Below are 576,716 nucleotides of genomic sequence, written 5' to 3'. Positions count from 1 at the left end.
CAGATGGAGTTGGCTTAGAACAGATGCAAACCGAGATCTACGGCGCCAATTTAATTTATTTGTAATTTTTTTACACTACTTGTAATACATTAACCAATAAAAAACATTTCTGTAGCAATGGAGGTTTGGCTATAGACCCAATACATTATCACTGCATATTGGCTATGCTTGAATTGCTCTGCCAATGTTGTTCTTCTCAGACCATTTTCTCTATATTTAATAATTATTTTTTTAATTACAGTAGGTACAGTGCCTTGCGAAAGTATTCGGCCCCCTTGAACTTTGCGACCTTTTGCCACATTTCAGGCTTCAAACATAAAGATATAAAACTGTATTTTTTTTTGTGAAGAATCAACAACAAGTGGGACACAATCATGAAGTGGAACGACATTTATTGGATATTTCAAACTTTTTTAACAAATCAAAAACTGAAAAATTGGGCGTGCAAAATTATTCAGCCCCCTTAAGTTAATACTTTGTAGCGCCACCTTTTGCTGCGATTACAGCTGTAAGTCGCTTGGGGTATGTCTCTATCAGTTTTGCACATCGAGAGACTGAAATTTTTTCCCATTCCTCCTTGCAAAACAGCTCGAGTTCAGTGAGGTTGGATGGAGAGCATTTGTGAACAGCAGTTTTCAGTTCTTTCCACAGATTCTCGATTGGATTCAGGTCTGGACTTTGACTTGGCCATTCTAACACCTGGATATGTTTATTTTTGAACCATTCCATTGTAGATTTTGCTTTATGTTTTGGATCATTGTCTTGTTGGAAGACAAATCTCCGTCCCAGTCTCAGGTCTTTTGCAGACTCCATCAGGTTTTCTTCCAGAATGGTCCTGTATTTGGCTCCATCCATCTTCCCATCAATTTTAACCATCTTCCCTGTCCCTGCTGAAGAAAAGCAGGCCCAAACCATGATGCTGCCACCACCATGTTTGACAGTGGGGATGGTGTGTTCAGCTGTGTTGCTTTTACGCCAAACATAACGTTTTGCATTGTTGCCAAAAAGTTCAATTTTGGTTTCATCTGACCAGAGCACCTTCTTCCACATGTTTGGTGTGTCTCCCAGGTGGCTTGTGGCAAACTTTAAACGACACTTTTTATGGATATCTTTAAGAAATGGCTTTCTTCTTGCCACTCTTCCATAAAGGCCAGATTTGTGCAATATACGACTTATTGTTGTCCTATGGACAGAGTCTCCCACCTCAGCTGTAGATCTCTGCAGTTCATCCAGAGTGATCATGGGTCTCTTGGCTGCATCTCTGATAAGTCTTCTCCTTGTATGAGCTGAAAGTTTAGAGGGATGGCCAGGTCTTGGTAGATTTGCAGTGGTCTGATACTCCTTCCATTTCAATATTATCGCTTGCACGGTGCTCCTTGGGATGTTTAAAGCTTGGGAAATCTTTTTGTATCCAAATCCGGCTTTAAACTTCTTCACAACAGTATCTCGGACCTGCCTGGTGTGTTCCTTGTTCTTCATGATGCTCTCTGCGCTTTTAACGGACCTCTGAGACTATCACAGTGCAGGTGCATTTATACGGAGACTTGATTACACACAGGTGGATTGTATTTATCATCATTAGTCATTTAGGTCAACATTGGATCATTCAGAGATCCTCACTGAACTTCTGGAGAGAGTTTGCTGCACTGAAAGTAAAGAGGCTGAATAATTTTGCACGGCCAATTTTTCAGTTTTTGATTTGTTAAAAAAGTTTGAAATATCCAATAAATGTCGTTCCACTTCATGATTGTGTCCCACTTGTTGTTGATTCTTCACAAAAAAATACAGTTTTATATCTTTATGTTTGAAGCCTGGAATGTGGCAAAAGGTCGCAAAGTTCAAGGGGGCCGAATACTTTCGCAAGGCACTGTATATGATCACACCGGTAATAGAGAATTTGTTGCATTACTTGTGAGGCACGGCTAAGTGAGGATAATAATTTGCTTCTTTAAAAATATGTTTTTTACTGGACTTATGGCCTGAATCTGATGGTGAGTCTGATGCCCCGTTTACATCGTGACGTATTTCATTACGCCGTATGTCATCTTCACAGAGTCTTGCCCCACTTCTGAAAGGACAAGTGTAGTGTTTGTAATACAAGATGGAGGAGAGCCTGTCTCGTCAGAGATGTATTTATTTTGAGATTGCAAAATATGACCTTTTCATTCAAGACAAGATACATGTATTGTTTCAGGTGACAATAAAACAGATTTTGTTTAGTTATTAGCGAGCTAGCTAAACGCTAGGCTAGGTTGAAGATACCATTGTATTTAGCGACCTCCACCTAATATTATCAAAAACCAACATCATTACCATCACAATAAACTTAAACGGGAGGCAACAGTCATATAATATAATTGGCTTAACAGCCCATGTGTATTATTTAACATTACTATTAAAATAGTACACACTTATAGCGATGGGTAAATGTTTTTAAGTTGCTAGCTATCCCATAAAGCCATCACTGAATACCACATACTGTGTTTTCATCTTCTCTGGTTTGGTAACTTCCTGTTCTTCGACAGACTCTGACTGGACCGAAGGAGACGCAAAGTTTGAAAAATGTCAAAGTATGCAGCGTCCGTCTCGAGCCTTCAACCATAAGGGGGCGTTGCGTTTCCACTCCGTTCTGGAAGTCCCCTTTAAAATGCGTGACATCCAGCGCAACACAACGGAGTGCTTATGGGTGATGTGAACGAGGCTCGAGGGGAGGGAGGGAGCAGCGTAGCCCTGTGTTATTTCTCCCTCATGCACCGACTCATGTTGTTACTCCAATGAGAAAGTGAAATGTTCCTAGGTTATAAAAAAAAGACACAAGCTGTTAATAATAACAACGCAAGCTTATACTTATACTCAAGCTTATAACACTTTGCTATACTTATTAATTGCAGCTGCAGTGCTGGTTGTAGCATGAGTGGAAGTAGGGGGAACACACATTTTCTGGCTCATAAAAGTGTTAAACGAAGTGCTGACGGTGCTGAATAACAACGTAAACTTACTCATAAATACAGCAGCTCTTTGCGTGAGCATGATTTTCGTGACGTTGTCAGCTAACCTATCTATGAAGACATGTAATTGTTGTTGTGAGTGTTTGTGAGGGAGTTGCTTTTCGCTTGGACCTTCTCCCTCGCTCAGCCTCTTGCTGCTGTAATGTGTGTGGTTAAAAACTCTTCATGAATCATGAATCCTAGTGGCCTAGTGAGTCTTCTAGTTTTCTAGTTGGGTAGCATCCATGCTCCTTGGCTAACCTCTGCTCTGCTCTGCTGAGCGCAGGCACGAAAACAATGCTGCTTAGGAATGGCTAACACGCCTTTGTAGTTACAGCAGAACTGGGTTCAAATACTATTCAAAATAATTTCAAATGCTTTATCTGGGCTTGATTGAGCTTGACCGGTATAATGTAACCAATAGAATAGTTGCAGGAGTACAAGCCCCACCCGTATCCAGACAGGCTAGAGCAAGTGCCAAAAGTATTTGAAATATTCTGAATAGTGTTTGAACCCAGGGCTGACTTACAAACCTCAGTAACTCACTTCATTCAACACCAGATATGTGGGAAAACCCCATGACTGTGTCCCAAATTGCACTCTATTCCCTATGTAGTTCACTACATTTGACCAGGACCCATAGGGCTCTGGTCAAAAGTAGTGTCCTATGTAAGATATAGGGTGCCATTTGGGAAAAGTGACAGTTTCAGAAGTTAGATTTTATAGTATTAGTGGAGGAGAGGGAGTAGGCTTAACTACATTTTATTACTGGAGGCTAGAGGAAATATATTTTTGTGCAGCATTTAGCCTGCAGGAAGTGTGTCAGTTTCCTTTTCTGTACAGTTTTATCACACTACCAACGGCAATTTGCCTTTGTACTTTCAAGCCAGGTATAATGTTGGAGGTATATGTTGAGGCTCAGCGCCCTATTTTCTATCCACACGCTCACACACATGAACACACACACACAGGATAGACATTTTCAACGAAACACTGTGCTCAAACAGGAAATGCAATACATATTTATTTGGGGTGAGGTGTAGATAGGAAACATACAGAAACATTCAGTCAGGCCAGGGAGTTGATACATATAGGAGTGATTAGGAGATTCGTTTCCAGTGTACTTCATTTGATAGTGCCCTTATGTTGAAGTAGTGAAGAAAAGTGCTGAGGCTACTATCACTGCTATTACTATTTCAATGAAGTCATTGGAACGACATTGTTGCAGAATTCATGCAGCAAGTTGTGATTCATTATGAAGGAGGCGGAGTGTTTTAACCCTATCCCAAAGCTTAACCTTTACCTTAACCATTTGGAATGAGTGCCTAACCTTAACCCTTAATGTAGTGCACATAGGTGCCATTTGCCTGCCGTTTCGCCCTTGAGCAAGGTAACGCTACTTGACCCCCCAACAACAACAGCTCCCCGAGCGCCCAGTGTGGCAGCCCCCGCACCTCTCCAAAACCTCTATAGGTATGCGTGTCTTTCGGAGGGGTTGGGTTAAAAGCGGAAGCACAATTTCGGGTTGGACCTGGTGTGCAATTAACTAATAAAGTGATCTTCATGTTAGCGTAATCAAAATGGCATGTACCATTGGCCACCAGTTGGTGTAGCGCACGTGTCCACACTAGCCCGATTTCATCAAGTGCGTGGAGATCGCAGAAGAGATATTATGTGGGCCTCCAGTGGCCTACAGTCATACAAGAGAAGCAGTGAGTATGTGACAGTGTTGTTGTTTTTTTCTGCTTAGTGTCAAGGGGTTGTGAGGTGGGAGGAGCTATGGTAATAACAGCCAGCTGTGGCTCTCCTCTCATCTCCACTCCTCTCCTCCCCCTCTTCTCCTCTCCACTCCCCCTCTTCTCTTCCCTCCACTCTCCTCACGGTGTGTAAAAATAGAAATCATCCAAAGTCAAACATTAGACTGTTAAAACATTCGCATGGAGAAAAGAACCAGGTCTGGATGGATTTCCCATAAAAATGTATTCAACATTCTGGGACAAAGTTGTGCCATATTTACTCAAATGACAACACTCAATTCAGTACTTCCTAGTTCCATGTATCAAACAGTTATTTCAGTTGTATTTAAAACAGGAACATCTGGAGAGACACTTGCAGATTACAGACCTATACAGTAAGTTAAATCAATTGTGAATAAAATATCAACAAAACTCATAAGCAACAGAATAGCAAAAGTCTTGCCAGACCAGATACATATGAATCCAACGGGATTCATTAAAAATAGATAGTTAGAAACAAATACAACAACATGTTTTAGTATAATACAATACGCAAAAAAACAAGATGTAGATTTATCAATATTGGCTGTTGATGCTGAAATGGCTTTCGACCATATTGTATGGCCTTTTCTATTCAAAACTTTGGAAGCCTTCAACTTTCCAGCTAAAATGTAAAAAATCATACAAATATGATATAAATACCCTAAAGCAAAAATATACACAAAAAACATTATCTGATGAATTCGCTTTAGAAAGGGGCACAAGACAGGGATGTTTTCTCTCCTCCCTCCTGTTTGTACTTAGGTTGGCATTTATTGTCATGAATCTTGCCCTGAAGGCAGCTCTGTAGGGTTGTCACTAACTGGTGCAGCCACAAAGTCATAACCCTAACCCTAACCTTAACCACACCGCTAACCCTAATGCCTAACCCTAACCTTAAATTAAGACCAAAAAGCACATTTTTGTTTGCATTAAATGTTACAATATAGCCAATTTTGACTTTTCAGCTGGCCCATCAAGCTGAAATCGCTCAGTTCTGCCTCCAGGGCAAGATTCATGACAATAAATGTCAACCTGCTGTTTGCACTGGCAATTGAACCGCTTGCAGAAAGAATTAGACAGGACCCAAACATAACAGGTATCGGTATTGGTAAGCATGAATATCAACTAAATGTATTTGCGGACGATCTCCTGATATACCTGACATACCTGATATTTTCAGAATACTCTAAAATCTCAGGATATAAAAACCAACCCCTATGGAATAATCCTTGGATATCTTTTCAGAATTCACTGATAAATTGCCCAACGTGGAAAACCAAAGGCACAGAAACCATAAATGACTTGGTAATGATTTCCATGACAGAATTAAAAAGCAAGTTTGAACAGACTAATATAGAGATTTTCAAATACTTGCAACTTAAAAGTTTTATATCACAAAATGTCGATCTGAAATCTATTTGAGTCCAAAAATGATACTCGTATGATAGGTAAGATATGCAAAGATTGCAGAGAGCCTATCCAACTGACAATCTCTGAGAAAAAAATATTGGAACCAAGATCTAAAAAGAACTGATATTGGCACAAGATGGAGGTAGTGTTGGAACTAATAACTAATGAGATTACAGTTAATGAGAATGTATGCATAGTCCAGTATAAACAAATGTATAGAATTGATGATACAAGAGACAAAATTCACAAATTCTACAGCACAACGACAGAGTCGTGTCTTAATTGTAAAACTAGCAAAGACTCAATAACTCACACCTCCTTGGAGTGCTGTAAAGTCCAAAAAGTTATGGTCGGCGGTAGAAAGCTGGCTATAAGTTTTGCAATTTAAGTTGACTTTTAATCCATCTATCTGCATTTTTCAAGACATGTCATATGAATGTGCGGTGAGATACCTAATGCGTTGGTTAATTATTTGAGAAAAATGTTTTACTTCAAAACTGGAAATATAATGATCCTCCTTCGTTTAAGCGTCAATCAGCAGTGGAAACAATAACAAAGCGTCCCCCCCCCCCCCCACCCCTTGTTTCGGTAAAAAGCTGAGTGATTGGGCTGATTAAATGTAACCACTCTCAAATTCATAGACAGAGCTATGGATGCAAGGACTGACCATCCATGATATCAAACTAGTTTTAACCATGTTTTGGGGCTATAGAGTGATTGTTTACACGTACTTTGTTTGCAGACATTGGAGTAAAACAAGCTTCTATTTTGGGTTCTGATGGGGTATGACAGTTGAACTAAGCACTTGATGCATTTATAAGTTATACTCTTCAAGAATCAATTTTTGTATTTATTAGTGCTCCCCAAGGCAGCGGCTGCTCTTCCTGGGGTCCAAACACATTAAGGCACTTACATCACACATAAAACAAAAGATAAAACAGTACATCATTATTACACCACTGTGTATATACAATACAAAATGTATAATACCACCATACAACAATATTACAATGTACGTATGTGTAGAGTGCGTGTTGTAGCGTGTGTCTGTATACGTGTGTCTTTACCTGTGTGTATGTATCTCTCTTCACAGTCCCCGCTGTTCCATAAGATGTATTTTTTATCATGTAAAAAATCTGATTCTACTGCTTGCATCAGTTTACTGATGTGGAATACAGTTCCATGTGGTCTTGGTTCTATGTAGTACTGTGCACCTCCCGTAGTCTGTTCTTGACTTGGGGACTGTGAAGAGACCTCTGGAGGCATGTCTTGTGGGGTATGCATGGGTATCTGAGCTGTGTGCTAGTAGTTTAAACAGACCCCTCAGTGCACTCAGCATGTCAACACTTCTTACAAAAACAAGTGGTGATGAAGTCAATCTCTCCTCCACTTTGAGCCAGGAGAGATTTACTTGCATATTGTCAACGTTAGCTCTCCGTGTACATTTAAGGGGCAGGCGTGCTGTCCTGTTCTGAGCCAATTGTAGTTTTCCAAGGTCCCTCTTTTTGGCACCTGACCACACGACTGAACAGTAGTCCAGGTGCGATGAAACTAGGGCCGTAGGACCTGCCTTTGTTGATAGTGTTTTTAAGAAGGCAGAGAAGCACTTTATTATGGACAGACTTCTCCCCATTTGAGCTACTATTGTATCAACATGTTTTGACCATGACAGTTTACAATCCAGTGTTACTCTAAATCAAATTGAATTTGTAACATGCGCCGAATACAACAGTAGACCTTACAGTGAAATGCTTACTTACAAGCCCTTAACCAACAATGCAGTTTTAAGAAAAAAAAAGTGTTAAGAAAGTATTTACTAAAATAAACTGAAGTGAAAAAAATTAAAAAGAATAAGAAGACATTTATTTTTCAATAACTAATAATTAAGGAGCAACAGTAAAATAGCGAGGCTATATACAGGGGGTACCGGTACAGAGTCAATGTGCGGGGGTACCGGTTAGTCGAGGTAACTGAGGTAATATGTACATGTAGGTAGAGGTAAAGTGACTATGCATGGCTAATAAACAGAGAGTAGTAGCAGTGTAAAAATGGGGTGTGTGGTGGGGATAATGCAAATAGTTTGGGTAGCCATTTGATTAACTGTTCAGCAGTCTTATGGCTTGGGGGTAGAAGCTATTAAGAAGCCTTTTGGACCTAGACCTGGTGCTCCAGTACCGCTTGCCGTGCGCAAGCAGAGAGAACAGTCAATCATTAGGGTGGCTGGAGTCCTTGGCAATTTGTTGGGCCTTCCTCTGACACCGCCTGGTATAGAGGTCCTGGATGGCAGGAAGCTTGGCCCCAGTGATGTACTGGGCCATATGCACTAGCGTCTGTAGTGCCTTGCGGTCGGAGGCCGAGCAATTGCCATACCAGGTGGTGATGCAACCAGTCAGGATGCAGCTGTAGAACTTTTTGAGGATCTGAGGACCCAAATCTTTTGAGGGGGAATAGGTGTTATCATGCCCTCTTCACGAACAGTTTAGTCACATCAACTTGCTCAATTTCCACATGATTCATTACAGTATTTAGTTGAGGTTTAGGGTCTGGTGAATGATTTGTCCCAAATACAATGCTTTTAGTTTTTGAAATATTTAGGACTAACTTATTCCTTGCCACCCATTCTGAAACTAACTGCAGCTCTTTGTTAAGTGTTGCAGTGATTTCACTAACTGTAGTAGCTGATGTGTATAGTGTTGAGTCATCCGCATACATAGACACACTGGCTTTACTCAAAGGGTCATGTCAGTAGTAATGTTTGAAAAAGTAAGAGGCCTAGACAGCTGCCCTGGGGAATTCCTGATTCTACCTATATTATGTTGGAGGCTTCCATTAAAGAACACCCTCTGTGTTCTGTTAGACATTTAACTCTTTATCCACAATATAGTAAGGGGTGTAAATCCATAACACATAAGTTTTTCCAGCAGCAGACTATGATCGATAATGGCAAAAGCAGCACTGAAGTCTACCAAAACAGTTCCCACAATCATTTCATTATCAATTTCTTTCAGCCAATCATCAGTCATTTGGGTAAGTGCCGTGCTTGTTGAATGTGATCTGTTGTCAATTTGTTTACAGTAAAATAGCATTGTATCTGGTCAAACACAATTTTTCCAAAAGTTTAAACAGGCTGATTGTTTGGCTATTGGAGCCAGTAAAGGGGGCTTTACTATTCTTGGGTAGATGTTCTATCCAAGTTGTCAGACCCCGGTGGCTTGTCATTGTTGATAAACAACAATATTTTTTTCACATCTTCCACACTCACTTTGTGGAACTCAAATGACAGTGTTTGTCTTTCATAATTGTATCAGTTATACTTGGATGTGTAGTGTCTGCGTTTGTTGTTGTCATGCTAATCTTGCCAATGAAAAAAATCAATAAAGTAATTGGCAATATCAGTGGGTTTTGTGATGAATGAGCCATCTGATTCAATTAATAATGGAGCTGAGTTTGCCTTTTTGCCCAACATTTAATGTAAGGTGCTTCACAGTTTTTACTATCATTCTTTATATCATTTATCTTTGTTTCATAGTATAGTTTCTTATTTTTATTCAGTTTAGTCACGTGATTTCTCAATTTGCAGTTTGTTTGCCAATTGGTTGTGCAGCCAGACTTATTTGCCATTCCTCTTGACTCATCCCTCTCAACCATAACATTTTACAATTCCTCATCAATCCACGGGGATTTAACACTATTTACAGTCATTTTTTTAATGTGTGCATGCTTATTAGTAACTGGAATAAGCAATTTCATAAATGTGTGAAGTGTAGCGTCTGGTTGCTCCTCATTACACACTACAAAACAGCAAATATTCTTTACATCATCAACATAAGAATCACAACAAAACTTATTTTATGACCTCTTATACACTATATTAGGCCCAGCCTTTGGGACCTTGGTTTTCCTAGATTGGCTACTATATTGTGATCTCTACATCTGATGGATTTGGATACTGCTTTAAAGCAAATGTCTGCAGCATTAGTAAAGATATGATCAATACATGTTGATGATTTCATTCCTGTGCTGTTTGTAAATACCCTGGTAGGTTGACTGACAACCTGAATCAGGTTACAGGTACTGGTTACAGTTTGAAGCTTTTTCTTGAGTGGGCAGATTGATGAAAGCCAGTCAATATTTAAATCACCCAGAAAATATACGTCTCTGTTGATATCACATACATTATCAAGCATTTCACACATATTATCCAGAAACTGAATGTTAGCACTTGGTGGTTTATAGCAGCTTCCCATTTAATTGGCTTTAGGTGAGGCAGATGAACCTGTAGCCATGTTACTTCAACAGTATTTAACATGAGATCCTCTCTAAGTTTTACAGGAATGTCGTTCTGTTTCTGTATTTTCTGTAGCCAAGATGATTCGGATGGACTCTATCATTACTGTAGAATATCTTCTGTTTCCAGAAGGTGTCAAAAGTGAATTGTAAAAGTGATTACACCAGAGACCTACAGTAATATTATAGCCGGCCCAACGATGGTAAAATAATTGGCTGCTTTTTGAAATCTTTCGGTGCTAGAATCAATTCTTTAAAGTACATTTTCAGAAGTTCTGAGCTAGCCCTCCTAATGTCGTTTCACCCGACATGGAATACAACAGCGTCAGCTTCCGGCAACTGTCGTAGAATGGTTGTAAGCAGCCGTGGAATGTCCTGTACCCGTGCCCCAGGATAGCACAGGGTTTTTGCCCCGGGAATCATGATGTTCCTTACGATAGAACTGCCGATGATGAAAGCTGCTGCTGAAGAGGTCAGGCTGTTCTTTCGCCATGAGTGGTTTCGCAAACTCCTCGAGGACAGAGGAGTTTGCCCGATGGACCCGAGCCAGCAGTAGTATCCATGGTGGGTGATGAATGAGCCGGAGTCTCAAGACAGCCTCACTGTCTGTTGAATGTGGGAGCTTTGAGGATCTGAACCAGAGGTAGAAGCCATCGGTGAGGGATCCAGAACAGAGGGCGAAGGCGCAAGTACCTCCGGGTACCTTCGAAGCCCCCAGGGAGGAAGTCGCCGAAGTCTCTGGATCCAGGGCGGCGAAGCTGTTTCTAGTCTGTGTCCGGTCCGGGCTTAACATCTCCAAGGAAGCCCCCCTTTCCAGAGGATGATGTTTTTGATTTCCACGGCGAGTGACATACAGTACATTCGGAAAGTATTCAGACCACTTCCCTTTTTCCACATTTTGTTACGTTACAGCCTTATTCTAAAATGGATTAAATAATATTTTTTCCCTCATCAATTTACATACAATACCCAATAATGACAAAGAGAAAACAGGTTTTTATTAAATATAAAAAACAGAAATACCTTATTCGCAAAAGTATTCAGACCCTTTGCTATGAGACTCGAAATTGAGCTCAGGTTCATCCTGTTTCCATTGGTCATCCTTGAGATGTTTCTACAATTGATTGGCATCCACCTGTGGTAAATTCAATTGATTGGAAATGATTTGGAAAGGAACACAACTGTCTATATAAGGTCCCACAGTTGACAGCGCATGTCAGAGCAAAAACCAAGCCATGAGGTTGAAGGAATTGTCCGTAGAGCTCCGATACAGGATTGTGTCGAGGCACAAAACCAAAACATTTCTGCAGCAGTGAAGGTCCCCAAGAACACAGTGGTCTCCATCATTCTTAAATGTAAGACGTTTGGAACCACCAAGACTCTTCCTATAGCTGGCCCCTCTCAGCCAAACTGAGCTATTTGGGGATAATGGCCTTGGTCGGGGAGGTGACCATGAACCCGATGGTCACTGAAAAAGCTCCAGAGTTCTTCTGTGGAGATGGGAGAACTTTCCAGAAGGATAACCATCTCTGCAACACCACCAATCAGGCCTTTATGGCAGAGTGACCAGACGGAAGCCACTCCTCAGTAAAAGGCACATGACTGCTTGCTTGGAGGACTCTGACCATGAGAAACAAGATTCTCTGATCTGATGAAACCAAGATTAAACACTTTGACCTGAATGCCAAGCGTCACATCTGGAGGAAACCTGGCACCATCCCTACGGTGAAGCATGGTGGTGGCAGCATCATGCTGCGGGGATGTTTTTCAGCGGCAGATACTGAAAGACTAGTCAAGATCGAGGGAAAGATGAACAGAGCAAAGTACAGAGAGATCCTTTTTTTGTATTTTTTTACACCCGTTTTCTCCCCAATTTCTATCTTGTCTCATCGCTGCAACTCCCCAACTGCCTCGGGAGGCGAAGGCCGAGTCATGCGTCCTCCGAAACATGACCACCAAACCGCACTTCTTAACACCCGCCGGCTTAACCCGGAAGCCAGCCCTATGGGACTCCCGATCACGGCCGGTTGTGATAAAGCACGGGATCGAACCCGGGTCTGTAGTGACGCAATCTAGCATTGTGATGCAGTGCCTTAGAACGCTGCACACTCGGGAGGCCCCAGTACAGAGAGATCCTTGATGAAAACCTGCTACAGTGCGCTCAGGACCTCAGACTGGGGCGAAGGTTCACCTTCCAACCCTAAGCACACAGCCAAAGACAATGCAGGAGTGGCTGAAACGAACTGCAGCTCTTTGTTAAGTCTCTGAATTCTGTGACCCGTTTAAAAAAATATTTAAAAAATATTTCACCTTTATTTAACCAGGTAGGCTAGTTGAGAACAAGTTCTCATTTGCAACTGCGACCTGGCCAAGATAAAGCATAGCAGTGTGAACAGACAACACAGAGTTACACATGGAGTAAACAATTAACAAGTCAATAACACAGTAGAAAAAAAGAGAGTCTATATACATTGTGTGCAAAAGGCGTGAGGAGGTAGGCGAATAGTTACAATTTTGCAGATTAACACTGGAGTGATAAATTATCAGATGGTCATGTACAGGTATTGAGATATTGGTGTGCAAAAGAGCAGAGCCGTAGTTTTCCCTGATCTGGTAACCTAACCAGATAAAACTCCAGAACTTATACAGTATGACTTGATTAATCTGTTGTTAAAAGGGCTATGATGTGTTTTTTTTTAAAGCTAGAAAATCTCATGTCCTTCTGGAGGATGCAAACCCTGTCAAACTGCAGAAAACTTGTACTTGTTGATATTAATTATATTTTAAAGGACTAGAGGAATTTCTTATACACAGACACAGAAAAAGCAACATGATTGGACAATAAAACTCACAGGGCTGAGCTAGCTTTATGCAGATTTGCATCATGTAGTCCTGCCCTATGCAACTGTAAGCCTAATAAAAAATGTACTCACAGTCTATGTTATTTTGTTTATTCATTAATTCTAGTTAATAATTGTGGATCAAAAAAGTCTAGGTAGCCTAGTCAGCCTGAGTTTGAATACAAATCAAATGGATCCCAGTTTTCTCACAAACAAAGGGCTATAAATACACAACGTTACTGCTTCGTTTACCCTGGCCAGAGGGACAGGGTGCATAGTAGGCTAGACTATGCAACTGCTGTTGCTAGTAGCTTTCAGTTGATCAGACTGAAAAATAGTCTAGTTTCCATGCAATACAGCATGTCAGATCGCTTGTGTTTCTAGGCTGCTACATCTATGTAAGAGCTTTTGCTTGTGTCTGTCGGGAGTGATGTGTTATCGCGCTAGCTAAATAAATATCGGAGGAAAGTGGAGAGCAAGCCTTGAGTTCTGTGCGACCTGAGATTTCTGTGAATCTGATTGCTCAAGACACACAGAGAGCCTACTAATTGTGCGCGAGTTGACAAATGATGAGGCAGATCAGTCTAAAAAAACAGTACTTTGCACTGCTTTTTGAAGCTTTGCGTCAATATATTTTACAAAAGTAAATCAAAAGTGGTGTCACACCTGATTGAAAAGTGCTGTGGCAAATGTCGCCTCGCCACACGCTTTCCGGCAGGCCTGGGTCTATAGGTCTATTCTTTCTCATTCAGCACACTATGGTGTCTGAGCTTCAGTTATGAAAGGGCCTACAACAGAGATGTTCGGTTACCTCTGGTTTTATTTTCTACCTGTCAGTTAATGGATTCATGTTTGGCCTGAGAGTCTGAATCAGAGAAAATTAAGGTCATCCTCAGGGGCCATGACCATTGTCTCCAGAGTCCAGACAGCTATCGTCATTCTGACACGTCTAACATCCCTGAGACAATAGGGCCATGGGGGGTGAATAGACTTCTGACCCGGTCTGCAGACATTGATATCAGGTGCTAAGGTGGCAGGCAATTGTGACTAGCTAGCCCACGCGTGACTAGCTTACAGGTCAGGTAGAACTCTTATGAATGATTGAGGTGAACATTGCTCTTGTGTTGCTGACTCGCTGTGTTTTTCTCCAGAGGTTAAACTACTGTGACTATCTAGCCTTGAGTTGTGACTTGCCTACAGGTAGACTCCTATGAATGATTGAGGGGATCCATTGGTCCTCTGTGGCTGATTTGCTGTTTTCTCGCCAGATGCTAAGGTGACTATAGCTACTGTGACTGTAGTCTTCTCATAGCTGCTGAGGCTGGCCAGCGAGACTACTGTGACTATTGGCTAGGCCAAAGGTACATTATTGATTGATTGCTCCTATGTGACTCACTGTGTTTCCCTCTAGATGTGGAGCAGAAGGAGGAGGAGGGAGTGGATGCAATCAAGAACGAGGTACGTCATCCACTGTCTTCATTCTGCTGTGTTCTGTGTTACGTCGTCAGTCAATCAATGACTCGGTCTCTGTAGGTGTGTCGATTCTCCACCCTTCTCGTGAAGTGTGCACTTGTACAGTTTCTTAGCTTCTGGCATGGATTTAACAATGGTGGAAACGCCCTCCAGTGAATGCTTACATCAAGTCTATGCTTGATGGGGAGTGTTGAAGTAGAGGCTCCTGGAAGAGGGTGTAGCCTCAGTCAGGGCCTTCGTTAGGACGGACCGCATGTTAGGTGATGGTGATGCTGGACTAGGGGGAAGGTTTCCTTTAGTAGATGATTTGTATAACATCACGACCTCTTGGACTTGTGAAATGGTACCTAATGGAGTATAGATCTGACATATCAAATACACTTTGGTGCTCAGTCCGACACGGAAGGTCCTCGCGTTAGTCGATGGCGTCAAGCAGGCTCGCCACGCCAGGCGGCGATTGGTTGAGACTGTAGCGGGTTGCCACGGCTCTGGAAGAGACAGTTTGTGCTCCTTGCTGTTTGACCAATTGCACATTGTCTGCATTGGGCTACAGTTTTGTGAACGAGTCATCATCTCTTTCTGGATCACACACCTCATCCCCCCACACCCCAAAAAGAAAAATAGCAAAGAATTGCTACTCCGCCTTGCTAGCTGCCGTATTAGCCAGCAGTTTCAGCAGTGATAGCATGAAACTTTGCTTGCGTCATCTTCCTCCTCTGCAAACATGCAACATCTTAGCAGAGCAAACAAACATCAAACTAATACGTTAGTTCATTTCTTTATTTTGGTTTTCTTCTTTGTATCCCTTTAAACAGGGAGTTGGAGGCCCTGGGACAGGCAGGCTGCGTGGCTCCGTCAGTCTGCGTCAGAGGCCCATTCCCAGAGTAACCTTCCAGGCCGGTGACCCATATTACATTAGCAAGAGGACCAGGGAGGAGTGGCTGGCTAAATGGAAGATGGAGGTGAGTACAGTGCCACCCACCGGCTGGCTGTCTCGCCACTGTCTCTGGCAGGCTTTGACTCTTAGGGGTGCCCAAACTGCCCATTGTGTCTTGGGGATGATTGTGTGGGCTCTAGAGCTGACCACAAAGATTTTTTATGGGGATGATTGGTTCCCAGTCCTCTCTAGCCATCCTGTTATTCAAACCTGGTCTCAGGGACTACAGATGGTTCAGAGCTGCCTGTCTGTTAGTGTTAGCAAGAGTCCAATAGACAGGGCATTCATAGCCGAGTGAACCAGTATTTGTTGGGTGCTTTCACAGCCAAGTGTATTTGATGGGTCATTTGATTTATCATAGAGGTACCATTTATTTCATTGGCTTTGTAGGGTGTTTGAGTCTCCTGGAGTTTCCTTCCTGTCTTTGTAGGGCCTACTTCAGTGCACCATTGTCGACCAATGATAAATGACCACTAATTGTTGTTGCTCACTCGGGTTTTCTGTTGCCTCAGTTTAGTTCCCACTATACAGCCCAAAGTCACGTTATAGTCATGGTCCAAGCTGTGAACTTGCCCCAGTCAGAGACTAATCTAGCCTCCACCTAAATCCAAACTCATTTTAAGTTTATTTGCCATGTAATAAGCTAATTGTGAATCTTACTCACCAGTAAGAATCTAAACTAAGGAGAGCGAACCAATAAGATAATTTACAAGATCATTCTTACCACATTTGCACACACTGCATATAGATTTGTTTCTATTGTGTTATTGACTGTACGTTTACATATCTATATATAGGGCAAATATCAATCTAGAACAGGATCATCTATTTTGAATGCAATTTGAATGGAGTTGACGGAGAGATAGAAAGACTGCCAGAGTGCTAGCACATGCAATGATAGGCTGTTTCAAAACTCTGCATCTGCAATAAAACAATCTTTACCATTAACAAACAAGGTGACCCCCAAAAAGCCAGATGGAGATGGGTAAATTAGATGCGCATTTGATCATTATATTACTGTAGCATAGGCTATGCTGCAGCAAATGTAGGCCTGAAAAAGAGTTACCATGATGAGATGATTGGTCTACGTGCGTTGTGAACTGCGCTCCGTACCGAGATGGTCTGTCCCCACCCTGAGCGTTGATTCATCAAGCCAGATTTAAACATCGCATGTCATTTAACAGTTCCATTTCACGCCACGCTGTTCATATAAATAATTTCGTATAATTGACCGGTTCCTCGCGGTTATTTATCTCGGGAGAAGAGAGTTGCTTTGGGCAGTAAACGCCGGTGGGTCTCAGTAGCCGGGTTCCCGCCATTCAACCCTAATCTACACTGATTGAAGTGGTTTTAACAGGTGACATCAGTAAGGGATCATAAGCTTTCTCCTGGATTCACCTGGTCAGTCTATGTAAATGGGAAGAGCAGGTGTTCCTAATGTTTTGTACACTCAGTGTAGTTAATATTGCAGTTGTGTGGTACACCCCTATAATAGGCTATTGCATTTGTATTTATTTAAACATGCCTCCTCCTGAATGTGACTACACAGCATCCTACTAACCTGATGTGACAATGTGCTTTACAGCTTGTTCAGGTTGTGTGTTTCAGATCATTCATAACTCCCGAAACGATATGTCGTAAATCCTCGTAAATGTCTCTCTCTCTCTCGCTCTCTCAATTCAATTCGGGGCTTTATTGGAATGGGAAACATATGTTTACATTGCCAAAGCAAGTGAAATAGAAAGTAAATAAATAAATAAAAATGAACACTAAACATTGCACTCACAAAAGTTCCAAAGGAATAGAGACATTTCAAATGTCATATTTTGGCAATATACGGTGTTGTAACGATGTGCAAATAGTTCAAGTACAAAAGGGAAAATAAATAAACATAAATATGGGTTGTATTTACAATGGTGTTTGTTCTTCACTCTCTCTCTCTCTCTCTCTCTCCTCTCTCCTCCTTCACATCAGGAACATGTAGTGATTTGTGTGATTTCATTTCAGATCATTCATAACTCTTTCCATAAACAATATGTCATAAATCCTTGTAAATGTATCCTTGTAAATCACTCTCTCTCTCTCAATCTCTCTCTCTTGCTCATTTTCTTTCTCTCTTTCTTTCTTTCTTTCTTTCTTTCTTTCTTTCTTTCTTTCTCTCTCTCTCTCTCTCTCTCTCTCTCTCTCTCTCTCTCTCTCTCTCTCTCTCTATCTCAGGCTCTCTGTCTCTTTCTCTCTCTCTGTTTCTCTCTCCCTCCCTTCTCCCCTCTCTGTTTCTCCCTCCCTCCCTCCCTCCCTCCCTCCCTCCCTCCCTCCCTCCCTCCCTCCCTCCCTCCCTCCCTCCCTCCCTCCCTCCCTTCTTCATGTCAGGAACATGTAGTGAGACTCACTGTTACATAATGAGTGGCTGTGTCCATGGCAACAAGATCGGGCCTACCATTCTGTATCCTCCCCCCTCCAGTACTCAGTTCTGCCATTGGAGCAGGCTTGGGGAGAACCCATAAAAGTGTCTGGTGGGGGGAAATATTGGCAAATTAGCAGGACATGCTGGGGTCTCACAAGTGAACCGCTGTAAAGAACCAGAGAAACAGGCACCTGGGTCTAGGCAACTCAGAGGCTGTTTTTCTTTCACATAAAGGATTTAAAAATCACAAGATGACATAAGAGGACACTGCACATAAATATGCATGTGTAAAAATAAATAGTCAGTATTTTGTTATTGAGATATAATAATATAATTATAATGATATAATTCCAAAAGGATGCATTTGTAGTGGTGGCATTGCAGCCCTGTGCTCAGGACTTAACAGAGAAGGTAAAGAAGCTTGCTGGTTTTGACTGTGTTGTTGCTGCTGGGGACAGGGCATCAGGTTCACTGTGCTGCTAGAGCTGACGGGGGAAGGAGGAGGAGAGGAAGAGGAGATTTCTTAACTGAAAGGGTTAGCTTAAAGGGGAAGAATCCCTTTCTGCTCTCTTCTTCCGCTTTCGCAGAGAGAGAGCGAGAGAAACGATCCCTCGTTTTATGTGCCTTTCGTTGTGTTACAGTGAGTGGACTTTTCTCTCCTTCCTCCCACCCCTCATTCTTCTCCTAACCCCTCCCCCAGCCTCAGCTATGGAAATGAACTCTGTGAAGATGAGGTTTGCTGCAAATTTCCAGCCCTGCTTGCAAGACAGCCTCTTGGCTCTCCGCCAACATTTTGCAAATCCTCTCTAGCCAACCAGAATTCCTGTCGGCAGTCACCTGACCCTGAATTCCCAGACAAAGAAATGTTCATGCTTCTTTCTCTTCTTTTTTTTGAGCGATCTCCTCTACCCCGAGTGGGGGGTAAAAAATTGCAGCCCTACATTGGATTAAAAGGGTCGTGTGTTGGCGTGTATGGGTATGTGCATTGCATTATTTGTTCGATAACATGGTGGTGGTTAGTGTGCATGAGAGATTAGCCCGCGTACAGCGAGGGGAATATGCTGATTTAAGGTATTTCCACTAGAGACCATCTGCTCTCCCTCGGCAGCTTAAAGGGAAACCGTCACTTAGAAAAAGGAAAGTGAGAGCACAGTGATTTGTAGAAGTGCTGAGAAAAAGTGCTCATGCTTGAAAAAAAAAAGTTTTTTGAGACGGGAAGAACGTGATCTAGAGCGGTGTTTTGTGCAGAAGGTGTTTCCTGTTTAACAGCAGTGGCACTAAGAGTTATTTCTGTTTTAACAGCAGTGGCAGTAATAGTTAGTTATTTCTGTTTTAACAGCAGTGGCAGTAAGAGTTAGTTATTTCTGTTTTAACAGCAGTGGCAGTAAGAGTTAGTTATTTCTGTTTTAACAACAGTGGCAGTAATAGTTAGTTATTTCTGTTTTAACAACAGTGGCAGTAAGAGTTAGTTATTTATGTTTTAACAGCAGTGGCAGTAAGAGTTAGTTATTTCTGTTTTAACAGCAGTGGCAGTAATAGTTAGTTATTTCTGTTTTAACAACAGTGGCAGTAAGAGTTAGTTATTTCTGTTTTAACAACAGTGGCAGTAAGAGTTAGTTATTTCTGTTTTAACAACAGTGGCAGTAAGAGTTAGTTATTTCTGTTTTAACAACAGTGGCAGTAATAGTTAGTTATTTCTGTTTTAGCAGCAGTGGCAGTAAGAGTTGGTTATTGCTGTTTTAGCAGCAGTGGCAGTAAGAGTTAGTTATTTCTGTTTTAACAGCAGTGGCAGTAAGAGTTAGTTATTTCTGTTTTAACAGCAGTGGCAGTAAGAGTTAGTTATTTCTGCTTTAACAGCAGTGGCAGTAAGAGTTAGTTATTTCTGTTTAACACCAATGGCAGTAAGAGTTATTTCTGTTTAACAGCAGTAGCATTAAGAGTTAGTTATTTCTGTTTAACACCAATGGCAGTAAGAGTTATGTATTACTGTACATGTTATATCACTTGTGTTAGTCTTTTTTTCTGTTTAGATAAGCTACATGCTTATACAATACATTGAATGTGTATGTACACGATCACACATCCATTATAGATTTGAATAGTTATACGTACGTTATACATGTTCTGACAAATAGTTTGCAGCTGGGAAGTTTTGATTGTGGCGGTTGAATAACTGAACCGGCTGAACTGGGAGAAAGTTCACTACTAGGCCCCACCCCCCATCCCATGTGTTATCAGTGGTTAATTTACTCTTAAAACACACCAGAATAACACTTTTCTAATCACCTTCTTTGTTGTAGACTGTTGTAATTCTATAGATCTATAGAATTGTGTATGGATTTTTATTTTTTTACAGATTAATCGCATACTTTAATACTTTACATGGTAAAATGTCTTCATGGAAACTCCTTTTCAGATGATTAAAAGCTTTTCAAGTTATTTATAAAGCCATTTAACCAAGCTCCTCAGGAGGCAGTTTTAAGAATGCCACTTGTGGATTCATAGCGAACTATGTTTATATATTCATGACTGACCCTGTAATATTCCTAATTGTCTCCTAAGAGGACCTAATACAATGGGGACCAGGTGGCGTCTTTTTGGATGTGTGACCCGCTGTGTGTGTGGAGGGGGGGGGGGGGGGGGCTCTGCGTGTGTGCATGCAAAGACCCCCGGTCAGTAATAAAAATACACAGCCATTGTCGGGCATAATGGCAAAGATCTGAGCTAATGAATTCTATTGCCACATTGCTACACGTGGTTCTGCTCTCTTAATCTGTGTGTGGAGGCATTTTAAGGGGTTCAATTCCGGCCTGAAAGCAGCTTTCAAAGATGGTTGTGTCTATTGCGTTGCAAATACAAAACCCAGCCTGTCATATAGTAGTATACAGATAGATATAATTCCACAAGACAATGTGCAGTTGTGTAGAGAGGACGTTGTGTGAGACAAATGACTAGGTCAGCCCTTTAGTTATTTCATCTGGTAACACTAGACACGAAGCTGCTCTTATGCCTTTGTAGTAACACTGTAGTTACTACAGTAATAACATAGCCCTTGGTATATGTAAGAAAGCATAGCCATTGGTGTACAGTACACATACATGGAAACTGTAACAGAGCCAGTCTATGAATGAGTAGCAGTTCTTATTGCCTGACTTTGCAGTCTATCACCATGTAGTTGCGCTGGGGGGTGTCATGGTGTACAGAACTACAGGGACGTGAGAAGTTTCCCTTCTATTGTGTCCTCGACATGTCCACAGTCAGGAAGTCAGTCAGAGGAATGGAAGGCTTTTTCATCATTAAACTAACCCATATTGCAATCACACCCAGGTACAGACAGTACACTGAACAAAAATATAAAATGTTGGTCCCAGGTTTCGTGAACTGAAATAGAAGATCCCAGAAATGTTGTGCACAAATGTGTATTTCATCCCTGTTAGTGAGCATTTCTCATTTGCCAAGATAATCCATTCACCTGACAGGTCTGGCATATGAAGAAGCTGATTAAACGGCATGATCATTACACAGGTGCACCTCGTGCTGGGGACAATAAAAGGACACTCTAAAATCTGCTGTTTTGTCGCGCAACAGAATGTTGTCTCAAGTTTTGAGGGATCGTGCAATTGTTATGCTGACTGAAATAATTGCATGTTCATTTCTCTACCATAAGCTGCCTCCAACGTTGTTTTAGAGAATTTGGCAGTACGTCCAACCGGCCTCACAACCGTAGACCACATGTATGGCGTTGTGTGGTTGAGCGGTTTGCTGATGTCAACGTTATGAACAGTGTGTCCCATGGTGGTGTGGGGTTATGGTAGTGGCTGGCGTAAGCTACGGAGAATGAACACAATTGAATTGTTTCGATGGTAATTTGAATGCACAGAGATACCGTGACAAAATCCTGAGGCCCATTGTGCCATTCATCCGCTGCCATCACATCACGTTTAGGCATGATAATGCTCGGTCCCATGTCGCAAGGATCTGTACACAATTCCTGGAAGTTGAAAATGCCCCAGTTCTTCCATGGCCTGCATACTCACTAGACATGTCACCCATTGACAGTAGTGGAGAAGGTGGACAGTTAAGTTCCTCGGCGTACCCATCACAGACAAACTGAAATGGTCCACCCACACAGACAATGTGGTGAAGAAAGCACAACAGCGCCTCTTCAACCTCAGGAGACTGAAGAAATGTAGCTTGTCACCAAAAACCCTGACAAACTTTTATAGATGCACAATTGAGAGCATCCTGTCGGGCCGTATCACCGCCTGGTACGGAAACTGCACTGCCCACAACCGTAAGGCTCTCCAGAGGGTAGTGAGGTCTGCACAACGCATTACCTCCAGGACACCTAACCGCCCGATGTCACAGGAAGGCCATAAAGATCATCAAGCACAACAACCACCCGAGCCACTGCCTGTTCACCCCGCTACCATCCAGAAGGTGAGGTCAGTACAGGTGCATCAAAGCTGGGACCGAGAGACTGAAAAACAGCTTCTATCTCAAGGCCATCAGACTGCTAAACAGAAATGACTAACTCAGAGAGGTTGCTGCCCTACATTGAGACTCACTAGTCACTTTAAACAATGACACTTTAATAATGTTTACATATCTTACATTACTCATATGTATATACTGTATCTTATATCAACTATTGCATCTTGCCTATGCCGCTCGGCCATCGGTCATCCATGTATTTATATGTACATATTCTTATTCCATCCCTTTAGATTTGTGTGTATTAGGTAGTTGTTGGGAAATTGTTAGATTACTTGTAATAAATTCTCACCCATCTACACACAATACCCCATAATGACAAAGTGAAAACATGTTTTTAGAAATGTTTTCAAATGTATCAAATGAAATACAGAAATGTGTAATTTACATAAGTATTTACACCCCTGAGTCAATCAATACATGTTAGAATCACCGGCAGTGATTACAGCTGTGAGTCTTTCTGGGTAAATCTCTAGGAGCTTTGTACACCTGTATTGTACAATATTTGCCCCTTATTATTTTCGAAGTTCTTCAATCTCTGTCAACTTGGTTGTTGATCATTGCCAGACAACCATTTTCAAGTCTTGCCATAGATTTTCAAGCAAATGTAATCGGCCACTCAGGAACATTCACTGTCTTCTTGGTAAGCGACTCCAGTGTAAAGTTGGCCTTGTGTTTTAGGTTGTTGTCCTGCTGAAAGGCAAATTAATCTCTCAGTGTCTGGTAGAAAGCAGACTGAACCAGGTTTTCCTCTAGGATTTTGTCTGTGCTTAGCCCCACTCTGTAAATTTTTTTATCCTGAAAAACTCCCTAGTCCTTAACGATTACAAGCATACCCATATCATGATGCAGCCACCACTCTGCTTGAAAATATGGAGAGGTACTCAGGAATTAGTTCTATTGGATTTGCCCAAACAAAACACATTGTATTCAGGACAAAAAGTGAGTTGCTTTGCCACATTTTTTGCAATATTACTTTAGTGCCTTGTTGGAACAGGAATCATGTTTTGGAATATTTTAAATTTTGTCCAGGCTATCTTCTTTTCACTCTGTCATTTTGGTTAGTATTGTAGAGTAACTACAATGTTACAATGTAATCCTCAGTTCTCCTATCACAGCCATTAAACGTTGTAAGTGCTCGACTGAGGGACCTTCCAGATAATTGTATGTGTGGGGTACAGAGATGAGGTAGTCAAAATTTTTTTTTATGTTAAACACCATTATTGCACATAGTCCATGCAACTTATTATGTGACTTGTTAAGAAAATGTTTACTCCTGAACCTATTTAGGCTTGCCATAACAAAGGATTTGAATACTTATTGACTCAAGACATTTTAGTTTTCCAGTTTTTATTAATTTGTAAAAAATGACTAAATACGTAATTCCACTTTGATATTATGGGGGTGACAAAAAGGCCAGCGACAAAATAAATCTTAATTTAATCCGTTTTAAATTCAGGCGGTAACACAACAACATGTGGGAAAAGACAAGGAGTGTGAATACTTCCTGAAGTCGCTGTAGGTGCTGCTAGCTGGTATTTCTGAGGTTGTCAGTGGCAGCGTGTCTAGATGATAAATACTGCCTTGTCTCTTCTCTCTACTACCTCCTTTGCTCTAGAGAGCCCGTCTTGCAGGCTGCCTGCCTGGTGTAGCTGCACTCATACGAGAGAGAGGCCCTCAAAAGGGGGCATTTACAACTGGGGGAAAAGGCCAGAGACAGATATCTGGTTCTTATAGCCCCTGTACTCTACTCCTCCCCCACCAGACTTTGGTAGAGTCAGTTTTCCATTGATTTTGAAGATAAATAACCCACTAGCAGCAACCCGGAGAGAGCAGTTACTCCCCCAAACTTGCCAAAATGACCACCACATTAGGCTACAGGATTTTCCTCACTTTCTTTGAAATCCCCCTGAACTTACTGACCCTTATTTTACTTGTAAGATGGGGGAGAATTACAGGAGGGTAGAATGAGCCAATTGGAAGCTGGGGATGATTAGGTGGCCATGATGGTGTGAGGGCCAGATTGGGAATTTAGCCAGGACACCGGGGTTAACACCCCTACTCTTACGTCAAGTGCCATGGGATCTTGAGCGACAACAGTGAGTCATTTTAACATCCCATCCGATAGACAGCATCATATGCAGGGCAATGTCCCCTTCACTGCCCTGGGGATCTCCTTAGACCAGAGTGCCCCCTACTGGACCTCCAACACCATTTCCAGCAGCATCTGGTCTCCCGACCAGGACCGACCCTGCGTAGCTTCAGAGGAAAGCCAGCAGTGGGCTACAGGGTGGTATGCTTACTTACTGTCCCACCAGATGGCCTACTACATTAGCAATGAGTCTGAACCGATTGAACTTAGATACTTTTACATTTTTTTCCCTTTGATTAGCAGAGTTTCCTTTGTTGTGCCAAATTGTAAACACAGTAGAGTTGTATTAACAGATTTGACTTGGCATGAATGCTCTTGGCACCAACTCAATTCTTTGGCTGCACAAGACCATGTAGTAAAACTTTATCACTGTAAATAGATCGTAGATTGAGATTTTATTTGAATCAATTTGTTTGAATCAGAATGTTCTGTTCCGAAGTTTGTTGAATCCGTGTTTGAATCAGTGTGTTTGATTCAGAAGTTTGTTTGAATCAGTGTTTGATTCAGATGCTCTGCTCATCCCCTGACTCATGTGTTCATCAAAACATAGTAAATAAGTTAATTATATCATAGTTAGAAAAAAACAGTGTTTTTACAAGCAAACACCTTTTCTCTCCTATACACACCTCATCCCCGGCTGCCTGCATTCTAGGAGCTAAGCCAACTCTAACACATATGGTTGAGGAGGGCTTTGAACCGGGCAGTCGTCCACTACTTCTACTCTACAGAAGATATTTATAAACTAGAGTAGAGCCTCTTGATTGAACACCACATGTTTCTGCTCTGCCCCACTGGCCCTCCCCATGCCCTCCCACCCTCACCCCCTCGGGGCCTACTGTATGGAGGGCGAGAGGCACAGCGAGACCGCTGAGATGGGGGTTTAGGGTTTGTTCCCAGCCCTCTCCTCTCCCTCCTCTGCACCCTACCCCTCCACACACACACACACACACACACTTGCGTGTGAGAGAAACCTGAGAAAGATTTTGGACCAGAGCGATGGAATGAGTGCAGCTGTGAAGGGCATTCACGTGTGTGTGTGTGTGTGTGTGTGTGTGTGTGTGTGTGTGTGTGTGTGTGTGTGTGTGTGTGTGTGTGTGTGTGTGTGTGTGTGTGTGTGTGTGTGTGTGTGTGTGTGTGTGTGTGTGTGTGTGTGTGTGTGTGTGTGTGTGTGTGTGTGTGTGTGTGTGTGTGAGTGAGAGTGAGAGAGAGAAACCGAGAGAGACAGACTACAGTAGGATGAGTGCAGCTGTTGGGGATTTAGTGTGAGAGGCTTAAGTCATGTCTAGGTCCGGCTTGCCGGCTTGTGTTTGACCTAATGTTTCAGTGTTAGGTACCACAAACCCAGTGAACTCTTCCTCTACTGCCAGGAGCCACTAGCTACACAGATAACGTTTGGTTTAGGTATTGGTTCGCAGATAGCAGTTCTCTCGACACGACAGGAAGTACACTATGCGTTTGAACAGTCGCTAGCGAACAGTCGCTAGTGCTGGATACTGAAGCATTTTGGATTCCTTTTACCTTCATACAGGTTAGCATAATGTTTACACAGGATGTACCCTGTACAAAAATATAAAACGCTACATGCAACAATTTCAAAGACTTTACTGAGTTACAGTTCATATAAGGAAATCGGTCAATTGAAATAAATAAATTAGGGCCAAATCTATGGATTGCACATGACTGGGAATACAGATATGCATCTGTTGGTCACAGATCAGAAAACCAGTCAGTATCCGCTGTGAATACCATTTGCCTCATGCAGCGCGACACATCTCCTTCGCATTGAGATGATCAGGCTGTTGATTGTGGCTTGTGGAATGTTGTCCCACTCCTCTTCAATGGCTGTGCGAAGTTTCTGGTTAATGGCGGGAACTGGAACACGCTGTCGTACACGTAGATCCAGAGCATCCCAAACATGCTCAATGGGTGACATGTCTGGTGAGTACGCAGGCCAACTGGGACTTTTTCATCTTCCAGGAATTGTGTACAGATCCTTGCGACATGGGGCCGTGCATTATCATACTGAAACATGAGGTGATGGCAGCAGATGAATGGCATGACAATGGGCCTCAGGATCTCGTATCTCTGTGCTTTCAAATTGCCATCGATGAAATGCTATTGTGTTCATTGTCCGTAGTTCATGTTTTCCCATACCATAACCCCACCGCTACCATGGGGCACTCTGTTCACAACGTTGACATTAGCAAACCCCTCGCCCACACGACGCCATACACTCTCTGCCATCTGCCTGGTACATTTGAAACCCAGGATTCATCCATGAAGAGCCGAACTGCAGTCAGGTCAAGACCCTGGTGAGGATGACGATCATGCAGATGAGCTTCCCTGAGACAGTTTCTGACAGTTTGTGCAAAAATTCTTTGCTTGTGCAAACCCACAGTTTCATCAGCTGTCCGGGTGGTTGGTCTCAGACAATCCCGCAGGTGAAGAAGCCAGATGTGGAGGTCCTGGGCTGGTGTGGTTACACGTGGTCTGCGGATGTGAGGCTAGTTGGATGTACTGCCAAATTCTCTAAAGCGACGTTGGTGGCGGCTTATGATAGAGAAATGGACATGAAATTCTCTGCCAACAGCTCTGGTGGACATTCCTGCAGTCAGCATGCCAATTGCATGCTCCCTCAACTTTAGACATCTGTGGCATTGTGTAGTGCGACAAAACTTCACATTTTAGAGTGGCCTTTTATAGTCCCCAGCACAAGGTGCACCTGTGTAATGATCATACTGTTTAATCATCTTCTTGATATGCCACATCTGACAGGTGGATGGATTATCTTGGCAAAGGAGAAGTGGTCAGTAACAGGGATGTAAACAAATTTGTGCACAACATTTTTGAAAAATTATATTTTTGTGCGTATGGAACATTTCTGGGAACTTTTGTTTCAGCTCATGAAACATGGGACCAACACGTTACATGTTGTGTTTAGTTTATGTTTTTGTTCAGTATAAAATACATTAAGAAATGTGTTTCATTACATGGGTTATTGTCAGAAGATTTCTGATTGACATTACTCCACGAGAGTATTTTAAATGTGCTGAACTGTACATGGCGATCCCTTTGTAGCTTAGTGTGTAGGGCATGGCACTTACAATGTCAGAGTTGTGGATTCGTTTAAAACTTGGCCACCCATACAAATAATGTATGTACTGACACACAGATCCTATTAAATAGAAAGTGGTTCCTATATGTAATTCTGTGCACACACTACACTCTTAGAAAAAACTACACTACACTCTTTGACTGTCCCCATAGGAAAACCCTTTTTGGTTCCAGGTTGAACCCTTTTGCGTTCCATGTACAACCCTTTCCACAGAGTGTTCTACATGGAACCCAAATGGGTTCTACCTGGAACCAAAAATGGTTCTACCTGGAACCAAGAAGGCTTCTACTATGGGGCAGCCAAAGGACCATTTTGGAACCCTTTTTTCTAAGAATGTACTGTAAGTAACTTTGGATAAACGTATCTGAGTATGTTTCAGGCAGAGAGAACTGACCTCTCCTTTTCCTCTGTGGTGTTTCAGGCAGAGAAAAAGGCCCTGCTGGTGTCAGTGATGAACGCAATGGAGGACCATGAGGAGATGGAGCCTGAGCCACAACAGAAAGAAGAAGTGTCAGTAATCACACACAACCAACAACAGCAGCAGCAGCAACAACAACAACAACAACAACAGCAGCCCACAGACCCAGCGTCCCCGACGGTGGCCACCACACCTGAACCTGTCGCCATGGCAGGAGGTGACAAGACATCACCCAAGACAGCTGATACTGAGCCTGAGTACGAGGTAAACACAAGACGAGCACAATGACGTTTTCCACATTTTGTTACGTCACAAATAAATCCTCATCAATCTACACACAATACCCCATAATGACGAAGCAAAAAAAATATTTTTTTAATTGCAAATTTATAAAAACGATTTAAAACTGGATTATCACATTTACATAAGTATTCAGACCCTTTACTCAGTACTTTGTTGAACTGCCTTGGCAGTGATTACAGCCTTGATTCTTGGGTATGATGCTACTAGCTTGGCGCACCTTTATTTGGGGAGTTTCTCCCAGATCCTCTCAAGGTCTGTTAGGTTGGATGGGGAGAATCGCTGCACAGCTATTTTCTAGTCTCTCCAGAGATGTTCAATCGGGTTCAAGTCCGGTCTATGGCTGGGCCACTCAAGGACGTTCAGAGACTTGTCCCGAAGCCACTCCTGCGTTGTCTTGGCTGTGTGCTTAGTGTCGTTGTCCTGTTGTAAGGTGTTCCTTCACCCCAGTCTGAGGTCCTGAGCACTCTGGACTAGGTTTTCATCAGGGATTTCTCTGTACTTTGCGCCATTCATCTTTCCTTCGATCCTGACTAGTGTCCCAGTCCCTGCCGCTGAAAAATATCCCTACAGCATGATTCTGACACCACCATGCTTCACCGGATGGTGCCAGGTTTCCTCCAGACGTGACGCTTGGCATTCAGGCCAAAGAGTTCAATCTTGGTTTCTTCAGACCAGAAAATTTTGTTTCTCATGGTCTGAGAGTCCTTTAGGTGCCTTTTGGCAAACTCCAAGCGGGCTGTCATTTGCCTTTTACTGAGGACTGGCTTCTGTCTGGCCACTCTACCATAAAGGCCTGATTGGTGGAATGCTACAGAGATGGCTGTCCTTCTGGAAGTTTCTCCCATTTCCACAGAGTAAATCTGGAGCTCTGTCAGAGTGCCCATTTGGTTTTTGGCTGGGCGGCCAGCTCCTAGGAAGAGTCTTGGTGGTTCCAAACTTCATCCATTTAAGAATGATGGAGGCCACTGTGTTCTTGGGGACCTTCATTGCTGCAGAAATATTTTGGTACCCTTCCTCAGATCTGTCCCTTGACACAATCCTGTCTCGGAGCTCTACGGACAATTCCTTGGAACTCATGACTTGGTTTTTGCTCTGACATGCACTGTCAATGGTGGGACCTTATATAGACAGGTGTGTGCCTTTCCAAATTTTATCCAATCAATTGAATTTACCACATGTGGACTCCAAGTTGTAAACATGTCAAGGATGATCAGTGGAAACAGGATGCACCTGAGCTCAAATTCGAGTTTTGAGCTCGGGTCTGAAATACTTATGTAAATAAGGTATTTCTGTTTTTTTTAATTTGTAATACATTTGCTAAAAAACTGTTTTCTCTTTGTCACTATGGGGTATTGTGTGTAGATTGACAAGGAACATTTTCTATTTAATCAAAAAATGTGTTATAACTTAACCTTTATTTAACTAAGCAAGTCAGTATGTATATGTGATGATCTCATCCCTGTAGGACGGGCGTGGTTTCAACATTGGGGAGCTGGTGTGGGGGAAGCTGAGGGGGTTCTCCTGGTGTTGTTGCTTACTGTTGCTGTTGTCTTGTAGGATGGGCGTGGTTTCAGCATTGGGGAGCTGGTGTGGGGGAAGCTGAGGGGGTTCTCCTGGTGGCCTGGTCGTATTGTCTCCTGGTGGATGACCGGACGCAGCCGAGCTGCCGAGGGGACACGATGGGTCATGTGGTTCGGCGATGGAAAATTCTCTGTGGTGAGGAAAAACTGTAAAACAGCACACCACTGTTGTGTTTAGTAGGCACCAAACATATGAAAACAGAATGGAACTGGGAAGGACTACCTGGATTAATTGTCCAATAAGGAATAGTCATTTATGGTTTCCGTTTTAAAATATTTTGCTACCATGTGCCCTACTGAACACGGCCCATTAAAACTGAATTTTCTGTTCCACCAATGAAAACAAACGAAATTGAGACATTTCTAAGTTCAGTTGTTCATCTGTGCCTACTCTTTTCCTACAGGTGTGTGTAGAGAAACTGTTGCCTTTGAGTTCCTTCTCCAACGCCTTCCACCAGCCCACCTACAGCAAGCAGCCCATGTATAAGAAAGCCATCTATGAGGTGCTTCAGGTAAAGTACTGGGCTAAGTTTCATTATGGCTCGTTTGCAGCGTTCGGTCAAGTCCCCGTTCAATCACAGCGGGCTAAACTGTTTGAAACTACGTCATTACAACCAGTTCACAACTAGAACTGTATTGGAATCTGTTTTTAATGGTTGTAATTGGATTGCGATAATGTCATGTAAACCAGCTTTGTGTGCTGAAAGATACTGCTAGTCAGCACCTTTCAAAATGATAGACTGTTGAAAAAGGGCCTCAAGTCCTCTAAAATTGCTCCGAGAAGCTCTGCTCGGTAGTAATGATTGATGCTGATAATACCTGCTGAGTGGACAAAACGTTAGGAACAGCTGCTCTTTCCATGACTTAGACTGACCAGGTGAATCCAGGTGAAAGCTATGATCCCTTATTGATGTTACTTCAATCAGTGTAGATGAAGGTGAGGAGACAGATTTAAAGAAGGATTTTTAAGCCTTGAGACTTTTGAGACGTGGATTGTGTATGTGTGCCATTGAACCGGGTTTGGTAGTAGGTGCCAGGTGCACCAGTTAGTGTCAAGAACTGCAACGCTGCTGGGGTTTTTCACGCTCTACAGTTTCCCGTGTGTATCAAGAATAGTCCACCACCCAAAGGACATCCAGCCAACTTGACACAAGTGGGGAAGCAATGGAGTCAACATGTGACAGCATCCCCGTGGAAGGCTTTTGTAGAGTCCACGCCCCAACAAATTGGGGGCCGGTCTGATGGGAAAAAGGGGGTGTAACTCGATATTAGAACAGTGTTCCTAATGTTTTGAACACTCAGTGTATTTTCGTAGATTCACCTCCAAAAATGATTGGCATCCTTGATAAAGAGCAAAAAAAGACTGTATAATTTAAATACGGAATAGTATGTGATCAAAAAATATATAAAAGTATGTTCTATTTTACTAATAAAATGACTCGGGGGGGGGGGGGGGGGGGGGGGCTTTTGTTCTATAATGTGTTATGAGATTGGAGAACACATTGGAAGGGATCTTAGACCAGTCCTCCAAAACACAATCTTCCCAGATCCTTGATATCCTTTGTCTGCACTTGTGGACGGCCCTCTTCAATTCAAACCCACAGGTTTTCAATGGAGTTCAAGTCCGGGAAACTGATTTGGCTATTTTTTATTTTTGTGGTCTGTTAACCATTTCTTTCTGGATTTTGATGAGCTCCATTGAAAACCTGTGGGTTTGAAATGAAGAGGGCCGTCCATAAGGGATCTGGAATGATTGTGTATGGAGGACTGGTCTAAGATCACTCCCAATGTGTTCTCCAACTCATAAAACATTTTAGAAAAATACTCAGTGCCATTATCCTTGCAAGGGGAGAGTGCCGGAGTATTGAAAACAGGGGTGCCAATCATTATGACCCCTATTCTTTTTGAGAGACAAAGGGTATGACTTGTTAAGTATAAAAGTATTAAATAATATCATTTCAAAATTAGCATACAATACAGATAAGTGTTTCTATTATTTGTTTTCTATAGTCATTTTTGCTCATCTTTATTGAGGTGCCAATAATGTCGGAGTTGACTGTACATACAGGTGATGAAAGGATGACAACAATGACCGGTCATGTCCCTCTGCAGGTGGCCAGCACCCGAGCAGGCAAAGCCTTTATAGCCTGTCCGGAGAGCGATGAGACGGACACCTCCAAGTCAGTGGATCTACAGAGCAAACAGATGATAGAGTGGGCTAAGACAGGCTTCCAACCCACCGGGCCCAAGGGCCTAGAGCCACCAGAAGGTAAGTTTAATTGTCATGTTTATTTGCCATTTAATTGTAGAGAATATGATTACTGTGGCCAAAAATGCTTGATTTAGAAGGGAACTTTTATGAAATTCTGCGATACATTTGGCAATGTTTTTTTTTTTTCACGTTAATTTCATATAAAGCAATAAAAAGTAATGTGCTCAGTTTTAGGACGATTTTAAGCAGAATACATCATACAAAAACAATTAGAAACATCTAAAGTGCCTCAATTTAGTTTATTTCCCTGAACGAACAGCTCTGTCATGATTCACTCACATTCACCCACACACACCTCTCCTCTCCATCAGGCTTTGGGGCTTTGCTATCAACACGAGATGCACCTCCCATTCCCACTCACACCTCTCCTCTCCATCAGGCTTGGGGCTTTGCTATCAACACGAGATGCACCTCCCATTCCCACTCACCTCTCCTCTCCATCAGGCTTGGGGCTTTGCTATCAACACGAGAAGCACCTCCCACTCACACTCTCTCTCTCTCTAAAAAAAATGTGATTCAACGCTGATCAATCGCTTTCCATTTGAGGATTGATATTTCTTTCACATAAATTGTCTTCAAAATAATAGATTGTGATTTTTTTCTTAACGGGTCGTAAGGGAGATAACGAACAGAAAACGTAAAAAAATGGTGTATTGCGGTTGATAGGTACTTTAAAAACAGTATTACTGTTTGTTTGTTTTTTATCCAGAAAGACTGTGCTTTCGTCCTCCGTATGAACTTTTACAGAGAGTTTAAAACGGCAAAGCTGACAAATTACACTCGGTGCTTTGAGCAGCGCTCTCCTTTAGACAGACTGGGGAGAGCAGAGTGCCGACCACCCTACTAAAGCCAAGGTCAGCAGAGTGAAAGTTTGAGTAAAACGCCACTCACCTTGATTCTTTCAGCGCTTGCCACAGTCGTCCCTGCTACCACATGAGTCATGGTGATCTGCCGCTGCTGTGGGAACTGTTCTGACATTCTCATATGCTTTGCTGATTCGAAGTTACTGTTTATTGTCCATTTTCAACTTGTTTCCAAAAACATTTGGAAATTGTTTCGCACGGTTTATCTGTTATTTTTGTTGGCAAATGAGATTGATTTCTGTTCATTGTACTGCCTGTCAGCTATCAACAATCACCCATATGTGAATACGCTGACAGGCCAGGGGGAAAAAACTTTGTTGACTTGTTTGGATTTGGGCCATTTTCCACAGTGACAGTGCAGTAATTGGTCAAAATTACAAACCCGCTTTCGATTGGACCCTTTTATGCCCTAAAAGTGCGGGGGTTGGTCAACATTGCGAGCTGTCGCATAATAGGCGCTGATTGGTTGATTTTTGCATTGAATTATGCGATCGCAGTATCGCGGAATCCTGGAGGGACTGGAATACATTGGGAAATCACCGAAGCTTAGATTTACCGAAAGGCAAGAGGAGCTTATAACAGGCAGGTAGCCTAGTGGTTAAGAGCGCTGGGCCAGTAACCAAAAGGTTGCTGGTTGAATACCCGAGCCGACAAGGGTCTTGATCAAGGCATTTTAACCTCATTTTCTCCAGGGGCGCCATACTACTTTGGCTGACCCTGTAAAACAACACATTTCACTACACCTATCTGGTGTATGTGACAACAACAAAAAAACACATTATATAGACATTTTGTTGTCGGTGTTACAGCGAACAACGAAAGTATTGTTGTGGGGCTCGAGGGCCCAATGGTAGGGGAATGTGCCTTCAGTTGCCAGATCAATTCCACCCTTTTTATCCAGCATTCCCCTACCTGTCTTTGGTAGTCTTTTGGCAAGAGTCTGGTTATCTGACTTGTTTATTGTCTTACTGATATGCCCCGCCCACCAGAGGAGCGTAACCCATATAAGGAGGTGTACCCTGACGTGTGGGTGGAGCCAGAGGCGGCAGCCTACACACCCCCTCCAGCCAAAAAGCCTCGCAAAAGCACTGCAGCCGAGAAACCCAAGGTCAAGGAGATGATTGACGAGGGGACGAGAGGTAGGCCTGCTTTTTTTTTATTAGGTTAAATAGGGGTTGTGACCTCTATATCCCTCCCCCTCAGGGAGGTTTAGCTAAGGGGTGTGTGTGAGAGTGAAAGAGAGACTGTTTGTGAAAGACAGGGTAGCAGGTGCTTAGTACTAGGGTTAAACATGGTCAATTCTGTTAACAAGTGTAGGTGTTCTATGTCATGTATCTGGTAAATGTTATGTAGCGCCGTATCTCTTCTCTATGTGCTATGAATGTACTCAGCCCAACACTTTATATTGGCAAAGAAAAAACACATGTAATATCTTAAAAGCAAATGGTGAAGTAGGGGTGATCGTGGGTATGTCTGCAGCTTTTTTCTCTCTCGAAGATGTCATCTGCAAAAGGTAGCATAGCAACAAACGTTCAAGTCATATCCTGAATCTGAAACCGTGTTTTTTTTTCTTTCTCTCTCCGGTCTGCATTTCCAGAGAGACTTGTGTATGAAGTGAGACAGAAATGCAGAAGCATAGAAGGTAAGTGGTCTGTCTCTTGTGCTCAGGCAGCCAGGGTCATGTTTAGTAGGCAGCGAATGAAAGAGAGTTGGCTATTTTATATGAGTCCTCAAAGCATATTAGCTTTCCTTATGAAATGTACATTCCTCTCACGGCTGTTCAAATATGCCTTATTGAATCCAAGGCTGGATTCAAAGCAGTGGGGTGGGTTTTTCAACCTCCAGTTGGCTTGCCTAGTGGTTTTAGTGGAGGGTAAATGTTTATACGTGTTGTTTACACACCTTTTTTATTTTGTGTATAGTGCACCTATTATGCTAAAGTCGCGTATCTTGATCGGCGCTCAGGGTTTACCCATTTATTTGCGTGCCACTGCATCTCTGGCTGGCACCAATTACATTCTGTCTTTCTCCACAGACATCTGCATCTCCTGTGGAAGTTTGAATGTTTCCCGTGAACACCCTCTGTTTGCTGGAGGAATGTGCCAGAGCTGTAAGGTAAGGAGGGAAGAGGAGGCCATTAAGGCTGTTGAGTCAGGGCTAGCTGTAAGGCCATGTAGTCTGTAGCTCTGGGGGTGTATGTATCAAGCCTCTCAAGCTGGATGATCGGTTTAGCCTTTTGGATCACAATGAATCAGATTACATGGACAGGTAGGACCTGATCCTATATCGGCACTCCTACTCTGAGATGATTACATAGACAGGTTGGACCTGATCCTATATCGGCACTCCTACTCTGAGATGATTACATGGGCAGGTAGGACCTGATCCTATATCGGCGCTCCTACTCTGAGATGATTACATGGACAGGTAGGACCTGATCCTATGTCGGCACTCCTACTCTGAGATGATTACATGGACAGGTAGGACCTGATCCTATATCGGCACTCCTACTCTGAGATGATTACATGGACAGGTAGGACCTGATCCTATATCGGCACTCCTACTCTGAGATGATTACATGGGCAGGTAGGACCTGATCCTAGAGGGCAGCAGGTAGCCTAGCGGTGAAGAGCGTTGGGGCAGTAACCGAAATCTCGCTGTGTTGAATTCTCGAGCCGGCAAGGTGGAAAAATGTGTCGTTCTGCCCTTGAGCAAGACAGTTAACCCCCAACAACAATTGCTCCCCGGACGCCAATGCCGCTGATTAAGGCAGCCACCTGCATATCTCTGATTCTGAGGGGTTGGGTTAAATGAAGAAGACGCATTTCGGTTGAATGCATTCAGTTGTGCAACTGACTAGCTTTTCCCTCTATATATATACGGGCCAGGTCTAGCTCCCCTCTAGGCTCCAGCGCTGCTTTAGGCCTTATTTTAACCTCTTAAGGATCCGCCCCTTTTTAAAATTTTTGTCTAAAATGACATAACCAAAATCCTACCCAATTCTAACCTGAAGCAAGGATATGCATATTCTTGTTACCATTTGAAAGGAAACACTTTGAAGTTTGTGGAAATGTTAAATTAATGTAGGCAAATATACACATTATATCTGGAAAAATATAATATAAAGAAAAACATTTTTTTTAATTTTTTTTACCATCTTTGAAATGCAAGAGAAAGGCCATAATGTATTATTCCAGCCCAGGTGCAATATAGATTTTTGCTGCTAGATGGCAGCAGTGTATGTACAAAGTTTTAGACTGATCCAATGAACCATTGCATTTCTGTTCAAAATTTTGTTTCAAGACTGCCCAAATGTGCCTAATTGGTTTATTAATACAATTTCAAGTTCGTAACAGTGCAATCTCCACAAACAATAGTATGGTATTCTTTCACTGTAATAGCTACTGTAAATTGGACAGTGCCGTTAGATTAACAAGAATTTTATGTCTGTCTATGTCCTGGGAAATGTTCTTGTTACTTACAACCTCATGCTAATCACATTAGCCTACGTTAGCTCAATAGCATTTTCATTATTTAATGTTACTGTAGACTATAATGTACAAATGAAAAATGACTAAAACCACAACCATTCAACAGTTTACATTCATGATTTCCTTTTGACAGGTCTTAAGAAACATGATGGAAATAAGAAAATGTATTTCAAAAGAACAGAATAGCATGTTTTAAGTTGTATTTTGCTGCCGCGAGTGCTCACGTGTTGAACAGCGGTTATTCTTGGAAAAAGTGATATATTGAAATAGAGCTTTTTTTTGACAAAGGTAAGTGTTTTAGGAACTGCAGAATCTGCTCTTTCTGATACTATATAGAAATCAAATTGTCTTAGCTACCATGTGACTCTGTTGGGGGATTTGATTTTGGCGCTCCCGTTTCCCTGCCTCTGTGTCAGTTTCAAGCTGTGCTTGTAATTGTCACCCATCAGACTTTTGTCCATTTAATCTTGTCTTTAGGCTAACTATTATTATATCTGTGAAATTAGTTAGAATATAGTTTAGGTGTAGTTTCAATGGGCCAGCAGCTGCATAAGCTGCCTTGTGGTGAATGAGGGGGGAAATGACATGTCCTGCTAAAACTGCCTATAACAGTAATTCTGCTCATTAAGATTCTAACAACGACAGTGTGTTTTATATAGACTTATTTAGGACAAGTCAAAGACTGGGTGGAGGGAAGTTACTTTAAAAATGTTAATTAGTTTGGCGTCCACATGATTCGCTCTTCTTTTCTAGCGTTAAAAGCTCTCTGTTACCAAAACACAAACACGTGTTGAGTAGCGTATTTCGAATTGTTACTTGTTGTTCTGTTAACAATAATTGGAGAATAGTTGATTTTACTTGTGGATTCAACTTTCTAGAGCGACACGACAAATCTCAAAGCTCAAATCATTTCTCCACTGCTGTGTCCCAGAACTGCTTTCTAGAATGTGCATATCAGTATGATGATGATGGTTACCAGTCATACTGCACTATTTGCTGTGGGGGACGAGAGGTGCTCATGTGCGGGAACAACAACTGCTGCAGGTGAGGGCGGTGCTTTCATCTGATGCTAACTAAGTTCATTATTGTTGGGATTCACTCGTGTGTGTGTGTGTGTGTGTGTGTGTTTACGGTCATTGTTGTTTGCATAAGTGTGTCTGTGTGTACGCTGTGCGTGCGTATGTTCGATCTTACGTGAATGTGATTATGTGTCTGTGCGGGCGTTAGCGTCTAGCAGGATAGTAACACAGCTCTCCTCTCCAGGTGTTTCTGTGTGGAGTGTGTGGACCTGCTGGTGGGCCCAGGTGCAGCACAGATAGCTATTAAAGAGGATCCCTGGAGCTGCTACATGTGTGAGAAGGGACAGAAGGGAGTGTTCGGCCTGCTGGAGCGTCGCACTGACTGGCCCTGTCGTCTACAGCACTTCTTCGCTAATAACCATGACCAAGATTTTGTGAGTAGTGCCTCTGTACTATGTTTCAAGCTCGCTACAAAGTTCACAGCCACAGAGACACAATTAGTCTGTGTTCCGTCGTGACACAGTACGTCCGCGCCTCTAAAAGAGCCAAATGAGCTCCAACAAGCTTCCTAAATATGTAAATAATGAGCAGGCAGACTATCACGGCTCTGGGGCTCTACGAATTGGGCTTCAAACGGTAGAGACAGCTGACGTCATTCCCGGCTCTCTCTGGGTAAATACTAGCTCCATAATTTCTCTCTCTCTGTGTTGTATCACAGGAACCACCAAAGCTTTACCCTCCAGTCATGGCAGAGAAGAGACAACCCATTCGTGTCCTGTCACTGTTCGATGGCATAGCAACAGGTTTGAAGGGAATCTCCTTTCCTCTTCTCTCCTCTTCCCCCTCTTCCCACCTCTCCTTGACACAAAACCCTCTGTACTTCTCTGTACAAAGTTTCCCGTCTGTCTCAGGTTTCACCGGGACTGTCCTCCTAACTCATGACTACAAACTAGGCTGACTGTCTATTGCTATAAAGATAGATAGATAGCAAACTAATCCACACAGCATGCTGTTTAACCATATTGTCTAGCAGTGCACTTCTCATACCTTTCCTGTCTGTCTTTCACTTCCCTATCGGTTCAATAAAACCGCACAAAAATACAAAAGAAGTGGGAATTCCCACTCCTGTAAAAAATAAATGATTAATAGTGTGCCTCAGGCTAGACCAGGCCTTCACTATTGTCTCACCTGTATGGTGTTATTCAGTTCAGTTCACCAAGTTCAAGTTAATCATTATGGAAATAGGACCATCCACTTTATTTAACCAGGAAAATCCACTCCGCAACAATTGCCACTGTTGACGAGGGAGTCATGGAGTCCTTCAAAAGAACCAAAAACATGCTACCGTTTGACCTATTTCCACTTTGACCTCTGACCTTTAGGTCTACTGGTGCTGAAGGAGCTGGGTATCCAGGTGGAGCGCTATGTGGCGTCGGAGGTGTGCGAGGACTCCGTCACGGTGGGCATCGTCAGGCATCAGGGACGCATCATGTACGTGGGCGACGTGAGGAATGTCACACGCAAACATGTGAGTATAATGTCATGAATCAGGAGAGTAATGCAAGGTCACTCACGGTCTGTGAATCCCGATAACCTGGCTCAAAGACCAACGCCCAACCACAATCTCAATAAGGATATTCCAATTGAGAAAGATTGTAAGGTGCCTCAGTTAGGGCCATTACAAAAACACTTCATATAACATTACTTAAATCTCTAAACCATAACAAGTATCTCTTAGTTGGATAATCTGTCGATTTTGTCTTATCTCCTGTCCTCCTTTCTCCTATTGTTTTTCTTGTTTTCTCTCTCCCTTGGTACAGTTACACGAGTGGGGCCCCTTTGACTTAGTGATTGGTGGAAGTCCATGTAACGACCTCTCTATTGTCAACCCGGCTAGGAAGGGTCTTTATGGTCGGTAACAAACCTGTACATTTATCACTTGTTCTGTGATCGGTGACGAGTTATTTCCTGTAGCTGAATTTTAAATGCACGTCCTTCTCTGTTTCTCCTGTAGAGGGCACTGGTCGGCTGTTCTTTGAGTTCTACCGTCTGCTGCACGAGGCTCGGCCCAAAGAGGGCGACAACCGGCCGTTCTTCTGGCTCTTTGAGAATGTGGTGGCCATGGGTGTCAGCGACAAGAGGGACATCTCTCGCTTTCTAGAGGTTTGTTCCTTTACAGAGAATGTATAACATCTAGGAGAACAAACTGTACATTAGTCATATAAATGTTTAACTATTGGAGTATGGATACATTTTTGGATGAATACCACCTTGTGGTGGTAATTCACAGTGCATGCTGTCAATATACTGGTTAGGTTATGAGGGAACAATTTAAGCAGTTCATTTAAACATTGTATGAGATTCTCTCTCTCATCTCCACTACTTCAATAAAATCCTTCAGGTTATTATTTGTAAAAGGGAATATGTTCTCAATAACTTTCCTGGTTAAATAAACCTCTCGTCTCCCCCCTGCCAGTGTAACCCGGTGATGATCGATGCCAAGGAGGTGTCTGCTGCTCACCGCGCCCGCTACTTCTGGGGGAACCTGCCTGGCATGAACAGGTTGGTGAGAGAACGGTGAGGGAAGCAACAGCCAGCCTAAAGCAACGCACACCTGGGCTAGTTCCTGAGCCAGTCAAACTCCGTAACCAAAGAATCATATTCACCTTTTACGCACTGTTCTTGTCTCTCTCTCTCTCTCTCTCTCTCTCTCTCTCTCTCTCTCTCTCTCGCACTCACTGTCTCGCACTCACTGTCTCTCTCTTGCGCTCTGTCTCTCTCTCACACTCACTTTCTCACACTCTCGCACTCCAATCTCCCTCTTTTCTCTCTCTCTCTCTTTCTCTCCATCTCTCTCTCTCTCGCTCTCTCTTTTCACACATCCCTTACCTTTCCCTCTCTTTTCCTCTGCAGACCCTTGACTGCCATGTGCACTGACAGACTGGACCTTCAGGAGTGTTTGGAGCATGGCAGAACAGCGAAGGTCAGTTATATATGTCTGGCTTCTTATTGGAGCTGTGCTTTTGCTGTTCTGGCGTAGACCAAATTGGCCGAACATGTAAATTGTGTAGTTCATTCAGTTGAATAACTTAGTTCAAGGTACATGCACTCAAACCGTGTAGAAACAAACTGAGTGTGAGTACCTTTTTTGAACTTTCAAATGAAATGTTTGGATATCCGGGCAATTTGGTCCGTAAACAATACTTATTATTGTCCTATTCTTATGCACCAGCCACTTAGTGTGTGCACTTCCTGGTTTCCCCTCAGTTTGGCAAAGTGAGGACCATCACCACTCGCTCTAATTCCATTAAGCAGGGTAAAGACCAGCATTTCCCTGTCTTCATGAACGAGAAGGAGGACATTCTCTGGTGCACTGAGATGGAGAGGTAGGAGCTGATTACCCTTCAAATTAATTAATCATAGCAGCAAATTAAATGACGTTATTACAAGCAGTTTTTCCCAATGGGATACCTCATTATTATTCAAATGATTCTCTTACAGGAAGTAATAGATATAATTCCAAATTGCCCTTCTATGAAGCACCTAAAAGTTAATCTCACATTTAAATATAGCGCCATTTTAGATGTCATTAATTCTCAAGTGTATCTGTCGGTCTGTCTCCTGCTCTGTCTGTCTGTCTCTTGTTCCCTCTGGTGGCTGTCTGGTTACTGTCTCCTTCCCCAGGGTGTTTGGCTTCCCTGTCCATTACACAGACGTGTCCAACATGAGTCGGCTGGCCAGGCAAAGGCTTCTGGGAAGGTCGTGGAGTGTACCGGTCATCCGTCACTTGTTTGCACCACTCAAAGAGTACTTTGCCTGTGTTTAACAAGACTTGGCTTAGAAACCACCACAAACATATAACTGTTGTTGTAACTAGAAACAAGAGTTGTGGTGAAATTATACTACTTCCTGGTATCATTTCTCAGGCAAGCAAAACATCATCAGAGTAGATATTTCACATTATTTCTTGTATTTTTTAATGTACTTCTTATTCTATTTAATTTGTATATGTCATTTGACCTTTTTAGCAGTGTTATCCAGTATTTTTTTTATTGATTTATTTGTGCAAGCTATACTTGAGACAAGGCTTTCTTCTCAAGGCACTGAGGAAGAAGAAACTAGGATCTGTGTGATTTTTAAAGTTATTTTTTTTTAAATAAAGACTAGGATTGGGTGATTGGAAAAGATCTGAAAGATAAGAGTTTATCATACTGTGTGTACAGTATGTATGTGAATGATTTTGGCTGTGTAGGCATGATTTTGTTTTGGCCTATATCTGAAGTGGACGAAGCAATCCACCTCCTGAGCCTTGCAGAGCTAAAGTGAATAAGGGTGATTTTCTTCAGTGTCACAGAAAGCTGTCTTAATGAATCCAAAACACCAGATCACATATACCTCTTTGTTTACAGTTTATATACACAGTTAACTGAAGGTTAAGGTACTACTGTAAAATGGTTACAATACCATGGTGCTTCGAGACAATAGGAAACATCACAGTCCATGTGGCACAGGCACTACACTTTAGACAGGATGGGGAAAAAAAAAAAAAAAAAAAAACATTGCCTGGAAAGTTGTTTTTTCAGTGTGATGTTGTGGTGATGTTGTGATGATGTTGTGTGATGTTTTCACACTTAAAGAAGTTATGTGCTATCTTAATAACTTTAAATGACTTCAAAGTGGCGATAAAATACGGCGTGGTGGCAGAAGACTGCAGAATAGCATGCCATATCCTCCTCTTTCCTATGTTTTACAGCTTTTTTTAAACAAAAAATTGTACCGGTGCTTTTTCAATCATTTTCCAAGCCTTGCGACACGCAAACTCAGGCCCCCGTGCCTGCCTGTGTCAGACTCTGCACAAACACAAAATGAAGCTAGCCACATGGGCAGTGATGTTTTCTGTAGTTACAAAAACAAACAAAAATATTGATCAAGGTCTGTGGTGAGCTACTTTTTTTGTAGTTTCATCATGACCCATGTCATTACTGTACAACTGTTAGTGAGCATGGTCGGTGGACTGGAGGGAGTGTGGGTGCCCTGGTGTTTCCACAACCAAGTAAAATACTCTCCCTTCCCTTCTCACCCCTGCAAACTAGATAGTAGATACTGTCAGGTGCAAGTCTTCAAACAATATGGTGCGGCTTCACAATGCTCTTCTACCGTTTTATAGCAATTTTGTGCTGTTTTACCAACATTATAAAGCACTTTTTATATGTATACTTCTTTTTTTTCCCTTTAGTATTAGAAACATTTCTTGTTTTTTTCTTGTGAAATGTTTGTTTTGTTTTTATGAGGTGAACTGTTTTACCATTGTGTAATACAGTATGTTTTCTATACCGTAGGGCTGTGCCAATAGAGGTGAAATAATGGATTATTAGAATGGCGTATCCATGGAAACGATGGAATTATTGATTGCTACTCAATGTACAGTAGATGAATTGAAAATGATTAATGTGCTCCGTTAACATATTGTCTTCTGTTCAAAGCAGTAAATTCAGTGTCATCCTCCGGATGAAAAAGAATGTTTCTATTTCTATTACGATTGTAGGATTTAGATCCGGAATATTTCGAGAGTTCGAAGGAGAGAGAGCTATTCAAACGATTATTACCCAAACTTGGATTACATTCCAAATCTGCATTTTCTGATGATCTGAATTATTATGACCTTGAATGTGGAAGATTTGGAAATGAGTTTGTCAGAACTGAAAATTGAACAGTTGCCCCCCCCCCCCCCCCCCCCTCAAAAAAAGAGCAGAGATTATGACTTACCAATGTCCCAACTAAAATATTCAATATGACTTAATTTCATAAATGTATTTTCATACATGATTAAGTTCTTAAGTGACCTTACTGTATCCTTGCCACCGTTTTAGTTGAACTTCACACATTGGGTTCGCAGGAATTCTTGCGCGTTGTGTTGACATTAATTCCCCTTTTGTATAGCAAATGACCATATGTACATTTTGTACATAGAGTTTTCCTGTTGCTGGTTTTGGTTTGTCTTTCTCTTTTTTTTTATTACCTATGAGATGTACAAATATAATTCTTTGCTAATATATATCATGGAATTGGAAGAGAAAAAAAGATTAGGGCAAAAAAAATGTAATCAAGTAAAATTGAACCAATTTCATCAAAATAAGCTATGAAACATTAGAGGTGGGTAAAGACTCCAAGTCTTGCCTTCTAGTACTGTTCATTTGTTTTGTTTTCCAATGTTCTGATTGAATCCAGTTGAAATGTGTCACGTGATCTTAACAGTAGCCTAATAATGACAGCTTTAAGGTGGAACGGTCTATACTTCACTGCACAGCCCTACATAATGTTGGTTGTTGTTTTTTTCTGTCGCTTTTGTTTCTTTAAAGAACTATAAAGAGGGATTGTAGGTGTTTCTGACGGTGCTAAAAATTTTATCTAATCAAGAAAAAATATATTTGTTTGGAAGAGAAATAAAACTTGTCTTGACAATGACTGTTTTTAAGTTCCTTGTAGTAATGATTGAAGAGCACTATTATTTCACTCTCATATGATGCATATATTAACAAAGGCATTTTAACTTTGTACTTGAAAAAATTGTGAATAATAAATTATGAGTTTCCTATATTGTTTTAGACTAGAAATTGCTGTAGTTGGTTGGTGCTTATCTGTGGGGGGAAACCATGTACTCCGTAATGGGAAATAACAAAAAAAAAAGATAAACATTTCGGTAAGAACTTTTACTGTAGCATAATGCATAATGTATGCTTAAAACTTGGCATTCGCATTGCTTCTTAATCCTACATTCCATGCCATAATATCCTATCTTCCATGTCTTGTTTTCAATTGTCGTTTCTTGATTGATGCTTTTGTTATTATTGGCAAATGTTATGTCCCAAATGGCACCCTGCTCCCTTTACAGTGCACTACCTTTGGCCAAGGCCCATAGGGTGCCATGTATAGTGAATAGGGTGTCATTTGGGATGCTCACCATGACATTTCACTGTTTCAGACAGGTCAGTTCTATAATCCAGTGATACTGTTAGTTGGCGCTCAGTCTGTGTGGCTTCTTCTTTTGTGTCATATTACCTGTTTTATGGCCTATGTTTTTCTTCTTTAAGATGATCAACTGTAGCAGTCATTCTCCACCCTTTACCCAATACTTATGTTTTTAGTACCCAGAAAGAAGAAAACGGCTCCTTTATGTATTTGTGCTGGAGAACACTTGAATAAATGTATTGTTTTTGTGCAAAAAAATATGATAGCTCCTGTTGTTCTTCACCTGTACCAAGAATAAATTGAACGATACAAAATCTTATCACTATTCATCAGGTTCCTTGGCAACATAATAACACAGTGTTGCACATCTATACTGAAGTTATAGCTAGATCCTACTTTTTAAACTGCTTTACAATCTTTAAAAATGACTTTTAAAATCTAAGAGGGACCTTTTTCTTTTAACAGTGTAAAAGGTAGTAGTTTGTTAGTTCTGCTTTTGCTCACATCACCCTGCATTTGCTCACACATTTAATGATTGCTACTACTACTAATAATACTGTTTGTAGTGTTTATTATAGCCTAATGTGTTCTCTTGTCTTCATAACGATTACACAAACCGCACATCTGAATAGTATACTTAATGAATTATTTAGAAATACTGTGTATTGTAATTTATAGGCTAGTGATTATATGACCTCCTTGCTTTATCCATGATCTTTCCTTTCCTGTAATCACAGTTCACACCCAGTTCCTCCCACAATGGTACAGCCCCTTCCAAATGGACACGCCTGAAGTGCAAAGTAATTGGTTAATCTGGTGACCGAGTCTGCGTTCCCTATCGGTGATTGGAGCGTCTGCACGTCGCACGGACTTGGATGCTGCGACCTGAGGTTGAGCAGGCTGGATTCAGAGTGAAGCATCTGCCCCTGGCTGCAGCAAGTGTTCGTCTCATTCAACGGATTGGTGCTGTTGTAGTCTATCATAAAGTAACCGAAAAGGCGTTTTGGAGCCGTAGGCCTTTAGGAGAGGTATGTGGAGCGCGATTGAGATGTGCAACTTTATAGCGTACTGATAGGCTATTTACTAAGAATTATGTGAAGAGGCTTCGATTTGAGGGCCCAAACTATGCGGGTGTATGGATCGTCCCTAGACACGGATGCTTGCTTTATGTGGATACTTTGTTTATTATGCCGACTGGCTGAATGTAAAGGGATTGCTACCCGGAGACCTGACTGCGTATTTTTCATTTCTGATTTTGCCATCCTGATTCCTTTCATGCCATTCATTGGCTTTTTTGTGTGTGTGTGTGTGTGTGGGGGGGGGGGGGGGGGGGGGGGTGTAGTCGAAATTAGAACCTACATGATCATACCGGCAGACGGTATATGGAACGGTATATATGAATTTGGCCCATCGATTACTACGATGCAAGTGCAACATGATTTTTAGGCGGTGGGATGGAAGAGGGAGATTATTATGGAGTGTTCCGTCATCATGGGGAGGGTAGGAGGGTTTTGGAAATCGTTTTCTGGGTCGGTTATGTATTCTGAGGGATGAAGGCCGGTGTTTCTTTGTGTCAAGTGGGATGTGGAATTTATCATTTTATATCTATTTACATAGTGATTTAAAACCTTAGTAAATGACATGTGTGTCCTGTCCGTATTTATTACAGACTAGCCTATAACAGGTTTAGGCTATAAACCTTGAAATGGCTATACTTTATGAGGGAATCTATTTGGGACGTTTCAAACTCCATGATCAATTTTCCAAATATCTACGTTGGCTACTGTAATTTCCAGGTTTGTGTCAATTTTGTGTGAATATGCTAAACGCTGTTTGTAATAGTAATAGATTTAGCTTCGACAATTATTGTAGTTACAGAAGACTGCCTTCCTTTTATTTGTACGCTAGCCTAGACTGATGAGTTGTGCTCCACCCTAAAATGAGTCGATTCTTTTTTAGGTAGCCTGTAGGCTATTTGTTTCTATTCTATCCATGAAAGGCATATTGTTGTAACTTCATTCATTCATTAATCCTAAATCCTAGAACACTCAGCCAGATGTGGGTCAGTGGAAGTGATGGATAACCAATGGTTGGTGCATATTCTCTTCCTTTCAAAATGAACATGATATGACGTTTTAGACATCAGCTGTCTTGCCTTTACGGTTGACCTTGATTTGAGTCTTGAGCATTCATGTGCAAGATGTCATCGTTTTATATAGATGATCTCAGCTCCGAATCTGGATCCATGAGGATAGAGAGCATGTGGTAAACTTGCTGGCTGCCTCACCCACACTGTCACATACATTACCACTCCCACACCCACCTAGACACACACACATAAAGAGGAGGAGTGCCTGTAGGGATATTTATCATTTTATTCATATTAATCCAAGAAAGATTATAGTATTGGAATATTGAAATATTTTAAAGTTCGGATGCGATAAGAAATTTGTCTTTGTCTCGTACCACAGCACACTTCTACAATATGTATGTACAGGTTCACTTTATAATGTGCTACATGTCGTTTTTAGAAAGGGGGGGGGGGGGGGGGGGGGGAATGATGATTATGAATGAAAAGTGTGAACCAGTGTGTGACTTGTTGAACAGTTTTAGTCCAGGCAGGCAGACGGACACCTAAGCTAAGGGATGTTTGGTCATACTCAGTGACAGACACCGCCTCAGGCCCATTCGTTGATGTCACAGCAGCCTGGCCATGCCAAGTTGAGAACACAATGTTTATTGTGCTATAGCTTGTTTTAGAACACAGCAATTCATTTGTGTTCTTCAGTGGGTCACTGCCTCCTCACATCTGAATGCAATACCAAAGAAAGTAAGTGGTACCATAGCTTGTCTGCCTAGTTGTAGTTGAGGTGGTATAACTGGTCAGAAACTAAAATGGTTCTCCATGAGAGTGAATTTTTTTTTTTTTGTCTGCTTGTCTCTCTTCCTGAGAAAATATGCAGAGGTCTTAAAAAACGTTTTTTCTTCTACAATATCCATTTTGGGGCTGTAACTCCCTGCACCACAAATGAGAAAAGCATGGTAGTGTTTTTGTCAACCCTTCACTTCTAATCTCTCTCTTCCAGAGCCATCATGTCTTCCAGTTCAGCGACAACCAGGATCCTAATCAAGGGTGGCAAGGTGGGTGTGTTGACTGTTGTTGTTGGGCTGTTCTATGTTCGTCTAAAGTAAATGATTGTGAAGCATTACAAAACTATTTCCTGTTTAATTTATGCATTTTCTTCTGTCCAACACCTGATTTCTCTTTTTCTCCCTTTTTGACACCAGGTGGTGAACGATGACGTCACGCAGGAGGCGGATGTGTACATTGAGAACGGCATCATCCAGCAGGTGGGGGAGGGGCTGATGATCCCAGGAGGGGCCAAGGTGATTGACGCCTCTGGGAAACTGGTCCTCCCCGGGGGGATTGACACCAGCGTGCACCTGCAGCAGAGTTTCATGAACGCTACCACCGTAGACGACTACTATAGCGGCACCAAGGTACGAAGGATCTACAGCTTTTCTACGACTGTCTGTGAGGTTGAGAGGAAGTACCATGCTTAACGACACTGGCATTACCCTCGGTAACCCGGTATAGCCAGTGCAGGATGGGTCTCTCATCTGATTCTGATTCCTCTCCAGGTTTCTTCCTTCTAGGGAGATTTTCTTTGCCACTGTGCTGCTGCATGCTCTGGAGATTAAGGCAGGGTTACTGAACAAAACCTTGTGATATGTGGTTGCAAAAAGGGGTCTGGGTCAATCACATTTGATTGGTTGGTTCATTGATTAAAAAGGGCTGGTGCTTTAGGACTCTGGCATTACTCTCCTTATGTATGTATTTTGGTAGAAACCTGTGGCAAGGTTTGTCTAGCAATGCCAAATACTCAGTTACAGCAATTCAAATCCCAGTGGAAGCAAAATGGTTGCAATGACGTCATTATTACAATACCCTCTGGGAATTTAGTAATACATTATACTAATATGGTAGGTCATTGAACTGAACTGGAAAAACAGATACATAATTAGTATGTACCATTTAATACACAATAATTGGCCCAGTCTAGTGGGAAACGACCATCTGGCAAACATATTTTCCTCTCCCCGTAACCCAGTGGACCGCCATGTACCCTGGCAACTAAATAAACTCATCTTCTCAGCTTGCCTTGGAATGTGAGAAAATAACCTCACACTCTGAATCCCAAGTAAACCCCTACCCCAAGGGGGAGGGGGGGGGGGGGCAAAGTACGGCCCGCCGGACACTTCAATCCAGTCCGCGAGACATAATTTCCCCCCCCAATTTTGTGGTGTCCAATTGGTAGTTACAGTCTTGTCCCATTGCTGCAACTCCCGTACGAGCTCAGGAGAGGCGAAGGTCGAGAGCCGTGCGTCCTCCGAAAACACGACCCAGCCAAGCCGCACTGCTTCTTGACACAATGCCCTCTTAACCCAGAAGCCAGCCGCACCAATATGTCAGAGGAAACTCGAACCCGAGTCTGTAGTGACGTCTCAAGCACTACGATGCAGTGCCTTAGACCGCTGCGCCACTCGGGAAGCCCCCGCGAATTGATTTTAACAAACAATTGGTCCCCCAAAAAATGCGTCCCTCCGTTGAATTTCAAAATCCTGATGTGACCCTCGAGCCAAATGTTTGCCCACCCCTGCCCTAGCCCCTCATCCCCTCATCCCTAGACACTCCTGTCCTGTAGATGTGAAAGATTATGATAGGTGTAAACGATAGGCCAAAACCCCTCTCAGCCTATCAGAAGGCACATTGAAGTAATTACCAAATTACCAAGTAATTACTCTTTGATCTACAGAAGTAGCTAGGAGCTGAGGGTTGATTAGGGATTTGGGTAGAGACCAAGAAATATTCAGAGAGCTACTACAGTAATAAACTGGGCGTGGTTCAGACTCAGAGATGCTGCTTTGATTTAGACAAAGATAGTGGATACATAAGGCTGCTGACTCAAGTTATTTATTATATAATATTCTCCGTTATTCTGAGTCATCTTTATTATATTTTATTACATATCTCACCTACCCCATAAATTATTTATATAGATAATGTGGCAGAAAGCTGTGGAAGCTGTAGCAGGGTGTGCTGACTCCTGACGCAGTCAGCACAGCAGGGCACTGAACAGACTGGAGAGAGAAGATGGTGGAGGGATAGCGAGAGATAGATAAGGGAGAGACAGACAGAGAGATAGAGAGAGTGAGACAAAGAGAGAATGAGAGACAGATGAGAGCGAGAGAAGATGCTACAGGGATAGAGAGAGAGAGAGCGAGACAGACAGACAGACAGACAAAGATAGAATGAGAAAGAGAAGGAGACAGACGAGAGAGAGAGAGAGGGAGAGAGAGAGAGAGAAAATGGTGGAGGGTCACACACTGAGACTGGGGCTATCCCAGATCACCTCAGGGCATGCATGACTCATCAATCATCATTCTCTATTCTCTACCACCCAGAGATGACATTTAGAGTCTGAGAACATAGCTGTGTTTTTAGGCATAAATGACAAGCTAGCCAAGGAGATGTTATCTTTCTGCTCTACTGGGGTTGGCGGATCTGTCTAGCCGGGCAGCTGCTGCCGTGCTGCCCGGCTAGAGTACAGAGACAAATGCAGATCAGTTTCTGTTTCCATGGCTACCGTCAGGCTGCTGCAAAGACTGCTGCGAAGCCTTTTCACCCAGGCCATTGTGCTTGAAGACAATAGTTCTCCAACACACTAGACACACCCCCAATCCTTACCAGACAGTACTCCACTCTCTCTAGGGTCAGCTGACTCAAAGATGCTCTTTGGAGCATTCACTTAGTAACAGACTACAAGTATTTGGAAAGATTTCATATAGAATGTATTTGTTGTTCACATCAGTATCAACCTGGTTTTGTAAGGATTTAGTACACTCACACATATGTAATGGAGCAGTAGTCAAGCTTTCATACCTTGGAATCTCTGGGATATATATATGTATATATATATATATATCAGTTTTACTATCTCGACGGGCCATATAATGTGTTCCTCGTTACTACATCTTCGATCTAGTACGTCTGCCTTTGCTTCAGCTGTAAACAGCCCTGAATGGATAGCTGATTGATAGTGTAATAAACAATGAAAGGACTGACAGTTCCTTGATATACATCATCATGCTCTGTAATATCTTTTCGTTATACTCCACGGGTTATCTCCCAGTCCCCTTCCCATGTTCTAATCTAGTTACCGATGGATGTTTTTCACCCCCCATCCAGTAAATAAACATTAGGGGTAATTGACACCTTTTACTGTTGGTTTTCAACCTGAGGTATGTTGGCGTGTTAATTATGTCTCGCCCCCGGAATTTATAGAGAATAATGGATGCATATATTAACCCTGTAGTGTCATTGGCATTAATTAACCAGACCAGACATCATTATGGAGCCTTTGCCTAGCGATACTTAACTGTGTTGTGTCTCGGCGTCCTCCTACTTATAAACCATTTACAAACACTTTTATAAAGTATTTCTTAATGTAACGTAGTACCTATACTGAACAGCAATATAAATGCAGCATGCAACCATTTCAATAATTATAATGAGCTACAGTTCATATAAGGAAATCAGTCAATGTATATAAATTCATTAGGCCCTAAACTATGGATTTCACATGACTGGTCAGGGGCACAGCCATGGCTGGCCTTGGAGGGCAAAGGCCCACCCATTTGGGAGCCAGGCCCACCCACTGGGGAGCCATGCCCAGCCAATAAGAATGAGTCATTCCCCACAAAAGTACTTTATTACGGACAGAAATACTCCCCAAGTTGCTGGGCATGTGCGCAAAATTTGAGAGAAATACTATTTTAGTGAGTATGGAAGGGAAAAGAAGTACATTTCACCTCATGAAACATGGGACCAACAGGTTACGTTTCTATTTTTGTTCAGTATAATATACCTTTATGTAAAATGGTATCCATCATTTTAATGTTTGTCTCTTCTCTGATCTGAGATGCTGGTGGTTCTGTCAACAGGCAGCTCTGGCTGGAGGTACCACCATGGTTATAGGACATGTATTACCAGAGAAGAATGAATCTCTACTGGAAGCCTACGAGAAGGCCCGCTCCCAGGCCGACAATAAAGCCTGCTGCGATTACGCCCTGCATATGGGGGTCACCTGGTGGGGGCCCAAGGTAACTGTCACACTCCCTTGATAGCTGGTGTTTTCATACGCGTTTCATTTAACTCAGCTAAGATCTGTACTGCACTGACCTGGTTACACATCCGCCATAGTTGCTGGAACTGTGCTTGCAAATGTCACTGAAAGGACAATATCGATGCCAACACACTACGATTCAGGTTGGCACAATAGTATGAAAAGGTATGACTCCTGACTAAGGCTGTGGCGGTCACGCCATTTTGTCAGCCTGTGATTGTCAAGGAAATAACTGCTGGCTGTCCGTCACGTGATCGGGTCTTTCTCACAGGCTACAAACAAGTGAAGACAGGCACATCGGGGACGCAACTGCGCCAATTCCTGAGGCGCATATTGAAGCTATTGGAAGAACTGTCCACATTTACTGTTCGTCAGCCAACAAGATGGGTAGGCCTAACGAACAGCAAAAGCACTACTAGCCTATGTCAATCTACTATCCCCCATTGTACAAATGTTGACGTGTTCTATTCTGTGCGATAAATAAATATTCCACACAGAGTCTGGGACAGTTGTCCCAGACTATGTTTGGGACAATGAGCAATGAGCCTGAAGCAACAGATCAGAACGTTTAGCTTAAAATGTTGATTAACTATTAGGCTATTTCTTCACTTTATATGCACAGTAATGCACACGGCAGTAGGCTATAAGCGCGAATGTTGCGTTAGCAGTAAAACACCATTATCTAAAGTGACCACAAATGCAATTATGCATGTAATGCTTTTATTATGAAGGTGCATTTTTATGGGTTCAAATTATCTTCGCCAAACTTGAAACTCACTTGAAACTCACGCACTGCATATGTATGCCAGTTAGGCTCTATACACATTGAATAGCGGATTAATGTGCTTCATTTTAAGAAGTTATTTGTCCAGTTTAGTTGTGATTCAAACCTTATCAGAACATATAGGCCCATGGGCTAAGCTACATGAGGTGTGGGACTATGATTTGAAAAAGTTGCATTAAAAAAAGCATGCAGTGTTTCTTGCCTTAAGATGGTTATCATTCTCAAGTGATAATATAGAAGTGATAGGCTAATATTGTCACCCATTTAGACTATTCTTGATTTAATCTTTACTTATACTAAATAATATATGTGTGACATTTGTTTTGATTTAGAATGGACCATTGTCATGCACCTGTAATCGAAACAGGGGCGGGAGGTCAAAATACATGTCATCTATGCACTTAAATGGTGTATGGAGAACGTGTTTCCCGTGGTTCATTTTCATGCCAGCCAGGTAGGCTATACTCCTGTTATAAAGAGAAGCAATGTGCTTAATATTAGGAAAGTTGAGAAAACAATATAGTAGGCCTAGTCTATAGAAGGGCTGATGGGATCCTCCTCTTTTTAACAGAGGCCATCACTCTGTTTTCTCACACAATTGCATAGCCTATAGAAATGTTGAGCAACATGAGCTCATGGGCTCTCATGAAGGGACAATAGAGTGCTGAGTACCAGGCAGTTAGCAAGTTTTGTAGGCTACTAATGACCAGCAGCATCAGAGCTTGGAGAAGCCTAGTTACCGTGACTAAACGGTCACTTGCAATTTGACTGCCGTCATGACTCGTGGCCGTCGGTGCGGCTGTAATACGGTCACTGTAACAGCCCTACTCCTGACTGTGTTCATCTTGTTCAGGTGAACTCTGACCTCTAACCCCTGACCTGTAGGTGCGTGCTGAGATGGAGAGCCTGGTGAGAGATAAAGGGATCAACTCGTTCCAGATGTTCATGGCCTATAAGGACCTGTTCATGCTGAGGGACTCAGAGCTTTTCCAGGCCCTACAGAACTGTAAGGACATCGGGGCCGTGGCCCGTGTACACGCTGAGAACGGAGAACTAGTGGCCGAGGTGAGTCTCCGAATCTGGTTTGATATGTAGTCCCACATCAATGACTTTTCTTCCATCATGTCTTTGTTCAGAAAGAAATACGACAAAGTCAGCTTAATTTCATTCATTACTTTTAAAACCCCTTATCTATCCAACTGTAAGAAACTGGCTGACACAAACAGTTTACAAAAGTGTGAGAAACTGACTGGTGCTGGTTTGACAGAGGGACTGTCATCACAGTAAGCAGTTTTATTCACACAAAGGAGACTAGGGCTGTTGTGTGGTAAGGTCAGAGGTGAGACAGAGCCCATAGAGCAACTTTTTTGGAAGGGGGGGGGACGACGACCATTGTAACTGACCCACGCACCTTTGTGCCCCATCGTGATGAGTTCCCGTTTTTTTGTGGCCCCCACCCCTATCGAAGTTGCCCATCCCTGCCGTAGAGTTCAAATGACTTGAACGGACATCCAACGTTCGTGATGGTTGAACCGTCAGCCATATTTAGTGCACATCCGGTTTCTATCAGTGATACAGCACAAACAGGATTCCTGTGTGTTTTCTAGGGAGCCAAAGAGGCATTGGACCTGGGAATCAGCGGCCCAGAGGGCATTGAGATCAGCAGACCAGAGGAGGTAAGACACTCTTTACTCTTTGGATAAAAGCATCTGCTAAATGGCGTATATTCTCATGATATTATTATATATGTAGTCTGTAGATGTAGTCTGTGCTCATAATGGACACATACTCCTTCCCTTTTCTTTCATGACTTCATAGACATAGCAGTTACAGTTATTTTGTCTTATTGTTTTCCCAGTGAAGCATTTCCAGTGCCTATGTTATAGAGATCAGCCCTTCATAATATTGTAATGACCCTACCAACTCAACACAATATCCGATTGTTTTTTCTTTCTCACAGCTGGAGGCAGAGGCCACCCATCGGGCGATCACCATCGCCAATAGGGTGAGTGTGTGTTCTGTGTCAAGTTGTTGCATTCTCTTTATCATCAAGCACTTCAGTACAATGGTAACTGCCCCCCGAAATACCCTGCAGTATCTGGAACCAGTCCTGCATTTGGCATGTTTTCTTCTGGTGAAACTCTTTCTAAGACATGTTGTCTCACTCTCTGTCGTTCCCTTTCAGGCCCACTGTCCTATCTACCTTGTCAACGTGTCCAGCATGTCAGCAGGAGATGTGCTTGCCACAGCCAAGATGCAGGGTAAGGCCAAGGCATATCTTATCCTGTCCTGTCGTATCCTGTCTTGTTCTGTCCTGTCGTATCCTGTCCTGTGCATACCGCGGATTACTTTTCATGTGGTTTGCTGGCTTGGGCTGATCTTCACTACAAGTGCTTTTGGAACCCTGTCTGTCTGTCTGTCTGTCTGTCTGTCTGTCTGTCTGTCTGTCTGTCTGTCTGTTTGTTTGTTAGTTACAGTAACTGGCCAATACTACACATCATAGTCCAGTGCCTTCAGAAAGTATTCAGACCCCTTGACTTTTTCTACATTTTGTAACGATACAGCCTTATTCTAAAATTGATTAATAAAAAAAAATCCTCAGCAATCTACACACGATACCCCATAATGACAAAGCGAAAACCGATTTTAGAAATGTTTTAAAATGTATAAAAAAAAATAAAAAAACAGAAACCTTATTTACATAAGTATTCAGACCTTTTGCTATGAGACTCGAAATTGAGCTCAGGTGCATCCTGTATCCATCGATCATCCTTGAGATGTTTCTACAACTTGATTGGAGTCCACCTGTGGTAAATTCAATTGATTAGACATGATTTGGAAAGGTACACACCACACCTGTCTATATAAGGTCCCACAATTGACAGTTAATGTCAGAGCAAAAACCAAGCCAAGGAGGTCGAAGGAATTGTCCTTAGAGCTCCGAAGCAGGATTGTGTCGAGGCACAGATCTGGGGAAGGTTACCCAAAAGATTATCTGCAGCATTGAAGGTCCCCAAGAACACAGTGGCCTCCATCATTCTTAAATGGAAGAAGTTTGGAACCACCGAGACTCTTCCTAAAGCTGTCCGCCCGGGCCAAACTGAGCAATCAGGAGAGAAGGGCCTTGGTCAGGGAGGTGACCAAGAACCCGGTGGTCACTCTGACAGAGCTCCAGAGTTTCTCTGTGGAGATGGGAGAACCTTCCAGAAGGACAACCATCTCTGCTGCACTCCACCAATCAGGCCTTTATGGTAAAGTGGCCAGACGGAAGCCACTCCTCAGTAAAGGGCACATGACAGCCCGCTTGGAGTTTGAAAAAAGGCACCTAAAGACTCTCCGACCATGAGAAACAAGATTATCTGGTCTGATGAAACCAAGATTGAACTCTTTGGTGGCAGAATCATGCTGTGGGGATTGTTTTTCAGCGGAGGGAAGGGAAGACTAGTCAGGATCGAGGCAAAGATGAACGGAGCAAAGTACAGAGAGATCCTTGATGAAAACCTGCTCCAAAGCACTCAGGACCTGACTGGTGTGGTTCGCCTTACAGCAGGACAATAACCCTAAGCACACAGCCAAGATGCTGGAATGGCTTGGGGACAGGTTTCTGAATGTCCTTGAGTTGCCCAGCCAGAGCCTGGACTTGAACCCGATCGAACACCTCTGGAGAGACCTGAAAATAGCTGTGCTGCAACACTCCCCACCCAACCTGACAGAGCTTGAGAGGATCTGCAGAGAAGAATGGGAAAAACTCCCCAAAGACATGTCTTCCAAGCTTGTAGCGTCATACCTAAGAAGACTCGATGCTGTAATCACTGCCAAAGGTGCTTCAACAAAGTACTGAGTAAAGGGTCTGAATACTTATGTAAATGTAATATTAAAGTTTTTTATATTTATATAAATTAGCTAATATTTCTAAAATACTGTTTTTTGCTTTGTCACTATAGGGTATTGTGTGTAGATTGATGAAAAAACGATTGAATAATTTTTTGAATAAGGCTGTAATGTAACAAAATGCGGAAAAAGTCAAAGGGGTCTGAATACTTTCCGAAGGCTCTGTATATGGATATGTATAAATCCATCTATATAATCTGCCTATAGGTAAAGTGGTCCATGGGGAGACCACCACAGCCCATGCGGTGCTGAACGGTCTGCAGTACTACCATCAGGACTGGGCCCATGCTGCAGCCTACGTCACTGTTCCTCCTCTACGCCTGGACCCAAACACACCCAACTACCTGATGAGTCTACTGGGAAAGTAAGAGCACACACACACACTCACACTCACACACACACACTCACACTCACACTCACACACACACACACACTCACACTCACACTCACACACACACACACACACACACACACACACACACACACACACACTCACACACACACACACACACACACACACTCACACTCACACACACACACACTCACACTCACACTCACACTCACACTCACACACACACACACACACACACACACACAAACCTACCTGATGAGTCTACTTGGGAAGTAAGAGGGGCACATTTCCTTTGTACCCTGCTGAAGGTGATTTATTCAGCTGTGCCCAAATCATACCTGGATTGAATCCAGGCACCAGTCTTATCAGCGAGTGTAGCACTCATTAATATATATAAATCATTTTTGCTTTTGGTATTATAAAATTTCAACAAAATGTTGCATCGCAGTGCCTCCAGAGACCCTGGGTTCGAGCCCAGGCTCTGTCGCAGCTGGCCAGGACCGGGAGGTCCATGGGACGACGCACAATTGGCCTAGCATCGTCCGGGTTAGGGAGGGTTTGGCCGGTAGGGATATCCTTGTCTCATCGCGCACCAGCAACTCCTGTGGTGGGCTGGGCGCAGTGCACACTGACCAGGTTGCTAGGTGTACGGTGTTTCCTCCGACACGTTGGTGCGTCTGGCTTCCGGGTTGGATGTGCGCTGTGTTAAGAAGCAGTGCGGCTTGGTTGGGTTGTGTTTCGGAGGATGCATGGCTCTCGACCGAGCCCGTACGGGAGTTGTAGCGATGAGACAAGATAGTAACTACTAACAATTGGATACCACGAAATTGGGGAGAAAAAGGGGGTAAAAAAAATATATAATAATTTCCCCCCTGACGTGTACTCGCCTCCTCTCTAGGCTTTAACAGTGAAACTCTGAACACAGTGTTATCAAAGTTAATAGAATTGATATTTGCGTTCCCTATATTTTCCCCCTGACCTATCCTCTCCTCCTTCTCTCTGACCCGCTACAGTGACACACTGAACGTAGTGGCGTCTGACCACCGCCCCTTCACCACCAAACAGAAGGCTATGGGCAAGGACGACTTCACAAAGATCCCCCACGGAGTCCCGGGCACCCAGGACCGCATGAGTGTCATCTGGGAAAGAGGAGTGGTAAGCAAACGTGATGTATCTCTACTGTTTGTACTTAGGCAAAGATCTATGGCTGTATAGAAAGACAACAGAAAGGCTGGATCTGCTATTGTGACTGCTGTAACTAACTACTACCATGATACCTTGTTGCCGTTGGACATGTATCTGTTGCAATATTTGTTGTGCGTGGTCCCCGTCAAACACATATGCTGTTTGAGTTTAGTGCTTGACATGTTGATAACATGTTTTGGCTCCCTCTGACATGGAGCATTTTGACCCTCTGCTACTGTAGGTTGGAGGCAAGATGGACGAGAACCGTTTTGTTGCGGTGACCAGCTCCAACGCAGCTAAGATCTACAACCTGTACCCCAGGAAGGGTAGGATCATCCCAGGGGCTGACGCTGACGTGGTGGTCTGGGACCCTGAAGGGACCAGGTATGTAACCGTATCTACGGTCCCCTCACTCCCTCCCTTCTCACTACTACCGCTACGGCGACCGTTTACCCTCTGGGGGATGCTAAGGTTTTTTATTTTATACACTCTTAGAATTAGTGGCGACTCGAGGAACCATTGCTAGTAAACGGTTCATATTTGCACCTTTGGTTAGTCGAGGGGTTCTTGGAGGAATCTTTAATGGTTCAATGTAGCAATGGGTTCCTGGAGAACCCTGGAGTGGAGATGTGGCTTAGAAGGGGTGTGGCTTTCAGATAGATATTTTTGGGCCACCCTTTAGAGTTAATGAGGCTAACAGAGGTGAGTTCCTCAAGATGCCTATGCAACTTTATTACTATATGTAATCAGTCATGTTATTATTATATAAAAGTATGTAATATGCAAAAATGTTCAATAACTTTTTTAAATTTACAGTATTCAAACGTAACATGATGAACAGGAATGACATTTACATTAACGGGTGGCCAGAAATAACTACCTGAAAGCCACGCCTACAATAAGCCACACCTCCTATCTGATAGGCTGACACCTCTACAATATATTATTAAAAAGGAAAAAAATGTTGTCACAAAAATATTCCGGTTTGAACCTTTACTCAGGGGTTCCCCGAATACCCTTTTCAGAGGGGTTCCTCTTGGAACCTTTTTCAACTAGAAAGATTATGCCGGTGTGGCAACCCAAAAGGTTATTTCAGAAACCTTTACCTCTAAGAGTATTTATTTTAATTACATTTATTTTTTTAACCTTTATTTAACTAGGCAAGTCAGTTAAGAACAAATTCTTATTTTCAATGGGTTAACTGCCTGTTCAGGGGCAGAACGACAGACCTTGTCAGCTTGGGGATTTGAACTTGCAACCTTTACAGTTACTAGTACAACACTCTAACCACTAGGCTACCCTGCCGCCCCAGTATAGAGTAACAATAATAATATATGCCACTTACCAGATACTTGTCTTATCAAACTGAGCCACACGAGACCAATAACCTATTGTATGTGTTAAGACAAAATATTTCTCTGTGTCCAGGACCATCTCTGTGGACACACAGGTGCAGGGTGGAGACTACAACCTGTACGAGAGTCTTCGCTGCCATGGTGTCCCACTGGTTACCATTAGCCGTGGTCGTTTGGTCTATGAGAACGGAGTGTTCACGTGCTCCGAGGGCTCTGGGAAGTTCTATCCTCTCAGAACCTTCCCTGACTACCTCTACAAGAAGATGGTGCAGCGGGAGAAGGTATTCTAAAAAGCCATCAACAGGATGTGGATTTGAAAATGTACCTTTACCTATGAATTTTGCCGCAGATGAAAGGTGATCTTTGAATCGCATACACTTTCCGTACCTGCTTCAGATTGTCTTGATTGTCATAAAGTATTATTCACGTGTTATGACTGTGTGTATAACCAGAGGCTAATTATTGTGTGTGTCTATGTGTGTGTGTGCGTGTGTCTGTGTTTGCATCTCTGCTTACTCGTGTGCACGTGTGTGTGTCTCTCTCTCAGTGTCAGGCCCTGAAGGCCGTGGAGCGTGAGCCCTACGTAGGAGATGTAGCGTTGATGAATTCTGGGAAGAAGGACTGTGGACCATGTGATGGGGACACTCCAACACGACCACACACCAAGCACGGAGGACAGAGAGACCTGCATGAGTCCAGCTTCAGCCTCTCTGGTAACACACACACATCGCTTTGCAATTTGGAATTGTATAATTTGCATCTCTCCCTCTAAGGCCTATATAACTTTATTAATCACCAGCTCTAATGCAGTATCTACTATATCTATGTGTTTCAATCTCTACTGGAAAGATGCACAATTAGCTACATTTTGTGAACCTAACAGATTGTTATTTGCCACTTTTTGTTTTATCAATCTCTCCAGGTGCCCAGGTTGATGATAAAATCCCAAAGAGATCTTCTGCAAGGATTCTGGCCCCCCCAGGTGGTCGATCCAGTGGCATCTGGTAACTGTGTGGAAGAGTAGTGAGTTCTAGAACCAAACAATTACCGTAGTTCTCTATTAGAATGAAACCTGAAGGAAAGTTCAGGGTCAACTAAGACAAACGGCTTGTTACGTTCACCCAGAAAGCATAGAAAGAAAAGAAAATCTTACATGTTATTTCAAAAAACGAACTCACGTATTTAGTGTATATATGACGACAGGGTCTGAGTAACATTCATATGACATTGACGTCATTTTAATATTTCTTGGAATATCTGCCTGTATGGTCAAACCCTGAACAATATTGGGCTTAACACATTTTTGACAAATCTAAACTAAATTTGCACGGTAGCTAAGTTGCTAGTTGACTGTTTTGGATAAATGTATGTATTTTAGAGGAAGTACTCAATGTCATTATACACTAATGGTTTTAAGGGGGATGAGGGGAGGATGGGGTTGAGTTGATCATTGGTTTACCTCACTGTTTAACCTACAATATTGCACTTGTATCATGTACTACTTAGCTGCCTTTTCCTTACATGATTTTATGTGTAACAAAACAACTTTTTCTACCAATACAGAACAGTCATGAATTCACGTGATTAGTTATTTACTACACAATATCTCAAAGCACTTGACATGAAATAACGTGATTCCATTTGTCTAATTTTGACGAAAAGTCAAATGCAAGCTGATACTTAAAAAAAAAAAAAAGGGTTTTATCTTACAATGTTATTTGAAAAGATGTCATTCCCCTTGACAGCGCTGTCAAAAGTATAATCACGAGTCCTGAACAACTAAGGATGACATCGGGCATCAAAATACGTAGGCTAAGTAAGTTCAGAGTCGTTATAGCTTCTATGTTGCTGTTCAGAGTTGAATATCGTAGCACTCTCTTCCTTCCTGGTCATCTCATCTCCCATCAATGTGAATGAACCTACGCTGTGTTTACTGTATGTATGTTGTGGCATAGAACAAATGATATGTGAGGCACTGATATGACTCATATTTAGCATCATTCTATGTGTAAGTGGTGATATGATATTTCTTTACTTTTCTCTGTCTGTTTAGCGACAAGTTTAGCTAGCTTCACTCGGAAATGCCTTTTTCTCACAAGAGAAGTCTCACATTAAACACATATACAGTTACTAGAGATAGCATGTTTATGATTGTGATTCTTTTTAGGATGTGCAAACTAACGACTGAGCACATACCACTTTTATGTCTTTGGGATTCTTTTTTTTTGTTACAACACTGAGGAATTCTGGTCTTGCACTGAAAAGTATTGGACAGTTTTGTATATCTTTTGGGTTGACACTTCCAATGTTGTAACACTGTCGATTGGGTAAGAGAAGTGCATAATCTAATTTGATTGAATCGTGGGTATTATAATGGAAATGGACAAATGCAAGTTCTTCAGGTTTGTTATGTGTTTATGTCATTCAACAATGCACTGTCATTATATTACTGGACGGCATGCTTATTCAAGATTGTGTCAACGAAAACCACTGATGTTTTTTTGGGGTTTCAAATTGTCTTGACACTGTTCCATTGTAAGCTACTGAGAACATATCATATAACTTTTTGTTTGTGAAGAATATACTTTATTGTTTTGCCATAGTCCAAACCACACTGTACATGATATGACTGCAGTGTAAGCGGTCCTCACTGGTGCTGAATAGCCTACTGTGTTTTCACTGAGGTTTGGTTTTGTTTTATCCTATGTGTTCTTGCAGCTCTTTATCACATGATTGAGTGCAAATAAACCACACGGAAATTTCAAGCTTGAATTGTGTTTCTTAAAAAAAGATAAAACATAATAGGCCCTATAGCCTATACTGTATTTGGCAAATGGGGTTCAATACATTGCAATGTATGTACAATTGTGTTGCTTTAGCATGTAATAGCCTATAACATGAGTAAAACGACCCCAATAACCACATCGGTCTTTAGCAAAGCTCTATGGAGGACTAAGAGCATGTAGGCTAGTGACTACTCACTATAATAGGTCAAAGTCCTATTTATATATTTACCATAGACTCGCCTCTAACAGCATGGAGTCCCGCGCATGCGCATTAGTTCCTGAATTGTTGCAGACGAAGCGTCGGTAGTGGTGGGGTCCGTGCTATCTGGGATTCCTTGGGACGTGCATTTGTATTTATTTCATTTTTTACCTTTATTTAACTAGGCATGTCAGTTAAGAACACATTCTTATTTACAATGACGGCCTACCCCGAACAAACCCAAACGACGCTGGGCCAATTGTGCGACACGCCCTATGGGATTCCCAATCACGGCCGATGAATCTCTTTTAGCCTAATTCAATAGGATCTCTGTGAGCCTAGTCGTAAAGATTTGTCATTTAACTTTTAAAATGTATTACCTTTTTATAGAGGCACAAACACAACTAATCTCTTCAAAGGGCTCCTTTACTAGGCTATCCACGCACGTTTAAACATCGTTTAAACAAAACACCAAAAGGTGACATTTGGCCACTGCCATTAGTCCAGAATTTATGCGTCCACTGCTGTGTCCGAGTGAGTCTCTGTGCATCTCTGCCTTGGTAAAATGTCAGTGTTCTTGTCGAACCACATCGCATTTTGGAGCGTATGGTTGCAGCCTGGTCTCATAGACTAGACGTAGCATAGTACAAATGAGTATGATATGTTACATTTGGGATTTACATAAAACAGATGGTTACTTAATTAAGGCAAAAACCAAATTGTTGCGGTGGATGGGTGGGAGTATAACGAAGATCTAGCATCCCAAAGGTTGCCCGTTTTAATCTCATCACGAACAACTTTAGCATTTTAGCTAATTAGCAACTTTTCAACTACTTACTGCCTTTAAACTACTTTGCAACTACTTAGCATCCCAGCTAGCAGAGTGAATCTGGGCCGATTCCGTCTGAGAGTCGGGGCACTTGGCTGAGAGTCAGACTCGGCCGAGGTAATGTGGCCCGAGTCTGGGCCGTCTTAGGCAGTATTACTTATGGCTAGGATGCGGAGATTGAGCTTGGGCAAATTCCGGTGTGAGTTATCTGGCCCAAATGTATTACTTGGGGCTCGGGCCAATTCCGGTGTGAGTTATCTGGCCCAAATGTATTACTTGGGTCTCAGGCCGATTGGGGCTACTCTCTGGCAGAAGATTACACAGTCTGCTTTATATAATTAACATTTCATTATTTATTTATTTTTCCATATTTTCTAAGTGTTTCTGTGATCAAAAAATACAATTAACATTTAAATAAAATTATTTAATAGTCATGTTTAAGTTGTATTTTGATACTTTGTGCAAGGCAATTGATAAGCATTAAAAACTTTGTGGATGGAGCCTCCCGAGTGGCACAGTGGACACTCGGGAGACACCGCATCACAGTGCAAACTGCATTGCTACAGATGCTAGTTCGATACCCGTGCCGGCCGCGACCGGGAGACCCATGAGGCAATGCACAATTGGCCCAGCATCGTCCGAGTTAGGGGAGGGTTTGGCCGGCCGGCATGTCCTTGTCCCATCAGGTGTAGTGACTCTTGTGGCGGGCCAGGCGCATGCATGCTGACACAGTCACCAGGTGTATGGTGTTTCCTCCGAGATCATTTTTTTGGGGGGGTGGATGTGTATAATTTGTATGCATAAAATGTGTAATAGTAATATTTTGAATTACTAAATCGGGTCATTTTGTATAAATGTATTTAAATTTGAATCGTGCCACTTCTGTGGGATTCTGGTAAGATGCCGGCAAAGTTGGCTGAATTCCGGTAGACGGAAATGGCCCGATGTACTTGGGCTGATTCTGGGCAGTCATTCATTTTGAATGTTCAGTTCCGGCCCCCCGGAAGAGTGCCGCTTCTTGGCCAATTCCTCATTGCTAGTATATCAGTATTGCTTCTGTCCCTCTCCTCGCCCCTACCTGGGCTGGAACCAGGGACCCTCTGTACACATCAACAACTGACACCCACAAAGTATTGTTACCTATCGCTCCACAAAAGCCTAGTAGCGAGCACCCTGCAAACTAGCTAGCCATTTCACACTGGTTACGCTAGCTGGGATGTTAGTGAACCCTTCCCCTAATCCTAACTTTAAGCTTGTTAGCTAACCCTTCCCCTAACCTTAACCCTAAACCTTTTAGCAAACCGTTCCCATAACCCTAACCTTAAAGCCCTTTAACCTAACTCATAAACTTAAATGTAACCCTAACCCCTAGCCTATGTATGTAAGTAACCATTAGTTTCTCGGATTTACGTACAGAATAATACGAAATACATTGGGCCAGGTTGCAGCCGTACCACACGTTTTCAAATCCTTTCGCCCTCTGACACACAGTAATGATAAATAATGGTGTAACAGCCTACAGTTTTCTTGACATTTTGTTTTTATTATTGTGACAGGCTCACTATTTATTTTGGCGGGACGCCTTACCGGACCGTACCGCCTTACCTTCACCCATGGGGTTAGTGAGGTTTACGGTAGGGACGTCCCAAATATCCCGGATAGCACTGTTGAAGTAGTGGGGGCGGGCCGTTACTAACCAGTGCACGGCGCAGGAGTTCTGGCAACAGCTACAGCGGAGGATTGGAGCATAGGAAAACTGCCAGCGAAATAACAACAGAGAAAGATAGCTCTCGGAATACAGTGAGTAATGCATGTTTTACCCAAACACTGCATTTGCCTTAGCAAATTAGACATTTTATGCGTGCCTTTTGCATTTTTATGGCATAATATGGTGCCTCTTATCCATTCAGTGATTATATTTCGTTTACAGTGACAGCCCTCTACTCCGAGAGGCCTGCAGAGGGGGCCCGGCTCCTTGGATAGCAACTGTAACATTGCAGGGTTTTGTTTCTTTACACCTAATACAAATAGGGCAAATGTATTCTTCTCTGAGCATGCTATACATGATCAATTTACTGCGTATAAATACCGAATAAATTAATATATTTTGTGAACCTTATATAGAGTGAGATTGCGCACCGTTCTGTAAAGGCCTAGAATAGAATAGGATTTAGAGACGAGAATAAAATTGACTCCTCCCACGGTAGTGTCTGTGGTGTTTATGGTTGCTTGTAATTGGGCTTTTATTACAGTAGAATAGTCATGATTGTGTTATAAACCCAGGTGTTTAATAACCCTTTTACATACAGCCCTCTATAAAACAGTTAACAGAGGTGGAGTAGGCCTACTGTCCGTAATAGGCTACAATTAGCCTACCTAATTGTGCTGCCACCTGGGATTTTGACAGATAGGCAGGCTAGTGCTATTCAATGCACGCTCCTCGGAGGTGCAAGTATTGTATATCGCTATGCAATCATTTATAATGTTTCTGAGAGCAAGGGCAGGAATGGGAAAAGAGCTAGGCCATTCTCCTCTGCCGGCACAGACTGATCATTCATTAATATGAATAAATTATACTCCCATAATTTAAACGTCATACAAATATGTACAGTGTAAGTCTAACCTTTCTACATGCAACTCGTTACGTTGGCTAATGCCTTTTGTTTTTCATTTCCAAAAAGGTGATGATACTAGTCTATGTTATTTATTTTGATCAGATCATACATATGTCAAACACATGGCCATTTCCTCTGCACGTATCCACAGATCCTGGGTCAGGTGATAGCCACGAGAAGAAAAAAAAATCTGATTGGTTATTATCAGTGTCATCAGTGCTAGTGATTTCTCCGTGGTAATAAGAGCGATTGTTGTTAATGCATTTAAGATGTTGCTGTCTGTCTGTGCTGCTAGGAAATCAAGTACTAGGAAATTCTGTCTTAACTGAGAGGATTATTGTGACAACAGAAGATTAAATGTTAAAAATAAATCACTCCTGCAAACATCAAACCAGCCCAGACGGTATAGTGTTCACTTTAACATTAGGCATACATTAGTTTCTATTTACATTCATGTTTTGTAGTGAAACAAATACATACCTGTAGTCAAGGCTGTAGTGTAGACCATGTCAGAGCAAAATTTGGAACAAAGCCCTCATTGCTGATGTTTTGTGACCCTGTGAGGAACCCTCATGGTCTCTTGTCTAACAAAGTATGAATTCCTTGAATTCTTTACAATAGATCCCTGAAGTCCTTCTATTTTGAACCACAAAAGTCCTTTTATGTTTTGCAGCACTGCTATGGGTATGCTATGGAGTTTTCTCAAATGCAGCCCAGTTTAACATCTTTGCCATGTTTTTTTGTTTGGCAGTGAATGTCAAATTGGGATGTCTTTTTCTTCATGTAATAAAGTGTGGCAGTGAATGTCAAATTGGGATGTCTTTTTCTTCATGTATAAAGTGTGGCAGTGAATGTCTAATTCTTGTGATGTATTTTCTTTCCTTGGGTATAGAAGATGGCAGTGAATGTGCACGCCACGTCTGTGTCCTGTGACACCCTGAGCAGACATGACATGCTGGCCTGGCTCAACGATTCCCTACACCTCACCTACACCAAGATAGAACAGCTCTGCTCGGGTAGGTCTCCATTCCTGACTTGTGATTGCGTTGTGCCTCCAAAGTTCTCTATTTTCGGGTTCCTTATCTCCACCTAGAGAACATACGAGTCGTTCTATCGTCTCCAAAATAATGTAAATGAATGGGTCCTTTCCCTATCCCTTTGGGAAAATCTGGTTGAAATGACATCATTACACTGGTTATAGTTTGGTTATAATCATGGCATCCTTTCAACCAGTTTTACCTGCTGGGATGGACCTCAAGTCCTCACCAAACCCATTCAAATAATGAGTGGAGATGAGATTTGAATTGTGTTGTCTTATACCAGTATGCACTTTTTCTCCTTTTGTTTACCTTCTAGGTGCAGCGTACTGTCAGTTCATGGACATGCTGTTCCCAGGCTGTGTCCTGCTAAAGAAGGTTAAGTTCCAGGCCAAGTTGGAACATGAGTTCATACACAACTTCAAAGTTCTCCAGGCTGCCTTCAAGAGGATGGGAGTCGACAAAGTCAGACTATTGTCTATTTGTCTTCATCTATAAAACATTACAAATCAGAACGTATTCATACCCCTTGACTTTTCCCACATTTTGTTGTGTTACAGCCTGAATTTAAAATTGATAACATTTTGATTTTGTGTCACTGGCCTACACAGAATTCCCCGTAATGTCAAAGTGGAATTATGTTTTTAGAAATTTTTACAAATGAAATGTCTTGAGTGAATAAGTCTTCAACCCCTTTGTTATGGCAAACCTAAATAAGTTCAGGAGTAAAAATTTGCTTAACAAGTCACATAATAATTTGCATGGACTTACTCTCTGTCTGCAATAATAGTGTTTAACATGATTTTCGAGTGACTATCTCATCTCTGTACTCCACACATTCAATTATCTGTAAAGTCTCTCAGTCAAGCTATGAATTTCAAACACAAATTAAACCATAAAGTCCAGGGAGGTTTTCCAATGCCTTGCAAAGAAGGGCACATATCAGTAGATGGGTAAAAATATATATATATCCCTTTGAGCATGGTAAAGATATGAATTACCCTTTGGAAGGTGTATCTATACACCCAGTCACTACAAAGATAAAGGCGTCCTTCTTAACTCAGTTGCCAGAGAGGAAGAAAACTGCTCAGGCGTTTCACCATGAGGCCAATGGTGACTTTAAAACCGAGTTTAAATGCTGTGATAGGAGAAAACTCAGGATGGATCAATAACATTGCAGTTACTTCACAATAAAATAAGGAAGCCTGTACAGAATACAAATATTCCAAAACATGCAAGTGAAATGTAGCAAAGAAATTAACTTTATATTCTGAATTCAAAGCTATTTTGGGGGCAAGTTATGTTTGGGGCATATCCAACACAACACATCACTGAGTTCCACTCGTATTTCCAAGCAGGTGGTGGCTGCATCATGTTATGGGTATGCTTGTCATTGGCAAGGACTGGGAAGTGTTTTTTAGGATAAAAATAAACAGAATAGAACTAATCACAGGCAAAATCCTAGAGGAAAACAAGTCTCAGTTTGCTTTCCAACAGACACTGGGAGACAAATGCACCTTTCAGCAGGACAATAACCTTAAACACAAGGCCAAATTTACACTAGAGTTGCTTACCAAGACAACATTCAATGTTCCTGAGTGGAACATGGGGTATTGTGTGTAGATGGGTGAAAAATGCATCTATTTAGGGCTCTAGTCAACCTGTAAAGCTGAAGTGTTACAGTTTCCACAATAGAACTGTAAAGGTCATTTCCGATTTAGCCGACATATGCAGCAGTTACCGTGAATACAGTCTCCGCTAAAAGTGGGAACATTGCCTTTAAATTTCAGTTACGCTGTAAAGCTGAACATCCGCGATGCAGACTCAATAGAGCCCTTAATCCATTTTGAAGTCAGGCTGTAACACAACCAAATGTGGAATAAGTCAAGGGGTATGAATACTTTATGAAGGAACGTATCATCATAACAAAAATGATTTGTGTCTGAAACAGTGGTTTATCGTACCCATTTTCCCTTGATTCATTCCTTTGTGACTTCAGCCAGCCTCTAGATTTTCATCTCTCAAAAAGCTTTCAAATGTTTATTCTCATTCCTACAGATAATTCCTGTCGAGAAGCTCGTAAAAGGAAAGTTCCAGGACAACTTTGAGTTCGTGCAGTGGTTCAAGAAGTTCTTCGACGCCAACTATGATGGGAAGGAGTACGACCCTCTACAAGCCAGACAGGGGCAAGACATGGCTCCCGCCCCCAATCCAGGTGATCACTTTTCCCACAGACCAAAGAGAACTCATGGTCCTCCAGGTAACCCCAAAACAATGGTTATATCTCTTCTGAATGGGATTGGCTCGCTGATTGAGCTTTGGATGGCTCAAAACACGCACAGCGCTCTGCAAGCAACTGGTCTGTTTGTGCATGTTCCACTGGATGAGATCTCTGGGATGGTCATTTCACAGGCTAGCGTTTTAGAAACAGCCAAGGAAAGGTAGCGCTGGGAGTCAGTGTCGGTATTCTTGTGATCTTCACAGTACCCTTTGAACACTAATACATTCTTTTCCAATTTATAAATAAAATTGTTCCAGTTATTCTATATTGAGCGAATTGATAATAACCCCTCTTTGGGACCCTTTGTACTAACAGAGATGTTTTAAGCCATGAACTTAGACATGCAATGTGTAAAAACAGCTTTTTTTGTGCATCGTCTTTTGGTATTAAGGTTGAAAATAAATCAGCATCGGTTCCTACCGACACTACTGGCGCAACATTTTGCTATGCTTACAACATGGGTTCTCGTTGAAACACTATAGCAGTAGTATCCATGGCTTTGATCGCATGGGGTGACAAACAACGAGCATTTGTTTACTATGTTTGCTAGTATTTACTACTATTTCTACTACTTTTAGTTTACAAATATTAGTTGAATAGTATTTTGTTGACATTTTCTGTGAGTATGGCTGGGTTTCAATCCAAGGCGCATTTACAGAGCAGAGCACTAGAGAGCCCTCAATGTGCCCTTTAAAGGCCTTCTCCCCCGAAGTTTGCGTAGATCGCGTTCACTGTAAATTACCTTTAAGAGTCTGTTTATAGTGCGCTGCTCAATAACGCGCATTGGATTGAATCCAGGCCTAAATTTTCTAACAGTAAACCTGCACTGCAACACTAAGGACTCCAATCAGTACTCGGTACGCAATCAGTACCACGGAAGTTCAGCGTTGCAGCCTGGTTGAAATTTAAAGGCAATGCTTCTGCGTTTAGCGGAGACTGCATTCACGGTAAACTGCATATGCTCCAGATGTCGGCTCAATCGGAAATGACCTTTACATTTCTACCGCACAATCGGTAACGCTTCAGCTTTACAAAACGAATAGAGCCCTAACACCATCTGATCATTCCAGGCCCTCAGAGGATGTCGCCCACAGTGCCCAAGATAATGCCCGCGCCCCAGAGGGTGCTGAACACCACCGTGCATGTGAGGAAGACCCCGGCTCTGGCGCGGAACGGGGGCAGCGACGGGGAACTCATGGAGCTGAATCAACAGGTAGAGTCCCAGGGAGGGTAAGGAGGCCTTACTCTACATTGGAGAAGTAAACTCTTGGGCCATACTAATGTGGTATTGACAGTATTCAATACGAATGACGGTATCCTGTGTTAGTTTCACCTCCGTTATCAGGTTTTATTTACTGCAAGTAGAGTCATGCTTAGCCCTGAGACTAGGCTGTAGGCTACATCCATGCTCTGGTCTTTGTAATGTGAAGTGTGAGTGTAAGTTCACACTAGAGTTTGTATCCTAATTTTTGACTCAGTTGTGACTTACACAAAAAATAGGAGAATAAAAAGGTATATTTCATGCATATTAGGAAACAAAATGTAAGTTTAGGTCAAGTATAGTAAGCATGTAACTAACATAAGTTTGTAGTACTCAGTGAGTATTTGGAAAGTGTTCAGACCCCTTGACTTTTTTTCACATTTTGTTACGTTACAGCCTTATTCTAAAATGGATTAAATTGTTTTTTCCCCCTCATCAATCTACACACAATACCCCATAATGACAAAGAAAAAACATGTTTTTAGAATTTTTGCAAATTTATTACAAATAAAAAACAGAAATACCTTATGCGTGTCAGAGCAAAACCCAAGCCATGAGGTCAAAGGAATTGACCGTAGAGCTCCGAGACAGGATTGTGTCGAGGCACAGATTTGAGGAGGGGCACCAAAACATTTCTGCAGCATTGAAGGTCCCCAAGGACACAGTGGCCGCCTCCATTCTTAAATGGAAGAAGTTTGGAACAACTTAAGTCTCTTGCTAGAGCTGGCCGCCCGGCCAAACTGACCAATCGGGGGAGAAGGACCTTGGTCAGCGAGGTGAACCCAATCGAACATCTCTGGAGAGACCTGAAAATAGCTGTGCAGCGATGCTCCCCATCCAACCTGACAGAGCTTGAGAGGATCTGCAGAGAAGAACTGGAGAAACTCCCCAAATACAGGTGTGCCAAGCTTGTAGGCTCATATCCAAGAAGACTTGAGGCTGTAATCGCTACCAAAGGTGCTTCAACAAAGTACTGAGTAAAGGGTCTGAATACTTATGTAAATCTGATATTTCAGTTTTTTTTATTCAGTTTTCTTTATCATTATAGGGTATTGTGTGTAGATTGATGAGGGGGGAAAAAAACAATTTAATACATTTTACAATAAGGCTTTTACGTAACAAATTGTGGAAAAATGTCACGGGGTCTGAACACTTTCCGAAGGCACTGTACATCGACCTGTTTTTTTCCCCATGTGTTTGACACAAGCTTTTCTTGTCTGTGTAGTTGATGGAGCTGAAGTTGACAGTGGACGGACTAGAGAAGGAAAGAGATTTCTACTTCAGTAAGCTGAGAGACATTGAGCTGATCTGTCAAGAACACGAGAGTGACACCAACCCTCACCTCTCCAGGATCATGGACATTCTCTACGCCACAGAGGTACCCGTCACAACCCAGACATATACAGCATAATTCATTGTGTTCATATACCTGTACATCATTGGTCACAACACTGAAACTGAATAAAGAATAGGCTTCTTTTTTTTAACTAGAGATGCTACAATATTCTACGTGTAGCCCTGAGCTATCCTTAATTGGATCTATCCCCTCTCATGTATCAAATATTAGGGGTTGTGGGTTATCATCAACATACACTGTAAATCTGATGATATCTGTGTTTTGTGTTTCAGGATGGCTTTGCTGCACCAGATGATGACGAGATTGATGAACAGGCCCACTTGGACCAGGATGAATACTGAGCCTGTTATACCTTCTGTCCATATCCCCCCTCTCCCTCGTCTAAACTCTCCATCCATATTCACCCTCTCTCTGCCTCTCTCCTTTGTCCCTCTCTCTGTTTCTCTCTCTCTCTCTCTCTCTGTCTCTCTCTCTCTCTCTCTCTCTCCTTTGTCCTTCTTTTTGCACACTATAAATACCTCTATCCTGTCCCTGTTCTCTCTCTCTTTTCCTCTCTTCCTCTCTCTTCATATTTATATATGTTTGTCTCCCCCCTTCCCCTGGGCTATCTACTGTACATACACCTCTACTTCTCAGTGTCCTAAGCTACTCCTCCCTCCCCCCTCCCCAATGACACAGTAGAGGCAACAATAACAGAACATATCCTAGTCGTTCCAGCATGGCACATAGTATAACACAGAGAAATGAACAAAACCAATGTGATATTAATGGGGATGTTAGGCCTACACAATTCATTCAGAGTTGTAAATATGATTTTTTATTTAATTTAAAGGAATGGTTTTGAAATGAGGTAGTTGTCAGAATGCATTTGTTAGTTTGTTTTTTGGTTTGACTCGTGCTTTTTTGAAACCTCATTTTGGGTTTGTTCCAGAGTATAGAAAGCACCTTGTGCATGTTACTGTATGACAGGTTACCCATTACCACAAGAGTCATACTTAGACTCTAACAAAATGGTCTATGACAACAAATTGTATTTCATTTGTCAATACTTTCTTATTTACTGATTTGATTTAACAAATAGTCGAACAATTGATGCAAAATGTATGAATATTAAACAATGCTGTCATTTGTGCTGATGGCAGTGAAATAGCTTAAGAAGCTTTTTCCTTTAGTTGATGGCATGTGGTAACATCAAGGGAAAACACATAAAAAGTGATCATTTAGGGCATAGGATATGATCAATGCTCTTTGACTGTACTCATTCTTGATTAGCTGTATCTGAGCATGAGGATGTTATAAATTGACAGTGAATAATGGGCAATATATTTGTCAACTATTTTATGTGTAGATTTTGTCTTCAGTCAGAAGTGTCTGGTTTAAATGCCATGGTATTTATTATGTATAGTGAGTTTGAACTTCATTTGGTATTAACAATACCTGAGGTACTATGTAGGCTGACATTATGGCAGTAAAATATTTTTTTACATTTAACTGTAAAAATGTGTTCTTTGAAGCTGGAATCCGTAATGGTGAAACTGACACGTCTGTTTGCGATATATACAAAAATGCCAAAAAGAAGTTACTTCAAACAACGAACACTGTTTTTTTTTTCTCCACGATGCTGGATGCTCCTCCCTTTCATAAATAAAACAATAACAAACGTGCTGGAGGAGAACAGTGGTGCTGTTTTCCCATATGCGGATTTCAGCTTTAAAAGAGCCCGAAAAAAAATGATTTACTTTGATTTGATCATATCACGTTTCTGCTGCTGATTTTGCTATGTTTGTACTTTTGGTTTGCTATAATATATTGCTCAGCTGTAGTCTTAGGAATTGCAGGTTGAGTTTAGTGAACAGTGAAGTCAGAGTTACGTCCCAAATGGCACCCTATTTCGTGTATGCTGTGCACTACTGGTCAAAAGCACTGCGCCATATAGGGAATAGGGTGCCATTTGGGACACACAGAGTTAGTTAGGGGTCTATGACCAGTTCAAAATGATGCTGGTCGTCATGAGCATCATAAGGAATATAAGTCATTTCCCCTGTACTACTGCCTTTACAATGCAAATAGCCATCTGCAATAGAAATTGACCTGCATTCTCTCTCGAGCGTTGACTGCATACCATTGTTTGCATAACTCTCATCTCTTTGAGTTTTAGTAACTAAATAAACGTTTGTGAAATAAGCTGTTCTAATATTATTGTTTATTTCTGTTTAGCTACAAGATTGTGTGCACAGAAAACCGTAGAAGGGCGGGGCCCCACTTGGCCCCCTATGGCAGTGAATCCCAACCTTTTTTGGTTTCTGTACCACCAACTGGATTTTGCTCTGCCCGGAGTACCCCTGAAGTACCCCCTCATTTGCATTTTACCAGTAGGCCTATGGCAAAGTACCCTCAGCATTTCTAGTACCCCTAGTTGGGAACCACTGCACTATGGGCCCGACTGTCAATGATAGGGGCGGCAGGGTAGCCTAGTGGCCGTCATTGAAAATAAGAATTTGTTCTTAACTGACTTGCCTGGTTAAATAAAGGTTAAAACATTTTTTTTTTTAAATAGGGCCCAGAAAAGACAATGGATTTCCATTCAACGACTGTAGAGGGCAGTATTGTTCCACACAATGTGTTGCAGTGGTAAAATGAATTGTATTGTTATATTTATTTCGTAGATCAGTCAGAAACATCCATGTAGAAAGAACATGGATCTACAATTTCGGATATGAATGTCGAACCACCGTACTACTCACACCAATACAGGCAATGCTTGAAATATAACACAACAGCGGCAACGTCTTATATGGTACAGGCGATAGTGCCCCCATCCGGGGGATTAGCTCAAATGGTAGAGCGCTCGCTTAGCATGCGAGAGGTAGCGGGATCGATGCCCGCATCCTCCAAAGTTTTGATGTTTTCGACAGAAGTCAATGTAAGTGCGCTTATTATGAGTTTATTCTCTTAATGTAAATAACATAAAATATCTAAATCAACCTTTAGAACTGAGAGATTGTAAACCTACGAAACGTTTTTATCAATAGGTCCTTTCTTTTGATGGTGTGGTGGGTTAGGCCTACAGACAATACACATATCAGTAAATAGACTACATATTTAATAGATTTAATCAACTTCTTAATTCAATACAATATTGTCAATTCAAATAATTATGTTTGCAATAAAATAAAGCTAAGATCATTGGAAGTGAATTGGACATAGATATGTTCATGGCAGCTAGTGTAATATTCTGTGGCCAGTAAATTAAAACTATGTGTTACAACTAAACTACAGTATCATGTCAACTCTATAACTTTTGGAAGTAGGCCTAAATACACATCAACACACACAAATTGGCTGCAGAGCATAGGACTAGTGAAGGAAGTCAAGCATTTTTCCAGTAGCCATAAGGGACTGCACAGCGCTGTGTTTGCCTATCAAGGCACACCAAATAATGCCCTCCACTGAAATCATAGTAGGTTATACATACATAGGTCTATGTGTAGCAGATTTGGGTTAAAATACTATATAAAATCTATAAAATACTACCTAGAGCAACAGATGGGTGGGATTTATAGTTTGACTATTTTATTGGTCCTTGAAGACAAGCAAAGCATTTATAAATTATTTTAAATAGTATTTGAACCCGGGTCTGGTGTGTAGGGCTGAAACCTAACTGCCTATTGATATCGTAGACCTTTACAGACAAGAACACCCTCTCAGACATCAAGTGGAGTCTCAATGAGCTGCATTGTACAATGTTTGCTTATCAAGGTACACCAAAAAAAATGTACTCCACTGAAGACAAAGTAGGCACTGCATTTAAAACATGGTAGGCTATACATACGTCTGGCTATGAAGGACACAACCCTCTCTCTCAGACACCCATTAGTTTCTTGGCCATGTATCCAGGCATGCTGTAGATGAAGAGGCCCAGGACGAGCACCAGCAGCAGGGCCACCACTAACTTGATCGTGAGCCAGAAGTACTGGTTGCAGATGAGGTTTTTGATGGCTTTGAAAGGCATGAGGAACCATAGGAAGGCTGTGTCTGGACGGCTGGAGGAGAGAAAATACGGTTGCTTGGTTACCGCTTGACTGCAGTAAAGTTCATGACAGTAGAATAGTTTGTGGTACAGTGGGTTATAACGCATTGTAAGACCTGACATAAGCATGTATGACACCTTAATGTCTTATAATAATCTAATGAAGATCCTGAATAAATATAAGACATTTTTAGTTGAAATGTTGATACATAATATTGATGCATAATTTCTTACTAAGGTATATTTGAAAACACTTGAGATTGTATTGGATTCTGATGTATTGGATTCAAATGTATGGAGTGACAAAGAAAACAGGATCAGTTATTGTCCTTGCCAGTTTCTTCACAAACAACAGAGCATACATAATGTACTACTTGCTGCACGCTGTTGAACAAAGACATTCAAATACACATTCATGTAAACAGCCGAAGCGCAGTCATTCCATGCCAAACGAAGGCTAATACAACGTGACTTCAAGCGAGAACAAAATCAGATTTGCAAACCGAACAGTTGATTTTGTACATTGAAGTGTTCCGCTACACCACAATATTAAAAATGTTTTCTACTTTATGTCGTTGAACTGGTCCTTGAAAGGGACGTGTGTATATATAATACATCATCAATCTGATTTCTTATATTATATTTCTACTTGGACGTGGTTTTGTTACTTTCATTTCCGATACATGGTGTGTGTGTGTGTGTGTGCGATTGTCTTGTCACATGGCAAAAACATGTGACTCCACGAGAAGAGGAGACGCTTGTTAGGGAAAACAAGTCCTCGAATTTAGCACTGAGTTGAGAAGTTGTTGAGTCGTCTTTTCTTAAACTATAGTTCACCTTGTTTGCAGTGGCAAGTTAAACAAAACCAAAGTGGGTATTGCAGTCCCACCTTGTCAACTTCTTTCAAGGTAAGGTAACAAATATCTAAATACATGTTAAATCGCTGAACTATCCCGTTTAATAATTTCCACTCCTCAGACACCCATTAGTTTCTTGGCCATGTATCCAGGCATGCTGTAGATGAAGAGGCCCAGGACGAGCACCAGCAGCAGGGCCACCACTAACTTGACCGTGAGCCAGAAGTACTGGTTGCAGGTGAGGTTTTTGATGGCTTTGAAAGGCATGAGGAAACATAGGAAGGCTGTGTCTGGACGGCTGGGGGGGAAATAGGGCTGGTTGGTTAGACCACACTAATGCCTTAAGGCCATCACACAGACAAACAAAGGATTAGCAAATATGACTATAAAATATAGTGCCGGTTTCCTGTGAACATAAAAAAATCCATACAAATTATGGAAAGAATAAAGGGTATTTTAGTAATTTACCTTGCAAAGTATGATGATCCTTGGTCAAATCCGGTACTTGGTCGAAGCAATTTCAGCAATTTCAGTCCGCAATTTGTAAGTATTTTTATCAAAATGCACTGTTACGTTCCGGTGCGTTCCGACGAGGGTGCGTTCCGACCGCATGGCAGATCGTTGTTTTAGGGCAACCTCACAATGCAAAAAAATCACGCAACTGCACCTTCCCCACTCCAATGCCCCTTCCCCACTCCAATGCCCCTTCCCCACTCCAACTGCACCTTCCCCACTCCAATGCACCTTCCCCACTCCAACTGCCCCTTCCCCACTCCAATGCCCCTTCCCCACTCCAATGCCACTTCCCCACTCCAACTGCACCTTCCCCACTCCAATGCACCTTCCCCACTCCAACTGCCCCTTCCCCACTCCAACTGCCCTCTCCCAACTCCAACTGCCCCTTCCCCACTCCAACTGCACCTTCCCCACTCCAACTGCACCTTCCCCACTCCAATGGCCCTTCCCCACTCTAACTGCACCTTCCCCACTCCAATGCACCTTCCCCACTCCAACTGCCCCTTCAACCCTCTAACTGCCCCTTCCCCACTCCAATGCACCTTCCCCACTCCAACTGCCCCTTCCCCACTCCAACTGCCCCTTCCCCACTCCAATGCCCCTTCCCCACTCCAACTGCCCCTTCCCCACTCCAATGCACCTTCACCACTCCAATGCACCTTCACCACTCCAATGCCCCTTCCCCACTTCAATGCCCCTTCCCCACTCCAACTGCCCCTTCCCCACTCCAACTGCCCCTTCCCCACTCCAACTGCCCCTTCCCCACTCCAACTGCCCCTTCCCCACTCCAATGCCCCTTCCCCGTTGAAATAGATTGAGTTGGCTCCACCGTATTTGTTATCTCAGTGTGTAAGCAACCTAAAGAGCGGTAGTGGTAACGGGGGAACGGTGCTCTTACTTGGGTTTCTCCAGGGGCTCAGGTTCATTGCGTCCTTCCCCTACTGGGTTCTTCTCAGCCTCCTCTGCAGTCATCAGCTGCAGCTCGGCTTCCACTTTCCCCTGCAAAGACACAAGCAACATCACTACCGAAACACTGGGGTTCATACAGTATGCAAAGGTTCGTTACAGTATGTAAAGTAAGTCTTTGTCTCTTGACTGATCTGTTCAATATTTAACTCCGCTTCTTCAGGGTGTAACCCAATTGCCACGTCTTGTTGAATCAAAGACACCATTTTGACACGTGCATACTTGAATGTGTCTAATCAAGTCCACATTATATAAGAAAAGGGGAAAGGGGAACAACCTAGTCAGTTGTTCAACTGAATGCTTTCAACCAAAATGTGTCTTCCGCATTCAACCCAACCCATCTGAGTCATACCGTGAGTTCAAACTCGTCGTTCTCATCTCTGGCCAGGAAGGGCCACCAGCCCTTGATCCTCATCTGTTTGAAGATGGACACCATGGGAATATCCTTTTCATTCAGCACCATGTTGATGGAACACTGCTTGGCTGTCTTCGCTCCACGAGGGAAACGGTTCAGGTCTAGCTCAATGGCGCCTGGGAAAGGGCATAAATATCATACATATTTACTCGATATGCATGAAGGGCTCTCAGCTGTTGTTGTTGATTGTGTCGATTTTTTTGTGTTATGACTGCCACGACAGTCTTTTCCATGTCCCAGAATTTTGAAGACACATTTTAAAAAGTAAAATATTACATCAAGGGAAATTCCATTCCCCGTAGCCCTAGTCTGAAACGTTATAGTCACAGAAAGACCAACATCTACAGCCTTAGAAGATCTTTATGGTGAAGGTTTAAATCGAAGGGAAATCAAATCACTCCACCTAAAAAATCATCTGCAGAGAAGTGATCAGCATCCCAGACTTGTAAGTTGAGACGAGCAGGGATCTTATACTCAGTCTCGTCCCAGGCGAACATGGACTCCTTCTTAGAGATGACGATCTTCTCCTCGGCCTGCAAGTAGTCAAAGGGGTAGATGAAGCGCCAGTTGAAGAGACCCTCCCCTGTCAGGGAGTGGTAGTGGACGTCTGTGTCCTGCTTGTCCTCCTGCTGACCTTTCAGCCAGCTGTTGAATGAAATGAAGAAGAAGACACGGTTCAAATATCGAGTACAAGATACACACTGAAGTTTAAAAAAAACAACATATATTTCAAAGGAAACATTCTTAACCCTCGCACGAAGATATCACTGGACTTTTCTCCAGTGAAGATGTCATCATCCTCCAGAATGACCTCGTCTGTGTTCCAGATGATCACCCTCAGTTCAAACCTGCCGACGACCAGACAAAACAAATGATTCGAAGGAATATGTCTGTAATGTGATATACAGTGCCTTGAGAAAGTATTCGGCCCCCTTGAACTTTGCGACCTTTTGCCACATTTCAGGCTTCAAACATAAAGATATAAAACTGTATTTTTTTGTGAAGAATCAACAACAAGTGGGACACAATCATGAAGTGGAACGACATTTATTGGATATTTCAAACTTTTTTAACAAATCAAAAACTGAAAAATTGGGCGTGCAAAATTATTCAGCCCCCTTAAGTTAATACTTTGTAGCGCCACCTTTTGCTGCGATTACAGCTGTAAGTCGCTTGGGGTATGTCTCTATCAGTTTTGCACATCGAGAGACTGACAATTTTTCCCATTCCTCCTTGCAAAACAGCTCGAGCTCAGTGAGGTTGGATGGAGAGCATTTGTGAACAGCAGTTTTCAGTTCTTTCCACAGATTCTCGATTGGATTCAGGTCTGGACTTTGACTTGGCCAGTCTAACACCAGGATATGTTTATTTTTGAACCATTCCATTGTAGATTTTGCTTTATGTTTTGGATCATTGTCTTGTTGGAAGACAAATCTCCGTCCCAGTCTCAGGTCTTTTGCAGACTCCATCAGGTTTTCTTCCAGAATGGTCCTGTATTTGGCTCCATCCATCTTCCCATCAATTTTAACCATCTGTCCCTGCTGAAGAAAAGCAGGCCCAAACCATGATGCTGCCACCACCATGTTTGACAGTGGGGATGGTGTGTTCAGCTGTGTTGCTTTTACGCCAAACATAACGTTTTGCATTGTTGCCAAAAAGTTCAATTTTGGTTTCATCTGACCAGAGCACCTTCTTCCACATGTTTGGTGTGTCTCCCAGGTGGCTTGTGGCAAACTTTAAACAACACTTTTTATGGATATCTTTAAGAAATGGCTTTCTTCTTGCCACTCTTCCATAAAGGCCAGATTTGTGCAATATACGACTGATTGTTGTCCTATGGACAGAGTCTCCCACCTCAGCTGTAGATCTCTGCAGTTCATCCAGAGTGATCATGGGCCTCTTGGCTGCATCTCTGATCTTCTCCTTGTATGAGCTGAAAGTTTAGAGGGACGGCCAGGTCTTGGTAGATTTGCAGTGGTCTGATACTCCTTCCATTTCAATATTATCGCTTGCACAGTGCTCCTTGGGATGTTTAAAGCTTGGGAAATCTTTTTGTATCCAAATCCGGCTTTACACTTCTTCACAACAGTATCTCGGACCTGCCTGGTGTGTTCCTTGTTCTTCATGATGCTCTCTGCGCTTTTAACGGACCTCTGAGACTATCACAGTGCAGGTGCATTTATACGGAGACTTGATTACACACAGGTGGATTGTATTTATCATCATTAGTCATTTAGGTCAACATTGGATCATTCAGAGATCCTCACTGAACTTCTGGAGAGAGTTTGCTGCACTGAAAGTAAAGGCGCTGAATAATTTTGCACGCCCAATTTTTCAGTTTTTGATTTGTTAAAAAAGTTTGAAATAGCCAATAAATGTCGTTCCACTTCATGACTGTGTCCCACTTGTTGTTGATTCTTCACAAAAAAATACAGTTTTATATCTTTATGTTTGAAGCCTGAAATGTGGCAAAAGGTCGCAATGTTCAAAGGGGCCGAATACTTTTGCAAGGCACTGTATCTGATCATATAACATGGGGAATTTATTTTGCAAATAGTCTCACTAAATGTGTTTAAAAGCACATTACATTGTACTAAAACATACTTCTTTGGTTTCCTGGGTAAAATATCAATGGCAGGTCCAGGTGCAGGCATATCCTTGGGGAACATGTCCACCCACATCTCAATCCTCCCCTACACATAGAGAAACACAAAGACAAACTTGGGATGTGATACAATTGAACCACTGTCATGGCACACAACCCTGCAAACCAGCCCCCCCCCCCCCCCCCGAAACTGTGCTACGCGAAACACTAAAATCAATCCTAAATATTAAGGCCTACAGAACCTTCACATGAAAAAGATGTGAACTTTTGTTAATTTTATATATACAGTACATATATATTTTTTTGCTTTGAAACTAGCATACAGACTAGTTTATAAAATAACATTAGTTGCATCAATTCGGATCCCCTTTTTTTTATTTTTAGGTTTTACCACCCCCCTCCCCTGGTTGGAGAATGTAAAAATTCACTGCACATACATATAGCCTCCACCTATTTGTACTAGACTCCAAGTGCATCGTCAAATTAACCAATCATTCTAATCTTAATTCCACCTCTCAGATGTCCACAGACCAACCCATCTTCCCAGTGTATGACCATTTTACTATTTCCTTTTGCAATACATCCTTCTACTTTACTCTGATGTCTCACAAGGGTCTTGAACCTCTCTATTTGTCCCATTTATTCTGAGATTGCCTTAAAAATAAATACTTTACCTAAGAGTATAATCATATTTCCCCATCAGATTGTGAACTTTACTCTACTTTAGTTTAGCTTTTACAACCTTCGCCAGTTGGATTGTTTGAAAGACACTGAAGCAGGCACTCAGTTAGCAAGCACAACCTTAACACTTGTCCTACCTGTTCGATCCCAGGCTTGTCAGGATTGAGGAGTGGCCTGGTCTCCACATGTTCTGGAATCAGTTTACAGCCCACCCTGGGGATGTCCTCCCAGTGCTTCAGCACTGTCAGGGCCAGGTGCTCATCCGTCTGCTTCTTCAGACCTAAAGAACATCATCAGACCAACTCAGACAGAGTTACAGCACAGACTAGTCTAGTACTACCTGGCCTACACACAAGGAGTACTTGGGAAAGCTCATAACATGATCAGTTGTACATGAGGAGTTATTTCAGGCAGAGTAAAATACCAGGCTGGGGGTATTTCAGGGTACAGTAACCAACATAGAAGGTTAAAGAAACATTTCAGGTACTGTTATTCTGTTGTGCTCTATACAGTACCATTTTCATCGTCGATCTCAGTTGGGCCCATGAAGACCCGGTTGGCCACCTTGACCCGTCCTCCAGGGCCGTAGTGGGGCCCGTCCAGCTTACCCTCCTTACACAGCTTGGCCAGGATTTGGGTCGGCTTCAGGGGGTCCCGCCACACGTTGTAGCCATGGCTACAGGAATGAATGACAATGACGGCTGACACACAAATCCCTCACAGTTCTTATAAGATAACACATGGTATTCATTGATCCTTTATTTATCCAGGTGAGTCCCATTGAGGAATTAATCTATTTATCAAGGGATCCCTAGGTATAATCAACAATATTATCTAAATACGGGAAAGTGTGATCCTATTCAGTTGACGTTGCTCGTTGCTGCAGACTGAAGTTGTAAGTATTAAGAATATTGCTAAAGGAATTGACATAGTATCCTGTGCTGTTGGGATATGTTGACCACATGTACTGTGAATGGCGTCAGGCTACGGAGAGCTAGGCCGCACTTACATGGCATATTTAGATGGGATGCCACATATTGCTCTGTGTTTGCTGTAGTAACGGTTCTCCAGATCCAGTTTAGTCTCCCCAATCAGGTCGTCAGTGCCCACTAAATCCCAGTCATAGACGGACACTGTTAGTGTGGAGTCGATGGGAAATGTGGCCTCGATGTCAAAGGATCTGATGGGTTCAAAATAAATGGCCATAACTTTGGTTATAATTTTCCACAGTTTATACATTTTCAAAGCCTATTCAATGCACAAGCTATAACTATATAATTGCCAATCATCAATAGTAAATTACTTGGCTATCTCGCATGCTATTAAGGATGAAGAATGAAGGCCGAATTAAAGATACATAGTGGAAATGGACGAAATGTTGTTTTTTTAGAGCTTCTCCACTCACTTGCCAAAGATAGGGTTGAGTTGTTTGGAGATGTAGTTATCTTTGTCTTTGATATCGGACTTGCCCAGTTTGATAGCGATGTATGGATCTGCTTTTCCATTGATATCCGCTGGGTGCAGGTCAGTAGCCTGCAGGAAAAGTATCAAGTAGAGAGATTTTTATTTTGTTTTATTTGACATGACATGTTTATGATCAACAGGGTAGTTTATTTACAGTGCCTATAGAAAGTCTACATCCCTCTTGATACTTTTCACATTTTTTGTTGCCTCATAAAGTGGGATTGAAATAGATTTCATTGTCATTTTTTTTGTCATTGATCTACCCAAAAATACTCTAATGTCAAAGTGAAAGGAAGATTGTACACATGTTTTACAAATGAATACAAATGTAATAAATCAAATACAGTCATTGCATAAGTACCCTTTGTTTAGCCAAGCCTAAATGAGTTCAGAAGTCAAATTTGGCTTAGCAAATCACAAGTTATATGTTATACTCACTCTGTGTGAAATAATAGAGGTTGACATGATTTTTGAATGACTACCTTTTCCTCCGTCTCCAATACATTCAACATCTGTAAAGGTCTCTTTGACAAGTGTTGAATTTCAATCACAGATTAAACTACAAAGACCAGGCAGCTTTTGGAAAGCCTCATAAAGAATGGCAGTGATTGGTAGATGGCTAACAATAACAAATCAGACATTGAATATCTCTTTAAGCATGGTCAAGATAATAATTATGTTGTGGATGATGTATTAAACCACCCAGACACATCGAAGATGCAGTCGTCCTTCTAAACTGAGCTGCAGGACAGGAAGGAAACTGCTTAGGGATGTCACCATTGTTGATTTTAAAACAGCTACAGTGTTCAATGGCTGTGATCAAATCAAATCAGATGTTATTGGTCACATGCGCCGAATTACAACAGGTGTAGTCTTTACAGTTCAATGCTTACTTTACAAGCCCATTCCCAGCATTAAAAAGTAAGAAATTAAAAAAAAAGGAAATAATTAAACAATAAAAACAATAACAAGGCTATAAACATGATGTACTAGGATCAAGTGAACGGGCAGGGGTACGAGGTAGTTGAGGTAATTGAGGTAGTACAGTATGTACATGTGGTTAGGGGTAAAAATGACTAGGCAACCAGGATAGATAATAAACACAGCAGCAGCATATGAAAGTGTGCGTGTGTGGCGTCAATATGCACGTGTGTGTGTGTTTTGTGTGTGTGCGCGCGACTATAGTGTGCATGCGTGTGCGTTTGTGTGTGTGTTGGAGTGTGAGTGTGTGGGTAAAGTCTAGTGAGTGTACAGAGAGCCAGTGCAAAATAATTCCGATAAAGAAATAAATAATACATGTGTCAATGTAAATAGTCCGGGAAGCCATTTGATAAACTGTTCAGCAGTCTTATGGCTTGGGGGTGGAAGCTGTTAAGGTGGTTAAGGTTTGGTCCCAGACGCTCCGGTACTGCTTGCCGTGCGGTAGCAGAGAGAACCATCTAAGACTTGGGTGGCTGGAGTCTGACAATTTTTAGGGCCTTCCTCTTACACCGCCTGGTATAGAGGTCCTGGATGGCAGGGAGTTTGACCCCAATGATCTATTGGGCCGTACTCACTACCCTCTGTAGCGCCTTGCGGTCGGATGCCAAGCAGTTGCCATTACCAAGCGGTGATGCAGCCAGTCAAGATGCTCTCAATGGTGCTACTGTATAACTTTTTAAGGATCTGAGGACCCATGCCAAATATTTTCAGCCTCCTGAGGGGGAAGAGGTATTGTCGTGTCCTATTCACAACTGTGTTGGTGTGTTTGGACCATGATAGGTCCTTGGTGATGTGGACACCGAGGAACTTGAAGCTCTTGACCTGCCCACACTACAGCCCCGTCAGTGTGAATGGGGGCGTGTTCGGCCCTCCGTTTGCTGTATTCCACGATAAACATCTTTGTTTGGCACACGTTGCCAGGTCTCTGATCTCCTCTCTATAGGTTGTCTCATCGCTGTCGGTGATCAGGCCTACCACAGTCGTGTCGTCGGAAAACTTAATGATGGTGTTGGAGTCGTGCGCAGCCACCCAGTCGTGGGTGAACAAAGGGTACAGGAGGGGACTGAGCACGCAGGAGGGGCCCCTGTGTTAAAGGTCACCGCCTCCACCACCTGGAGGCGGCCCGTCGGGAAGCCCAGGGTCCAGTTGCAGAGGGATGTGTTTAGTCCCGGTGTCCTTAGCTAGTGATGTGCTTGGAGGGCACACTGGTGTTGAATGCTGTATTGAACAGCATTCTCACGGAGGTGTTCCTTTTGTGCAGGTGGTAAAGGGCAGTGTGGAGTGTAATAGAGATTGGGTCATCTGTGGATCTGTTGCTCTGAGAACACGTCCTGGTAATCTGTCTGGCCCTGCGGCCTTGTGAATGTTAACCTGTTTAAAGGTCTTACTCACATTGGCTACGGAGAGCGTGATCATACAGTCATTCTGGTACAACTGGTACTCTCACGTATGGTTCAGTGTTGCTTGCCTCGAAGCAAGCATAGAAGGCATTTAGCTCGTCTGGTAGGCTCGCGTCACTGGGCAGCTCTCAGCTGGGTTTCCCTTTATCATCTGTGATAGTTTGTAAGCCCTGCCACATCTGACGAGCATCAGAGCCGGTGTAGTAGGATTCGATCTTAGTCCTATACTGACGCTTTGCCTGTTTGATGGTTCGTCGGAGGACCTAGCACGATTTCTTATAAGCATCGGCATTAGTGTCCTGCTCCTTGAAAGGGGCAGCTCTAGGCTTTAGCTCAGTGAGGATGCCTGTAATCCAAAGCTTCTGGTTGGGATATGTATGTATGTGGGAACAACGTCGTTGATGCACTTATTAATCAAGCCTGCGACTGATGTGGTAAACTCCTCAATGCCATTGGAGGAATCCCGGGAACATATTCCAGTCTGGGCTTGCGAAACAGTCCTGTAGCTTAGCGTCCGCTTCATCAGACCACTTCTGTATTGATTACTTCATGTTAGAGTTTTTGCTTGTAAGCAGGAATCAGGAGGATAGAGTTATGGTCCGTTTGCCAAATGGACGGGGGAGAGTTTTGTATGTGTCTCTGTATGTGGAGTAAAGTTGATCTAGAGTTTATTTCCCTTCAATTGCACAGGTGACATACTGGTAGAAATTAGGTCAGTCAAACGGATTTTGCTTTTCCTGCATTAAAAATGCCGGCCACTAGGAGCACCGCCCCGGGATGAGCATTTTCTTGTTTGCTTATGGCCCTATACACCTCGTTGAGTGTGGTGTTAGTGCCAGTATCGGTTTGTACTTGTAAATATACAGCTACAAAAAAAACAGATGAAAACTCTCTTGGTAAATAGTATGGTCTACAGCTTATCATAAGGTGTTTTAACTCAGGCGAGCAGAACCTTGAGACTTCCTGGGAAAAAACGGAGGATGGATCAACAACATTGTAGTGACTCCACAATAATGACATAAATGACAGAGTGAATAGAAAAATACAAATATACAGAATAAAAAAGATTACAAAAACATGCATATGTATGCAACAAGACACTAAAGTAATGCTGCAAAAAAAACTTTGGGGTCTAAATGCAAAGCCTTATGTTTGGGGCAAATCCAACACAATGTGTCACTGAGTAACTGTCTCTTTATTTTCAAGCATGGTGGTATCTGCATCATGGTATGGGTATGCTTGACATCGGCAAAGCCTGGGGAGTTTTTCAGGATGAAAAGAAACAGGATGGAGCTACTGTAAGCAAATGCAAAATCCTAGAGGAAAATCTGGTTCAGTCTGCTTTACACCAGACACTGGAAGAGGAATTCACCTTACAGCAGGACAATAACCTAAAACACAAAGCCAAATCTACACTGTAGTTGCTTAGCAAGAAGACAGTGAATGTTCCTGAGAGGCCGAGTTAGAGTTTTGATTTAAATCTGCTTGAAAATCTATGGCAAGAATATTGCTTTCTAGCCATGATCCCCAACACAGAGCTTGAAGAATTTTGAGAAGAATAATGGGTGCTGACAATACGGGTGTGCAAAGCTCTCATGAGACTTACCCAAGATGACTCACAGCTGTGATCGCTGCCAAAGGTATTTGAAACATGCATTGACTAACATGTAGTGGGTGAATACCTATCAAGGTATATTAGTGTTTTTAGTTTCATCAATCTTACATTTGTTTTTTTATTTTTCTTCCACTTTTTTTTGTGTAGATTGAGAAGAAAATGACAATTAAATCAATTTTAATCCCAAGGGAGTTGTAGACTTTATATAGGCACTGTACTCTCACCTGAGTGTAGTGTTGTGTAACTACCCTGATGACATAGTCTGACATATAAGTACCATTGTAGGTACACAATAGAGAGTAGTGTACATACCCTGATGATATAGACCCGGACTAGGACGTTGATTGGGTCATTAGTTGGAATGTTCTGGAACATGCCCATGTTGGAGTCAAAGCCCATCTCCCGCTGCATCTCATCTGACACCGGCACTTTGTACATGCACAGAGAACCCTGAAATATACACAAACATGCACAATTGTGGTGATATTTAACACAATAACGGACTCAATCCAGTTCCATTCTAGCCTGGTCCCAGATAGGTTTATGCTGTATAGACATCATTGTTGAACAAGAACTATAGGAGTTGGCTATACAGTATATGAGATATTATACAGTCTATGTACAGCAAAAGAAGATCTGGGACTGGGCTAGTTCCAGCTCTCTTCCATCGCAGACAAAAAAATAAGTTACAAAGGAAGGGAACGCCCTCTGTGTGAAAGGTTTTTTTACTTTGAATTTGCCAATAATCCTTTCTTCATCCGCCATGTTCTGGTCGTCGTCGTCTCCGGCCTTCCCTCTGAACAGGTTGAAGGTGTGAAGCCAGTCTTCAAAGTTATCAAATTCATTCTCCAGCTCCTTGGGGTACACCTAATGAGGAAATACAAAAAGTACTCTATACATTAAAAACATAATAAAAAAAAATAAAAAACATATTTAAACATATAAACAACAAATAAAGAGTATACAGTATTTGACCCAGACTTGTTTAAGCTTAGAGACAGGTTCCAGTGGGTAAAACTGGGATAAAGTGTTTGAAATTACAATTCTGGTTGTTATAACATAATACACTGAGTAACCACATACCTGTAGCTCATCAATGTTGTGCTTTTTCTTCTCTGGTATGTCTCCAGGCCCAGCCCTCTTCTTCTCCTTTTTTCCCTTGCCTCTCTTTCCTTTGACAAGAGAGTCATCAGGTTTGATCTCTGAGAATAGGTTAGGAGTGAGGGATGAGGGGGAGTGAGGGTGGAGGGATGGAGAGTTGGTGCACACTCAAGACATGAATTCAACATGCAAGTTGGCGAAACCAATGTATTTTGGCCACTGTATACACAATATGAACAGTATATACAGTGAATGCCAGTGCAACAGTCAGAATAGCTAAGACAACATTTACCCAATAGGAATAGGTCATTAGCTTAGCTTAAGAGTATAAACTGTATCACTAAACTTCTTTCTCAAGGCCATCAGACTGTTAAACAGCCATCTCCAGCACATCAGAGGCTGCTGCCTATAGACATAGATTAGGAATCACTGGCCACTTTAAGGAAATGAAACACTAGCCACTTTAATGTCTCCGTATCTGGCACACAATCTCTGCATCATAGTGCATTTGAGATTCCAAAACATTTGTTCAAGTTAGTTTTCTATAAATATTTGATGTATCATGTTATGTAAAAGCTATACATAACACTATATAAGCACTAAATGTGGTTTTATTAGTCATATTATTCTTAGTCAACTTTCATGGCAGGCCTATGGTAATATATAGCAGGAGAGCAGGAGGAGGTCATTATATGAGTTATGAAGTGATGGAAATCATGGATTCATGTCTGTGTAAATGTATGCAGTGATCAACTACAACAGAGATGTCAGGGGTCATATGAAGGGTTAGTAGTACGGGTTGTCATGATTTGAAGAGGACAGCATGTATTAGGCAGATGAGAGTGGGCATAGAACACAACCTGGCAACATGATCATTCCCTTTTACCGCAACAATTATATTCTACTTTAAAGTCTCATTCAATATACAGAGATTCATGATTATGCTGGACCATCTACAAGACATAGTATCTACTTGTCAATATCTACCAAATTAACAAACATCAACAACCTAAATTGATGATACATAATACGATGTATATTTGTATGAAATGTGTACAGAAATGGTTTAGACCTAATAGATTTGCTGCTCTTGTGTTTTCCACATTAGTTTCGGATTGTTTTTTGTTACCTCCGCCCTCAGCAGCAATATCCTGGTCCTCTTTCTCCTCAGCATCCGCCATAGCTGCCTCCTGAGCCTTGAGAATCTACAGAGTAGGACACACAAACCAATAATATCCAATACATATTGACAGGATCACTTTTTAAATTCATTCATGAATGTTAAAATGGAGCCAAATGGAGCCATTTTCCCGGATGGCCTCACCTCCATCAGAGTTTCGATCGAGGCAAAGTACTTGGACCACCAATCCAACATGCTTTCATCAAACTCCTCCTCCTCCACCTCATCTCCTCCCTTCTTCCTTTTCTTCTTCTTCCCTCCTTTCTCATCCTCCTAAAAGGATCCATGCAAGGTTAGATTACAGGTTGCAATAGGCCTTTCAAACGACTGTACTACCATTGCTCCAAACATTGAGAAACAGAGACATTCCCAGATCAACGTCATAAACACCTACCTCGATTTTAACCACAGCATCAGACCCCTGGGGGAAAAAAAACACACAACATATATCAATCATATTACAACTCAGTTAGGATGTTTTATTTACGTTTATTACTAAAGCTAACATTCATTTAATGGTGTGAGATCTTACAGAGTCCAGCTTGACCATGGTCTCCATCTTCTTGATGGTGGGCTCTGGCTCATAGTTGACAATGATCTCCTCTGTGAGAGGACAAAGACTGCATTAGTATGTACAAATGAAAGTGTAAGGGCACAGCGAGGTATGGGTTTATTTGTGCGTGTGTATGTGCATGTGTGTGTGTGTGCGTGCATGTATGTGTGTGTACCTTGAGTGTTCAAGTTGTTGGCGTGCTTGTCTGCTGCCCGGTAAATGAACTTGCGTAGGGTGGTGACAGCATGGTTCCCCACCAGGGTGTAACGACCGAAAGCTCTGCAGTCCACCACCCTGATGTTCAGGGGAGGGTGGAGCAGCTCGTTCTCAGGCAGATCCTGGAGAGCACAAGTTCACAGTAAATAAATGGGCTAAATTTAGCACCTATACGGTGTCATTTCCTGTTTGTAAAATGGTTGTCCGGTTAATAACCAGATTACAACCAATTGTTACAATAAGGTAGAGATTTCATTTTCATCACGCCCGTCACGGTGTCATGGGAAAGTCGTTATATCTGGGTTGTTATAAGGTGAGATAACCAGGTGAACGATGGAATGACTTTAAAGAGAACTTACCACCTCAAACATCTTAACCAGAGTGCCGAAGTTGGGATTTTTCTTGTAGTTCTGGATGAGGGAAGACTGGACTCCTTTACCGGCACATTCTATGTCCACACGAGGCCTGTCCACCGCGACTAGGTTGACCCTCTTCAGGTCCCTCAGGCCCCAGAACAGCACCTACATTTTAGTAACACTTTATTTAAAGGGTGCCTACATAAGGACTTCATAACACATTTATAACCCACACATACTACATTCATAAGCAGTACATAAAGATTTCACACGTTACATCAACATTTACAGTGCAATATAGCAGTGCAATAATAGCCACATTTACAGTGCAATAATAGCCACACTTCCTGTATTTCAAGGCCAAGAGGAGTTGAATTCCCACCTCGATCCTGTACTTGCTGAGGACTGGTCTGATGCCCAGAGGGACAGGTAGGATGGGACCACGGTCCATGTCTGTGGGACCGTCGATGGGCGGCAGGTCAGCTTTACCATGAGGACCAATCTGAAGCATGAACAGATATAATATAATAATATTAATATAATACATGCCATTTAGAAGTGCCTTTTATCCAAAACAACTTACAGACATGCGTGCATACATTTTAAGTCTGGGTGGCCCCGGGAATTGAACTCACAATCCTGGCAATTGCAAGTGCCATACTCTACCAACTGAGCCATACAGGAGACTGCAGACATCAACATTACTGGTTAATTTGGGTCTAATCAAAGCATTTATAATTACATGTCTGGCAGACATTTCGTTTTGTTTGACTGTTATTAAAGGCCCAGGGGATTTTAAAGGCCCAATGCACAAGATTGTCCTGTGTTTTATATATATTTCCACACTATGAAGGCAACTTGAAAGTCAACGTTCATTGTGTGTTCCTCTATAGTGTGGAAAGTTGATCTATTGCCAGGCTCACCTGCAGCAGTTCAAAGGCCGCCAGCATTTCTCCAGCGGCGCAGTTCCCCCTATAGATCTGGTAGTACTCTAGTTGGGGAGGGAAACGTGGAGGTCCGTAGTGTTCATCCGCCATCTTGGTTATAGGCTTGGCGAAGGTCCTGCCCATGAACTCTGCTTTGCCCTGGAGTCACATCATAACAGGGACAAATATTAAGGTTTCAATATTTGAAAGAATGGTCTCTTTGGTATACTGTACAATCTAGAATCCAAGGAAATTAGCCGGTGTTTACATTACAAGCATTTTAAGAGTAAAATGTGACATTTAAAAAACAATACCATAAAGGGTTTTCATGGCACGTCATTCATCAATATGTTAAGTATGGCATCAGCTTTACCTAACACAGAAGCATGGCTTGACAATGCACATGCTTCAAATCTCAAGATAACACAACAGAACAACGAAGAACAACTAGCCTGGTTCCAGATCTGTTTGTAATGCTTCGACAACTCGACCATAGGAGTTATCTATACGCACAAACAGATCTGGGACCAGGCTAGAAAACAATGGAAAGACACCCAAACATAAGCAACAAGCTTTCATTGAAGGAATGCAAGAGGGGTAAGGCTGATGTCCAGTGAATTTGTCGTTTCAGCTAAATCTTATACCTCTTACATGCCTTGGGCCAAGGCTCTCCAACCCTGTTCCTGGAGAGCTACCGTCCTGTAGGTTTTTGCTCCAACCTTAATCTAGCACACCTGATTGTAATAATTAGCTGGTTGATGAACTGAATCCATGTGGCTGAATCAGGCTGGTTACAACTGGGTCTGGAGTATCCCGAGTAAAGGTCATCCAAAACAATGGTGTTTATGTTCAGGAATGAATTATATGATCATCAGTTGAGTCAACATATACATTCTTTCAAAAATAATTTCCTAGCCTAACAATTCTGTCCAATCTGATACATATATGATGGGCTACGTTCTTTTCCAATGACGCTAACAAAGTACATGCTACAGTATCTCTTTCAAACGCAGAGCCTAATTCATATTTGAATGACATTTATGTTACTTGGACGACTTGAGCAGTAAGGAAAGAGTGGTCTGGAAATCTAAACGACTGTATGCGTTGTCAGATGATCCATTGAAATTCAGATAGAATCTGTTATGATAGATCTGTTCTGACATGAGTTCTAACCAGGTATCATGCTTACCACCGTGTCCTGGTCATAGATTTCTATGACGATGATAGGCGGGTCGTCCCTCAGTTCTCCGACTTCTCCGAACAGTTCTACGTTGTCATACACCATCAGCTGGTCCCAGGTGGGGCACAGTGTCTCATTCAGCACCTGGGCAGAGAGTGACATTCATTCATTGATTCATTAAATTCACTCACCATCTTGTTACTCTCATTCACCATTCTGCACCGTGTAATTCTTATACAGACTCTTTAATTACTGGACCAAACTTCACCACGGTTCAAAGACGATAGTTATATTTGTGGATTCATTGTATTTTGTAATGAGCGAACAAACAAACAATCAAATCTAGGTTGTCCTACCTCTGTGACCTGGCTGTGTGTGGAGAAGAAGACCCTGGCGAAGGGGTCTGAGAGGCCGCTGCTGTCTGCTGCAAACAGGCTGCGAGCCTGGTACATATGGACCCTCAGCTGGAAGATCTGCTTCACTGTGGAGGGGGAAGATTCACAAGCATTTATCAATGAGATACTCTAGTTTCCCTTATTCATAGTGACACAATATGTGCACAAAATTGGAATTTTAAGAACATGCATTTAGATTCAGAGTCAGTTCCCTGACGGTCTGAGGGCAGCCTGGTGGTCCCTAAGACCTAAGACTACAGGGGTAAGACCAAGGGATTTGTCTACGCAAATCATTCTATTTCTATGGAGATGTGTACACATGCACGGGACGTTATCCTCTCCTTTACTCATGTAGACCACAGATAATGTTAGCACTTTATCCATAGATCCCTTATGCGCGGTGATATACTCGGCTCATCGGACACCATCGGTCTCCCTTACTCGTGTATGTGAGGCTGATGGGGGGAGCAGACTGCGAGCCAGGTCCTTTCAGCATCTTGTTCTCCTCGAAGCCGTTGGGCAGCCCAGACAGGAAGTCCTTCCGCTGACGGTTCAGACCCAGCCACAGGTAGATCTCTGTCTTAGCCTGCACTGTCCAGCCAGCTGCCCCAAAGCCCTTCTTACCAGGTAGCTGGGGTAATAAGGCAAATACGCAAATGGAAAATCAGAGGGACACACCAGTAGTGATTCAGATCTAGCGGGAAAAGGGGACGGCTGTAAATAATACAATCTTTTGGAGTTCAAGCCAAATAAATTAGCACACATTGGAAGAGGAAGCATGCATAGGTTTGGTTATGGATGTAGAGTAACTATGCACAGACCTTGAAGAAGATGGTTTTGACTTTGCCACAGTCCTTCCCGGTCTCCTCGTCCACCCCGGAGTACAGGATGTCTTTGGAGGGGACACGGGCGTAGGCAATACGCTTGTTGTTACTCATCATCCAGATGTAGATGTCCGGGATGCTGTGCTGCGGCTGCCATTACACATAGAGGAATCAAACAACCAATCAATCAAATAAATATTGATTGGAAAGCGTGTAGCTCAAACATATATACGTATACGATAGAAGAAAAGAAAGATGAACAAAGACTTCTAGAATGGTATCAATAGTTTTAGACGCATTAACAAATGATGTACGTACGGTATATGCACCCCTTTCTGACTTACCTCATCAGCGAGGAACCTGAGCTTCTGGAGGAAGTTCTGAACCAGCTTGATCTTATCTCTCACTGTGTTCTTCTTCACCTGCGTCCTGATGGTCTTAGCCTGCTGACCTATGCTCTCCTACATGCACACACAATGAGACGATCATCATTTTTAGCACACAAACTCAATATGAATCAATATGATAGAATAGGAGGTACAATGGTAATGGTGGCCCCATGTGGCTCAGTTGGTAGAGTGTGGCACTTGCAACGCCAGGGTTGTGGGTTTGATTCCCACGGGGGACCAGTAAGAACAAATATGAAAACATACGTACGTACTCGCTACTGTAAGTCACTCCGGATAAGAGCGTCGGTAAAATGTAGTAGGAGGGCCATACAAACAAGTCTTACAATGCATTATAACCACATCATAATGTATTATACCTGTAGGCTTTGAGTAAAGTGTTACCCGCAAAGATAATATACAGTATAGAATTCTATATGTAATTCGGTGGTGTTACCAACATAATAAATACAAATATCACAATAATCTTTGGCTCATGTGTGCCGTACCAGCTCCCTCATGCAGGACTTGAGTCTCTCCTTGTCCAGCTTGGTCCTCCCAGTCTGATTCTGGTCTTTGTTAGCCAGAGTCAGAAATTGACTGAAGAAATAATTAAATGTTAGCCAAAACCGCATCCCAAATGGCACCCTATTCCCTAAATAGTGCACCAATTGTGACCAGAGACCTATGGACTCTGGTCAAAAGTAGTGCACTACATAGGGAATAGGGTGCCATAATTGTGTAAGTAAGTAGAGAGCAAATATGGCTTGGCTAGGCTCAGTAGTTTGGAAAGGGTAAGAAGACACCTGCATCCGTTGCCGAGATCCTCCAGGACCCCTCTCAGTCTGCGTTCCGGATAGGCCTTCTCTGTCTTAATGACCTCCTGAACATCGTTCAGACCCTCCTCCTGTTGACACAGTGTTATAGACATGTTAGAACATTAGGATGCTTTAATAATGTTGTTGAAAGTGAAAATAACAGGGCTGGGAATTGCCAGGGACCTCACGATACAATATTATCACGAGGTTTAGGTGCCGATACGATATGTAACTGTATCGATTCCCCCCCCCATCACTAGAAAATATAATGCTGTAATTATGTTGTTTTTACACATTTTGATGGGTATTAAGGTAGTTGAATGACTCACCAGTTTATCTGCGATGTTGTCCATGATGTTGGCATTGTACAGTCTTCTTCTCTGGTCCTGCCACCAGCTCTTGATATAAATACACGGCTTCCTCTCAAAGTACGGCAGGTGGAAATAGTTTCTGAAAGTTTGAGATGCATAAAGAGAGACACTGAAACCTGACCTAGTGAGATCTACGATCTGGTTGTAGTGAACAACAATCCCAGTGGGAAAACTGGCTGAAATGATTGAAATAAGAACTAGTCCACAAGCAGAACTAACATCATTTCAACCAGCTTTCCCCGCTGTCCTGTAATACTCTGCTTATGTGTGTGTTGGGATCTGACCTATCGGTGATGACCGGTTTCATGGGCGGGGTGGAGGACACGGAGACCAGGTCATTATCATCCCCCTCCTCTTCATCACTGGAGCCTTGGATCAGCTCTGACTCCTCTTCATCTCCGTCTCCCCCACTCCTTTTCCCGCTACCCGACTTGGGTTTGGTCACGCCGTCAATTTCGCTCCCATAGTTCCCTAGTTAAAAGACGCAAGTTAAAAATATGATTATGCACATGACAACAAACAGATCATCAAGGATTGGTTACCCAGACCCAGATTAAGCCTAGTCCTTGATTTAACAAAATTATTAATGGAGAATCTTCATTGAGGGACTGTTTCCCAGACACCTATTAAGCCTAGTCCTAGACTAAAAAACACAGGACTAGGCTTAATCTGTATCCAAAAAACCTGCCCTACATGTGCTACCTGCTGCCTTAGTATTATGGTGTAACTTGAAGTCAGTTTTATTGATATAATAGGGCTGAATTCTAACCTGAGTTCTATGTGGCTTAACTTTGCATAGACCATGCACTGATGTCAAGGGGAGATGAGTGAGTATTGAAGCTACCAACCTATCGTAACCTCGAAGCTGATTGGTTTGTCCCCGATCTTCCTGTCAATCATGGTGGCCTCCAGGAACACCCCGAAGAGGAAGAACTCCTCTACTTTCCCTGTGGCGCTCTAGATGAAGAGACACAAAGATTAACTTGTACATACATTATAACAGGAATAATTCTCCCACCTTCCCAGTGGAATTCTGGATGGATAGGGAGTAGAGACATAAATATTCATTTGGAAAACATTATCAGGAAGAACACCTCCCCTTTCACAGTGGTGTTTTGGATGGATGGAGAGACAAAGATTAAAAGGATACTTTGGGATTTTGGCAATGATGCCCTTCATCTACTTCCCCAGATGAACTCATGGATACCATTTTTTATGAGTTAGCGGAAGTTTCACAAGCCAATACTTACTAGCGTTAGCGCAATGACTGTTAGTCTATGGGTATCTAGTAGCATGCTAGCATTTTCATTCTGTCATTGTGGTAACGCTAGTTAGCATTGGCTCGCGACATTGCCTATCTTTCTTCATACTGGACACAGAGCGATAAAAATTGTATCTACGAGTACATCTGACTCGGTGCAAGTAGATTGCCAAAATCCCGAAGCATCCCTTTAATATGGACACCCTCATATGTGATAATTAAGCAATAAGGCATGAGGGGGTGTAGTAAATGGCCAATTTACCATGTTCCTGATCACAACAAACCCCAGAGGTGCCTTATTGCTATTATAAACTGGTTACCAACGTAATTAGAGCAGTAAAAATACATTTTTGTCATACCCGTGGTTTACTGTCTGATATACCACGGCTTTCAGCCAATCAGCATTAACGGGAGATGTATGCCTTGATAATGCTGTGATGTGTACTATATGGTGTCTGATATATGAAAATATAGTGTATAAAAGAGTATGGTGAGTATTTTAATGATGAGTATGAAAACACGGAACATGCAGAGCTCTAGTTCAGGACTCTGGCAAAGACCAGAGACGCTTACATAGACTCTCTCTCGCTCGACCGGCTCTATTGTGTGACTTACATTGTCTGAACACATTAACTTAACTCTATTAATGGAAACAGTCAGTTAATAATGTAGCATCAGCGATCGGCTAAATAAAGATGATCAATAATTTAGTCTGATTGCACTGTGATGACCTGTTTGTTGTGAGCTGTGAGTCCCAATAGGAGGGTTTATCTGCTTGAGCAGTCACCCATGAGAGGGAGGGAGAGAGAGAGACACACACACACAGAGAGACCCAAAGAGAGAGAGACACAGAGAGAGAGAAAGAGGTAGAGACAGTGTGTGTGTGTATATGTGTGTACGAGCAAGCGTGTGAATATTTACATACATGCATGTGTGTGAGACCCACCTCTGAGATGTTAGGCACCCCCTCCACCTGCACCTCGGTGGAGCTCATGATATCCGGGGAGGAGGTGTCCAGGATCTCCACACCCAGGCTGACCAGCAGGCGGGCTCTGAAGGACACCCCCTCCCCCAGACCCTCGTTCAGGTCCTGGTGCTCGTCCATGATGGTGTAGCTACGAGTGGAGCCATACATGTTCACCCAAGCCGGACCCAGGGTGGGAAGGAAGCCTGGCAGAGTATGGGTGTAAAGAGCATGGCAATTTGGCAAGTGCGTTTGGAGATTGGAGCGGTAACACAGCCAACTCCGGACCACACACTGGCAAACCGCAAGACGCCTCTCTTGTCGGTTACAATTTGTCAGACTATTTCATGAGGTAACACTTCCACAATTTGCTCCAGCTGGGACTTGGCACCTATTTCACTTTCCTTTACTCCATACAAACACCAAAATATAACAAATGAAAGACACAAGAAAGAAACACAACGCACAGTATCTTCTGAATTTAAGGGAAACATTTCTACACTGAAGAACCTTTGTCTCCATCATTGGCGATCTTTCTCAGGTCAATGAAGTGTGTTCCGAGGGCCACGTCGTTCACTTTGTCCGAGTCTCGGATCTGGACCTTCATGCGTTTGCAGAGCGGTGGAAACATCTCAGTGAAGACGATCTGCTCGTTCCAGATTGGCTCGTAGCTGCTCTTCTGGATAGACGTTTTCCCCTGGGATCACAAAAGAGTCCACTTAAACAATACAATAATACAAGTTGTGCCCATTGCATATAACATAGCATAGCATATGATGAGAGAAAGTTTGTGAACCATTTAGGATTTTCTGTATTTCTGCAGAAATTTGACCTAAAATGGGATTAGATCTTCATCTAAGTCCTAATAATAGATCAAGTGAACATGATTAAACAAATAACAAAAACAATTGTACTTTTTCCATTTATTTATTGTGCAAGTTGGTCCAACATTCGATTTCTTTGTCGGAAAAAGTATGTGAACCTCTAGATCAGGTATTCCCAAACTGGGGTATGGGGGTACGGGGGTACGGGCAGTGCTGTCGGGGGCACGCCAAATAAAAAGGTGATTCACATTTAAAAAATCTATATATAATAATAAAAATAGACAAAACATTTTTTTCACATTTTCAAACAGTCCATTTATATTTTCCAACGGGGCTATACATTTGGGTGAGTTTTTTTCTCGACTGAGTAGCCTCGTTTCACTGCCAAAAATAAAATTAAACCATCTAGTGTTCAGCAAAATAACAACAGAATGTCAAATACAGGTAGCCTAGTCAAATAATTAACATCCAATCACATGAACCGTTACTCTCTCACGGGAATCCTTCACTCTTGTGCAAATATTTACAAACGAAACATGACAATTTCAAAAATAAGCCACGGGAGTTTTTTGAGCGAGAATAAACGCCTTTTGAGTAGTAAAACATGTATAAAAGCAACAGATACCATTAATAAGAAGGGGCTAGAAGCGTCTTATATGGTGACCTACTGAGTGGCTAGGACAGGCAAGCCCCATACTATTGTGGAGGACATAATTCTTCCTGCTGCCACGGATATGGTTGAGACAATGTTGTGGGGAAAGGCCGAAAAAACTATACAGATAATATCTTCATCAAACAACACTGTTTCACGATGCATCAGTGACATGGCAGGAGATGTTTTGAAACAATCACAGCTTTGCATACAAGCCAGTGAATTATATGCGTTACAGCTGAATGAGTCAACAGACAGGGCGGGCCTGGCACAGCTCCTGGTATATGTAAGGGAATACCCCCCTGATTTGGACAAAAACAAATGGCGGTATATTGGCATTGGACAAACCATATACACGATGGTCAATACCACCCAATTTGGCGTTGATTCATGCAAAGTATATTGCAAATGCCATATGGCAATTGCCAATTGTAACACTTCAAAATTCCAATAGGGGGCGTGTGCGTTCCACCGGGGCATTTCATATTGCAAATGGCACCCAAGTCAACATCCAAAAGCCAAATTTTGAAAAATGACATTTTTTAAAAAAAACTTAAAAACCCTTAAAAAAGTGCTTTCTGGACCTTTTTTCGAAATTCTTTCGAGTTTTTTGTCAATTACACATGGGTAAGTACTGTATGAGTATACTTTTGTCATCATATATATATATTTTTTAAGTACATGCGCATAAGGCATATGTTTTGTCCATTTGCAATATGATTTCATAGGAAGTCAAAAGTCAAAAGTCAAAAATGTCAAAATTTGGTAAAAAACTTCACACATCCTTAAAAAAGTGCTTTCTGGACCTTTTTTCAAAATTCTTTCGATTTTTGTGTCAATTACACATGTATAAGAACTTTATCAACATACTTTAGTCATACTTTATTATCATATATATATATATTTTTTTTTACTTGTGCATAAGGCATATGTTTTCTCCATTTGGAATATGATTTCATAGGAAGTCAAAAGTCAAAAGTCAAAAATGTCAAAATTTGGTAAAAAACTTCATACATCCTTAAAAAAGTGCTTTCTTGACCTTTTTTCAAAATTCTTTCGATTTTTGTGTCAATAACACATGTATAAGAACTTTATCAACATACTTTAGTCATGCTTTATTATCATATTTTTTTTACTTGTGCATAAGGCATATGTTTTCTCCATTTGCAATATGATGTCATAGGAAGTCAAAAGTCTAAGTCAAAAGTAAATATTTTCCTCCGTGCAACTGATGATCTAAAATGTGCAACAAAATTTTTTGGATTTTTTTTGTTTATGTTTCCTTACTTTTTCAAAGTCACTGTGCATTTGCAATATGTTTTAATGGGCAGATACCATCACGAATTTGTCATGCTCAAAATTCAAACTTTACTTTGCTCAAACTATACCTTGGTCAACTTGTATTACATATTTCTTTTTGTTTAACTTGTGCATAAGGCATATGTTTTCTCCATTTGCAATATGATGTCATAGGAAGTCAAAAGTCAAAGTCAAAAGTAAACATTTTCCTCCGTGCACCTGGTGATCTGAAATGTGCACCTGGTGACCTGAAATGTGCACCTGGTGATCTAAAATATGCAACTGGTAACCCAAAAAAAAAATTTTGGGATGTTTTTTTGTTTATGTTTCCTTACTTTTTCAAAGTCACTGTACATTTGCAATATGTTTTAATGGGCAGGTACCATCACGAATTTGTCATGCTCAAAATTCAAACTTTACTTTGCTCAAACTATACCTTGGTCAACTTGTATTACATATTTCTTTTTGTTTTACTTGTGCATAAGGCATATGTTTTCTCCATTTGCAATATGATGTCATAGGAAGTCAAAAGTCAAAGTCAAAAGTAAATATTTTCCTCCGTGCACCTGGTGATCTGAAATGTGCACCTGGTGACCTGAAATGTGCACCTGGTGATCTAAAATATGCAACTGGTAACCCAAAAAAAAATTTTTGGGATGTTTTTTTGTTTATGTTTCCTTACTTTTTCAAAGTCACTGTGCATTTGCAATATGTTTTAATGGGCAGGTACCATCACGAATTTGTCATGCTCAAAATTCAAGCTTGTGATCTAAAATATGCAGCTGGTTACCCAACATTTTTTGGGATGTTTTTTTGTTTATGTTTCCTTACTTTTTCAAAGTCTCTGTGCATTTGCAATATGTTTTAATGGGCAGGTACCATCACGAATTTGTTTATCGAATTTGTTTATGTTTCCTTACTTTTTCAAAGTCACTGTGCATTTGCAATATGTTTCAATGGGCAGGTACCATCACGAATTTGTCATGCTCAAAATTTTTTAGATGTATTTTTTTTTGTTTCTTACTTTTTCAAAGTCACTGTGCATTTGGAATATGTTTTAATGGACAGGTACCATCACGAATTTGTTTATCGAATTTGTTTATGTTTCCTTACTTTTTCAAAGTCACTGTGCATTTGCAATATGTTTCAATGGGCAGGTACCATCACGAATTTGTCATGCTCAAAATTTTTTAGATGTATTTTTTTTTGTTTCCTTACTTTTTCAAAGTCACTGTGCATTTGGAATATGTTTTAATGGGCAGGTACCATCACGAATTTGTTTATCGAATTTGTTTATGTTTCCTTACTTTTTCAAAGTCACTGTGCATTTGCAATATGTTTCAATGGGCAGGTACCATCACGAATTTGTCATGCTCAAAATTTTTTAGATGTATTTTTTTTTGTTTCCTTACTTTTTCAAAGTCACTGTGCATTTGGAATATGTTTTAATGGGCAGGTACCATCACGAATTTGTTTATCGAATTTGTTTATGTTTCCTTACTTTTTCAAAGTCACTGTGCATTTGCAATATGTTTCAATGGGCAGGTACCATCACGAATTTGTTTATCGAATTTGTTTATGTTTCCTTACTTTTTCAAAGTCACTGTGCATTTGCAATATGTTTCAATGGGCAGGTACCATCACGAATTTGTCATGCTCAAAATTTTTTAGATGTATTTTTTTTTGTTTCTTACTTTTTCAAAGTCACTGTGCATTTGGAATATGTTTTAATGGACAGGTACCATCACGAATTTGTTTATCGAATTTGTTTATGTTTCCTTACTTTTTCAAAGTCACTGTGCATTTGCAATATGTTTCAATGGGCAGGTACCATCACGAATTTGTCATGCTCAAAATTTTTTAGATGTATTTTTTTTTGTTTCCTTACTTTTTCAAAGTCACTGTGCATTTGGAATATGTTTTAATGGGCAGGTACCATCACGAATTTGTTTATCGAATTTGTTTATGTTTCCTTACTTTTTCAAAGTCACTGTGCATTTGCAATATGTTTCAATGGGCAGGTACCATCACGAATTTGTCATGCTCAAAAAATTTTAGATGTATTTTTTTTTGTTTCTTACTTTTTCAAAGTCACTGTGCATTTGGAATATGTTTTAATGGGCAGGTACCATCACGAATTTGTTTATCGAATTTGTTTATGTTTCCTTACTTTTTCAAAGTCACTGTGCATTTGCAATATGTTTCAATGGGCAGGTACCATCACGAATTTGTCATGCTCAAAAAATTTTAGATGTATTTTTTTTTGTTTCTTACTTTTTCAAAGTCACTGTGCATTTGGAATATGTTTTAATGGGCAGGTACCATCACGAATTTGTTTATCGAATTTGTTTATGTTTCCTTACTTTTTCAAAGTCACTGTGCATTTGCAATATGTTTCAATGGGCAGGTACCATCACGAATTTGTCATGCTCAAAATTTTTTAGATGTATTTTTTTTTGTTTCCTTACTTTTTCAAAGTCACTGTGCATTTGGAATATGTTTTAATGGGCAGGTACCATCACGAATTTGTTTATCGATTTTTTTTATGTTTCCTTACTTTTTCAAAGTCACTGTGCATTTGCAATATGTTTCAATGGGCAGGTACCATCACGAATTTGTCATGCTCAAAAAATTTTAGATGTATTTTTTTTTGTTTCTTACTTTTTCAAAGTCACTGTGCATTTGGAATATGTTTTAATGGGCAGGTACCATCACGAATTTGTTTATCGAATTTGTTTATGTTTACTTACTTTTTCAAAGTCACTGTGCATTTGCAATATGTTTCAATGGGCAGGTACCATCACGAATTTGTCATGCTCAAAATTTTTTAGATGTATTTTTTTTTGTTTCCTTACTTTTTCAAAGTCACTGTGCATTTGGAATATGTTTTAATGGGCAGGTACCATCACGAATTTGTTTATCGAATTTGTTTATGTTTCCTTACTTTTTCAAAGTCACTGTGCATTTGCAATATGTTTCAATGGGCAGGTACCATCACGAATTTGTTTATCGAATTTGTTTATGTTTCCTTACTTTTTCAAAGTCACTGTGCATTTGCAATATGTTTCAATGGGCAGGTACCATCACGAATTTGTCATGCTCAAAAAATTTTAGATGTATTTTTTTTTGTTTCTTACTTTTTCAAAGTCACTGTGCATTTGGAATATGTTTTAATGGGCAGGTACCATCACGAATTTGTTTATCGAATTTGTTTATGTTTCCTTACTTTTTCAAAGTCACTGTGCATTTGCAATATGTTTCAATGGGCAGGTACCATCACGAATTTGTCATGCTCAAAATTTTTTAGATGTATTTTTTTTTGTTTCCTTACTTTTTCAAAGTCACTGTGCATTTGGAATATGTTTTAATGGGCAGGTACCATCACGAATTTGTTTATCGAATTTGTTTATGTTTCCTTACTTTTTCAAAGTCACTGTGCATTTGCAATATGTTTCAATGGGCAGGTACCATCACGAATCTGTTTATCGAATTTGTTTATGTTTCCTTACTTTTTCAAAGTCACTGTGCATTTGCAATATGTTTCAATGGGCAGGTACCATCACGAATTTGTCATGCTCAAAATTTTTTAGATGTATTTTTTTTTGTTTCTTACTTTTTCAAAGTCACTGTGCATTTGGAATATGTTTTAATGGGCAGGTACCATCACGAATTTGTTTATCGAATTTGTTTATGTTTCCTTACTTTTTCAAAGTCACTGTGCATTTGCAATATGTTTCAATGGGCAGGTACCATCACGAATTTGTCATGCTCAAAAAATTTTAGATGTATTTTTTTTTGTTTCTTACTTTTTCAAAGTCACTGTGCATTTGGAATATGTTTTAATGGGCAGGTACCATCACGAATTTGTTTATCGAATTTGTTTATGTTTCCTTACTTTTTCAAAGTCACTGTGCATTTGCAATATGTTTCAATGGGCAGGTACCATCACGAATTTGTCATGCTCAAAATTTTTTAGATGTATTTTTTTTTGTTTCCTTACTTTTTCAAAGTCACTGTGCATTTGGAATATGTTTTAATGGGCAGGTACCATCACGAATTTGTTTATCGAATTTGTTTATGTTTCCTTACTTTTTCAAAGTCACTGTGCATTTGCAATATGTTTCAATGGGCAGGTACCATCACGAATTTGTCATGCTCAAAATTTTTTAGATGTATTTTTTTTTGTTTCCTTACTTTTTCAAAGTCACTGTGCATTTGGAATATGTTTTAATGGGCAGGTACCATCACGAATTTGTTTATCGAATTTGTTTATGTTTCCTTACTTTTTCAAAGTCACTGTGCATTTGCAATATGTTTCAATGGGCAGGTACCATCACGAATTTGTTTATCGAATTTGTTTATGTTTCCTTACTTTTTCAAAGTCACTGTGCATTTGCAATATGTTTCAATGGGCAGGTACCATCACGAATTTGTCATGCTCAACATTTTTTAGATGTATTTTTTTTTGTTTCTTACTTTTTCAAAGTCACTGTGCATTTGGAATATGTTTTAATGGGCAGGTACCATCACGAATTTGTTTATCGAATTTGTTTATGTTTCCTTACTTTTTCAAAGTCACTGTGCATTTGCAATATGTTTCAATGGGCAGGTACCATCACGAATTTGTCATGCTCAAAAAATTTTAGATGTATTTTTTTTTGTTTCTTACTTTTTCAAAGTCACTGTGCATTTGGAATATGTTTTAATGGGCAGGTACCATCACAAATTTGTTTATCGAATTTGTTTATGTTTCCTTACTTTTTCAAAGTCACTGTGCATTTGCAATATGTTTCAATGGGCAGGTACCATCACGAATTTGTCATGCTCAAAAAATTTTAGATGTATTTTTTTTTGTTTCTTACTTTTTCAAAGTCACTGTGCATTTGGAATATGTTTTAATGGGCAGGTACCATCACGAATTTGTTTATCGAATTTGTTTATGTTTCCTTACTTTTTCAAAGTCACTGTGCATTTGCAATATGTTTCAATGGGCAGGTACCATCACGAATTTGTCATGCTCAAAATTTTTTAGATGTATTTTTTTTTGTTTCCTTACTTTTTCAAAGTCACTGTGCATTTGGAATATGTTTTAATGGGCAGGTACCATCACGAATTTGTTTATCGATTTTTTTTATGTTTCCTTACTTTTTCAAAGTCACTGTGCATTTGCAATATGTTTCAATGGGCAGGTACCATCACGAATTTGTCATGCTCAAAAAATTTTAGATGTATTTTTTTTTGTTTCTTACTTTTTCAAAGTCACTGTGCATTTGGAATATGTTTTAATGGGCAGGTACCATCACGAATTTGTTTATCGAATTTGTTTATGTTTACTTACTTTTTCAAAGTCACTGTGCATTTGCAATATGTTTCAATGGGCAGGTACCATCACGAATTTGTCATGCTCAAAATTTTTTAGATGTATTTTTTTTTGTTTCCTTACTTTTTCAAAGTCACTGTGCATTTGGAATATGTTTTAATGGGCAGGTACCATCACGAATTTGTTTATCGAATTTGTTTATGTTTCCTTACTTTTTCAAAGTCACTGTGCATTTGCAATATGTTTCAATGGGCAGGTACCATCACGAATTTGTTTATCGAATTTGTTTATGTTTCCTTACTTTTTCAAAGTCACTGTGCATTTGCAATATGTTTCAATGGGCAGGTACCATCACGAATTTGTCATGCTCAAAAAATTTTAGATGTATTTTTTTTTGTTTCTTACTTTTTCAAAGTCACTGTGCATTTGGAATATGTTTTAATGGGCAGGTACCATCACGAATTTGTTTATCGAATTTGTTTATGTTTCCTTACTTTTTCAAAGTCACTGTGCATTTGCAATATGTTTCAATGGGCAGGTACCATCACGAATTTGTCATGCTCAAAATTTTTTAGATGTATTTTTTTTTGTTTCCTTACTTTTTCAAAGTCACTGTGCATTTGGAATATGTTTTAATGGGCAGGTACCATCACGAATTTGTTTATCGAATTTGTTTATGTTTCCTTACTTTTTCAAAGTCACTGTGCATTTGCAATATGTTTCAATGGGCAGGTACCATCACGAATCTGTTTATCGAATTTGTTTATGTTTCCTTACTTTTTCAAAGTCACTGTGCATTTGCAATATGTTTCAATGGGCAGGTACCATCACGAATTTGTCATGCTCAAAATTTTTTAGATGTATTTTTTTTTGTTTCTTACTTTTTCAAAGTCACTGTGCATTTGGAATATGTTTTAATGGGCAGGTACCATCACGAATTTGTTTATCGAATTTGTTTATGTTTCCTTACTTTTTCAAAGTCACTGTGCATTTGCAATATGTTTCAATGGGCAGGTACCATCACGAATTTGTCATGCTCAAAAAATTTTAGATGTATTTTTTTTTGTTTCTTACTTTTTCAAAGTCACTGTGCATTTGGAATATGTTTTAATGGGCAGGTACCATCACGAATTTGTTTATCGAATTTGTTTATGTTTCCTTACTTTTTCAAAGTCACTGTGCATTTGCAATATGTTTCAATGGGCAGGTACCATCACGAATTTGTCATGCTCAAAATTTTTTAGATGTATTTTTTTTTGTTTCCTTACTTTTTCAAAGTCACTGTGCATTTGGAATATGTTTTAATGGGCAGGTACCATCACGAATTTGTTTATCGAATTTGTTTATGTTTCCTTACTTTTTCAAAGTCACTGTGCATTTGCAATATGTTTCAATGGGCAGGTACCATCACGAATTTGTCATGCTCAAAATTTTTTAGATGTATTTTTTTTTGTTTCCTTACTTTTTCAAAGTCACTGTGCATTTGGAATATGTTTTAATGGGCAGGTACCATCACGAATTTGTTTATCGAATTTGTTTATGTTTCCTTACTTTTTCAAAGTCACTGTGCATTTGCAATATGTTTCAATGGGCAGGTACCATCACGAATTTGTCATGCTCAACATTTTTTAGATGTATTTTTTTTTGTTTCTTACTTTTTCAAAGTCACTGTGCATTTGGAATATGTTTTAATGGGCAGGTACCATCACGAATTTGTTTATCGAATTTGTTTATGTTTCCTTACTTTTTCAAAGTCACTGTGCATTTGCAATATGTTTCAATGGGCAGGTACCATCACGAATTTGTCATGCTCAAAAAATTTTAGATGTATTTTTTTTTGTTTCTTACTTTTTCAAAGTCACTGTGCATTTGGAATATGTTTTAATGGGCAGGTACCATCACAAATTTGTTTATCGAATTTGTTTATGTTTCCTTACTTTTTCAAAGTCACTGTGCATTTGCAATATGTTTTAATGGGCAGGTACCATCACGAATTTGTCATGCTCAAAATTCAAGCTTGTGATCTAAAATATGCAGCTGGTTACCCAACATTTTTTGGGATGTTTTTTTGTTTATGTTTCCTTACTTTTTCAAAGTCTCTGTGCATTTGCAATATGTTTTAATGGGCAGGTACCATCACGAATTTGTTTATCGAATTTGTTTATGTTTCCTTACTTTTTCAAAGTCACTGTGCATTTGCAATATGTTTCAATGGGCAGGTACCATCACGAATTTGTCATGCTCAAAATTTTTTAGATGTATTTTTTTTTGTTTCTTACTTTTTCAAAGTCACTGTGCATTTGGAATATGTTTTAATGGACAGGTACCATCACGAATTTGTTTATCGAATTTGTTTATGTTTCCTTACTTTTTCAAAGTCACTGTGCATTTGCAATATGTTTCAATGGGCAGGTACCATCACGAATTTGTCATGCTCAAAATTTTTTAGATGTATTTTTTTTTGTTTCCTTACTTTTTCAAAGTCACTGTGCATTTGGAATATGTTTTAATGGGCAGGTACCATCACGAATTTGTTTATCGAATTTGTTTATGTTTCCTTACTTTTTCAAAGTCACTGTGCATTTGCAATATGTTTCAATGGGCAGGTACCATCACGAATTTGTCATGCTCAAAATTTTTTAGATGTATTTTTTTTTGTTTCCTTACTTTTTCAAAGTCACTGTGCATTTGGAATATGTTTTAATGGGCAGGTACCATCACGAATTTGTTTATCGAATTTGTTTATGTTTCCTTACTTTTTCAAAGTCACTGTGCATTTGCAATATGTTTCAATGGGCAGGTACCATCACGAATTTGTTTATCGAATTTGTTTATGTTTCCTTACTTTTTCAAAGTCACTGTGCATTTGCAATATGTTTCAATGGGCAGGTACCATCACGAATTTGTCATGCTCAAAATTTTTTAGATGTATTTTTTTTTGTTTCTTACTTTTTCAAAGTCACTGTGCATTTGGAATATGTTTTAATGGACAGGTACCATCACGAATTTGTTTATCGAATTTGTTTATGTTTCCTTACTTTTTCAAAGTCACTGTGCATTTGCAATATGTTTCAATGGGCAGGTACCATCACGAATTTGTCATGCTCAAAATTTTTTAGATGTATTTTTTTTTGTTTCCTTACTTTTTCAAAGTCACTGTGCATTTGGAATATGTTTTAATGGGCAGGTACCATCACGAATTTGTTTATCGAATTTGTTTATGTTTCCTTACTTTTTCAAAGTCACTGTGCATTTGCAATATGTTTCAATGGGCAGGTACCATCACGAATTTGTCATGCTCAAAAAATTTTAGATGTATTTTTTTTTGTTTCTTACTTTTTCAAAGTCACTGTGCATTTGGAATATGTTTTAATGGGCAGGTACCATCACGAATTTGTTTATCGAATTTGTTTATGTTTCCTTACTTTTTCAAAGTCACTGTGCATTTGCAATATGTTTCAATGGGCAGGTACCATCACGAATTTGTCATGCTCAAAAAATTTTAGATGTATTTTTTTTTGTTTCTTACTTTTTCAAAGTCACTGTGCATTTGGAATATGTTTTAATGGGCAGGTACCATCACGAATTTGTTTATCGAATTTGTTTATGTTTCCTTACTTTTTCAAAGTCACTGTGCATTTGCAATATGTTTCAATGGGCAGGTACCATCACGAATTTGTCATGCTCAAAATTTTTTAGATGTATTTTTTTTTGTTTCCTTACTTTTTCAAAGTCACTGTGCATTTGGAATATGTTTTAATGGGCAGGTACCATCACGAATTTGTTTATCGATTTTTTTTATGTTTCCTTACTTTTTCAAAGTCACTGTGCATTTGCAATATGTTTCAATGGGCAGGTACCATCACGAATTTGTCATGCTCAAAAAATTTTAGATGTATTTTTTTTTGTTTCTTACTTTTTCAAAGTCACTGTGCATTTGGAATATGTTTTAATGGGCAGGTACCATCACGAATTTGTTTATCGAATTTGTTTATGTTTACTTACTTTTTCAAAGTCACTGTGCATTTGCAATATGTTTCAATGGGCAGGTACCATCACGAATTTGTCATGCTCAAAATTTTTTAGATGTATTTTTTTTTGTTTCCTTACTTTTTCAAAGTCACTGTGCATTTGGAATATGTTTTAATGGGCAGGTACCATCACGAATTTGTTTATCGAATTTGTTTATGTTTCCTTACTTTTTCAAAGTCACTGTGCATTTGCAATATGTTTCAATGGGCAGGTACCATCACGAATTTGTTTATCGAATTTGTTTATGTTTCCTTACTTTTTCAAAGTCACTGTGCATTTGCAATATGTTTCAATGGGCAGGTACCATCACGAATTTGTCATGCTCAAAAAATTTTAGATGTATTTTTTTTTGTTTCTTACTTTTTCAAAGTCACTGTGCATTTGGAATATGTTTTAATGGGCAGGTACCATCACGAATTTGTTTATCGAATTTGTTTATGTTTCCTTACTTTTTCAAAGTCACTGTGCATTTGCAATATGTTTCAATGGGCAGGTACCATCACGAATTTGTCATGCTCAAAATTTTTTAGATGTATTTTTTTTTGTTTCCTTACTTTTTCAAAGTCACTGTGCATTTGGAATATGTTTTAATGGGCAGGTACCATCACGAATTTGTTTATCGAATTTGTTTATGTTTCCTTACTTTTTCAAAGTCACTGTGCATTTGCAATATGTTTCAATGGGCAGGTACCATCACGAATCTGTTTATCGAATTTGTTTATGTTTCCTTACTTTTTCAAAGTCACTGTGCATTTGCAATATGTTTCAATGGGCAGGTACCATCACGAATTTGTCATGCTCAAAATTTTTTAGATGTATTTTTTTTTGTTTCTTACTTTTTCAAAGTCACTGTGCATTTGGAATATGTTTTAATGGGCAGGTACCATCACGAATTTGTTTATCGAATTTGTTTATGTTTCCTTACTTTTTCAAAGTCACTGTGCATTTGCAATATGTTTCAATGGGCAGGTACCATCACGAATTTGTCATGCTCAAAAAATTTTAGATGTATTTTTTTTTGTTTCTTACTTTTTCAAAGTCACTGTGCATTTGGAATATGTTTTAATGGGCAGGTACCATCACGAATTTGTTTATCGAATTTGTTTATGTTTCCTTACTTTTTCAAAGTCACTGTGCATTTGCAATATGTTTCAATGGGCAGGTACCATCACGAATTTGTCATGCTCAAAATTTTTTAGATGTATTTTTTTTTGTTTCCTTACTTTTTCAAAGTCACTGTGCATTTGGAATATGTTTTAATGGGCAGGTACCATCACGAATTTGTTTATCGAATTTGTTTATGTTTCCTTACTTTTTCAAAGTCACTGTGCATTTGCAATATGTTTCAATGGGCAGGTACCATCACGAATTTGTCATGCTCAAAATTTTTTAGATGTATTTTTTTTTGTTTCCTTACTTTTTCAAAGTCACTGTGCATTTGGAATATGTTTTAATGGGCAGGTACCATCACGAATTTGTTTATCGAATTTGTTTATGTTTCCTTACTTTTTCAAAGTCACTGTGCATTTGCAATATGTTTCAATGGGCAGGTACCATCACGAATTTGTTTATCGAATTTGTTTATGTTTCCTTACTTTTTCAAAGTCACTGTGCATTTGCAATATGTTTCAATGGGCAGGTACCATCACGAATTTGTCATGCTCAACATTTTTTAGATGTATTTTTTTTTGTTTCTTACTTTTTCAAAGTCACTGTGCATTTGGAATATGTTTTAATGGGCAGGTACCATCACGAATTTGTTTATCGAATTTGTTTATGTTTCCTTACTTTTTCAAAGTCACTGTGCATTTGCAATATGTTTCAATGGGCAGGTACCATCACGAATTTGTCATGCTCAAAAAATTTTAGATGTATTTTTTTTTGTTTCTTACTTTTTCAAAGTCACTGTGCATTTGGAATATGTTTTAATGGGCAGGTACCATCACAAATTTGTTTATCGAATTTGTTTATGTTTCCTTACTTTTTCAAAGTCACTGTGCATTTGCAATATGTTTCAATGGGCAGGTACCATCACGAATTTGTTTATCGAATTTGTTTATGTTTCCTTACTTTTTCAAAGTCACTGTGCATTTGCAATATGTTTCAATGGGCAGGTACCATCACGAATTTGTCATGCTCAAAATTTTTTAGATGTATTTTTTTTTGTTTCCTTACTTTTTCAAAGTCACTGTGCATTTGCAATATGTTTCAATGGGCAGGTACCATCACGAATTTGTCATGCTCAAAAAATTTTAGATGTATTTTTTTTTGTTTCTTACTTTTTCAAAGTCACTGTGCATTTGGAATATGTTTTAATGGGCAGGTACCATCACGAATTTGTTTATCGAATTTGTTTATGTTTCCTTACTTTTTCAAAGTCACTGTGCATTTGCAATATGTTTCAATGGGCAGGTACCATCACGAATTTGTCATGCTCAAAATTTTTTAGATGTATTTTTTTTTGTTTCCTTACTTTTTCAAAGTCACTGTGCATTTGGAATATGTTTTAATGGGCAGGTACCATCACGAATTTGTTTATCGATTTTTTTTATGTTTCCTTACTTTTTCAAAGTCACTGTGCATTTGCAATATGTTTCAATGGGCAGGTACCATCACGAATTTGTCATGCTCAAAAAATTTTAGATGTATTTTTTTTTGTTTCTTACTTTTTCAAAGTCACTGTGCATTTGGAATATGTTTTAATGGGCAGGTACCATCACGAATTTGTTTATCGAATTTGTTTATGTTTACTTACTTTTTCAAAGTCACTGTGCATTTGCAATATGTTTCAATGGGCAGGTACCATCACGAATTTGTCATGCTCAAAATTTTTTAGATGTATTTTTTTTTGTTTCCTTACTTTTTCAAAGTCACTGTGCATTTGGAATATGTTTTAATGGGCAGGTACCATCACGAATTTGTTTATCGAATTTGTTTATGTTTCCTTACTTTTTCAAAGTCACTGTGCATTTGCAATATGTTTCAATGGGCAGGTACCATCACGAATTTGTCATGCTCAAAAAATTTTAGATGTATTTTTTTTTGTTTCTTACTTTTTCAAAGTCACTGTGCATTTGGAATATGTTTTAATGGGCAGGTACCATCACGAATTTGTTTATCGAATTTGTTTATGTTTCCTTACTTTTTCAAAGTCACTGTGCATTTGCAATATGTTTCAATGGGCAGGTACCATCACGAATTTGTCATGCTCAAAATTTTTTAGATGTATTTTTTTTTGTTTCCTTACTTTTTCAAAGTCACTGTGCATTTGGAATATGTTTTAATGGGCAGGTACCATCACGAATTTGTTTATCGAATTTGTTTATGTTTCCTTACTTTTTCAAAGTCACTGTGCATTTGCAATATGTTTCAATGGGCAGGTACCATCACGAATCTGTTTATCGAATTTGTTTATGTTTCCTTACTTTTTCAAAGTCACTGTGCATTTGCAATATGTTTCAATGGGCAGGTACCATCACGAATTTGTCATGCTCAAAATTTTTTAGATGTATTTTTTTTTGTTTCTTACTTTTTCAAAGTCACTGTGCATTTGGAATATGTTTTAATGGGCAGGTACCATCACGAATTTGTTTATCGAATTTGTTTATGTTTCCTTACTTTTTCAAAGTCACTGTGCATTTGCAATATGTTTCAATGGGCAGGTACCATCACGAATTTGTCATGCTCAAAAAATTTTAGATGTATTTTTTTTTGTTTCTTACTTTTTCAAAGTCACTGTGCATTTGGAATATGTTTTAATGGGCAGGTACCATCACGAATTTGTTTATCGAATTTGTTTATGTTTCCTTACTTTTTCAAAGTCACTGTGCATTTGCAATATGTTTCAATGGGCAGGTACCATCACGAATTTGTCATGCTCAAAATTTTTTAGATGTATTTTTTTTTGTTTCCTTACTTTTTCAAAGTCACTGTGCATTTGGAATATGTTTTAATGGGCAGGTACCATCACGAATTTGTTTATCGAATTTGTTTATGTTTCCTTACTTTTTCAAAGTCACTGTGCATTTGCAATATGTTTCAATGGGCAGGTACCATCACGAATTTGTCATGCTCAAAATTTTTTAGATGTATTTTTTTTTGTTTCCTTACTTTTTCAAAGTCACTGTGCATTTGGAATATGTTTTAATGGGCAGGTACCATCACGAATTTGTTTATCGAATTTGTTTATGTTTCCTTACTTTTTCAAAGTCACTGTGCATTTGCAATATGTTTCAATGGGCAGGTACCATCACGAATTTGTTTATCGAATTTGTTTATGTTTCCTTACTTTTTCAAAGTCACTGTGCATTTGCAATATGTTTCAATGGGCAGGTACCATCACGAATTTGTCATGCTCAACATTTTTTAGATGTATTTTTTTTTGTTTCTTACTTTTTCAAAGTCACTGTGCATTTGGAATATGTTTTAATGGGCAGGTACCATCACGAATTTGTTTATCGAATTTGTTTATGTTTCCTTACTTTTTCAAAGTCACTGTGCATTTGCAATATGTTTCAATGGGCAGGTACCATCACGAATTTGTCATGCTCAAAATTTTTTAGATGTATTTTTTTTTGTTTCTTACTTTTTCAAAGTCACTGTGCATTTGGAATATGTTTTAATGGGCAGGTACCATCACGAATTTGTTTATCGAATTTGTTTATGTTTCCTTACTTTTTCAAAGTCACTGTGCATTTGCAATATGTTTCAATGGGCAGGTACCATCACGAATTTGTTTATCGAATTTGTTTATGTTTCCTTACTTTTTCAAAGTCACTGTGCATTTGCAATATGTTTCAATGGGCAGGTACCATCACGAATTTGTTTATCGAATTTGTTTATGTTTCCTTACTTTTTCAAAGTCACTGTGCATTTGCAATATGTTTCAATGGGCAGGTACCATCACGAATTTGTCATGCTCAAAAAATTTTAGATGTATTTTTTTTTGTTTCCTTACTTTTTCAAAGTCACTGTGCATTTGTAATATGTTTCAATGGGCAGGTACCATCACGAATTTGTCATGCTCAAAAAATTTTAGATGTATTTTTTTTTGTTTCTTACTTTTTCAAAGTCACTGTGCATTTGCAATATGTTTTAATGGGCAGGTACCATCACGAATTTGTCATGCTATAAAAATCCTGCAGGAATGTGAAATTGACTGGCCCGATGAACTCGGGATGGCTTTGCAGTGATTCTGGGTCATCTCAATCGCTCGTTTGGGTTGATTTCAGAATGTCGCTTTTGGTGATGTTTTTTCACTATAGAATCATATTGCAAATGTACAAGAGTCAAGTGGACAAGAGTCCATCAGTCAATTAGATATCATTCTGACCACCAAACTGATACAAACTGACACCAAACCCACTTTTTCCAACTCGTTTAGTAGCCAACTATTACATACTTCAGAGCTGGCCCAAAATTCACAACGCCTTCGGTACAAACCATAAAAAAACCATAAAACACGTAGTTACGTTCTAGCTGCGGGTCCATTTCTTATGTTATGTGTTGGCCTAGCTGAGGCGACCCCGAATCCCAAGTTTCGGCTCGATAGGTCATTTGGTGTCCGAGAAAAACCCTAATTGGTGCTGAAAATCCACTATTTTCCATGACTTGCTACGGGGTCCTTGAATGAGATATCGGACAGAAACGTTGGGGTCTGTCTATATGGGCCGAGACGATCGCAATGCACCTAGTCTTGCGACTCTGGGACATTTCTAAATGTCGTCATTTTCGTGATGCAAAAATGAATTGAAGTTATTTCAAATGTACGAGGCTGTTTCTCGGTCCGAGAACCTTCTAGAGCCACGTAACTCACCACGCACCATCTACGGGAGGTCTAGAACAGGTTTCTAAAGTTTCGGAACTCTAGGTCCGACGGTTCTTTTTTAGCTCCAACAAAGCTAACTATTGGAGCCACTGTCTGTCTCTACGCACCCCAATACGTCCCTCCATCCAAGTTGTGTTTTAGTGCAATTTTTTTTTCCTTTGATTTTTTTTGGGAAAAATGACTGATTTACAGTTCATGGGGGTTGCCTAATCACACATATGAAGTTTTGGAAAGATCAGACTTTTTTAACCCTTCGAAACAGCCCCTGAGACACCAATTATGGCACTTCCGGTTGGCACAGGAAGTTATAAATCAACACATATCCTCATTGGGGTATGATGTTACAGAATCCTGAGTTTTAAGTCCTTACGTTAAGAATTGACTGATCTACACAGGGTTGAATGCACTATGTCTATCAAACTGCATGCAATGTATGGGTAAACACTTTTAGGGTGATTTGAACCACTTCCGGTTGGTCCAGGAAGCTTAGAATCAACACAGGTAGACCTCATAGTGGCCTGATGGACTGGTACCGAAGACAGGTTCATACGGCATTCATAACCCACATAGGCCTCAGGTTGAAATTAGGGGTGCAGGCAATGTATTCCTATGGGGAGAGATGACACTGTAATCTGTGAGATCAAAAAACACTGTTTTACTGTGAAGGGTTAATGCCACACGGTCAAGGTTAGGCTTGTTCAGATCGGGAGGACCTTAGGAACATTCATGTGGTGGAATTTTTCTTCTCACTCTAACGGTTCTCTCACTGTCACCCAAAAGCAAATGACATTGTGGTGCAGGCTTCATATTGGGCCTACTATTGTAATGGTCGCTGCGCCTAGACCGAGCGAGCTACGGTCAAGCGGGATAGCTCGTTGAACTCAGAACAGTCTGGAGACTATGGTGATGCCATTTTTTGTGTTGATTTCAGAATGCCATTTTGGTGATGGTCCCTCTCCGTTTAAACATATTGCAAATGTACAAAAGTCAACTAGCAAGTCAGTGTCCATCAGTCAATTAGATGTCATTATGACACCAAATGGATATCAATTGACACCAAACCCACTTTTTCCTACTCATTTAGTAGCCAACTATCACATATGTCAGAGCAGGCCCATAATTCACAGCGCCTCTAGTTGAAAACATAATAAAAAGGTAAAACACATAGTTACGTTCTAGCTGCGGGTCCAGTTCGGACAATATGTGAAGTCCTATGTGAGGCGACCCCGAATCCCGAGTTTCGGCTCGATAGGTCATTTGGTGTCCGAGAAAAACCCTAATTGGTGCTGAAAATCCACTATTTTCCATGACTTGCTACGGGGTCCTTGAATGAGCTATCGGACAGAAACTTTGGGGTCCGTCTCTATGGGCCGAGCCGGTTTCAACGCACCTAGCCTTGCGTCTCTGAGACTTTTCTAAACGTCGTCATTTTCGTGATGCAAAAATGAATTGAAGTTATTCCAAATGTACGAGGCTGTTTCTCGGTCCGAGAACCGTCTAGAGCCACGTAACTCGCCACGCACCATGGCCCGGAGGTCTAGAACAGGTTTCTAAAGTTTCGGAACTCTAGGTCCGACCGTTCTTTTTTAGCTCCAACAAAGCTAACTATTGCGGCCACTGTCTGTCTCTACGCACCCCAATACGTCCCTCCATCCAAGTTGTGTTTTAGTGCAATTTTTTTTTCCTTTGATTTTTTTGGGGAAAAATGACTGATTTACAGTTCATGGGGGTTGCCTAATCACATATATGAAGTTTTGGACAGATCTGACTTTTTTAACCCTTCGAAACAGCCCCTGAGACACCAATTATGGCACTTCCGGTTGGCACAGGAAGCTATAAATCACCACATGTCTTGATTGACATGGCCACTTACAGAATCCCGAGTTTTAAGTCTTTACGTTAAGAATTGACTGATCTACACAGGGTTGAATGCACCATGTCTATCAAACTGCAGGCAGTGTATGGGTAAACACTTTTAGGGTGATTTGAACCACTTCCGGTTGGTCCAGGAAGCTTAGAATCAACACAGGTAGACCTCATAGTGGCCTGATGGACTGGTACCGAAGACAGGTTCATACGGCATTCATAACCCACATAGGCCTCAGGTTGAATTTTGTGGTGCAGGCAATGTATTCCTATGGGGAGAGATGACACTGTAATCTGTGAGATCAAAAAACACTGTTTTACTGTGAAGGGTTAATGCCACACGGTCAAGGTTAGGCTTGTTCAGATCGGGAGGACCTTAGGAACATTCCTATGGTGGAATTTTTCTTCTCACCCTAACGGTTCTCTCACTGTCACTCAAAAGCAAATGACATTGTGGGGCAGGCTTCATTTTGGGCCTAATATTCTAATGGTTGCTGCGCCTAGACCGAGCGAGCTACGGTCAAGCGGGATAGCTCGTTGAACTCAGCACAGTCTGGAGACTATGGTGATGCCATTTTTTGTGTTGATTTCAGAATGCCATTTTGGTGATGGTCCCTCTCTGTTTAAACATATTGCAAATGTACAAAAGTCAACTAGCAAGTCAGTGTCCATCAGTCAATTAGATGTCATTATGACACCAAATGGATATCAATTGACACCAAACCCACTTTTTCCTACTCATTTAGTAGCCAACTATCACATATGTCAGAGCAGGCCCATAATTCACAGCGCCTCTAGTTGAAAACATAATAAAAAGGTAAAACACATAGTTACGTTCTAGCTGCGGGTCCAGTTCGGACATTATGCGAAGTCCTATGTGAGGCGACCCCGAATCCCGAGTTTCGGCTCGATAGGTCATTTGGTGTCCGAGAAAAACCCTAATTGGTGCTGAAAATCCACTTATTTCCATGCCTTGCTACGGGGTCCTTGAACGAGCTATCGGACAGAAACTTTGGGGTCCGTCTCTATGGGCCGAGCCGGTTTCAACGCACCTAGCCTTGCGTCTCTGAGACTTTTCTAAACGTCGTCATTTTCGTGATGCAAAAATGAATTGAAGTTATTGCGAATGTACGAGGCTGTTTCTCGGTCCGAGAACCGTCTAGAGCCACGTAACTCGCCACGCACCATGGCCCGGAGGTCTAGAACAGGTTTCTAAAATTTCGGAACTCTAGGTCCGACCGTTCTTTTTTAGCTAGAACAAAGCTAACTATTGCGGCCACTGTCTGTCTCTACGCACCCCAATACGTCCCTCCATCCAAGTTGTGTTTTAGTGCAATTTTTTTTTCCTTTGATTTTTTTTGGGAAAAATGACTGATTTACGGTTCATGGGGGTTGCCTAATCACATATATGAAGTTTTGGACAGATCTGAATTTTTTAACCCTTCGAAACAGCCCCTGAGACACCAATTATGGCACTTCCGGTTGGCACAGGAAGCTATAAGTCACCACATATCCTCATTGGGGTATGCTGTTACAGAATCCTGAGTTTTAAGTCCTTACGTTAAGAATTGACTGATCTACACAGGGTTGAATGCACTATGTCTATCAAACTGCATGCAGTGTATGGGTAAACACTTTTAGGGGCATTTGAACCACTTCCGGTTGGTCCAGGAAGCTTAGAATCGACACAGGTAGACCTCATAGTGGCCTGATGGACTGGTACCGAAGACAGGTTCATACGGCATTCATAACCCACATAGGCCTCAGGTTGAAATTAGGGGTGCAGGCAATGTATTCCTATGGGGAGAGATGAAACTGTAATCTGTGAGATCAAAAAACCCTGTTTTACTGTGAAGGGTTAATGCCACACGGTCAAGGTTAGGCTTGTTGAGATCGGGAGGACCTTAGGAACATTCATGTGGTGGAATTTTTCTTCTCACCCTAACGGTTCTCTCACTGTCACTCAAAAGCAAATGACATTGTGGGGCAGGCTTCATTTTGGGCCTACTGTTCTAATGGTCGGTTATTGTGTTATTTCAGAAAATCATAGAAAATCACAGAAATGTCGCAGAGCTCCGCAGCACACTTTAAAAAGATTCGTATGAACACCCTGCAACTGGATCTGTAACCGTTGAAAAAAAAAAACGCCTATTTGTGACCATCACCAATTTGTCATTGTTCCGTTTCTCTTAAATGACGATAGATAAATGGCTGGTTCTTTTTTTATTGACACCGGAGGCTCCTTGGCTTTGACCCGAAGTGGAAAAATAATTTCTCTACTTCCATTTTAAGCCTTTAATCCCAGAAAAATGGCCGTAGCTCAAAAACCGTCGAGGCCTAGACGCCATCCCGTTCGGGGCCAACTGCCCCTTGAGCCAAACCTACGCTCGCCAAGTTTCGGCTTCGAAATATTTTCAGTTTTTGAGATAAGGCCCCGTCGCGATTCGTGATGTTTTGCCAAATTGCCATATGATTCCGTATGCCATCTGGTGGGAGTGTCCGGGACGGCGGAAAAACGGTCCGAAACTTGTTTTTTTTTTTAAACGGGAACCGAAAGTCCGACAAAGTTCATTCGACGACTTCCCGGTAGGTCCGGCCCTACCGCACGGCCCGACGCCGACCGCGAATTTTACAAACGATTTCGGACGTCGGGTAAGGGACCGTACATTTGCAATATGGACTTTCTCACTGATCATACACGAAATGCCGAAATGTTCCCTTAAGGTATGTCCGTTACGTTTATGGGGAGTCAATTAATAAGGAAGACATCCTCTTCTGCAAACCACTGGAAACCAGGACAACAGGAAAGGATATTTTTTAAGTACTCGACAGCTTTGTGACATCAAATGGACTTTGGTGGTCAAGGTGTGTTAGTATCTGTACTGATGGCGCAAAAGCCAACGCAGGGAGACGTAGTGGAGTGGTAACACGCGTGCAAGCAGTTGCTCCCAACGCCACTTGGGTACACTGCAGCATCCACAGAGAGGCTCTTGCTGCCAAGGGAATGCCTAACAGCTTGAAAGACGTTTTGGACACTACAGTGAAAAGGGTTAACTTTGTTAAAGCAAGGCCCCTGAACTCTTGCGTATTTTCTGCATTATGCAATGATATGGGCAGCGACCATGTAACGCTTTTACAACATACAGATGTGTGAGGGCTATCAAGGGGCAGAGTACTGACAAGTTGTTTTAAATTGAGAGACAAGCTTAAAGTTTTCATTACTGACCATCATTTTCACTTGTCTGACCGCTTGCATGATGACGAGTTTCTCACACAACTGGCCTATCTGGGTGATGGTTTTTCTCCACTCAATGATCTGAATCTAGGATGACAGGGGCTCTCCGCAACTATATTCAATGTGGGCGACAAAATTGAGGCTATGATAAAGAAGTTGGAGCTCTTCTCTGCCTGCATTTACAAGGACAACACACAGGTCTTTCCATCATTGTATGATTTTTTTGTGTGCAAATGAACTCAAGTTTACGGACAATGTCAAATGTGATATAGCAAAGCACCTGAGTGAGTTGGGTGAGCATTATGCAGGTACTTTCCGAAACGGACGACACAAACAACTGGATTCATTATCCCTTTCATTCCCTGCCTCCAGTCCACTTACCGATGTCTGAACAAGAGAGCCTATTCAAAATTGTAACAAGCGGTTCTGTGAGAATGTAATTTAATCAGAAGCCACTGCCAGAGTTCTGGATAGGGCTGCGCTCAGAGTTTCTTGCCTTAGCAAATCGTACTGTTAAGACACAAATGCCCTTTGCAACCACGTACCTATGTGAGAGTGGATTCTCCGCCCTCACTAGCATGAAAACTAAATACAGGCGTGTGTGGAAAATGATTTAAGACTGATACTCTCTCCAATACAACCCAACATTGCAGAGTTAGGCGCTTCCTTTCAAGCACACCCTTCTCATTAACCTGCGGTGAGTTATTCACCATTTTTGATGAACAAATAAGGTTTTGTATGTAAGATGGCGAAATAAAGAGCAAAATTATTGATTATTATTATATTATTATTTGTGCCCTGGTCCTATAAGAGCTCTTTGTCTCTTCCCACGAGCCGGGTTGTGACAAACTCCCACTCATTCTTATTATTAATTAATGTATCGTATAGTGTATGTGTGGCAATCTTACGATGATGGCAATAAAACAACATTTGCGAGTGCGCTGACCCTGGTGCTAGAGGGGGTACGCAGCTGGAGGTTGAATGTTTGAAGGGGTACAGGACTATAAAAAGTTTGGGAACCACTGCTCTAGATTAATCAGCTCAATTAAGTGCAGTAAAGCAGTCAAACATTTAGTATTTGGTCCCATTTTCCTTGCTACAGTGAATACATCAAGCTTGTTTTGGAAGATCTTTTGCCCAATAGTAACTGAATGGTGAATGATGACTGGCGTCATTTTCTTTATAAGTGAGTAGATGAGATGTTTCTGAAGACTTCTATGTTAATCCTGATAATGCCATTTAAGAAGAAACATGAATAATGATGAATGAGAAAGTTACAGAGGCTACAACAAAACATGTAACATCTCACCATTACCAATAACAGGGGAGATTAGCATTTTTTTTGGGGGTGGGGTTTATGATCTTTTTGCCTCTGTAACCTTCACACTCATCATTATTAATGATCTATTCATGATTATCCATAATCATGGTAGCATCCACATGAATGTAGAAATGTTCAGATACATATTAGATTCTTAATAACTGTCACGAGTCCGACCGAGGGTGGCTCCCCTTCCCGGTCGGGTGGCACTCGGCGATCGTCGTCGCCGGCCTATTAGCTGCCACTGATTGTCTTTCCTCCCCCTCCTTGTATGTTTATTGTTAGCACCTGTTAGTGAGTCATTAGTTGGACTTTATTAGACAGCCGGCCCGCCTGTTTCTTTGTGCGGGATTAATTATTGTGACCTTTGGTTATGTAGTAGAGGAACGTGTTTGTTCCTGGTCGTGTATTCTGCTGTACTATTTTCATCCCCCGTGTTTGGGGCATTTTGGTTTTGAGCACCCAGTGTTGCGTTAGTGCATTAAAGAGCACAGTATTGCACTCTCTGTTTCCTGCGTCTGACTCCACACCCACGACACCCGGAGCGCTACAATAACAATAAAAGTGACTCCAAAATGGTAGACAGTATTCACCATTCAGTTCCTGTTAGGCAAAACATAACCCAAATAAACTGCAAATGCATCCAATGAGCTTCTAGAGTCACAAGGTTGATGTAGTCATTGCGTGCAAGGAATATGGGACCAAATACGACACTTTTGACTACATTAAATCACTTAATTGAGCTGATTAATCTAGAGGTTCACATACTGTTTCCAACAAAGAAGTTGAATGTTGGACCAATTTGCTCAATGAAAAAATGTAAAAGTGTTATTTGTTTAATCATGTTCACTTGATCTATTATTAGAATTTAGATGAAGATCTATCATATTTTAGGCCAAATGTATGTAGAAATACAGAAAATCCCGAAGGGTTCACAAACTTTCTCTCTTTAAGGTACGCCAAATTCAAAAACAGAAACACTCATTATAAAAATACATAAAACATACAAGTGTTACACATCGGTTTAAAGATGAACTTCTTGTTAATCCAACCAGATCAGATTTCAAAAAGCCTTTATGGCGATAGCATAACATGCGATTATCTGAGAACAGCGCTCAGCAGACAAATCATTACAAACAGTTACCAGCCAAGTAGAGGAGTTACACAAGTCAGAAATAGAGATAAAATGAATCACTTACCTTTGATGATCTTCATATGGTTGCACTCACAAGACTCCCATTTCCTCAATAAATGTATGTTTTGTTCGATGAAGTTCGATAAACCTCCGTTTTGTTTGCGTGTTTTGTTCAGTAATACACAAGCTCAAAAGCAGTCACAACAGGCAGACGAAAAATCCAAATAGTATCCATAAAGTTCGTAGAACCATTTCAAACAATGTTTATAATTAATCATCATGTTGTTTTTAGTCATAATAATCAATAATATTTCAATTGGACAATAACGTTGTCAATATAAAAGGTAAACAAGAAAGGCGCGCTCTCTGTCCACTCATTCAGAGTGGTCTTACTCCCTAATTTTTCAGAATACAAGCCTGAAACAATTTCTAAAGACTGTTGATATCTAGTGGAAGCAATAGGAAGTGCAATTTGAGTCCTAAGTTAATGGATACTGTAATGGCATTCAATAGAATATTACAAACATAAAAAAATCCCACTTCCTGGATGGATTTCTTTCAGGTTTTTGCCTGTCAAATCTGTTCTGTTATACTCACAGACATAATTTTAACAGTTTTGGAAACTTTAGAGTGTTTTCTATCCAAATCTATTATATGCATATCCTAGCTTCTGGGCCTGAGTAGCAGGCAGTTTACTTTGGGCACGCTTTTCATCTGGAAGTGAAAATAGTGCCCCCTACCCTAGTGTTAACATAGCATAGAATAACATAATGTAACATAGCTTAACATAATGTAACATAACATAACACAGCACAGCAACAGAACAGTGCTATTACTTACCCTCTGGCCAGCAAAGAGTATTTGTACATAAGGGTCCACAAGGTCCTTGTTCTCCCCAATGAAAGCCTTCTTGACATTAGCCATAATGCTGGTGTTCATCTTGGGAAGGCCCTCAGCTCTGTAGATCTTCACATAGTAGCGAGCCCACTGACGCTCCGCGGGAACCCCCTCAGGTAACAGGAGGTTACTGAAACCACAGAATTAAAGACAAACACTTGTTACACATTGCATGGTATCTCTATGACTAAAACAGCAATAGAAAGTAATCAAGAATTGTGAGATGGGAGAGCTTTCACAGGAACTCTAGAGCTTGGCCTATTGCTGCTTTTATTGCTACAGCATTACGACTACAGTTTTACTACTACAGTATTATTACTACATTATTACTACTACAGTATTACTTATACGTTATTACTACTACAGTATTACTTATACGTTATTACTACTACAGCATTGCTACCGCAGTATTATTACTGCAGTATCACCGATAAATTATTACTACTATGGTATTATTACTACATTATTACCACCACAGTATTATTACTACATTATTACTACCACAGTATTGTTGCTACAGTATTACTAGTGCAGTATTATTACTAATGCGGTATTATTACTGCAGTAGTATTACCACATTATTACTACAGTATTACTACTGAAGTATTATTACTACAGTGTCACCGGTAAATTATTACTACTACAGTATTACTACTACAGTATTATTACTGCATTATTAACGATCAATTATCACTACTACGGTATTATTACTACATTATTACTATCACAGTATTACTACTGCTGTATTATTACTACAGTATTACTGATACATTATTACTACTACAGTATTATTATTACAGTATTACTGATAAATTATTACTACTACAGTATTATTACTGATAAGTTATTACTACTGCAGTAGTATTACTACCTTATAACTAAACTATTATTACTGCACTATTATTACTAAATTACTACTACAGTATTACTACTACATCATTACTACTACACTAATATCCCCAATAATATGTTGGTTGTTTACCCTTCTACGTCATCTTCATCGGTTTCAGTGGCCTTGTGTGGAGTCTTGATGTTGTCTCCTTTCCCCACGACGGCGATGTCACATTTAATGTAACCTTTGCAACCGGCAGTGATGTCATCAGGGTCAGAGAGAAAGGCCCACTTGTGGAAAAACTGGTGTTCTATTAGACAAAAATAATACAAATAAGCGACATTCATATGTGAGGTATACTGATCAGTACCAGAGTCATAGTGTAGTATAGACAGAGTATAGACATAGGTCACTAGTAGCTACTATGTTTCCAACTATTTCTCCCTGACCTGGATGCGAGTAGACGGTGCCTACATCCAGTTTGAAAGAGCCAACCAGAGTCCCACTACGCAGGAGGTTCTTGGAGTGGATTACCTGAGGGAATATTATGAATATTATGAATGACTGTATAAATGATGGACACAGTGATCAATTCAAATCAAATTGTATTTATCAAATGCGCCGAATACAACAGGTGTAGCAGACCTTACAGTGAAATGCTGACTTACAAGCTCTTAACCAACAATGCTTTAAGAAGTTAATAAGAAAAACGTGTTAAGTAAAAAAAAGATAGAAAATAAAAGTAACAAATAATTAAACAGCAGCAGTAAAATAACAATAGCAATATCGAGGCTATATACAGGAGGTACCAGTACAGAGTGAATGTGCGGTGGCACTGGCTAGTCAAGGTAATTGAAGAAATATCTACATGTAGGTAGAGTTAAAGTGACCATGCATAGATAATAAACAGAGAGTAGCAGCAGCGTAAAAGAGGGGTCTGGGTAGTCTTATGGCTTGGGGATAGAGGCTGTTAAGAAGCCTCTTGGACCTAGAGAGAGAACAGTCTATGACTAGGGTGGCTGGAGTCTTTGATAATTTTTAGGGCCTTACTCTGACACCGCCTGCTATAGAGGTCCTGGGTGGCGGGAGGCTTGGCCCCAGTGATGTACTGGGCCGTACGCACTACCCTCCATAGTGCTTTGTGGTCGGAGGCTGAGCAGTAGCCATAACAGGCAGTGATGAAACCATGGTGTACCCATGCAAAATCTTTTCAGTCTCCTGAGGGGGAATAAGCTTTATCGTGCCCTCTTCACAACTGTCTTAGTGTGTTTGGACCATGATAGTTTGTTAGTGATGTGGACACCAAGGAACTTAAAGATCTCAACCTGTTCCACTACAGCCCCGTCGATGAGAATGGGGGCGTGCTCAGTCCTCCTTTTCCTATAGTCCACAATCATCTCATTTGTCTTGATCACGTTGAGGGAGAGGTTGTTGTCCTGGCATCACACTGCCAGGTCTCTGACCTCCTCTCTATAGGCTGGCTCATCGTTGTCGGTGATCAGGCCTACCACTATTGTGTCTTCGTCAAACTTGATGATGGTGTTCTAGTCATGCTTGGCCATGCAGTGAGTGAACAGGGAGTATAGGAGGAGACTGAGCACGCACCCCTGAGGGGCCCCCGTGTTGAGGATCAGCATGTAAGATGTGTTGTTCCCTACCCTTATCACCTGGGGGCAGCCTGTCAGGAAGTCCATGATCTAGTTGCAGAGGGAGGTGTTTAGTCACAGGGTCCTTAGCTTAGTGATGAGCTTTGAGAGCACTATGGTGTTGAATGCTGAGCTGTAGTCAATGAATAGCATTCTCACATAGGTGTTCCTTTTGTCCAGGTGGGAAAGGGCAGTGTTGAGTGCAATAGAGATTGCATCAACTGTGGATCTGTTGGGGCGGTATGCAAATTGGAGTGGGTCTAGGGTTTCTGGAATAATGATGTTGATGTGAGCCACGACCAGCCTTTCAAAGCACTTCATGGCTACAGACGTAAGACCTACGGGCCGGTAGTCACTTAGGTAGGTTACCTTAGTGTTCTTAGGCACAGGGACTATGGTGGTCTATTTGAAACATGTTGTTATTACAGACTCAGTAAGGGACAGGTTGAAAATGTCAGTGAAGACACTTGCCAGTTGGTCAGTGCATGCTCAGGGTACACGTCCTGGTAATCCGTCTGGCCCTGCGGGCTTGTGAATGTTGACCTGTTTAAAGGTCTTACTCACATTGGCTACGTAGAGAGTGATCACACAGTCATCCAGAACAGCTGATTCTCTCATGCATGCTTCAGTGTTACTTGTTTCAAAGCGAGCATAGAAGTAATTTAGCTCGTCTGGTAGGCTTGTGTCACTGGGTAGCTCGCGACTGCCCAGTGACAAAGTGCTTCCCTTTGTACTCTGTAATATTGGAGTTTGCAAGCCCTGCCACATCCGACGAGCGTCGGAGTCGGTGTAGTACTATTCAATCTTAGTCCTGTATTGACACTTTTCCTGTTTGATGGTTCGTCGGAGGGCATAGCGGGATTTCTTATAAGCTTCCAGGTTAGAGTCTCACTCCTTGAAAGTGGCAGCTCTACCCTTTAGCTCAGTGCAGATGTTGCCTGTAATCCATGGCTTCTGGTTGGGGTATGTACGTACAGTCACTGTGGGGACGACATCATCGATGCACTTATTGATGAAGCCAGTGACTGATGTGATGTACTCCTCAATACATTGGAAGAATCCCGGAACGTATTCCAGTGTGTGCTAACAAAACAGTCCTGTAGCTTAGCATCTGCTTCATCTGACCACTTTCTTACTCAATTCAAATCAAATCATTGCTCATTGCTCTCCGTTCATTTAGATAGGGATGGTAATTATTTCAGAACTGTTAGTTTGTATTGTGGTAAAGCTACTCACCGACAGCTTCAGGATCTTGTCAAACATAACATCAGATGGGACGTGGAAGTCAAAGACAAAATACTAAAAGAGAAATGTGACGTAAAATAAATGTATCAGTGTCATGAAGTTTTCTGTTAAAATGTGTAACTTTATTGAAATTATACATGAAGCTTTACTGATGACCATACATGTAATTACAACGCTTTAAACCTTGTTATCATCATCATCATCATTCTCCTCATCAACCTCATCCTCCTTATCATGAAACTCATCATTCCAGGGCAGATTGGTTACCTCATTGTAGTATGGGCAGTTTGTCGACTCCTTCATCTGAGTGTACTTCTTATCGTCTCCGATCTCCACACAGACCACTGGATCCATGTTCAGCCCTACTAGCTGCCTGGCCTCTATGACGGTAACACTAACCTGGTAAGATAGGGTTATCATGTATAAACACTCTTTATTATAGCAATTTTTTTAGATGCTAATTATTCCTTGATTCATTGAACATATATTCAAATTTACTTGGAAATCCATTGGTCTCCCGGCACTAGGTTCCATCTTAATGTCTGGTTTTGATCTAATGTTATAGACATGTTAGAAACATGTTTCAGTGTGATTAAATCAATGCAGACTTACATTTCAGAATTCTGCAAACTACAAGATACTACATTGTAAACAATGTAATTGAATCATTAGTCTTCAATCCAAAACTCAGAGTTTGCTTCTATGTTATCTAACTCAATAGAATTGTATTTTATGTGTAAAATGAATGGCAAACCACAAGCAACATAGAACTGTGCTCTGTGCTTACCTCTTGTTGGAGACATTAGTGGTGACGGCTGTGACTGAGGCCAGGGAGATGGTGTCGGGGTCAGGACCCCCTCCCCCTCCCATCCCTCCCATGAAGTCCAGGTCCTCTGTCTCCAAGATGGCTGCCTCATCGCCTGGACAATCACAGTCAAGGAGGCCACACCTGTCAGAACAGCCTGACAGGATGACGATAGCTAAGCTTGACAACCACCCTTTTAGGTTGTTTCTGTCACTTTTTGTATTGTTTTTATTTTTGTTTGAATTTAAGTTTAATGTTACTATTTACAATTTATCATAGGATATGTTAAACATTTTCATCTATACTTTTCCCTTTTTTTATTTTTTTCAGCGAGTATCAGAGAGTGATTAGGACCAAAGCTTGTATGAAAGCATTTGGTGTAGCTCCATTATTATTACAAGAAACAATTGGGGTGGGTGGTGGTGTGTGTGTGTGTGTGTGTGTGTGTGTGTGTGTGTGTGTGTGTGTGTGTGTGTGTGTGTGTGTGTGTGTGTGTGTGTGTGTGTGTGTGTGTGTGTGTGTGTGTGTGTGTGTGTGTGTGTGTGTGTGTGTGTGTGTGTGTGTGTGTGTGTGTGTGTGTGTGTGTGTGTGTGTGTGTGTGTGTGTGTGTGTGTGTGTGTGTGTGTGTGTGTGTGTGTGTGTGTGTGTGTGCGTGCGTGCGTGCGTGCGTGCGTGCGTGCGTGCGTGCGTGCGTGCGTGTGTGTGTGTGTGTGTGTACATGTGTGTGTACATGTGTGTGTGTACATGTGTGTGTGTGTATATGTGTGTATATGTGTGTGTGTGTGTATGTGTGCCTGTATGTGTGTGTGTGTGTGCATATGTGTGTGTGTGTGTATGTGTGCCTGCATGTGTGTGTGTGTGTGTGTGTGTGTGTGTGTGTATATGTGTGTTTTTATGTGTATGTGTGTGTGTATGTGTGTGTGCGTATGTGTGTGTCTGTGTGTGTATATGTGTGTGTGTGTGTATGTGTGTGTCTGTGTGTGTGTTGTAGTATACTGTACCTCTTCCTCCTTTTCCGTGGTCTGACTTATGGCCACGTGATTTCTTCATGATTCAAAAGAGTCCTTTTCTAGCTCTGTGAACTAAATAGAATTCAGGTAATTTTGTGGGAGGTCCTTGATTGTGACATAGACCACATTTTTTAATTAATAAATCAACAAATACTGCACTGTGGATTTGATTGATTTGAGCTTTTAGGATCCCTATATAGTGCACTACTTTTGACCAGGACCCAAGTGCAATATGTAGGTAATAGGGTGCCATTTCAGTCACACATCAGTCTCCTCTTATGGCACAGTATAACAGTCAGTGGATGCATCACAAATGGCAACCAATTTCCTATATAGTGCACTACTTTTGACCAGAGCCCTATGGGTGAATAGGGTGCCGTTTGAGACTAAACCAGTGTATTTCTTAAGGCGGGTAGCCTAGTTTCCACTCTACCACCACTCCGTCTTCTGGCTCTGATGAGGAGTTTAAATAAATTGTCCCCCCCCCCCCCCCCCCTCACCTCTCACCCAGCTACACACACACATAATGAAAAAGTGAAAACATGTTTTTAGAAATGTTTTCAAATGTATTGAAAATGAAATAAAGAAATAGCTGATTTACATAAGTATTCACACCCCATGTGTCAATCAATAACATGTTAGAATCACCTTTGGCAGCAATGAAAGCTGTGGGTCTTTCTGGGTAGGTCTCTAAGAGTTTTGCACACCTGGACTTTTTTGAAACAATTGTATTTTTCAAGCTCAGTCAAGTTCGTTGATGATCATTGCTAGGACAGCCATTTTCAAGTCTTGTCATAGATTTTCCGATTTAAGTAAAAACTGTAACTAGGCGTCTCAGGAACATTCAATGCCGTCTTGGTAAGAGACTCAAGTGTATATTTGGCCTTATGTTTTAGGCTATTGCTGAAAGGTGAATTTGTCTCCCAGTGTCTGATGGAAGGTAGACTGAACCAGGTTTTCTTCTGGGACTTTGCCTGTGCTTAGCTCTATTCTGTTTATTTTTATACGGCAGGGTAGCCTGATGGTTAGAGTGTTGGACTAGTAACCAGAAGGTTGCAAGTTCAGTTGAGCTGACAAGGTACAAATCTGTCGTTCTGCCTCTGAACAGGCAGTTAACCCACTGTTCCGAGGCCATCATGAAAATAAGAATTTGTTCTTAACTGACTTGCCTAGTTAAATAAAGGTAAAATAAAAAATAAATACAAAAAAAATCCCTAGTCCTTGCCAATGACAAGCATACCCATAACATAATGCAGCCACCCATATGCTTTACCACATTTTTTTGCAGTATTACTTTAGTGCCTTATTACAAACAGGATGCATGTTTTGAAATATTTGTATTCTGTACATGCTTCTTTCTTTTCACTCTGTCGTTTAGGTTAGTATTGTGGAGTATCTACAATGTTGTTGATCCATACTCCGTTTTCTCCTATTACAGCCTTTAAACCCTGTAACTGTTTTAACAGGGGTGTAAAGTACTTAAGTAAAAATACTTTATAATAATAATTTCATAATGCTCAAATGGATATTCAATGTCTGCTTGTTTTGTGTATAGGCCAATTTAACATTCAGACTATAACACAACAAAATGTGGAAAAAGTCAGGAGGCATGAGTATTTTCTGAAGACACTGTACATCAATAAACCAGGGATACATTTCCTATGCTTTGTGGGAAATAAAACTCACAATAATTATTATTGTACATCAAACACCTTTAAAGGTATGTATTGTAATGTAAGATTTGAATGGTAAATGATGAATCCAACAGATCTCTTCGCAATGGGCTTTTCTCTCTGGTGTATACTGTGGCTGGGGGGGATTATGTGTGTATTGCTAGGTATTACTGCACTGTTGGAGCTAGAAACACAAGCGTTTCACTGCACCTGCAATAACATCTGCAAATCTGTGTACGCGACCAATACACTTTGATTTAATTAAGCAAAATTAGTAGAATGACATGAAATTTGTTCTAAAGTTGCTAAACTATGTTCTCTACGTCCCATGTCAAAATGTGTAGAATTAAAGCATACTTGTTTAAAAACGGCTAAACTATGTTCTCTACACCCCATATCAAAATGTGTAGAATTAAAGCATACTTGTTTAAAAACGGCTAAACTATGTTCTCTACGTCCCATGTCAAAATGTGTAGAATTAAAGCATACTTGTTTAAAAACGGCTAAACTATGTTCTCTACACCCCATATCAAAATGTGTAGAATTGCAGCATACTTGTTTAAAAACGGCTAAACTATGTTCTCTACGTCCCATGTCAAAATGTGTAGAATTAAAGCATACTTGTTTAAAAACGGCTAAACTATGTTCTCTACGTCCCATGTCAAAATGTGTAGAATTAAAGCATACTTGTTTAAAAACGGCTAAACTATATTCTCTACGCCTCATGTCAAAATGTGTAGAATTGCAGCATACTTGTTTAAAAGCTGCTAAACTATGTTCTCTACGTCCCATGTCAAAATGTGTAGAATTAAAGCATACTTGTTTAAAAACGGCTAAACTATATTCTCTACGCCTCATGTCAAAATGTGTAGAATTGCAGCATACTTGTTTAAAAGCTGCTAAACTATGTTCTCTACGCCCCATGTCAAAATGTGTAGAATTGCAGCATACTTGTTTAAAAGCTGCTAAACTATGTTCCCTACGCCCCATGTCAAAATGTGTAGAATTGCAGCATACTTGTTTAAAAGCTGCTAAACTATGTTCTCTACGCCTCATGTCAAAATGTGTAGAATTGCAGGAAATTAACACCAAAAAATTGTTCCTCTCCTCTGTCAAGAGGGGGACTGCAAAAATAAGTGGGGGGGGGGGGGGTAAGCTGATGCTTTAAATTAAGCTGTGACTATGTTATACACAACAGCTTTGCTATCCATGAATTCTATCGGAAAATGTATATAATGATGTTCATACATACCATACAAGAAAAGGGCACACTCTCCTGTTCTTCAAACCAACTCCCAACGGTTCCTGGTGAAAGAAACAAACCAAACTCTGAGGGCAACAAAATAGTTATCCTATATAGCCATTATAAACATTTACACTGCAGAAACAGAAATGTTACAAAATTGAAGTTGAGCTAAAAAGAACATGGTTTGTCCAGGGCAGGAGTTGGGCTGGAGTGATGTGATATGTCAATGAATAGTGTATGAATGTTGAACCCGAGACAGACAGGTAACTACAACTAAATAGGTTGGTGAGAGAGAGAGATGTCATCGCAAACGGAGTGTGCCAAGCCAGACAAGCCAACCAGACTTGTTCTACCAAGTTACTGCAACTTTTTTAGAAGACGTTAAAGTTCAGATATGCAAACACATACAGCACATTCGAGGAATCCAATGTGTCTAGTAATGTAAGAAATTATGGTAATGCCATGTGTCTGACTCAGACTTCTCAATTCAATTGACATTGGAAAAGGAACTAAAAGTAGCTTTGGGAATTGTGAGTAAATGTGGGTTGGCCGAAAAGGTATGAACAGAATTAGGCTATTTCTTTGTAGGCAAACAAAGACATGCGCTAATATGTGTGAGGCCATGTGTGTGCGTATGTACGGGACAACAGGAAGCTAATCAATACATTTCAATAGATTTTTGTTCTAACAAACAAAAAGTCAGAGCTTCTCAATGTTGCAGGAAGAAGAAGGATCTACCTTAAATCATTCATGGGGTGCTGCTCCGGTGGGGAGCCCAGCTCAGTGTACATTTCTTGGTAGACATCTTCTGTTATTGCGTTTATCTGGGTTTAACCATTGCTTTTAACTTTCAAGGTTTCTGACTACATGTTTCAAGTGATCTATCACACATTTCTAAGGAGGAATGTGGTGGGAAAACTACCTACATCGTACCACATGATCTAACAAGGACTTGTTATGTAAATGACCGAGCTCTTCTTCCACAATAAATCAAATAGGCATTGAGCAAAAAGCATTGATTACGGTTGTATTACTCAGTTAAAACACACTTTAGCAGCTAGTGTTCAATACAAGTTCCACTGAAAACTAAAGTACATCTCACCAGCTCATCAATAACACATGCACTCTGTAAGCCATGCGTCTAACGTCTAACGTTGCCTGTATCCAATGAAACAAGTCTGTCAATTATTTAGGCTTTGGTTCCAGCCAGTGTTGCATGTGTCATCCTCATTATGTGAAGGTATCGCCTACATCAAGAGAAAATACATGGATTCAGGTTTGCATACAAAGAATGCATCTACAATACATGTGTAATGCGAGTCATAACGATTTGGTACTGGTCTCCCTTTCAACTGAAAGCTACAGTACCAAAGATTTGTTGTATAATATTGAGTGTTACTGTATAAACAGTAGTACAACACTGTCTTATGTTGCTCACACTACGTTATTATTAGGTGGGTATCATTAAAATACTTTTACCATAGCCTTTTCTATCCAGTTGCTTTACCTAAGCTTAGTGTGTGCAGACCAGACTGTGCGCACATTCCGTCTAGCTCTTTGAAAGGGAAACTAATTCTGCCAAGCTCTTCAGAGGATTCTAATGGAGAACAATAACAAACAGGTGGTGTGTGACTGTGTGATACCCACGTTAACATCAACATGCAAGTCCTCGTTGAGAGACTGGGCCTTTAATTACATGATTTAGTACCAGGCCTCGGACTGAGGGCCGAGGAGATTTGAAATGGAGTCTCTTATTGCGTCCCAATTGGCACCTTATTCTCTATATAGTGCACTATGGGATGCCATTTGGGATGGGCCCTCTCTCTCCTGCATGGCCAGTAACAGGGTCACCACCCAAGCAGATTACTGACCTACCTGTAACTTATTCTCTAATGTGTGGTTAAGGAGGACACCAGGAGACATTCTGGTCTGCAGGAGTTGACACTGAAGGCTCATGATGCCAGCCAGCTCCTCTGTCTTGGGGTTTTGTCCTCTTCATGCTCGTCTTTCTTGCACTTCTCTGAAGAATGTGAATGAAATGATTTCCATCACTGTGTGAATAAACGTTATCCACCACAGAGTCTATATGAACACAGACATAGACAGGGATGATTTAATGGTTTAAATACATTTGTCTGTACTTTGGTCAGTGGTTAATTTAATGAAATAGAAATATAGATATAGATATACGGCATGTCAAAGCTTTCATTTCAAATACCGTAATTGGCTCAAAATGACATTGTAATTTTCATATTGAACGTCTTCACTATGTGTATTACTGTGTTAGAGCAGGGACGAGTAGTATTTACGGTTACGTTACATCAATGAATATGCATGAGGTTGCAACTGAGCCCTCACAAACGACACCTTTCGCAATGCCGTCTAGGGTGACTACAGAATGGCTTGATACCAACCATGCAATCTTATCCATGTTAGCCCACGCTGTCCAAAGCCCTTTCATGACTGTGAGACAGACGGGTGATGGCTGGCAATATGTTTGTGCTCCAGTGGCTTTGTAGGTATGCCATCTGATGACTGGGGTGTAATGTGTCATCCTGTCGTCCTGACAGTCTCCTGGGGATTTTAACCTGGCGTATTAAAGGCAGAGAGAGAGAGGCAGAAGCATTGTCAATAGGAGTGCATGTTTTCTACCTGGCTTGGAGAGGGATAGAGAGAGACAAGGTCTATTGTCATAGGACTTCATGTTTTCATGTTAATACCTGGTGTTAGTAAGGGTGACATGACTTTACTCATTATCATATTCACAGTGTGATGACTGGTGAGACTCTTCGGAAGCTAGCGTGTGGTCCATATCAGGCCTAGTAATACCACAGATAAAAGTTACCAGTACCTTTGCTAATACCAATACACTGGTAACATGAGGGAACATGATGTTCCTTCAACAACTTTGAGGGAAATTAATACAAATCGATTCTACATTTTGCCTCTCGAGCTGCGAAACAATTACCGGTGTATTGGTATTAGCAAAGGTACTGGTAACTTTTATCTGTGGTATTACTAGGCCTGATATGGACCACACACTAGCTTCCGAAGAGTCTCACCAGTCATCACACTGTGAATATGATAATGAGTAAAGTGATGTCATCTGTACTCGACTGTTGAACTACAGCCTACATTAAATGCACATTATACTGTTACATTATCGCTAGCACAGTCACCACAGAATTTACTGTACCACAACAGCAGATGTCCCTGGCCGAGTCTGAACGGTCTGACCAATAACAACGAAGGAAGGGCAGAACATAGCGCTAGAAGTGAGTTGGCTAGTTTTGCCATAGATGGTAGGGGGGGGTTTCACCATGTAGCAAGGGGAATGGCGTGGCTTGAATGAGATGTATGTTAGGGAAAGTACAATAAGGAGACGTATACTTTGAATACAGAGGAGGAATTAAGGGAAAAAGACAGTCAGAGGAGGTCGAATAGAGAGAGGGAGGAAGAGGGTGAGCTTGAATGAGTTAAGAATGGCGGGAAAACGGGAGATGGTTTGTTAAAGAAGAATGGTAGAAATTGTAAGCAGAGTGAGCTGTACAGCGAATCGAAGACAGGAGGAGAAATGGAAGTGAGTGAGGGCGAATTATCGGAGGTGGTTGGTGTGATGAAGTTCTCTGAGCCTGAGGCTTGCACAGAGGGTCAGGATAAAGATGAGTCTGTGACAGTAGAAGTGACAATTTTGGAAAAAGTGTGGATTCAGGGTGGGTGGAAACAGAATTAGGTGCTGTGGAATCGGTGAAGGTAACCAGAAGTGGTGATGTGATAATTGTTTGTGTTTCCGCTGGTCAGAGGGAGCAGGCGCTCCGCTTCAAAAGAATAGGGACAAGAGGTGTGAATTCTTTTGCTTTCAAGAAAAGGTTGCCATTGAAAGGAGTGACTACTGGGGTAGCGGTAAATGTGAAAGTTGACCAACTGAAGGGGAAGATTCCCGGTGTTTGTGATAGTCGTCATTTGGTGAGATGCAGACAGGGTGGCGTGAGTGGTGAAACAGAAGAGTCTTTGTCTGTTCTTTTGAGTTTTGATGTTAAGTCATTTCCCGACAAAGTGATCCTAAGTTATCCCGTATGAGCTTTTGTGCCAAATACATTACGTTGTTACAGGTGTCAAGCTTATGGGCATGTGGCAGCAGTGTGTAGGAGGGAGGTTCCTAGATGTGAGACGTGTGCAGAATGGCATGATACAAAGGAATGTGTAGCATTGGGGAAATGTGTTAATTGTAGGTGTGCCCATGGTGCTGGGGATCAGAAATGTCTCTCCAGTGGGAGAGAGGCAGGTTGAGATTTACAGGGTTAGAGTAGTGCAGAAGTTATCGTATGCTGAGGCAGTGAAGAAAGTAGAGGAAGATGGGTCAAGGTGGAGGGATCCTGAGAGGAGTGGTGTGACTAGTAGAGCTGTGCCAGTACAGAGGGATAGGGCAACAAGTGATATATGCTTCAGTAAGATTGGATTTTTAGTGTTTATAGCAATGGTTATCAACTGTACTGCAGGGATTTAACGTAAGTTGCAAAAAATGTAGGTTGTGCTGGCAGCTGTAGAGAAGTATTTGGGTGTTCGAGACTTGACGTCAGAAGAGTTACAGGGTGTGTTGAGTGGTGGTGTCTCGTCCTTTCAGGTTGTTGGCCTGAGGTAGATAGATTTAAATAGTGGAGTAGTGTGGTGGGTTTTTAATGAGTGTAGATAGTAGGGTATTTGTTCATTTATTTCCTTGTTTTTATTTATTAAATCCTGCTTGGGCTAGTCGTCCTGCTAGGGGGACAACTTCCGGTGAAACTGGAGGGCACGCAATTCAAATAAATAATCATAAAAATGTTGGATATTAAACATTTAGGTACAAATAAGAGTCTTATATTGGCAGAAAGCTTAAATTCTTGATAATCTAACTAACCGATTTACAGTAGCTATTACAGTGAAAACATGTCATGCGATTGTTTGAGGACAGTGCCCCTTATCAAAATATTTTTCCACCGGCACAGGTTTCATACATTCACAAATAACAATTAAATATTCACTTACTTTTTGAAAATCCTCCTCTGGTTTGTCATCCAAAGGGTCATATAACATGTAGTGTCATTTTGTTAGATAAAATCCTTCTTTATATCCAAAAAAGTATGTTTAATTGGCGCCATCGATTTGAGTAATCCACTCGTTCAACATGCAGAGAAAGGAATCCGAAAATCTACCCCTAAACTTTGTTTCAACAAGTCAAAATAAGTTTATATCTACTCCTCAGATACCCTAAAATGTAATCAAATTATAACATTTCTTACGGAAAGAAGTATGTTCATTAGGAAACCGATTTTAGCAGGTGCGTCCTGTCTTCGTGGGGCGCAAACACAAATTTCCAAGACTGTCCGTGTCATAAAACTGATATTTCTCATTTGTTTTTGAAGTTACAAGTCTGAAACCTTGAACATAGACTGCTGACACCCGGTGGAAGCCATAGGAATCCAGGGAGCTAATTATCAATATGACCTTTTACTTGCCTTTCTAAGAGGGTGGTCTCTCTCAAAAAATAACATCTGGTTGGTTTTTCTTTGGATTTTCTCCTACCATATCTATTGTGTTATATTCTCCCAAATGATTTGAACATTTCTACAAAATGCTAAGTGTTTTCTTTCCAATGGCACCAATTATATGCATATTCTGGCTTCAGGGCATGAGCAACAGGCAGTTTACTTTGGGCACGTCATTCAGGCAGAAATGGAGAAAAAGGGGGCCTAGCCCTAAGAGCAAAGTATACGGGAGTTCTACTCCAGTCTAATAGGTGGCGGTAATGCAACATTTATTAGATGTCAACTACCGTTAAACCTCCTCGAAAATGAAAATGAAAAAGAAGACGTCCCTAGCCTCGGACACGCGCACAATCCCACAAGTTGTTGTGACGCTTTCACTCCTCGTGCACGTGCGTTTCCTTTCCTGTCTTTCATCACTTTGCGGCGACAACATGGAGCCAGAAACCTAAGTCTCTAAAAAATATACCAAGATAGACAACTAAACTGTTAATGCATAATTTGCCTAACTGACCAAGTTCACCTTTCAAGCTTACAGGTGAGTGTATTACCAGATATTAGGTACAGTAGCTGAGCTTGCTCAACCAGCTAGTTAGCAAGAAGCTACCTAGCTCTGTTCCAGGGCGTTACGTGCGGCTTGAGCTTTCTTCAACACGCTGCATATAATCCGTTTTTGATAAATGACTGTCTTCAATATACTCTCGTTACTCGCCAAAGTAAAGCTGCAATTTATCCGAAACATTAACTACTTTGTTTACAGCAAAATTAGCTCTGGTCCATGTGTATGCGTCGTAGTGCAGATCAGACGCATGCGCATAGACCACAGCTAGAAGCTACCGACCTAGCAATATTGAAGTGAAATGAGCTCGTTTACCAACACTAGTATGTAGTTAACTAGCTATATTATACAATATTTCCCTATATTTAATAAATATCTGCTAACTACTAGCTATTATGTGGGCTAGCGGACGTTACGTTTACCTAACCAGCCAGCTAGCTAACGTTAGGCCAGCTAGCAACATTTTAGAGAGCTAACTAGGTCGCTAGCTAGAAGCTGCTAGTGCTACAACACTTAATTATAAATAACGCTAGCTAACTAAACTATATAATGATCAAGCTCTGATTTATATATAATTTCAAGGTATCCCCAAGGCCAGAATGACTGAGGAACCTTTACCTAAAAAGGTGAGTTCAAGAAGTAACGTTGCCCAGGCTACATTAATCTTTCTCAAGCTGGCTTTTGCCTCAAGTGACTACCTGGTCAAGACCAGAGTCAAAAGTCTCAGTATTAATACTGATCTATTATCCCATTTTCCTATGAAGGTTCGCCTCAGTGAAGGTGATCTGAAGACTTTGACCAGAGAGGAGCTCTGTGAAAGGTATTGCTATAAATTAGCTAACTTTGCTAGTGTGCAAGTCTGCAAGGTTACTTTTCTTCATATGCACCTTTTATGAATAGTTTAATATTCTTTCAGGTGGAAGCAGGAGGATGCTTATGTGCAGATACTTGAGACAAAATACTCTGAATTGAATTGTAAGTAACGCTGGACTCTTAAATGTTAACATGCATTAATGCCCGTTGAACAAATAGTCTCTTCAAAGGTCTGCAAAAGCAACTGAAATGTATCCTGTTTTGACTCCACAGCAAATGATGTGATGGGCCTGAGGGAGTCTGAGGAGAAACTGAAGCAGCAGCAACAAGAGGCTGCCAGGAGAGAGAACATCCTTGTTATGAGGTTGGCCACAAAGGAGCAGGAGATGCAAGAATGCACAGTGAGTATGGTCATGTGGTGTTCTGTGTCTGAAGTCCATTGGTTTGATTTTTCCAAACCCTGTGTGAAAATTGTCACAAATCAAGACACAACAGTTGGTAAGTAACGTATGTCAGGGACATATTGTAATGGGGAAACTTGATTTACTGTACCTACTGTTGCTCTTTTTTGGGACCTGAGTGCTCTGGTTACACATGGTTGACAAATGTATTATTTTCACCTCTTTTCAGACCCAGATCCAGTACCTGAAGCAAGCCCAGCAACCCAATGTGGCCCAGCTGAGATCTACCATGGTGGACCCTGCGGTCTACTTGTTTTTCCTTAAGATGAAGAGCGAACTGGAAGAGAACAAAGACAAATTGGAGCAAGCCCAAAATGAACTAAGTGCCTGGAAATTTACACCTGATAGGTAAACCAAACCAAAATAACCCTCGATCCTCCAGCCAAAGACTGTGCCAGCCAGACAACTGACTCTCTTCTGCAAGAATGCAAAATGGAGGGAAAGGAAGGCAGGAAAATGCAATACGCTCAAACATGACTGTGACTTTTTAAAAAGGAAAGAGAGACAGATCAGATCAGCCCCACTACTCCTCCTGCATATGTCATAAACTCTTTGTCAGGTGAACTGGTTTCAGCTCTGAGTGACCCTGTTAAGGGGCTTGAAGGAATCGGGACTGCTCAGAAGAGATGGTCACTGACACTCAACCTCCAAACCCTCTCCCGCTAGGAACATTGCTATACTTTGTTTGGTTTGATCTGAACATTTCAGTGTGAATGGCTTAGGCCTAGATCACACAACTTGTCTCCTTACTTAGTACATGCTTTCTCCAATAAATGTTAACTTAAACTAACGTTACCCCATTCCACATAGAGTATAGATATTGATTTAAATTAAAGAGTTGAAAATGGAGGAACTTGCACAAGGCCCAGTCCAGAGACTGTTAAACACAAAAGACATTTGTTATAGTGATCCTGGGCTTGCTTCAAGGAGTCATCTTGAACACCTTTTTCAGTAATATGAACGATACCCAGGTATGACTGTTTCATTTTATTAATCGCTCAATAATCCAAACCTTTTCTGTTCAGTTGAATTGTGCAATGTTTTGACAGCACTGTTAAAAGCAGGCCTGTGTTACCAAGGTCTAGTTCAGATGTATGTGTTTAAATGATTTCACTGAAATGTTGAACTTTTTTGGGGCAATTAACTAGTTCATGTAGCAGTGTAAGCATTTGGTAAGTCAAATGGGCAATATGTATATTGTATTATATGATATAGGATCAAATTGCCTTGAATCTTGGTTGCCATCACGCTAATGCAGATAGTACTTGTTTGCTGTATGAGTTGGTATCTTAAATAACCCACAATTATATATTTGAGGGACTTAGCATTAGGGCTGCTGTTGTCATGTATAGTTAGTTGTATGTATAGTCCATCATGTTGACGTTAACCCCTGTTTCCTCTGCAGCCAGACCGGAAAGAAGTTGATGGCTAAGTGCAGGATGTTGATCCAGGAGAACCAGGAGCTGGGCAGACAGATCTCTCAGGGTCGTATTGCCCAGCTGGAGGCAGAGCTGGCCCTGCAGAAGAAGTACAGCGAGGAGCTCAAGAGCAGCCAGGATGGTGAGTACTGTAGTCTCTCTATATCCTTAGCTATTTCACTATTTCTGTGGTACACAGGGCTCTAAATTAAAATAAATCATTGGTAGCACTGGTGCTCCTATCTTCGAAAAGTTAGGAGCACCATCACAGCAAATTTTAGGAGCACGAGAAAAATCAGTTTTAGTCGATTGAGATATAGCCTTTATGAATCCTTACTTTTAAAGCACTTTTCCTTTCTTTCTGTTCCACCAACTGTTTGCGAATACTGGTAAAGTTACCAGGTTGTTAGTAGGGCTGCGCAAAAAATGTTGTGATTTTCAACCAAAAGTTGTGTTTTGGCTTGCGATATTGAGCAAAACACCTGGGTGAACTGTTGGAATCATAGAAATAGAATGATCTATTCTAATTCTGTGGTTGGTGTTTGGCATTACAACAAATAAAAAACATAAAAAGCCAGATAGGAGTTAAAACCTGTCTGGGAACGGAACCCCGTTCCGCTAGCGGAACCCCTCGCCAACAGCCAATGACATTGCAGGGCGCCAAATTCAATCAACAGAAATCTCAGAAATCTAATTTCTCAAACATACAAGTATTAGGCACCATTTGAAAGATACAATTCTCGTTGATCCAGCCACAGTGTCTGATTTCAAAAAGGCTTTACAGCGAAAGCACCACAAACGATTATGTTAGGTCACCACCAAGTTGATCTTCATCAGATGACACTCATAGGACTTTGATGTTACACAATACATGTATGTTTTGTTCGATAAAGTGAATATTTATATCCAAAAATCTCATTTTACATTGGCGTGTTATGTTCAGTAGTTCCAAAACATGCAGTGATTTTGCAGAGAGCCACATCAATTCACAGAAATACTCATAATAAACATTGATAATAGATACAACTATTATACATGGAACTTTAGATAAACTTCTCCTTAATGCAACTGCTGTGTCAGATTTCAAAAAAACTTTACGGAAAAAGCATTATCTTAGTACGGAGCTCAGACGACAAATCAAGCCAAACAGATATCCACCATGTTGGAGTCAACATTAGTCAGAAATAGCATTATAAATATTCACTTACCTTTGATCTTCATCAGAATGCACTCCCAGGAATCCCAGTTCCACAATAAATGTTTGATTTGTTCGACAAAGTTCATCATTTATGTCCAATTACCTCCTTTTGTTAGGGCGTTTGGTTAACAAATCAGAACGCGTGTGCAAGTCCAGCGGAAAGGTTGGACGAAAATTCCAAAAAGTTATATTACTGGTCGTAGAAACATATCAAACATATCAAAATAGAATCAAACAATGTATAGAATCAATCTTTAGGATGTTTCTATCATAAATCTTCAATAATGTCCCAACCTGATAATTCCATTGTCTGTAGAAAAGCAATGGAACGAGAGGTAACTTTCTCATGACCGTGCGTCACGAGCTCGTGGCTGCTGGCAGACCTCTGACTCATTCCCCTCTCATTCAGCCCCCCTTCATAGTAGAAGCATCAAACAACGTTCTAAAGACGGCTGACATCTAGTGGAAGCCTTAGGAAGTGCAACATAACCAATATCCCACTATCTTCAATAGGGGCTGAGTTGAAAAATGGCCAACCTCAGATTTCCCACTTCCTGGTTGGATTTTTTTCTCAGGTTTTTGCCTGTCATATTAGTTCTGTTATACTCAGAGACATCATTCAAACAGTTTTATAAACTTCAGAGTGTTTTCTATCCAATACTACTAATAATATGCATATATTAGCATCTGGGACTGAGTAGGAGGCAGTTTACTCTGGGCACACTTTTCATCCAAAAGTGAAAATGCTGCCCCTTAGCCCAAACAGGTTAAGACGGTGTAGGAACCAAATTGTTTGTCAGTGTTTCCCAGGGGATCACATTTGAGTAGATGTTGCATTTAGAGTAGCCTATCTGATTCAGAACATGCCGTTGAACAAACAACAAGCAACAAAATGCAGGGTTTGGCATTCAGGTTCATTTGCAAGTGGCACACCTGCAATGAAAAGAGTACTGGTCTGGGAAAGCAGATAATGCATGTATCATTTACATTTTATCTTTAATTTGTTGGCTGAGCAAGTAGCCTACAGCCTATAATGACCTACCCTCAATCCACAAATAATTACATTTGAACTTGACTATCATATTTACATTAATTGTTTGGAAGGGGAAAAAAATGATTTGCACAATCTCAAATGGTGTTTTTGTTAACGATTTTACACCGTCACTATACAGAAATCAGTTTGATATTTTGGTAAATTCCATTCTCCTGGATGTATTTTTCCAGGTTTGAGTTTTCACTCACAAAAGCCCTTGTTAATAGAACCTATTTTTTTGGTAGTTTTTCTAACTCCACAACGATGCTTAAACCATATCAGGAGACCACTTTTGAGGTCTGGTGACAATGAAGTGAAAATAAAAACATTTGCAGGGTGTAGTTGTCCGTTAATTCAATTGTGTGCCTAGCAAGAGACCATTGTTTGGCTAGCAGTGTTTTTGTACTATACAAGGCCATATGTGATGGCAGAGTTTGCAAAACAAATGCCCTGTGATTGATCCACATCATCATGATTTCGTTCTGCCATGTAGGCCGACTTTGCAGTCAACATTTAGATTACCATCGTTTTCGGCACATGCCAGCATCTTTATACTAACTCGCAAATAAAAAATAATTAACTAACTCACAAAATAATCATACAATAAAGAACCTGATGATTCTTATTTAGAAGCAATGTGAAAAGCAGCATTATTCTTGTTTTGGAAGAATATGTTGAGTGCATGAATTGACAACATGCTGAGAAAACAAACAGCACTGAGGAACTGTGTGCTGCCTGCTTTCGAGGCAGAGGGTGGGGCTTGGTGTGTGTGTGTGGCCTGGGAACTGGGAGCAAGCAGCCGTGGGAGGCAGTCTGTCTTGTTTGAACAGTGTAGAGAAGAGTGTTGCGGCAAATTATTGTTCCGCATTAAAAAAAAATAATAGGATTTACATTTAGTCGCACTGGTTTTCCCAAAATATAAGTCCAGGTTGCACTTTAGAGCCCTGGTGGTACATATTTGATTAATATGTTATTCAGTACATTATACAGCTGCCTTGATATGTTGTGGCGCTGTCAGTCTTCCATGCTAATATAATTTACTGTCATTTTTCCATGCTAATATAATTTACTGTCATTCTTTCATGCCAATATAAGTTAGCCACTTTGTACATCACTTTGGATAAAAGAGTCTGCTGTCAGTGAATGCATACATTTTTGATATGGGTAATTGGGTATGTGTGCACTGCTGTAATATTGATGTCTGTCTCTCTGGTCTCCACACAGAGTTGAATGACTTCATCATCCAGCTGGATGAAGAGGTGGAGGGCATGCAGAGCACCATCCTGGTCCTCCAGCAGCAGCTCCGGGAGACCCGCCAGCAGCTAACCCTGAGAGAGAGCTCTGTTCCTAGGTCGGCCCCCCTGGACCACCACCCAGAGTCAGAGGCTGGCTTTAGCAAAGACTGCGAGGCAGGATTGGTCAAGGCCAACGGACCAGGCAACACCAGCCCCTTTGATAGGACAGAAACAGCTCCCGGCCCCTCCACTTTCACAGAGGCAGAGACAGGCATCAATACGGAGCAGGATCAGGAGTCCCTACCGTCTCCCTCCACCACAGGCACAGACTCCAAGCTCTGTAGCCACTTTAGGACCATAACGAACCAGCTTAGCGAGGGCTATGAGACTGTAGACTCCCCCACAGGTAGTGATACCTCTGTCACACAACACTTTATAGAGACAAACTCAAACCAGGACCCTCAGGAGGACAGGATAGCGGCACGGACTAGTTCTAGCAAAGGCGGCAGGACTGTGGGCTCATGCTCTACCCAGAATGGGTTGAATGTTACAGGGTAGGGTCTCAGATATTAATGGCTGGTTTCCCGGACACAGAGTAAGGCTATTCGTGGATTAAACTCTCAATGGATAGAAATCATGCCTCAGAATACTGGTGTAGGTTACTGATGAAATGTTATGTATGCCCCATCTAGAGAAAAGGTTCACCAGTACTTGTTGAATGTGATAGACATTCATCCAGATTTTCTTTTTTTTAGTACATCGTCTGTTTGTGCACGTATGATGTGTTATGATAACCTGGCGAAGTCAGACTTGTACTTGTTTTAAGTGTAACAAGTTGTCATGTGCTGAATACTTTCGTTTTTAACTTGATTATGATTTCCCGCTTATTGTGAAAAACAAATGTTTACAAAAATATGACATCCTGAATTTGTAGATGTTCGTTCCAGACTGAAGTACAATAAAGTTTGTTTTTAATGTAATGAGCATCTCACTTTGTATGAATAATCAGTTGCAGATTGTCATTAGGTGAAGTGTCCAGATGGACTAAGATAAATTGATAATTCAATAGTTTGATTCCTTTCCCTATGTCCTTTCCTCCATGACTGATCATGCAGGACATAAGAGATCTTATCCAGTCCCTTCATCAGAGACTAAGAAAGGAAAACAATGCAGAGTATTGAGAAATCCCCCTAGATGGAAGGAGGCTTAAAGCTAAGCTACTCTCCTAGAGGCTCAAATGTAAACTCAGGCCATCTCTAGTCCCTCGCTGCCAGTCATTACACTCACTATATTCTTCTCTAGAATGGTTTGATTAAGGGTCGAGGCTTGCCCACCTCCAGCCAACAGGGAAAGACTTCCATCTAGTGGTTGATGATGATGCTGACTCACTCAGGCTTGAGTGAAGCATTGTGGGATTGCAAGGTATAAATATCCTTCCATCCCTTGCCTCAGATTCATAACGAGAACAGTGGAGTGCAACAGGGCGAGTTAATGTCCATGTCTCAATTGGCGCCCTATTCCCTGTGTAGAGCACTACTTTTTTACCAAAGCCCTACAGTGCACTATTATAGGGAACAGGATGCCATTTGGGATACAGGCCACAGTACAGCACTGTACCACTGTTGTCGCGGCAACCATTCACAGAACAAGGCCAGATGGATTAATTTGCCTGCCAGTGACTGACTTTGCCTCCCTCCCTCCTTCCCCTATTTCTTCTGCACTGAATATTTCTTATCCATTTAGCTGGCTCTGGTTCAGTCCAAAATGGCTCCCTATGTAGTGCACTACTTTTGACCGTGAGACCTGGTCAAATGTAGTGCAGCACATGGGGAATTGGGTACCATTTGGGATGCGGGTCTATTGCTGCTTGTATTCAGCAGTGGGTGGTGGGATGGGTTGAATTAAAGTGACAGGACGGCAGTACATGACAGTAGCTAAAGAGATCAGAGTAGCACTCCAGAGTCTGTGAGCTGTGAGAGATATCCAAAAGGGAAGTAACCTTGTGAAGGACCCTCATAGAAACTGGGAGAGAGGAAAAACCTTTTATATTCTCACAGATTTTTCTCAGTGTTATTTGGATTATGCATATCTGTGCTTTCCACTTCACTGGACCTGGATGCAGGATCTAGCCAGCCAGAATCCAGCAAGTCAGCTGGTCCTATCAGTTTACCCCAAAGGGTCTTTTTTCCTCCCTTTTTCTCTTCTATTTGTTTGAAATGCCCAGATGAGCAAGCAGCTGAAGCAAGAGGCAGTCGGTCAGCTGCATAGTGAGCACAGGGGACCAGGAGGACCGTCAGTAAAGTACAGGCATCTTAAAATAGAAATATAAAAGGAGGAGAGGAGGAGGAGAGTGTTGTGTGGCAGAGCTGTGGTATGCCCTGCTCTGTGCCTAGCAGTAGCATGGCCGTGATACAGGAGAAACAGAGGGAGACCCCCAGCAAGAAGCCAGTATCCCAAGAAGACAGAAAGGGTCTTTCTACCAGAGATAATCAAGACAACCAGAAGGACAGCAGATCCGGGAGACAGGGAGGTGAGTACTGTGGCTTTGATATTATATATATTTTTGACTGTGTTTATAGAAAAGCAGGGATGCAGGGTGGTGGGTAGCTGTTTATTTGATATGGTGAGTACGGTAGATTTGCTGTGGAGTGTTCACTCTGTTTATGGAATGACATGGAGGTCGGTATTGTAGTTTTACTGTCCACTGTGTTTGTATACAGGACAGGCTATCCCAGCCAGAATCAACCTCTCCCTTCTAGTTCATCCTCAGTGGGGAGATGGTCCATCATGTATCTAGGCCAGATAATGAAGTCATTATTTTTTAACTTAGATTTATTTTGTAGCGTGTACGGCAGGGGAATTTGGAAATGTCCATGGATCAGATGATCTTCTACATAGACGTTCATCCTATTCTCTACTGCCATTTTGTTTTGTAAACAGTGAGGTAATGATGTGGCTTATTGAATCCCCCCTCTATCTCTACTGTGGTAAACATCAACACTCATTATAGGCCCGATTTAGTAAGATACATTCATGCCCATTGTTATGGCGTCGAGTGTCAAGGAAGATCCTTTTTGTGTGTCCATCTCTTGCAGGACAAAGATCATTTCTGGTGTACGTCTCTTGCACCAAGATTCACATCACTATTTAGCGACCTCCTGTGAAGCATGTCTTTGTTCTTATCGTCTTCGGTCTCTATTTGCTTGTTTGTTTGAGCCATCTCCATGAAGGCTTGTGTCAGGTGCTGGCATTTGTTTACCCCTGCAAGGCACAACAGGAACAGGCACATTATAATAGCTCTTTTATTAACAGCTAGCATTCAGCCTAGAGGCTTAGTACGACCAGTCGATTTTCTGACAACTGGAATGATATGACCTACCTACCTCTAGAATTAAGCAATTTATACTAAGATTCTCTTTTTCTGAGGTAGTCATGTCTCATACTTTTCCAGCAGGTATAAACCATAATGATGCAGTTATACTTGTCATAAACATGTACTTATCATTTCTTATTCTCATCTCATTAACAATTCTGACTAAATAACAGTCCATTTGAGTCAGCTGAAAAAGTCAGAGGGACCTGAACAGTATGTTCTCTTTTATTCTTTATTTCGTTTTAGAAAAAGGCAATGACGACATGAAGCCCCGTAATTCAGAGAAGAGGAGAGCAGTCATATGTGTCCCTGCCTCCATCAAATCAGCTGTGATCAGTAACAACACAAGTAGCCATGGAAACCCAGCAGGTCATACATCAGTTCTCTCTCTCTCTCTCTCTCTCTCTCTCTCTCTCTCTCTCTTGCTCTCTCGCTCTCTCTCTCAGTGCCTGGGGTACTGCTTGTTCTTTGTGGGTCATCTGTCATGAGTGGGCTTCCTCTGACGTGCATCACCGTTATCAAGACATTATCAATTTCATGCTTTGTCCTTACAAAGGTGCAACCTGACATTGTCCTTTCCCCCCCCCAATGTCTTAACTTTAAGTCTAAAAAAAAGTCCCCCAACTGTAAACATATTTTCTGACTGAAAGAAATAGTGACAGTTCATTTGAACCAAGCTTCAGCTACAGTAGAACCATCTTGAGCTCCCTGTCATGATAAGTAATGTCAGCAAACTCATACTGTTTAATGTATGTACTTGATGTAGAGTGAATGGGACATATTTTCTAATATTCCAGGCCCACAGGCACTGAAGGTTGATGAGAGACTGAGACTAGCGAAAGAGCGGAGGGAGGAGCATGAGAAACAACTTGGTATGTGTACCCACACATGATGACGGTACAGCTAATACACCTATGAGACCACTCAATTGTTTGTCACTTATTTTTGTAATTTCTTGAAAGTATTTTAGGAACCTGGTCCATGTCTATTTGTGCTGTCTTTTTGCCAGCTTCCATGGAAACTGTCATGCCAAATGATTTCATTAGAAGTTAGCTATATAGCACAATGATCTGGGACCAGGGTACTGGTAATTTTTGTGGCTAATAAGTCCCACAATGTATTTGCAGTGTCCAGAGAGCTGGGCTGGTTGGCTCGAGAGGAGAGGGCCAGGCGTCTCTATGAACAACAGCTGGAGGAGAGGAAGAGGAGGCTACAGGAGCAGAGAGAGAAGGAGGAGAAGAGGAGGACTGCTCTGGAGCGGAGGGAGGAGCATCAGAAACAGCTTGGTATGTAGCCAACAACCATGATGATGGGGTTCTCAACCTGGTTCTCAATATGAGGTACTAGTTCCACTGGGCGTACCTTGCCTTATACCCAGACGGTACTTGGGAAGACTCATAAGAACATAGGCCTAATGATCAGTTGTAGGGGAGACCGGGGTTGTTTGTCTCACAGGTTGGTTGTCACAGTGCTAATTAGTCCCAATCTAAAATGTGTGAATTCTTTGAAAGAACTCATCCACCTGGTCAATTCATGTCAGCATTTCAAAACATTGAGCTGAGAGTATTTTGTGTTTTTCATAGGTGATGTTAAATAAATACATTATTGGTATTTTCTATTTAAATGTTTGAATTATGGAACAACATTCTGGAACAATTATGTCTGTTGAAAAGGGGAGCCATATTTCAAACAAGTTCCTAGGCCATCCATTGTGGTAACTAGCACCTTAATTAGCTTTGGGGGGGATGGTTGTCACATGGAATGTGGGGTTGGTTGTCATTGTCAACATTGTCCCTGCCAGTATACAATAAATCCCAAGCTCTTTTGTGCTGTTGCTATAAAGAGCCCCCTTCGTTGCCTCTCTCTCACACGCATATATTTTCTGTCACGCATCCAGACACGCACGCACACATGTATGTGCAAACATACAGATACACACACAAATGTACTCAAAATGTCATGTTATTCTAAAGGCATAAAATGCATAATATGGAAAAGAGTCTTGTAAGATATACTGGTGCTGAGGAATACACACAAGACTAAAAAGTGTGACACCCGACCCCGGTCAACCCTACATGAAGTGGAACTTCGGAGGAGAGCAAAATGTGATTGAGGGCTCCATAACCAAAGGAGGGTTGAGAACCACTGAATAAACCAAACGAAACTAAATGTGCTTGTAGTTTCCAGAGAGCTGGGCCGGTTGGCTCGAGAGGAGCGGGCCATGCGTCACTATGAGCAGCAGATGGAGGAGAGGAAGAGAAGGCTTCAGGAGCAGAGAGAGAAGGAGGCGAGGAGGCGCACCGCCGTGGAGGAGAAGAGGAGGCAGAGAATGAAGGAGGAATCAGTGAGTTCTTGTAATAATAAATACAAAATGAGTAATGATAACTTGGCTATATACACGGGGTACCAGTACTGAGTCGAAGTGCAGGGGTACGAGGTAATTGAGGTAGGTATGTAGTATACAGTACCAGTCAAAAGGTTGGACACACCTACTCATTACAGGGTTTTTCTTTATTTTTACTATTTTCTAAATTGTAGAATAATAGTGAATACATCAAAACTATGAAATAACACATAGTAGTAACCAAAAAAGCGTTAAACAAATCAAATTATATTTTATATTTGAGATTCTTCCAAGTAGCCACCCTTTGCCTTGATGACACCTTTGCACGCTCTTGGCATTCTCTCAACCAGCTTCATGAGGTATTCACCTGGAATACATTTCAATTAACAGGTGTGCCTTGTTAAAATATTATTTGTGGAATTCATTTTCTTCTTAATGCGTTTGAGGTAATAATTTGTGTTGTGACAAGGTAGGGGTAGTATACAGAGGATTTGATAAAAGACCAAGTCCATATTATGGCAAGAACAGCTCAAATAAGCAAAGACAAACGACAGTCATTACTTTAAGACATGAAGGTCAGTCAATACGGAACATTTCAAGAACTTTTAAAGTTTCTTGAAGTGCAGTCGCAAAAACCATCAAGCGCTGTGATTAAACTGACTCTCCTGAGAACCGCCACAGGAAAGCAAGACCCAGAGTTACCTCTGCTGCAGAGATAAGTTCATAAGTTGCAGCCCAAGATCACAGAAATTGCAGCCCAAATAAATGCTTCACAGATTTCAAGTAACAGACACATCTCAACTTCAACTGTTCAGAGGAGACTGTGTGAATCAGGCCATCATGGTCAAATTGCTGCAAAGAAACCACTACTAAAGGACACCAATAAGAGGAAGATACTTGCTTGGGCCAACAAACACGAGCAATGGACATTAGTCAGGTGGAAATTTGTCCTTTGGTCTGATGAGTCCAAATTTTTGATTTTAGTTTCCAAAATGCTGTGTCTTTGTGAGACGCAGAGTAGGTGAACGGATGATCTACTCATGTGTGGTTCCCACCGTGAAGCATGGAGGAAGAGGTGTGATGGTGTGGGGGTGCTTTGCTGGTGACACTGTCAGTGATTTATTTAGAATTCAAGGCACACTTAACCAGCATGGCTACCACAGCATTCTGCAGCGATACGCCATCCCATCTGGTTTGTGCATAGTGGGACTATCATTTGTTTTTCCACAGGACAATGACTCAAAACACACCTCCAGGCTGTGTAAGGGCTATTTGACCAAGAAGGAGAGTGATGGAGTGCAACATCAGATGACCTGGCCTCTGCAATCACCCCGACCTCAACCCAATTGAGATGGTTTGGGATGAGTTGGACCGCAGAGTGAAGGAAAAGCAGCCAACAAGTGCTCAGCATATGTGGGAACTCCTTCAAGACTGTTGGAAAAGCATTCCTCGTGAAGCTGCTTGAGAGAATGCCAAGAGTGTGCGAAGCTGTCATGAAGGCAAAGGGTGGCTACTTTGAAGAATCTGAAATATAGTTTGATTTGTTTAACACTTTTTTGGTTACTACATAATTCCATATGTGTTATTTCATGTTTTGATGTCTTCACTGTTATTATAAAATGTAGATAATAGTAAAAATACAGAAAAACCCTTGAATGAGTGTCCAAACTTTTAACAGGTACTGTACATATACAGTGCCTTGCGAAAGTATTCGGCCCCCTTGAACTTTGCGACCTTTTGCCACATTTCATGCTTCAAACATAAAGATATAAAACTGTATTTTTTTGTGAAGAATCAACAACAAGTGGGACACAATCATGAAGTGGAACAACATTTATTGGATATTTCAAACTTTTTTAACAAATCAAAAACTGAAAAATTGGGAGTGCAAAATTATTCAGCCCCCTTAAGTTAATACTTTGTAGCGCCACCTTTTGCTGCGATTACAGCTGTAAGTCGCTTGGGGTATGTCTCTATCAGTTTTGCACATCGAGAGACTGACATTTTTTCCCATTCCTCCTTGCAAAACAGCTCGAGCTCAGTGAGGTTGGATGGAGAGCATTTGTGAACAGCAGTTTTCAGTTCTTTCCACAGATTCTCGATTGGATTCAGGTCTGGACTTTGACTTGGCCATTCTGACACCTGGATATGTTTATTATTGAACCATTCCATTGTAGATTTTGCTTTATGTTTTGGATCATTGTCTTGTTGGAAGCCAAATCTCCGTCCCAGTCTCAGGTCTTTTGCACTCCATCAGGTTTTCTTCCAGAATGGTCCTGTATTTGGCTCCATCCATCTTCCCATCAATTTTAACCATCTTCCCTGTCCCTGCTGAAGAAAAGCAGGCCCAAACCATGATGCTGCCACCACCATGTTTGACAGTGGGGATGGTGTGTTCAGGGTGATGAGCTGTGTTGCTTTTACGCCAAACATAACGTTTTGCATTGTTGCCAAAAAGTTCAATTTTGGTTTCATCTGACCAGAGCACCTTCTTCCACATGTTTGGTGTGTCTCCCAGCTGGCTTGTGGCAAACTTTAAACAACACTTTATGGATATCTTTAAGAAATAGCTTTCTTCTTGCCACTCTTCCATAAAGGCCAGATTTGTGCAATATACGACTGATTGTTGTCCTATGGACAGAGTCTCCCACCTCAGCTGTAGATCTCTGCAGTTCATCCAGAGTGATCATGGGCCTCTTGGCTGCATCTCTGATCAGTCTTCTCCTTGTATGAGCTGAAAGTTTAGAGGGACGGCCAGGTCTTGGTAGATTTGCAGTGGTCTGATACTCCTTCCATTTCAATATTATCGCTTGCACAATGCTCCTTGGGATGTTTAAAGCTTGGGAAATCTTTTTGTATCCAAATCCGGCTTTAAACTTCTTCACAACAGTATCTCGGACCTGCCTGGTGTGTTCCTTGTTCTTCATGATGCTCTCTGCGCTTTTAACGGACCTCTGAGACTATCACAGTGCAGGTGCATTTATACGGAGACTTGATTACACACAGGTGGATTGTATTTATCATCATTAGTCATTTAGGTCAACATTGAATCATTCAGAGATCCTCACTGAACTTCTGGAGAGAGTTTGCTGCACTGAAAGTAAAGGGGCTGAATAATTTTGCACGCCCAATTTTTCAGTTTTTGATTTGTTAAAAAAGTTTGAAATATCCAATAAATGTTGTTCCACTTCATGATTGTGTCCCACTTGTTGTTGATTCTTCACAAAAAAATACAGTTTTATATCTTTATGTTTGAAGCCTGAAATGTGGCAAAAGGTCGCAAAGTTCAAGAGGGCCGAATACTTTCGCAAGGCACTGTAACTAGGAATAAAGTGACAGATAATAAACAGTAGCAGCAGCGTATGTGACGAGTCAAAAAAGGTTAGTGCAAAAAGGGTCCATGCAGATAGTCCAGATAGCTATTTGGTTAACTATTCAACTAAATATTTAGCAGATTTATGACTTAGTCTGCTAAATATTTGGTTGAATAGTTAACCAAATAGCTATCTGGACTATCTGTATTGACCCTTTCTGCACTAACTTTTTTTTGACTCAACACATACGCTGCTGCTACTGTTTATTATCTGTCACTTTATTCCTAGTTGTTCAGGGTCCTGTTGGTTCCAGGTCGGCATGCTGGGTCAGCATGGACCAACAGTTACTTCGGTTTAGGTGTCTATTGTGGGCACCAGTGTTTCTTTACAGCTTTTTCAAATAATAATAACAGTTTTTCCACGGAGAAGAAAATCTACAGATACTGTGTTCCACATTTTGCGTACATATCTGAAGCTAAACGATTTTAAGGCTCAATGTGATGTTATGGATTTTGGGACCAAGTTACTGTATCACTAGTCAAACTCAGTACCTACAGTGGATGTGGGAAGAGACTACTATATCACTGACACTGAGTTTTGTGTTGTGGTCTGAAGGAGCGCTATGAGTCTGTGGTGAAGAAGACCTTGGAGAAGAGCCAGAGGATTAAGCAGAGACTCAGCCAGGGCTCTCGAGGAAGGAAGACCGACAACAAGAGCGGTAAATTAATAAAGGCTGCATCTCAAATGTCACACTACTCCTATATAGTGTACTACTCCTATATAGTGTACTACTCCTATATAGTGTACTGCTCCTATATAGTGTACTACTCCTATATAGTGTACTACTCCTATATAGTGTACTACTCCTATATAGTGTACTGCTCCTATATAGTGTACTACTCCTATATAGTGTACTACTCCTATATAGTGTACTACTCCTATATAGTGTATTACTCCCACAGTTGAAGTTGGAAGTTTACATACACCTTAGCCAAATACATTTAAACTCAGTTTTTCACAATTCCTGACATTTAATCCAATAAAAATTCCCTTTTAGGTCAGTTAGGATCACCACTTTATTTTAAGAATGTGAAATGTCAGCATAATAGTGGAGAGAATGATTTATTTCAGCTTTTATTTCTTTCATCACATTCCCAGTGGGTCAGAAGTTTACATACTCTCAATTAGTATTTGGTAGCATTGCCTTTAAATTGTTTAACTTGGGTCAAATGTATTGGGTACCCTTCCACAAGCTTCCCACAATAAGTTTGGTGAATTTTGGCCCATTCCTCCTGACAGAGCTGGTGTAACTGAGTCAGGTTTGTAGGCATCCTTGCTCACACACGCTGTTTCAGTTCTGCCCACACATTTTCTAAAGGATTGAGGTCAGGGCTTTGTGATGGCCACTCCAATACCTTGACTTTGTTGTCCTTAAGCCATTTTGCCACAACTTTGGAAGTATGCTTGGGGTCATTGTCCATTTGGAAGACCCATTTGCGCCCAAGCTTTAACTTCCTGACTGATGTCTTGAGATGTTGCTTCAATATATCCACATAATTTTCCATCCTCATGATGCAATCTATTTTGTGAAGTGCACCAGTCCCTCCTGCAGCAAAGCACCCCCACAACATGATGCTTCCACCCCCATGCTTCACGGTTGGGATGGTGTTCTTCAGCTTGCAATCCTCCCCCTTTTTCCTCCAAACATAACAATGGTCATTATGGCCAAACAGTTCTATTTTTGTTTCATCAGACCAGAGGACATTTCTCCAAAAAGTACGATCTTTGTCCTGATGTGCAGTTGCAAACTGGCTTTTTTATGGCGCTTTTGGAGCAATGGCTTCTTCCTTGCTGAGCGGCCTTTCAGGTTATGTCGATATAGGACTCGTTTTACTGTGGATATAGATACTTTTGTACCTTTTTCCTCCAGCATCTTCACAAGGTCCTTTGCTGTTGTTCTGGGATTGATTTGCACTTTTCACACCAAAGTACATTAATCTCTAAGAGACAGAACGCGTCTCCTTCCTGAGCGGTATGACAGCTGCGTGGTCCCATGGTGTTTATAATTGCGTACTATTGTTTGTACAGACGAACGTAGTACCTTCAGACGTTTGGAAATTGCTCCCAAGGATGAACCAGACTTGTGGAGGTCTACAATTATTTATTTTGATTTTCCCATGATGTCAAGCAAAGAGGCACTGAGTTTGAAGGTAGGCCTTGAAATACATCCACAGGTACACCTCTAATTGACTCAAATTATGTCAATTAGCCTATCAGAAGCTTCTAAAGCCATGGCATCATTTTCTGGAATTTTCCAAGCTGTTTAAAGGCACAGTCAACTTAGTGTATGTACACTTCTGACCCACTGGAATTGTGATGGAACAGTGAATTAGAATTTAAATAATCTGTCTGTACACAATTGTTGGAAAAGTTATTTGTGTCATGCACAATGTAGATGTCCTAACCAACTTGCCAAAACTATAGTTTGTTAACAAGAAATTTGTGGTGGTTGAAAAACGAGTTTTAATGACTCCAACCTAAGTGTATGTAAACTTCCAACTTCAACTGTATATAGTGTACTACTCCTATATAGTGTACTACTCCTATTTAGTGTACTACTTTTTAGTGTCTCTTTGACTTTCATCCTCTTAACCCTTATGCTACCAAACTTATTTTTCACCCTTGTAACATCTTTTAACCCTTTTAACCCTTAACCCTTTCCTCCTATTTCCTACCCTTTCTTTCTTGTATTTTATATCTCTGTCCTGTATTTTCTACCATTATCTCTGTCCCTGTGTGTTGGCTTTCCCCCCACTACGCTTGGCTTTGCTGCCGTAGCTCCTCGCCGCTCCCCCCTGACTGCCTGGGAGAGGGCTCTGGTCAGTCGCCTCCTCACCCCGACCTGCTCCTACCTAGCCAGGAGCAGGAGCAGGAGTCATAATTGTCAGTCAAGAGAAGAAGAAGGTACTCTACAGAATGTAGAATAGCAGTTATTCATAGAAAATTATGTAGACCAGATCTCAATCTAAGAAAAAAAGAACACGTGAATAGTGTATTTTTTTGTTCAAATGTATGGATATTTGGACATAGTATTTACATTCCGACAAAAAAATGGTAAGGCTTCTCAAGTAAATAATTTACTAACTCTACTTATTTTTCTTTTTTCAACCATTTTTGGACTCACTTACATTCTTTCACTGTATCACTTGCTAACCCTCACTCCATTGCTCCACAACAATGAAACAAACAAACACACTGGTTCAGTTGTCCATATTTGTCCCCGTTCAGTTTCATGCCACTCCATGCCTGCCACTGCCACCAACTCTCACAAATCACCACGCCGCTCTGGCACAACTGACCACCACCTGGTGCAGGCAGACCTCCGGACAGACTACCGGGCTGACTACCGGTCTATCATCCAGGCAAACTACCAGGTAGCCACCTCCCCCAGTCCCAGCCGTACAAGCCATAGATCCATCAATGCAGCACAGGTAATGCCCGCTGGAAATGTCATTGTAAACATAGAGATGATTGTAAATGTCTGGGTCGACTGGGTTGGTGGGATGGTGTTGTTGGTTTGTCTCCGTGTAATGTACGAACTTGTGGGAAATAATGTCCTTGGAGGAAGACAATAAACGGACTCTATTCCATTCTATATCTTCTGACTCATTTTACAATCATATTTATGCTATATTGTTGGGTAAATTATATTAATTGTCACACCCTTTATTGGCAATAAGCCTCAATCACTTTCATGTCTTTCTGCAGTCCCAAAAAGACTGCAGAAAGATAATCTTGTAACATGCCTGTTGATTTATTACGAAGTTAAAAGCAGCACAGCAGGAGGAAAATGAGAGGACGGCCAGGAGGAATACTCAGCAGCCTTACATACCCAATGCTCCCTTGAAAGCATTACCCACAAACCCACTACCCAACACTGGCGTGAAAGTGTTACCCACAAACCCACAGTGCAGCGCAACAGTGCCCTCCCCAGAACGGTATGACTGTCCGTCCATCTGTTATTGTGTCTGGATGTTGTTTTCACACAAACTACTGTACGGACTCTTTCTTTCATACAATGATATCACTCTGTTGAGTATATTGTGCATATTGTGCAACCAACCCTCACCTTTTGATGTTGTTTACTTATTTATCTAAACAAAAGTCTTCTCCGCTTCTTTTTCCCCCCAGCAAACCTGTGATCAGACACACATCTGTGATCAGACAGCCCCTATCACAGCAGTTAGAGCTGGAACTGGACCCTGTACCAGAGGAGGACACGGTTCCAGTCCCCGACCCTACCCTCTCCCCTGGTAACTCACAGGCCAGCCAGACCATCTCTCCTGGGGCTCCAGTCCCCAACCCTACCCTGTCCCCTGGGAACTCACAGGGCAGCCAGACCATCTCTCCTGGGGCTCCAGTCCCCAACCCTACCCTGTCCCCTGGGAACTCACAGGCCAGCCAGACCATCTCTCCTGGGGCTCCAGTCCCCAACCCTACCCTGTCCCCTGGGAACTCACAGGCCAGCCAGACCATCTCTCCTGGGGCTCCAGTCCCCAACCCTACCCTGTCCCCTGGGAACTCACAGGCCAGCCAGACCATCTCTCCTGGGGCTCCAGTCCCCAACCCTACCCTGTCCCCTGGGAACTCACGGCCCATCAGGACCCCAGCTGCGGTGTGGGACCAGGTCCAACCATTCCTACACTCCCCAGAACCTCAGACTCAGAGAGAAACCACACTTAGTACTGAAGGCAGTGCAGATGAGGGTGAGCATCTGAAAGTGAAAGGTACAGCACCATCAACTACTATATATTTTCTAGGTACATTTCAGATATTGTATTCTTGAGTGTGGGGTTGGGGTCAATTCCAATGAAGAATATCCAGTTCTACTCTTTGAAAAACAATCAGGAAATTTGGATCAGTGTGTTTTGGTTCAGAGTGACTCCTATGACATGTCCACCTCCTCAGCCCTCCCTCCTGGAGCCACTCCCAGCCCAAGGCCCTCTGCTGGCACCATGGACCCAGAGGAGGCCTCACGTCTCCTGGCCGAGAAGAGGAGAGAGGCCCGCCTGAAGAGAGAGAGAGAGGAGGAGGAAAGCCTGCGCAGGGAGGAGTTTGAGAGGTACGGAGGGAGGGACACCTTACATCTTCCCATCTCTCTTTCGAATGACCCAACATTAATCTTCCCAGTATGAACACAATCTGTTGAGTAATCTTTTCGTGTAAAATACAAGTATGCAGTTGTGTCTTGTGGACCTATTTGTCAGCTTAGGGAGTCCAAGAGGGCATTTAGCATGTGTTCAGAGGTTCAGATTCATTTGTATAGTAATGTGATGTATGGTGTGGTGTTATGCAAATGTTATGTTATGTGGGATCACAGGCGAGGCAGAGAGGAGCTGGAACGCAGGAGGGTAGAGCAGCGAGCACGGCTAGAGGCTGAGGCCAAGTGGCTGGTAGAGGAGAGGAAGAGGAGGGAGGAAGAGGAGCAGAAACATGCAGAGGAGGAGAGAGCCAGTGCAGAAGAAGAGAAAGCCCTCAGAGCCATGCAGGAAGCTGCTCTCCTCCAGAAACAGGTGAGGGATGTGGTCTATGAATACTGTACAGTGCTAGAAAGTGCTTTGGTCAGATTGCCATCAGATATTTATGTACCTTCAAAGGATAAAGATGGATATATAACTGAAACACTAAGTAATACATTGTCCCGTTCTGACCTTTCCGTTCTCTGTGTCCCAGAGAGAGGAGGAGGAGACCCAGGCCAGGGAGAAGGCAGAGCAGCAAAGGCTGGAGAGAGAAAAACACTTCCAGGAGGAGGAGGAACAACGACAGGAGAGAAAAAAGGTGAGAGACAGAGAGAAATGTTCTGATCATCCTGAAATGCTTCTAAGATAATCTGTGGATCCATATTGTGTACAATTGACTACAAGCAGCAACCATGATCCCTGTACAGTGGAGCTCATGGGGAACTTCAATACATGGGATGGAGGGAGGTTAGCGGGTGATAGTTTATCATAAAAGCATTCAAGACTTTTAACAGACCTCTTTTTGTTTTCAGCGACTGGAGTTGATCATGAGGAGAACTAGGAAAGAAGTAAGAACATTGCCCTGAAGCACTCGGGTTCTGCCACACCTCCCAATGTTTACCCATCTTTGGCTTAAAATGAAACAAAAAAACACTTGTATTTTCCTGCTACAAGTATCATAGTTGTTAACCATTTAAAAAACAAACCAAACTTGCCCTTGACCACACTGATGTGATTACTTTCATGCAGAACTCCATCCCAAAGGTACAGTGGTTTTAGCAAAACACTGCCTCAAATACCAACGTTATTAACCATACTTTACTTTTAAAAAATAAACAGAACTTGCCTTTGCCTTGACCAAATGTACATTATTTTGTTTTCATGCAGAAGCCTATCCTGAATGGGAACTCAAACGGTAACTCTTCCTCTCCAGAGGAAGCCCAACCAAAAGAGAACACTGAACCTGTTAAGAATATCAAAGGCACTTTAGAAGAGGTCGGGACAGGGACCAAGCCGTCCAAGCTAGGTCTTTGTGACACAGAAGACATGGTTCCTGTTGTGGCCTTCAAAGAACGCAGGTATATCCACAGTATATTTATGTTTGTCTGTCTGATCATGTCTTGTGATGCTTGTCATCAGAAGTGATGTACTGTATTTGTTGACAAGCACGTTTTGGTTCATTCATTCAGGTCCCTGAGAACTCTGACAGGCATGGAGGAGATCCAGTCCCATCAGCGAGCAGGTGAGAGTTCATTACCAGATCCTCCGTCAGCTCATCTATACGCTCTATGCTATGTAGATATTACACTCGAGTCCTGAACAAAAGAGCTTATGGTTCAAATTTCAGGAGTGAAAGGGTGGGCTGGGCAGTGGGCACCCCCATAGCAAATCACCACCCCACACCCCAATAGATGATTGAATCTTGAGAGACTGTGTGTGATTCGAACCATGAAGCTGATTGCATAGTTAAGGCCTATCAATAATGTTTGTGGCATGTGCTTCTGAGTCTAAGCTAAGTATGAAGTGAATCAACTGATTTGATCATATTAACCCTTTTCTATTACATACTCCTTAGAAGTTATCTGAGTATCGTACAGATCAAAGAGGGGAGACAACCCATCCAAGAATCTTTCCACAGCTGTGGTGTTTTTTCCTTTCATCAACAAAGAAAAAAATAACTGCACTCTTTTTCCTGTCCTGCACTTTGAGAGAGCGCATGTGAAACCAACGCACACTCCTTTTCCCTGGAACACTTTCCTATCTCGGAGTCGATCACCACCATGTGATGTGAAACCAACGCACACTCCTTTTCCCTGGAACACTTTCCTATCTCGGAGTCGATCACCACCATTTGGTCACGTTTCTCTTTAATCCAAAGTGGCACGAGCTGCATGTGGTATCACTATCTACATTCTACCACACTGGACATGGGAGCTTGTTTGTTCAGTGTTTCTGCAATGACTGTCTTATCTAGTCTAAATGAGGGCTCAGGCCGCATAGCTGTAGATTTAAACTGTGATAAAAATGAGTTTGCTTCGGTGGGAGTCAGCAATCGATTGTGAAAAGATGTATTCTCTCTCTGTTTCACAATTCATGACTGATGTTTTTAGTCATGTGCTTTAGCTTATTCCCGAAGCGTTGACTAAAGCACTTTGCCTTGCAGATAGTAGGATAGTTTGTGTGTTGGAACTTGTGTACTAGTCTCAGAATAAAAGCTTTAGTTTTGAGTTCAAATAAAGATCACTTTGTCTGACTTTCCCTATTTTTGTGGAATATATAAATCTGCTATTGAACTTATTTTCAGAATAGTTACAGTACATGTGTGGTTTATAGTACTATACTCACTCGTGGTTGACCACTTGCAAAGTTTTTTGGCTGTCCCCTTCTTGGAAATTGTGCAATCATTTTAGAAAACAAATTATAAAAAGAGTCTGAAGTGTAAAATGTAAGCCTGTTTATTAAAATGTACAAAAGTGTAAAAACAAATAAAGAAATGCGCTGATACAAAGCTTTTGAATTCTGTATAATATATATATATATATTCACCAGTGCAATATGGACGTAAACCCTCAGAACACACCAGTGTAAACACTCAAAAATAACACACCCCATCATAATCATGACTTGCCGCAGCAATCATTGTCATGTTCAAAGGTAATGGCAAGTCAGGACAAACAGTGATACGCATGTCCCACATCTCAGTCTGTCTCCTGAGGCAGAGAGGGCTCCAGTGGACAGGTCAGGAGGACGGAGGCTTCTGAATGATCTAACTCTTGTCTGCGCCGTTTGTGCATGCACCCTCTTCAGCTGCTCGTCCAGCACACTACCACTCATCACCACGGACACCTCCCAAGTCTGAAGAAAAACATGACATAACGCACCTTTTGACTGTAACTTCATGTACCTGCCCTTATGTTAATCCAATAGTACTAACTTGCTCAGGAGAAGTTACTAGAATGTAATGTTATTGACTGAGATATTAACTACAGAAATGTGCTATTTTTAGGCATAGACAGCGTGATTGGCAAACTTGTTACAAAACCATGACAAACTTTTCTTGAGGTTGCATAATGCCCAGCTGCTGGAATCTCACTTCCTGATTCTTAAAAAAAAATATATATATTTTAACCTTTATTTTACTAGGCAAGTCAGTTAAGAACAAATTCTTATTTTCAATGACAGCCTAGGAACAGTGGGTTAACTGCCTGTTCAGGGGCAGAACAACAGATTTGCACCTTGTCAGCTCGGGGATTTGAACTTGCAACCTTTCGGTTACTAGTCCCCGGCAGGTACATCTTGAGGTACATCAATATATATTCTGAGATGGCAGGGAAGCGTGGTGTCAGTAGTTGGATGACATGGCCTGTATGATATACGAGCAACAAGAAAAATACATGGAAGAGCACAAATGGAACAACCTGGCTTACAGACACAGTATAGCATTTGAAAATAGATGTATATGTATATATATATACATATATGCTAGAAATGCACTATCAATCATTGTACCAATCACAGATCAAATCAAGGAACTAGAAAACAAACAAAACACATGCATATTACCGTTCATCACTAGTTTGATGATAATGGAAGCAGACCTATAGGACAGTGCTGCATTTTCAAATTTGAAACATCTTCAGGGGTCATTTTTGTGGCCAAATGCGATCGAAGTGAGTGAAAAGAATTTCAGTTTATTGCAGAATTAACTGGCTTCCCGTGTGGCGCAGTGGTCTAAGGCACTGCATCTCAGCGCTAGAGGCGTCACTACAAACACCCTGGTTTGATTCCAGGCTGTATCACAACCGGCCATGATTGGGACTCCCAATTGGCCCAGCGTTGTTTGGGCTGGTGTAGGCTGTCATTGTAAATAAGAATTTGTTCTTAACTGACTTGACTAATTAAATAAAATGAAATGGAACTGACCCCAATCCTCTTACCCCAGCTGGTCAGATGATACAAACAGGAAGTAAGTCACAGAACAGTCACAAGGGTCTTGAGAAGTCCTGTTACACACTCACTGTCCATCAAGGCCTAGAAAACACAACAAAGGTTTTAATGACAGTGCATGGCACCCAATATCAGCTACATTTGTATGATTGCCAATATTTTTTACAATAATAACATCACATGACCAGGTCGGTATCTCTATATCCTTTTCGAAGGACCATAGGGATGCTAAACTGATAAGTGAGCCTTTTAAAACATGAACATTTAGATGGACTCCCTTTAGCAGACCAGCTCAAATTAAGCAATGTAATGGCCATGCAGTTATTACCTGCTGCCCCTCACTCTCCTGGAAAGAAACCCAATGAATACTGACTGTTAACACGTGAACAAAGAACATCAATTTTAATCACCATCATATTATATTTCGATTTTTTGTCGGCCTTGGGATTCAAACCAGCAACCCTCCGAGTTACTGGCTACCTCTAACTTTGAGGCTGCCCCCATCAACATCATTATCTATTATGAAAATTCTCGCTCTAATGGGTTGCTGTGTAGATAGCTCAGACAGTGGTGTTATAGCAGAGGCAGCCAGAAGGAGAGCAGGGGAGCTCGGCAGAGCTTTCAGAGGCAACCCACCGGTGCAGCATCTGCTCCTGCTCCTGGGTCACAACCACAAGATAAAGCATAACAATCACACTCACTGCAGCCAATCCACAAGGCTCTGCACAATCTGTGTTGAATATGTGCCTCATAACGTTAAATTGGTGTGTTCCCTGGTTACACGTTATAATTACCATTCACTGAAAATATTTGAAGGCATCTGCAAGCTTGGGATGCATTCTAGAAATAAAATAAAAACATTTTGGCTGAGTTAATTTTTTTAACCTTTATTTAAATAGGCATGTCAGTTAATAAGAACAAATTCTTATTTACAATGACAGCATACACCGGACGACGCTGGGCCAATTGTGCGCCGCACTATGGGAATTCCAATCACGGCCGGTTGTAATACAGCCTGGATTTGAACCTGGGTGTCCATAGTGACGCATCAAACACTGAGCTGCAGTGTCTTAGACCGCTGTGCCACTCAGGAGCCCCAAGTGTAAAAAAAATATTACCAGGCAGCAGATATGGGTTCAAATACATGAGTATTTCTGTTTTTATTATTTAAAGTACTTTTTTCTGTGTATTTGAGTGCTCTCAAATACACAGCCCAAAACAAGTAATTTTATTTGAGTATTTGAATGGTTATTTGTAAAAACCAAATAGTATTTGAAAGTATTTTCCAATACCTATTTGAAATGCTATTTTCAAATGCCTGGGTTAACTGCATGAGAGTGTATTGGAGTACTTTCAAATAGCTTACAAAAACATTCCAAAAATATTCCATTATTCAACTACTTGTTTTTTCAAATAAAGATGATCTAAATACTTGTTTTGAAAAGTAATTGAAATACCAGAAATAGTACTTCACACTGAAAGCTATTCTGTCATGCAGACCTGGGTTCAGAGTGTGACATTTGTTCGACATAAGCTCAGTTAAGACCAAACATTACCTTTTGCACTGATGAGGACATGAGCGTCAGGAGAGACTTCAACAGAAAACGGTCTCCAATGCCCAACATTTTGAGATGATGCTCAGGGACAGTGGCTACGTTGCTTAGGGCAGAGCAGCTGCAGAAGTGACATTCAGGAAGAATGTGTGTCGATCATTTATTAACAAGCTCACCATGTGACAAAGGAAGCACAAACATTGACCATTGTGCTACATAATTTTGTTCCAACTGTTTCATAAATACAAAAGTACCTGCAGCACACTGATACTTAATGTGTTTTATTTTATGCAGCGACATTTGGTTAATGTACAGGAGACCGTGACAGCTGATTTGTTTTTAAACCTGGACCTCATAGTTGGAGGACTGAAACAGAAGTGTCAGGACAGGAATGGCTCCCTCTTGACATAGTACTCTCTAGAAACAAAGAACAAGGCTAATGCAGGCTGATGCAATGCAAGGTTAATGGACAGGTAAAAGAAGGCACACTTATTATTGGCCAGATATGGAGACATACACTCACTGCCCAGTCTATTAAGTACACCCTGTTCACGAAAATGGATCGCTTCTACAGACAGTGAGTCACGTGGCCGTGGTTTGCTATATAAAGCAGGCAGACAGGCATTCAGTTACTGTTCGATTGAACGTTAGAATGGGCAAAACAAGTGACCTATGCCACTTTGAGTGTGGTATGATCGTCGTGCCAGATCCAGTACCTAAGAAACGGACGCCCTCCTGGGCTTGTCACGCACAACAGTGTCTAGGGTTTACCAATAATGGTGTGACAAACAAAAAACATCCCGTCAGTGGCAGTACTGTGGGCGAAAAAAGCTTGTTGATGAGAGGTCGAAGGAGAATGGAAAGAATCGTGCAAGCTAACTGGTAGGCCACAAACAGACAAATAACGGCGCAGTACAACAGTGGTGTGCAGAACGACATCTCGGTACGCACAACTCGTCGATCCTTGTCACGGATGGGCTATCGCAACAACAAGCGTCTCCAGTGGGCACACAATCACCAACACTGGACATTTGAAGAGTGGAAGAATATTGCCTGGAATATGACAGTGAGTTCAGTTTACTTGAGTGGCCTGTGCAGTCCCCTGACCTCACCCCAATAAAGCATTTCTGGGATGAGATGGAACAGGCTGCTTCGCAGCATGAACGTACAGCCGTCCAATCTGCAGCAACTGCGTGATGCCATCGCATCAGCATGCACCAACATCCCTGTAGAACATTTCCGACATCTTATAGAATGCCCCGAATAATTCAGGCTGGAGACAAGGGGGGGGGGTCCGACCCGGTACTAGATGGGTTTACCCAATAAACTGGCCGGTGAGTATGTCTAGGAGTGAGTTAGGGGGGTTCACAATTCATGTTGGGACCACAATCTATTCTTGATTTGATCTCGATGTCAACAAACAAGCTGAACACAGTCAACTAATGTGTCATTTAAACTCCACCCATTTTGAACATATTAGCACAGCAACAACCCAGGATGTGGCAGCAACCGGAGATATGTATATTATCTACTGGTGGACATATTCCTGTGCAGACCTACCAGACAGTGTGAGGTTTAATAGGGCCCAAACTGCATTATTTAGGATTTGAGGATCATAACGGTTGGCTAAACCCAGTAGTGGAATCACCCAATCAGGTGACACGATGTCTTCTCTGTTTGAGTCTACAACAAAATTGAAGCAAATTGAGATTACATCTTGTTTGGAAAACAGAGTCATGTTGGGTTAGAATAAAATGTTGACAAAACACAACATCCCACATATGTGCCATGACTTTCACCTTTCACTAACCAGCAAGAAGGAAGGCATATACAGTTGAAGTCAGAAGTTTACATACACTCAATTAGTATTTGGTAGCATTGCCTTTAAATTGTTGAACTTGGGTCAAACGTTTTGGGTAGCCTTCCACAAGCTTCCCACAAAAAGTTGAGTGAATTAGGCCCACTCCTCCTGACAGAGCTCTTGTAACTGAGTCAAGTTTGTAGGCATCCTTGCTCAGTTCTGCCCACAAATGTTCTGTAGGATTGAGGTCAGGGCTTTGTGATGGCCACTCCCATACCTTGACTTAAGCCATTTTGCCACAACTTTGGAAGTATGCTTGGGGTCATTGTCCATTTGGAAGACCCATTTGCAACCAAGCTTTTACTTCCTGACTGATGTCTTAGAGAGAGACACTATTCTTCCACCAGAAGTGAAAACGCTGTATCAGGCCTAAAGTGAATGCAGTCACAGGCGCCCCTCAAGAATCTCCCATAACTGTTCAGTTGGCATATGACATTGTTTTCATGCTGATCAAACCAGTCAGTGACCACCCGTGCCCTATAGATGGGGGCTTTGTCATCGGATGGAGGCATAGCCATTGTAGCCAAAATAATGGCAAAGATTCTGGCCTACCCAGCATTTTCATACATAACCCTAAGCATGATAGGACGTTAATTGCTTAATTACCTCAGGAACCACACATGTGGAAGCACGTAGCCTAGGAGCGGCAGGGTAGCCTAGTGGTTAGAGCGTTGGACTAGTAACTGAAAAGTTACAAGATCAAATCCCCGAGTTGTCAAGGTAAAAATCTGTCATTCTGCCCCTGAACCCACTTCGTAGGCAATCATTGAAAATAAGAATTTGTTCTTAACTGACTTGCCTAGTTAAATTAAGGTAAAAAACAAAACTGCTTTCAATGTACTTTGTATCCCTCACTCAAGTGTTTCCAATATTTTTGCTGTTTCCTGTATAACATACTGTGTTATAGATAACTATGCTAACCACATGAGTAGCTCAGAGTAGATCAGTTTGCAGAAAAATAAAGAAACCTGATCCTATTGATTCAACCTGGTCTCAGAACATTTCATATGATGCTGTATGTAAATTCAAGCTACGATATTTTGTATTATATGTTACATTTCGTATGTTATGTATTAATTTGTGGTTGTCCATCACTCATTTCGTATGATATGTTACGAATTCTAACTAGGTGGCTAACGTTAGCTAGCTGGCTAATGTTAGCTAGCCTTTTTGGGATAGGAGGCAGCATTTTCACTTTTGGATGAATAGCGTGCCCAGAGTGAACTGCCTCCTACTCTGTCCCAGATGCTAATACATGTATATTATTATTATTAGTATTGGATAGAAAACACTCTGAAGTTTCTAAAACTGTTTGAATGATGTCTGTGAGTATAACATAACTCATATGGCAGGCAAAAACCTGAGAAAAATCCAACCCGGAAGTGGGATATCTGAGGTTTGTAGTTTTTCAAAGCTTGGCCTACCAAATACACAGTGTCTATGGAGTCATGTTGCACTTCCTACGGCTTCCACTAGATGTCAACCGTCTTTAGAAACTGGTTTGAGGATTCTACTATAAAGGAGGGGCTCATGAGACCTGTTTGAGTAAGTTGTCTGGCAGAGTGTCTCAGGCGTGTGATGCGCGCTCCCGACAGAGTTAGCTCTTGTTCCAGTGCTTTTCTTCAGACATAGGAATTCTCCGGTTGGAAGCTTATTGATGTTTTATGTTAAAAACGTCCTAAAGATTGATTCCATACATCGTTTGACTTGTTTCTACGACCTGTAACGGAACTTTTCAAATTTTTCTCTGGATGAAGTGCTCGTGCCTCATGAAGATGTATTACTGGGCTGAACACGCTAACAACAAGTGGCTATTTGGACATAAATTATGGACTTTATGGAACTTTATGGAACAAATCAGTCATTTATTGTCGAACTGGGATTCCTGGGAGTGCCTTCTGATGAAGATCATCAAAGGTAAGTGAATATTTATAGTGTTATTTCTAACTTCTGTTGACTCCAAAATGGCGGATATTTCTCTGGCTGGATTGGGCTCTGAGCGCCATTCTCAGATTATGTTTTTTCCGTAAAGTTTTTTTGAAATCTGACACAGCGGTTGCATTAAGGAGAAGTCTTTCTTTAATTCTGTGAATAACAGTTGTATCTTTATCAATGTTTATTATGAGTATTTCTGCAAAATCACCGGATGTTTTGGAACAAAACATTACTGCACATAACGCGCCAATGTAAACTGAGATTTTTTGGATATAAATATGCACATTATCGAACAAAACATACATGTATTGTGTAAGATGATGTCCTATGAGTGTCATCTGATGAAGATCATCAAAGGTTAGTGACTAATTTTATCTATATTTCTGCTTTTTGTGACTCCTATCTTTGGCTGGAAAAATGGCTGTGTTTTTTTTGACTTGGCTATGACCTAACATAATCATATGTTGTGGTTTTGCTGTAAAGCAATTTTTAAAATCGGACACGAAGGGTAGATCAACAAGATGTTTATCTTTCATTTGCTGTATTAGACTTGTTAATGTGTGAAAATATTTTTGAATTTTACGCGCTGCCTTTTCAGCGGAATGTTGTCGAGGGGTTCCACTAGCGGAACGCCTGTGCTAGAAAGGCTAGGCTAGTGTTGAGTTTAGGAGTTATGTTAAAGGGATAGCTGAAAGGGTTAATGTTAGAGGTACAGGAAGGATTAGCTAACATGTTATGTAGTTGCAAAGTAGCAAGTAGTTGAAAAGTTGCTAATTAGCTAAAATGCTAAAGTTATCTGTGATGAGATTTGACTTAAAAGCCTGACCATCCACCCTACTTTCGTTTGTCTTAAGTAACCATCTGTCTTATGTAACCCTACGAAACATATCATACTAATTTTAAGTATCCCAGATTTACATTTACTATGTTATGTCTAGTCTATGAGACCAGGCTGATTGACTGTAAACATGAAATGCACTGACAATAGCACCAGCACGTGATTTTGTAATGTTTGTATTGCCTTGTGTAGTGATCTTGTTCTGTGTAAGCCTGGGACATTATTTTCCTCTGGGAATCAATAAAGTCAAAATCAAAAGTGACAACAGTAGTCCACCAACCTGAGGAGGCCAGTAAGGCAGCACATTGACAGGAGTTACACTGGACAGTGGGGTCACCAGACTGGAGCATTTCTAGCAGGGGCACCAGCATCCCAATTCCCTTCTCCTTACTCACGGGAAAACAATAGTACAATGTTAAATCTTGACAAGTGGCAAAGACAGTGTGAGTGTGTAAATACCTTTGTTTCTTAACTTCCAAATGAACCAGAGACAGAGAGGTGGTCCTCTGTACCTCCAGGGCTGTGTATGGCTCCAGGAGAGCAACAGGTAAAGCAGACTCCACTGCAACAAGAGTCAAGACAGAATGAAAACAATCAATGTCACCAATCATATTCCTATATGGAGTTTTGTTAAGAGCCCGACGATCAATTCACACGCGTTTTTTTGCGGTATGGTTTTGGAAACACAAGGACCTTCATTTTCAAAAAACAAAAGGTCAAATTGATACACACCTTGACATGGTTAAGGTTAGCGTTCTCACATGGTCATGTCTCCATGTTCCAACGATTGTTTACGGAAAACAAGACCTGTGCTAATTAGCTATCTAGCATGCTCCGACACCTGTGTGTAAGCTAACTCTGGAAGTGTAGTTTCGTTGAATGGAGGCACCCATAGCTGTATGGATTTTGCACAAATGTCACAGTAAGTGTATTTTTTATTTGAAGGATGATTTACGATGATTTACGCTTCTAAATGTTTAAACACAGTGTCGGGGTTGTAGTTCACATGAACCAGTTGTGGTAAAGGCTGAAAACTGCAGGGAGAAGGCAGAAAGCTGCCTCGAGTTTGAGAGCTAAAGTGATGGGATACCTCACTGCACAGCAATGACAAAGCAGATCGACTATTAAACTTATAACCAGCTGTCTCGAATAATCATGACACTTCCAGTGGGCTAAATGCTGAAATCAGCAACTCAAAACGACACTTACTCAGACTGAGGTGTGAAATAAATTAACACTGCCCCATGATTTCCTGATGCTTGTATACATTTGAATGCTTGTAGACAATACTGGGTTGGGCAGTGGGGTTAAACCTGTTATTAGACTAGTGCACTACGCATCCATTTACATTGCATGTGTCCAGCAGTGCACGAACTGCATGTATCTGGTGCAGCTCAGAAGTATAGGACGCAAAAGATTCTCTTCTTCCTCAGACAGCTAACGTTACATCTTGACAGCGCCTTTATACACTCCTTAATTTTAAGAAGTTCAGCTGACAATCTCTTTACATGTGCGTCGAAGTTCTTCAGCAGATGCGCACACTTCACATATTTTAGTGGCCATTTCCAAAGTAAAGTGAAAACATTCACTATAGTAAAACATTGATATTGTTCAAATACATTTCAAGTAGGCTATGGGTTACTTATTCGTAATATTCCAGTAGCAGCACTCAGGTGTCAGTGTTCTTCTCAAGCCTTTAAAACAAAAATACATTTATTTAACTCAAGTCAGTTAATTAAGAAAAACAATCTTATTTACCATGATGGCCTACCGGGGAACAGTGGGTTAACATATTTTGTCCGCTCGGGGATTCGATCCAGCAACCTTTCGGTTACTGGTCCAACGCTCTAACCACTGGGCGGCCTTCTTGCTTAATTCATGCACCAAAAACATGCATCTGCCAAAGGCTACTAAAATATTATACCAGGGCCAAGTTCAGTTGCTAAACGTTTTCGAACGTTGCATATAGAAATGCCATGGCTAGAGCTGATGTGATTCTACATGTCAGAGAGGTATGTTTGTTCTACGTAGGCTATTTCTATCTGAGCGTTGCGTCCTGCTGAACTCGCAACTGTATGTGGGGGCTGCATGTTTCTTTGCCATTCCACATATTCTGAGCTTGTTCATTACATACAGAGAAATATGACTTAACATTCATTAAAATGCTAAATACGTAAAAGATAAATGCATATACGTTTTCCTGTGAATTAATTGCTATCCAAAAGTAGAGTTCTGCAGAGTAGATTCAGATATGGTGAAAAAATGGCTGATGTGCAATGTCTTGGATACATTTTCATCTATATATTCTCCAAGGAAATATTACTGATTGATAAAAGTTACATTGCACACATATTGCAAAAAAATTAAATGGGATTCAGCCGGACGTTAGATGGGCGGAGGATACTTTCGCTCCGCGATGATCATTGGTGAAATCGAAGACCATGGCTGGAACGTCATCCACAATATTTTTACCCTATCACTGCTGTTGTTGTTTTGGAAACCATCGCAACGGAGCCAGTGGCGTGGTCCCAATCGTTTACTCAAATATTGTGGTAAATTGTATGTTTTTCAGGTTGTCGATGTTAGTCTGCATGTACATTCATGTAAATAAACAATATTGCAAAACACCGCTAAGTTTGGCATCATTGTGGTCACCCTATCTAGCCAGATTAGCTAGCATGAGCTAATGTCAGTAACGTTAGCAACTTAGCTATAACGGCAAGCTAGCTAGTCAGCTAGCTATGTTTGTTGTCATCAGTTGAATAGGCCTAACCCATCTGGTCAAAATTGACTAACTAGGCAGGCTTGCATATTGTTCAAATAACATTTAGAAAAGTTCCATTGTTTGCAGTCAGACCCATACCATTGTATTGTGAACTAACGTTAGCTAACTAGATAGCTAAATTAGCAATCTGATTAGTCTGCTGCCTTGCATTTTTTTAGGAAGAAAGTCTCCCTTGGCCCTTTGCATGCAGAATGAGTGTCACTTCAGCATTCGAGAATGCCAGCAGGTATACACAATTGCAGTATTTTCCAAACATTGACTGTAATTATAGCTACATAGTATGGTTAATAAATTGATACCTGGCCTTATGAATAAAGTAAACAGAGTAGCACACTATATTTCTTCTCTAGGTGAGAGTGAAGCCCGAGCTAAAACCAGGGCCAGATTTGACGAGGTCTTCAAGAGATACACAGAGCCGGCTACATTGGAGAAGAAAAAAGTGAAGAAGAAGAAGAGCCCAGATCAGCCAGAGCAGGAGAGTATTGTGGTAAGTTGGAATAGGTCAGATCAAGAAGGTTTGGCGCTGAAATCACTTTAACAATATTTGTTGTGCATGGTCTCTGTAAAATTAACTTCCATGCACATAGATGTATATGCTTACCTATTCTTACCTCTTCTCGTTCAGCTCCAAACTTTGAAACAAAACCTTGACATTGTGAAAGACCTAGAGGACGATGAGACTGTTCATCAGAACACCTACCACGCTGACCAGGGCAGCCCTCGTTTCACCAAGAACAAGCGTAGGGAGAGGGAGGTAACAGAGAAGGTAAACAACAACAACAATGGGAACCAGGATGAGGAGGAGCAACCAACCAAAGGGAAGAGGAAAAGTAAAAGGGAGCTGCCTCCAGCCCCAGTGCAGCAGGAGGACAGTTATATCATTCAAATCGACCAGACTGATAGTACTGCTGGAAATGCCAAAACACCCAAATCCAAGGCCTCCTTAGAGTCGGAAGACCCTGCGAATATACAGAGGAGAAAGAGTAAGAAAGGGAACAGCAAAGGAAGAGAGGAGGTGTCCGGGGTCCAGGGTGAGGTTGCGGTGGAAGCTGAGGATGAGTTACTTCATGAGTACCAGAAGCAGATGGCACAGGAAGAGGAGATGGCTACTGTGAAGAAGACTGTACACAAGAAGTCAACAACAGACAAGACCAACGCTGCCACTCAGGAAGTAGTAACATTAAACAATGAAGGTGCAAAGAAGAAGAAGAAGAAGCTGAGGTCGTCATTGGATTCGGAGAGGGAGACGAGGTGTGTAGGAGTCTTACAGGATAACTAGTGAGGTTTACATGAACCTGGAAGAAAGCTGTAAATGACCGAGCCAGATCTGTTTGTTCTATCTTGTCAACCTTTATGGACATATTCTTGGCATAACAATGTCCATAGAAGATGGCTAAAAAGCAAAAACAGATCTGGGATCAGGCTATAAACCTACATTACCCACTAATACCATAGAATAGATTATCATATTTATTTTCCATTTTGGTTTTACAGTATGATAGAAGATCTGCAGAGCAGCCAGTCTGACGACGTCACTGAAAGGAAGAGGTCCAAAGAGAAGAGCCAAGAAAGCCACCAAGAGGACGACGAGGAGGACAGACTAGAATCTTTAAAATCAAAAGGCAAAAAGAAGAAAAAAATGAAACAATGTGGGTATAAAAAGCTAAGAAAACATTCAGCTGGTCATACAACTTGCATTATGAACAGTTAGGAATTATGTGGCTAAGCTGTTCTTGAAAAGTTGGTGTGATGTTTTGTTTTTGCTATCTTCAGTAACATTAGTTAGTGTGATACTATGGTACGAAGATATGGAAGCACAAAATACTCTACTTGAAAGGTGAATAACATGAAAATAACATTGAGTAACACTTCTTTCCTTGGTGGTAGTGGTGAAGGAGGAGAGTGATACAGAGATTGTTGAAACTCCTCGGAGACCAGTCTTTGATGACAACCTGGTCCTGGGAGTCTACATCCACAGGACAGACCGCCTGAAGACTGACCTGCTGGTCTCACACCCCATGGTCAAGATCCACGTTATTGACGAGATGACTGGGCAATACGTGAAAAAAGAGGACAGGTGAGAAATGGGTTGGTTAGTTTGTGATTTTGTTAATTGTGGGTTTTTGATGTTATTAGCTTGGTGGTCCAGATCTGTTTGTGCTGTTATTCAACTCCTCTGGTTGTTGTTTGGAAATAAACATAGCAGTTTGCAGCTTAAATCGATCTGACTATGACCATAGCAGTTGGCAGCACAAACCAATCTGGAACCAGGCTAATTGTTAAATGTTGCCGTCACAACAAACGTAAAAACTGGCGGTGACGAGAATTGTGATCAAATCGTTTTTGTGTCCCTCTCCATATTTTGCAGTCACCGCCCGGTCTCGTCATTCTACGAGCAGGAGAGTGTGGAGCATATCCTTCCCATCATCACCCAGCCTTTTGACTTCAAGAAGAACAAATCAACAGTTCCAGAGTGGGATGAGCAGATCATCTTCAACGAGCGCTTTGGATATTTCCTCCAGGATAACCATGAAGGCCCTAGAGTTATGCTCTTTTTTGAGGTAAAAATAATGAAAAGAGGATGGGTTTGTGACACCAATATCTTGACACACGTCAAGCATTAACCAGATGTAAACTCAAAACTTTTTCCTAAAGGCCATTTTGAAAAGATTGTCTTTTAAATATATTTCAGGTCCTGGATTTTATGACCATGGAGGAAGCCAGAGCCAATGTTGACGTCGACAGACATGAACGAGGTTTTCGAAAAATCGCCTGGGCGTTTCTAAAGGTAATGCATTTAGAAATATTTTCAGTTATGAATATCCATTATTGAAGAAAAAAAGAGATTTGTAACAATTTATTTCTACATCTCGGCTCCCTGCAGCTTGTGGGCACTAACGGAGTGCTGAACATCGACAGTAAACTGCGTTTGCAGCTCTTCTGTCCCCCTCCCCGGGGCAAGAGACAAGAAAATACAATTGAGGTAGTGGACTGGTGGAGGAGATATCCCCGTAGCAGATACACATCCACCCTCTACATCACTGTGAAAGGCCTCAAACTACCTGATCATGTAAGTCGATACTGCTTTGAAATCATACTACACAAACATGTTACTGATATGTCTGCTTTAGCAAAACTACCACTACCACCACTATGATGATAATGCTAATAATACTAATAGCAGTAGTATAATAATAATCTATTAGTACGTTAGTAGTAGTAGCAGTTTAGTTGTAGAAATAAAATCTTCATCCATAAGGAGTTGCTGTTTTGGGCTGTTTTATTTCCCAAAGGGAGAGTTGTGGTTTGGTCCAATGCTGTTTTAGGCTGTTGAGGTTTGACCATATGCTGTGCTGGTCTGTTGTGTAGGTGGACCCTAGCATCCGCTCCATGATGGCCCTGCAGCAGGAGAGAGGCTCCACTTCCTTTAGCGAGCTGCAGAGTGAGATCACCAGGAGAACCATAACACAACCTCTAAGCAACAAACCTGAGCTCCGTTGGAGCAGAATGCCTGGGCAGGTCTGTTTACTAAAGAACTTCTATTCTAAGAATCTCGACTCTCTGTTCTGTTGTCGAACAGTATCTAACTGCTACCCAATTCAAGGGCTGTCCAATTGTTGTTATAAAGTCATGATGGCATGTTGAGAAACACAACATTTACACAACGTCCTGTGGTGGTCGTGCGTTTGCTGGGAAATCCAGAAATGCCATCAATTATCCCCAGATGTGTTATTTGATGAAGTTGTATTTGTGTTGCAGGTGTGCCGGATCCCTAATAAGCCCATGCTGTCGTTCCGTGGTGGTCAGATGGGTTGTTTCACGATACGATTCTCCCACGACGGGAGGAAGCTGGCTGCTGCGTGTGCTGACAGAGATGCCTTCCCCGTCATAGGTAAGAATTGTAAACCCCTACTCGGAGCCACCTTAGTGCTCAGTGCCTTCAGAAAGTATTTATACCCCTTGACTTATTCCACATTTTGTTGTGTTACAGCCTTAATTCAAAATGGATTATATAGATTATTTTTCTCGCCCATTTACACACAATACCCTATAATGACAAAGGGAAAACATGTTTTTAGAAATGCAATACAGAAATGTCTCATTTACTTAAGTATTCACACCCCTGAGTCAATACTTTGTAGTCTTTCTGGGTAAGTCTCTTAAGAGCTTTCCACATCCTGATAGTGCAACATTTGCCCATTATTATTTCAAAAATTCATCAAGCTCTGTCAAATTGGTTGTTGATCATTGCTAGACAACAATTTTCAAGTCTTGCCATAGATTAAAGTCATACTGTAACTCGGCCGCTCAGGAACAGTCACTGTCTTCTTGGTAAGCAACTCCAGTGTAGATTTGGCCTTGTGTTTTAGGTTATTGTCCTGCTGGAAGGTGAATTAATCTCCCAGTGTCTGGTGGAAAGCAGACTGAACCAGGTTTTCCTCTAGGATTTTGCCTGTACTTAGCTCCATTCCGTTGATTTTTTTTTTATCCTGAAAAACTCCACAGTACTTAATGATTACAAGCATATCTATAACATATGCTTGAAAATATGGAGAGTGGTACTCAGTAATGGATTTGGCCCAAACATAACACTTTGTATTCAGGACAAAAAGTTTAATTGCTTTGCCAAATGTTTTGCAGTATATCTTTGGTGCCTTGTTGCAAGTGTGAAAACACCCTAAAACATCACTTACACTGAGCTAAGGAGATTGATTCACTTGAGGAATGAATTCTGTGTGCTTACCCCAAACAGGTGTGAATTTTTGTATTTTATTATTGAAGTTATCTCATCGTTTTTTTTTCTCAGTGTATGAGATTCCTTCAGGCAAGGTGTTGGCTGCCTTCAACGGCCACCTCAGTATCGTGTATGATCTCTGCTGGTCCAGAGACGACTGGAGCCTCCTGTCTTCCTCCTCTGATGGCACCGTCAGGTAAATGGTCTACCTGTACCTCAAATATACCCTGCCTGGGAAGGATAAACATGGAGCCTCGATTAGATTACGCTGATGCTTAGGATATATTTGTGAATGTGTTGTCACTAATATAATTGATTGAAGTCATACCCACATAGCTCCTCTAGGGGGCATGTGTGCACTAGGCACAATGCCTCTAATGGCGCATGCACAATATACTGTACTGAACAAAAATATAAACTCAACATGTAAAGAGTTGGGCCATGTTTCATGAGCTGAAATAAAATATCCCAGAAACGTTCCAAATGCACAAAAACCTTATTTCTCTACAATTTTGTGCACAAATTTGTTTACATCCCTGTTAGTGTGCATTTCTCCTTTGCCAAGATAATCCATCCACCTGACAGGTGTGGCATATCAAGAAGCTGATTAAACAGCATTATCCTTACGCATGTGCACCTTGTGCTGGGGACAATAAAAGGCCACTCTGAAATATGCAGTTTTGTCACACAACATAATGCCACAAGTTGAGGGAGCATGCAATTGGCATGCTGACTGCAGGAATGTCCACCAGAGCTTTTGCCAAAGAATGTAATGTTAATTTCTCAATCATAAGCCGCCCTCAGCGTCATTTTAGAGGATTTGGCAGTACTTCCAACCGGCCTCACAACCGAATATCATGTGTAACCACGCTAGCCCAGGACCTCCACTTCCAGCTTCTTCACCTGTGGGATCATCTGAGACCAGCCATACGGACAGCTGATGAAAATGAGGAGTATTTCTGTCTGTAATAAAGCTCTTTTGTGGGGAAAAACTGATTGGGTCAGCCTGGCTCCCCGGTTGGTGGGTGGGTGGGTGGGTGGAAATCAGCCCTTGTCTTGACAGGAAGCCTTGAAATCAGCCCTTGTCTTGACAGGAAGCCAGTGTAGGGAGGCTAGCACTGGAGTAATATGATCACATTTTTTGGTTATAGTCAGGATTCTAGCAGCTGTATTTAGCACTAACTGAAGTTTATTTAGTGCTTTATCCGGGTAGCCGGAAAGTAGAGCATTACAGTAGTCTATCCTAGAAGTAACAAAAGCATGGATGAATTTTTCTGCATCATTTTTGGACAGTTTCTGATTTTTGCAATGTTACGTAGATGGAACAAAGCTGTCCTTGAAACAGTCTTGATATGTTCGTCAAAAGAGAGATCAGGGTCCAGAGTAACGCCGAGGTCCTTCACAGTTTTATTTGAGACGACTGTACAACCACTAAGATTAATTGTCAGATTCAACAGAAGATATCTTTGTTTCTTGGGACCTAGAACAAGCATCTCTGATTTGTCCGAGTTTAAAAGTAGAAAGTTTGCAGCTGTCCACTTCCTTATGTCTGAAACACAGGCTTCTAGCGAGGGCAAGTTTGGGGCTTCACCATGTTTCACTGAAATGTACAGCTGTGTGTCATCTGCATAGCAGTGAAAGTTAACATTAAAAAAAGGTTGCACCTTCTTCACCACACTGTCTGTGTGGATGGAGCATTTCAGTTTGTCAGTGATGTGTATGCCGAGGATCTTGATGCTTTCCACCTTCTCCACTACGGTCCTGTCAATGTGGATAGGGGGGTGCTCCTTGTGCTGTTTCCTGAAGTCCACGATCATCTCCTTTATTTTGTTGACGTTGGGTGAGAGGTTATTTTCCTGGCACCACACACCCAGGGAGGTGAGGACCTCACCTCCTCCCTGTAGGCTGTCTCGTCTTTGTTGGTAATTAGCCCTACTACTTTTGTGTATATGAACTGTAACTCAGTAAAAATTGTTGCATTTTATATTTTTGTTCAGTATCAATGATGTGTGGTGTAGTACGCTCAGTAACATGAGGACACGGTGGGTATAAGTAAGGGTGAGTTTACTCAGCAAGCTTAGCAGTCCGTACGTCATCAGCACTTACATTCTCTTCTTTGACATGTCTGATATCCTGATTTAATTATTCAACACTATGATCCCTCTCAACCCTCTCAATTGTATCTTGTAGAGTGTGGAACGTGCAGAGGCTCCAGGCCATCGCCCAGAAGGTGCTCCCCCACCCGTCGTTTGTCTACTGTGCTCAGTACCATCCTACGGCCCAGGGCATGGTGGTGACGGCTGGGTACGACTGTCTGGTGAGGGTCTGGAGGGTGAACGTCAAAGATGTCAACGGACTGCTGCTCCAGGAGTTCGAGGGTCACAAGAGCTTCATCAACGCTCTGTGTTTCGACTCCGAAGGTACGGAATCAGTAAATCAATCAATCACATTTTTTATGAAGCACTTTTTACTCCAGCAGTCTCTTTCTGTTAGAGAATAACCGTTTTTTTGGTTCCTGGCTAGAGTATCTATTCATGGCATTTGGTGGATGTGTAATGTGTTTATTGTACATTTATTCAGGAAACCGAATGTTCTCTGCAGACAACGTTGGGTTCATCATTGTGTGGAGGACGTCGGTTGATGACAGTCTGCATCAGAGACCGTGTCGTCACTGGAAGATTGAGAAGGTTTGAGAACAATCATTTTATTGCATGAAATGTTCACCCAAAATGTGTCTTATGCTGGTGACAATGTCCCCTCTGGGGGTCAAGGAAGTCTATTCAGTCATTCACATTGGAGAGCTGGATTAATACTTTATTTTGTTCTGCAGGAGATAGGAGAGAGTGACCTGAGTGGGCTTCCCATCAACACGTTAGAGGTCCATCCTAATGGTCGCCGTCTACTGATCCATGCCAAAGACAGCGTTGTCAGGGTGATGGATCTCAGAGTGTAAATATATATATTTTTAAAGCCCAATTGAGACCAGAGCCTCATTCGCAATGGTGCCCTGAGTACAAAAATGTTCACTATCTTTGTACTTGTTCCCAACATGTTATTATGATCGATATACACAAAGGGGGGTCCGACCCGATACTAAATGGGTGTACCAGTTTATTAGGTACACCCATTTATTACCGGGTCGGACCCCCCTTTGCCTCCAGAACAGCCTGAATTCTTCAGGGAATGGATTCTACAATGTGTCAGAAAAACATTCGTTGCTCAAGGGACCTAACATGTGCCAGGAAAACATTCCCCACACCACTAAACTACCACCACCAGCCTGTACCAGGCAGGATGGGGTCCATGGACTCATGCTACATGCCAAATCCTGACTCTGCCAACAACATGACACAACAGGAACTGGGATTCATCGGACCAGGCAATGTTTTTCCACTCCTCAATTGTCCAGTGTTGGTGATCGCGTGTCCACTGGAGACGCTTCTTCTTGTTTTTAGCTGGTAGGAATGAAACCCGGTGTGGTCTTCTGCTGCAATAGCCCATCCGTGACAAGGATCAATGAGTTGTGTGTTCAGAGATGCCGTTCTGCACACCACTGTTGTACTGCACCGTTATTTGTCAGTTTGTGGCCCTCCTGTTAGCTTGCACAGCGATTCTTTCCATTCTCCTTCGACCTCTCATCAACGAGCTGTTTTCGCCCACAGTACTGCCACTGACTGGATGTTTTTTGTTTGTCGCACCATTCTCGGTGAACCCTAGACACTGCTGTTGGCAATTGATGTTATTTTTCAATAACACGAACTCCAAAGCAAATCAGGGGGAGAAAAATAGGTTTATTTGAGAAGGACAAATCAAGATGTTATGCTGAGAGATAGATGTTCAGATGTTCAGTCTCCCCTCTCCTCAGCTTTTCTCCACTGAACAAAGGAACAGGATGTCATTTATAACCCCCAACCCCCAACCCCCCTACAGGCTAGGGCCTGGGGTTGACCAATCAGAAGTCCTTACAGGACAACTTGGCCAATGGCCAAATAACAAGTATCCTGCCCCCGACTCAATGTATAGACCCATGACAACGTAGCACACGTCGCTCTGAGTTCAGGAGTGACATTCCACAGATCCTTAACGGCTGTTGAACTGAAACCCAACTCCTATTTACAAATCGCTATTGACCATTAGTACTCTAGTACTCTCGTCCTCTCATCCTCTGTGTTGTGTATTTATCTTCAAAATGTTCCTATACTGCCATGCATGAAAATCCCAGGAGGGCGGCTGTTTCTGATATACTGGATCCGGCGCGCCTGCCACTGACGATCATACCACGCTCAAAGTCGCTTATGTCACTCATTTTTCCCATTCTAACATTCAATCGAACAGTAACTGAATGCCTCGATGCCTGTCTGCCTGCTTTATATAGCAAGCCACGGCCACGTGACTCACTGTCTGTAGGAGCGATCCATTTTTGTGAACGGGGTGTATCTAATAAACTATCCGGTGAGTGTAGTTCTGTATTGCCACAACTCAAGTAAGTTTCCATGTCCTTTTATTGATCTAATGTACAGACTTCTAAAATGTATTTGTGTGTGTGTGTTGTTGCAGTTTGGCTGTGAAGAAATACACAGGTGCCACTAACTACAGGGAGAGGATCCACAGCACGTTCACACCCTGTGGGAGCTTCATCTTCTCAGGCAGCGAGGATGGAATGGCCTACGTGTGGAACGCAGAAACAGGTGAGGACAAGACAGCCACATCTGATCATCCAGTATGAATTTAGACACAAACTAATAATCTATGCATTTAGGGACAGTTTCCCGATATCCAGATTAAGTATAGTCCTGGACTAAAAAACCTGCTCAAAGGATAATCTCCTTTGAAATAGTTTTTTGTTCCAGGACTAATTTAAATCTGTATCTGGGGAAACTGTCTCTAGCTAAGTGCATGCGTTGTTTTTTTTGTTTTGTTGTTATGATCAATAATAACTGCTGGTTTTGTGCCTGCATCTACCAGGTGACCAGGTGGCGGTGTACTCGGAGCTGTGTTACCCCACAGCCCTCCGTGGTGTGGGCTTCCACCCTCATGAGAACATGGTGGCCTTCTGTGCCTTCGGTCAGAACCAGCCTGTGCACGTCTACTTGTACGACCGCAGAGGTGAGCAGCTCATTATTGTACTGAGATCGATCACGCAATGAGAAGGTCTTAGGAACACTCAGCTGTGCCTGAGTACCTTGCTCAGAGCATTCAAATAATTGTATTGTAAGAGGACAGTGGCGTTACCAAAGATGGTGGTTAAATAAAGATAGTTCACTCAAGCCATTTACCATTGTAAAATTGTTTAAATGTTCCTGTCTGTGTAGGTGGGCATTCCATCTCTGTGTAGGTGGGCATGCTTTCCAACGTGAGTGAGGTAACAACTGGCTCTGGTCTACTTATTGTCCCCTCCCTTCTCATCCCACCCAGAAAACATTTGCCAGTGAGATGTCTTGGTCTGGAGCATCCCCTCCGCGGGACGGGTGCCAATAAGTAGACCAGAGTGGCACCGCCTCGATCAGAATAAATTAGGGAGTGGGATGTCTCTGGCGTTACTAAGTCTTGATTCCACACAACTTGAGTCATTAGTGTAGGAGCCATTTGACTGTTTATAGCAGGGGTGACTAAAACCAAATCAAAACTGTGTAGAAATTATAATGGACCTACCTCATTCTTACACTTTCCAGCTCTTCCCAGCTCGCTATTAATCACAGAAATGGACACTAGATGGTCAGGGAGCATTGAAAATTTCCAAAATAATGGATAGAGGACAATGTTTTGGTAATTTTGACAGCGAGGAAACATAACACATTTTTTGTGGTGCCCTCCGGACCTCGTTGAAGACCGAATGCGGCCCCGGGGCAAAATTAGTTTGACACCCCTGGTTTATAGGCTTATGAATATTTTGTGTAAACTTAGTCTGTTTTGGGATGTTCGAAAATGGTAGGCCTTGAGATTGGGTAGACTGGATGAGTATTTTTGTCTGTTTTGTGGACTGAGAGGAAAATCTGATTGATTTATTGGGAAACGGTTGAGCTGAGTACAACACGGGGGGGTAACACGTTAAAGCAATTATACTTGTTTCCATCGTGGTCCCTGATGGAATACACACAATAAAGACAAAACAAAAACACATTTTCTCTCTGTTTCTTCTCAGCGGCCCAGCTGGAGGTGGAGAGTCTGAAGGGCCACAGCAGGTCTGGATCAGCCGACACTAAGATGTTCAGGAACACATCCGACCCAGTAACATTCCAGGACACCTCCGGAGCAGCCATGGACTGCTTCGCCAGAGCAGCCAGACTGTCTATGAAGATGCAGCGTGTCAAAGATAAACTGGACTCTGTTCTAGTGAGTACAAATCTTGTTTTGATTTAGTTTTAAAAACGTGAATGATATTTTGACCTCAAACTGAGTTTGCATAATGATTTACCCTAACTAGAATTTACTCATGTTTTTGTAGGAACCATCTCGGAGTTTCTCTGTTGTGGAACACCTGTATGAGCAAGGTATGCTTTAACAATGATATTGGTATGTTTATGCGACAATATGTTGAAATTTGTTTGACATGTTTTTGTGGTTTGTAGATAAAGCGGGCATGTATCAGATGGGGAGGAGCCTATCTCAGGAAGCCAGCCCAGTAAGTAGTACTCTCATTAACTCTGTAAGCCCTTAAAATTAGCCGTTTTATTGTCCACCAACCTCTGTGTGTATGTGTGTTGTCTGGAGGGGTTGGGATATAGCAGAACACATTTCAGTTTCCCTGTAATAATGGAAAATGAATGATTCTTCTGCTGTTTTCAGATGAGCTTGAACTCGTCCCTGCCTCCTCCATCCCTCCTGTCACCACACTCCAAACTGCAGCTGTCTAGTTCCCTCGGAGCTCAGTTCATCCCCCAGGCAACTCTCACCTCCCAGAACCGTGAGTGGCTCTAGACATGCCCTTTCTCTGAAAAAAAATCGGTCCACTCCTCGCCTCCTGGCCTTCATTACCCTGATCCTTATTCTAAAAGAACTGACCAGGTGAAAGCCTGCCTAAAGATGAGCTTCCAACTGTCAAGATTTTCCCTGTCAGTTCAGATGAAGGGAAGGAGACAGATTTTACTGTTACAGGGCCTATGAATCTAAGCAGCTCTGTGAACGAACCACTGTGTCGTCAATAATTTGTAAGAATTGAGGTCCGTTTACCCAAATGAGCTTAAGGACACATTCATGCAGAATGAGAGCTTTGGCCAGACATTTCAACAACAAAGCAAAGGAAGGATTTACCAAAAACGCAACATTCCCAGACTCACTAGAGCTGTTAAGGATCTTACAGAGCAGCATGTTCACTGTACATAAAGACCAAGACGGGCCTCTCCTTGTCTTCAACGCTGTCTGTAGGTGTTCACACCTCTACGATAATGTATGCTTTGAGGTCTTAGATGTTAATATATTCATCTGGTATTTCCTTTCTCTTCTTTCTCTTCTGTTTGCAGGTGGTTTCAGCCCAGTGGGCCAGCATCTAGGAAGAGCTCCATCTCTCAGGCTACAGACTGTAAGGCATCGTTATAATGTTATGCTATTATCGTTGCTTCCTTTTATGTGTATTTTATTGGGTTTTAACAGTAACTTTATTTTAGTCTTGTGGGCTGAATATTTTCTTTATCTATCTGAAAGAAAGCGACGTAACACATGAAGTTGAATATGGAATGGAAGTTTAGGAGCGTTCCCTTTCTTCCCTCAGAGCATCCCTGATCATCTGTCTACAGCCATTAGAGTGGACGCAGATTCCTTGGTACCAGTTCAGCAAACGGTAAGTTCCTGTTTTTATTCTAACATTGACAACTGTATGCATTATAAGAACATACCAGAGGTGGGACCAAGTCATTGTTTTACAAGACACAAGTAAGTCCTAAGTCTTAGCACTCAAGTCCCAAGTCAAGTCTCAAGTCCTAAACTTTGAGTTTCGAGTCCTAAACAAGTCATAATGTGCTCTTCACCAAATGTAATACCATTTAATATTTTTAACAAGAGTAATAGTTAGTATATTACATTTACACAAATCATGAATGCTTTTAAAAATATACATATTTATTACTTTCCAAATAAACTCTATATTTCCATGGAAATACATGGGTAGTGTTGGTTCCATTTTTCTGTGCTCCATTTTATTTACTTAACAAATAAGGAACACTCAAAATGTGCACTTATAAATCATAACAATTTTAATCAAAATACAGCTGTAGACAGAAGTCAAAGATCAAACATCACACATACAACTGATGTCTCTCCTGAGTTCTGCAAAATAGAAAAAGTCCCAAGTTATTTTATTAAGCCCGAAGTCCAGCCCTAGTGATGTCACTGCATACGTCATTACCTTCTGCTCCTCAGACCAAGCCCATGTATACACAGCTATACAAACTTGCAAGAGATATACAATAGTTCCAGTGTTTTCTAAGGGCTCAGCAATAGATGTCCACTCCCCAAGTTGATTTATAGTGGTATGTCTGACTAGTCTCTCAAATCTTTTACTCCCCAACAGGGTTCTGTGTTTATCTTTGAAGTGCTTTCTCACATACCCCATGCAATAACTCACATATCTCTGACCTTTTCTTTATAAGAGGCAGAGACTAGAAAAGAACTGTGAAACCATTTTTAACAATATATACATTATAAGGTTTGTCTGTAGTCATGGACCCTATAAATGTAGTGGGGGAGGGGTCTTATAACCCTTCCCCTTCTATTAATACAACATACAGTGCCTTGCGAAAGTATTCGGCCCCCTTGAACTTTGCGACCTTTTGCCACATTTCAGGCTTCAAACATAAAGATATAAAACTGTATTTTTTTGTGAAGAATCAACAACAAGTGGGACACAATCATGAAGTGGAACGACATTTATTGGATATTTCAAACTTTTTTAACAAATCAAAAACTGAAAAATTGGGAGTGCAAAATTATTCAGCCCCCTTAAGTTAATACTTTGTAGCGCCACCTTTTGCTGCGATTACAGCTGTAAGTCGCTTGGGGTATGTCTCTATCAGTTTTGCACATCGAGAGACTGACATTTTTTCCCATTCCTCCTTGCAAAACAGCTCGAGCTCAGTGAGGTTGGATGGAGAGCATTTGTGAACAGCAGTTTTCAGTTCTTTCCACAGATTCTCGATTGGATTCAGGTCTGGACTTTGACTTGGCCATTCTAACACCTGGATATGTTTATTTTTGAACCATTCCATTGTAGATTTTGCTTTATGTTTTGGATCATTGTCTTGTTGGAAGACAAATCTCCGTCCCAGTCTCAGGTCTTTTGCAGACTCCATCAGGTTTTCTTCCAGAATGGTCCTGTATTTGGCTCCATCCATCTTCCCATCAATTTTAACCATCTTCCCTGTCCCTGCTGAAGAAAAGCAGGCCCAAACCATGATGCTGCCACCACCAAGTTTGACAGTGGGGATGGTGTGTTCAGGGTGATGAGCTGTGTTGCTTTTACGCCAAACATAACGTTTTGCATTGTTGCCAAAAAGTTACATTTTGGTTTCATCTGACCGGAGCACCTTCTTCCACATGTTTGGTGTGTCTCCCAGGTGGCTTGTGGCAAACTTTAAACGACACTTTTTATGGATATCTTTAAGAAATGGCTTTCTTCTTGCCACTCTTCCATAAAGGCCAGATTTGTGCAATATACAACTGATTGTTGTCCTATGGACAGAGTATCCCACCTCAGCTGTAGATCTCTGCAGTTCATCCAGAGTGATCATGGGCCTCTTGGCTGCATCTCTGATCAGTCTTCTCCTTGTATGAGCTGAAAGTTTAGAGGGACGGCCAGGTCTTGGTAGATTTGCAGTGGTCTGATACTCCTTCCATTTCAATATTATCGCTTGCACAGTGCTCCTTGGGATGTTTAAAGCTTGGGAAATCTTTTTGTATCCAAATCCGGCTTTAAACTTCTTCACAACAGTATCTCGGACCTGCCTGGTGTGTTCCTTGTTCTTCATGATGCTCTCTGCGCTTTTGACGGACCTCTGAGACTATCACAGTGCAGGTGCATTTATACGGAGACTTGATTACACACAGGTGGATTGTATTTATCATCATTAGTCATTTAGGTCAACATTGGATCAGTCAGAGATCCTCACTGAACTTCTGGAGAGAGTTTGCTGCACTGAAAGTAAAGGGTCTGAATAATTTTGCATGCCCAATTTTTCAGTTTTTGATTTGTTAAAAAAGTTTGAAATATCCAATAAATGTCGTTCCACTTCATGATTGTGTCCCACTTGTTGTTGATTCTTCACAAAAAAATACAGTTTTATATCTTTATGTTTGAAGCCTGAAATGTGGCAAAAGGTCGCAAAGTTCAAGGGGGCCGAATACTTTCGCAAGGCACTGTAAGCATAATTAATAATTATAATACAATTGGTGCAGCCCTTATCATGACCCAAATTTGACCCCATCAGTAGCCATGAGAAAGACCCCCCCCCCCCCCCCCCCCCAATCGCCCAACCTTAGCACACACACACCCACCCCCTCTCTGTGTGTGGTTACAGTAGGCTAACGTATGTCAATGGTTTTACGAACAGCAGTAACATCAGTCAGGATTTAGGCTACCAATTGCCTAGCCATTTGTAGCTCAATCTTGGGTGCAATGATCACGTTCCTGCACTGACTAACTGTGTGGAGGCTCATTGATTTAACGTTATGTTAGCCTACATGCTACACTAGTAAAGTTATAAATGATATAGCTGTCGGCTATATTAGCCACGACTTACCGTTCTTTGAGCAGCTTCAAACGTTGAACACAGTTGGAAGTTGTTGCGCCTCCTCCGTCTGTCATTTTCTTCCCGCATGTTTTGCAAGTTGCAATCCGTTTTTTTTGTTGATACAGCGTAGTCTTTATATCTGAAAATAATAATTTGGGTATCATCTTTCCAAGGGCTCCATCTGAATTCACCCGCCGGCTGCTGTCCGATTCAAACTGTAATCCGTTAAATGAAGAGTTGATGCGCTGCACACTTTTTTTAACAGCATAATGTTTTATATTTGGGCTTGGGGAGGGTATCAAGTCAGTTCAAGTCAAAAGGCTCAAGTCCAATTTAAGTCACGAGTCATTGGTGTTAAAGTCGAGTTGCAAGTCATCATATTTGTGACTCGAGTCTGACTCGAGTCCAAGCCATGTGACTGTACTCTGGATCATACTATACCCAACAATCAAATATGACAATTTAAAATGATCCGTTATTTTAACACCATGGTCAACCATTCTTAAATCCTTTTAATTTCTCTTTCTTTCTGTCAGGTTGTCTCTTTGTATGACTACAGTGCTACCCGGTCAGATGAGTTAACGGTACAGCGTGGTGATGTCATCTATGTGCTCTACAAAGACAACGACAACTGGTGGTTTGGACGCCTGGCTAACGGACAGCAGGGATACTTCCCAGCTACCTATGTGGCGGAAGAGCGTATGTAGAGCTTTATATATTTTCCACATTAATATAATATATGCACTTATCATCGTTCTCCAAAGCAACTTAATCCTTATGGGAAACCCACCGTGGTGTTGCTAGCATACTCTTACCAACTCAGCCACACAGGACAATGAAAAAGAACCCATGTGGATATGGAGCCTATAAAGTCAAGTCTGTATGGATGTGTTGTTTGTTGCTGAGCTATTTCTCTCGTCTGCCCCAGGGGATTACAACGAGGAGCTGTCTCAGGCCCTAAAGGCACAGTCTGCCCTGTCTGAACAGACCGACCTATCAGTCCCCCCTTCTGAACGGACTGACCAATCAGATGGGAGGTTGACACCTACCAAGGTAAGGCGACTGGGTTCTGTTTCAGCGATCGTTGTGTGGTGTAGCTAAAGTGTCTCTTGGTTCTGATGGAGAAGGGTACTTCAAATAAAGTTATTGATTGATGATTTATTTTAGAATTTACCCAGACATCCCCTCCACCAATACAGTCCTTGGCTCATCCTAGGTCGAAAATCGACAGGTTAAGACAACGTCGTCACAAATCTGGGACCAGCGATGTCGCTAACTACTAGCGCCGTTGCTAACTAGCACAGCTAGTCTCATTGTTGCTAAGAGTTATGGGATATTAGAATCCTGTTGTCTTAACCTTTGTCATCTTCAACCTAGAGATCATCTCGTTCCCCTTCTTCAGGGAACCAAGGTTGTAGGAATTACTGTTAATTTCCTTGTACCTTCTTTTCTTTGATTACTCTCCCTCCGCTCACAGGTGTCAGCTGCCGTTGTCTCTGGGGAACTCAAGTTCATCTCTGAGCTGGACACAGACCCTGAGCAGCCTGCTGCCACCAAGTAAGTCCTCTTCCTCACAGCAACAGTCCTCATAAGTCACAGCAGTGGCTCCGATATCATCCCTGATAGTTAATTTTGTACACTCGTGTTCTAACCACATGGCGAGAAAATGGGAAGAAAATGAACTTACTAGATACATTATAGCTTATACATTATACGAGATACATTATTAGATGACATACAATTGGTTTAAGTGCTGACGTGTTAGATTGTGTTCTGTCAGAGAGTTCGTTTTGGAACCAGTGTGTGGCACTGGAGGGCATGAAATCAGACTTTTGACAGCTTACAAAAGGGGTCTCTTGAGGTTCCATTTTAGGGCCTGCCCTTATTACACTGTATGATATAGGAAGCAATGGAAAATCTGCAGAACTCCAACAATATTCTGACGACACAATCGTTTACTCTTGTGCCTCTAAAATTGAGAAGGCTTTTCTGGATTTACTAGCATTTGATGACATTCTCAAACAACTTTCTCAACAAATGGAGTCACTTGCAGATTTTAACTGTGAATTATGATTGTTTGATGATGATTCACTGATTTGAAATAGTATCTAGGCATTTGAACTAAGTTTTAGACAGCATATTGTGAAGCTGAAACAATTATTGTCCCATAATGCTCTTTGGTCTTGTAGAGAGCTACGAAATACTTTGAACTGGGCACGAGGGTATCTCTGAGTGAGTTTAAAACTCTGATTGACTGAGATGTTGTTGACCGCTGTAATTGTTTGGAATGTATTTTCCTTGTATGTGCTCTTGTATTTTATGGTCATGCTGACTACTTCCTGCTGACCTCTTGCCAGTTCCCCTTCCTAAAGTTTTTTATTTTTTATTTTTATATATATATATATATATTAAAAAAATTATGTCAGGCCAATGTGTTTTTCCCCCATATTTCTCAAGAGTGAAGAAGAAGAAAAAGAAGTTAGTGAAGAAGTTAGAAGCTCCGTCATCACCACCACCGGCCACATTCTCCGACCCTGATGCCCCAGGAACGTCATCTACCAAGAGGAGGGCCAATGCTGCAGGCAGCAGACCACTGCCCCCCAGCCCCAGGAGAGGACAGTCTAACAGAGCCTTGGAGCCTGATACCTAGACCCATGGACCTATGGTTAAGAGTACATACACTAAGAGCTGTTTTTTAACGCTAAATTCCCTTTTGAACAGAAGATAACAAATATGTTAATAATGGAAACCATCCTGTAAAGCGTACACATATTGTTTTATTGTGTGTGGGGGGAGGGGGGGGGGGGGGGGGTTCAAATATTTTTTAAATGATGTCTGAATAACTATTGATTAAAAAAAATATTTTAGAACATCTGAATTTTAAAAAGTTTACTATTATGTCCTATAATGTAGTATCAGTCCTGGAGAGATTTTGTATGTTTGGCTGTTTTTATCCTATTTATTGGATACAATACAATTAAAAATAGTTGCCAAGTGAATTGTTTTTTATATGTATTTCTGTAATTACAGAAAATTACAGTTGCTAGTCATATCTTTAAATATGTCCGCAGTGATTATGTTAAATATAACAACTTTGAAATGTGTTATGAGTGAGGAAAATCTGTTTTGTTAGAAACGTATGGTACATATAGCTAAATACATATACAAAATAATTATCTCTTTGAATGTGATACAAAACTATCTCAAACACAGATAGTTGACAAAATCTGTTATCTTTTATTATGAATTCCCTATTTTATTTGACCAGACTAATGTAATTTGGAACTCTGCAGTCAGTGAGGAAAAAGGTACCTAGATTTCTCCTAATGCCATTATTGTAAATAGGAGTTTAAGAGAGCAGAAGCACACATTGGAATAACACCAAAGGCATGTAACTACAAGACTGTAACAAAGGTCTAAGATTACATTAGTTACATATTTTCAAATAGTTTGGTGTACTTGAATGAACCACAGTTATGATCACTTGACAAGTGGATACAGTCATTTTGGTCAATGGGCAATCTACATAACCATGAAGGAGGTCAATAGCTATACATACACATTGTGTTCTGACCCCACTGTTCAGACAAATAATTCCAAGTAATGTGGTGTTGGAAATGAGAGGCCAACTGATAAATGCCCATTGATTGTCATTAAGTAAACATTATTTTATGAACCATTCACCTATTAAGTAAATGGTGTTTTGAAATAACTTGCTAAAAGCTCATTCAAAAAAGTTCCAAAGCTTTACCACAGCTTGTTGAGGTCCTTGACAGTTCAAGTAAGTATGCACAGGTCTTATTTTGATATTGGCATAATGCAAACTGAACTGCTTTTGTTTGGATTGCTAGTGCTACTCTATGACAACAAATGAGAAGTCAATCTGTGTAGTATCATCCTCTTAGTTTTACATTTTAATACAAGTTACAGTCCACGTTTAGCACCTCTGTAGTGTATATAGATATATATACACTGTCTGGCTGCTAATATACGGTGCCTTCAGAAAGTATTCAGACGCTTGAATTTTTCCATATTTTGTTACGTTACAGCCTTATGCTAAAATTGATTAAATAACAATACACTATAATGACAAAGCGCAAACAGTTTTTTAGAGATTTTTGCTAAATCTGGCACCATCCCTACGGTGAAGCAAGGTGGTGGCAGCATCATGCCGTGGGGATGTTTTTCAACAGCAGGTACTGGGAGACTAGTCAGGATCGAGGGAAAGATGAACGGAGCAAAGTACAGAGAGATCCTTGATGGAAACCTGCTCCAGAGTGCTCAGGATCTCAGACTTGGGCAAAGGTTCACTTTCCAACAGGACAACGACCCTAAGCACACAGTCAAGACAACGCAGGAGTGGCTTCGGGACAAGTCTCTGAATGTGCTTGAGTGGCCCAGTCAGAGCCCAGATCGAACATCTCTGGAGAAACCTGAAAATAGCTGTGAAGCAATGCTCCCCATTCAACCTGACAAAGCTTGAGAGGAATTGGAGAAACTCCCCAAATACAGGTGTGCCAAGCTTGTAGTGTCATACCCAAGAAGACTCAAGGCTGTAATTGTTGCCAAAGGTGCTTCTACAAAGTACTGAGTAAAAGGTCTGAATACTTATGTAAATGTGATATCTGTTGTTTTTTGTTTCAAAAATGTCTAAAAAACTGTTTTTGCTTTGTCATTATGGGGTATTGTGTGTAGATTGATGAGGAAATGTTTTTATTTAATACATTTTACAATAAGCCTATAAAGTAACAAAAATGTGGAAAAAGTAAAGGGGTCTGAATACTTTCCGAATGCACTGTACATTATCACCAAAGATTTTTCATAACTAACCCAGGATAGAGCACAGCCTGTCGTTTCCAATGTAAGCAAATTAATCATAGTGGGCAGAACAAGTGAGATGGGCATAGCCAAGCAAAAGCTAGCGAGAGCCTATTGGTGCGTTCTAGCATGTATTTGCATATTTCTGTTAGGGAACATCTACTCTGTGAAATTTGCCCTTGCACTCCTAAATAATGCAATTTTTTTTAAACTTTGGCAAAGGGTAAAGTCTACAAAACGTAGTCCACTCTGTTCGTAACAGTTTTGGAAACATCAAATGTGTCATCGAAGAGAAAATTTGCAGAATGTCGGCCAAAATCCATCTCGCTCCATCTTCTCCCACTCCCGGCCACTGGGCTTCCTCTCACCACCATGTTTGGTAATGAGTGGAAACGCCAACCGGATGCTTCACATTTATACATCTGGTGAAATATCTTTCTCATTGTTCTGTTTTATCACAATCTCTAGCAATACAATGCATGCCCACCTCAATCTCTAGCAATACATAGACATAATATTTTAAGAAGTGGTGTTTATTGTTTGGTACCCATCTCTCACTGTACATGTTCCTGGTAGATGATCGTTGTTCAGGACAGAAGACGGGTACGTTCATCTGAAGGTATTTTCCTCTTGATCTGAGGAGCCCTTTAGATCCAAACATATAAAAGCAAATTCGGGGACAAATAAACATTTCTCCGGACCGGTTACTCTTTTCAAATGACTTTCTCAACATTTCTCTTCTATTTTTTAATTTTTTAATGTTAATAAACAAAATATATGATGGAATCATTACCTTCTTTGTCGTGTTCCTTGACAGAGAAAATATATACCAAGAAAGAAAGCCTGAGGAGAGGAGGACACATTAGTTGTATTCAGACATCCCAGTTTTTTACTTGGCCCAGGGCTAAGACCCATGTGGAAAATAAAGGAAAATCCATGTGACCTCAATACCTCTCACTAACTAGCAAAAATGTGTTGATGTCAAAGCAAGCAATTTAGCACAGTAATTTGAGTTACCCATCCGTAGCGTCATTAGTGTCGAGGCAGGACTGACAGTATTGAAGTGTGTATAATAGGATAGGTAAATAGCCATACTTACGGCTAAAAAGGCCAGGCCTCCTTGAACAGAAGCAGCCCACTCAAAGCTCAGCTGCTGTGTGGTGAAGCCACCGAGCGTTGGACCACAAAACATTCTGAACAAATAAAACACACCTTTGTTTAGGATTCATATCTCCAAACTCGAACCTTCAAATCATGCCTCACGAGAGTTGATATGACAAATACTTTAAGCACATACCCAATGGACCACACTGCTCCAAACAATCCAGACACCAGTCCGAGAGTGCTCAGCCCCTCCTCAAATCCATTTTCACTGCCATCGGAAAATGGTCAATATTATTCCGTGTCCTGCACCTCATGCACTATGATGACACCTGTTTTTCTAAGTGAAAGTGGACATTGTAAATATAGTATATGTGTATATGCGTGTGTGTGTACGTGCCCTGGTGTGTATGTAAATGGTAATCTCACTATGCACAGTTGAGTATTTCAGGGAAGGTGGGGATGGCAATCATGCTTAGAGAGAATCCTATGACACCCAGCATGAAGACCAACAGCCACAGCTGACTAAATAGACAAAAAAAGTATAATTCTTATTGTTAGTATAATAGTAGTACAAGTATAGTAATAATAGTGCATTTCACACTGATAATAACAGATTCGGACCTCTGTATCTGCAGAATGGGGACAGGACCTAAGAACCAGAAACCAGTTGCTGTAGACAAGCCTCCTAGCACCATCAACCATGGCCTTGTGGACTGGAAACACAACCAGAAGGTAAAATCACATTATTGTCTATGTGTGTAAAAGAGAAGTTGTGACTTCGATACACCACTGGCATTGGTTGGTATAGTGTTGGGTTAACTGTACTCACAGGGAACCTGTCACTAACGATACCAAGCAGAGGTGAGGCCAGACAGTAAGGCAATGACAGGCCAAGCAAGAGAAGACCCACATAACCTGGAGAGAGGTCAAACTACATGTAGAAACAAAGGAGAAACCTATTAAGGTATCGAGGTCCATCCTACTAGACATAACAATCACATTTTGAAATGCATTTTCAAATATGAGGCCTTCAATTATACCAGGGTTTGGAAAATGCCAGTTCAGTCAATTCATTAAGTAAACTGAATTGAAATGGAATTCACCGCTACCATGGTATACACCTGGCTTTACCTTATCAATGGCATATATGGACAAGGTTGCATCCAGAAAGCCAAGTCCAGAGCTCAGGGTGAATATGGCAAAGCAAATGAGGACTATCTTCAGACGTGTGAACAGCCTGAAGAAGGAGTCCTTGGTAGGATCAGCAGCTGAACAGTGGAAAAAACAGATTAATATAATTTCGCACAAAATATCATCACAAGAATAATTTAACCCCCCCCTCCAAAAAAATACGAAATAGTGTCAGTGGTCTAAGGCACTGCATCTCAGTGCAAGAGGCGTCACTGCAGTCCCTGGTTCGAATCCAGGCTGCCTTCCATCTGGCCTTGATTGGGAGTCCCATAGTGTGGCGCAGTCTGGGTTTGGCTGGGGTAGGCCGTCATTGTAAATTAACATTTGTTCTTAACTGACTTGCCTAGTTAAATAAAAAAACAACTATTTTATAGACAGATGACTATTAGTTAAAAGTTCATGAATAAACAGTTACCAAAGCTTGGTAAGATGTAGATGTTGAAGGGGACCATGAGAAATAGAAAGCATCCCAGAGCCATGAAAGGGACTTCGTAACCAAAAGACTGATACAGCCATCCACCTATTGGTGGTCCCAGTATCAGACCCAGCCCTGTAAAGATCTCCAAACTACCCTGAGAAGACAAATTCAACACAGTAAACGTCCACACGCAGTTTTACCTCGTACCCACAGGCTTTTGTTTACAATTCCAAACAGAATCCAATTGTATCATCATATCATTACGACCAAATAGAGGGAACTAGTCACGATGCCTGTTGCTAAGGAGGCTTTCAGACAGCCACAACACGAATAGGGGAAAACTTTTGGGATACAAAACATTTTAACAACCTAAACCATAATGCTTTTTTGTTTGAGCATGGTGTCTATTGCCTACACATAACATACCAGGCAAGACCCGTACACAAGGCTTGGTTGACTAAACTCACCAGAACAGTTGCTATGTTGTTGGGGAAAACTTTTGCCGAAATTGCAAAAGAAGAAGTCATTGCAGCACTGAAGCCCAGAGCATCAACAGACCTTATGATAAAGCACAAAGTAATAAACGTAGCTCCCTCGGGAACTCGGTCGAGTAAGCTGCAAAACAAGAAGGGGAAAAGTTTTAGACGAAAATATGTATTTGTCCAAGTTCAGTAAAATGTTGAAGAGGGCACTTAGAAATGTGCTTTGGCTAGTGTCTGTTGATGGATAACTTACTCACCCAAAGAGAATGGTGCACCCCGATGATACGAATAAGCCTGAAATTAGCATGACCTTTGCCCCGATCTGGACAATCTGAAAGGACAGAGAGAGGAGCCATGTGTTACGTGTGTGTGACAAGTCATGTTGCAAGCAGAGTAGTCTGATGACTAGACGTAGGATGTGTGCCTCCCAAATGGCACCATATTCCCCATGAGTCTGGTCAAAAGTAGTGCACGACATAGGGAATAGGGTGTCATTTGGTACATAGCCTAGTAATTCCAAATACTTACATATTTACCCAGTACTAAAGAGCCCATCAGATTGCACAGAGCATAGCAGCCAAATATAAGTCCGATGACAGTCTGACTGGCTCCTTTTTTCATGGCCTGAGTAGAAACAATTCATACATAATGGTCCTGTACTATCAATGCATTACAATAATCAAACATACAAATACTGCAAAAAAATTGCTGAAAAAAAAAAACTTGTTAAGATTGTGTACAAGAAGTGGTTTTCCTTCCGGAAGACGAGGGCATGTGCTTCACAAAATTGGGCAACAGTCATAACAGCTGACTTTATGAAACAGTCGTGACTCAAAGTGTTGTTTCGGGTCAGTCTATCACTAGCCACAGTTTGATCATCTGGGGTGAGTTTCCCAAAAGCAGAAAGATCAGCTCCGGTCAATTGGTAGGCAATAGACAAACAATGATATTCACGCCAAAGATGATCTGATGTTGGAAAACTCACCCGTGAAGGTTTGGGCCGTTACTTGAGTTTTTGTTATACCTACCACAGGCTATCATTTCAGTCGTCATGACTTTATTACGTTGGTTATGTCATTATTCTGAGACCATTATATAGCCTAGGCCTTATAACAGAGATTTCAGTCAGTCACAATAGACTACTCTCTGGTCACTGAAATGCATATGTCCACTGGACAGCTTATCATCTGACCTGTGTTGATGTGTGAGTGTCCATTGTACGGCACATCATTGCCCTCTGGGGCTTTTCTCAAGTCCATCACATGATACACACACAATCATTTAAACAATAAGTGATATCTTCCATCCAACCAAGAAAATTAAGAGTGAACTTTAACATTTGTCATTTCTGTTTTGTAGGCTATTTTCTCCATTGGCAACCTGACAATTTATTATATAATCTGAATAAAGAAATCATGATTCTGCATAATAATTCATCATTACTGCTCAGACAGCATAGCCTGTTTCACATGCAATGAATAAATAAAGTGGTTGGTAATTGAACATTACCTCGTTGGGGAAGAATGGCCCCAGTATAGAGTAGCAGATCATTGAGCTGAAGTTGACAGATGCCATTGATATCAATGTGAGGATCTGATATCTTGTCATCCTTTGATTAGGACTACTTATTGATTCTTCTGATGTGCTGCCATCTAAAGAATGAATTGATCAAATAATGAATCAATCAATCAATCAGTCAATCACGCAGTAAACTGTTATGTTCCTTTAATTAGAACATAACACAAAGCCATATTAGACTACATAATTGCAGTCAGAATCCGACTGAAAACAAAACATGTTAACAATGTAACAACTGTTCAATGAAAAATGCAGCTCATTTCCAATATATGTAGTGGTAGGAATTACATTCGCTGAATTACAAAGTTTTAATGATATTTGAAACTAGACATTTATATAAATAAACTCTATAATCTATTCTATATAATGTCACCAACCTGCTTGTTGAACTTGATCAGAATCCATATTGTTGTCATTCATATTAAATTATACTCCCGATCCGGATTGTTATTCAAGTCACAAATGCCTAGACTAAAATTCCTGTTACACAAATAGACGACAAGATGTGGCTTCATAACGTGTTAACAACACAGGGAAACCAAATGCGTCACAACTTGGCTGGTTAAATCCATAAATTAAAGTTCGGCGCTGGCGCTCGTCAAAAACAGCGTGGCTGTTGTCTGTAGAAAAAGCACTAAACCCAAACGCGCGTGTTTAGAGAGTTGCACTGTTAAATCTAGAGTTGCGACTGTGAACTGACTCGTTGAGTGAGTAGGGTGTCTTCCTGATGTTCGATAAATCCCGTCCTTAAGGGAGTGCACTAACACAATGGAGTGGCTGAAGCTCTCACAGTCTCACAGTTTAGGATTTAAATCAGAATGTTTAAGTTTAGGCATTAACTACCACACTTTAAGGTTAGGTATTAACTCCGAATGGTTAAAGTAACGGTTAAGGTTTGGGATAGGCTACCTGGGGCGGCAGGTAGCCTAGTGGTTAGAGCTTTGGGTCAGTAACTGAAAGATTGCTAGATTGAATCCCTGAGCTGTCAAGGTAAACATTTGTTGTTCTGCGCTTGAACAAGGCAGTTAACCCACTGTTCCTAGGCCGTAATTGTAAATACGAATTTGTTATTAACTGACTTGCCTAGTTAAATATGTAAAAAAAATTAAAAAAAAATTTAAATGTCAAAAACTAATTTATATCACTGTTGCCCCTAGTGGCCAGTTTTCACGTCACCTCCCCGACGTCGTCGGACATGGCTGGATGTTGAATACTGACTTGTATCACGGGTGACCTGGCTACTCTCTCTCACACACACACACACACACACACACACACACACACACACACACACACACACACACACACACACACACACACACACACACACACACACTCACACACACACACACACACACACACACACAATGAATAGACATAGACATAAGTGTTCTACATTTTATTACGTTTTTGAACATCGGGTGGTAGGCCTATATTTTAATGTATGATATATTATCTGATATATAAACTGGACAAAATAATTGTATAAGATTTCAAATAAAATAAAAATCCATTTAGGCAACAAAATAATATTATTTTAGGTGGTGATGCTGATTCATAATGACCCACACACACTGTCTGTATTGATAATAATACGCATTGAAGTATTGCTGTATTACACAGTAGAGTAACAATGCTAAGCATTGAATAGTTGGACGGGGCCACAGTCTCCCGACCCCTCCTGTCTCAGCCTCTAGTATTTATGCTGCAGTAGTTTATGTGTCGGGGGGCTAGGGTCAGTCTGTTATATCTGGAGTATTTCTCCTGTGTCCTGTGTGAATTTAAGTATGCTCTCTCTAATTCTTTCTTTCTTTCTCTCTCTTGGAGGACCTGAGCCCTAGGATCATGCCTCGGGACTACCTGGCCTGATGACTCCTTGCTGTCCCCAGTCCACCTGGCCGTGCTGCTGCTCCAGTTTCTACTGTTCTACCTGCGGCTATGGAACCCTGACCTGTTCCCCCGGACGTGCTACCTGTCCCAGACCTGCTGTTTTCAACTCTCTAGATACAGCAGGCGCGGTAGAGATACTCTGAATGATCGGCTATGAACAGCCAACTGACATTTACTCCTGAGGTGCTGACCTGTTGCACCCTCGACAACCACTGTGATTATTATTATTTGACCCTGCTGATCATCTTTGAACATTTGAACATCCTGGCCATGTTCTGTTATAATCTCCACCCGGCACAGCCAGAAGAGGACTGGCCACCCCTCATTGCCTGGTTCCTCTCTAGGTTTCTTCCTAGGTTCTGGCCTTTCTAGGGAGTTTTTCCTAGCCACCGTGCTTATACACCTGCATTGCTTGCTGTTTGGGGTTTTAGGCTGGGTTTCTGTACAGCACTTTGAGATATCAGCTGATGTAAAGAAGGGCTTTAGAAATACATTTGATTTGATTTGAATAGTTGAATCATCACATAACCTGCAGATATACAGTTAACTGCCAAAAGAAGGGAAACACCAACAGAAAGTGTTTAAAAAGGGCGTTGGGTCACTACGAGCCAGAACAGCTTCAATGCACCGTGGCATAGATTCTACAAGTGTCTGGAACTCTATTGGAGGGATGCGACACCATTCTTCTGTGAGAAATTCCATAATTTGGTTGATTGTGGTGGAAAACGCTGTCTCAAGCACCGCCAAAAATGATGTATATACTAACAATATACATGTATCCCCGCCATAACAATGGGAGTCATTGTCCATAAAGCGTCATGGCGGGCTGTCTAGCTCCCGCCTATCCTTTCGTTGGATTGGTGGATACATCTCACTATTGTAATCGTTTTTAACCTCCTGTATTCAATGGCAAGAGATGCTATGCTATTAGCCTCATGCCATGAATATCCATAGCCAACTCGAGACAACTCAGATTCAAAGTGTTTTTTCTCAATGTTGGCGAGATGTCACGTGTCCTACTTATATCAGTACACTCGTAACAACTTAACCATTACGAAACGTCTATAAACCTCAAGTAGTAAAGAAGCCATACATTTTTTTGCTGACCAAATTCGACACTCTCATTGGCCTCCATACAAAAACTCTTTGCTTGGTGGGCGAAACACGGCAAATGCTGGAGGGAGGCGCCGCTCCAGAATCTCCCCTAAGTGTTCAATTGGGTTGAGATCTGGTAACTGACACAGCCATGGCATGTGGTTTACATGGTTTTCATGCTTATCAAACCATTCAATGACCACTCGTGCCCTGTGGATGGGGGAATTGTCATAACACAGCCATGATAGCCAAAATAATGGCCTCCCCAACATTTGTATGCCAGACCCTAAGCATGATGGGGTGTTAATTACTTAATTAACTCGGGAACCACACCTATGTGGAAGCACCTGCTTTCAATATACTTCGTATCCCTCATTTACTCAAGTGTTTCCATTATTTTGGAAGTTACAGTACTTTCAGATAAAGCAGCATAAGACAAATGTTAATTACTGAATAACATATTCACAAATTAATTAGTCAATCAAATCCAATTAAAATCTGAAAATGTAAAAAATGATAACTTGAATGTCTTCAGTACCAAGTGACACACTATTAGCAACAATGCAGACAATATCTATCAAAAGCAGCAGCAGAAACTCCAAGGAGGCAAAGCACTTTACATTCAAATGCAATGTTCAAGTAGCAATCATAACCACACCCAGTGACTAAAACACAGAGCCAACCAAGCTTATACACCATAACATTAAATTAAGGATAGCTTTTCATTTTCTTGCAGGGTTTAACATAAGTTGACGGATCTGGAAGCGGGTGGGATTTCTACTGTATGCATTTCCCCCCAGATACATGAACCATGCATTTGATGATTTTGGTGAATGATTTACACATGCATGACATTTTTTTCATAGGTTCAACCAAATGAAATGATGGGCAGAAAGGTTTGATAACATACATGTTACAATTTAGTTATGAATGTGTTACAATTTATGTCATATGTAGTCCTACAATGACGTTTACATAATGGAAATGTGGATATTTCTAGGTCCTACAAAAACATTTACGGAAAATGATGATATTCCTAGGATCACTTCATAGAAGTGATCTTCGAAATAACATCAAAATAAACTCTATTACTTTCCAACTCATCGCGTTGTCTTTCCACAATCAACATGGTCTCCTCTCTCACAATACATTATTTCAACATTGTCCAACATTGCACTTACTTTTCTTATGACCATTATAACCTGCAATCTTAGTCACGCATTTTAAAATTGCACATCTCCAAGGGCAGTTTTTAAATCCAATGCATATATACGGTAAGTAAGAGAAACTAAAAAGCTTTGTTGTGAGGCTTACTAAAATGTATCTCATAGCCCTATTATCCGTCTGGTCCAGCACAGAACTACACTGACAGTCCCGTGTTACAGGACACAGTATAATCATCTCTGATTATTCTGTCACTTTGCATCAGAGTACGTTGTAACAGAGCCATATACTGTATATGACACACATGTCAGCGTTTCTAAACTTTGTTTCCATTGAACATGCCATACAAATAAAAGGCATTTGAATGAATCCTATTCATTTACCCCACAATCTACTATTGTGTACCTTAGCAGCGCTTCCCTTCCTCCTTTTTTTCCGAACACATATGCGACGTTGGGTTAGAGCCAGTGACGTAGTGGTAAAAAAACACAGGTGGGTAAACACTGATCGCCATTTGCGGTGAGTAATGTAATGCTCCCTATACTTTCAATGCATTTTTCCGCAAACGGTAGGTAAACACTTGCACAAAATATCCTCCACTACACCACTGGTTAGAGCAGTCTCTTACTTCAGCCTTTGAGTAACATTGGCTAAGGCAACAGCAAAGGCCTGCACTGCTGAGAAAGGATACTGGAAATCCAGGATATATGCGTTCCCATCGATTCTGCCAAACTGCATCACCTGTAGAAAAACAGGGGAAAAGAGACAGGAACAAAGCTGTAAGGAAGGCCTGTTTGCATCACATCTGTGGGGCATAGGTACAGGTGGGCCTAGGTGGGCCTGTTGGCAAAATGTGTAGAATAGCATGAGATTAGCTGTGAAAATGTCCCCATGACAAAATGTGTCAAATTGCAGTTGCTTTCCCCAACCCCCTCAAAAATACAAAATAAATACAAATAATTGGCCCACCCAAATTTCTGCAGGCCCACCCACCAACGAACTTCTGGCTGTGCCACTGCTGCCTGAAGTTCAATTTGAGTGCTGACTCATCTCAGCCATAAACAGGGCAATGTGACAGTTGGTGGCAGTGGTGGGAACTGAACCCAGGCCTCCAGAGAGACTGGAAGCTAAACTTATATTTAAAGCAACCGCAAACAGATTTCCCATTCTAAATTCTAAATAGGTGGTTCTTTTTTTACAGTGTATCTAGGTTTCTGTAAATAATGGAAGCAAAATTTTACCTGTCTCCCGTCCAGCTCGATCTGAAAGTTCTTAGCAGACTCCTGAGTGACTCGTCCTCCGAAGTCCAACTGGTAGACCTGTGTGGCCTCATTCCAGAGTGGCTGCTTATTGGCCATGACATAGATGAATCCCTGGCTGCCCAGCCCACGGTCCTCTCTCTCATTGGCCTTCCTGCACTTAATCTCCTCCAGTTCACTGGCCATCCTCAGGCTTCTCTTACTCTTCCAACCCTTCTTGGAGCTCTGGCTCTGGTTCATCAGTTCATCTCCGCTGATGAAGAGCTCGGGCTCGCTCTCCGAACTGTCCTGGAACTCGCTGGTGGTACTGGTCCTGTTGAGCTTCTTGGTTTTGTTCAGCTGCTCCCTCTGGCCTTTGAGTTTCTTCTTCTCCCTGCCGCCAAGCCTGGGGCTGGAGATGAGGGAGTTGAAGTCGGAGAGGGCGCGCCCTTCCTTTTTGGATTTGCCCTCTGAGACGGTGGTCATGTTTGCCGCCTCAGCTCGGCTGTCTAGACGTTTACGACTTTTCTTGCTGAACATGTCGGACCCCTGTCGGTCTGGAACGGGGCTTTCGTTTAGAGAAGACGGCTCCTGGAAGCTACTGGCAGATTCCGCCAGCTCCTCTGTAGGGCTTTTGGATTTCGGCAGCTCGGTTGGTGGAGGAGGAGGAAGTGTAAGAGGTGGTGGGGGGGGAGCAACAGGAGGGGGCGGGGAGAGGACTGGCTTTTCTAACACCTGATGAGACTTGTTGGGGAGGGTGGCAGAGCCTGACAGGTCCTGCATGGGTAGGCTATATGGGTTCCAGGGGTGCAGGCTAACAGGGTGCAGCTGAAGCCCAGCACAGGAGGCGGCCCCTGGGTACATCGGGGGCAGAGGGCAGCAAGCTAGGTTGGCATGGCTGGGAGGGTATCCAGGTGGCAAGACCAGGTTGGGGTCCTGCTGGGCAAACTGGGGGACTGGAGCAACTACTTCGTTGGGAGGGCAGGGTGGTGGATGGCTCTGCATGGACTGGAGTGGGGATCCATCCTGACCAACCCCTGGAGGGAAAGGTGACATGGAGATCTGGTAACCTGATGGGAAAGTAACAGTACTTGGGCTGCTGGGAGGTTTTGTTGAGAGTACAAAAGGCAGCCGTGTCATGTCCAGATGCTGAGCATTGCTGAAGATGATCGGGGGTGGTGGTTTGTGTGTTGGTGGTGGAGGAGGAGCTAAGATAGTCTGTTCTGGGGGTATCCAGAACTCCTCTGCAGTGTTTGGGTCCCACTGGTATGGTGGAGGACGTTTCAGTGTCAAACTAACTTCCCCAAGAGTCAAGTGACGACACTGCTGACTTAATGTCTCGTCTTCGGTAAAGGCAGAGTTCACATACACAGTCCTATCCCTGCTGTTATCAACAGGACTCAGCAGATTGTAAGATGACTGAGAAGCTTGAGACAAAGTGCTTTTGGAGTGAACAATGATGGTGCTGTGATGAGCACCTTTTCCTGGTGGGAAATCCTGTCGCACTACAGTGCCTCCTGCGATGCCACTGCTGCTGCTACCACCACCACTAACACTGACACTGGTGCTGCTGCTGTTGCTGCTGCACTGAGTGCAGGTATACAGAGCCGTGGGCACCCTCTGCTGGTAAGAGAGTGCTAGGGCCGCACTGTTGATCTTAGACTTGGTTGGTAGAGTCCTTGAAGCGTCAACCATCTGGGACACCTTCAGGCGAGATTCCACGTCTCGCCGGTCAGGGCGCAAGGTGGCGTGAATCATGTGACTACTGTCCATGCGTTGGGGAGGAGAAAGTGTCGTTGTGTTAATGTTAACCTGATTGGCTGGATCTGGGTAGGGGGGCGGGTCTCTGCTGGGTATGGAGTATCGTGGCACAGAGAGGCGGCTTAGAGTCGCTGAGCTGTAAGGAAGCTGGACTTTCTTACTGTCAGACGATGAGGTGACTTTAAGTGTGGCCGAACCTCCCATGCCTTGAACAGCGTAGGTGTTCTGGTTGCTTATGAGTCTTCTGCGAGGGCGACACACCTCCTCTACATTCCCACTGCTGTCAAAGGTTGTGATCCTCTCGTATCCCATCTGGTACTGGAGACCAACTGGGTGGAGTGAGAACTCGTCTTTCTTCAGACACGGGTCTGTTGTGACCAGTATGTTGGGGTTGTCACAGTTGGTGATGAGGGTCTGAGGAGCGGTGGAGGTTGTGGCGGTGGCTGCAGACACTATGGTTCCTGGGTAGGGTGGTGGAGGGTTCACCTTCCTCATCTGGATCTCAAGGGAAGTCTCTGCATCGAGGAAGGAAGGAGGTCTAGAACGTAGTGAGTCTGTGTCTATGAATGAAGGAGGTCTGGATCGGGAGGAGTCTGCATCGAGGAACGACGGGGGTCTAGACCGCAATGTACCTGTATCTGCATCAATGAAAGAAGGATTTCTAGTCCGTATTGTGTCTATGTCGATGAATGACGGTGGTCTAGATCTTGATGTGTCTGCTTCGATGAAGGAAGGAGGTCTGGACCGTAAGCTGTCTACATCAATGAATGATGGAGGCCTGGATCGCGGTAGACTTGGCCTGCCCAGTGTATGGCTCTGAGTATGCCCCTGCTCTCCTCTTTCTGGTCCCAACTCTGCACTGGGGTGGGGTATCTGTTGCAGTACCTGGAACTGCTGCAGAGAGATGGTGGGATAGCCAGTAGGCGGAGGGGGCAAGGTGATCTGCAGCTTCAGTTGCTGCTGCATTTGTTGGTGCTGCCTCTGCATCTGTTGGTGTTGCTGTTGTATCTGCTGATGTTGCTGCTGCAGCTGCTGTTGTTGCTGCCTCATCTCTATAATCTGCTGTCGGATCTGCTGCTGTTGCTGCTGCATTTGTTGCTGCTGCTGATGCATTTGCTCATGTTGCAGTTGCATCTGTTGGTGCTGCTGAGCAATTTGCTGTTGTTGCAAGTGTTGGTGCTGATGTTGGATCTGCTGTTGTTGCTGTTGCAGTGCCGCCTGTTGTTGTTGGTGCTGTTGTTGCAGTGCTTGGTGCTGCTGAGTCTGTTGCTGCTGCTGCTGTTGGATCTGCTGTATATGATGCTGTTGTAGTTGTTGATGTTGTTGTTGAATCTGCTGTTGCTGGTGCTGTAGTTGTTGATGCTGTTGCATTCTCTGTTGTTGTTGCTGCTGCTGCTGTTGGGTTAGTATCTGCGGTGGTTGTTTGGACTGTTGTTGGTGTGTCTGTTGAGACTGAGGACGTTGTTGTTGAGGTTGTTGAGGGGGGTGATGTGGAGGCGGAGGTGGAGGCAGTGTTCCAGCTAGGAGGGGACCCATCTCTAGCCTGTTAAAGATCACCTGTCCTGGGTTGGAGTACCTTCCTAGAGTCCCACTGTACTGTGCTGCTACTGCATTCTGACCGTGATCAGGCCCTGCAATAGAGGCTGAGGCTGCTGCAGCGGCCGCTGCCGCTGAAGCCGTAGCCGTGGGATTGGTCAAGACATCCAGCTGGATGTTCTGATTGGCCAGCAGGGACTGGACCAGTCCAATGCTCTGAGTGGGGGACATGGCTTGGGCAGGGCTGTGGATGGGTGCGATGGGGATGTTGACCGTACAGGGAGGGTTGTCACTTGTCACTCCAGATGGTCCCATCACTGAAAGACAAGTCAAAGAATATTCCAATAACTTTAGGTATTGTTCTTTACTACATTCATTACTAAACAGAAGTCAACATCCAACCGAAATGCATGTAAACTTGCACTTGATACTTAATTCCAGTATCAATGAATTATTAGTTTGTTTAATTGTTCATTCATTCATGACTTACCAGGCAAGTCATCCTCATCCTCACTGAAGACGTTTGGGTTAAAGACAGGCAGGCTCATGAAGTCAAGTGATATTTTCCGCACCTCCGGAAGGTAGATTGTCATCTGCCTTGGTTGTAGATGCAGCAAACTGGTCTTATAGATAACTAAAACAGAGGAAAACATTTCTACAATCAAATTGGAATGAAATGGAGTAGTCAACATAAAGGAATAATAAAAAAATAAGGTAAATACTGAAAATATGGCTGTGTTTTTTCCCTCCAAATGTCGGTGATCTTACCTGCACCAAGATTAGCAGGTAGGAAAGAAGCAAGTCCAACGATTTTGAACTTTGTCCCCCAAATATTGGACGTGACTTGAGCAAGATAATTATGCTGTGAAATCAAGCAAATAGATTAATATTTTTTATTATGTAAAAAATGATCCAGAACCCAGAACCAAATATTGCATGAGCTAGCCAGCTAACTATACCCGGTTAACTTCTGGGCACAGAAGTGGCTAAATCTAAACAAGCAGAAACCACAATTTCAACCCCTAACCACTAAAGAACCACTATACCAACGTTCCACGCGACACATATTCAGACAATACCTCAGAGATTCCATCCATGGACATCTCTCGACGCGTCAAACTGGGAGATCGAATTGGTGGCTTCTTTGTTGGTAACCGGGGTGATCGTGGGCCTTCTTGACTAGCCCGGGACATTTTGGGAGATTTTCTAGATTCCATGTTCCTTCTATGCCAGACAACAACCAAAACAAGCGGCAAACAAAGGCAAAATAGACCAATTTAAAATGATGAACAAATAACATTTGAAACAAATAAAATGATCAGTATGACCTATTGAAGAAGGTTTAACTTTTTGTATTACATGGATCGGCTACTAAAGGTAATGGTTAGGATTAGGGTTGAATATGGTAAACATTAGTCTTATAACCTCACTCTTCCAGAGTCCAGACCATCGTAATGAAAGATACCTGGAAAGCTTGGGTGACCCGTTTCCTCTGGACAGTTTAGGGGACTTCTTCCCGACCCACTCATCACTCAACTCAATGTCGCTGGAGTCCGAACAGTTACAGCTGTCAGTCATGTAGGAGATCATAGCATTTACACACACCTCATCTGGAGGGGGAAAAAACAACAACAAACAAGCAAATAAACGAACAAACAAATAAAAAAATCATATTTGACTCCACCTCTATAAACAGGTCAGAACAGTAGAACTTCAGGAAAAAAATATACAATATACATGTGAACACACAATAGTAGGGTTGCCCAACTCATCATGATATACCGGTCTAAAATGAGCTGTTTGTGTTGTGTGTAACATACTAACTATTTTTGAAAGTGCATAATAATACATTTTTCTGTGCCAATCCCACCTGCTTTGCTGTCTGTTTTAGGGTCTATGATGATGAACTCTGGCCGTAGCTTGCTGATGCGTCTGCCTTTAAGGATGGGCACCAGACCACCTAGGTGTTCCAGGTAGAGGGTGTAACAGGGTCCCCCTGCCTCTGGGTTGTCCTCCGCTCGCTTCATGGTGCAGTGCAGCCTCTCGTTACCAGCTGTGGGGTAGCTGACAAAGTCCCGGATGTTGTTGGGATCAGGAATAGGAGGCTAGAGAAACAAGAGAAAAGCATTAACAGTTGGTTCCAATCCGCTCCCTACCCCTACCCCTTCCCCTTGGCCCTTACCCCTTTAGATCGTTAGGATCTGGATAGGTACACTCAGGGTAGTGATGGAGCTTCCAGCATATCCCCTGCACCTTACCGATCTACAAACATTGAAGGATTACGACCAAGGGGTCCTGTCATTTTGAAATGAACAAGTCCAGATGGCTTTGAGCTCAGATAATAACCTACAGTAGCCAACTGAATAAAGCTTATTTTACCTTGATGGTGGGTATGAAGGCGGTTGTGACATAGGAACAGAGTAAGGAGGGCATGTTTAGTTTGCCCACGTCCCTCTCCTCCCGCAGGGCACTGGCGATGCCCTGTTGGCACAGCAGCTGCAGGCTGGCCACCCGGTGCTCCACCCGCACCACGTACAACGCTGTGCCACACGCCAGGAACAGACGAGAGTCTCTGTGGCCCCAGCAGATAGTGGTGATGGGGCGCTGCAAGGCAAAGGTTGACAAGGCAGGTTCCCAGTCGGCCCTGTTCTGTTGTATTCACATTCTACGGAACCTTGATTTCTGGCTTTCTCCATAGCCCACTGAACGAGACTTGGAAGTGCGGCGACAGTACATTTCATGTCAAGTATACTTTCTGTTGATATTGTAGTTATTCATTGAAGATTTCAGATGACTTATAGAATTTGACTTATACGTGTTAGAGGACCTACCCAGAAGGCAAAAACTGGTTGAAATTATGCCATCACAAACAAATTACAACCAGTTTGTAAATATCATACAATAACATTTCAGAAAAGTGAATCAAAGAGGGGAGCTCACCTGGGCAGGTGTTTCTAATGTGTAGATATGTTCTCCTTGGACGTTGTAGAATTTGACCAGGGCGTTCCTCACGATAGGGTCAGAGGGGACTCCAGGGAGCCCATGTCTCTCCATCCCAGCTGCCGCCAGGAGGTCCCCCTGAGAACACCACTGGACCTCCACATCTGAACAGGAGGAGCTCAGTCACAACACATTCGGTCCGCCCACACGTTTAAGATTGAAAAAGTCATTACCTTTGAGTCCTGAGCGGATGACGGTAGGAGCGAGGTCATCGTAGTTGTTCATCAAACTGATGTCTCCTGATATGAAGCTAACGGTCAGAAGGGGCTTCAGGATACGCACTTGGGAGAGAGAAATAAACACATTAGCCTCCTGGCTAATGTGCACGATCATAGTGTTCACAGTAGAGGTAAAAAATGTTATCACATCTCTTTTTTTCACGTTTGAGAGCGGTACAAGACAGGGATGTTCTCTCTCTCGCTTGATTGTTTACAATGTGTGACCTTGAGCTGGGTTATTGTCAAGACGCAGCGTCACTCTCTGTGCCCATAGAATCAGTGCTTAAATGATCTAAATAACCACACTACCTTGCATTATCATTATTACAATATCTTACCTTGAGGTGGGTTATTGTCATCAGAGTCGGTGTCGCTTTCTGTGCTGTCCTCCACTAGGAAGCAGGGGCAGTTCCATGACATGCCGACGATGCCATCCGACTCGTGTAGCAGGACATGGGCCAGCATGCGGCCATGACAGTCCATCACTATCACCTGACCGTCGGCTGTACCAAACAACACCTGAAGTAAAGGCAGTTGGCAGGAATCCTTATTTTCTGAGAGAAAACATCAATGGGGGTGGTCTCCTGGACAAAGATTAAACCTAGTCCTAGACAAAGAGTAAGTAAACTGTGTCCGAACCAGAAAAGCCCATAAGGGCAGGGAGCCTATCAAATTTTTCTGCAGAACAAGGCAGCTTGATGTACAAGTACATCTCCTGGACAGGCAATAGACAAACAACAAGAACAACAAGAATCTCAAATGAGCATGCTTTTTAGTGAAGGCTAAATCTGTGTCCCCGAAACCAACAGATTATTTCATATATTGTTTGCCAGTAACAAAAAGGTCAATACTATAATATGTATCTTATTTGTTTGTAAAATGGCAATAAATGCTCAATGTTTTGTTTAGGTTCAGCCAGAAACCAGGTTAGCTCAGGTGTACCTACCTGTTGGTCGTCAGGTGTCCAGATGCCACAGGTGATCTGGCTCTCCAGGTTGATCTCTGAGGACCAGTGTCTCTGTCCGCTGACTGACCCCACCAAGACAAACCCATCCCTGTAGGCGATCAAGGCCTGAGTGCCATCATGGGACCATGTGAAATCACTCACCTTATGGAGAGATTAGAAATGCATCCATTATATTATCTTTCCAGCATTACATAATGTTTTCACCAATACATTATCTTTCCCAATAAAAATATAGTAAAAATATCGTACCCGGGCATCTTATCATTATCGTACCTGGGCACCACGGTCATTCACTAACTCTACAGACCACCGTCCCTCATACTGAATCCAGACGAAGATGCCTCCCTCCATGTCACACGTGGCCAACTTCTGAAAGGGCTCATTCCAACGAACCAACACAACCTGCAAAGGGAAGTATGCAACTGCTATTATACTCCACGAACATAGGGGGCTCTCTAGGAATGTGAAAGTGGAATACAATTCATATTCAAATGCTGAATGAGAGAAAGTACAAAACAGTCCACTTCCTCCACCTACTCTACATCGCCTATTTTAAATAACACAAAATGCTCTTTTGTGATGATTGTCAGATTAAATCTGGGTGTTTATATGAGGGCATTTTTTATTAAATTCTGCAAATAAACGCAGTTTCGGAAAAAAAATAACAAGACCCACCTCACTGTTGTGTCCTCGCAGGTTGAAGTTGATTCTCTGAGGAGTGTTCCTGTCTCTCCTGCAGTGGCTGGATGTGAACGTCACGCCCACCACCCCTCTCCCGTTCCCTGTGGCCAGCCAGCCCTCCTCATGGTAGCGCCGCTGGCACACCGGCTTGTCCTTCTCGCTCTTGGGGACCCGGCCCTTCCAGGAGAGGCAGAGGATGTTGGAGTCGCTGCAGAGGATGGGACCATGTTCCACAGTAGCCAACATCCCTACTGAGTGACCAGGCTTGGAGGTAAGCAGAGGAGGATAATATAGTGGAGGTTGGTGTCTTTCTTCAAGGGTATCATTGACTGACTTGATTTTTTGTTTTTGTTTTTGTTTTTCGTTAGTGTTTTTATATCACTCTTTATTCTGGATTATTAAGTAGGCTCATGTGCTTAGGTTGTTTCTGCAAGAGGTAGGCCTAGCAAACCATCCAATACAGTCAAGTCATAACTCAACATTACTAGGCAATGTATGACCAGGTAATGTAACATATATTAGAATTATAATAGCCTACATGTTACTCACCTCATAATTCCTGGACATTGTTGACTACAATTCCTCCTTTGCAGGTGGTGTCCATGTTTCCATTCAGAAGGTGGGTGCACTAAAGAGTGAGATATTTCCTAATTCCCAGATGGAGAAAATCTATCACTGAAAAGATTCAGAGCATCACACAGCGTTCAGTTTACTACATGGAGACAACCTGGTCCTCATGTCTTGAAATGCCCATCCTGATTACATGGTGGCCTATGGCAGGTCTATTCAATAGGCCTGTGTCTTCATGAAGTGATTCCAATCAAGTGTCGGAAATACTGTAGCTACAGTATGGAAATATGCAGTTTGATGACTATTCTGTGTCAAATAAAAAGAAAAAGCTAAAGAATAAATGTGGCATTTTTATTCCAAGTTATCCATAGCCTATATAGATTCCATCGAAGGGGTGCAGCCTTTAAACAGGAAAAGCACTGCCTTGTCCATTCAGTGCATCAACCTTGAAACGTATCTTACTCTCAGCTATGACATGGGAATGTCTAGAATCCTGGTCTCTATGCAACACTGCATTGAACATTCTGAACCGAACACTCTTGCCTTCGTGTCTCCATAGATACGGAGAACGTCAGTCTGTTACGTCATTAACACGATACTAATTCAATAAAACTTGTAGATTTCAATGAATAGACAGAATAAGAATCATCCCTTAAATGGCAGTACGCGAAATAAATAACCCACCACCCCACAATATGTCCAGTATCCACCGGCTATATTTTCCATATTTACAATAAGATGGATAATCAATGAATCAATCAAATCGCCCTGTCGTAGTGAATGAAAATACATTTAGACTGAACGTAATCAATCACCCTCATCCACCGCTATTCGTTGAGATTGAATCAGTGGAGAGGAACCTGTATAAAAAGGATGATGTCCCTTGCTCGTTGCCCTTTATCTGACCAATTCCAATTCTGTCAAAATATGCAGGACACCAACACGAACAAGATGCAGAACTCACTTGATCAAATATAAGGTCGCTGCCATATCCTTCATCTGCGCAGTCCACCATAGATTGCCAGGCTGCTTTCTGCTGACGCTCGGTGCGCCTTTAATGCCGGTTGCCATGTAGTTTTCATTGCCATGTCGGCTACATTGGGTGCGTTACAGGTTGACTTCATTATAGTCACGCTGCGCCGATCATCAGATCTCACAAATCCCGGAGAAGCGTTCAATATCTCAGAAAACATGTCAGTGTGATATAGCAATCTTCTGAGAAAAATACATTTGATTTTTGATTTGATTTGAGACCCGCAGCGTGAATACCAATACCAATACCCAAAGACATGCTACTTGTAGAGAAAAATCCGTTGATTAGAAAATAAAATATCAATGATGAACAGATGAAGATATTTCTCCAGCAATAATCAGAAATAATTTTGCAACAAAACAGAAATATATAAACTCAGCAAAAAAAGAAACGTCCTCTCACTGTCAACTGCATTTTTTTCTGCAAACTTAACATGTGTAAATATTTGTGTGAACTTAACAAGATTCAACAACTGAGACATAAACTGAACAAGTTCCACAGACATGTGACTAACAGAAGTGGAATAATGTGTCCCTGAGCAAAGGGGGGGGGGGGGGGTCAAAATCAAAAGCAACAGTCAGTATCTGGTGTGGCCACCAGCTGCATTAAGTACTGCAGTGCATCTCCTCCTCATGGACTGCACCAGATTTGCCAGTTCTTGCTGCAAGATGTTACTCCACTCTTCCACCAAGGCACCTGCAAGTTCCCAGACATGGCCCTAGCCCTCACCCTCAGATCCAACAGGTCCCAGACGTGCTCAATGGGATTGAGATCCGGGCTCTTCGCTGGCCATGGCAGAACACATTCCTATCTTGCAGGAAATTACACACAGAACGAGCAGTATGGCTGGTGGCATTGTCATACTGGAGGGTCTTGTCAGGATGAGCCTGCAGGAAGGGTACCACATGAGGGAGGAGGATGTCTTCCCTGTAATGCACAGTGTTGAGATTGTCTGCAATGACAACAAGCTCAGTCCGATGATGCTGTGACACACCGCCCCAGACCATGACGGACCCTCCACCTCCAAATCGATCCCACTCCAGAGTACAGGCCTCGGTGTAATGCTCATTCCTTATACGATAAATGCGAATCCACCATCACCCCTGGTGAGACAAAACCGCAACTCGTCAGTGAAGAGCACTTTTTGCCAGTTCTGTCTGGTCCAGCGACGGTGGGTTTGTGCCCATAGGTAACGTTGTTGTTGCCATCCTGTACCTGTCCCACAAGTGTGATGTTCATTAATTGTTTATGGTTCATTGAACAAGCATGGGAAACAGTGTTTAAACCCTTTTCAATGAAGATCTGTGAAGTTATTTGGATTTTTACAAATTATCTTTGAAAAAGACAGGGTCCTGTGCGTTTCTTTTTTTGCTGAGTTTATTTTTTAAAGTGATGTTGCTTTTATGGAAAATCATACCTCTTCTCTACAGACATATCACAGAAACGTTCAGATGTATAACATGTAGATAGATCACATAAGACTGGATAATAATTACAACTTTATTAACAACTTTATCAACATATCACAGAAACGTGGGCCATAATAGACAATCCTCTCGAACCTTCATCTTCTTTTATATAGATTCCATTGGGATACACACCGTTCTTCAACATAAACATAACCTATGGTCAGTCAGAGCACAATCTATTTATTTAGATTTCTTAGATAGTAGACTGAATAGAAGGCAGGGTGGACGATGGCCCAAAGAAGGACCAAAGGTCATCTTGCTCAAAACTGAACAGTTCTCCATAAGACAGAGCCCCTATCTCTTCCAAAGGCCCCCAGTAGTAAAGCCTATACTGTAATAACCAGTCAACCCATGTATCCCAGGCAGCATATGGTGACATCATCAGGTGCATGTCTCTTGAAAGGCATTGATGACACTGTCATATGTGGGAGGAGGAGTCTGTGTGGGCAGGAACCCTTTAAGACTGCTGTTTCCCAACCAAAAAGAATTCCGTTGGGGTTGAGTTGGCATGAGGGAGGCAGTATCTACTGCTGATGAATTGTTGGCAGTAGTGTCATGAAGAAGCAAGGTATCCTGGTTGTTAGTGTCACCCTCAGCCCCGTCACCTTGACCCATCCTGCTGCCCTTGGGCACTGGTCGGAAGGTGGATGATCCTGAGCTGGTCTTCTTCCCCAGTGGGCCAACCGGCTCCACCGATGGTTGTCTATATAGGCTCAGAATACCTCTTCCGAGGCTGTTGTCGCTGTGCCGGTCGAACACTGTGCTCCGGTAGAGGCCTTGGCAGTTGGCTATGGGGTTGTGTGAGCGCTGGGAGGTGGCTGAGCGGTGCTGCTGTTTGGGACGCCTGGTAATCCGGGTGGATGCTCTGCGTCTCGACAGCCATGTTAGGAGGATGTAGATCAGCGCTCCAATCAGGAGGCCCAACAACATGGACAGACAGAAGGCTAGGACTAGGTTCCCTGGAGGAAAAGGAGGAAGATATTAGACAACTTTTTTAGATTTTCCCTAATTTAATGTCACCGTATTTGAGGTGAAATGATACTGAGGACAATCAAGTTGATATTTGGTTGTAATGACATCATTGCAACCAGTTTTGCCTGCTGGGGTTGAACAAAATGGAGTGGCAAAGAACTCACTTGTTGGATAAATGAGTTTTCAGATTCAAAATGCCAGTATACATTCCTTGGCAAATTGATTGCTTCCATGGTTCACAATTTACATTTTCACAAATGAAAAACCGACTGTGGTAAATCGACTACTCGAAGATGGTCTCATATCACTTAATGGACGGACTGTAGGTAAAATTCAGACAATAACTTTGATAACACATGTACTGTGAACACAGAACTAAACAGAAGTTGAGTGGTCCTTTGGTAGAGCATGGTGCTTGTAACTCCAGGGTAGTTGGTTTGCTTACAGCGACCACCCATACGTAAAATGTATGGATAAAAGCGATAAAAGCGTCTGCATAATAGCATATATTAGTAGTAGTAGTATTATATAAGACTAATGCAGTCATTTAAAGATAGAATACTCATATCCCTTAATGAAAAATAAACACATTAAAAAAGGCAGGCTTAAAATTCTTACCAATGTTAAATGATTTTAGTATATCCAGAAATGGATTTGTCTCATTGAACGCCATTATAATAACGAAAAGAAAAGTAGTTCACATCCAAACTGAGAACACTGCAGCACATTGAACTGGACTCTTTTCAAGACAGGCTGTCTGCTTGGTCCATTTCTTCCTGTCTGTTTTGTTTGCAATAGTGGAAATGTTGCTGTCATGCTTCCTGCCTCTCTCTCTACTTTTTAAAATTAGCTTGTGCTTTTCTTATCTGCCTGGGGCAGAACTTTGGGAAACAAGGCTGCTTCCTCTGACATCATTTCCTCTTGATTAATGAACAATCAATGTTCCTCTTGAACAATGGCTTCTTGGCTCTGTTATGAAATACTGTAATTTACTTGTATTTGAATGGCAACGTTGTGACTTTTAGATCAGGAGCCTTTTTCATGTTATATAGAGTGTTTTTAATGGTATATTGTCTAAGGTATAGTGATAGAGGCAGTGAGGATATAGTGTACACAATAATCTCAATGTTTCCAAGTGTTTTGCAAGTGTTTCACAAGAGATATGTATGTTAATAAGCAAACCTAACAAAACGTCACTATCCAATGGAACGTCTGCAGTGAACACTATCAAGTGTACAGCCTCTGATGGGATTTCCTTCAATTGTTGTGCTCCCTAAACTCTAAAACTTCGTTAACTGCAGTGGCAGGGTTGGGGAGTAACAGATTACATGTAAGGGATTACAAAACACGGTAACTGTAATCCGTTACTATAATTGACACTTAACTGTTTTCTTAATGACATTCAAATCAGCATAGAACAAAGGTGCACATTTAAATTTATTCCACTTGAGCGAGTCTGACCACAAGTCAGAGACACTATGATGACACAGCAAATGTGTTTGATGGATTGCGGTAAAAGAGCAGGCTACAGTCTAAGCTATGTCTTCACATGGTGCGCCTGCTGTGGGCATCCAAAGATTATCCAACTTGAATAAATGCTTGGAGGTAAGGCCGACAGCGGGGATGTAGTCTACGGTGATCCTGATATCACTTATTATTGATATCAACATAGCGCATTGATGTGAATCACAATCCTGCTCTCTCATTTAGCCATTCGCGCATTACGGATTGTGGTTGTTGTGGATGGCTGTTCACAAATCTAAATGTGTATTTGAACCCAATAATGGTTGAATTCAAGAAGTTTAAGCTGCCTATGTCACACCCTGATCTGTTTCACCTGTCGTTGTGCTTGTCTCCACCCCCTCCAGGTGTTGCCCATCTTCCCCACTTATCCCCTGGGTATTTATACCTGTGTTTTCTGTCAGTCTGTACCAGTTTGTCTTGTTGTTCAAGTCAACCAGTGGTTTCGCAGCTCCTGGGTATCCCCAGTCTCTCTTTTTCTCGTCCTCCTGGTTTTGACCCTTGCTTGTCCTGACTCAGCCTATGGAATAAAAGTGGGGATTTTATTGCTCAATCTAATTAATTCTGATTTTAAAAATTATCCATAGGCCTAATGGACACACACTCGAACTCACACACTTTTGATAGACTTAAAGGGTCAACCTGTAGCTGCTACATCCATTTTTGGACTAAATTACACTACTGTTCAAAAGTTTGGGGTCACTTAGAAATGTCCTTGTTTTCCATGAAAACATACATGAAATTAGTTGCAAAATGAATAGGAAATATAGTCAAGACATTGACAAGGTTAGAAATGATTTTTAATTGAAATAATAATTGTCATTCAAACTTTGCTTTTGTCAAAGAATCCTCCATTTGCAGTAATTACAGTCTTGCAGACCTTTGGCATTCTAGTTGTCAATTTGTTGAGGTAATCTGAAGAGATTTCACCCCATACTTCCTGAAGCACCTCCCACAAGTTGGATTGGCTTGATGGGCACTTCTTACGTACCATACGGTCAAGCTGCTCCCACAACAGCTCAATAGGGTTGAGATCCGGTGACTGTACAGGCCACCAGCTGACTGCTTCTTCCCTAAATAGTTATTGCATGGTTTGGAGCTGTGCTTTGGGTCATTGTCCTGTTGTAGGAGGAAATTGGCTCCAATTAAGTGCTGTCCACAGGGTATGGCATGGCTTTGCAAAATGGAGTGATAGCCTTCCTTCTTCTAGATCACTTTAACCCTGTACAAATCTCCCACTTTACCAGCACCGAAGCACCCACAGACCATCACATTGCCTCCACCATGCTTGACAGATGCCGTCAAGCACTCCTTCTGCATCTTTTCATTTTTTTCTGCATCTCACGAATGTTCTTCTTTGTGATCCTCAAACTTAGATTTGTCTGCCCATAACAGTTGTGTTGTGACAAGGTAGGGATGGTATAAGAAGTTAGCCCTATTTGGTAAAAGACCAAGTCCATATCATGGCAAGAACAGCTCAAATAAACAAAGAGAAACAACAGTCCATCATTTATTTAAGACATGAAGGTCAGTCAATACAGAACATTTCAAGAACTTTGAAAGTTTCTTCAAGTACAATCGCAAAAACCATCAAGCACTATGGTGAAACTGGCTCTCATGAGGACCGCCACAGGAACGGAAGATCCAGAGTTACCTCTGCTGCAGAGGATAAGTTCATTAGAGTTACCAGCCTCAGAAATTACAGCCCAAATAAATGCTCCACACAGTTCAAGTAACAGACACATCTCAACATCAACTGTTCAGAGGGGACTGCGTGAATCAGGCCTTCATGGTTGAATTGCTGCAAAGAAACCACTACTAAAGGACACCAATAATAAGAAGAGACTTGCTTGTGCGAAGAATCACGAGTAATGGACATTAGACCAGTGGAAATTTGTCCTTTGGTCTGGAGTCCAAATTGGAGATTTTTGGTTCAACCGCCGTGTCTTTTTGAGACGGAGATTTGGTAAACCAATTATCTCCACGTGTATTTCCCACCATAAAGCATGGAGGAGGAGGTGTGATGGTGTGGGGGTGCTTTGCTGGTGACACTGTCGTGATTTATTTAGAATTCAAGGCACACTTAACCAGCATGGTTACCACAGCATTCTGCATCTGGTTTGGGCTTAGTGGGACTATAACTTGTTTTTCAACAGGACAATGACCCAACACACTTCCAGGCTGTTTAAGGGCTATTTGACCAAGAAGGAGAGTGATGGAGTGCTGCATCCGATGATCTGGCCTCCACAATCCCCCGACCTCAACCAAACTGAGATGGTTTGGAATGAGTCGGATCACAGAGTGAAAGAAAGCAGCAAACAAGAGCTCAGCATATGTGGGAACTCCTTCAAGTCTGTTGGAAAAGCATTCCAGGTGAAGCTGGTTGAGAGAATGCCAAGAGTGTGCAAAGCTGGCAAAGGGTGGCTTTTTGAGGAATCTAAAATATATTTTGATTTGTTTAACAACTTTTTTTGTTCCTACATGACTCCATATGTGTTATTTCATAGTTTTGATGTCTTCACTATTATTCTACAATGTAGCAAAGAGTGAAAATAAAGAAAGCCTTTGAATGAGTAGGTGTTCTAAAATCTTTGACCGGTAGTGTGTATATATATATATATATCCAATGATTCTTGAAGAATATAAAGTATAAATGCCTCATGAGCTTATTTCAACTGTCACACTCCATGAAAACCCACAATATAAGCTTGTCTTTCTCCAATGTTTGGTAAACATTGTAAATGTAAACATACACTGTATAGCCTCATAACATGGTTAAAATAATAATTTTGATATCATGGATGGGCAGTGCATCCATAGCTCTGTCTATTAATCTGAGAGTTGTTACATTTCTCCAAGCCCATCCCTCAGTTTTTTACCAAAACATTTGTGTTTTCTTCTAATGCCCCTTAAGGGGAAAGTAATCTAAAAGTAGCTGAATGTAATCGGATTACGTTACTGAGTTTGAGTTATCCAACATGTAATGATGACAATTTTGGACAGGTAACTAGTAACTGATTACATTTAGAAAGTAACCTACCCAACCCTGTGGTTTCCTTGTCGGCTACATTAATATATTGACACTGTCACTGAATTGCTGGTATGAAGTGGTTGCCTAGATAAATAGACAGTTTTCCAAACTTTCCTGAATAAAAGTCAATTGATTTACTATGCAGCACTGTGTAGTGTGTACTGATAAGCGCACTGTAGGTCCATAGAGTAGGGCAGACAAACTAGATAACCTACATTACTTGAAGAATTCAGAAGATGGCAGTGAAGTCAAATGATAGACAGATGCACATAAAAAACTAAAGTGTAAGGAAAGGAATGTTCCAATTTGACATGGCGCGAATAACTACGCGATAACTTTAGCGCGAGGACCATTTTCTTCTTTTTTTTATAGCAAGAAACTACAAGGAACTGAAATAGTATTTAATATTGCTACAATGTTTCACATAAAAAAATGTATAGTTAAAAATACGGCGACTGCTACAGAGTTTGATTGTTACCATTGGCAACATCGTAACACACGCACATACACTTCCTCCCTGAAGTTAATGCTTCATGCGCTTTCTGTAGGATTGACAGTAGGGGTAAGAAACGTTTGAATGCTCTATTTAGTGCAACTTTTCATGCATTTCTTTTACTAGATTAATCAATTTGTGTCAATTTGTTTTACTAATGTGTTACTACTGAGTATGTTCCGTTTTTTTGTAGTTATTTCATATGGGAAGGAACATTTCTTGCCTAGCCAATAGATGCAATAGCTCGAGACGAGACAATTGACGCAATAGCTCAAGACAAGAACTCCTAATGGAACCAACATTATAGCGAATTAATATGCAATGACTTGTTGTTTGCAGTGTGACTCAAAATCAATTTTTTTGACAGCTCATTCATTTTTTGTTTATCCAGACGATGCATGCACTGTAGGCGTGCTGTAAACTTCATGTCACTTTCATAGAGCATTTTCTGTTGACTCATGATTTCACAATGCTATTTCATTCATAGATACTAGGGGTTTTGGTAACACTTCCTATAGCGTACCTAGCCTCAATATAATGCATTATAAGCACATTTATAATGACTTATGAGCTATGAATAATGCTTTTATTTAGTCAATATTCATATATAAATACATACTTGACAGTGATAGCTGTCACTTTCAAGGAAACACACTGATTGGCACATGTATCATCTCTCTCCTCTCTAGACAATGAATGGAAGGACGGCTGCCATTGGGTAGCAAAGCTGCTGTTCTCCTATCTGAAACCTGAGATTCGATTGGACCCTTTGCTGCAGTAGCCCAAATCAAGCCTCTGAAACCGGCTTGAGACAGAGCTAGAAAGTGAGAGAGACGGAGACAGCGAGAGAGAGACACACCGAGAGGGAGAGAGAGACAGAGTCAGAGAAAGGAGGGGAGAGGAGGGGCATGAGGGGATGCCCTCCTCAGAAAAGTAACGTGGGATGATCTCCTGTTGTCTCGACTGCATCAGTGTATCACCTGCTGTGGTCCAGACAGTAGCAGAAAAAACGACATGGCCTCACCATGGCAGTCCGGAAGAACCTCCAAGGACATTGCCAACCTGATGCAAAAACTGCAAAGTAGGTCTCATTCATTTGGGTGCTATGGGGGTACTGGTACTTTGGATGTGTACAAAATGGCACCCGTTTCCCTGGCCTATATAGCCTACTATATAGGATAAAGGATGCCATTTTAGACAAACCTTTTTGTTAATATCCATTCGGTGCTGCTGTGCTATTATGCCGATTCATTACCTTGGCCATGTGCCTGCATGTCTGGAGTTTGCCAGGTGCATGTTGAGATATTACATTTATGTGAAGTACTTTCAGAGAGAAGATATGCATGATTCTGAAAACAAGGCTGTGTTCGTAATAGCCTTGTGTGTACTGCCACTGCAGTGCTGCCTGAGGGATAGGCTATGGAGAGAATTACTCCCTCTTCTTAGGATTGCCTATCCATTCATCCTATAACAGGAAATAAGGCACCTCTTTTGTTATCTTGTTGTTGAAGTCTTTTTTTAACTAAAGTAATTGATAATTGAATTAAGGTGACTGATGAGATGAATTTCGAGAATTCCTGCAACAGGAGTGGTCACCGTATCAAGGGGAAATGTTTTGATTTTAAAATAGCGTAATCAGAATGGATTATCATACAGTAAATGTGTCTGTTGGTGCCTGAGCCATATACTACACAGCTCTGGTTGGTGCCATTGAAATAAAACACACATTTCCTGTTTGCTCTAAACCACACAAAATGTTCATGACACTTCCTCACTATCTATTAAAATATGTTCTTCTTAGTCACGGTCTTGTTTTCTAGAAGTAGAGCAATGCTATTTGGTGAAGTGTCAGAGATATGGTCGCCAGGCATCTCACACTTTGGTTGTCATGGAGCCCAATGGTTGCTACAATGAAACTTCATAGCTATCTGTTTGTCTTTGCTATCAGAACTTAATGATCAGCATTAAACACAGTTTGTAGGAGTTTGCTTGGTTTTTACTTCGTGGTTGGCATATGCTTGGGTGCTAGTGCTTTTAGGTCAGGAATGACATGACTCATGAGTAGGCCTAATTGGGTCCACCAAATTAGTACCTTTTGGGTGTTGTAACTTCATATCTTTTAAAAAAATAATTCTGACATAAATAGCACCTGTTCAACTTTACATTTTCATTGTTAGAACGTGGAGAAAACATGATGGTGAAAACTTGGAGAATGGTTGGGGTTACGTCGGTTCAAATCTTCCTAGAACTCTCAAAGGGTGCGCAAAGGGACACGTCAACATACTGAATTATGGCACTTTAGCAAGTATTTATTCACATTAAAAAGAGTCATTGAATTTCCCAAGTGGTCTAAATTAAAGGGCACTTCATTCAACATAACAAGCTTTTAAAATGCAATATTGGTGCACAATTTCTACTTAAAATATCAAAGGGCCGCAAAAGGTACTCATTTGGTGGAACGACCCAGTTCAGTTTTATAAAAGGACTGAAAGTGGGATTCCACAAACACAGACATGGGATGACCTATTTCTGTACCGCAGAGTCTAGTCCTGGAAAAATTATAAATGAGGATTTACAAATAGGCACAGGCAATCTTGCTTAAAAGTCCAATGTAGTCTAAGAATAGGCTTGGAAACAAAGGCATTGGTTTCACTCTCTCGACTCATCCCTGCTGTGTCGGATGGTGCATACGATACCGTTGGTGTACTCCCTGTATTATAGCCAGTCCTAAAATTATTAATTTATCTGTTCCCTGAAATGGACGTCAGTGGCCCAACCCAAAGTCTGTAACAAATCCACGGTCAGTGTGCTGGGCATGGGTAAAACCTGATACCATTCCTGTCTGTCCTTGGAAAGGCGTCAGATCAATACAGGGAGTCTCTCTGTTGGTGTTACCCTCCTGTTACAAGGGCATCAGGTCGTCACCACCATCCCCTGATAGGGCCCATCCCTGAAAGGGCCCATCCCTGAATTGAGAGTCTAGGTTTTTAGCTTGTAACTTGAACCTTCACCTATGGGACTTTTGGCCATAGAAATTCTAAATCCACCCCTGAATTGAAAGTAGTGTCTGTAGTCCCAATTATCTTCCTACCCCTTCCTCTTGGCCCCAACCTGTCAATGTTTGCAGATCCAAAGGGTCAAAAGCAGTGTATTGTTGGAACTCACAGGTCTGAAAACATCAAAGGGGTTAGGGTCAAGGGAAAGGGGTAGGTGGCAAATTGGGACCGAATTTGTGCTTGTAACCTGCACCTTCACGTGTGGATGTTTTGTTACTGATAAATTCAGCAGGCAGATTGTGTGTGTGTGTGTGTGTGTGTGTGTGTCGCTCATTACCATAGGTACTGTGTTATAAAACATCTGTGTGTGGTTGTGCCACTGCTACCCGATAAGTAACTTCCAGCTCTTTGGGAGGATGTTTTCCTGTTTGTTTATCTTGAGCCTTTTCTAATCTATGTCAAATTTGAACAGTAATTGTGGACACTTTGGGATACTTTGGGATTTACTTCCCCAGAGTCAGATGAACTTGTGGATGCCATTTTTATGTCTCTGTGACCAGTATGAAAGAAGTTAGAGGTAGTTTCGCAAGCCAATGCTAATTAGCGTTGACTGGAAGTCTATGGGTATATTAAGCTAGCATGCTCATTTCCAAAATCTCAAAGTATCACTTTAATTGTGAGAAACAATAAGTGCCAATAGTCCAGAACACCTGCCATTTGAATGGACTGTATCTTCTCTTAGACGTTAAGTGCCCTATTTTAGGGAACTTTGAGCGGTTCTGGACATTTGGGTGTAACAGGCACTCTGTGAATGTCTTAGGGTCCAGTGCCTTATAGTGCCAGAAAGCCCCATCTGTCTGATTTCCGCTAACACTCAAGTCAGTGAAATGGGGCCAAATTTGTAGTCACTAAATATGATCCTATTTCTTTTACAGTTATAAGAAAGGTGAACTCTTACAGTAAGTAATTTATAATTTGATTGTTACTATATTTTGAAAGCATTTCAGTCATCATTCCCCCCTTTTGTTTTACCAGAAAGGTGAGTTCCAGACCTTTCTAGAACTATGCAGCATTACTAGTTATTGTTTATTGCCATCTCGTGGAAAATAATTACTTTTGGGCATGTCTATTTAAGAGGAAATCTACATTTTGCCATAACGTTCAAGAGTTAATCATCATGTGGTTTTTGATGTGGAGATGCTCTCTTAAACTATACATAGCAGAATAGTGTCTGAATTGTATAGGTTGTGAGATGTAAAGTGAAAAGCTTGGTATTTTTATTATTTAATTTTTGTGAATAAGTCATAGTCTTTGAGAAAGATGTGATGTTGACTGAACATAGGAATGATAAAGGCTATCTATAGTTTTAAAACTTTCCTCTGTGTGTGTGTGTGTGTGTGTGTGAGTGTGCATTTTAGAGTGCCAGTGTATTTGTGTGTTTGTGTGTGTGTTTTTGTTTGAAACCTTAGTTTCAAGCCTTTTGCTTACACCATGCCTAAACCGAATGTGTGCGTCCGTCCGCGTGCGCCATCGTGCGCAATTGATTTTGTCCCCCCACACCAAACGCAATCACGTAACCAGGTTGAAATATCAAAACAAACTGAACCAATTATATTAATTTGGGGACACGTCGAAAAGCATTAAACATTTCTGGCAATTTATCTAGCTAGCTTGCAATTGCTAGCTAATTTGTCATATTTAGCAAGCTTGCTGTTGCTAGCTAATTTGTCCTGGGATTTGTCCTTGTCCAAGGTCCTCTACTCTGACAATTAATCCACACATAAAACGGTCAACCGAATCGTTTCTACTCATCTCTCCTCCTTCCAGGCTTTTTCTTCTTTGGACTTTATATGGCAATTGGCATCTAACTTTCATAATAAGGTGTATTACCAGAACTGACCGACCTCAGTTCATCTTTCAATTACCCATGTGGGTATAACCAATGAGGAGATGGGAGAGGCAGGACTTGCAGCGCGTCCAGCGTTCCAAATAGAACTGACTTCTATTTTAGCGCTTTGCAACGCAGACACTCGTTGGCGTGCGCGAGCAGTGTGGGTGCAATGATTGAATAACATGTATGTGTACATTTATTTTGCAACGAGAGCTGTGTGGTCAGCATGTTAGGCAATGCCCAGGCTTGAAGTGGCCATCTGCTAACCTGGCTCAATGTCAGTGTAAGGTAAAGCTTTTTGCTTAGTCAATGACAATCTATTGTGTGTACGTCTTACCAAACAGGGGGTTGGCCTATATGTTTGACATCCACCTGCATGTTTGAGTGCTTGACAGGTAAACTCAACAGTGATCAAAAGCCTATTCATGTAGGCTACATTTACAGAAGTTACACAAGATGCAGTTCGCTATCCTTCCTCTTTCCCTGAAATGTCCATTCATAATATTTTACCCCCTAATATATATTTTTTAACACCTAATTGGCTACTTCCTAATAAGCTACTGCATTGCTGACATTCTTCTTCCCTCAATCACAACCAAGGCTGTGTCCCAAATGGCACCCTGGTTCCTATATAGTGCACTACTTTTGTCCAGAGCCCCATGGGCCTTGGTCAAATGTAGTGCACTACATATGTAGGTAATAGGGTGCGATTTGGGACACATCCTAAAGCTGGAAAGGGCCCCCATTCTATGAATGTACAGAAGGTCCCCAGCTCTACCAGTAGCGGAGGTTACTGAGTTTCCATAGCTTGTGGCTGAAAGAAAGAGGTATTCTGTAGGTAGGTCACATCTGGAACAGATCAACATAATGGTAGACTTCAGGCCAGGGTAGTGTCGTGCATTGTGGAGAAGTAGCTAGTTCATTAGGGCATGCAACAGAAAACGTCCAGGTACTCCCGCTCTGTTTGTCTGTTTTCTTTCATTTGGTGCCTTATGAACACAACCCAGAACTTACAGGGAACACAATGTCTTGTCACAAAAAGGAGATATCCTGTGGAGAAAGTTACCACCTTCTGTCAGGCTGTTGGGGTACTGACGGATTGAATGGTCTCATCTTGATGATGATTTACGTAATTCTCTTCCTGACATGTTTTTTGGTTGGGCTCTTCGACTGGAAGCAAGTCTAGTACGCTATGCTTCAGAACCATGTGAAATTATGACAGGATTTATCCTCTAGTCTGCCCAATTAATTTGTGCTTCCTGAGAGTCAATATAAATTCTCTGTCACTTGCCCTTGGGAAACATTTGGCCTCAGACATTGGGAATCTGCATACCATTTACACACTGCTTTTGGCCGAAACATGTTTGCGCATGGTTAACGACTAAGTATTGAAATTGAACATTCATAGACAATGCTGTCCATGTCATTTAATCCGAACATTTAGCAGAACCATTGCATAACGTTAGACTAGAGCACCATGGAATCCATCCAGTCCGACAGATCCTCCTCATACGGATGGATGGGGACTCTCAGGTTACCACTGACATGTCTTTTACTGCCAGGAGAGACCGGAGAGTAGAGTGGAGTGTATGACTAGCCCAGCCCACCCCAGACCGTCCAGCGTTCAGAATGACATGACTGACTGAGCCCTTGTGGTTTCCCCTTTTATGGCTGGTGATGGTGGTCTAAGGAGGATGTAAAGAAACACTGCCAGTGAAGGGTTTCAAATCAAATCAAATTGTATTCGTCACATGTGCCGAATACAACAGGGTGTTGACCTGACCGTGAAATGCTTACTTACAAGCCCTTAACCAACAATGCAGTTCAAGAAATAGAGTTAAGAAAATATTTAATAAATAAACAAAAGTAACACAGTAAAAGAACAATAAAGAGGCTATATATGTAAGTCAATGTGCGGCGGTACAGGTTAGTTGAGGTAATTTGTACATGTAGGTAGCGGTAAAGTGACTATGCATAGATAATGCATGGTTAATTGTTCAGCAGTCTTATAGCTTGGGGGTAGAAGCTGTTAAGAAGCCTTTTGGACCTAGACTTGGTGCTCCGTTACCGCTTGCTGTGCGTTAGCAGAGAGAACAGTCTATGACTTGGGTGACTGGAGTCTTTGACAATTTTTGGGCCTTCCTCTGACACCGCCTTGTATATAGGTCCTGGATGGAAGGACCCATGCCAAATCTTTTCAGTCTCCTGAGGGTGAAAAGGGGTTGTCGTGCCCTCTTCATGACTGTCTTGGTGTGTTTGGACCATGATAGGTTGTTGGTAATGTGGACACCAAGGAACTTGAAACTCTCGATCCGCTCCACTTCAGCCCCGTCGATGTGAATGGGGGCGTGTTCAGCCCTCCTTTTCCTGTATTCCACGATCAGCTCCTTTGTCTTGCTTACGTTGAGGGCGAGGTTGTTGTCCTCGCACCACACTGCCAGTTCTCTGATCTCCTGCCTAAAGGCTGTTTTTTCATCATTGCCGGGGGCCAGTGTTGTGTTCGTCTGCAAACTTAATGATGATGTTGGAGTCGTGCTTGGCCAAGCATGCGTGGGTGTACAGGAGGGGACTAAGCACGCAACCCTGAGGGACCCCCATGTTGAGGATCAGATGTGGCAGATGTGTTGTTGTCTACCCTTACCACCTGGGGGACGCCCGTCAGGAAGGTTCAGTTACATAGGGAGGTGCTTAGTCCCAGGGTTTTTAGCTTAGTGAGCATTGTGGGCACTATGGTGTTAAACGTTAAGCTGTAGTCAATGAACAGCATTCTCACATAGGTGTTCCTTTTGTCCAGGTGGGAAAGGGCGGTGTGGAGTGTAATTCATATTACATCATCTGTGGATCTATTGGGGCGGTATGCGAATGGAATGGGTCAATGGTTTCCGGGATGATGGTGTTGATGTGAGCATGACCAGCCTTTCAAAGCACTTCATGGCTACCAACCTGAGTGCTACGGGGCAATAGTCATTTAGGCAGGTTACCTTCGCTTTCTTGGGTACAGGAACTATGGTGGTCTGATTGAAACATGTAGGTATTACAGACTTGGTCAGGGAGAGGTTGAAAATGTCAGTGAAGACACTTGCCAGTTGCTCCGCGCATGCTCTGAGTACACGTCCTGGTAATTCGTCTGGCCCTACGGCCTTGTGAATATTTACCTGTTCAAAGGTCTTGCTCACATCGGCTATGGAGCGCGTGATCCCACAGTCATCCGGAACAGCTAATGCTCTCATGCATGCTTCAGTGTTGCTTGCCTCGAAGCGAGCATAAAAGGCATTTACAGTGCCTTGCGAAAGTATTCGGCCCCCTTGAACTTTGCGACCTTTTGCCATATTTCAGGCTTCAAACATAAAGATATAAAACTGTATTTTTTTGTGAAGAATCAACAACAAGTGGGACACAATCATGAAGTGGAACGACATTTATTGGATATTTCAAACTTTTTTAACAAATCAAAAACTGAAAAATAGGGCGTGCAAAATTATTAAGCCCCCTTAAGTTAATACTTTGTAGCGCCACCTTTTGCTGCGATTACAGCTGTAAGTCGCTTGGGGTATGTCTCTATCAGTTTTGCACATCGAGAGACTGACATTTTTCCCCATTCCTCCTTGCAAAACAGCTCGAGCTCAGTGAGGTTGGATGGAGAGCATTTGTGAACAGCAGTTTTCAGTTCTTTCCACAGATTCTCGATTGGATTCAGGTCTGGACTTTGACTTGGCCATTCTAACACCTGGATATGTTTATTTTTGAACCATTCCATTGTAGATTTTGCTTTATGTTTTGCATCATTGTCTTGTTGGAAGACAAATCTCCGTCCCAGTCTCAGGTCTTTTGCAGACTCCATCAGGTTTTCTTCCAGAATGGTCCTGTATTTGGCTCCATCCATCTTCCCATCAATTTGAACCATCTTCCCTGTCCCTGCTGAAGAAAAGCAGGCCCAAACCATGATGCTGCCACCACCATGTTTGACAGTGTTCAGGGTGATGAGCTGTGTTGCTTTTACGCCAAACATAACGTTTTGCATTGTTGCCAAAAAGTTCAATTTTGGTTTCATCTGACCAGAGCACCTTCTTCCACATGTTTGGTGTGTCTCCCAGGTGGCTTGTGGCAAACTTTAAACAACACTTTTTATGGATATCTTTAAGAAATGGCTTTCTTCTTGCCACTCTTCCATAAAGGCCAGATTTGTGCAATATACGACTGATTGTTGTCCTATGGACAGAGTCTCCCACCTCAGCTGTAGATCTCTGCAGTTCATCCAGAGTTATCATGGGCCTCTTGGCTGCATCTCTGATCAGTCTTCTCCTTGTATGAGCTGAAAGTTTAGAGGGACGGCCAGGTCTTGGTAGATTTGCAGTGGTCTGATACTCTTTCCATTTCAATATTATCGCTTGCACAGTGCTCCTTGGGATGTTTAAAGCTTGGGAAATATTTTTGTATCCAAATCCGGCTTTAAACTTCTTCACAACAGTATCTCGGACCTGCCTGGTGTGTTCCTTGTTCTTCATGATGCTCTCTGCGCTTTTAACAGACCTCTGAGACTATCACAGTGCAGGTGCATTTATACGGAGACTTGATTACACACAGGTGGATTGTATTTATCATCATTAGTCATTTAGGTCAACATTGGATCATTCAGAGATCCTCACTGAACTTCTGGAGAGAGTTTGCTGCACTGAAAGTAAAGGGGCTGAATAATTTTGCACGCCCAATTTTTCAATTTTTGATTTGTTAAAAAAGTTTGAAATATCCAATAAATGTCGTTCCACTTCATGATTGTGTCCCACTTGTTGTTGATTCTTCACAAAAAAATACACTTTTAGATCTTTATGTTTGAAGCCTGAAATGTGGCAAAAGGTCGCAAAGTTCAAGGGGGCCGAATACTTTCGCAAGGCACTGTAGTTCGTCTGGTAGGCTCGCGTCACTGGGTTTTCCTTTGTAGTCCGTAGTAGTTGGCAAGCCCTGTCACATCCGACGAGCGTCAGAGCTGGTTTAGTAAGATTCAATCTTAGTCCTGTATTTACGCGTTGCCTGTTTGATGGTTCGCCTGAGGGTATAGCGGGATTTAGTGTCCTGTTCCTTGAAAGCGCAGCTCTAGCCTTTAGCTCAGTACGGATGTTGCCTGTAATCCATGGCTTCTCGTTGGGATATGCACGTACGGTCCCTGTGGGGACGACGTCGTCGATGCACTTAATGATGGTGCTGGTGACTGAGGTGGTATACTCCTCAATGCCATTGGATGAATCCCAGAACATATTCCAGTCTGTGCTAGCAAAACAGTCCTGTAGCGTAGCATCCGCGTCATCTGACCACTTCTGTATTGAGGGAGTCACTGGCTGGTAGTTGCTGCTTTAGTTTTTGTTTGTAAGCAGGAATCAGGAGGATAGAATTATGGTCAGATTTGCCAAATGGACGGCAAGGGAGAGCTTTGTATGCGTCTCTGTATGTGGAGTAAAGATGGTCTCGAGGTTGTTGTTGTTTTTTTCCCTCTGATTGCACATGTGACATGGTAGAAATGAGGTAAATTGGATTTATGTTTGCCTGCATTAAAGTCCCCGGCAACTAGGAGTGGCACTTCTGGATGAGCATTTTCTTGTTTGCTTATGGCCTTATACAGCTCGTTGAGTGCGGTCTTAGTGCGAGCATCTGTTTGTGGTAGATAGTGTGGTCTACAGCTTATCATGAGGTACTCTACCTTATGAGGTATTGAGACTTCCTTAACATTAGACATCGCGCACCAGTTGTTATTGACAAATAGACACACACTCCTGCCCCTCTTACCAGATGTAGCTGTTCTGTCCTGCCGATGCACAGATAACCCAGCCAACTGTATATTATCCGTGTTGTCGTTCAGCCACGACTTGGTGAAACATAAGATATTACAGTTTTTAATGTCCTGTTGGTAGGTTCGTCTTGAACGGAGATCATCCAGTTTATTCTCCTGTGATTGCACATTGGCCAATAGAACGGATGATAGAGGCGGGTTACCCACACACTGACAAATTCTCACAAGGCACCCCGATCTCCGCCCCCTGTATTTCCGTCTTTTCTTCATGCGAATTACAGGAATTTGGGCCTGGTCTCGGAGAAGTAGTATATCCTTCGCGTCGGACTCATTGAAGAAAAAATCTTAGTCCAGTTCGAGGTGAGTAACCACTATTCTGATATCCAGAAGCTCTTTTCGGTCATAAGAGACAGTAACAGCAACATTATGACAAAATATGTTACAACCAATGCGAAAAAACACACTAAATTGTGCAGTTTGTTAGGGGCCCGTAAAACGTCAGCCTTCCCCTTCCGTGTGGGATCACTACCCTCCCTTACAGGAACCACAGTGATAAGCATAGGGAGAGAACCCACCCACCAGATTTCATTCTGGTCCCTCACAATCAGCTTAGCACAAACAGGTTGTATGCAGTTTGCTCTGTGGATTTGTGAAGTGGCACTGACATTTCTATGTCATATGGCTCTATATAGAGCCCAGTTGCCGTTTCTGACCAGACTTGTCTTGTGTTGCATTCATTTTCATTCATTCATACATTTGCAGGATATTTAGGCTACAGATGAGGCTGGTGGGAGGAACTGTAGTAGGACAGGCTCATTGTACTGACTGGAATGTAATAAATGGAGCGGTATCACACACATGGGAACCGCGTTTGACTCCGTTCCATTATTACATTCCAGCCGTTACAATGAGCCCAAGCCATTACAATGAACCTGTCCTCCTATAGCTCCTCCTACCAACCTCTTCTGTAGATGTGAGAGAGTGGTGATTATTCTGTCAGTCTCCATACATGAGATCATATCAATCAAGCTTTAAGCTGTAACCTGTAGATCATTGAGTCTGTAAGCTCTACCCTGAGAGGACCTGGCAGCTGCTGCTGACACTGTCTGGGAGGTAGATTAGCGGAAGCTCTTACAGCCGACCCCCCCCCCCCCCCCCCCCCTCCTCTCTCTCTCTCCCTCCCACCCCCACACACATAAATCATTGAATAATTTTACTTATTTTCTGTCATTGTAAAGCCACGCAACAGATGTCACTGTTTCCTGTGCAAGTTCAGATGTTGCCTTATCAAACTTGACTGGTTGAAGTCAAGTGCAGAATCAGTCCAAGCCCTATAGCCTTATATCATTATTCTATGCTTGTCAGGACTACAAAGTACTGTTGCTGTCAGGTAAATGGAGCAACAGAGTGAGAGGGCTTTTACAGTGGTCCCTGGTGACCTGCAGAAACCTTTGGAGCTGAACTACACTACAGTGTGCTTCTTGCCAAAGGTATCATCATGTCCTAAGATCGCTTAAAGTACAACATCACTCATGTAAATTACTTTTACTCTGGGGTTGATGGGGTTTGTGTTTGCTCCTGGGTCTATCCCCTTCAATGCCACTTAGGCTACATCCATATTGTAGTGCTTACCTACCGTATGGCAAACTAAATTGAATTAATCGCCTAATACATTATGCTGGAGAAAATGAGACCAGCTGCATGTGACCTGATATCAGATGCCCAGTAGATATTGTCATGGTTTAGAATAGTCTTGCACAGTATCATTTTATCTAACTAGGTAAGTCAATTAAGAACAAATTCTTATTTTCAATGTTGGCCTAGAAACAGCTCCTTGTTCAGGAGCAGAATGACAGATTTTTGCCTTGTCAGGTCGGGGATTCGATCTTGCAACTTTTCGGTTGCTAGTCCAACACTCTAACCACTATGCTACCTGCCGCTCCAAGAGGCCTACTGATTCCCCTAAAATAGCACAATAACTCTCTCTGAGTTCAGGACTGGACAGCTCCTTCATACACTAGATGAATGTACAGTTTATTCAGCGAAACTTTATGAGTTTTCCACCCTCAATACCAGCAACATGCAATGCATGTCCTTTTTTTCTTTCTATTTTTACTTTAAAAGCTTTTTCAGTCAGAACTGCCTGACTAACAGGGTCCTGTACTGTAGTACTGAAAGGGTGTGACGAGCACTAGTCTAGTGTTTATATAGTCTGTCAGAAAAAAGCTTTTAGAGGAATAGCTGCTGTGGTCCAGAAAGAATAAAATACTTTCTGTGTTGCATATGACAAGCAACCAGGTACTAAATTATATTAATTCTATTGTGTGTTTTATTCAGGACGGTGGTGCTGTATTAGACTGGTCCCAGATACACTTTATATACAAAAGTATGTGGACACCCCTTCGAATTAGTGGATTCCTCTATTTCAGCCACACCCGTTGCTTACATGTGTGTTAAATCGAGCACACAGCCATGCAATCCCCATAGACAAACACTGGCAGTGGAATGTCCTGACTAAAGAGTTCAGTGACTTTCAACGTGGCACTGTCATAGGATGCCACCTTTCCAACAAGTCAGTTCATCAAATTTCAGACCTGCTAGAGCTGCCCCGGTCAACTGTATGTGATGTTATTAGTGATGTTATTGTGAAGTGGAAACATCTAGGAGCAACAGCGGCTCAGCTGCGAAGTGGTAGGCCACATAAACTCACAGTGCTGAAGCAGTACACTCACTACCGAGTTCCAAACTGCCTCTGGAAACAACGTCAGCACCAGAACTGTTTATCGGGCACACAAGCCTAAGATCACCATGCACAATGCCAAGCTTCAGCTGGAGTGGTGTAAAGCTTGCTGCCATTGGACTCTGGGGCAGTGGAAACGTGTTCTTTGGAGTGATGAATCACGCTTCACTATCTGGCAGTCTGATGGACGAATCTGGGTTGTGCGGATGCCAGGAGAATGCTACCTGCTCCAATGCATAGTGCCAACTGTAAAGTTTGGTGGATGAGGAATAATGGTCTGGGGCTGTTTTTCATGGTTCATGCTGGGCCCATTAGTTCCAGTGAAAGGAAATCTTAACGCTACAGCGTACAATGACATTATAGACGATTCTGTGCTTCCAACTTTGTGGCAACAGTTTGGGGAAGGCCCTTTCCTGTTTCAGCATGACAATGCCCCCGTGCACAAAGCGAAGACCATACAGAAATGGTTTGTCGAGTTCAGTGTTGAAGAACTTGACTGGCCTGCACAGAGCCCTGACCTCAACCCCATCGAACACCTTTGGGATGAATTGGAATGCCGACTGTGAGCCAGGCCTATTCGCCCAACATTAGTGTCCGACATTAGTGACAACTCAGGGGATGAGCAAGTTATGGTAGTCGATGTAGGCTTTTCCCCCAAACATAAGTGAATTGTTGCTAACTCTTTAGGATAGATTAAGTATTTTTAACAGTGTTGAGGGTTTTTTAAAGGGATTTTGGCAATAAGCGTCTCTGTTTTCAGTATGAAGTAAGTTGGAGAAGTTTCGCGTGGTAATGCCTACTAGCGTCAGCGCAACAACTGGAAGTCTATGGGTATCTACTAGCTCGCAAAATGACCTCTTACTTCCTTTGTACTGGACATAGAGACATGAAAATGGTATCCACGTGTTCCTCTGACTCTGGGGAAGTAGATAAAATCCCGAAGTTTCCCTTTATCATTTTAACACTAACACTTCCATGTTCCATCCAATCTATAGCCTTTAAAGGGGAAGGGGGACACTAGAACGCCAGCTAACTGTAACTGTCAATCTAAAGTGTTTCCATTCCCCTTTAAGCTTTTTAACACCACGGTCATTAGTATTGTGAAGCTACTGTATACAGACAAGGTAGTGAGTATTAACTGGACCTGAGTCCAGTTTGTTGTCCTGCAACTGGTTTCTTGTCCAACGTTTCACTCTCTCCACAGTCAGTCAGACAATAGGCTGATTGAGACTTCTCCAACTATGTCATAAAGTGGGCGTCTGGGAGAGGGAGACAATAACTGTATTCACATACATTCAGGCAGGAGCTATCAAATACCCTTACAACTTTATTGTTGTGCAGCTGTGAGTACTGCACAATGTAAGGAGGGTACACGAGAATTGAAGAGTTCAAGAGAACATTTGAACCTAAAGTAAGAAATAATAGTTTGAACTCTAATAAAACAAGTTACAGATCAAAATAGTTTATAACTGTGGCCTTTACATTGTAGAATTACTATTGTAGGCTCGTTTTGAGGTACTGTTAATCAACAGAGAGCATTCATTTACTTGATTGCCTGTGGGGAAATCCCTAGGGGAATCCTATGGTACTGTATCTAGTTTGGTCTCACAACAATAGCCCTGACAATCAGAGAGCAGGTGGCTGATGCCATCTACCAGCTATGAAATAAATAATTTAGAACGGTTGTCCCATGCTGAGCTATTGTAGCATATTCTTGATACTATTCTGGTCTTTGTGGGAGGGAAACTAACGTAATATATATCATTACTATAATTCAATTTTAGAAGAAATTAGTGTAATACTGTATATAATTTAATAAGACGGAACTGCTAGCATTGTGCTGGCCATACATTTATTGTTGTGTATTGTATTACATTATTAATAGTGCATAAAACACAGTACTCTTTGTTTGAGTGTCCCACAGAATTATAGTTTCAGTTACAGCAGATTAGATCTAAACCTTGTATCCACACACAACGCACACACACACACACACTGCACCCACACACACACACACACACACACACACACACACACACACACACACACACACATATACCCCCCCCCCCCCACACACACACACACACACACCCCCCCCCCACACACACACACACACACACACACACAAACAAACACACACATATACCCCCCCCCCACACACACACACACACACACACACACACACACACTCACACACACACACACACACACACACACCCTGCTTGAGATAATGCAGCCAGGGCAGCCTGTGACATCAATGCCGTCCCTTGTGCTGATTGGTTGAGCAGTGCTCCAAGCTGATCCCCCTGCTTCTGTCTCAGATGGATGCTGCTGCGGGAGGGAGGCAGGGCTACTGGGAGGCAGGGAGGGAGGCAGACAATGTAGCGGGGGCTGGGCAGTGCACACATCACATGCACCACACATCACATCCACACAACACAAACATAGCTCTTCTGGATATTGGGAGAATAACAGGAAGAGGAGGGAAGGATGGGATGGGAAAGATTGTATGTATCTGTCTCTATTAGAGGGCTTTCCACTGATCTCTGTGTGTTTGGTCGTGTGTGTGTGTGTGAGGGGTGTGTGTCGGGGTAGGAGGGGATTGAGGCTGCAGCAGGCAGTCAGCCCCCAGCAGCTCAGCTCTGTGTTGTCACCGGGGAAACAAGCGACCAACCAGGCTGAGGCAGCCCAGACCTGTTTTGCTTCCTGCCGCCTGGAATAAAAGGGAAAGGAACAGCTCTGTTTTTCCCCTCTTTCTTCAGTTTTTTTCCCACTGTGGATAGCCTTTCATCATCAACTCCCACAGACAGACAGACATACAGAGGCTCACAACAAGCTTGCAATGTGAAGGGCACAGGGAGGGAGGCAAGGAGTGTGTGTGGATAATGGCTCACTATAAGGATGTAGCCGTCAAAAAGACCTCTTCTCTCAACCTGGTGACGGGATTCTTTCAGTATCTCCGCGGTAAGTAGGCCAGCAGCAGTGATTTCTATAGATTGTCATCTCTCACTGCATCCCATCCTCTCATCCTTAGTGGATGATTGAGTTCATGCGTATGGAAAATAACAAGGAACCAAGCTTGGAATGTGATTTACATGGAGGTGAACCAGATGCATAAACCAGATATATATATAGACACAGCAGCACTATGTATGTAAGGCATATGGTGGAGGATTTAGTTAGTGCAGAAAATAATAAGGATAATAAGGAGTTTACTGAGACTTTGGTTTAGCTAGGTAAACCAGATACAGCACTATGCATGTTGTACGCTTCACTGGGCATCCCTGTATGTGCATCACTGATGCTCCTTCAGATTACACTATATGCCTTTGAGTTAATATGGGTTATTTTCTCTCTGTGGAGGCTTTCTATTGTTAGCATAGCCCTGTTCTCCAGCATCACGTGACCAGCGAGTATACTTTAAGTGCGGATGTTTAAAAATGGCCACTGTGTATGTGCAGCATTGCTCAACCTACTGACACATATGCACATGTCACTGTGTGTTTAGTGAACTACAAACGCTGTGCAATGCAAGTCACCCTTTTCTTCTATGAAGCGACAGATGTTTTGTGTAGTGTGAAATCAGAAATGTATTATGCATGAGGCACAGAGTCTGTCTGCATATATTATCCCCCTCGCTACAAAAGCGCAGGCTGGGGGTGACCTGAAAGAGTATGCATGCCGTTATTGGTGGGTTGGACACTGAGCAGTGAGTCTGCAAGATGTGTGAAGCTGTGAACAGAAGTCTCCTCTGCTTATACTTTGATCTACTTAGGACTCTTACTTTGATGGGACTTTTAGTTGAGCAAACACCTGTCAATATCTAATCATTATATGTGATTGTATTATAAATATATGTTTTTTTAAAGGTGGTTTGGGTGCATCTTTAGTAGGGCCGGGAGGATACCAGTATCATCATATTTTTTACATGGCAAAAATGAAAACTTGTGAGCTAAAGCTTGGAAAAATCAATAAATGTGAGTTTGATGATGTTTGTTTCCATCATTAGGGCTGTTTTCCTAAAGAATTTAAATATGCTTTGTGTTTTGTTTCCTTGCCACGATACTAACGAGTATCATGATGCTGGTAATGTCCTGTTTAGTCATTAGGTACAGTTGAAGTCGGAAGTTTACATACACCTTAGCCAAATTATTTTAAACTCAGTTTTTCACAATTCCTGACATTTAATCCTAGTAAAAATTCCCTGTCTTCGGTCAGTTAGGATCACCACTCTATTTTAAGAATATGAAATAATAATAATAGGAGAGAGAAAGATTTATTTCAGCTTTAATTTCTTTCATCACATTCCCAGTGGGTCAGAAGTTTACATACACTCAGTTAGACTTCTGCCGAAGTCGATGCCTCTCCTTGTTCGGGCGGTGTTCGGCGGTCGACGTCGCCTGTCTTCTAGCCATCGCCGATCCATTTTTAATTTTCCATTTGTTTTGTCTCTTTTTCCCACACACCTGGTTCTCATTTCCCTCATTATATGTTGTGTATTTAACCCTCTGTTTCCCCCATGTCTTTCTGTGGTATTGTTTATCTGTTTCATGTATGTCTGGTTGCGCTAGGTTATGTCAACCCATATTGTATTTCGTGTTCGTTGTGCCGTGTGCTTTTGGTTCGCCTAAATAAAAGGCTCTGTTTGCTACCCACTATCTGCTCTCCTGCGCCTGACTCCCTTGCAGCCATTTACACATACGTATTTGGTAACATTGCCTTTAAATTGTTTAACTTGGGTCAAACGTTTCAGGTAGCCTTCCACAAGCTTCCCACAATAAGGGGTGAATTTTGGCCCATTCCTCATGACAGAGCTGGTGTAACTGTGTCAGGTTTGTAAGGCCTCCTTGCTCGCACACGCTTTTTCAGTTCTGTCTACAAAATTGTACATAGTATTGAGGTCAGGGCTTTGTGATGGCCACTCCAATACCTTGACTTAAGCCATTATGCCACAACTTTGGAAGTATGCTTGGGGTCATTGTCCATTTGGAAGACACATTTGCGACCAAGCAATAAGCTTTAACTTCCTGACTGACGTTGTGAGAGGTTACTTTAATATATCCACATAATTTTCCTTTCTCATGATGCTATCTATTTTGTGAAGTGCACCAATCCCTCCTGCAGCAAAGCACCCCCACAACTTGATGCTGTCACCCCCGTGCTTCACGGTTGGGATGGTGTCTTCGGCTTGCAAGCCTCCCCCTTTTTCCTCCAAACATAACGATGGTCATTATGGCGAAATAGTTATATTTTTGTTTCGTCAGACCAGAGGACATTTCTCCAAAAAGTACAATATTTTTCCCCATGTGCAGTTGCAATCTGTAGTCTGGCTTTTTTATGGCGGTTTTGGAGCAGTGGCTTCATCCTTGCTGAGCAGCCTTTCAGGTTATGTCGATATAGGACTTGTTTTACTGTGAATATAGATACTTTGTAGCTGTTTCCTCCAGCATCTTCACAAGGTCCTTTGCTGTTGTTCCGGGATTGATTTGCACTTTTCGCACCAAAGTACTTTCATCTCTAGGAGACAGAAAGCGTCTCCTTCCTGAGCGGTATGACGGCTGCGTGGTCCCATGGTGTTTATACTTGTGTAACATGGAAATTGCTCCCAAGGATGAACCAGACATGTGGAGGTCTACAATTTTTTTCTGAGGTCTTGGCTGATTTCTTTTGATTTTCCCATGTTGTCAAGCAAAGAAGCGCTGAGTTTGAAGGTAGGCCTTGAAATACATCCACAGGTACACCTCCAATTGACTCAAATTATGTCAATTAGCCTATCAGAAACTTCTAAAGCCATGACATAATTTTCTGGAATTTTCCAAGCTGTTTACAGGAGTCAACTTAGTGTATGTAAACTTCTGACCCACTGGAATTGTGATACAGTGAGTTATAAGTGAAATCATCTGTCTGTAAACAATTGTTGGAAAAATGAGTTGTGTCATGCACAAAGTAGATGTCCTAACTGACTTGCCAAAACTATAGTTAGTTAACAAGAAATTTGTGGAGTGATTGAAAAATGAGTTTTAATGACTCCAACCTAAGTGTATGTAAACATCCGACTTCAACTGTATGTCCACATGTTCCGTTGTTGTACACCTAAATGTTTATATATGTGCGTTCAAGGAGCTGTAATTGTGTTGCAGGATGCACCAATGTATCTCTCCTCTCTTCATCTCTTCCTCTAATCTTCCATACCACTGCATAACTTCCTTCCTCTTTCACCTCCTCTATGCCAGCCTTTCCCTAAACTCGGAACCCCAAGGGGTGCACGTTTTGGTTTTTGCACTAGTACTACACAGCTGATTGCAAATATCAACTAATCATCAAGCTTTGATCATTTGAATCAGTTGTGGAGTATCAGAGTAAAAAACAACATTTGGGGTCCCCATGACCGAGTTTGGGAAACTCTGTGCCATATCCCTGCTTAGATTACTGTGTGGTCTGGGGCTGCGCAGATCAGAGGTCTACACTCGTGAACAGAATGGATACTACTCACAACTCAATTAAATATTCACATTGTTTGTGAATGCACTTACTTGAACAGGCTGCAAGAAGCGTTGGGAATAGAGAATATACTTGAGCTATAAGGCACGGGTGGGGTGGTATATGGCCAATAAACCATGGCTAAGGGCTTTTCTTAGTTGCGGAGTGCCTGGATACAGCCATTAGCCGTTGTATATTGGCCATATACCACAAACCCCTGAGGTGCCTTATTGCTATTATAACTGGTTACCAGTTTAATTAGAGCAGTAAAAATAAATGTTTCATCATACCCGTGGTATACAGTCTGATATACCATGACTGTAAGCGAATCAGCATTTAGGGCTCGAACTACCGATGAAACAGGGGAGGCAGCAGTTTTGAGCAGGGTAGGCAGTTATCTTGTGTGACATCATGTATTGACCATGTTCTGTACCACTTCAATTCCAGATGAACAAGAGGCCGTACAGAAGAGGACCTTTACAAAATGGATAAACTCCCACTTGGCAAAGGTAAGAAGGTATCCTTTACTATGTCTTTGTGCTTCAACACAACACTTGATAAGATATGTGTTGTGTGTTAACACATCATGATGAGTTAACTATCATGCCACCCGCAGCTTCCCTTTCCGTATAGGAGCGGAGATGATGAAATAACGTTATTACAATGGTATAATCACTGATATACAGCAATTGTATCACTATGATAATATTGCTATCCCGAATATTATCCTGACCTTTGTTATCAGATGGCTGTAGTAGTATTGTACTGCTGCCTTTGACCGCCCAGTTTTATAGCTGCTCTCTGGACAGTGGCATTTCAGTAGTCCTCGTGACCCTGTGTGAACAGAGATTGGACCATGAGATGAGGGTTGTCATCCAATCATAATGATTCTGCGAGGCACCTCCTAGTGTAATGGAACCACATTATGCAAACAAAGTGTCAGAGGTTTTTATGTCAATTTTGTACACGTGGAAAACTACAGTTTGATTGAGGCCATAATAGACAGTTCACATTTCAAGATATGTTTTTCCTCATTCGGATGTTTGGATTGTGTTACAGTGTAGCTACTGAGTTGTTTGTAGAATCAGTCCTGTAAATGTATTTTAAACGAGACCAGGGGAGAGTGAGACAGAGAGAGACACTAGTAAAGATGACTCAGGGCAGAGATCCGTGTGTTTCTCAGTTCCTCAGTAAGCTTACAATATGCCTGCAGCATGCCTTGCCGAGCCAATGTGATGGACAGAGTAAAGTTGACTAGGAAGGTAGAACTATCCGTGTCACTGTGTTGTATACAGGAGATCACCAGGGCAGAATTTTAGAGAAGATAATACCTGTAGAGTAAAACTGTGTGTGTGCACGCGCTTGTGTGTGTGTGTGCTGCGTTTGTGCCTATAAGTATGCCTGCACACTTGTGTGTGTGTGTTTGTGTGTGTGTGTGAGGGCGTGCGTGTGTGGATATATTTGTCCATGGCTAGATTTGGCAGGCAGGGAGAGTTTAGCAGCACGGTGCAGATGGAGAGTGTGATGTGGGAGGAACATTTCTCTGCAGGAAGCAGAGTGTGCTCCAAAAGGCCATATGACAGTTCAGCTATTTAACACTATAAACATACTCATCATGAGTTATAGCTATATATAAACACATAGGATAGCTCATAATGGCATCATCATCATCATCATCATCATCATGAGTATGTGCATAACGCATTACAGATATGTGCTTCATAGATACTGTTAGTGCCAACCATGTTTTCTTGCTGTATTTTAGATAGCCAGGTTTTGCTGGCTCAAACGTTTTCGGTGACACAGCACATTGTGCTGCTGCTTGGCCAGACAGGGTGACTAATCAACTAGTACAGGGTTTAAGTTTTGAACCCAGCGGAGAGATCTGTCTTTTGTCCTGTCACATTTGGCCCACGGGGAGGCAGTTCAAAGCGTGGGGTCAAAAACGTTGGAAGAATCTGAGTAATGTGGCTGGCCAATAAGTCACCACGGAGGTCTATTCCTCATTATTCATGCTGTACACTTATACCCCCTCTCTCACACACACTCTCACCTCTATCTCTCTCGCTCTCTCTGTCTCTCTCTCTCTCTCTTTCTCCTTTCCTCTCTCCATCTCTCTCTCTCACTCTCTCTCTCTCTCGCTCTCTCGCTCTCTCTCTCTGTGCATACCAATGAACATGTAGAATAAGCCTAGCCATGAGCCTCTCGCTCCAGTTCACTAGCCTACTGCTACTGTAGGAGGGATTCAAATCTCAATTCTTATCAGTTCATCTCTCAAACAGTTTATCTAATCTCATCTAAACCTTTTCCGTCAAGTAAGCAAGCCATTCTGAAAGGATTACGATAGACCACATGACGGTTGCCTTAAAGTTCCCATTTTAAAATAGATTTTTTTAATCAAATTCTGAATGGAACAAAATGTAATATGTTGGTTTTATGATGGAAAGTGCTGGCCCTTTTAGTTTGAACTTTCACTGGGCAGTCACGCTTTTCCCATTGTGTCCATTTCCTCTCACGTTACCAAGCACTTTTGCATTGGTTGAATGTTTTATGACAATGTGTGCGTGCGTGTGTGTGTTATGACAGTATGTGTGTGCACATACATGTGTGTATGTGTGGGTGCGTGTGCATGTGTGTGTTTCATGACAGTGAAAAGGTCTTGTCATGTGACTCCTATTTTGTTTGTCACAAAACCCAGGATGGGCTTGATGTTTTTTTTTTGTACCTTGTGACTCATTTAAGTGTAATGACATTCTGGAGATGTATGGTTTGTGTTGCTGGTCAAATAGTTTAATGTAATTTATATATTTAAATTGATCTTGTTGTTAGGATACTGGTGGTCATAAAGGAGGAATAATATTATCTAAAAGACTTCCATTAGATTCTGTCTTTGAAGCAAAGAAAATAGAACAAAAAACAGTGTATACTTTTCACACTGTTGTACTCCACAGTCCCAGCCAACTTCATCCTGTCGTCCTGTCATGCAATGTGACGAGTTGTGAAACGAACAGCTCAGCCTGCCAAGACAATTCCCACAAAGACCAGCGTTCCATTAATGAATGCATTGTTTTCGTGTATGATTTCTGAGAATGTTCTGTGTGTTTCATGATGTAGTTTTCTCTGTCACCTAACTCCGTCAGAATTCCCTCAGCTCTGATAATACATGGATAGTTGGATACAGTGTGTTACATGAAACAACTATGCCCAGCTAGGGTTAAATGGACCCATGCTCTGATTTTGCTCTGAATCACACTGCCTCAGGCACGGGCACCTCGCCATCTCAGATGCACAGGCACCATCTTTTCAGCTGCAGGGGAGCTCTTTCTGTTCTCTTTATAGTCCAGCCGCTAGCTAGCCAACAAGCTCTGTTCAGTCTGGACTCCAGTCTGTAGCTGGCTCTGCTTTCTTTTCTCCTCAACACAAGGGCTGGGGAGAGGGCTGTTCAGTCTGGACTCCAGCCTGTAGCTAGCTGGCTAGCTCTACTTTTACTCCAACCTGTATAGTAGCTAGCTAGCTCTGCTTGTACATCAGCCCGAAGCTAGCTAGCTCTGCTCTATTTTCTCCTCAACACAAGGGCTGTGCGAGAATGAATGTGTTGTGTTTCTACGATTTACTTATTGAAAGATTATAGTGGATTGTAATAAGATAATGTCTTTATTAACTTCTTATGGCTGCAGGGGCAGTATTGAGTAGCTTGGACAAAAGGTGCCCAGAGGTGCCCAGAGTAAACGGCCTGTTCCTCAGTCTCAGTTGCTAATATATGCACATTATTATTAGTATTGGATAGAAAACACTCTGAAGTTTCTAAAACAGTTTGAATGATGTCTGTGAGTATAACATAACTCATATGGCAGGCAAAAACCTGAGAGGAAATCCAAACAAGAAGTGAGAAATCTGAGGTTGGTCGATTTTCAACCCAAGCCCTATTGAATTCCCAGTGGGATATGAATGAAGTTGCACTTCCTAGGGCTTCCACTAGATGTCATCCGTCTTTAGAAACGTGAATGAGGCTTCTACTGTGTTGTGGGACTGAATAAGAGCTGAATGAGTCAGGTTACTGGCAGAGAGCCATTTCCTGGTCATGCGCATTCCACATGATATCGCCCTGCGTTCCATTGCTCCTCTAGACACAAATGATTTCTCTTGTTGGAACTTTATTGAAGATTTATGATAAAAACATCCTAAGATTGATTCTATACTTAGTTTGAAATGTTTCTTCGACCTGTAATATAACTTTTTGAAGTTTTTGTCCGAAGTACTGCACGAGCGTTTGGACATGTGTACCTAACGCGCTAACAAAAGTAGCTACTTGGACATAAATAACGGACATTATCGAACAAATCAAGCATTTATTGTGGAACTGCGATTCCTGGGAGTGCATTCTGATGAAGATCATCAAAGGTAAGGGAATATTTATAATGTGATTTCTGGTTTCTGTTGACTCCAACATGGCGGCTACTTTGATTATTTTTCTGAGCGCCGTCTCAGATTATTGCACAGTTTGTTTTTTCCGTAAAGTATTTTTGAAATCTGACACAGCGGTTGCATTAAGGAGAGGTATATCTATAATTCCATGTGTTAACTTGTATTATCATCTACATTTATGATGAGTATTTCTGTTGAATCGATGTGGCTATGCAAAATCACTGGATGTTTTTGTAAACTCAGATTTATTTTCTAAATATGAACTTTATCAAACAAAACATACATGTATTGGGTAACATGATGTCCTATGAGTGTCGTCTGATGAAGATCATCAAAGGTTAGTGATACATTTTACCTCTATTTGTGCTTTATGTGACTCCTCTCTTTGGAAAAATGACTGAGTTTTTCTTTGACTTGGTGGTGACCCTACATAATTGTTTGTGGTGCTTTCGCTGTAAAGCCTATTTGAAATCGGATACTGTGGTGGGATTAACAACAAGATTACCTTTAAAACGGTATAAGATACATGTATGTTTGAGGAATTTTAATTATGAGATTTCTGTTGTTTTGAATTTGGCACCCTGCACTTTCACTGGCTGTTGTCATATCATCCCGTTAACGGAATTGCAGCCCTAAGAAGTTTTAAACAATAGGTGGTCTATAATTTGTAACAGTATAGCCTACCAATGACCAATTAATGAATGTATTAGTTTCACTGTTGAATCTTCTCTTCCCTAGCGTAAACCACCTCTAGAGGTCACCGACCTCTTCGAGGACATCAAAGATGGGGTGAAACTTCTGGCTCTGTTGGAGGTGCTGTCTGGACAGAGACTAGTAAGCGCTGCTCTTAATATATACAATCATTGGTAATGCTGGATTATTCTGTTCATGCTACAGAGTTCAGTCGTATTTAATTACCATAATATTGTATTGAACTTTCTTGCTGTATTTAATGTGAGCGCTCTGATAAGATTTTGTGTATTTACAGTACTCCATATGGAAAATACACTTAAACTTTACTTGAACCCTCCCTCCTCTCTCCCCAGCCATGTGAGCAGGGCCGCCAGCTGAAGAGGATCCACTGGGTGTCCAACATCGGCACCGCCCTCAGGTTCCTCGAAGGCAGGAAGGTAAGCACGCCCTCAGAGTAACTACACAGTATTTTCCCTGAGTATTTTGTCATAGCTCGAGTTTAACATGTAACCCTAAGGGCCCATTCGCAATGTCACATATCTTCTAAGGGTTTTATTCAAAACATTTGGCCAAGGCTTGTGAAAAGAATATTCATCTCTGTTTAATGCTAGCGGTTTGAAAATACGACATTGTATCATAGTGTTTATGAACAAAGATAGATAAATGGAGGCAATGCATGGAAATATGTATCTATGCAAGGCCATATGGATGGTACATCCTCTCTCAGTCAGTATTGCTTTGAGGCCTGTATCTTACTGTGACCTTCTCTCACCATGCCTGACCTCTGACCTCAGTCTGTGTACCGAGGATCCCCGGTCAGTGGCTGCCTGTAAAACACACTGTGTTCATATACTGTATGCATTCCTTTTGTTTAATTCACGGTGTCTATTCCTAGCTATTCTTTGATTGAGCCATTCTTTTCCTCTTTGTGCATCTTGACTATTGTAGTGCCATCAACCAGGTGCTTTCTGGTTGTCATGCAATTTTGTATGCATTTTGAAACTTTGGAGTCAAATCTTTCCTGCCCTCTCCTTTCTCCAACCTTTGTGAAATAGTCACATCATCCAAACGAATCCTACAAAAAGACGAATGTAAATATGCAGCAACCTTAATGTCAACTAGTTTGCTCATCCAAAGTTTGTTACAGTGATATTCACTCCATTGGCTTTATTGTTACTGTCCTGCCAAATTGAGTACTCTACAGCTTTTATGTTTTTCCTTTGTTGAGCTTGGCTGTTTCTGCCTCACCTGCTTCCGCTCTTCCAAATATCACGTTGTTGCATCAGAGAGCTGATTTTGATGGCTGTGAAAGAAGAAACATAAAATTGTCATTACTATGCCCATGGCCCACTCACTCAACAATGCCTTTATTTGTTAAACATTATTTCAGAATGTACCTATGTATGAGTACATGTATTTCCCAGACATTTCATTTCATGACAAGTTGTGAATTGCAGTTAAATTGGGGTTTTCTTTCCCAACAGATCAAGCTAGTCAACATTCATGCCACTGACATCGCAGACGGTCGACCATCCATTGTCCTGGGGTTGATATGGACCGTCATTCTCTACTTCCAGGTAATGTGTTGTTGTATCTGGTCAGTTTGACACTTACATGTTGTAATATGACTGTCTGTGAATGTTAACAGTGTCTCACAACTCTCCGTGAGTGGTCTTCAGTGTTGTTTTTACCTGTTATATCGAGAAGTGACACTTTAATGCACTTTTTTAATCTAATCTAATCTAATCTACATACAGTTATTTGATGTTGCTATGGTTACTCACAGCATGTTTGCTCTAATTGCTGACCCTCTGTCAGATCGAGGAGTTGACCAGTAACCTACCAGCCCTGGCAGCCCTGTCCAGCAGTACCTCCTCAATGGACAGCATGGCCAGTAACTCAGAGACGGGCAGTCCCCCTATGAAGAGGAAGGTAGTACCTAAGAAGTTCCAGGGCAACGCAAAGAGGGCCCTGCTCAGATGGGTGCAGTGCACCGCCGCCAAGTACGTATGCCATTATATATTTGGCCAGCTTTTCTAACCAGTGCTCCAGCGGGCAAAACGGGTTGAAATGATGTCATTACAACTAAATTAAGACCAGTTCAACATCATTTTCTCTACCATTTTCTCCACGTCAGCCAAGAGTATAGGAAACAGAGCTGTCTGTATCACCCGAACTGTCTGTATCATAATTTGAGTTATCATTTCAAGAGTGCTCTGCCACCGGCCCGCTGTAAACATATACTTCTGTTTGTCCCAAGGCGTCAGGGCATGGAAGTGAAGGACTTTGGTGCTAGTTGGCGGAGCGGGGTGGCGTTCCACTCTGTGGTCCATGCCATCCGCCCAGACCTGGTGGACATGGAGGTGGTGAGGAGGAGGAGCAACAAAGAGAATCTGGAGGAAGCCTTCTCATTGGCCGAGAACGAGCTGGGCATCCCACGCCTGCTGGATCCAGAAGGTTACTACCTCTCCTCTTCTATTTAATGAAAAATAAAAGATTGCTTTGTCAAAATAAGCGTACACTCCCTCACTCATCCCCAGCTCCGGCTGATACATAGGGCAGCAACAAAGGATCTCCACCTCTGTCTTCCATGATGCAAAAACTATGCAATTCCAACAGAACTTTATGGAATACTCTATTAAAGTTTTCATTGAAGATTGTGCAAGGTTTATTTATGGGTGTTTCGTTCCTTCAAAGTGTTGTTGATACGTCTGTCTGGAGATAATAATGCAGACAGCAGCTCAGCAGCAGTCACTTCAGGAGAGATTCAGACTCCTGAGCCCTGAGGCTTCATTACGAACCTCAATAAACGTCTGTGTTTATCATGGCCCTCGTTTTCTCAGAGATCAGGTCAGCGATAGAGATGACAGGAGACATTTATAATTAGATGTCACTGTGTCAGAGGAAACACTAAATGCAGTCTCCTTCAGGGCACAAATGTGTTCCCTGTTTTTACTGTGTCATATTTGTTATAGAAATTATGTTCCTGCCCGGCCTGTATTTTACTCTATACAGTGCCTTGCAAAAGTATTCGGCCCCTTTGAACTTTGCGACCTTTTGCCACATTTCAGGCTTCAAACATAAAGATATAAAACTGTATTTTTTTGTGAAGAATCAACAACAAGTGGGACACAATCATGAAGTGGAACGACATTTATTGGATATTTCAAACTTTTTTAACAAATCAAAAACTGAGAAATTGGGCGTGCAAAATTATTCAGCCCTTTAACTTTCAGTGCAGCAAACTCTCTCCAGAAGTTCAGTGAGGATCTCTGAATGATCCAATGTTGACCTAAATTACTAATGATGATAAATACAATCCACCTGTGTGTAATCAAGTCTCTGTATAAATGCACCTGCACTGTGATAGTCTCAGAGGTCCGTCAAAAGCGCAGAGAGCATCATGAAGAACAAGGAACACACCAGGCAGGTCCGAGATACTGTTGTGAAGAAGTTTAAAGCCGGATTTGGATACAAAAAGATTTCCCAAGCTTTAAACATCCCAAGGAGCACTGTGCAAGCGATAATATTGAAATGGAAGGAGTATCAGACCACTGCAAATCTACCAAGACCTGGCCATCCCTCTAAACTTGCAATGCAAAACGTTATGTTTGGCGTAAAAGCAACACAGCTGAACACACCATCCCCACTGTCAAACATGGTGGTGGCAGCATCATGGTTTGGGCCTGCTTTTCTTCAGCAGGGACAGGGAAGATGGTTAAAATTGATGGGAAGATGGATGGAGCCAAATACAGGACCATTCTGAAATAACCTGATGGAGTCTGCAAAAGACCTGAGACTGGGATGGAGATTTGTCTTCCAACAAGACAATGATCCAAAACATAAAGCAAAATCTACAATGGAATGGGTCAAAAATAAACATATCCAGGTGTTAGAATGGCCAAGTCAAAGTCCAGACCTGAATCCAATCGAGAATCTGTGGAAAGAACTGAAAACTGCTGTTCACAAATGCTATCCATCCAACCTCACTGAGCTCGAGCTGTTTTGCAAGGAGGAATGGGAAAAAATGTCAGTCTCTCGATGTGCAAAACTGATAGAGACATACCCCAAGCGACTTACAGCTGTAATCGCAGCAAAAGGTGGCGCTACAAAGTATTAACTTAAGGGGGCTGAATAATTTTGCACGCCCAATTTTTCAGTTTTTGATTTGTTAAAAAAGTTTGAAATATCCATTAAATGTCGTTCCACTTCATGATTGTGTCCCACTTGTTGTTGATTCTTCACAAAAAAATACAGTTTTATATCTTTATGTTTGAAGCCTGAAATGTGGCAAAAGGTCGCAAAGTTCAAGGGGGCCGAATACTTTCGCAAGGCACTGTATATACATTTTAAAAGACCACAGTTTACATACGGCTAATTGAAAGTGGCAATAGACCTATACACACATCAATCATACTTAATTGACATACTGTAGTTTGCTTGATGGATACCACTAATGTCATTGTTTTATTATTTACTACTTTCACGCCAGACTCTCTCTCTCGCTCTCTTCTTCTGCAGATGTGGATGTAGATAAACCGGATGAGAAGTCCATCATGACATATGTGGCTCAGTTCCTCAAGCACTACCCCAACCCCCACCACTCCGAGACAGATGGACAGGAAGATGAGGTACCAAGCCATATTCACTGTAGTCCTGAGTCAAGTACTGTATTGGCATTGGCAAACTCAGTGTTGTGTTGTAATGCTTTATTTAAGTGATAATACCGGAGAAGCCAGTGTTTGGAGGATATATTGGCACAGGTTTTGTTCGTCTCGGGCCGGCAAACCGCGCCAATATATCCTCCAAACACCGGCTTTGAGGGTATTATCACTTTTATACAACGGGTTACCAACATATTCAAATAATGATTGACATATTTTCATTAAAATCGTTATTTGGATGAATTTATTAATACTATTTAATCCTCCTTTAATCCAAGATATAGTCCCAACACAAATCTAGGGTTGCTACCCAAGGTTTGGTTGCCAGAGACAAGACCCTGTCGTTAAGTCTTTTTGTTCTAAATCTGGGGATCTGGGGATCTTTCTTTGGATACATCCATAACAATGACCTTATGATGTGAGATTTCGTCTGGCATAGAGCATTGTCTCTCTCGCCAGACCATTGTTCAGAAGAGATAGCCAACTACACAGCTAACACAATCACTTCAAACTAAAGCTGGAATGACAGCAAACTAGCTGCATTTCTTGTTTTTCTATTGACATTTCTTTGTATATATATCCACAAAAATTATGGTAATTCATGATTTCGACTGGCTGATAAAAGATGCCAGCCTGTCTGTCTTGTCCTGACTGCCGACATGTTCGTTACCATAGGACAGCTGGAGATCGAATTTTAATACTGAAACAATGTTTCAAATGTCAGAGAGACAGACAGCAAGGTTATTACAAATCTCCGCTGTTGAAAACCAAATGCTCGTCTTAAAGAAATAGGAGGTCAAGTCTAGATGCTTTTTACAGGGTAGATCTAGTATATAAATTGCCTGACTGAGCTGATGAGACAGTGGATTGCGCAGTCAGATGGAACAGAGTAAATAGGCATTTTAACATCATAGATTTAGCCGGTGGTAATTTGCGGAATAGATACCGGCTGGAATTCCGTTTGAACCAATCAGCATCCAGAATTAGAACCACCTCTCCCATAAGTACTTTTCTCTGCTTTTGTTTTCTTTTGTCTTCTATTGTATTTGCGTTTTCAGTATGATTGTTCTAGTTTACCCAGCTACAGTATATTTAATATCAAGTGGCTAACTAATACTGGCACCCTCATTGTTGTAATGCTTTATGTACTCTGTTATTGTATTGTTGTATCTGCTCTTGTATTTGTGTTTTCAGTATGCTAATGCTTGTTGCTAACCATATTTCCCATTACACCAACGACAGCTTTTATGAAAAAAAGATACATAAAAACAATTTGTCATTGCATGAACTCGGCAATCATCTTACTTTCCTCATTGTGCATTACGTCATTCACTCACTCCATCTCTCCGTCACGCTCTCACTCCATCTTACGTTATCTTTCCTGTTGCATTTGAAGCTGCTTCTTCGCTACTTTCCAAGTTTTGCACTCTCTATCCCAAACCTACGGGTAAGTCCATCCATGCCCGTGTAGTGTAGTGTCTGCCTGCAGTGTGCTATATTTCCTCTTCCTTATGTCCTATTCCTTATGTCACGGCTTCGCTTTGATTTTGCTCTCTCTCTCTCTCTTTCTCTCTCTCTCGCTGCCACTAATGCCTTTCTGTGCTGTCTGTTTGTTTGCATCTCTTCGTGTGGCTTTCTTTCCTGGATAGTATGGTCCTCAAGATATAGAGCAAATGCTTGAGGTATGTTGTCACTGAATACATAGATTCATCAGGGATTCCTATTTTGCTTTGAATCTTATTGTGCTTGCTGTGGTACTGGAAATCTATTTGGAAGGTTTTGGTAGGAGTGGTTTTACTGTATGTAGTTTGTTGAGAATTCTGTTCGGGTTGAGAGAGGAAGAATAATGGTGCATTGTATTACCTGAATATTATGTGTCATCTGAATGCTGTGTGTTAACTGACTTCCCAGAGAGAAGAGCGTAAGGTTCTGAGAGAGCTGAAGGTGTGGCTGGATCAACTGGAGAGGGACGTGCTGCGAGTCCAGGGAGCAGAGGGCAACCTGACAGACAAGTACCAGGTTAGTACCAGGTGACCAGAGGGCAGAGGGCAACCTGACCGACAAGTACCAGGTTAGTACCAGGTGACCAGGGGGCAGAGGGCAACCTGACCGACAAGTACCAGGTTAGTACCAGGTGACCAGGGGGCAGACGGCAATCTGACAGATAATACCAGGGGGCAGAGAGCAACCTGACCAACAAGTACCAGGTGATTGGAACCAAATCTCATGCTACGTATGTAGCTGGCTAATGTTATGGTATATTTAGTTCCAGGTCACGAGGTAACGTACATCATACTACGTGTAGAGGGAAGAGACAGAGCGTCGTAAACACCATGACTCTTTCTCAATAATCCTTCATCAATTTCTTGTATCTTCATGTCCTCGCTGACGTTTTAAAAAAGGATGTGGGAAGAGGGCACTAAAAATCAAGGAAAGACTATAAAGAACAGGCCCATATTTGACTGAGCTCTACGTTCCTGTGTGTCATATACTCAATGTAACATATACTCAATGTAACACCTCTAATACTCGTGTTTCTACTTTGCTCCAGGGCTTCAAGAGTTTCCGTGTGCAGTATGAGATAAAGAAGAAACAGACAGAGCCTCTGCTGCAGCCGGTGCACAGGGATGGGAAGCTGTCTGTAGACCAGGCCCTGGTCAAACAAGCGTGGGAACGTGTCTCTATCAGGGTGAGTCAGTGTATTGCTGTCTATGGACCCCTGGACAACTAGCCTGATCCCATATTGCTTCAGTCAACTCTTATTTACAAAGATAGTCCACCAGGTTACTGCACAACCAGCCCAAGACTACACACAATCTATGGGCCAGACTCAAAAGGGCCGATTTCACGGACACAGATCAAGTCCACTGTAGTTATGGATTAGAGAGCGTACTATATGGAGGATCTCCATTGAAATAGCTTTTTAGTCCAGGACTAGGCTTTATCTCTGTCTGGGAAACCGGCCCACAGAGACCATTATAAATAGACTGTAACCTTTGTCATTGAGAAATTGTTATTTTTGTCCGCCAACTCATTTTCATTTGCCCTGTGTTTATTAGTTAGACCGAGACTTGCATTGCAGAATGCGAGCCCGGATAGCTATCATAATAAACTGAATGAGTGTTCAGTGAGGCGCAAGCTTTCGAAGGAGCGCTCATTAAGAGGGCATGCGAGTTTTGGAGCGAGGGGAACAGAAAGGGTTTTGTTCACTTGATAGAGTGTCCCCAGCCTATATGGACTGTGGACTGGAGTAGCACAGCACTGTGGCCATCCACTGGAGTAGATGCTTGAGAACATGTGGAAACCTTTTTAATCACCACCTGCTTTTTAAACTGCATGGTTAATGCTAATGCCTCGATTGTACTGATTGTTCTGGCTGTAATGGGTGGCCGTTGCAGCTCCTGGACTGAAACTTGATGAATACCCGGGTGGTCGAAACAATATCACTAACAAACCACATGGGAGCATAGATCGCAGTTTTTGCCACATTTTGCAGACTTTACATTTTTTTTGTTATCAAGCACCTGCTTAAAGTCTTTGGACATGTAATATTTGCCTATACTAGCTCCTGGACTGGCACATCCATCTGGATAAGTCGTTGCCTGGCCCACTGGGGGTGATCGGAGCCTGGCTGCATCGAGCTGAGATCGCCTTGAGAGAGGAGATTCCCATCCAACAAGCCCATGAAGAGACAGCCAACGTGATCCACAGGAAGCTGGAGCAGCACAAGGTATTCAGCAAGAGAAAATCTCATAATATATACATGTACTGTTGTAAAACGATCCTTGGATAGGCGTTGTGCGAAGGTACAGCAAATCTCAAAATTCTTGGTTTTGTTGGTCATATAAGAAAAGATGACAAAGTCACAATGATGTTTTGGATGTTGCACCAGTGTCTAGTCTAAATGATTCAACAAGTTTTTTTTATTTTAGCGTGCATGTATGTGGATATGTGTTTTTAGGAGGTACTGAAGAACTTGGAATCCCACCAGCAGACGTTCCAGCAGATCCACAGAGACAGATCTGTGAACGGGGTCCCTGTCCCCTCTGAACAGCTCCAAGACATGGCTGAGCGGTTAGTCATCCTTCAGTCATCTCTACATTAGTGTTAATACTGTAACACATCTATGGATGTCTCTGAACAATATTAGCCTGATCCCTGATCTGTTTGTGCTTTCTTGCCAACTCCTACGGTCGTTGTCAACCCATGAGTTGACAAGAAAACACAAACAGACCAGGGACAATATGACATTACTTAAATAAGACTGATATTGATCAGTTTGATTAGAATGTTAATATGGATTTTCTATTTTGTCAAACAGGTTCAACTATGTGTCCACATCATCTCATGCCCACCTGATCAAACTGGAATTCTGGGAGATGAAGTACCGTCTGATGGCGTTTCTCATTCTGGCTGAGTCCAAGCTCAAGTCCTGGATCATCAAATATGGCCGCCGTGACTCCGTGGAACTACTGCTGCAGAGCTACATTGTGAGTTGGCCTTTCCATTAGTTGTTACTGGTTTGTGGTAGCCTGGTGGTCTAGATCTATTTGTGTTGTTTAGCCAACCTCATGTTTGCCATGAAAATGACTATGGGAGTTGGTAAGACAGCACAAACAGATCTGGAACCACCAAGCTAATTTTCAATGGATATTGTTCCAATCCTATCCTCATGATAATTCCATGCTTATCTCACCATCATTCCCAACAGTCCTTCATTGATGGACACAAGTTCTTTGAACAGTATGAGACAACATTTAAGGCACTCAGGCAAGCTGCAGATGTCTACATCAAGTCTGATGGTTCAGGTAAGGGGGTTTTTCTTTTGTGTATGTTCACCTCAGATGTGCTTTGATTGAATGTTGTCTGTCAGAGAGGGCTAAATGTGCTAACTGTTGATTTCATATTCTAGGCATTAAGATCAGTAGGAAAGGTAAGTCTAGATTCATTTGGTATTGATATACAATAGGTAACATGGTGACCACACTAGCCTTTGATTTGCTGTGCACTAGTGGTTCACTGGTCTAACAAAAAATCAAAGGAATCTGATAGAATCTCACTGCGCCTGGCTGTTTACGAACTGACTACTCTATATTCTTCCACAAAGATCATTTCCTGTAACACAATTACTCTTTGCATGATACAGTAACAATAGTCACAGTAGGTCTTGGAATGTGAAACACTGCAAATGCAAATACCTTGCTGTCTTGACTTGCTTGGCTTATCCAACAGCCTTGAAACGTCTCTGTACTAGGCTCTATTAACAAGATCTTGAGTAATGGGTTGGTACGTGACCCAATTAACCACTGAAAAATCGTATGTCATGATGAAGAGAGAACTGACTCCATGATGTTTTCTTTCAGTTGAGGAAGCGGAGGGGGTGGGTAAGTTCCTGTCGGACACGTCGGCCCAGTGGAGGAACCTGTCGGTGGAGGTGCGTAGCGTGAGGAGCATGCTGGAGGAGGTCATCTCTAACTGGGAGAAGTACAGCAGCACGGTGGCTGGACTGCAGGCCTGGCTGGAGGACGCAGAGCAGATGCTCAACCAGTCAGAGAACAAAAAACGGGTGAGCATGAGGCTGGGTGGGTGGCAGGCAAAAAGGGAAACATTTAAGCTAAGAGTATCTTTATTCCATGACAACAATTGATGTTTTAGAATAAAAATACTCTCAGCTTACATTTTTACCTCCCATTCCCTTTTTCTTATTGGATTTACAGTGCATTTGGAAAGTATTCAGACCCCTTGACTTTTTCAACATTTTGTTACGTTACAGCCTTATTCTAAAGGTTATTTAAAAAAAAATTTACCTCATCAATCTACACACAATACCCCATAATGACAAACCGAAAACAGGTTTGAATTATTATTTGCAAATGTATAAAATAAAAAAAAACTGAAATATCACATTTGTGACGTCCGGCTCAAATCGGTCTTATGTAGCAAAATTTGAAATTGTGTTTTTTACATTGTATAAAAGTAGAGTCTCAGAGCTACACAATGGAATATCAAACACTACAGTTGAGGAACAATGAGAAAGTCATTTTGCTTTGAAAGTTGATGAACTTGTAAACTTACATTTGAGAAAATGCCCTTTGAATGTTTTGGTACTGCTATTTAAGAGCCCTTCTTTGTCTACACCATTCAGCATCGTTCACACTCTCTTAAGCTTTAGCCTCACCCATCTCTTTAAGGGTTGATCCGAATATACTAACAACAGCAGTCAAGCATGCAAGCTAACTTGCTAGCTACTTCCAGACATCTAAGTGAGAGAGAACAGCTCACTGAACATTACTCGCCCTAGCAGAGCTGGTTAGGCTGTTATGCTATCCAGAGCGTTGGTGACTGCAACTGTGCTTTCAAATTGTCCATATGTAAATCCAGATCGTTTGGCGCTCAGAGCTCACACTGGACGTTCTGGCCGAGGAGTAGGGTTGATCCGAACATTCTGACCTCACAACGGCAGTCATGCACCCAAGCTAACTGGCTAACATTGGCTAGCTTGCTAGCTACTTCCAGACACATAATGAGAGAAAACCCCACTCTGACCATTTTTCTCGCCCTAGCAGAGCTGGTTAGGCTGTTTTCATGTTATCCAGAGCGTTTGTGACTTTAACTGTGCAGTTGGCAACAATTTCATATGCTTTTTTGCCTACGTTTACTGACACCAGCCATATTCAATGGGTGTTGAGCGTTCATAAATTCATCAGTTATTCTGCGCTCTGGCACACTAAAACGAGAGCCTTTTGTTAAGACATGTTGCTAGCTAGCTAGGTAAACAATGAACCATAATCCCAACTCATGACGTTACTACCCTGCATGAATCTGCAGGTAGCTAACAAACCAGATTCAATGTTAGCTAATTAACATTAGGCTATAACTAGTGGCTTTGAGATACGAATTATAAGATCATACACGTAACGTTAGTTAGCGAGCCAGCTAACATTTTTAAGCTAGCTAACAGTACACTTGAAATGAAAATACTTTATGTTAAAGTTAGAAATGTATAATATCTGAAAATGTAGCTAGCTAGACTATCTTACATCATGGTTGGACGCATCTCCTGTCGGATGCCATGTTTGCCCTTAGTTTGAAGATGTAATCCAGAGGCAGGTGTTTTCTCCATCTCTTTAGCTGTCATACTCGAATTCCACTGATTTCAAAACTCGGTCCTCCAAGAAGTGGAGAGCATAGCCAGCCAGCTAACGAGCCAGCCAGCTAACGTTAGCTAGCTAACAGTACACTTTAACTTGACATTAGGTTCATGCAGATTTACTACAGATTTTAAAAAAAAAATAAGTCGGTGTTAGACAGGATTACTGCTATATGGCAGACCAATTCAAATTCATCTCTCGGCATGGCCAGCCCACTCATGATTTTAGCCAATAATGGCTAGCGGGAAGGTTGCTCACTTTTTCTGTGGCTAAACCAACTAGGCTCATAATTTAACAATTTATTTGTATTTACAGATGTCATACAAGTTTGTTATTAAGGCACATGAATGTTCACATGTTCGAGAAGGCATTTCTGCCCCCAAAAAACAATTTTTGATAAAAAAAAAGTGTTATGTTCAAATGGCTCCCCTGTGATTTAGTGACCCAATACATACGCCTAGTTTCCTGAAACGGGTCACATTTAAATAAGTATTCAGACCCTTTACTCAGTACTTTGTTGAAGCACCTTTCACTGCGGTTACAGCCTCGAGTCTTCTTGGGTATGATGCTACAAGCTTGGCACACCTGTATTTGGGGAATTTCTCCCATTCTTCTCTGCAGATCCTCTCAAACTCTGTCAGGTTGGATGGGGAGCTTCGATGCACAGCTATTTTCAGGTCTCTCCAGAGATGTTTGATCGGGTTCAAGTTTGAGCTTTGGCTGGCCCACTCAAGGACATTCAGAGACTTGTCCCGAAGCCACTCCTGCGTTGTCTTGGCTGTGTGCTTAGGGTTGTTGTCCTGTTGGAAGGTGAACCTTTGCTGAGTGCTCTGGAGCAGGTTTTCATCAAGGATCTCTCTGTACTTTATTCCGTTCATCTTTCCTTCAATCCTGACTAGTCTCCCTGCCGCTGAAAAACATCCCCACAGCATGACGCTGCCACCACCATGCTTCACCGTAGGTTTCCTCCGTAGGTTTCCTCCAGATGTGACGCTTGGCATTCAGGCCAAAGAGTTCCATCTTGGTTTCATCAGACCTGAGAATCTTGTTTTTCATGGTCTGAGTCCTTTAGGTGCCTTTTGGCAAACTCCAAGCGGGCTGTCATGTGCCTTTTACTGAGAAGTGGCTTCCGTCTGGCTACCATAAAGGCCTGATTGGTGGAGTGCTGCAGAGATGGTTGCCTTTATGGAAGGTACTCTCATCTCCACAGAGGAACTCTGTCGCTCAGTCAGAGTGACCATCGGGTTCTTGGTCACCTCCCTGACCAAGGCTCTTCTCCCCCGATTACTCAGTTTGGCCAGGCGGCCAGCTGTAAGGAAGAGTCTTGGTGGATCCAAACTTCTTCCATTTAAGAATGATGGAGGACACTGTGTTCTTGCGGACCTTCAAAGCTTCAGGTACCCTTCCCCAGATCTGTGCCTCGATACAATCCTATCTCCTTTGACCTGATGGCTTGGTTTTTGCTCTGATATGAACTGTAGGACCTTATATAGACAGGTGTGTGCCTTTCCAAATCATGTCATATCAATTTAATTTACCACAGGTGGACTCCAATCAAGTTGTAGAAACATCTCAAGGATGATCAATGGAAACAGGATGCACCGGAGCTCAATTTAGAGTCTCATAGCAAAGGGTCTGAATACTTATGTAATTAAGGTATTTCTGTTTTTTATATTTGATAAATTAGCAAACATTTCTAAAAACCTGTTTTCACATTCTCAATATGGGGTATTGTGTGTAGATTCTTTTTATTTTTACTTTATTTAACCCATTTTAGAATAAGGCTGTAACGTAACAAAATGTGGAAAAGTTCAAGCAGTCAATACTTTCCGAAGGTACTGTATATGCTTTTTGGGTCAACATTACATTTGAAGTGCTGTGCCAAAATACTCTTTCTGGCTGTATAGACACCCACTATGTCTGTTGGCCCCTTTAAAGCAAATTCAATGTTGTATATTCTATGCTCACAGCTATTGCTATCAATTGTGTAGAGTTTCTGTCTTTCTTCTTCAACCCTAGGACTTCTTCCGGAACCTTCCTCACTGGATCCAGCAGCACATGGACATGAATGATGCAGGGAACTTCCTGATCGAGACATGCGACGAGACCATCTCCAGAGACCTTAAGCAGCAGCTGCTTCTTCTCAATGGGAGGTGGAGAGAGCTGTTCGTTAAAGTCAAACATGTAAATTATTTTTTTTAAATCTCCTATTTGTCCTGCACCTACGATTATGATTATTGAGAAGCATACTTCCGGATTGGGCCATGAAACATGGCTGTAGACTCATTAGTCTACAGCCATGTGTCAGGGCTAACCACTATTATTTAGGCTGTGAGACTCAGGTGTCATAAAAGATCTTGGCATTGCTTTTATAAGCAAAGTTCACATTGAATGCTCAAGTTATAAAGACATTCATTGTATTCACTGTTTCCATGGCAGTATGCTAGAGCGGATGAGGTGGACAAGTTGAAACAGGACTATCAAGACTCTATCGCTACTCTCAAAACTTTCATGAATGCAACCAATGACAAGATGACTGCCCCTGTCCAAGTGTCCTTCCTGAATGTCAGGACATTCGTTCAAGATGTTGAGGTACCCATCACGTACTTACAGTGCCTTAAGAAAATATTTATAACCCCTTGACTTATTCAAAATAATGACAAAGTGAATACATGTTTTTAGACATTTTGGCAAATTTATTGAAAATCAAATACAGAATACAGAAATATGTAATTTACATAAGTATTCACATCCCTTTGCTATGTAACTCCAAATTGAGCTCAGGTGCATCCAATTTAATTTGATCATCTTTGAGATGACAAGTTGATTGGAGCACCTGTGGCCAATTCAATTGTTTGGACATTATTTAGAAAGAAGCCCACCTGTCTATACAAGGTCCCACAGCTGACAGTGCATGTCAGAGCAGAAACTATACCATGTCCAAAGAACTGTCCGTAGATCTCCGAGATGATTAGGTATATATCTGGGGAAGGTTATAAAACAATTTCCAAGAGTGTCCAAGAGCACAGTAGTTTCCATCATTGGAAACTAAAACAAATATGGAACTACCCAGACTCTGCTGGCCGTCCGATCAAACTGAGCAACTGGGCAAGAAAGACTTTGGTCAGGGAGGTGCCCAAGAACCCGAAGACCCCTCTGACAGAAGTACAGAGTTCCTTGGCGGATATGAGAGAACCTGCCAGAAGGACAACAGTCTCTACAGCACTTCACCAATCTGGCCTTTATGGGAGAGTGGTAAAATGGAAGTCACTCCTGATAAAAAGGCGTGCCTGGAGTTTGCAAAAAAGCATGTGAAATACTGAGAGCATAAGGCAAAAGATTACCTGTCTAACACTATTCCTACCATGAAGCATGGTGGTTGCAGTATCATGCTATGGGGAGGCTTTTCAGTGGCAGGGTCTGAAACACTGGTAAGGATAAAGGGGGGAAATGAATGAAGCCAAATACAGGCAAATCCTTGATGAGAACTTGCTTCAGAGTGCAAACAACCTTAGACTGGGGCGAAGATTTATGTTCCAACAGGATAATGACCCCAAGCATACAGCCAAAGTAATGCTGGAATGGCTTCAGAACAAGAATGTGAAAGTGCTTGAGTGGCCCAGCCAAAGCCCAGACTTGAATCCCATTGAAAATCTGTGAAAAGTCTTAAAGATTGTTGTTCACCGCCGCTCTATACTGAACAAAAATATAAAATACATTCATTAGGCCCTAATCTATGGATTTCATATGACTGGGAACACAGATATGCATATGTTGGTCACAGATACCTTTAAAAAAAGTTACGGGCATGGATCAGAAAATCAGTCAGTATCTGGTCTGACCACCATTTGCCTCATGCATCGCGACACATCTCTTTCGCATAGAGTTGATCGGGCTGTTGATTGTGGCCGGTGGAATGTTGTCCTGCTCTTCAATGGCTGTGCAAAGTTTCTGGATATTGGTGGGAACTGGAACATGCTGGCGTACACGTTCATCATCCCAAACATGTTTAATTGGTAACATGTCTGGTGGGTATGCAGGCCATGGGAAAACAGGGATTTAAAAAAAAATAGTGTACAGATCCTTGTGACATGGGGCATGGGCATTATCATGCTGAAAAATGAGTTGATGGCGGAGGATAAATGGTACAACAATGGGCTTCAGGATCTCGTCACGGTATCTCTTTGCGTTCAAATTGCCATCGGTAAAATGCAATTGTGTTCGTTGTCTGTAGCTAATGCCTGCCCATACCATAACCCTACTGGCACCATGGGACACTATGTTCACAAAGTTGACATTAGCAAACCGCCTACCCACACAACACCATACACGCTGTCTACCATCTGCCCGGTACAGTTTAAACTGGGATTCATCCGTGAAGAGCACACTTCTCCAATATGCACCAGTGGCCATCAAAGGTGAGCAATTACACCCTGAAGTTGGTTACGACGCAAAAATGCAGTCAGCTCAAGATCCTAGTGAGGATGACGAGTATCCAGATGAGCTTCCCTGAGACGGTTTCTGACAGTTTGTGCAAACCCACAGTTTCATCAGCTGTCTGGGTGGATGGTCTCAGACGATACCGCAGGTGAAGAAGCCGGATGTGGAGGTGCTGGGCTGGTGTTGTTACACGTGGTCTGGAGTTGTGAGGCCGGTTGGACGTAGTGCCAAATTATCTAAACAATGTTGGAGGTGGCTTATGGTAGAGAAATGTGACTCACCACCTGGATTCAGTCCTATGTAGCAAAATTTGAAATTGCATTTTTTTTTTTTTACATTGGATAAAAGTAGAGACTCAGAGTTAGGAAATGGTGTATCATACACTACAGTTGAGGAACAATGGGAAAGTAATTCTGCTTTGAAAGTTCATAAACTTTTGAAAAAATTGCCCTTGAATGTTTTGTTACACCTACTGAAGAGTTCTGCTTTGTCTACACCCATTCAGCATTGTTCACATCCTCATAAGCATTAGCCCCATGTCCACCCATCTCTTTAAGGATTCACATTTGAGGCCATGTGCTAAACAGAGTGAGTAGTGTAGTAAATAACCAAAGATTTCAAGACTTCAAGTGGTAAAAGTAGTAGCCTACAATAAGGAAAACATTCTAGGTAAAAATACACTTTATCTTGGCCTATATCCTAATCTGACTTTGGTGCAGGAAATGTTGTTCTTCACATTACCATCTCTGGTAAAAACACACTATATCAAATAAAATCTATGTTTATTTGTCACATGCACAGGATACAGAAGGTGTAAACGGTACAGTGAAATGGTTACTTACATATTTGCATAGAAGCAATGTCAAAAATAGTAAGTGTTCAGATACAAATATTTTTTAATTAATAGATGTTGCTTACCAAGACACAATTGTCTAAATTGGTGGTTCATGTGAATGAAATGCTATAACCAACCAGTCACTATTGTCTAGACATATACACATGTTCATGAAATACAATAGATGGCCATAATAACCCCCAGACACACCTGGCTAACATGATTTGTCATGTAATCGTCTGGAGAAGTGAAGTCTTTTGTGTAGACATGTAGCTAGCTAGCTAAACAATGAACCGGCATAATCACAACTCATACTACTACCACCAATACAAACTGATTGTCATAGCTGTAGTATGAATCTGCAGGTAGCTAAAGCTAACCAACTAGGATCAGTGTTAGCTAGCTAGCTAACATTAGGCTATAACTAGCAATGCAAATGTATTTCTGATTAGAATGATATTACTACACTATACCAGTAATGTTAGCTAGCGAGCCAGGAAGCTAACTTTTGCTAGCTAGCTAACAGTATGCTTTAACTTGCAATGAAAATGACTTTCTGACAAAATTAGGAATGTATAATATCTGAAAATGTAGCTAGACACTTACCCATATACATGGATGAATGCTTCACGACAGACTGGAACCATATAACTCCGTTTTGATGGTAGCTACATCTTGTTTGACCAGCGTTGTGTCAAATCATTCCGGTTCACACTGACCGTGGCGTGTGCAGAAAGTAGCCCATCACAACTTTTTCCAACTGATCTGTCGATTGCACCTGCTAAATTCAAGGCATCAATGTTGTTGAGTAAAGTGGCAAAACTTTTGTAGTTCTTGATGGCTAACGTTATATCTTTTAAAAAAGCAGCGGAAGAACGGATTATCAATCAATCAATCAATCAAATGTATTTATAAAGCCCTTTTACATCAGCCAATGTCACAAAGTGTTGTACAGAAACCCATCCTAAAACCCCAAACAGCAAGCAATGCAGATGTAGAAGTACGGTGGCTAGGAAAAACTTCCTAGAAAGGCCAGAACCTAGGAAGCAGGGGTGACCAGTCCTCTTCTGGCTGTGCTGGGTGGAGATTTTAACAGCACATGGCCAAGATGTTCAAACGTTCATAGATGACCAGCAGGGTCAGATAATAATAATCACAGTGGTTGTAGAGGGTGCAACAGGTCAGCACCTCAGGAGTAAATGTCAGTTGGCTTTTCATAGCCGATCATTCAGAGTTAGAGACAGCAGGTGCGGTAGAGAGAGAGTCTAAAACAGCAGGTCCGGGACAAGGCAGCACGTCTTGGGAACAGGTCAGGGTTCCATAGCCGTAGGCAGAACAGTTGAAAATGGAGCAGCAGCACGACAAGTGGACTAGGGACAGCAAGGCGTCATCAGGCCAGGTAGTCCTGATTTAGAGGGAGGGTACTTAAATTCACACACGACATCGGATAAGAAAGAAGAAATACTTCAGATATAACAGACTGACCTTACCCCCCGACACAAACTATTGCAGCATAAATACTGGAGGTTGAGACAGGAGGGGTCGGGAGACACTGTGGCCCCGTCCGACAATACCCCCTGGACAGGGCCAAACAGGCAGGATATAACCCCACCCACTTTGCCAACGCACAGCCGCCTCAACCCTAGAGGGATATCTTCAACCACCAACTTACTACCCTGAGAGAAGGCCGAGTATAGCTCACGAAGATCTCCCCCACAGCACGAACATGAGGGGGGTGCCAACCCGGACAGGAAGATCATGTCAGTGACTCAACCCACTCAAGTGACGCACCCCTCCTAGGGACTGCGTGGAAGAGCACCAGTAAGCCAGTGACTCAGCTCCCGTAATAGGGTTAGAGGCAGAGAATCCCAGTGGAGAGAGGGGAACCGGCCAGGCAGAGATAGCAAGGGCTGGTTCGTTGCTCCAGTGCCTTTCCGTTCGCCTTCACACCCCTGGCTCAGACTACACTCAATAATAGGACCTACTGAAGGGATGAGTCTTCAATAAAGGTTTGAGTCTGCGTCACTCACATGGATAGGCAGACCATTCCATAAAAATTAAGCTCCATAGGAGAAAGGCCTGCCTCCAGCCGTTTGCTTAGAAATTCTAGGGACAGTAAGGAGCCCTGCGTCTTGTGACCGTAGCGTATGTGTAGGTATGTACGGCAGGACCAAATCGGAAAGATAAGTAGGAGCAAGCCCATGTAATTCTTAGAAGGTTAGCAGTAAAACCTTGAAAACAGCCCTAGCCTTAACAGGTAGCCAGTGTAGAGAGGCTAGCACTGGAGTAATATGATATTTTTTTGAGGTTCTAGTCAAGATTCTAGCAGCCGTGTTTGGCACTAACTGAAGTTTATTTAGTGCTTTATCCGGTTAGTCGAAAAGTAGAGCATTGCAGTAGTCTAATCTAGAAGTGACAAAGCATGGATACGTTTTTCTGCATCATTTTTGGACAGAAGGTTTCAGATTTTTGCAATGTTACAAAGATGGAAAAAGCTGTCCTTGTACTATTCTTGATATGTTTGTCGAAAAAGAGATCAGGGTCCAGAGTAACACCAACACGTACTTAGCAGCTCATGTTATAGACAGAAGCATGCTACATGGCGGACCAATCCAAACTCATCTCCCGGGATGTCCAGCCCAGCCATTATCTCAGCCAATCATGGCTAGCGGGAAGGTTCCTGGCTTTTTTCTGTCGCTAAAACCAACAAGGCTTGTCATTTAACAAATGGATTCATATTCACATATGGAATACAAGTTTGTTATTACGGTTCACATGCCTCTCCTGTGAAGTAGTGACGTGCGACATACGCCTAGCTTCCTGAAACGGGTCACAATTTAACATTAAATTCTCTGGCAACAGCTCTGATGGACATTCCAGTAGTCAGCATGCCATTTGCACGCTCCCTCAAAACTTGAGACAACTGTGGCATTGTGTTGTGTGACAAAACTGCACATTTTAGAGTGGCCTTTTATTGTCTCCAACACAAGGTGCACCTGTGTAATGATCCTGCTGTTTAATCAGGTGGATGGGTTATGTTGGAAAAAAAAGAATTGCTCACTAACAGGGATGTAAACAAACATTTTAGAGAAATAAGCTTTTTGTGTGAATGAAACATTTCTGGGATCTTTTATTTCAGCTCATGAAACATGAGCCCAACACTTTACATGTTGCGTTTATATTTTTGTTCGGTGCAATTAAACAAAACTTGAGAAAATCTTCAAGGAAGAATGAGATAAAATCCCCAAATTCAGATGTTCAAAGCTGATACAGACATACCCAAGACGACTCAAAGCTGTAATCGCAGTCAAAGGTGCTTCTACAAAGTATTGACTCAGGGGTATGAATACTTATGTAAATGAGATATTTCTGTATTTCATTTTCAATAAATGTGCAGAAATTCTAAAATCACGTTTTCACTTTGTCATTATGGGGTATTGTGTGTAGATGGTTGAGATAAAACTCAATATAACCCGGCTGTAACATGATAAAATGTGGAATAAGTTAAGTGGTATGAATACTTTCTGAAGGCACACAGAACATACAGAACATGCACATTTGCTTTTCTTTCAAAATTGATTGAACTACCTATTGAACTACCTCAGCTTGGCTCACTTTGTTGCAATGTCATCAGGCTGTTATTGTAAATCAAAACATTTGTTCTTTATAGACATTCCCGGTTACGTAAATGGTAAATCAATTAATGAATACATAAATACTTAAAGTAAGAAGGAATGGACTGATGTTTGATCTCTGTCCTTCCGCATCCCTTTCCAGGACATCAAGCACAAAGTGCCTGCCATGGAGGCAGCCTGTAAGACAGCCACCCGCACCGCCCAACTACTGACCAAGGACACATCCCCGGATGAGGTCTCAACGATGCTGGCTGTCATGGCTTCTATTAAGGAGGAGATGAGCAAGGTGACCATCCAGCTCACCTGTTCCTGTTCGAATTGTTCAAAATTGCATCTTTCCCCTCCTCCTTTCCTTGGAATAATCATTGATCAGATATTACTAGATTGCTGAAAGTTATTTACTGGAAGCCCCGCTTTCACCAAGCCAACTTTGTTAGATCAGTGATTACCTCTTGTCTATCACCTAGTCTTTCCGATCAGCCATTCCTCTCCAGATGACCTTAACACTACCTCTCTCACTGTGTCCTCCTTCCACCAGATAAGGGAGAGGTGTCTGCCGCTGCTGCGGGAGGCCCAGTCACTGCTTCCCCCTCTGGAGGAGATGGAGAAGAACATCACAGGGTTCTACCAGGCTCTGGAGAAGGCTAGCCACATCACCTGCTCCAGGGACTCAGAGGCCCCCGGGGACTTCAAACAGAAATGCCAAGTGAGATCAGGAGGGTCAGGGGTTGAACAGAATGAGTGATGAAACGTGCTTGAGGGATTAGGTTTTGGTTGCCATTCAAACTGTTAGACCGACTTTCTACATCAACAAAACATAATTCTACTTAATCGCCTAATTAGTTAACATGAACAAATTGCTTAATTGACCCATTTATGTTATTACTAGTAACCCAAAGTCTCTAAACTCTACTATCCTGGTTCTGCCTCTCCAGGAGCTGGTGACATTCACCCAGAGCTGTAAGAAGTGTCTGACAGTGATTGAGAAGAACCATCAGGGCATCCAGAGAACCCTGGACAGCAGTAAGACCCTACAGCACATGGACATGGCCCTGCTGCAGAAGAGAGTTGTTGACCTGCAGGCGTCCTCACGGGTACTAGACATGACTATACATGGCACTGCAGGCTTCGCGGTTAGGTTAGGGCTGTGTGTAATTTTGGAAATGAATGAATAAACATAATCGATCTTGATCAATCAATCAATCATGGGGTTTTGACAGAGGAAACGTGTGTAGCGCACTGTGTAATGTGAGGGAGAGAGCGTCTGAATGACGTAGCCGCGCTATACAGCATGTTCAAATCAATTCAGTATAACTGTACTGTCCCTGAAGGACACGATGGTGATGATGAGACTGCTTGTGAGTATGTCTGTATTTGTGTGTCACAGGCCATGATCAAGGAGTCCACTGACTGGAGGAAACACATGGAGGCCAACAGCAGCTTAATGAAGAGGTTTGATGAGTCCCGTGTCGAGCTGGAGAAGGTGCTCAAGGTGGCTCAGGCCTCTCTGACGGAGAGAGGCCACCCAGAAGACCTGCTCAAAAAACACACAGTAAGACAAGAGCTTGCTCATGGATAGGACCAGGGTTTTAGATGTTGTTTGATCTGGACTGTTTGACCTGGTCCCAGATCTGTTTTTGTGACATTGCCAACTCTTATGTTTAATGTTTGCCATGACAATGGCTGCACACTTGGCTGCACAGCACAAACAGATCTGGACCAGGCGAATCTTGACTAGGGAATCAGTAGATAAGGGAAGGAGAGGTAGGATCATAAGGAAAATCTCAGTGACAAATATTTGTCAATATTTGCAGGAGTTCTTTGGGCAGTTGGACCAGCGGGTCCTCAATGCGTTCCTGAAAGCGTGTGATGAGTTGACAGACATCCTGCCAGAGCAGGAGCAGCAGAGTCTGCAAGAGACAGTCAGGAAACTGCACAAACACTGGAAGGTTGGTGCCATGTTGACAGAAAGGACACGTACTAGCTATCATAATCATTCAAAGCCTATCAAATTCCTCTTCAATGTCTTGTGCACTTCGTCAGTCCTGGATAGACCTTCATTGTATTGTATAGTATGTTCAGGTTAACAGTGAGACTGAAAGAGTCCCTCACTCTTTACTTCTTTCCCTCCCTCCCTCCCTCCCTCCCTCCCTCCCTCCCTCCCTCCCTCCCTCCCTCCCTCCCTCCCTCCCTCCCTCCCTCCCTCCCTCCCTCCCTCCCTCCCTCCCTCCCTCTCTCAGGATGTCCAGACAGAGGCGCCCTACCACCTGCTGCAACTGAAGGTAGAGGTGGAGGGAAGCAAGCTGATGGTCTCCCTTCAGGAGTGTCAGTCAGAGCTGACCAGGGAGAACAGACATCTGTCTGGCATGGGGAGCGAGAGGCTGGTCAAGGAACACAGGGTGAGACGGGTTGATGGCTGTGGTCTCCATCCTGATCTAATAGTGATCTCTATTCCATGGTGCAACTCAGTTTGCTTTGCCGAGATCACATGATCTGGCCCATATCAGGCAGTGAATGTGTGGGGACTGTCACTCTACCCTGTAGAATAAAATATATCACAATCACAGTGCCGGTCCACAGTGCATATTTCAGAAATTGCATTTCATGATATAAGTTATTGTTTGATGATTGTCAATGTATTTGGCACTTGATGTCTCCCTGTGATAGAGTTTGTCACATTAACAATGTACCTTTCTGCAGGGCTTCTTCAGAGAGAAGGGTCCTCAGTCTCTGTGTGAGAAGAGACTACACTTGATGGAGGAACTGTGTCAGAAGCTCCCGGACAGAGACCCAGCCCACCAGACTCTGGACAACTCTAAGAAGGCCTACTCTGAACTCCGGGAGGAGATAGACAGCACCCATCACAAACTGATGCATCACCCTGATAAGTGGAAGGAGTTTAACACTAGGTAATAAGGCCTCACCAACGATGCTGATCCAAGACTGTCATGATGATGATTTGTATTATCTTATTAATCATCATAACATATCGTTTTGTTTTTGTTTCAAGTCCAAGGACCTTTTCTGCCTTTTCGTAGTCACTCATTACTCACTATCCATATTTATGCACTGACTAATAACAAACCAGGGGCGTCAACTGGGTTTGGCAGAGTATGGCAGTTGCCATACCTTAGCGTAGCTCAACACCAACAATTTAAAATAGGCTACTGAAATCATTCCAATCCTGATTAAAAGGGAAATGCAGTTTAGCGGATAGAAGGGCAGGCTTTTTCTCTGGCTGGCTGAGCGGGTGGGATGTCTTTAGACCACACCGAGTCGAGGCATCTGCTGTGAACAGAGCAACTTTTCTCTTAAAACAGTGCAGAGGTGGAAGATGGCTGTAGATGGCTAGGTAACTGCTGTTTGACTTCACATGAAACTAAACTAGAGTTTTTAATCCCGGCACTAAACTAGTGAGCAGCAGCTAATTGCTGTATGTTTGTAGAATGATAAATCTCCTAATATCGACTGAAGGGAATGAGGCTAGATGATAGTGGCTGTAGTAAATGTTGCTTGTTTTCGCTGTTTTCGAATGTTTAAATTGTGTAGAAATACACTAAATGAGCTTGAAAAATGTATTGGGTGGGGGGATCCCCCCTTCCTCAACCACCCCCCACCCTGTCACATTGCCATACCCTAGGTTTAGCTGAAATGACACCACTGTAACAAACCACTAATCTATTTACTATTTAAACCTAATGAAAACTGGAATATTGGGTAGATATACAGTATGATCATACTTTGCCCATCTTCATCCCAGGTTCTCTGAGCTGTCAGCCTGGCTGTCGTCTAAAGAGAGCCAACTCAGACTGCTGAGGAAGCGAGCCAATGACCCCAGCAAGTACGGACAGGTCAAGTCCACCATTACAGTAAGTTGGAGTCCCCCTGTGTGTACGACAATGCATATACTTTATGTTTTAAAGACATCAGGGTCAACGGGTTCATTAGGAACCAAACTGACATAAATGGACTAAAACAGGGAGGGACTACCTGGGCTTTCCTTTTCAAAATGTTTTTCAATGGTGTGCCCTACTCATTATGACCCTGTTGAGCTAAAAAACACTGTACAGAACAGTAACCGTTGACACCTTACTCTCCCTTCTCCAGGAGCTGAGGAACGATGCAGAGCTGCAGGAGGGGAACCTGGGCTGGCTAAAATCCCGTCTGTCTGTGCTGATAGAGATCTCCTCTGAGACAGATGCACAGAGGCAGGCTGGGGCCCTGAATAAACTTTCCACCAACTTCAAGGGCCTCCTCTTCTATCTAACTGAGGTAAGGAAATTAAGCTTGGGAAGGGCATTACATTACATAAGGTTTGTTCCACCTCAAAAAGCACAAAGAATAGGAGTTTTGACACCCAGTATCTCAGATTGTTTGTAGTATGTAGTTAGAAACAGATTTTTTTTAAAGCTAATAGCAGGAACAGCACCATCTAGTGGTCAACCTGTTGAAATCAGGATTTAGGATGGGACATAAACCTAACAACTTCAATGACTAATTTCTCTGAAGATGGGAAAAAACATCACCAAATTCACTGAGAATAGATTGCATAGGTTGAAGAAGCAATACTCCAAGCCGCAGCTCCACACTACTTGCCAGACATAGATAACTTATACTGTATACTGGCTTTTATGGTGGGATTGGCATTTGTCCATTTATTTTGAATTCCTCAAGTCTTACCCATTGTTACAATTTCTTTTGTTACAAATCAGATGTTAGGTACTATATTTGTTGAATAGTACATGAATCCTATCAATTAAAATGGCTAATTTAGGTGCAATCAATTAGATTAATTTCTCACACATCACGTTAGATTTAAACAAAATAATTTTGCATAAATGCTAGTCTTATGTATTTCTAACTAAATAAACTATTTCAAAACAATCTGAGATGTTGGGTGTCATGGCTTGCTGAAATGACATGGAAAGACCCATAACTTACTTACTTAGTTCTCGTCGTTCCAGATACTGTAGGACATAGGGCTGCAACCATAGTCAGAATTGCATGTAGAACTCGATGGCTGCAACACTCTTCTGTTGCTGAAGTCTGTCTTTTGCAACAGTTTGTCCCATGAGAAACCTATCTCCTCCAGATTGACATTAGTGATCCTTATTACAGGTCCTAGCAGTGTCTATCTGGATCAATCCTGGAGCTGAAATATTATATTGAATATAGTCTCTGTCTTATTGAAGAATAGTCTAATATAAATCAACATACTGTTAGCCAGGTAGCCAGCGCTGTAGCATAACCCTTGTCCGGGCCACACAGTCAGAACCACAGCATTATATTGCACCCACATTCCTGATACTCTCCCTCTGTGGTTTCATCATCGATCCACTACTATCACTACCTCAAGGTGATATGTTATCGATTGTTTGGGTCAGCTAGGGTTCCTTATCACTGAGTGAGGCTGTTTCGCTTTCCTCTGTGTTGTCTCCAAGTCTGTTTTACCAACTTCCATTGTCCTTATAGCAAGAGTTGTGAATATATTTTCTTCTTTAGTTTGCGCCACTGTTCTTGCTCCTTGGTTTGAATGCGAGGTATCTCAGTAATGTTTGGTGTCTAAGTCATGTTTTTGGTGTCTAGGTCCTGCATTTGTTTTGTTTGGAAATGGGAATTCAATTTTTTTTAAATGATATTTTCTTGTGTTTTTGTCTCCCAGTCTGAGAAGTTGGTCCTGGCGGTGGGGGACTGTGTGCAGTTCAGGGAGGAGGTGCGTGGTACGCTGGAAGAGCTGGTGCAGGGTCAGCAGGAGGTACACCAGGAAGTGACCAGGATACTGGACTCTGAGACCGTCAGGGAGGCCCAGCAACTGCTCCAGGTTCACCAGGTAAGTCGGACTGGAGTGGAGCACCACTGGCTGTCTATGTTAGATGGATAACTGGCCGCACATTGCTTCTGATTAGATTGAACTATTCTCAAAGGTTTATGCGATGTAAAATGATTGAGTTGGAGCAACAAACTTTGCCCTGGCTGTTGGAACTTTACATTGTATTCATGAAAGAAAATGATGTTTTTTTGTGGTTGTTGGAAATGTCATTTTTCTTGTCATACTGAACAGTCAATGCATTCTTTTTTCAAACAGTAATACAGTATATGACATGTAAAGCATCTGCATGACATTCCAACACGTACATCTTGGTTGTCTCTTGTCCGTGTGCAGCAACAGCTGAAGCGTCTGCGTATGAAGAGGAAGGATGTGCAGCAGCAGATCACCAGGGGCCATCAGCTACAGGCTGAGGAGGGGCTGGGGGAGACCTTACAGCAGGACCTGCAGAGTCTGGAGACAACACTCAGCAAGATGGACCACACCATGGACTCACAGGAGCAGGAGTTAGAGGTGACCTCTCTCACCAGAATGTACTGTCTGGGGTTATTGGAAATCCTCTTGCACAGTGTTCCAGAGCCTTAGGGTCAGTTTCCTAGACACAGATTCATCTTAGTTCTGGACTAAAAAGCGTATTTAATTGAGATTGTCCATTAAAAGTGCTTCTTAGTCCAGGACTTTTTTTTACCTGTGGTAGTTTTTGCTGTGGATTAGAAACGACCTGTCTGCTCAAGATGTAACAATGCAGACCATATCAGGGTGTTAATAATTGTGCTGAACGTCCCCATTTGTTCATCTGTGTATTACCTGTATGTCCCTGTTTGTCCTCAGGTGTCAGGGTGTCTGTGTATTGAATGTCCCTGTTTGTCCCCAGGTGTCAGGGTGTCTGTGTATTGAATGTCTCTGTTTGTCCCCAGGTGTCAGGGTGTCTGTGTATTGAATGTCTCTGTTTGTCCCCAGGTGTCAGGGTGTCTGTGTATTGAATGTCTCTGTTTGTCCCCCAGGTGACCCTGTCTTCGTGGCAGGAGTTTGACGGTCAGCAGAGGGCAGTGCAGGAGTTTGTTACAAGGGCCCGCTCTGTCATGGACAGAGACCTCAACTTCAGCAGCCCAGAGAGCCTGGCTACTGATCTGGACCAGTCCAGGGTGAGGGAGAAGTACATTTTGTGAACATTTTAGTGTGGCATTTGACACTTTTGAAGGATAGTTGACAGTTGGCAGGGCTGTATCATGTCTTTACATTAAAGGTTTGCTATTCAGGCTACATGTTGCGATGTGAAATTAAGATTTTAAAACCTTTCAAGAATAATTCAATTTAGTCATATCACAACGTGTCAGTCACATTCTGACTCTCACATTCTCCATTGTCATAACAGGTCCTTTTAAAGCAGAGTGACGCAGAAGCCTCCACGGTGAACACCTTGTTAAGGAAAGCAGCAGAGATCCAGCTCGGCCCAAAGAACAGCACCCTGCTACAGAAGCAAGCCCGCTCCCTTAGTGAACAACTGGACAAAGTGGAGGCTGGCCTCAAGAAAGAGTAAAACAACACCTCCTCGAGCTTCTGATCTGGGCCTGTATTCATAAACGCTCTCATAGTAGGAGTGCTAATCTAGAATCAGTTTTGTCTTTTAGATAATAATGATTAACATTACGTGGAGAACATGACCCTAGATCAGCACTTCTTCTCTATGATTTTTTTTTAACTAGGCAAGTCAGTTAAGAACAAATTCTTATTTTCAATGATGGCCTATGAACAGTGGGTTAACTGCCTGTTCAGGGGCAGAACGACAGATTGTCAGCTCGGGGATATGAACTTGCAACCTTTCGTTTACTAGTCCAACGCTCTACCCACTAGGCTACCCTGCATATGGGCCCTGAATACTATTTGTTGTGTTGCCTACCTACACAGTTTTATTTTATTAGTGGTTTTCCCTCAAGACCCAAATTGAACCAGGTTGTCTTAGTCGCGACCCAATATTCGCATAATATTTTTATTCAATAGGAAAGAAAAGTATGCTATATTGACAGTAAATGTCAATAATTCCATATTTATTTTACCAGGTAAATTGACTGAGAACACATTCTCATTTACAGCAACTACTTGGGGAATAGTTACAGAGGAGAGGAGGGGGATGAATGAACCAATTGTAAACTGGGGATTATTAGGTGACCATGATGGTTTTAGGGCCAGATTGTGAATTTAGCCAGAACACCGGGGTTAACACCCCTACGATAAGTGCCATAGGATCTTTAATGACCTCAGAGAGTCAGGAGACCCGTTTAACATCCCATCTGAAAGACGGCACCCTACACAGGGTAGTGTCCCCAATCACTGCCCTGGGGCATTGGGATATTTTTTAGACCAGAGGAAAGAGTGCCTCCTACTGGCCCTCCAACACCATCTGATCTCCCATCCAGGGACTGACCAGGACTGACCAGGACCAACCCTGCTTAGCTTCAGAAGCAAGCCAGCAGTGGTATGCAGGGTGGTATGCTCTGGCTTGCTGCTGGCTATTAATCATATTCTTAATGAAGAACATTGGTAAACTCACTGGTTTGAGACCACAAAATCAACAAAATATGCTTATAATATGGTGATTGAAGAAAAATCTTTTCAGAGATTAAATGATTGTAAAATGTAGTTTCATTATAATTTCTACACACATTATACGTGTTCTTAGTCATTAAAGTTCAGACTGAGTGTTTTTTCATCCCAGCAAAAGAAAACATAAATGAAAAGTCTGACACCTGCGACCCATTCAAAACCTCCCGACCTACCAGCTGAGAATCACTGAGCTAAATGAATCGTTCTCCTTTTCAAGTGTCAAGGCTCTTGATGGGATGAAGACTCAGTGGGACCGGTTCGGGACAGAGTTTGAGGCCTTCTCCTCGTGGATCTCTGAGAAAGAGAAAGAGCTGGATGCTTTAAAGAGTTCCACTGCTCCACTTGGACAACAGATCAACGCAGTAAAGGTACTGTCAGCAACCTCTGCATTTCATGTATGTTTCAGCACATTTTCCCTAGACGGTATGCACAACATGTTAATTGTTTCGAAGATTTTCCATCTTTGATCCAAATCAGGGACAGATCATTTCAACAGAGCACTCATAACTTAACTTGAATGACCCCATTCCAACAGTTAAACCTTTGTTATTGATCTGACATTTGAGAAAAGTGCTAATTAATCAACGTTAGCATTTAGTCCCCTAACAATCTTTATCCTCCCCACTCCTCCCAGGCGGTGGGTATGGAGCTGGGGGACAGGGTGGAGGTGTTCTCCCAGCTAGAGGCAGATTCCCAGGCTCTGGCCCAGTTTATCTCCTCTGGGGAGGCAGCCCGCGTCAAGGCCCGGCTCACACAGATTGGCAGGTACTGATTTGTGGATTTTTTTACCTACCTTGGTTGAATGCACTGACTGTAAACATCTAAATGCAATGTAAATGTGCATTTATCTGGATAAGAGCATCTGCTAAATTACAGAGCTGTTAATGTCATTTTTTTAACATAAATATTTGTTTTTCGTAAGCAGCAGCAGCAGTCCATGGCGGTATAGACTGCTGGCTTAGGTGTAATGGTGTGGGGAATGTTTTCCTGGAACATGTTACGTCCCTTGAAACCAATTGAGCAACGTTTGAACGCCACACCTTGTACAATCCATTCCCCAAAGAATATAGGGCGGTTCTGAGGGCAAGGGTGGTCCGACCTGGTACTATACTGAGTGTACAAAACAATAGTACAGTCATAAAATTGAGTTGCACCCCTTTTGCTCTCAGAACATTGTCAATTCGTCGGGGCGTGGACTCTACAAGGTGTCGAAAGCGTTCCACAGGGATGCTGGCCCATGTTGACTCCAATGCTTCCCACAGTTGTGCCAAGTTGGCTGGATACCCTTTGGGTGGTGGACTATTCTTGATACACACTGGAAACTGTGAGCATGAAGAAACCCAGCAGCGTTGCAGTTCTTGTCACACTCATACCAGTGCGCCTGACACCTACTACCATACCCCGTTCAAAGGCACTTACATCTTTTGTCTTGCCCATTCACCCTCTGAATGGCACACATACACAATCCATGTCTCAATTGTCTAATGGCTTCAAAATCCTTCTTTAACCTGTCTCCTCCCCCTTCATCTACACTGATTGAAGTGGATTTAACAAGTGACATCAATAAGGGATCGTAGCTTTCACCTGGATTTACCTGGTCAGTCTATGTCATGGAAAGAGCAGATGTTGCTAATGTTTTATACACTCAGTGTAGATGGGGATACCTAATATACTGGTCACTGAGTATATTTTGACATCTTGTTCTGGAACCTTTTACAAGCATTTCGCTACACCCGTGATAACATCTGCTAAACACGTGTATGTGACCAATAAAATGTTATTTGATTTGATTTGAACCTGCGTGTTTATCTTCTACGTTGTGCTACAAAAAGTTGCTGAGTATTATCTTTTCATCTTCAGATACTGGGAGGAGCTGAGAGAGAGTGTAGACCAGTTAAATGGACAGCTACAGGAGAGCTCCTCCACACAGCACCGCTTCCACACCAGCCTTGAAGAGGTACGACTGACAAAAAGAGTCTTGGTTACCCGAGTAACCTCGGGAGAACGAGACATCACTGTTAGAATTACCACTAGCTACCTATATGTCACCTCTAGAATCAATTAAAATATCCCTTAAAAGGATACTTCGGGATTTTGGCATGGAGGCCTTTAATCTACTTCCGCAGAGTCAGATGAACTCGTGGATACCATTTTTATGTCTCTGTGTCCAGTATGAAAGAAGTTAGAGCTAGTTTCGTGAGCCAATGCTAACTAGTGTTAGCGCAATGACTAGTAGTTTATGGGTATCTGCTGACTCTGGGGAAGTAGATAAAGGGCCTCATTGCCAAAATCCCGAAGTATCCCTTTAAAGGTGTTGGAGCAGATGATGAATGTCAAAGTCAATGATTGTCTGAATTATTTTAATAAAGGCCCAAACAACTCTTGGTGATCTCCATGAGAAACTGGACCATCCTGTCACCTCCTGTACCTCCTCGTCAGAGACCTACAAAGGACTCCAGGACCACATGGTATGTCTTTCATTCACTCTAGTTTCATTTATTACGATATACTGACTGTATCTTACTAGCTACTTATTTAATTACTTGCTTCATTATCCTAATTTCATGTCAGACATAAGACTCCCTCTGCTGTTTCTTCTCCCTGGAGATATACATTTTTAGCTTTAGGGTTGTACATTCAGATCATCTCCCTGGCACACTGCCACCTATGAGGTTCTGCCATTTGACTGACAATATTGTCTCGCTGTCTTTTCCCTAGTGTTGTCTTTGTAGCGCTATATATAATATATGGTGTTGTTTTAGTAAAATGTTCTATTTAATTATGTGGTTTTTGCTTTGTATCCCCCAGGATGTGTGCCAGAGCTTGGAGAGGCTGAAGGCAGCCTTCTTGTCCCTGTCTGCTGGGGCACGTAGACTCAGTGACAGGGAGCAGGCTGAGAGGGCCGTGGCAGCTCTACAGATCAGCTATGACCAGAGTCTACGGCAGGCCAAGGACAAACAGAACACACTGGAGAAACTGCTGTCTCTATGGCAAAAGTAGGAAGGCTGGGCTGGAGGGAGAGGGCAGGTTTTCCAGACACAGATTATGCATAGTCCTCAATTAAAGCATCTAAATAACCTCCATTGAAAGTGCTTTTTAGTCCAATACTAGGCTTAGTATGAATCTGGGAAACTGGGCTTTTAGCTCTGAAACACTAGTTTTTGTACATTTATTAATTAACTTCTTATGGCTTAGATCCCGTTAACGGGGACGATATGACAACACCCAATGAAAGTGCAGGGCGCCAAATTCAAACAACAGAAATCTCATAATTAAAACTGGACATCGGCGCCGAAAAAGAAGTCTCCAACCATGGAGCTGGACTGGACGGCGTGCCTGGACTGGGCACCGGCGCAGAAGATGGCTCTGGCCATGGAACAGGACTGGACGCCGTGCCTGGACTGGACATCGGCGCAGAGGAAGGCTCCTGTCATGGAGCGGGACTGGACACCGGACCTGACCTGGACTTTGGTGCAGAGGAAGGTTCCAGCCTTGGAGCTGGACTGGACGCCGTGCCCAGACTGGGCCTCGACGCAGAGGAAGGCTCCGGCCTTGGAGCTGGACTGGACGCCGTGCCTGGACTGGGCCCCGACGCAGAGGATGGCTCCGGCCTTGGAGCTGGATTGGACGCCGTGCCTGGATTGGGCACCGGCGCAGAGGGAGGCTCCTGCCATGGAGCAGGACTGGATGCCGTGCCTGGAAGCTCCGGAGCGTTGGCCCTCGCTGTAGGTTCCGGACCGTTGACCCTCGCTGGAGGTTCTGGACCGTGGACCGTCGCAGGAGGTTCCGGACCGTGGACCGTCACAGGAGGTTCCGGACCGTGAACCGTCGCCAGATGCTCTGGACTGGGAACCGTCGCTGGAAGCTCTGGACTGAGCGCCGTCGCAGGAAGCTATTCGACTGGGGATCATCGCCGGAAGCTCTGGACTGGGGATCATCGCCAGAAGCTCTGGACTGTGAACCTTCGCCGGAAGCCTGGCTCCACGCACCAGGCTTCCGGCGAGCGCGAGGGCGAGGAGCAGGCACAGGACGCACCGGACTGTGAAGGCGCACTGGAGGCCTAGTGCGTGGAGCCGGCACAGGTGGCACCGGACTGGTGACACGCACTTCAGGGCGAGTGCGAGGAGCAGGCACAGGACGTACCTCACTGGGGAGGCGCACTGGATGCCTAGTGCGTGGAGCTGGCACAGGTGGTACCGGACTGGGGAGGTGCACTGGAGGCCTAGTGCGTGGAGCCGGCACAGGTGGTACCGGACTGGGGAGGTGCACTGGAGGCCTAGTGCGTGGAGCCGGCACACATGGTACCGGACAGATGACACGCTCCTCAAGGCGAGTGCGAGAGCTGGCACAGGACGTACTGGGCAGTGGAGGCGTACTGGAGACCTGGTGCGTGGAGTCGGCACAGTTTTTTACAAGACTGCTAGCAAGCTCCTCAGGACGAGTACGGAGAGCTGACTCAGGTGGCAGCAAACTGATGACGCGCTCCTTAGGGCGAATGTCGTGCATCATACACCAACACAACAACTCTCATTTCTCTCTTCTCCAATTTCTCCATTAACTCACTGACGGTCTCTGACTCGCTCCGTTCACTCTCCTCCAATTTCTCCATCTTTACCCCGATTGGGTCTGGTTCACTCCTCGGCTCCGCCGACCACCCCGTGTGCCACCCCCCAAGAAATTATTGGGGCTGTTCTTTGGGCTTTCGTTGTGGCCGCGAACCCCGGCGTCGTCGCTGTCTTCCCTTCTCTCCTTGCCTTCTGCTTCCAAGGAAGGCTTTCGTGTCCTCCCATTATTTCCTCCCAAGTCCAGGATATCTTCTCCTCCTTGATCTCCTCCCAAGATACCCAGGATACCTTCTCCTCCTGGCACGCTGCTTGGTCCTGATTTGGTGGGATCTTCTGTCAAGATCGTCAAAATAACATTCGGACCAAGGCGCAGCGTGATATGGGTTCCACATCTTTTTATTAGTGAAACGCAAAAACAATAAAGAGCAAACCACACGTGAAGCTATGGAGTGCTCACAGGCAACTACACATACACAAGATCCCACAAAAAAAACAGTGGGGAAATGGCTGCCTAAATATGATCCCCAATCAGAGACAATGCTAAATAGCTGTCTCTGATTGGGAACCATACCAGGCCAACATAGAAATAAAACAACCTAGATTACCCACCCTAGTCACACCCCGACCTAAACAAAATAGAGAAAGGCTCTCTATCATCAGGGCGTGACAATGAGTGGCTTGTGGAAGCCAGGAGATGCACAATGTGTTAATTAATGGTCCATTACCGTGAGACCGACAGTTATTTGTTTGACAATCACCGGCTGACAAAACTTAATGACCGCCACAGCCCTAGTTTGGAATAATACTAGGAAGTTGTGAAAATTATGATAATGCACTTATAGTGTAAGCGTTGTTTGAAGAGACTGCCTGAAATGTCATCCTGTTTTGGTGGAATTGAATTTTGGTACATTTGTTAGACCAATAAGAAAGAGTTCCAAACCTCTCTGCCAATAACAGCTAGTTTTCAGTTTTCCCCTCCCATCTCAGACCAATCCCAGACAGCCCTAGCAAAATCTTGCTTGGGAAATTGATCTTTGCTAACTAAGAAGATATTTTTGTTTCTTTTTGAACATTTTAATTGAAAACAATCACGGTAGGGCACTTAATTGTTACCCAGAAATGATTTGATATTGAGACAAAAATGTCTGCATTGGATCTTTAAACTTGGATACTTTGTTTCAGGTATGAGAAGGATCGTTCTAGCTTTGTATCCTGCTTGGAGAGATGTGAGTCTACATCCAAACCTGAGAGCCATTGCCTGCCTGCAGATAAAACAAAGCTACAGAGTGAGCTGCAAGACTTGCAGGTACTGTAAATTCATCCATTTTTAATTTTTGTTCCTGGACTGATCCTGCACATGGTTCCATATGTAATTAGGGCCAGTTTCCGAGACAGATTAAGCCTGAAGATTCTCCATTAAAGGTGTTTATTGGTCCAGAACTAGATTTAATCTCTGTATGGGAAATAATTTTGTTGAAAGGCTTGCTGGAGTAGATGCTCAACAAAAGCTTGTCTTCTGTAGGATTTGCAGTATGAGGTGGTGTCGCTGGAGCCCCTCCATACTGGCCTGGTGACCTTGGGAACATCTCTGTACCCCACTGCTCCAGTGGAGCGGGCAAGGGAGCTTAGAGAGGACCTGGAGCAGCTGAAGAAGAGATGGATCTCCCAGAATGAACACATCCCTCACAGGTCAGTCAGAAGATGGTCTGTTTTGTCACATCACATTTCCAACATAATTAGGTCTTACTACTACTGCACAGCACACAGTTGATAGATTTGTCTGTTATTTGCATACTGTACAGAATCCAGGAGCTCCAGAGCCACCTGTCCCAGGTGGAGCAGTTTGACCAGGCCCTGCATACGTTTTCTCAGTGTAGTGAGACGCTCCTTTCCAACCTACACTCAGCTTCCCAGGTCAACATCACTGACCTGCAGCCTGCTGTGGCCCAAGTCAAGGTACGAACTACGGTCAACAATGTTTTTTGTTTGTTTGTCTGTTCTACTGTGAGATATCTGTAATAACAGTGTTATATATGACATCTCATCTTCCTACTCCTCTGCATCCTATATGGTCTTCTGTAGGAGACTCTGGCTGCACTTCAGAAGCAGAGCGGTGTGAGGGAGAGCCTGGAGCTTCAGACAGAGGGTCTGTGTGCCTCGTGTGATCCCCAAGATGCTCAGCTCCTCCAGGGGAGACAGGGGAGCTGCCTACAGCCCTACCTGGAGGCCCAGCAGCTGGCTGAAGTCCGTCTGGACTGCTTGGAAAAGCTAGAGGCCTTGCTGGAGGTAAGATATAGGCTGAATAGGGGGGCATAGGTCCTACAACATGACCAGACAACATGTTAAGGTAAGCTTTGGCTGGCTAGCTTGCCTTAGTCCTGCATTCTTTCTTGGTCATCATTTCCAAGTACCCAGATGTTGCTGAAACCTGTTTAAGTAAACATTCAATAAGTAGGAATATGGTTAGGTTTAGGGGTAAGGTTAGGGTCAGGGTTAAGGTAAGAGGTAAGGTTTGGGATAGTCATTCAAAAGTTGTTAAATAGAGTGTAAGGGGTTAACATGTTGGAGTTAAAAAACACAGCCTGTCTTATGCCTACAGACCCACGGTGCAGCTGCAGGGGTACTACGAGGCCTGAGGCAAACGGTGGAGAGCGCAGGGAGCTGGGACCGGGGTCGGGTGGAAGAGCTGCAGCGAGAACTGGAGGCCATCGTCCCAGACATCAGCAGACTGGAGAACCTGGCAGCCAGCTTGGACAGCAGCCTCTGTAAAGGTATTTTTATGATTGATTTAATTTCCTATTATTTATTTGATGTACTTGTTCCTCTGAATTGTATTGCTCCCCTGCACTTTGTCTTGCTACATTGTACGGCGTGTTATAAAAATCAAGTTTTGATTTGATTTGAAGGCCACCTACACGTGGTGAGCAGCACTGCAGAGGGAGGCACCCGGACGTCGTGCCGGGTGCTGGCTGATGGTCTCAGCGGAGAGCTAGACATGGTGAGGAACCTGGTGGGGACCAAGCAAAGTGAGGCAGAGGCTTTGGGAGCGCTGTGGAGCTCCTTCAGGCAGAGGAAGGAGCAGCTGCTGAAGAGTGTGGAGGACATCGAGGAGAAGGCGGACCACCAGAGCCTCAGAGAACCCAGCCCACTTGCCCTGCAGCAGAGGTAGCTACAGTTTAATGCTAGTGTCACAAAGAGCAGAATTCAAACATGAAATTGATGTCAATGGTTATGCAACTGGATCTCAAGTTAGGTTTTGGGCCATACCCTGCTACTCTCTCTCTCTCTTCAATACTCTCTAGTGCAGGGATCATCAACTAGATTTAGCCGCGGGTCGTTTTTTTTCTTGAGCGGATCGTCAGGGGGCCGGAACATAATTAGGAACATAATTCCTAATTCCTAATAAATTTAGCAAATTGACAAGAATCCCAAACAGACATATTAGTTGACTAAACCATAATCTTTTCAAACCTTGCTTACATTGTATAAGATCACATACAGTAGTATATCCCCTCAATTATGAGTGGGAATAGTTTGGAACAGATTCCCAAAATTAAAATCACTTGGAGCTGATTTGCTTATTTTTTCATTGGAAACTTGGGGGGGCCAAATCAAATCACCCATGGGTCAAATTCAGGAACCCAGCTGGGGAACCCTGCTCTAATGTGTGAGTTGTGAATAGCTGACTGTAAATGAGTCCCTCCTTCTTCTCTCGTTCTCTGTGGTATCCAGGCTGCGGTTCTTTAACCAGCTGGAGGATGAGCTCCAGTCTCACCAACACGAGGAGCAGTGGCTTAGGGACAAGGGCCAGCAGCTAGCCCAGAGAGATGCAGAGCTGGCTGGGGAGGTTTTCCGAGAAATCAGCCTCCTGGAAACCACCTGGGAAGACACCAAGAGACTCATCACTGACAGGTGCGTAGGTCTCTGTCATCTGCATAACATAACATAGAATAATTACCAAACTATCACAAAGCCTCTAAACTAATCAGGGACATATAATTATCATACCCTTTAAGAATGGCAAAACTTAGCAAAACTGTAGCCCCCCCCCCCCCCCCCCCCCCCACACACACACACACAAATGAATCCTATAGTAAGAGTTGTACGGTTGTTGGCAGACAGGAGCAGTGCAGTGTTCTGGTGGAGCTGATGAGAGAGTACCAGAGCTTGAAGACATCCATAACAACCATCACAGAGAACACTGAGGCTGTGGCTGACATTGGTTCTGCTCTGAAGGACTATGAGGAGACCAAGAGAGCGCTGTCTAAGGTTAGGATAATGACATTCATCTCAGTTCTCATATAAACTTGTGTTAAACATTAGTACACTGTTACCAGCTACTATCTTGTTATTGCTACTATATTGCTACAGTGAACTTCAAAATAAAGGTAATCACTTCAAAATAAAAGTTTTTGTTGCTCTTCGTTCTCACTGTTTTCCCATTCTTCATCTGTGCAGCATGAAGCAGCGAAGGCGGAGACGTCAGCCAGGCAAAGTGAGCTCGACCAATTTTCCAGTAAAGGGAAGCAGCTGTTGAGTGAGCTGAAGAAGATCTCAGACTGTGAGACCCAGCTGATGAGGAAGGACATGGAGACACTGGTGGACCAGTGGCTCGATGTAAGTCTACATTTCCAGCCTTGCCATGAGGAGTTTAGGTCATCCACTATTGGTGTGTTGTTGCTGTGCTGTATGTTGATTGTTAAATGTTGTTTTTATGCACCTGCATGCCAGCCTACATCATTGGCCCTTGTGGGATATTCAGTATTTTGAATTGAATAAAAAACAAGAGGTACAATAGTGATATTGTCTTGATTTGGCCTTTTTAATCTGACCGTGAGGAGCATAGGTGATCCCCAAATGTTCTCCACAGCACTCTGTTTTGGGACAGTTTCTCAAGTTCCCTCAAGTTCCTTCCATGAGTATTTCAGTTTGTCCATCTCTGTTTGTGCAGGTCCTCTTCAGGTGTTCCTTGGTCTTCCGTGATTTATTTTGCCTCCACAATTTTGGGAATTTACAGAGGTTGATTTTGTCCCTTTACATTACAGGTGTCGGAGAGGGTTGAAGACAACATTGAACATCTGATCCAGAGCTTGGTGTTATGGGACGATGTACGCCAAATCAGCGAGGAGATCGAGGGATGGACAACTAACTCTGTGATGGAACTCAGTGAGAGCCTGAACAACCTCAACGACAGCCAGCGGATGGAGACCAAACTCTCTGCATTACAGGTATGATGCATTGAGACACACCAGACACAGATACACAGTAAGATGTTCCTTCTACTACCCTTTAAAACGGGAGAATGGTGGAGCTAAAGTTGTCTGCTAAATGATTCTGTCCAATCAGTTTGACTCAATTAATTTTTTCAGATACTGCATCCCAAATCCACTAATCATCCAATCCTTTAATTTCTGCAAATCCCAAATGCTCAAACATATAGATGAAATCAAAGTTTCCATTTTTTCCCTTATGTATAGGTGGAGATGGGAAAAAACGAGCACAAGCTTGTAAACCTGCAAGGGAAAGTGTCAGAACTGAAGCATCTCAGCCGTAGCCAGGAAACTCCATCCAAACTACAGGTGTTGCTCATTATAATTTTGAAGCCCAGACTTCAGACATCCATAGCTTTTGAAAATCTTGTTTGAAGTTATGTATGTTGAAGAAAACTTTTGAACTAACTGACACATTGTGAGTTTCCTAAAACCTTTGAAGAACTGAGATTATTTGTAGTCCATTGGTAGGCAATGAATGAACAATAGTGCTACGAACATTTTGGGAAACTCGTGCTCAGTCGGGTTGCCCCATACAACTTCAGAAGGGAGCTAAAGATCTTCTGTATGTTTCTATCAGGTGCTGGAAGCAGACTTGAGGAAGAAGATGAGCCAGGTGCAGAAGCTGTGTGAGCAGGCCAGTGGAAACCTCCGGGACTTCAGCTCCCAGAGGAAGCAGCTAGAGGACTACATTACTCAGATGTCTGATTGGCTTAAGAGCATGGAGCGATCCCTGACGAGCTCACCGATTGGCTCTGACCCAGAGGACATCTGCAGAGTCAAGGTGGGTAGATTTTGAATTGAAACAGCTTTTACCTGAGAACTTACTTGACTCAGTCCACTTGACCCTCTTGTGAGCATAGGGAATCACCATGGCTCTCCACTTCACTATTTTCTGTGCAAGGCCTTTACCTCTTTCCAGGAGTTCCTGACTAAGTTATTTTTCTGAATGCTCACACGTGTTATTCTGTATATTATTATTGCTCTAGGTGTGGAACTCATATGTGTGTGAATTGCATGACAGGACCTCCAGAAGGACCTTCAGAACCAGCAAGGCAGCATAGATTCTACCAGGGAGAGCCTGAACACTCTGTGTCGGAAGTACCCTTCTGAGGAGCTGGCTGGGCTGGGCAGTGCCCTCACTGACCTCATCAAGAGCTACGAGTTTGTCAACCAGCTCTCCTCCAGGACCCTGGCCTCCCTGCAGCACGGCCTACAAAAACACTTCAATGGTGAGAAGGACTGAATTGATGGATGGATTGATTGATCTATCGCTATATCTATTCTGCACTACACTACTGTATTCTATTCTGCAATATTCTACAACCATGACGAGGATGATGATAATCACTGTCTCTCTTGTTCTGTAGAACTGGTTCGGGAGTTCCACAGCTGGCTGTCTGGGCAGAGGGAGGTAGTGAAGGAGTGCTCTGACCGATCAGGAGACACTAGCATCGTGGAGCGCAAACTCCAGAAGCTAAAGGTACAGTCCGAACACAACATATAACCCATACAACCCTTAATTATACCATTAATCCTCAGTCTCTTAAAGTAGGTTTCCCCGGACGCAGATTAAGACTAGTCCTGGAGTAAAATGAACATTTTTCCATTGAGTCTGTTTTTAAAAATTCTAGGTCTAGACTAAGTTTGTGCCCTGGAAACTGGCAGTTAAACAGTTAATTACTTGTGCAAGTGTTGCCCTGTCACATACAGTATAAAGATGTGTCCTCCTATCGTTTAGGGGGCTCTGGAGCGTGTAGAGGAAGGGGAGGTGCGTCTGACTCAGGTGTGTGAGGAAGGGGAGAAGCTCCTTCTCCATCTCCCTAAGGCCAGCGCTGGCCAGGTGCAGCATCACCTCTCCTCCATCCAGCAGGACTGGGACCGCTTCGTAGCACAGTGTAGACTCAACCAACAGGCCCTGGAGGACAGCACTGCACAACTAAATGGGTAAGAGATACTTGGGATGGATCTCAATAATATAAAGAGACTTCCTCTCCTTTCCCTCATCTTCACTTATCCAGGCCTATCCAGGTGTTGCTCTGTCCTATATTGTTCTTTCAGTACAGATGGGGCAAAATCAACTTCTAGAGGTAGAACAATATAATATTGAGATGCAGCCTTGGAGCCCAAGAGTAGACCTGAGGGATACAGTCATAGATGTCTATGAGTCTGTGACTGTTAAATGGTGATATATCTCTGTCTGTCAGGTTTGAGGGGCGTCTGAAGAGGCTGAAGCGTTGGCTGGAGCACATGGAGCAGAGGCTGAACACAGAGCTGCCTGAGGAGAAACACAGGGATCCTGAGAAGGCAACACTGGAGAGGGTGGAGGGAGACCACCAGGACGTGCTCAAAGAAAGGGACTCGTTCGAGCGACTGTGTCAGGAGTCGCAGGCCCTGAACGAAGGTGGACGGGGCGACGGTGGCGAGACGCGGGCGGCTGCGGGGCTGCAGTCTCAGCACCAAGGTCTGCTGCGGAGGGTGAGGGAGAGGCTGCGGAGCTGCCAGATGACCCTACAGGAACAGCAGGCATTTGAGGAGACCCTGCAGAGCACCTGGTCCTGGCTGAACGGTGTACAGGAACGACTGGGGAGCCTCAACAGTACACTGGGGAACAAGGAGAAGCTGGAGAAGAGGCTGGGACTTGTACAGGTCAGACAACATGACAAACTGAAGCTGATGTATCCATGATAGAGACCTTAATTCAGGGGTTATCATTCATAATATTTGTTGGTTACTTTACCCCATTTTACATTTACCTCAAGTACCTCATGTGCAACCAATCATTAGCCTATGTTTTTATGAGTCCTCCCAAGTACACCCTTGTGGACAGGCCAGGTACAACCAGGGGTGCTAGTACCCCAGGTTGAGATCCACTACTTTTGGATAACACGAGCCATGGAAGGTCAATGTTTCAATGAGGAAATGGTCTACATGGATGTTGAACAAGACTTCAGCAAAGCAAATAAAGTTTGCTTTGCTCTTCATGTGTGTTCCAGGACATCCTGCTGATGAAGGGCGAGGGTGAGGTGAAGCTGAACATGGCGGTAGGGAAGGGCGAGCAGGTCCTGAAGCACAACAGTGTGGAGGGACAGGAGGCCATCCGCTCCCAGTTACAGAACCTAAAGGATGCCTGGGCCAACATGCTCATGACCGCCATGAGTTGTCACAGGTACAGTACGCTGCCCGTTTACCCTGATACAACTACAGTGAATCTCTCGCTGCAGTTTGGAGTAGCACAATACATGATGTTATGTGTATAACAAGCTGCTCACTACCCGTAGTAAGTATGCTCCAATCTTCCACGTCTCTGTGTGTGTTAATCTGTGTGTGTGTGCTTGTGCTTGTTTTCTTGTGTTGACCAACCCAGTCGTCTAGAGTGGACGGTGGCCCTGTGGAGTAGCTACCAGGAGAGTAAGGGTCAGCTGCAGCAGTGGATGGAGTCTGTAGAGCAGGAGGTGAGATTTAGCTGTGCACACTTTTAGAGATTTGGACTATAAGGTTCTATCAGCATTTTTGTCTAAATTGAGTTATTGACATTGCCTTGTTCTCTTCAATGTTGTATACCATATAATACTAAAAATACCCCAATTCATGTTAAGTTCAAAAGAATACAAGATAAAAAATTGCTGACACCATTCAAACCAATGAGGGTTCGGAACATTAAAGCCAATTATCTCAGAATCCTCTTTTAGCAGGTAGAACCTCTCGACTTATCTTTTCTTCCACTGATTTAGCATATATCGGCTATTTTAAATACTTTATTGATTGAGATGTGGTTGTTTTACCTTCCTTACTTAAATGCACTGCATGTAAGTTTCTCAAGATAAGAGCGTCTATTAGGTGACTCAAATGTCAATGTAAATGTAGGTGGTTCTGGCGCTCGCCCAGCAGCCAGGCCTGAAGGAAAAGGCTTCTCTCCTGGAGCGTCTCAGAGCCCTGCAGGCTGACGTGGAGGCTCATACAGCACCACTGGCCAGGCTGACAGAGAAGGCTGCAGAGCTGCATGAGAAGACAGGCGACCAGGCCTTCGGACCAGAGCAGAGAATGGAGCTCAATGCACACTTTGCTGATATCACCGCTGTCGTCAAGGTAATCAAGCCTTGCTCCTAAAGGATGGCAGTTAGATACATGCTTTTCTCCTTTGTGTAATAACTACATCTAATAACTACATAAGTACATTCAGTTCAAGTCTGACGATCTGGGCCTCCCGGGTGGCGCAGTGGTTAAGGGCGCTGTACTGCAGCGCCAGCTGTGCCATCAGAGTCCCTGGGTTCACGCCCAGGCTCTGTCGTAACCGGCCGCGACCGGGAGGTCCGTGGGGCGACGCACAATTGGCCTAGCGTCGTCCGGGTTAGGGAGGGATTGGTCGGTAGGGTTCTGCTTGTCTCACCAGCGACTCCTGTGGCAGGCCGGGCGCAGTGCGCTCTAGCCAAGGTTGCCAGGTGCACAGTGTAGCCTCCGACACATTGGTGCGGCTGGCTTCCGGGTTGGATGCGCGCTGTGTTAAGAAGCAGTACGACTGGTATCGGAGGACGCATGACATTCAGCCTTCGTCTCTCCCGAGCCCGTACGGGAGTTGTAGCAATGAGACAAGATAGTAGCTACTACAACAATTGGATACCACGAAATTGGGGAGAAAAAGGGGTAAAATAAAAAAATTAAAAATAAAGTCTGACGATCTGTTTGGGTTATTAGCCTCAATTCATCTAGTTTGGTTGTTGTAATCAACTTGCATTGATGTTAATGCATCAAGACAATATCCAGTCTTTGTTCACAGTGTACTCGATGTGTAAATCTGACACAGCCTAACTCAGTCTCTGTCTGCCGTCCACCCCTCAGAGTAAGGTTCACGCCATGGAGAACATAGTGACAGAGCATGAGCACTACCTGGAAGCTGTGAGGGACTTCAATGATTGGCTGACCTCTGCCAGGGAGGAGCTCCAGCGCTGGTCGGATCTGTCAGGAGACTCCACCTCTGTAAAGAGGAAGCTCGCCAAAGTTCGGGTGAGGATGTTCAATCATCACATACAATATAAACACCTTGTTGACACATCATTGACACATCAAAGTAATCATTAGAGATTAGGCACATGCAAAAAAAAATAATAAATGTTACCCTCCCGTAAGGAAAAGTATGTCTCTCTGTCTGCGCCAAGCCTCTATAGGACATCCTAGTGACGGATGGAGAGTCGTTGGCAGGAACAGTAACAGTTGAATGTTTCCTGTTCAAATGTTCCATGTTCCAATCCAGGAGCTGATAGACTCCAGGCAGTGTGGCCGAGAGCGTCTCAGCCGGGTGCAGCGTTGTGGGGCTGCAGCGAGGGACCACACGGGCTCCGGGGGCTTTGAGGCTGTGGAGAGGGAGGAGGCAGCCCTGCTGTCTGCCTGGGAGCACTGGGAGCGTGGGGCACTGCAGACCAGGGCAGGCCTGGAGACTGCGCTCTCTCAGATCGCCAGCTCAGAACAGGAGTTTAACTGCTTGGCTGCTCAGCTGGAGCAGAACCTGCAGGAGTTTAGCAGTCAGCTGCAGGAGTGGAGAGACAGACTCTCTCAGACCGAGGGGAAAAACTGCGGGGAGGAGGCCGTGCAGGGCTGGCAGATTGCAAAAGTAAGGCTCCTTTGCAGTTATTCTTATATATATTTTTTTTTTTCAAGTATTGATGCAATGCCAAAGTGGAATGCAACAGTAAAGGAAGGATCCGTTATAGTTATGATGAGTGTTGACTTTTCAAAGTGAAAATTAAATGCCCAAAATCGCCATATACTCAGGCATCCACAATCCTCCGTTCCCTCTCCTCTAAAGCATCTTCTCATTGTGTGTGTGTGCCACCCAGGACACTCTGGATGGCCTGGTTAAAGTGGAGCCCATGTCAGACAGTCTGAAGTCCCAGCTCAACGACCTATGGCGGTTCTCAAGGGACCTGGGCACTCAGTCAGAGAGAGTGTCCTCCCTCATCAAGGAGTACAACAGGTGAGTCAGTCAGCAGCAGGATGGAGGATTCCTACTATACTCAAACTTTCACGCAAACCGTTCACTGATGTCAATGGGAGACTTGCACAGAAAGTTACGCGTGCAGAATCAGATCTCAAGTCAGAATACCGCCCTGTAGGTGCTGTGTAAAAGTAATTGGTCCTGGTCTGGTATCTGGTCCTCTCTTCTCCCTCCTAGTCTGAGCCTGCAGGCCTCCAGAGAATGCCAGAGCAAAGAGAAGCTTCTGGAGCAGCGGTTCCGTGCCACTTTCCGAGAGTTCCAGCAGTGGCTGGTTAACGCCAAGATCATCACAGCCAAGTGCTTTGACGTGCCTCAGAACCTCAGCGAGGCCTCCTCCAGCCTGCAGAAGATACAGGTACACTAAGGGCCAGTTTTCCTGGACTCAAAATCAAGCCTAGTCCATCAGTTCTCACTCTCCCTCTCTCTCTCTCTCTCTCTCTCTCTCTCTCTCTCTCCCTACCACACCTGCTGTCTAGACCTCTGAATGCTCAGCTATGAGAGCGAACTGACATTTACTCCTAAATGTGCTGACCTGTTGCACCCTCTATAACCACTATGATTATTATTTGAGCCTGCTGGTCATCTATGAACGTTTGAACATCTTGAAGAACGATCTGGCCTTAATTGCCATGAACTCTTATAATCTCCACCGGGCACAGCCAGAAAGAGGACTGGCCACCCTTCAGGGCCTGGTTCCTCTCTAGGTTCCTTCCTAGGTTCCTGCCTTTCTAGGGAGTTTTTTCTAGCCACCGTACGTACTTCTACATCTGCATTGCTTGCTCTTTGGGGTTTTAAGCTGTGTTTCTGTATAAGCACTTTGTGACTTTGTGACTGCTGATGTAAAAAGGGCTTTATAAATACATTTTACATTTGATTGATGAGTTCTTCAATGGATATTCTCCAATAAAAGCACTTCTTATCTTTGTTCAGGAAACCTTTTGTCCTTGAACATATTTGTTCAAGGACAAAAGTTTTAAAAGTATGCGTCTCATCTCTTGACTTCTGTCTCCACCCCAAAGGAGTTCCTGAGTGACAGGGAACAGGGCCACTCCAAGCTGAATGCTGTGGTGCTAAGTGGTGAGCTGGTGGTCAGTATTGCTGCCAAAGACCGAGTGGACGCTGTCCGGGCCAAGATTAGCAGTGCCAGAGAGGATTGGAAGACTCTGATGTCCAACCTGCACCAGAGGGAGACTGCATTACAGGTAATCAATCTATGTACAGTACAGCGTGTGAATCCTTTCTGGTGATAATGTGTAATCTATTCACTTTGTTTAAAAATGTAAAAATTCTATGCTTCAGAACCTCCAGTCTCAGATGAAGGACTTTGAGGCGAGTGCGGAGCCCCTTCAGGAATGGCTGCACGGGACAGAGGTTGCTGTACAGGAGAGCAGCACACGACTCCACGACCTCACAGCTAAAAAGCAGGAGTTGCACAAGCTGCAGGTATACGTGGCTCTCAGCCTGTGTCATTATGTCACTTCGTATCACCATAACTGTTCCCATCATCCCTCCATCCACCCGGCCTTGCCAGGCACCAGCCTTGCCAGGCACCAGCGCGGCCGTTACAGAAGCCAACCTTTTCAGCTCTGTCAATCATAGTCACTGATGGAGTTCCGCATTGCATTGTCAAAGCTTATCATAACTGCTAACTGCTCATCTCTGCCCTGCCAATCTACTCAATCTATTTTCAAATGCTTCTGCTGTATGCGTGTTCAGTGCAGAGTAAAGAATAACTGTTTACAGAGTTGACACTTGACATCCCTGTTCAAATGCTTGCATCAAACATCTTTGTCTGCTGTGTTTTCTAGCCTTCTCTGGATTTCCATTTCATGACAGTATTTCATGGTCATAACATTGACCAAGTCTTCTTCTTCCATGTCTGGTCTCTTAAGTGTCAATGTTAACTTAGCTAACTGTCTGTGTGTTGGCTTGCATGCCTCTGTCTCGGTGATGACCTGCTTGTGCCCTTGCAGTCTGTGCTCGAGGAGTTAGCCTCTCAAGAGGTTCAGCTGATCAGGCTCAAAGAGAAGGCCCAGCTGCTGTGGGACGGACACGCGGCCGGAAAGGGCTTTGTCCACCGTGTCTCACAACTCTCTGCACAGTACCTAGCTCTAACCAACATGACCAAGGTAACTAATGTCTGCCTGCCTGCCAGCCTGTCTACCTGCAAGAGGGCAGGGAGGAGGCACTAAGCTGTGTTTGTCTGGAGCTTACCACTCCGGTTCAAATTGCCTAGATAATCAATGAATTTACAATCTTATAGTTGTAGAATGAAACATTGTATCATTGTAAGCGTAATTATGCTTGATGCTATTTCGTTTTGAGGTAATGCTGAATTGCTAACACTTTAATACTGCTAATACTGAATTTCAATTTTTGCTGGCAAAATTACTACTGCTGTTCTTTTCTTCCATACTGGATTGTAGCCAGTTGTCATTTGCATACACAAACCCCAGGTTCACTTTATGTTGAATTTGTCATGGGTGTGCACATGAATGAACACACAGAGGCTGACCTGTGTGCTGTGCTGTGTGATCCCACAGGAGAAGGCTTCCCGTATCGACCGGATCGTCACCGAGCACCAGCTGTTCTCCCAGGGGCTGAAGGAGCTGCAGAACTGGGTGGCCGACACCAGCCACATGCTGCAGACCTACTGCACCCCCACGGCAGACAAGAACGTCCTGGACAGCAGGGTGATCAAGCTGGAGGTACAGTGCGACCACCTCTGACCTACACCAAGCTACACCAAGATAAACTAAGCTAAACTAAACTAAGTAAACTAAACTAAGTAACCTAAACTAAACAAACTAAACTCAGTAAACTAAGCTAAGTAAATTATACTATGCTAAGATAAACTGAATTAAACAAAGCTAAGATAAGCTAAACTAGATAAAATAAAATAAAATTAAACAAAGCTAAACTAAAATAGAATCAGACTTGGATTACAGAGTAGAAGCTGTTGTAAATCTCCAGTATGTAACAGGTAGCTAAGTTAGCATTGCTCCTGCCTTTGTGAGACCTCACTATGTTATACATGGACTGACCCTTAATGTCATTCTCCCAGGCTTTGCTGACAGCACGCCAGGAGAAGGAGATCCAGCTGAAGATGCTGGTCACCAGGGGAGAGTCTGTCCAGAGGAACACCTCAGTAGAGGGAGTACCAGTAGTCTGCAAGCACATCCAGGAACTCAAGGACTCCTGGGATGCCCTGCTTTCCGCCTCCATCCATTGCAAAAGGTATAGCTTTTTCTTTCTTGTGTACTGCCTTAGTAGAATACTTACTGGGTTATGATAACATCTGACCAAATGTAATGTTTTGTTTTATTTTTAACATTTGGGTAGTGTACAAGTAACTTTAGTGACGATTAGCTGATATATTTATGTTTACTACACTCTATTCCCCTCACAGTCAGTTGGAGGGAGCCCTTTCCCAGTGGACCAGCTACCAGGAGGATGTGCTTCAGTTTGTGGGCTGGGTGGAGCATGTTGAGGAGAGCCTGGACACAACAGACAAACAGTTCTCCGAGATGAGAGACAAAACTGCCAACCTGGGTAAAGCCAAGGTACCCACCGTCGTCTATATTACTCATTATTATTGACAGTTGATGGGAAATGGGATTTCAAATAATAACAGTAAAAGAGGGACTCATGTATGGTGCCAGTGCAAATAATAATGGTAAAAAAGACATGTCATGTGCCTCTGTCTTATAAAAACATTTGGGTAATGTGACCTTGGTAATGATTGGTCACAAAGTGCTTCTCAAACATCTTTAGTTTTATCAAGAGGTAGGACCTGTCACGTTCTGACCTTAGTTCCTTTGTTTTTGTCTTTGTTTTAGTATGGTTGGGGTGGGCAGTCTATGTTTGTTTTTCTATGTTGGTTTTTGAGTTTGGCCTAGTATGGTTCTCAATCAGAGGCGGCTGTCAATTGTTGTCCCTGATTGAGAATCATACTTAGGTAGCATGGGTTTCACTTTTGGTTTGTTGGTGTTTGTTTCCGTGTGTTTGGGCCACATGGTACTGTTTCGTTTTGTTTTGTTTTGTTCCAGTGTTCTGTTTGTTTATTAAAAAAGACATTAACACTTACCACTCTGCACCTTGGTCCTCCTCACTTTCTCCCGAAGACGATCGTTACAGAACCTTAACCCTGTGAAATGCCATTGTTTGTTTCAGCTTCAGACAGTGCAAATTATAACGGTGAAAGAAGACATCCTTGTCGGGTGCCTCTGCCTTAAAAAGTCTCAAAATGCCAGTCTCCTATATATTTGGTTTTAACAAGAAGTAACCTAACCCTGTATCATGCTGTGGTTTAAGTACAGTAGAAACATGCACATTAACCCTGAGCTATGTTGTGTTTGTTTTAGCTTCTCTATGAGGAGGTGCTGAGCCACAGCAGTCTGCTGGACACCATCACTATGAAGGGAGCCAACATGGCCGAACATTACGTCACACAGCTAGAGCTCCAAGACCTGCAGGAACGATACAACACCGTCAAGGACAACGCCAAGGTATATAGAGTACCTTGGCGTATATAGAGTATATAGAGTGTCAGACTTATGTTGTTCCTCCTATGCATTAGAATGAACAAAAATAGTAGTAGTTGCATGTCTGTAATGCACGTCATTGTTATTGTGTTGTCAGAGTACGATGGGGAAAGCAGAGGAGCTTGTGCAGGCCCACCAGGAGTACCAGAGAGGCCTGCATGTGTTTGAGGCTTGGCTGGAGCAGGAGCAGGAGAAGCTGGGCTGCTACACACAGCTAGAGGGGGATGTGGAAACGCTGGAGGAGACACTTCAGAAACTACAGGTCAGAACAAGAACATACTGCTACCTCCAGATACATAGCCAAAGAAAAGTGGCTTTTCCCATGTCTCTCATTCTCCGAGATGAGAGACAAAACTACCAACCTGGGTAAAGCCAAGGGACCCACGTTCAGCTATACTACTCATTATTATTGACAGTTGATGGGAAATGTGATTTTTTAAATTTAACCTTTATTTTATCAGGGAGTCATACTGAGACCTGAATTACATGAATTACAGAAAATACACACATCAATATAAATACAAAATGCAAGCAGAAAGCAAAGCACGGTCAAAAAACACATTCATCAGGAATAAGGTCCTCAATCAGCTTTATGAATTGCCCTAAAGGCACCAAAACATCACCTTTTAAGAACTTTTTGAAGATTTATTTAAGGACATTATGAAGGAAAATAAGGAATCATGTCAGTTGCCACCCTTTGCCCTGTAGCTTTGCACACTTTTGGGATTCTCAACCAGATTAATGAGGAATGTTTTTCCAACAGTCTTGAAGGAGTTCCCACATATGCTGAGCACTTGATGTTTGCTTTTCCTTCACTCTGCGGTCCAACTCATCCCAAACCATCTCAATTGGGTTGAGGTCGGGTGATTGTGGAGGTCAGGTCATCTGATGCAGCAGTCCATCACTCTCCTTCTTGGTCAAATAGCCTTTACACAGCCTGGGGCTGTGTTTTGGGTCATTGTCCTGTTCGAAAACAAATTATATTTCCACTAAGCGCAAACCAAATGGGATGGGTTGGTAGCCAAGCTAAGTGTGCCTTGAATTCTAAAAAAATCACAAACAGTGTCACCAGCAAAGCACCATCACACCTCCTCCTCCATGCTTCACGGTAGGAACCACACATGCGGAGATCATCCGTTCACCTACTCTGCGTCTCACAAAGACCCGGCAGCTGGAACCAAAAATCTCACATTTGGACTCATCAGAACAAAGGACAGATTTCCACCGGTCTAATGTCCATTGCTCGTGTTTCTTGGCCCAAGCAAGTCTTCTTATTCTTATTGGTGTCCTTTAGTCTTGGTTTCTTTGCAGCAATTCGACCATGAAGGCCTGAATCATGCAGTTTCCTCTGAACAGTTGATGTTGACTTGAACTCTGTGAAGCATTTATTTGGCCTCAATCTGAGGTGCAGTTAACTCTAATAAACGTATCCTCTGCAGCAGTGGTAACTCTGGATCTTATTTTCCTGTGGCAATCTTCACGAGAGCCAGTTTCATCACAGCGCTTGATGGTTTTTGCGACTGCACTTGAAGAAACGTTCAAAGTTCAAATTTTCCGCATTGACTGACCTTCATGTCTTCAAGTAATGATGTAATTTCTCTTTGCTTATTTGAGCTGTTTGTGCCATAACATGGACTTGGTCTTTTACCAAATAGGGCTATCTTCTGTATACCACCCCTACCTTGTCACAACATAACTGATTGGCTCAAACACATTAACCTTTTGACGTGTAGATTCTAAATATTAACAACAGCTCTTACAGTGAGAGTCATTTTTGCACACGGTGCAGGAATTCTATGCTGCTGTTCTAGAATTTGACTGTTGTATTTTGCCGCTATTCTCTACACCCCTCATTGTATCAATACCGCAATTTCTGCTTCATTTGAGGCTTTATACATTTTTCTTCCTATAGTAGTAGCAGTGAGTATGTATAGTATTAGTGATTGTATAATTATTATTATCATCTATATTACACTTATTATTTTCTGGCTTTGGTATTAGCCTGTCTGAGGGGCTGCATGTGTGAGATAGGGCGGGAAAACTGAGGCTCTTAATCCGGTGTATTTGATACAATAGTGGCATACAAAAAGTGAGAGCGGGGTATGAGCATATATTAGATATGCCGACCACGGCAAAGGCCGGGAAAGGCTGACATCCTTTTACTTCATTTAAAAAAATGTATTTAATTGATCACCAATGGACATGTAGCCTACAGATGCCTGCCTCGTCACCAAGCGAGGAAGATTTCTCATCAAATGCGGTGATTATTATGGCTTAGCTAGGATTTAGGCTGGTCGAGGCGGAGGATAATGAGAACAGGGTTGTGGACAAGGGCATGTGAGCAACAGAGTGAGGTAGTTTGTGCGTGCGATCAGATTGAGTGGTGCATGCGTGTAATCAGCTATATTGTATGCAGAGACCGTGGGATGTGTGAAGTAAGGCTGTAGGTATAATGAAATGCATTCCAGGTGACTATCTCATGAAGCTGGTTGAGAGAATGCCAAGAGTGTGCAAAGCTGTCATCAAGGCAAAGGGTGGCTACTTTGAAGAATCTCAAATCTCAAATATACTTTTATTTGTTTAACATTTTTTTGGTTACTACATGATTCTGTATGTGTTATTTCATAGTTTTGATGTCTTCACTATTGTTCTACAATCTAGAAAATAGTTTAAAAAAAGAAAAACCCTTTAATGAGTAGGTGTGTCCAAACTTATATATTATGCTCTTTTTGTGTCTTTTTACCTGAACATGCGAACAACATCAGATAGTATTGATAGCAAGCAGTTCAATGGGTTAGTCAGATGTTGTTCAGCATTGGGAAAAATGTATATCTTTGCCTGTTGGCGCAAGATGTACAGTATAATGGCGCTTGAATGTCCAGTAATATTTCGTAATGGCCAGTGTAAATAATGACAGCTGGCTCTCTGCCTTCATTCCCAGGAGCTACAACTCCAGTGCACGGAGGGCCAGGCCCTGCTCAACACTCTGCTAGACAGTAGAGACCAGGTTGTGCCATGGGGGGTCCCTCAGATCGAGGACCGGGTCCTGGAGACTGTGCAGCAAGACTGGCGGTTGTACCAGGGGAGGCTGGGAGACACCAGGGGCCAGCTCAACAGTGCCCTGGCCAAGCTCCGCCAGATGGAGCAGAAGTTTCAGCGTCTGGACAGCTGGCTGAAGAGCATGGAGAGCAAAGGTCAACTACGAAGCCATCGGAGGTCAGACCGCGCCACCAAGGACGCTCAGCTGCAACTAATTAAGGTCAGCAGTGGTTCAGAGTAGATTGCTGTGAAACACTAAGTGACATGAATGGTGATGTTGATTATTGTTATATTAGTAGTTACACAGTCTTGTCTGTGTGCGTTATGCAGTAAGGGGTAGCATGTAGCCTTCTCCTCCTCCTCATCCTCCTCCTCCGCATCTTCCTCCTTCAGTGCCCTTGTGTTTCAATAAATTATATGCCATATTTATATGTGTTTCTCTGTATATAGGGTTGTCAGGAGGAAGTGCTGGTGTACCAGGAGGAGGTGGAGGGTCTGAGTGTTCTAGCCCAGCAAGTGTTGGACGAGACACACATCAGCAGCCGGGTCAGCACTAGAGCTACCCAGCTCACCGCCCGCTACCACGCCCTGCTACTGCACCTACTGGTATGGAACACTTAAAGATGCGCACACACACACACACACTGACACATACAACCACATGTAACACAGTAGATTTCATCCCTGTCCTGACCTGGGCACGGACCTGGGACCTTCTGCTCAGCAACACTTTGCACTCACAAAGCTCTGAAACCAAAGTGCAAGATCTGACAATTCTGTCTCTCGCTTTTTCCTAAAATGTCTGTGTTGATGACGTAGGAGAGCATCAAGCAGCTGCAGGAGGAGGTGTATTGCATAGAGGAGGCCCAGAGTGTGTTCAGTACCTTCTCTGATTGGCTGAGCTCTGCTAAGAACAACTTCAGCACCGTGGCCATCAGCATCGACGTAGTGGACCGTGTTACCATGGAGAGGAAGAAGAAGAAACTGGAGGTACAGTTATAGTCTCCTCTTACAGCCGCTGCCTTGAGCCTGGCATAAGAGAGACTACAGTCTGAGCTTCAGCTAAATGGAAGCCATGCCTCAAGTGACTTAGTTGGTAGACAACAACTGTTAGCGTAGCAAAAGTAAGCTCTTTTGAACTACTTGTGAGTGCGGACCTAGTGTGTTTTAGCATTGCAGTGACACTCCCAAGGCTTTAACTCCCTTTGCTTTGCTTCATCCTCTAAGAACGTTATGGTCCCAGGCATAATGGTTTCTGCTTTCTTTCTATGTATATGTGTGTCTGTCCTCTAGGTTCTGCAGGGTGACATGGAGCAGGGCCACAGCTTCCTGAGGACGATGCGTGAGAAGACGGAGCGAGCCATGGCCTTCCTGGAGGAACCAGAGGCAGACCAGCTGAGGGAGGAGGTGGACGCCCATCTCTCCCAGCTAGAGGGCCTGATGGTTGGGCTACGCACTGAACACAGCTCGCTGGAGAAATGCATCTCCCTTTCCAAAGACTTCCTGGACAAGTACAAGGCCCAGGCTCAGTGGCTCACAGAGACCAAGGCTCTGCTAGGGATGCCTGTTGAACCCAAAGCTGAGCTCTATCAGAAGAAGGCCCAGTTAGCCAAATACAAGGTATGAACAGATCTATCTACAGTTGGAGTCGGAAGTTTACATACATTTAGGTTGGAGTCATTAAAACTTGTTAAAACTATAGTTTTGGCAAGTCAGTTAGGACATCTACTTTGTGCATGACACAAGTCATTTTTCCAAAAATTGTTTACAGACAGATTATTTCACTTATAATTCACTGTATCACAATTCCAGTGGGTCAGAAGTTTACATACACTAAGTTGACTCTGCCTTTAAACAGCTTGGAAACCCCCCCAAAATGAGGTCATGGCTTTAGAAGCTTCTAAAAGGCTAATTGACATCATTTGAGTCAATTGGAGGTGTACCTGTGGATGTATTTCAAGGCCGACCTTCAAACTCAGTGCCTCTTTGCTTGACATCATGGGAAAATCAAAAGAAATCAGCCAAGACCTCAGAAAATAAATTGTAGATCTCCACAAGTCTGGTTCATCCTTGGGAGCAATTTCCAAACGCCTGAAGGTACCACGTTCATCTGTACAAACCATGGGACCACGCAGCCGTCAAAAGTGCAAATCAATCCCAGAACAACAGCAAATGACCTTGTGAAGATGCTGGAGGAAACAGGTACAAAAGTATCTATATCCACAGTTAAACAAGTTCTATATCGACGTAACCTGAAAGGCCGCTCGCTCAGCAAGGAAGAAGCCACTGCTCCAAAACCGCCATAAAAACGCCAGACTACGGTTTGCAACTGCACTTGGGGACAAATATTGTACTTTTTGGAGAAATGTCCTCTGGTCTGATGAAACAAAAATAAAACTGTTTAGCCATAATGACCATCGTTATGTTTGGAGGAAAAAGGGGGAGGCTTGCAAGCCGAAGAACACCATCCCAACCGTACGGGGGTGGAAGCATCATGTTGTGGGGGTGCTTTGCTGCAGGAGGGACTGGTGCACTTCACAAAATAGATGGCATCATGAGGATGTAAAATGTGGATATATTGAAGCAATATCTCAAGACATCTGTCAGGAAGTTAAAGCTTGGTCGCAAATGCGTCTTCCAAATGGACAAGGACCTCAAGCATACTTCCAAAGTTGTTATAAAATGGCTTAAGGACAACAAAGTCAAGGTATTGGACTGGCCATCACAAAGCCCTGACCTCAGTCCTATAGAACATTTGTGGGCAGAACTGAAAAAGCGTGTGCGAGCAAGGAGGCCTACAAACCTGACTCAGTTACACCAGCCCTGTCAGGAGGAATGGTCCAAAATTCATCCAACTTATTGTGGGAAGCTTGTGGAAGGCTACCCGAAACGTTTGACCCAAGTTCAACAATTTAAAGGCAATGCAAACTTCTGACCCACTAGGAATGTGATGAAAGAAATAAAAGCTGAAAGAAATAATTATCTCTACTATTATTCTGACATTTCACATTCTTAAAATAAAGTGGTGATCCTAATTGACCTAAGACAGGGAATTTTTACTGGGATTAAATGTCAGGAATTGTAAAAAACTGAGTTTAAACGTATTTGTCTAAGGTGTATGTAAACTTCTGACTTCAACTTTATCTATGTGTGCTTTGTAAAAAGCACTGATTCATTATTGACATTCAAAGGATGTTTTTCCTCGTACATAGACGATCCAGCAGACAGTGCAGTCTCACGAGTCAGCAGTGAGGTCTGTGGTTGAGAAAGGAGAGGCTCTGCTGGATTCGGTCCGCGACTCTACCATCAGGGACAACATGAGCAGACTACAGACAGACTACCAGGACCTCTGCACTGCAGCCAGGGTAGGTGTTCTACTTAAGTACACATGATTCACTTTTAAAGTATTAGAGAGCTTCCTTGGTTTGTGGTTGTCTAGTCTCTTGTGACAGACTAGCTAGCTACTTAAAGCATGCAACCAAAATGTGTCATTGTCCTACCTGATTGATGTGGTGGCTGAGACAGCCACTGTAGCTTTGTCTATAAGGTAAAAAAAAGTAATCCTGTACTATTTACAGGGCCAGGTTCAGACTCTGATGGAGTTGGTGAAGGAGCATGAGGGCTACAGCAGTGAGCTTCAGGAGGTGGAGAAGTGGCTCCTTCAGATGTCCAGTAGGCTGGTCACCTCAGACTCCATGCAGACTTGCAGCATGGAGACGGCCACACAGCAACTAGCTCGGCACAAGGTGAGTATATTCATTAAATTATGGATTGGAACTGTATGAGAATCCATGAGAATGAAATTATGCAATAACACCTGTTTGCGTGATACTGGAATTATGCTTCTGAAGTTCTAAACCAGCATTCTAAAATGGCAATTTAGAAGTTTGGGGTTTATAATCATAACCCTTGTCTGTCACATTTCTTCTCAGGCAATCATGGAGGAGATAGCTAGCTTCGAGGAGCGCCTGACCAGTCTGAAGGAGAAGGGAGATGACCTGATGTCCAACTGTACTACAGACCAGGTCCAGGCTAAGATCAGCCAGCAGGTCCAGGCTCACCAGCAGGGCACCAGAGACAGTTACTCAGCCATCTGCAGCACCGCACAGCGTGTGAGTACTATACTAACACTCTACTCTAAGCTAACCTGCTCTGTTCTGCTCTACTCTAATCTACTATACTCTACTCTGATCTGCTCTACGCTACACTACTCTACTCACTTACCGGCTCCATCTCTTCACTTGTCTCTGTGTGTCTGTGTCTGCTTCATCAGGTGTACCAAAGTCTTGACAGGGAGCTGCAGAAACATGTCAGTCACCAGGACACTCTGCAGCAGTGCCAGACCTGGCTCTCCACTGTCCATGAGGAGCTCCGGCTGCATTGTCAACCTCCCTCTGGCCTGCAGGAGGCCCTCAAACAGGTTCCTGACTGACTGCTCCCTGCTCTTTTATAGGCAGAGAACGAGAATCAAATGATACAATAATGTTTTTTTTCATGGCAATGTTATGCCATAGGATTTTGGAGTTTTGTGGTCATTTGAAAATAGAAGGCTCTGCTTCAATGGGAAAACCTAGGTAAATAGGGGAAATTAACAAATGAAAATGTTTTATCAAGCTGATTACATTTGTTTGCATATTACCTGTACAGGTGAAGCACTACAGGGCTCTACAGGAGCAGGCCAGTACGTACCTGGACCTGGTGTGTTCTGTGTGTGACCTATCTGATGATGCTGTGAGAGTCACTGTTGCTGAGGTCCAGCGGGTCAAACACACGGTGTGTGGGCTGGTCTTACCGTACATTCACTTCTGGTCATCATCACATCATCCTTACCATATTGACAACAGGGTTTTCACCATGAGTTTCAAGTATTTGCCATATGTAATTCATACACCTTACTCTCACAATCTCTCACAATAAAAACAACATTAGTTCAGGGCGTGAGAGTTCCGGGAAATTATGTAGGCCTGTAAATAGGCATACAACAACCAGTAAAGACATCATAAAGCAGATGTACATAAAGTATTACAATTAAACAATCCCATGTTCAATACTTTGACTTCATGTTGTTGTGCGCTCTGCTGTATACTTCATGTTGTTGTACACTGTACCGTGTACTGTACAGATCGAGGAGAGGATGTCTAGCTCCCAGGGGCTGTCGGAGGGCTGGAAGGAGATAAAGGAGCAGAAGCAGGAGCTGTCTGGTCTGTTCCAGGACATGGAGCAGCAGCTCCTCAGTCTCTCCAGAAGACCAGCCGAGCTCGAGACCAAGATTGCCCACAACATGCTCACCCAGGCCAAGGTAGAGATCTTATGGTCCAAACGTTGTCACCAACAAACCACATAGGAGCATAGACTGCAATGTGCAGAGTTAACAAAGAAAGAAGAAGTTTAGGGAGCAGGGTCCCACTCCCCAGCGTGGTCTCATAGACTAGATGTAACATAGTAAACGAAAATCCGGGATTAGTATGTTAGTATGATATGTTACATTTGGTATGTTTACATAAGACAGAAGGTTACTTAAGGTAAAAACGAAAGGAGGGTGGTTAGTCGGCGTATAACGTGAACGTCTAGCAACCCATAGGTTGCGTGTTCGAATCTCATGACAGAAAACTTTAGCAGTTGAACTAATTAGCAACTTTGCAACTATTTACTACTTTTGAGATACTTTGCAACTGCTTAGCATGTTAGCTAACCTTTCCCCTAACCATAACCTTTTAACCTAACTCCTAACCTTAACCCCTAACCCTAACCACTAGCCTAGATAACGTTAGCCACCTAGTTAATGTTAGCCTCAACAAATTGTAATTCGTAACATATCATTCGAATTGCAATTCGTAACATTTCATACAAAATGGATGATGGACATCCACATTACATACCAAACGTAACATATCATTCTAATTTGAATGACCCTGATTATTGTTTACTATGTTACGTCTACCCCCGAGTCCAGGTTGCACTCCCATCTTCCCTACCTTCTTTAAAAATACTTCTCTGATCAGCCAGATTAATAAATACAAATCTTAATTTAGATGAAAATGTGTAATTGTCAATTTCAGTTTCACCGATTTAGGATGTTGCTCACATACAAACCACTAACACAGCATGAGACAAAACATGCACATTGATCAAATCCAATTAATGTTTCTCTACTCTCTCCAACAGGAGTTTAGCAATCAGCTGCAGAGTAAACAAGCCACCCTAACCAGGATGACAGAGAGTGTGAATCGTCTGACTGAGGGCCAGGCCAGCCCGGAGCATGGGGAAGTAGGGCGTCTGAGCCACTCCTGGCTGGAGCTGTGTCACCAGGCTAACAGGCTGAAGGATCAGAGGCAGGAGGACCTGCAGAGGACTCAGGAGTACCACGACTGCATCACAGCCATGGAGGCACTGTTTGAGCAGGTGTCCAAGGAGTGGGACAACCTGGCCAGGTGGGGTCATCTATCTATCTGAAACGCACAACTGAGTTACTACAGGATGGGAACTAGAAGTGTATGCAATATGGGTGTATTGCAATAACTTTGCTCTGATTTCACCTGTAATAGTATCACAATACACTATTAAAGTGATTACTTTATGTATTGATAACAATCACAAAAAAGCAACAACTTAAAATATATTTGGTTCTGTATGGCCAAATCCCAGCCAGTCTTGTTGCTATGTGGGTTGCTAGTGAGTGAGCGGTCCCTTTCATAGCAAAAGTATATTGATGTGGGATCAGTCTCCAGAGCACATAGAAGACTGACTCTATGTGGAATAGCTGAATAATCATAGTTGCCATGACAGTGGTAACATGGCTTAAGAGTTTGGGAGCTGTACCAACATTCTAAAAACCATGACAATGGGTCTCAAATACTTCTTCATCACTAGAATGTGTGTTAGCTTTGAAAAATTGTTATTGTGAAATCTAGTCATTGAATATATTATTTTTCTCTCCAAGGACTGATGCTGAAAGTTCATCTGAGCACTTGGAGGCGTTGAAAAAACTTTCCGTGGCTCTCAGAGACCAGAAGGGAACTCTGGAGGACCTGAAGGACCAGAGGCAGAAAGTCATCTACCATCTGAATCTTGACGATAAAGAGCTGGTCAAAGAGCAAATCAGCCACTTCGAGCAGCGTTGGGCCCAGCTGCAGAGCCTCATCGACAGGAAGATCCAGGACTCGGTGCTGACCTTGGAGGACATGGCCCAGGTGTGTGTGTGTGTGTGGGGGGGGGGGGGGGGGGGGGGGGGGGGGGTGGAGTGTTGGGAAAGGCAGAAGACACCTTTCTGGTCTAACCTATGGGCAATTAAGTATCTATTTTATTCTAATCAGGTGGAGGCCCGTCTGAGGGAGGCCAGGGAGTGGGCCGAGGAGCAGCAGCCTGCCCTGTCTGAAGCCATGAAGATGAGTCCTCCTCCAGAGTTGTCCCAAAGCTTCCTGTTTGACCACCTCAGCATCTGCAGTGAACTGGAGGCTAAGCAGCTGCTTCTGGCCCAGGCCATGACCGACGCTGACCGCGTCCTGGCTCACCTGGGGCTCAACGAGCGCCAGCGCCTGCAGCAGCTCATCTCAGACACCCAGGCTGAGGTGGAGTCACTCAGTGTGAAGGTGGGTGTTTTTTTGTGTGTTTAAAAATAAAATAAAATACTATTTGGGTTTCTGACACTTGCACATGCCTGTTTAACTTATGCTTATACTGTTTTCATGCTATTATCGTTTTTACATGTCTATATTGTGTAAATAAAATAAAGGTGGCCCAGAGGAGGAAGCACCTCAGCAAGGCCTTCACAGAGAGAACACAGTTCCTGCAGGCTGTCAACCAGTCCATCACCTGGGTTCAGCAGAATGAGAAGAAGGCCCAGGCAGAGGAGTACATCGCCCTGCTACCTGACGACCTGGCCAAGCAGGTGCGAACCTGCAGGAACATCCAGAGCAGCCTAAAGGCCTACCAGAGCGAACTGACCTCCCTGTGGTCCCAAGGCAGAGACCTGATGAGGGACGCCACCGAGGACGAGAAGGTTGAGATGCTCACCAAGCTGCAGGAGCTGCAGAACATCTTTGAGAAGGCCCTGCAGAAGTGTGGCCAGAGGCTGCAGGAGCTGGAAAAGGTGCTTGTCTCCAGAAAGTACTTCAAGGCAGACCTGGAGAAGACATGTCAGTGGTTGAAACAGGCAGACATAGTGACCTTCCCTGAGATTAACCTCATGAATGGTGACTTGGAGCTGAACGTGCAGCTGTTGAAGTACCAGCAGATAGTAGAGCAGGCGATGGAATATGAAAACCTCCTACTGATCGTCCAGAGAGCTGGTCAGGAGATCCTTCCCACTCTGAATGAAGTGGACCACTGTTACTTGGACGAGAAACTCAATGCTCTCCCACAGCAATACAATAGCATACTGGCTCTGGCCAAAGAGAAACAGGAGAAGATTGAACAGGCCATTCTATCCAGAAAGGAGTATGCCTCCTTCATAGATGTAACACATAATGCGTTGAAGGAGCTTGAGGAGCAGTTCCATAACTTGGGGACTCAGCCTGTCGGTCTACAGACAGAGGAGGTTGTCAGTTTACAGAACGATTACAAAGCTCTTCAGGTTGATCTGAGCAACCTTGGTCTGGCTGTCAGTGAACTAAACCAGAAGAAAGAAGGATTCCGAAGCACCGGTCAACCCTGGCGGCCTGAAGAGATGACCCAGCTGGTGAGCCTCTACAATGGGCTCAAGAGGCTCATCGAACAGCGGGTGGAGCACCTCGACGACACGCTGGAGTCCTTCGAGGACCACAAGGCCATGGCCATGCAGGTAGACTCAGAGCTGAAGGCTACCAAAGAACAGCTGGTCAAGGTCAATGCAGAGACTCAGTCGGCGGAGGAGAGGCTGAAGAACTACCACGCCCTGGCCGGGAGTCTCCAGGGCGCCAGCTCTCATCTTTCTAGACTCATGGAGCAGATGGACAACCTGGCTCCTCAGCTGGACCAGGCTGCCCACGAGGCCTCCAGAGAACAGGTGGTCTTGTGGCAGGAGGAGCTGCAGTCCCTGCAGTCTGCCGTAGGGGAGCTGATAGTGGAGTGTGAGAATAGGTTTGTCCAGAGTAAAGACTTTGAGACGGAGGTGAAGCGGACCCTGGACTGGCTGCAGCAAATCAGGGATGAGCTGGACTGTGCTGTGGTGGTGGATGTGAGGGTAGAGAAGGTCCAGGAGGAGATCAGGAAGCAGCAGATTATGCAGGAAGAGGTCCAGTCCAGGCTGAGGATCGTGGCGGCCCTGAGCAGCAGGGAGAAACAGAAGTACACCAGCGCCAATGAGCTGGTCCCAGCCCATGTTGACTTGAGCCTGGAGGAGATGGCCAAACTACAGGCTGATGTCCAACAGGCTCTGAGCTCCAAACAGGTGAAGTGATATCATATTGTCTCGATGTATTATAATATAAGGGAGTGGGGTTGCAAAAGTCTGGAAACTTTCCCAAATCTCCTAGGTGTTTATAAAATCTCAGTTGAAGGATTTCATCTGGGAACTTTGCGAACGTTTCTGGAATTTTTGTACGCTGTGAGGGAGTAATAGTGACAATAACATAGCCTGTTTGTTGACATCTATTAGTATTGTTAGCTTCACATACTCACCATTTCCCTTCCCTGTCTGTTCTCCAGATCACCCTGGAGCAGGCCTTAGCGTTGTGTCAGAAGTACCACTTCCGGATGCAGTCAGCGTGTGAGTGGCTGGAGGACGCAGTGGCCTTCCTACAACTAGCCAGCCTGGGGGTGGACGTAGAGAACTATGAGGAATGTCTACGCCAGCAGGAAGACATCATGGCCTCGGAGCAGGTGGGTGCTCCAATAACTTGTCCGGGTGGATAATGTAGAGCAAAAAATGAATCCGCGCAATGTTATAACGCTCCCAAAGTGTTTAGTTTAATAGGACGTTTTCGACGAACTGGGCCTTTGTCAGGACTAAATAAAGTGTGGTCTATTAGGACATGTTGCTAAGAGGTAAAGCAAACTGAAACAAAGCTTCAATTGCAACATATATTCAAGAGTGATTTTTTTGGTGTGCCCTTAAAAAAATAAAAATAAACTTAATTATTTTCTCCCTTTAACATGTTCTCTCCCTGTGCCTCGTGGTAGGAGTTCTTGGGCCACCTGCAGGAGTTGGAGGCTCTGCCCCCCCAGCTGGAGAACCTGGTTAACCCTTCAGCCAAGGAGCAGCTTAGGCTGAGTGTGGAGTCTGCTCAGCAGAGAGGAGTGGAGGTCCGAGATCAGCTGCAGTGTCATCAAGACGTCCTGATCAGGTACAGGAAGTAAAGGAAAAGGTTCAATTGTAACCAAATATGGACATATAATATATGCCATTTAGTGGACACTTTCATCCAAAGCGACTTAAAACCATTTGTGCATGGACAATATGGTTTTACAAGTGTTGAATACAGAGAGAGAGACCTTGGTACAGAGATGGGCAATTTAGTGTTAATATAATACAGACAGACAGCTTTTTACTGTTATTGCTATTATATTCTAACCAGTTTTATAATAGCAATAAGGTACCTCAGGGGTTGGACAATATAGCACAGCCAATGGCTTTATTGTGTCATGCATATAAGAACAGCCCCTAGCCGTGGTCTAGCCGTGGTATATTGCCCATATACCACATCTCCTTGGCCTTAATGCTTAAAATGATTCTGTAAATACTTGGCTGCACCATGCATTTCCTTACTGGTACAATAAAGTTGGAATGGAATTGAATTAAATTGACTGTCCTGTGTTGTCCCTAGCTGTGTTGCCCAGTGGAAGTCCTACCAGGAGACGAGGCAGACAGTGATTGAACTGATGAACGAGGCAGAGAAGAAGCTGACTGAGTTCTCCACCGCCAAGGCTGCCACCTTTCTGGAGGCAGAGGAGAAGCTCAGGAGTCATAGGGTAAAAGAGGACCATGGGAAAATAATGATTTTCTTCTGTTTTGACTTTTACATTACTTGATACATTTTGCTAATGGCCGCATAATTAGCCACATGATGGCGTCATTGTACATTCATCTTTAGTAATCAAAGCACAAAGAAGTAATGATTAGACTTTATTTATGAACACCCATAATGTGTGAACGGACCGCGACTCTTCTCTTGTGTGTATATTTCCTCCTCTCCTCCCTCCCTGCCAGTCCCTGGTGTCGATGGTGAATGGGTTCCAGGAGAAGCTGACCGGGCTGGAGGAGCAGGCATCCCAGCTGGAGCTGGTGGGTAGTGACGCCAGCAAGGCCACCATCAGCCGCTCCATGACCACGGTGTGGCAGCGCTGGACCCGGTTACGCAGCGTAGCACGAGGGCAGGAGAGGGTCCTAGAGGACACGGCCCAGGAGTGGAGGACCTTCAGGGAGAAGGTATAGTAGGCTACACAAAAACATGGGACTGTGAGTGTGAGTACAGTGTGTTCGCGAATATACAGTGGAGAAGACCATAATATCAACCTAAGTCCATGAATATAACTCCTGTTCCCTAAGGAGGTACGAGGTACGAGGTACAACACAGTTAGGGGGACAAGAGTGCAATCCTCATAGCTGTCCGTTGTGCAGTATGCTGACTGAAAGGGAACTAAACAGTATACTATCAGCACTTGCTGGATTATTTATTTGTTCCCCTTATGCCCTTTGTTGCTGTCTGCCGTAAAGGTTCTCTAAAGAGTGTACACTACTCCATAGTAGAAGCTAACAATGATGCTTTATCAACAAGTCATTACAGGTTCAGCACACTGTCTAGATTTCCCCCGCCTGTGTTCCTTTCAGATGGTGAAGCTGAGGAACATGGTGGACGAGCTTCAGAGCCGTGTGATAGACTGTGCTGTGGAGAAGGCCTCCAAGGCTACCTTGCAGTCTGTGTTGGACCAGCATGAGCTGCTGATCCAGGACATGGAGAGGGAGCTGTCCTCCCTCACCCTGCTGCGTCAGTACGCCCTCAGCCTGCTCCATGACGTGGAGGTCCCCTCACCATCCCCCACCTCCGAACAGGACGAACTGCCCAGTCTCAAGGAGATCAGAGCTGTACAAGACCGCATGGAAAGGTGCGGATCAAGATTGTTAGGTTTTGCGTGGTCTCTTCCCACAGCCGCTGTGGAGCTCCATGAGTCTGGCAATCGAGCCTATGTTTAGCATTTGCACAACAGATGGATTGGCAACTCAGGAATTAGATCAGTTGTTGTTTGCATTGAACAGAATAAGAGAGATAATTGTCCATTTAGTTACAAGTGAAAATGTGTCTTCTGTATTTCCCAACCCTCCAGTTCAAATATCTTAGGAACAGAATAATGGAGCTGAGTGGTTTTATGTCTCTCCACCAGTCTGCTGCAGCAGGCGCGTACCAAGCGTAGCCAGGCTGGGATGGAGCTGAGGGATAGAGAGGAGGTGGAGAAGAACCTGAGTGTGGTCAAAGCCTGGATCCAGGAGACCAGGGAGCTGCTTCTCAACCCTACCCCAGATATGGATGCTCTGCTACAGGAGCTGGAGGTAAGCCGCTGACGAACCCTATGGAACTAGAGATTGAGTAAACACAATCTAACACATGATCACATCCTTTTTTGCCATTTTTGCAAATGCAAAATTCCTTTATGTATTGTACAGGTGGTGCACAGTGATGTGATCGGGTACCGTCAGCATTTGGATAAGATAGCTGAGCAGCAGCAGAGCAAGTATCTGGACCTGTACACCATCCTGCCCTCAGAGATCTCCATGCAGCTGGCTGAGGTGTCGCTTGCACTGGGGGCCATCGAGGACCAGGTACCGGACTATCTTGCGCTTGCTATTTCTCACTGGGCCAGTTTCCTGGACACAGATTAAGCCTAGCCATGAACTAAAAAGCATGTTCAATGGAGAATCTCGAATAAAATAGATTAGGCTTAATCTGTGTCCGGTCTACTACGTCAACTACTGTATCTTTTACTAATGTAAATGTTAAGAAATAGAGAAGTTATTACAGGGTTAAGTTTGTACTTTCTCTTGTGAATTTCTTAAGGTTCTATCCAAAGAGAGAGAGATTCAGAAGACGAGAGACATCAAGGAGGACTTCAGTTCCAGGATCCATGACGTGTCGGAGAAGATGAAAGCCATCTCCACCAGACTCAAAGACAAAGCCAGTGATGTTGAACACGCTAAAGACGAGACCAAGGTGAGCGGGAGCTGAAGATGCTCATGCATATGACTCTGAATAAGGGTTTGGGGTCAATTTCTTGTCAATTCAATCAATTCAGGAAGTAAACTGAAATACATACAAAAGTGAATGAGCACCCAGAGCTGCTATCTTGGTCAGTCCGTTTAACCCAGAGTTTCTCTCCTCTCCTCAGTGTCTTTGTGATGACCTGGAGAGCTGTCGTCGGACTCTCTCAGAGCTGGATGCTGCGGTCCATGAGTTCGGCAGACGGAACCCCGTCTTGGCCAAACAGCTGAGCGATGCCATAGTCAAGTTAGGAGACATCCACCACCACACTGCCCGACTGGCCGAGTGTAGAACCATCTGGCTCAAAAAGGTTAGGAACCAATTGTATAAATGTTTTGAGGGGGGGAAACACAATATACATGAGAAGTCTTGTTGTTACACTGTTGTTGTTTTAACAATGTTGTTGTTACACTGAAGAGGTGGCATTAATGTACTGTGTTGCCCAGCCCAAAATGTTTATATGGGGCCATTTGACTTTTAATTGTTAAAGGTGCTATTTATACCATAACGTACATTACCCATACATTGTCAGTGTCATTAAAGTATGCATTTCCCTGCTGTTGTTCTCTGGTTCCTCAATTCCTCTGTTATCTCACCTGTCTAGGCCGATGCCCATCTAGAGGAGTACAGTGAGATGCTGGACTTCATAGTGAGGTGGTCGGAGAAAGCCAAGGGCCTGGTGAGGGCCAACATCATCTGGAACTCCTCCCCTCATCTGCAGGAGCAAATAAGGATGTACCAGGTGGGTGGAGACATGAATAAACACATGTAGAGTTACCGGATTTAAATGCTGATAGAGACTGTATGAAACTCTCACTGTTCACTTCCACTGTACCATCTTCAACAATACTGGTGGTATTTGTGTGTGTAAGGAAATAAACATGGGTTCTGTTCCCCTGTCTCCTATCATTATCCCTCCAGGATGTTACTTCTTTTCTTATTTACCGGCACCTCTTAGGGTCCATCCATCACTGGTTGGCCCTTTTTTTCTTCAAAAACAGTGTCTTCTTATTCCATTCATTGCCTGTGTTGTGCTTTCCCCCTCCCCTCCCTGTCCCATCAGTCTGTGCTGCGTGAGTCCCGGGAGCTCCATGGGGACCTGCAGGCCATGGGAGAGAAGGTGGATCTGCTATCTGAGGTGCTGCAGACGGAGAACATGTCCCAGCAGGTGTGTGAGCTCAGCCGCAACACCGAGGAGCTCCAGCAGACCATCAGGACACGACTGCAGAGCCTACAGGACGCAGCCAAGGTACTGACAAAGACATACTGTATGCGCTGACCTTGCATTTTAGCCTAGCATCTGTTTTCACTCTAGCATTGTTGTTAGTCTCAGAGACGGTCAAATAGCTTTTAGCATCTCAGTGTTATTCTCACCTGTACGTACAAATATATTTGATTGATTGACCTATGTGTAGTGACAGACAGTTAGCATGACTTGATTAGCTAGCCAGCTAGCCCTCAGAAGATTTGGTTCTGGGTTCTGAGATGAACCTGTGTGTGTGTCCTGTGTCGTCCTCTCAGAGTATGGAGCGTCTGGAGTACGAGGTGAAGACCCTACATGTTGCTCTGGAACAGGTCCAAGCTACACTGACATCTCCTGAGTTGGCCCGACAGAGTCTCAAGGAACAACTGGCCCAGAGACAGGTAGTTACTCCTTCTTCTTCTGCTGCTGCTGCTGCTGCGGAGAATGTGACGTTCCCTCCTGTCTGTTTTCCTAGCGTCTTCTGTCAGAGATGGAGGGCTTCAAGCAGCAGGTGCAGGCGGTGCAGCTGTGTCAGAGCGCCCTGCGCGTCCCAGAGGAGGTGATGCCTGGCCTGGCTATCTGTCGCACGGCACTGGGCCTACAGCAGGAGGCCAGCCAGCTGCAGCATGTCGCAATACAGCAGTGCAACATTCTACAGGTAGGGAGGCCACAGCACAATCATGAATAATTCATTCGATTGCCTGTGACTGAAGACTTGTGTTAGTTCCCCCGAGCTAATGGCTAGGTTTTGAGGAACACAGAAAGTCACGGTTTGAATCCGGTTGGCCACACCTGCAAGCCAAGAGCAGTTGACCTCCTACATTGTGCACCAGTATCAACATTCCTTGATTTCTTGTCCCTTCTGTAGGAGGCTGTTGTGCAGTATGAGCAGTATGAGCAGGAGGTGAGGCACCTCCAGGGGCTGATAGAGGACGCCCACAGAGTCATCCAGGACCGACCCATTCCCACCAGCAACATCCAGGAGCTGCAGGCTCAGATCCTACACCATGAGGTACTTTTAGCATTACCAATGGAAAGGAATGCAGAATTGTGAAAACCTCTAGGTCCAGGTGCTGGTAGGAACAACTAGGTACCCAAAGCAAAAAAAACAACAACAACAAAAAGGACACTAGTTAAGCTGTAAAATGTTAGGACTATATGGATGCTTTGTTCCCCTGTTGTCACCATAACCACTGACCGTGATCGGGATGTTTCTAACAGGACCTGGCCCAGAAGATCAAGGGTTACCAGGAGCAGATAGCCAGTCTGAACTCTAAGTGTAAGATGCTTGCTGTGAAGGCCAAGCACGCCACCATGCTGCTCACTGTGAGTGACACGGAGGGGGCGGGGCTTACTGAGGAGGACCTGGATGGAGACACACACAAACCCTCTGTAGTCATGGTGAGAGGCCAACTCCCCTCCCCAATCGAGCTTATCGATGTGGTAAAGGATACGAGTTTACTAATTGTACAGCATGTTTTTTTTGGTTTTCTGGTTTATTAACTAACTCAGGCAAATCACTCCGCTGTTAATCCTGTGACCCTTTATCAAATCTCGAGCTAGCATGATGTCTGTCTGAAAGACTCCACTCTCTGTGGTGGACTTTTAACAAATTCACACAATCTTCTCTGCATGTGTTTTCTGATTAAAACCTGGATGCTATGTTTGTCTTCTGTCTAACTCTGATCCTATGGTGTGATCAGATGACAGCTGGCCGCTGTCACACCCTCCTGTCCCCTGTCACGGAGGAGTCTGGGGAGGAGGGCACCAACAGTGAGATCTCCTCTCCTCCTGTCTGTCGCTCCCCCTCTCCCATCACTCACTCCCAGGTCTGTTGCACTCCCTCTCCCATCACTCACACTCGGGTTTCACCTACTGAGCTCTTTCTCTCTCTCTCTCTCTTGCTCTCGCTCTACTCTAGCTGCAAACCATGAGATATGAGATACATCTCCATATCCTGTCATCCTGTATGCCTCAAATTAAATGCATTGCATTAGCACAGATTAATGCATAGCAAGGCTTCTGTACTTCTCCATTAAGGGCTTGGGCCCAGTTACATAAAACATCTTAGGTGTTTCCCTTAAGGGTTTACCTTAAGGAATCATTTCCTCTTAACTAAGGGAAATGTTTAAGGGCGTTGCATAGAGCCCCTCAAATATTTCCTTAGGTAAGGGCATATGTTAAGGGGTTTTGCAGTAGTTTGAAGGCCGGTATGGCTAAAAGAGTATTTGGTTACCGTGGAGACGGCCTGATTCACTGACAACTTCTCCTCAAAGAGATCGCTTTTATTTTTTGAGATAGCAACATAGAACTTCTACAATCAAGACAGGATAACCAAATTGCTCCAGAAGATAATAAAATCCCGTTTCTTGTAGCACATTTTTTCCCGAACTTTAAATTACTTTCTAGTACGTCAAGCTAGTTTACAGAGGACATAGCTAACTAGCCATCTAGCTCAGTAGCCATGGATTGTGCACTTTCCATTGTTTAGCTAGCTAAAGTAAGTAGCTAGCCGGTTGATGTTTTTCTTTTGGAACCCAGAGCAGATGAAAGCAACATTCAACTCCACCAATGCTATTTACATTGCAGTTAATGGACCTCATGGGCACCCTTAACTTTTTCACATAATTTTAGGGGGGAATTCATCTTAAACTGTTTTGTGCAACTGACTTAAAGTTAAGGAAACTTTAAGGGAATAGATAAGGGGGGAATTTAATTTAAGGTGTTTTATGCAACCAGGTCCTGACCACTTACCTTATTGTGTACCTACCTATACACCGAGTAACATTGTGATACTTCTCTGTATATGTTGCTCGTGTTTTCTTTCAGATGGGATTGGGACGAGCCACCCTCACCAGAGCCCCCATACAGGAGCTATATGACCCGACATTTGAATCTGTGGCCAACTTCGATGACCTGCAACGCTCCTGGGAGACCTTGAAGAATGTGGTACTCAATGCATATCGATTAAACATTTAACATCGGCTATTTAGGAAAGTGTATTTACAAATAAACTGTGAAGTACTATTCTTTTGGGCCGAGGTCTGCCTGCTACCTAGTTCCTATCCTTCCCTTTACAGATCAGTGAGAAGCAGAGGACTCTGTACGAAGCGTTGGAGAAGCAGCAGCGCTACCAGGGTTCTCTCCAGTCTATCTCCTCTAAGATGGAGTCCTTAGAGTCCAAACTCAACGAGCCACTGGAGGCTGACAGGATCACAGACAGTCATAAGGAAGCCCATCAGGTAAGGGAGAATCAGTATTGCTTAGGGAAGTCTTATGTAACATTCCGCTATGCTCAAGATACCAATTTCCACAAGGCAGTAATCCTATTTGACATCTCAAAATGCTCAAAAAACAAACATTTCTGCTCGAGGCAGAAATCCTGTGTAACATCTCAGTATACTCATGACTCAATGTCTTCCCATCATAACTAAATACTGTTATTCCCTCTACCAGGTCATGGGTGAGGAGATCCAGAGTCTGCAGGAGGATATAGACAAGCTGCAGACCAGCTTCTCAGAGGACCTGGGTACTGATGCTGTGGACTCGGACACGGCCGACCGGCTAGCCATGCAGTCCACCCTCACTGTCCTGGCTGAGAGGATGGCCACCATACATATGAAGGCCACAGGGAAACGACAGCTTCTGGAGGTACAGTGATGCTCCCAATACCTTTTCTCTCTCTCTTTTATATTTTTGTTCGGATAGGTGCACTTCCACTTCTTCAGATGCTCATTTAGCTGTATTTGAGTGTCTTAGGTCAGGCTCATCACGAGAGGGCCATTAAAAGCATGTTTGTTGAGGGGTCAAGAGGTTCACGAACATGACAACAAGCTGTGTCTGGCCTTACTTCATGTGGTGTCTTGTGATTCCCTGTCCAGGAGCGTGCGACTGACCATCTAGAGGAGCAGCGTCAAGAGCAGGCCTTACAACACTACCTCGACCAGGCTGACCAGATGGACCACTGGCTGCTCAGCACCCGCTCTGCATTCACAACCTTCCTCCAGCCGAGCGTTAAGGAGGATGAGGAGGACATGGAGGAGCAGCTCATAGACTGCCAGGTTAGAACAGAGCGCCCCCTACTGGCGGTTACTCACGCCCACGCACACACATACGCACAGACGTCCATATGCACGAACGCAGACCGAGACCCTTTATTTAAAAGCTCCTCCGTGAGTCACATGCGTTTTCCCCTTTTACACAACTGCTCATTTAACATCCAATTATTAAATACCACTATAACTCCCCTTTTTGATTCTGCCTGCCACATATGGATCCACCCGGGAGGGGTAGGAACCTGGCAGCAGTAAACAAGAGTATTAGCAGCAGTGTTAGAGGGCAGGGCTGCCTTCAGAGGCCTGGTAAGGTTCCTAAGCGTCTGTAACACTAGTCTAGTTAAGCAGATTATGCAGATGTCTTCTTCTGTGTGACTGCATGGGGCCGTGTCTTCAGGTGGGAGGCCTTATTTGCTAGATTAATAGATTCCGACTGCAGGGATTGGTGTTGGTGTTGGTGGTGGAGCTGGATCAGCCTGCTAGAATATCCAAGTAGGAATACCAACTGACAAGAGGAGGGAGGCGGGGAGTTGAAACCTGTTCAACTTACCGATACACACACACAGGATATGGGTCTATATATGGAGGAATCTCCTTTGTGCACGGATCTTTGAGGAAGCATTTACTATGGGACATCTGTGGTAGCTTTGGATCTTTTCATTACAAGGGTCTACAACAGTCCAGGCCACTTGGTGAATCTATATTTTTGATCTTGAGCATGCGACGTGAAGGATTAGTGCTGGTGTGTTGGGCTGTGCTGGAGGCGAGGGTGTTGGTAGGGAGGTGGACCTACAATGAGAGCAGGACAGTACCTACAGAGACCTGCTGCTGGGTCTTCTGAAGGGGTCTATACTGACCCTGGGACTGGAGGCCCCGTTGACTGAAGCTGCCTTGCGGGCAGGGCCTGCCTGGTATCCAGCACCATGTTTGAGATGGCCTCTCTCCTCCTGCTGCTCCAGAACATGCTGCAGGAGATTGAGCAGAAGGTGGTGGCCCTGTCGGAGCTGACCATGCGGAGCGAGAGTCTGTTGCTGGAGGGGAGGCAGGAGACGCGGATGGACATGAGGGAGGACGCTGAGCAGCTGGCCAGGAAGCTGCGGACGCTGAAGGGAAGTCTGCTGGAGCTGCAGAAGATGCTGCAGGACAAACACATCAACATCCAGGTGAGTCAGGCTGCTTCTGGATACCTGCCCTGTAGCTTACTACTACAGTAAAAGGTGCTGCCGGATTTATCTGCGGAGAGGAATGTACTAGTAGCCTGGTAGATCTGGGACCTGGCTACTGCTACAGTCATCTCCGCGTCTGAAACTGAGACCTCTTTAGAATAATTATTTCAATTTGACTGCAGACAGTGTTTACTGAGGTGCCTGGTCGCTTATGTGACTGACTGTGTTCAAGTCCAGGTCTCCTGGATCATGTTAGACCACAGCGCTAAAGCCTATGCCTTCACCTTGTTTGTCCTGCAGGCCACTCTAGCATGGGATGCTTTTCAGGAGCTGAAAGGCCCATTGAGGAAGCATGTACATGTAATGTCTGTTCTGAGCCTTTAATGTAATGTCTTCTGTCTTTGACATGGTCCCTGTTTGTCATCAACTATTCTTTATTGTGGCTGATGTGTGCAGGGATATGATTGGGTGAACTGGATTGCATACAAATTTGCTTGAATTATTTCAACCACTCTATTGTTTAAGATTTAAAAATCAAAATAAGGAATTGACTTATAATCAAATGACTTGTAATCCTCACCAGCCTTGATGGTTGTTCGGTCTTGTTGTCAAGATGTGAATCAAACAAATCCTTACATGAATAACCATTTCTCTTGTCATTTTTCTCACTATTGTTTCCATAAGTAATTCTCTCTCTGCTTGTGTCCTTCACCAGGGCTTCCTGCAGGACCAGGAGGACAATGAGTCTGACTCTAGCCTGTCTCCGGGGCCCAGTGTACAGGACTGGCTGGCCCAGGCCCGTACCACACGCTCACAACATCACCAGGACAGCCTCCAGAGACAGAGGGTAGGGTAGACACTCTCAAACACACACCATCGCACTACTGCTGCCATGCCAGTGTAGGATCTTTGTTTTGTTTGTGTTGTTTGTGTGTTCGTTCCTTCCTTCCTTCCTTCCTTCCTTCTTTCTTTCTTTCTTTCTTTCTTTCTTTCTTTCTTTCTTTCTTTCTTTCTTTCTTTCTTTCTTTCTTTCTTTCTTTCTTTCTTTCTTTCTTTCTTTCCTTCCTTCCTTCCTTCCTTCCTTCCTTCCTTCCTTCCTTCCTTCCTTCCTTCCTTCCTTCCTTCCTTCCTTCCTTCCTTCCTTCCTTCATTCCTTCATTCCTTCCTTCATTCAAAGAGAAGTCATTGCTGTTAAGAGTGGTCATGTTTGTGCCTTGTTGTTTAGGAGCTGGAGGAGCAGCTAGCAGAGCAAAAGAAGCTGCTCCAGTCAGTAGCCAGTAGAGGAGAGGAGATCCTGATCCAGCAGGCCTCACCCAGCAGTGTCAGGTATGGCCATGAAACAGTGAATCCACGGCTCTGCCTTTGTGATGCTTTACTACAAAGTAGTAACGTGAATCCACTTTAACACAACAACACAGGGTTCTGACAGTTTATTTTGAATTACCAGAGGCCAATAGGCCTTATCCTCTGTGTAATGTTTTTATGTTATATCATATTCCGTCTATTCTTTTGTCTGCAGTATGACAGAGCCCTTCTCTCCGGAGCTCCTGCAGGAGAGAGAGACCCGGGCTGCCCAGCAGCAGATGAGACAGAGGTGGGAGAGCCTGAGGAAAGAGCTCAGTACCAAACTCCAGCTCCTACAGAAAACCCTAGAGCAAGACAACAAGCAACCGGTACTGACCCCACCGTCAACACCTATCCCAGCAGCCAAAACCAGATTACAACCAGTTATTTTTGGTTGTGCATCAGCAGTTTTTCTGTTATGTCAGTCACTGATAGTCACTCAATTAGCCATGACAGAGAGTTAGCAAGTTAGTTTAGCCAGCTATCTAAACTTGTAGTAATCATGGCCAAATACTGACGCAGGGCACGTGCTCAGGGGCCCTGACCTCCAGGGCGCTGTTACGTATACGTCGGGAGTCAGGAAGCAGGTGCAGAAGGTGAGTTTAATAATGATAAATGCAGATAAACCAAACATGAGAAGACTGCAGAACGTGAATGGAAACAAACCAATACTGCCTGATGACTGAGGCTACTGAGGGGTAAAATAAAGGGAAGGTAATCAAAGTGATAATGAAGTCCAGGTGTGCGTAATGATGGGGAGCAGGTCTGCGTAACAATGGTTGCCAGGACGGGTGGTTAGTATACCGGTGACGTCGAGCACTGGGGAGGGGGAGGGGGAGCAGGAGTAGGCATGACAGGGGCCCACATTGATTTTGCTAGTCACTCTCACTCAGATATCATATTAACATGACATAAGTCATGGAAAAATATTTAGAATTGCAGGAAATTAACTTTAAAACGGAGAAAAAAAATCTCTGTCCCATGGTAAAATGAGTAGAGTTGCATGGCATTTTTATTTAAACATTTTTATTGAACTTTTATTTAACTAGGCAAGTCAGCTAAGAACAAATTCTTATTTACAATGACGGCCTACCCGGGCCAAACCCGGATGATGATGGGCCAGTTGTGCACCGCCCTATGGGACTTCCGATTCGAACCTCAAATCAAATCAAAGTTTATGGGACTGTAGTGATGCCTCTTGCCCTGAGATACAGTGCCTTAGACCGCTGCACCACTCAGGAGCTATTTATTTGTTATAAAATTGCAAAAATGTTCTCTCTGCCGCATGCCAAATGTGTAGAATTGCAGTAAATTAACTTAAACTTTTGCATTTTTCTCTCCGCCGTCAAGAGGAGGCCACTAAAATGTTTTTCTACGACGTGGGGGGCCCCCAAACCAAATCGCTCAGGGCCCCCAAAAGGCTAGGGCCAGCCCTGCTCTGAGGTACAGTACAATGACATCGTCTGACAGTGACAGTGGTCATACTCTGTTCCAGGTTTACTCCAGAACGGCCAGAGTGACCACCTCTGGGACCCTGTTTAAAGGAGAGACAGATAAAACAGAGGACAAGTCTTCACTGAAGACGTTATATGATGGTTTCAGCCAGACAATGGAGGCGATGTCTTCTCAGGTAGGTTATAACAACACTATAACATCCCACCCTGTTATTGTTCTGTAGGTTGTCCTTGTTTTCGGCTGTTAAATTATGTTTATGTATGGAAATATACAAGACAACTATGCACTGTATCTATCAGGGATGAGGTCAATTCCATTTCATCTGAATTGACTGAATTGTAATGGGAATTTCAGTTTACTTCTTAAATTGATGGAATTCAAACAGAATTTGAGCTCACGTCCTTGATTGACTGCATTGAAATGGAATTGACGCCAACCCTGGTATCTCAGACTAGGGCCTCTGAGGGCCAGGTGATGCCAATGGAGCAGCAGCTCTACCAAGCCGTGTCAGCTACCTCCTCCTGGCTGGATGATGTAGAGAACACCCTCTTTTCTGGTGCTGCCCTGCTGGCCGAGAACGCTGAGACACAGCTACAAAACCAGGAGGTAGGCCACTGCAACACCTGAATAGTAACATCCCTTTGTGTAAAGCACACAACGTCTGCTCTCCTAGTGTTATATCATCTCAAAATGTGATCATGGTCTTCAGAAACAGTCCTCTGGTCCTGCAATCACTCCCCTTGCCCTTCGATGTTTGCAGATCTGAAGGATCTGATAAGTGCTGCAGTGGTGGAGCTTCCAACGTATTGCTTCCACCTGAGAGATCTGCAAACATGGAGGAGTTATGACCAAGGGAAAGGGGGAGGGAGCAAAAAAAAAGACTCTTCCAAGCCTTCCTCCATTCCTGTGTATCACCTGGTACCGTGCATGTTTGGTGACTTTGTCATCTCTGTTTCCTCCAGGCCTTAGGGAAGGATGTCAGTGAGGTGAATGGGGAGGTGAGCCACAGTCGGGGTCTCCTGGGCCAACCTACAGGGCTGTGTGGGGAGGACCAGGCCCTGTTAGAGGACACACTGGACTGTCTGACAGAGAGGCTAGGGACTATGGACTCTGCCCTAGGGCGACGCTGTGAACACATGAGGACCAGGATGGAGGAACTCACTGCCTACCAGGTCAGGCTATGTGGTGTAATCTCTATGCTTTAGTTCTCTAGGCTACTGAGCATATGGTGGACTTGTCCCCATATGAGCCATTTCGGAATCCACTATTCTTGGACTAAAAAGCTTGCAGTTAATTGAGTTTTATCTTGTATTGGTTTATGCAGACGGAGTCACAGCTTCTCCTCACTGATCTAACGGACACCAAGTGCCAGATTCTTCAGACGTTGGCAGGAGCCACGGACAGAGCAGCCTCCAAACAACTTGAGGTAAGATCTGTGATGGCAGTCCACGAGTACATGACACTTCCTTCTTAACCGACCGTATAAAAGATAACCAAAATGAATTTGTTAATCATTTCTGGTGAACAATGTCTAACATTAAAGAAATCTCAAGGTATTGCTCTCCTGAGGTGTAGAATACCTCATGATAAGCTGTAGACCACACTATCTACCAAGAGAGTTCTCATCTATATTGTTCGTAGCCATCTATTTACCACCACAAACCGATGCTGGCACTGAGACCACACTCAACTAGATGTATAAAGCCATAAGCAAAGAAGAAAATGCTCATCCAGAAGCAGCGCTCCTAGTGGCCAGGCAAATTTAAATCTGTTTTTCCTTTCTACCAGCATGTCACATGTGCAACCAGAGGGAAAAAAACTCCAGACCACCTTTACTCCACACACAGAGACGCATACAGAGCTCTCCCTCGCCCTCCAATTGGCAAATCTAATTCTATCCTCCTGATTCCGGTTTACAAGCAAAAACTAAAGCAGGAAGTACTAGTGACACGCTCAATACGGAAGTGGTCAGATGACGCGAATGCTACGCTACAGGACTGTTTTGCTAGCACAGACTGGAATTATGTTCCGGGATTCGTCCAATGGCATTGAGGGGTATACCACCTCAGTCATCGGCTTCATCAATAAGTGCATTAAACTATCATGGTCCAAACACACTAAGACAGTCGTGAAGAGGGCACAACAACACCTATTCCCCCTCGGGAGACTGAAAAGATTTGGCATGGGTCCCCAGATCCTCAAAGTTATACAGCCGCACCATCGAGAGCATTCTGACCAGCTGCTTCACCACCTGGTATGGCAACTGCTCGCCATCTGACCGTAAGGCACTACAGAGGGTAGTGCGTACGGCTCAATTCATCACTGGGGCCAAGCTTCCTGCCATCCAGGACCTATATATTAGGCGGTGTCAGAGAAAGACCCCAAAAATAGTCAAAGACTTCAGTCACCCAAGTCATAGACTGTTCTCTCTGCTACCGCAGAGCAAGCAGTACCGGAGCGCCAAGTCTAGGTCCAAAATGCTCCTTAAGACTGCTGAACAATTAATCAAGTGGCCATCCGGACTATTTACATTGACCCCCTCTTCCCTTTGTTTTTACACTGCTGCTACTCGCTGTTTATTATCTATGCATAGTCACTCTACCCCTACCTACATGTACAAATTACCTCGACTAACTTGTACACCCACACATTGACTCGGTACCGGTATCCCCTGTATATAGCCTCATTATTGTTATGCAATTTTAATGTGTTTGTTATTACATGTTTTACTTTAGATTATTGAGGAAATATTTTCAGAACTATTTCTTGAACTGCAGTGTTGGTTAAGGGCTTGTAAGTAAACATTTCACGGTAAGGTCTACACCTGTTCTATTCGGTGCATTTGACAAATACAAATTGATTTGATCTGGATGTCTAAGATGCTAACCAGCATTGGGCCCTCTCCTGCAGGTCTTTGCTGAGGCTGAGGAGAGTTTGAGAGAGTTTGAGCGGAGGATTACCCAGCTCAAAACCAGAGGAGCAGAGCTACAGGCAGACCAGATCTCCACCAACGAACTGCTAACGCTACAGGTATCTGAACTCTTCTTACAGACAGTTCTTACACACAGACACCCACAGACACTGTTTTAACACTGCTTAAGCATTGGTGAATCGTATCATATCTGGAGGTGTTCTTCTTCTGCTTCTCTGTCCTCTCTCCTCCTCCTCTTCCTCCAGGATACCTACGAGGAGCTGGTGATGACGGTGGGGTCACGGCGTAGCGGCCTGAACCAGAACATGGCTCTGAAAGGCCAGTATGAGAGGGCTCTACAGGATCTGGCTGACCTGGTGGACACCGCTCAAGACAAGATGGCTGCTGACCAGAGGATCATCGCCAGCTCTGTGGAGGAAGTACAGATCCTCCTGGACAAGCACAAGGTAGACTTTAACCTTACATATAAGTCTCACAGAATTACAGCAATTTTGGATAGTACAAAGAATTATATGCTTAGTAAGTATATTGTCAAAAGGCAATTCAAGAATATATCGCTCAATGATGATTTAAAGTCCGCTACAAGGGGGGGGGGGGTTTCACACGAGTGGCATATCTCAACATTATACCATCTCTGGTTTCTTTCTCCAGGAGTTCTTCCAGGGTCTGGAGTCCCATATGATCCTGACAGAGACATTCTTCAGGAAGATCAGTGGCCTGGTGGTTCCCAGGGAGAACCAGAGTCTGGAGGAGACTCTGGCCCAGGCCCAGGGAGTCCTCAAACAGGCCCACAGGAGAGGAGTGGAACTGGAGTACATACTGGAGGTCAGAGACGACCACAAAACAAACTGCTATCATACTTATAAATCAGTCAAATACCCTTTTCACACTAGTGCCAAGCTGTACTGTACTGGGCTGGCCTGGTTACGTATCCACCAGACTTGCTGGAACCATGCTGGAAAGGACAATGTGAAAAGGCAATGTCCGAGCCAGCACAGTACAGCTGGGGTCGGCACGATAGTCTGAAAAGGTTATATCTGTGACCCGAGTATAGCTGAATTGTTACATTTTCTGTGTGTTTTTAGACTTGGAGCCGTCTGGTGCAGGACTACCAGGCTCTGTGTAGACAGCTGGAGGCAGTGGAGGGTAGCATCCCCACAGTGGGCCTAGTGGAGGAGACTGAGGAGAAGCTCACTGAGAGGAGCTCACTGTGTCAGGTACGGTATGCCACTATCATCCCTCTGTACAATGGCATGCAACCATAACAGAAAACCAATGGCCCTTGCATGTATACTGTGTGTTACTTTTGCCATATCTTATACTACCTTCTAATAGCATCATACACAGCACCGCCATAATCTTTATCATGATGTTCCTAATGAATACCAGGTAAACTACCTGGTAAATAGTACAGTAAAATAAAATACTACCAAGCATACATTTGATATGTATTTATGCAGCGGTGGAAAAAGTACTTAATTGTCCTACTTGAAGATTCCTTAATAGGTAAAGGTAAAGATACCTTGATAGAAAATGACAAGTAAAAGTCACCCAGTAAAATACTACTTGTCTAAAAGTATTTGGTTTTAAATGTACTAAAGTATCAAAATTAAAAGTATTAACCATTTCAAGTTCCTTATATTAAGCAAACCAGACGGCACAATTGTCTGTTTTTATTGACAGATAGCAAGGGGCACACTCCAATACGCAGACTACATTTACAAATGAAACATTTGTGTTTAGTGAGTCTGCCAGGTCAGAGGCAGTTGGGATGACCAGGGATGTTCTCTTGATAAGTGTGTAAATTAGACAATATTCCTGTCCTGCTAAGCATTCAAAATGTAACGAGTACTTTTGGGTGTCAGGGAAAATGTATGGAGTAAAAAAAATAATAAAATAATAAAAAATTATTTTCTTTAGGAGGGTAGTGAAGTAAAAGTTGTCAAAATATAAACAGTAAATTATAGTACAGATACCCCAAAAAACGACTTAAGTAGTACTTTAAAGTATTTTAAATTAAGTAATTTAAGTACAGGTATCTACACCACTGTATGCCCCCCTCTCATCGTCTTGGTCTATCTAATCTCCTCACCATAGAGTCTGATGGATAGACTGACGGAGCACCAGCACAAGCTGTACCAGGTCCTGGAGGAGGGGAAGAGGTTGCTGCTGTCTGTGTGCTCTCCTGGCCTGGAGAATCAGCTCACAATGCTGGGGGAACACTGGCTAAGCAACGCTACCAAGGTCAACAAGGAGCTGCAAAGACTAGAGGCCATTCTCAAACACTGGACCAGGTCAGGGCTGAACCCCAAGGGATGTTATTTAACGTGCACTGTATGTGATATTTTTTTCAGAATACTTTAGCTGCGCTTCATTGAGCTTGCCTGGCACAGTGGGATCAATTAAATAGTCCCAACCCCATCCTTCTGTCACTTAAGGCAGGTCTTAAACAAAAACTCTTAATTATTTGTAAAAAAATAAAACACCACTTGAACCCAGGTCTATACTGTACAGTATGTAAGTGGATATTTTTGGAGAGTTTGAATAGCACCCACTCAACCGGTTCCTCTCCATTTGATGTCCAGGTACCAGAAGGAGTATGCAGAGCTAAATGGCTGGCAGCAGTCTGCTCTAGAACGTCTGGAAATCTGGAACACACAGGCAGACTTGGTTCCACAGGAGATGGAGGCCATCAGGAATCATCTCTCTGCCTTCCTGGTGAGTCAACATGTCAAAAGACTGGGTGATATCATATAGGGGGTTAAGGGTAGGGTTAGGGTTGGGGTAAGCGTTAAGTTTAGGCATAAGGGGTTAGAGAACCATTATCCGGAACTTAAAATCTGCCAGCTGTATACACATACTAGTTATATTCCATGTGAAACTGACTGTTATACCGTTCTCTGTTCACAGGAGTTCTGTAAGGAGGTGGAGACTCATTCGTCTCTGAAGTGCTCTGTGATGACAGAGGGCAACCAGCTCATGAGGCTGAAGAGGGTTGACACCGCAGCCCTGCGTTCTGACTTGGCCCGCGTGGACTCACAGTGGACCCAACTACTCACACGCATACCAATGGTGCAAGAGAAGCTACACCAGGTACTGTCTGACCGCTGAACCCAAAACCAAATCTTGCGTGAACACTGTCCAGCTACTCGATTTAGTAACAGTGGTTTACGGTAACTGTTTCTCACGAGAGACAAGGCACAACAACCTATTCCACTACATAGTGCACTACTTTTGACTAGAGCTCTATGGGCCCTGGTCAAACTTTGCACCCTATGAAGGGAATAAGCTTCCATTTGGGATGCAGTTTAGGTACTGCCGGAAACCGGCTTATCTGGTCTGGGCAAATAGGATTAGTGTTTGACTCCTACTCTTCTGCTTCACTCTCATACAGTAGTTAGATCAAGCAACACCTTATTTTCTCGACCATGTTGTGTATAGAAGTTCTATCTATTAGAGGAATGTCTATTTTTGACTATTTTTGTATGCAAAGAAGCTCTCCTTTTCCCTTATTTAGGAATGCCAGGCTGGAATCAAAAAGTAAAAACAGAGCAATTCAGTTTGGATCCAGGCTAGTAGGCTATTTTTCTCCCTTTTGCATACGTTTCATACATTGGCCCGTTTCTTTTCCTCAGCTTCAAATGGAGAAGCTGGCCTCTCGCCACGCCATCTCTGAGCTGGTCAACTGGATGTCTCTGATGGAGATTGTGATCAAGGAGGACGAGGAGAACCTGAAGGGAGCAGTGGGGTCGACTGTCATCCAGGACTATTTACAGAAGTATAAGGTAGGGAACATAACACTAAATAGGTTTCCATCCAATTGGCGAGAGATTTTCCTGCGAATATAGAAAAAAAACAATATGCATATTTTCCCACCAGAGATGTTTCCATCAAATTGACTTGAAGATAAGTCTGTGCGTGATGACATAGTGCACACAAAAATACCTTTTGCGGTTAAATTCCCATGTACCCGAAATAACAATACAAGTTCAATGGGTTTCCGTTGCATTTTCAACTCTACTGATGGTTCTCACAAAACTGTTTTAGATAGCAAGTTTGCCTGCTCTGGTATTGGCACGTGTGCTCTAGCCAACAGTATAGAGACAGGCTCTAGCGAATTGTTGGCTACGTCACCACTTTAACCTACATCAGGGGTTCCCAAATGTTTTCACTCAGGCCCCCCTCCCATCATTGGGGAACATCCCGTGCCCTATTTACTATGGGCACAATCACTGTTCTTGACAAAAATTGTTCACATCCCTCTTGTTGGGAGATAGAACATTTTGCAGTTTTAAAGCTAATTTTCTTGCAATTCTATACATTGTAGCAGGCCTAAGCATGTGGGGTTTCCACGTCACCAAGTTCAATAACAAAACATGCACCAGTAGCACAAATAAATGCAAATGAGGAGTTTATTAGCGATTTTGGTACACTGTAGAAGAAGGGGGAATTCACCATTCTCTAATCACCTCACAGTCAACAAGCCATTCTTGTTGTCCGTTCCGTTTTCCAGGGGTAATTCTCACACTCGGGTCCTCAGCCCATCCGGACCAGTACACAAGGGAGGTAGTCTGTCAGTCCAGGTCACAATGGGTAATCTCACTGATATTGCTCTCTTTTCCCACTCTTCATAACGCACTTGGCTCTCTCCTACTCTGCCCCTTTGTGCAGGCTGCTTCCTCCTTTATCCCCAAGCACTCCCTGGCTTAATGAATGACAGCATTGCCTCGTTGGGACAGGAAGTCCATTAAAAGGCTTGGGGGTGGAGCCAGCGGTCTGCCAGATATCTCCCCTCAACAACCACTCCCCTCACCTCTCCCTGCCACCCCCCCCCAGCTCCCTAGAGCATCTACATTTCCAAAGGCTGCACCTGATCTGTGGACGACAGGGCTGTAACCAGCGGGTGACCCGGGCGTTACTGTCCTTACACCGTGACATCCAAACCTGTGGTGCGTGGCCTGTTACGAGGGTGATGTGCCATACTTCAGCGTTTCCAGCTCCCACTCGCTAGACATTCTTTCTCCACAGTGGAATATCTTTGTTCCCGCGGCAACAGCTTCCGGCTAATGTACATGGCTGGGCGCCTCCCGGGTGGCGCAGTGGTCTAAAGCACTGCATCGCAGTGCTAGCTGTGCCACCAGAGATTCTGGGTTCGAGCCCATGCTCATGCTGGAGCGACGCACAATTGGCTCAGCGTCGTCCGGGTTAGGGAGGGTTTGGCCGGATATCCTTGTCTCATCGCGCACTAGTGACTCCTGTGGAGGGCTGGGCGCAGTGCACGCTGACCAGGTCGCTAGGTGCACGGTGTTTCCTCCGACACATTGGTGCGGCTGGCTTCCGGGTTGGATGTGCGTTGTGTCAAGACTCAGTGCGGCTTGGTTGGGTTGTGTTTCGGAGGACGCATGGCTCTTGACCTTCGCCTCTCCCGAGTCCATACGGGAGTTGCAGCGATGAGACAAGACAGTAAGTACTACCAATTGGATACCACGAAATTGGGGAGAAAAGGGGGGTAAAATAATTTTAAAAATATATAAAAAAATGTATATGACTGGGTGTTCCTCACCTTCTTGTAGCTGTGATAGGACGGCACCCACCCCTGTTTTGGACACATCGGTCTGTACCACCAGTGGTTTGGAGAAGTCCGGTGTCACCAGCACGGGTCCAAAACACAGTGCTCCCTTTAGGTCGTGGAAGGCTTTCTGTCTCCTCAGTCCACTTCACCTGGGCGGGCAGACGTCTCCTGGTCAGATCTGTCAGGGGGCTGTCTAAGGAGGCAAAGTGGGGAATAAATCTCTGGTAGTAACTAGTCAACACCACAAACATGCGTGCGTACCTGCTTCTTGGTGAGGGGGCGGGGACCGTCCCGAATCGCCTCCACTTTCTTCACCTGGGGTTTGATCGTGTACCCCAGGTACTCAGCCTCCCGCAGGCCGAGACGACATTTCTTTGGGTTCACTGTTAGCCAATGGGGGAGCAGCTGAGCTAGCTGATCCTGTAAAGCCTGCACTACTGAACTCACCTGGTTTAGATGTGTCTCCCACTCACTCCCATGGATCACAATATCGTTGATGTATGCCACCGCGTACTTCCAATGGGGGTCGGAGAACCTGGTCCATCAACCTCTGGAAGTTGTCCGGGGCCAAGTGCAGTCCAAAGGGCAGCTTCTTGTAATGGAACAGACCGTCCGGGGTGGGGAAAGCAGTTTTCTCCCGTACCTCGGGAGCTAAGGGCACCTGTTAATAACCCTTTGTGAGGTCGGGCATGCTGATAAAGTGGGAGGTCCCTAGCCGTTCGATTAATTCATCAATTCGGGGCATGGGTTAGGCGTTGAACTTTGAGATTTAATTTACCTTCCTAAAATCCTTACAGAATCGGATGGTGCCATCTGATTTCGGCACCAGCACTATGGGGCTGCACCACTCACTGTTCGACTCTTTGATTATGTCAGCTTCCAACATCGTTTTTCCTCGGTCCTGACAGCTTCTCTCCTTGCTTCCGGCATGCGGTAGGGTTTCAACTTCACCTTTTTCCCGGGATCAGTGATGATGCGGTGCTGTACCAAATCGGTGTGTCCTGGTTCACTGGAGAACACATCCTGGCTTCGACCTACCAACTCTCTCAGCTCCTGCTTCTGGGCTTGGCTCAGCTGCTCCCCCATTGGAACCTCTGCTGGCTTGGTCTCTGTGGTAGCCTTCTTTGGGGAAATACAGTATATCACGTGCATTCTATTTCTTTAGCAGATTCACATGGTACATCTGGGTCAGATGCCTACGTCCCGGCTGTCTGACCCTATAAATTACTTCGCAGGCACTTCTCAAAAACGTACATTCTGAGGTGGGGACCAACACTAACACTTTGTCTCCGGGCTGAAAGTCCCTTCGTTGTGCCCCTCTTAAGTACCCTCTCGCTTGGGCGTCCTGGGCCTCCAGCATGTGTTTCCGTACCAGGGGCCACAGGGTTGCCATCCGATCTCTCATTTCTCCCACGTGCTGCACCAAGGTTCAATGGGGCGACGGTTGCTGTTCCCAGGCTTCTTTAGCCACGTCCAGCAGTCCTCTGGGTCGTCTCCCGTACAGGAGTTTGAAGGGAGAGAATCGTGTTGAAGCTTGGGGCGAGAACATTAGGTAAGGTAGCAGCTGGTCCCAATTCTTTCCAAAGGTCCATCACCTTCTTTGTCATCTGCTACAGGGTTTGATTGGATCTTACCACCAATCCATCAGGCTGATGGTGATACAGTGAGGTGCGCAACTGGGTTATTTTCATTAGCTTGCATAGATCCTTTATGATTCGTGACATAAACGGGGTGCCCTGGTCGATCAACATCTCGTCGGGAATGCCTACTCGGGAGAACAGCATGACCAACTCGTGTGCGATTCCCTTGGTGGCCATGGTGCGCACGGGAATGGCTTCTGGGTACCTGGTGGCATAATCCAGAATCACCAGAATGTATTGGTGCCCTCGGATGCTCTTGGGTAGAGGTCCCACCAGGTCCATTGCGATCCTGCTGAAAGGAACTGAAATAATGGTTAGGGGAATTAAGGGACTGCAAAAAGTGGGTTTTCGAGCCACCTGCTGGCACTCCGGGCAACCGCGGCAGTATTCTTCCACTGCTTTCTTCACCCCTGGCCAGTAAAATCGTTCCTTGATTCTGTCTAAGGTCTTTTCCACCCCTAGGTGAGCCCCAAGAAGGTGGGAGTGCGTCAGCTGCAGGACACATGGTACAAAGGGACAGGGTACCAACAACATTCATCATTCTTCTTCACAACCTGATATAGCAACTCTTTCTTTATAGCAAAATGGGGGAAGGTTATTTGACTTACTCCTCCACGGGCTTTCCGTACACTACGGTCACCTGCTGGAGAGCAGTGGCCAAGTTGGGATCCTCCAGTTGGGCCGTGCCGAACCAGCCCGCTAGAGAGGCGGGCTCTGGTGCCACCTCGTGGTCCATTGGGAACATCTCTTCCAGACTCACCGTGTATGCACGTGATGGCCACTGTGTTAGTCGGGTTCTGGGACTGGGCAAAGTCAGGTCGAAACAGGGTCACCATACTCCTGGAGTCCAAAAGTGCTGTGATGTCCTTTCCGTTGGCTCTTACCGAAGTGACAGAGGAAGTACCACTCTTCTCAGCCCAGCATGCCATCAGTAAGCCGCAGGAATGCCCGGTGGCTACCTCACTGTCGGAGGCCGAAGGCATCGGTACATCTCGGTCTGGGAAGTTCCAGGCGATGTGTCCTTGCTCCCTACACTCATAGCACTTCTTGCTGTCCAGGAAGGGCCGTAGTCACAGGGAGTTGGCTGTTGGTCCCCCCATCCTTGGTTCCTTCAGGTGAGTGGAGGGTTCCGCCTTCCGTGATTGTTCTGCTGCACAGGACCTCCAAAGCCACCTGTTGTCCTTCCATCAGTTCCACCAGCTGATCTGCACTCTGTGGGTTAGCGTGGCTGGCTAACCTTTTGGCTTAAAAAACTTTTCTATGACCACTTTCGATGGTCATGAGCGTCATGGGTTTAGCAATTAGCCAGCTCTTGGCCAACCTAATTAGATCATGCATTTGTGATCGAGGGATGCTGTAAAATCATACGCCCAATCATGGAATCCTTATGCCCTGTTAAATCAGGGTGTAACCATACCGGTGCAAGGTCTCCTTTTCCGCACCTCGTAATGTGTCGCCTGGTCAACCCTCAGATCCTGATAGGTCTTCTGTGCCGCGCCTGATAGGAAGGGTGCTAGCAGGCTGGCCCATTACTCATGGGGCCATTTCTCCCTAGCCGCCGTCCATTCGAAGGCTTGCAGGTAAGCCTCGATGTCATCAGTTTCAATTTAGGTTTGGGACGAGACTGCTGCGCCTGCTGCTATGCTGACCTGGGCGGCTGTCAGCTGGCTGAGTTCAGCTTCGCAGGAGAGCGGTCTGCTGATGCTGTTCCTCCAGCAGCTCCCGATGCATAGCCTGCTGTGCTATGTTTGCCTCCACCAGCTGTTTCACCAATGCTTCCATTGTGCCCTGTGTCTGTTTAGTTATAGAGCTTGGTTTGGGTTGCCCACATTCTCCACCATATGTAGCAGGCTTAAGGGTGTGGGGTTTCCACGTCACCAAGTTCAATAACAAAACATGCACCAGTAGAATAAATACATGCAAATGACTTTATTAGGGATTTTGGTACACTGGGGAAAAAGGGTGGAATTCACTAATCACCTCACAGTCCACAAGCCGTTCTTGTTGTCCGTTCCATTTTCCAGGGGTAATCCTCACACTCGGGTCCTCAGCCCATCCGGTCCAGTACACAAAGGAGGTAGTCCAACAGTCCAGGTCACAACAGGAAATCTCACTGATATTGCTCTCTCTTTTCCCACTCTTCATAACGCACTTGGCTCTCTCCTACTCTGCCCCTTTGTGCAGGCTGCTTCCTCCTCCCCAAGCACTCCCTGACTTAACGAATGACAGCCTCGTTGGGACAGGAAGTCCATATAAGGCTCGAGGGTGGAGCCAGCGGTCTGCCAGATATCTCCCCTCAACAACTACTCCCCTCACCTCTCCCTGCTGTCTGCCACAACATTTTGACATGTCTAATGTCTTAGTCATGTGACGTTTGAGTGACCCGAACATTACTAAAAAAAAATCTATGGGCTAAAAATCAAACATGTAGCTAAAAAGGTTAGCAGACTTGGGCTAGTTGATCTGGACATTTCTAACAAGTTATAAATTGCTCTCTAAGGTATGCAATGACAGACATGACAAGAGGAATACTGATGATGCACTACCCAATTTCGAAATTTCACCTTGTGCTGTCTACTATTACAACTTTCAAAAGTTAGTTGAAAGCCAAAAAAAGAAACAATCCACAGTTTGGGAACCACTGGCATACATGATGAGATTATTATGGACCAAAGAGCAAGATTTTTTAGTTGTCAAACGGCAGCCAAGCGTCGATCATCATCGTCATCATCGTCACCAGATTAAGACACTCAATATGTATTGGAAAGGAGCATCAAGCATCAACCTTGCACTTTCAAGTCCTTCATAACTTATTTTGTCTGTAGCCTAATAAACGGCACGCTTTCCCAAGTCGTAGTGGGAGGACCACACGTCATCGCATGACTCCAAGTTAATTTTCAATATGATTATTATATAAATATTTGCTCATAAAAGCGTTTCCACCGACATTTCTCGCATAATTCACTTCACCGAAAAATATCCCACCTTGTCTAGGGTGTTTTGTTTTGTCGACATTTGGAAAGTTTACAGAAAAATGTTCTGTTTCCATCAGGCCTGTCATTACATGCACTTTACTCGCATACAAAGGTTGGATGGAAACCTGGTTACTAAGACTCAAATATTCCATATATATTTCAAGTATTTTTTGTCTTAATGGAGCGCCTTCTCTACATTCTCACAACCCATCGTAAATAATGAATGACTCTCTCGCTCTAAAAGATAACGCAGAATACAAATGTCTGTTAGACAATAAAGTGATCTTCTTTTTGTCCTTCTCTTTTGCCTTATCTCTCTCTCTCTCTCTCTCGCACTCCTTCTTTCTACTTCCCCAGGGCTTCAGAATAGATGTGATCTGTAAGCAGCTGACGGTGGACTTTGTGAACCAGTCTGTGCTCCAGATCAGCGGTCCGGATGTGGAAAGCAGGCGCAGCGACAAGACAGACTTTGCGGAGAGGCTTGGAGTCATGAACCGACGCTGGCAGCTACTACAGGGACTCATCACGGAGAGGGTGAGAGACAAACCACGTTCAACCTCAACTTTCAGGGTTCTTCCTGGAACCAAAAAGGTTTCTCCCATCGGGACAGCCGAAGAAACCTTTTGGAACCCTTTTTTCCACGAGTGTAGAGACTAATTTTGATCAGAGGGATTATTTCATTGTCTCAGTACAACGTATTGAGTATGTGCCCTGCTGTGTTGTGTGGTTAGGTCCAGTTCCTGGAGACTCTGCTGGAGGACTGGTTGGACTATGAGAACAACATACAGGGCCTGAAGACCTGGCTGCTCACTCAGGAGGAGAGGCTGAAGAGGAAACACAGGATAGAGGACCTAACCTCCGTACAGAACGCCCTCAAAGACTGCCGGGTAGGAGTACCCGCTGTCTACACTTTGTATTGATTTATTATATAAATCACATATTTATTTTACACTGTGTATATTATACTCTGTAGGCCTTTGGGTTTCAATTGTTTGGTTTTTATTCAATGAATAATCTTGATCAGGTTCATGATCTTGACGTTGATCTTAAACCTCTGACTGCTCTCTCTTTCCACTGCTCCTGCAGGAGATGGAGGAGGTGGTGAAGGAGAAAGAGGGTGAGGTGGAGCGCGTGGAGGAGCAGGCCTGTGCCCTCATCCAGAACAAAACAGACGAGGCCTGTGCTGTTGTCATGGAGACGCTCCAAGCTGTCAATCACACCTGGGCTAACCTAGATCACCTTGTAGGCAGAGCTATCTTATCTTCTGTTAATTTCACTCTATATATCTCTCCCTCATCCTCTATTAATTCTCTATAGAGTGTAAATAATGTGTGCTGTGTCTCTGCGTTATATAAGAGTATATGAGAGTGATAATAGATCTAACCCACTATAAGTACCCCATAGTCACCTATTACTGCATACTCTGCAACTGCCCCATTTTAACTACCTCACACTCACTCAGCCACTATGACGATCCCCCGTTGCAGAAAAGTACTAAACACAACTGCAAAATCAAGTAAGCTCCTTGAACTACTTTTTAAGTGCAGACCTTATTGCTCTTCTCCATCTCTGCTCCGCCCCAGATTGGGCAGTTGAAGATCAGCCTTGTGTCAGTGCTGGACCAGTGGAGTCTGTACAAGCTGTCTTCAGAGGAGATGAACGGCTACCTGATGGAGGGGAGGTACTCTGTGTCTCGCTTCCGCCTCCTCACCGGCTCCCTGGAGGCTGTACAGCTACAGGTGGAGAGTCTACAGGTAATTCTAGGACGAACATGCATCTCAGGCTTTTAGAAATGTGTTTTTCCCCCACCCTGTTTTATTTAATGACTGGTTAAACCTACACAGTAGCCTTTATTCCTAATTGTGGGTGTACTAGTTCCATCCCCATCAAGGATTTAAACACATTTGATTGGTTTAAGAAATATGGTAGAGATGATATACGTCTACGTATTTGAGGGGTAGTGGAGAAGTGCACACTTCGGGAGGAATTTGGCCTAATATGTTTGACTTGTTTTGTGTAGAACCTACAGAAGGACCTGGAGAAGCAGGAGAGCAGTCTGAGGAAGTTTGGCTCTGTGACACACCAGCTGCTGAAGGAGTGCCACCCGTCTGTGTCCGACTGCCTCAACAATACCCTGAAGGACGTCAACGCTAGGTTTGTTTGTTTGTTTGTTTATTTGGATCACTTTATGACCTCCACGGGGGCTTATCTCCCATGAATGGGTGAGAACCACCGGTGTTGATCAGTTGATCCAAGAACAATATTATGTTATTGATCCAGGATCCATTGATCCAAGATGTTCATCATCTATGTATGTTGTGTCCAGGTGGAGCAGTCTGCTGGAGGAGATCTCTGAGCGTCTGAGGAGCAGTAAAGCCCTGTTACAGCTGTGGCAGCACTACAAAGAGCTGTATGAACAGAGCTGCTCCAGCATCCAGCTGCAGGAGGAGCAGGCTGGCCAGCTATTGGAGACTGCCTGCAGCAAGGACATCGCAGACGAGGAGGTGTCCACCTGGATTCAAGACTGCAGTGTGAGTTGGAACAGGGACAGTGTTGGATTGATCCTTTTACATATGCATAGGACTCAGTATTCATGAACTGTCATCTACCTTCAAAAGCATTTTTGCCTATATGGTCTATTATGGAAAGAAGTGTTGGCACACTTGAATCAGATGCTAGTTTCAGGGTTTAATGTCCTAAGCTTTCAGTCAACAATGATCCTTGTCTGAAAACGAAATGACATTTGGTCATATTGCTTTGTGATAATAGATGATTTGTGTTCTGTTACACTCATGTGTGTTGGTGTATGGTGGTGTCTCTCCAGGAGTTGCTGCGGGCTCAGGTTCCAGTGCAGGCATCTCTACAGGTTCTCCAGGAGCTGGGAGATCAGCTGAAGCAACAGGTGGACACTTCTGCAGCGTCCGCCGTCCAGTCAGACCACCTCTCTCTAACCCAGCGCCTGGCCACCGTGGAGCAGGCGCTCAGCAGGCAGCTCATTACACTACAGGTACAGGGGAATATGGGACCAGATTTACCCAACAAGACAAGCTTTTACCACGTTCAGAAGTTAGTGTAACCTCATGCTGAGATCTTCCAAATAATGTAATTTTCAGTTGCTTCAATAGCCATTGGTTCATTCCTCTTGGCCTTGAAAAAATGTATTTACATTTCAATGGGACTCACCTGGATGAATTTTGCATGTATAAATAAATACATCTCTTGTCCTCCAATCCCTCCTCCAGATGGGAGTCCAGGACTATGAGACCTTCAGTGAGCAGCTGGATTCGTTGGGGCGCTGGATGGTGGAGGCCGAGGAGGCTCTGAAGGTTCAAGATCCCAACGGTTCTTCTGACCTGTCCATCATCCAGGACCGCATGGAGGAACTCAAGGTAAGTCAGCACCGTGATTAAGCTATATGCCTGTGATCCAACTATAAAAAAAGGTCAAAAACTCAATCCTTTGCTCCTTTCTTCTCCTCGTGTACGCTCATTGGAGAAGACTTGACAGGTGAAAACAATATGGATGCTCATTAGGCTGGTCTTTTACATGGTCCTTTATTTTAGATTATATCGATAAAGGAAAGGAAACAATTCTTAGACAATATATGCCTTTTAGCAGACACTTCTATCCAAAGCGACTTAGTCATGCATGCATTCATTTTATGTATGGGTGGTCCCGGGAATCAAACCCACTACCGTGGCGTTACACGTGCCATGCTCTACCAACAGTTTATTAGACCATTAGAAAAAGCCATTGTCCTGAGGAGTTAATTTCACTGAAACTCACTACTAGTTGCTCTTGTTCCCCCTGCAGAGAAAGATTCTGAGATTCAGTAGCATGGCCCCTGACCTGGAACGTCTGAATGAGCTGGGCTATCGGCTTCCTCTTAACGACACCGAGATCAAACGCATGCAGAACCTTAACCGGAGCTGGTCCTCAGCCAATGCCCAAACCACCGAGAGATTCAGGTAAGGTTGAAAACCGAAGTTCATGAAATAATTTCAAAGACTGACGTTTTTTCAAAGAGATTAAGGTAAATTCGTGAAATATTAAATGACATTGGGCACTTAATTCTGACTTGAGATATGTGTGCTCAACTAGAATTTTCGCACGTCTCCCATCTACGTCAATAAATGATTTAAGAGAAAGTCTTGAGTTGTGGCCACTTATCTAAACTGTTATCGGGCCCATAATTATTTCATTGACTGAAGGTTTTTGGGTCTGATATTATTGGTTCTTTGTCTCTCCTCAGTAAACTGCAGTCGTTCCTGCTGCAGCAGCAGACGTTCCTGGAGAAGTGTGAGACGTGGATGGAGTTCCTGGTACAGACGGAGGAGAAGCTAGCCGTGGGGATATCTGGGAACTACCAGAGTCTGATGGAGCAACAGAGAGCACACGAGGTACTGGAGGAGTCCTGCTGGAATAGAACCTAGTAGTGAACCCAGCTGGAAAAACTTGTTATAGTGACTTCAATCCATATTACAACTAGTTCTGAAACAGTTCTGGTTGTGATGACATCATTTCATCCAGCTTTGCATGCTGGGATTTGGGACGTCTGGATTCCATAGAGTCATCAGGACTGCTATAGTGCAATAATTACTGCAATGTCGCTTTCTAAGATGCAGTTAACCTGTCTAGGAACGGGGTTCCGCTAGCGGGATTCTTGTTAATCCAACCAGTGTCCGATTTCAAAAAAGCTTTTCGGCGAAAGCAGAACTTATCATTATGTTAGGTCAGCAACTAGTCACAGAAAGCATACAGTGATTTTCCATCCAAAGAAAGGAGTCACAAAAAGCTGAAATAGAGAGAAAATTCATCACTAACCTTTGATATTCTTCATCAGATGACACTCCCGGGAGAACATGTTACACAATACATGTATGTTTTGTTCGATCAAGTTCATATTTATATCCAAAAACCTCAGTTTCCATTTGGCTTTGCCTCCAAAACATCCCGTGAATTTGCACAGAGCCACATCAATTTACAGAAATACTCATAATAAACATTGATAAACGATACAAGTGTTATTCACAGAATTAAAGATATACTTCTCCTTAACCAGATCTGAATGTTTTCTTCGCAGCTATTCCAAGCTGAGATGTTCAGTCGTCAGCAGATCCTTCACTCCATAATCAGTGATGGCCAGAGGATGCTGGAGCAGGGACAGGTGGATGACAGGTACAGTACACTGCAAAAGTATGTAAAGTGTGTTGATACACATACAGTTGAAGTCGGAAGTTTACATACACCTTAGCCAAATACATTTATTTATTCACAATTCCTGACATTTAATCCTAGTAAAAATTCCCTGTCTTATGTCAGTTAGGATCACCACTTTATTTTAAGAATGTGGAATGTCAGAATAATAGTAGAGAGAATGATTTATTTCATATTTTATTTCTTTCATCACATTCCCAGTGGGTCAGAAGTTTACCAACACTCAATACGTATTTGGTAGCATTGCCTTTAAATCGTTTAACTTGGGTGAAACGTTTGGGGTAGCATTCCACAAGCTTCCCACAATACGTTGGGTGAATTTTGGCCCATTCCTCCTGACAGAGTGTAACGGTTTTCGTCCTCCTCTTCTGAGGAGGAGTAGGAAGGATCAGACCAATACGCAGCGTGGTAAGTGTTCGTCATATTTGTAATCAAAACTGAACACTACACAAAATGAAAACGAAACAGTTCCATGTGGAAAATACAGACACAGAAAATAATCACCCACAACCAAAATGGGGAAAACAGGCTACCTAAGTATGATTCTCAATCAGAGACAACGATCGACAGCTGCCTCTGATTGAGAACCATACCAGGCCAAACACAGAAATACAACATAGAAAAAAGAACATACACTACCCACCCCAACTCACGCCCTGACCGAACTAACACACAGACATAATAAAGGAACTAAGGTCAGAACGTTACACAGAGCTGGTGTAACTGAGTCAGGTTTGTAGGCCTCATTGCTCGCACACGCTTTTTCAGTTCTGCCCACAAAAATGTTCTATGGGATTGAGGTCAGGGCTTTGTGATGGCCACTCCAATACCTTGATTTTGTTGTCCTTAAGCCACAACTTTGGAAGTATGCTTGGGGTCATTGTCCATTTGTGACCAAGCTTTAACTTCCTGACTGATGTCTTGAGATGTTGCTTCAATATATCCACATAATTTTCCATCCTCATGAGCCATCTATTTTGTGAAGTGCATCAGACCCTCCTGCAGCAAAGCACCCCCACAACATGATGCTGCCACCCCAGTGCTTCACGGTTGGGATCGTGTTCTTCGGCTTGCAAGCCTCCCCCTTTTTCCTCCAAACATAACGATGGTCATTATGGCCAAACAGTTCTATTTTTGTTTCATCAGACCAGAGGACATTTCTCCAAAAAGTACGATCTTTGTCACCATGTGCAGTTGCAATCCATAGTCTGGCTTTTTTTATGGACGGTTTAGAGCAATGTTGATATAGGACTTGCTTTACTGTGGATATAGATACTTTTGTACCTGTGCATCATCACAAGGTCCTTTGACGTTGATCTGGGATTGATTTGCACTTTTCGCACCAAAGTACGTTCATCTCTAGGAGACAGAATGCGTCTCTTTCCTGAGCGGTATGACGGCTGCGTGGTCCATGGTGTTTATATTTGCGTACTATTGTTTGTACAGATGAACGTGGTGCCTTGAGGCGTTTGGAAATTGCTCCCAAGGATATACCAGACTTGTGGGGGTCTACATTTCTTTTCTGAGGTCTTGGCTGATTTCTTTTGATTTTCCCATGATGTCAAGCAAAGAGGCACTGAATTTGAAGGTAGGCCTTGAAATACATTCACAGGTACACCTCCAATTGACTCAAATTATGTCAATTAGACTATCAGAAGCTTCTAAAGCCATGACATAATTTTCTGGAATTTTCCAAGCTGTTTAAAGGCACAGTCAACTTAGTGTATGTAAACTTCTGACCCACTGGAATTGTGATACAGTGAATTATAAGTTAAATAATCTGTCTGTAAACAATTGTTGTCTGTAAAATCTGTCTGTAAACAATTGTTTGTGTCATGCACAAAGTAGATGTCTTAACCGTCTTGCCAAAACTATAGTTTGTTAACACGAAATTTGTGGAGTGGTTGAAAAACGAGTTTTAGTGACTCTAATGACTTTAATGACTAAGTGTATGTAAACTTCCGACTTCAACTGTATCATGATACCCATATCATGCACTTTAAATAAACTTGACTTAACTTGACGTACACTTGTCTCTTATCATTCACAAAGCTATAGATGAGTGCCTTGGTAGAAACATGGTCATTTTTGTCAGATTTGTATGACTCCTCTACGGTATATCCATCTAATCTTTCCTTATCTTACTGTAAATGTCCTCTGTCTCACGCAGGGATGAATTCAACCTGAAGTTGGCACTGCTGAGTAACCAGTGGCAGGGTGTGGTGCGTCGCACCCAACAGAGGCGGGGTATCATCGACAGCCTAGTCCGCCAGTGGCAGCGCTACAGGGAGATGGCGGAGAAGCTGAGGAAATGGCTGGGGGAGGTTTCACACCCTGCCGAGGCCCTACAGGTTGGGGCGCCCGTACCCCTGCAGCAGGCCAGATCCATGCTGGACGCAGTTCAGGTACTGTAGGCTCAACTCACTTTGATGACCTCATGACCCTAGCTACCTGCTTCTTGGTAATATTAAAACGTGTGACTATTTATACCACAACTCATTCTCATCAATATGACTGTGCTGAATGGGACTAGCTTTTTTCACCCTGCAAAAATATGGCTTTGGAGATGGAGACGTATTTCATGGATAACAGTATTGTACTTATTCCCAAAGAACAAGGCAGGGCTGACATCTATCACCTTTATTGTTTGCTATCACCATAGAGCCATTGGTAAGGGTTAGAGTTAGGGTAAGGGTCAGGCATCAAGGTTCTGTAGTGGCATCAAGGTTCTGTAGTGGCTACATCCTATAAGTGGAGGGTTAGGGTCAGGGTTACGGTCTAACTGTCCTGTGTCTCTGTGTTCCTCCAGCTGAAAGAGAAGGTCCTACAGCGGCAGCAGGGCAGCTACATCCTGACGGTGGAGGCTGGGAAGCAGCTTCTCCTGTCTGCAGACAGCAGGGTGGAGGTGTCTCTGCAGGGAGAGCTCACAGGCATCCAGGACCGCTGGAGACACGCCAACATCTGCCTGGAGGAACAGAGGAGAGAGCTGGCCAACCTGATAAAGGTACACTGCACCCAACTGTAACATTTAACACACAGTACCTTTAACTTGACCTTTTTGGAGGTTTACCTTTTAACTGCAAGGAGATTATTCACTTCAACTGCAATTATAGGCATTCTTATTGTCCTGAATGATTGATTGATTGAGGACATATTTTATACTACGATGTTAACAGAGGATGTTTAAGTACTGACACTTTGTGTGGATATGCTTGTTGTCCACAGGACTGGGAGAGATGTGAGAGAGGCATAGAGGGTTCTCTGGAGAAGCTGAGGGCGTTTAAACGGCAGCTCTCTCAGCCCCTCCCTGATCACCACGAGGACCTGCAGGCTGAACAGATGCGCTGCAAGGTAAGCTTAGGCCCGGGGCCCTTGGAGAGGTGTACTAAAACCACATATCACCTGTGTGCTTTGATTTGATAGGTTTGAGAATCTTGTGTGATAGTTAGAGAAGTACAGCATCTTTAAAAGTAAGGGGTATGTGAACCAGCACAGTACAATAACAGACAGCTTTTTCAATCCCGTGTAGGTGATATGATTTCACAGATGTTTCCTTCACGCATATTTTGAATGTTCGTCTTGGGTATTGGACCTTTAGACATTGTCCTCACATTTCTCTGGACAGTTATGTTCAGATAAACTCTCATTGGACAGTGGGTTTTATTCTTGGAAATAATGACCTTAGAGGCTTTAGAACACCTTGTTTTGGAGGTACAGTGCCTTGCGAAAGTATTCGGCCCCCTTGAACTTTGGGACCTTTTGCCACATTTCAGGCTTCAAACATAAAGATATAAAACTGTATTTTTTTTGTGAAGAATCAACAACAAGTGGGACACAATCATGAAGTGGAACGACATTTATTGGATATTTCAAACTTTTTTAACAAATCAAAAACTGAAAAATTGGGCGTGCAAAATTATTCAGCCCCTTTACTTTCAGTGCAGCAAACTCTCTCCAGAAGTTCAGTGAGGATCTCTGAATGATCCAATGTTGACCTAAATGACTAATGATGATAAATACAATCCACCTGTGTGTAATCAAGTCTCCGTATAAATGCACCTGCACTGTGATAGTCTCAGAGGTCCGTTAAAAGTGCAGAGAGCATCATGAAGAACAAGGAACACACCAGGCAGGTCCGAGATACTGTTGTGAAGAAGTTTAAAGCCGGATTTGGATACAAAAAGATTTCCCAAGCTTTAAACATCCCAAGGAGCACTGTGCAAGCGATAATATTGAAATGGAAGGAGTATCAGACCACTGCAAATCTACCAAGACCTGGCCGTCCCTCTAAACTTTCAGCTCATACAAGGAGAAGACTGATCAGAGATGCAGCCAAGAGGCCCATGATCACTCTGGATGAACTGCAGAGATCTACAGCTGAGGTGGGAGACTCTGTCCATAGGACAACAAGCAGTCGTATATTGCACAAATCTGGCCTTTATGGAAGAGTGGCAAGAAGAAAGCCATTTCTTAAAGATATCCATAAAAAGTGTTGTTTAAAGTTTGCCACAAGCCACCTGGGAGACACACCAAACATGTGGAAGAAGGTGCTCTGGTCAGATGAAACCAAAATTGAACTTTTTGGCAACAATGCAAAACGCTATGTTTGGCGTAAAAGCAACACAGCTGAACACACCATCCCCACTGTCAAACATGGTGGTGCGAGCATCATGGTTTGGGCCTGCTTTTCTTCAGCAGGGACAGGGAAGATGGTTAAAATTGATGGGAAGATGGATGGAGCCAAATACAGGACCATTCTGGAAGAAAACCTGATGGAGTCTGCAAAAGACCTGAGACTGGGACGGAGATTTGTCTTCCAACAAGACAATGATCCAAAACATAAAGCAAAATCTACAATGGAATGGTTCAAAAATAAACATATCCAGGTGTTAGAATGGCCAAGTCAAAGTCCAGACCTGAATCCAATCGAGAATCTGTGGAAAGAACTGAAAACTGCTGTTCACAAATGCTCTCCATCCAACCTCACTGAGCTCGAGCTGTTTTGCAAGGAGGAATGGGAAAAAATGTCAGTCTCTCGATGTGCAAAACTGATAGAGACATACCCCAAGCGACTTACAGCTGTAATCGCAGCAAAAGGTGGCGCTACAAAGTATTAACTTAAGGGGGCTGAATAATTTTGCACGCCCAATTTTTCAGTTTTTGATTTGTTAAAAAAGTTTGAAATATCCAATAAATGTCGTTCCACTTCATGATTGTGTCCCACTTGTTGTTGATTCTTCACAAAAAAATACAGTTTTATATCTTTATGTTTGAAGCCTGAAATGTGGCAAAAGGTCCCAAAGTTCAAGGGGGCCGAATACTTTCGCAAGGCACTGTATATTTAACTGATGTAATTAGAATCTAATAACATTTTATTAGTCACATGCCCCGAATACAACAGGTGTAGGTAGACCTTACAGTGAAATGCTTACTTACTAGCCCCTAACCAACAATGCAGTTTCAAAGAAATACAGAAAGAATAAGAGATAAAAGTAACAAATAATTAAAGAGCAGCAGTAAAATAACAATAGCGAGACTATATACAGGGTGGTACCGATATAGAGTCAATATGCGGGGGCACCGGTTAGTTGAGGTAGCATGTACATGTAGGAAGAGTTATTAAAGTGACTATGCATAGATGACAACAGAGAGTAGCAGTGGTGTAAAGAAGTGGAGAGGGGGGCAATGCAAATAGTCTGGGTAGCCATTTGGCTAGATGTTCAGGAGTCTTATGGCTTGGGGGTAGAAGCTGTTTTAGAAGCCTCTTGGATTTAGACTTGGCGCTCCAGTACCGCTTGCCGTGCGGTAGCAGAGAGAAAATAGACAAACTTACTTGGCACCTTTATGGGTCTGATCTAATTACAACATTTCTCCAACATTCTCCACACCAATGCCGGGAACTGGTCTGCAGTACTGACTCACTAAGGATGTGATGAACATAATAGCCAGGTCATTACATGGCATTGCTGTTCATGATCCAGGTAATCAGGAAATTGATTGTATTACTGGGTTGTTCCAAATATTCGGTGTCTTTTGAGAAGTTTATCGTCCTAATTTAAAAATATATTTTTACATTCTGTCATAAAGAGCATACTGTATGTTCAACTTCATAAAAAATGACTTTAGTAAGTGCCAAATAAAGTAACAGGGTTGACGATTGACAAACATAAATCCCCTTTTGACCAGAGGAATGGAAGCTTGTTGTTGTGCAACAGGAAATGGCAATTGAATGCAATCTTCACAAAAACATTTTTATTGTTAAAACATTTCTAGCCTGTCTATCTATGGGTAACAGGCAGTGGCGATTTTAGCATGTACATCTTGGTGGGGCAAACCCCCCAAAATTAGGGGGATGCATGCCAGCAAAGCCACAACACTAAATAATATATTAATTGCACTATAACGGTGACAAACAGTGCCCACAAAATGTTAGGGCCTACATGAAGCTGTCCCAACACCTTACCACTGCTCCACCTGGCTATCAGCGGAGCCTTGTCTGGCAGCGAAACAGTTCATTCAGCCTCATTTACTGCCTTTTAAAAAAACATAGCTGATATGGCTGACCTGGTTAAACAAATGTGGTTTCTACTGACAATTGAGATGTACAAACTATGGCATAAGGGGACAACAAGTAGATAAGAGGCAATCCGTTATTTTGATCAAGACATTAATGAGCAAGCTAGGACGGACGTAGTCAATATAACTATTTGTTCAGCACTTTTGAAGTATACAGAAACAGAATTCAGAACATGGGCCGTTCTTACAGTGTTCTCCCAGTACACCAAGTCAGAACCGTAGGATAAATAAAGGGGTCATATAAGCAGACAATAAACTCTTACAATGTTCGATGATTACATTTCTCTAAAATAGGTTATAGGCTACATTTGTACCACCAAGTCAGAACAGTAGGCGAAATTAAGAGGGGAAAATAGACCAAATTATTAGGGTGAGGCACATGGGCTACTAACAGCTTACTACACAACATACACTTAGTATTACTTTCTTAGCTACAGTATAAAATCTCTCTGGCATATAACATTATTTATCCAGCAGCATACAATACATTTTATTACTCACCTTGTTGTGCTGTGCTCACTTGAACAGGAAGGTGGCACGGGCAAATTTTATCATCAAAGTCTGGATTGAAATTCTGGATTCTGGATTTTTGGATGGGCACTTCTAATGTAACTATGGCAGCATAGTTACATTAGAAGTGCCCATCCAAAAAGGCTCAAGGTCATTGGCCACAGATAAAATTATGTTAAGTCACGTTATATCTACAGTTGCTTTGATTGGACTGATTATGTCAACATCATACTTTCAAAATCTTAGCTAGCAGTCATCATCATGAATCAAGTCTACAGTCAATGAGTGGTTTGGAAGTGCTTGAATTTTTGAGCTCTACTATTAGATTTGGCAGTGACGTAGTGTCCCCATGAGTGACAGGACACGAGACAATCACAGCACAACAAGAGAACATTACCAACCCCTACTCTCCGTATTTTCCACTGGCTGCCCCACCACCACAGAAAGCACTGAGCTAGGCTGAAACACCAGCATTTGGAGCTGCCTTTTTCAAGAAAGGAAAAAGGAGCCCATGTTTGTATGGAGGCTTTATTAACTCAATGATTTGTCTTTTTTTTCTTACTTTGTTTGCAAACTGATATGTGACACTTATTAATGGCAAAATAACATGCAAAATAGGTAACCCACAAAAAATGTGGGGCTCATGCCCTGAATGACGGGTCGCCACTGGAAACAGGGTTGACGTGTAATGCTCGAACTGGTTCAGTTTTCCACCCCAAAATTGCCAAAAAGAGTAGAACCAGCGCACCTGCTTTTACACTATGATTTGACAAGATGTTCATTGCTTCTTTTTGATAAATATTTATAAAGGAATAGTTTCACCATATTAAAATGAGAGTTCAGTTTACGTAACAGGGTTGACCTTAAAAATGAGGGACTGACGTAAATTAATCACTTATCACAAACTAAATAATAATCTTCATAAATGACTGTCAAAGCAACAAAATAACTAGGGCTTTACAATGGAGACCTTTTGGGATTAAGTGGGTTAAAATCTTCCTAAATGTCTCAGAGGGTGCATGGAGGGACATGTTAAGCTGCAGCTGGCCCAGGACAGAGCAGCACGGTTTGCTCTTAATCGTAATCAAAGGGCTGATATAAATACTGTGCATGCCAGTCTCTTCTTGGCTAAGAGTTGAGGAGAGACTGACTGCATCACTTCTTTTTATAAGAAACATTCATGTGTTGAAAATCCCAAATTGTTTGCAAAGTCAACTTACACACAGCTCTGACACACACACTTATGCCACCAGGTGTCTTTTCACAGTCCCCAAATCCCAAACAAATTCAAGAAAACATACAGTGCCTTGCAACAGTATTCATCCCTGTAACAGGATTCTTCTGTTGAAGAGAGGCAGACCAAAACACAGCGTGGTTATTGTGATACATCTTTAATAAAGATGAAAATAGAACAATATACTACCCCAAAAAAACCGTGACAAACCGAAAACAGCCCTATATGGTGTAACAAACACAAAGACAGGAACAATCACCCACAAAACCCAACACAAAACAGGCTACCTAAATATGGCTCCCAATCAGAGACAATGACTAACACCTGCCTCTGATTGAGAACCATATCAGGCCCAAACACAGAAACAGACAAACAAGACATCCAACATAGAATGCCCACTCAGATCACACCCTGACCAAACAAAACATAGAACATACAAAGCAAACTATGGTCAGGGTGTGACAATCCCCTTGGCATTTTTCCTATTTTGTTGCATTACAACCTGTAATTTAAATAGATTTTTATTTGGATTTCATGTAATGGACATACACAAAATAGTCCAAATTGGTGAAGTGAAATGAAAAAAATAACTTGTTTTTAAAAAATTATAAAAAATGAAAACCTGGAAAGTGGTGCGTGCATATGTATTCACCCCCTTTGCTATGAAGCCCCTAAATAAGATCTGGTGCAACCAAATACCTTCAGAAGTCACATTATTAGTTAAATTAAGTCCACCTGGGTGCAATCTAAGTGTCACATGATCTGACACATGATCTCAGTATATATACACATTTTATGAAAGGCCCCAGAGTCTGCAACACCACTAAGCAAGGGGCACCACCAAGCAAGCGGCACCATGATGACCAAGGAGCTCTCCAAACATGTCAGGGACAAAGTTGTGGAGAAGCACAGATCAGGGTTGGGTTATAAAAAAATATCTGAAACTTTGAACATCCCACGGAGCACCATTAAATCCATTATTAAAAAATGTAAACAATATGGCATCATAACAAACCTGCCAAGAGAGGGCCGCTCACCAAAACTCACGGACCAGGCAAGGAAGGTATTAATCAGAGAGGCAACAAAGAGACCAAAGATAACCCTGAAGGAGTTGCAAACTCCACAGCGGAGATTGGAGTATCTGTCAATAAAGAAACCTGTTTCAGTCTTCCTGAAATTTGAGACAGAGACGGAGGTTCGCCTTCCAGCAGGACAATGACCCTAATACTGCTAATGCAACACTCTAGTGGTTTAAGGGGAAATGTTTAAATGTCTTGGAATAGCCTAGTCAAAGCCCAGACCTCAATCCAATTGAGAATCTGTCGAATGACAGATTGCTGTACACCAGCGGAACCTATCCAACTTGAAGGAGCTGGAACTGTTTTGCCTTGAAGAATGTGGATAGATGTGCCAAGCTTATAGAGACACCCCAAGAGATTTGCAGCTGTAATTGCTGCGAAAGGTGGATGTACAAAATATTGACTTTGAGGGGGTGAATAGTTATGCACGCTCAAGTTGTCTGTTTTTTGTCTTATTTCTTGTTTGTTTCACAATAAAACACATTTCGAATCTTCAAAGTGGTAGGCATGTTGTGTAAATCAAGTGATACAAACTCCCCCAAAATCTATTTTAATTCCAGGTTGTAAGGCAACAAAATAGGAAAAATGCCAAGGGGGGTGAATACCTTCACATGCCACTTTACACTATTATAAAGATGGAACTTGGAACTTCCTTCCATCTCATATTGCTCAAATAAACAGCAAACCTGGTTTCAAAAAACAGATAAAGCAACACCTCGTGGCACAACCCCTCTCCCCTCTTTGACCTAGATAATGTGTGTATATGCATTGATATGTAGGCTACGTGTGCCTTTTTTAAAATGTATGTAGTTCTGTCCTTGAGCTGTTCTTGTCTAATGATGTTCTGTATTATGTCATTCTGTATGATGTTTCATGTTTTGTGTGGACCCCAGGAAGAGTAGCTGCTGCTTTTGCAACAGCTAAATGGGGATCCTAATAAAATATCTTTAAAAAAAATCTTTATTCATATAAAAAAAATCTGATTTATTTTAAGTCTCCATGTGGTCTATATTAAAGGGCACTTCATTTATCGCAACAGGCTTTTAAAATGCAATATTGGTGCAAAATGTCTACTTAAAATATCAAAGGCACTCTTTTCGTGGAACGACCTTACAATTATTATACTATGTTCAACACTGAATACAGGCAGGCTCACATAATGTCCAGAGAAATGATCTGTAGGTGGGCTGTGTCCTAAATGGTACACAAATGGAGTGCACCATGTATGGCATACGGTGCCATTTCAAATTGACCCGTGATGTCTTTAAAAAACATAGTCTTGGCTGCTTAAAGCAGATGTTAACGTTCTCTCTCCTGTGACCAGGACTTGGAGAACACGTTTGACGGCTGGACAGAAGACCTAGCCCACCTGACGGTGCTGAGGGAGTCCCTGTCTAGCTACATCAGTGCTGAGGACCTGTCTGTTCTACAGGAACGTATAGAGCTTCTGCACCGCCAGTGGGAGGAGATCTGTCACCAGGTACTGTATGGCTGTTGAATATGTTGCTGTGAGGAGAAGCAGTCTCTTCCCACGGCCTCTGTGTTTCTGACTCAATAGGTGTGTCATCAGTCCAGCAAGAGAGACTAGAGCTGTCATTTTAAGTTGTAATCACGTGGTGCCAAATGGTGGTGCTGAAGCTCCACGATAGGCCATAGCCGCACTACGTACGCATAGTTATGGGAACAGGGTTGAAACTTGCAGGCTTGCACTGATTGCCGACTCGTGCAGAAAGATCTGCAGCAGACTATGGTCAATATGATTGAATAGTGGTTCTGCAGTATTCTTTATCGCCTTTGTGAAACATATCTCTGGTGATTTCATAAAGCTGGAAGCGTAGTGTTTAGTGTAACTAGACTTGAGATAGAGAGAACTTTAATGCAAAACAGTACAGGATGTTTCCCCTTCAAACTACATCCGGTGTTGTATGTGAATATAGACCACATAGTGACAGGAAGTCACACAGTGCTAGCGTTAGATGCATTACATTAGGTAACACCTCTACATCACTGCTACCTCTTCATTAATGTTCTGCTAAGTCTATGGATATTGCCTAGTACTGCTTGTTGTGTATGTTTCTTTTTTTATATAAACATTTTCATTTCTCTGTGCAACTAGCTATTATCCTTACCATGGTGAATTAATTTCAAATGAGCATATGTATTTACAACACCTGTGTATCTGTCTTGCTGTCTCTCTCTCTCTCTCCATAGCTATCCCTTCGGCAGAAGCAGGTGAGTGAGAAGCTGAATGAGTGGGCCGTGTTTAACGAGAAGAACAAGGAGCTGTGTGACTGGCTTACCGACATGGAGAGCAAGGTGTCCCAGAATGGAGACATCAGCATTGAGGAGATGATCGAGAAGCTACGCAAGGTAAACACCAACCGATACCAGACCTTGTCTTTTCATTCGTGTTTGATTAATTAGACAAATATCCCATTGAAATGGTCTTCTCTACTCTGAATTGCTTCAATGAGAAATGCTTGTAGAAGTTGATTCCTCTTTGAATAATGTTTTAGTCCAAACTGTTACACTATTCTCCCTTTTACATGGTCTGATGACGGTTTTTACTCCCTCTCCCAGGACTACCAGGAGGAGATAGCGGTGGCTAAGGAGAACAAGCTGCAGCTGCACAAGATGGGTGAGCGCCTGGCCAGGGCCAGCCACGAGACCAAGGCCTCTGAGATAGAACACAAGCTCAGCAAGGTGGGCGAGCGCTGGCAACACCTGCTGGACCTCATCGGGGCCAGGTAAGGAGTGCATTCGGAAAGTATTCAGACCACTTGACTTTTTCCACATTTTTTTACGTTACAGCCTTATTCTAACATGGATTAATGACAAAGCAAAAACAGGTTATTAGAAATGTTAGCAAATTTCTGAAAAATAAAAAAACGTATATTACATTTACATAAGTATTCAGACCCTTTACTCAGAACATTGTTGAAGCACCATTGGCAGTGATTACAGCCTTGAGTCTTCTTGGGTATGACGCTATAAGCTTGGCGCACCTGTATTTGGGTAGTTTCTTCCATTCTTCTCTGCAGATCCTCAAGCTCTGTCAGGTTGGATGGGGAGCGTCGCTGCACAGCTATTTTCAAGTCTCTCCAGAGATGTTCGATCGGGTTTAAGTCCAGGCTCTGGCTGGGCCACTGAAAGACATTCAGGGACTTGTCCTAAAGCCACTCCTGCGTTGTCTTGGCTGTGTGCTTAGGGTTGTTGTCCTGTTGGAAGTTGAACCTTTGCCCCAGTCTGAGGTCCTGAGCGCTCTGGAGCAGGTTTTCATCAAGGATCTTTTCTCCATTCATCTTTCCCTCGATCCTGACTAGTCTCCTAGTCCCTGCTGCTGAAAAACATCCCCACAGCATGATGCTGCCACCACTATGCTTCACCCTAGGGATGGTGTCAGGTTTCCTCCAAACGTGACGCTTGGCATTTAGGCCAAAGAGTTCAATCTTGGTTTCATCAAGCCAGAGAATCTTGTTTAGTCATTTAGGTACCTTTTTGCAAACTCCAAGCGGTTTGTCATGTGCCTTTTACTAAGGAGTGGCTTCTGTCTGGCCACTCTACCATAAAGGCCTGATTGGTGGAGTGTTACAGAGATGGTTGTCCTTCTGGAAGGTTCTCCCATCTCCACAGAGAAACTCTGGAGCGCTGTCAGAGAGACCATTGGGTTCATGGTCACCTCCCTGACCAAGGCCCTTCTCCCCTGATTGCTCAGTTTTGCCAGGCGGCCAGCTCTAGAAAGAGTCTTGGTGGTTCCAAACTTCTTCCATTTAAGAATGATGGAGGCCACTGTGTTCTTGGGGACCTTGAATGCTGCAGACAGAGTCTCATAGCAAAGGGTCCGAATACTTATGTAAATAAGGTATTTCTGTTTTCGCTTTGTCGTTATGTGGTATTGTGTGTAGATTGATGAGGAAAATGTTCTATTTAATCAATTTTAGAATAAAATAAAATGTGTAAAAAAGGGAAGTGGTCTGAATACTTTCCGAATGCACTGTATATACTATGGCCGGGTGTGTGGGATAGGAAGTACATGGATATGCTATACTGCTGTGGGTTAGGAATATACACACATTTGATTACACACGCCATTGGCGTTAATATTTGCTTTGATGCAGCCTTCTTGACTTTCAGAAACTCTCTGGCTGGCCCAGTGTACAGTACTGTACTTATCACAATTTGACCACAATGGGACTTCCTAGTACAATATAGCTTGAATAAAATAAAAACAATGAGTGGAAAGAAGTGGTTTAATAACTGTGTTAATTGTTTTTAGGTGCTTCTTTACTAGGAATCTGCTGTGGTATGTATGTTTTTCTAAAACAAGCATCATGTATCCGGTTGCTATAGAGTGAAGAAGCTGAGGGAGACTCTGGTGGCAGTGCAGCAGCTGGATAAGAACATGAGTAGTCTGCGGTCCTGGCTGGCCCACATAGAGACTGAGCTATCCAGACCCATCGTCTATGATACCTGTGATTCCCAGGAGATACAGAGGAAGCTGGACCTGCAGCAGGTAAATATCCCGTCAGCTTGGTGGTCCCAGATCTGTTTGTGCTGTCTTGTAGACTCCTGTAGTCGTTGTCATAGCAGTTGGCAAGATGGCATTAACAGATCTGGCACCACCAGGCTACCGCATCAGTGGGCTGTGAGTACTTTGAAGACACACTGCAGTTTACACTGATTGGTATAGCTATTAATATAGATACTGTACATAATCAATGATGGTTGCTTATGTTGATATTTTATAGATCCTTTTTAGTTCCTAGCAGACAGGCTTACAGACAATACAATAGAGAAGGGCTTATTGAAAAATCTTAGCAGGTTTCTTGGTTCTGAAAAGATCCCACCCTCTTTCTCTAACATAGCGTACCATAACATCCTTCCATCTTTCTCTCCATCTATCCAGGAGCTTCAGCGTGACATAGAGAAGCACAGTACGGGTGTGGCGTCTGTGTTGAACCTGTGTGAGGTGCTGTTGCACGACTGTGACGCTTGTGCCACGGACACAGAGTGTGAATCTATCCAGCAGGCCACTCGCAGCCTGGACCGCCGATGGAGGAGCATCTGTGCCTTGTCCATGGAGAGAAGGCTCAAGTAAGACCTACACAGTTGAACTTAACCTTTTACTGCAGTGGGCTAAATCAGGGTCGCACAGTGTGTTTTCTTGGTAGTCTTAAACAGATCTACTTTGAAACAAAAGTACACACCTCACACACATGGTTATGGGCTTAAAAAAATAATACACAGGGCCTTCCAAGTGTCACTGGGTCTGTAGTGACAAGCGTCACTACAGGCCCATGTTCGATCCCAGGCTGTGTCACAGCCGGACGTGACCGGGAGACCGATGAGGCGGCGCACAATTGGCCCAGCGTTGTCCAGGTTAGGGGACATTTAGCCAGCCGGGATTTCCTTGTCCCATCGCGCTCTAGGGACTCCTTGTGGCGGGCCGGGTGCCTGCAAGCTGACCCCGGTTGCAAGTTGGACAGTGTTTCCTCTGACACATTGGTGCAGCTGGCTTCCAGGTTAAGTGAGCAGTGTGTCAAGAATCAGTCAAATCAAATCAAATCAAATGTTATTTGTGCTTCTAGTTCCGACAATGCAGTAATAACCAACAAGTAATCTAGCTAACAATTCCAAAACTACTACCTTAGAGACACAAGTGTAAGGGGATAAAGAATATGTACATAAAGATATATGAATGAGTGATGGTACATAGCGGCATTGGCAAGATACAGTAGATGGTATTGAGTGCAGTATATACATATGAGATGAGTATGTAAACAAAGTGGCATAGTTAAAGTGGCTAGTGATACATGTATTACATAAAGATGCAGTAGATGATATAGAGTACAGTATATACATATACATATGAGATGAATAATGTAGGGTATGTAAACATTATATTAGGTAGCATTGTTTAAAGTGGCTAGTGATATATTTGACATCATTTCCCATCAATTCCCATTATTAAAGTGGCTGGAGTTGAGTCAGTGTGTTGGCAGCAGCCACTCAATGGTTTGCACTTTGGAGATTCTTCAAAGTAGCCACCCTTTGCCTTGATGACAGCTTTGCACACTGTTGGCATTCTCTCAACCAGCTTCACCTGGAATGCTTTTCCAACAGTCTTGAAGGAGTTCCCACATATGATCAGCATTTGTTGGCTGCTTTTCCTTCACTCTGCGGTACAACTCATCCCAAACCATCTGAAATGGGTTGCTGTCGGGTGATTGTGGAGGCCGGATCATCTGATGCAGCACTCCATCACTCTCCTTCTTGGTCAAATAGCCCTTACACAGCCAGGGTGTGTGTTGTGTCATTGTCCTGTTGAAAAACAAATTATAGTTCCACGAAGCGCAAACCAGATGGGATGGCGTGTCGCTGCAGAATGCTGTGGTAGCAATGCTGGCTACGTGTGCCTTGAATTCTAAATAAATCACAGACATTGTCACCAGCAAAGCACCCCCACACCATCACACTTCCTCCTCCATGCTTGACTGTGTGAACTACACATGCGGAAATCATCCTTTCACCTACTCTGCGTCTCACAAAGACACGGCGGTTGGAATCAAAAATCTCAAATTTGGACTCATCAGACCAAAGGACAGATTTCCACCGGTCTAATGTCCATTGCTCGTGTTTGTTGGCCCAAGCAAGTCTCTTTTCTTATAGGTGTTCTTTAGTAGTGGTTTCTTTACAGCAATTTGACCGATGAAGGCCTGATTCACGCAGTCTCCTCTGAACAGTTGATGTGGAGATGTGTCTCTTACTTGAACTCAGTTTCTGAGGCTGGTAACTCTACTGAACTTATCCTCTGCAGCAGAGGTAACTCTGGGTCTTTCTTTCCTGTGACGGTCCTCATGAGAGCCAGTTTCATCATAGCGCTTGATGGTTTTTGCAACTGCAATTTAAGAAACTTTCAAAGTTCTTGATATTTTCCGTATTGACTGACTTCAAGTAATGATGGACTGTCGTTTCTCTTTGCTTATTTGAGCTGTTCTTGCCATAATATGGATTTGGATACCTTGTCACAACACAACTGATTGGCTCAAATGCATTAAGAAGGAAAGAAATTCCACAAATTAACTTTTAACAAGGCACACCTGTTAATTGAAATGCATTCCTGGTGACTACCTCATGAGGAGAATGCCAAGTGTGAGCAAAGCTGGCATCAAGGCAAAGGGTGGCTACTTTGAAGATATGAAATATATTTCTAAAATATATTTTGATTTGTTTAACACTTTTTTGGGTAGTACATCATTCCATATGTGTTATTTCATTGTTCTGATGTCTTCACTATTATTCTACAATGTAGAAAATAGTTACAAATAAAGAAAAATCCTTTAATGAGTAGGTATGTTCAAACTGTTTCACATATAAATGTACAAATGTTTATTAAATATGAAAAATATGAATAGCATTCCACCCCTGAGGTCACTAGAGGGTGATTTGCTCATTTGACTGCAGGAAAGGGCTACTACTTTTAGATACAGTTGTCGCAGTTGTTTCTACAGTAGTGCCATTTTTATTTTATTTCAAGAGTATCATCAAGCAAAGTGCGTTGATGTAACTCTAGGGTTGGTTAGTCTATTTGAACGCTTATGATGTAGGCTGTCACCATAACTTAAAATAGTCCATATCGTTTTCATTTCTAAGGATTGAAGAGACATGGCGTTTGTGGCAGAAGTTCTTAGAGGACTTTGCACGTTTTGAGGAGTGGCTTGTGACCTCAGAGAAGACTGCTGCTCTGCCCAACTCTTCAGGCGTGCTCTACACTGTGGCCAAGGAAGAACTAAAGAAGTTTGAGGTACAGTACAGCTATTACACACCACCTTATTTGATATGCTGTAAACCACTATATTCTCTCCCCATGTATCTCATATTCAGAAGACAGTACCTCTACAGTACATATCTAGACAAAACTCATGGATGGACTAACTTGTCTCTGATTGATACTAAATGATCAATTGATCAACTAAATTGTCAACTGCATGATTAATCAACATTTCCTTGATCAATACTAAATGTGTGGGTTGATTAATATATATATTTGAATTATATGTTGTGCTGTAGGCATTCCAACGTCAGGTCCATGAGAGTCTGACCCAGCTGGAGCTGATCAATAAGCAGTACCGCCGTCTGGCCAGGGAGAACCGCACCGACTCCTCCTGTCGCCTCCGGGAGATGGCCCACGACGGGAACCAGCGCTGGGACAACCTGCAGAAGAGGGTGGCCTCCATCCTCCGCAGACTCAAGGTACAGAGTCGCGTCCATCCTTGTTGAACAACTGTAACACAACATAAAGTCTTGTATATAGTCCAATTCTACGCTCCTAAATATCCAAAGTGCTCACAGAAAGAAATCATGAGGAGTGTCTGCCCAAAATTGCAATTCATTGGTAGAAGAAAAAAAATCTGAGAGAAACGTGTATCCTAAAGCATCCCTTCATGATTTCTTCAGCACTTTATCAGTCAGCGTGAGGAGTTTGAGACGGCCAGAGACAGCATCCTGGTGTGGCTCACGGAGATGGACCTGCAGCTCACCAACATAGAGCACTTCTCAGAGTGTGATATCCAGGCCAAGATCAAACAGCTCAGGGTAAGAATGCCCACAATACCTCACACCTTGGGGCTGCCCAGGTACATGCTACTGGTCATTTTTTTATTAAACTTTATTTAACTAGACAAGTCTGTTAAGAACAAATTCTTATTTACAATGACGGCCTACTCCGGCCAAAACCTAACCCGGACGACGCTGGGCCAATTGTGCGCCGCCCTATGGAACTCACAATCACGGCCGGTTGTGATACAGCCTGGAATCAAACCAGTGTCTGTAGTGACGCCTCTAGCACTGAGAATCAGTGCCTTAGACCGCTACGCCACTCAGGAGAGCAAGTCATAATTTTTGCTAATAAGTTTCACACCTGGTGGTTGTGAACTCAACCTTACCTGGTTGGTCTCTGCTTCTCTTCCACTTTTTGACAACCTCTGATGTAAAATGAAGTACATTTGATTGATTGATTGATTGATTGTCTACCAGGCGTTCCAGCAGGAAATCTCTCTGACCACTGGGAAGATTGAGCACATCTTCCACCAGGGTGAGGTGCTGCTAGAGAAGAGTGAGCCTCTGGATGCCGCTGTTATAGAGGAGGAGCTGGAAGAGCTGCAGAGATACTGCCAGGAGGTGTTCGGACGTGTGGAGCGCTACTACAAGAAGCTCATACGCCTACCGGTAAGCCTAGGGATGACATCTACTGGCCCCCTTGGTTCGATTTTAATGTTGGGTGACTTGGCTTCTAGCACCCTTTCATAGTAAAAAAAAAGAGGATAGAGTTGAGCACATTCTCTCCTGTGGTCATTTTACCAAATGATGCCATGTTTTGATTCCTGGAACCTGTCGTTGTCTTTGTTGACTGTCTCATAAGTGTATCTCCCACTCCTCTTCCTCCAGCTAACAGGTGACGAGTACGACGTGTCATTCTCGGACCGGGAGTTTGAACTAGACGAACCTGGGGACCTGTCCAGCATTCCCTGGAGTGAGCGTCTGGGAGACTGCCTGATGTCCCCTCTACCCTCCCTAAGCCACTCTGCTTCCCTGGCTGCCCCTCTGCGGACTGGAGCTGAGCGCTCGGGCAGGGACACCCCAGCCAGTGTGGACTCCATCCCCCTGGAGTGGGACCACGATTACGACCTGAGCCGGGGGCTGGAGAGCGCCAGCAGGGCCCTGGGCCTGGCGTCTGAGCAGGGGGAGCACGGAGATGAGGGGAGCTACCAGGGATCAACTTCTGCCTCTGCTCTGTCAGGTCAGTCTAGTCTACACCCCTCACACCCGTACTGTCAGATACTAAGGATAACACACCCCTCACAACTTAAGATAGCCTCGATCTCAGAGAGAGTGGAGACATCACAGTGGAGAGATACAGTGTTGTGGCTGTTAAAGCACACTCATATTCAGCCCTGTTAATTGTAAGAAATGTGTGTATGTATATGTTTCTTCCAGATGTAGTGATCCCAGAGAGCCCTGAGGCCTTTGTTAAACTAACTGAACAAACCCTGAGGTCCTTGGATGGTAGGCAAGATGCCGTAGTGTGGAAAAATAACACTAACAGCCTACTTACTGCCTGCTAGTAGTTTGGTTTGGTTTTCTTACTCGCACACTGAAGCATAACAGCAATTACTGTTAACCAACAGCACCACTTCCTAACGATTTGTATTTTTTTCTATTACATTTTGCAGCACATAGGCTACTGTAGCTAACCTCAAGCTAATTTGTGGTTGGCATCCTGTGTGTTTCAAAAGGTGCATGTTGTTGTGCACTGTTGGGGAGATGTTGTTGTTTTTTGTGTTACAAATGTCCTTTGTCCCTTGTCTTCTAATTTACCACTGAATGGATAACACTCACTGATGATATCAGTGAGTGTTATGATATCTTACAATGTTTTGGATGGATTTCTAAGTCTGTTTGAAGAAAACATTTAGGGACGGTTTTTCGGGCACAGATTAAGACAGATTAAAGGAAAACTCCACCCAAAAACAACATTTTGGTATTTGTTTCATTAATCCATTGTTGACATAGTCCCAAAATGTTTTGCTTGTCACCAATCAAGATTTCAAGATATGTAACTTTCATATTATTTTCATGTATTTTGAAAGTTACATATCTTGAAAACTAGATTTTCGGTGGAATGTTCCTTTAAACGAATCCAGGCTGTATCACATCCGGTCGTGATTGGGAGTCCCATAGGTCGGCACACAGTTGGCCCAGCGTCGTCCGGGTTTGGCCGTCATTGTAAATAAGAATTTGTTCTTAACCGACCTGCCTAGTTAAATAAAGCTTAAATAAAATTTAAAAAATTAAAAACTCCTGAATAATCTACATTGAACGTGCTTTTAAATCCAACAGGAGTAGGCTTAATCTAGGTCTAAGAAACCGGCCCGTGAACATAAAATCAAAGCCTTTATCTAACTGTATTCCATCTCATCTTCCCATCCTCAGGAGAGGGAGGTACCCTGGAGACTCACATACTACAGTTGGACAAGGTTCTGGACACAAGCCGGTTCCACCTGCAACAGACAGAGAACATAATCCGCAGCCGCACCCCGACTGGCCCCGAGCTGGACGCTTCATACATGGGATATGTGAGTACCGCTGGTCTCATTCACTGGTTAATATACTGGTCTCATTCACTAGACTAGACACCTAAGTATTCTGCAGCCAATTTGGCTCTCAGGGTTTGTAAACATGAAGTTACGATTTAAACTATTCCATGAATGTTATCGGTATGTCTGATAAGAGACCCTTATCACCGTTCTGTGAGTTACAGTTCCAGCCAAACGTTTGGACACACCTTACTCAATCCAGGGTTTTTCTTTATTTTTACTATTTTCTTAATTGTAGAATAATGGTGAAGACATCACAACTATGAAATAACACATATGGAATCATGTAGTAACCAAAAAAGTGTTAAACAAATCAAAATATATTTTATATTTTGAGATTCTTCAAAGTAGCCACCCATTGCCTTGATGACAGCTTTGCACACTCTTGGCATTCTCTCAACAAGCTTCATGGGGTAGTCACCAGGAATGCATTTTATTTAACAGGTATGCCTTGTTAAAAGTTCATTTGTGGAATTTCTTTCCTTCTCATTGCATTTTTGACAGTCAGTTATGTTGTGCCAAGGTCGCGGGGTGGGGGTGGGGGGGGTTATACAGAAGACAGCCCTACTTGGTAAAAGACCAAATCCATATTATGGCAAGAACAGCTCAAATAAGCAAAGAGAAACGACAGTCCATCATTACTTTAAGACATGAAGGTCAGTCAATACGGAAAATGTCAAGAACTTTGAAAGTTTCTTCAAGTGCAGTCGCAAAAACCATCAAGTGCTGTGATGAAACTGGCTATAATGAGGACCGCCACAGGAAAGGAAGACCCAGAGTTACTAATGCAGCAGAGGATACGTTCATTAGAGTTACCATCCTCAGAAATTGCAGCCCAAATAAATGCTTCACATAGTTCAAGTAACAGACACATCTCAACATCAACTATTCATAGGAGATTGTGTTAATTTGGCCTTCATGGACACTAAAGAGGCTTTTCTACTGATTCTGAAAAACACCAAAAGAAAGATGCCCAGGGTCCCTGCTCATCTGCATGAACATGCCTTAAGCATGCTGCAAGGAGGCATGAGGACTGCAGATGTGGCCCGGGCAATAAATTGCAATGTCCGTTCAGTGAGACGCCTAAGACAGTGCTACAGGGAGACAGGACGGACAGCTGATCGTTCTCGCAGTGGCAGACCACGTGTAACAACACCTGCACAGGATCGGTACATCCGAACATCATACCTGCGGGACATGTACAGGATGGCAACAACTGCCCGAGTTACACCAGGAATGCACAATCCCTCCATCAGTGCTCAGACTATCTGCAATAGGCTGAGAGAGGCTGGACTGAGGGCTTGTAGTCCTGTTGTAAGGCAGGTCCTCACCAGACATCACCGACAACCACGTCGCCTATGGGCACAAACCCACTGTCGCTAGACAAGACAGGACTGGCAAAAAGTGCTTTTCACTGACGAGTTTCAGTTTTGTCTCACCAGGGGTCATGGTCGGATTCGCGTTTATTGTCGAATAAATGAGCGTTACACCGAGGCCTGTACTCTGGAGCGGGATGGATTTGGAGGTGGACGGTCCCTCATGGTCTGGGGCGGTGTGTCACAGCATCGCATTGCATGCAATCTCAACACTGTGCGTTACAGGGAAGACATCCTCGTCCCTCAATGTGGTACCCTTCCTGCAGGCTCATCCTGACATGACCCTCCAGCATGACAATTCCACCAGCCATACTGCTCGTTCTGTGCGTGATTTCCTGCAAGACAAAAATGTCAGTGTTCTGCCATGGCCAGCAAAGAGCCCGGATCTCAATCCCATTGAGCACGTCTGAGACCTTTTGGATCGGAGGGTGAGGGCTAGGGCCATTCCAACCAGTAATGTCCGGGAACTTGGAGGTGCCTTGGTGGAAGAGTGGGGTAACATCACACAGCAAGAACTGGCAAATCTGGTGCAGTCCATAAGGAGGAGATGCACTGCAGTACTTAATGCACTGATTGTTTACTTTTGATTTTGCCCCCCCTCCCCCTTTGTTCAGGGACACATTATTCAATTTCTGTTAGTCACATGTCTGTGTAACTTTTAAGTTTATGTCTCAGTTGTTGAATCTTGTTATGTTCATACAAATATTTACACATGTTAAGTTTGCTGAAAGTAAACGCAGTTGACAGTGAGAGGACATTTCTTTTTTTGATGAGTTTACTAAAGGACACACATAAGAAGAAATACTTGCTTTGGCCAAGAAACACGAGGAATGGACATTAAACCGGTGGAAATCTGTCCTTTGGTCTGATGAGTCCAAACTTGAGATTTTTGGTTCCAACCACATGTGTAGTTCCCACCGTGAAGAATGGAGGAGGTGTGATGATGTGGGGGTGCTTTGCTGATGAAACTCGTGATTTATTTAGAATTCAAGGCACACTTAACCAGCATGGCTACCACAGCATTCTGCAGCGATACGCCATCCCATCTGGTTTGCGATCAGTGGGACTATCATTTCTTTTTCAACAGGACATTGACCCAACACACCTCCAGACTGTGTAAGGGCTATTTGACCAAGAAGGAGAGTGATGGAGTGCTGCATCAGATGAGCTGGCCTCCATAATCACCCGACCGCAACCCAATTGAGATGGTTTGGGATGAGTTGGACTGCAGAGTGAAGGAAAAGCAGCCAACAAGTGCTCATCATGTGGGAACTCTTCAAGACTGTTGGATAAGCATTCCAGATGAAGCTGGTTGAGAGAATGCCAAGAGTGTGCAAAGCTGTCATCAAGTCAAAGGGTGGCTACTTTGAATAATCTAAAATATCAATTATATTTTTATTTGTTTAACACTTGTTTGGTTACTACATGATTCCATATGTGTTATTTCATAGTTTTGAAGTCTTCACTATTATTCTACAATGTAGAACATAGTTAAAATAAAGAAAAACCCTTGAATGAGTTTGTGTGTCCAAACTTTTGACTGGTACTGTATGTCTCAATGGAAGGTCTTTGGGAAACGTGTCTTTATCTACACAAATCATGTGGTTTGTAAAATAAGTATCTACTCAGCGGGATTACATGATGTGAACTTCTCAGTGACATGCTTTCCATCCGCTGCCTGTCCTGTCGTGTTGTGTAGATGCGTCTGTTGGGCGAGTGTCGTGGTAGTATAGACACGGTGAAGAGGGTGGGCTACGAGCTGAAGGGGGAGGAGGACAAGGCCTCAGGACTCGCTGACCCCATTGGTGGTGATTCACAAACAACAGGTAACGTTTGGCTTTCAGATGTTGATACTGTACTGTATACAGTGCCTTCAAAGTTTTCACACCCCTTGACTTTTTCCTCATTTTGTTGTGTTACAGCCTGCATTTAAAATTGATTAAATGTACCCTATAATGTCGAAGTGGAATTTATGTTTTTCAATATTTTTACAAATAAATGTTTGTATTTGTATTTATTAAGGACCCCAGCAACAATAAGGCAGTTATATACAATGTTAAATATTACATGACATTACATTTCATAACACTTTTCACAACACACCAAGTGTGCTTCCCCAGGCCTCTACTCTACTACCACATACAGTGGCTCCAAAATTACTGGCCCGCCTGACTGGCAATGCACAAACAATACTTTAACAAATACTATAAACAATAGAATTATAGAGAAACTCAAAATAGCAACATGTGAGAAATACTGTACTTTATTAATGTTTCAATGGAACCCACCACAATCATACAATTATTTAAAACAAAATACATTTCACCAAAATCAAGGTTTCATAATTATTGGCACTCCTCATTTAGTACTTAGTGCCACCACCTCTGGCAAGGATAACAGCATGGAGTCTTTTCCTGTAATGTTTCACAAGGTTAAGGAACACATTTGGAGGGATTTTGGACCATTTCTCTATGTAGATCCTTTCAAGGTCCTTCACATTCTTGGGTTTGCGCTTATCAACTGCCCTCTTCAACTCAGCCCACAGGTTTTCGATTGGATTGAGGTCTGGCGACTGAGATGGCCATGGCAGAACATTGATTTTGTTGTCACATAACCATTTCTGTGTGGATCTTGAGGTCTGTTTGGGGTCATTGTCTTGTTGGAAAGTCCATACGGCCAAGTCCCAGCCTTCCGGCAGAGGAAACCAGATTTTCAGCCAAAATTGCCTGATACTTGGTGGAATTCATTATGCCCTGAATCTTAACCAGTGCCTCTGGACCTCTGGAATTAAAACAGCCCCAAAACATCACTGACCCACCACCATATTTCACCGTGGGTATGAGGTGCCTCTCCTTGTATGCTTCTCTGTTTCATTGCCAAACATGCCGATGCTGTATCTGACCAACTTTCAATTTTGGTCTCATCTGACCAGAGCACCTTCTTCCAATCATAATTTAAATTACGTTTGGCAAACTCCAAGCGTTTGCGTCTGTGTCTTGTGGTCATTAAGGGCTTTCTTCTGGCAACCCTTCCAAAGAGCCTGTGGTTGTGAAGGTAGCATCTGATGGTGCTTTTTTTAAACCTGGTGACCCCAAGACGCTACCAAGGCCTGCAATTCTTTCACAGTGATTCTTGGGGATTTTATTGCTTCTCTCACGATCCTCCTCCCTATCCTGGGGGGCAAAATGCATTTGCGTCCTCTGCCCTCTACCCTATTAATGTTTTAATAATTGCCCTGACAGTGCGCAGTGGTATATTAAATTGTTTGTGGATCTTCTTGTAGCCATTACCAGATTTATGAAGGTCTACGACCATCTGTCTCTTTTGAACTGCCAGTTCTTTTCTTTTCTTCATGGTGTTGGATGACAAAGGGATATTGCATGTGTGTTACCTCATTTTTATACCCTAGTGCAAAAGGAAGTGATGTAATGGCTCAATATAGTTCCTTAACACTTAGATAAACTTAAATAAGTGGAATGTAATTCCTGGTTTAATTTTGGTAGATGTTATTTATTTACAATAATATTTAAGGGTGCCATTAATTGTGAAACCTTGATTTGGAGGACATTGATTTTTAATTAAATCAATAAATGATTTTGGTGGTTCCATTGAAACATTAATAAAGTACAGTATTTTTCACGTGTTGGTATTTTAAGTTTGTCTCTATAATTATATTGTTTATATATTTTTAAGTATTGTTTGTGCTTTGCCAGTCTTGTGGGGTACGCATGGGTGTCCAAGCTGTGTGTTGGTAGTTTAAACAGACAGATTAGCTACTGTTGTATCATGTATTGACCATCACAGTTTACAAATCAGGGTTACTCCAAGCAGTTTAGTCACCTCAACTTGCTCAATTTCCACATGATTTATGACAAGATTTAGTTGAGGTTTAGGGTTTAGTGAATTATTTGTCCCAAATACAATGCTTTTAGTTTTTGAAATATTTAGGACTAACTTATTCCTTGCCACCCATTCTGAAACTAACTGCATCTCTTTAAGTGTTGAAATGATTTCACTTGCTATAGTAGCTGACGTTGTGTAGTGTTGAGTCATATGCATACATAGACACACTGGCTTTACTCAAATGTCATTAGCATGTCATTAGTAAATATTGAAAAAGTAAGGGGCCTAGACAGCTTCCCTGGGGAATTCATGATTCTACCTGGATTATGTTGGAGAGGCTTCCATTAAAGAACACCCTCTATGTTCTGTTAGACAGGTAACTCTTTATCCACAATATAGCAAGGGGTGTACAGCCATTCCTTAAATATTCAAAGCTGAAATGTCTTGAGTCAAAGTATTCAACCCCTTTGTTATGTCACGCCTAAATAAGTTCAGGAGTACAAATTTGCTTAACAAGTTACAAAATAAGTTGCATGGACTCACTCTGTGTGCAATAATAGTGTTTAACATGCTTTTTGAATGACTACCTCGTCTGTGTACCCCACACATATAATTATCTGTAAGGTTCCTTATTTGAGCAGTGAGTTTCAAACGCAGATTAAACCACAAAGACCAGGATGGTTTTACAATGCCTCACAATGAAGGGCACTTATTGGTAGATGGGTAAAAAAAAGTTATTAATTACACTTTGGATGGTGTATCAATATACCCAGTCACTACAAAGATACATTTGTCCTTCTGAACTCAGTTGCTAGAGAGGAAGGAAACCGCTCAGTGATTTCACCAGATCAATGGTGATTTTAATGGCTGTGATAAGAGAAAACTGAGGATGGATCAACAACATTGTAGGTACTCCACAATACTAACCTAATTAACAGGGTGCAAAGAAGTAAACCTGTACAGAATAAAAATATCCCAAAACATGTATCCGATTTGCAAGAAGGCACTAAAGTAATACTGCAAAAAATGTGGTAAAGCAATTCACTTTTTGTCCTAAATACAAAGTGTTATGTTTGGGGCAAATCCAATACAACACATCACTGAGTACCACTCTCCATTATTTCAAGCATAGTGGTGGCTGCATCATGTTATGGGTATGCTTGTAATCGTTAAGGACTAGGGTGTTTTTCAGGATAAAAAATAAACAGAATTTCGCTAAGCACAGGCAAAATCCTATAGGAAAACCTGCTCCTCTGCTTTCCACCAACCACTGGGAGATGAATTGACCTTTCAGCAGGACAATAGCCTAAAATACAAGGCCAAATATACACTGGTGTTGCTTACCAAGAATACCGTTAATGTTCCTGAGTAGCCAAGTTACTGAATTTTGAAAATAATAATGGGCAAATGCACAATCCAGGTGTGTTAAGCTCTTAGAGACTTACCCAGAAAGAAGATAATCATTCATTTTCAGTAATTGTGCAAACATTTCAAAAAACAGGTGTTCACTTTGTGATTATGGGGTGTTGTGTGTAGATGGGTGAGATTATTATTTTTTTATCCATTTTGAATTCATGCTTTAACGCAACAAAATCTGGAATAAGTCAAGGAGTATCAATACTTTGTGAAGGCACTGTAAATCAGGCTTAACATAGTCATTAATGGAGAGGTCTTTAGATGTAAAGTAGCAATGGTACGTTGATGCCCAGAACTTGTAGTCAACGATGACACAGCATTGTGTGGTGGTTGTGTGTTTGCTGCCGTGTCTTTGCCTTTATGCGCCAGTAGGCTCAATGAGAGAAGTAGGTAAAGAAGTACAAAGTCAGACGTTTTAAGGCAGATTCTTCCTTTGGGGCAGAAGAATACACATGTCTTTGGGCTGTACTGAGCTGTAAGTTCTATCGAACCTCAAATGCCTGAATATATAACTAGCCATAGACATAATAGATAAACTACACATATATCCCGTTACCAAATTAATCATTTCAAACCCTTTCTTTCCTTCCTCCTATACTGTACTGTACTGTAGGATAGTTACTGCAGTCTCAGGCCCTGAGTAAAGAGATAGAAAGACATAGATATAATAAATAAATACGTATATATCCCATTACCAAATAAATATTAAAATACTCCTTCCCGCTGCGGTGTAGGTGTGATGGAACACTGGGAATTGCTGCCCCATCCCAGGCCCTCAGTAAAGAGATGGATAAATATAGTATAGCTATATTGTATAACGCCGTATATATATTACAATATCCCTTTCTTCCACCCCTGTGGTGTAGGTGTGATAGAACGTTGGGAGTTGCTGCAGGCCCAGGCCCTCAGTAAAGAGATGCGTCTGAAGCAGAACCTTCAGCAGTGGCAGCAGTTCAACTCTGACCTCAATGCCGTGTGGGTGTGGCTGGAGCAGGCTGCGGCGGAGCTAGAGCAGCAGCGGAGCCTGGACCTCAGCACCGACATCCAGACCATGGAGATGCGCATCAAGAAACTCAAGGTGATCTTTTGGTTTTTGCTCTCTGAGTCCTGAAATGGGTGTTTAGCATCCTCACTAAGATTAGAAAGCTTGCAAGGTTTGCAAGGCTTTCCCAAAGTTCCCGGGTTTTTCAGAAATCCCGGTTGGATGGTTCCCAGTTGGAGGATTCCCTCCTTGCTTATTCCCTCTTAGTTATTGGGAATCCTCCAAATGGGATTTCTTAAAAACCTGGGCTCTTAGGGAAAGTTTCTGAAATTTTGCAACCCTAATTCTCATAAGTTACTTTTTTTTAAAGACTATGCTGATATTATACACCATCTCCAATCATCTCTTTCCATAATGTCTTTCTACAGGAGCTGCAGAAGGCTGTTGACAAGCGTAAGGCCATTGTGCTATCCATTAACCTGTGCAGTGCAGATTTTGTCCAGTCTGTCACAGTGGAATGCCAGGACCTGCAGGCCAGGTTGAAAGAGATGAACAACCGCTGGGACAGACTTGGCACCTCTCTGGGGGAGTGGAGGGCAGCACTACAGAATGCCCTCATGCAGTGTCACGTAGGTGTCCAGCTGTCTATCCACCTAGCTTGTTCCCAGATCTGTGCTGTCTTGCCAACTCAAATGGCCGTTGAGGAGTTTGCAAGATAGCACAAACAGATCTAGGACCAGGCTACAGTTTTTTTGGTTTGTTTTGCTTTTAGGGGGTAGATCAGCTTTTAAATTGCATGTAGATAGTGGCTTCTATCAATGTAATTGTCTGCATCATTTTTAGTCCCCCATATACAGTATTTTGGGGGAAATATATATAATTTGTATATATTTTCCTTTATTATTTTCACTTAACCCTATCATCCCTCCCTTATTTGGAGTAAACTAATGGATAACAATACTTAGGATTCTACTTCCAGCTTATATATACTATATACATTTTACAGACACAGTATATTTTACGTTCGTCTTTTAAAATGTATTTGTGTTTATTTTTTATGTCCCACCCTTCAGCTCCCCTTAACCCCTCCCATCTATCTCTGAATACCATACATTTTTTTTATTTGTCTTAGCCATGTATTTTTCAACTGTGCTGTGATGTTTCACAAAAGTCCCCAACCTTTCTATTCTCATAGTTTCTACAGATTGCTACAGATTTCTACAGAAAAAAATTCTGATATACCTCAACTGGTTTGCCATTCAGTGCTTGAGTTTTCCCTGATTTAAAGGCTTTAATTGCATCAAGAAATTCCTCCTCTGTAAATTGGCTTTCTGTACAGCTGTTCATTTAAAATAGTAGTAATTCACTTCGGTTAGTGGAGATGGAGGAGACTGAAATGAAAACATATGCTCCAAGTACTTTGCTCCCTCTTTTTAAAAATGTTGTTTGGTGAATCGCGGGTGACTCACGTCTCATTTGTAACAAATTTCAGTAAATTATTTTTGGTAGCATTTCCATGATGAAGATTAAGAAGTAGACCAGGCTACTGTTGACTTAATCAAAGATCCAAAACTGGACAGATATTGTTTGCATGTTTGACAACTGAGACAGTCTCGGTGTCCTGGACATCAAAATCAAGGTTTATCATTAGTTAGACATGTGAAATATGTTACTTTTGGTAGAAGCCATGACTTTTGATAGAAGGTGGCGTGGAGTGCTGAATACTCCATCGTCTTTGCATTTGTATTCACATCTCGTCTCCTGTAGGACTTCCATGAGATGAGTCACGGCCTGCTACTGTGGCTGGAGAACATTGACCGCAGGAGGAACGAGATCGTTCCCATTGACCCCATCCGGGACAGCGACACCCTCCACGATCACCACAAAACACTCATGGTCGGTAGAGAAGCCTTATGTTGATGTGTAATCCTGAAACTCAGAACCAAATCTTGTTTGTGACGAGAGGCTAGTAAAACTGTGTTTTTTAGGGATCCGTTTGATGCAGAATCTCTAATATTGATTCCATTATGATTAGTTGTTTAGAATGCAAGGTCATTTATAGATCAGAGATTCTGCGCAGTCGGACTGCAATGTAGTCAATGTTAAACATGCAAAAACCATATTCTGTGAATCACTAACTCCTTGCACTATGATAGTGAGCCTGAGCCACCATTTTTTCTCCACTCCTCTCCTTCTACAGCAAATCCGTGGTGAGTTGCTGGACTCCCAGAGGAAAGTGTCGTCCCTGCAGGACATGTCCCTACAGCTGCTGGTCAACAGCGAGGGCTGCGACTGTCTGGAGGCCAAAGAGAAGGTGCACGTCATCGGGAACCGCCTCAAACTGCTCTTCAAGGAGGTGACCAGAGACCTCAGAGAGCTGGAGAGGATTCTGAACATCACTAGTAGCCAACAGGTCAGAACAGCAGCGCTTGTACTGCACAATTAAATAGAGCAATTGAATGCACCTCCATGCAGTGCACAAATTACACAATAATAAATAGTACAGGAGAAAAATTTGGAGCCTTTCTTTACTGTATCTAACACAATTTCTCATGCTCGGTCCCTCCCTCCCTGTGTGTGTGTGTGTGTGTGTCTCTCTCTCTCTGCCTTTCTGTCTCTCCCTCCCCTTACTCTCTCTCTCTTCCTTCGGTCCTGTTTCTCTCTCTACTCTCAGGATCTGTCTTCATGGTCGTCGGCTGATGAGCTGGACACCACCTCTGGTTCCATTAGCCCGGTGTCGGGCAGGAGCACGCCAAGTCGCCGTCGATCGGTAACGTATGGTAGTCCCCCTTGCGCAACATGGTGCTCTACCAGAAGGAAAGTGTTTGGTACTCCCCGAAAGGCCCAGACAGTGCATCACTTGTGTCCCCGAATGCAACGCCCAGTTTTCTCCAGTTTAAGCCCATGCAGAGTCACTCCCTCCCACCATCCCAGCACCTCTCCTTCTCACCTCTGATCTGTACACCGACTGATATACTTTTGCCACCACACTCTGATCCTGTTTCCACACCTTTACACCTTGCACGTCTTCTTTTCCCCGAGCCAAACCCACCAGAGTTTTGGAGACATGGCTATTCCCTCTCTTTTTTTCATTCTTTTTTCCTTCCCCCTTTTTTATTTTCCCCTTCTCTTCTTGATTGAGTTGACTTCAATTTCTACCCAAATTTGAACATTTGAAGTCAACATGTCTTTACGTCTCAAATTCTGCCCCCTAAACTTCTACTTCTACCGGACTGACTCTTCCTTGTTTTGTTCTTCCATTATTTAGTGTTCTGTAGTTGTAGGTCCCTGTAGAGTAGTGCTCAAGGAATACTGGCTCTTTGATACTGCTGAAAACACAAAGTAGAACATTTAATCCAATTCTCCAATTTCTTTTTGTTTTTCTCTGAAGTAATGACCTGTTTTTTTTAAAGTCAATCCCGATGATTGATCTCAATGATTTTAAGATACAGTACATGTATGTCTTGTGTCTCCCACATAACAAGTCATTCAGGACATAGTACAAGTCGTGCTTCAGCAGCGTATGAATTCACGTTGTTCAAAATAACAGCATGGCCATTCAGCTGTAGCGGTTGAAAGTAGCTGTGTACTTTGAAAAAAAAGCCAGTTTCCTTGTTTTCCATTGAATTATCTATCTTGTTGTCACCTTCCTTCACACATCTGATTTTGTTGCTGCCTTTCTAATCTTTCATTTTGGGTAGTTCCTTTTCATCGGTAGCTTTGTTCTTGATTTGCCTGGACTGAAACATACTTTCTTTCTTTTACCCCCCCCCCCCCTGTTCATTGCAAACAGCAACGGGGCAAATGTAGTCTGTCCCAGCAGACCTCTGGACCCTCTGTGAGCAGTCCACACAGACCACACAGGTACCTTTCTCCTGGTTTCTAGAACACCCAGAAGATAATGGAACTCGTGGAACATGTTACACCTGTTCTGAAACCGCAGTCCGTTGTGCTGCACTGCACACATACAGTACAGGGCAACGCTACAGTGCAACGGCAACAAAAAATTACGATACAGGGATAGAAAACCCTGAGTGCTGTTTATTTTTTATTTTTTTACTTACTACCAAAGGTTCATTTAAGGTTAATGATTAAATGAATTCCATCATCTTCTACCATTCTAGATACTATGTAGAGGCTAGGGGTTTACAGTAGGTGGTGGTTATATCCCACAAATCCTTTACACTACAGTTCCGCAAAATATAATGAGACTTGCAAGCCTCTTCGCCACCAATGTCCTCGGCTGCTTGATTAACCGCGCTACCAAGAATGCACCTTGAGTGCTTAACATACTGTAAACTGTTTCTCTAATACAGGGCCCTTAACGCTCCTTTTCTACTGCTGATGGGCACACACAGTTTTTCTTTTGAATTGCCAAGCCAGCAAGTGTCTGCAATGAACAATGTGATGGCAGCAAGTCTATCTCTCTATTCCTTTCTCTTTCTTTCTCTTGTGTGTGACATCTCTTCTATTTCACATAACTAATCCACCATCTCCCCCTCGTTCCCCTCAATCTGCCATCTGTGGGTCTCGCCTCTCAGGTCTCCATTTGTGAAGTGTTAGGGGGGGGGGGGGGGGGGGGGTGGGGGCATTTTGGTCACAGTCTAGAGTCTAGACGGTCAAACCTGAGGGTAAAACAGACATCAGTGTTATCTACACACATATTGTTAGTAATCATTTTAGAGTAAGCTAATTTCACAGTTATAAAATAGACCTCAGAGCTATGTAAAACAGATCAACATCAGGTATCACATTGCCGCAAAGTCACTGTACTGTAACTCTTCTCGGCTGTTGTTTTGTTACTTTTACATCCCTTGTGCATTGTCCAAACAGGTTATTTAACGTATTTAGTAGCGATTTAGTGTTCCGGTCAGAGCGGGGATCAATTCAGGAAATTCAAGAAGCCCTCATTGCTTTTCAATTTTCAGTTTACTTCCTGCATTGACTGATTATGGTTCCTCTCAGTTTGACAGCAGCCAATGTTTTTCACAGTCAAATGAGGCTGTATTACGATGCTTCTGCTGCTGACTAATGCTAAAAAAAAAAGAGCAGAGCTACAGCTACCCCCTTTAAAACAGACTGCTCTATGCTGCTATGCTCCTGTCTTGGCATGCTTTTTTAACAGGATATAAACTCATCAGTGAGACCCTTGTTGGAATATTTAAATGTTCAACTGCTACTTTTTGTCACGCATCCTAACACCTCGCATCCTTTAGAAAGGAATGTCAGCTCCACATATTTATTTTATGGGCTGGAAAGGATTGTTACTTGAAAAGGTTTGTCAAGTGATATTCAAATGACTCAGTCAGTGTATTGATCACAGATATCGTTTGGTTATTCGATCATGTTTGTGGAGATACACAGTTCATCATCGTAATTGTAGTTCAAGAACTGCCATACCGTAGTTCCTCAAGATGATTTGGGATAGTTTATATCTTATAACTAACTAGTTTTTTTTAAAATTGTATTATTCTAATCAATCTAACTACAGTACATAAGGTATACTTGGATGGATGTGTGGTCTGGATGCAGATCCGTAGCTCTACAGGTATCATAACCTAAATCTACTTGGCTTGGTGTTGTTGTGTGCTCCCCGAATCGTGTTTAATCAGGTCTCCCAACGTCGCTGGGTCCGCTTCCTCCCCTTCTGACGCCGAGGTGATACCATCGTCATTCCTGTACCGCGTCCTGTGCGTGGCGGTGCCCCTCCAGTTGCTCCTCCTCCTGCTGCTGGTGGGCATGGCCTGCCTGGTGCCAATGTACGAGGGGGATTTCAGCTGCAGCCAGTCCAATAACTTTGCCCGTTCCTTCTACCCCATGCTCAAATACACCAACGGGCCCCCTCCTGTGTAGTCTATCATGACAGACCAAACATTTGGTTCTGGGTGCCGAGCGAGATTACTTCCGGTATATTCCAGCCTGGCCCTGGCATGGAGACGAACCTGAGGAGGACAGTTGAGGTTTTTGAACATCATCACAGTCTGGGGTTTTTAATTGTATTGGAACTGTTTCAATGCTCCACTACCTTGCAGCTTCCATGAAGAATAGACAGATAAGCAATGCCGTCATTCGGCTCCTTGTGCCCCCCCCCCCCATAAGCAAGAAACATAGGAACCCAAATCTCAAACTGATCTTTGGACGTGTCTTCTTTGTGTGGATGGAGTACAGCAGCTGTCTTAACTTATCTTTTGTGGCTGATAGAATCACTCATGTCATCTTTTAGTTGTCTGTCATGTATAGACTGGAAAAGCATTTTTTTTGGAGCAGCACATGTAAGAACCAAAAATGTTTCTGACTGCAGTCAGTGGATATCAACTGGATGCTGGAACTGTTGGGTTGAAACACAGCTGCCATTTGACACCTAGTTCAATACAGAACATGTAACCTGTGAATTTGCCTGTTGTAACAATTGAAAATTTGGAAGATAACATTTTAAGATGACTTTCATTGCATTTATTTTTTACATGTATTTTGGCATGCAGTTATAATCTTTGATTTTACTTATGCTTTTACTTGATACGTGTTGAATAGTTTATCTTTTAAAAATATGAACTATACTGTGTGTGTAAGAATCTATTTAATCTGAATTGTGTTTTGAGTGGGTATGTAAAACAAATGAAATAATGAGAGTTGTTTGCTCTAAACTGTTTGACTGTATAAGAAACCTTTACAAATATGAACTGTATGGAAATAATGTACTGAACACATTTTGTTGTTATTTTTCTAATTGAAAATATGGAAATGATCTACTTACTATTAATCAAAACTATAACAAATTATAAAACAACGGTATATTTTCTATGGCTCTGTGCGTTCAGTATTACATGTATAACAGTCCAGGATTACTTAACATGTTCTGTACATAATATAAATGTATATCTATAATGTATATCTGAGCCTAAATCACAAATATTGAATGCCAAATTCTCATTTTGATTGTGTCTTTTATTCAAAATGGCTGATTCAGTGCTATTGACTTGACAGTAAGTGGATCTGACTTTGGATACGACATAAACTCATGTCAAATCCAATTTCAACGGGCAAAAATATATATGATGCATCTCAAATGAATACATTTTGATCATTTAAATAAATCATTCATATCATACAGGTAGGTGCCTGTCCTGAGCAGAGTCCTCGGGATGAGCAGATGTACGTTTCGTTCACAGGAGAGCCTCGGGGCCAGTGGACCTCTGAGAGAAAGCTGAGCGGGATGTGACAGACCCAGAGGTATCTCGGTCCTGGAGCTGTAGGAGATGGTGGTTCTGGTAGTGGGTAGGACAGGGCCAGGACAGGGCCAGGGAGTGGTGGTGGAGGTCATGGTGGGGGTGATGGTGGGGGTGAAGCAGGCTCTCCAGAGATTTGATGATCTCATAGTTTGGAAGGGCCAGGGCTGAGACATCCAGACCTAACATCTGAGAGACCACCATACGGAAGTCTACCAACTGAAACAACAGAGTAAACATACTTCCAGTCAGGTTTCGGATGGTCTTTTTCTGTACTCCTCAATCAAATTATATTATGTGTGTGTGTGTGTGTGCGTGCGTGCGTGCGTGCGTATGTGCATGTTAATACGACTATGTATCCATCCATCCATCCTCCCCACCTCTCTCTCTCTGTCAGTGAGCTGAGCCAGGGTCTGTCTAAGGCTGGTCAACTGCTGCTGGGCCTCCCTGGCCAGATGCTCCTGGCTCTGTAGGTCTGTCCTGGCTGTGCTGAACTTCTTCTCCACCTTGGCCTTGCCCTTCTGCAGGTCCTCCAGTCTCTGACTCTGCTCCGCATTGGTCTGACTCTGCTCCAGGACTTTGAGCTTCGACACATCATTCCAAATTGGACATGAATGTATTTTGATCACGTTACTTAACAACAACATAACATTAGAAAGTATAGTCTTTAAACAATTATTCCCAATTTACATATAAGACCGTGCTTAGGGGTTTTAATAACCAACTTTTATTCAAACTCAATATGCAATCTTGTAGCTACAGGAAGTCGCCAGGAAATGAAGTTATATGACTCTGCCTCTAGAGGATGTGTGGGCCTGAGCTGTCCTGCCCTCTACCTTCAGCTCGTTGGTGTGTGACAGCTGGGCCTTGAGCTCTGTGATGGAGACCTTACTGGATCCTAGTTCCTCCTGTAGTCGCTCCACCTTCTTCTTTAGGATAGAATAGATACTTAAGATAGAATAGATTCTTTAGATACAGTAGAATACATACTTTATCGTCAGTTTAGTAAGAAACAGAAATGTGGCTTCTGTCTATCTTAACCTCGCCCCTGGATGTGGAGCTTTAGGGGTTCAGTTTTAGGGGGTAAGTGCCATGCTAAAGGGCACAATGACAGGAGCTAGTACCTGGGATCACAGACCAGCAGCCCTTCAGTTGCCGGTTCAGTTTCCACTTTTTATGCCCGTGCCTGGGGCTTGAACCAGCAACCTTCTGGCTACTAGCCCACCCCTCTAGCCTCTAGGCTACCTGCATCTTCCGGGCGGTCACATTGGCGTCGTCTCGCTGCATGGCCAGGGCTGAGCGACTTCTCTTTTCCTCCTCTAGCTCAGACACCTTCCTCCTCAACAGCTCCATGTGGAGCTCCTTACTCTCCAACCGCTCCTTCTGGATCTTCAACTGCAGGTAACATGGTATACGGTAAACATGGTAAACAGGTATTTAAGCACAACATACAAATGATACTAGTAGATGGAACAGTAATGATAGTAACTAGATTGACATAAATGTTGGCGTGCGATCCATTAAATACTGTACATTGTGGAATGCGGATCATACAAAAATACCAGTGTGCTTGAGTTTTGTTTTATACAATGATGTAAGGTGTGACAATGTATACAACGATGTAAGGTGTGCAAACAACCCTCTGACTATAAACAAATGATATGTACACTCTTTAAGTTGTTGGTTCAGTAGCTACTAGTTTCATTTTGTGTACCTTTCGCTGTTGGTTGTGGGCCAGGGTCTTGCTCTCCACCAAAGCCGTCCCTTCTAGTTTGACAAGTTGCTCTGCCCGAGACAGAATGAGCTGAAGTCTCATGTCGTAGCCCAGGTCAGTGGCGATACCGTCTACTTTCATCCTCTCTGACAACTGTTCCAGGAACTGCTCATACTACATGGGAAAACACAAGGCCCATATTTACATAGTGTCTCGGAGTTGGAGTGCTGCAATTTAGCCTTTTAAATAATATATGCCATTTAGTAGACGCTTTTATCCAAAGAGACTTAGTCATACATGCATACATTTTACGTACGGGTGGTCATAACGAATAAGAGTTCTTAGATGCCTGTTCTTAGATGAGTACTCCTACTCTGGGGACACTTTGAATTCAGGCCAAGGCAGTGATATCTCTGCTATTCTAGAAACATCCAAATCCATTTACAGTAAATGTACCATTCTGATTTTAGTATGAGGATGGTCGTGGTCCCGGTCCTATTAAAGTCCCTTTCCAGATTTGGTCATAAAAAAGAAAAGCTCCCACACATAGTATGCTGCTCCCGTGCTCTATTACCGCACTCTATAAACTGAGTTTATGAGGCACTTTTGCCTTGCCCATTCTCCCTTTGAATGGCACACACACACAATCCATGTCTCCATTGCCTCAAGGCCTTCAAAATCCCTCTTTAACCTGTCTCCTCCCCTTCATCTACGCTGATTTGCTTTGAATTATTAGGCTCCCCATTAGCGTCCGCTAGTCTTAGTGACGGGGTCCGACACACAACGAAAAAGGCTTTACCAAAAAATAAAAGACTTTAGAATTGACATCCGTTTCTAAACATGAACATGTAGTGTGTGTGTGCATCTATCAGTTAGCACACGTCAGTACATACACACAACAAGTAGGTCACATGGGGGAGAGGCGTTGTGTCGTTTTATTCGTTTTTTTTTTAAACCAGGTTTGCTGAGTTCCATCCACTCATGGCTCTGTATAATACTGTATGTTTCCTTGAATTTGTTCTGGACCCGGGGACTGATTTGAAGTGGATTTAACTAATGACATCCATAAGGGATCATAGCTTTCACCTGGATTCACCTGGTCAGTCTATGTCATGGAAAGAGGAGGTGTTCGTAATTGTTTCGTCCACCCAGTGTACGTTTTACATTTACATTTTCGTCTTTTAGCAGACGCTTTTATCCAGAGCATCTTACAGTTAGTGCATTCATCTTAAGATAGCTAGGTGGGACAACCACATCTCAATTATAGTAAGTCAATTTTTCCTCAATAAAGTAGCTATCAGAAAAGCCAATGCTAGTAGGAAAAAGGAGTTGGTTCACGAAAGGCAAGGGTGTGGTTGTTTAGATATTTTTTGAGGAGGGGGATTGGGTGCTGTGGGATTATTTACTATAGCGTACTATAGCATGGAGGTATCAACAGTGTTATATACTCCCGTAGTTATATGTTCTATATACTGTGTCTAACATTAGTTATAAAGACTGTTATCATTTTTTTGGGGGGGGGGGGGGGGGGTCCAGCACCAGTGGAGAAATGTGTGATGTTCACCTACTGCACACTCTACATGGTTGCCAGTGTGCTCACTCACAAGCTGTCTGTCATGACTCAGCCCATCTCGGTGCACGTCTGAAGTCATCAGCTCAGCTTCCAAACACTGCAGCCTGTCGCTGAGGTCTGTGACCTGTTGCTCAGCCAGCTGGGCTCTCTGCAGGGCACTGTGGTGGAGCTCTGTCTGCCTGGACACATCTTCACGGAGCTGGGACAGCCTCCTCTCCATCTCCTCCGTGATCTGACAGGAAACATTGGTCTCTACAACTTAAAAACACAACTACTGATAAAGAATAACTACTCAAGGTTATTGCAATGCGCACCCACTTTAGGCTATCGTTCAAACATTGTATCTCCAGGTATAAAATGATTGAAAATCCTGATTGATTATCTATCAGTATTGATTATCTATCAGTATATTATATTCTTGCCTATTGAAACTGTCACACAATGTAGCAGTATAAGAACAGAAAAAACCCTACTTACCGCTTTCATGCGTTCCTGCCTGGTGCAGAGGTCCCCAAGTCTCTGTAGTATTTCCTCCTCAGTTGGCATGGAGAGACCCAGCTGCAGAAGGGCCCCTACCTCCCCCAGGAGGGCCTGCAGTCTCCCCTGTGAATGGGGTCTCAAAATTTCTAGAATCCTTCAAACTGGATTTCTGGGAAAACCTGGGAATATTGCAATCCTACCTTTGTAGCCTGGTTTTTCCCCTGGCTGGTCTGGAGTTTCCCTTCCAGCTCCTGGATCTGCCTCTCCAGGCACCCTGCCTCTTGCTTGGCTGCCTCAACCACACGTTGATTGGCCTCCAGCCTCTCTGCTAGACTCTGGTTCTCCATATCTGTGCTCCTCTTGGTCAGCAAAGCACTATCTAAATCCTGGAAGACATATTTTGATAAGGAAATGCAAAATTGCAACAAATAACCATTTACTGTACATAATGCATGTATAAAGATTTAACACATTAATTGATGCTTATACACAACAAAGATAGCAGTAGTACACTACTGAGACAAGCCAATTCCAGGCTGTACTGCCCTGGAAAATATATATCAGAGCCAGCAAAGTACAGCTCGTATCAACACAAAGTGAAAAGCGTATGTGTTTTAAAAGGATGCACATATGGATACATACCAGTCTGAGCAGATCGAGAGCCTCTGCACTGCCTGCTGTGTTCCTCCTCTCCCGGGCCACCTCTGCGACCAGTCTCATCACCGTCTCTCTGCTGGCTTTACACTCTACCTCGTAGGACCTCACACTCTCCTCCAATACTGAGACCCTCATCCTCAGTCTGTCCCTCTCAAGGCAGGGCTCCACCTGGGGACACATTAAGCAGGGCACAATGTTGTGGAACAAGTTAAATATGTTATGTTAGTAGTCTCTGAGTGGCGCAGCGGTCTAAGGCAGCGGATCCCAGGCTGTATCACAACTGGCCATGACCGTGAGACCCATAGGGCGGTGCACAATTGGCCCAGCTTCATCCGGGTTAGGGTAAGGTTTGGCCGGGGGGGCTTTACGTGGCTCATCGCGCTCTAGCGACTCCTTGTGGCAGGCCGGGTGCCTGCAGGCTGTCAGTTGAACTCTGTTTCTTCCGAAATATTGGTGCAGCTGGATTCCGGGTTAAGCGGGCGGGTGTTAAGGGACACAGTTTGGCGGGTCATATTTCGGAGGAAACTTCACCTCTCCCAAAGCCTGTTGGGGAGTTGCAGCGATGAGACAAGATCGCAATTGAATATCACAAAATTAGGGAGAAAAGGTGGGTAAATTTAAACAAATTATAACAATATGTTATGTTAAAGGACAACTTTACAACCTAATTTTTAAAGGACAACTTTACAACCTAATTTACTTTACAACCTAATTTTCATTTCCTGTGTATATGTGAAAACGGCAAATTACGTTTTTTAATTAAAAAAAATATAAGGTAAAAAAGTTATACCAGATAACATCATTTTTTTTTTACAACAGTGATTGTCAAACACTGCGATTTGCGGTGACGTTTGCAGCAAAAAAAAATGTCCTTTAAGTGTAGAACAAACATGCTTCCCTGACATGTAGAATAAGGTCAGCTCTATTCATGACATTTCTATTTTACCTTATCCAGTTGTCTGCCTTCTGTTGCGGTATCAGTACTTTCCATTTTATTTTTCTGTTTTATCTGTAGGTCGCCTTATAAATAGAATAGATATAGGTGAGAGTTTTGTGTTGGGATTTCAACCAAGTGCTATACAGTGCTTGTTTCCAGGAGTCTCCAGGAGTCTCCAGGCAACAGAAAACATTGTCTCTCGTTTCACCACAGGGGGTACTGTTGTTCAGGATCCCTTGCTTCAGGATGACACTACGTCGCGTCACTGCAACCAGAAAATACCGTAGCTGTTCAAATGAAACTATATGCACAACAAGCTTGCGTTCAAACCTCAAAACTGTTATGCGGATCTAGTGTGACTTAACGTAGATACTGTAGTTATTTTTAACATGACAGCCATTGAAACATATTCTTGTTTGCAAAGCCTGATTTGGTGAGTTATTTTCTTTAGGTTAGCTTATTTAAGTTAGCTAACGTTAACATTACATCAAAGATATGTATAACTAAAACCCCTTCTGTCTGGTTACATCCTCATTCATTTGAAGTTCGCTATTTAGCTATAGTACCTTGCACGTGTTAGTGCACGAACCGTAGCTACATCATGGAAGGTTTGATTTGGGATAGTGATACTCTCGTGCTTTATTGTGAGGTTCATGAAAAGCCACAATATAAGTGACCTCTGACCATAGCTAATGTTGCCCAGAACGATTATTGTAATCTATCTAGCTAGCTATTGCATGCATTCCCATTCAATGCCATTCACCCAAGGTCACTCTTCCTGCCCTGCAGTATAGCTAGCCATATTAATGTACAGTACATTGCCAAAATGCATTTCTATATGTGAAGGTTTTATAATGGGGTCCTTTTGAATATAATAAAACTATAATAAAACCCATAGTTGTTTCCATCATTATTCAATATTTCACATTTATTGATTTTAGCTAGTCAGAATGCTTATGTTTTCTCTTCTCTTTGCATTCCTGTGTACAGTCCCCCCATGCAGATAACATGCTCCGGACACTGTTGTGCCATCTGAGGATACAGCAGCCTTTGAGGAGTAGGACATGTTCCTATGGCTTCACCCCTGTCAATCTGTCGGACCCTGTCCGGCTGCATGTGACTCCACCTAGAACTCTATTCTATCTATATGTTCATCATAGGACATGTCATTCAAACACACACACTCCCAACAGCATCAGAGGACTATCAGAGGAGACAGGAAGTGAGATGTTTCGTAATGTGTCACTGTGTTTCAGCACCGGTGTTGTGTCGCTATCAGCTATCATTGGTCATTCCACCTCCACCAGACAGTTGGGTGTCAATATACAGAGGAGGCTCTATTCAACGGCCCCTATTAAACGAGTGACCATGACTGGAAGTGGGAAGAAACTTCCTAGGGCCAAACAACCATCCAGAACCAATCAGCCGACCCCAAAGGAGGACAAGGTGATGCCGTCCACCAATCAGATTAGAGGACTGGGAGATGCCTAATGGATGTATCTATTTTATTTATTTAACCTTTGTGTTTTTTGTAATAAAAAAATATTCCCGAGGGTTATTCAACAATCAAAATGATTTGTAGATCAATGACTGTCAATACAGTTACATGCTTGGGTCGCATCAGTTGTCACAAATATGAGGTCTTTTCGGGAAAGTAGAAAGAATTGTGAATGTGCGATTCGTCACTTTTGAATCGATTTTCTGACCGATGCATGCTACATTTGGATGGTTTGTGGTCCGTGGACCGACGCAGTCCTATTTTAAACATTTGAATAAGGAACTGATGCGTATCGGTGAGTCATTACATCCCCATCATTAATATATGCATGTTTCTTGGGGCTTTAATATGCTTGTGTTTATATTTTGAGTTGAAACTTTAAATTGCCTATATGTATTGATTCACTGTACGTATTTATATATTTGCAGACATACATTTCGGTGTATTTCTTCATTCTGGCAAACTGTAATAATTCAACCAAACAATCCGATATCTCATCAACCCAGTGACTTGTCTGGAAGAAGCTGAGCCTATTGCCTGGCACTGCAGGTCATTTAGAAGATGCTAATTGTCTGTGGTCTTGCCATGTCAAATGTTATTCACATTCATATGAGCCATGAATATCTAGAGCACATACTTTTGGTGACAGCTGTCATCTCCTTTTAGTAAGTTTGTTGTGTTTGATTTTATAAGATAAAGTAGACTGAACTAACTTGCGTATTGTCATCACGTCTTGCTGTATTTAGTATAGGTAGAAGCATAGTGACAGAACCTTAACTCGTCTGTAAGAAAGGCCCCGAGAGGCTCAGAGTGGTCCTCAGAGTGGCCAGATGTAAATAGTTTTCATTTATTTCATTCACAGCTTTGAAATATAAAAGTGTTCATGTAACTATTTTATGTTTTGCATTTAGGTATTAGTTAATATTACATTTGAAGACAAAGAGGAATATACAGTGCCTTGCGAAAGTATTCGGCCCCCTTGAACTTTGCGACCTTTTGCCACATTTCAGGCTTCAAACATAAAGATATAAAACTGTATTTTTTTGTGAAGAATCAACAACAAGTGGGACACAATCATGAAGTGGAACGACATTTATTGGATATTTCAAACTTTTTTAACAAATCAAAAACTGAAAAATTGGGCGTGCAAAATTATTCAGCCCCTTTACTTTCAGTGCAGCAAACTCTCTCCAGAAGTTCAGTGAGGATCTCTGAATGATCCAATATTGACCTAAATGACTAATGATGATAAATACAATCCACCTGTGTGTAATCAAGTCTCCGTATAAATGCACCTGCACTGTGATAGTCTCAGAGGTCCGTTAAAAGCGCAGAGAGCATCATGAAGAACAAGGAACACACCAGGCAGGTCCGAGATACTGTTGTGAAGAAGTTTAAAGCCGGATTTGGATACAAAAAGATTTCCCAAGCTTTAAACATCCCAAGGAGCACTGTGCAAGCGATAATATTGAAATGGAAGGAGTATCAGACCACTGCAAATCTACCAAGACCTGGCCGTCCCTCTAAACTTTCAGCTCATACAAGGAGAGGACTGATCAGAGATGCAGCCAAGAGGCCCATGATCACTCTGGATGAACTGCAGAGATCTACAGTTGAGGTGGGAGACTCTGTCCATAGGACAACAATCAGTCAGTCGTATATTGCACAAATCTGGCCTATATGGAAGAGTGGCAAGAAGAAAGCCATTTCTTAAAGATATCCATAAAAAGTGTTGTTTAAAGTTTGCCACAAGCCACCTGGGAGACACACCAAACATGTGGAAGAAGGTGCTCTGGTCAGATGAAACCAAAATTGAACTTTTGGCAACAATGCAAAACGTTATGTTTGTCGTAAAAGCAACACAGCTCATCACCCTGAACACACCATACCCACTGTCAAACATGGTGGTGGCAGCATCATGGTTTGGGCCTGCTTTTCTTCAGCAGGGACAGGGAAGATGGTTAAAATTGATGGGAAGATGGATGGAGCCAAATACAGGACCATTCTGGAAGAAAACCTGATGGAGTCTGCAAAAGACCTGAGACTGGGACGGAGATTTGTCTTCCAACAAGACAATGATCCAAAACATAAAGCAAAATCTACAATGGAATGGTTCAAAAATAAACATATCCACGTGTTAGAATGGCCAAGTCAAAGTCCAGACCTGAATCCAATCGAGAATCTGTGGAAAGAACTGAAAACTGCTGTTCACAAATGCTCTCCATCCAACCTCACTGAGCTCGAGCTGTTTTGCAAGGAGGAATGGGAAAAAATGTCAGTCTCTCGATGTGCAAAACTGATAGAGACATACCCCAAGCGACTTACAGCTGTAATCGCAGCAAAAGGTGGCGCTACAAAGTATTAACTTAAGGGGGCTGAATAATTTTGCACGCCTCATTTTTCAGTATTTGATTTGTTAAAAAAGTTTGAAATATCCAATAAATGTCATTCCACTTCATGATTGTGTCCCACTTGTTGTTGATTCTTCACAAAAAATACAGTTTTATATCTTTATGTTTGAAGCCTGAAATGTGGCAAAAGGTCGCAAAGTTCAAGGGGGCCGAATACTTTCGCAAGACACTGTATATATATACTGAGTGTACAAAACATTAGGAACTCCTTAATATTGAGTTGCACCCCCCTTTGCCCTCAGAACAGCCTCAATTCGTCAGGGCAAGGACTCGACAAGGTGTCAAGGCAAGGCATCCCACAGGGATGCTGGACCATGTTGACTCCAAAGCTTCCCACAGTTGTTTCAAGTTGGCTAGATGTCCTTTGGGTGGTGGAGCATTCTTGATACACATGGGAAACTTGAGCGTGAAAAACCCAGCAGCGTTGCAGTTCTTGACACGCATTTAAACCGGTGCACCTGGCACCTACTACTATACCCCGTTCAAAGGCACTTAAAGCTGCATTATGTCACTTTTTTCACTACCTGGCCAAATTCATATAGAAATGTGTGTTATAGATCTGTCATTGTCATTGAAAGAAAGTCGAAGAAGTGGTAAATCTGTTACATGTGCACTATTTCTCTGCCTCCCATTCTTAAGGTTTGTTTTTGTGTCTTTTACTTTCAGTTTTGTACACCAGCTTCAAACAGCTGAAAATACAATATGTTTGATTATGGAAAATATATTTTAGATGGTACAATGATTCTCTACACTATACTTGCTTGTTTTGTCACATAAACTTAAATTAAGAGAACTATTATAATTTTAGCAACCAGGAAATGGCAGAGCGATTTCTGCATAGCATCTTTAAATATTTTGTCCATGTCTCAATTGTCTCAAGGCTTAAAAATCCTTCTTTAACCCCCCCCACCCTGCCCATCTACACTGAATTTGAAGTAGATCTAACAAATTACATCAATAAGTGGTCATAGCTTTCACCTGGATTCACCTAGTCAGTCTATGTTATGTTCTTAATGTTTTGTATACTCTGTGTATATTCACAGGCAAAACAAATGAATACACAAATATAGTTCTGTTGATAAGTTTGTCTGTGACCGATACATCATGTAACTCGTGATAAAATACACATTTTGTATTAGTATTTTGGTCTGTGTCAACTAACCATTGCAGTGCATAGTTTGAAAACTTGGCAATTCAACTATAATTCTGAGATAATGAAGATGGATGGCAATATTCATAGGAATGATGATAAATGTGATACAAATTCTAGTCACTACACATGACTAGAGCAAATGTTGTATTACCGGTATGTGCTGAGTCGAGCAAACATTTAGTGTCTGACAGAAGACAGTGATAACAGAGTAACAACGCGAACAAATCTACATACCTGTTTAACTAATCAGTTTGTCTTTGCATTGTTTTGGTGAGCAGTGGGGTACGTATGTCCTGTGTTGAATGTAAGTGTTGTTATGTTGATAATTGGAAGGCTTCTGTTCAACCCACAAATAACATTAACGCTAAAGAAAACTAAACTCCGATAAATAAGGACAAACAGAACAAACATTTTCAAACATTTTAACATAAATATGATATAATATACATTATTGTACCTCCAAGTTCCGATAAGATGACATGGTTCCTTGAAAAGGAACACAAATTGTATTTAAATAAGTAGAAGTAATTTACACATACAGTTAAACTTTGATATAATAACATTGAAACTAACATTAATGTATTCAACGATCCGAAGAATGTCTCCATTAGCTCCGTTGTGGTGGGTCATCCTTCATGTGCGGACTTCTATCTTCTCTTTCAGGTTGTTCTTTGGTAGTCCAGCACTCCTTTAGCTGGTTAAACCTAAGAGAAGAAAGTTCAAGGAGACAAGTTCAGGAGACATTATATTTGTGTACTTCTTCAAGTACTTAAATACAAAGTAGAATAACAAGAAATGTAAAGGGCTGACTTACCAGTTCATGATACGTCAGTTTGGTGGAATGGCTGCAGTCTTATTAGGTATCACCTCCGGACAGAAAGCTTTGAGGCTCAAGTGCAATATCAAATATATCTCCACTGTCCTGCAGCGTCTTCTCTACTCCTCTATCTGTTTTTTTGCTTAGAACCTCCAAGATATTGGATTTTACTGTGCCAATATCTTCCTCAGCATCCAGCCACAGTTCTAGGTCATTCTCTTCCTCTATGTGTGGGTTAGACCCTACTGCATTGGTCATTACCTGTTCTGTTTCAGGGTTTAGGGTGTACAGCACTGTTGCAGGTGGGGTATGCAGTGGCACATGAGGTGCAGTGTCACTGGTTTGCTCAATTTGACTGACTTCACAAAGTTGAGCACTTTCCATTGATTCTGTTAGAACGCAGTCAGTATTCACAGAACTTTTTGCAATAGTACTTGCACTTTCTATTGATTCTGTTAGAAGGCTGTCAGTATTCACTGCAACTTCTGCAACAGTACATGGAGGTGGCCAAATAGCACGCAGTGGTGACTCTAATCCCGCGGACACAACTCCAGTATCTCTGGGTTTAATGTGGAGATGGATATGGACATGGGATTCAATAGATAGTCTCTTTTCAAACGACTCCACTGATTCCTTTGCTGATTCTACTACCATTCCCACTAGTTCCTTCTCATGCCCGCTAGTAGAGTCTGAAACATCAATGGCTTGATCTACTTCAGAATAAATCATGAATTCAGCCTCTGTTCCAAAAACATCTTGCACATCTGCCTGTGAACAAGACTCTGCAAATGTAGTGGGAACTGTGTCGTCAGGTATGCTGTTGAATTCAGAAGTGGGCTCTACAAATGCCTCAGGAGTTTTTCTATCCTCACATACTGTATCAACTTCGAGAGCAATCGAGGGCTCCGTTTCTTTTTCTGAAGGTTCTTGTGCATTTCCCTGAGTATTAAGATCGAAGTAGTTTTCAAATAAATGAATTGTCTTTTGCACCTGTGCAGTTACATGTGGATGTCCTTGACTCTCTAGAACTGCGAATGGTGTATTCTCTGGTGATTTCGAAACTTCTGCTTCACTCGATAATTCAACTTCAGCCTTTTCACTTGATTGTGGTACAACATTGGGGTCTTCTGAAGAGTTCTGCTGCACATGTTGGACAATTTCCTGAGTTATAATACTGCTGGCCTCTTCAAACATGTAGTCCTCAATCTTCTCAGTGGCATTCTCACCCTCTCCTTCGTCCTCCATTTTGTCACAAACGTCTATGACCTCTTTAATATCGGTTGAGGAAACCACCTCAAGTGCTGTCTCCTCAACAATTGTTTCAGCTAATTCAATCTCTACATCCAACCCTCTTAATTGGATCTCATGATCAGTGACATTGGTTGAGTCCATTTCAAGCCCTTGATCAACAATTACTTGAGCAGACTTTAACGCTGCATCCGCCACTTGTACTATAATCTCGTGATCATCAGTTGAGCCCACCTCACGGGTTGTCTTAACATTTGCTTCATCTGATTCAATCTCAGTGTTCACCTGTTGTAATAGAATCTTGTGATCATTTGCATCAGATGAGCCCTCTTCAAGCACTATCTCATCAATTTCTTCAGCTGACTTTAGCTCTGCATCCGTCACTTGTACTTGGATCACATGGCCATCAACAAACTGTGCTGAAGGCACATTCTTCATCACAACCATGTCCTCTACCTTTAGTGTCTGAACCATAGCAGAGCATATGAGTGGTCTTAGAGCACCCAAAGGATATTTCTTCTCTGGGGATTCTACTTCAGGTGCCACTACAGCAATCAAAGTTTTCAGAACGTCCTTTCCTTCAACCTGAGCTTCTTCTGAATTAACGGTGGTGACAAGTACTGGTCTTGCTTCTTCAAGTGGTCTTAGAGAACCCACAGGATCCCTTTTCTCTGGGGATTCTACTTCAGGTGTCACTATGGCAATCAAACATTCCAGAACGTCAGATGGTTCCGACATTGAAACGTCATGCATTGCAGCTGTGACATCTTGAACCTCACATGTGATTGTTTCTATAACTGGTGCATTCTCATTGTCTGCAGCATCCTCCGCAACATCCAGGAATTCCGCTTTTTCTTCAAGAGTGAGAGGTTGTATGGAGATAAGTTTGTCTGTGACTGATACATCCAGACTCTCTGTATCAGGCTGTGGAGTTTCTTCTGCTACCACCTTTTCGTCAACCTGAGCTACACCTTCTTCTGAACTAATGTAGGCTACAAGTTCTGGTCTTGCCTCTTCTAACTCATTTACCAATTCTGTTTGTGGGTCCTTTTCAGTTTCTATGCGTATGATTGGAATTGATTCATCTTCAGCTTTGTGTAAATCATCTGTAGTGATTCTTGCAGCATCAGACTCTTCAGTGTCCTCAGGTGCCAACTCTGTGTGTACTACCTCAGTGACCTCAGATGGACACTCTACCATAGGAGTCACTGGGCTTTTATCAACAAGATCAATTTGTTGAGACTCTTCACCTGTGCGGATTTCAACTGCATCTGATTTTTCATGAGCTATCAAAACTGTTGCTTCCTTCTCTTTTGGTGTGTGTAATATTTGTGGAGAAACTGAAATAGCTTCCAGATGTGGGCCTTTTCTATTTACCAATGAGAGAGTTTGGGTTCTGCTAATGGTATCAACAGTCTCATGCAGAAGTAACTCTGTATCCTTTAACTCGTATTCTATTGGGACAGGTGTTGTGCTGCCTGATGTTTTGGGGGACTCATCTGTCAGCTGTGACACTGCTGAAACCATTTCTGTTGTTTCTTCATCTAGAGGTTCTGGGGCAGTGACTGCTTCAGATGTCAACTCTATTAGGTCCTCGGCTATGGTATCGTCTTGAGTGGCTTCTTCAGGAGTAGACACTTCTTCAGGTATATCACTGAGTTGCTGATGTTTACTTATGAATTCCGTAAGGTCCTCAAAGTTTTCCATAGCAGTGGGGGATGTTGATGGGGCCAACTGTTCCACAGTATATTTGGCTTGAGCCTTTTCTGCTTCAGTGGGCAGGGTGTCTTTGGGTATGGTCGATTTGGTGAAAGTGCTAGAGACGTCTGGCTGGGTTTCTTCTTCTGTTATGTGTAATAGAGTTTCTATAACAGCCTCAGTTGATATGTTGTGTTTCTCTCCTAGCTCTTCTGCATCAAACTCTGACATGGGGACCACTGCTGGCGTTTCAGAGTCCTCCTCATCGTCCGATCCAACACCCATATCTGCCTTGTCAGAAGAGATTGGTTCCTGCTTTTCTCCATGCTTTCCCTTTTTGCGTCCAGGGATGAGTTTCTTTAGAGAAAAAGAAGACTTCTCTTTGGTGATTTCGATGCCAGATTGCATCTGCTCTGGTGAGTTAACTTTGACGGCCTCCTCGGTTTTTGCCTTTGTTTTTGAGGTGATCAGCTTTTTAAGGTATTTCCATGTAGACACCCCTTCACTCCCCGAGGGACTTCCAACTTGCTCAGGGGAAGAGGTAAAATGTTCATAACCTCTCTCCTGAGAACTGTCCAATGGCAACGCTGCAGTGTTTCCTGGTTCGCTTAGTATTTTACCTTCATTCATGGGTGCTTGCTCCTCTGAGTCCGATGTTTTTCTGCCCCTCCTCTTTGCAGATCCACATAGGAAAGCCTCCCAAGAAACAGATATATCAACCTTTTTTTGGGGCTCTTCTGTGATATGTTCTAGTACCTGTTCCCCTTCACTTTGCTTTGGCTCCTCATGTAAGCCTACAAGTGCTGACTCATCCTCACTCTCAGAGGATCTTTTGAGATGTCTTTTAGGTGTCATTCGTTTTTTGAAGGAAGTCCAGGTACCATCCTTCTTCCTTTCACTGTCAGAGGTTACATCATCTGATTCGTGGCTCAACCCAGCCTGAGCAGACACATTTACCTGCTCTGCTGATAATTCTTCTGGCAGAGAGGCAGTACTTTCTCCTTTCTGGTACTCCACTGAATCTGTGGATGACAGTAGATCCTCAGTTACATGCTCACCAGATCCAGTCAACTTGTCTGGTTTACTACCTCTCCGCTTCCTAGTAAGCTTCTTCAAACCAGCCCCAGACAAGAGCTTCCTCAGTGGACTTCCTTGATTTTTAGCTTTCTCTTGTGAGCTAAGAAGTTCTGCTTCATTTGAGATAACTGTGTGGAATCCCCAAGAAGAAGACTGCTTGTCAATAATATCCTGGACTGGACTTCCTTGGGTTTTAGCTTTCTCTTGAGAGTTAAGAAGTTGAGCCTCATTTGAGGTAACTGTCAGTAATACCACAGGAGCTGGCTCCTCTTCAGGAACATCCTCTGTGACTGTGACAAATCCCCAAGAATGAGACTGCTCTTCAAGACCTTCCTGTGTTTTAACTTTGTTTTGAGAGCTAAGAAGTTTGGCTTCATTTGTTTCAACTTTATTTGTTATAACGGTTACGAAACTCCAAGAAGGACACAGGTCTTCAAGAATATCCTGGACTGAACTTCCTGACCTAAGAAGTTCAGCTTCATTTGAGATAATTGTCTGTAATATATTAGTAGCTGTCTGTTCTTCAAGAACATCCTCTCTGTTTCCACTACTTTTAGAGACATTACTCTTAATGAGTTCGGGGACATTGGATGCCTCAGCCATTAGGGAATCTGTTACTCCGGCTAACATTGTGGCTGCAATTTCAAATTGAAGTTCTTTCTCATTTTGTTCCCCCTCAACACCTGGACTGATCTCCTCTTTTGTTTGTTCTTGTTCAAGTCCAGCTTCCTCTGCTGTGTTTATGTCCTCCTGTTTTTCAATGCTTTGCAGTTCCTGTTCCTTCTCAACGGTCGCATATTCGGGCGTTTCCTCTTCTATAAGCTTTTTATTTTTCTTTAAACCGACAAAGATTCCAGTAGTGAAAAACTTCTTAATTGGGGATATAATTTGTTCTTCAACATCCAGAATGGTTGCTGGTGCCTCTGTCTCTTCGGTTGGGAAGACTTCCTCCTCTACTTTCTCCTTGACTTTGTCCTTAGATTTCTCATTGACTTCTTCCTTTGGTTCCTCTTTGGGTTCATCCTTGGGTTCGGTCTTGTATTCTTTTGTGGGTTCTTGATTAACCTGCTTGTGTATTTTTCCTGTCAGGAAAAAATGTTTCAATGGAGACATTTCGTCAACTACCGGAACCAGTGGGGCTGGTGCCTCTGCCTCTCTCTCTACTTTTGCCACTTCTTCAGGTGTGACTTCCTCCTTAGGTTCTATCATTTCTATGGTATGTTCCTTGGTGGTTTTATAGAGAAAATGTCACAAATGTGAGGTCTGTCATCATATGGCAAGAGGTACAATCATCAGCAGGTTCCTCTGTTGTGTCATCAACAACCTCATTTGGTGCATCGTCGATATGCGCTTCTTCTAGTGTATCATCTAGAAGCTCTTTTTGTGTATCATCAGTAGGCTCATCTGGTATATCATCAGCAGGCTCTTTTAGTATTTCGTCAACCAGTGTTTCTAGTGTATCATCTAGAAGCTCTTTTTGTGTATCATCAGTAGGCTCATCTGGTATATCATCAGCAGGCTCTTTTAGTATTTCGTCAACCAGTGTTTCTAGTGTATCATCTAGAAGCTCTTTTTGTGTATCGCCAACAGACTCTTTTGGTGTATCACCAACAATTTATTTTATTGTATCATCAGTCAGATCTGCTCTGCTCGGTATTCTCCTCAGCATTATCTATAGTGGTCTCTTTTGTGTCCTTGATATCCTCAGGAGTTACTGCTTCGCCATCTACTTTCTTAGGGCTCACGTCTTCTTGTGTTGTGTCAGTCTTTTTTCAATGTAAATTTTAAACCAATTGAACTGAAGAATTTTTAAAAACGTTCATTGACTTAATTTAATTTAACTTCTGTTTCAGTCTCATTTGTTGATGCCTCATCGTCTGCATCTGGTGATTCCTTCCCATCACATTTTCCAGAGGTGGTATATTCTCTGTGAGAGTCTCTATCGTCTCCGGAATGTCCTTATCCTGAGAAATGATAACTGAATTTGTCTCACCAACTGTAATGAAAAAACAAATATGCATTACCCAAAACTGTTAAATTGCCTGATTCATACAAATAACCTATAATTATAAACTACAAATAAACTCTTTACAACCACATATATAGCTTAATGTGAAGTGTTCACCATGATCGTAACATTGCAAGAACTTGAGGAAACAACGGAACTCTTTTTCAAAGAAACCAAAAGTAAATCCTTTCTCATTCACACACAAATTAACTCTCGTCCACACTGTGATGACTCACCGTCTGCAACGACCCTGTCTTCACACAGTCCGTTGACCTCCTCAATCTTGCCCGCTGCTTTTTCACTCAGCCCGGAGATCTGTCCATTCTTTTGGAGTAACTAAAACGGAGAAGGGAACATTTTGAGATATATATATATATATATATATATATATATATATATATATATATATATACACACATACATACAACATAACTTGACCTCTGGGGTGGGGTGGGGCGGGTACTAAACTAGCATATGGAATTGTTGTAAGATAACAAGGATCATTTAGCTATTTGATTTTTAATTTTAGGATCTCTTTCAGGTATCTTCTTTATATATATATATATATATACTTTTTTTAAATATAAAATATTGAATTTAGCCCATATAAATGCATTGAATAACACATTCATAAATGGCAAAAAAGACAGTAAAACAATTTATAATAATGAAGTGTTATAAGTGTTTTGAAGTGTCTGTCCTATATCTAGTAGATATATATATTTTTGTATATATATTTAAGCCCTTATTTTTGTTGGCACAAAACTACCTACTTACTTTCATTCGTGTGTATGGGTTACCTTCAGACATGACACTAATGGGGGTCATAGAGCAAAATGGAGAACACCATCAAGTTCGTGAGAGTAATAACATAATAGTTTGTAGGCCAATTTTCGGAATGTCTCATGGTCTGACAAACACAGCTGTAGCTCGGCCACCTTCCACTGCAGATGCGGAAGGCCAACATAGGCAGATGATATCTCCAGCTTAATTTCTTTATGGGAATGTTTGTATTATGTTAGTTAGATTGACGCACGGATGTGCCAATATACTTTTGTAAGGATTAAATACATGTAAATGCACTTTTTTTCAGAATCACATTTCCCTTTGGGAGAAAGGGGGACAGCTTTTAAGACTGCAATAGTAGTACTAGTGCATGAGTCATGTTATCCCGTAATGTTATTTATTGCTTTCATCAGGAACCAGGACGTCCTCTATGAAGTTATGATCATTTTGCATGCAAAGAATCTGAGAATTTGCCACCTCAGACAAATAAGCTTGGAAGATTTGTAGAACTTGGGTTACTAAAAAGGAATCTCAGGCACAAATGAGTAACAGTAGTGTTTGTGCTTGGTTGAAATGTATTACAAGGAGACACCGATGATGCTCGTCATTCTGTGACTACTAGACAACAAAGAACAATGGCAAATGGGCCTCTGTCTCATCTTAAACATGTCAATGTTTTCACTGGCGGTCCACTTAAGAACCCGACAAGTGATTTTTATTTATTTATTTATTTATTTTATTTAACCTTTATTTAACCAGGCAAGTCAGTTAAGAACAAATTCTTATTTTCAATGACGGCCTGGGAACAGTGGGTTAACTGCCCGTTCAGGGGCAGAACGACAGATTTGTACCTTGTCAGCTCGGGGGTTTGAACTCGCAACCTTCCAGTTACTAGTCCAACGCTCTAACCACTAGGCTACCCTGATTTGCGTGGCTTGTGCTAGCAACTTGCTTTTATTGTTTTGTAGAATCTAAAGTGGTAAAATGTTAAGTTTTATCAATAAAAAAAAAGCTTTCGCCTTATAACCGACGCCTCGAGTCATTACTCTGAAGATAGTTCATCTCTAATAACATTGCAAGAAAAATGCTGCCCAAAAACACACAGCAAAGTACACGTCTTCATTTATTTCTATAATGTGATAATGTTCAAGGTTTTCTACACAGTTTTTTGGACCAATATGCATGAGACAAGGTGCAAAATAAACATTGCACAATGGTTCCTCGTGTCATTACATCGCTTTTACGTTGTGACATATTCTTGTGACTTTTAGTGACGGACTCCACAACCCACACGTACTTTCCCTGTTTTGATGTCTGTCCTAAATGGCAACAACTGAATAGGGTGCCAATTGGGTAGCATCCATGTAGAGACACTTGGCTCAGTTGGCTGGACCATAGCTGCTGCTGACTCATGATTCTATCCATCCCTGCTGTGGAGTGGTCCTTTAAAACAGCTCACACACACACACACACAAACCCTCAGCAACAAAGCCATTGTAGTTGTTTCTTTTTAATCCCTTGAATATCTAAATTGGTAATCAAGTGGTAACATTTGGTAATAAATGATCATGAATAAGCTTTTAATGAATGAATCTATTCAATTTAATTCTCTATCTATTTATAAACAACGACAAAAAAGTAATTATTTGTCAACATTTGTGAAGCCTTTGTAAGCATCTACACATGTTAAAAGCATGTATAATGGCTTAATCTGGAAAGGTATTATACTGTGTAACCTAAGTATTTAATGAATAATTTGAGTCCTCAGACACAGCTAACAGACTTCCTGCTCACCCACAGCTGAGCTCATCGTGTCTTACAGTGCAAAGATAATCAATGCTTTATAAAGAGTGCAGACAAGGTGAAATTCTATCTCTCTCTCTCTCGCTCTCTAGGGTCACACACTTAATTTAGGGCTAGATTCAATCGGTATCGCCAAAGTTCAGCACTATAGCTCAGTTGAAATGTAAAGGTAATTACCGATTGAGCCGACTTATGCAGCGTTTACCGTGAATACAGTCAGCGTTTACCGTGAATGCAGTCTCCGCAAACGTGGCAACATTGTCTATAAACATCAATCGCACTATAGCGCTGAACTTGGGCTATACGGATTGAATCAAGCCCTTAGATACATCTATGAGTGGAAGGTCACCATTCCACTAGTAGCAGTTTCCACTGGTATTCTGGTATTCTATTCAATGGTCTCCAACAACTGAAAAGTCAAACATGGACCATGATAGTGCAAATAATGAATGGACCCTCCAATGACACAAGAAGATAGTATCTCTTTAAGGTTAGTCCCATTGAGGAAGACATATTATTCTCAGAGAAGACCTGGCTAAGAGGCAGCATAATAATAGCAACACACAATCAAAAGCCAAACATTGACTCGCAGAGAAGTGTCAAAAAGGACTGACACAATGTGTAATTGAATATGAACAGTCAGGTCCCTTACAGAGCTGTAGATGTATTGCCCTTTGACCATGCCTATAAAATATGTAGCCTAATCTCACATGAAAGAATATTACCATTACCACCAGAATACTGCAGTACTTACTATAGAATTTTGTAGTAAACTGTAGTAAACTGTAGTATACTTAAGCAATAAGGCACAAGGTGTGATATATGGCCAATATACCACGGCTAAGGGCTGTTCTTTTGCACGACTCAAAAACACAGCACTTTTGTAACTTTAGTAATAATACAGTATTCATGCATAAATCAACTATTGTAATTTTCATGTGGGATAAATCTGAAAAAATTGCAATGAGATTGTATTGTGAGAATGATATAAACTCCGAGTTATTAGAGAGAGCCTACTAAGAAAGTAAAGGACTTTGTTTGTATTTTATTTATTTTTATTTAACCTTTTATTTAACTAGGCAAGTCAGTTAAGAACAAATTATTATTTACAAAGGCCTCTTGCGTGCACGGGTGCTGGGATTCAAGATAAAAGACATATATAGGATAAAACACACATCACGACAAGAGAGACAATGCAGCAACACATGACAACACAGCATGGTAGCAACACAACATTCCAGCAGAACAACACGGTACTAGCACAAAACATGGTACAAACAAGAAAGGGTCTAAACCACCTGACCCAGATGTTTTTTTGGGGTCAAGTTTAGGGAGCTCCTTTAGCACCTCGGACCCAGTGACCGCCTGCAGGGAGAAACTTTGTAGCAGGGCAGGGGAAAAAGAGGGAGGAGCATAGGGGCTAGTCGCATTAGAAGGAGTTCCCATTTCCCCTGAGGAAATGTTGAACGGGCTAAGAGGCATGGCTGAGTCAAATAGGAATCCTGACTTAATGAAGTGGTGATTAAAGAGCTCAGCCATGTGCTTCTTGTCAGTAACAACCACATCATCAACATTAAGGGACATGGGCAGCTGTGAGGAGGAGGGTTTATTCTCCAGATCTTTCACCTTTTTCCAGAACTTCTTGGTGTTAGACACACAGAGAGCAAACTAGTAACTAACTTTGGCCTTCCGGATAGCCCGAGTGCACTTATTTCTCATTTGCCTGAACGAGAGCCAGCCTGAGTATGTGTGTTCCGAGCCTTTCGCCTAATGCAATTCTTGCAGTAACTCGGCAAGATCACGGTCGAACCAGGGGCTGAACCTGTTTTGAATTCTTGTTTTCGCTATGGGGATGTGTTTATTAACAATACCACTGAAAATATTTTTTTAATTTTTAAATAAAGTTAAAGTGTCTTCGACAGAGGGGATCAAGCTGATTCTATACCATTTTACAGAGGCCAGTTCATGAAGGAAGGCTTGCTCATTAAAGTTTTTTAGCAAGCGTCTATGACAAATCAGGACAGGTCATTTCACTGAGCAGCCATTATGAACACGGGCTGTAAAACAGTGATCACTACGGTCAATACAGAAAACACCAGACTGATACCGATCAGGATTATTTGTGAGGATAACATCGAGGAGAGTAGCCTTTTCTGGGTGTTTGCAGTCATACCTTGTGGGATTGGTAGTACTCTGAGAAAAATGTAGGGAGTCCCATTGCTTTGAATTGAATTTATTTTGGGTAACAGACATATAACACAAAATGTTCAATGTGGACCCAGAGGATATCACTTGAAAGTATTAATTAAAACAATTGTTTCCAAAGTGGTTCTCGATGGTAAAAACAATAACACATATAATGTTTAAAAGACAAAATTAGGACTTGGTCAGGTGGTTCAAACATGTACCAGTTTAGGTCACCTCGCAGGACAAATTCAGACTTAGTGTAAGGGGCCAGGAGAGCGTTTAGGGCAGGTAGGGTACAGGCCGGTGCTGATGGAGGACGATAGTACCCAGCAACAGTCAACAAAGACCTATTTGAAAGTAATGCTTAAAACCAGCAAATCAAATTATTTGGGGGACAGACTTGGTGGAGATAACCGAGCACCGAAGGTGATGCTTTGCAAAGCAAATCAATAGGAATAAACCAAAGAATAGCCTATCTGTATCAGACCATAACTATGACTAAAAAGAGAACATCAAATCAAACTTTATTTGTCACATGCGCCAAATACTAGAAGTGTAGACCTTTCCATGAAATGCTTACTTACAAGCCCTTAACCAACAGTGCAGTTCAAGAAGAGTTAAGAAAATATTTACCAAATAAACTAAAGTAAAAAGATAAAAGTAGCACAATAACATAACAATGACGAGGCTATATACCGAGTCAGTGTGCGGGGTACAGGTTAGTTAATTAATTTGTACATGTAGGTAGGGATGAAGTGACGACGCATAGACAATAAACAGCGAGTAGCAGCAGTGTACAAACAAATGGGGGGGGGGGGGGGGTCAATGCAATATTCCGGTGGCCATTTGACAGAGGTATTGTATCATTTCCGATTGTAAAACGTCTTCTCATTTTAGTCATACATATGGCTAATATATATCCTGGAAAGATAATAGTTGGACAATTTCCAGTAGTGAAAATGTAACCCTTTGATTTTATACCTAGCCTATTTCCAGTGCCATTTAATTCATTTAAATACTTGGGAATGAAGTGGAATACTTTGTGAAGCAGTGAAAATAGATACTGTATCAAAGGTATTGTTGTTAAATGGGTCGGTATCTGGCACTGGTGCTCACTTCAATCAACTGAATGACCAACCTTATCTCTGCAGCCCGACAAAAACAACACTTCGCAGACAGTTGAGAAACATCGTCTCTTATTGTGAGGCTTTAATTGGCCATATAAGCCTTTCACTTGAATGTCAGGAGACATACACAGGTTATTCTATTAACATAGTCGAATAAAAGCCTACCATTTGATAAGAAGACGTAATAAGATACATGTACTGTAACAGTGTGGTGATTGTTTATGCACTCCTCTGTCCATATTTAAAACGTTCCCTAAATTTCACTTCAGCTATTTAAGGACAACATCCCCTTGATGATGCTGTAGATATAGAAATGTGTTTCCTGTTGGGTTAGTTATCAATACATCAATCTGCTATTTAGTTTTACCTTGGCATCAGGAGTCTCGCCATCCTGTAGGTTGTTCGCACTCTCCTCATCTGCTTTTGCTTCCTCGTCGTCGCACTTGCGGCTATCCTCCCGCTGCTGCGCAGATTCAGTCTACCCCATGAACAGAACTGTAGCGGCTCCCGGTCCTGTCCGGTACTGTGTGAACAGATACCGACTTCAATGGCACAGAATATCCCCCCCAAAATGAAAACAGCCGCAAAAGCCATTGTGTATGGGAGCAGAAAAGGAAATAATTTGCCCGCGCTACAGACGGCTATATCGGTCAGATAATACATGGCTAGTAAAGGCCCAGTGCACAACTTTTGGGATATTTAATTTTTCTTCATATAATTTAAAAAAAAATAACTTTGGAGATATATATTTTTACTTCATATAATTTTAACGCATAAATCAAATGAGCATAATAAAAAATCCCCATAACTATCTGTCAGATTAAGCTAGTTATATCTGTTTTTTTGCATTGGATGCGTCTCATTCCAACACATCCTACGATGTCGAACTTCCACATATGCTGTCAGAGCTAGAGTGGTGTTTGTCAGAACATGAGACATCAAGAAATCCGGTCCTCTCACAAAATTGTCTGTTGCGTCCGAAATGTTTGGCCTACAGTCGTGGCCAAAAGTTTTGAGAATGACACAAATATTAATTTTCACAAGTCTGCTGGCTCAGTTTGTATGATGGCAATTTGCATATACTCCAGAATGTTATGAAGAGTGATCAGATGAATTGCAATTAATTGCAAAGTCCCTCTTTGCCATGCAAATTAACTGAATCACCAAAAAACATTTCCACTGCAATTCAAACCTGCCACATAAGGACTAGCTGACATCATGTGAATGGTTCTCTCGTTAACACAGGTGTGAATGTTGATGAGGACAAGGCTGGAAGCTTCAAAAGGAGGGTGGTGCTTGGAATCATTGTTCTTCCTCAGTCAACAATGGTTACCTGCAAAGGAAACACGTGCCGTCATCATTGCTTTGCACAAAAAGGGCTTCACAGGCAAGGATATTGCTGCCAGTAAGATTGCACCTAAATCAACCATTTATCGGATCATCAAGAACTTCAAGGAGAGCGGTTCAATTGTTGTGAAGAAGGCTTCACGGCACCCAAGTGCCAGGACCGTCTCCTAAAGTTGATTCAGCTGTGGGATTGGGGCACCACCAGTACAGAGCTTGCTCAGGAATGGCAGCAGGCAGGTGTGAGTGCATCTGTGCGCACAGTGAGGCAAATACTTTTGGAGGATGGCCTGGTGTTCAAGAAGGGCAGCAAAGAAGCCACTTCTCTCTAGGAAAAACATCAGGGACAGACTAATATACTGCAAAAGGTAGAAGGATTGGACTGCTGAGGACTGGGGTAAAGTCATTTTCTCTGATGAATCCCCTTTCTGATTGTTTGGGGCATTCGGAAAAAAGCTTGTCCGGAGAAGACAAGGTGAGAGCTACCATCAGTCCTGTGTCATGCCAACAGTAAAGCATCCTGAGACCATTCATGTGTGGGGTTGCTTCTCAGCCAAGGGAGTGGGCTCACTCACAATTTTGCCTAAGGACACAGCCATTAATAAAGAATGGTACCAACACATCCTCCGAGAGCAACTTCTCCCAACCATCCAGGAACAGTTTGGTGACGAACAATGCCTTTTCCAGCATGATGGAGCAACTTGCCATAAGGCAAAAGTGATAACTAAGTGACTCGGGGAACAAAACATTGATATTTTGGGTACATGGCCAGGAAACTCCCCAGACCTTAATCCCATTGAGAACTTGTGGTCAATCCTCAAGAGGTGGGTGGACAAACAAAAATCCACAAATTCTGACAAACTCCAAGCATTGATTATGCAAGAATGGGCTGCCATCAGTCAGGATGTGGCCCAGAAGTTAATTGACAGCATGCCAGGGCGGATTGCAGAGGTCTTGATAAAGAAGGGTCAACACTGCAAATATTGACTCTTTTCATCAACTTCATGTAATTGTCAATAAAAGCCTTTGACACTTATGAAATGCTTCTAATTATACTTCAGTATTCCATAGTAACATCTGACAAAAATATCTAAAGATACTGAAGCAGCAAACTTGGTGGAAATTCATATTTGTGTCATTCTCAAAACTTTTGTCCATGACTGTACAAACTGTTTTGACCCATATGGAAAGGTGAAACTCTCACGAACACGTACACAGGCCTCACCAGACTTGTCTAAAGGACCCCCACAAGCGTCTTGGAACTAGTCTGAAGTCAGTGCCAACTTCTGTCTCTATTGGGCTACACATTAATATGACCCCTCTGTGGAAAAGTGAGACTCTAATGAACATGTCCGCAGGCCTCACAAGACTTGTCTGAAGGTCCCCTGGTACCAGTTGAAAACATTTATGGAAGTATATACGGAGACTGTTCAGTGCCAAAAATAAGGGGTTAAATACATAATATACACAATAAATTCCTGATCTTTCTTATATCTCTCAGATATACAGTATGACAGACACTCCAGAACAAACTTCCTTTAGATTTTTTAGGGGGTACTATCTGTTGTTCCATGTAGTGACTCTGTTATTCAATATGTTTGTATGGGCTAATAGCAGTAAGGCCAAATATAAATGTTCAAAATCAAATAGCAGAATTATCCTTCGTATGACCTTATAACAATTCCATATAGCTAAGTAGAACCCTCTACCCCAGCTTAGACAGGGCTTAGACTGTCAACGTGTAACCAGTGTGAAATGGCTAGCTAGTTAGCAGGGTGCTCGCTAATAGCGTTTCAATCGGGGACGTCACTTGCTCTGAGACCTTGAAGTAGTTGTGGCTTTTGTGGAGCGATGTGTAACGATGCTTCAAGGGTGACTGTTGTCTATGTGTGCAGAGGGTCCCTGGTTTGAGCCCAGGTAGGGGCAAAGAGAGGGACGGAAGCTATACTGTTACAAACGCAACATTTGAAGGTGATTTATCTTATGCTTCAATAGTTCCATCTGTGCCACTGTCTGGCTTTAATTACAACTAATCATTGATATGTTGTATTCACGTTTCCATCTCAACCCAAAATCTAAGTTAAAGAATTGGACTAAATAAAATCAAACTTTAAATGCACTTTAAATAAAGTTTGAATTGATTTACTTGCAAACCTCACCGGCCATGTTGCGTGTGCGAGTGTTGCTAAATAAATGTACAGTGCCTTCAGAAACTATTCACACTCTACTTTTTCGTTGTGTTACAGCCTGAGTTTAAAATGGATTACATTGAGATTTTGTGTTACTGTCACTGGCCTACACACAATACCCCATAATGTCAAAGTGGAATTATGTTTTTAGAAATGTTTACAAATTAATTAAAAGTGAAAGCTGAAATGTCTTGAGTCAATAAGTATTTAACCTCTTTGTTATGGCAAGCCTAAATAAGTTCAGGAGTAAAAATGTGCTTAACAAGTCACATAAGTTGCATGGACTCACTAAGTTGCATGGACTCATACAATTATCTGTACGGTCCCTCAGTCGAGCAGGGAATTTCAAACACAGATTCAACCACAAGGACCAGGGAAGTTTTCCAAAGGGCACCTATTGGTAGCTGGGTAAAAAAAAAAGCAGACATTGAATATCCCTTTGAGTATGGAGAAGTTATTAATTTACACTTTGGATGGTGTATTAATACACCTAGTCATTACAAAGATTTGTATTTATTTGATTTTTATTGAAATTTTATTTAACTAGGCAAGACAGTTTAAGAACAAATTATTATTTACAATGACGGCCTACACAGGCATCCTTCCAAACTTAGTTGCCGGAGAAGGAGAAAACCACTCAGGTATTTCACCATGAGGTCAACGGTGACATTAAAACAGTCACAACGTTTAATGGCTGTGATAGGAGAAAAACTGTGGATGGATCAAAAACATTGTAGTTAGGCCTCCCAAGTGGCGAGGCGGGCTAAGGCACTGCATCACAGTCTTGCGGTGTCGCAGCCGGCCGTGAGCAGGAGTTCCATAGGGCGGCGCACAATTGGCCCAGCATCATCCAGGTTAGGGGAGGTTTTGGCTGGGGAGGGCTATACTTGGCTCATCGCACTCTAGCGACTCCTTGTGGCGGACTGGGCACCTGCAGGCTGACTGCGGTCGTCAGTTGAACAGTGTTTCCTCTGACACATTGGTGCAGCTGGTTTCCGGGATAAGCGAGCAGGTGTTAAGAAGCGTGACTTGGTGGATCATGTTTCGGAGGACGCATGACCTGACCTTCGCCTCTCCTGAGCCTGTTGGGGAGTTGCAGTGATGAAACAGATCACGAAATTGGGGAGAAAAAAGGGGTAAAAAAAAATAACTGTGTAGTTACTCCAAAATACTATCCTAAATGACAGAGTGAATAGAAGGAAGCCTGTACATGCATCCTGTTCTTTAAAAAATGTTTAAACAAAGTGTTGTTTGGGGCAAATTCAACACAACACATCACTGAGTACCTCTCTTCATATTTTAAAGCATGGTGGTGGCTGCATCATGTTATGGGTATGATTGTAATCGGCAAGGACTAGGGAGTTTTTTAGGATAAAAATAAATGGAATAAAGCTAAGCACAAGCAAAATTCTATAGTATAAATGACCTTTCAGCAGGGCAATAACCTAAAACACAAGGCCAAATAAACACTGGAGTTGGTTACCAAGACAATGTTTAATGTTCCTGAGAGGCTTAGTCACAGTTTTCACTTAAATCGGCTTTAAAATCTATGGCAAGACTTCAAAATGGCTGTCTTGCAATGATCAACAACCAACTTGACAGAGCTTGAAGAATTTAAAAAATAATTAAAAAATAATAATGTGCAAGTATTGTACAATCCAGGTGTTGTACAATACGGTAGACTTAACCAGAAAGTGTCTCAGCTGTAATCGCTACCAAAGGTGATTGTATTGACTCAGGGGTGTGAATACTTATGTAAATTAGATATTTATTTATTTCATTTTCAATAAATGTGCAAACATTTAGATTTTTTCTTCACTTTGTCATTATGGGGTATTGTGTATAGCTGGCTAAGATAGAAACAAAACCAATATATTTAATCCATTTTGAAATCAGGCTGTAACACAACAAAATGTGGGTACCGGACCAAAAAAAACAAGGCCCAAATTCCCATAATTCGCATGAAGAAGAGAAGGAGATATCGGGGACGTAGCACGGGGTGCCTTGTAAGGATCCAACAGTGAGTGAGTAATCCCCATCTACCATCAGTCCTATTAGCCAACGTGCAATCATAGGATAACAAAATAAATGAGCTCCGATCAAGACTATCCTGCCAACGGGACATTAAAAACGGTAATATCTTATGTTTTACCGAGTTGTGGCTGAACGACAACATGGATAACATACTGCTGGTGGGGTTTTCAGACCATCGGCAAGATAGAACAGCTGCTTCCGGTAAGACGAGGGGGGGCAGTCTGTGTCTATTTGTAAATAACAGCTGGTGCACGAAATCTAATATCAAGGTTTTGCTCGCCCGAGGTAAAGTATCTCATGATAAGCTGTAGACCACAGTATTTACCAAGAGAGTTTTCATCTATATTTTTCGGAGCTGTTTATTTACCACCACAAATCGATACTGGCACTAAGACGGCACTCAACGAGCTGTATAAGGCCATAAGAAAACAATAAAATTCTCATCCAGAGGTGGCATCCAACCAATGCCTATTCCCCCTCAGGAGACTGAAAATATTTGTCATGGGTCCTCAGATCCTCAAAAAGCTCTATAGCTGCACCATCGAGAGCATGGTTGCATCACCTCCTGGTATGGCAACTGCTCAGCCTACGACCGCAAGGCACTACAGAGGGTAAGCTTCCTGCCATCCAGCACCTCTATACCAGGCGGTGTCAGAGGAAGGCCAAATAATTGCCAAAGACTCCAGCCACCCTAGTCATAGACTGTTCTCTCCGGTACCACACGGCAAGCGGTACCGGAGTGCCAAAACTAGGTCAAAAAGGCTTCTTAACAGCTTCTATCCCCAAGCTACCTGGACTATTTGCATTGTCAGCCAAGAAGCTGCTGCTTCTCTCTGTTTATTATCCATGCATAGTCACTTTACCTCTACCTACATGTACATATTACCTCAATTACCTCGACTAACCGGTGCCGCACATTGACTCTGTACCGGTACCCACTGTATATTGCCTCGCTACTGCTATTTTATTGTTACTCCTTAATTATTAGTTATTTTTCTTATTTGCATTTTTTATTTCAGATATTTATTTTTTACTTCAGTTTATTTTAGTAAATACTTTCTTAACTTTTTTGTTGCTGCCACCACCATGCTTCACCTTAGGGGTGGTGCCAAGTTTCCTCCAGACGTGACACTTGGCATTCAGGCCAAAGAGTTCAATCTTGGTTTCATCACACCAGAGAATCTTGTTTCTCATGGTCTGAGAGTCTTGAGGTACCTTTTTGCAAACTCCAAGCCGGCTGTCATGTGCCTTTTCCTGAGGAATGGCTTCCGCCTGGCCACCCTACCATAAAAGCCTGATTGGTGGAGTGCAGCAGAGATGGTTGTCCTTCAGGAAGGTTCTAACATCTCCAAAGAGGAACTCTGGAGCTCTGTCAGAATGACCATTGGGTTCTTGTTCACCTCCCTGACCAAGGCCCTTCTTCCCCAATTGCTCAGTTTGGCCGGGCGGCTAGCTCTAGGAAGAGTCTTGGTGGTTCCAAACTTCTTTCATTTAAGAATGATGGAGGCCACTGTGTTCTTGGGGAACTTCAATGCTGCAAAAAAAAAATTGGTACTCTTCCCCAGATCTGTGCCTCGACACTATCCTGTCTCGGATCTCTACGGACAATTCCTTCGACCTCATGGCTTGATTTTTGCTCTGACATGCACTATCAACGGTGGGACATTATATAGACAGGTGTGTGCCTTTCCAAATCATGTCCAATCAATTGAAATGACCACAAGTGGACTCCAATGAAGTTGTAGAAACATCTCAAGGATGATTATTGGAAACAGGATGCACCTGAGCTCAATCTCGAGTCCCACATCAAAGGGTCTGAATACTTATTTCTGTTTGTCTTTTTATAAATTTGCATCCATTTTAGAATAAGGCTGTAATGTAACTAAATGTGGAAAAAGTAAAATGGTCTGAATACATTCCAAAGGCACTGGAAACATGTTATTCAATCAGTTCACCCACACAGCTCACGCGCTTCAACAGCATATGCATAGCCAAGCGCTAAAATACAACTTGGTTCTATTTGAGACGCTCCACCTGCTGCATGTCTCCTCCTTTTTGCATATCAGGAAGATACAGTGGCATGCATTTAAGGATGCCAAGGGAAGACAGGCTTCCCCAAGAAATGTACCAAGAAAAAATAGACAGTTGAAGTCGGAAGTTTACATACACCTTAGTCAAATACATTTAAACTCAGTTTTTCACAATTCCTTTCATTTAATCATAGTAAAAAGTCCCTGTCTTAGGACAGTTAGGATCACCACTTTATTTGAAGAATGTAAAATGTCATAATAATAGTAGAGATAATTATTTATTTCAGCTTTTATTTCTTTCATCACATTCCTAGTGGGTCAGAAGTTTACATACACTCAATTAGTATTTGGTAGCATTGCCTTTCAATTGTTTAACTTGGGTCAAATGTTTTGGGTAGCCTTCCACAAGCTTCCCACAATAAGTTGGGTGAATTTTGGCCCATTCCTCCTGACAGAGCTGGTGTAACTGAGTCAGGTTTGTAAGGCCTCCTTGCTCACACACGCTTTTTCAGTTCTGCCCACAAATTGTCTATAGGATTGAGGTTAAGGCTTTGTGATGGCCTCTCCAATACCTTGAATTTGTTGTCCTTAAGCCATTTTGCCACAACTTTGGAAGTATGCTTGGGGTCATTGTCCATTTGGAAGACCCATTTGCGACCAATCTTTAACTTCCTGACTGATGTATTGAGATGTTGCTTTAATGTATCCACATAATTTTCCACCCTCATGAGCCATCTATTTTGTGAAGTGCACCAGTCCCTCCTGCAGTAAAACACCCCCACAACATGATGCTGCCCCCCCCCCCCCCCCCCCCCCCCCCCCCCCCGTGCTTCACGGTTGGGATGGTGTTGCAAGCCTCCCCCTTTTTCCTCCAAACATAATGATGGTCATTATGGCCAAACAGTTCTATTTTCATTTCATCAGACCAGAGGACATTTCTCCAAAAAGTATGATCTTTGTCCCCATGTGCAGCAGGCAAACCGTAGTCTGGCTTTTTTATGGCGGTTTTGGAGCAGTGGCTTCTTCTTTGCTGTTCGGCCTTTCAGGTTATGTCGATATAGGACTCGTTTTACTGTGGATATATACGTTTCCCCCAGCATCTTCACAAGGTCCTTTGCTGTTGTTCTGGGATTGATGTGCACTTTTCGCACCAAAGTACGTTAGTCTCTAAGAGACAGAACGCGTCTCCTTCCTGAGCGGTACGATGGCTGCATGTTTCCACGGTCTTTATACTTGTGTACTAATGTTTGTACAGATGAACGTGGTACCTTCAGGCGTTTGGAAATTGCTCCCAAGGATGAACCAAACTTGTGGAGGTGTACAATTTCTTTTCTTAGGTCTTGGCTAATTTATGTTTATTTCCCATGATGTCAAGCAAAGAGGCACTGAGTTTGAAGGTAGGCCTTGAAATACATCCACAGGTACACCTCCAATTGACTCAAATGATGTCAATTAGCCTATCAGAAGCTTCTAAAGCCATGACATCATTTTCTGGAATTTTCCAAGCTGTGTAAAGGCACAATCAACTTAGTGTATGCAAACTTCTGACCCGCTGGAATTGTGATACAGTGAATTATAAGTGAAATAATCTGTCTGTAAACAATTGTTGGAAAAATTACTTTTGTCATGCACAAAGTAGATGTCCTAACCGACTTGCCAAAACTATAGTTTGTTAACAAGAATTTGTGGAGTGGTTGAAAAACAAGTTTTAATGACTCCAACATAAGTGTATGTAAACTTCTGACTTCAACTGTATATAATTATGAAACACAATAGTGTTGCATAATGTTCCTTCAATTTGCAAGAGGTTCAAAACTTCTCACCAGAAAAAGTATCCGAAAGAAAGCCAGCTTGCATTTGGCCTCCCTTGATTAAAAAAAAGTATAAAATAATAGCTGATCAGTGTTGAACTTAACTGTGAATGGTCCTGGCATCCCCAAAAAAGAATTGCTTTCCGTTGACATATAATAGCCTATTAAACAACGCAGACTATGGAGGGTTTTACACACATCCAAACTTTTCACAGTAGCTGGACAAAGATCCAATATAAAGAGAAAGAGAGGATGTCCACTCACCCGTATACTGTTCCCAAGAAGTTCACCGGTATTTGTCGAGGTTCTCATCTCTTGTTTCATGATGGGCATGGACACATGTAGCCTACTTGATTACATTGGGCAGGACAAGAAGAAAACTGCTTTCGTTGAGAGGTAGGAAGTCAATGCTTGGTTTTTAATCACATAAAACGAAATGGAGAAAAAAACAGGCACCAAGTATACAGGCACCAAGTATACAGGCACCAAAAGCACATCTTGTTCCATACCATTTGGGCTGTGTGCATCACATGTGCATATGCTGAGTTTCCGCTGTCAAAATGAATGCCATAACCAACCGCATTACGCTAAAATCAGCTTTTGGTTGGTCTTTAATATCCCTACCAGTGCTGCCTGAAATTATCACTTCGGATCATGTTTTTAAGGACAAACCTCAGATTTCCACCCCTCCCATCAGAAAGCAAGCAGGACAGCCTGTATTTCAGATTCAGTTTCCGTAAACGCGGGAACATTGCATTTAAAAGGTGCATTGTCAACAAAGTGCAATCAGATTGAATACCGGCCTGAGTTTACAGGACCCATTTGGGGTGTTGAACAGCTTACAGTATCCACAACAACTATCTCTGTGTTTTGGATAAATGTACATTTAAATTTGAGTCATTTAAGCAGACGCTCCTATCCAGAGCGACTTACAGTTAGTGCATTCATCTTAAGATAGTTGGTGGGACAACCACACATCACAGTCATAAACCACGTTTCCATCAGAGGAGGCTGGTAGGAGGAGCTATAGGAGAATGGGCTCATTGTAATGGCCGGAGTGGAATCAATGGAACGATATCAAACACATCAAACATAGGGAAACTCTGTTCCATTTAGTCCATTCCAGCCAGTACAATGAGCCCGTTCTGCTATAACTCCTCCCATCAGCCTCCACTGGACTTTCCATCCTCTGTTTTTATGCAAGTAAAGTCAAACCATATAAAACATTATGACAGCTGTGATAGAAACAGGAAGTTTCAGTACAATTTTATAAATGCTGACAAATCATTTGTTTGTTCAATGTTTGTGTCTGTAAAATGTATTCGGCGAGAAATGGAGATGGGAACACCTTTATGCGCACAAATATTTATATAAAAACCATTATATCAAAAGTGAACTTGACATTCTGTGTGGTCCTCCCTGTATGACACCGGAAACCATGCAGTTTAAGTTAGGCTTCGGACAAAATATGTTATGAACTTCACAGCGTGGTGAAAACGCATGGTATGAGCTTGATGCTCCTTTCCAATAAATGTTGACGGTCTTATTCTGGTGGCATGATGATTGATGCTTGACGGCTCTTTTGACAAATAAATACATTTTCGCTCTTATCCATGATCTCATCATGTAGACTAGCCTACCCGCGCTCTATCTGCAAGCTGTTACCTTGAGCACATGTGTCAAGACAAGGGTAGGCACATTTGCTATGTAATGCTTTTCCAACAATTGTTCACAGACAGATTATTTCACTGTATCACAATTCCATCTGGTCAGAGGTTTACATACACTAAGTTGACTCTGCCTTTAAATAGCTTGGAAAATTCCAGAAAATTATGTCATGGCTTCAGAAGCTTCTGATAGGCTAATTGACATAATTTGTGTCAATTGGAGGTGTACCTGTGGATGTATTTCAAGGCCTACCTTCAAACTCAGTGCCTCTTTGCTTGACATCGTGGGAAAATCAAAAGAAATCAGCCAAGAACAGTTTTTGTGACACATTAAACATCCTATTTTTATCCGGTACATAAAAACTTAAGGAAAAAAGTACATTTTGTGTGCACTACGTCATCACGCACTCATTTTTATCTGCAACAAGTCAGTTTGGTGGATAAAATGTGCATATTTTATTATGCTGATTTTAGAATATTCGCATGAAAATCTGTCGCTAATTGGATGGAAGCCTGTAAGTACATCAGAAAAGTCAGAGATAATAAGGAGAAGAAAAGAGTCAAGTGTGAATGTTAGATCATGAAAGGTGAGGGGGTTGATAAGGGGCTGCAAGGGGGGGGTGTTGTGGGATTATTTAATAGGAGGTAGAGTTTCAGATGTTTTTGGAAGGTGGACAGAGACTCTGCTGTTCTAGCTTCAGGGGGAAGCTGGTTCCACCATTGGGGTGCCAGGACAGTGAAGAGCTAGGACAGGGATGAGCGGTAGCTGCCCTCCCAAATGGGTGGGAGGGCCAAGAGACCAGAGGTGGTAGAGCGGAGTACTCGGTTGGGGTGTAGGGTTTGTACAGAACCTGAAGGTAGGGAGGGGCAGTTCTTCTTGCTGCTCCGTAGGCAAGTACCATCTTCTTGTAGTGGATGCGAGCTTCGACTGGTAGCCAGTGCAGTGTGTGGAGGGGCGGGGTGACATGGGAGAACTTGGGACAGTTGAACACCAGGCGGGTTGCAGCATTCTGGATAAGTTGCAGGGGTTTAATGGCACAAGCGGGTAGCCCAGCCAACAGCGAGTTACAGAAGTCCAGACGGGGAGATGACATGTGCCTGGATTAGGACCTGCGCCGCTTCCTGTGTGAGTTAGGATCGTACTCTACGGATGTTGTAGATCATGAACCTGCAGGAACGAGTCACTGCTTTGATGTTTGCAAAGAACAACAGGGTGTTGTCCAAAGTCACGCCAAGGTTGCTTGCACTATGGGTGGAGTTGTCAACCATGATGGAGCGGGCTTGGAGCGGGCATCCAAGCTGATATATCTGCCAGGCACTCAAAAATGTGCGTTGCCACCTGGGTGTCCGAATGAGGGAAGGAAAAAAGTAGTTGTGTCAGCCGCATAGCAATGATGGGAGATACCATGTGAGGATATGACGGAGCCGAGTGACTTGGTGAGAGAAGAGGGTCTAGGACAGATCGCTGCGGGACACCAGTATCCTCTCCACATCACCTGGTAGGAGCGGCCTGGCAGGTAGGATGCAATCCAAGAGTCTGAGATGCCCAGCCCTGAGAGGGTGGAGAGGAGGATCTGATGGTTCACGGTATCGAAGGCAGCGGATAGATCTAGGAGGATGAGAACAGAGGAGAGAGACTCGGTCTCGGTTGAGTGACCCATATTGAAACCTGACTAGGGTCAAGAAGGGTCAAGAAGGTTTAGGGTCAAGAAGGGTTAGGGTCAAGAAGTTAATTCTGAGAAAGATAGTGAGAGAGCTGATCAGAGACAGCACCCTCAAGTGTTTTGTAAAGAAAATAAAGAAGGGATAACGGTCTGTAGTTTTTGATGTCAGAGGGGTTGAGTGTTGGTTTCTTGAGGAGGGGAGCAACTTGGTAAATTTTGTAGTGTAGGGGACACATCCAGTGGTCAGGGATGAGTTGATGAGGAATGGGAGAAGGTCTCCAAAGATGGTCTGTAGGAGGGGATTGGGTAGAGCAGGCAGGTTGTCGGTCGTCCGGACCTCACTAGTCGCAGGATTTCAACATGGTGAGAGAAATGAGAAAGAGGTCAAGGCGTAGGGTAGTTCTGTGTGAGTGGGACCAGTGGACTAAATAGGCTGAGTGAATGAGGAGCGGATGTCGTCAACCTTCTTTTCAAAGTGGTTGACAAAGTCGTTCGCAGAGAGGGAGGATGAAGTGGGAGGGGGTGGAAGATTAAAGAGGGCGGAGAAGGTGGAAAAGAGTTTCCTAGGGGTAGAGGGAAAAGCTTGAAATCTATTGTGATAGAATGTGGCTTTAACTGCGGATAAAAAGGATGAGAAGGTGGAGAGTAGGGACTGAAATTATGATAGGTCCTCTGGAGGGTTAGTTTTCCTCTATTTTCGCAGCCCTGTTCTGTAAGCTTGCAATGAGTCACTTCGCCACGGAGCAAAAGGGGAGGGCCGAGTTGGCCGGGAGGAAAGGGGACAGTGCGACTCATAAGATGCAGAAATGGAAGATAGTTGGGTCGAAGAGGCAGAACCAGGAGAGAGGAGGGAGAAGGATTTAGCAGAAGGGAGAGATGATAGGATAGAAGAGGAGAGAGTAGTGGGAGAGAGAGAGAGTGAAGATTGTGACAGCACATGACCATCTGGGTAGGGGCCGAGTGGCTAGGGTTGGAGAAAAGGGATACAGAAAAGGAAACAAAGTAGTGATCAGAGACCTGGAAGGGGGTTGTTGTGAGATAAGTAGGCGAACAGCCTCTAGCAAAGATGATGCCTTGTGAGTGGGAGGGGACTGTGAAAGTGGGAGGGGACTGGGGAAGGGTGAGGTCAAAAGAGGCGAGGAGGGGAAAGAAAGAGTTGGAAAGAAATTAATCAAAGGCAACCACCGGGAGGTTGAAGTTGCCCAATGCGAAGAGCAGTGAGCCATCGTCAGGAAATGATCTTATCAAAGTTTTAATCTCATTGCGGAAGTCTCTAAGGGCACCAGGTGGGCGATACATGACAACAATATTAAGCTTAAGTCCCAAGCTTAACATTGATTGACAGTTCCAAATGCTGCCGTAGACCAGGAATTCCACATAAAGTTCAAATAAAATTTTATTGGTCACATACACGTGATTAGCAGATGTTATTGCAGGTGTAGCGAAATGCTTGTGCTTCTAGCTCTGACAGTGCAGTAATATCTAACAAATTACACAGCATATACCCAATACACACACATCTAAGTAGGAATGGATTAAGACTATATACATATGGACGAGCGATGGCAAGAGCAGAACAGACTAAGATACAGTAGAATAGTATAGAAAAACAGTATATACATACAGTATGAGATGAGTAATGCAAGATATGTAAGCATTATTAAGGGAATGAGATACCGTAGAATTGTATAGAAAACAGTATATACACACGAGATGAGTAATGCCAGATGTAAACATTAAGTGGCTAAGATACCGTAGAATAGTATAGAATACAGTATATACATATTAGATGAGTAATGTCAGATATGCAAACATTATTAAGTGACTAGTGTTCCATTCCTTAAAGTAGCCAGTGATTTCTAGTCTATGCCTATAGGCGGCAGCTTCTAATGTGCTAGTGATAGCTGTTTAGCAGTCTGATGGCCTTGAGATAGAAGCTATTTTTCAGTCTCTCGGTCCCAGCTTTGATGCACCTGTGGTGACCTCGCCTTCTGGATGATAACAGGGTGAACAAGCAGTGGCTCGAGTGGTTGATGTCCTTGAGGATGTTTTTGGCCTTCCTGTGACATCGGGTGCTGTAGGTGTCCCGGAGGGCGGGTAGTTTGCCCCCGGTAATGCGTTGGGCAGCCTGCATCACCCTCTGGAGAGCCAGAGGGTGATGAAACAAAGACGGTTCTGCAGTTATTCGAGGAGGGAAAGAGAGGAAAGCTCCACACAACTCTCTCACTTTATTATTTTACGTAGTTATTTCAGATGATCTAATTTTGCTCTTTTGTAGCTTTGGCACAGGTATAATGGGACCCATGTCATCCAAAAAGTTGACTGAAGTTTGCCAAAAAGCACCTGGATGATCGTCAAGACTCTTGGAAGAATGTTCTATGGACAGATGATTCAAAAGTGTAACTTTTTGGACGACATTCCACAGTAAGAACGTCATTCCAACGGTCTTTGGGGATACTTTGCTGTCTCAGGACCTGGATGACTTGCCTTAATTGAAGGAACCATGAATTCTGCTCTGTATCAGATAATTCTACAGGAGAATGTCAGGCCATCCATTTGTGAGCTAAAGCTGAAGCGCAGCTCGGTCATGCAGCAACACAATTATCCAAAACACACAAGTCTACATAAAAATGGCCAAAAACACTTTTGAAGTTTTGGACTGGCCTATTCAAAGTCCAGACCTAATCCCAATTGAGATGTGGCAGGACTTGAAACGGAGCAGTTCATGCTTGAAAACCCACAAATGTTGCTGAGTTACAGCAGTTCTGCATGGAAGAGTTGGCCAAAATTCCTCCACAGCGATGTGAGAAACTGATCAACAACTACAGGAAGTGTTTGGTTGGAGTCCTTGCAGCTAAAGGTGGGTCAACCAGTTATTGAGTGTAAGGGGGCAATTACTTTTTCACACAGGGGCATTGGGTGTTGCATAACTTTGTTGATGAAATAAATGAAATAAGTATGTAATTATTGTGTTATTTATTCACTCGGGTTCCCTTTATCTAATATTAGGTTTTGGTTGAAGATCGGATAACATTCAGTATTAAAAATATGCAAAAGTATGGAAAATTTGAAAGGGGGCAAATACTTTTTCATGGCACTATATATATATCATTGGTTGAACCTCAACACGATTTATCATATTGAGTAACGTAACATTTTATTTGTAGGTATGAGACATAATCCAGCAGTTCAGCATGTATACAGTATGACCGTGGTTTTAGTAAAGAGGAGGATGGGATGTAGCCCTGACTAACACTGGTGATCTTGTCTCACATTAGCGTTTCACTTCCTCTGACGACTACACCCACTTGGTAGATTAAATATCTAGAATACTTCCTTCTTATTTCTCACATTATTTTGGTGTGCATTGTCAGTGTACAGTGACGTGAACTTTGTAGGTGTTATCTTGTGCATATTTGGCCTAGTGTAGGCTACATGATTTGCCTTAGTTGTTTGGGTAATCATCCCTATGCAGTCTACCTGCCACAACCCCATAACAAAGCATGTGTATGTGTTTTAATGAAAATAGTATTTTTTTAAAACTGCCATGTACAATCGTGGTATTACAGGAAGACGTATTTGTTTTCAAGGTCAGGTAAAGTGCTATTAACTTGAGGCCTTCTGGGCTTATAGACCTGGAATAGGTCTATAAAGCACTGTTTTGGACACAAGTCATATGTTTATTGAGATCCAGTTGAAATCAGGGTGATACGGGCAGACTGGTTTCAAAAAGGCACTACACGTCCTGTAATAGACATGTTGTTTTTAAAAACAATAGCTTCCAGACATTCCATAGGCCCATGTGACATGAGACTGTGACGTGACTGGAATGTTGTAAGAACTTAACCTTGGCCAATAAGCGACAGTGGCTTTACAGTTCAGAATAACTCACCTGTTCCATCCACTTTCATCATTGGACATATTTAGTCACCACCTGCGTTTTCTGTGTTCCTGAGGTCACTTTAGAGTAAAAGAGAAGAAGAAATGTAACATATTTGGACGACCAACATTCATCATATTGGAAGGGTAACCAAACCAATCTCATTCTGATTGAAATATGTAGATTTGGAATATTATGACTATTGTGTCCTCGAGTTAAATGAGCGCAATCGTTGCTTTAATTCAATGATTACATGTGATCTCATTCCTTCCACTCTCTACATATTAGACTACTGTGTGAAAAGGCATGTGATAATAATCTTTGACAAATAGCTCATCTTGTGTCTTGTTTAAGGTACTTCTCATGCTCATATTGGGTAAGAGCAACGTTTTTTTGTCAAAGATTTTGGTAAATGATTTGGGTTAATTTGCCAAGTCACTCTCATTCAATCAAAAACAAACAGTTTTCCATGTAAAAAAAGACACGCTCAAGTATGCTTTTAAAAATGATCTTTATTACCAGATCTTTGCATTAAGAACAAACTCGTTGGGTGAGTTTCGTTGCATGACATTTTGATTTTAAGAACTAAAACATGAATGGGATGAACTGGTTGAACATCTCAGATATCAGTGTGTAAATAAGCAGGTAAAGGACAGGAAAGGGCGAGGGCAAAAGAGGATAAAATACCGGCCAATCATGGGATTCAAGACCACAGGCAGAGCATGTAGGAAAATAGGCAGTATGGGGGGGAATTCAGACCCGAGTTATGCCCGCATGAATTGAACTTAATTCCCTTTTTCTTTCACTTTTCTCTCTACAGGTATTGCGTATTCTGACATTTAACTTAAAGGTAGACTCAGCAAAAATACTTTTCCATGAGCAGCAGCACCACAGATATTCACACAGTCACACACAGTATCTGTGCACGTGCACAGGTTTGCTTCATTCTGTTACAGCATGCGACCCACAGGACTAAAAAGACGGAGAAGTTGAGCCTCGCGCATCAACGCTCTTAGTTGTTGCGGAATTTGACCCACTATGCTGTTTACTTTGTGCATCTCTACCTTTAAGCATTAGAAAACACATGTGACAGCCACCTAATCGTTTGGGGTGGAGATCGTAGAGATGGAGGTGTGGCAGAGGTTGTCTACAGATACGCCGATATTCTTACCTTGACCAGAGATACTCTATATAAGGACGAGATGGTCTTGTCTCCGCCCTAACAACGGGAATCATTGTCACAAAGGTGGTAAGGCAGGCGGCAGGAGGCGAGATCAGGTGGGAACATTCTAGCCAATGCGAGGGCAGATACGTTTCAACATTGAGGCCATAAGAGATAGATATAAAATCGTTTTTCCTAAAGTTGCCACATGTGTACACTTATATAAGTACATTCGGAACAACCTAAATATCACAAAACTTCTATTCGATCAAATAAACCTAATTTAGAAAATTAGCAATCACATTTTTTTGTTGCCCAAATCCGACACTCTCAAGGGCCTCCATTCAAAAATCTCCACTTGGTCTGCTTACGATGTATTCTCGCATTGACATATTGTCACGGGATTGACCCCAGCCATTATCACATTGGTTGCTGTGGCTTCATTTACTAAAATAGCTGGGATTAAAAACTAGAATGTAATACGTACAGAGGGATCTGTTAGCAGAAAAAAACATTTTATAAAAAAAAAGTAAACAAATGAGTTTGCTTTACAGCTGTTGTACAGCTCATTTCCCGCAATTCTACACATTTTGCTATGGGGTTCAGAAACATTTTTACTGCAAGATTACCACAAGTTTAGAAACTGGATAGACTAACTAGACTAATTTACCAATATAAAATGTTTTAACTGACATGGGATTATTTAGTGACTGTCAGTGAGTGACATATAACACTAGGAAGACTGCTGATGCACAACAAATTAAGTTTTGAAATTTCCCCTTGTGTATTCTACTATTCTAACTCTCAAAAGCAAGTTGAGACCCTGACTGAGTTCCTTAGATATGTCCTCATATGCAGGAGGTGAAATTACAACCTCATGCTAATCGCATTAGCCTACGTTAGCTCAACCGTCCCGTGGAAGGGACACTGATCCCAAAGAAGTTTTAAATGTATTCAGTGTGCGCAATGGAGCCACACCTGAAAGCCCCTTATACAGTAAGTCGAAATAGCAACTACTGAGAAGTGCTTCAATCTTAATAATGTGTGACAAATAAATAGATTTCCTAATGGGCCATTGGAATCCAGCAAGGCAGGAGGGACAACACAGGTAGGAGATGGGTAGCCTGGTGGTATGGTATGGTGGCTGGGTCACTGGTTAGCACTGACTCTCTCTCTCTCTCTCTCTCCAGATGAAAGACAGATTTGGCCAACTTCAGGATGCGTTGGACGAGCCTGGAGGAGGAGGAGGTCACACCAATGAGGCCTTCACCAATGTGGACCTGGACCTAGATGACCTGTCTGCCCATTCGGGCAGGAACCGTGCAACAGTGGTGCCTGTCAACGACCCTGAGCTGAACAGCATTCTCCAGGAGGCCCAAAATGTTCGGCAGGAGATCCAACAGATCCAGGAAGACCATGCCCAGCTCCGGGACCAGAACTACCACGCCTTGAACAACACATTTATGGACGACACCAGTGATGTGATCAGGGACGCCAACAACATTGCAACAGACATCAAGGCCAGAGGAGGGGCTGTGTTGCAGAGCTTACACAGGATGAACAGGGAGACCAGGAAGCTGGAGGTTCAGCGAGGTAGCACTGACCACGTGGTACGCATCGCCCGGACGCAGTACACCAACCTGAGCACCACCTTCAGGGAAGTGATGTTCGACTACAACGAGACAGAGCTGGGACACAGGGAGAACTGTAAGAAACTGATCCAGAGACAGATGGCGATTGTGGGCAGAGACGTCACGTCTGAGGAGGTTGAGGAGATGATGGAGAGCGGGCAGCAGTTGAATATCTTCAACGCCCTGGCTGATGGGACGGCCCAGTCGGCACTGACACAGATCGCTAGTAGACACAAAGAGCTGCTTGACCTGGAGAAGAGGATCCAGGGGGTTCAAGAGCTGTTTCTGGATGTGGCTGTGCTGACAGAGGAACAGGGAGCGGTGCTCAACAACATCGAGACCAACGTACAAAAGACGGAGGCACCTATCGCGGGTGCCAGGGTTCAACTGAACAAAGCCAAAAGATATGACAAGAACAATCCCATCAAGAAACTGTGCTGTTGCTGCTTTCCATGTTGCATATGATTGTATATCTCATCTGATACATTGTGTATGTGATACATTCATTATCTTGATATTAATGTAAATAATGTGATTTTTTTAAAAGAAAGCAGTGGGACTGGGAGGTTGGCCTGCAATAAGGCCAGGTAACGATGGATAACCATTGCCAGGAGGGACATACTGTATGAGGGATGCATAGAAGGGCCTAAAAACTCTCTGGACTACCAACCAAACGACACTTTCAATCAAAAGAACATTGCATTGAGTTCGCAGAGAGTCTGAACTCTTTCTATTCTAGGTTTGATAATCTGGACTTTAGTACTGAGAAGGATGAGCTGCTGTGTGAACTCTTATCATTAGCACAATGGGAAGCTGATTTGGTAATAGAGGAAGCAGATGTTGATAGGGTTTTAAAATGAATAGCAGTAAACAGTCACCTAATAATAGTAATAGCAGTAAAGGTCACCTAATCATCCCCAGATTACAATTGGCTCATTCATCCCCCTCCTCTCCCCTGTAACTATTCCCTAGGTCGTTGCTGTTAATGAGAATGTGTTCTCAGTCAACTTACCTGGTAAAATAATAAAAAAAAAAAAAAAAAACAAAGCCACTGGCCCAGGTAACATTAGTAACCATGTTCTGAAGTCCTGTCACAAGGACTTGTCAGGTGTGTTCTGTGAGCTGAATGCCACCAAGATCAAAGACCTTGCCATAGATTTTAGGAAGGAAACATCAGCTCCAAAGGCAATCAACATCGGTGGCCAGAGCATTGAACAGGTGGATGAGAATAAGTATCTTTGCACAATAGTTTACAATAAGCTAAACTTTTGAGCCAACTGTGGGCAAGTGTTATCAAAATGTCAATCATTGTTAATAATCCATTTGTTTTACAGTCATTTTACAGATGTTTTATTGCGTCTGTCATAACATTTAGTTTAGTTTCCTGGTTTGGCTCCATCACATGGGCAAGTCAGAATACCTTGTGGAATACCAGTGGTAAGATTAAAGGGAGAAGCCAAAAGGTACCCCTGAGACATTTACTAATACCACACATACAAGAGGGGTAATAAATCATTTGGGATCTAGCACATCCGCTGAACAACCAGTATGCAATACTGCCATCAGGGTGCAGACTCAGGTCTTTAACTCTTAAAACCAAGAGAAGCACTAACAGTTTTGTACCGGCATCAGTACAGCTTTTAAAGATATCAGTTTGTCTCTGTGGATGGTTTGTCCTCTGACAAATGAACTGTACATTTCGGTGTTCCTCAATGCTCCATTTTAGGACCACTATTGTTTTCACTATATATTTTACCTCTTGGTGATGTCATTCGGAAACATAATGTTAACTTTCACTGCTATGCGGACGACACACAGCTGTACATTTCGATGAAACATGGTGAAGCCCCAAAATTGCCCTCCCTGGAAGCCTGTGTTTCAGACGGGAAGTGGATGGCTGAAAATGTTCTACTTTTAAACTCGGACAAAACAGAGATGCTAGTTCTAGGTCCCAAGAAACAAAGAGAACTTCTGTTGAATCTGACAATTAATCTTGATGGTTGTACAGTCGTCTCAAATAAAACTGTGAAGGACCTCGGCGTTACACTGGACCCTAATCTCTCTTTTGACGAACATATCAAAACTGTTTCAAGAATAGCTTTTTTTCATCTACGTAACATTGCAAAAATCAGAAACGTTCTTTCCAAATCGATGCCGAAAAATGAATCCATGCTTTTGTTACTTCTAGGTTAGACTACTGCAATGCTCTACTTTCCGGCTACCCGGATAAAGCAATAAATAAACTTACAGTTAGTGCTAAACACAGCTGCTAGAATCTTGACTAGAACCAACATTTTTTTATCATATTACTCCAGTGTCAGCCTCTCTACACTGGCTTCCTGTTAAGGCAAGGGCTGATTTCAAGGTTTTACTGCTAACCTACAAATCAGTACATGGGCTTGCTCCTACCTATCTTTCCGATTTGGTCCTGTGGTACATACCTACATGTATACTACGGTTACAAGACGCAGGCCTCCTTAATGTCCCTAGAATTTCTAAGCAAACAGCTGGAGGCAGGGCTTTCTCCTATAGAGCTCCATTTTTATGGAATGGTCTGCCTATCCATGTGAGAGACGCAGACTTGGTCTCAACCTTTAACCTCTCTAGGGTACGTGGGACATTAGTGTCCCACCTCGTCAACAGCCAGTGAAACTGCAGGGCGCCAAATTCAAAACAACAGAAATACCATAATTAAAATTCCTTAAACATACATGTATTGTACACCATTTTAAAGATACACATGTTGTAAATGCAGCCACAGTGTCCGATTTCAAAAAGGCTTTACGACTCAAGCAAACCAAAAGCTGTGTCAGATTTCAAAAAAACTTTACGGAAAAAGCACACCATGCGATAATCTGAGTACGGCGCTCAGAGACCAAAACAACCCAAACAGATATCAGCCATGTTGTGCAGTCAACAGAAGTCAGAAATAGCATTATAAATATTCACTTAGCTTTGATGATCTTCATCAGAATGCACTCCCAGGAATCCCAGTTCCACAATAAATGTTTGTTTTGTTCGATAACGTCCATCATTTATGTCCAAATACCTCCTTTTTGTTAGCGCGTTCAATACACAATCCAAACTCATGACGCGCGGTCACTAGCAGCAGACAAAAAGTCAAAAAATTCTGTTACAGTCTGTAGAAACATGTACAAAACGATGTATAGAATCAATCTTTAGGATATTTTTAACATAAATCTTCAATAATGTTCCAACCGGATAATTCCTTTGTCTGTAGAATTGCAATGGAACAAAGCTAACTATCACGTGAAGGCGTGAGACTGAGCTCGTGGCTCTCTGGCAGACCTCTGACTCATTCCCCTCTCATTCGCCCCCACTTCACAGTAGAAGCTTCAAACAAGGTTCTAAAGACTGTTGACATCTAGTGGAAGCCTTAGGAAGTGCAATATGACCCCATAGACACTGTGTATTCGATAGGCCAAGAGTTGAATAACTACAAACCTCAGATTTCCCACTTCCTGGTTGGATTTTTTCTCAGGTTTTTGCCTGCCATATGAGTTCTGTTATACTCACAGACATCATTCAAACAGTTTTAGAAACTTCCGAGTGTTTTCTATCCAATACTACTAATAATATGCATATATTAGCATCTGGGACTGAGTAGGAGGCAGCTTACTCTGGGCACGCTTTTCATCCAAAAGTGAAAATGCTGCCCCCTAGCCTATAGAAGATGAGTCTTTATTGAAGACTCATCTCCTCAGTAGGTCCAATGATTGAGTGTAGTCTGGCCCAGGAGTGTGAAGGTGAACGGAAAGGTACTAGCGCAACGAACCGCCCTTGCTGTCTCTGCCTGGACGATTCCCCTCTCTACTCTGGGATCTCTGCCTCAAACCCTATTACAGGGGCTGAGTCATTGGCTTACTTGTGCTCTTCCATGCCATCCCTAGGAGGGGTGTGTCACTTGAGTGGGTTGAGTCACTGCCGTAATCTTCCTGTCAGGGTTGGCGCCCCCCTTGGGTTGTGCCATGGGGGAGATCATCGTGGGCTATACTCGGCCTTGTCTCAGGATGGTAAGTTGGTGGTTGGAGATATCCCTCTAGTGGTGTGGGGGCTGTGCTTTGGCAAAGTGGGTGGGGTTATATCCTGCCTGTTTGGCCCTGTCCGGGGGTATAGTCGGATGGGGCCACAGTGTCTCCCGACCCCTCCTGTCTCAGCCTCCAGTATTTATGCTGCAATAGTTTATGTGTCGGGGGGCTAGGATCAGTCTGTTATATCTGGAGTATTTCTCCTGTCTTATCCGGTGTCCTATGTGAATTTAAGTGTGCTCTCTCTAATTCTCTCTCTCTTTTTCTCTTTCTTTCTTTCTTTCTTTCATTTTCTTTCTTTCATTCTCTCTCTCGGATGACCTGAGCCCTAGGACCATGCCTCAGGATTACCTGGCCTGATGTCTCCTTGCTGTCCCCAGTCCACCTGGTGTGCTGCGGCTCCAGTTTCAACTGTTCTGTCTGCGGCTATGGAAACCTGACCTGTTCACCGGACGTGCTACCTGTCCCAGACCTGCTGTTTTCAACTCTCTAGAGACAGCAGAGTGGTAAAGATACTCTGAATGATCGGCTATGAAAAGCCAACTGACATTTACTCCTGAGGTGCTGACCTGTTGCACCTTCTACAACCACTGTGATTATTATTATTTCACCCTGCTGGTCATCTATGAACATTTGAACATCTTGGCCATGTTCTGTTATGATCTCCACCCAGCACAGCCAGAAGAGGACTGGCCATAGCATGGTTCCTCTCTAGGATTCTTCCTAGGTTCTGGCCTTTCTAGGGAGTTTTTCCTAGCGACTGTGCTTCTGGCCATAGCATGGTTCCTCTCTAGGTTTCTTCCTAGGTTCTGGCCTTTCTAGGGAGTTTTTCCTAGCGACTGTGCTTCTACACCTGCATTGCTTGCTGTTTGGGGTTTTAGGCTGGGTTTCTGTACAGCACTTTGTGACATCAGCTGATGTAAGAAGGGCTTTATAAATACATTTGATTGTTTTGATTGAAATGGAAATTGATGTATGTTTATCTTGTATAGTATGGCTCTTATGTTTATATGTTTACTATATATCTGTATCTTATCTGACTTGCCACAACAAGGAGTTCCTTCTGGAAAAATAAAGTGATTATATTCTATAACAGAACCATTGCAAAGCACCAAATATCAGCTCATGATCTGTCTCCAGATTTCAGAAAGTATTCACACCCTTGTACTTTTTCCACATGTTGTTGTTACAGCCTGAAGTTAAAATTGATTAAATTGAGTTTGTATGTCACTGGTCTACACACAATACCCCATACTGTCAAAGTGGAATTATGTTTTTAGAAATGTTTACCCATTTTCAAAAATGAAAAGCTGAAATTTATTGAGTCAATAAGTTTGCAATCCTTTTGTTATTGCAAGTTTTTTTTAATAAAAAATTGAATGTTCCACTCAGGAACATTCAATGTCGTCTTGGTAAGCAACGCCTGTGTATATTTGGCCTGTGCTTACACAGGAAAAATCCTAGAGGAAAACCTGGTTCATCCTGCAACACAAGGCCAAATATACACAGGCGTTGCTTACCAAGACGACCTAGTCCGAGTGGCCTAGTTACAATTTTGACATAAATTGGCTTGAAAATCTATGACTAGACATGAAAATGGCTGTCTAGCAATGATCAACAACCAACTTGACAGAGCTTGAATAATTATTTTAAGAATAATGTGCAAATATTGTAGTCCAGGTGTGCAAACTTCGAGACTTACCCAGAAAGACTCACAGCTGTAATCACTGTCAAACGTGTGAATACTTATGTAAATAAGATATGTATCTATTTCATTTTCAATACATTTGCTAACGTTTGAAAAAATATGTTTCCATATTGTCATTGTGAACGGAAAGGTACTGGACAACGAACCGCCCTTGGGTGAGAAAAACACCCAATTTAATAAATGTTTTAATTCAGGCTGTAACACAACAAAATGTGAAATTAGTCAGGGGTATGAATACTTTCTGAAGACACTATCTACCGATAGCAGAAGCATTTATTAAGAAACAAACAGCACTTATTCAGAAATTGGAAGTGGCTCTAGAAATCACCCTGATTTGCATGAAAAGTAGGCCTACCTTAATTGAAAATGGGCAACTGCCATGCACTAGTATAATAGGGTCCGTTTCCGATTTAGGAAATGTACGACGTTCCTAAGCACTTCTCAGTACTTTGTAGTCAGACTTACCTTATGCAGGTGCTTAACGGGCTTTGGAGGCATGGTTCCCTCGTGTGTGCTCAATACATTTAATTCAACCTCTGAAAACCCTCCCACTTGCTGGCCAATAGATTGTCTCCTCTAGTTTTCATTCAATAGCTTTTTCAGTACATGTATCTTAAACCATCCCTTTAAATATGGTATACCTATAATTTGACTTTTTTTGGCTGACTCACTAGAATAGATCGACAGAACGGGTTCAGAATATATGGACCAATGAAAGAAATCCATCTAATGCATATTCGTCTCCGTTTCAGCACCAACTGATAGATTAAAAAATACTCTGATTTTAGGTTAATTTTAGTGTTAGGAAAGTATGCATGAATCAAAACAGGTTTGGAGAGCCTTTACGCACAAAATATATTGATTTATCCTCTAAATTGTCATATTCAAGGTCAATCCATGAAATATTGGAAGGTGGAAAAAAGTGTGCAATAAGCGTTGAACAATAGTCCATAATCTACCTAATCTACCCTCCCTAATCATGTAACTGTATGACAACGGTCCAGTCGTCGTGAACCGTGCGCCAGGCTCCAGGTTTAATCTGCTGCGTGTGGTCTGAGTTCCATAATGGTTCAAATAGGCTGCATGTCCCAAATTATTGCACAACATTAGCCTAATATGTTCCACTAATGCTCGTGGCCTTCAGGAACAACTACATGTACGTGATTGAAGAAAGAAATGTAAACAGAATGGAATGGAATGAAAAAAGTACAGCTCCCTGTGCTTTTAATGCATTTTTTTTAAAGGTGGGTGAACAGCGTTTATTTGCATTTACCCTCCTCCAGGCCTACACCACTGCGGAAGCCTACCCTCTCAGCCAAGGCTATTTTAAACACATGAACACACGCAGAATAGCTAGCCTACATTCAATATAATACATTAGTTGAATCAAAACATGTTCTACACCCTAGTTCATGAGTTGTCCATAATACACGAGTTAATGTTTGGAGTCTTCACAGATCGTGTGACATAAAACACTACCGTTCTTTCCTTACATGAATGACATGTATGACAGTGTTATTTGTCATTTTTAAACCCTGTACGAATAATAGATCTCGGGAAAATGCACTGTAAGTGTAACTATGCATACGTTTCATTTTATTATGTTTTGTCGTGAAACAGTTCTCATGGGCACACAAATCCAAAATAATTATAGGCCTTTACCATTGCAAAATCGAATGCTTCTAACCGAAAGAGTCAACCATAGGCTTATTGTCATTAACGTATACTTACTTACTTGTTGGTTGGATTCGATGCGCATTGTTATCTAGCTGTAGGCTGTAGGCTAATCTATTGAAATTATCGACCATCATCACATGGTCTAAACATATAGACTCAATGGTTGCTAAAATGGGAAGAGGTCTGTCCATGAAAGGGCGTTGCTCTGCCTTCTTGACATCTCAGTCGGCCCTCGTTTTTTCGCACCTGGATTACCGCCCAGCTGTGTGGTCATGTGCGGCAAAGAGGGACATAGGTAAATTGCAGTTGGTCCTCGACAAAGCAGCACATATTGCACTTAGATGTACACGGGGGGAAAGCTCCAGTAACACCCATGTCAGTCTCTCCTGGCTCAAAGTTGTGAAGAGATTAACTGCATCACTATTGGTCTTTGTGCGATGTATCGGTGTGTTGAAGGTACCGAAGTGTCTGTTCAAGCAGTTGGCCAACAGTTTGGACACTCATCGGTACAACACAAGACATGCAACTAGCGGTCTCTTCACAGTCCCCAGGTCCAGAACAAGAGGCTGGGAAACGCACAGTATTAAATAGAGCCATGACTACATGGGACTCTTTGCCACCCCAGATAACTCAAGGTAGGAATAAAAAAAGTTTTTTTTTTAAACAGTTAAAATAACACCTTACTGCACAAAGGGGACTGTGAAGAGACAGTCGTTTTATATATGTATTTATTGTAATTTGCCATGTATTATGTATTAGACCTATATATTGTGTGTATGTATTGATATATAGGCTATGTGTGACGTTTTAAATGTATGTATTTCAGTCCTTTGACTAATAATGTTCTGTACTATGTATTATGTCATGTTTCATAAGGACCCCAGGAAGAGTAGCTGATGTTTTTGCAGCGGCTAATGTGGATCCCAATAAATACCAAATACCAAAGGTGATCCAGTAAAGAAAACAGGTAGAATATAATGAAGATAAATAAATGGTCTACTACTTTTGGCTACAGATGGCACGGATAACACCAGTACCCGCGCACCTGAACAACGTATCAATGAGCGCGCTAAACAGCTGAATGACTAAAGCAAACGATGATACAATAAATATAATTCATTGGAATAAGGGCTTTTTTTTATTTTTTAATCAAGGTCGCCTGGCAAACAAATATGCATAAAGGAGCTCAGCTGAGGCTGAAATTCAGCACTAGGCCTACCAGCTGGGCAGCTTTCCCACACATATATATATTTTTAAACCATGACAGAGAGATGTTCGTTTCATTGGAATAGTTTATTTTCATATTGACCACTGTAAAATATATTTACCACTGCTTTTTAAAGAAATATGAGAATGGCTAAATTAGCATTATGTGAAGACACGCCAAATTTAGACTTTTGTTGCATTTAGGGGAGCTAAACCCCGCCGACTCGCCATTAATTCGTACCATGGAATTAAATCAAGGTCAGAATACCATACTGTTCTCATGCTTATGTTCAAATTCAGAATATGCATAGAGAGAAAAGTGCATAAAACGGGAATTGCGTTCCATTTACGCACGCTTAACTCAGGTCGGAATCTTCCGCATAGGCACAATATGTTCCATCATGCTCATTCAAATATACCAGAAGTGTAATGTACAACAACATTGATTAAAACTATGTTTCCAGTAACATAAAACAACCACAATATAAATGATTAATGTCAACAATGTTTTAAGAGTTTAAAATATGAAAACGGGAACGTGATTGTTGTCCTTGCTTCCGCTTTTTCACCTTCACTGTTGTTGTGGATGAGAAAAGTCAGAGCAGCCATGGGGAACTCCCTGCCATGGGTGTATTCAATAGGAACCAAACGGAACCAAACGTGCAGACACGGGAGGGTTCAATCTGAATTTACCCAATACGAAATTTTTGTTACGATTTGCTACAGTTTGCACTAATGAATATACGCAATAAAGTAGGTGGTGGGCTGGTTCCTGGCAGACACAGCTAGATGACTAAACGGAGCAGAAAGGGGAAATGATTCTTCGAGCATTTGTCTGTTCTGTTTGAATGATTTTGGTGTTATAGGATAGTCTACGGAGCACGATATCAGGTAAATGTTTCTGATTACGTTTGGAGTTGTTTCAGTCCTGTTATTTTATTTAGCCTACTGTACGCTAGGTTGTGATGAGATGCGTTTTGCTCATCAAGTTGAGTTTGGGTTGTTGGGCGAGTGAAATTGTGAGCTGCTTTATTTCATTTGAATGTTAATTATTCCTTAAATGTAATATGTTGCGCCTGTTTTCTGTTACAATAAACAATGTCGCCAATATACAGTACCAGTCAAAAGTTTGGGCACACCTACTTATTCAAGGGTTTATATATATTATTTGTTAAACTATTTTCTACATTGTAGAATAATAGTGAAGACATCAAAACTTTGAAATAACAAATATGGAATCATGTAGTAATCAAAAAAGTGTTAAACATATCAAAATATATTTTATATTTGAGATTCTTCAAAGTAGCCACCCTTTGCCTTGATGACAGCTTTGCACATTCTTGGCTTTCTCTCAACCACCTTCATGAGGAATGCTTTTCCAACCGTTTTGAAGGAGTTCCCACATATGCTTGTTGGCTGCTTTTCCTTCACTCTGCGGTCCATCTCATCAAAAAAACATCTCAATTGGGTTGAGGTCGGGTGATTGTGGAGGCCAGGTCATCTGATGCAGCACTCAATCACTCTTCTTGGTCAAATAGACCTTACATGGTCTGGAGGTGTGTTTTGGGTCATTGTCCTGTTGAAAAACAAATGATAGTCCCACTTTGCGCAAAACAGATGGGATGGCGTATCGTTGCAGAATACTGTGGTAGCCATGCTGATTAAGTGTGCCTTGAATTCTAAATAAATTACAGATAGTGTCACCAGCAAAGTACCCCCACACCATCACACCTCCTCCTCCATGCTTCACAGTGGGAATTACACATGCTGAGATCATTCGTTCACATACTCTGCATCTCACAAAGACATGGCAGTTGGACTCATCAGACCACTTGAACTCTGTGAAGCATTTTATTTGGGTTGCAATCTGAGGTGCAGTTAACTCTAATAAACTTATCCTCTGCAGCAGAGGTAACTCTGGGTCTTCCTTTCCTGTAGTGGTCCTCATGAGAGCCAGTTTCATCATAGCGCTTGATGTTTTTGGACTGCACTTGAAGAAACGTTCAAAGTTCTTGACATTTTCTGTTTTTGACTGACCTTCATGCCTTAAAGTAATGATGGACTGTCGTTTCTCTTTGCTTATTTGAGCTGTTTGTGCCATAATATGGACTTGGTATTTTACCAAATAGGGCTATCTTCTGTATACCATCCCTACCTTGTCACAACACAACTGATTGGCTCAAACGCATTAAGAAGGAAAGAAATTCCACCAAATAACTTTTAACAAGGCACACCTCTTAATTGAAATGCATTCCAGGTGACCACCTCATGTCATGAAGCTGGTTGAGAGAATGCAAAGCGTGTGCAAAGCTGGCATCATGGCAAAGGGTGGCTACTTTGAAGAGTCACAAGAATCACATAGTTTTGATGTCTTCACTATTATTCTACAATGTAGAAAATAGTACAAATAAAGAAAAACCCTTGAATGAGTATGTGTGTCCAAACGATTGACTGGTACTGTACTGTAGGTGTGTACGTGCGCTTGTGTTTTGGCTTGACACATTTGCCATGGTGTTCAGTTGGTGCACAGAAAGAAACTTGTCATATTGCATTCTCTTGTCTAGCCTACCATAACAGTAAAATACATGTAGCCTCATGAAAGAGATTACAGAGAGACGATAAGTCATAACCTAAGCCTATAATTAAATGCTTGGTAAAGGTTCAAGGTGTGTTAAAGGGTGGTAAAGAAACAGATTTTATCATCTATGTCTTTTAGTGATCAAATTGTTGTTAAAATCGTAACTTTTGTTATCGATGTCCTATGAGTCAATGGAGTGGAATGTAATAACTGATGTCTATAAAAAATAAAGTCACCAACGCCCATAGCCGCAACATATAGGGGGTGCTGAAAAAACCCAACATATTAATTAAAACATTGAAGCATTTATTTTCTTCACAAAAGTAGTGCACTGGGCCTTTAATAGTCCTGTATCGTCTGCAGCGCTAATAGGTGTCATTTAATTTCCTCTTATAGAATGGCCTTAAATTGCCTTAATAGAAAGAGGGCTTGTGGCTGTTATCTGTTTAAATCAGATATGCTGCACTTAATACAGTTTATGCAGCTCACTAACTTCTTTAAGGCATGAAAAAGTCATCAATAGCTGACATTTCTTGAATGACCATAAAGAATGAAAACTGCACTGCTCTAGCAGGATTCTGCTCTACAATATACAGTAAGTAGGATGAAAGAGAGGAGATGATAAGGAGATCATTTAGTAACCCTCAATATTTCCCTCCCATTCCAGGTAGGATGAGAGACAGACTGGTTGACCTGAAGGGGGTGGCCCCCGCTTCTTCAGACATGGACGAGCGAGGTCAGGGTCGGGGCACTGATGACGAGGAACAGCTGGAGCACCAGACAGTGGTGTTCGAAGGCGAAGACATGATGGACAGCATCTTCAGAGAGGTCCAGTCAATCAGGAAGGAGATCGCTCTGCTCCAGGTGGATGTGAAGTGCCTGGGCAAGCAGAACTCCCGATTCCTCACCTCTGTCCGGAGGATCAGCTCCATCAAACGAGACTCCAATGCCCTGGCCAAGGGCATCAAGACCCGGGGGGAGGGCATCTACACACGGCTGGAGAAGATCGGCATGCAGCACAAAGAGCTGGAAGAAGAGCATGGTGCCCATTCTGCTCTGGTCCGCATGGTGCGCTCACAGTATGTTTCTCTCACCGGGGCCTTCCACGAGGCCATGTCTGAGTACAACCAAGCAGAGATGGGCCAGAGGGAGAACTGCAAGACCCGGATCCAGCGCCAGGCAAAGATAATGGGCAAGGAGGTGACCGGAGATCAGATTGAGGAGATGGTCGAGACGGGAAAGTGGAACGTGTTCTCCGACAACCTCCTGGCGGACGGGCGGACGGCGCGATCAGCGCTTACGGAGATCGAGAACCGGCACAAGGAGCTGGTTGAGCTGGAGAGTCGGATCAAGGACATCCATGAGCTGTTCTTTCAGATGGCTCTGCTGGTTGAGGAACAGGGGGCCATGGTGGACAACATAGAGGCCAACGTAGTCGCAACAACAGACTTTGTGGGCAAGGCCCAGGCTCAGATCAAGCTGGCGGTGAAGTACAAGAAGAACAACCCCTGTAGGAAGTTGTGCTGTTGCTGTTTCCCATGCTGCAACAAGTGAGGCAGACAGACCGATATTAGTGTTATTGTTTTATCTCAAGTCAAGATCCTCTCAAAAGTGTTTTCATGGCCATGACAATGTATTTAAAGAAGTAGAATTAATCCATTTGCAGTTGTTTACACAAGTATGCACTTGATCCTGAATATTTTCAGATGTACAGTATGGGTGTTCCAATGTACACTGAGTGTACAAAATATTAAGAACAACTTCTTAATATTGAGTTGAACCTACTACCATTCCCAACTGAAAGGCACTTCAGTATTTTGTCTTGCCCATTCACCCTCTGAATGGCATACATTTACAATCCATGTCTCCAGACTTAAAATTCCTTCTTTAACCCGTCTCCTCCCCTTCATCTACACTGATATAAGTGGATTTAACAGGTGACATCAACAAGGGATCATAGCTTTCACCTGTCATGGAAAGAGCAGGTGTTCCTAATGTTTTGTGTACTCATTGTATGTTTAAAATGATTTCTGCAGTTTGAACGAGGGTGCCATTTTGTATGTCATATGCAGCTATTTCTATCTCTTATTGTACATTAACACCCTTGCCTAGCTGGCGTTAGGAGAGAAGATCCAGTATCTCAATGACAAACTGCTGAAGCTAACATGCCATAGTGTGATATGGGGTGTTCCATTTCTTTAATGTTGTAAAAAAATAAAACATTTGTTCGGTGCTCCAGACTGGCAGTTAAAAGAATACTTGATTAGTCAATCAAGAATGTTTACTTGAGTGCAGTTCAAATGTTTCCTTCTCCCACTATTCCCTTTAACCTTCAGCTGTATTGAATGTTTGATTATTTGTCCATTTTTTTTATATTATTTATGTTTTATGACAGGATATTGTGATTTTTATGAATACAAACGCTGTAGAATGGCCCTTTGTGTTTTATTTGAGCATCTATTTTTTGATGTACACAATTACTTGATCATGATGCGTCATTCTAAACGCATAATTGTGATACATTTGAGTTTCTTTTCTTGGAGACACAACCGTTATTGCTACACTGACTGATATTGCAACTGAAGGCAACCTCAAAATGACTCAACGGGAATTTACATTGTGAAGAAAACAAGAATGTGCCTCAATTTTTCCATTGTATATAGTGCACATCACATGCAGATATCCAAGAGACCATTGCTTTTTTTAGTGTCCATCGTGAGTCAAAAACAGGCTCAGAAAATTCTCATCAGATTGCTGTGACGTGTAAGGCTAACTTTCAACGTCTGTGTTCCATAAACCCACCAGCAAGTGAGGTACCTATCTCTCTGTTTCGACAATCGCCCAATCCTAAATCAACCACTCACTGCTCCTTCCCCACATATATCTAATGATCCCGCTGTGTAGATCTGAAATGATTGGATGCGTAAACGATATAGTAATACTTCCACTATATGGACATCCATGAGCTGTTCTTCCAGATGGCTCTGCTGGTGGAGGAATAGGGGGCCATGGTGGACAACATAGAGGCCAACGTAGTCGCAACAACAGACTTTGTGGGCAAGGCCCAGGCTCAGATCAAGCTGGCGGTGAAGTACAAGAAGAACAACCCCTGTAGGAAGTTGTTCTGTTGCTGTTTCCCATGCTGCAACAAGTGAGGCAGACAGACCGATATTAGTGTTATTGTTTTTTCTCAAGTCAAGATCCTCTCAAAAGTGTTTTCATGGCCATGACAATGTATTTAAAGAAGTAGAATTAATCCATTTGCAGTTGTTTACACAAGTATGCACTTGATCCTGAATATTTTCAGATGTACAGTATGGGTGTTCCAATGTACACTGAGTGTACAAAATATTAAGAACACTTTAATATTGAGTTGAACCTACTACCATTCCCAACTGAAAGGCACTTCAATATTTTGTCTTGCCCATTCACCATCTAAATGGCACACATACACAATCCATGTTTCCAGGTTTAAACAACCTTCTTTAACCCTTCATCTACACTGATTAAAGTGGATTTACAGGTGACATCAATAAGGGATCATAGCTTTCAACTGATTCACCTAGTCAGTCTGTCATGGAAAGAGCAAGTGTTCCTAATGTTTTGTACACTCAGTGGTATGTTTGTTTAAAATTATTTATGCAGTTTGAATGAGAATGTGCCATTTTGTATGTCATGCAGCCATTTCTGCCTCTTTACTGTAAAATATACATTTTATATTAACACCCTTGCCTAGCTGGTGTTAGGAGAGAAGACCAAGCATCTTGATATCGAACAGAAGCTAACATGCAAGTGTGCTATGGGGTGTTCCATTTCTTTAATGTAAAAACAAAACACTTGTTCGATGCTCCAGGCTGGCAGTTAAAGGAATACTTGATTAGTCAATCAAGAATGTTTACTTGAGTGCAGTTCAAATGCTTACTTCTCCCACTTGTCCTATAACGTTCTGCTGTATTGAATGTTTGATTTTACTTTTTTTTTTTTTTTTACATGACTTGTGTTTATTGACAGGATATTGTGATGTTTATGAATACAAATGCTGTAGAATGGCCCTTTGTGTTTCATATGAGCATCCATTTTTGATGTACACAATTACTTGATCATGATGCTTCATTCTAAACTCATAATTGTGATACTTTTGAGTTCTTTTCTTGGAGACAACTGTTATTGCTACACGGACTGATATTGCAACTGAAGGAAACCTCAAAATGACTCAACTGGATTATTACATTGTTAAGAAAACAAGAAGGTACCTTGATATTTCCATTATATAGAACACATCACATGCAGATATCCAAGAAAACATTGATATTTTTAGTGTCTAGCATGAGTCAAAAACAGACTCATAGAATGCTCATCAGATTGCTGTGACATGTAGGCTAACTTTCAACGTCTGTGTTCCATAACCCCACCAGCAAGTGAGGTTCCTATCGCTGTTTGGCAATCGCCCAATCCTAAATCGACCACTGCCCCTTCCCGGAAGATATCTAATGATCCTGCTGTGTAGATCTGAAAGGATTGGATGTGCAAACTATATAGTCATACTTCCACAAGTCAGTTGGTATTACATAATTGAGCTTCAACCTACAGTATATTAAATATAATTCAATGTGCCCGATGTTTTAGAATGTGAGTCAATCACTTAGGCTACAGGAAGTTTGCGGCATATGGTCGGTCATTGGGCAATCAAGTTTTGCCTATACCAATGCTGCTGCAGCAGGCACTTATCAAGAGAGCACGTGGTCATCCCTATTGCCTCTGATCTGACGGATTTACTAAACACAAGTGCATAATTTGTAAATTATGTCTGAGTGTTGGTGTGCCTCTAGCAATCTGTACATTTTAAAAACAAGAAAATGGTGCCATCTGCTTTGCTTAATATGATTTGAAATTATTTATACTTTTGATACTTAAGTATATTTTAGCAATTACATTTACTTTTGATACTTAAATACATTTAGAACCAAATAATTTTAGACTTGTATTCAAGTAGTATTTTACTGGGTGACTATCTTTTACATGAGTAACTTTGTGTTAATTTATCTATACTTTTACTCAAGTACCACAATTGGGTACTTTTTCTATCACTTCACTTCTATCACTCCCCAATGAAATGTTTGCCTATCAAGGGGAAATAATACAAAGCACATCTTTCAAATAACTGTACAATTGGCTGCCCAATTTATACCGTATCGTCATCAAGGAAATGTATTAATTTGATAGTATTAATTTGTATCTGTTGATCAGGCTGAAGTCATTATGGTCAATCGACAGTAGTCTTGCAAAATCGTTACAATAGAATGTCAGAGTACCTATCTGCTTTGCTAATCACAGTAGCACCCGCTGCAACGACAAATAATGCCGTTTGATTAAGATTTTTTTTTTACATTGGAATGTTACATTTTTGCGAGTAACAATGATTAACCTTTTCAGTAAATATTGATATCCATGATCTGTTATTGGCCCTCATTTCGACGCCAACCAGGATGGCCGAGTGGTTAAGGCGTTGGACTTAAGATCCAATGGACATATGTCCGCGTGGGTTCGAACCCCACTCCTGGTAATCAGCGCACTTCTTTTGTTAATAGTTCCTGATGTCATTGGTAATGTCAATATGCGGAAAATGTATTCACAACCTGAAATAGTTACAGCGCTACCACTGTCCATTATATTGTCAAGTGACCGGAATAACAATTGAAATACATGTCCTCAAAGATGGAAGGCAGGCGGAGATCAGGTGGGACCATTCTAGCCAATGAGAGGGCAGATACGCGAACAACAGGACATAGAGATTAGATAGAGAACTCATCTTTGTATCGGTGCTATTGTATCTGTGACAGCATGAGCAGCGCCATTGAGGCTGAATGAGTCTCCTAAAACAAAAATGGTGAAAGCCCACCATGGCATTGTCCCTTAAAAAGGTTATATCAATCTAGTCCTCTATCTATCTCTATGACAACAGGCACAACTCAGATATAACGTTGTTTTTTTCAGTTGCCGAAATGCCACGTGCGTCCACTTGCATCAGTGACTTCAGAATAACCTAAACATTATGAAACTGCTATTAGATCAAATTACCAATTACATTTTTTTGTTGAACAAATTCGAGCCTCTCTCACGAATCTCCATACAGATTTTGGTCTGAGTAAAACATAGTAAAACCAAAGTTAATGGATATACTGACCCTAACAATGGGAGACGTTGTCCACAAAGCCTCATGGCAGGTTGTCTAGCTCCCGCCTACCATTTCTTTATATTTGTAGATAAATTAGTATTGTAATCATTATTGTAATCCTAATCCTTTTTTAAATATTTGATGAAGGTTGTTGAAGTCAACCACCTGTATTCAATGGAAAGAGCCTGTCGCCCACAGACATGGCAGTCCTGCTGCTAGCTCCTTTGAAGTATATATATATATATTTTGTGTATTATTTCTTACATTATTAGCCCAGAACGTTTTTTTGTGTTATTACATACAGCTGGAAATAACTTTTGGATATCTGAGCGGCGATAACTCCCCAACATTACGATCAGCCCCCCAGGACAATTGAACTTATCCCAGAGGCTGCTCCAAGATGCCGCCAGCGGAGAATAGTTATTCGGAGTGGACTTCTAGTCCGATTCAGGAGGTGTGCACTCCATCCACCACTTCCGAGTATATTTCACTCGCGAATGTTCAGTCTCTGGACAATAAAGTAGATGAGCTCAGGGCGAGGATCTCCTTCCAGAGAGATATCAGGGACTGATACTCTGTTTCACGGAATCATAGCTCTCTCCGGATATACTGTCCCCGTCCATACAGCCAGCTGGGTTCTCAGTACATCGCCCAGACAGGAATATTGAACTCTCTGGGAAGAATAAAGGCGTTAGTGTATGTTTTATGCTTAACTACTCATGGTGTGATTGTGATAACGTACAGAAACTAAAGTCATTTTGTTCACCTGATCTAGAATACCTCACAATCGACAATATTACCTCCCAAGAGAATTATCTCCAGTTATAGTCACAGCTGTGTATATTCCCCCTCAAGCTGATACCAAGACAGCCCTCAAGGAACTACACTGGACTTTGTGCAATCTGGAAACCACATATCCTGAGGCCCCATTTATTGTAGCTGGTGATTTTAGCAAAGCAAATTTGAGGAGGTGGCTCGGGTGGTTGATGTCCTTGATGATCTTTTTTGACCTTCCTGTGATATCAGTGACTGTAGGTGTCCTGGAGGGCAGGCAGTGTGCTGTGCAGACCGCACCACCCTCTGGATAGCCCTACTGTTGCGGGCAGTGTAGTTGCCGTACCAGGCGGGGATACAGCCCGATAGGATGCTCTCAATTGTATATCTGTAAAAGTTTGTGAGGGTCTTAGGGGCTAAGACAGATTTCTTTAGCCTCCTGAGGTTAAAGAGGCTCTGTTGTGCCTTCTTCACCACACTGTCTGTGTGGGTGGACCATTTCAGATTGTCAGTGATGTTTATGCTGAGAAGCTTGAAGCTTTTCACCTTCTCCACTGCGGTCCCGTCGATGTGAAAAGGGGCATGCTCGCTCTGTTGTCTTCTTAAGTCCACGATCAGCTCCTTTGTTTTGTTGACGTTGAGGGAGAGGTTATTTTTCTGGCACCACTCCAGGGCCCTCACCTCCACTCTGTAGGCTGTCTCGTCATTGTCGGTAATCAGGCCTACTACTGTTTTGTCGTCTGCAAACTTGATGATTGAGTTAGAGGCGTGCGTGGCCACGCAGTCATGGGTGAATAGGGAGTACAGGAGGGGGCTGAGCACGCACCCATGAGGAGCCCCTGTGTTGAGGATCATTGTAGTGCAGTTGTTGTTTCCTACCTTCACCATCTGGGGGTGGCCCCTCAGGAAGTCCAGGACCCAGTTGCACAGTGCTGGGTTCAGACCCAGGGCCTCGAGCTTAATGATGAGCTTGGATGGTACTATGGGGTTGAAGGCTGAGCTATAGTCAATGAACAGCATTCTTACATACATACATACATTCCTCTTGTCCAGATGGGATAGGGCAGTGTGCAGTGAAATGGCAGATATATCTGTGGATCTACTGGAGCGGTATGCAAACTGAAGTTGTTCAAGGGTGTCAGGTAAGATGGAGGTGATATGATCCTTAACTAGCCTCTCAAAACACTTCATGATGACAGAAGTGAGTGAGATAGTCATTCAGTTCAGTTACCTTTGCTTTCTTGGGTACAGTAACTATGGTGGACATCTTGAAGCAAGTGGGGACAGCTGACTAGGATATGGAGAGATTGAATATGTCTGTAAACACTCCAGCCAGCTGGTCTGTGCATGCTCTAGGGATACTAGGGATACCGTCTGGGGCAGCAGCCTTGCAAGTGTTAACACGCGTAAACGTCTTACTCAAGTCGGCCACAGAGAACGAGAGCCCACAGTCCTTGGGAGCGGACCACGTCGGTGGCACTGTGTTATCCTCAAAGGGGGAAAAGGTGTTTAGCTTGTCCAGAAGCACGTCGGTGTCCACGACGTGGCTGGTTTTCCCTTTGTAATCCGTGATTGTCTGTAGACCCTGCCACATTTGTCTCGTGTCTGAGCCGATGAATTGCGACTCCACTTTGTCTCTGTACTGATGTTTAGCCCGTTTGATTGCAGGATTTACCTCTGTGTTTTTCCCAAAAGGCTCAGACTTTTCTGTTTCCGTCTACTTGGTCCGGCACCCGTGTCTCTCTGGGCCATGGCTCCGGCAGGCCTGCTCTCACTTGGGGCCAAAGCCAGGCCACTGGTACTTTTCAGCTGGCATTTACATAACATTGGCTAACTGTGAATATTATCTTCTCACGAAGCAACTGTTTTGATTATGCAGAGGCTGTTGATTCTGCTCTTCACAAGTCCTCACAGCCCTAGCTATGGAAACAATTTCACTAGCATAACAAAAGGGTGTATACACTAGTGTAACACTGATGTTAGTCAAAAAAGCAGCATTGGATGCTTTGTGAATATGGGCCCTGGTGAAATGTGTGATCTTAGGCATGCTCCTACTATCAGCCCCCCTCTTTTCTTTGTCTCATCTCCCAGAGGACCTGAGCCCCTGGTCATGCTTCCGTTCCGACTGCAGGATGACAAACATCCATCATTATCCATGACTACCATCCACATGCAATCCACCACCACTTTCCTAATAAACACTCATCAATCTATTGTACATGGAACAATAAAGTTTATATATTTGATTAATATTCCCTTTTTGTCAATAACAGATTGTACACATAGCAACATGCTTGACAGAGATTTTTTTTTGGAACATATCTTTAGACTTTATGGAGGTTATGGGGGTGCTGCTGTTGCCCATCAGATTTCATATTATGCCAATGTCGAGGTTGTCAATTAGGAAGATGGTGCTGTTCAGAATGACAAGTTCATTGACAGTTGATGTTCACAGGACTCTCCAAATGTCAACATTGAACGAGCACCATGGATGAAGGAGGGGAAAACAGCTTTGCTCTACCACAACTTCCCCGAATCATCCAATGATTGCTTCGTGAACAATTGCTGCATCTAAAATAAATACATAAACACTTTTTTCATTCTGTTTCTTTATGGTGGATGTGATTGATTTAGCAGGTTTATAATATAATATATTGTTTTAAAAATGTTTTTCAATATAGAGTCAGCCACTGAGTATTTTAGGTTGTCTTTTTAAATATTTGCTAAGATAATGTATTGTTATTTTGTACATGTGAAACAGTCATTCGTTTTGGGATAGACTATTACCTGTAAATGTCAACTACCCTTTAAAAAAAAAAAGTTGTGAAATTATACATATAAAACTTAATTTACCAGGAGAGATAGTGGACAAGCAAACATAAGAATCATCACAGACACCCTTGTAAAGTATTGTGTGATATTTAATAGTGGAACAAAATGTTTTATATGCTTCAAAACTACAGATTTAAGGACACTGAAGTGGTAAACAATGGCATAAAAAGCCTTAAAGCAGTAAAGAGGAGAAAAATACATGTACAATGGTTATTTCTGTATTAGTATTACCCACAAGCAGCCCATTAAAACACTTAGGTAGAGCAGAGGACTTACAGCATGTGGGTTTGCAATTTTAACTGTGCAACACCACACAGGCCTCATTCCTCGCAGGTAGGAGGGTACCAGAAATAAATGAATAAAAACAAAACTAACGAAAGAGCACACAGGGCCACAGCACTTCAGTAGCACGCAGACACCAACAATATCCCTCGCCTCATCAATACTTTCGACTCTCGCCTTGCTCTTGCAGCACCACAAATGGCAGTATGTTACCTTCATAATATAAACAATACATTTGTTCCACCTCACAATATAAATATGCATTTAAAAATTTTAAAAAAAAATTACATTGTGACTTGACATGCAAATAATGGCTTTTACCTGCTTCGAAATAACCCTTTTATTGTAGCCTGAAAGAATAGCTATTGGCTCAGAGCTTTTACATCACGTCAGCCAGAAGATGTCAGTGTCACACAGAATAACCTAGTTGGAATCACATTTTCTCTACCTCTGTGTCATTTCAATATCCTGGCATAGCTAACTAAATTCAATTTACAACCATTGTGACAAATGCATTTTTACATCCATTGTCCAACCTGAGTGTGAACTAAGGCAAAGTCAAATGTGTTGGGCCAGACTGGTTCCTCAGTCAATTCTGCTGTGCACATACAGTCTATGGCTGGGCTGGTCCTGACACATGGCTGTTGACTCCTTTGCGGCGTCTACGGCCATGTATCAGGGCTATGGCTGGGCTAGACTGGTGGTGTAGAGCTAGGAGACAGTTCCCGCCCATTCAGTCAGTTCTGTTAGGGCAGATTGATTCTCCAGTCCTTCAGTCAGTTGTGCCGGGCCTATGGCGGGGCTAGGCTGGTGGTGTAGAGGTAGGAGACAGTACCAGCCTGTATCTGGAAGGTCTGGCCCTGGATATGGTGGCTTGGGATCTGTTCACTGGTCTGACTGATTGAGATGGGCTGGCTGCTCTGGCTGTTGATGTGGATAGCCTGGGCCTGACCCTGCTGCTCTCTGCTCATCTGCCCCAGTATGGTGCTCTGGTCCTGGGTCACAGCCAGCTGAGAGAGGGTCTGGTGCTGCTGCTGCTGGTGCATGACGTGGAGCTGCTGTACAGAGCCAGGGCCAGGGAGGGAGCCAGGCCTGGGTGCTATGTGCAGGGGCTGGGGCGGCCCATGGTGGGCCTGAAGGTGCTCCATGTCCTCCTTGGATAGCGTGATGACATGCATCTGTTCAGGCTGCCCTGCGACCCCAACCCCGTTGGTCATGTGTCCGTCCTGCAGCACGCTGATAGTCTGGATCTGCTGGTTGTGATGGTCCACGCTGCCCTGAATTGAAAAATAATAATAATAATTTGGATTTAACGTGCCATTCAAAAAACCAAAAGGACAAGGTCCTAGCCCTTTATTGAGCCCTAGAGGGGAAACCCAGCATTGGACAAGCATAGGACAATACAGATACATAGACCTCCTGTACATCAACACACATTGACCTGAGTACTGATGGCTGGTGTGTCCAAAAAAGCAAGAGACTGTACAATATATTGTCTGTGTCCCAAATGGCAACCTATTCCCGACGGGCCCTAGTCAATAGTAGTGCAGTATAGGGAATAGGGTGCCATTTGGGAAAATACCATTATTGGCTCACTTTACCTGCGTGACCAAGGCCACGTTTTGCATGTGTCCTGACGGCTGGGTGAGGAGGGTCAGTCTGGAGTGGACCTGGTCTGCCGCCTCAGAGACCCCACCCTCTGTTGTGGTAATAATGCTGATGCCCTGATCATGCCCACAGTGACTGGGCACAAAGTTGAGGTTGTTGAGATTATCCACATCTCCAGTCACAACCAGCTGTATCTCCTGCTCTGGGTGACCAGGTAGCTGGTATTGCTGGAGCTGTAGGATGCTCCGTACCTGTGTATAGATGATGTCATGTGTTGTAGCTGATATCAATGACATACTTCACGAAGGTTACCTACGATGACTGCCTGCAGTGTCACAAAGCTCTGAGTGGACCATAGTGTGGTTTTGAAATCTGTCATTTGTATTGTCAATTAAGACTGTAATATTGTGGTGTGGCACTAAAAAACAAATGTCCTAACTCTTACCTCCTCCGTTGCCCCAGCCTCCTCTTCCACCACCCCAGCCCCGCACTGGGTCTCCTCGGTGGTGATGGTGACTACGCTCTCCTTGTTGTGGGTTTTGGTGTGGGTCTTCAAGTTGTCCAGGCGAGCGAAGGACAGGTTGCAAAAGGAGCAGGTGAATGGCTTCTTTCCGGTATGGGAGGCGACGTGACGGCGCCTGGCACTGGCATCAGAGAATGACTTGTTGCAGACGTTGCAGACATATGGCTTCTCTCCTCTGGAAACACAAACACGTTCACACTGGTAAAAGGATGTGGACTGGATCACATTTTCATTCATGTTTGTTGTGGAGTCTTCGTGTGTAGAACACATTCGTTATAAGCCCCTTTTGAGTTTGTGATCCTCACATGCACATAAATTGCGTCATATTTTTTGAATGGAAATAAATAAAATAAACATGCGGTAAGGGTGTTTTTTCCCCACCATCTCTCAGGATTGGTGTAAATCCTTTCTATGACAAGACATGGTGGAATAGTTCAACCTTGTATGAGTCATATCTCACCTGTGAATTCTGATGTGCGTCTGCAGTGTGCTCTTGGCTGTAAAACACTTTCCACAGATCTCACAAGTGAAAGGCTTCTCACCTGTCACGAGATCAGCAACAGCAACAACTTATTACATAGTAACACACTAGAATTTGCAGAAGTTAAACCTCGTCTCACTCTACCTGTGTGAGTTCTCATGTGCTTCTTCAGCTGAGCTGCATCCATGAACCTACGTTGACAGTGCGCACATTCTGGTAAAGATTTACCCGTATGGACCCTGTGATGGCTCTTTAGTTGTCTCTTCTGGCTGAACGTCTTTTCACATTTGTCACAGCTGAATGTTTTCTCCTCTAGGATTTAAAAGAGAGAATAAGAGTCCAAGTACAATTAATTAAAGGCAAAACTCGTACTTTTGAGTTATTCCGAATATGAAAGCCGAATTGAAAAGGGATACACTTTATATACGTTTTGATTGAAGTTGTATACCCCAAGAAACGCACTAAACCATTAATCACTCGCTAGAAGTCAGTCAAGTAGGCAACCTGTGTGTAAGTTCATGTGATCCACTAGTGAGTGTTTGGTGGACAGGGCTTTCGAGCAGACGGTACAGACGAAGGGTTTCTCTCCAGTGTGCATCCGCTGGTGAACCAGGAGGGTGTGCTTCTGTGTGAAACTCTTCCCACACGCAAAACACTTGAAAGGCTTTTCACCTGGTGGGAACATTTTAAAACATTATTATCACTCAGGCCTATGAAATAATATGCTTTAATCTAATTGGAGGGATATAGTCACAAGCCTCGCCTGTGAGGAACTTGTCAGAAATAAATGTGTTCTAGTAATTCTGTCTATAATGAAATGAAATTAGCCAATAAAAACAATCATGGAAGTAATAGAGGTCCCAGGCCTCACCTGTATGAGTCCTTTGATGTATCTTTAAGAACAGGTGGTTTTTGAACACTTTCCCACAGTCTTCACACCGTGCCTCTGTGTTGGGGTATTTTCTCTTCCTGCCCCTCTTCCCTGGTTCTCTGCATTCAGACGTAGTGTCGTCCCGGTCACCCACCCTGTAGCCCTTAAATTTCACCGGCGGTCTGATCTTCCTCTTACTCTGCCGCCTAGTACGGGCTGATCTAGGATCATAGTCTGCATCATCAGAGTCTCTTATTGGAGAATCCAGTTTATCATGTGACTCAACCAGACATTCTTCAGGGTCTACACAGTCTACTGTGACACCATCGACTGTAACCTGCTGTTTTTCATTGGCTGCATCCTGGATATTGATGATATCACTTCTTACTTCCTGTTTATTGGACTCTTCCAACGGCTTCACCGACATGTCCACTTCATTCTTCCTGGGACGACCTCTTTTCCGTTTCGGCTGCATCGCTGACGATGTCCCTTCTCCCAGTCCTTTACCTTCTCCGCTGTCTGTGTTCACTTTCGGTCTCACCTCGAAACCAGGACAGGTGATGTTACTAAGGCCCCTCCCCTCTACACCTGGATAGGTAATGTTCAGGTTATGGTCCGCGTGAGCTTTCACAAGGTCACTAACCTCTAGGAGTCTGGCCAGGTCTAGTAGCTGCTCGGTAACACTCTCCTCCACAGATACCTGCAGGGATAGAAATGGAAGAAAAATCACTCTTGGATGCAAGATCCTTTAATTTTCAGTGCACGTCAAAATGATCACACTCCTTGATTTCAATGTAAAAATGCACATTTACAGTGGCAAGAAAAAGTATGTGAACCATTTGGAATTACCTGGAATTCGGCTAAAATTTGACATAACATTTGATCTGATCTTCATCTAAGTCACAACAATAGACAAACTCAGTGTGCTTAAACTAATAATACACAAATTATTGTATTTTTCTTGTCTATATTGAATACATAATTTAAACATTCACAGTGTAAGTTGGAAAAAGTATATGAACCCCTAGGCTAATTACTTCTCCAAAAGCTAATTGTCAGGAGTCAACTAACCTAGAGTCGAATCAATGAGACGAAATTGGAGATTTTGGTTAGAGCTGCCCTGCCCCATAAAAAACTCACAAAATTTGAGTTTGCTATTCACAAGAAGCATGCCTCGAACAAAAGAGATCACAGAAGACCTAAGATTTGTTGCCTTGTATAAAGCTGGAAAGGGTTACAAAAGTATCTCTAAAAGTCAGTCCACCGTAAGACAAACTGCCTATAAATTGAGAAATTTCAGCTGTTGCTATTCTCCCTAGGAGTGGCTGTCCTGCAAAGATGACTGCACGAGCACAGCGCAGAATGCTCAATGAGGTGAGGAAAAATCCTAGAGTGTCAGCTAAAGACTTACAGAAATCTCTGGAAGATGCTAACATCTCTGTTGACAAGTCTACAATACGTAAAACTCTAAACAAGAATGGTGTTCATGGGAGGACACCATGTAAGAAGCCACTGCTGTCCAAAACAAACATTACTGCACGTCTGAAGTTTGCAAAGGAGCACCTGGATGTTCCGCAGCGCTACTGGCAAAATATTCTGTGTGTGGAGAAAAAAGGCACAGCACACCAACATCAAAACCTCATCCCAACTGTAAAGTATGGTGGAGGGAGCATCATGGTTTGGGGCTGCATTGCTGCCTCAGGGCCTGGACAGCATGCTATCATCGACAGAAAAATAAATCCCCAAGATTATCAAGGCATTTTTGCAGGAAAATGTAAGGCTATCTGTTCGCCAATTGAAGTTCAACAGAAGTTAGAGGATGCAACAGGACAACAACCCAACAGACAGAAGTAAATCAACAACAGAATGGCTTGATCAGAAGAAAATGTGCCTTCTGGAGTGGCCCTGACCTCAACCCGATAGAGATGCTGTGGCATGACCTCAAAAGAGCGGTTCACACCAGACATCCCAAGAATATTGTGGAACTGAAACAGTTTTGTAAAGAGGAATGGTCCAAAATTCCTCCTGACTGTTGTGCAGGTCTGATCTACAGAAAACATTGGGTTGAGGTTAATGCCAAAGGAGGGTCAACCTGTTATTAAATCAAAGGGTTCACATACTTTTCCCAACCTGCACTGTGAATATTTACACGTGTTCAATAAAGACATGAAAAATTATAATTGTTTGTGTGTTATTAGTTTAAGCAAACTGTGTTTGTCTATTGTCATGACTTAGATGAAGATCAGATCCAATTGTATGACCAATTTATGCAGAAATCCAGGTCATTCTAAAGGGTTCACATACTTTTCTTCCCACTGGATGTAAAATGTCAAAATTATTTTGGTTTTCCCCTGGAATTTCACTCCACGAAACCCAGTTTCCATTACCCCCATTTCCACCCATAGATACCTGGGCACTGTAGATGAACTCTAGTACAGCTCCAAAGGTCTCCGCCGCCATGCCGTCCAGCCTGTAGGTCGACTGGCTGATCTGCTCCTCAGCAGTGAACATGAGGGAGAAGTAGTCACTGCTGGCGGCCAACAGGGCCTTATGTGCTTTGAAGTGCACATCTTCTACGATAAGGGTGATGTCACACAGAAGCTCTCGCTTTCTCAGCTTGTCAAATTTGCAGAGGATGGTATCCTTGTGTGTTGTTGAATGAATGGCTGTGTGGGAGGTGGGTGTGATTAGGGTCTTCTCAGACATTTTCTTGAGGATGGATTGTGAAGTATGATTCTAACCAAACCTCACCACCTGCAACAAAGTGAAACATAATTGGAAAGAAATAGGCCTAATACAGTGCAATAAATTGTATGGAATATGTTGATTGGCGCAAAGCTGTGGCATGATCATTATAATTCACACTTCATAATTGTGAGACTGCTTGAAATGTACCTATAGCCCATCCATTTAATTTGAACTTTTCAGGGCTCTTGACTTGACACAGAATTTGCTACTGCAGCCTACAGAACAATGAGTGCTCCAGGCTCTCACTATAGAAAATATTTCTCTCTTTTTTGTTGTTGCGATATTTCACACATATACATTTTGTCGATCAACAGCTGTTTGAAACCTTAGTAAGAACTGTTGAAGAGCCATAAGACAGAGCAATTTAGCGATCACTGGTCACTAAGTCACAGGGAAGTGTGCGCATACATTTTTGCATCGTTTCAAAACAGCGACACAACACCGGCGGGCGCCATGTAAAGCTTTCTACATTATACACAATGAATGCACTGCAAGTGGAACCCAAAATCTAAACAAAAGAACAATGTTCAATAAAGAGACGAAGAAACTTTCTCAGCATTTCTAGGATTGCTGCAAACACTGCAATGCCTTAAAAAAGATATCAAGCTTTCAGGACCTTACCGTCTCTTCTTCGCAGTTACTCAGATTATCGCGAGATGTGGAGGTTGTTCACGGGTGTTTCATGTTTCTCGCAGTTTGAATCCACGATCTTTATAAGCTTTGGTTGGTATAATTTTTCACTGCATTAATCTATCCACGGTGTTGTTATATCTATGGCCAGGATCAATAAAACGTTTGTTAATGGGAGTCAAATAGTCATTATTATACCTCCGTGGTCGAATCTTTCACATGATTATTACACATGTTGTTGAGGCGAATCTTTATCGATCTCCAGACTCTATGCCTGTTGTCTGACAAAGGTCAACTGGAAAAAGCTTGTGAGACTTTCTTCCAGTATCAATGATGTACATATAAATCATTGGTCAGTATCCTAGCGTTATTTAACAGATTTTTTGGATCAACAAAATAAATGCTTCAAAACTAAAAATAGGATCTCTGGTTTCTTTTCAGGACTTTCCCCCTGCACTGTCAGAGCGTCCCACCAGAGGCGTATAAGAGCAGCAATTCTATGCAATGATTCGGGTGTTCATTATACAGAGTAATACATGAGTTGATAACCTCGCACAGCCTGCAGATAGGTCAACAATTTTCTGGAGAAGTTATGTTATGGATCATAAGACTATGGGCAAATAAGTGTTTTATCTGTACATTAACATGCTTTAAAATTAATATTTGAATGTTGTGCACTTAATTGAGTCAAGTGGAGGGGCTGTGGTTTTACAAATAGCATATTTTATATCTTAACCAACCCACTTATCCTTAACCTTTAGCCAACATAGGGATGTCTGGAACACTGACCTATTGTTTTGATATGGATTTTCATTTGATCATACTCACATTAATGTATAACCTAAAGGTCTTTGCACATTTAATAAATAAACAATTACTTATTGGTTTCTGATCACTTCATGTGAAGTGGGCAGACAATAAGATATCGAACTTTGCTATGCTATAAGAGGTGTACCAGGCTAACGACAGTTGAAGTCAGAAGTTTACATACACCTTAGCCAAATACATTTAAACTCAGTTAACAATTCCTGACATTTAAAAATTCCATGTCTTAGGTCAGTTAGGATCACCACTTTATTTTAAGAATGTGAAATGTCAGAATAATAGTAGAGAGAATTATTTCAGCTTTTATTTCTTTCTTTCAGGATTGAGGTCAGGGCTTTGTGATGGCCACTCCAATACCTTGACTTTGTTGTCCTTAAGCCATTTTCCCACAACTTTGAAGTATGCTTGTGTAACAGTATAACTTTAGACCGTCCCCTCGCCCATACCCGGGCGCGAACCAGGGACCCTCTGCACACATCAACAACAGTCACCCCTCGAAGCATCGTTACCCATCGTTCCACAAAAGCTGCGGCCCTTGCAGAGCAAGGGGAACTACTACCTCAAGGTCTAAGTAAGTGACGTCACCGATTGAACCGCTATTTAGCGCGCACCACCAACTAAGCTAGCCGTTTCACATCCGTTACACTTGGAGTCATTGTCCATTTGGAAGACCCATTTGCGACCAAACTTTAGCTTCCTGACTGACGTCTTGAGATGTTGCTTCAATATATCAACAATTTTTCTTGCCTCATGATGCCATCTATTTTGTGAAGTGTACCAGTCCCTCCTGCAGAAAAGCACCCCAACAACATTATGCTGCCACCCCCGTGCTTCACAGTAGGGATGGTGTTCTTCAGCTTGCAAGCCTCCCCCTTTTCCTCCAAACATAACGATGGTCATTATGGCCAAACAGTTCTATTTTTGTTTCATCAGACCAGAGGACATTTCTCAAAAAGTTCGATCTTTGTCTCCATGTGCAGTTGCAAACCATAGTCTGGATTTTTTATGGTGGTTTTGGAGCAGTGGCTTCTTCTTTGCTGAGCGGCCTTTCAGGTTATGTTGATGTAGGACTAGTTTTACTGTGGATATAGATACTTTTGTACCCGTTTCCTCCAGCATCTTCACAAGGTCCTTTGCTGCTGTTCTGGGATTGATTTGCACTTTTCGCACCAAAATACGTTAATCTCTAGGAGACAGAACGCGTCTCCTTCCTGAGCGGTATGACAGCTGTGTGGTCCCATGGTGTTTATACTTGCATACTATTGTTTGTACTGATGAACGTGGTACCTTCAGGCGTTTGTAAATTGCTCCCAATTTTCCAAGGTTTTTAAAGGCACAGTCAACTTAGTGTATGTAAACTTCTGACCCACTAGAATTGTGATTCAGTGAGTTTTAAATGAAATAATCTGTCTGTAAACAATTGTTGGAAAAATGACTTGTCATGTGTAACAGTATAACTTTAGTCCGTCCCTCTCCTCGCCCCAACCTGGGCTCGAACCAGGGACCCTCTGCACACATCAACAGTCACCCTCGAAGCATCGTTACCCATCGCTCCACAAAAGCCACAGCCCTTGCAGAGCAAGGGGAACCACTACTTCAAGGTCTCAGAGCGAGTGACGTCACCGATTGAAACGCTATTAACGCGCACCACCGCTAACTAGCGAGCCATTTCACATCGGTTACACATGCACAAAGTAGATGTCCTAACCGACTCGCCAAAACTATAGTTTGTTAACAAGACATTTGTGGAGTGGTTGAAAAACAAGTTTTAATGACACCAACCTAAGTGTATGTAAACTTGCGACTTCAACTGTATGTGTCACTGCTCTAGGTTGATTAAAGTAAATTATAGTAATTAATTCACTATGAACTAAAGTAAATTAATCAGAAAAGATCATCCCCAGTTGATGGGACCATTACAACTCCCTCCCTGACAGAAATTCTCTCAACACATCTCTGTGCTTCACGCGTAACATGGACCTGAATCATTGCTACTATCCCTTACGGGACAACTACAAGGGCCTCCCCCGCCCTCCCTTCTGCAAATCAAATCACGCCTCCATTCGGTTCTTCTCCACCTATAGGCAGAAACTTAAGCAGGAAGCTCCCGTGGTAAAGACTGTTCAACTGTAAAGACTGTTGTTTAACACTTTTTTGGTTACTACATGATTTCATAACAAAAACTTGTAAAAATAAAGAAAAACCCTTGAACTTTTGACTGCATCTTATGTCGAGTGTTATTGAAGCCTAAAGCCTTTTCTTTTGGGGTGTTGCTATAGGCCACCAAATGATGGCAGTCAGTATCTAAACAATGTGTGTGAAATGCTTGATAGTGTATGTGAGGTAAACAGAGGTCTACTTTCTGGACCTGAATTTTGACTGGTTTTCATCAAACTGTCCACTCAAGGGAAAGCTTCTCACTGTAACCAGTGCCTGTAATCTGGTTCAGGTTATTAATCAACGTACCAGGATGGTTACAAACACTACAGGAACAAGATCCTCCACATGTGTCAATCACATTTTTACTAATACTGTAGAAATTTGTTCTAAAGCTGTATCCGTACCCATTGGATGCAGTGATCCAGGAAATATCCAGGAAAGCCAAAGTTCCAAAAGCTGGGCCTAAAATAGTATATAAGAGATCATACAACTTATTTTTCTGTGACTCGTATGTGGATGATGTTAAAAATATTTGTTGGTTTGATGTGATTAATAAGGAGCATCCAGACACTGCACTTGATGAATTTATGAAATTCCTTCTTCCAATGATTGATAAACATGCACCTGTTAAGAAACTGACTGTTAGAACTGTTAAGGCTCCATGGATTGATGAGGAATTTAAAAAACTGTATGGTTGAAAGAGATGTGGCAAAAGGAGTGACTAATACATCTGGCTGCACATCTTACTGGCTGACTTACTGAACATTTAGAAATTGTGACTAAACTCAACAAAAACAAGAATAAACTGTATTATGAAGCCAAGATTAACGATATAAAGAATGATGGGAAAATAACTTTGGAGTACTTCAAATGAAATTATGGGCAGAAAGACAAATTCAACTTTCATCGCATCAGATGGCTTTTTCATTACAAAACCATTTGATGTTGCCAGTTATTTTAATGATTACTTCATTGGCAAAGTGGGCCAACGTTGGCAGGAAATGCCAACAACGAACAGTGAACCATCGTATTCATGCATAAAAAAGCAAATAATGAAAGAGAAGCATTGCACGATAGAATTTTGTAAAGTCAGTGTGGGAGAGGTGGAAAATTATTGTTATCAAATCAATAATGACAAACCTCCTGGCATTGACAACTTCAATGGAAAGCTACTGCGGATGGTAGCCGACACTATAGCCACTCCTGTCATGTATAATCTGAGTTTAGAGGAAAGTCTTTGTCCTCAGGCCTGGAAGAAAGCCAAAGGAATTCCTAACCAAGAGTGGTAAAATGGCCTTTACTGGTTTTAACAGCAGATCTATAAGCTTGCTGCCAGCTCTTAGAAAACTGTTTGGAAAAAATGGTGTTTGATCAAATACAATGCTATTTCTCTGAAAACAAATCAACAACAGACTTACAGCATGCTTATAGAGAAGGACACTCAACATGACTGATGATTGGTTTAAAGAAATTGATAATACGATTGTGGGAGCTGTACTGTTAGATTTCATGGCAGCCTTTAATATTAACCATAACCTGTTGTTGAAAAAATCTTGTTATGGCTTTTCAACCACTGCCATATCGTGGATTCAGAGCTAACTAATATAACTCAAAGGGTTTTCTTTAATGGAAGCGTCTCTAATGTCAAACATGTAAAGTGTGGTGTACCGCAGGGCAGCTCTCTATGCCCTCTACTCTTTTATATTTTTACCAAGGACCTGCCACTGGCATTAAACAAAGCATGTGTGTCCATGTATGCTGATGATTCAAATAGATATACGCATCAGCAACCACAGCTAATGAAGTCACTGAAACCCTCTGTTTTGGAATGGATGGCCAGTAATAAACTGGTTCTGAAAAACTAAGAGCATTGTATTTGATACAAATCATTCCCTAAGTTCTAGGCCTCAGGTGAATCTTGTAATGAATGGCGTGGCTGTTGAACAAGTTGAGGAGACTAAATTACTTGGCGTTACCTTAGATTATAAACTGTTATGGTCAGAACATTTATAGATTCAATGGTTGTAAAGATGGGAAGAGGTCTGGCCGTAATAAATAGATGCTCTGCTTTTTTGACAGCACGCTCCAAAAAGCAAGTTCTGCAGGCTCTAGTTTTGTCTTATCTTGATTATTGTCCAGTCGTGTGGTTGAGTGCTGCAAGGAAAGATCTAGTTAAGCTGCAGCTGGCCCAGAACAGAGGGGCACGTCTTGCTCTATCTATATTGTAATAAGAGTGCTGATATAAATACTATGCATGCCAGTCTCTCTTGGCTAAGAGTTGAGAGACTGACTGCATCACTTTTTGTAAGAAACAGTGTCGAAAATCCCAAATTGTTTGCATAGTCAACTTACACACACACCTACCCCACCAGACATGCCACCAGGGGTCTTTTCACAGTCCCCAAATCCAGAACAAATTCAAGAAAGCGTATAGTATTAAATAGAGCCATTATTGCATGGAACTCCGTTATATCTCATATTGCTCAAATAAACAGCAAACCTAGTTAAAAAAAACAGATAAAGCAACACATCACAGCACCTCTCCCCTATTTGACCTATTTAGTTTGTATGTATTGATATGTAGGTTGTGTGTGCCTTTAAAAACAAAAATGTAGTTCTGTCACTGAGCCGTTCTTCTCTATTAATGTTCTGTATTATGTTTTATATTTTGTGTGGACCCCAGGAAGAGTAGCTGCGGATTTTGAAATAGCTAAAATGCTATAAAATGCAAAAAATACCAACAGTGCATTCGGAAAGTATTCAGACCCATTGGCTTTTTCCACATTTTGTTACGTTACAACCTTATTCTAAAATGAATTTAAAAAAAATCCTCAGCAATCTACATCTAAAACAAGGTTAAAACAGGTTTTTAGAAAAATGTGCACATTTATTAAAAAATATAAAAACCTGAAATACCTTATTCACATAAGTATTCAGAACCTTTGCTATGAGACTCGAAATTTAGCTCAGGTACATCCGGTTTCCATTGATCATCCTTGAGATGTTTCTACAGAGTCCACCTGTGGTAAATTCAATCGATTTAACATGATTTGGAAAGGCACACACCTGTCTAGATAAGGGGAAGGGTACCAAAACATTTCTGCAGCATTGAAGGTCCCCAAGAACAATGTGGCCTCCATCATTCTTAAATGGAAGAAGTTTGGAACCACCAACACTCTTCCTAGAGCTCTTCCTAGAGCACAGCCAAATGGAGCAATCGGCGAAGAAGGGCCTTGGTCAGGAAGGTACCGAGAACCCAATGGACATTCTGACAGAGCTCTAGAGTTCCTCTGTGGAGATGGGAGAACCTTCCAGAAGAACAACCATCTCTGCAGCACTCCACCAATCAGGCCTGTATGGTAGAGTGGTCAGACAGAAGCCACTCCTCAGTAAAAAAAAAGGCACGACACCATGAATAACTAGATTCTCTGTTCTGATGAAACCAAGATTGAATTCTTTGTCCTGAATGCAAAGTGTCATGTCTTGAGGAAACCTGGCACCATCCCTACAGTTAAGCATGGTGGTGGCAGCAACATGCTGTGGGGATGTTTTTCATCGGCAGGAACTGGGAGACTAGTCAGGATCGAGGGAAAGATGAACGGCGCAAAGTACAGAGAGATCATTGATGAAAACCTGCTCCAGAGCGTTCAGGACCTCAGACTGTTGCAAAGGTTGACCTTCCAACAGGACAACAACCCTAAGCACACAGGCAAGACAACGCAGGAGTGGCTTTTGGACAAGTCCCTGAATGTCGTTGAGTGACTCAGCCAGAGCCCGGATTTGAACCTGATTGAACATTTCTGGAGAGACCTGAAAATAGCTGTGCAGCGACGCTCCCCATCCAACCTAACAGTGCTTGAGAGGATCCGCAGAGAAGAATGGGAGAAACTCCCCAAATACAGGTGTGCCAAGCTTGTAGGGTCATTCCCAAGAAGAGGAGGCTGTAATCTCTGCCAAAGGTGTTTCAACAAAGTAAAGGGTCTGAATACACATGTAAATGTAATATTACAGTTTTTTTAAACACTTGCAAACATTTCCAAAAACCTGTTTTGGCTTTGTAGATTGATGAGGGAAAAGACATTTCAATCCATTTTAGAATTAGTCTGTAACAAACTGTGGAAAAAGGTCAACGGGTCTGAATACTTTCCGAATGTACTCTATATACTGTATTTTAGTAATGGCTCATCCTAAAAAACTACTGCTGTACCTTTTCTATTCGTATACTGTCCATACACACCATTATTTGTGTATGTATGTACACTACTTTTCAAAAGTTTGTGGTCACTTAGAAATGTCCTTGTTTTTGAAAGAAAAGCGAACGAAATAACTTTCTTCTAAAACTCGTCAGTCTATTCTTGTTCTGAGAAATCAAGGCTATTCCATGCGAGAAATTGCCTCTTCACTGTTGACATTGAGACTGGTATTTTGGGTGGTAGTATTTAATGAAGCTGCCAGTTGAGGACTTGTGAGGCGTCTGTTTCTCAAACTAGACACTAATGTAGTTGTCCTCTTGCTCGGTTGTGAGCACTCCTCTTTCTATTCTGGTTAGGGCCAGTTTGAGATCTTCAGTTTCTTGGCAATTTCTCACATGGAAGCGAACAAGACTAGATTGACGAGTTTCAGTGTTTCTGGCCATTTTGAGCCTATAATCAAACCCACAAATGCAGATGTTCCAGATACTCAACTAGTCTAAAAGAGGCCAGTTTTATTGCTTCTTTAATCAGAACAACAGTTTTCAGCTGTGCTAACATAGTTGCAAAAGGGGTTTCTAATGATCAATTAGCCTTTTAAAAGGATATACCTGGATTAGCTAATACAATGTGTCATTGGAACACAGGAGTGATGGTGGCTGAAAATGGGCCTCTGTAGATATTCCATAAAAAATCTGCAGTTTCCTGCTACAATATTCATTTACAACATTAACAATGTCTACACTGTATTTCTGATCAATTAGATGTTTTAAATGGACAAAAAAAATTGCTTTTCTTTAAAAAACAAGGACATTTAAAGGTGACCCCAAACTTTTGAACGGTACTGTATGTTTGAGGATTGTGTTTTACATTTTTATTGCTAGGTATTACTGCACTGTTGGAGTTGGAAACAAGCATTTTGCTGCACCTGCGATAACATCTCCAAATCTGTGTATGCAAGCAATAATCTTTGATTTGATTTGATTCAAGAAGACGATAGATCACCTGCTTGCCATCGCCCAATCAGAAGAAGCATCAGAGGCTTGGGCGTTGCTCAGCTCAGGGTAATGATACTCAACCATGAGGGAATGGATGCGTCCAAAATGACACCCTATTACTTATTTGACCAGAGACAAAATAGTGCAGAAGAGTACACTATATATCGTGAATAAGGTGCCATTTCGAAGAACATAATTTGTCCAACCCAGTTCATTGAGTTCTCAACATGCAGTCATTCATTCGGAAGTCCTTCTGGTTAAAAAAGATCCCAGCCCTAAAGTGGATTGGTTATATAGTTTTACTTCTATGCTGCACTGTCGTCACGTGTTCCATTAACAGCTATCATAAACATTGTAAAGAATACTGTACAGCACCTTCAGAAAGTATTCATACTCCACTTATTCCACATTTTGCTATGTTCATCGAAATTCAAAAATTGATACAAATGTTTTTTTTTCCCCCTCACCCATGTACATACAATACTTCATAATGACAAAGTGAAAACGTGTTTTTAGAAATGTAAATGTATGGAAAATTAAATACAGAAATCAAATTTACATAAGTATTCACTCCCCTGAGTCAATACTTTGTAAAAATAGAGCACCTTTGGCGGCAATTAAAGCGAAGAGTCTTTTTTGGGTACATCTGTAAGAGCTTTGCATATCTGAAATGTTAAATATTTGCCCATTCTTAAATAAATTCTTCAATCTCTGTCAAGTTGATTGTTGATCATTGCTAGACAGCCATTTTCCCTTCAGGATTGTGCCTGTGCTTATACCTGTATTACGTTTATTTTTTATCCCTAGTACTTGCCGTGACAAGCATAGCCATAACATTATGCAGCCATCAACATACTTGAAAATATGATGAGCTGTGTTGGATTTGCCTCAAACATAACGCTTTGTATTCAGGACAAAGCGTTTTTTTTTGCAGTATTACTTAAGTGCCTTGTTGCCAACAGGATGCATGTTTTGGATTTAGTTTAATTCTGTACAGGATTCCTCCCCCCCTCCCCCCCCCGAGGCATTGAACAACCTTCCTGTTCTTTGTAGTGGAATCTGTTCTTGAAATTCACTACTCGATTGCGGGACCTTAGAGATAATTGCATGTGTGTGGTAGAGAGATGGGGTATTATTGAACGCGGAATGAGTCCATGCAACTTATTATGCAATTTGTTAAGCACATTTTCACTCATGGACTTCTTTTGGCTTGCCATAACAAAGAGGTTGAATAGTTATTGACTCAAGACATTTGCGCTTTTCATTTTCTATACATTTTCTCAAATGGTGTACTCACAAAATTCAATTGTGACATTATTGTGTGTAGATCAGTGACAATATCTCAATTGAATTACATTTGAATTCAGGCTGTAAGACAAGAATTGTGGAAAAAGTAAAGGTGTGTGAATACTTTCTGAAGGCACTGTACGGACTTCATGAAGTTGAATATGGATGACACGCTTTTCTATGTTTCCAAATCTTTGACTTTGAATTTAAAACACAAATCTTTGTCTTTTGTGACTTTTAGGTGTAGAAAAGCAGGATGCCTGGTTGTGAAGCAGAAAGTAAGCAAAATCTCCAGGAACTAAGCAGCCAGGGATATGATGTCATTGTCAACTGCCCCAGTCTGGGGGCCAAGTCTTTAGTAGGGGACTCTCAGGTCTACCCTGTTAGGGGACAGGTCCTGAAGGTGTTTATACCTGAGAGGAGAGCTTGTAAATAAGCATTTCATTGTGCTGTGTACACTATGCTGTATATGACAAACTTCGATTTAAAGGCCCAGGCCCCCTGGCTCCAACACTTCATCCGGAATGGTGAAGTGCGCAGTTCTACATCTACCCAAGGATGCACAGCGTGACGATGGGCGGCACACCAGGCAAGTCCAGTTCAACTTTATTAGAAAGCATCATTGCATCATAAAATGAGATGCTCTTTACATGATGACGAGGAATACTCTGAAATAAACAAAACGACATGATGATAAAAATAGAAAAGGGGGATGCCCAGGTTCTACCACTAGGAACAATAACAACTTTCCACATGTTCACTACAAATTAAATCTGTATGCTCTTTGGAGGAAAGACAGTTGATGTCTTTGTGCGACTGTTTGGTACCGTAGGCAGGCGGACGACTGGCACTTGAAGGTGGAGCCAAGGGACCGCAAGGGCATCCTGGAGTGCTGTAAGCAGGCTAGAGCCGTCCTTGAGCAGGGCCAGGGTCCTGGGGGTATCTGTGGGGCTGAGACAGGGTAGGAAGAATGTCCAGGTGGAGAGAGCGCTTGTCCTCCTGGGAGCCGACCGGTACCTGTGGTCCATAACTATGGCCATGGGTGCTGGTCGGGAAGTGTCTCCATGAGAGGCCCGCCAGGGCCATAGTTATGCACCACAGGTACCAGGATATAATAATATAAAATCACTCACTCTGCACCATTTTCTGTTAAAACAATTAGTGATACCTGCTGCTATAAATGAAAAGAAAGCAATGAATTCATGAATAGAAAGCAATGAATTCATGAATAGAAAGCAGAGATTTAGCGGTCTTGAAATAAAATGTGAATGATTTCTTAAGAGGCCCTTTAGGACCAGGCTGTTAACAGATGCTCTGCTAGAGATAAATCATGAAACAATATGACCTATTCATTCGGTATGCACCTCTTTTTGGTCACAATTAGCGATACCTGCCATTCCACATGAATTAAATGAATGCAAGAATTGAGATTTTGCCGGCTCGATATAAAATGCAATTGATTTGATGAATTGAATCTCTACTGTGAAATTGTGTTAGAAGTCATTTGAATGTTTTGGAAGCTACCAAGACTAATGACATTGAATTAATGCATTTCTGGATTCTACTGAACAGCACTTATGCTATTTAAACATAGCCAAAACCCCTCAGGGAGAAGGATATTTCAGACAAGCAATCAATGATCGCTGCAGTAGAATAGTATGGCACAGGGGCTTGACATTTCAGTTGGTATTGTTTTAACCCAAAAAAGTTCACGACTGCTATTGTTTCCCTTCAATAAAATGCATTCAAAACTACTTTCTGCACATTTCTGCTACTTTCTTAGGCTATACAAGTGCCATCTCTTGCTAAATTGTTTATGTTAACATCTATGCAGTACCTTTATCAATAATAATAATAATAATAATAATAATAAACCTCTACTTTAGTAAAAAATTAATTATGACGGGTGTGTTGTAATAAAAACGAGTGATGTCCACTGATTAAATGCAGTCTTTCTGCATTGTGAAGAGGGAAATCCCCAGATATTCAAAGTTTGTGATGAATGACAGGTTGTTTCTTCATGCAAAATAGATTTAAGTTTAAAATTCAATTAAGCTGCTTTATTAAAGGGGTTTAGTGAAGGCGGGTCATTTTTGACCCTTAGGTCAAGGGGAGTATACAGAATGTTAAGACTACACGTGTTCAGATGTCTCCGATTTTATAATACATTTTAACTTTCCAGAAAAGGTACATTGAAAGAAAATGTTCTGTATTGCTTTAATGGCACTCAAACTTATAAAATATTTAAATGAAGAAAAAAAGAATTAAATCAGTAGTCAGTCACAGTATTTCATGTACACTATTAACATGATAGCTTAGAAATGTTCATAATAGTTTAAAATCAAAAAAGGTAAATTACTTGATATGACACCTTGATAGGAAACTCAGTAAGCTGCAGTAAATTATATTTGTGTCAGTTGTCAGTCACTTCTGTTAGTCCAAGCGCTAGGGTCTGTGGCTTTTGACACACCTGGGGGTATGGAGGATAGGAAAAGCCATTTAGAGCATAGTCATTAGATAATGCTACTCTGAACTTATTTAAAATGTTCTAAAGAAGGAATAAATGAATACTGTAGTAGTGTAAAAGGTCACTCACTGCCATGCGCTGCTGCTTGCGGAGCTGTGAGAGTCTGAGCAGGTCCAAGGCATACATGGTCTCTGTTAGAGGCTGGTTCAGGTCAGTGGCGTACCTCTGGACCAGAGACTGGGGGATTCCATAGCGACCATACTGCAGGTGGAGATGGGTCAGAGTGAAACACTGGGCTTAAAGGGGCAACATTGTGGGTCCGTCCCAAATGAGACCCTATTCCCTATATAGTGCACTACTGGGCCCTGGCCAAACGTAGTGCACTATATAGGGAATAGGGTGCCATTTGTGAGGAAGCCAGTGAATGTGTTGTGTACCCTTTTGCATGTCGACAGCACTGTGGATACCTTATGTAACTGAACACAGTACTTACATTAACACACATTGAAATGTATGAGCATAGTACTGCTGCTTAATCCTTAGTGAACATAGTGCTATTTAGCCCACATAGTACTTCTTAGTACTGCATGAGCATAGTACTACCATAGTACTACTACCAGTACTGTATAATTGTGGTGAGGGCGTACCTTGTCAGAGAAGGGCTCCGCTGTCAGATTTATCCCCTCTGACTCCAGTCTTTCCTCCAGGAGGGGTCCCAGGTTGACCGACCTGACAGGCATAGTTTCCATTCCCCCAGCAGGCTGCGTCCTGTGAGCTTCAGACTGGAGAGGAGAGTCTGCCAGGTCACAGTCCGAGATACAGGTTTGGGTTGCCAGGTCTGAGCTGCACGGTTGGGTTGTTGCCTCTGTAATAACTTCATCCTTTAAAGAGGCGCCATCTATAGAGAAGAGTTTATAGGCACTGCCACTGTCACTGGTCATTGCTGGGGGTGACGATGGAATACATGGGTTTGACAGTAAAGGCTTGGCTGAACGATGCTTGGGTCTACGTCCTGGGGTAGATATTTTGAGGTGTGTGTATGGAAGGAGGTCTGTTAACCTGGGAACTCCCATGTCCAACTCGAACGTATCAGACAGAACACTACAAGGTGAGGTGAGCAGTGGTTGTGAGGGCAGGAAAGATCCTTCAGAGTGTGTCAACAACTGCTGTAGGGCCTCCTCTTGTGTAGGGTAGCCCTGTCCCTTAGCCTTGGACATGGTGGTATGAGCTGGCTTCATGTCTTCCAGGGTGTGGAGATCAGTGGTGTGGAGGCCCTGGTCTGAGTGAAGCTCCCCCAACGGGAGGCAGGGTCTCAGCGGCCCCAGGGCTGTGGGAGTAGGCTTACCTGCCAAGCCCAGGTTACCACAGCTCCAGCTTCTCAGTGGCATGGCTCTGTGGGTGTGACTGTGATGGCTCTGGCTCCAGCCTGTGCTCAGAAGGTTGCAGCTGGTCATGGAGGCTGGTAAGGTAGTGGACTGGTGCTCTGGTCTGGTCTGTAAGGTGGTCTTGCTGGGGTGGGTCGGGGTGAGGGGGAGGCCGGTGGACTCTGGGGATGGGAGGTGACTGGGTTGAAAACCAGACGAGGACCTACTCAAGGAAGAAGACGTCTTTTTGCCCCTCCCTTCTGAAACAAACAGGTACAGGTGTGTGCATAATGCACATCATTTGTTACTTACTTTATTATATGAAGCTCTTTCCAGTGGAAAATAGAAATACATGAGAAACAGAAAATCAAAAAAGAAGAGTATTTATTGAATTGTGAAAGTTGACTGGTATACAATGGTTGTCCGGTAGGAATTGATGGTGAGTGAAATGAGAGGAGGCAGAAATAAGCAGGTAGACAGGCCGGTCTAGTACACCACTGAGTAGTTTATTCCATCCCCGGGCTCTCACTCGGACAGTGGCACACTTCAGAACTGCTCAAAGACTGTCGTTATGTCCCAATGGGCACCCTATTACCTATGTAGTGCACTATGGGCCTTGGTCAAAAGGAAAAGGGTGCCATTTGGGACTTGTGCTAGAACAAGTATTTTTTGCTTGTTTTCCGACTTACAATGCATGTAGAGGTCTGTAATTTGTATCATAGGTACACTTCAACTGTGAGAGACAGATTCTAAAACGAAAATCCAGAAAATCACATTGTATGATTTTTAAGTAATACATTTTCATTTTATTGCATGACATAAGTATTTGATCACCTACCAACCAGTATGAATTCCGTCTCTCACAGACTTGTTAGTTTTTCTTTAAGAAGCCCTCCTGTTCTCCACTCATTACCTGTATTAACTGCACCTGTTTGAATTCTTTACCTGTATAAAAGACACCTGTCCACACACTCAATCAAAGAGACGCCAACCTCTCCACAATGGCCAAGACCAGGGAGCTGTGTAAGGACATCAGGGATAAAATTGTAGACCTGCACAAGGCTGGGATGGGCTACAGGACAATAGGCAAGCAGCTTGGTGAGAAGGCAACAACTGTTGGCGCAATTATTCGAAAATGGAAGAAGTTCAAGATGATGATCAATCACCCTCGTTCTGGGGCTCCATGCAAGATCTCACCTCGTGGGGCATCAATGATCATGAGGAAGATGAGGGATCAGCCCAGAACTACACGGCAGGACCTGGTCAATGACCTGAAGAGAGCTGGGACCACAGTCTCAAAGAAGACCATTAGTAACAAACTACACCGTCATGGATTAAAATCCTGCAGCGCACGCAAGGTCCCCCTGCTCAAGCCAGCGCATGTCCAGGCCCGTCTGAAGTTTGCCAATGACCTGGATGATCCAGAGGAGGAATGGGGAAGGTTATGTGGTCTGATGAGACAAAAATAGAGCTTTTTGGTCTAAACTCCACTCGCCGTGTTTGGAGGAAGAAGAAGGATGAGTACAAACCCCAAGAACACCATCCCAACCGTGAAGCATCGAGGTGGAAACATCATTCTTTGGGGATGCTTTTCCACAAAGGGGACAGGACGACTCCACTGTATTGAGGGGAGGATGGATGGGGCCATGTATTGCGAGATCTTGGCCAACAACCTCCTTCCCTCAGTAAGAGCATTGAAGATGGGTCGTGGCTGGGTCTTCCAGCATGACAATGGGCTGAAACACACAGCCAGGGCAACTAAGGAGTGGCTCTGTAAGAAGCATCTCAAGGTCCTGGAGTGGCCTAGCCAGTCTCCAGACCTGTACCCAATAGAAAATCTTTGGAGGGAGCTGAAAGTCCGTACTGCCCAGCGACAACCCCGAAACCTGAAGGATCTGGAGAAGGTCTGTATGGAGGAGTGGGCCAAAATCCCTGCTGCAGTGTGTGCACACCTGGTCAAGAACTACAGGAAACGTATGATCTCTGTAATTGCAAACAAAGGTTTCTGTACCAAATATTAAGTTCTGCTTTTCTGATGTATCGAATACTTATGTCATGCAATAAAATGCAAATTAATTACTTAAAAATCATACAATGTGATTTTCTCGATTTTTGTTTTAGATTCCGTCACTCACAGTTGAAGTTTACCTATGATAAAAATTACAGACGTCTACATGCTTTGTAAGTAGGAAAACCTGCAAAATCGTCAGTGTATCAAATACTTGTTCTCCCCACTGTATATCTCAGAAACTATTACTCCTAGCATCAGAAGTGCTATGGGAATATTGCAATGAGCTGTATTTAACACAGATTTTAAGGTTTCCTCAACTCTAATACACAGCTCATATCTTAGACATTTTAATAGTTTGTTTCAGTCACAACTATGCATTTTGATGCGCCCACAATTATTGTTGAACAAAAAATTTTGCATCACCATTTTGCCAAGTATAATTTAACCATTTAGTATATCTTAAATTATTTGCATAATGCAGGTCTGTATTTAAGCACATCATAAAATATTGTGCAACATATGGTTCTGAACTAGAAAAATATACACACAAAAACAGCAAAAGTCTAGAGAGAAATATACAAGTGTGGAAAATACTCTTGACGTCAAACTCTCCACAGAGGCTGTTGACATTCACAACAGCCTACAAAAATCAGCACCATTCTTCATGTTATACATTATTTTAAAGACTAAAACCCAAAGCAAACAACCACAATAAGAATGGTTTAGTGATCAAATAAAGCAAGCTTTCACAGTAAATATGTAAGTCATACTGACAAGTATTTCATTTTTAAACTACAGCTTATCGTCACACCTTTGGTTCAACAGTCACCAATTTTTAGCAAATGCAAAACCACCATCACGCATTATACTAAGACAGAACTCTTCCCGTATAGGTCTAGAAACAGCCCCACAGAACACATACAGTAGTACAGGTCTCTGAGAAGAATTTAGTTACTGATTGAGTGTATAAGAGTTAGCTGTCATCTCCCTGTCTTTTCTACACAGGCAGCGATAGATACCGTCTCATCAGTTTAGTTCTCCCCCGTTTTCAATGAAGGGAAAATACATTTTTGCAAAAAAAAAAAATGAAGAGTCAGAAGATCAGTGCCTGTATTCAAAAAGCTCTGCGTAAGAGTGCTGATCTAGGATCAGGTCCCCCTGCTGTCTGTATAATCGTATTCATAAGATCTGAAAGGCAAAACTGATCCAAAATCAGTCCAAAATCAGGAGCCCAAAGCCTTTAGATAGAGAATGAGGTGGTTGGAGAAGACCCATGGCAGCAAGAAGAGGATGAAGAAGAGGAAAGTCAGAGTCGAGTCAGGCTGTCGTTACCGTTCTCCAGATTCTCGTTGCTCTCGTAGCAGCCAGAGTCTCGTGGGGAGTCCCCCAGTAGGCCCCGGCGGTCCAGTAACAGCTTCTCCTGAGAACCCCCTGTCTGGCTGCTACGGTCCGGGTCGCTGCTACCTGTAGGGTACAACAAAACCAGCAGAGGGACGTCAACGGAACGGAGTCAAACGTGGTTTCCATGTTTGAAAACGTTCCATTTATTCCACTCCAGCCATTACAACAAGCCCGTCCTCTTATAGCTCCTCCCACCAGCCTCCTCTGGTGTCTATGTGCGTGTGCGTTCCTGTGTGTCTATCAGTGTGTGTACTAACCGTCGTACTCCTGCAGAAGCTCCACAGCGGTGAGCAGCACAGCCCTGTGCTGAGGGTCTCCGATGTCAAGCTCGTCTAGATCCTCCTCTTCCAGAAGCTTAAAGGTATCCAGGTCCTCATAGCCATTGAAGAGGAAAGTGGGCAGGTGCTCCTAGGGCAAAGTATAGGGGAAGGCTTTGGTCACGTAGTCAACACATATACAGTGGGGAGAACAAATATTTGATAACCTGCAAAATTGGCAGTGTTTCCTACTTAGAAATTACAGACCTACATGCTTTGTATCATAGGTACAATTCAACTGTGAGAGGCGGAATCTAAAACAAAAATCCAGAAAATCACATAGTATGATTTTTAAGTAATTAATTTGCATTTTATTGCATGACATAAGTATTTGATCATCTACCAACCAGTAAGAATTCCGGCTCTCACAGACTTGTTAGTTTTTCTTTAAGAAGCCCTCCTGTTCTCCACTCATTACCTGTATTAACTGCACCTGTTTGAACTCGTTACCTGTATAAAAGACTACTCTCCACACACTCAATCAAAGAGACGCCAACGTCTCCACAATGGCCAAGACCAGAGAGCTGTGTAAGAACATCAGGGATACAATTGTAGACTTGCACAAGGCTGGGATGGGCTACAGGACAATAGGCAAGCAGCTTGGTGAAAAGGCATCAACTGTTGGCGCAATTATTAGAAAATGGAACAAGTTCAAGATGACGGTCAATCACCCTCGGCCTAGGGCTCCATGCAAGATCTCACCTCGTGGGGCATCAATGATCATGAGGAAGGTGAGGGATCAGCCCAGAACTACACAGTAGGACCTGGTCAATGACCTGAAGAGAGCTGGGACCACAGTCTCAAAGAAAACCATTAGTAACACACTACGCCGTCATGGATTAAAATACTGCAGCGCACGCAAGGTCCCCCTGCTCAAGCCAGCGCATGTCCAGGCCCGTCTGAAGTTTGCCAATGACCATCTGGATGATCCAGAGGAGGAATGGGAGAAGGTCATGTGGTCTGATGAAACAAAAATAGAGCTTTTCGGTATAAACTCCACTCACCGTGTTTGGAGGAAGAAGAAGGATGACTACAACCCCAAGAACACCAACCGTGCTTTTCTGCAAAGGGGACAGGACGACTGCACCGTACTGAGGGGAGGATGGATGGGGCCATGTATCGCGAGATCTTGGCCAACAACCTACTTCACTCAGTAAGAGCATTGAAGATGGGTCGTGGCTGGGTCTTCCAGCATGACAACGACCCGAAACACACAGCCAGGGCAACTAAGAAGTGGCTCCGTAAGAAGCATCTCAAGGTCCTGGAGTGGCCTAGCCAGTCTCCAGACCTGAACTCAATTGAAAATCTTTTGAGGGAGCTGAAAGTCCATATTGCCCAGCGACAACCCCGAAACCTGAAGGATCTGGAGAAGGTCTGTATGGAGGAGTGGGCAAAATCCCTGCTGCAGTGTGTGCAAACCTGGTCAAGAACTACAGGAAACATATGATCTCTGTAATTGCAAACAAAGGTTTCTGTACCAAATATTAAGTTCTGCTTTTCTGATGTATCAAATACTTATGTCATGCAATAAAATGCAAATTAATTACTTACAAATCCTACAATGTGATTTTCTCGATTTTTGTTACAGACCTCTACATGCTTTGTAAGTAGGACAACCTGCAAAATCAGCATTGTATCAAATACTTGTTCTCCCCACTGTACATATAAACACACACATACAGTGCCTTGCGAAAGTATTCGGCCCCCTTGAACTTTGCGACCTTTTGCCACATTTCAGGCTTCAAACATAAAGATATAAAACTGTATTTTTTTGTGAAGAATCCACAACAAGTGGGACACAATCATGAAGTGGAACGACATTTATTGGATATTTCAAACTTTTTTAACAAATCAAAAACTGAAAAATTGGGCGTGCAAAATTATTCAGCCCCTTTACTTTCAGTGCAGCAAACTCTCTCCAGAAGTTCAGTGAGGATCTCTGAATGATCCAATGTTGACCTAAATGACTAATGATGATAAATACAATCCACCTGTGTGTAATCAAGTCTCCGTATAAATGCACCTGCACTGTGATAGTCTCAGAGGTCCGTTAAAAGCGCAGAGAGCATCATGAAGAACAAGGAACACACCAGGCAGGTCCGAGATACTGTTGTGAAGAAGTTTAAAGCCGGATTTGGATACAAAAATATTTCCCAAGCTTTAAACATCCCAAGGAGCACTGTGCAAGCGATAATATTGAAATGGAAGGAGTATCAGACCACTGCAAATCTACCAAGACCTGGCCGTCTCTCTAAACTTTCAGCTTATACAAGGAGAAGACTGATCAGAGATGCAGCCAAGAGGCCCATGATCACTCTGGATGAACTGCAGAGCTCTACAGCTGAGGTGGGAGACTCTGTCCATAGGACAACAATCAGTCGTATATTGCACAAATCTGGCCTTTATGGAAGAGTGGCAAGAAGAAAGCCATTTCTTAAAGATATCCATAAAAAGTGTCGTTTAAAGTTTGCCACAAGCCACCTGGGAGACACACCAAACATGTGGAAGAAGGTGCTCTGGTCAGATGAAACCAAAATGGAACATTTTGGCAACAATGCAAAACGTTATGTTTGGCGTAAAAGCAACACAGCTGAACACACCATCCCCACTGTCAAACATGGTGGTGGCAGCATCATGGTTTGGGCCTGCTTTTCTTCAGCAGGGACAGGGAAGATGGTTAAAATTGATGGGAAGATGGATGGAGCCAAATACAGGACCATTCTGGAAGAAAACCTGATGGAGTCTGCAAAAGACCTGAGACTGGGACGGAGATTTGTCTTCCAACAAGACAATGATCCAAAACATAAAGCAAAATCTACAATGGAATGGTTCAAAAATAAACATATCCAGGTGTTAGAATGGCCAAGTCAAAGTCCAGACCTGAATCCAATCGAGAATCTGTGGAAAGAACTGAAAACTGCTGTTCACAAATGCTCTCCATCCAACCTCACTGAGCTCGAGCTGTTTTGCAAGGAGGAATGGGAAAACATTTCAGTCTCTCGATGTGCAAAACTGATAGAGACCTACTCCAAGCGACTTACAGCTGTAATCGCAGCAAAAGGTGGAGCTACAAAGTATTAAATGAAGGGGGCTGAATAATTTTGCACGCCCAATTTTTCCGTTTTTGATTTGTTAAAAAAGTTTGAAATATCCAGTAAATGTCGTTCCACTTCATGATGGTGTCCCACTTGTTGTTGATTCTTCACAAAAAAATACAGTTTTATATATTTATGTTTGAAGCCTGAAATGTGGCAAAAGGTCACAAAGTTCAAGGGGGCCGAATACTTTCGCAAGGCACTGTAGTTGAAGTCGGAAGTTTTTCACAATTCCTGACATTTAATCCTAGTAACAATTCCCTGTCTTTGGTCAGTTAGGATCACCACTTTATTTTAAGAATGTGAAATGTCAGAATAATAGTAGAGAGAATTAATTTTCAGCTGTTATTTCTTTCATCACATTCCCAGTGGGTCAGAAGTTTACACACACTCAATTAGTATTTGGTAGCATTGCCTTTCAATTGTTTAACTTGGGTCAAACGTTTGGGGTAGCCTTCCACAAGCTTCCCACAATAAGTTGGGTGAATTTTGGCCCATTCCTCCTGACAGAGCTGGTGTAACTGAGTCAGGTTTGTAGGCCTCCTTGCTCGCACACGCCTTTTCAGTTCTGCCCACAAATTTTCTATAGGATTGAGGTCAGGGCTGTGTGATGGCCACTCCAATACCTTGACTTTGTTGTCCTTAGACTATTTTGCCACAACTTTGCAAGTATGCTTGGGGTCATTGTCCATTTGGAAGACCCATTTGCGGCCAAGCTTTAACTTCCTGACTGATATCTTGAGATGTTGCTTCAATATATCCACATAATTTTCCTTTCTCATGATGCCATCTATTTTGTGAAGTGCACCAGTCCCTCCTGCAGCAAAGCACCCCCACAACATGATGCTACCACCCCCGTGCTTCACGGTTGGGATGGTTATCTTCAGCTCGCAAGCCTCCCCCTTTATCCTCCAAACATAACAATGGTCATTATGGCCAAACAGTTCTATTTTTGTTTCATCAGACCAGAGGATATTTCTCCAAAAAGTATGATCTTTGTCTCCATGTGCAGTTGCAAACTGTAGTTTGGCTTTTTTATGGTGGTTTTGGAGCCGTGGATTCTTCCTAGCTGAGCGGCCTTTCAGGTTATGTCGATATAGGACTCGTTTTACTGTGGATATAGATACTTTTGTACCGGTGTCCTCCAACATCTTCACAAGGTCCTTTGCTGTTGTTCTGGGATTGATTTCCACTTTTCGCACCAAAGTACGTTCATCTCTAGGAGACAGAACACGTCTCCTTCCTGAGCGGTATGACGGCTGCGCGGTCCCATGGTGTTTATACTTGCATACTATTGTTTGTACAGATGAACGTGGTACCTTCAGGCGTTTGGAAATTGCTCCCAAGAATGAACTAGACTTGTGGAGGTCTACAATTTTTTTACTGAGGTCTTGGCTGATTTCTTTTGATTTTCCTATGATGTCAAGCAAATAGGCACTGCGTTTGAAGGTAGGCCTTGAAATACATCCACAGGTACACCTCCAATTGACTCAAATTATGTCAATTAGCCAAGCTGTTTAAAGGCACAGTCAACTTAGTGTATGTAAACTTCTGACCCACTGGTAATGTTATACAGTGAATTACAAGTGAAATAATCTGTCTAAACAATTGTTTAAAAAATTACTTGTGTCATGCACAAAGTAGATATCCTAACCGCCAAGACATTTGTGGAGTGGTTGAAAAACGAGTTTTAATGACTCCAACCTAAGTGTATGTACATTTCTGACTTCACCTCTATACATCACAAAAGGAGGAGGATATTAACAGCATTCAAGTGTGTGAGTGTCTACAATTACTGTAGGGTTGTTACTATGAGGCTGAGTGTGTGAGTTTGTCTGTGTATATACTGTACTAGTCTAGTCATTACTTTGAGGTTGATGCGTTCCAGGAGTTCCTCAACAGATGTGGGTTTGGGCTGCCGTCCCTTCCTCCTCCGTCGGGTGTGCTTAGGTTTGTCTTCCTCCTCAGCCAGAACGTCCACGTAGATGAACTTAAATGTTCCCACCTTACTGTTCAGCAGGCCCATCCACGTCCCCATTGGAGGCTTGCTGATGATGTCAATCACATCACCTCTCTGCAAAACAAGGACAAACACTGTGATTGGTCCATTTGGATAATGATAATATATATATATATATATATATATATATTATGTGTGTGTGTGTTACCTTCAGTTTGAGAGAGTCAGTGTCGTAGGGGCTGGGGGTGAAGTCAGTGTGCACCATAGCTCGACCACAGAAGGGTCCTCTGTAGGGAAGTTCATCCTCCTCTCCATCCTCAGACTTCACACTCTCTCTGTTGCTGTTGGAGGAGTCTGTGGTGCCCACTGTCTGGCCACCTGCAAACAACAAGAGATGAGAGGGTCATTCAAAAGGATCTAAACCACATCGAGATCTATGGAAAATGAACATGCAAGAGTTGTCTGCTCTGCCTGCTGGTCACTGTAAATAACAGTTTCACTTTGGAATTAAGCTGAATATAGACCACATACAAGACAAATAAATGTGGACCCAGACAGACCCCCAAACACAGGTGGTACTTACTCATGGAGCTCTGTCCGCTGAGGGAGCTCCTCAGGCTCTCCACTGACCCTCCAGCCTTCAGCTTGATTTTCTCCAGTGACTCTGTGTCTGTGTGGCTGTGGGGGGAATGGGGCCCGCTGGACATACGGTCTGGGCTTAACTGGAAGGCAAGAAGACCAAACTACAGATTTATTACATGGTTACTACAAGTTCCCTCCAGCTTAAATCTCTCAATCGTCATGAACCAAGTCCAACGAATTTCCACCAGGGACACGAGCTAGATTGTAAGTACGGTTTGACCACTGGGTCATTTTGCATACGAGTTGCATCGAGTCTGACGTACCTGTTCAGAGAGAGCGCAGTGGTATCTCTTAGAGATGCGTTTTCTCATGGTTTCTTTCACGGACTTCACTTTCTTGCCCAAAGAGATTCGATGGTTCGTCTGTGGAGACTTGACTACACCTTTCACACTGGCATCCCCATCTTTGTTCTAAAATTATTATGAAGTATGGGAGGTCTGGAAACAAAAGCATTGGAAAACAAAAAATGATTCAAATGATTGTTAAACTACTTACAGTGAGGTCCTGATCTCCGGTGACCATGTGCAGAGACCGGTTGGTCAGATCAAACCCACCAAAGCTACAGGTTCTCTGTGAAACAAAGGAGGAAATCAATAAACCACCTTAAAACTATCACTTCCAGATGGAGATATTGACAGGTTAATCAATCAAGCACATACGACAGTGTGGTTCATTGTGACGATAGTTTTGGGCTGAGTGAAGATCTAACCGGTCCTAGCCTGGTCCCAGATTTGTTTGTGCTCTTGCCAACTCAATTGCTGTCATTGTCAAGCCAAACATTACAATTCCACAAGGAGTTGGCAAGGGAGACAGACTGGCACCCAGGCTAAACTGTCCCCGACGAAAGACATAGAAACTACACAGTGCATACACTAATTCCTAAACGGCACCCTATTCCCTATATAGTGTTCTGCTTTTGACCAGAGCCATGTGGGTAGTGCACTATATAGGGAATAGGTTGCCATTTGGGATCTGGCCAAACATTACTCACCCCATGGTAGCTGAGTGGGCCGATTACTCTCCTGATCTCTCCATCTGTGACTGACCGGGCCATCCTGGGTCCATCCTCTCCACCACCAACCTCTATCTCTGACAGGGAAGAACCACTACCCCCGGCCCTCACGTCGCCACTGGGGCATCTCCCTGGGCTACAGGCTGGGCTGGATCCTCCTACATCATCAGGTAAAAGGAGAGAACGTGCTCAACTCTTATCATCTTGCTTAAACAAATGAAGGGTACTTGGAACCAAAAATAGATCACATAAAAAAAATAACTGGGATATAAGTAGCAATTTAAGCTTGGTTTCAATGTTGTCATAGCAACACATCTTCATAGAAAGGGTAATTTTCCTGAAGAAAATTGTGACACTTCCTTCACCTGTCTTACTGAAGGCTGTGGACAGTCGCTGGCTGGTGCTGGAGACTGTATCCAGGCTGCGGGTGTGTGTGTTGCTGCTGCAGGTGTCCAAGGAGGAGGAGGAGGGGGAGGTGGTCAGGCTGTCTGAGTCTCGAAGGTCATGAGTCAGCTGGTCGCGCAAGGCGGAGGCCAGGGAGTCAACGTGGTGACACCCGCCAGACTGCTTCTTCTGAACCCCAGAGTACAGGGACAGAGAGGACATGGCATCACCCAGGACAGGCCCAACCATACTCAGAGACTCTGGGAAGGACAGGGGAGGTGACAGGAGTAAGGACAGGTTTGTGGCAGAGTCAGGGAATCGCAAGACAATGTGATGTGTAATGGATGACAACTCAACTTGGATTAGTAGTAGTAGTCTTTTTTAAACAAGCCAAGTGAAGACCTCTAGAGAACAACAACATAATTTGTTGGGTATAGACTACAGACTATTTAAAGCGTCACATCTGGACCCTAATGAGACTTGTCCAAATCATATCTGGTGCACTATGGTCTTGCCCTAATCTTCACCCTACACTTGTTGAAAAAAAGGTGCTATCTAGAACCAAAAAAGGTTCTTTGGCTGTCCCTATAGGAGAACCCTTTGAAGAACCCCTTTTGGTTCCAGGTAGAACCCTTATAGTTCCAGGTAGAATCCTTTCCTTTTCACATAGGGTTCTCAATAGGGTTCTCCTATGGGGACTAAGAGTGTTTGGGCTTATCATAAGACTCCTGCAGTGACCCGTCTCACCGTCAGACTCAGGCTTCTTGGACTCGTCGATCTTGAGGAGTTTCTTGCGGACCCTGCGAGTGGAGCCGACCAGCTTATGGAGCCGTCTGAACGTCCCAGACTCCTCCTGTTCACCCTCCGACTGCTCACCTGGCTGAAGATGAACAGACAAACCAGGTTGGAGAGGAGAGGAGACCCAGTTAAAGAGTGGGTGAGGATGATAAAGAGTCAGTCAGTAGAGCTCTGAAGCCTTAAAACTAGGAAAATGGAACCTGTGAAAATAATGTACGTTTGACCTGTTTATAAGGTAAAGTTAGTCTTAGTGCGATTCTTCACCCTTTCCGAGAAACGCATAATGAGAACATAGCTCTATTATTGTTATGGTAGAGACTGCATGCAGCATATGACCTCAATATAAAATAACAAAGTGTTAATCCAGAGTGTAGACCTGCATATGTATAGACACTGTGGTTGGCCTGTTTGACTATAGGCACTGTGGTCGGCCTGTTTGACTATAGGCACTGTGGTCGGCCTGTTTGACTATAGGCACTGTGGTCGGCCTGTTTGACTCTGTGGTTTATGCTAGAAAACGAAAGGTTTTCAAGCTGGAATTACCCCCCCATCTACATGAAAAAAAAAGTCAGAGTAGTTAGAAGTGTCAGACCAAAATACCATCTCATATGTAGTGTCTGGGACAGTGGTCACAAAAAATACCCATCCGTTTATTCACAGTGGATCAATAGTTCAGCACGCCACAGCTATCAAATCAGACGCTTTCCCGCGTCCTTCTTATGTGCTTATCATGACATGCTGAATGTGCTACAGCTCACCAGAGTTAGTGAGAAAGAAACCAGATGTGAAAGCTACAGCTGTGGACCAGAGGAGAAAAAGAAACCATGGTTATCATTTCTTAAAATATAGCCCAGCACACGTCTGACCACATGGGCTCATCTTGTCACAGAGCATCTCATCTTGGTGAGATAAAAATGTCCACCTTAAAATGTCCACCTGATTCAGGGGCTTTCATACAGGCTACATCACAGTACGCATAGCATCTTGAACCATTAAATATAATGCTTATTCTGCCTGTCTAGAGCAGGTTTCATCTTGGCAAAAAAAAAGAGATAAGATTAAAAATGTTTGAGAGAGTACTCTATTATTTACAGAACTATAGTTGTACATTCTTATTGAGCAAACTCAAAGAATGATAAAGAATAGTTCCAAAATATGTTCTAATAATTGGAAGATAAAGTTGAAGTCAGAAGCTGTAGCTACAACATGGAGCCAAGAACTAGCAGGAAAACAAGTGAAGTCTCCAGGAAAATGTGCATCAATTTAAAGCTCAAAAGCGCAAACGCTTTGGTTTTGATGGGGATACACTACAAACAGAGAATTGGGTTTAGAATTGTATTTTTTTAAGTGACAGTAAGAGGATAGAGAAAATGGCCGTGGGAAGAGATGACAGAGCGAGAAACAGAGTGAGGCCATCCAGATGAATCTGAAATATGTGGGCTGGACCTGAGCCCCCTAATCACCCCAACCATGCAGAAAAGAGCTGTGGCCTGCATAACACAGCACAGTGCTGAATCTACCCACTCACAGCAACACAATAGGGGGTTAAGCAGGTGCTTTGACTGGGATGAATAGAGGGCTGCCTGTTGGGAAAGGGCCTGGAGTGGGCAGGTTGCAGGTTACACCACACAGAGAGAGACAGAGGGGGGGCATAAACACCTCACTAGCCTTGTTAGATGGCAGAACGATGAGCGCATACGGTATACTCCAAACACACCAAATCCATACAGAGTGACAACACTCTTATATCCATGGGTTATCAGCGACACTTACATTGCAGTTGGAGGACTCGTTCAGGGTTGGACTGGGCACATCAGGCCATTCTGTAAGATCAGTGCTGCAGTTCTGTCTGCTCTGGCTCTCAAACTCTTTCAGCTGTGAGGAGGAGAGGGGAGAGAAGAGGGGAGAAGGAGACTCGATAAGTATCCAATATGGCACGATAAGAGCTGAAGAAGCACAATCAATACGTGATCAAATCAGACTTGTATTCCCTCGTTATAAATCCTACCGAGATGCTCAATATCCAGTAATTGCAGAGGACTCCCTACAGTACATCCTGAGAAAAGAGATCCAGTACAGTATCTGGAGGAAAATACATCATACGGTAGGAAGACAGGACGTGACATCATCATACCCTTGCCAAGGCCTCCTCCACGCTTATCATCTTCTCCTTGACCATCATCATCAGCTGGATGCGCTCTTCATCACTCATAGTGATGTCACTGGCTACAAAACCTATGTCCTCACCTGGTAAATAGAACACAGGGAATTTAAGAAAACCCCTTTTTCAAATGTTAGGAACAAACTGTGTTTTTAACTCATAGAAACATCAACATGTGTAGATATTCGTAAATATGTATGTACTGTGTATATTATAGGTACTTAGTTGTATTAGTAGTTGCAGCAGTTGTTTTTGTTAGTTGTAGGCCTATTTGCAGTTGTACAACTTTTCTGTTAATGTAAGTTTAAAATACATATTATTATTTCATTGTTATTAGACAGTAGTTGCCATATTATTGTTGTTACTAAGTATCGTGTGCATTTCTTAAATATATATGTTTTGACACTATTGAAAATGAGATGGTGCATCTCAAAACGTATTTATTTTTTAAAATCATATTTAAATGTATTATTTTTCCCCCCCACACCAAATACAAACAAACACATATGAACAACAACTTCAACGCAAACAACGACGACATCTCTTCCGCCCAGACCCACATGCTCACACACCGTCCCTAGTGCCTGCATTGTTTGCCACATGGCCTGAAACGGCACCATTTTGTTTCTCTCCGTAGCCCACGCACTTTCAATAGTTAAATCATGAATCGTTTGATTTTTCCATTGTGTTAATGATGGCGGATTCATTGAATTCTAAGGTTTTTAGTCAACCTTTTCTCAAGATGAGCGACTAGTAGAGAACCGTCCAGCCCATCGGGTATCTCACTACACCCCCATATGCCATGTCTTGAAGTATGCAGAGATTAAAAGTACATTTAGATGGTAAATTATGTAATACTCCGCCCACAACTTCCACACTTTATAGCATTCCCAGAAAGCATGGATTATTGAGTCTTATTAGTTTTACACTTAAAACATGACTCTACCATTGTGCTGTAGAATTTGTGAATTGTGTGTAATAAATTCTATCCATTAGTTTATACTGTATTAAGGGTACATTTTCATTAACTGTAATTTTGTTAGATAAGCTCCAACTTTCCCTCCATTTTATGCCAAAAATAGTTATTGGTTCCAATAGTTTATATTTCCTAAGAGATTGTCAGTTGGATAGGCTCTCTGCAAGGTTTTGTATCTCTAGCCTATCAAATGAACATTCTTTTCTGACTCAAATAAGATTCTCTCAAGATCGCTCAGACATTTCGTGATATGTAACTTTTAAGTTGCACGTATTTGAAAACTGGTCAGTTCAAAATTCCTTTTTTAATTCCGACACGGAAATAAATGCATTTCCTGTTACCAAGTCATTTACAATTTCTATGCTTTTAGTTTTCCATTTGGACCAATTTATCTGTGAATTCTGAAACACTATCAAATGATTGTTCCATAAGGATGTGTTTTTAGGGATGTGATATTGGTTCTTGTAGAATATGTTTCATTTTCTTCCATATTATTATAGTGTTTCTAACTATGAAGTTAATGTTCTTAGCTTTATCCTTGAAAATACACATGTAAAAAGATTCTGGGGATGAACATTCACATCTTCATTATGTGCCCATTGTTCCTCTTTAGTGCTTGAAAGCCTTGGGTAGCGAGTTGATACAATTTCAAGTCTGGAAGGTTAAAATCACCCTTAGACTTTGGAAGATGTAAAACTTTCCTTTTTAAATTCTATGAATTTTATTTGTCCATATACAGTCTGTTATGACCGAGTATACTTTTTTAAAGAATGTATTTTGTGGGGTATTTTGTATTACCGAAAATGTATACAAAAACTGTGGGCGCAAAGCCATTTTAAAGAGGTTTATTCTACCTGTGAGATTTAAGGAAAGATTATTCCATTTAATTAGATCTGCTTTCATATGGATGAGTAATGGAATACAGTTATCTTTATATATTTGTTGTCACTTATTTTTTAGTTTTTATATACCTTTATTTAACTAGGCAAGTCAGTTAAGAACAAATTCTTATTTTCAATGAAGGCCTAGGAACAGTGCTGCCTATTCAGGGGCAGAACGACAGATTTGTACCTTGTCAGCTCGGGGATTTGAACTTGCAACCTTCCGGTTACTAGTCCAACGCTCTAACTACTAGGCTACCCTGCCGCCCCATTATGCATCGCAAGTATTTTATATTTTTTGTGGTCCACTTAAATGATTGCTGTAGATAGTGAGCTCTTTAAAAAAATATATCCTATTGTCATTATTATTGTATTTTTTTATACATAAATGTTATATACACTGAGATTTTTTTTGTATTCTGAAAAGATTTTTAGCAGTTTTCAATATTGGTCAGGTATATCAGGAGATCTGCAAATACGTTTAGTTTATATTCATGGTTACCGCCGCCCCCCAGGACATGCCGTGCGGGATTGAATACCAGTCCCAACTCTCTCCTATACACTTCCCCCCTTACCAGTCTTCCCTTCATTTCAGTGCAAACCCTTTCAATAAACACATGAAAAATACAAAATGAGATCCAAAAACCAGATGCAGTGAGAATGGGACACAGTTCCCTGACTTGTGTGATCAGAAATAGTTTGGGTAAAGACGGAGGATGTATCCAGAAGAAAAACATACCTCTTGTGGTCTGCCGCACGACACCTTTCTGCGACTTCCGGAAATTCTGCCAGAATGACTTGTTTTTCGGTCTCTTTCCGTCCCATTTTCCTAAACAAGGAGGTACAGTAGGGTTTAAAACCGGTAAAAACCACACTGCCCCATACAATGGCTACCCCTAGCAAACTTTCAAAATATGTAGATGTTTTTTTTAGGTTATGCATATGTAGTTATTCCAAAATATAACACACATTAAATTGTCTCAATTGTGATAAAAACAAAACTGTCCAAGTTCAATCTTCAAATGAGGTACTATTGTAGTAAATTTGTAGTCAGACACAATGACAACAGTTGTGTTTGTAGTTACACACAATTTAAAATGTCAAGTAATTACATGATATTTGACCAAGACCCATCAAACTACAGAACTGATGATAAAAAAAATAAACATACCCCCTGACGCATCCTCAGAACTTGATTTATGCACGGACAACCTAAAAATAAACCAAGATTGAATCAAAAACAAGACAGATGGCACAAACAAAAAAACACAATCCAAGAAATAAAAAGATGCAGAGTCCAGTCACAGACATCATCATCATCATCACCTGTTTTCCAATGCAATTTTCTTCATTGTACTGCTGCTATCCTACTGTACCGTCTTCAAACAAAACACCCCTTCATCCACTGAGTTTGCTGTCCTTGTTCAAGAATTACAGACGCGTGCACTGTCCCTAACAAATAGGCACTACCGTATCCCTCACAAATGTGCACTGTTCCTCGTGCCACTGGACCCGGCCAGTACAGTGTGGTGTTAGTGGGGGCCGTTCCCAGTTGTCAGTCCAGATGGGAAAACATCACGCTGTCAGTCTGCTAGACAGGAGGTCAGATCACTGAGGCTCTCTCAACAACAATAGAGGCTTTTCACTACCCCGACTGCCTGGGTTTTACTGACTGCACTCACTTCAACACTACAGCGCTTCACGTGGCCTCCACATTACCCTCTCGCGCTCATATTTGTCTCTCTCCATCGCTGTTGTCTCCCTCTTCAACTCTCTCACACTTGCGCTTTCTGTGTCTACCAGTCGGCCTGGCTCCTCACTCTCTGTCTCGCACCACTCTCTCTCTCCCAATCTCTCTCCTCTGACATCAGCTGATCGTCTCTAGCAATCAGCAACAACTATCATTTCCCCATTGACACAGTTCTACAGGTGGCCACAAGAGGGTGCCTTGCCTAAAGTCACAGCAAGCCCAGTGCTGTACAACCTTTCCCTCAGCAAGATTAGTAGAAATCAAGGCTCTTGTGTTCTGGTAGTTTATAAAGGGAACCAATTCTCAGAGGTGGCTACTCAAAACCAGCATACTGTATGAAGTCATGTTACTTTGAGGTGATTTGGGCTTACTTTTTAGAGCATGCTAACAGGAGTTACTACTCCTCTCATTGTTTTGCCCTGGACAATGCTAAAGCTAAAGGTGTAACTAGCCAAGTAAACAAACTTAAATCTGGTGTTGCAGACACCCCGCTGAGTGTATAGTACCATGTTATTACTCATTACCCAGATTCCTCCTTTCCTCCCTTATTTCTCTCACCAATTCCCCTGCGTTCACAATATGACCATCTCCAAACACACAATAGGGGGAAGGACAGGACGTTTCCTGTTGGTATACTAGCAAAGGAACACTTCATAAAGGTGGCTGGAGGTCATCAGGACAGGAAGTATGAAACATTTCCTCACACCGACTAGGGGCTGCATGCCAAATGGCACCCTATTGACCAGAGAGCACCCTGTGGGCCTCAAAAGAAGTGCACTAAATAGGGAATAGGGTGCCATTTGAGACAGAACTTATGGGGATAATGTATGAAAGGGAATGACCGTCTTACTGACTGTCCTGTCCTACGAGGGTCATTCTACAGAAGTGGTGGAAACATACAGTATATGTTAAATACTAAAACTTTGCATTGCATATGTGAAATCTTGTCCTGAATTCCTTACATCCCACTAAATGTGTCACTACCGAAACATAGTGAAAAGTTGCAATAAAGGGAGAACCACGCACAGTAGCGAATTTTGATACATTTTTGATTACAGATTCATTTTATTAGCATACAATATTTACCAAAGAGTAAAAAACATGACTTTTAAACTGACTTTAAAAACCTTAAAATGTCATTTAGAGAAATATTGTCTCTATTTTTCCCTGTAAAATGTTCAATGTTGATTTTATGAATGGATCCGAAACGTATTGATTGAATTACTTACACATCTAATTATGTCAAGTTAGATTTTAAAAATTGTCACTTTTCCCATCTTATTTGTGGCAAACTATTAGGCGCGTTGGTAGTGACATTTTTTCTTCGGTTGTGACCTGGCGTATACATTTTGAACCTAATTGCTTCCATATCGAATGGGGCACATGTGATTCACATGTGCTCCTCTTGTCCCTCTCAGATAAATATATCACAAAATTTGACTTACTTTCCCTCTTCCTTCCTTCTAGCATTTATTTCTATATCAGATATTCTTGATATTGCACAGGGTCCGTTTTTAAACTCTCTCTCCTCTCTTACTGTCTGCTGTACTTTGACATGTTGGCACCTTATGGATGTCCCTGTCCTTCAATAATTAAAAAAAAAATAATCAAAAATATAAATAATTACCTGTGTCTTTAAATGTAGAACATTTAAGATAAAGACAAATGTCAAATAATACAGTGGACTAACAATCAAGAGTCAATCATAAGCTAGGTTTCCATCCAATTGGCGACAGATTTTATGAAAATATTCTAAAAATCTGCATTAAAAACAATATGCACATTTTTCCACCATAGCTGTGTTTCCATCAAATGATCTTGTTGCGGATAAAAGGATGTGCGTGATGACATGGTACACATGAAAATACATTTTGCGGTTAAATTCCCATGTGCCTAATAAAAATGTTAAAAAAGCAACTTCCTTCAAACTGGACGCAAGAGACATAAAAATGGTATCCACGAGTTCGTCTGACTCAGGGGATAGAGATTGGATTTTGATTGATTAGGATCCCCATTTAGCGACAGCTAGTCTTACTGGTGTCAGACATATCACCCAAAATACATTAGACAAAAGACTTGACCATTTGCATACATTTAAAAACATTAAGATGTAGTGTGTGTGTGTGCATCTACGAGTTAACACACGTCAGTACATACACACAAGTAGGTCACATGGGGGAGAGGCGCTGTGCCGTGAAGTGTTGCTTTATTTATTTAAACCAGGTTTGCTGTTCACTTTGCTATAAAATATGTAATGGAGTTCCATGTACTCATGGCTCTGTATAAAAACTGTATGTTTCCTTGAATGTGTTCTGGGCCTGGGGACTGTGAAAAGACCCCTGGTGGCATGTCTGGTCGGGTACGTGTGTGTGTCAGTGCTGTGTGTAAGTTGACTATGCAAACCAGTTGGAATTTCCAACACGTTTCTGAAATAAAAAGGGCTTCATTGCCAAAATCCTGAAGCATCCATTTAATGAATCCCCATAGCGAGCATATGCCTGGCGAGCTTTAATGTATCAGATGTACATCCCAGCAAACATATATTTTTGTCTCAAAACCGTACTTGACATATTTCTTGAAGTATTAGATGTTCGGTGGGGAGACCTCTTAAAGAGACATGAAGATGGAGCAACTTGCTCACAAATTTTCTCCACAATGTTTGCAGATAAGACTACTCACCATGTGGCCATGCTGGAGAGGGGTGTATATCACCAGGTGATATTTGTATGGGTGTGGCTTAAGGCACATTCATTCTACAGTCTTTCAAATGGGTGTGTTTCGGTAGTGCCATCAAAAAGGTAGGACAGCATATGTTTTTTATATATATTTTTTACATGCTTAAAAATATACAAAACTAATTATTAGGTCAGTTCTCTTTCAAATGTAATAATATAACAATTCAAGATGGTCTACTGAAATAAGTGTCATTAATTGTACATCTAAAATCATGAATTGTGTTTAGGAATCCGGGGTTGGGACCTCCACCTCAATATATATAGGTGTATAAACAATGACTTTGTGCTATATTAATTAAAACATGTTTGTTTTTGCCTTGGAATTAATTAGAACATATATCATGACGTACGTTTGGAGACTTAACCATTTTAGTTTCTTTGGGGTGGGTCAGCAATTTACACCACTTCTGTAGAGTCGCCCAAATACCTCCCAGGAGTTTGTCAATTTATAGAAAGACATAACTAATTTCACTAGGACATGAAGACAATGTATGGGACTTCTATGACTTTCCTACGTCACTGATCGACAACACCAATTCAACTACATACAGCATGAGGACGTCACAATATAACACACGATACACTCCACACAAAGGGGAGACAATACCGTTGACGACTACAGAATAACAGCTTCAGTATCTCTACGGTCTTACCTTCTCTCTGTCTCGGGTGTGGACACAGTGCTACTGCTGCTCAGCCCTAGCGAATCCTGTAGAGAACAGAACACTGCAGTCAGACAGGCAGGCAGGCAGGCAGTCAGACAGGCAGGCAGGCAGTCAGACAGGCAGGAAGGCAATGGAAACTGACAAACTTCGAGGAACCACAGTCTAGCTTACTGGCAGGCATATTGGTTTGGAACTCTTAATGTGCATCTCATTGGCCACAAAAAGGCTACAGCACACATTTTTTCTAAACGTTATTTCTGGACACATATTAACAGTATGCATTACAAATAACAAGGCCACAGAGTTTCCATTACAGACAGTGAAACGGGAATTTGTGATCAAGGACAACCAAGATGTTATAATGCCATAATGACAGGGCTGTGATCTGGTTCATAGCAGCTCTGATGTCTGCAGGACCAGGGCTGAGGAAATCCCTCCTCCCAGAGGGTGAACATACAATAGGGTCAAAACCAATAGGGGGAATAGGAGTCCGTCACCTGGATCTGTGAGCGAAGCTGCAGTGATGTGGTCACTAAGTCAACCTTTTCCTGAAACGCACAGAGGCAAATTAAGGAATGACAACATCTGAGTGAATCAGCATTTCAAAACATAAATATCTTGATAAATGAAATGGACAAAATTGTAACATGTCACCCTAAACTCACACACATATTAGAGGATTTAAATGAAAAACACATTTCTAAAGGCTTCCTCCACATCATTTTAATTAGAACAAAGTCTGTGCAAAGTGGGTATCCACAGATGGAAAAAACATATTCTGTATCACACTGAACATGTCATGTATGATCGTACCATCTCTGACTCTGCAACTTGTACAAGTTTGCGTTTGCAGATCTCCTCCATTCGGTCTTGGACGTCAGCGAGAGAAGTGCTGTAATACTCTGAGTACTCCTGAGCCAAGTCCTCAAAGGTTCCCAACGAGCCATCCTAAGACAGAGAAGACATAGTCCGTAAGAACAGCAAGGAAGTCCTACCTCACCACATAGTAAGGATCTGCATGTTACGGAGAGTCAGCATAAGCAATCACATTACATTAGACTTGCATTCAGTGCATACAGTACAACAGAAAAACAGAAGACAAGTAAACTGACCATAGTTTTTTTTTTTTACGGCATCAACATCAGAAGCCATAGGAATGTGCAGTGGTAGAGAACCAGCAAAGTGTGTTTGTGACCAGGACCAGACCGAATGGTGTGTCTCTCTGAGCTACTGTCCTTGCCTCTCCCCAGTTGCCCATGACCCCTACACTCTCCAGACCTCCTCAGCTGTGACCCCAGAGGCATAGCGAGGGGGGAGAAGCATTGTGACGCAGCTACAGTTCTCTTTGACCTCACCACAGTCAACAGGATCAACTTGAGTCGCTGTGGTATCATAGACACAGCTCAGTGTACCATAAATTATCAGGAACAGTAGGAACATCGCCTTTTCCTTGACAGAAACCCAGGACCTCCAGACCTACACATGACTCTGCAGAGACTTCCGACTATTGTGTTCCTTAGTGCCCTTTGTTGTATTGGCTGAAGAAAAAGATGGGAAAAAATTCAGGACTTTTGCAGACTCATCTCCTGCAAATGTCTTCAAAGTATTGCTAAGGATTTATCATCTCCCAAAATAAATTTATAAAATTAATAATATAGTGATATCGGTTCACTGTCCTACAGAGCCAGGCTGAAATCATTTAAGGCCAGGCACCACAGACCGAAATTACATTTATGCATCTACCTATCAATTTTTAGATTTATTGGTATTTTGTTCCATTAACATTAGTATTTTCAAAAAGTAAACCTAACAATGAAAAAAACATAATGAAAGTTATAAACTCAGCAAAAAAAATTAAGTTCCTTTTTCAGGACCCTGTCTTTAAAAGATAATTCTTAAAAATCCACATAACTTCACAGCTCTTCATTGTAAACGGTTCAAACACCGTTTCCCATGCTTCTTCAATGAACCATAAACAATTAATGAACATGCACCTGTGGAACAGTGTTTAAACCCTTTACAGCTTACAGACGGTAGGCAATTAAAGTCACAGTTAGGACACGAGGCTTTTCTACGGACTCTGAAAAACACCAAAAGAAAGATGCACAGGGTCCCTGCTCATCTGCGTGAACGTGCCATAGGCATGCTGCAGCAAGGAGGCATGAGGACTGCAGAAGTGGCCAGGGAAATAAATTGCAATGTCCGTACTGTGAGATGCCTAAGACAGCGCTACAGGGAGACAGGACAGACAGCTGATCATCCTCGCAGTGGCAGACCACGTATAACAACACCTGTACAGGATCGGTACTGCCGAACATCACACCTGTAGGACAGGTACAGGATGGCAACAACAACTGCCCGAGTTACACCAGGAATGCACAATCACTCCAACAGTGTTCAGACTATCTGCAATAGGCTGAGAGAGGCTGGACTGAGGGCTTGTAGGCCTGTTGTAAGGCAGGTCCTCACCAAACATCACCGGCAACAACGTCACCTATGGGCATTAACCATCCGTTGCTGGACCAGACAGGACTGGCAAAAAGTGCTCTTCACTAACGAGTCGCGGTTTTGTCTCACCAGGGGTGATTGGTCGGATTCGCGTTTACCTTCGAAGGAATGAGCATTACACCGAGGCCTGTACTCTGGAGCGGGATCGATTTGGAGGTGGCGGGTCGGTCGTGGTCTCGGGTGTCACAGCATCATCAGACTGAGCTTGTTGTCATTGCAGGCAATCTCAACACTGTGCGTTACAGGGAAGACATCCTCCTCCCTCATGTGGTACCCTTCCTGCAGGCTCATCCTGACATGATCCTCCAGCATGACAATGCCACCAGCCATACTGCTAGTTCTACATTGTAGAATAATAGTGAAGACATAAAAACTATGAAATTACACATATGTAAGGCCACTCAATCATATAGTAACCAAAAAAATAGTGTTATTTGAGATTCTTATAAGTAGCCACCCTTTGCCTTGACAGCTTTGCACACTCTTGGCATTCTCTCAACCAGCTTCAAGGAGGAATGCTTTTCCAACAGTCTTGAAGGAGTTCCCACATATGCTGAGCACCTGTTGGCTGCTTTTCCTTCACTCTACAGTCCAGCTCATCCCAAACCATCTCAATTGGGTTGAGGTCGGGTGATTGTGGAGGCCAGGTAATCTAATGCAGCACTCCATCACTCTCCTTCTTGGTCAAATAGCCCTTACACAGCCTGGAGGTGTGTTGGATCATTGTCCAGTTGAAAAACAAATTATAGTCCCACTAAATGCAAAACAGATGGGATGGCGTATCGCTGCAGAATCCTGTGGTAGCCATGCTGGTTAAGTGTACCTTGAATTCTAAATAAATCACTGACAGTGTCACCAGCAAAGCACCCCCACACCATCACACCTCCTCCTCCATGCATTATGGTGGGAACCACACATGGGGAGATGATCTGTGTATACTCTGCGTCTCACCAAGACATGGTGGTTTGAACCAAAAATCTCACATTTTTACTTATCAGACCAAAGGACAGACTTCCACCGGTCTAATGTCCATTGCTCGTTTCTTGACCCAAGCAAGTCTCTTCTTCTTATAGGTGTCCTTTAGTAGTGGTTTCTTTGCAGCAATTTGACCAATGAAGGCCTGATTCACACAGTCTCCTCTGAACAGTTGATGTTGAGATGTGTCTGTTACTTGAACTCAGTTTCTGAGGCTGGTAACTATTATGAACTTATCCTCTGCAGCAGAGGTAACTCTGGGTCTTTCTTTCCTGTTTCCTGTTTCATCATAGCGCTTGATGATTTTCACAACTGCACCTCAAAAGAAACTTTCAAAGTTCTTGACATTTACAGATTGACTGACCTTCATGTCTTAAAGTAATGGACTGTCATTTCTCTTTGCTTATTTGAGCTGTTCTTGGCATAATATGGACTTGGTATTTTACCAAATAGGTCTATCTTCTGTATACCACCCCTACCTTAACACAACACAACTGATTAGCTCAAAATGTATTAAGGAAAGAAATTCCACAAATTTACTTTTAACAAGGCACACCACCTGTTAATTAATTCAAACGCATTCCAGGTGACTACCTCATGAAGCTGGTTGAGAGAATGCCAAGAGTGTGCAATGCTGTTATCAAGGCAAATGGTGGCTACTTTGAAGAATCTCAAATATATTTAGATTTGTTTAACACTGTTGGTTACTACATGATTCCATGTGTGTTATTTCATAAGATGCGCATTTATCAGATAGCACCTAATTTGCATATTTTTATAAAATATTTTGTTTTTTTAAGTATACAAAAAAACATTATATTTGTGTCTACAATCAACTGGTCAAAGTTGATTGTGATATGATTAAGGTAAAACAACAGCCCTACTGGGGTGTGGAGCCTGGCCTTAACGTACACTGAAAAAAATATAAAACGCAACATAGTGTAGTGTTGGTGGAATGTTTCATTTGTTTCTGTCAAATTTTGTACACAAATTTGCATACGTCCTTGTGAGTGTGTGGTATATTTAGAAGCTGATTAAACAGCATGCTCATTACACAGGTGCACCTTGTGCTAGGTACGATAAAAGGCCACTAAATGTGCAGTTTTGTTACAACACAATGTCACAGATGTCTCAAGTTAATCGGGCATGCAACTGGCATGCTGACTGCAGGAATGTCCACCAGAGCTGTTGCCAGATAATTTAATGATAATTTCTCTACTGTAAGCCACCTCCAACGTTGTTTCAGAGAATTTGGGAGTATGACCAACCGGCATCACAATCGCAGACCACGTGTAACCATGCCAGCCCAGGACCTCCACATCTGGCTTCTTCACCTGCGGGATCATCTGAGACCAGCCACCCAGACAGCTGATTAAACTGTGGATTTGCACAACCAAAGAATTTCTGCAAAAACTGTCAGAAACCATCTCAGGGAAGCACATCTGCATGCTCATCGTCCTCACCAGGCTCTTAACCGGACTGCAGTTTGGCACGCTACAGAAGTGTGCTCTTCTTGGATGACTCACCGTTTCAACTATACCGGGCAGATCGCGTATATGGCATCACACCAAATACTGACAGGTTTTCTGATCCACGTCTCTACCTTTTATTTTAAGCTATCTGTGACCAACAGACTGATATTTGTATTCCCAGTCATGTGAAATCCATATATCAGGGCCTGTTGAATTTATTTCAACTGACTTTCCATACTAACTACGATTCAATAAAATCGTACAAATTGTTGCATGTTGCGTTTACATTTTTGTTCAGTGTAATAACCATGTGTCAATGTCTTTGTAATCGAATTGGCATTGTATTCTATCTTTACGCTTACACTGCATAACAGGGACTAGGAGATGGCATCATTGACTGAGACTATGCTGCTGAATCACATTTTGATATTCCCATATTGATATGACCACTTCTTCCAAATGGCACCCTATTCCCTTAATACAGTTTAAACCGGGGAGTTTACGAACAATAAGGTTGGAGTAATTAAAACTCGTTTTTCAACCACTCAAATGTTTTGTTAACAAACTATAGTTTTGGCAAGTCGGTTAGGACATCTACTTGACAAGTAATTTTTCAAACAATTGTTTACAGACAAATTATTTCACTATCACAGTTCCACTGGGTCAGAAGTGTACATACACTAAGTTGACTGTGCCTTTAAACACCTTGGAAAAGTCCATTGTTTTAGAAGCTTCTGATAAATTATGTCAATTAGCCTGAGTCAATTGGAGGTGAACCTGTGGTTGTATTTCCAGACCTACCTTCAAACTCAGTGCCTATTTGTTTGCTTGACATCATGGGTAAGTCAAAAGAAATCAGCCAAGACCTCAGAAAAAAAATTGTAGACCTCCACAAGTCTGGTTCATCCTTGGGAGCAATTTCCAAACGTCTGAAGGTAGGTACCACGTTCATCTGTACAAACAATAGTATGCAAGTATAAACACCATGGGACCACGCAGCCATCATACCGCTCAGGAAGGACACGCGTTCTGTCTCCTACAGATGAACGTACTTGGGCGTGAAAAGTGCAAATCAATCCCAGAAGTCCGGGAATTCAAAAAGTCCGAAAATTCTAAAGGCTCGAAAATTCGAAAAGCTCGAAAATTCGAAAAGCCCGAAAATTCGAAAAGCCCGAAAATTCGAAAAGCCCGAAAATTCGAAAAGCCCGAAAATTCGAAAAGCCCGAAAATTCGAAAAGCCCGAAAATTCGAAAAAGCCCGAAAATTTGAAAAATCCCGAAAATTCGAAAAAGCCCGAAAATTCGAAAAAGCCCGAAAATTCGAAAAGTCATAAAAAGTCAGAAAATTCTAAAAGTCCGAAAAGTTCTATATCTATATCCACAGTAAAACGAGTCCTATATCAACATAACCTGGAAGGCCACATAGCAAGGAAGAAACCACTGCTCCAAACCTGCCATAAAAAAATTGCAGTTTGCAACTGCACATGGGGACAAAGATCGTACTTTTGGGAGAAAATGTCCTCTGGTCGATGAAACAAAAATAGAACCGTTTGACCATAATGACCATGGTTATGTTTGGAGGAAAACGGGGAAGGCTTGCAAGCCGAAGAACACCATCCCGACCGTGAAACACTGGGTTGGCAGCATCATGTTGTGGGGGTGCTTTACTGCAAGAGGGTCTGGTGCACTTCACAAAATAGATGGAATCATGAGGACGGAAAATTGTGGATATATTGAAGCAACATCTCATCTCTTGCGCTTGGGCGCAAATGGGTCTTCCAAATGGACAATGACCTCAAGCATACTTCCAAAGTTGTGGCAAAATGGCTTAAGGACAACAAAGTCAAGGTATTGGAGTGGCCACCACAAAGCCCTGACCTCATGGAAAATTTGTGGGCAGAACTGGAAAAGCGTGTGCAAGCAAGAAAGCCTACAAACCTGACTCAGTTACACCAGCTCTGTCAGGTGGAATGGGCCAAAATTCACCCAAATTATTGTGGGAAGCTTGTGGAAGGATACCCTAAATGTTTGACCCAAGTTAAACAATTTAAAGGCAATGCTACCAAATACTAATTGAGTGTATGTAAACTTCTGACCCCCTGGGAATGTGATGAAAGAAATAAAAAAGGTACAATAAATCACTACTATTATTCTGACATTTCACATTCTTAAAATAATAAAATATTTGTGGAGTTTCCCCCCATTCTTCTCTGCAGATCCTCCCAAGCTCTGTCAGGTTGGATGGGGAGCGTTGCTGCACAGCTTTTTTCAGGTCTCTCCAGAGATGTTAGAGCAGGTTCAACTTCGCACCAGTCTGAGATCCTGAATGCTTTGGAGTAGGTTTTCCTCAAGGATCTCTGTACTTTGCTCCGTTCCTCTTTCCCTCGATCCTGACTAGTAACCCAGTCCCTGCTGCTGAAAAACATCCCCACAGCTGCCACCATGCTTCACGGCAGGGATGGTGCTGTGTTTCCCCCAGACGTGACACTTGGCATTCAGGCCAAAGAGTTCAATCTTGGTTACATCAGACCAGAGAATCTTGTTTCTCATGGTCAGAGACTTTTAGGTGCCCTTTGGCAAACTTCAAGCGGGCTGTCATGTGCCTTTTACTGAGGAGTGGCTTCCGTCTGGCCACTCTACCATAAAGGCCTGATTGGTAGAGTGCTGCAGAGATGAGAAAACCTTCCAGAAGGACAACCATCTCCACAGAGGAACTCTGGCAGAGTGACCAATGGGTTCTTGGTCACCTCCCTGACCAATTTGGCTGGGCGGTCAGCTCTAGAAAGAGTATTGGTGGTCCAAACATCTTCCATTTAAGAATGATGGAGGCCATTGTTTTCTTGGGGACCTTCAATGCTGCAGATGATCAATGGAAACAGGATGGACCTGAGCTCAATTTTGAGTCTCATAATAAAGGGCCTGAATACTTAAGTAAATAAGGTTTTTATTTGTATACATTTGCAAACATTTCTCGAAATCTGTATTTGCTTCATCATTATGAGGTATTGTGTGCAGATGGATGAGAAAATAAATATTTAAATCAATTTTAGAATGAGTCTAAATTAACCAAATGTGGAAAAAGGTAAGTGGTCTGAATACTTTCCGAACGCTAAACAAGACTGCTTATCAAATGGCTACCTGGACGACCTGCATCAACCCTTTTTTTCCAACTAACTCTCTTGCACCGACTATGCACACACAAAGGACTCTACCCACACACTCACTACATTCTGTATGCTCACACGCACATAACATGTGCACACTGACGCCACACACACTTTCACACTCACCATATATGTTGCTGCTACAGCTAAGTTTATTATCTATCCTGTTGCCTAGTCACTTTACCCCTACCTATATGTACTTAGCTACCTCAATTACCTCATACCCCTGCACGTCGACTTTGTACTGGTACTCTGTATATAACCATGTTATTTTTTTCCGTTATTGTTATTCACTGTGTATTTATTTATCGTATCACTATTTTTTATATATATATATAATTAATAATATATATATAATATATATATAATTATATATAATTGCTTCAATTTAGCTCTGCATTGTTGAAAAAGGACACAAGTAAGCATTTCACCGTCGGTCTACGCCGGTTGTTTACGAAGCACAAATACAATTTTATATATCTTTGAAAAATTGTGAGTAGCAGCGCATTTATGAGCTCATCCAATGTATATTGGAGGGAGGTGGGGGGGGGGAATATAGGCTACTGAATATAGTCTATTCACATGGCAGTTAGAGCGGCTATTGTTTACTCTGGCATGTTAGAAGACCAAAGCGAAAGTAATATGATGAGTGGTACACACAAGTGATGCTTCGTGATAATCATAGATGGATTTAACTTGATCATGTGTGTCCAATACACGTTGGATGTACCAAATAAATCGAACTCGGATTCAAACTGTAGCTCAAAACTGAAAACGCTCTTCGATTTAATATTTCATGCAGTTTGCTGTGGTTCCTACAGTATGTCCTCTTTAGCCTGATACATCACATGACAGGGGTTGTTGTCGTGAGCACTCGAATGAGGCTATTACTGTCATCAGTCAGAACAGAGAAATAAACACTATCCCATTCATTATATGCCCCAACTGTCTCGTCAGACTACAGGCTTCCAGTACAAACACACAGGTAGTCAACTGAATTGACAAAGTTAAAATGGAATTCACCCCAACCACAAAGCATGCGGACTCATTTAAGGGGTGATTTAAACACGTGATTGGGGTCAATTCCATTCCAATTAATCAGTTTTAAATTCCTGAATTGAAATGGAATTTATCAACCCTACAACTAGATAAAGTATAAAGACGACATAAATAAATCTGAAAATATTAAAATCTGTTTATGAAATCTTATGAATTCACTTAAAAAGGGTATTCATCCCTCACACCACTCCTTTGAGTGTATGCAAATGTGTCTACACTTTGCCACAACCTTAGATCTAAACTCAGAAAAGATTCCTCTGTTACTTTTCATTTAAAAAAAAGGGGGAATTTCAAGGGGTTCACATGCTAATAGTTTGCCACAAACAGTAGTGATGGGTGAAAAAAACAAACAGTTACACATCGGGATATTAGTTTTGATGATATATTGTATTGACAAAACCCATTCTCCATCTTTCTAAACAGGGAGCCAATTTGTTTTCAGCACTTTTACTTCCATGACTGATCAAAATGTGTTCTCATGGCTCTCTTGTACCTCCGCAGCAGACATATGGTGAGCAGTATGTCTGGATCATCGAATCGCTATATATATATATATATATATATATATATATATATATATATATATATATCGGCACCTAAGTATCGTAATAATATTGTATTGTGAGGACCTTGATTATTCAAAACCCTCCCGAACAGTCCTGTGTTGTGACTACCAATACTGTAGGCTGACTTGTCTCCTTCTCGTGGTATGGTACTGTGTGACTGACTGGCTCAACTGTCCAGAAAAGGGAACCATTCATTGATTTGCTTAAATGACATGATGCAATGAGGTCAGAAACAGCCTGAAATCCAGCTGCGTCCCAAATGGGACCCTATAATGGCTCATAAGGCTCCGGGTCAAAAATAATACACTATATAGGGAATAAGGTGCCATTTGGGACGCAGGGCTTTTCTTTTCAACAGTTGAGTTGAGGAATGAATGAATAGGCTGTGGCCCAGTGAGAGGCATAGTACTGTTAGATCACAGACAGATCGCCACTGCATGCTTCTTATAACCAGTCCATTGTGGTCTGACCACATTATATCTCATGACCCCCAGTGCTTATTTGGCATGGTGTGCATGTTTCTGTTCAAAACAACATGTCCTACCTACATCATAGCTAGTATACAGTACCAGTCAAAAGTTGACACACAAGGGTTTTTCTTTATTTTTACTATTTTCTACATTGTAGAATAATAGTGACGACATCAACACCATGAAATAACACATGGAATCATGTAGTAACCAACAAACAAAAAAGTGTTAAATCAAAATATATTTTATATTTGAGATTCTTCAAATTAGCCACCCTTTGCCTTGATGACAGCTTTGGCATTCTCTCAACAAGCTTCTTGAGGCAGTCACCTGGAATGCATTTCAATTAACAGGTGTGCCTTGATAAAAGTTAATTTGTGGAATTTCTTTCCTTCTTAATGCGTTTGAGCCAATCAGTTGTGTTGTGACAAGGTATGGATGGTATACAGAAGATGATATTTTACCAAATAAGGCTAAATCCATATTATGGCAAGAACAGCTCAAATAATAAAACGCCAGTCCATCATTACTTTAAGACATGTCAAGAACTTTGAAAGTTTATTCAAGTGCAGTTGCAAAAACCATCAAGCGCTACGATGAAACTGGCTCTCATGAGGAACACCACAGGAAAGGAAAATCCAGAGTTACCTCGGCTGTAGAGAATACCTTTATTATAGAGTAACCCGCCTGAGAAAATGCAGGCCAAATAAATTCACAGAGTTCAAGTAACAGACATATCTCAACAACTGTTCAGAGGAGACTGTGTGAATCAGGCCTTCATGGTCGAATTGCTGCAAAGAAACCACTACTAAAGGACACCAATAATAATAATAATAATAATAATAATAATAATAATAAGACTTGCTTGGGCCAAGAAACACGAGCAATGGACATAGGCCGTCGGGAAATCTGTCCTTTAGTCTGATGTGTCCAAATTTGAGACGCAGAGTATGTTAACGGATGAGCTCTGCATGTGTAGTTCCCACCGTGAAGCACGGAGGAGGTGTGATGGTGCTTTGCTGGTGACACTGTCGTGATTTATTTTGAATTCAAGGCACACTTAACCAGCAGTGATACGCCATCCCATCTGGTTTGCCCTTAGTGGGACTATCATTTGTTTTTCAACTGGACAATGACCCAACACACCTCCAGGCTGTGTAAGGGCTATTTGACCAAGAAGGAGGGTGATGGAATGCTGCATCAGATGACCTGGCCTTCAGAATCCCCCGACCTCAACTCAATTGAGATAAGTTGGACCGCAGAGTGAAGGAAAAGCAGCCATCAAGTGCTCAGCATATGTGGGAACTCCTTCAAGTCTGTTGGAAAAGCATTCCGCATGAAGCTGGTTGAGAGAATGCCAAGAGTGTGCAAAGCTGTCAAGGCAAAGAGTGGCTACTTTGAAGAATCTCAAACATATTTTGATATGTTTAACACATTTTTTGGGTTACTACATGATTCCATATGTGTTATGCCATAGTTTTGATGTCTTCACTATTATTCTACAATGTAGAAAATAGTAAAAAGTAAAGAAAAACCCTTGAATGAGTGTGTCCAAACTTTTGACTGGTACTGTACTATATGGTCCCATGTGGCTGTTAGTGGAGAATGGCACTTGCAATGCCAGGGTTGTGAGTTCGATCCCCACAGGGGACCAGTATGAAAATGTATGCCCTCACTACTGTATGTCCCTCTGGATAAGAGCGTCTGCTAAAATGTATTAAACAAAGAAATGTCTAGATAGTCTTTACTTCTTACATTATGCTCTTGTGAATGTAACAGTCGTGGTTATATTTCCCAGTCAAGATCATGCTAAATACTTTGTTTAGTATACAACAGTCTGATGCTTGTCAGTCAGAGAGTAGAGGGAAAGCCATAACATGGCACCTTTGTTCTGACACTCAGACAAACAGTAGGCCAGTATGGATGGGTTGCAAATGCCCTGTGCATGTTCTGACAGGTGGAATCCCAATAGAAACTACTTCACAATAGCATCAGGGCTTCCTTACATCTCTAAACTAACTCTCTTTATAACAAAGCAGTAATTGAGGCAGCCCCTTGTAACAGGGTCTCGTCAGATCAGAGGAGTTAAAAGGAGAGTGTTGGGGTGTCACGTTACCGGCTGACAACGATTGGATATGGAACATCTCTGTGAAGACAAACGATCTTCCTTGACTCGTGTCCTGAGGGTAGGTGTTATGGTAGATGTCAGTAAGAGCCGGGATAGGTGATATTTTAACGAGAGAGAGAAAGGGAGGGGTTGTCCAGACGACAGAAAGAGAAAGAACAGTTATGAGTTGAACGTAACAGTATGCCAGTGGAAGGGAGGACTGTAGCAGGTGACCCAACTGTGAATTGTAGCCAATTCAATTGCAGTAATTCTGTTACTGATTTTCTGAAATGTTGTAAACAAATTTGGTAACAGAATTTCACGTATTAATCACTTAATAATTTGTAAGTGTTGATATTAGTTGGCAGGGGTCTTGACTTCAACATTATTGTGTTTTGATGAATTTCTAAAACCTTTAGATTTTTTTGGTTGATGTTTTCTAAAAAAAAGACCCCTTTTTCATCTGTTTGAAAAGCCTTTGCATTTCTCTAATATTTAGGATATACAAATGGTTGACAAATGTATATATACACACAGTACCGGTCAAAAGTTTTAGAACACCTGCTTATTTGAGCTGTTCTTGACATAATATGGACTTGGTCTTTTACCAAATAGGGCTATCTTCTGTATACCACCAATACCTTGCCACAACACAACTGATTGGCTCAAACGCATTAAGGAGGAAAGAAATTCCACAAATGAACTTTAACAAGGCACGCCTGTTAATTGAAAAGCATTCCAGGTGACTACCTCATGAAGCTGATTGAGAGAATGCCAAGAGTGTGCAAATCTGTCATCAAGGCAAAGAAAGGGTGGCTATTTCAAGAATCTGAAATATATTTTGAATTGTTTAAAACTTAAAATGGTTACTACATGATTCCATATGTGTTATCATAGTGTTGATGTCTTCACTATTATTCTACAAGGTAGAAAATAGTACAAATAAAGAAAAACCCTTTAACGAGTGCAGTAGGTGTTCTAGAACTTTTGACCGGTAGTGTATGTCTTAAATTTCTAAAAAAAACAGACTCTTAGCTTTCGTTTGACTCCAGATTTGACAAGCGCCTATGAACTTCACATGTTGGTGCTCATGGGTCCTTTTAGATGGAAAATGACCCTATGCACAAGGGCAAATTTAACGTCAACAGAACATTTTACAAAGACATTTCCTTGAAGAGCAGTGCAGATGCAAAGTTTGGAAACAGAACGACGGTTTGTGCCGTTGACGCGTCATTCCGTTACCAAACTTTGCATCTGCATTGTTCAAAGAAAACGTGTTTTTGTAAAAAAAAATGCTCAGTGGAAATGGTTAAAAGTCGCCCTTGTGCACAGACTTGTATAGTTTGTTTAACTTAGCAATCATTGTTTTTTTTGTTTGGCATACATTTTACCGCATCCCTCTGTCCACCGTATCATTCTCCACATCCCTTTGGGTCATGTATCAACACAGTCTAATCACAGGGGACTGGGTCATACCCATACATCATAGCTATCATGTATACCACGACACAGTCTTTAAGCAGGGTCATACACACCATTACACACCTTGGCGAAACAGGACGAAACTAAGGGAAGGAACCACAGATTCAGCGAATAAAAAAGGCGAGCTCACAGCCACGAAAGACGTTTACATCCTTAAAGAACTTCATGACTTCTCATTCTCTGAAAGAAGGATACCGTCGGCAAACCAAAACTAAATGAACAGCCTTCGTTAAACTCGACTTCCAATTGTATCTGCAAAAACCTAACAAAAAAAGAAAACTTATTTCCCAGCTGAGAGAAAGAGAGAGTAAAGGGAGAAGAAAAGGGCTCCTTAAATTCTAAACTCACCACAAGTTGGCAGCCTGTTTGTTATGTTCTCCAGTTGTGCTACACAGCTGGAACGACAGTCAGTCTCCTCTTTCTCTTTTCAAACTTGACTGAGTCACCACTCAGAACAGTCAGGGGAGAACAATGCAACTCAAAGAGCAGTGTCCAGCACACATGAAATATAGCCAGGGGACGACTACAGAATGACGCTGGAGCTGCAGTGAGGGTGGGGCTCCGTGTGTGGCTCTGTGTGCGTGTGGCTGCTGTAAGGAACGGGGTGGAGCTTGCTGTCCCAGCTGCAAGGACAGCACACTGCCATACACACCGACTCACAGCTAGATAACATAAACCACTGAGTGTTAGGGGGAGGGGGGTCAAATTATATGTAGGCATTCATTCCGATTGGTTAAGGGTTACATTTTTGGATAGGGTTAAAACAGAAACAACTTGACCGCTAAGTTAAGGCATTAATTCCAAATGATTAAGGTAAGGGTTAAGGCTCGGGATTGGGTAAAAAAAAAATAATAATAAGAGTGCCAAGCACTGAGATTGAACCTGTGATCCTCGGAGAGGATCACTAGCAAGCCATGAGCCTACTTGATGGTAAGTGCTCACCTTTGCCCCTAGAGGCTAGTATTGAATACCTGGACGAATGTGGAACATTGCATTGAATCTGGAGTGACTTGGCTGGTGTAGAACACATGTATCCTCCAAACAATCTCCTGCTGTTTTACGAGTTTTAACCACAAAAAAAAGGTTATTCAAGCACGGTAGAGGACTTTCTACCAGAAATATTTGACGCTAAATGAGTATGGTGCAAAATGAACTTAGAAACAGCAGAAAAAAGGGGCAAGATTTAGTGATGCTCATTCAACCCAACGTCTCACTGACCACCAGCAGAGGGCAGCAAAAGGCAACAACTAGCCCAATTCAGACATTCTCCCCTTCTTGTTTCACAGAGGGTGAAGGAAACTGAGGGTAGATCAGGGGGCCAGGGTTCTGGTCTGGGAGGACGCGTTCTACTGTGCTCAGAGTACTTTTGGTACTGCAGTTTAGCTGGTTGAGCCCAAAAAGGTTAATTCACATAGAGAAGTTCAATAAAAAAAATCCTAAAAAGACACCATGGTTATCACCTTTGTGCCAAAAATACCCATATCATTTTTCCAGCAATTGTCTTCGAGGCCGATTTTCTTTCTCTATCACTGACAGCCGAAGGTATTAACATTTTTTATGACCATCCAATGTCTGCCATGCTTCTGGATGACTTTAAATCGTGGCTGTTCGCATTTGCGCCAGTGCGCACTGAGTGCACGTGCGCAAGTGTTATCGTCTCTGTAAAGAAGATGTCAACGACCACCGAAACGGTGGACGTGAATGCGAGTAGATTACCTTGAAAACAACGGTCGGCCATCAGTGGGAAGCCTTTTTAAATAATCTATTGAAAAAAGTATTCTAAAGGAATGCATACTATTCAAGATGACAATGCATAATGTATTTATGAGATCAAACAACTATTTATGGACAAAGGGTGCCAATCTCAACAGCCTCTGGTGAGAATCTCTTAATCCTCCTAAAACAAACATCAATCACAATCAATAAACATCTACAGGTAAAATCAACAAAGTCCGATTTACAGGTATAGAACAGTTTACTGCACTAATAAAATCACCACAGTATGACTCTGGAGATTAACAGTATGATGCCTTTCCCCCCTCAGTGACTAAATTCAAAATTTTTGATATCCACAACAAATATGCATATCTTTGTTTGACCTTCCGTGACTGGCCCCAATATAAGCCTACTCGCGCCTACTGTATGAGACAAAGGGTGGGAAAATCCTGTGTCTGTCTTCTAATATTAACCCCAGTACCTCCAGCGCACATCAAAGCTATTTAAAAAAAATAAAAAAACATTATTGAACCTTCATTTAACTAGGCAAGTCAGGTAAGAACAAATTCTTATTTACAATGATGGCCTACACCGGCCAAAACCGGACGACGCTGGGCACCGCCCTTTGGGACTCCCAATCAAGGCCGGTTGTGAAACAGCCTGGATTCGAACCAGGGTGTCTGCAGTGACGCCTCTAGCACTAAGATGGTGCCTTAGACCGCTGCGCCACTCAGGAGCTATGGCAGGGTAGCCAGGAACACAGTCATTAGATCGGTGCCAGAGATTATAGTGCAGGGGCAGATGGGGTGAGGCAGGTACACGCTGCCTACACCCCCCACCACACACACACAACGCTAGGCAGCTTGTGCCAGAGGGCAGTTTTCCGCCTGGATACACAGCGCAGGGTGTCACCTCAGTGCACCAGGGGACCGGGGATGGACAGGCGGAGGTATGCTGTCTGTCTGGGTCTGCCAGTTCCCCCTGAATATGATCATAAACTCCCCTGACTTCATCTGCACCGGGCTGGTAGGAGTCTGTTTACCTTAGGAGCTCTGTCTGTCGGTAAAGGGGTACAAGAATGTCTTAAGACTTCTATTAAATACATTTGAAAAGACTGAAAGAAGCAGATTGAGAGCAAGACTTCCACGTTAACCATTTTAGTGTGTGAGAGAGAGGTGCACAGTCCCTCAACAAGAGAGCAGGAGAACCTGTAGAGGCTGGCTGCTCTAAGTGGATTTTGACCCAAATGAGGCCTGAGGTTGATGAGGGACCACTGTGACACGCTGTCATTCAGTCACAGCAACATACTGATTTTGAAGAGTGCTTATTCATTCTGACCTAATCTGAAATCGCATTATCATTCCCCACCCTTGCCCTCTCCTCCTCCCCCTCCATCATCTTCCCTTCCCCCTCTCTTAACATCACCTTTCTCCCATCCACACAGACATGGACTGTTTACAAAATAATAAGAGACAATAAGAGGCATTACCACACAGAAAAATAAAGTGCATTAGTCCTTGTCATAACGTTATGCATATCAGCCACTGATGCCCTCTCCTGCATGAGCTCCTCCACATAGAGGCTGTTGCTATATGGAAGAACATCCCACAGTGGGTGGCTGCTAATACATATATTTTCAAATATAATTTCTTTAAAAGAATCACGGATAAAACAGAACTGTTGAAAACGGCCTGAATGAAACTAAAAGAAGATGGGTATAAGTGGAACAAACGTGGAGCATTTCTAACAAGCGGACAGAATGTCCCAAAATTATCTCCACAGACAAGAGATCCCCTTCAAAATTCAACGAGAGAGAGCGAGGCACATGCAGAGAGCGCGAGAGACACACAGAAAATAACCACACAGAAATCTGTACGGTTAAGGAGCCTGTCAGTGGATTGTTCCTGGCCCTAAACAATGTTTAATTCAGAGGTGCAGAAATCATTTCATCTGGCTTCATGCAATGGTAATCAACCCGCATGGTGTCTGTCCCAAATGGTACCCTATTCCCATTTGGGACAAATCCAGCGAGTCCCCTGAGATTTCAGCAGCCCATCCACAACACGTTGGTTTGCCGTGTTAATATTTGTGGGAATTAACTTCTCCACTAGACCCACACTTTGGGAGAGGCAAAGAAAGAGCTCCCAGGAGAGACCGGGAAGCTGTCAATCTTGTTTTAACATGCTAGATAAGGCTGCAAACCAATGGAACAGAAAATAAACATTCATTAAGATTCAATGAAACCTACAAATCAACATGTTGTACATTTGTTGCCTTTTTCTGTTGTAAAAATGGGCCTACATTGTGATTACAATCCTGTGAAAAGATTTCTTCCTTGCTGAAATTATGCACAGTGTATTTGGCCAGTGCGTACAATTTTCCATTTTATTAATTTCATAGTTTATCTATTAGCTACAAAGACTCAGAGATATTGCTCATGAATCCTCAAACGTTGAAATATGACATTGACCATTTCTCATCAAGACCTTACTGTCATTTTAGAGCTATTAAAAGTGTGGTTAATACGACCTGCAACAGGAGGTTCCACTTAGAGCAAGATTTCGAATTCACAACCGTTAAATTGTTCATTTCCCCATCTTTTCTGCGTGAATCCCTTTGGTTGAAGTATTCTGCATTATTCAGGGTGAGATGATATTTTCATAAGTTTTGTCACTCAGTTGGATCTTATCCATTTAGATTGGAAACGGTCTCATTTTATTGGAAATATGAAATGGAATGCATGTTACTGCATCTTTCTTTCAGCCTCACAATCTCAACCAACACCAGCTGGAAACATAGCAGGAGACTGGTGGTGTCTACGCATTGAAGAGACTGAACACACATTGACAGGTTTAAACCAGCCAAATGTGAGTCGCTCACACAGAGGCCTATGCTAGATATTGAATTATTTTTTTTTTTTTTTTTTTTCGTAACCTGGTCATAGAACTTCTACAGCTGTATTCCCAGTCATGGGACATCCATAGATTAGAGCCTAAATTAATTTAGTTCAATTGACTGATTTCCTTATATGAACTGTAAATTAGTCAAATCTTTGAAATTGTGGCATGTCGCGTTTATATTTTTTTGTTTAGTGTAGCTGTGGAGGATGTCGTCCTTGGGAGGACAGACAGAAAAAGGAGATGGGAAGGCTGAGAGTCAGTCTACTGAAGATCTATATGAAGAGTCCTAGGCACAAAACTTATTTCCACTATTACAGTTATTTGATCAAAATCATTAAATCAAAACACGTTTTCACCTGATTAAACAGAAACCGGGTTTAATATATATATATATTTTTTTTTTCTTTTTAAGTATAATTTATATTCCTAAAACATATTGAAAATTATACTGTTGCTGCTTGCTCGTCAAATATTTGATTTATAGCCAGGAGTCAAAAACCCCGGTTTTAAAATGTCCAAATTCATAATGAATGCTGAAATAGATTGTGATATTTTGAAGACCAAAACATAAAAAGGACTCCCTACACATACATTATCACACTTATTTTCAGATGACTTAAATCTGGCTAAATTAGAACCTTAAAGAGCACACTCACCAAGTGGCCACTCCAAACTGGAATTCATTAACTTGTTCTACTATAAATTAATAGCCCGTGCAAATTAAAATCAATCAACTATATTTTCAAACAATATTTATGTAACTAGGACACCCTCTGTGACATGTACCGTTTGCACTCTTCTCAAAGACAAACCACAATGTACTTGAGTATACTACATGCCTTCAGAAAGTATTCATACCCCTTCAATTAGTCCACGTTGTGTTACAGCCTGAATTCAAAATGGATTAAATATATATTTTCAACCATCTACACGCACACTATACCCTATAATGAAAGTGAAAACATGTTTTTAGAAATGTTTGCACATGTATTGTAAAAGAAACACAGAAATATCTAATTGAAATAAGTATTCACACCCTTTTGATACAACACTCCAAATTGAGCTCAGGTGCATCCAATTTCCTTCGATCGTCCTTGAGATGTCACTACAACTTGGAGTCCACCTGTGGCCAATTCAATTGTTTGGACATGACTTAGAAAGAAAGCCATCTGTCTATATAATGGCAACACAGTTGACAGTGCATGTCAGAGCAGAAACTATAACATGAAGTTCAAGGAACTGTCCCGTAGATCTCTGAGAGAGAATTGTGATGGGACATATCTGGGAAAGGGTATAGAACAATTTCAAGAGTGTTGAAAGTTTCCAAGAGCACAGTGGTCTCCATCACTGGGAAATAGAATAAAATATGGAACTACCCAGACCAAACTGAGAAACCAGGTAAGAAGGTGAGCAAGAACCCAATGACCACTGACTGAACTACAGAGGGCCTTGGTTGAGATGGGATAACCTGCCAGAAGGACAATAGTATCTACAGCACCTCACCAATCTGGGCTTTATGGAAGTGGCCAGATGGAAGCCTGTCTTGAGAAAAAGGCTCATCACCCATCTAACACCATACCTACCGTGAAGCATCATGCTATGGGGATGATTTTCAGGGGCAGGGGCTGAGAGACTGGTAAGGATAGAGTGAACAATTCATGGAACCAAATACAGGCAAATCATTTGAGATCTGGAGGCGAAAGAAACAGAACCTCCAGGGCGCCCTATTGTAGCGGGCATTGATGCAGTAACGGCCCCTTCATCGACTTTTGTTGAATTCATTAGACCCCTCGCAGAACGGCTCCCGGATAATACCTTGTTAGATGCTTTTGATGACGTTGAGTCGTTATACACGAATATTCCACACGAGGGCATAATTGAAGCTATGGAACATGTTCTTCTGCAACGTGATCCTAATGAACTACCTTCCAGTGCATGCATTATAACATTGGCTGAAATAGTACTCACACACACACACACACTTCTTAATGTTTCTAAATTATTTCTTCTTTATTCAGACAAAGGGTACTGTTATGGGATCCCCTATGGCTCTTAACTATGCTAATTTGTATGTGGGTTACATTGAGAAACAGTCCATTTTCAACCCTCTCAAACGTTTTCTTGCCTAACATTTGGCAACGGTACATTGATTATATTTTTGTTCTATGGAGGGGTGATTCAAAACAGCTCTAGGAATTCGATGCTTTTCTTAACTCTTGTTCTGAGCATCTGAGATTTACAATGTAGTCTGACACACGTCAAATCAGTTTCCTTGATCTTCTGATTTTGGGTGAGGATAATGATACACTGACCTTTACAGGAAACCTACAGATCGTAACAGTTTGAGGGCTGATAGTGGTCCCCCACTTCCCTTGAAAAACTGTTTGGCCTACAGCCAATTCTGTCTAATAAAAATAATTAGCAAAAAACATTGATTGACAGAAATATGTCTGAGACCAAAAAAAATGAGGGGGTACAAAAATAGTCAGATTAATACAGCTATTGAGAAAATTCAAAACAAATCTAGACATGATCTCTTTCAAGGACAGTCTCGCAAAAAATAAGCATTCTTGCGTTCTAACTACCTGCTATTCAAAGTGCTCTGAACAAATTAAGGGAATAGTTAAAACATTGGCACATTCTAAGATCCGATGACAGTATCGGTAATGTGTTTTCAGACCCTCCCTTGGTCGTATTCTCACGGGGCAGAAATCGGAGCTAATTTGGTCAACTCTGATTTATCGCCCCAAAATATCCCTGCACAATATTTATTTGTGCCTCTACCGAATGGAAACTACAAGTGTAATGACTGCTTTCAATGCAATGGCACTTACAAATGTAGATCCTTCAAACGGGGAAACCGATAAAAAGGTGTTATCACGTGCTCCACTAAGGCATTTGTATTAACTTATCCGTACGTGGATAAAACAAAGCGCAAATTAAAAGTGCGAACCACGGAGCAATGTAGCACCATTAGGTGCAGGAACTCGACTTACCCAGTTGCGACCCACTTTTTTGGATGCGAACCACTCGATTTCGTCCCATCGGCATGGAACATGTCACCCTCCCTAGGAGCTGGGGGACTTCGACAATTTATTGATAAAACGAGAGGCTGCCTAGATCTTTAATTTGAAAGACCCTTGCTCCCTTCGGTCTCAACATATATTTAGATCTTTAGCCATTCTTTTTATTGTGATTTTGCTATTCGTTTTAAATGTTTGTAGGCCTATGCAGCCAAATTGTATCTATGATCTTATGCTATCATTCATGTTTTTGGTATGTTATTTTTATATCTGAGAATTAACCAATGATATCAGGCCACACCCGGCCATGTCCTTTGACACTATATAAAACTAGTGACCCACAGTGTTTGTCATTATAACCTGATGACGACAGCTTGTCTGTTGAAACGTTGAGCTCCTAGTGTGCGGCTCTCCTTTTCTTCTTCAAATCCTTGATAAGAACCTGCTTCAGAGTGCAAACAAACTGAGACTGAGATGTACATTTCACCAGGACAATGACCCCAAGCATACAGCCAAAGCAACGCTGGAATAGCTTCAGAACAAGAATGTGACAGTCCTTAAGTAGCCCAGCCAAAGCCCAGACTTGAATCCCAGTGAACATCTGTGGAAAGACTTGAAGGTTGCTGTTCACCGCCCCTCGCCATCTAATTTAAGAGCTTTTGAGAAAATCTGACTCAGGGGTGTGAATACTTCTGTAAATGAGAAGTATTTCATTTAACAAATTTGCTGCACACTTTCTAAAAATATGTTTTCACTTTGTCATTATTGGGTATTGTATGTAGATTCATGAACATTTGTATTCAGGCTGTAACAAAATGTGGAATAAGTCAAGGGGTATGAATACTTTAAGGCACCGTACCTGTCGATTGATGAGAACCTGTAGTAGCCATTTATCAACTAATCTCCTTGTGCCACAATGTTTACAGTAGATGGCCAACACGAAAAAATGAAAACGCAACAATTGACTGGATCATTTATGACTTATCACCTCACAGGTAATTCTATATAGCGACGGGGTATGCTTTCATTGAAGTGATACAGTAGCTTGACTCAAATCTGTCTATTTGTTTGTGACCAGCGACTTTTATACAAAGAGCACTCAATTATCTGTGCCATTTGAGTTTGAAAATTGACAACTGCTTTCTAAGTCCTGGGACAGACAGGAACGTATGATAAAAGCAACGGAACTAAACAAGATAATCTGTTTAAAGCGTCAATTTAGTATCATCTTGATGACTAAATGTTTATATTTACATCACCAATCAGGTAAAAAGTATGTGTAATTCCACTCTGTGGTGAAAATGCAAGCTTGTGTAAAGGTAGTAACAGTGTCCACATTAGGAAAATCTGTGCAATATAAAATAATTTAATATGGAAAAATAATTCAACATGTCAATTTAGGATAATTGTAAGCTATTGCAACAATTACATCTAATTCTACTTAATAATTTAGAGAGTTTAAAAATGCACTCAAACAATTTAACCGGGCACTCTAGGCTAGAGCTCCCACAGTGTCTGAGCAGCAGCCTGAACGTTCGACGTCACTACCACACATACACTTAAGAGACAATGTTCCCAGCGCTGTAGTGAGGTCTGTGGGAGCTTGTAGTTGTCAAAAGGAGTGTGTAGAAAGGGTATGTAGGAACATTTTAAGTACATTAGCGGGGCGTTAGGTTCCGTCTCCTGAAAAATAAATCTCCCACAGGGAAGAGACAGGCCTTCACTTAGGACTCTACCACAGTTAAGAACACTACCACAGAAGAGAGAATGAGCGACTGTGAAAGAGGGACAGAAAGAGGAGACAGTCTTAATGTGAATGAGCTCCTTTTCAATAACTACGAGCTCCATGCTTGCTCATTCTCCTTCACAGCACAGCCAAAAGCATCGAGTGCACATTCATTGACTTCAGTCGGTTCGATGATACTTATTTTAGTGATGATGGGGGTTTTGAAATGAAAGTCCTTTTATCTCTGGTGCCATGAGCCTTTCAAACATACCGTCTAGTTCTCAGCACATTAGCTGTGTCACAAATGAACTACAAAAATAACTACAAATACCATGATCTGGATGAGACTGGCGAATCAAGTCAAAGTTACTAATTTCTTGATGAACTATCGAATGTTAGCTAAATGTAGTAACGAATTGGCTACATTTCCTTAAATTGACAATTATGTGAACTGTCTTGTGCAAGTTTTAAAATTGAGCTTGCAGGGATTTGTAGTTTTGCATGTCGTCCACTTTGATGCTAATTAGCATTTTTTGAATCAGAGCAAGTCGAGCCAGTTATTGATAAAAGCTAATTACCTTGTCCAAGAGATTTACACGGTTATTTGACCACTAGGTTTTATGACACCTCCATTGTGGGCCTCTATTAACCTCTACAGGATCGGTGCCCTCCCCGCGGGATGGTTGAGCTAACGTAGGCTAATGCGATTAGCATGAGGTTGTAAGTAACAAGAAAATTTCCCAGGACATAGACATATCTGATATTGACAGAAAGTTTAAATTCTTGTTAAACTAACTGCACTGTCCAATTTACAGTAGCTACTACAGTTAAATAATACCATGCTATTGTTTGAGGAGAGTGCACAATTATTAACTTAAATGTATGAATAAACCAATTAGGCACATTTGGGAAGTCTTGATAACATTGCACAACCTTCAATGTAACAGCAATATTTACACTTAGGGTTGCCACCCGTTATACGAAATGGATCCGTATTTCATTGAAAGATTAAACGTTTTGTTTTCGAAATTATAGTTACTGGATTTGACCATGTTAACGACAAAAGGCTTGTATTTCTGTGTTTATTTTAATTAAGTCTATGACTTGCGGGAGCAGACTGAGCGATGGTAGGCAGCAGCAGGCTCGTAGGCATTCATTCAAACAGCACTATACTGCGTTTGCTAGCAGCTTTTAGCAATGCTTGATGCACAGTGCGGTTTATGACTTCAAGCCCATCAACTCCCGAGATTAGGCTGGCAATACTAAAGTGCAGATAAGAACATCCAATAGTCAAAGGTAAATGAAATACAAATGTTATGGAGAGAAATAGTAGATGGGTCATAATTCCTATAATAACTACAACCTAAAACTTCCTAACTGGGAATATTGAACCACCAGCTTTCATATGTTCTATGTTATGAGCAAGGAACTTATGTTAGTTTATTTATTTTTAATTTACATGGCACATATTGCACTTTTACTTTCTTCTCCAACACTGTGGTTTTGCATTATTTAAACCAAATTGAACATGTTTCATTATTTATTTGAAACTAAATAGATTATTTCTGTATTACATTAAGTTAAAAGGGTTCATTGTTCATTCAGAATTGTTGTAATTGTTATTATTACAATTTATACACACACACAAACACACCAATAATCGGTATCGGTGTTAAAATCATAAACGGTCGACCTCTAGTCTTGATACAACATTTTTAACAGATATGCAATGGTTCATTGGATCAGTATAAAACCGTGCACATACAGTGGAAGTCAGAAGTGTACATACACCTTAACCAAATACATTTAAACTCAGTTTTTCACAATCCCTGATATTTAATCCTAGTAAACATTCCCTGTCTTAGGTCAGTTAGCATCACCACTTTAATTTTAAGAATGTGACATTTCAGAATATTAGTAGAGAGAATGATTTATTTCAGCTTTTATTTCTTTGATCACATTCCCAGTGGGTCAGAAGTTTACATACACTCAATTAGTATTTGGCAGCATTGCCTTTAAATTGTTGAACTTGGGTCAAAAGTGTCGGGTAGCCTTCCACAATAAGTTGGGTGATTTTTGGCCCATTCCTCCTGACAGAGCTGGTGTAACTGAGTCAGGTTTGTTGGCTTCCTTGCTTGCACACGCCTTTTCAGTTCTGCTCACAAATGTTCTATAGTATTGAGGTCAGGGCTTTGTGATGGTCACTCCAATACCTGGACTTTGCTGTCCTGAAGCTATTTTGCCACAACTTTGGAAGTATGCTTGAGGTCATTGTCCATTTGGAAGACCCATTTGTGACAAAGCTTTAACTTCCTGACTAATGTCTTAAAGGTTGCTTCGATATATACTCATGATGCCATCTATTTTGTGAAGTGCACCAGTCCCTCTTGCAGCAAAGCACCCCCACATCATGATGCTTCCACCCCCGTGCTTCACGGTCGGGATGGTGTTATTCGACTTGCAAGGCTCCCCCTTTTTCCTCCAAACATAACAATGGTCATTATGGCAGAACAGTTCTATTTTCGTTTCATCAGACCAGAGGACATTTCTCCAAAAAGTACAATGTTTGTCCCCATGTGCAGTTGCAAACCGTAATCTGGCTTTTTTGTGGTGGTCCTTGCTGAGCAGCCTTTCAGGTTATGTTGATATAGGACTCGTTTAACTGTGGATATAGATACTTTTGTACCCGTTTCCTCCAGCATCTTCACAAGGTCCTTTGTTTTTCTGGGATTGATTTGCACTTTTCGCACCAAAGTACATTCATCTCAAGGAGACAGAACACGTCTCCTTCCTGAGCGGTATGACGGCTGCGTGGTCCCATGGTGTTTATACTTGCGTACTATTGTTTGTACAGATGAACATGGTACCTTCAGGTGTTTGGAAATTGCGCCCAAGGATGAACCAGACTTGTGGAGGTCTGCAATTATTTTTCCTGAGGTCTTGGCTGATTTCTTTTGATTTTCCCATGATGTCAAGCAAAGAGGCACAGAGTTTGAAGGTAGGCCTTGTAATACATCCACAGGTACACCTCCAATTGACTCAAATTATGTCAAGTAGCCTATCAGAAGCTTCTAAAGCCATGACAATTTTCTGGAATGTTCCAAGCTGTTTAAAGGCACAGTCAACTTAGTGTATGTAAACTTCTGACCCACTGGAATTGTGATACAGTGAATTATAAGTGAAATAATCTGTCTATAAACAATTGTTGGAAAAATTACTTGTCATGCACGAAGTAGATGTCCTAACCGACTTGCCAAAACTATCGTTTGTTAACAAGACATTTGTGGAGTGTTGAAAAAGGAGTTTGTGACTCCAACCTAAGTGTATGTAAACTTCTGACTTCAACTGTACACTGCTGCCCTTTAGTGGCCAAAACCTAAATTGCGCCTGGGCTGGAATAATACATTATGGCCTTTCTCTTGCATTTCAAAGATGCTACAAAAAAAACTGCATGTTTTTTTATTTGTATTAGCTGTTACCAGATCTGTGTCATATTCTCCTAAATTTATAATTTCCACAAACTTCAAAGTGTTTCCTTTCAAACTGTATCAAGAATATGCATATCCTTGCTTCAGGTCTTGAGCTACAGGCAGTTAGATTTAGGTATGTCATTATACGTGAAAATTGAAAAAAAGGTGGATCCTTAAGAGGTTTTATAATTTCTGGGTAACAATTAAATACCTTACTGTGATTGTTTTGTATAAAATGGTCAAAAATAAACAAAAAGTTGTTTCTTAGCAAAGAGCAATTTCTCAAGACAAATTTTGTTCGTTTGAGCCTGGGCCTTTAAAGATGCACAATGCAGAAATCACTCTGCCATTTCCTGTATGCAAAAATTCAAATAGTTTGCCTAATTTCAATTGGTGTGACAAAACAAGTATAGTGTACAGAGTCATTGTACCATTTAAACGTCTGTGAAATATCTGTTAGCTGTTTGAAGCTGGTAAAAGGCGCAAAAACAAAAACGTGAACAGGAAGCACAGAAATAGTACACAAAAAGTCCATTATATCAGGAAACACATTAAGCAACGTACAAAAAATGGGATGCATGAATCAATCCTGTATTCTAAATTTAGTGAGTCTAAATGTGGAGATTGTGTCTTAGAGATATGGCAACATTTGACCAAAAGTATCTGTCAGAAAGAGTTTAGATCAAGGTACGGTGGGTGAGTGTACACATTTTCATTACGAGTTGGTGATCTCTGCAGAAATTGAACCCACAACCTTCACATAGCTAGAGCCATGGTCTTACCAACTGAACTAAACAGGACCACAGAGAGAGAAATAGAGGCCCAGGTATATGCCAGTCAGAGACAGGACAATTCTTTAAAAAACATATTTATTGAGGTTATTACACATTTCATGATTTACAATTTCTGATTAGGCCTACTTCATTCAGTGACATACATTTAGAGGGTCAGGTACAAATGCCCTCAGTCTTATAAAAGCACACCAGATTAAAAGAAACTGCAGATTTATTTGCTGTGCCCCATCCTGTAAAGGAACATGCAGGAGAGCAGCAGACACGAGAAATCGCTGGGCTCTAGCCGTAAAGGTGCTATCACTCAGCTTTACAGCAAAATCACTCAGCTTTACAGCAAAAAAAGTGACAGGGATACAGTTTCTCTAAAAACAACGTCACAGACTGTAGCTTTAAAGGAGACTGGCAATTCCGCTGAAGTGATGCTGAGACTCAGATTATCCACTTTAAAATGTCAAACAAAAACCAATGATTGCAAAGTTAAAACAAACCATGCACAAGAACTACGGTCAACAATTTCCACTGAACATTTTACAAAAACACATTTACTTGAACAGCGCAGATGCAAAGTTTGGTAACTGAATTATGGATTACATTTTAAAGTGAAAAATCTGGTCTTCGCATCACTCTACCGTGGAATTGCCCAGACCAGATTAAAGGAGGAATTGAAGGATTTATTAGTGGTGCCCCATTCTGCAGGAAAGGACATGTTATTGAGGTTAACACTGTACCCGTCAACCTGCTTCTTCTCATTCCTCATACAGGAAATGCAAAATGTGCATTATTTCTATCTGAGCTATCGCCACGACACCCGCCTACTGCTTCCTGTTTAGACCTATTTGCTGACTGGCTGATTGTGGGTTTGTAGTTCTAATAAGTATAGAAATAAAAACAATGGTGAGAATAAGAGTGAGAGGATTGAGATAAAGGTAGATAACAAATCAGCATAAGGACTAAGTTCCCCAGCAAGAAAACCAAAAATGTCACTCAAACAGAAGGGGGAACTAACAAAGTCACTGGCAACAACCAAAACGAAACAGGTGGGGTTTAGGAGGGTTTCTAAAAAGACACTCATTGGGGGTGCCCACTGAAGATTGCATAACAACAACGGGGACTAAAAAGACACCCACCATGAGCACCCACTAAATTTGTCCACTAAGAGGCAAACAAAAGAAAAACACACAACAAAAGTAAAAAGGAAACAAACCAAAATATTGGAGCAAAATGAAGAAACAGGGAAAATCAGATTGTTTGTCTAGAAATCAAATAGGGAGAGTCAACTAAAAAGGTCTTAACCCTCCACATCTCAAGACAACTGGAGCCGGCCACTCTTAAATAGCACCTGGGCCAGCACAGGTGAAACACCTTCCCACTAACGAGATGCCAACCAGCACAGCTGTAACACATACTAACGAGGTAACTTGTTGGTGCGCCCCACATGCTCATGTCCAACCTCGAAATAAATGGAAAAACCAAATCCTGTAACATGTTCAAAAGACAAACTCCTGAGACCAAAGCAAAGGAATCACGAGAAACACTGGTTAACAAAAATGTAGTTTATGATTAGTAGAGCTTTACAGTATACATTCTGGGGAGAGTGCACATGCAACATGTGAATGAGCCAGACAAGGACACAGCTGCTCTCCACTACTCCCATAGAGGACATGTATCACAGAACATGTGGGAAGGCATCTCTCACTCACAGACCGAAAGCCATCAAAGCAGCAGATGGGGTTAACACTACTCCCATACATCTAAGCTGACCAACTCTAGATTGGGAACCCAATTGACGCTCACTGGCAAGGCAGGCTTGATGACAGAGTCCTAAGGAAGATACAAATTAGGTGAGAGCAGCATCAGGTTCAGGCACAATGATCACAAAACCGGAGAGACTCCCATTTGAGGAAAGTAGACACAGCTGTGTTATTTGGACTTTCTTCCACTCCGATGACTTCAGTGATGTAAGATATGCACCTAATCCACACATACTGACACACAAAAACACCACAATAGAGAGGATTTCACCTAGAAACAGCCTACTGAATGCCACTTGAGGAAAAAATAGCCACAAGAGATGTACAGGCTCTTCTATGGTACTCCATATGTTTGAAACAGCAAGAGCTGGTTGCTTGTACAGTATAGCACGCGAAGTAGAGTACAAGTTTGAGTTGTGTTCATTCACGGGATCATCGTGATCTACCACACACACACTCCACGGCGTACTAAACTTGACAACACAGTCCACCATCCACCCCTAAATGGATTAAATTGAGATTGTGTATCACTGGCCTACACACAAGACCCCATAACTTCAAAGTGTAATTATGCTTATATAATTTTTAAACAAATTAATTTAAAAAATGAAATGCTGAAATGTCATATGTCAATAAATATTCATCCCCTTTGTTATGGCAAGCCTAAATAAGTTAAGGAGTACAAATGTGCTTACCAAGTCACATACATACTGCTTAACATAATTTGAATGACTACCTCATCTCTTTAGCCCACAAATAGCTGCAAGATCCCTCATTCAATGCATTTCAAACACAGATTCAACCAGAAAGACCAGGGAGGTTTTCCAATGCCTCAAAAAGAAGGACACCTATTGGTAGATGGGTAAAGATGTAAAAAACAGACATTGAATATCCCTTAGAGTATGTTGAAGTTACTAATTGCACTTTGGATGGTGTATCAATACAACAAGTCACTACAAAAAAGGTACAGGCGTCCTTCCTAACGCTTAGGGATTTCCTCACGAGGAAAGTGGTGACTAACAGAGTTGAATTGTTTTAGTTATTTAACTAGGCAAGTCAGATAAGAAATTCTTATTTTAATGGCTGTGATAGTTTACACAGGCAAAATCTTAAGACAAAAAACTGGTTCAGTCTGCTTTCCAACAGACAAATTCACCTTCCAGCAGGACAATGTTCCCAAGATAACATTGAATGTTCCCGAGTGGCCTAGCTACAGTTTCGACATAAATCGGCTTGAAAATCTATGGCGAGACATGAAAATGGCTGTCTAGCAGTGATCAACAACCAACTTGACAGAGCTTGAAGAATTGTTAAAAGAATGTGAGATATTGTAGAATCCAGGTGTGCAAAGCTAGACATTTGTAAAATATTGTAAAAACATGGTTTTCACTTTGTCATTATGGGGGTAGTGTGTGTAGATGGGTAAGGAAAAAAAACAACATTTTGTATTCAGGTTGTAAGAAATTGCGTAATAAGTGGAGGGGTATGAATACTTTCTGAAGGCACTGATTTTAACATATTGGACCATGAATGTAGCCTATGCATGATCCATACTTTCAGGTATACTATTAGAAGGAAGCATTATCACCTGTAGCCCAACTGATGAAGCATAGTGGGTGAAAATGATTGATCGTCTCGTGAAGAAAGTCATCCTCTTTTGCAGAGTCTTGAAAGAAGTACATCGTAAAACTGTCTAGAATACTTGAACATTTGCACCGTAGCAAAACCAGTGTAGAAATCTCTCAAACTCTGTTTGAATCAATTAATTGTCTACCCTGTAAACTCCCCCCCATATCCTTTGAATCAATGTTTATGCATGGTTGAATCTAGTGAGACAGGAACTTTAAAGAGCTAAATGTCAACGGATCTGCTATCCTCTTCAGGGCTCTCCCTTATTCACGGTAGACTTATGTTGTTGAAAGAAGAATGTTCTGTATCCGTTTTCCAAATTTCTTCCCGAGGTATAATGCAAAGGCCAACATTTCATAAAAGTATTTTTCAATGAAGTGTGTCCTGATAAAATATTTTAGGCACAAATGTCAAAAAACAGGTCATAGGATTATACAGACCTGTCTCTCGCTTAACACCACTAACATACTCCGAGACCAGGGACACCAATACATTATACAGTATTCTAATTGACATTATATTCCCATCTGTGCCATGCATATTAACATGGTGTATGTGGAGCAGCCAGGGAGTGACACAGCCTGCCAAGAGAGTGAGATGGAAAGAGACAGAGATGGAAAGAAAGAGCGACAGAAATAAAGACAGAAAGAGATGGAAATAAAGACAGAGCGAGATGAAAAGAAAGAGCGAGATGAAAAGAAAGAGAGATGAAAAGAAAGAGAGATGAAAAGAAAGAGAGAGATGAAAAGAAAGAGAGAGATGAAAAGAAAGAGAGAGATGAAAAGAAAGAGAGATGAAAAGAAAGAGAGAGATGAAAAGAAAGAGAGAGATGAAAAGAAAGAGAGAGATGAAAAGAAAGAGAGATGAAAAGAAAGAGAGAGAGATGAAAAGAAAGAGAGAGAGATGAAAAGAAAGAGAGAGAGATGAAAAGACAGAGAGAGATGAAGACAGAGAGATGGAAATAAAGACAGATGGAAATAAAGACAGAGATGGAAAGAAAGACGGGGGGGCGAGAGAGAAAAGGAGAGCACGCGAGAATGAGATAGAGCAAGTCACTTACATGGGAATCATTGGGCATGATGACAAACAATGCTCCAGTAAACATCAGCTGTTCAAGGAATCTCTGCTCTCCGACTGATTTTAAAGCGCATTAAGAATTCCGATATGGATGTTTAACAATGCCACACACGGTAGAAAGAACTCCTGACAAATACAAAAAAAATGCTACATTGTTCTCAGGGGCCTCATTTATAAACCGTGCGTACGTACACAATATTCCCCAAAATGTGCGTGTGGCAGTTCACGGGCAAAGTTGGCTTTTATAAGTATTCAGACCCCTTACATTTTGCTATGTTACAGCCTTATTCTAAAATTGATTAAATAAAACATTGCATCAATCTACACACAATACCCCATAATGAAAAAGCAAAAACAGAAATACCTTGTGTAAATAAGTATTCAGACCCTTTGCTATGAAACTTGAAATTGAGCTCAGGCGCATCCTGTTCCCATTGATCATCCTTGAGATGTTTCACCTGTGGTAAATTCAATTGATTGGACATGATTTGGAAAGGCACACAGACCTGTCTATATAAGGTTTCACAGTTGACAGAGCATGTCGGAGCAAAAAACCAAGACATGAGGTCGAAGGAATTGTCCGTAGAGCTCCGAGACAGGATTGTGTCGAGGCACAGGGGAAGGGTACCAAAAAATGTCTGCAGTATTGAAGGTCCCCAAGAACACAGTGGCCTCCGTTATACAAAAATGAAAGAAGTTTGGAACCACCAAGACTCTTCCTAGAGCTGGTCGCCCGGGCAAACTGAGCAATCGGGGGAGAAGGGCCCTGGTCAGGGTGGTGACCAAGAACCCGATGTTCACTCTGACAGAGCTCCAGAGTTCCTCTGTGGAGATGGGAGAACCTTCCAGAAGGACAACCATCTCTGCAGCACTCTACCAATCAGGCCTTTATGGTAGAGTGGCCAGATGGAAGCCACTCTTCAGTAAAAGGCACATGACAGCTCACTTGGAGTTTACTAAAAGGCACCTAAAGGGCTCAGTCCATGAGAAAAAAGATTATCGGGTCTGATGAAACAAAGACTGAACTCTCAACGCCAAGGATCACGTCTGGAGGAACCATCCTTATGGTGAAGCATGGGTGGCAGCATCATGCTGTGGGGATGTTTTCCGCAGCAGTGACTGGGTGACTAGTCAGGATCGAGGGAAAGATGAACGGAGGAAAGTGAAGAGATCCTTGATGAAAACTTGCTCCAGAGTGCTCAGGATCTCAGACTGGGGTGAAGGTTCACCTTCCAACAACCAAGACAACGTAGTGGCTTCGGGACAAGTCTCTGAGTGGCCCAGCCAGAACCGAATGGGAGAAACTCCCCAAATACAGGTGTAAAGCTTGTTAAGTCATGTGGAAAAAGTCAAGGGGTCTGAATACTTTCCAAATGCACTGTAAATGTAACTTAACTGGAGAACGTGCTCACCTCCCTGCAAACTTTAGTTTTGCGTACGCATCTCTCTGCTAGTGGTTGAAATATTGCATTGAAAGTGGGAAAGTAAGTATTTTGTGCAAATGGGGGATATGATAAAGCTTATTCATAAAAATAAAATAGGAGGAAAACATTAACAAGAACACAGGCATTTTCCATTTGTGAGAAGAGCAAAAATCTATGCATTTTATTTTTAGAATCTAAAAATAGACAAGTCTTTTTCATATTTATGTTATGGTCATAACCCTTGCAGAATAAATCCCTCACTTTTTCAGGCGTTGATGGGTTCATGCTCCCGAAGAAACAAACATTACCATGCGCATCTCTCATTGCGACTATTCTATTCTATTGGTTCCACTATGCCAGGCAAGCGCAATCATTGAAAATGATTTCAAATAGTATTTGAACTCAGGTCTGCCATCATGCCATGGCGAAAGCAAGTTAAAAACAAGGCCGTCTATCCAGTCAAACATAATTTTATTGCCAGAGTGGAGAAAGAATTAAGCGTTAGCTCCAACCTTCACCACCAAAGCTGATGCTGAAATGATGAGTGCTCTTTTCCTTCTGTGACATTTAGGAAATTCCCTGTGAGAAAGAAGCCTTCCAGTTTGATGATGCTCATGGGTGGACTTTTCACTGTAGCACCAAAAACTACATGGATGAGTCAGTCCCTGTTTAACCTCTGAACCCATAACATGCCCATGGAATATTTATAAACCCCAACATTCCCTTCACTTCACTTTACCTCAAAAGGAGACTGGCTGGTGCCTGAGCTAAGGGCGCTCAGACAAGTGAGTCCGTTAGCCCATATTTGAGGCTAGAGACGTTGGTCGGAGGAGATGTTGGTCTCCTCACACAGGAGATTCAGCCTGTATAGGAGGCACCACGTGGGCAATGTCTCAGCACGTCAGCCTCATTGTGCAATATGGAGTTTGTCTGCTCATCTAGACTAATTACAGTACCTGGGTGTACCAACCCTTAACTGCTGGTGAACAGGTAAGCCCCAGGCAGGGTTAGGGTTAACCCAGGCAGGCAGCCATGGCCACAGCAGCTGTCAGGTTCAGGCCAGACAAGTCGCTAACATCTCAGCCCAGTAGGCAACCAGTAGTACGGTCCATTGAGGCCAGTGTCAGCCTGGTCACACATAGCTGCTCCTGCCTCCTGGCGACAGGGGAATGAAAGGACACAGCACGGGGCCCAGAGCCCGGGGTCTGCCAGCTCAAACCCACAACTCCTCCCCGCTGTGTTGCTGAGCTAATGACTACCAACAATGCATCAGTCACACACCAGAGGAGCAGTGCAGTGGGTTTCAGAATACTACTCAATGCTTCAGAATCTAACCAGAGAGACTAGCCATCAATATTATCTAGGGATGTGCATCATTCCCTTTCAAGACGATTCAATATGCATAAAGATACAATTTGGTGCGATTCAATTTTATTAGAGAATGAATCGATGCAATTCGGTTCAATTTGATACAGTAAAATAACTAAGGGACCAAATGTATTGGGACAAATTCATGTGTATTAAACATTGAAAGCTCCTCAGAGAAGGAAGGGGAGGACCATCCTCCTCAGTGAATTTCAGAAAAAATGAAATTTAATTTTTAGATAAAACTACACTAAATATATTCACGTCATCAAATAATTGATTAAAACGCATGGTTGCAATGAAGGTCTACAGTAGCCTCAACAGCACTCTCTGGGGTAGCACCATGGTGTAACCGGAGGTCAGCTAGATTCCGTACTGGGTACATGACTTCAATACAAAACCTAGGAGGCTCATAGTTCTCACCCCCTTCCATAGATTTACACAGTAATTATGACAACTTCGAGAGGACATCCTCCAACCAATCAGACCTCTTGCAGTATGAACTGACATGTTGACCCAATCAAAGGATCAGAAAATTGATCTAGTACTGAAAGCAAGTGCAGCTAAGCTAGCAGTGTATAAAATCTGGTGAGTAGTTGACTCAAAGTATGAGAAAGACAACAGTTGAACAAATACATAAAAATAAAAAAATGGAGAAACAGATCTTTTGTTGTATTTTTTCCCCCCACTTACCTAGCTAGTGGTTAGTATATCCTACTCAAACAGAGAGGGATGCTGTGTTAGCTAGCTGGCTATCCAACACTGGAACTCCAAGTCAAGGTAAACTGTTAGTTTCATTAATTTATTGCCACCAGGGCCCGCCGGTGTATCTCCTAAACTGCTTGTTGTACAATGTATTGCATGATTGTAGCGGGTTTATTAACAAATTAGTTCTAGTAGCTATGTTGACTGATGTCAGCTAACATGGTGACAACAATGTAGGCTGTGTGTAGCGGTTACGGTTTGAATGTTTGGCCTGGAAAGATTTTTTCGCCTGGTCACAGACAGCTGTTGCATTGTCCACAAGCGAAAGGAAAAGGTGAGAGGTAAAAGTAAGAGCAGGACAGTGTGTAAAATGTGAGAAGGAATAATACAAGCAAATGATCAAATCAAATTTTATTTGTCACATGCGCCGAATACAACAGGTGAAATGCTTAGTGAAATGCTTACTTACAAGCCCTTAACACTTATTTTTCTTAACTGCATTGTTGGTTAAGGAAAAAATATAAATTAAAATAACACTAGCCAGGCTATATACAGTCGTGGCCAAAAGTTGAGAATGACACAAATATTAATTTTCACAAAGTTTGCTGCTTCAGTGTCTTTAGATATTTTTTGTCAGATGTTACTATGGAATACTGAAGTATAATTACAAGCATTTAATAACAGTCAAAGGCTTTTATTGACAATTACATGAAGTTGATGCAAAGAGTCAATATTTGCAGTGTTGACCCTTTTTCAAGACCTCTGCAATCCGCCCGGGCATTCTGTCAATTAACTTCTGGGCCACATCCTGAATGATGGCAGCCCATTCTTGCATAATCAATGCTTGGAGTTTGTCAGAATTTGTGGGTTGTTTGTTTGTCCAACCACCTCTTGAGGATTGACCACAAGTTCTCAATGGGTTTAAGGTCTGGGGAGTTTCCTGGCCATGTACCCAAAATATTGATGTTTTGTTCCCCGAGCCACTTAGTTATCACGTTTTCCTTATGGCAAGGTGCGCCATCATGCTGGAAAAGGCATTGTTCATCACCAAACTGTTCTTGGATGGTTGGGAGAAGTTGCTCTCGGAGGATGTGTTGGTACCATTCTTTATTTATGGCTGTGTTCTTAGGCAAAATTGTGAGTGAGCGAGCCCACTCCCTTGGCTGAGAAGCAACCCCACACATGAATGGTCTCAGGATGCTTTGCTGTTGGCATGACATAGGACTGATGGTAGCACTCACCTTCTACGGACAAGCTTTTTTCCGGATGCCCCAAACAATCGGAAAGGGGATTCAGAGAAAATGACTTTACCCCAGTCCTCAGCAGTCCAATCCCTGTGCCTTCTGTAGAATATCAGTCTGTCCCTGATGTTTTCCTGGAGAGAAGTGGCTTCTTGCTGCCCTTCTTGACACCAGGCCATCCTCCAAAAGTCTTCACCTCACTGTGCGTGCAGATGCCCTCACACCTGCCTGCTGCCATTCCTGAGCAAGCTCTGTACTGGTGGTGCCCAGATCCCACAGCTGAATCAACTTTAGGAGACTTTAGGAACTTTAGGAGACTGGTGCTTGCTGGACTTTCTTGGGCGCCCTGAAGCCTTCTTCACAACCGCTCTCCTTGAAGTTCTTGATTTAAGTGCAATACCCTTGCCTGGGAAGCCCTTTTTGTGCAAAGCAATGATGATGGCACGTGTTTCCTTGCAGGTAACCATGGTTGACTGAGGAAGAACAATAATTCCAAGCACCACCCTCCTTTTAACGCTTCCAGTCAGTTATTCGAACTCAATCATCATGACAGAGTGATCTCCAGCCTTGTCCTCATCAACACTCTCTCGTTAACACAGGTGTTTTTTGGGATTCAGTTAATTTGCATGGCAAATCACTCTTTATAACATTCTGGAATATATGCAATTTGCCATCATACAAACTGAGGCAGCAGACTTTGTGAAAATTCATATTTGTGTTATTCTCAAAACTTTTGGCCACGACTGTAGAGGGGCTACAGCTTTTTACCTTGTCAGCTCGGGGATTCGATCCAGCAACCGTTCAATTCCTGGCCCAACACTCTAACCGCTAGGCTATCTGCAGCCCCTCTGGAGGTAGAGTAGAGTTAAAGTGACTATTCATAGATAAACAGAGTAGCATCAGCATAAAAGAGTGGAGGGGGGACAATGCAAATTGCCATTTGATTAGATGTTCAGGAATCTTATGGCTTGTGGGTAGCAGCTGTTTAGAAGGCTTTTGGACCTAGACTTGGCGCTCCAGTACCGCTTGCCGTGCGGTAGCAGAGAGAACAGTCTATGACGAAGGTGGCTGATCATGCTGTTTGTATGTGGCTGCTATGAAAGTGAACGGTTTGCGGTGATCAGGGCTGTATTAATTTTGTTGAAAAATATTTCTTAAAACAGAAGCAAACTGAATGAAACGGGGATAAACATACTTGAATTTGTCCAACAGAAACTTGTTTGCAAGAGTGTGATAGTCGGTATTGAATGAGTCACCATCACCTTAATTACTCAAACTCCTCTACCTGTGCACCTATGTTGTAAACTTTAATTCGTAGGCTAAGTTGTAGCAACATCTTGATGGGTATAGTGAAAATTTGAGCATCATGCAGTAGCCTAAACCTATTGATTTTACCTTGAGCTGGAATTAATGGAATATTAATGACAGTCATCCAATATGCTGTAATAGAAATAAGGCCAAGCTCATAAATATAAAACCGTCCTCCCTCATCTTAAAAACGGTACCGACCGCCACTGGTATGAAAGTACAAAAAAAAAAATGTTTTTAAAGTTTAAAAAAAATAAAAGTATTTGCTCCCATATTCATAGCATGTAATGGCTACATCAAACTTGTGACTACACATTTCTTGGATGCATTTGCTGTTTGTTTTGGTTGCGTTTCAGATTATTTTGTGCCCAATAGAAAATGGTAAATAAAAGTATTGTGTCACTGAATTAATTGTGAATAATTATGATATTTGTGCATCTAACTTTTCCCTCATCATTATTCACAATTCATTCAGAATTATCTGTAATCATGATAGCATGGGGGGGGGGGGGGGGGGGGGGGGGGGGGGGGGGGGGGGGGGGGGGGGGGGGGGGGGGGGGGGACTACGTACAAAAAGTGCTGTAATTTCTAAACAGTTCACCTGATATGGATGAAAATACCCTCAAAGCTGACAGTATGCACTTTAACATCATAGTCATTGATTTCAAATCTAAAAGTTGAGTACAGACAAAAAATAAGAAAATAATACTTCACAGTCCCAATAATTACAGAGGTCACTGTATGTCTATGGTGTATGTAATATGTAGGCACCTGAGCCATAAATAAGACATGGCATCTACCACCACACTATCAGTTTAGGGGGTCAAAGGAGCCTGTTTTTTGTCCCCCCACTTTGGTTCAGAAATCACCATCACCCACTAATTAACTTGTCATTTTTGCAGATTAAGTGTTTGAAATAGTAATGTATTAATATTTATTGTCGACAAATTAGCTATGACAATGAATATATAACCATTTTGGATTTCACCACCATCTCAAAATCTATTTTTTGGCCATTTGAAAGTTTCGAGAGATCTCTTCTCCACTCGCTTCGACCATGCAGTGTACCTCGCAAAAGTGATTGCTGTCCTCGTCATGAAATGAACAACTTTACCCTATACAGTGCCTTCAGAAAGTACTCACACCCCTTGACTTTTTCCACATTTTCTTGTGTTACAGCCTGATTTTAAAATTGATTAAAATTCTCACTGGCCTACACACACACACACACACACACACACACACAGGCCTATTATGTTTTTCAACATTAGTTCAAATTAATTACAAGTGAAAAGCTGAAATGTTTTGAGTAAGTATTCAACCCCTTTGTTTTGGCAAGACAAAACATTCAGGAGTAAAAATGTGCTCAACAAGTCACATAATAAGTTGCATGGACTCACTCTGTGTGCAATAATAGTGTTTAACATTATTTTTGATTGACTACTTCATCTCTATACCCCACACATACATATTGTAAGGTCCCTCAGTTGATCAGTGAATTTCAAACAGATACAACCATAAAGACCAGGGAGGTTTTGATAATGCCACAAAGTGCACCTATTGGTAGATGGGTAAAAAAAAAAAAAGCAGACATTGAATATCCCTTTCAGCATGGTGAAGTTATAAATTACACTTTGGATGGTGTATCAATACACCCAGTCACTAACTCTGTTGCCGGAGAGGAATGAAACCACTCAGACATTTGACCATGAGGCCAATGGTGACTTTAAAACAGTTAGAGTTTAAAGGCTGTGATAGTTTTGTCCTGAGGATGGATCAACAACATTGTGGTTACTCCGCAATATTAACCTAATTGAGAGTGAAAAGGAATCTTTTAAAAAGAATAAATATTCCAAAACAGGCATCCTGTTTGCAACAGTCTGTCCATCTGTGCTGGGTACTGGGACAGAGCAATGTTTCCCTTTCCCACCTCCATATGCTACCTCGTACTGGAGTATCTGGGGAATCACCAAACGATTTGACACCAGAGTGAGTGTGGAGAGAGGGAGCAGTGAAGTAAATGCTCTTAATTGCTTGGATAAGGTTGAATGTCTTGCCAAGACAGTAGTGGTTTTCTAAGATGGCAATTGCACGATTCTCCTACTGACCGGATAGCATGGTTAGGTTACTTGGCTCAGCATGCACTTACCCCTACCCACACACCTAATTGTCCTTCCAGCTGTGCAATGTTTAAGCAATTTGTAGGTTAATGCTCCTTGACTGACAGTGTTCAGTTTCCTGAGTGTTCAGTTTTGTATGAGTTTGTCAAAGTATTGTAAACCATTTAAATAATGATAATTTTAATTTAATTATTCCAAAATTATAATTATTTACCCATCTACCCCCCCACCCACCAGTGGACAAAAATAAATTTGAAGGAGATAAAGCACGCAGTGACGAATATATACTTTTCCTGTTTGCTCTATTGTATAGTTTAAACCATAAAAACTTTAAAGGCTATGGATCAACTGCAGAGTTGAAATGGAGCAGAGCAGAGAGTGACTTAGGTATAGACAGACAGCAGGCAGTCTGGGCAAGCCAGTTTCCTGTGGATTTCCCCATACGGTCGGACTCCACTAAGTGCATCAGTAAACCTCTGTTGACCTTTCCCATCTAATCTGATGTACAGCATTAAAAGTTCACTTACATGATTTCCCCCCCCCCCCCCCCCCCCCCCCCCCCCCCCCCCACAGCAGCAATTTAGAAGAGATTTCAGTTGACTTCTTTATTTGAGAGATTAACAAGTGTTAATATACCACCACTGCAAACAATCAACAAACACTTTCGCCCACATGCTATACTGGTTCATGCTGGGTAAATGTGTTACTGGTCTTACTATTTCTGCCAGCGGTTAGCTAGAGAGAAGGGAAAAAAAAGGACACCGCTGTCTTGTTCCTCTTTCTACAATACATTCCTTAGAGAATATTATTTGTGTATGGGCAATTCCACAGTAACAGAATGACACTGAGATGACTGGTGTCGATCAGTGCTCAGTAGGTGAGAATGCTGGTTACAGTGAATGGAAAGAAAGGGGGCTCATGGTTAGCTGGTCGGTAAGAGCCAGGAGAGGTGACATTAACTGGGGTGGGGGATATTCAGTCGCAATGGAAAAACATCCTTATAAAACACTCAGAGCAGGTGACCCAGCTGTGGTTTGTGACTACTTGTGACTACTAATTCCCATTGTAGCCAATTTAGTTGCAGTCATCCTCTTACAGATTTGGTAACAGAATCACGCGTTTTAAATGACTTCAATCAAACAAAATTATTACCAGTAAAAACACTACCTAAATTGGTAGGTCTACCTTTACTTGTTCCTTCTGTGAACTTCATTAACCTCACTTCTCATGAGGGAGCGAAATTGGAAGATATCTTTAAGATACAGTATGTGGGTTTTAGGTAACGGAATTAAAAGACAAGCAAATATTTTCTTAAAAACCTTAGAGGGTAAATCATTTTTGCACACCTAAATATAAAATATGGATATTAGTTTGTAAGGGTCTTCACTTCAATATTATAGTGCTTTGATGCATTTCTAAAACAGCTGTGGGAAGGACAGTGGCACCGATTCCCTGTTTAACATTTTGTAGTTGTTGTGAAAGATACTTAACTCCATAATTGGAGTTGCACTTCCCTGTTAGCCTTGGGGATATAGATGGTACCATAGCACTACTCCCAGCATCTCTAACACAGATTCACATCTACTGGCCCCAATTGGCTCAGCCTGTACCCTAGAAGTTCTTTGAGAGGGGTCATCTTATATACACAGTCTCTGTGAGGCGAGAGGTAACATACAGTAGTCATTCAGTATTCAGCCAGTATCTAAAACTACCAGATACAGCTGGGTAGAGAATGGAGATGTGTAAAAGATGGGATGGAAGGGTTTATACTGTATGTTGTGGGGATGGAAGGGTTTATACTGTATGTTGTGGGGATGGAAGGGTTTATACTGTATGTTGTGGGGATGGAAGGGTTTATACTGTATGAAGGAAGGTATGTTGTGGGGATGGAAGGGTTTATACTGTATGAAGGAAGGTATGTTGTGGGGATGGAAGGGTTTATACTGTATGAAGGAAGGTATGTTGTGGGGATGGAAGGGTTTATACTGTATGAAGGAAGGTATGTTGTGGGGATGGAAGGATTTATACTGTATGAAGGAAGGTATGTTGTGGGGATGGAAGGGTTTATACTGTATGAAGGAAGGTATGTTGTGGGGATGGAAGGGTTTATACTGTATGAAGGAAGGTATGTTGTGGGGATGGAAGGGTTTATACTGTATGAAGGAAGGTATGTTGTGGGGATGGAAGGGTTTATACTGTATGAAGGAAGGTATGTTGTGGGGATGGAAGGGTTTATACTGTATGAAGGAAGGTATGTTGTGGGGATGGAAGGGTTTATACTGTATGAAGGAAGGTATGTTGTGGGGATGGAAGGGTTTATACTGTATGAAGGAAGGTATGTTGTGGGGATGGAAGGGTTTATACTGTATGAAGGAAGGTATGTTGTGGGGATGGAAGGGTTTATACTGTATGAAGGAAGGTATGTTGTGGGGATGGAAGGGTTTATACTGTATGAAGGAAGGTATGTTGTGGGGATGGAAGGGTTTATACTGTATGAAGGAAGGTATGTTGTGGGGATGGAAGGGTTTATACTGTATGAAGGAAGGTATGTTGTGGGGATGGAAGGGTTTATACTGTATGAAGGAAGGTATGTTGTGGGGATGGAAGGGTTTATACTGTATGAAGGAAGGTATGTTGTGGGGATGGAAGGGTTTATACTGTATGAAGGAAGGTATGTTGTGGGGATGGAAGGGTTTATACTGTATGAAGGAAGGTATGTTGTGGGGATGGAAGGGTTTATACTGTATGAAGGAAGGTATGTTGTGGGGATGGAAGGGTTTTTACTGTATGAAGGTATGTTGAAGGGATGGAAGGGTTTTTACTGTATGAAGGTATGTTGAAGGGATGGAAGGGTGTATACTGTATGAAGGTATGTTGAAGGGATAGAAGGGTTTATACTGTATGAAGGTATGTTGAAGGGATAGAAGGGTTTATACTGTATGAAGGTATGTTGATGGGATAGAAGGGTTTATACTGTATGAAGGTATGTTGAAGGGATAGAAGGGTTTATACTGTATGTTGATGGGATGGAAGGGTTTATACTGTATGAAGGTATGGAAGGGTTTATACTGTATGAAGGTATGGAAGGGTTTATACTGTATGAAGGTATGTTGTGGGGATGGAAGGGTTTATACTGTATGAAGGAAGGTATGTTGTGGGGATAGAAGGGTTTATACTGTATGTTGATGGGATGGAAGGGTTTATACTGTATGAAGGTATGTTGATGGGATGGAAGGGTTTATACTGTATGAAGGTATGTTGAAGGGATAGAAGGGTTTATACTGTATGAAGGTATGTTGTGGGGATGGAAGGGTTTATACTGTATGAAGGTATGTTGAAGGGATAGAAGGGTTTATACTGTATGAAGGTATGGAAGGGTTTATACTGTATGTTGTGGGGATGGAAGGGTTTATACTGTATGAAGGTATGGAAGGGTTTATACTGTATGAAGGTATGGAAGGGTTTATACTGTATGTTGTGGGGATGGAAGGGTTTATACTGTATGAAGGTATGTTGATGGGATGGAAGGGTTTATACTGTATGTTGATGGGATGGAAGGGTTTATACTGTATGAAGGAAGGTATGTTGTGGGGATAGAAGGGTTTATACTGTATGTTGTGGGGATGGAAGGGTTTATACTGTATGAAGGAAGGTATGTTGTGGGGATGGAAGGGTTTATACTGTATGTTGTGGGGATGGAAGGGTTTATACTGTATGAAGGTATGGAAGGGTTTATACTGTATGTTGTGGGGATGGAAGGGTTTATACTGTATGTTGTGGGGATGGAAGGGTTTATACTGTATGTTGTGGGGATGGAAGGGTTTATACTGTATGTTGTGGGGATGGAAGGGTTTATACTGTATGTTGTGGGGATGGAAGGGTTTATACTGTATGTTGTGGGGATGGAAGGGTTTATACTGTATGTTGTGGGGATGGAAGGGTTTATACTGTATGTTGTGGGGATGGAAGGGTTTATACTGTATGAAGGTATGTTGAAGGGATAGAAGGGTTTATACTGTATGAAGGTATGTTGATGGGATAGAAGGGTTTATACTGTATGAAGGTATGTTGAAGGGATAGAAGGGTTTATACTGTATGTTGATGGGATGGAAGGGTTTATACTGTATGAAGGTATGGAAGGGTTTATACTGTATGAAGGTATGGAAGGGTTTATACTGTATGAAGGTATGTTGTGGGGATGGAAGGGTTTATACTGTATGAAGGAAGGTATGTTGTGGGGATAGAAGGGTTTATACTGTATGTTGATGGGATGGAAGGGTTTATACTGTATGAAGGTATGTTGATGGGATGGAAGGGTTTATACTGTATGAAGGTATGTTGAAGGGATAGAAGGGTTTATACTGTATGAAGGTATGTTGTGGGGATGGAAGGGTTTATACTGTATGAAGGTATGTTGAAGGGATAGAAGGGTTTATACTGTATGAAGGTATGGAAGGGTTTATACTGTATGTTGTGGGGATGGAAGGGTTTATACTGTATGAAGGTATGGAAGGGTTTATACTGTATGAAGGTATGGAAGGGTTTATACTGTATGTTGTGGGGATGGAAGGGTTTATACTGTATGAAGGTATGTTGATGGGATGGAAGGGTTTATACTGTATGTTGATGGGATGGAAGGGTTTATACTGTATGAAGGAAGGTATGTTGTGGGGATAGAAGGGTTTATACTGTATGTTGTGGGGATGGAAGGGTTTATACTGTATGAAGGAAGGTATGTTGTGGGGATGGAAGGGTTTATACTGTATGTTGTGGGGATGGAAGGGTTTATACTGTATGAAGGTATGGAAGGGTTTATACTGTATGTTGTGGGGATGGAAGGGTTTATACTGTATGTTGTGGGGATGGAAGGGTTTATACTGTATGTTGTGGGGATGGAAGGGTTTATACTGTATGTTGTGGGGATGGAAGGGTTTATACTGTATGTTGTGGGGATGGAAGGGTTTATACTGTATGTTGTGGGGATGGAAGGGTTTATACTGTATGTTGTGGGGATGGAAGGGTTTATACTGTATGTTGTGGGGATGGAAGGGTTTATACTGTATGAAGGTATGTTGAAGGGATAGAAGGGTTTATACTGTATGAAGGTATGTTGTGGGGATGGAAGGGTTTATACTGTATGTTGTGGGGATGGAAGGGTTTATACTGTATGAAGGTATGGAAGGGTTTATACTGTATGAAGGGATGGAAGGGTTTATACTGTATGAAGGTATGTTGATGGGATGGAAGGGTTTATACTGTATGAAGGTATGTTGAAGGGATGGAAGGGTTTATACTGTATGAAGGTATGTTGATGGGATGGAAGGGTTTATACTGTATGAAGGTATGTTGATGGGATGGAAGGGTTTATACTGTATGAAGGAAGGTATGTTGTGGGGATAGAAGGGTTTATACTGTATGAAGGTATGTTGATGGGATGGAAGGGTTTATACTGTATGAAGGTATGTTGATGGGATGGAAGGGTTTATACTGTATGAAGGGATGGAAGGGTTTATACTGTATGAAGGTATGTTGATGGGATGGAAGGGTTTATACTGTATGAAGGTATGTTGATGGGATGGAAGGGTTTATACTGTATGAAGGTATGTTGTGGGGATAGAAGGGTTTATACTGTATGAAGGTATGTTGATGGGATGGAAGGGTTTATACTGTATGAAGGTATGTTGATGGGATGGAAGGGTTTATACTGTATGAAGGTATGTTGATGGGATGGAAGGGTTTATACTGTATGAAGGTATAGAAGGGTTTATACTGTATGAAGGTATGGAAGGGTTTATACTGTATGAAGGTATGTTGAAGGGATGGAAGGGTTTATACTGTATGAAGGTATGTTGATGGGATGGAAGGGTTTATACTGTATGAAGGTATAGAAGGGTTTATACTGTATGAAGGTATGTTGAAGGGATGGAAGGGTTTATACTGTATGAAGGTATGTTGTGGGGGTGGGTTGTATGGGTTAGTAGAGTATGGCTGTGTGTTGAGGGAGAGATGGAAGGGATTATACACTTACGCGTGGTTCACACTGCAGGCCTTAATGCTCAAATCAGTTGTGTTTCTCATATCCGTTTTGGACTGCCCAAACAGCAAGTTACAAGTGACCAAGTCGGATGTGTGTGTTCAAACATCAGTCATTTGCTGACAAGGCTACACCTAGTGGTCATAGTAACATTGTGTGTGCTCTCTCTCTCAGAAGTTACGTAGCAAACAAGCTATGATGACAATGCCTGCCATGGATGTTCCCTAGTTGCTGTGAATGTTCAAAATCATAGTGTAAGAACACTTTGAAAGCTTCAAAAGGATTAGATTATCAAACTTTTAAAACAAATCATTTTTGGCTAGCCATTGGCTTCAAAATATTCCTCAATCCATTCACAGTGCACATAAATCTTCTGTAGTGCCATCAAATGCATACATCTTCCCAATGTATCCAGCCATTACTCCATTTCCTCATCTACTGTTGGGGAATAAACAGAATTGGTGGGTAACATAGGTAAGATGTTTTATATTCATCATATGTTTGTAAGTTACTTCTCATCAAGAATGTTATTTTTGTATAATACTGTGGCAGGGTTTGCAGTTATCTGTTCTATGTCAAGACTAAGTTGCATGGGCCGCAGAGAGGGGAGAGGTCAAGGTGTCATCATGTGTAAACACATCTTTTGCTCCACTGTGTCTGTGTGCCAGTCACTCCCTACTTTTCCCACCGGGGAGAGGAGGATGGCAGTGTCTGGAATCATTCTATGCTCCCCGTGAGCTTGTATCTAAATGACAATTTGATATATGCCTGTTGATATGGAGGATTGATTTATGGTTCTGAGTAGGGAGACAAAGCTGAACGATTTATTATGTCTATGCTGTCTGACTATGTGTGTTCTTTGCTATTAAAGGATCTCAGTTGCAATGTTGGGGGGCTCTCAGAGAATTCATTGATAGACACTGAATTGCCTGAGAGTCACAGGGTTGTGATAGAGCTCATATAATTAAAGATGGACTTTGATAACTAACTCTGACTTGTGTTGTGGTTTGCTCCCATGATTTGGTAAATAGAGGAAATTTCCACGACACTACTCATTGTGGCCGTGACGTTCATTGCTAGTGAGTTTACCTCTTGCGCGGATCCGTTCGCTCTCCTCCTCGGAAGACACCCTCTGTCGACAAGTTCCCTTTTCGTGACCTTGTCCTCTCTTGGGAGATGAAACATCCACCCTGCTCATTTAGTAGAGTATTTTTTAGACACTTTAAATCTCGTAGCCACTTTTGTTTGGTTTGAACTTTTACTACATCAAATAAACGAGCAGGACACAGGAGTACACTTTCAATACATTTAGTGAAAGTCAAGCTTCAGAGATAAAATAACAAGGAAATCAGAGTGGTCAATCAATGTCTATGCATAGCATAAGAACTGTGTTACTCTATGCAACATACTACATTATAATACAGTGGCAAGAACAAGTATGTGAACCCTTTTTTCTACATCAAATCTGATCTGATCTTCATGTAAATCACAACAATAGCCTGCTTAATCTAGTAACAAACAATTATACGTTTGTATTTATTGACCACACCATGTAAACATTCACAGTGCCGGGTGGGAAAAGTATGTGAACCCTTGGATTTAATAACTGGTTGACCATCCTTTGGCAGCAATAACCTCAACCAAAAATTCTCTGTAGTTCCAGATCAGACCTGCACAACGGTCAGGAGGAATTTTGGACCATTCCTCTTTACAAAACTGTTTCAGTTCTACAATATTCCTGGGATGTCTGGTGTGAACCGCTCTTTTGAGGTCATGCCACAGCATCTCAAAATCGGGTTGAGGTCAGGGCCACTCCAGAAGGCACATTTTCTTCTGTTCAAGCCATTCTGCTATTGATTTACTTCTGTCTTTTGGGTTGTTGTCCTGTTGCATCACCTAACTTCTGTTAAGCTTCAATTGGCAAACAGATGGCATTTTGCAGGAGAATGTAAGGCTTTGATAATCTTGGGAATTCATTTTTCCGTCGATGGTAATGGTAGCATGCTGTCCAGGCCCTGAGGCAGCATGCAACCCCAAACCATGATGCTCCCTCCACCATAGTTTACAGTTGGGATGAGGTAGATGTTGGTGTGCTGTGCCTTTTTTCTTCACACATAGTGTTGTGTGTTCCTTCCAAACAACTCAACTTCAGTTTAATCTGTCCACAGAATATTTTGCCAGTAGCGCTGCGGAACATCCAGGTGCTCTTTTGCGAACTTCAGACGTGCAGCAGTGTTTGACTTGGACAGCAGTGGCTTCTTCCATGGTGTCCTCCCTTGAACACTATTCTTGTTTAGTGTTTTACGCATCGTCGACAGAGATGTTAGCATCTTCCAGAGATTTCTGTAAGTCTTTAGCTGAAACGCTAGGATTCTTCTTAACCTCACTGAGCCTTCTGCGCTGTGCTCTTGCAGTCATCTTTGCAGGACGGCCACTCCTAGGGAGAATAGCAACAGTGCTGAACTTCCTCAATTTATAGACAATTTGTCTTACCGTGGACTGATGAACATCAAGGCTTTTAGAGATACTTTTGTAACCCTTCCCAGCATTATGCAAGTCAACAATACTTAATTGTAGGTCTTCTGAGATCTTTTGAGGCATGGTTCACATCAGGCCATGCTTCATGTGAATAGCAAACTCACATTGAGTGTTTTTTTATATTTCAGAGCAGCTCTAACTAATATCTCCAATCTCATCTGGTTAGCTGACTCCAATTAGCTTTTGGAGAAGTAATTAGCCTAGGGGTTCACATACTTTTCCAACCTACACTGTGAATGTTTAAATGATGTATTCAATATAGGACAAGAAAAATACAATAATTTGTGTGTTATTAGTTTAAGCACCCTGTCTATTGTTGTGAATTAGAGGAAGAAGATCAGATCACATTGTTTGACCAATTTATGCAGAAATCCAGGTAATTCCAAAGGGTTCACATCATTTTTCTTGCAACTGTATACACACAGGCACCTAAGCACTGGAGCAGCTACACTCTAATTTACGTACCAGCTAGTCTGTATTACAAAAAAATATATACAGTACCAGTCAAAAGTTGACACCTAATTATTCAAGGGCTATATACTATTTTCTACATTGTAGAATAATAGAAGACAAACTATAAAATATGGAATCGTGTAGTAACCAAAAAAATAGTGTTAAACAAATCAAATATATTTTTATATATTTGAGATTCTTCAAAGTAGCCACCCTTTGCCCTGATGACAGCTTTGCACACTACTGGCATTTTCTCAACCAGCTTCATGAGGTAGTCACCTGGAATGCATTTCAATTAACAGGTGTGCCTTGTTTAAAGTTAATTTGTGGATTTTTTTTCCTTCTTAATGCATTTGAGCCAATCAGTTGTGTTCTGACAAGGTAGGGTTGGTATTCAGATGATGGTCTTTTACCAAATAAGGCTAAATCCACATTATGGCAAGAACAGCTCAAATAAACGATAGTCCATCATTACTTTAAGGCAGGTATTCCCAAACAGGAGTACGAGCAATGCATTCGGGGGTACGCCAAATAAAATGTGATTCACATTTTGTTTTCTTCACATTTATATTTTCCAATGGGGCTATACATTCGGGTGAGTGTACCCCTTCGCCTGAGTAGCCTCGTTTCACCACAATTTTTTATTTATTAAACCATTAATGTTCAGCGAAATAACGACAGTGTCAAATACACATAGCTTAGTCAAATAATTGACATCCAATCACATTAACCGTTACTCTCTCGCGGGAATTCCTCTAACGTACGTAGCCAAACGTAGCTGCTGCTCATGTTAGTATCTGTACTGCTGGCGCAAAAGCTATGACAGGGAGACATAGTGGAGAGGTGACGCGCATGCAAGCAGTTGCTCCCAACGCCACTTAGGTACACTGCAGCATCCACCGAGAGGCTCTTGCTGCCAAGGGAATGCCTGACAGCTTGAAAGACGTTTTGGACACTACAGGGAAAATGGCTAACTTTGTTAAAACAAGGCCCCTGATCTCCTGGATTTTCTGCACTATGCAATGAAATGGGCAGCGACCATGTAATGCTTTTCCAATATACAGAAGTGCGCTGACACTGTTTTTTAAAATTGAGAAACAAGCTTAAAGTTCTTTACTGACCATAATTTTCACTTATCTGACACCTTGCATGATGAGTTTCTCACACGACTGGCCTATCTGGGTGATGTTTTTTTCTCGTCTGAATGATCTGAATCTAGGATCACAGGGACTCTCCACAACTATATTCAATGTGCTGGACAAAATTGAGGCTGATTAAGAAGTTGGAGCTCTTCTCTCTCTGCATTATCAAGGACAACACAGGTCTTTCCATCATTCTATGATTTTTTTGTGCACAAATGAACTCAAGCTTACGGACAATGTCAAATGTGATATGGCGAAGCACCCGAGTGAGTTGGTTGCGCAATTACGCAGGTACTTTCCAGAAACGGATGACAAACAACCTGCCTCCAGTCCACTTATTGATATCTGAACAAGAAAGCATCATTGAAACTGCAACAATCTGTTCTGTGAAAATAACTTAAAATCAGAAGCCACTGCCAGATTTCTGGATAGGGCTGCACTCAAAAAGACACAAATGCCATTTCCATCCACGCATCTATGCAAGAGAGGATTCTCTGCCCTCACTAGCATGAAAACTAAATACCAGGCACAGACTGTGTGGAAAATGATTTAAGACAGACTCACCAATACAACCCAACATTGCAGAGTTATGTGCATCCTTTCAAGCACACCCTTCTCATTAGCCTGTGGTGAGTTATTTGTAAATCAAAAATGATGAATTAAGGTTGTGTAAGATGGCTAAATAAAGAGCAGAATTATTATATTATTTGTGCCCTGGTCCTATAAGAGCTCTTTGTCACTTCCCACGAGCCAGGTTGGGACGAACTCACTCATTCTTATCATGTGTGTGGCAGGCTTATAATAAATGGCAAAAAACAACATTTGAGAGTGTGCTGACCCTGGTGCTTGAAGGGGTACGCAGCTGGAGGTTGATGTTTGAAGGAGTACGGGACTATAAAAAAGTTTGAACCACTGGTTTAAGGCATGAAGGTCAGTCAATGCGGAAAATCGCAAGAAGCTGGATTGCAGGAAGCTTGGCCCCAGTGATGTACTGGGCCGTACGCACTACCCTCTGTAGTTCCTTACGGTCAGATGCTGAGCAGTTGCATTACCAGGCAGTGATGGTGCAGCTGTAAAACTTTGAGGATCTGGGGACCCATGCCAAATCCTTTCAGTCTCCTGGGGGGGTAAAGGTTTTGTCGTGCCCTCTTCACGAATGGCTTGGTGAGTTTGGACCATGATCACATCACCAACGATCTGGACACCAAGGGACTTGAAACGCTCAACCCCCTCTACTAAAGTCTGTTGATGTTAATGGGGGCCTGTTCGGCCCACCTTTTCCTGTAGTCCACGATCAGCTCCTTTGTCTTGGTCACACTGAGGGAGAGGTTCTTGTCCTGGCACCACACTGCCAGTTCTCTGATCTCGTCCCTATAGGCCATCTCATCGTTGTTGGTGATCAGGCCTACCACTTGTGTCGTCAGCAAACTTAATGATGGTGTTGAAGTCGTTTGGCCACGCAGTCTTGGGTGAACAGAGAGTACAGGAGGGGACTACGTACACACCCCTGAGGGGCCCTAGCATTGAGATTCAGCGTGGCAGATGTGTTGTTGCCTACTCTTACCCCTTGGGGGCGGCCCGTCAGGAAGTCCAGGATCCAGTTGCAGAAGGTGGTGTTTAGTCACAGGATCCTTAGCTTAGTGATGAGCACTATGATGTTGAACGCTGAGCTGTAGTCAATGAACAGCATTCTCACATAGGCGTTCCTTTTGTCCAGGTGGGAAAGGGCAGTGTGGAGTGAGATTGAGCCATCTGTGGATCTGTTGGGGCGGTATGCAAATTGGAGTGGATCTAGGGTATACGGGAGGATGCTGTTGATGTGAGCCTCGACCAGCCTTTCATGGCTACCGACGTGAGTGCTAAGGGGTGGTAATCATTTTGGCAGGTTACCTTCGCTTCCTTGGGCACAGGGACTATGGTGGTCTGCTTGAAACATGTAGGTATTACAGACTAAGATAGAGTTAACTGCACCTAAGATTCCAACCCAAATAAGCGCTTCAGAGTTCAAGTAACAGACATCAACAGTTCAGAGGAGACTGTGTGAATCAAGCCTTCATAGTCGAATTGCTTTAAAGAAACCACTACTAAAGGACACCAATAAGAAGAGGAGACTTGCTTGGTCGAAGAATCATAAGCAATGGATATTAGACAGGTGGAAATCTGTCCTTTGGTCTGATGAGTCAAAATGTGAGATTTTTGTTTCCAACCACCATGTCTTTATGAGATGCAGAGTAGGTAAACAGATGACCTCTATGTGTAGTTCCCACCTTGAAGCATCGAGGTGGTGGTGTGATGGTGTAGGGGGTGATTTGCTGATGACACTGTCAGTGATTTATTTAGATTTCAAGGCACACTTAGCCCCACTAAGCGCTTCCCATCCTGGTTATCATTTGTTTTTCAACAGGACAATGACCCAACACACATGCAGGCTGTGTAAGGGCTATTTGACCAAGAAGGAGAGTAATGAGTGCTGCATCAGATGACCTGGTTTCCACAATCACCAACCTCAACCCAATTGAGATGGCTTGGGATGAGTTTAGACTGCAGAGTGAAGGAAAATCAGCCAACAAGTGCCCAGAATATATGGGAACTCCTTCAAGACTGTTGGAAAAGCATTCCTCATGAAGCTGGTTGAGAGAATGCCAAGACTGTGCAAAGCTATCATCAAGCTGTCATCAAGGGTGACTACTTTGAAGAATCTCAAATATAACATGCATGTTGATTTGTTTAACTCTTTTTTTGGTTACAACATGATTCCATAGGTGTTATTTCATAGTTTTGATATCTTCACTATTATTCTACAATGTAGAAAATAGTAAAAAGAAAGAAAAACCCTTGAATGAGTAGGGGTGTGTCCAAACATTGGACTGGGGCTGCATTTTAGTCTAGAAGAGTAGAATGAAGACAGTCGTTAAATGTTGTTTTCACAATAGTCCAATAATCTTCACAAGATATAAGAAAAACTGTTTGGGGAAGTACAATCAAGGTAAGTGATAAATGTCAAAAGGTTGGAATTCCCCTTTACTGTCTCTCAATCTGAGGTTGGTGGGATAAAGATATATTACTTGAGACTGATGCCTTTGTTTACTGTGTTCTAGATGCACGATGAAGAGTGCTTGCAGACGATGAGATGATGAGTGATGAAAATAATGGCCTGCAAAACTGTCAATCAGTGTGGTTCGTCACGTCCCTACTTCCGGAGTGTGGTCCTCCCTCACTGCCCTTATTTAAGAACTACAGCGGTGCTTGGAGAGGGACCAAAGCTACTTCGCAAGCCACACCACACGGATCATGTCTGGGGATTTTCGATCAAGGCAAACCTGTATCCCATGGACCCCTCAACCCAACACTATAGCACCCCAATTGGAGGCTCGCTCTGGGCCAAGCTGGATGGCTACTGTCAGTCTTTTGAAAATACTTTAGTTGATCTTTGAATAGGCCTGTTCATATTCCTCCATGAGGTAGAACACCCACCCCCTTTAAGACATTTAAGCAGGTAAGCACAACATTCAAAATTCAAAAGATTAAAGCGTTTTCAAAAGAATCAGAGTACTGGCAGGAGTTACTTTAGTTTCAGGCTCTGCTCAGCTTAAATGCAGATGCCATTACCCACTTTCTCTTGCTCTACTGAAAGTCATCCTTCAAGAAGTGTATTGTTTGTATTGTTTTAGTATAGCGATGTTGTGAGGTGCTGGAAAAACCATAGTGGTGCATGAATTACATTTCTAAAAAGGTGAAGGAATCCTGGTGTGAAGATAATAATTAAAAGTAATTCATTAATTCATTGTAATTCCGTCTTTTAATAATTGTGTTTTCAAAACACCAGTGACAGCCACCAAGGCAAGCATTAGCATTCAATGAGGCGAATAAGTACGCCCAACCTTGAGCAAGTACACAGCCATTTACGGGAGGGACATGGACGGAGACGTAAGGCAAGCACTGGAATTTCAAGATGGGTTCTGGTAAGTGGGTGGATGCGTGTGGTCCTTTCTCAGGATTTACTGAACCGTTTCCGGACATATTACACGTCCATACACAAAGGTGGTCCGTTATCTGAGATTTATAGGACACGAAGGCCCGAACACGTGCCCACAAATTTCGTGCCCCACGGACCTCCCGGTCACGGCCGGCTGCGACAGAGCCTGGGCGTGAACCCAGGGTCTCTGGCAGTGCCCTAGACCACTGCGCCACCCGGGAGGCCCTATTTCACCCTTTTTTTAAAAATTGCCTTTCTGTTTTTAATAGTGGAATTTTGAACAGCCACGTTGAGTAAGCTATATCTGACAGCAAATGGTGAAGAACAAGAATGTTGTTTTATCGAGATACAAATATCCTGGGCTTTTTCATTTGGCGCATACAGACCACTGCATAAAAAGGCACATTTACGGATTCAACACTAGTGCACAATTCCAAAAATGTACTGTTTCTGGGAAATTTGTGGGCACGTGTTCGGGCCTTCGTGTCCTAGGGTCAATTACTTATTGTGGGTGAGATTTTCCGGGAAGGTAGTAGATTAGTAATCTAGTCATTAAAACACGTTTTCAATATAATGTACTATGGCAAACATCAGAAAAATATTTGTGTTCTGTTCATAAATATGGATTTTCCCTGTTATACAGTGAAGAGGCAATACAAAATAAAAAGTTGGGGAAGACTTCAAATCCAGCACTTTGGGTTTGAAATGACACAATGACTGAAGTTGAAATGCAGACTGTCATTTTAATTTGAAGGTATTTTCATCCATATCAGGTGAACCATTTAGAAATTACACCACTTTGTTAATAGCGCCCCCCCCCCCTCCCATTTTAGGGGACCAAAAGAAATTTACTTGTGTATTAAAGTAATACAAAGTTAAGTATTTGTCTCATATTCATAGCACGCAATGACTAGATCAAGCTTGTGAGCTTCACAAAACTGTTGGATGCATTTGCCGTTTGTTTTGTTCCGTTTTATTATTTTGTGCCCAATAGAAATGAATGGTAAATAATGTATTTTGTCATTTGAGTCACTTTTATTGAAAATAAGAATGTAATGTGTTTCTAATCCCTTCTACACTATGTGGATGTTACCATGATTACAGATGATACTGTGAGTAATGAGTGAGAAAGTTAGACGCACAAATATCATAACCCAAAGACATGCAGATATACCTGAATGAATCGTGAAAGTAAGACGACCCCCCCCCCCTCCATTTCACCTTGGGTGGGTAACGAGAAGCATAGAAGGATGCATGCAAAGACAACTCAGAAGTTAATTTAGAACTGCAAATTACATTTGCACATTGGAAATCACCATCTTCCCAGGGGCTTGAACAGAAACAGATGAGACCACTGGATAAGGTTCAAATAGAAAGGGTGAAGTGTCATGTAAGTTCAAGTAAAACATTTACAGTTTTGTTACTTCCTGCATATACATTCCGTGACTCATCTAACCACTTAAACACCTATTTTTCTTATACATTATAAAACAAAGTGCACTCCAATATTAAACTCACCAATAAGGTAATACCTTATAAAATAAATGAAAACGAGACTAATGTGTGGAAATGAATGAGTGCAGTCTGCACTAGCGCAATGGTACTTGATCTGCAGTATGGACTCAGGCTGCAGTAGAGGCTGTTCCCCTCTGCTCCACTGACTGAAAAAAAAAAAAAACAATTCCCTCTATATTACTATATTCACTTTAGTTGACTGTTTTGTGTACATTTATGTTTGTTGTGCTGTATTTGACTTGTGTTATGTTGTATTCGTTTTTTAAATGTATTTTATGAAATTCTTTATGCAGGGCTCCTTTGTAAGAGAGACACTGGTCTCAATGGTGACTCCCTGAATAAATAAATTAATAATGAACACCCCCCCCCCCCCCCCCCACCTGAAATTGTCCAATCTTAAATCTAGTAAAACTTGTTTTGGGGGAGGGAGAGAAAAAGTGTACATCAGTTGTGGAACTTGAGCAAGGTCATTATAGCAGTCTTCTAATGCACTATTACAGCGGAGGCCTGGCTGTGACCCTTCACTATAGAGGGAGAAGGAGAGCTCCATCACTGGAACCACACTGGGGCTGCCAGCTGGTTGTAGTCTGGGCCTTGGAGACTAGACTATAGAGAGGGATGTGAAGAGGGTGGCTAGCTATGACCCTCACCTATAAGAGATGGATGTGAAGAGGGGAGGGTCTAGCTCCTTGGGACCAGCCTGGCTATAACCCTCAACTATAGGAGGAGGGGATATGAAGACAAGGGGAGAGCTCCTTGGGTCTAAACAGCTGGTGGCCAATAAGTTGCCAACTATGGGTAGACTTAGCAGCCAGCAGGAATATACAACTAACAGAAGACAAGGACTGCATCTCAAATGGCACCCTAATCCCTCAATTGTTCACTACTGATTCAGAAAAGTGGAATGCAATTAACAAGACTGAGCTAAGTTATATTTAGACTGAGATAGTAGTCTATTGAACAACCTCACCCGACTTCCATAGGGCACTGACTATGACCTACATTATATAGTTGACATGATCTTCAGTGTACTCTAGTCTGACAGAAATATGCATTCATCTATATACAGTAGGTCTATTTAATGTCAGTAAAGTGATAGTGAAGTACTACTAGAGATATTAAATACCAGGCAGTCACTGTGCTGCAAGGCCATTAAGATCAAGATTTATTGCACTGATGTGTCTGCAGGGTAGTGAGGCAATGTTACAGACTGACCAGACGACCACTCTAGAGGGTTAAAGCAGACATGAATGTACAGTTCTTAAAGTATTTGGGCTTTTAAAACACATACGCTGTAATTCAAAATATTACTTACAGAGGGAAGGGACCAATGTATGTATGTATGTATCTGTGGCCTTAACAGATGAAGTCTTTATTTATACATTTCCTTAACCTTACTGCATTAGAGACCCAGCAGGAAGCTTATTGTGCTGTAGACCACAAGACCCACTTCCAGGTTTTACAATAGTCCTAGTCTGTGATTTAAATCGATGCAGATTAATGACCTGCACACAGACAGATCATTTTCCAGATAATTGTAAGCTATGAACAAAAATATAAATGCAACATGTAAAGTGTGGCTCCCATGTTTCATGAGCTGAAAAAGACTCCAGAAATGTTCCATACGCACAAAAAATGCATTTCTCTCAAATTCTGTTAACGAATGTTTACATCCCTGTTAGTGAGCATTTCTCCTTTGCCAAAATAACCCATCCATCAACAGCATAATCATTACACAGATGCACCTTGTGCTGGGGACAATAAAAAGCCACTGCAATGTGCGGTTTTGTCACACAACACAATGCCACACCGTTTCAAGTCGAGGGAGCATGCAATTGGCATGCTGACTGCAGGATTGTCCACCTGAGCTGTTGCCAGATAATTTCTCTACCATAAGCCACTTCCAACGTCGTTGTAGGGAATTTGGCAGTACGTCCAACCGGCCTCACAACCGCAGACCACATGTAACCACGACAGCTCAGGACCTCAACATCCTGCTTCTTCACTAGCGGGATTGTCTGAGACCAGCCACCCGGACAGCTTATGAAACTGAGTTTGCACAACCGAAGAATTTCTGCACAAACTGTCAGAAAGCGTCTCAGGGAACCTTATCTGCATGCTCGTTGTAACTGGCCTTCCTTAGACTTGTTGAGTATCCGGAGCGTCAGTATTTGTGGGTTTGATTACAGGCTTAAAATGGCCAGAAACAAAGAACTTTCTTCTGAAACTCGTCAGTCTATTCTTGTTCTGAGAAATGAAGGCAATTAATTGCATACGAGAAATTGCCAAGAAACTGAAGATCCCGTACAATGCTGTGTACTACTCCCGTCGCAGAACAGTGCAAACTGTTTCTAACCAGAATAGAAAGAGGAGTGGGAGGCCTCGGTGCACAACTGAGCAAGAGGACAACTACATTAGTGTGTCTAGTTTGAGAAACAGATGCCTCAAGTCCTCAACTGGCAGCTTCATTAAATAGTACCTGCAAAACACCAGTCTCAACATCAGCAGTGAAGAGGCAATTTCTCGCAAGGATTAGCCTTAATTTCTCAGAACAAAACTAGACTGAAGAGTTTCAGAAGAAAGTTCTTTGTTTCTGGCCATTTGGAGCCTGTAATCGAACCCACAAATGCTGATGCACCAGATACTCAACTAGTCTAAAAGGCCAGTTTTATTTATTCTTTAAATCAGAACAACCATTTTCAGCTGTGCTAACAAAATTGCAAAAGGGTTGTCTAATGACCAATTAGCCTTTTAAAATGATAAACTTGGATTAGCTAACACAACGTGCCATTGGAACACAGGAGTGATGTTTGCTGTCTACTTCCGGCGCCGACAGAAATGGCCGCCTCGCTTCGCGTTCCTAGGAAACTATGCAGTTTTTTGTTTTTTTACGTGTTATTTCTTACATTAGTACCCCAGGTCATCTTAGGTTTCATTACATACAGTCGAGAAGAACTACTGAATATAAGATCAGCGTCAACTCACCATCAGTACGACCAAGAATATGTTTTTCGCGACGCGGATCCTGTGTTCTGCCTTACAAACAGGACAACGGAGTGGATCCTATGCAGCGACTCAAAAAAACGACTCCGAAAGAGAGGGAAACGAGGCGGTCTTCTGGTCAGACTCCGGAGACGGGCACACCGTGCACCACTCCCTAGCATTCTTCTTGCCAATGTCCAATCTCTTGACAACAAGGTTGATGAAATCCGAGCAAGGGTAGCATTCCAGAGGGACATCAGAGACTGTAACGTCCTTTGCTTCACTGAAACATGGCTCACTGGAGAGACTCTATCCGAAGCGGTGCAGCCAACGGGTTTCTCCACGCATCGCGCTGACAGAAACAAACATCTTTCTGGTAAGAAGAGGGGCGGAGGCGTATGCCTCATGGCCAACGTGACATGGTGTGATGAAAGAAACATACAGGAACTCAAATCCTTCTGTTCACCTGATTTAGAATTCCTCACAATCAAATGTAGACCGCATTATCTACCAAGAGAATTCTCTTCGATTATAATCGAGCAGACACATCGATGGCTCTGAACGAACTTTATTTAACTCTCTGCAAACTGGAAACGATTTATCCGGAGGCTGCATTCATTGTAGCTGGGGATTTTAACAAGGCTAATCTGAAAACAAGACTCCCTAAATTTTATCAGCATATTGATTGCGCAACCAGGGGTGGAAAGACCTTGGATCATTGTTACTCTAACTTCCGCGACGCATATAAGGCCCTGCCCCGCCCCCCTTTCGGAAAAGCTGACCACGACTCCATTTTGTTGATCCCTGCCTACAGACAGAAACTAAAACAAGAGGCTCCCACGCTGAGGTCTGTCCAACGCTGGTCCGACCAAGCTGACTCCACACTCCAAGACTGCTTCCATCACGTGGACTGGGAGATGTTTCGTATTGCGTCAGATAACAACATTGACGAATACGCTGATTCGGTGTGCGAGTTCATTAGAACGTGCGTTGAAGATGTCATTCCCATAGCAACGATTAAAACATTCCCTAACCAGAAACCGTGGATTGATGGCAGCATTCGTGTGAAACTGAAAGTGCGAACCACTGCTTTTAATCAGGGCAAGGTGTCTGGTAACATGACCGAATACAAACAGTGCAGCTATTCCCTCCGCAAGGCTATCAAACAAGCTAAGCGCCAGTACAGAGACAAAGTAGAATCTCAATTCAACGGCTCAGACACAAGAGGCATGTGGCAGGGTCTACAGTCAATCACGGACTACAGGAAGAAATCCAGCCCAGTCACGGACCAGGATGTCTTGCTCCCAGGCAGACTAAATCACTTTTTTGCCCGCTTTGAGGACAATACAGTGCCACTGACACGGCCTGCAACGAAAACATGCGGTCTCTCCTTCACTGCAGCCGAGGTGAGTAAGACATTTAAACGTGTTAACCCTCGCAAGGCTGCAGGCCCAGACTGCATCCCCAGCCGCGCCCTCAGAGCATGCGCAGCCCAGCTGGCCGGTGTGTTTACGGACATATTCAATCAATCCCTATACCAGTCTGCTGTTCCCACATGCTTCAAGAGGGCCACCATTGTTCCTGTTCCCAAGAAAGCTAAGGTAACTGAGCTAAACGACTACCGCCCCGTAGCACTCACATCCGTCATCATGAAGTGCTTTGAGAGACTAGTCAAGGACCATATCACCTCCACCCTACCTGACACCCTAGACCCACTCCAATTTGCTTACCGCCCAAATAGGTCCACAGACGATGCAATCTCAACCACACTGCACTAACCCATCTGGACAAGAGGAATACCTATGTGAGAATGCTGTTCATCGACTACAGCTCGGCATTCAACACCATAGTACCCTCCAAGCTCGTCATCAAGCTCGAGACCCTGGGTCTCGACCCCGCCCTGTGCAACTGGGTACTGGACTTCCTGACGGGCCGCCCCCAGGTGGTGAGGGTAGGCAACAACATCTCCTCCCCGCTGATCCTCAACACTGGGGCCCCACAAGGGTGCGTTCTGAGCCCTCTCCTGTACTCCCTGTTCACCCACGACTGCGTGGCCACGCACGCCTCCAACTCAATCATCAAGTTTGCGGACAACACAACAGTGGTAGGCTTGATTACCAACAACGACGAGACGGCCTACAGGGAGGAGGTGAGGGCCCTCGGAGTGTGGTGTCAGGAAAATAACCTCACACTCAACGTCAACAAAACTAAGGAGATGATTGTGGACTTCAGGAAACAGCAGAGGGAACACCCCCCTATCCACATCGATGGAACAGTAGTGGAGAGGGTAGCAAGTTTTAAGTTCCTCGGCATACACATCACAGACAAACTGAATTGGTCCACTCACACAGACAGCATCGTGAAGAAGGCGCAGCAGTGCCTCTTCAACCTCAGGAGGCTGAAGAAATTTGGCTTGTCACCAAAAGCACTCAAACTTCTACAGATGCACAATCGAGAGCATCCTGGCGGGCTGTATCACCGCCTGGTATGGCAACTGCACCGCCCTCAACCGTAAGGCTCTCCAGAGGGTAGTGAGGTCTGCACAACGCATCACCGGGAGCAAACTACCTGCCCTCCAGGACACCTACACCACCCGATGTCACAGGAAGGCCATAAAGATCATCAAGGACATCAACCACCCGAGCCACTGCCTGTTCACCCCGCTATCATCCAGAAGGCGAGGTCAGTACAGGTGCATCAAAGCTGGGACCGAGAGACTGAAAAACAGCTTCTATCTCAAGGCCATCAGACTGTTAAACAGCCACCACTAATACTGAGTGGCTGCTGCCAACACACTGACACTGACTCAACTCCAGCCACTTTAATAATGGGAACTGATGGGAAATCATGTAAATATATCACTAGCCACTTTAAACAATGCTACCTTATATAATGTTACTTACCCTACATTATTCATCTCATATGCATACGTATATACTGTACTCTATATCATCGACTGTATCCTTATGTAATACATGTATCACTAGCCACTTTAAACTATGCCACTTTGTTTACATACTCATCTCATTTGTACATACTGTACTCGATACCATCTACTGTATCTTGCCTATGCTGCTCTGTACCATCACTCATTCATATATCCTTATGTACATATTCTTTATCCCCTTACACTGTGTACAAGACAGTAGTTTTGGAATTGTTAGTTAGATTACTTGTTATTACTGCATTGTCGGAACTAGAAGCACAAGCATTTCGCTACACTCGCATTAACATCTGCTAACCATGTGTATGTGACAAATAAAATTTGATTTGATTTTGATTTGATAACAAGCCTCTGTACGCCTCTGAAGATATTCTATTAATATCAGCCGTTTCAAGCTACAATAGTCATTTACAACATTAGCAATGTCTACACTGTATTTCTGATCAATTTGAAGTTATTTTAAATAGACAAAAAAAAAAAAAGCTTTTATTTAAAAAACAAGGACATTTCTAAGTGACCCCAGTGTATAGCCTGGGATAGAGCAGGCACAGTTGAAGTTATGGAAATCTGGATACCGCCCAACTCTCACATAGCACAGTATAGCTAAGTAGTCAATTGTTTTAAGGAATGCATGAAAGACAAACAGTCCATTTAATACTGTATTTTTTGGAAACAAAGACAGAGACATCTGTCTGTTTCTATAGAGCTTTGTCCGTTTGAGCTCCTATTCAGCTTGGCTTTATCTTGAGCCAGACTGTCCAAAAGAGCCTGCTGGTTCTGCTTGTCTTGCGAGCCTCGAAGGGCAAACCAGGCCAACCCTTCCGGAGCAGGGCTTTAGAAGTTATAGAACTCATTCTAATTCTATGGTAGTGGAACTGTTGTTAGCCACTCTGTTCTAAGAATGTGTCAGACTGCCAGTCCAGTGGAGCAGAGGGGTTCTTGGGTAATGTGCCCCATTGTTGTAACAGAGAGAAAGGGGGACATCATCAGGAGTCTGGTGGGACAAAACTTACCATATGCTGCCTCACATTAGAATGACAAAAGGCACATTTTTCTACGTGAATTCAGAGAAATCTCATGATGTACTTTGTTGGATCCTTGTAAAACACCAGCCGATAACAAAGAAGAAAAATCAGTTAAAAACAGACAACCAACTAGGCCACATTATATAGTTCTGCTAAAACCTCAACTGTGCAAGCTACATTTCATGACTCATGAGTTCTTATTTCTCTAAATCTCATCTTTGTCAATATAGTAAAGAGAGAAATACCTACGGTAGCTAAGTATTCCAGCATAGATTAACTTCACTGTGAGAAAGTCGAGCCTGAGGCTGCAATCGTATTATATGGACATAGATTACAGCTATACTTTAAATAGCCTCTAATGCTTGTCATTTTCTATAAGACACAATGTCTATTCCAGGCCCCAGGCAGTAGTTAAGTCGTTTATGAGGGCCTAATTGTATTAATTGTTCCCCCCCAGACTCGTTGGTCAAAATTTGTGCACTAGGAAAGGGAATAGGGTGCCATTTGGAACGTAGCCAGGCAGGCAAAAAACTAAAGGGCTCAGTTAGTTAGGATTGATCGTGCCGTGCTGCTATGGAACACATATTGAAACAAGGCCAAGGTTTTAGGCAATTACAGCATACAGACCCATTTTTCAATTATCAAATTAGGACAGTCTCCAAACCAGCAGCATATACTTGATAATGCCGTCAGATCGGCTTGTAATAAGATCCATTCTCACTGTGTAACAACGCTATTACCATGCATAACTATAATAACACTAATCGCATGTATTATTACTCTGGTAAAACAGTTCCGATTGATCCCTTTATCCCCAATACAGCCCCTTACATAGAATGATTCTAATTCTACAATTCTAATGATTCTACGGTTCCTCCTCCGGTTGTAGAAAGCATGAATCATTCTACCTGGCCTGTAGCCTATATCTGCATCATCCAACTTAATGGAATTAAACTGCTGACCTGAAAGGACTCGATTCCAAAAAGCCATCAACAGCCCATGGATCAAGCTCTGGCTGTGGTTGTCCTTTTCCAAATGCCAGTTTGACATCAGCAGATACATGAAAGAGCAAACAATGCCAGAGTTAACGGTTATATCAACAACGTAAATACTGTAGGTCAAAACAAACATTGTATAGCACACATTGTACAAACATTGTATAGTTCAATCTAATCAATTAGGGTATCAATCAAATTCCCACAGATGCTGTGATTATGGCAGACATGGAAAACATATTTTTGCCATAGCCTCTGGTTCCTAACATCTCTGCCCCTTCCATTTCTCCACTATTTTCCTGTTTGTTCCCTTTTAATGTATTGATATAAAACCCTCTGCGGAATTGATCAGGTCAGCCAATGATTAGTCTAACTAAACTGTCTGTGCTGCTTTGAAACAACTAAAGGACCAAAATAATAACTGTAAAATAACTGTATTGAATAAAAATATAAAACGCAACATGCAACAATTTTACTGAGTTACAGTTCAGTAAATTCATTAGGCCCTAATCTATGGATTTCACATGACTGGGCAGGCACGCAGACATGGGTGGATCTGGGAGGGCATAGGCCCAGCCACTGGGGAGCCAGGCCCAGCCAATCAGAATGAGTTATTCCCCACAAAAGGGATGTGGAGGTCCTGATCTGGTCACACGTGGTCTGCAGTTGTGAGGCCGGTTGGACATACTGCCAAATTCTCTAAAATGACATTCAGATGGCTTATGGTAGAGAAATTAACATTCAATTCTCTGGCATCAGCTCAGGTAGACATTCCTGCAGTCAGTGTGCCAATTGCGGTATTGTGTTGTGACAAAACTGCACATTTTAGAGTGGCCTTTTATTGTCCACAGCACAAAGTGCACCTGTGTAATTATCATGCCGTTTAATCCGTTTCTTGATATGCCACACCTGTCTGGTGGATGGATTATCATGGCAAAGGGGAAATTATCATGAACAGGGATGCAAACAAATGTGTGCAAAAGTTGAGAAATAAGCTTTTTGTGCGTATAGAACATTTCTGGGATCTTTCATTTCAGCTCATGAATCATGGGACCAACACTTCACATGTTGCATTTATATTTTTGTTCAGTATATTTTCAGTCAGATAAACCTGAATCTGTTTTCCTGTGCTTCCATACAAAAGGTCAGTAGTGAGTCACAAAGTGCCTCTCTGCACTTAGCGGTTTGTAGCCCCTGAATCTTTCATGAACATTATGGGCATGTAGCAGAGAATCGGAGCACAAAAGTACAACATCGTCTTAAAATGCGTGCAGAGCAGCTGCACAGTTCTGCATGCATATGGATAATAATCAAGTCAGTGGCACTGTAGTTTGGAAAATACTGATTATCCAAGTCGGATTTAGAAGGAGTTTAATTTTACTTGTGTGGTGGCATTATAACATGTTACATAATACAGATTGCAATGTGAAAAAAAAATATATATATTTTTTTTAAATCAAACGTAATCTTTTCAGAGAGGAGCTAAAGACAGTAAAAAGGAAACCAACAAAGTAGCTGATGCGCTGTGTTCTCTCGATATTCTATAGAATGCTGCCTGAGACTGTAGTCTAAGCATGCCTTCTTAATCTGTTGTGACACAGCTCAGCTCCAATAAGACTTTTTGGAGGAGAAGAGACATTTTGGACAGCCGTGCCTGGCTCACCGATCCAGGAAATCACACTCATTATTATATATTTTTTTGCAGTTTTACTTCAGTGCTTTATTGCAAACAGGATGCATGTTTCGAAATATTTTTTATTCTGAACAGGCTTCCTTTTTACTCTGTCAATTACATTATGATTGTGGAGCAAATACAATGTTGATACATCCCCAGTTTTCTATCACAGCCATTAAACTCAGTAACTGTTTTAAAGTCACCATTGGCCTCATGGTAAAATCCCTGAGAGGGTTCCTTCCTCTCCGGCAACTGAGTTAGGAAGGACACCTCTATCTTTGTAGTGACTGGGTGTATTGATATACCATTCAAAGAGTAATTAATAACTTCCCCATTCTCAAATGGAAATATAAAATGTCTGCCATTTTATTTTTTACCTATCTACCAATAGGTGCCCTTCTTTGTGAGGCATTGTAAAACCTCCCTGGTCTTTGTGGTTGTATCCATTTGAAATTCACTGCTCGACAGAGGGACCTTACAGATAATTGTATGTGTGGGCTACAGAGATGAGGAAGTCATTCAAAAATAATGTTAAACGCTATTATTGCACACAGAGTGAGTCCATGCTACTTATGTGACTTGTTAAGCACATTTTTACTCCTGAACTTATTTAAGCTTGCCATAACAAAGGGGTTGAATACTTATTGACTTAAGACATTTCAGTTAATCATTTTTGTAATCATTTCAAAAACAATTCCACTTCGACATTCTGGGTTATTGTGTGTAGGTCAGTGACAAAAAAAAAAAATATCTACATGTATTCCATTTTAAATTCAGGCTGTAACAACTAAATGTGGAAAAAGCCTGAAGGCATTGTATTTCTCTATGGAGTCACTCCTCCACAATGGAAGCCATTAGTTCCACCCACAGTAAAATACTGTTAGGTAACATTGACAGCTGTCAGAGTCTGAAGGCTATGAGCTTATTACCCCAGCCAGGGCAATGACGTTTTACCGTAGGACTTCAAATGAAATGACCTCGGACAATGGAAGATTGCTTTAGCAGGTGTCCGGTCAGACGTATAGGACCAAAATCATTTCTGAGTAAATGTATTTTCTAAATATATGCATATTTAAGTCCTCCGACTGCCTGTCACAGACTTCAAACAAGTGAGAGTCCTCCTGACTGGAAGAATGAGCAGAATTGATGGTAGACAGCACCATCAAAGAAATTGGCCATACTACTCATCACAGCAAGCCCAGAGGGAAGAGTGTGTAATTGTATGTGACAGTCTCTGAACAAATCCTTATAGTAAATAACATCGTGAATGACAAATAGGAGCCTACCTTATAGGTGTATGGCGGCTCATTGTGGTTGACGCCATCTTTCACAAGTTTATCCCTGATCAAGACCTTCAGTTTGGGATTGGCCACCAACTCTTTACAATCATCAGTTAAACTTAGATTGTGGTTTGTTGGACAAGATGATTGTTGGTGACCTCCATTTCCAACCTCCTCCTGATTGGATTCTGTCCATGACCTTGACCACTGGAAGTCATTCTCGCAATCTGTGATGAGCGTGGTGCTGGTGCCCAACAAGGGGCTCAGGGGAGAGGGGTTCAGAGGCTCGAGGGTGAAGTAAAGACCGGGAGCTTTTTTTTTGTCCTCCTCTCTTAACTTCTTCACCGCGTTGAGTACTTTTTGTCGGTGGTGCCGCGCGTGTACCCCTATGGCGTCAAGATCGGGGTCCCCAATTTGTTTACACACTTCCAGATCATCGTATCCATTGTCCACAAACGCCTCCAAGTATTGGGGCACCTGAATAGTCTGTAGCCACTCGTAGACAAGGCTTGGGCCGGTGCGCATCATTTTGATATCCGATATGATGAGCAATGTATGCCATGCATATGCTGTTAGAAATATTATTCTCTCCAAAACGTAAACTTCAGGGGCGCGCGGTATCCTTGTGACATAACATTGGCCGCGGCCGCTATGTCATCGCCATCAGTGGTTCAACGTTCCAGGCTCATGCAAAGATGATTCCAGTTATGAAAGATCCAAGGAATCAAGTCAACTAGTGTTCAATAATGACCAAGACGTGTGCATTCACGATTCAGAATATAAACATTTTTGCGTAAATGTTTCATAGCCTGCATGTTGTGGAGGTTCCAAAAATCCAACCAAGCAGGTGCATGTGGTTATCAATTAATCCAAGCAGGCGAGAACGAGAACGCGTGGCATGATATCCAAGCAAAACACAACGGGGTTCAAAAGACAAATAAAGGAATTGTGCAATAGGTGTAAACCTACAGGCTGAATATCAGTCGGTTTCTATTCCTCAACCTTATGTTCGTTTCGTTGCAGCAGTTTTCAGTCGCGATATAGTTAAACTTCAGGAGGATCCGAGACGGTAACCTAAATGTGAGCTAAAAAGGTTTTCATTTATCACTGCTTCTTATCAACAGCTACTAACACATTTGTTGTAGCACATGGTTCAATGCATCCTCTCTCTCTCTCTCTCCCGATTGAACTTTCTCTTCGGTCTAGTATGCTTTCGACTCTAAAGTTCCATTCAATCAAAACGCATTCGCTGTGCGCCTGCCTGTGTAGTTTTATGACCAGTGAGAATTATCTGTACTCTAGCGGCCCCTGTCCGACACACCGTAGTTGACTGATTGAAAATAAGTAAATCATTGCCAAGCAGTACTGCATGTTGGCATCAATTATACAAAATTAAGGCAATAATTGTCGAGTGAAGTGAATCAGTAGGCTACAAATATATATATATATATTTAATGAGTTGTACCACGCATGATTTATGATTCCTGTCAAGAGACGTTTTATCTTCCCTTAAAACACAGAACGTTTAATGAGCATATGGGTGCAGGCATTCGCTCCAGCCCTGCTCTGATGACACACCTGATTGAAACCAACTTATAGATAATTTGTTTTTTGATTTACTTGACCCAACAATTATAGCCTTGCATGTTGTTTAACACTTGATTCCAACTTGCATAAATATGACATTTATTTTCAATCAGTTAACAGCCACAAAGACCACTTGAGACAAATTAGTTCATTGGATTAGTTTTCCAATTACACAATAATACACTACATGGCCAAAAGTGTGTGGCTCATCAAACATCTCATTCCAAAATAATGGGCATTAATATAACAGCGTCTACTCTTCTGGGAAGAATATCCACTATATGTTGAAACTTTCCTGGGGGACTTGCTTCCATTCAGCCACAAGAGCATTAATGAGGTCGGGCAATGATTTTGGGCAAATAGGCCTGGATTGCAGTCGGTGTTCCAAGTCATCCCAAAGGTTTTCGATGGGGTTGAGGTCAGGGCTCTGAGCAGGCCAGTCAAGTTCTTCCACACAGGTTTCAACAAACCATTTCTGTATGGACCTTTCTTTGTGCAGGGGGGTATTGTCATGTTGAAACAGGAAATGGCCTTCCCCAAACTATTACCACAAAGTTGGAAGCACAGAATCATTTAGAATGTCATTGTATGCTGTAGCATTAAGATTTCCCTTCACTGGAACTAAGGGGCTTAGCCCGAACCATGATAAACAGCCCCAGACCATTAATCCCCCTCCTCCAAACTTTACATTTGGCACTATGCATTGGGGAAGGTAGCGTTCTCCTGGCATCTGCCAAACCCAGATTCGTCCATCGGACTGCCAGATGTTGGAAGGGGGATTCAACTCCATCGCTCCAGCCGACACTTGCCATTGCGCATGGTGATCTTAGGCTTGTGTGCGGCTGCTTAGCGATGGAAACCCATCTCATGAACCTCCTGATGAACAGTTATTGTGCTGATGTTTCTTCCGGAGACAGTTTCGAACTTGGTAGTGAGTGTTGCAACCGAGGACAGATGATTTTTACATGCTTCAGCATTCGGCGGTCCCATTCTGTGAGCTTGTGTGGTCTACCACTTTGCGTCTGAGCCGTTGTTGCTCGTAGACGTTTCCACTTCACAAAAACAGCACTTACAGTTGCCCAGGGCATCTCTAGCAGTGCAGAAATTAGACAAACTAACTTGTTGGAAAAGTGGCATCCTATGACAGTGCCATGTTGAAAGTCACGGAACTCTTGGGCCATTCTACTGACAATGTTTGTCTATGGAGATTGCATGTCTCGGTGGCTGAAATTTGAAGGGGTGTCCACATACACTACACGGCCAAAAGTATCAATATAGCTACCTACTTCCTACATCGTTTGTGGCAGCAGATGAATTCAGACTCAGACATCCATCCATGTGAAATTGCAGCTTTATAAAACTGTACAATAAATTGTAACTACACAGCTATTTATCCCATACAAGTATGGCAGTTGGTTGGTTGAGAAACCTTTTGGCGTCTCCTGGTTGCAGTTTGTGTACAGTATGTTTTCAGTTGCAATTGATCTGTCAGGTAAGAAAAGAGAGTATGGGGAACACAGGAAAACAAAATCATGGATCTCATCAAATAAATATGGTTATTGCTATCTGGAATCATTGGGACATCCGTGCCCTAAACCCTAACCCCAACCATTTTAAAATGTCAACTTCAAATGGGGTAGGGATGTCCCAAGGATCACAGATATCAAGGAGCAAATAAATATAGTCTTTCACACTCCAGAGGAAAAACAAACATTTACCACACTCAGCTCAACTGATGAATATTTCTGATAACGAGAAACTTCATGAATTTGTGGTCAATCAAGATAGGTTGCAATAGACCGTAGATCGAATACATGGTTCTTTCAAGTCTGTAAACATTAAAAGTTCATGCATCCTCCTAAGTGCAAGAGAACAACAAGAACCTTAAATACGTTGTGACCTGACTGAATGGCTTCTTGTGGATGTAAATATACTGGGAACCCATCCAGAGAAATCACCCTCAACAGATAATCTTCCAAAAACTGGATCTATCAGATTCTGAGATGCACACATTTAATAGATCACCAGAAATGTTTATTTTCATGTTTGAATATTGGGCAATATGTACAACCATTGTTTTGGAGAAAAATGTGTCGTCTTAAAATGCACCATTCTATTCTTCTTAAATTATATTAAAAGTATTCGTATGGAATATATTGAAATTAAAATAATATTTTTTCAAATATATAAATCTATTAGAACATCTTTAACTGGCAATGAAAACAAATCCGAAAGTGAAGCAAGTCTGTATTTTACTGGGAAATGACACAGTTAACGTTCCCATATTTTGGTCCCTCAGAGAAATGAACAAGAAAAAATACAAAACAAAACAAGTGGTTCAAGGTGCGAAACAGTGCAAAACCACACAACAGCTCTTTACAATATATGTAGCTCAGTAGTACGAGAAATAACACATCCGGTCAAAAGAAAATCTACTTTTTCTGGGTCTTCTGCACACAGGTACATACATGTAATGTGGCAAGTTACAAGGTTAGGGAGTGACAAGCATGGAGAAGCTGTTCCACCATGTTCCAAACAGTATGGTCTATAGTTATCACATCCAGACTGTTGGGAGTTTGGACAGACAAGACAACAGTGTATAATTAAGCAACTCTTTGGTGTCAGAAAATAAAATGGCTGCTGACCTGTCTCATCTGAGACCCAAATGGCAACCCTTTTCCCTATGTAGTGCACTACTTTTGAATAGGGTGCCATTTGGGACAGACACTGTGCCATTTTCCCCGAACCAACACTATCAGATTTGTCTCCAGTTGTCTTGTCGCACTACTCATTTATTTACAGCTTTTGGCTGGGGTGAAAACAATCTGTAGTCTCTTATTTGGAATCAAGAACATAAGATAAACGCGTCTACCTCAACACAAATGGCAGCATCTCCTTGCACCGGGCTAAAAAAGAAAATCACGCTGAAAAACACCATTAAGGAAAAATATATACTGTAAGTATAAATATGTGCCCATACACATATCTGAATATATGTACGTTCACAAACACACAGATATACACATACATAGGTAGAGGTTAGCATATACGCATCATGATAAGCAAAGGCGGAGGAGAGTTGTCTGTAAAATAGCAGTCGATTCAGAGAATAATAACCAAAGAATGTTTTACCGCACATCAAGTGACACCTGTTCACATCTTCTACTGACGCTACGAATACAAAGACAGTAAGTTTATATCTGTATCCTTGTGATGGAACAGACATGCTTTCTTTTCTAAACATTAAAAACGATTTAAAATGAATAAGCCATGAGTGGTATGAATCAAATTGTCCGATTAGAATCAGTATCGCAAAGGATTGTGAGAAGACTCCAACCTGTATACAGTACCGCAATATTACCACATTGTGTAGTATGTTGAGGAAGAGTTGTAGGCCTTTCGGTATCGCTTAGGTACAGATTTAGGATTAGCTAGAATCCCCTCCCACAACCATTAGTGAGGAAAACACTAAACTGACCCAAGATCAGCATATAGGGGGCAACTTCACCCTATTCCGTTGTACATAACTCTTATCTCTCAGCCAATCAAGAGCCCAGAGCAAAAATACAAAGCTGGCACTGACGTCATTCTAAGGCCATACCTCTATTAGTACGATAGAACTGCTAAGTGTTTTCAACATACGAATCCATCACGTTTTGGTCATATTAATGTATACTTAATTGTGTCTAGTGGGTTCAGTAAGAGCCTGTACTATTTTCACTCGGCACACGCAACAGCTGATAACTCACTCTCCATAACCAGTTCAACTTTTACCTTTCAGTAAACAAACATGGGAACTGTATAGTATGACTTCCTGCTTCCAAACAAATCTGATAGGAAAACAAACCCTGATAATAAGTCTAACCAGGCCTACTGTAAGTAGGAGAAAAGATAGGTTATATTGATGGTGTGATAAGAACCTATCAATAAACTCATGGTTAATTAAGTGAGTGGATGGACTCCTGAAAAACAAACTGTCTCAAATAATGACTCGCATGAAAGACGACACAAATCAGTAGGAAAAAAAGGAATGACTTGAGACAAAACACAGAGGGGGTGAATCAATCACTGATTCATCCTTTCATCACCATTGCTATAGATATTGAGACTTCAAGAGCAGAGAGCTGGCGCCACTGACTGTGGTTTCCGTGGAGCTTCCTCCACACACAGGAGACTCCCCTTAGAGGTCCCTTGCGATTGGTTGACACTGAAGAGCAGGCATCACCTCACCTGGACACTGCACAGGTAATCACAGGCAACCTAACGGTGCTCATTTTGAGTAGAATTGCCCTACCTCGTGGACAACAAAGCAGCTGAGAACAGGACTGATAAAACACAGGAGCAGCACCCATACATTTAGGCTCCCCTGTGGTGTGTTAAGGAAATGAACATAATCTCTTTCAGATGACATAGAAACACCCAGAATAACTTTCCTCCTCTGTTCCTTCTAAGTCTGTCTGTCTGTTAGTCTACTCCTCTTCATTGGTAACCAGGTGACTGAGGTAATGCAGAGTGTTTTATTGTGCTGCTAGGAGGAAGGCATCAGTCTGTTAGATAACACTTCCTCCTGCAGAGAGATGAAGAAGAGGAGGAGCTGCATCTCCTGTAGAGGAAGAGGTGCGAGCAGAGAACTGAGGCCCACTGTCTCCTCTCGCTGCAATCAAAGCTGATACCACTTCTTATCTTTGTACTTCAACATCATCTGAGAGAGAAAAAGAAGGAAGAGGATGAGAGTACGAGACTAATAAAATAAAAGGTTCAATATAGATATATATTGACAACACTGTCACAGAAGGCAGGCGTCTCATCAAACCTGGGTTCGGGTAGTTTTCATTTTCTTTCAAATACTTTAGCTGAGCTTCATTGTTTCTCGAAAGTGAAAACCCTGTCCATCGTGCACTCCAGGCAGAATCAATCAAACGCTCAAAGTATTTGAAAGATAACAAATACTAGTTGACACCAGGTTTGCACCTCACAGACGATCAGGTGGATATTCCCTACAGCATGAGCGTGTTTAGAGAAGGAGTCAGCGCTGGCCATCATGGCTGCGGTTCTGTCCTCCAGCTCGCCCAGCTTCTGCCCCCTCTCGTCCAGGGCTATCCGGGCACGGGCCAGGTCTCCCACCACCCCCGAGGCTGCGCCCTTCATGCCCTCCATGCCCTGGGGCCCAGGAATGTGCTGCGCCAGGCTACGAGACGCCTTTCCCGCCGCCGTCTCACCAACTGTCGAGGAGAAAAGGAGAGAACCAGTGTGCCAACAAAACAGGCTTCATCATTGCAATGCCATTAGCTCTACGTCCAATAAGAATGTGCCATTAATAAACACATGCCAAACATATTGTACGGCATAATCTATGTCCAAATCAATCCGATGTGCCCTCAAAATGCTCTAGAATGTCAGTCACAGTTAAATGAGAAGCCAGTTTTATATTGACGGTGAGGTGTACTGTGGGGATGATACTCACACAGGTCTTCTCTATCCAGGGACTGAGCCCCTCCCCCAAACAGGCCCTTGAAGAAACCTCTGTTAGGAGCCTCAGGTGTCTCTATCGGTGCAAACAACTCTCCCATCATTTCCTAGAGAAGATACCGATGTAACAGTACGTGTCAAAGAGAACTAAAGTATTTATCATACCCACAAACACAAAACATGATATCTCTCCGTCCCTCACACACACACACACGTACCTGTAGATTGTCGCAGGTCTCCTGGCTGTATGTGATTCTCTGTATCTCGGTGGGGGAGGTGAGGTACATGGCCTGGCCCAGGTTGGAGAAGCAGAAGGTCCGGGCTATCCTCATGTCTGTCAGGGGAAGGTAGTTCACATCCAGGAGTGGTCTGAGACTGGGTAGACTGGAAGGAAGAGAAGGAGCGAGAAAGACAGGGAGAGAGGCAAAGATTGAGCAAGAGACACAAACAGTATGAATGCACTGAAGTAGGCATTGTAGTACACAACATCTGCCACAATCAGTCATAGACAGCATCAGAGGTCTGTGTTACAGTAAGAGTACTTCAGAGTACATACAGTACCACAGACTGGGCCTTTAAGAGTACCTCAGAGCCATGATGTGTCCATTAGCACAGAAGCAGGCGAGGCAGAGTCCAGCAGCCATCTGCACCACATCAGCTCTCAGCACAAAGGAGCTCTCTGTGATGTTGTGTTTGAAGAAGCAGGACTGGGAGGGTAGGCCCACCACTTTGGCCTGTTTCTCTGAACACACCACAGCATACTGGCTGTCCTGACCCTCCTGGGTGGGGGGTGGAGAGGCCAGCCTGCGCCGCCTCGCCTTCTCCTTCTCCTCCTCGTCCGGAGGGTTGGGCTCCGACCACGGCTCGTAGGAAGGGGGGAGGACCGCCCCAAGGGAGTCAAGGAAAGCCATGGTCAGGATACCTCCTTTAAGTCTGACCAGAGTACCTGGGATAGAGAGGCAAGTTATATATTTCCATTCATAATGCATTACAAGCACATTTATAATACTTTATGAGCTATGCTGCACCATAGTCTGATCAGAGTACCTGGAAAACAGAAACAGGTTAGACCTCTGAGGAATTTTCTCACTCCCTCCTTCTCTAATGCAAACAAACAAATGCAAAAAAATATATTACAGTATATTCGGAAAGTACGGTATTCAGACCCCTTAACACATTTTGTTACGTTACAGCCTTATTCTAAAATGTATTACATTTTTCCCCCGCTCAATCTACACACAATACCACATAATGACAACGCAAAAACGTGTTTTTATAAATTCATTAAAAAAACTTAAAAAACACATTTAAATAAGTATTCAGACCCTTTACTCAGTACTTTGTTGAAGCACCGTTGGGAGCGATTACAGCCTCGAGTCTTCTTGGGTATGACACTACAAGCTTGGCACACCTGTATTTGGGGAGTTTCCCCCAATTTTTCCCTGCAGATCCTCTCAAGCTCTGTCAGGTTGGATAGGGAGCGTCACTGCACAACTATTTTCAGGTCTCTCCAGAGATGTTCGGTCGGGTTCAAGTCCGGGTTCTGGCTGGGCCACTCGAGGACATTCAGAGACTTGTCCTGAAGCCACTCCTGCATTGTCTTGGCTGTGTGCTGTTGGAAAGTTAACCGTCGCCCCAGTCTGAGATCCTGAATGCTCCGGAGCAGATTTTCATCAAGGATCTCTCGACACTTTGCTCCGTTCAACTTTCCTTCGATCCTGAGTAGTCTCCCAGTCCCTGCCGCTGAAAAACAGAGAATCTTGTTTCTCATGGTCTGAGAGTTCTTTAGGTGCCTTTTGTCAAACTCCAATGGGGCTGGCCACTCTACCATAAAGCCCTGATTGGTGGGGAGCTGCATCTCCACAGAGGATCTCTGGAGCTCTGTCAGAGTGACCATCGGGTTCTTGGTCACCTTCCTGACCAAGGCCCTTCTCCCTCGATTGCTCAGTTTGGCCGGGCGGCCAGCTCTAGGAAGAGTCTTGGTGATTCCAAACTTCTTCCATTTAATAATTACGGAGGCCACTGTGTTCTTGGGGACCTTCAATGCTGCAGACATTTTTTGGTACCCTTCCCCAGATCTGTAACTCGACACAATCCTGTCTCGGAGCTCTACGAACAATTCCTTCGTCCTCATGGCTTGGGTTTTGCTCTGACATGCACTGTCAACTATGGGACCTTATAGACAGGTGTGTGCCTTTCCAAATCATGTCCAATCAATTGAATTTACCACAGGTGGACTCCAATCAAAGTTGTAGAAACATCTCAAGGAGGATCAATGGAAACAGGATGCACCTGAGCTCAATTTCTAGTCTCATAGCAAGGAGTATGAATATTTACGTAAATAAAGGTATGTTGTTTTTATTTTAATACATTTGCAAACCTTTCTAAAAACCTTTTTTCGCTTTGTCATTATGGGTATTGTGTGTAGATTGATGAGGAAAATGTTTTATTTAATCAATTTTAGAATAAGGCCGTAATGTAACAAAATGTGGAAGAAGGGGTCTGAATACTTTCCGAATGCACTGTATATATTTGTGTTAATATATATAGTTTGTTGACAATCTGCAGTAACCTTGTACACCACTAGTTGTCCCCAAACCACAGTGTGGGAACCACTGCTTTAATGCAAAGAAACATTTGTGGCCGCAAGCTATTCCTTCCGGTTACATCCAGATTCGGCCACCACAATGACGGTGGTGGTAATGCTTCTGCCACAGAGATGGTTCAGTAAACCGCATCGTGTGACTAATTAACCTTCTCTGAGACCTGAAAAGTTGGACTGGCGCCCTGAGTAGCATTCATTGTCTTGTCATTAAAACTTACCATGGCTGCCATATGGGCCACGGTCAAAAGTAGTGCACTACATGGAATAGGGTGCAAACACACTGACCACAAGATGATACTCTGACAGGTTGCTGAAGCCTCAGGTCCCCTGTGGGTGGCAGGCTTAGGGCCAGAACCAGAACAGTGCCATGGGTAGTGCCCACCCACAGGCTGGGACTGCCACTGCCGTCTGTCTTCCTGGGGAAACTCTCACTGAAGTGGAAGGAGGAGATGGCCTCGCGGGACTCCAACTCTATGCTGGTCACACTGGAGCTCCTCGAGCGGCTGAACAAACTGTCCTTGGCATCTGGATGGTGGCCCACAGAGGACAAATAGAGAGAGAGGGGAAGTGAGGGATAATATGAAAAGTGGATACTTTGATTTAGTAGGAATAGGAAAAGGAAAATAAGAGTGGTTATTAACCCAGGGACACAGAGGTACATCCAAGCTAGAGAGAATGAGAAAAAAACATCACATTTCTTCACAATGCACACAAGGAGCAGCACATGAAACACCCACCCAACGACAGTAGCACAAAATAAAGGAAATTCCAGAGAAACCACATGGCCTTTCATCACCGAGAGATTACCAGATATTGTGTTATTGTGTTTTCAAAAAATGTTGACAAATAAGTTCAGTGCCTAATTGACCTACAGTAACACCCTGGCCATTTGCCTAAAGAAAGCCTATTCTCAATGTGGAACGTCCACCCACAAAAAAACTACCTTATGCAGTACCACACTTGAGGAGACAAGGGGATTACTTTACTACAATATGAGTGGCAGTTTGAATAGCATGGGGAAAACATAGATGACTCATCTTTGTGTCTGTACCATGATGGTGCCTGTGAGAGCAGGGGCAGCCCCATTGAGGCCATCTCCATCTTGAAGTAGTCCATTTTCTTCTACTACTTCTAGGAGTTGGTAAACAAACTGGCTGTCTGGCTGGCTGACAGGTGGCATACTGTGCCACCTTGGAGTGTGTTGTTTAAACAGACATGAAGCCAAGGTTGGTGATTTACTGCCACGTGCTGGTTGTAGAATGTTTGCTCAAGAGAAGAATGGCTCATCCATTCTGGTGACCTGGATGGAATTATGTGATCCTTCCTTAACCTGTAGGAAGTCTCACCCAGTTGACTGCTTCAAAATGGTGAAAGCCCTCAATGGCAATGTCCATGCAAAAACGGGTTATTTCCAAGTAGTGATCACTATCCATCTCTGTGTCAAACACATTGCTGCATTCAACACACGTGTTTCAGAGAAGTAAACAAGAAAATAAGGATTTTCAACACAATGCAGACAGTAACTGAAGAACGTCCTCAAAAACAAAACAAGGGAACCAACAAGTCAGTCAGTGAGAGAGTTAGTGTTAAAGTTCAAAGTTCAGAACCAGCTAACAGTAGGCCTTAGCAGAAGAGGTGGGGGTTAGTACAAGTACCAGTTATCCCACTGCAGCCCAAGTCAATGGCACCCTATTACCTATACAGTGCACTACGTTTGACCTGAGCCCTATGTGGGCCCTGGTCAAAAGTAGTGCACTATATAGGGAATAGGGTGCCATTTCAGACGCAGACCACATGCCTGGTCCACTCACTGAGGTAAGGGACTGAGAGAGTCCTTTGTTGGGAGAGAGACTTCCTGGGCTCCTTGCCCTCCTTCACACAACAAAAGCGCTTCTTATACGGGAGAGAGCGCTGGCGTCGCACCCTCTTCTCTGCTCACAGAGAGGACGAGGGCAAACAGAGAGTACGTGTCTCAGTTTACCAGATTACAAGATAACAGCATTTGAATGTTGCACAGTAGTGTCTTTCTAAGCTTAGCCTGGTGGAACCAAAGCCTGATCGTGCGATAGCACACGATTCTGTTGTAATGGTAAACGAAGCTATCAACGAAGCTGGATCCACCAGGCTAGGACTCTCACAAAACAACATTTATGAACATGGAAAATGTAAGTAAAGTTTGGGGTACTTAAGGAGTGGGATTGGAACAGCACCTGAAAAGTAAAAGGGCAACGAGGGAATGTAAACAACACAGAGTTGTAAGGGCTTACCCAGGTCTGTCTTTTGCTCTGTAGGCGAGCAAATTTTCCTTGACATCTTGGCTGCAAGAAAAAAAAAGTATAAATAAAATAAAAAAAACATACCCTCTTTTACAACGGAATAAAACATTTTGAACTGGCCATATAAAATGACGCTTGTTTTGTTCACTCTCAGCAAATTTGTCATCCGCCATTCATTGGCAAAAAAAAGCGTGAGAGGAGAATGTAGAATTAGCATTGATCCTCAGAGGCAGCTGGTTATTGAGTGCATCATGCCGAACAGCCAGGCTAGGAGAAGTACCCTCTCTCACACAGTCAACGCGAGCCCAGCATTATTACACACACACAGCATGTAACGTCAAAAAAAGCAAGAGGTAGACAAGAAAAAGAGATTGAATTCAGGTTATTGTTACAATGGAAGGAAGACTGGAAAGGAGAGAGAGGGAAAATCATTCAAGGGAATAATCGAGTACCAAGGTCCTGTAATATAAATATTTAAATATTTTTGTCAAACCAAAACTTACGTTATTCTATTGATGAACATTCCCAATACCTCAAATTAGTTCAAAATTAGTAAGAGATTAATAGTCAGAATTACTTAACGTTTGAACCAGTGAAAAATTGCATCGCTTTGAGATTTGAGTGATTCTGTAAAAAGTTTGTGATCTTTATTTGACATTCTATTCTTTTCAGAGAGAACATGTGCTACAATGATTTTACTCTAGTGCAAAAAGCAGAGTAAATGTCATCCTAAGAGAGAAACGTGGAGGCCCCTCTTATCTGTCATGCATTTGACAAAGTGCGGCGGATCACTTCGACAGACAATCAGCCACCTTGTGATTGACGGCAACAACCCACAGATTGAGTGCATGTATCGTCTCCATCATCATCATCATCATTATTAGCACGTTGGATTAAGGCACAGCCTTGGTTAGAAGCCCAGTGAAGTCGGTGAGAGAGAAAGCAGTAGAGTTTATAACACAGGGATCATACACTACCAAAGTCATTGGCAACCGTCTTGGAAAACCGTCTGCTTTTGGACTTCACTGCAAATGTGTTTTAAAAAGACAAATGTAAAATTGCATTGCCGGTGGCCAGAACATACGGGAAGAATGAAGCTCAGTAGATGTGGTTGATTCATCAATGTAATACAGTACCCTTCTGTATGAACCTTTCCTGTTTGTGTTCATCGTCTGAATTGGTGGGTGACGTAGAGCCTACTGTATATGGCGACAACAACACTTCAGTGGACATCAACCCTTTCAACACTCCTTAACTGAGTCGATACCCAAAAGCAGCTAGTAAATAGATATGTCATACATGTGTCATTTGTACTTCTTCAAGTAAAAGGTAGATTGTGTTTTGTATTATACAGTAATGGAGAATGACATTTTACCTGACGTTGGTGATTTGTTGCTTTTCTCTTCTAAAGCGTTGTTTCCATTGTTGTTATCACTGAGAGCTGTGGAGAACAGACATGTCTTAGACCAACAGAGCTGTGGAGAACAGACATGTCTTAGACCAACGTGTTGTTATCACTGAGAGCTGTGGAGAACAGACATGTCTTAGACCAACGTGTTGTTATCACTGAGAGCTGTGGAGAACAGACATGTCTTAGACCAACGTGTTGTTATCACTGAGAGCTGTGGAGAACAGACATGTCTTAGACCAATGTGTTGTTATCACTGAGAGCTGTGGAGAACAGACATGTCTAAGACCAACAGAGCTGTGGAGAACAGGCATGTCTTAGACCAATGTGTTGTTATCACTGAGAGCTGTGGAGAACAGACATGTCTTAGACCAATGTGTTGTTATCACTGAGAGCTGTGGAGAACAGACATGTCTTAGACCAACGTGTTGTTATCACTGAGCTGTGGAGAACAGACATGTCTTAGACCAACAGAGCTGTGGAGAACAGACATGTCTTAGACCAACGTGTTGTTATCACTGAGAGCTGTGGAGAACAGACATGTCTTAGACCAACGTGTTGTTATCACTGAGAGCTGTGGAGAACAGACATGTCTTAGACCAACAGAGCTGTGGAGAACAGACATGTCTAAGACAAACAGAGCTGTGGAGAACAGGCATGTCTTAGACCAACATGTTGTTATCACTGAGAGCTGTGGAGAACAGACATGTCTTAGACCAACGTGTTGTTATCACTGAGAGCTGGGGAGAACAGACATGTCTTAGACCAATGTGTTGTTATCACTGAGAGCTGTGGAGAACAGACATGTCTTAGACCAACGTGTTGTTATCACTGAGCTGTGGAGAACAGACATGTCTTAGACCAACGTGTTGTTATCACTGAGAGCTGGGGAGAACAGACATGTCTTAGACCAACGTGTTGTTATCACTGAGCTGTGGAGAACAGACATGTCTAAGACCAACATGTTGTTATCACTGAGAGCTGTGGAGAACAGGCATGTCTTAGACCAACGTGTTGTTATCACTGAGAGCTGGGGAGAACAGACATGTCTTAGACCAACGTGTTGTTATCACTGAGAGCTGTGGAGAACAGACATGTCTTAGACCAACGTGTTGTTATCACTGAGCTGTGGAGAACAGACATGTCTTAGACCAACATGTTGTTATCACTGAGAGCTGTGGAGAACAGGCATATCTTAGACCAACGTGTTGTTATCACTGAGAGCTGGGGAGAACAGACATGTCTTAGACCAACGTGTTGTTATCACTGAGAGCTGTGGAGAACAGACATGTCTTAGACCAACGTGTTGTTATCACTGAGCTGTGGAGAACAGACATGTCTTAGACCAACGTGTTGTTATCACTGAGCTGTGGAGAACAGACATGTCTTAGACCAACGTGTTGTTATCACTGAGAGCTGGGGAGAACAGACATGTCTTAGACCAACGTGTTGTTATCACTGAGCTGTGGAGAACAGACATGTCTAAGACCAACAGAGCTGTGGAGAACAGACATGTCTTAGACCAATGTGTTGTTATCACTGAGAGCTGTGGAGAACAGACATGTCTTAAACCAACGTGTTGTTATCACTGAGAGCTGTGGAGAACAGACATGTCTTTGACCAACAGAGCTGTGGAGAACAGACATGTGTTAGACCAACGTGTTGTTATCACTGAGACCTGTGGAGAACAGATATGACAAAGACCAACGTGTTCTCTACAGTGAAGACTGCTGCTGACCATCAACTAGCTTCAAAGTGAGCTTAAGATGTTCATAGTTTGGAAAAATCTGAGGCAAGTAACTTTGGTAGGAGCAGCTTTTTAACTGAGCTGATAGATATTAACAAAGACTAAGGCTGTCAGTAATTGCAGTATATCTTCCCCATTCCTCCATGTGACTATCGTATGAAAATCATATTCCCTGTCCAGTTAAGCTACTTATTCATACACTTTTAAATAAGTGTCAGCTAAAATAAGTTGTCTGAATGCATGAAAACAAATGGTGATTGAAACAGATCGAAGAGAAGAAGAACGGAGAGAAAAAAATGGAGAAGACAACCGAGTATGATACACATGAGATGACTTACGGGCGTTAGAAGAACGATAAGTCTGTTTCACAGACTTATAAAAGATAGAAAGGCGGGCCATGCAAGACGTCACAGGTGGAATGTCTTTGTCTTTACAAGGCCAAAGAGAGAGAGCAACAGAGAAAGAGAGAGAGCAACAGAGAGAGAGAGAGAGAGCATCAGAGAGAGCATCAGAGAGAGAGAGAGAGAGAGAGAGAGAGCAACAGAGAGCGAGAGAGAGCAACAGAGAGCGAGAGAGAGAGAGCAACAGAGAGAGAGGGAGAGAGAGAGCAACAGAGAGAGAGGGAGAGAGAGAGCAACAGAGAGAGAGGGAGAGAGAGGGCAACAGAGAGAGAGAGGGCAACAGAGAGAGAGAGGGCAACAGAGAGAGAGAGGGCAACACAGAGAGAGAGGGCAACACAGAGAGAGAGGGCAACAGAGAGAGAGAGGGCAACAGAGAGAGAGAGGGCAACAGAGAGAGAGAGGGCAACAGAGAGAGAGAGGGCAACAGAGAGAGAGAGGGCAACAGAGAGAGAGAGGGCAACAGATAGAGAGAGGGCAAGCAACAGAGAGAGAGAGCAACAGAGAGAGAGAGAGACAAACAGAGGGAGAACAACAGTAAAGAAAGTTAAGACAAAACATTGATAAAAAAAATCATAAGAATAGAAAGAATCCAATGAACTCAGAGGCTAGCAACTGGGTCATCCACCAATTTAGTGCTCCAAGTGTAACTTGGTCCCAAAACAACGTTTGATTTCACCTCATTCTCTCTTTTTTTTTTATCATAAAGAGCACATGTTCAATTTCCTAAAAAAACATGTTTTCCTATCAAGAGGTTAAGTAAATAAAATATACTATAGTAAGTGTCTATTAAGTGCCAAATAAAAAGTAACAGGGTTGACGATTTCATCTCAAATCAGCCATAAATCCCCTTTTTGACAGGGGGAATTGAAGCTTATGTGCAACAGCGAGTGGCAATTGAGTGGCAATTGAAGAGCACGAGTGGAAAGAGGACAGAGAGAGGGGGGACAGAGGGGAGAGAGAGAAAGCAAGAGAGCAAGAGAACATGAGTGGGGGAATGACAGGAGTAGGGTTGCAAAGAGAGTGTATATTACTGGAAACTTTATAAGTTCACCAGTAAACTACAATACCAGAATTTTGGTATCTTAAAATGTTGGTATCACAAGACATCTAGTGGCCCTTTTGGATCTTTCACATTTTTACAACGGTCTGAAATTTTCTCTGACCTTCTGTGCGGCCTTATCACATGTAAAATACTGATACAATTAATTTTAAATAATATTTACATAGGGATATTGTTTTTTTAGGATATGTCGTTTTGACAATATAGTTTTTGCGCCAGTAACTGCGCCAAAACTCCAGTATTTTTCTTTCATAGCTTTATTCATCTTCTTTTTAAATAGGAAGCCAAGTTGTTTTCTGCACTTTTATTTCCACGACTGATCACTAGTTTTCTCATGGCGGTGTGGAACAGAGATGGTGCGTCTTTTGTAGACCAATAAGAGGGCTGCACCATTAAATGCAATTTTGTGTGTGCACAATAAAACATTTTGGGGGGAAAAAAATATTGTGAAACACTAGCATTACACTATTATTGTAGATATTAAAAATAAAAATCTGAAATTACAATGGAAAAATATGACATACAGCACCTTTAATATTATTACATTGTATTGCATTAGAAGTTTTAAACTTATTCCACGGATCCCTTGGCCAAAATTGGTTGAATCTGTTATAGTTGGTTATAGTATGCTCTCTCTAATTCTCTATTTCTCTCTTTCTTTCTCTCTCTCGGAGGACCTGAGCCCTAGGACCATGCCTCAGGACTACCTGACATGATGACTCCTTGCTGTCCTCAGTCCACCTGGCCGTGCTGCTGCTCCAGTTTCAACTGTTCTGCCTGTGATTATTATTATTTGACCATGCTGGTCATTTATGAAAATTTGAACATCTTGGCCATGTTCTGTTATAATCTCCACCCGGCACAGCCAGAAGAGGACTGGCCACCCCTCATAGCCTGGTTCCTCTCTAGCTTTCTTCCTAGGTTTTGGCCTTTCTAGGGAGTTTTTCCTAGCCACCGTGCTTCTACACCTGCATTACTTCCTGTTTGGGGTTTCAGGCTGGGTTTCTGTACAGCACTTTGAGATATCAGCTGATGTACGAAGGGCTATGTAAATAAATGTGATTTGATTAGTAATAAAAAAAGAGAAGAGATGTATATATATATATTTTTTTTTTTAAATCTCTCCGCAGACTCCCTGCAGTACCTCCGCGGCACAGACAGATCCCACTCATGATGAGCATGTTTCTCTGAGTTTCTACTGAGCCACTGAACAGATGGACAGTCCACCAGTGATGACAGAGAGATGGCTACTACAGGGGTGGAGCACTTAGGGTGTGAAGCCAAACTGGCTGCCAAGAGTGTGAGGCCTGCACCTCTAGCCAGCTCAGTGACTGGCTTTAAGAGTCATAGACAGACGAGCCCAAAAGTATTTGAACAGTGACATGTTTTGTTGATTTGATTCTGTACTCCAGCACTTTGGAATTTAAATGATACAATGACTACGAGGTTAAAGTGCAGACTGCCGTTTTAATTTGAGGCTATTTTCATCCATATCGGGTGAACCGTTTAGAGGTTACAGCACTTTTTCTACATAGCCAGCCCATTTTAGGGAACCAAAAGTATTTGTAAAAATTAACTTAAGGTTAGTATTTGGTCCAATATTCCTAGCATGCAATGACTACATCAAACCTCTGGCTACAAACTAGCATCCACATTAATATAAAAGTGTTAAGAAACAAATTCTATTATTTTTTACAATAACAGTGACTCAAAAATTACACAACAATTAACCATTCATTTCTATTGGGCACCAAATAATCGGAAACACAATCAAAACAAATTGCAAATGCATCCAACAAGATGTAGAGTCACAAGCTTTATGTAGTCATTGCGTGCTAGGAATATAGGACCAAATACTAAACTTTTGACTACAGTAAGTTAATATACAAGCAAATTGTCCCAATACTTTTGGTCCTCTAAAATGAAAAGACTAAAATGAAAAGACTATGCTGTAATTTCTAAATGGTTCACCCGATATGGAGGAAAATAACCTCAAATTAAAATATGACAGTCTACATTTTAAAGGCCCAATGTAGCCATTTTTATGTAACAAGTAAGTACCTAACTGTGATTGTTTTCAATTAAAATGGTTAAAAACAAACAAAAGAGCAATTTCTCAAGCAGGAAATCTGCTAAGAATGTCTGGGAGGGGTCTGAGTGGGGAGGGGAAAACTGAAAGCTAGCTGTTATTGGCAGAGGCTTGGAACTCTTTCTTATTGGTCTATAAAACAAATGTACCTGGTGATGTCACCAGGCAGGCCAAAACTCCATCCCACCAAAACAGGCTGAAATTTCAGGAAGTCTTTTCAAAAAGCTCTTACACTAAAAGGGCATTATCATTTTCACAATATTATTCTAACCTTATAGGAGTGGAAATATATTTAAATCACAGGAAAACCTATTTTTGATTGCACTGGGCCTTTAACCTCAGTCAGTGTGTCATTTCAAAGTGCTGGAGTAGAGAGCCAAAACGACAACAGAAATTGCCTCACTGAATATACAGTAGTTGTGTTCTCATTCGATCCCCTGGCTTTGACTATCAATGCCTTTCAGTCCGGACTACAACTCACTTGACATCACTATACTAATCCCTTTCATGACCCCGTCAGGTGGGAGCTCTAGGGAACATACTTAAGTTACTATCCCCTGCTGCTGCATGAAAAACTAAAATCGCAAAAGGAAGATATTGCAGTCTTTCTGATTCTACTTTCTGTCTGAATATACTCCCATGTCTCATTTCTGGGAACATACAACATGCCTTAGCCTACTCAACATTCAGGGAGCCCCTCACCTCCAGACGGCTGTGGTTTCTTGCGAGGCGACCGAGGCTGTCTCTGGTAGGGGTCTGAGGGACTGTACAGCTCTGACGTGCCCATGTTCAGGACGAGGGTCTTCTGAAGGTAGTCCACTACAGCCAGACCATTGCTGTTGCCAAACACCACACTGAGGGAAAAGAGAATGCGATAATTTAACCGAGGTCCTCTGCAGTTTTATAAACAACACAAAAAGGTTTTCAGCCCCTAAGGCAGGGGTGTCAAACTCATTCCATGGAGGGCCTAGTGTCTGCAGGTTGTAGTTTTTTTTAAATTTCAATTAAAACAGACAACCAGGTGTGGGGAGTTCCTTATTAATTAGTGACCTTAATTCATCAATCAAGTAAAAGGGAGGAGCGAAAACCCGCAGACACTCAGCCCTCCATGGAATGAGTTTGACACGTGTGCCCTAAGGCAACCAATAAAGCCTTTGATGCAGTTACAGTATATTCCCTTTGTGTATGATCTCTGCATGAATACAACTGCAGGTGATGTGTCTAATGTACACCGTGACCATCAAGAGTGCAGTGGTTCGTGCTGACACAGACAGACAGACAGGCAGACGTAGACCTACAGTCCGTATGAGGAGTTGACAGCCAGGCTGGTGATCTGCTGAGGCGGCTCCCCACTAACCCAGACCAGCTGAATTACCAGCTCCACCTGGTAACCAGGAGACTGCTTCAGAGGGGAGCTCCGGACCCTGCAGGGAAACAACACAACAGGATTAGGTGACTTGTGGTGTTAAACGTGCATACTGTAGTGTACCTAGATACACATCTACACTACCACCTACTGTTCACATGCATTTGTATCTGCATTAATCTTATATAGAAATAGCCTACTTATCTTCACGGATGGCACTTTTTGTAATAAAACACTATATTGGAGATTCTACAATTGAAAATGTCAATGCTAAGCAGGAAAAGAACATGAACTGTTTGGTTCGTACTTGAGGCATGGTACATTATCCCGGGGCCCGTCATCAGTTGTGGAGGGCTGGGTCTCAGGGGGTTCTCCCTCCTGGGTTGGGCAGGTGGAGTGCACTGGGGTAGATGGGGTGAGAGGATGCTCTCCTGCGGTGTCTGGAGAATCTACATCATCCAGCTCACACTGCATACGCACCTCCAACAGCTGAGAGTAAATAAATGTTACTTTTTTTTGTATTTGAGGAATTTAGCAGACACTCTTATCCAGAGCTATTTACAGTCATAATGAGGGCCCTGCGTTTTGGAGTATCATATCACCTAGAGTTTAACAATTAAAAATGAGAATTAAACCAAAAATGAAAGCAATTGAGGATGGTGCTGGACCATCTGATATAAAAAAGAAAAGGGGAAAGTTTGATAAAAAAAAAGCTTTATTTAAAAAGGTTAAAATCCAGGTCATGTGACATACATGCCCAAAACACGGGGCCGTAGTGATAATATCTAGTCATAAACATGAACACTAATAGCAGATAAAATGGGAAATCAGGGGGAAATATTGGTTTTGGAAATAGGTAAAGTTCAACGATTTTATAAATGGAGAAAGTCATAAAAGCAGGAATTCCAGATTAGTCAGGTAGAAAAAAACATCCCTGTAATATACCCACACATCCTAATATACAGTACATACAGTTGAAGTCAGAAGTTTACATACACTTAGGATGGAGTCATTAAAACTCGTTTTTCAAACACTCCACAAATTTCTTGTTTAACAAAGTATAGTTTTGGCAAGTCTGTTAGGACATCTACTTGGTGCATGACACAAGTCATTTTTCCAACAATTGTTTAAAGAAAGATTATTTCACTTATAATTCACTGTATCACAATTCCAGTGGGTGAGAAGTTTACATACACTAAGTTGACTGTGCCTTTAAACAGTTTAGAAAATTCCAGAAAATGATATCATGGCTTTAGAAGCTTCTGATAGGCTAATTGACATCTTTTGAGTCAATTGGAGGTTTACCTGTGGCTGTATTTCAAGGCCTACCTTCAAACTCAGTGCCTCTTTGCTTGTCATCATGGGGAAATCAAAACAAATCAGCCAAGACATAAGAAAAGAAATGTAGACCTCCACAAGTCTGGTTCATCCTTGGGAGCAAATTCCAAATGCCTGAAGGTACCACGTTCATCTGTACAAACAATAGTACGCAAGTATAAACACCATGGGACCACGCAGCCGTCATACCGCTCAGGAAGGAGACGCGTTCTGTCTCCTAGAGATGAACGTACTTTGGTGCGAAAAGTGCAAATCAATCCCAGAACAACTCCAAAGGACCTTGTGAAGATGCTGGAGGGACCAGGTACAAAAGTATCTATATCAACAGTAAAACGAGTCCAACATCAACATACCGCTCAGCAAGGAAGAAGCCACTGCTCCATAAAAAGGCCAGACACGGTTTGCAACTGCACATGGGGACAAAGATCGTACTTTTGGAGAAATGTCCTCTGGTCTGATGAAACAAAAATAGAACTGTTTGGCCATAATGACCATAGTTATGTTTGGAGGATAAAGGGGAGGCTTGCAAGCCGAAGAACACCATCCCAACCGTGAAGCATGGGGGCGGCAGCATCATGTTGTGGGGGTGCTTGCTGCAGGAGGGACTGGTGCACTTCACAAATTAGATTGCATCAAGAGGGTGGGAAATTATGTGGATATACTGAAGCAACATCTCAAGGTATCAGTCAGGAAGTTAAAGCTTGGTTGCAAATGGGTCTTCCAAATGAAAAAAGTTATAGCAAAATGGCTTAAGGACAACAAAGTCAAGGTATTGGAGTGGCCAGCACAATGCCCGGACCTCAATCCTATAGAAAATTTGTGGGCAGAACTGAAAAAGCGTGTGCGAGCAAGGAGGCCAACAAACCTGACTCAGTTACATCAGCTCTGTCAAGAGGAATGGGCCAAAATTCCCCCAACTTATTGTGGGAAGCTTGTGGAAGGCTACCCAAAACATTTGACCCAAGTTAAATGATTTAAAGGCAATGCTACCAAATATGAATTGAGTGTATGTAAACTTCTGACCCACTGGGAATGTGATGAAAGAAATAAAAGCTGAAATAAATCCTTCTCTCTACTATTATTCCAACATTTCACATTCTTACAATAAAGTGGTGATCCCAACTGACCTAAAACAGGGAATTTTTACTAGGATTAAATGTCAGGAATTGTGAAAAAACGGAGTTTAAATGTATTTGGCGACGGTGTATGTACTTCCGACTTCAACTTTATATTCAAAACGCTGCATTGGTATGATATTGAGAAACTGGTTGCTACAGTTACCTGCACCACCTCAGTGGTTATTTCCTGTTTGCTGAACCTATAGATGATGACGTGGGCAGAGACTCCAGCCACACACAGCATCCTGCTCTCTGGGCACCACGACAAGGTCTGGATGGCGTAGGGATCCTCATCCACTATCTCCGTGCTCGGCTTCTCCTCCTTACCATCCTTTAGAGCCTTCTCAAACACCTTGGCAGTCTTCAGCTTGTACAGTACTTGGAGCATTACTAGAACAAAGGAAGGGGGATATTGTACTGAACTGTTAGCAATGACCTACATACTACACACAAATGTATTCCATTGCTTTACAAAAGGGACAAACCATTGTGGTATTCTTATTTCAACCAATTATATAATCAAAGGAATCAAATGAAACGCCACTCACTTGCAGAAGCATCCCAAAACTTGATTGAGCCATCAGCATGTCTGTTCATTGCAAAGAAGGAAAATGAGAACAGTTTTGTTTGTAAATGGATACCATAAATATATAATAGAAATCCAGTTTATGTTAGGTAAGTGTTGTGCACATAGACGTATAAAGAATTACTTATAGAGGGGAATTATAGGATCTCTATGGTTGTGTTTCTGTCTCAGCCTTCAGGTGTTCGGTAGGTACTCACCCAGTGACGATGATCTCAGGGTAGCTTAGTGTGCCTTGGCCCCAGTTACCACCACTTATGGGCCATTCCTGGAAATACAAAAAAATACATTTACTACACAAATATAACCTTGTGACCACATTGATACAGTCAAAGCCCTATTCCAATATAATTGTTTTATGTCAGCCCTAGTCCAATATTTAAAACAAATTGTAAGCACATAACACATTTAACTTCTTTGGGATAAGGGGCAGTATTTTCATATCCGGATGAAAAGCGTGCCCAGAGTAAAATGCCTGCTACTCAGGCCCAGAAGCTAGGATATGCATATTATTAGTAGATTTGGATAGAAAACACTCTGGTTTCTAAAACTGTTTGAATGATGTCTGAGTATAACAGAACTCATATAGCAGGTGAAAACCTGAGAAAAATCCAACCAGGAAGTGGGAAATCTGAGGTTTGTAGTTTTTCAAGTGATTGCCGATCCAATATACAGTGTAAATGGGGTCAGATTGCACTTCCTAATGCTTCCACTAGATGTCAACAGTCTTTAGAAAGTTGTTTCAGGCTTCTATTGTGAAAGGGGAGAGAATAAGACCACTCACAGTAAGTGGCTCAGCTGAAAGCTATGAGTTGTTTATTGCGCGAGCTCTGTTCCCTTTCCTTTGGAATATTATTGAAGATTTATGATAAAAACATCCAAAAGATTGATTATAAACATCGTTTGACATGTTTCTATGAACCTCAATGGAACTTTTTTGACTTTTCGTCTGAACTTAGTGCCCGCGCTTTGTGCATTTGGATTAGTGAACTAAACGCGTGAACAAAAAGGAGGTATCTGGACATAAAGTTGGACTTTATCGAACAAAACAAACATTTATTGTGGAACTGCGATTCCTGGGAGTGCATTCTGATGAAGATCAAAGGTAAGTGAATATTAATAACGCTATGAGTGCCATCTGATGAAGATCAAAGGTTAGTGATTCATTTTATCTCTATTTCTGCTTATTGTGACTCATCTCTTTGGCTGAAAAATGGCTGTATGTTTTTTTGTGACTAGGCGCTGACCTAACATAATCGCATGGTATGCTTTCGCCGTAAAGCCTTTTTGAAATCAGAAACTGTGATAGGATTAACAAGAAGTTTATCTTTAAAATAGTGTATAATACTTGTATGTTTGAGGAATTTTAATTATGAGATTTCTGTTGTTTGAATTTGGCGCCCTGCACTTCCACTGGATGTTGGTCAGCTGGGGACGGTAGCGCCCCACCTAGCCTAGAGAGCCCTATTCCAATATTTAAAACAAATTGTAACCACATAACACCTTAAGTGGGATAAAGCCTATTTTCTAAAATGTTCTTTTCAAGTGGGATACATTACCTTCTTACTGTAACCCGGTCTCTTTTGCCAGGAGCCAACAGAGTAAAGTGCAGGTATGAGTTCAGGAGGGCAGTCAGCAAAATATTCTACGCACGTCACTGGAGACTTGTGGATCGACAAAGAGTACGGGTTCTCAAATATTGGGTATCTGTCAATCAAAAGGGAAAAGGCTGTGGTTGTAAGACACTAAGACTTAGAAGAACAATATTACTTCATTACTTTACATTCTAACCCCACCCCCCTACTATATGTCAAGTCTGCAAACAGTAGGCCATCGTTCCATGTATCGTGCCACCATAAGTAAACATGCAAGTAAGCGCACAAGTAGCCTACTGTAACAACAAAACTCACCCAATTTGTCTAAGGTCGATGACAACTAAATCCTTTTCCAAAAGGACAACTACGGCATAAGGATCCTGGAAATCTGTGATGCAGAAAAAAAGTTCAAACATGTTAAGAAGAGTTAAACCATGGGGAAAAAGACAGAAAAGTCTTGATAAAGAAATCCTAATCACAGTGTTAGATATTGAAGTTTAATATACATAAATTATTCACACCCCTTGACTTTTTCCACATTTTGTTGTTTAACCTCTTAAATGTAAAGATTTTTTTTTCCAGTTCAGTCTGGTATGAGAACGGAAGCCCTTATCTGCAAAAGCAGGGTGTCTGCGGAATGCTGAGTATCATGGCTATTGATCTGTGCCTTAAAATATTTGGTGTGGCTTACTATCATATATGGGCATACGAATGTATAAGGGCAGGCTGAGACGAAGACCTCATTTCAAGATGGCTGCTACCTCCATTCCGGTTAGCGTTGTGAAGCATAAAATAAATAAACACCGAATACGTCGATACACACTGAAATCCGGGACTCCCGAGTGGCGCAGCGGTCTAAGGCACTGCATCTCAGTGCTAAGAGCGTCATTACAGACCCTGGTTCGATCCCGGGCTGTATCACAACCGGCCATGATCGGGAGTCCCATAGGGCAGCGCACAATTGGCCCAGTGTCAGCCGGGTTAGGGGAGGATTTGGCCAGGGTAGGCCGTTTTTGTAAAATAAGAATTTGACTGTCTTGCCTAGTTAAATAAAGGTTGAATAAAAAAATAAAACGAGGATCTCTTATTTGGCTGTCTGTGACCTACCGTTATTGACCACCAGCCCCGAGAGTCAAAATGTTTATTTTACACAACATTTTCACCAAACATCTAACAAGGTAAGCTTCCATTTGGTCTGTGTTTGCGTTATAGATACATGGCAGGTATGAAATTAATTATTAGGTTGGTAGGAACAAATCTAGCCTATTGTCAATGTTATCTGATGATGTATGACTTAATGGCAATGTGAATGTCCACCGAGTGACTATATCTTTGCTCATTAAAAACATGACATCAGGCTCCTTATGCGCCGTAGGCATCCATTACACAGGGGATTGGCTACTATGGCACATTGATAGTCTTGTAGCCAATGAGATATGTTTTCTAGGGATATGCAGTTGACCTGGGTGAGAGAAAGCAAGGCCTAGAACCTTTTATGTATAATGAAAACTATTGCTACCTGGCCCAGAGACAAGCCGCACTAAGCATGCTACATTACATTGTAAAACAGATTTCATCGTTTAGCATAAAAGATGGCTTCTTAAGGGGGAAATAAACTAAGAATATCGAACAGGAAGCTAAAAAGAAGGCAGCTATGAATAAGCATACCGGCATAGAAGCTTTTAATAAAATACTACCGAATCAATACTAATCGGATCAGGGGAGCGATTTGGACAGCGAGGATTTCGACTTGGCCGACAGTATATTACATTTACGCAAATCATGAATGCTTTTAAAAATCTTTAAATGTATTACGTTCCAAATAAATGTTATCTTCCATGGAAATACATGGGTAGCCATGACAAAGGACCCCCCCCCCCCCCCCCCCAATAGTGATCGACTATCGAGGACCACTATGGGGCGATGTAGGCTTGTACACAATCTCCCAACCTTACACACACACTCTGTGTGGTTACAGTAGGCTAACATATATCAATGGTTTAATGAACAGCAGTAACATCAGGCAGGATTTAGGCTGCCAACTGCCTAGCCAGTTGTAGCTCAATCTTGGGTGCAATGATCACGTTCCCGCACTGAGTGACTGTGTGGACGCTCATTGATTTAACATTACGTTAGCCTACATGCTACACTAGTAAAGTTAGAAATTATATAGCTGTCGGCTATATTAGCCACAACTTACCGTTCTTTGAGCAGCTTCAAATGTCGAACAAAGTTGGAAACTGTTGCGCCTCTGTCTGTAATTTTCTTCCTGCATGTTTTGCAAGTTGCAATCTGTTTTTTTGTTGATACAGCGTCGTCTTTATAATTTTGGGTATCATCTTTCCAAGGGCTCCATCTGAATTCACCCGCCGACGTTCCTCTGCACTGCCACGCACAACTTTTTCTCAGCTGGCACAATTTGATTGGCTGCTGTCCGATTCAAACTGTAATCCATTAAATGAAGAGTTGATGCACTGCACACTTTTTAATAGGATCATTTTTAATATTTGGGCTTGGGGAGGGTATCAAGTCAAAAGGCTCAAGTCCAAATCAAGTCACGAGTCATTGGTATTAAAATCAAAGTCGAGTTGCAAGTCATCATAGTTGTGACTGGAGTCCAAGTCATGTGACTCGAGTCCACACCTCTGATAAGAGGGGTTGGCTACAGTAAATGGTTTCATTCACCACAAGCAGATGGCCAAAGCCCTCTCTCCCAGTTGGCCTTCGAGAGCAGCTGGTGTTGGAAATGGCCGAATTGGGGGCCCAAAGCACCATCACAAGACCCCCACTCAAGGTGAACGCCACTACCCAACACGCATACCAAAAGACAAAAGGAAGAACTGCAAGCATTGCACAAAACACAAAAGGGGGAAAAGGGGGGATGCCAGATCTTCTGTCTGAAATGGCAGTTCGCTTTTTGTTTCCTGGCAGAGAGGGACCGCTTCAAAGACTATCATGACATGCACAAGCTATGGTGAAAGTGAAATCTAATCACCTACACCTGGGATGTAAATCCAACACGAATGCCATTTGTAAATAGTTCAGCTTATTTCTATTTTTGCACCTTTTTTAGTGAAGGACACATGTCTAAACAAGTTTATGTTTGAGAACACATTTTTATATATATTTTATGTAAATCTGTTGCTTTTATATTGTTTTGTATGTGGGGCCAATACATTGGATATGCCTAGGCTAAAAGATCAGGCACTTTGGAGAGGTTGAAAAAAAAAAACACTTGGATATCCCCTGTATGTACCCCGACACCACAACAATGTTTGAGAGAGGTTGGTGTTGTAGAAATGTAGTTTTTATAGTGAACAATAATTTTTAGGCACGTCCAGTGTGCAAAAACACTTGAATGTACCCTGGATACCCCATAACACCACCACAATGTTTGAGTGAGGTTGATATGGTATGAATTGCGTTTTCATACTGAACAAATAGCATTTAGGGATTGCAAATATGTAATAGCACTGGAATTATCTAATTTACAGACATGCCACTTTGGAGAGGTTTAGGGACACTTGGAAATGTCCCGTGACCACACCTGAAACCACTTACTAAAACATCTGCCCATTTCTAGTTGTTGGGTCTATCAATCCCATTTAAAAAAAAATATTTTTCACATGTTGTGGAAGCCATCTGATGTGTTTCCAGCTCTGGGAATCAATAATTCACTCATAGCTTGTCAATGAAAGACAACTTTCAAAATAAAAAAACAAAACAAAATGTTATTTTGTGTGTGCTTGATCTTGTGTATTCTGAACTATGTAACGCCTATCTATCTGCTGGTTATTTCCTCAATTTTTTTTTTTACCTTTATTTAACTAGGCAAGTCAGTTAAGAACAAATTCTTATTTACAATGACGGCCTAGGAACAGTGGGTTAACTGCCGGGGGCAGAACGACAGATTTGTACTTTGTCAGCTCGGGGGTTTGAACTTGCAACCTTCCGGTTACTAGTCCAACCTTCCGGTTACTAGTCCAACGCTCTAACCACTAGGCTACCCTGCCAATCTCCCAGATTTCTTCTTTCCAAATATACCAAGTTATGGCATGTCAGATTTTGTGTCACAAGCCTACCTACACACAATACCCCATAATGTCAAAGTGGAATTATGTTTAAAATAAAATTTAAAAAATGACAAATTAATGAAAAATGAAAAGCTGAAATGTCTCGAGTCAATAAGTATTTAACCTCTTTATTACTGCAAACCTAAATACGTTTAGAAGTAAAAATGTGCTTAACAAGTCACATAAGTTGAATGGACTGTGTGCGCAATAATAGTGTTTAACATGATTTATGAATGACTACCTCATCTTTGCACCCCACACATACAATTATCTGTAAGGTCCCTCAGTCGAGCAGTGAATTTCAAACACAAATTCAATAACAAAGACCAGGGAGGTTTATCAATGCCTCACAAAGACGGGCACCTATTTGTAGATGGGTAAACAAAAATGGAATATCCCTTTGAGCATGGTGAAGTTACTACAAAGATACAGGCATCCTTCATAACTCAGTGGCCGGAAAGGAAGGAAATAACTCAGGGAATTCACCATGAGGCCAATGGTGACTTTAAAACGGTTACAGAGTTTAATGGGTGTGATAGGAGAAAACTGAGGCTGGATCAACAACATTGAAGTTACTCCACAATACTAACCTAATTGGCAGAGTGAAAAGAAGGAAGCATGTACAGAATAAAAATATTCCAAAACATGCATCCTGTTTTCAGCAAGGCACTAAAGTAATACTGAAAAAAATGTGGCAAAGCAATGAACTGAACAAAAAGTGTTATGTTTGGGGCAAATCTAATACAACACGTTACTGATTACCTCTCCTTATATTTTCAAGCATAGTGGTGGCTGCATCATGTTATGGGTAATCGTTAAGGACTGGGGAGTTTTTCAGGATAAAAAAAATAAACAAAATGGAGCTAAGCACCGGAAGAATACTAGCTTTCCACCAGACACTGGGAGATGAATTCACCTTTCAGCAGGAAAATTACCTAAAACACAAGGCCAAATCTACACTGGAGTTGCTTACCAAGAAGAAAGTGAATGTTCCGGAGTGGCCGAATTACAGCTTTGACTTAATTTTACTTGAAAATATATGGCAAGACCTGAAAATGGTTGTCTAGCAATGATCAACAACCAATTGACAGAGCTTGAAGAATTTTGAAAATAATTGGCAAATGTTGCACAATCCAGGTGTGGAAAGCTCTTAGAGACTCACAGCTGTAATCTATAAAGTATGGTCTCAGGGGTGCAAATACTTAAGTAAATGAGATATTTCAATAAATTTCAAAAAACAAGTTTTCCCTTTGTCATTATGGGGTATTGTGTGTACATGGGTGAGAGAAGAAAATCTAATCCATTTTGAATTCTGGCGGTAACACAACAAAATGGGGAATAAGTTATGAATACTTTCTGAAGGCACGGTGGCTCTCAAAAAGTATCATTATCCAATTTCAAAATGTTTTTTTTTTTACAGCTATATGCTTCTATAGTATAAAACTCTAACTCACCATTTGGATATGGTGTTTCGCAGAGCGTGAGGAAGTCTACGATGGGATAGTTCATCTCCAGGAGGGCAGTACTCTTCCCATGCATCACCGTCAGACAGGCTCTCCTGCACCCTGTGTCATAGGACAGGCCTCCAGACATGACCACAAAGGCGTCCCTAGATAAGAAAAAACAAGTACAGTAAATAAATAATACAAGACCTATCATATGCTCAAGTGTGTCACAGGACAACGTGTGGGTCCCTGGACTAGCCTTTATTTATTATTGTTTATTAGGACAACCAATCACTCACCCAGCTCTTGTCGTTTTGTACTCCACTTTAAGGATAGGTTTACATGGTTCTGGCTTCTTTCCATCCTTGGGCTGCTTACCTGAGATGTCATTTTGCACACACAAAAAAATGTATTTCTGTAGACTGATTTATAGAACTCGTAAACATGTATTTCAATTCCCACATAAACATGTAGTCTATCATAACTAATTTAGGCATGCTCAAATTGTTAGCTAGATTACTTGTTGGTTATTACTGCATTGTCGGAACTAGAAGCACAAGCATTTCGCTACACTCGCATTTACATCTGCTAACCATGTGTATGTGACAAATAACATTTTATTTCAAATGAAATTGTATTCGTCACATGCGCTGAAAAATGTATTTGCCACATGCGCTGAATACAACAGGTGTAGACCTCACAGTAAAATACTTACTTACAAGCCCTTAACCAACATTGCAAAGATTAAACCATTTTTTAAAAGTTGCTAAATAAACTAAAGGAAAAATAGTAACACAAAATAATTTTAACAAGGCTATATACAAGGAGTACCGGTACCGAGTCAATGCGCAGGGGTTCGGGTTAGTTGAGGAAATTGAAGTAATATGTACATGTAGGTAGGAGTAAAGTGACTATGCATAGATAATAAACAGAATGTAAATGTGTGTGTGTGTGTGTAGCGTCAATATGCATGTGTGTGTGTTTTGTGTGTGTCCGTGTATGTGTGTGTGTGTGTGTGTGTGTGTGTGCGTGTGGTTAGAGTCCAGTGAGTATACACCAAGCCCGTGCAAGAGTCAGTGCAAAAAATAATAACAAATAAGAATAAAATAAGGGGGTCAATGTAAATAGTCCATTTGATTAACTGTTCAGCAGTCTTATGGCTTGGGGG

General features: G+C 42.3%; 17 protein-coding genes, 1 long non-coding RNA gene, 2 other non-coding genes and 1 pseudogene across 67 annotated transcripts in view; 12 read left to right on the top strand and 9 right to left on the bottom strand.

Moving 5' to 3' along the window:
* The window catches only part of LOC110497603 (DNA (cytosine-5)-methyltransferase 3A), a 68,002-nt gene extending 22,894 nt beyond the window's left edge, over nt 1-45,108 (top strand). For 2 of the 7 annotated variants that reach the window (XM_036954571.1, XM_036954572.1), the window contains exons 5-23: nt 14,714-14,760; nt 15,591-15,737; nt 28,299-28,559; nt 30,156-30,314; nt 30,583-30,690; nt 32,291-32,447; nt 34,303-34,452; nt 34,911-34,955; nt 35,349-35,428; nt 37,736-37,848; nt 38,068-38,257; nt 38,542-38,626; nt 39,206-39,351; nt 39,644-39,734; nt 39,838-39,986; nt 40,300-40,400; nt 40,737-40,806; nt 41,091-41,209; nt 41,508-45,108. In XM_036954571.1, the coding sequence (XP_036810466.1) occupies nt 14,714-14,760; nt 15,591-15,737; nt 28,299-28,559; nt 30,156-30,314; nt 30,583-30,690; nt 32,291-32,447; nt 34,303-34,452; nt 34,911-34,955; nt 35,349-35,428; nt 37,736-37,848; nt 38,068-38,257; nt 38,542-38,626; nt 39,206-39,351; nt 39,644-39,734; nt 39,838-39,986; nt 40,300-40,400; nt 40,737-40,806; nt 41,091-41,209; nt 41,508-41,649 (2,360 nt within the window). In that variant the 3' untranslated portion in view covers nt 41,650-45,108. The remainder of the gene's footprint in view (nt 1-14,713; nt 14,761-15,590; nt 15,738-28,298; nt 28,560-30,155; nt 30,315-30,582; nt 30,691-32,290; nt 32,448-34,302; nt 34,453-34,910; nt 34,956-35,348; nt 35,429-37,735; nt 37,849-38,067; nt 38,258-38,541; nt 38,627-39,205; nt 39,352-39,643; nt 39,735-39,837; nt 39,987-40,299; nt 40,401-40,736; nt 40,807-41,090; nt 41,210-41,507) is intronic. The other 5 variants (XM_036954575.1, XM_036954573.1, XM_036954574.1 and 2 more) reach the window with 5 other exon arrangements.
* Nucleotides 45,109-45,651: 543 nt separating this feature from the next.
* Nucleotides 45,652-62,311, top strand: LOC110497602 (dihydropyrimidinase-related protein 5). 2 transcript variants are annotated; one of them, XM_021573810.2, is made up of 14 exons: nt 45,652-45,820; nt 47,879-47,933; nt 48,081-48,293; nt 51,798-51,956; nt 53,649-53,828; nt 54,371-54,439; nt 54,724-54,768; nt 54,949-55,024; nt 56,862-57,018; nt 58,020-58,161; nt 58,433-58,575; nt 59,620-59,827; nt 60,094-60,259; nt 60,469-62,311. In XM_021573810.2, the coding sequence occupies exons 2-14, from the start codon at nt 47,886-47,888 to the stop codon at nt 60,552-60,554; spliced, it is 1,692 nt and encodes a 563-aa protein (XP_021429485.1). In that variant the 5' UTR covers nt 45,652-45,820; nt 47,879-47,885; the 3' UTR covers nt 60,555-62,311. The 2 variants fall into 2 exon arrangements, with proteins under 2 accessions (XP_021429485.1, XP_021429487.1); XM_021573812.2 differs by lacking the exon at nt 45,652-45,820 and adding an exon at nt 46,318-46,588.
* A 2,517-nt stretch (nt 62,312-64,828) lies between these two features.
* Nucleotides 64,829-74,095, top strand: LOC110497601 (microtubule-associated protein RP/EB family member 3). Of its 2 annotated transcripts, none has more exons than XM_021573808.2 (7): nt 64,829-65,160; nt 66,868-66,991; nt 67,332-67,477; nt 69,071-69,227; nt 70,364-70,506; nt 71,780-71,932; nt 72,184-74,095. In XM_021573808.2, the coding sequence occupies exons 2-7, from the start codon at nt 66,871-66,873 to the stop codon at nt 72,250-72,252; spliced, it is 789 nt and encodes a 262-aa protein (XP_021429483.1). In that variant the 5' UTR covers nt 64,829-65,160; nt 66,868-66,870; the 3' UTR covers nt 72,253-74,095. The 2 variants fall into 2 exon arrangements, with proteins under 2 accessions (XP_021429483.1, XP_021429482.1); XM_021573807.2 differs by having other exon boundaries at nt 69,071-69,272.
* Nucleotides 74,096-74,732: 637 nt separating this feature from the next.
* Nucleotides 74,733-74,805, top strand: trnaa-agc. The gene has a single exon. It is a non-coding gene; the product is annotated as a tRNA-Ala (tRNA).
* Nucleotides 74,806-74,866: 61 nt separating this feature from the next.
* LOC110498696 (otoferlin) lies at nt 74,867-129,958 on the bottom strand. Its single transcript, XM_036953813.1, has 41 exons — nt 129,910-129,958; nt 128,891-129,023; nt 128,602-128,656; nt 128,287-128,502; nt 128,095-128,157; nt 125,662-125,746; nt 125,363-125,522; nt 124,324-124,510; nt 98,483-98,669; nt 97,955-98,178; nt 96,596-96,704; nt 96,032-96,218; nt 95,706-95,826; nt 95,365-95,465; nt 95,068-95,158; nt 94,517-94,633; nt 94,170-94,322; nt 93,790-93,979; nt 93,310-93,434; nt 92,963-93,097; nt 91,771-91,932; nt 91,230-91,349; nt 90,851-91,012; nt 90,451-90,613; nt 90,255-90,325; nt 90,117-90,143; nt 89,867-89,995; nt 89,672-89,747; nt 88,525-88,643; nt 88,171-88,308; nt 87,754-87,891; nt 83,387-83,514; nt 82,991-83,161; nt 82,497-82,657; nt 82,119-82,261; nt 81,300-81,388; nt 79,445-79,543; nt 79,099-79,340; nt 78,633-78,811; nt 78,213-78,313; nt 74,867-75,954 (listed from the first exon to the last, which is right to left on the bottom strand). The coding sequence occupies exons 1-41, from the start codon at nt 129,956-129,958 to the stop codon at nt 75,774-75,776; spliced, it is 5,487 nt and encodes a 1,828-aa protein (XP_036809708.1). The 3' UTR covers nt 74,867-75,773.
* Nucleotides 129,959-138,691: 8,733 nt separating this feature from the next.
* LOC110497600 (pre-mRNA-splicing regulator WTAP) lies at nt 138,692-146,056 on the top strand. Its single transcript, XM_021573806.2, has 8 exons — nt 138,692-138,897; nt 139,501-139,544; nt 139,683-139,738; nt 139,835-139,893; nt 140,005-140,132; nt 140,362-140,540; nt 141,598-141,752; nt 145,066-146,056. The coding sequence occupies exons 2-8, from the start codon at nt 139,518-139,520 to the stop codon at nt 145,632-145,634; spliced, it is 1,173 nt and encodes a 390-aa protein (XP_021429481.1). The 5' UTR covers nt 138,692-138,897; nt 139,501-139,517; the 3' UTR covers nt 145,635-146,056.
* Nucleotides 146,057-146,880: 824 nt separating this feature from the next.
* On the top strand, nt 146,881-162,130 carry LOC110497599 (ensconsin). 9 transcript variants are annotated; one of them, XR_005037693.1, is made up of 19 exons: nt 147,060-147,606; nt 148,696-148,818; nt 149,247-149,321; nt 149,577-149,735; nt 150,630-150,793; nt 154,723-154,825; nt 156,946-157,071; nt 157,372-157,598; nt 157,933-158,105; nt 158,299-158,894; nt 159,076-159,229; nt 159,488-159,680; nt 159,841-159,945; nt 160,160-160,195; nt 160,377-160,391; nt 160,515-160,705; nt 160,817-160,869; nt 161,203-161,345; nt 161,410-162,130. XR_005037693.1 is itself a non-coding variant. In XM_036954567.1 (18 exons), the coding sequence occupies exons 1-18, from the start codon at nt 147,450-147,452 to the stop codon at nt 161,211-161,213; spliced, it is 2,661 nt and encodes an 886-aa protein (XP_036810462.1). In that variant the 5' UTR covers nt 147,060-147,449; the 3' UTR covers nt 161,214-162,130. The 9 variants fall into 9 exon arrangements, 8 of the variants coding, with proteins under 8 accessions (XP_036810461.1, XP_036810460.1, XP_036810464.1 ...); XM_036954567.1 differs by having other exon boundaries at nt 161,203-162,130; XM_036954566.1 differs by lacking the exons at nt 161,203-161,345; nt 161,410-162,130 and having other exon boundaries at nt 146,881-147,606; nt 157,396-157,598; nt 160,817-161,193.
* Nucleotides 162,131-163,550: 1,420 nt separating this feature from the next.
* Nucleotides 163,551-170,324, bottom strand: LOC118941357. The gene is made up of 3 exons (XR_005037601.1): nt 170,221-170,324; nt 170,042-170,147; nt 163,551-163,658 (listed from the first exon to the last, which is right to left on the bottom strand). It is a non-coding gene; the product is annotated as an uncharacterized LOC118941357 (long non-coding RNA).
* Nucleotides 170,325-172,216: 1,892 nt separating this feature from the next.
* ahi1 (Abelson helper integration site 1) lies at nt 172,217-191,106 on the top strand. Of its 3 annotated transcripts, none has more exons than XM_021573796.2 (27): nt 172,217-172,313; nt 172,705-172,772; nt 172,897-173,033; nt 173,172-173,797; nt 174,041-174,195; nt 174,434-174,623; nt 174,915-175,107; nt 175,239-175,334; nt 175,431-175,616; nt 175,916-176,065; nt 176,306-176,438; nt 177,354-177,477; nt 179,472-179,701; nt 179,862-179,968; nt 180,112-180,230; nt 181,839-181,969; nt 182,247-182,387; nt 183,424-183,614; nt 183,727-183,772; nt 183,851-183,903; nt 184,068-184,185; nt 184,742-184,800; nt 184,990-185,058; nt 188,539-188,701; nt 188,931-189,055; nt 189,480-189,559; nt 190,460-191,106. In XM_021573796.2, exons 2-27 carry the CDS (start codon nt 172,763-172,765, stop codon nt 190,650-190,652), a joined length of 3,825 nt encoding a protein of 1,274 aa, XP_021429471.2. In that variant the 5' UTR covers nt 172,217-172,313; nt 172,705-172,762; the 3' UTR covers nt 190,653-191,106. The 3 variants fall into 3 exon arrangements, with proteins under 3 accessions (XP_021429471.2, XP_021429469.2, XP_021429470.2); XM_021573794.2 differs by having other exon boundaries at nt 183,851-183,927; XM_021573795.2 differs by having other exon boundaries at nt 172,217-172,320; nt 183,851-183,927.
* A 2,215-nt stretch (nt 191,107-193,321) lies between these two features.
* On the bottom strand, nt 193,322-198,501 carry LOC110497596 (MFS-type transporter SLC18B1). 2 transcript variants are annotated; one of them, XM_021573792.2, is made up of 14 exons: nt 197,971-198,500; nt 197,525-197,667; nt 196,544-196,639; nt 196,273-196,346; nt 196,001-196,148; nt 195,531-195,687; nt 195,056-195,192; nt 194,754-194,855; nt 194,546-194,637; nt 194,351-194,446; nt 194,118-194,192; nt 193,920-194,013; nt 193,614-193,663; nt 193,322-193,465 (listed from the first exon to the last, which is right to left on the bottom strand). In XM_021573792.2, the coding sequence occupies exons 1-14, from the start codon at nt 198,011-198,013 to the stop codon at nt 193,408-193,410; spliced, it is 1,365 nt and encodes a 454-aa protein (XP_021429467.2). In that variant the 5' UTR covers nt 198,014-198,500; the 3' UTR covers nt 193,322-193,407. The 2 variants fall into 2 exon arrangements, with proteins under 2 accessions (XP_021429467.2, XP_021429468.1); XM_021573793.2 differs by lacking the exon at nt 197,525-197,667 and having other exon boundaries at nt 197,971-198,501.
* A 1,372-nt stretch (nt 198,502-199,873) lies between these two features.
* Nucleotides 199,874-213,009, bottom strand: LOC110497595 (tubby-related protein 4-like). Of its 2 annotated transcripts, none has more exons than XM_021573790.2 (16): nt 212,678-213,009; nt 211,693-211,818; nt 211,138-211,407; nt 210,736-210,864; nt 210,442-210,603; nt 209,834-210,014; nt 209,451-209,558; nt 209,218-209,381; nt 208,657-208,881; nt 208,148-208,382; nt 207,743-207,887; nt 207,357-207,501; nt 207,046-207,139; nt 206,768-206,911; nt 202,984-206,594; nt 199,874-202,483 (listed from the first exon to the last, which is right to left on the bottom strand). In XM_021573790.2, exons 2-16 carry the CDS (start codon nt 211,708-211,710, stop codon nt 202,367-202,369), a joined length of 5,748 nt encoding a protein of 1,915 aa, XP_021429465.2. In that variant the 5' UTR covers nt 211,711-211,818; nt 212,678-213,009; the 3' UTR covers nt 199,874-202,366. The 2 variants fall into 2 exon arrangements, with proteins under 2 accessions (XP_021429465.2, XP_021429466.2); XM_021573791.2 differs by having other exon boundaries at nt 211,693-211,790.
* A 1,088-nt stretch (nt 213,010-214,097) lies between these two features.
* On the bottom strand, nt 214,098-216,020 carry myct1b (myc target 1b). The gene is made up of 2 exons (XM_021573789.2): nt 215,806-216,020; nt 214,098-215,174 (listed from the first exon to the last, which is right to left on the bottom strand). The coding sequence occupies exons 1-2, from the start codon at nt 215,858-215,860 to the stop codon at nt 214,597-214,599; spliced, it is 633 nt and encodes a 210-aa protein (XP_021429464.1). The 5' UTR covers nt 215,861-216,020; the 3' UTR covers nt 214,098-214,596.
* A 20,046-nt stretch (nt 216,021-236,066) lies between these two features.
* Nucleotides 236,067-373,672, top strand: syne1b (spectrin repeat containing, nuclear envelope 1b). Of its 13 annotated transcripts, XM_036954548.1 has the most exons (154): nt 236,067-236,605; nt 240,569-240,630; nt 245,285-245,380; nt 245,593-245,676; nt 246,034-246,054; nt 246,724-246,816; nt 247,058-247,242; nt 247,500-247,696; nt 249,761-249,870; nt 251,553-251,585; nt 251,815-251,922; nt 252,455-252,592; nt 253,469-253,633; nt 253,865-253,977; nt 254,225-254,393; nt 254,615-254,711; nt 254,816-254,836; nt 255,267-255,469; nt 259,074-259,238; nt 259,494-259,646; nt 266,107-266,250; nt 266,503-266,670; nt 266,900-267,058; nt 267,352-267,516; nt 267,779-267,913; nt 268,205-268,363; nt 268,665-268,873; nt 269,725-269,833; nt 270,072-270,236; nt 271,627-271,794; nt 272,128-272,304; nt 272,796-272,936; nt 273,167-273,327; nt 274,613-274,763; nt 275,030-275,160; nt 276,256-276,352; nt 276,765-276,863; nt 277,204-277,391; nt 280,143-280,266; nt 280,483-280,649; nt 280,763-280,916; nt 281,043-281,246; nt 281,560-281,731; nt 281,867-282,125; nt 282,693-282,872; nt 283,079-283,229; nt 283,419-283,577; nt 284,006-284,188; nt 284,438-284,539; nt 284,811-285,014; nt 285,255-285,462; nt 285,601-285,713; nt 285,972-286,177; nt 286,438-286,879; nt 287,227-287,399; nt 287,598-287,685; nt 288,098-288,319; nt 289,070-289,234; nt 289,482-289,838; nt 290,065-290,201; nt 290,400-290,577; nt 291,242-291,424; nt 291,522-291,665; nt 292,196-292,351; nt 292,766-292,930; nt 293,287-293,459; nt 293,632-293,785; nt 294,587-294,730; nt 294,864-295,028; nt 297,708-298,025; nt 298,256-298,411; nt 298,625-298,795; nt 299,099-299,425; nt 301,018-301,170; nt 301,384-301,551; nt 301,738-301,917; nt 302,079-302,225; nt 302,453-302,578; nt 302,928-303,104; nt 303,971-304,236; nt 304,746-304,995; nt 305,119-305,394; nt 305,538-307,172; nt 307,430-307,603; nt 307,904-308,067; nt 308,548-308,692; nt 308,931-309,149; nt 309,552-309,826; nt 310,103-310,268; nt 310,383-310,538; nt 310,774-310,926; nt 311,102-311,284; nt 311,579-311,716; nt 312,038-312,223; nt 312,496-312,618; nt 312,693-312,875; nt 313,086-313,229; nt 313,439-313,618; nt 313,921-314,046; nt 315,047-315,166; nt 315,298-315,459; nt 315,674-315,868; nt 316,099-316,278; nt 317,232-317,435; nt 317,739-317,798; nt 318,154-318,285; nt 318,664-318,764; nt 318,958-319,111; nt 320,278-320,412; nt 320,688-320,843; nt 321,200-321,409; nt 321,562-321,663; nt 323,148-323,267; nt 323,415-323,615; nt 323,821-323,994; nt 324,255-324,386; nt 325,267-325,463; nt 325,755-325,887; nt 326,080-326,262; nt 326,805-326,954; nt 333,714-333,890; nt 334,088-334,243; nt 334,443-334,598; nt 334,940-335,110; nt 335,377-335,510; nt 335,683-335,887; nt 336,181-336,363; nt 336,599-336,745; nt 337,170-337,324; nt 337,609-337,756; nt 338,440-338,534; nt 340,744-340,978; nt 341,383-341,577; nt 341,799-341,924; nt 349,297-349,452; nt 350,184-350,342; nt 350,553-350,719; nt 352,323-352,485; nt 352,879-353,066; nt 355,626-355,776; nt 356,043-356,225; nt 356,430-356,567; nt 357,009-357,200; nt 357,420-357,771; nt 357,969-358,037; nt 358,965-359,107; nt 362,204-362,330; nt 366,630-366,841; nt 367,174-367,374; nt 368,513-368,641; nt 368,946-369,158; nt 369,420-369,515; nt 370,539-370,609; nt 372,358-373,672. In XM_036954548.1, the coding sequence occupies exons 1-154, from the start codon at nt 236,527-236,529 to the stop codon at nt 372,596-372,598; spliced, it is 26,550 nt and encodes an 8,849-aa protein (XP_036810443.1). In that variant the 5' UTR covers nt 236,067-236,526; the 3' UTR covers nt 372,599-373,672. The 13 variants fall into 13 exon arrangements, with proteins under 13 accessions (XP_036810443.1, XP_036810448.1, XP_036810450.1 ...); XM_036954553.1 differs by lacking the exon at nt 357,969-358,037; XM_036954555.1 differs by lacking the exon at nt 370,539-370,609.
* A 153-nt stretch (nt 373,673-373,825) lies between these two features.
* Nucleotides 373,826-397,720, bottom strand: ccdc170 (coiled-coil domain containing 170). 4 transcript variants are annotated; one of them, XM_036954561.1, is made up of 13 exons: nt 397,513-397,719; nt 391,479-391,578; nt 385,209-391,230; nt 384,968-385,098; nt 378,381-378,563; nt 377,939-378,124; nt 377,736-377,861; nt 377,290-377,490; nt 375,686-375,859; nt 375,217-375,366; nt 374,808-374,900; nt 374,352-374,555; nt 373,826-374,190 (listed from the first exon to the last, which is right to left on the bottom strand). In XM_036954561.1, the coding sequence occupies exons 4-13, from the start codon at nt 385,022-385,024 to the stop codon at nt 373,909-373,911; spliced, it is 1,656 nt and encodes a 551-aa protein (XP_036810456.1). In that variant the 5' UTR covers nt 385,025-385,098; nt 385,209-391,230; nt 391,479-391,578; nt 397,513-397,719; the 3' UTR covers nt 373,826-373,908. The 4 variants fall into 4 exon arrangements, with proteins under 4 accessions (XP_036810456.1, XP_036810457.1, XP_021429463.2 ...); XM_036954562.1 differs by having other exon boundaries at nt 374,808-374,897; XM_021573788.2 differs by lacking the exons at nt 384,968-385,098; nt 385,209-391,230; nt 391,479-391,578; nt 397,513-397,719 and adding an exon at nt 379,342-379,499.
* Nucleotides 397,721-413,771: 16,051 nt separating this feature from the next.
* Nucleotides 413,772-418,049, top strand: LOC110497591 (syntaxin-11). Its single transcript, XM_021573782.2, has 2 exons — nt 413,772-413,910; nt 416,117-418,049. The coding sequence occupies exon 2, from the start codon at nt 416,117-416,119 to the stop codon at nt 417,020-417,022; it is 906 nt and encodes a 301-aa protein (XP_021429457.2). The 5' UTR covers nt 413,772-413,910; the 3' UTR covers nt 417,023-418,049.
* Nucleotides 418,050-425,940: 7,891 nt separating this feature from the next.
* Nucleotides 425,941-431,824, top strand: LOC110497590 (syntaxin-11). The gene is made up of 2 exons (XM_021573781.2): nt 425,941-426,088; nt 428,443-431,824. Exon 2 carries the CDS (start codon nt 428,448-428,450, stop codon nt 429,327-429,329), a length of 882 nt encoding a protein of 293 aa, XP_021429456.1. The 5' UTR covers nt 425,941-426,088; nt 428,443-428,447; the 3' UTR covers nt 429,330-431,824.
* Nucleotides 431,825-433,255: 1,431 nt separating this feature from the next.
* Nucleotides 433,256-433,338, top strand: trnal-uaa. The gene has a single exon. It is a non-coding gene; the product is annotated as a tRNA-Leu (tRNA).
* Nucleotides 433,339-437,627: 4,289 nt separating this feature from the next.
* Nucleotides 437,628-445,566, bottom strand: zbtb24 (zinc finger and BTB domain containing 24). Of its 2 annotated transcripts, none has more exons than XM_021573780.2 (9): nt 444,217-445,566; nt 443,731-444,075; nt 441,322-442,021; nt 440,955-441,122; nt 440,595-440,762; nt 440,430-440,511; nt 439,892-440,144; nt 439,440-439,697; nt 437,628-439,115 (listed from the first exon to the last, which is right to left on the bottom strand). In XM_021573780.2, the coding sequence occupies exons 2-9, from the start codon at nt 444,025-444,027 to the stop codon at nt 438,630-438,632; spliced, it is 2,412 nt and encodes an 803-aa protein (XP_021429455.2). In that variant the 5' UTR covers nt 444,028-444,075; nt 444,217-445,566; the 3' UTR covers nt 437,628-438,629. The 2 variants fall into 2 exon arrangements, with proteins under 2 accessions (XP_021429455.2, XP_021429454.2); XM_021573779.2 differs by having other exon boundaries at nt 444,691-445,566.
* Nucleotides 445,567-447,498: 1,932 nt separating this feature from the next.
* LOC110498695 lies at nt 447,499-455,247 on the top strand (annotated as a pseudogene).
* Nucleotides 455,248-456,300: 1,053 nt separating this feature from the next.
* LOC110497587 (SAM and SH3 domain-containing protein 1) lies at nt 456,301-546,695 on the bottom strand. 8 transcript variants are annotated; one of them, XM_036954545.1, is made up of 22 exons: nt 545,395-546,695; nt 479,592-479,726; nt 479,276-479,326; nt 478,767-478,822; nt 474,800-474,840; nt 474,368-474,457; nt 471,745-471,857; nt 471,384-471,485; nt 469,560-469,692; nt 468,794-469,072; nt 468,408-468,586; nt 467,912-467,986; nt 467,680-467,826; nt 467,358-467,496; nt 466,983-467,152; nt 466,682-466,888; nt 461,660-461,810; nt 461,334-461,465; nt 457,972-458,250; nt 457,274-457,524; nt 456,756-456,887; nt 456,315-456,629 (listed from the first exon to the last, which is right to left on the bottom strand). In XM_036954545.1, exons 1-22 carry the CDS (start codon nt 545,914-545,916, stop codon nt 456,573-456,575), a joined length of 3,441 nt encoding a protein of 1,146 aa, XP_036810440.1. In that variant the 5' UTR covers nt 545,917-546,695; the 3' UTR covers nt 456,315-456,572. The 8 variants fall into 8 exon arrangements, with proteins under 8 accessions (XP_021429446.2, XP_036810440.1, XP_021429447.2 ...); XM_021573771.2 differs by having other exon boundaries at nt 456,301-456,629; nt 457,274-458,250; nt 545,395-546,694; XM_021573772.2 differs by having other exon boundaries at nt 457,274-458,247.
* A 2,292-nt stretch (nt 546,696-548,987) lies between these two features.
* The window catches only part of LOC110497586 (syntaxin-binding protein 5), a 54,529-nt gene continuing 26,800 nt past the window's right edge, over nt 548,988-576,716 (bottom strand). Inside the window, exons 9-29 of one of the 5 annotated variants that reach the window (XM_036954539.1) lie at nt 575,848-575,926; nt 575,558-575,712; nt 570,346-570,418; nt 569,995-570,142; nt 568,636-568,703; nt 568,401-568,441; nt 568,016-568,242; nt 565,704-565,885; nt 565,329-565,454; nt 564,733-564,884; nt 558,701-558,766; nt 558,462-558,524; nt 558,303-558,350; nt 557,317-557,367; nt 556,861-556,980; nt 555,335-555,574; nt 553,030-553,390; nt 552,663-552,828; nt 552,440-552,551; nt 551,977-552,197; nt 548,988-551,677 (exon numbers count right to left, since the gene is read on the bottom strand). In XM_036954539.1, coding sequence (XP_036810434.1) covers nt 551,636-551,677; nt 551,977-552,197; nt 552,440-552,551; nt 552,663-552,828; nt 553,030-553,390; nt 555,335-555,574; nt 556,861-556,980; nt 557,317-557,367; nt 558,303-558,350; nt 558,462-558,524; nt 558,701-558,766; nt 564,733-564,884; nt 565,329-565,454; nt 565,704-565,885; nt 568,016-568,242; nt 568,401-568,441; nt 568,636-568,703; nt 569,995-570,142; nt 570,346-570,418; nt 575,558-575,712; nt 575,848-575,926 — 2,741 coding nt within the window. In that variant the 3' untranslated portion in view covers nt 548,988-551,635. The remainder of the gene's footprint in view (nt 551,678-551,976; nt 552,198-552,439; nt 552,552-552,662; nt 552,829-553,029; nt 553,391-555,334; nt 555,575-556,860; nt 556,981-557,316; nt 557,368-558,302; nt 558,351-558,461; nt 558,525-558,700; nt 558,767-564,732; nt 564,885-565,328; nt 565,455-565,703; nt 565,886-568,015; nt 568,243-568,400; nt 568,442-568,635; nt 568,704-569,994; nt 570,143-570,345; nt 570,419-575,557; nt 575,713-575,847; nt 575,927-576,716) is intronic. The other 4 variants (XM_036954541.1, XM_036954540.1, XM_036954542.1 and 1 more) reach the window with 4 other exon arrangements.

The sequence above is a fragment of the Oncorhynchus mykiss genome, chromosome 19 (genome assembly GCF_013265735.2).
Source record: "Oncorhynchus mykiss isolate Arlee chromosome 19, USDA_OmykA_1.1, whole genome shotgun sequence".
Taxonomy (NCBI): Eukaryota; Metazoa; Chordata; class Actinopteri; order Salmoniformes; family Salmonidae; genus Oncorhynchus; species Oncorhynchus mykiss.
The sequence above is the reverse complement of the archived record's forward strand: the minus strand, read 5'-3'. Positions and strand labels throughout refer to the sequence as shown.

Excerpts from the sequence above, each read along its gene's own strand:
- LOC110497599 (XM_036954563.1), top strand. The coding sequence starts at position 147,450 with ATGCCCTGCTCTGTGCCTAGCAGTAGCATGGCCGTGATACAGGAGAAA. Across the intron at positions 154,826-156,945 it reads GAAGACCGACAACAAGAGCG|CTCCTCGCCGCTCCCCCCTG; the intron begins GTAAATTAATAA and ends TTGCTGCCGTAG. Across the intron at positions 158,895-159,075 it reads TGAGCATCTGAAAGTGAAAG|CCCTCCCTCCTGGAGCCACT; the intron begins GTACAGCACCAT and ends CCACCTCCTCAG.
- LOC110497600 (XM_021573806.2), top strand. The coding sequence starts at position 139,518 with ATGACTGAGGAACCTTTACCTAAAAAG. Across the intron at positions 140,541-141,597 it reads TGGAAATTTACACCTGATAG|CCAGACCGGAAAGAAGTTGA; the intron begins GTAAACCAAACC and ends TTTCCTCTGCAG. Across the intron at positions 141,753-145,065 it reads GCTCAAGAGCAGCCAGGATG|AGTTGAATGACTTCATCATC; the intron begins GTGAGTACTGTA and ends GTCTCCACACAG.
- LOC110497595 (XM_021573790.2), bottom strand. Across the intron at positions 209,382-209,450 it reads CATCCGCTCAGGACTCAAAG|ATGTGGAGGTCCAGTGGTGT; the intron begins GTAATGACTTTT and ends CCTCCTGTTCAG. Across the intron at positions 207,888-208,147 it reads TAAAACAGACAGCAAAGCAG|ATGAGGTGTGTGTAAATGCT; the intron begins GTGGGATTGGCA and ends TTCCCCCTCCAG.
- LOC110497591 (XM_021573782.2), top strand. The coding sequence starts at position 416,117 with ATGAAAGACAGATTTGGCCAACTTCAGGATGCGTTGGACGAGCCTGGA.
- zbtb24 (XM_021573780.2), bottom strand. The coding sequence starts at position 444,027 with ATGTCTGAGAAGACCCTAATCACACCCACCTCCCACACAGCCATTCAT. Across the intron at positions 440,512-440,594 it reads GCACATGAGAACTCACACAG|GTGAGAAGCCTTTCACTTGT; the intron begins GTAGAGTGAGAC and ends ATCTCGTGACAG. Across the intron at positions 439,698-439,891 it reads AGGCTGGGGCAACGGAGGAG|GTACGGAGCATCCTACAGCT; the intron begins GTAAGAGTTAGG and ends ATCTATACACAG.
- myct1b (XM_021573789.2), bottom strand. The coding sequence starts at position 215,860 with ATGGCGTTCAATGAGACAAATCCATTTCTGGATATACTAAAATCATTT. Across the intron at positions 215,175-215,805 it reads ACTAAAATCATTTAACATTG|GGAACCTAGTCCTAGCCTTC; the intron begins GTAAGAATTTTA and ends CTTTTCCTCCAG.
- LOC110498696 (XM_036953813.1), bottom strand. The coding sequence starts at position 129,958 with ATGAAGAAATCACGTGGCCATAAGTCAGACCACGGAAAAGGAGGAAGA. Across the intron at positions 95,466-95,705 it reads ACAACATCGCAGATAAACTG|GAGGAGGGTCTGAACGATGT; the intron begins GTGAGTCATTCA and ends CTGTGTCAACAG. Across the intron at positions 88,309-88,524 it reads ACAACATTGATGAGCTACAG|GTGTACCCCAAGGAGCTGGA; the intron begins GTATGTGGTTAC and ends TTTCCTCATTAG.
- LOC110497587 (XM_021573771.2), bottom strand. The coding sequence starts at position 545,916 with ATGATGCGCACCGGCCCAAGCCTTGTCTACGAGTGGCTACAGACTATT. Across the intron at positions 471,858-474,367 it reads CGTGCGGCAGACCACAAGAG|GTGAGGACATAGGTTTTGTA; the intron begins GTATGTTTTTCT and ends TCTATTTACCAG. Across the intron at positions 467,153-467,357 it reads CAGCGGACAGAGCTCCATGA|GTGGCCAGACAGTGGGCACC; the intron begins GTAAGTACCACC and ends TGTTGTTTGCAG.
- LOC110497602 (XM_021573810.2), top strand. The coding sequence starts at position 47,886 with ATGTCTTCCAGTTCAGCGACAACCAGGATCCTAATCAAGGGTGGCAAG. Across the intron at positions 51,957-53,648 it reads TCACCTGGTGGGGGCCCAAG|GTGCGTGCTGAGATGGAGAG; the intron begins GTAACTGTCACA and ends CCTGACCTGTAG. Across the intron at positions 57,019-58,019 it reads CTGATGAGTCTACTGGGAAA|TGACACACTGAACGTAGTGG; the intron begins GTAAGAGCACAC and ends GACCCGCTACAG.
- syne1b (XM_036954548.1), top strand. The coding sequence starts at position 236,527 with ATGGCTCACTATAAGGATGTAGCCGTCAAAAAGACCTCTTCTCTCAAC. Across the intron at positions 276,864-277,203 it reads AAGGACTCCAGGACCACATG|GATGTGTGCCAGAGCTTGGA; the intron begins GTATGTCTTTCA and ends TGTATCCCCCAG. Across the intron at positions 285,015-285,254 it reads AGGACATCTGCAGAGTCAAG|GACCTCCAGAAGGACCTTCA; the intron begins GTGGGTAGATTT and ends ATTGCATGACAG.
- LOC110497601 (XM_021573807.2), top strand. The coding sequence starts at position 66,871 with ATGGCAGTGAATGTGCACGCCACGTCTGTGTCCTGTGACACCCTGAGC. Across the intron at positions 69,273-70,363 it reads GAGAACTCATGGTCCTCCAG|GCCCTCAGAGGATGTCGCCC; the intron begins GTAACCCCAAAA and ends TGATCATTCCAG. Across the intron at positions 71,933-72,183 it reads ACATTCTCTACGCCACAGAG|GATGGCTTTGCTGCACCAGA; the intron begins GTACCCGTCACA and ends TTTGTGTTTCAG.
- LOC110497590 (XM_021573781.2), top strand. The coding sequence starts at position 428,448 with ATGAGAGACAGACTGGTTGACCTGAAGGGGGTGGCCCCCGCTTCTTCA.
- ccdc170 (XM_021573784.2), bottom strand. The coding sequence starts at position 390,443 with ATGATAGAACCTAAGGAGGAAGTCACACCTGAAGAAGTGGCAAAAGTA.
- LOC110497596 (XM_021573792.2), bottom strand. The coding sequence starts at position 198,013 with ATGAATGACAACAATATGGATTCTGATCAAGTTCAACAAGCAG. Across the intron at positions 196,149-196,272 it reads GGGTGCACCATTCTCTTTGG|CTTACTCGACCGAGTTCCCG; the intron begins GTGAGTAAGTTA and ends CTTGTTTTGCAG. Across the intron at positions 193,466-193,613 it reads CAAGGAACACGACAAAGAAG|GGCTCCTCAGATCAAGAGGA; the intron begins GTAATGATTCCA and ends TTGGATCTAAAG.
- ahi1 (XM_021573794.2), top strand. Across the intron at positions 174,624-174,914 it reads TACGTGAAAAAAGAGGACAG|TCACCGCCCGGTCTCGTCAT; the intron begins GTGAGAAATGGG and ends CATATTTTGCAG. Across the intron at positions 176,439-177,353 it reads AGATGCCTTCCCCGTCATAG|TGTATGAGATTCCTTCAGGC; the intron begins GTAAGAATTGTA and ends TTTTTTTCTCAG.